This window comes from Nipponia nippon, unplaced genomic scaffold (assembly GCF_047370975.1).
Source record: "Nipponia nippon isolate SJK-2023a ecotype South Korea unplaced genomic scaffold, ASM4737097v1 scaffold_18, whole genome shotgun sequence".
Classification (NCBI taxonomy): Eukaryota; Metazoa; Chordata; class Aves; order Pelecaniformes; family Threskiornithidae; genus Nipponia; species Nipponia nippon.
This window is the reverse complement of record NW_028262334.1, coordinates 7,499,653-8,063,459: the sequence shown is the minus strand read 5'-3', so window position 1 is coordinate 8,063,459 and position 563,807 is coordinate 7,499,653. Positions and strand designations below refer to the sequence as shown.

At 43.9% G+C, this 563,807-nt stretch overlaps 1 protein-coding gene and 2 long non-coding RNA genes across 11 annotated transcripts; 2 read left to right on the top strand and 1 right to left on the bottom strand.

Moving 5' to 3' along the window:
• Window positions 1–121,493: 121,493 nt before the first annotated feature.
• On the top strand, window positions 121,494–435,445 carry GALNT9 (polypeptide N-acetylgalactosaminyltransferase 9). Of its 5 annotated transcripts, XM_087754687.1 has the most exons (13): window positions 121,494–121,686; window positions 213,645–213,797; window positions 274,018–274,172; window positions 304,736–304,916; window positions 329,377–329,543; window positions 331,680–331,854; window positions 344,023–344,220; window positions 354,278–354,395; window positions 414,045–414,230; window positions 417,661–417,798; window positions 420,466–420,561; window positions 428,662–428,829; window positions 429,573–435,445. In XM_087754687.1, the coding sequence occupies exons 4-13, from the start codon at window positions 304,750–304,752 to the stop codon at window positions 429,717–429,719; spliced, it is 1,560 nt and encodes a 519-aa protein (XP_087610813.1). In that variant the 5' UTR covers window positions 121,494–121,686; window positions 213,645–213,797; window positions 274,018–274,172; window positions 304,736–304,749; the 3' UTR covers window positions 429,720–435,445. The 5 variants fall into 5 exon arrangements, with proteins under 5 accessions (XP_087610813.1, XP_087610811.1, XP_009471555.1 ...); XM_087754685.1 differs by lacking the exons at window positions 121,494–121,686; window positions 213,645–213,797 and adding an exon at window positions 227,887–227,925; XM_009473280.2 differs by lacking the exons at window positions 121,494–121,686; window positions 213,645–213,797 and having other exon boundaries at window positions 273,880–274,172.
• Window positions 435,446–444,512: 9,067 nt separating this feature from the next.
• Window positions 444,513–547,088, top strand: LOC148056087 (uncharacterized). Of its 4 annotated transcripts, XR_015704126.1 has the most exons (11): window positions 444,513–444,863; window positions 446,165–446,554; window positions 447,249–447,284; window positions 447,380–449,352; window positions 450,118–450,851; window positions 510,109–510,225; window positions 510,422–510,553; window positions 521,704–521,846; window positions 524,523–524,701; window positions 529,244–529,366; window positions 529,473–530,041. It is a non-coding gene; the product is annotated as an uncharacterized LOC148056087 (long non-coding RNA). The 4 variants fall into 4 exon arrangements; XR_015704125.1 differs by lacking the exons at window positions 529,244–529,366; window positions 529,473–530,041 and adding exons at window positions 544,064–544,178; window positions 546,325–547,088 and having other exon boundaries at window positions 447,380–450,851; XR_015704124.1 differs by having other exon boundaries at window positions 444,513–444,655; window positions 447,380–450,851.
• A 130-nt stretch (window positions 547,089–547,218) lies between these two features.
• On the bottom strand, window positions 547,219–558,150 carry LOC148056086 (uncharacterized). Of its 2 annotated transcripts, XR_015704127.1 has the most exons (5): window positions 557,789–558,150; window positions 551,887–552,042; window positions 549,635–549,784; window positions 548,609–548,763; window positions 547,219–548,089 (listed from the first exon to the last, which is right to left on the bottom strand). It is a non-coding gene; the product is annotated as an uncharacterized LOC148056086 (long non-coding RNA). The 2 variants fall into 2 exon arrangements; XR_015704128.1 differs by lacking the exon at window positions 551,887–552,042.
• Window positions 558,151–563,807: the final 5,657 nt, after the last annotated feature.

Genomic DNA, 563,807 nt, shown 5'->3' with positions numbered 1-563,807 from the left:
TGCTCAGAGGCTGCTGGGTGGGCGGGAGGGCAATGCCATGGCGGGCTGCCCCCTTCTCTCCCTCCCTCCAGCCTTCTCCCTTTTCTCCTGCTTGCGACAGGAGAAGCCAGGCTATCGTGCCTGGAGCAAGACAACTCCATTTTACTTATATGGTTGCCCTCAAGCCATCTCAATTCAAAAATCCTCTCTAGGCAGAGTGTGTGTGATTTTCCTCTCTTTCTCTCTCTCTAGATCTGCTCTGCAGCTATTCTCCTAAACGCATCTCACTGCTGGAAGTAGTTGCTGAGAGCAACGTGATACAGCAAGGGTTTCATTTTTGCTGCCGTAACCGTCTGTACCCTGCTATTGATGGAGTTTTGATGTGTTTGACTGGAATGATGGGATTCTTCACCTTCAGGCACCAGTCCTGCTGGATCCCAAATGCGCTAATGCTCATTTACAGCAACACCAATTGGCACATTGCAACTGAGCTTTGATCCTACAGTAAGGGCTTATCTGCTAAATGACTGCAAGGGTGTTAGTGTCCCTAAGGGTTAGGCTCAGCATATGTTTGCATAGGGAAAGGGCAGATATCTGAAAGTGTTTTTCAGCATTTTCTTGATAGGTTGAGAAGGGAGACAACGTTACATACTGCTTTTGGAAGAAAAGAAACCCCTTAAGAAACCCCAGTCTGTAACCCAAGGTTTTCGGAGCTTGTCGCACATTTCCTTGTTAGGCTCTTGATCCTGGGAGAGGAAGCAAGAGGTAAGGTTGTCTGCCTCATTCTTCTTTTTTGTCATCCTCTTTCAGTGAGTTTTTGCGCTAGCCTGCAGACAGAGGGGAGAGCTGGGTGGGTGGTGATGAAACGATCATCACTTAAAACTATTTGCTGATAATGAGTCACTCTTCATGGAGTCCCAATCTGTTCTCCCTTCTGTCAAATACTGAGAAGGCAGCAAATCTGCTTGCTTTACTGCAGAATTTCTTTTTTTCCTGAAGGATGGATTCTAGCAGGAAGATTTGGTGAGAAAGAGGAAAGAATGAAATGTGTGTTTGTGGGGGAATATTAATCAAGAGGTGCCTTTTTGTGCCAAACCTGAGTATGAACCTGCTAGCAGCTCAGAGGAGGGGCTGGGAGGGTTGGCTGCACGCTCTGTGGCTGGCATGAGTCTCACCGAGTCCCCATGGCCTTTACTCCTCAGCTGAAAGTGCTGTCTAATGCAAAACCTTTAGGTCAGGTGGTGAGACATAGGGCTTTCCCCTGCTGATGGGATGGTATATAAAAGAAAAAAAAAAAAATCCTGAAGGCAAATCTAGGGATGACCCAGCATAAAGTAAAATAAGGCCTGCATGATCCCAACAGGCAGCTATGCTTTGCCTTCTCTTGCAGTTCCAATTGCAACGATTTATAGTCAATAGCTTGATAAATGCCATCCGGTGTGTTAAGTGCTGTCTGCCTTGCATTGTGTTAGGATGGCGATGAGGTCTTCCCTGATATGATTCCTGCAGTGATAGACCAGCCCTGTAGATTTCAATGAAAACTCAATTTTCTTGTAACAAGGCTTAATGGGAAGTTTATTGGAGTATTGATAATGGAGAATGCAATAGATACATGTCCCAGAGTTAATACGCTGTAAGACATTAAAGCGTACATTGCATGTTTATCACTGTCAAATTCAATTAAGATTTTAATTATAAATAAAAAGAGGTGGTCATTCAAGCATGGGAAAGTATGTGTAAGGGAAGGGCTGAAAACATGCGCTGGGTCAGATGGGACTGAAAAGGGCTGAAATCAAGAGGAGAATTAAGAGAGGTTGGCATTTTATTTTTTTCTAAGAACTGCACGGACCTTTGTTACGAACTTGGAAATAAGTTTTGTTCGGTGACCTGTCAGGTGAGCTGGGGGCTGGCGGTGAAGCGGACCTGCGTCACATGCTAAAATCACCTCTAGGAGGTCTGGGATGTTCTCTCAATGTGTGGGTGCATCGTTGCTAATGCCTGTGATATGCTGCTCTCCATCTGCCCCCTCACAAATCCAGTGAAACCTTTCACCAGTGTGTTACTGCCTTTCGGTTTATCCTGATTGTACTCAACCCGCTTCAAACACAGTAATCCTTCTTGCAGATCAGATATACGGTAATCCTCCTTTACAAGTGAGAGCACAATGGGTCTCTGCCGTCAGACATGATGTAATCCTGCTGCATCAGACAGAATTTCTTTCCTACATCATGTGAAACACTGTCCTCTGTCTTCTTGTGCTAGATTGCAGTCTTTTTCCATCAGATGACTTTCACATCCATGCACTGTTGTTCTTCTCTAGGCTCAAAGCAATAAGCTCCCTTATTTCCTTGTCATGCTCTGTTACAACGTATGTCCCTGGGAATGGTAGCAATGTCCCTGGGAATGGTAGCAATGTCCCTGGGAATGGTAGCAATGGGTGAGGTGGGAATCTCTACATTGCATGTGATACGCTCTTTTGAGCAGGGGCTCTTTCTGTCTTCTGTTTGTGCAAGACTTAGTGCAGTTTGGAGATGATAAACCTTGGGTGTTACTAGAATGTAAAAAATAGCTGACTGCAGTCTTGCTTGCTTGCAGTTCTCTACGCTGCACAGGCCTTTTAAAAACTGTAAAGCCTGTCTTCAAGCTCTGCTAAAAACAGGTGCTGCAGTCGCCTTACAATAGACACGGTGCAAATGGCTGGCTGCATGGCATTAAGCAGCTGCCAGCTCTTCCAGCTGCACCCTCTTCTCCTCCTGGTAGCTCAGGTGTGTTTGCCTTGTCTTGCGCAGACTGTTGTTTTATAATCCTTCTGCTGCGGATGATACAGGAGAGTTGTCTTTGTATGCATGTTCTCTATAACCTTTTTCTAATCCTTCTTGTGGGTCCTGAGCACTGCAAATTCTCTTCTCTTTAAGTACAGCCTCTGCTAGTTTCTTGACTGGGGAGGGGAGAAGAGGGAGATGCTGTCATGTGGAAGGAAAGCGTGTATTCTATTGCTCTCTTAATCCTCCAGTCTGTTAGAAAGCAGCTACACATCCTGCCTGATTGAATACCTGCCTTGTAACTCAATCTAGGGGTTCTGCTGCCATTCATAAATAGATTACATTGCTCAGCTGGGAGGCAGGCCGCTTGACTGAGTGGTGGGCCTGTGTATTCCACCAGGCAACACATAGTGGGGTTTTTCCCTCCGCTAAAGGGAAGCGGAGCAACCAAGCAAGAAGCTAGGTTGGATGTTAGAGGGCAGGGCTTGCCAACCTCCTTGGCTTTAGGGCCCGCGTACCTGAATATTCCCTTCATGTGGCTCTGAGCTATGTAATGCATCCTGTGTCAGTCAAGACTTGGGGGGGTGAAGGAGTGCCAGGGATGGTTGGCAGGTGGGAAATGGCCGTGGTTACTCGGAGATCCTGCGGCTCCGTTGTACGAGTGGGTTAGTGTAGCTTTGTTGCTGCTAGATGGGTGACAGCAGAGCAGCTGGTGACCTGACACCTGCTGAGTCAGCACCTCTTTGCTGCTGCGTGGCGTTGGTTAGCAAGCTGTACAAGACTCCCAGGGAGCTCTTGTCATAGAGAAATGTAGAGAAAGATAATAGCATTTAGTGTGTGTTGTTAGAAGTCTAGATATTTAGAAATTGATGATATAGGTGCTGTCTTTATCTGCTTTTAATTTGTCCTGTTCACTAGATGTTTGGTGACTTGTGCAGTACTGATCTCCTGCTTCCACAGAAATGGCTGCACAGTGAAACATGGCTTGACTATCGTACTCGTATCTTTATCATCCTGTGTAGTATCTAGCAACGCTGACTGGCACTTTCTTGGTAGCATCAACACAAGCTTTCTGGGCTCAGTGGGACAGAGGATGATGGATGTGGGTTTCTCGCACATGGACGACCTCCACTTCAGGTTGCACGTTGGCAGTAAGCACTTGGAGAGACATAATGATCAGTTCTTGCAAAGTGCATGTCCGTCTGTAGTCTGAGAGTAAGAGAATGAAATTCAGAGCTGATTGGAAATGATCAGAGTTGTTTAAAAACCAAAGAAACAACTTCCCAGTGGTTTGCTGGGATCAGAACCATGAAGTGGTGTTTGCTGGTGGGCTCCTCTCACATTTTCAGGATTTTGCGCTGTTTTAGGCTCATGGCCCAATGGATGTGGGGGACTGAACAGGGGAAGCTGGTTATGCGGTGCTAGTGTGATTCCTCTTGTGTGGTAAAGCGGGTGATGCTCGTTTCTTGGGGAGAAACTTGGTGGTTCCTTCTCAAGAAAAGTCTTCCAAGGCACCTTTTTGAGAAGAGTGAATGGATCTTGCTGCAGTGTTATTCTTTTTCTGCTCTTTTTATGTTCGTTATACGATATATACTCACATGGAAGCTCTAAAATAAATCTTTGTTGCAGAAGCACCTTTTAAAACTTGTCAGCTGTGGGGTTTTTCCCCAGTACCTTTGCCTCTTAGGACCATAAATGGCTTCCTAAAGCAGGGGAAAACTATTATTAATTACACTGCCTAATGAACTCATTTGGCTTTCTGCCCAGCTTCCAAAAACAGCACTAAGCACCAGGCTGGATACTGTTGTCTCACTGTAATTATGTTTATATGGAAAGTTAATTTTTGTTTTCATAAATTGATTTGAGGCTTCTGGAAGCTATTTGGAGATAATTAACTTTGCCCACACAGACCTATATAAGGGCATTTGTTTACAAGGTAGCGCTCGGTGCTGGAGCATGGAGGTATGTTCCTAGGTTCATCTGGAAATACTCAGTTCGCAGCTCAGGGCAGCTGTTTCCAGACTCGATTCCCTCTTTTTGGACAGCAATAGCAAGCAAACACCATAGTCCTGGGATTTTGCAGACTGGTAACAACCCTGAGGGTGGACCTGCAGTCCCCAGCTGCAGTCCAAATGAGCTGCAATACAAATAATTCAAACACTGCAAAAGTTAGTGCTAAATCACAAACTCCCTTAATGTGAACAACAAACATGACAAATTTGGTTTCCCAAATGGAAAAGGCCTGTAAGGAATGAGACCAGGCCTCCACAAATAAATAGTTCTGAAGGCAAAAGCAGTTCCCGTATATCTTTTATAATGGCGGGGATGGAGAACAAGCAGCAGAAGTGCAAGGTGATTTAATGGGGCCTTCACCAGCAGGACACACGATGCGATAGCGCAGAAGTGACTTATTTGTTCAGTCGTAGGCGTGTGTCTTTGGGTTCCTGGCTCCTGCAGGGAACTCTTCCTTCAAATCAATTCATTAATGCGCTAAGTTTCTATGCATGGGGATCCATTAGAGAAATGTGTAATAACCTCAGGATGCAGAGCCCTGCTCCCAGCACATGGCTACTGAAGAACAAAAGAGGGAGGAAAAAGCGAGGTCTCTTTGGCAGCTCTACGCCTCGTTGGGACCTCTTGTCTGACCCCTTTAAAGTGCAGGGGAATAGTAAGGGTCACGTCTAACAAAGCAGCGGATGGCCTGGCTGAGTGAAGCAGTTTGTGTAGGTCAGTGCCCGGGGTGCTAATTTTTAAAGCTACATTTTTAAAGTTCCTATTTTAGTGCACCATGGGCTTTCTTCTTTAAACTAAGAAAAAAATGTTCCCTGAAGGCCTAAGAATGTACTAATTCCTTACTGCACACTTCAAAACCATGGAAAAAGCTGCATCAGAAGGCCTTCAGGCTAGGCTGGCATAAGATGTCTCTGCTTTTGCTGGGGGGGGGGGGGGGGGGGGGGCAGGGAATGGATAGTATTTAGAGTTCATAGTTTTGGGTCTACAGGCAATCCTGTCTGTTCTGGTCTGTCTTGCTTGTAACAAAGAATGACTTTTCCCAGCCCTTGCAGAAGACCAGTGTCCATCCTGTAGCCAGACTGCCAGCAAGCCCATAAATTCCAGCTTTGCCTACTTGACACTCTGCGTTCCTGTCTCTTGAGCAAATCCCCAGGGCCACTGTTTTGTAAGTTTTATCTAGCGCTTCAGCTGGGATCAGGAAACTTCTACAGATTGAAGGTCAGCATGCTGGAACAACAGCCCTGGATGAGATCAGAAAAAAAGGAACTTCCAGAAGATGCTTGTGGTGTTTCATCTGCAAATCATCTTGCTGTAAAAGAAGAGGCAAAACAAAGTGTTAGGAGAGAGTTGCAGGTTTCCAAAGTTTGTGTATCATCTTCCTCTTCTTCCTTTCCCCCCCATTTTCCCTCTTACGCAGAAGCAGGGTTGTAAGCTTTATTCCCGATTTGCTACTGCGCTTGTTGGCAGGGGATACTTCAATGATGTTGGGGTCCAACTACTTTTAATTTACATCTATGACTTTGAGAAAAAGGAGTGGTCTTCTGTAGAGGAAGCTTACCCTTTCCCTTTTATTAATAGACGTTCAGAGATGTCCAGAAAGTAAAGGAAAACTAGCTTTGTGCTAGAAAGGTAGATAGAGTGGAGAATTTGTCCTGCACCAGCAAAATGGCACTTGGGTGATTTTCCTAGTTATTGGGACAACACCATTTTTAATATTTACTGCGTAGCAATCATTTTAAACATGTAAAATAGCTAAACTCTTTTCCATGTGAAATAAGAAAATTGTATCTTAAATCATTATGCAACTATATTAAAGATGTACTAGGAGGGCTGGATGAGCGTCAGGTTTTTGGGTTGTGTGGGAGAATGAATCACAGCCTGGTTTGAACTGAAGGGGGTTAACGCTGCTCTTCAGTGAAGACTGCAGTTGGGAGTGCTTTTTTTTGCTTAGTACTATGGTGCTAATCCTTACCTGTAAGTCAAATGCTCCGTTGGGGTCATGTGCAAACTTGGATAGAAATTCAGCCGGAGATTTAAACCGCTGGCCCGTGACTCTCCAGCGCTGGGGTAAGCGTGGTGTGCCGGCTGCCCGGGCTCTGCCTGCTCTCCTGCCGCGCAAACACGGCCGCCTTCCAGGAGGCTCCTCGCAGCCCCCGGGGAGGAGGAGGAGGAGGCGGCGGTGGTGGCTGTCTGTGCAGCCAGATGTGTTTGTAGATCGTTCCCAGAGCTCAGTGTTGGCAGAGCTAAATTCCAGTTCATAACACAGGCACTTGAATGTCTCCAGGTTTCCCAGTTTTGGGTGGTTGCCCGCAGTGAGGTTGCAATGTTGGCTAAGCCGAAGCCACCTGCTTTGCCTATAAGGTGCTCCCTGCTCACACCAGTGTGTCCCACGACAGAGTATGGAGGGGTGCTAGGAGGCAACTGGTGGGTCTGCAAGGTAAGGTGAGGTACCTGCAATGAGGACTGGATGTTGTCTGAGGCATGCAGCCTGTTTGTGGGCACCTGGGCTGCGACCAGTGGATTAGTGCACTCTGTTCCCCCTGCTTACAGGTGTGGTGGCTGGCAGTGGTTGTCTTGTCCGTCACCTCTGGATGGGCCGTCTCGTGTCACATCGTGAACACATGGCTAGATGGTGGTGCGTGAGGTGCTGTAACCAATGTGGTGGTTGCCCAGCTGGCCAGATAAAATCCCACAGTGGATGTGATTGTATCTGTGGACCTGTGGTTATGTATCTGACACATGGCATTTGCTGATCAGGCAGCTTGACTGATACTGTTTCTTGCTTTGTTTGCTCAATATTTGAGCCAAACAGGTATTTATGTCCCTCCTTAACCTGCACAAGTGCTTCTGTTGACTAGAGTAGAACTATTTGTGTTTAATTAGTTAGCTGGATCGGGGCCTGAACATCCACTGCCAGGAAGTAGCTTTAGGATTTTGCTGACAACAAAGAAACCCATGTAGTACTGACTGTCTAATCCTGCCCCTTTGGGCCAGCCTTTTTCTCAGATTTTGTCTTGGGATTAACCAGCACCTTGAGACATTGCAATTCAAGGCTATAAATGATGACAGCAGCTGAAGTGGAACTTCCTTGCGGATCCCCATGATTCGGACACTGGGTGGTGAAATGGGTTGAGTATACATGCATGCTGAAGGCTTAAAGCAGTAATGCCAGAACAAAAATCCTGGAAGCAGGCATTTCTCAGGCATGGATGAAGAACCATGAATTGGAAGGGCTGCTCCTTCTTCCTCCAACTGCTGAGCTCTCCCAGATGATAGGTGAAGGGCTTACCCTTCATCTCCCCAGTTATTTGCTTCTGTATTTTATGGAGACTGTTTATTGTGCACTACAGGCTCCTCCATAGCTGTGTTCCCATGCCGACCATCCTGCAACATGGTGTACACGCTTAGTGAAACAAAGCAGCTTTAATCCTCAACCTTTGGATGTCTCCTGCCCATCGGGGCCAAGCCTCCAAAGAGGAACCCTGCTGCTTACAAAGTGGAGCTCCAGGTTCCAGTTAATTGGGCCCAGTCATTAAGGGAAATTCAGTTTATGTCTACTGGGACTGTGAAGGGAGTGGGTTTTTTTTAATAGCAAATATCTACAGTGTGTATTGGTTGTCCTCAGGTAAAAAAAAAAAAAAAGGCAAACTTTCAGCAGAGAAGAAATGTGTCTAATTACTTGCCTTTGGCAGAATGGCTACCCTGCTCTTTAGAAGCTGTATTTATCTCCTGTAAGAACCAGCTCATTAGCTCTATTGCTCACACAGATAATCAACAACATAATTAATAATTATTTATATGGCACCCATGGCAGAGGGCTTTGGATCACATAACAAAACATCTTTTCCTTATGATCACTCAAGCATATCTGTCTTTTTTTTTTTTTTTTCTGCTTGTTCTTGACTTTCCCTGGCCTTTTGTGCCAGTTTCTATTGCTTGCTGCAGGTTTCTGGTTAACTTTCTAGCAAGCATCTCCCTTTTCTCTTTTAGAAACCTCTCTGAAGTCCCACTTGACCCACAGAGCACTTCAAGTGCCAGAACTCTGTCACCATGCGGAGCAACCTGGGGTTGGCAGGAGCAGCCATACCTCCTTTGACTTCAGTTGCATCTATTTTTACTGATTTTTGGGCCGATCCCTATCTGCACTTGAAAGGTAAAAAAGCAGGATTTCTCTTGGTCAAGAGCTTCACCTGTTCTGCATTTTCCCAGGCCAAAGCAGGGCTATGGGATACTATGTTTGGGCTATCACCTTCCCATGCGTGACTATGACCAGCACTCCCCTGAGCGTGCCAGGTCAGCAGAGTGCTGGTGTGAGCCAACACAAGTGAGCCTCATACCTGGAGCAGAACAAGACAGAAGCTACAGGAAAAAGATGTAAAGCTGCTGTGAGCTGAGCATTTGGGGACAGCTTGACACTAAGAAAGGCAAAGGGACTCGCTTGGATGATGGGAAGGAGGAGAACATGAAATCAGGTAGCACCCCAGCAACTGGGCATTTGCAAGGTGTAGCTCATGTCATAGAGGCTCATTTCTTCTGGAGCTGTTTTTGGAGAGCAGGTCGGGTGTGAAAACGCATTTGGGAAAATTTGAAGACATGCTTTGGATGGCTGGTGAGAAGGAGAGGAGGGAGAAGCAAGTGTCTGATCAGAGATGTTCCTCCTGTGCTCTAGGAAAGGCATGCTTGCACAGAGGATCCCTCTACTGAAGGAGCAGAGGAAGAGGGTACATCTGAATATCGTTACAGAAGATACGAGATACTGTAAAGCAGGTTGTTATTGGTGTGTGATGCTGCCAAAAGGGAAAGATAGGTGTGTTCTGCTGATTGCACCTGCCTGCTGTGGGAAGGCCGCTCTTGCCCTACCCCCTGTCTGCATGCCTGTCTCTGGAGCTGGGAGCCCACTGCGACCTTGCCGTATCTGCAAACCTCAGCCTGAGGCTTGGAAACAGTGCTTGCTGGCACCATGTGTTGCTAAGCAGATGGGCTGCTGCGTTTGTACCCGCTGAAGTTTTTCAGAGAGGGTGGCTTTGGTGTGGCATTTCAGTAATTGTTGCCAGCACAGAAGAAACAGAAGGAAAAGCATCTTTGGTTCTTTACCGCCTGCTTCTCCTCCCTCCTTGTGGCCCTTGTTCCACACCTAAGTAGGTACTTGCCCACAAAATGCATTGAGAGGAAAATGAAAGAGAAAAAACCCCACCCAGACTGATTGCAAGATGTGACAGGTGAAATTCTGGTGTGAGGAAATAGCAGAAAGATCTTAATTAAACATGCTAAAAATATGTGGGGTGAGGCAGCTGAGTCACTAGAGGGGAAAATTGAGCTATGTGTGGCCCATGAAGGAGACTGAATGTAAATGGTTTGAGTGTGACTTGCCAAAGCATTTGCTGTTGCCTTTCTCTACGGGCTGGTAACAGCCGGGTTTGCATAGCTGGATGGCAGTGCTGTGGGAGATGCCACCCAGCCCTTGCCCACAGAGATGGGTGCTGCAGACAGCTGGCCAGCTTCTGCATGGCATTTTCCTTCTTCCTTTGCTGGGTCTGTTGGCTTGACCTGAGGAACCTGATGGGTCTTCCAGTGGTTTTTTTTCTCTCAAAAACTGCTAGACATATCTGGAGCAGGACAAGGGTTCAGTCTGTTTCCATGTTAAATACTCTGAATACATGAATGAAATTGCATCTGGCTTTAACAGGAGCAAATGAAACACTTCTGAATGTCCCACCCTAAGGCTTGGATAAGAACCTCTTGTAATTAAGATCTGAAACCCTGATGCTGGTTCTGACCTTTTGTTTTACCTTTTGTAACAGATGAAATGTAGGGCTGTCTTTTTTGGTTAACCATTGGGGGTCCGTTTGGTGTGTGTGATACAGCAGTGAAGCTGTAACATGTCTGTACTGTCCTGTCCTTTTTGAATGGTGTGAGAGAGTTGAGATAAGAACACCACTTCGGAGGTAAAATACAAAAATTGCCTAAAATGTTTTGGGAATTCTTACCTTCCCCCATCACGTTTTCACCTCCTTGGTACTTGTGGCTTCTCCCTCTTGGTTAAAGGGATTATTCCCCCTGAAAAAAACAGATTTTGACAGATTGCATAGGCATCATCAGCAAATCGGATACAAGCTGACTCATTTCTCTCCGTTCAGGTGAGTGATCCATCTCTCTTACCCATTGATTTTTCTGTCTTTGTGTCTTGAGATTTATGTAACTAGCTGTATCAAAGAGCAAACTCTGTTCCCAAACCCTTGAAAGATTAAAGCAGTTGGTATTTCATGTCTTCAGCATCCTCTTCTTCTCCCCCTGTCCAAAGAAGAAAAGTAAACCATTAGGCTTTAAAAGCTAATTGCATGTAGCAACAGATTTCATCATCACCAACAGGGTCTACATACCAAAATTGGGCTTTGTAGTTGCTTTTCTGTGTGTCCGTCCACCCCTTGCCATGGCTGTTAAACACTTTCATGGTTTGTGAGCTAACAGGCACTGAGCAGATGGGAGAATTGTGAGTTACATCGTTTTACTTTTTTTTTTATGTAAAATTTTTATCAGATCTCTAGCTGATGAAGAAAGAGACATATTGGGAAAGAAGGTGTGGGTGAAACAAGGACAACATTATCCCTGTACTTGGCCGCATGGGTTGGTTTGTTTTTTGGAACACCCTCTCTTGCAGATGATCTGCCCATAAGTATCTGCTGTGCTTTTTGGTGATATTTCATTGTTTTTCCTGCCTCTAACAAAAAAATGCTAAGGTTTTTTTTTTTTTTTTTTTTTTTTTTTTGCATGACCACATTAAGCATTTGGATCTTTCACTTCCCATCTGTAAAGTGGGAGGAAGGAGATATCTGCTCCTCCATCCTTTGTTGTGACCGCTTTTCATTATAGTGCTAGGGTGGAGATTTTTCTTGCTGTGTTGATGAACAGGACCCCTGTGCCATTCCAGATGCTGCTAAGAAATAGGCTTATTTAAGATATATTTTAAAATGTTAGGGCTCTATGAGAAATACCGCTACATTTCTGCCGCCTCTAGGAAGTTGAGCTGGTGCCGCATCGCTGCCGGAGGAGTGAATCTGCATCCTTTATCTGATCACCGCTTCCCCCTTCCTCCGTCCTTTGTGGCAGCCTCAAGTGTACACGCTATGCGCAGCTGATGTTTGATATGTTTTGCTGAAAGGCTGAATGATGCATTATATTGTTGTGCAAAACCCGTTGGCATGTTTATCTGGCTTATTTCGTGAGCGTTTGGAGAAACAAAATCAATAACGTTTATGTAACACTCCTGTCATCTGCTTCAGCCTCTCCCTTGCAACTGTGGGTGCTTTTCCTGAAATGAGTAACGAAGTGTATTTAATTGTATGGTGTGATGGCCACCAAACAGCAGCTCCAAAGCTGCTCTGATCACCCCAATGTACTGTAAATGCTTAAGTAATTTTCACGTGCAAATGAGCATAAGTTAGTGCAGTGTCTTGGTTGTAAATGAGCATGAGCTGCTGTGTTGGTTTCATATTTTTACTGTCAGGAACATTAGTCCTCTGAAGGCATTGAGTCACTTGTTGCAGCTGTTTTACTGTGCATCCTATAGAGAAGGTCCCTGGCTGAGCAGAGGAATCCTGTGCAGGGCAAGACAGTCATGGTGCTGCCACTGAGATCATGGTGTGTTTTCAGTAAATCAGATTTTTCACTCTTCTATAGGTCTTGTTGGGCTCGTAAGCACTAGACAAACCTTGATCTTCACTGAATCTTACTAATTGATAAGGTTATCGAAAGCTTTCTCTCCTTTAATTTGCACGTACTTACTCTGCCTGCTGTTGCAGAGCCTGCCCTTTGTGTTCCACTGGGGCATCTCTCTCAAAGTTTGCACACCCTTTCTCATGCTAGTCCTCAGTGAATAGAGACCACGTAAGGTGAAATGTTGCCCCAAAACCTGAAGATGCAGATCTTCCTTTAGCGAGGTGGTTGCTTCCCACTGCACATCCCTGGTTCCAAAATAATGTCCTGACTCTCCAGAGTGTGATGTGCCATAGTAACAAGTTCAGAGACTCTCTCTGTCCTGCATGCCCTCTGTCTTCATCATGAGGGATGTGTCATACTGATATATAACAGATTTTTGCCGTGTCTGCTTTAGTGTGTAATGATAGTTTTTTCCTAAGCTCCTGGGAAGGAGGAACTGCTAATTTTTATGGGGCATTTTGTGCCTGAATGACTTGATGACCTATGTTGACTAAGGGATGATCTCTTTGCCAAATAACAATTAAAATGTAAAGTACTGTGACAGCTAGCTTGGAATTGTGTTGCCATGTGAGTTCACTATGTAGCTTGTTTACTCTCTTCTCATACTTTAAAACCATTGGGCATTGTTGGTGGTCTCTTGCTTCCTTACAAGTAAATTTAAAAAAAAAAAAGTGAACACCAACATTCAATACAGAACAGGCTTACAGATGTACATCTAGGGGAAGATGATGGTGATGGAGTCTGACCATCTGACTGCTGATAAACACCTTTGGTTTTTAACCTGTTGGACAAAGTGTGGTGAGTAGAATTAAAGACGAAACCATCATGGAAAAGATCCAGTAGCTTTTGCTGGGGGGTCAGGGTGGAATCTACCTGTAGGAACACTTTGATTTTTGTCTCTCTGCCTTGCCTGTGCGGAGGAAGCTGTCCCGTACGTGGGTGTATTTGGGTGCACTCTGCCATGGACGTCCATCTCAGGAGGCTGCTGACAGCTCCCCAGCAGAGAGTAGAGTAGAGGAGCAGAAACATGAAGAAATGATGGGGTTTGGTTGAAAGCTTGAGGAAAGACTTGTGTTGTCAGTGTCTTGTGCTTGCTCTGCATTTGAAGCAGCCTAAGGGCCTGGAGAGGCAATTGCTGGGACCTGCTCGCAGGCTTGTGCTTAGTCACAGGGCTCCGCGAGGCTTTGAAGGCTGGGCTTTTTCTGAAATGTGTGTGCTGCAGGATATCCAGCCCTCTGCTCTTTTGAGCTCTCTCCTCTTGTACATGTTCTCTGAAGTTCCTCCTGGGGTGGCTGCATCTCTTTGAACACGGTAATTCCCTTGCATCTCTGTGAAGATTATACCATTTTCTGTCTCCTCTTAATAGTAAGGTTTGTGTGCTCAAGGGGTGGCATGATTGCTTGTTTCTGGAGAGAAGGGACAAAAGCATCCACTGCAGGAATGAAAGAAATGTCCCATTTTCTAGTCAGGGATGAGCCACAGATCACAGATTCTGTTTTTAATTTTATGGCTTTTCATTTGTGAGTTTATCCCTCCTGAAATTGAAGGTAGAACCTCAGTAAGACCAAAACTGAGTACATCACGGTAGTTCGTTGTTTTTTTTTTTTTTTTTTTTTTTTTCTTCTTCTCTTCTAACTTAAATTTTAAAAAAGAAAAGAATCTTTCTTTTCATTTTGGTTTGCCTCATCTGGAACTGTAAATTTCCCTGGTCACTGCCATGTGCAAAGAGGAAATCCCCAAACAGAAGATCAGTGTCCCTCCAGGCCCATGGAAACGTTTGCTCCAGCCCCATGAGGGACAACTGGAGGAATCGAACAAGTTTGCTTTGAACGTATTTCCAAGTTGCATGCCAGGAAAGGAGCAGAAAGCCCAACTTCATGTCCTGTTGGAAGAACATAGGGGGGCAACTGATGGACACTCCATACCCATCTCTCCCTCTGGACCTCGAACCCCACAGAGACGGGGACTTTGCTCTTTCTTAATCTTTTTGTGGCTGCGTGGCTGGCTTAGCGATGAGTCCCTCTGAACCTGGCTGTTTTATGTGGTTGTGGCAATCTGCCCAAGAGGATGGGTCATCTTGTCCCTTTATACCAAACAGTTGAGCCAAGTGAAGTAAGCACTGTAATAAGTGCTGCCTAATTAATTAATTAATCCCTCCCGGCCTGGAGCAATGCATATTTCTCCTTTGCATTCCCTCCCAGCTGGTCTGACCTCCTTCCTCAGAGGTAAGAGGAGAGGGATTTATTGCCAGAATTTACTGGAGTCAAACTACAGCTTCACTGTGTGTGTGTTGGGGATTGTTTGTGCACAGCCGTATGCCACCACCCAGTCTGACTCCTGAGTAGTGCTCAGGGAGGGAGCAGTCTCCTCTGTATGTAAATTGTGTGTTGCTGCTATATTTATCAGTGCGTGGATGTGGCTGGGTTTGGAGAGTTATTAGGAAGAGCCTTTGAGCTGTAGTTGTTGTTAGGTGTGCCATGGCCGTGGGAGATTTCCCTTTTTCTCCCTGTCTTCTGCAGGAAACTGTTAAAGCCAGTGGTTCTTTTCCAACAGAAAGGTGTAAATGAACCCTTTGCCTTCTGTCTCCTACTTTTCCTTTGGCTCCTGTGACTCACAAGCCTCTTGTGCTGTGTGCTCTTCGGACTCTGGGTGTAGGTACAAAGCATGCAGTAGCTGCAGGGCTGCACCTGAGAGCTGTAGTATGAGCTAACTGGTGTAACTACAGGGGCTGTTTTGTGGATGTCCCTCCCCGCCCCAACCATGCCCATTTTAACAGCAGTAGCTGAGCAGGAGGCAACCTGCTGCACCATGCCGTTCATTTTGCACTTGCTCAGGCGGGGGCTGCATCTGGGGGCAGTGACTTTTTTCTTTTCCTTTTCCATTGGCCATTTCTGAAAGATAGCTAAGTCAGCCTAAGAAAAAGTCAAAGGAAATGGTTGACTTGGCACAGAGTTTGCCAAGAGCAGCAGCCTGGAGCCCTAAATTAGGGTGGGGGGGACCTTATTCAGCTGCAGAACCAGAGTCACTTCAGTGGGGGTAGTGGAAATGCCCCTGGAAGCTTATGTCCCTTTAAATCCCTTATGTCCCTTTAAGATAGTAGCGTGACACCTATTATGTTGTCTGGGTCAGTCTTTTCTGCTAGCAATTATTCTGGTTTCCCAAGCTGTTATCCTAGGGTTTCTCTTCTCCAGCAAGGTATACTGTTCAAGTCCTTTCATTAGATTGATTGCTTTTTGCTTTTTTTGTGTGTGTCATATTACATGCCTCAAAAAAATCGGCTGCACGTGTCACTTTGGAATTGCAGCTAGCAGGGGAGGAGGTAACGAGTGGCTGCAGTTCTCACTCTCCTGCACGGAGCAGAGCACACTGTGCTCTTACAGTTCATCTCTGCTGTGACAGACAGCAAATGGTAAATAGACTTCCCTGCCCCCCCCCCCCCCCGGAGGGACCGCACCACCAATATGTTGTTCAACAGAAGTTTCTTTACATCAAAGAAACAATTAGAAGTTTGTTTCAATCTCAATATGTCTTTAACATTGTAGATCGTGGAGAACTTATGTTCAGGGCATAGTCTACTAAGTGGATTTGTTTCCTAAAATAAATACATCACCCGTCTAGACTAAATTTTTTTCAGTGCTCTGTAACGAAGTGGAACTCCTCCATAAATGAGCTGGTGGGTTGGTGCAGGTCAGTGATGTAGGGCTGTAATGAATCTCGGCCTGCCAATCAGTTTGCTTTTCTCGCTCCACTCAGACCTAATCTGTGTGCCGCAGCCTGAAAACCAGCGGGTAGATCACACCAAGGTCCGGTGACGGGACAGGGAAGGCAAACAGGCAGGAATGAAATCAGATTACAAATATTCTTGGCAGTACTCTCAGCTCTTTAAAGAGAGTGTTGCTTGTCTGTTTACTAGTCGTTTGTCGTTTGCTCCCGATTGCAGTGTAGGAGCATCTGATTATTATAGAAAAGATGTGGGATATCATACTGAAGCAACTAAAACAGAGTGGGACTTGTTCTTGGCATGATCCAAGGCCCGTTAAAGCTGGTAACAATCTCTGCTTTCACTGTTCAGCCTTGCATAACACTATGCTGTGTTGGAACATATCAAGAGTCTGGTGGGTGCGTGTAAAGAGCCACAGGCTAAACAAGCCTGTGTGGTATTTACCAGAGGCTGCTTATATTCACCGAAGCTCCTTGTGCCATTTTATTGGAGTCTTCCCCGCAGGAAGCAGCGCCGTCCCTCGCTTTGGTGGATCAGCTGGCCACCGTCCTGTACGTCACCTGCGGGAGCTGCGGCTGAGACAGGGGAGCGGCGCAGGATCACAAGCAGATGGGATGTGCTGCATATCTGAGAGTCTGGTGGGGTCCAGGCAAAGCGTACTTGTGGTCCAGACTGTTTCTGGAATCCCTGACTTGGGTAGCTCTGGTTAAAAGGCTGGGTCACAGAAGTCCTGTGGCTAATGAGAGCTGGAGGAGCGCTTTCCCTGCATGCAGGCTGCTGTGCAGAACAAAGGGGCTGTGTAGGAGAGAGCTCTGCACCCTGCCTAGTGCAGTTTCACCCTGAAGGTGTGATGAGAAATCCTACAACTCATGATGCTTTCCTTAGCAATGTCCTTAAAATAATTTCCCAGGTTACCTTTTTTTTTTTTTTTCCTCCGACCCCTTCCTCTTCTTGCTGAGGAAGATGTGCTCAGGAGGCAACTTGCTTCTAAGCGGGTTACGTTATGGGCTTATCCAGTCTGACTCTGTTCTATACTCTACTTAGTCTGTTCTGGTTCAGTTCCTTCCTAGGACTGCCATGTTCGTTACTCCTGTTAAAGACCTTCTTTAACTCCAGCTGGGCAAAGCTGGCAGGTTCAGGCTTGGAGTCATGCTGTCAGGGCTGTGATTACAGCAGGGTGGGGAACTGGGCCAGATGTTGGCATCTGCCCAGCAATGACAGCAAGGGGTTCAGCGTGGCTGGAACACCTGCCTGGGTTGCATGGGTAGCCCTTACTGAGCCCAGTCTTGCTACTGGGGTGTGAGCCAGCTCAGAGTGTGCCTATGCTCTATGGTGGCCATGGCTGGGCTGGAGATAAAGGTCTGCCTGAAATGGACTGCACTTGAAGGGCCATCTCCATGGAGGTTTTGTGAGAGGTCGTGGGTCCACAGTTGGTACTTGAGGCTCTGTGTGCTACAAGCTCACCTAGTCTATACTCATATTTGCTGAATTAGCTGGAGCACCTGAGGTGACTTCTTATGCTTCTGTGCCATCTGTGGAAGGACCAGCTGAGCTGGTACAAAGGCAAGCAGTGCAGTCAACCTGTCATCATTGCTTTGGGCCAGCAAGGTGAGTTTGTCCTGGATCAGCGGAACAAGCAGAAGAGGGCTGAGGTAACAAAATCTCTAAAAGAGTTACCTTGCCCTGTGGGGAACCGAGCAGTCCTTGGCATTATTTTGTACAAAATACTGATCGTGGCAGCTCCTAACTGCAGGGGCCTTTCAGAAGCCTCCGCGGATTTTGTGCGAACATCTGTTTTTGGTAAAGCAGCTCCTTCTAAGAGTACAGCCGTGCAAACAAGTTATTTGTGAGCGTGTAGGTTTATACCACTTTAACTGTGTTTGCCAGGCAAAATTCTCCTTTTCTTTGTGTGCAGTGGAGAACACCTTTGAGGTATTTCTTTGCTGCAGTCGTCCTTGTTCTTGCCTCCATCTACAGCCTCCTGCTAGCCTTAGTTGCCTGAGACATTATAGACTGTCACTTTAGCCTTTCTGTAATAAAGATGTTCTTTGCCTATTTGCTCATGGGTCTTCCCTGCCATTCCAGAGGTTTAAAAGATAGAATGAGTTCAGGTTAAATTACATTAATGTTCAAATATGTACTGATTTCATCTACAGAGCACTCTTACAGCTTCCTCCATAAAGCTGTACAAACAGCAGTAATCCGTACCTCCCTGGACCTCATTAGTCACCAACCATGTCTGCAGTTCTCGGGTTGAGACGGTGAACTTTCCATGACGCTGGAAAGTTTTGCCCTCAGGAGTGTAGCGCTTTGTTGCTGGTGCTGCAGAGGTAGGCGTAAGGTGTAGGGTGCTGGAAAAAATTTCGCTCTTTTGTTTCCCAGGCTTGCCCTCATCTGCTCACTGAACATCATCAAGTATGTGGCTTTGCTGTAGCACAAGCGAGCTTCATGTCAACTCCTTCGCTCCAGGCATCGGGTGTGCATGGAGGAGGGCTATGGGGACGCATAAAGCAGAGCTTAGTTGAGCTGATGGAAGACATCAGCTGTCTATCTTTGATAGCTTTCATTTCATCAAAGGCTTTTGGCATATAAGAAGGGAAAGGAGTAGCACCCCAGGGACACTACTGCAACTCTGTGGCATGACGTTCCAACTGTGGTCTTCCAAAGCTGGGAGCTGCGGTTTAACTTACTGAGACTCTCTCTCTTTGCCCCTGCTGCTCACCAGCTGGCCAGGCATCCCTCTGCTCGTCCCAGCAACCCAGGCACATTAAAAACAGACTTCTGCAGCAGCAGGAACAAGTCCTTTCAGAATGTGCCTTAGAAACAAGGCTCTATCCAGGGTTTATAGCAGAGATGGGCTTTCCTGAAATACAAGGATGCGAGTAAGATTGGGACAGCAATGGAGATGAAGACAAAGCACCTACCTTTTGGTGTGGAAGCTGCTAAGGCTGCTCTCGTCAAGGCACAGACCTTGCTGTTGATCTCTGCAAAACCCTCTTATGTCCTGGAGGCCTTTCACGTGTCTGTTTAGTATTGCAATTATGCTTGTGTCTTTGCAGGTGAAGGCCAGGGGCTTGTTACACTGAACTTAATTATTTTAGTACATGCTTTCTCTTCTCCAAGCCTGCTTTGAAGATTACTATGTTTTTATTCCTTGGTGTCTGAGGAAAAGGACTGTCCGCTAAAGATGTTTTAGTGGTGCAGGTGGGCAGTTCTTTAACAGAGATGGAGCTTTCCTTGCTGAGACACCAAAACTGGTGATAGATGTCGGTGGGTACCATCCCAGCTCTGGCTCAGGCAGCCAAGTTGGTGAAATGAGCTTTGCAGACTTTAGATCGTGGTTTCTTCTTAGAAGGTCACGTTCTCTGCCTCGCTTTCCTCTTGTGCGTGTGTACACAAGCCAGTATAATGGTAAATCTCTTAAGAGGGAAAGCTGTAGGAGAGGATCGCCTGAAGCCTAAGCCGTATGGAATCCAGGATAAGGTATTTGTTTAAGCATCTCTGCTTTATTTCTAATGACCTCTGACTTGCTTAGTGCCGGGGTGACCCTGGTGGGTAAGAAGAGCCACTTAGTAAAGAGGTATATTTCTGCAGAGCAGCAGTAAGATTTCTTCACTGCTTGGCTCTTGTATCGCTGTACTATCTGTAAGCTGGATAAAAGCCTCAGAGGAATGATTGTCTGAGCAAGATTGAATCTGGAAGAGAGGCTCATGGATCCCAGGAATAAACTGGCTGTCAGAATGTAGTATTGACTTGAAGAAAGCAAGTCCTTGGAGGCACTATTGACTGTCATTACTGATGTAGTGGAGACTGCCTAAAGTGCCATTTCTTGAGAGTGGCATCATTTTTTGCTGCACTTCTTTTTTTGTCTCCTCTTCTCTTTCTTGCTTTTGAAGAGGGTGGGCAGAAAACCAATACTGGCACGTGTCATGAGTGAAATGAAAATACACGCTGAGCTGGAGCCTGCTCAGGGACTGGTTTCAAAGTGAAGGGCAGAGGGGGGATCCTGAAGGACTGGTTCCCCTCAGTGCATACTCAGGCTGGAACTGAAAATGTTTCCAGTCCTTGTTTGCAGAGAGCAAACTCTTCCCTGTATTCACCCAAAGGGAGCCTTCTCACAGCAGGAGCTATGAGGCTTTTTCTTTCACCTGCCTTTATAACGTTTTGTCCTCGAAGGCAGGGTCCCGTTTAGGAGATACAGTGCCAGGTCACAGACAACGTGGGAGAAACCTGGCGTCTGTGATAAAAGGGTAGAGGGAGGAGGGTGATGGATGTCAGTATTATTTTTAAGACTTGGCAGAAATAGCCCTAGGGAAAGTGAATACAGCTGCTTCCCTCCGTTTGTCACTGTTACTCCTCCTTCCCTTGCTCTCTCGGTGCTGAGCCTAGAACAATAGGGGAGAGAGCTCGTGGTCCTTTGGGAATGTGGGCTCTTTCCAATCCTTACAATTAGGCTGGGGAGAGCAGCGCTAATTGAAACAATGCTGTCCCAGCCCAAGGAGTCATCTTGGTGTTTGGGATGGAAATTTCAAAGCCATTTGGTGGGCATGGACTTTTCTTTTTAGTTTTGTTTTGGTGTTTTTTTTTTTTTTTCTTCCCTCTCCAAGGAAGCCCATCCACATTGCTTTGGTGGCATGCAAAAGGGGAGCTTTAAGTTCTCTGGCTTTAGTAATGCATTTCCTGAATTTCAAAAAATCCCTCTTTGCAAAAGCTATTATTCTTGGTTGGCGTTGTGTTTTCATTTGTCTGTTTTCAGACAACTCAACAACTGCTTCAGAACATAATGAATTTGGGCTGTGCATTCCACAGAGCAGCATCCAAAAAGTCCTCAAGAGAAGCACGTGGACATCTATGGTAGCTGTACAGCAAAATTCCAGTTTCTCATGTACTAGCTTAATGGCACAGCCTGAGGATAAGGAAAGGAGAAATGTAACAGGCTTGTGCATGTTGGCACTTTCCTTACCTAGCGTTTAGCTTAGTACTAAATAAATTCTGAAGTTCTTCACCACTTAATGTGGTGGCTTTGGGAACTGAGAACCCTATTAATAGCCTACTGACCTGTTCTTGTGTCCTCATCTAAAATTGGGGTAGGATGGCAATATCTAGTCAATGACAAGTAATGTGTGCACACAGATAATTATTCTTAGGATATTAGATAAAAAGCTGTATTGGGGGAAAAAGGGACATTCCCATTCCCAACATAATGTGGGAGGGATGGGGAACAGATGCTGCCCAGGCTGTTGGAGTTACTAGGTAGAGTGAGGATGAAAAGGCAAGAGAGAGAGATTGAGAAAGGGTGAGGTAACATCCCACCTCTTTCCAAGGGATCCTCACTCTGAATGGCATTGCTTTGAAGGAACTCTGCCCTGAGGAGGGTGTCTGGTATTGCGGGGTGTCCCAGCTGGGTGTCTGGCTTTTCTCGCTTAAGGACACATTGGCTGGGATACTGAAGTGACTCAGTGTTTGGATGTCTGGACATTGTTTCAGGCTGAGGATTTGTTGTGTTGTCCTTGACAGAGATGGTTTTGGATAGCCCTGTTGTCCAACTGTCTGGCTTAGACTGAGATGTAGGTAATCCTTGGTTCATTCAGGCAAGGAGGTGAAGGCAGCACTTTGAGGAGACTGTTAAAATTGCATTCTTGACTTGAGATGCTTTTTTCCTTCTTCCTAAAGGATGATGTTTCTTTAGAAGTGATTTTAGTGCTCGTCCTTGAAATCTCTCTTCCCTTTATTTCCCCATCTGGATGCATTTAGGCTTTATATCCTCTTCCCTGTGATCCAGCATGCCTCTGTGGCCTTAACCCCCGGGGCTCTGCTCCAGGGCTCCCTTGGAAGCGCCGTCCTGTGTACGGTGTGTCTTCCTGGCTGCTGGAATGGGGCTTGGGAAACTGGGTCTCACCGACTTCAGCAATTGTCCCTTATCTTCAAGTTGCTTCTCAAGGTTTTAACTCAAAGCCTTGGAAATGGCCTGGGATCCAAGTTATCTTCAGAACTGACTCTGCTGCCATGGCAGCTGAGATCAGCTGGAAAGCTTAGCTGGACAGGAAAAAAAAATGAAGCAAAACTTTTTTGGTCCTAATTAGAAACACTGGGAAAAAATAATGGAGAAATACATGTTAAAGACTTAACCAGCTCTGCTCATGGCCTGTCTAGGAGCTGGGGAGATACTCAGTCAAAAGGCTGTTGGGTCTCAAATTCATTTGCTCCCTGGCAGGGGCTGTAGTGACTGGCCCGAGCTGCGGGTGGGTAGGAGGCAGAGCGCATGGGTGGCTCTGTGGGAGAAGAAACCAGGGCACCTAAGTCAGAAGGAGTTTGCCAGGGTCAGCGGGTGGGTTAGTGGCAGAAGCGGGAGTTGAACTGAGTCATCTGGAGTCCTTGCTTGGAGGGAGGCGGAATATCTCTCAGCTCCAAAGGAGTAAGAAAGCAGCCAGAGCACCTCACGGTGCCTCCATCCTGGCGCTGGTGGCAGAGAGGCTGAGGCTTTGTGCCCAGCTGAGGCGGAGCTGCTGAGCATGTTTTAACACCACCCTAATACGAGCCAGTTGATTGCTCAGAGAGGTTTGCCAGAACCCTGGCAATGACTGAAGGTAGGAGTGAAGGTAGTGACAGGGTTGTTTAAAACACCCCTGCTGTTGAATTCTGGAGAAGGCTGACAAAGGGGAATTGAGTGGAAGGTTGTGGGAATTAGATACCTGACTCCCCTTTGTGCCTTCGAAAAATCTCCATCCCGGATTCCTTTTTCCCCTGAAGGGGAAAGCTTTGTGCTCAGCTGTCTCATTATACTGCAGCAGACAGGGAGATCTAGTTAATTTAAGTCTCTTACTTCAGCTGAAACATATTTGCAGTCGGAATACCATTCCTGCTCACTGAGCAGAGTCCTGCAAGCCATAGGCTCTTGTGTGAGCGATCCAATTAAAATACAAAAAAAGAGAGATGAGGTGAGCAAAGCTCTCCCCACAAACTCTGGGAGGGATTTCCTGCATGAGGCCAACCTCGACCTTGAGCATTCCCAAGTCCCTTCTCTGGGATGCTGACCCAGTATTCATAAATCATTCCAAGCATGAAGTGATCTTTTTATTTAATAAAAAAAAGTAATTGGATTGACATAAATTAAAGCTGAGTTAACCTGTCTGGAATAATTGGATTGGTAATAACGGACAGCAGTGTGGATTGAAGTAGGTCACAGTTTAACCTGGAGGCCTGGAGAGACTTTTTTTTTTTTTCACCCCCCTTTTTTCTTTTTTTCCCCTCTGAGAGCACAAAGAAATGTAGAGGGAGGGAGGAGATGGCCAGTGTGTGCCATGTGTACGGGCCTGCTGATGGCTGGGGAGTCGCTTAGGAGAACTCCGGTTACAAACTTGGATGTTCCTGGGAATCAAGTTCCTGGGTTCATTGCTGGGAAGCGATGGGCGACTGTGAGAGAAGCTGTATTCTACATGACTGCAGTGATAAATCATTTCACAGGGATTAATCCTACATCCTTTCTGTACTGTCCTTACACAGCACTGATGAGAAAAAGACTGGAGGAGCTGCTTTGGAATCAGGGCTTTCTGGTGGCAGAGAGACATGTAAACACCGGGGCTTGGGGTTGCACTCCTCTTTCATTACTGTATCTGTAAATGCCCCCCAGATATTCTGTGTGTGTAAGTTTGATTGGACTCTTATTACATCCTTGGGTAATAACAACAATGATAAATTATCCATAGTGTTGAGTAAAATCAGGAGTTTTAATCTCAAAGTAGCTTAAAGCTAGCTTACATTGCTCTGCTTCTGACTCGAGACCTTCAACACTCTTTAACTGTTGGTTAGAAATGGTGAGTACTGCTGAAATGCACCCAAAAGGAGTCAGTCCTCCAACCCCTTGAAAAATATCCCTGTCTTGGGAAGTAATTCTAGGATATTGCTCCAAAGTAGTTGCATGGTCATCTCCCAAGGACTTGATTGGAAGCTTTGCTGTGTTTGACACCATATCCTTCACTCCAGTGAAACCCAAATCCATCAAGGTACAGATGTTATGCTAAGCACATGAGAAATCTCATCCACATTGGGGTAAAAACATTTCCAAAGGAACCACTTCTTCTCTGTCTCCTCAGTAAAGGTCACCTATAGGTTTTCCTCAGAGTGGCAAGAGTCCAAGAGTACCGCTCAGGCAGCTGAAAAATGAGCTGTGAAGAAATCCTCTTGAGATGAAAACCTCCTCTGATCCTGAAGCAAGCAGGATATTGGGAGTATGTGCCAAGGAAAGGTCTGTGTCCCTGCAGTGTGCCCTGGGAAGGACTGGGGCTGGAGAAGCGGGCACGCAGCAAAACCGTGCTGGAGGTGTAGTTGTATGGAGCTGAGCAGGGATGAAGAGGCCGTGTGGAGAGGCCAGCTCTCCTCCTCGATTCTCACCAGCACCGTTCCCGCCTTGTTTGCTTTATTCTGTAGAAAGTTGATGACAGTTATGTGGTTGCCATAGTTGCTTTGCTAGGTGAAGTTAACTGGACTGTCTTCTGTTCTTGTAGCCAAATCCTGCTGCCTTTTCAAAATTGCGTAAGTAGTTCTGATCATCATATTACTAACACTTGCTGCGAATAACTTATTTGGAAGGGTGGTCTGTATAAAACACGTTCTCATTCATGCTGTATTACCTGCTTGGCAGGGAAAGTAGTTTTTGAAGAATTACACTGCCAATCTAGAGATTTCTATCTGCTCTCTCTGGGCCAGACCCTGACACGGCTGGGTTCAATGATAAAAGTCCCTGGGTTTTTGGTGGGACACTTGGTACAAGCAACACTTGGCTGTGAGCTGGCAAGTGCACCCGTGGCAAGGCGCAGCCGGAGCGTGTGCTGCCTGCCCGTGCCGTGCCAGCGCTGGGCTTCCCTCGGCGGGGCTGGTCTCGCCCTGTGCCGGGGCCGAGCGGGGCAGCTCCTGGGGACAGGATCATCAGCCCCAAAGGGGCCTGGTGCTGATAAAGGACTGTTCCCTTCCAGGGCAAGGGAGGGTGGAGGGGAAGGGAATGCTTCTGAGTCACCATCTGCTCAGGGGTAGTCCAGCTAGATGCTTTTCTTTGCCTACAGCTTATGATAAAGTCACAGCATGGACTTAAATAATTAGGAGATGCCTGGCTTCGGAGCAGAGAGTCAGTTCTTTCCCTGCTGACCTTGGCTGATTAGCAAATATTGGTAGCATTTGTGGAATCCTATCAAAGCAGCCCAGAGGTATTCATCTGCCTAAAAGCCTCCGGAGGATGTCTTCTCCCCCATGGGGGCACAGCCCATCCTTGCTCTTCAAAGCAGGCTTTTTGATTAGCTGACTGGAGATGCATGTTTAAGATCTTGCGGTTTTTGATGCACTTTTTTTTTTTTTTCCTCCCCATCCCCTTTCAAAGAAGGGAGAAACTTAACATCACACTAGTCCCTTTGTGGCAGTTCGGAAGTTAAATTTACCAGGACCATTATCTTTAACAGCTGCTGCTGTCTGACAGATTGAGTTTATAGTTGGTCTTATAGGCACTAAACCCACTTTTATCCTTGTGGGTCCAATTTCAGAGCTATTCAATTTATTATCTCTAAGAGCTTAACAGCTGTTCTCCCCACTCCCTTGTACCCCCCCCCGCCCCTTACTCCCTCTTGCTCCCCAAAGCTCAAACCTAAGGGTCACCCCTTAATCCTGGAGGTAGAAGCAGTGACGTGCACGTGCTCTCCCAGCAACGGCTGGAGCTTTACTGTAGGCAGGCAGCCTCCACTGGTGGAGGAGTCCCCTGCTCCTACAGTTTGGGGTTTTTTGGCTTTTGTTTGTGGTTTTGTTTTTTTTTTTTTGTTAAGCAACAGCACCATGCCAACGTTGGGTTGTCTTGGCCATGGCGATGGTCAGAAGAGATGTTCCTTTCTCTGTACCTTGGCAGAGAGGAAAGGAGCTGCCATGAGGATTGCAGAAAGGCGAAGAGGCAGCGTTGCTCTAACTGGACCACTGACAGCTTTATTTCTGTGCAAGTAGAAGATGAAAAGAATGATGGAGTAAATTGGAAATGACACATTAAGATATGTTTCCCCTGTAAATCTTTTTTTTTTAATAGCTCTGAAGGGTACCTCTAGCAACAGGGAGTTGTTACCTTGCAACCTGCTCTGCTAATTTTGACTGCTTCGAAGTCCTGTGTTTCCACCCCGTAGCACTCTGGTCCCTCAGCCGATGTGCTCCGCTCTGTCCACAGCCTCAGAGTGGAAGCTGAGCTTTTTCCTCCCTGGGCTACTCTGATCTCTTTTGCTTCTGGGGGCACTTTTTCCCCCATGCTGAGCAATGATGCTCTCTCTCCTAGTAGTAAGACTGGTAGCTTTTTCTATAGAGGCAGGTTCCCACCCCAGGTCCCCCACCTCTGCTTTGTATATGTGCTGACTCACTTGCGTGTACCATTCTTGCCCTGCTGCAGTGTTGATCAACCTCCTAGTCTGTGCCTCAGTTCCGTCTCAAGTGGAGATGATAAGGCTTTGTCGCTACGGCTGCTGAGGCCACCGTGTACCATTGCAGCACATAGTTAGCTGTGTTAATGGACCAAAGGGGAGCTCGTTCTTGCTGCAATTACTTCCTTCTCAGCGATGGCACACATTTTCTCTACCACCTTTCTCATCTGCCCCATCCCCTCATTTTACTCGTGGCTCTGCAAAAAGCATTGATTTATTGTGTGAATAGACACCGTGATGATGAGATATATTGTGAAAAATCGCTAGAAATTAGTAGCGAGAATTCTAAGATGGATTTCACTTATTTCCCTGTAACGGTGGTACATGATCTATTACGCCTTGGCTTGGGCTAAGTTTCCCTGAAGTTAATGGGAGGCTTCCTGTTGACACATGTAGTCTTTGGATCAGACTTGTGGAGTTTTGGCACTTGTCAAGCGACAGCAAAATCTCAGCAAGTCTTGTGGCACAAAGGAGACTATTCAGACCTGTCACTGAGTGCCTGTTTTGTTCTTTTCATCTTCTCGGTTCTATTCAAGTTCTTATGCTGCTCTTGTTCCAGTGGTGCCTGAGTGCCCTCCAATGGTGCTAATGCTCCCACAAAGAGATAATAACGATACCCGCCTGCTTCAGAGGGTCCCTTTCTGCTCTGCTTCATTTCCCTTCCACCTTGCAGACAGGCTGATTATACCCCGTGGCTATTCCTACTCTCTTGTCAGCTTCAAAAAGGAAAAAAGAAGTCATTAGAAACCAACGAAAATGTTAATTGTATCATAAATCTCTGAACAGAGCAGCATTTCAGCAGTTTATTCTGATTTGGGTGTGTGGCACTGCAGCTAAATCTGCTTTTCTTTTTCCTCTAAGTCACTGAAAAGCTCAGAAAAGATGGAGACGGCAGCCTGGTTTGCCAAAGCTATAGGCAACATCAAACAAGGATGCAGAGTTGTAGCATTTAAGTCTTAGACCTAGTTTAGAAACAATATTTAAGCAAGTACTGAATAAATTCTGTGAAGGAAAAAATAGTTTTCCTTTTTATTAGGATAAAATAAGTGTTTGCATGCTTTTTTTTGGTGTATGTTTCAAGAATGGCTTTACAAGCATATGGGACTGTGTGTACATCCAGCATAGTAGCCTCTCTTTAAAAGTGTTGGGCTGACACAGCTCCCGAACAGAGGAAAGGCATCAGTACAAGTGTGGCTATGTGGCCATGGGAATTACTGATTGTGCCAAAGAAACTGCAGGATTGTATTTAAAAAAAAAAAAAAAAAGTCTGGAACCGTAGCAAGGAGCGCTGGACTCACAAGAAAGGCTCAGAGCAGAGGAGTGTTGCCAGCTCCCCTTGCAAAGGCTACCAGAGCAGGTCATGGAGACTTGGATCAATGGTGTAAGAGGTGTAACCGGGGTATACGGAAGGGAAACTACTGAAGGGATTTCAAACTGATAAAATGGGGAAATACGATCTACATGAGCTCAAGGAGTGTTGTTCGCTCTCAGCAACGGGATTATGGAAGCAGAGGATGCCTTTCCTTCAGGCCGGTGTCCTCCGGGAGCTCCCACCCATGCCGAGACTTTCCTCCGCTCTGTCCCAGCAGCAGCTCAGGTCCAGCTGTGGTCGGGAGCCCCGCACCCAGCCTGAGCTGCACAAACCGAAGGAGACTACCTGCTGATCTCCAACTTCAGCACAAATTTGGCAGAGCCGGAGGGACCTCAGGTCCCCGGAGTGGCTTGCGCCCTTGCAGGCAGGTGGGTGGCAGCAGGAGGACGGGGGCTGCGAGCTCTGGAAGGGCACGGCTGCTGCTTTGCCTTCCCCATCACGGAGAGCCTGATGTGTTCAAGTCCAGTGTCATCTTCTCCCCTCCTTGAAGTCGGCTGTTCTCCACTGTGCATATGGGTCTGTGGATGCACGTCGTGCTTCGGTCCTCTTTGCTTTTCTCCCTATTTCAATCCAGTTTCAGACTGCTGCCAGCTCCTGGTAGAGGGGAGGGAGGGAAGAGGAGGGTTAATCCAATCCTTTTATCTTGCCCTTTGTCTAATTAAAACCACAACAAATGGCACAGTTTAGGTTTAAATGTAATTGTGTTTAATGAAACATTAAGGGCAATTAAAGGAGTTACCGTGGCAGCCTCTCTATACCCTCCAGGGTTATAATGGTCTGATGAAGTGCTCTTACTGGCTCTCTTGGCAGGGGGCTGTTAATTGCATTAGAAACTGATAGTGGTTTTCTTTTAATACTGAAGTTTCTCTGGTTATCCATCTCAAGGCACTTGCGTGTGATCAGTTGCTGGAAGGTGGGAGCAGTGCGTGGGCATGTTGGCCACCCAGGAGGGTGGATGGGGCGGTGGGAGGCTGCCGAGGTGGCCCCTTGCCTTGGCAGAGCCCCTGAGCTTTGGTCTGGACAGCCACCGGGGCTGCGGGCACCCAGTGAAGCCCGGAGGTCTGAGTGCCCTTCCTGGCCTAATTAGTATTGTCCTGGCTTTATTATTCTTGGGAGGCAATGCCTTATGTTTTTTTTTACCCTGGGAAAGGTTGTCTTGTTATAGTGAAGCAAGTTTGAGAGTTGTCAGCAAAAGGAATACTTATTGTGTAAACCTAGATGATTCATGCTTGTAAATATTGTGTATTTACTATCAATCTCAGACTTTTCAAAGAAAGTCGCAGTACCTAGAGGTCATTGCTGGAGATTTCACATTAAAAAAAATAATTGGCACCTTCCTCTTTAAAACGCAGCCTGAATTTATAGCCAGTTCTTTACATTTTAGGACTTTGACTCACGCCTGGCTCGTACGGTTTTTAAAAGTACAGATGGGAGTTGGCAAGAGTGAGATAAACGGAGGCATGGAGGGAGGGTGAGGGTAAGCGTGCTGAGGCAGACGGGGTCAGGCTTGCCCCCGCCGCCGTCCCCAAAGGTAACACAGGGGAACCAGGAGCGGAGCTGGGAACAGGATGCCCAGCTCTAATCGCTTTCCTGCATCTTGAAGAAATAAGCACTGCCAGAGCAGCAAAATAAATACCAGTTTTAAAAACTGGTGGTGTAAGTAGACAGCAAATAGTCTCCTTGCAGAAGCAGCTTCAAGCGGGGCAGACTGGGCTTTTTCTTTGTCTCTGTTGCCCCTCTAGGTAGAAACCGTGGCTTGAAAACAAGGTTAACTGCTGCCTCCTGAGCGTGGTGCCAGCTTGACAGCAGCTTTGTGGCAGCAAGGCTGCCTTCACATCCCTGACAGGATGACTGCTCTGTAAATCTTAGTAAAAGATGTCACAGCAACACTTGTCCCCCAGAGACTGGGAGGGGAAGGGAATGATATATGAGCGAAACCTGTCCCTAGAGTTCTGCCATCTATTTCTCAAGTCTTAAGAAAATGCTGCCACTTGTGCTGCCTCTGTTTATCTCCAGTAAATATGGAGAGAAACCTTTAAAATAAGAGGCCTTTAATATTTTTTTTTCTGGCAGAGGTTATTTTTAACACCAAAGACTTTTTCTTTCCTCATCAGCGCATTTTCCAGTTGCTTTCACAAATAAATAACTTAATGCACCTCCTCGTCTCCACCTGCTTCCTGCCCCGTTCAGCAAGCGTTTCCTGAGGCCGCGGGGAGGCTCCCATTCATCTTGACCTCCAAAAGCCCCTCGCGATGCTCCGGTCTTGCCGCAGCCGTGCGGGGTAACAGATGGACTCTTATCTCCATCTTGCAGCCGAGGAGCCAAAGCCTGTGGAGATCTGGGACTTATTCACGCTCGCTCAGGAAACCTGTGGTTGAACAGGAGCTAAATCCTGTTCGCTTTTTTGGCAGGGGGTAGGGAATTGTGAATTTGACCTAATAACTATATTTTCGGGTTATCGCTTCCCTTACCAACCATTGTGGACTGACTTGCTCTGAAGGTTTGCTTTACTGGGGTGTGTTTGTGCGGCCGTTGGTACCTCAGGTGACAGGCACCTGTGGCGTGTGATGGTGCATAGGTGCTACACAGCTCTTGGCGAGCTGAATGTGCCGTGGCGATGAACTCTCGGGGGTACTGAGGCCAGTGGTTACCAAGCTCATCATCAACTTGCCCTGGTGATGGGATGTGATGGAAGGACCACGGCATCCTTCCTCTTTCCTGGTGTTGAGATGAGCAAGGAGGTATATTAGGGCCTGTCAATGTTTTCCATTAAAAAAGATTTCTTCCCCCAAACCAAAAGTATTCTGAAAGCGTTTCTACCTGAGATTTGTTATTTCTTTTCCAAACTTTGTGGCTGCTAGGTGCCCAGACTTAATATCACCTGTGCCTGCTTGTCCCTAGCAGCAAGAAACCAAGGAAAACACAAGTGTTAACCTGACCCCTCGCCCTTGGGGTGCTGTTTGCTAGGTCTGCCCATGCCATAAGAGGTGTTTTGAAGAGCAGTATGAAGAGTTTTTGCCTCCCTCTCCCCCGTCCCTTTGTGCTTGAAGAGGTTTGTGGCAGCAGGAAATTTTCTCTAAGGAGAACTGACCTTGCTCTTTGCTTCATAGGGATTGAGGGCCTCTCCTTGATCTGGGATGCGACCTCTCTTGCTCCTAGGGAAGCTGCAGGGACTGCTATGTTTTACTGTGATTATTTTTTTTTTTTTTCTTCCCCCTTTATTGGAGCCAGAAGGCTGTTCCACAAATTCCTCACACTTTGCCTGTGCTCCGAGATCCCTCAGTCCACCTTTCCTAGCTTCTCCTTGGACCATTGCTGTCCTTACGGTACTGGCCTGTAGAACAGTGGGCATGTAAAAAGGGGATGGGGAGGACAAAAGAGATCACCCCGCACGTTGGGTACACTGAGCCCCATCATCGCAACCGCCCCTGTCTCTGGCAATACGCTGTTTCTTCTGTGTGTTTCTGCAGTGGTGCTGCAGGAACAGGGACAGGGCATTCACACTGCTTAAGTAAAACATACTGATTTAAGTTTTATTTAATTTAAACAATAAAATGGCCATTAAACAAGTTATGCATTGACCACCTTACCATGCCCTCTAGCGCTATCCTGATTAAGTGTCTCTCTTACTTGGCTCAGTTGGCCTTTTTTTAAATGACAACGAAACACTTGATAGCATGAGTGCAAACTCCTTCCCTCTTGGCAATTATCTCCTTTCCTACTGAGTTTTGCAGGGGGAAGGAGAGAGAGGGGGAAGGAGAAGGAAGAGGGGGTTGGCCAGGGGAGAAATCCAGCGGCACCTGATCCGTTTATCACATAGATATGCCATAGTGGAGGCTTAATGGAGATTTAAATAATTCAGAGCACTCAGCCCCGCTAAAGCTGTATAATGAGCCTTCTGCACTGCGAGCCACTGCTCGGCTGAGCGTATGAGCACGGAGGTCGTGTGGTTTTTTCATGCATAATTAAAGGGATAAAAGGGGATTTAGAGCAACAGTGTTACAATGAAGCATGCGGACAAAGGCTTCGCTTGTATTTAACTTGGAAATGCCAAACTGGTTTTGACTTGCAGAATAAGCTTCCCTCTTTCCTTTTATTTTTTTTTTTGAATACTTTTTTTCCTATTCCTTGCTGACCTGTCCCTGCTCCCCTCTGTCCCATGGGTATGGGGCTGTCTCTGAAGAGGATTCACAGTGATTCTTGTTTCGCGCTGGGACAGCAGCTCTCAGCCCTGGTCTGTGCAGGTTCAAGGTCTTTGCTGGAACAAGCAGGCATGAGCTGAGAAGCCTTTCCCAACATGTTTCGTGTCCCCTTTGTTTCTGCCAAGGAGAATGGCTCCAGATGAAGAGAATCAAAAGGAAGGTGGGAAGAATAGAGGGGATCACTTTAATGTTTATGGTTTACTATTTTCTACTGTGCTGTTTACAAAATCTGGGGCAAAGTGTTCTGCCTGGATGGATGGGTCTGAGGCAACTTGTTCATTCCTGTTTCTTTCTCCCTCTGTTTTTTTTTGCCTTGCTCCTTTCTGCCCCTCTGCCCTTCTCTTTGCCAGGAGCCACCAACCTTCACAGCCCCCCAGGGCCAAGGCAGCGGAGAGGAGGCCGCGGTAGGGAGGAGCGCTTGCTGCTCCCGGTGTGCCACGGGGACTTGGGTGCCTGCCTGCTGCACGGCACCAGGGCCAGGAATAGGGTTTCTCACGCCGTCCTTCAGCAGTTTGCTGTATCTGATCAGCCCCTTGGCCCATGCTGTTGACAGGAGAAAATGGCTCTGCATTATCCTCCTCCCGGGAAATGGAAGAGCATATTTTTGCGCTGAAAGTTGTTCTCAACCACATCTCAAAAACTGTGCAGGTTTAGGGTGGTGGTGGTGATAATTAACACATCTTTCACTAACCCCTCATCACAGGCTTAATCTGCTGTGGGAGAGCTTTCTCAAAGCAAACAGGTTTGACCTGCCTGTGTTACTGCCTCTCGCTGTTAAACCGCTCATCACAGCTTTTCCGAGCATGGGTGAATCCCCCTGAACTGGAGGCAAACTGGAGAGAGCTTCAGTGGTCTAGAGGTTCCTGAGAAGGTGGGGAAGGGCAAGCATTTGCAAGGGATAAACCCACCTGCAACAGGACTTGTGCCAAAAACCATGCTGTGGCGTGGCTGTGGTCTGCCACATACAAAGATGTTGCCCTAGATGTCCAAGGAAGGTGAGCTCCAGTTTGGCATGGCTGCAAAAAGAAGTCACTTGGGTTTTTGTTATGAGTGCAGGTTAAAGAGACAGGGACATTCAGCCTAGCAAAGCAAAGGTTGAGAGGGGTCACTGCTGCTCCTTGAACGTATGATGAAGGATAAACATCCATGGGGGAGAACCATTCTTGCAGGTTAAGATCAAGACAAACATGGAGTGGTGAGGGTGCCCAGTGATAGTGGTGGGTTCTATAAACCAAACTGGTTTTAAGGTGATATGTGGTAACTTGAAGAAAGGGATAACATGATGTGTCTGTCTGCAGGGTAGATGGATCACTAAATCAGGAGGTCCTTTCTGGCCTTTAATCCTTAATAACCCCTTTGCCCAGGGCTGCAGGAAGGTGCTGCAGCTCGTGGCTGACTCCCTGCATGAGTGTGTTCGTGTCCCTCCGTGCTCTCCTGCCCTCGCCGCCTTCTCGGGGTAGAGCTCCAGAGCTGTGCGTCAGTGTGATGTACAGCTAGGAGCACAAGCCAGGCTCCTGCCACCCTTCATCCCTAGAATGAATTAATTATTTTTCTTTAGATAAACAAAACAAGAAGGAATCTGTGGCCACTATATTCACCGTAATGGCATGTGTCCATCAGTTGTTTGTCGCTGGGTGGGAGGCGGGAAGCGGTGAGACATCCTGCACAGTCACCGTAATGGAAACATCCATCTTGTCTCCCTCAATTCGCGCTCTCCATTTAGGAATTTCGAAAACACTTCTGTCAAATATCACTCTCTGCACAATCCTGTTAGCAGGGCTGATGAATGGAGTCTCAAATTAAGACCGATCCCTCTGATAACCACAGTGGTGTAGGAGAGTCATCTGCTCAGTCAGAGCTATTTATTATATTTGATTAGCTGGGATGGCAATCTTCACAACCCACTGTAAATTCTATTAGGGGCGCTCTGAGGCCCAGAAATGCAAATTAGCCTTCCCCAAACACATACGCATATAGATAGCCGCTCTTAGCAAATGGGTAATTTCCTCACGTTCATTTCAATGTTGTTTTAAGAGAGATGCCGATGCCTTCCCTTTGCCAGGACGGGAGGGAGAGGAATGAGGGGAACACTGTTGAGTGGCCAGACAGCCCCACATTCCCTCTTTGCTCTTCATTGTGAGACCCTGCACGGCAACAGCTCCAGCGGGTATGTTTTGTGAGCACTGGGCTCTCTACCTCCCAGCTCCCATTAGCCCGTATCCTACAGGCATTCCCATCCAAATGGGTGCTCAAGAGCAGAAGTCTCCTATAACGCTAGAGAAACCTCACGGGAGACTTGCCTATGGTGAAGCTCTAAAGATGGGGCAGGCTCTTCCCTCTATTTTTCTCTCCTCCTTTATCATTTGATTCAGACAGGCCCCTGCCACCTCCAGCTGGCTACGTGAAGCGAAGTCAGGTTGGAAGTTCAGGGCTAGCTCTCCCTCTGGCGCAGCGATGGCGAAAGGAGCAGCATAATTTCAGCAGTAGCTGCGTTGAATGGATTGCTGTACGGCTCCATTAATAATTATTGATCAGGTGCTCTGAGACCTGTGCATAAAAGGCATGTTTTAATCACTCTGTTCTTCTGAATGATGTTAGTATGGGTGTCGGAGGTAGCTTTGACTCCAGTGGAGTTAGCAGTAGCTGCATGCTTTCAGGGAAGGAAGAGGTCTGTCCCGCAGGCTGCTCAGTGAATAGTGCATCCAGAAGTTTCATTTATTTGCGGTGATTAATCCTGCCGAGAAATGAAGAGGTTTACTAAGGGCAAACAAAGCAAAGATTATTTGGGAGCTAACAAGCAGCACTGTTGGTGGTTTGCTTTCTTCTCCTGGTCATATTTTATTTTAAGAACCATTTTCATAATGGCTCATTAATTTCTACATTACGTAGTCATTTACTAATACATGCTATCTAATAGCATACTATCCATTGATCTGTGGGTTAGGTTCATCACAACTGATTATTCTGCAACTAATAGGTTTTTAATAAACCCTTTTTAAAGGGTTAATAAAACTCTTAAACATTGGTAACATTGACATAAAATCTGAGCTTTATCTTTTTCCCCACCTTTAGTTCTTGTACCTGTTCAGTAAGATTCTTACAGCATCTGTGTCCCTTTGATGTGCTTCCCATTGTATGTGTTTCCCTAGGATTTTTATTGAGGCAAGCTGCTGCAATGATGCATGGCTAAAAGAAAACCCTTATAAGCTGGAGGTACCTGGCAATGTATTTGAATCTTCTTAAGCAGTTAAAAAAAAAAAATTCCCAACACGTTGAATGAAAATCTTATCTGGGCATGATAAGGATCCCTTGGTCCCTGTAACATAATGTAGTTTGTTTCTTCCAGCCTCACAAATGCTTTTGTTATCTTTGCTTTGATTTTTTTTTTTTTTTTTTCCGCCCCCTCCCCTCTGTATCGCTTTGATTTTCTTTTTTTTCCCTGTTCCCTTTTCTCTTTCATCATTGTTGCTTGTAAATCCTTCCCCTGGTAGAGATTAGAGTAGGAATGAGTGATAGATGCTGTCAGTAACAGGAGCTAATTTTACCCCTGATAATGGCTCTGTGGTTTATACAGACTTCGCTCTGCTGATGCAGACAGATACCTAGGGGCCCATCCTGTCTGGGCTCAGCTCGGCGGGGCACCGTGCTTGGCAATGGGGATTTCAGCTGCTGGGGAGCGTGCACTCTGTGCTGGCAAATTTTTATCCTGGGAAGAGTCTCTGTGAATGCTTCTCACCAGTGAAGAATTCCCTCCAAGCACACAACTAAAGTGAGAGCAATTTTGGGGTTTTCCATGAAGAGCGTTCTGCCTTCCGCAGAAGTGTGCGCGTGTGGCCGGGGTGGGGGGAGTGAATGAGCTGGATCGGGTTCAGATCCCATTTCTGGAGGGCGGATTTCACTGGCATCCACGCAGTGATGCTGCTTTCAGCCCAGCAGGGAGGACTTCGGGGTATCACAGGCACATCCCATGGCAACAGTGCTGAAAGACTAATTTAGTAACCACACCAAACCTTGCTCTGGGTGGTATTTTACACCACTGTGATCTCCTTTTGGAGCTATGACCCATACGTTGCTAGTGTGGTACGATGCCAGGTCTCACTTTGAGCCACTGTTTGTAAACACCAAGGAGCAGGAGTGCTTGGGCACTGCTGTCCCAGCCTCGTCTGCCCACCAGAGTGGCCCAGTGCTCTATGGATTAACTCCTTGCTGCTTCTTTGTGCTCATCCTATGCTACCAAAAGGGAGGGGAGTGTCAGGGTGTGGATGATATGAGATGCTGTAGCCCACATGTAAGGAGGGACCATAGCTAGCAAGGAAGAGGGCTGCAGTGGTCCTCAGTTCTGCGCTCAGTTAAACAGCGGGGGAGGCACTGCTGGACCAAATGCCCTTGGCCTGCTCCTCTCTGGCCGTACCCTGCCCGGTGGAGGATGGTGTTGAGTTTAGCCCTGCTCTTTCCCCACACTGAGTCAACGCTTGACAGTTCACTTTTCCTGGCGTTCTCGGAAGGGGCTGAATTCCGGGAGGGGATTTGCACGGCAGCTGAAAGATGGCTAAAAGGATGTTGGAAGTCTGAAGAAGTCTTGAAACGCAGCTGCCATAGGCAGACTCCAGTGCAGCTGGTTGTGCTCTGCTCATTTGAAACTGCAGCTGCAGTTTCCATGCGGGATATTCGCTCCTCTGGCCTGTACTGGTGAGCTTAATTACTGTGGGTCATGTTCCAGCCCCAAAACAGTTGCAGTGATCTTGATTAACTGCTTGTCCTTGGTTAAAGACCAAGGGAAATATCCTCTGCTGTTTATTTTCTTGATTACTGTTGTTGACTGCGTGTATTTTTCAGGTTGTCTTATACGGTCCTGGGGTGTGTGTGGGGAACACACGACACTCTCCCTCACCATCTTTCCTTTGCTTGATGTGACAGTCACATCAAGCCTCTGCATTCATGTTACAAAGTGCAGAAGGGAGAAACAACTATTTTAAAGCCTCTGTTTGCAGTTTACAATATGTTTCTTGGTCACCATTAGGCCTTCTAGTACTTTATCTACTGTCATTTGGTTCCCTTTGGCAACCAGTTTCCCTCAGTTTGTCTTCCTTACATATGAAATTGCCTTCAGATAGCTTTAGTACACCGCTTGTTTTACTTCAGTCCTTATTAATATCTTCAGATGTGCCCCCCTCTCCCCCCTTAATTCAAGCAATAATTCAGAGAGCTCCTGGAGTATAATGTGATGTCTCCTATAGAGTAGGGTGTATTGCTGAGATTCTTTCCTGTTTTGCTCCTACCTTGCTGCCTTTGTACCTTCAAATGCTACTTTTTTTCTCCCTAGGTATATGATATTTTCCCCTGCACCAGTGCTGCAAGCTCACATCTCAGCTCCTCTTACAGGTGGTATTTTAGCACCCACAGCAGTGACTGAATGGGTCCAGTAAGGCTCTGGTGCTCTCCCCTCATTGCTACTGCGGAAGCAGAGCCAGGGCATCCCTTTATTTTGAACTATTTCAGGTGTAGCAAGGTTTATTCTCCATGAAACTGTTATTAGTTAGAGAGGTGGAGGAAGGATAATTGTAAAAAGATGCGGCACAGCTGTTCCAGCCCTGTTCCGTTATGGGCTGGGAGCAGCTGACTTCCTCTGATTACTGGTGATTTTCTCAATTACGGCTGGAGAGAAACAGGGGGTGGATAGAGAGCGGATGCCATCTGGGAGGCCAAGTCTTCTGCTACTTGCAGAGTCTGTGGTAAGGAGAGCTCCGGCTATGAAATAGTTCATGCCTAGTAGAAGTGTTTGGGTGCTAATTCAGTGTGGCTTTGCTGCCTTTTGATGGAGTATTGGTAAGCTGTGTAATTACAGGGTAGTTCCTCGTTAATAGCTACTTCAGTCACTTCTCCCTCCTGCCTTCTCCACCAATTTCCTTTATTCTGTAACTTAGAATGATAGTACTCTAGATCATAAGTATTTATTTTGTCTAATGAAAATATATACAATGTTATGCAAGTTAGTTACAGGACCTGAATGCTTTAATGGTTGGTCACTGGGACAGTTGTCATTCACCCCTGGAGCATGGAGTCAAATGAAAATCATAGCTATGTGAGAGGAGCCCACAGGTGTTTTCCAAGCCCCTGGTCTTATCAATTGTCATCTTTAGGAGTCTCCTCACCCCTATGGAGCACCACCAAAGGCAAGTGGTTTTGTGCACTATTTTGTCTTGACGGTGGTTGCTTTGGACCCAAACTTGTATTAAGAGAAACGCAATTTTTGGCCTCTTTGGCTATGCAGGCTCTTTCCTCCTGCATAACATTTTGTCCTTCATCTCCTTTCTTTTTTTTCATGATGCATTTTCAATCATATCTTCACAGTGAGCTAAAAAGAAAATCAAGAATCTGCCAAAACATTCATCATGTCTTTTCTTTTCAAAATAGCATTAGAATTCAGGCCTGTTTCAGGGCCTGTGCATCGAAAATTATGCAACCCAGAGCTGGGAAATTGAAAAGTCCTGTGAACGTTGGTTTGAATTTTTAACCAAATTCCTGTCAGCTGCATTTCTCCTTTTATATGTTTTCCTTCTATTAATATTCTAGCAAATGAGTTGACAAGAAACAATGAATTTTAAACAAAGTGCAGAGGGCTTTTTCAGAGGAGGAATTTCGAGTCGTAAATGTGACTATTCTCACTGGGTTCTGAGAGAAACTGCCCTTTGCAGAACGGAGATGTGACATCGATTCTTATATCCAAAATCAGCCAGAACACCCTGTATTTTGAATATGTCCAGCAAACAGCTTAGGAGAAGACAGGCATCTTATTCCCTTGTTTTATACCAGTAAAAACAAAAAAGAAGTGGGGACAGAATTTATTGAATGGTTTATGGGGAACAGATTTTCACCTAACTCAATTTTTGTCATTAAAAAAACTCTCTTAAAATCCTGGCAGTTTCTGGAAGGGCTTTCTGTTTAAGGAGAAATGGTAGCATGTCTTTCTCAAGGAACATCTGGCCTGTATTTGTGAGTTCCTAGGTGACTTACAAAACTATAAAGCATGTTGTCTTCAGAGGTGCTCTGCACCTGCAGCTCCTTCTGGAATTGGTGCAAATCAGGCTGGTGGCACGGACTCTGCTGTCATCTTGAAGGATCCTCGTCTCCTGACGAGCTTGTGAGCGTGTGGTTAGATTTTTCTACTTGGTTTTCATTTCCTTTCTGCAGAGGAACAGTTTGTGGGTTCTGCATCCTGTCTCTTCACCGCAGGTTTGTAACGGACTGGTGTGGGGAGCCAGCATCCCCAAAGGCAGGACTGAGAGCGCCTGAACCTGCCCGGGTGGTCCCGGCACAGAGGTGTTTGAGCCATCACTCAGGCTTCCTTCATTTCCAAAGATCTCTGTAGATAATTGTCTTCCCCTAAGGCAGAAGCTGTGTAAAAGGATCAAGGGTACAGCTCAGACCTGAGACTTCTCAGGGAAGAAGAGCTGCTAAAAGCCATCTCCTTCAGCAGCAGGGTTGCCTCCTGCTGGGAGGCAGGGCAGCAGGGCATCCTTCCCTGCAGCTCCGTGCCCTCTGCCTGAACTGGAGATAAAAATAAGATGCCTTTTGCCAGGACCATGACCTTCACGAGTACAAACTCACATAGACCCAGCCCATGGGATCCAGGGTGAAAGGATGACGAGGAGAAGCAATTATGTCCTGACACAATGGTAAGTTGGGAGCAGGCAGAGGTGGAATTGCTCAGTCCCAGTATCCCAGTGCATGAGTTCACACTGGGACTTGCACGGCATTGGAGTTTCCTTTAGGGACCACTCATGCTATGGGGCTTTGAGGTGTCTCGTCTGAGGTTGCATGGTGGTGAACATTCACGATTCATCTCTCCCATGGAAGAGGCTGTGGGTGAACAGTCTGGATCCTTCCCCAGAGCCCTCTGGGCTGCAGCAGGTGCAGGTTTTACCTCCTCTCCCTATTGGTTTCCCAGGCTGCTATTAGCTTCTTAAAAACAGGCACCGCTGCTGAGGAGTGAGGGGAAAGTTGTGTGGGATGAGGCCTTTCCTCTGCTTGAGGAATGAGTTACTGTGAACCTGTGTGAAACCAAATCTTTCTGGCTCGTGTGGGTGGATTTGGGCAACCCCCACCTCCTTTCTGCAATAACCCCAGCCTGCTCCCTGCTGAACCTGCCAGGGCCAAAAGCAGCCACAGCCTAAGGGTCATGCTCAGTTTCCCCTTTAAAATTTCCCTACCTTCTGCGATAGGTTTTGGTGTGAAAGCAGCATGTTCCTTTCCGAACTGGAAATGAGAAGCTTGCTGCTTTTTTTCCCTGCTGCAAACAGAGGCGACCTGCGCTAATGCAATGCAGGTCCCACGCTGCTGCTCGACTGCCGTTAGATTCAATTTGCTGGGAGTCGCGCTGCTTTGAAGGCAGCCGTTGCGCTATCGCGTCAGAAGGTAATTAAATAGACCCCAATTCTTTTAATTACTGCTCGCTCCTCGGTACATGCTTGCATACAAGGGTGAAGTGAAGGGTATGGAAATAATCTCTGACAGATCACAGCTGGAAATCTGCGGCACCTTGGATAAACATCGAAGCGAAGGTGCTGCGTGCAGTCCGGGTGGCTCAGCTTTACAAGTACTGTGAAATCTGTCTAAAGAGATTGGGGCATGGAATTGGAAAACACGGCCGGCTCTCTTCTCCAGGGAGTGGGATGGAACACAGGGCTGGGTGATTGCGATCAGAGGTGTACCTAATGCACAGAATGGCTTTTGTTGTTGGCAGGAAACTTCAGGCAGAGGCAAGGTGAAATAAGCAGATCAGTGCTACGCTGCTCACTAGACAGGGGCAGCAAGGTGAAAAAATGCTGAGACCTTGCAGCTTATTAGTGATCCAGGTCACCGTAACATCCCTTGTCGTTGTCGTGCTGATGGGGCTGCAATGCTAAGGAGGTGGACGAGCCCTGGTCTGGGTGTCGCGGTGCTTTTCTCTGCCTGGAGACCATAGCTGGAATGAGACAGAAGTGACACCAGATCCTCCCATGTGCTGTCCTTTATGCCAAGTGATAGGAGCTGCTATGAGAAGCGTTGTTGTGCACCTGGGCGGCTGTTGCTCGTATAAGGTGAAAATGTTTCTGCCTTTGAAGTTGTTGGAGGTTGGCCTCCTAAAAGTCAGGGAGAGGGTGCTGCTTTGATAGCCCAGCACCTGGAGAGGTGTTCAAAGGTGTTGGATCGTAGAGACATGAGTTGTTTTGTGGGCAAGGCACAAATGCTCCTGAAATGTCTTGCTGAAGACAACGTGGTGTATTGCTGCTTGTTCCCTCACCGTTATGCCAGGGTCTTTAGAAAATCATCAGCTGCTGGTAACTAAGTGCATTTCTATTGCAGAGCTGGTGAAGATGAGGCAGGCAGGTGGCAGAGCCATAGCTAGAGTTAATGTTTCAAAGATATGACCAAAAGCACCTTTGTGGGGAGTAGAGCTTGTTTGTCTGGGAGCCACTTCTGCTTTATTACCTTTCCCTTTATCTGTCATTCTGCTTCTCAAAGGTCCCCTGATGCCTCATAAACCAGGAGTGGAGGCAGGAGACTTGATTTTGAGTCCTGTGCGATTTATGGGCTGGGGAAGTTGCTGATTACCAAGCATCTGGAAGGCAGCACAGCAGACGATGCCAGCAAAGGGCTGCGTGCAGCCTGTCTGCTCTGCTGTGCGCGGTGGCATCAGCCACCGAGGAGTCTGAAGACAGGTCTGCTGTGGTTAGAGAAGTAAATAGATAGGAAAGATGGGAGACCTCTTTCTCCCCACTTACCTGTTGTTTGTTGTTGTTACGCTTACCTGTTGTTTGGCATAAAGGATTAGGCCTTGATAAAACCCCCTCTAATCTGTTGCCCTCTGCAGTGAAGTGGTTTCTTCCTTTGGAAAATGCAAAAGCCTATTTTGAGCTCTGGAGCTCATGGGGTTAAAATAGGACAACATCTGAGAGCCAACGGTGCCAGACGGGGCAATGCTGGCAATATTAGCTCCTGAGCCTGCTGACCAGCCATGCATGCCGAGCTTAGTTGGCCAAGGCTGGGGGCAGGAATCTGAGCTCAAACTGTCACCTCTGGGCTGGTACCAAAGTACCTGCCTTGGATGGGTGCTACCAGCTCGGCCACCCATGGGCAGAGCCGCTGGTGTTCATGGAGCGCGCTGGCAAATGCAGGGCACTCCTGTGGGGAATGTTGGTCCCTTCCCTGCAGTGTTTCACAGAGATGCTTTCGTTTTCTGTGCTGCAGTCGTATTGCCTTTTATTCTTCTGGGATTGGTATTACTCATGTCCTCAGAATCCACTTCCAGGCAAAGCACGTGGGCGACTTTTGCAGGAAATCGTTCCATTTTTTTAAGTTGTTTTTTGTTGTGTTGATTGCATTCTCTCCAGTTTTGTTTGCTTGCAGCAGCTGAAATACAGTGCCTGAGCCTAAGGGGAAGATATCAAAGACAGAGTTGTGTAACTCCCGTGGGAAGTCAGCTTGATGTTATGACTTGGAATCCTGCTAATCTTAGTGATCTCGCTGGGCTTAATCTGAGCTGATCAGATTAAGGCTCCTGCAGATCGCTGATGCTGTGCACACAGCAGGCGCTTCCTTCGCAAACTACCGCTGCTTTTTCAACCTGCACCCGTGCCCACCCCAGTACATGATCCCTGAGGGATCTGCTATCTTGCTGAAGGTTTTTCCTCCTTCAGGGGCTCCTCCTGGGATCAGGGTGGAGAATTCTGGAAGCATAGAGAGTCATGAAAGCAGACCCTATTTCTCTCTCCTAACAGAGGTCACGTTTGTTTAAATAAAGCCCTTTTTGGAGCAGGGCTTCTGGTTCAAATCAGTTGGGGTTATACCAGTAGCTGTGGCAAGAGCAGAAGCCTGCATTTTCCTTCGTTTTGCCCCTGCCCCATCTCATTTCTAGCAGGTTGATACAGGGAGAGAAAATCCTTAATGTGTTTGGAAAGGGTTTCCAGGATTACTTGCTCCATCACCTCCCCAGAGATCAAGGTGTAGTTCCCTGGATCCTGTTTCTTGCCACTCTTGAAGATGTAAGTGGCATTTGGTCTCTTCCAGTCCTCAGGAACCGGCCCCGATTGCCACAACCTTTCAGAGGTTATGGGCTGGCCCCACAGTGACATCGCCCAGGTCCCTCAGCACTCATGGATGCATCCCATCAGGTCCCAAGCCGACAGCACCTGGTGTTCCCAACCAGTGTCCTATCCAGGTACTGAATGGACCTGACCCTACTTAGCTCCCGAGATCAGAGAAGATCCTTTTGTTCCCATGTTGGCTGCTGACAGAGCAGCTGCCGAAAGGCTGACATAGAGGGTCAGCCTCACACCGCAACCCACGCACTGACCTTCTCCTAAAGCAAGGGGCTGAGCCAGACTGGGAGAACAGTGAGACTGGGTACAGGCTACTAGTGCACTTTTCATAGTGAGAAACTGAGCATAAGCAAGCGCTCAGGCTCTCTCCTTCCATGCACATTCTACTGGGATAGGACTTCTGCAGTTGGGTGGCAGTCCTCAGTTTATTTGAATACCCAAACCCCTTTTTTTTAAGGTAAAAAACTGGAAATTAGCACCATAAGTCCCATGTTTGCTTATGAATACAGCTCATAAAATATTCCAGAGTACACCGTCTTTGCTTGTCTCTTCTGTAATTGCTTGGTGTGATGGAATAGACCGAATGCGTGGTATCGGTGATGGGTGGGAAAGGCTGGCTCAGGAGGACAGGAGTGGGGGATCCTTTCTGAACTGATGAATTGCATTATTGTCATCCTTGGTTTTCAGTCTGAAGGAAACAGTCTGATTCATGAGATACAGTCTCTCAGATCAGTGGTACTAGCTAGGACCATAGAAGTGACCCTGAGCATCTTGGCAATATTGAAAGTAGAGTGTCATGGAGACTTCTGTGACATGGAAGTGGCATGGAGACTAAAGACAGCAAATAGTTTCAGTCTGATCTGACCCCTCACCCTCTGCCTAATTTGTAGGGGTGTTATTTACCACTGCAAAATACTACATGCTCAAGTCCTAAGCTGATTTTAAATCAAGGCAGTTCCACTGTCACCTGTGGCACTACATCTGCTTACACCCACTGGTGATCTCAGCCAATGTTTATATATCTTCTTAGCTTCCATATAAAACTGATTTTTTCAGAAGCTGACTTGTTAGCTAAAGAAGCAGCAATTATCTTTAACAACTCTCTTACGCTGTTCAATATAGCATTTTTATTGATCAATGTCCTTAACGTGGCAGAAGGGTGGCTCAAATTTTTCATTACTTCTACGTATCCAACCTTGCTAGCCAAGCACTGTCACTTACCAAACCCTGTTTTTATGCTACAGGCTGGTCTTCTGCCCATGACAATTATAGATTGAGAGTAGAGTTTTCCAGTTGTGACTGCATTTGTTTGAGTAGCACAGAGGTAAAAGTAGCCATGGTAACTCTCCTGCTACGGCTGTCTCAAAGCAGATGGGGATGAAGAGTGAATTAGGATGGAGAGGGAAAAGTTTGCGATAATGTCCCCTTGCCTTACTAGTGGAACAGAAAGGTGTTTGGGATAAGTAAGGAAAATATGAGTTGATCGTTTGGGGCTGCGTTACAGAGCTAATCAGTCTCGAGTGGAAGGACTGTTGATCTTGTCTGGGCCTCTGTCTGCCCACCAGCTAAATGAGTTTAATAACGGCTCCAGCAAGGTACTTGTGACACTGTGGTGTTTTTAAAGAGCTTTGAGGTCTTCAGATGAACACACAGCATGGGAGGAAAGTACTACTGCCTTATGGCTGCTAAGCCACTTCTGTGTTTGGCTCCAAGGACTCTCAATTATTTCAAGATGCTGAGATGGGAGTGCATTCTGGTTCAGTGCATTGCGTGTGGACAGCAAATATCCTCTTGTCTTAGAGCAAGAGGTTGCAGCAGGCAAATATGTCTGAAAACAAGTACTGCATACCCTCTTCAGGTACAAATCTCAACGAAGTAGGTCTGCACTTTGGGTTAGAGGCTATGATTAGAGTGTAATTAGGCCTTCCAGACTAGCAATGCATTGTGGCGGTGCTGAATTTAATGGATTCCTTGGGGTCTTTGCATTCTTTTTGCAAACATTTCCTCCCCAGCCAGACATTCAGAAAGCACATTTCTCCCCATCCCTTTCCTGCTCTCCAAGCATGGCTTTTATATGTTTTTGATGGTTTTGCTTAATGGTTTCTTCACGCTGTTTAAAGGGTTTGTGTGCCATGGGTTAATATGGTAGTGTTGTCTCAGATTTGTACCAAAAGGGTTTTTGTTCTCAGCCCTGGCCTTTATGAAGCCTCTTTGAGTAACTCTTAAATGGTCTCTGGTGTGTCATTGGCAAACAAGCTCTTCTGACTCCTTCAGCACTGAGGTTAGACCTGAAAGTAACAGCACCTTACCGTAACGCTGGGGTCCTGTTATGGAGCAGCACATCCTTAGACGGAGACTTAACTCTGTAGGGAAATAGTGGCAGCCAGCAGTGATTACAGAGAAGCCACGTAACTTTAGGAAAGTGAATGCGTGCTTACCAGGTACAACAGCCAAGCTCTTGGGGCCTGAACCTGTGATAACACATCCTTTCTCGAGCGGAGAGAAGTTGACTGCCTGCTTGCCAGCACAGCTTGCAACACTGGCAGACTCCACCTATTCTTCTTCTCTTTCTTCTCATCTTGTTTTTCTTCCTTCTCTCCTCTGAAGTTTTCATCTCTCCGCAGGGAAAGCGTTATCTGGTGCTGGAAGTGCCAGCTGATACTCCAAAGGGTGTCTCTTCCTCTGATAGCCCTGCTCTAATGCAGAGGAGCATTTGCCTGCAGGTTGGGCAGTGATGTGCAGACCCATTAAGACTTGTCTATTAGCTCATGACAACACTTCAGGCTGTTTCTTCATGTAGAAAAGGTATACTGAGTGCTGGGGGGACTGAGGCAAAAACAGTGAACCTAAAAGTTACAGATTGCTTTCAGAAAATCTTGTATCCATAAGAGTCTCCTTGCCTCCGGCAGTAGAGATGAGATTCTCTTTCCTGTGCCACCTGCTGACAGACGCAAATGGGAACTGTGTAGAAATAGCCTGGGGAATGGTAATTTCATGTTTCTGCTCCAGATCTTGCAGAAAAGCCTCTTGGATGGCCACCAGGGATTAGTAACCCTTATCATCCATCTGTCCTTAGTGCAGTAACAAATCTGAGCCTTGCTCTGACCAACCTCGTTTATAAACTGCAGGAGTGGCGCTGCTCTATAGATCTGCTAGTGGGATAGTGCGATCTGCTAGTGGGATAAGGATCCAGCTGAAGATGGTCTGCTGGGAAGATGTTTGTTCTTCTTGGTGCTAGAGATATGGTCTGAGACACTTCAGAGGGATCCTATTAGATTCTGTCTTCTTCCACCCACCCCTCTTGGATACATGTAGAGATGGGGTTTACTTTGCAGTTGTGATCGATGAGTTGGTAGAGAACCTCTGCTACAGCATGTAGTCTCGGGTAAATCAAAAGGCAAATGTCCCTCCTTCCTTGGTGACTCAGGTATGGCTACTGTAAGGCAAAACAGGAGCGAGTAAAGTGTGAGATCTGCCCCTGTTTGGCTGGAGCCATGCCTGCATCCTGGGTGTGTGAGCATCTCCTGTCGGTTGATACTCACAGGAGAGGTGGCTCTGGCCAATGATAAATCCAAATCTCTGTCTTTTGGGTTGTTTGATTTTAATTTAAAGAACGTAAGACTATATCTCCAAGCTTTCCCCAAATTGTTACACCTACAACTCCTCTCTTCTTCACCTGCTCTGCAGAGGAACCCTGTGGAACTGGGTCCTCCTGTCCCAGTTCTTGGACATCCACGATTTAATTTTGCAGCATGGCTTGGCTAGAACATCTGAGATCTAGAGATGTGCCACGAAGTCAGGAGCCCCTCAGAAGCCAGAGTCTGACCAGGGATATGCAAATGGATGGAAGAAGGTTTGCAAAGTGGAGACAGTTTCTAGACAAAGACAGCATGCAGTAATCCCTGGAAAGTAAACAGAAAAACAGATTACGTTTGTTCTCAGATCTGTTCACTAATGGAGCAGTGGGCAGCTGCTGGCCTGCCTCCCCCGGGTCCCTCGCAGGAGCAGACAGCCACTACATTGTTAATTGTCCGCCACTGTGAGTCCAGCAGGACGCAGCATGGCTTCTGGAGAGTGCTTCCCTGGTGCTTTGGGAAGCAGCCCCTTCCTCTTGCCCCCAGGTTTCTTTTTATAAATGTGTCTCTCTCCCTTGGAAATGCCACTTTGTAGTGTGGAGTCCATGTGTCCGTGTGGTCACAAGCACTGCAGCCTCAAGGCAGGGAGTTTGCTCAGTGTTCTTGATTGACTGTCTCACTGTAGCACCGCTCCTGCTCTGTGCATCATGGTGCGAAAACCCACAGTAAAAGGCACTCTTTGCCTCAGAGAGCAATTGGCAAAGCAAAGGCTGTAGCCTCATCCTGTGCAGGGGAAACTGAGGCACAGAGTTACTGTCACATGGATACAAAGGCCATGGAAGTGCAACAAGCATCTTCTCATAGCATTTCTTTTGGCTAGAGCTTATCCTGGTCATTGGGAGGAAGCCTGAAGATGGAGGTGGGTCACCGTCACAGCTTGTTCTTTAGCAGACATGCACCAAGTTCCATTGCTTTCACCACAGTTTTAAACTGGAAAGTGTTTCCCTGCTCACAGCTCCAGGCCTCTTTCAGCCAACAGTTGGCCTAAAGAGCTCTTTCTTTGGCCAATGATTTTCCTGTTGTCACCTAGGTTTTCTGCTGCATCTCTTGCTCCCATGCCCAATATTTAGTAGATCACATTGGCTGCACAGATAATTCTTGGTCTGACCAACAGTATGGTTGTGTCTTGGGCGAAGGCCAATTTATTTCAAATCTCAAACCTGTAATGAACACTAATTGTTTTATCTGTTTATCTTGAAACAATCATTGCTGATCTTCCAACCAAGGGGTGGGCCTTGGCCGCTGCCCCTACCCTTTGCGGGAGCGCTGCCTGCTCACCTGATTTAAAAGCTCGGTTGTTTTGACCAAGTACGCAAGTCACGCAGTGGAGTCTGTGACTCCAACACTGAGCTTAATCTTTGCATTAAAAGGTCAAAATGCACATTTGGTGACTTTCACATTATGTCCTTAAACAAAGAAAAAGCTTTACTAGGAGATGTCCAAACAGAAGAATGAAAAATAATTGTAAAAACTGAGAGCATGCTTTGGCTTTTTGTTTTCTTGTGTCCTTTTTTGCTTTCCCACAGCCCCTGAGCTGATGATGGTGGTGTATTTGTGTGAGGAATTCTTAATTTCCTTTCCACGAAATTTCACCTGCCAGTGCTGCTTTTTTCTTTTTTTTTTCCTGTACTTTTTCAATATAATATCGCCTCACAGTGGCTTGCTTGATAATTTTTGCATGAAATGCTGGAAGGTACCTCCTGTGAAAGCTGGCCTTCTTTCAAGAAACTGCCTTGTTCTGTTTTTTTTAAGTGAAACCGACAAAAGAAAATGTTATCTTTTCCTCTAGCACTTCGGGTAATTGGAATGTTTCCGTGCTCATAGTGGGATGTGGACTGCCTTGAATTACAACTAGTACCCACCCGGATTTTTGATTGCTTCTCACCTAAGCAGTAGCTCACATTTAGAAAGCTTTAGTGACAAGCACCCATGGATTTTTTCCAGCTGGAAAAAATTGTTTTCTTCTGTCTTTTTAACTTTAGACATTTTCCCTCTGGACAGGGCTTTTCTTTCATCGTTGTGCTCCTTTCTCTCTGTGAAGTGACAAAACGCGCCCAGCCTGCCTGCTGCCTGTAGCAGAATTGCAGCCAGAGGAGGATGTGTTGGGAGCGGGTATCGGTGGAGAAAGGGTTACCCCAAAGAAAGGTGGTGGAACCCAAGTTATCGATGCCACCCCGACAGACTCAGTGGGGCAGCGTTTTGCCATCTGCAGTGTCTCAGGATCAAACCCCAAGGTGAGTGACACATCCCATCAGAACATGATGGTTAGGCCCATATACCTGTATCCTCATGCATCTACTGGAGGTGTTGTGGCAACCTCAGAAGAAAATCATTTAGAGGCTACTCACCACTTCAGATCCTGGCGATCTGGGAACGACCAGATGAGATTTTATCTGTTCTTTATTTTCGTAAGCAGCTAACTTTTTCCTTGTTATGGATACTCATCTCCAATTTTCCATCGGTCTCTTGTGCCTTGGGGAAGCAGAGTCAGGCCCTCTTATTGGGAAAGAGGATCACTGGCACCGTAAGGAGGCCTGTGTCCTTGCAAAGGGGTGTGCAAACCCATCAGCATTGCTGGACCTGAGAGCTGGATGATCCAGACTCCTTTTTATTCTTTACTGGGGGGCAGGGAGGGCGTAGTAGTGTACAGAAATAGAATTCAGAGCGTTTATGTGCACTGAACAAAAATAATCTCGTGTTCTGATAAGCACTACATTAATGATATAAGAATGCAAGGGCCACTCCTTATTATTTTCAGCTCTGCTCCCACCCTGGACAGCTTACCGGGCCCAAGCAGGGACTTTTCATGAGCAAAAGAGATTTTTTTTTTTTTTTTTTTTTTTTTTTTTTCCCCCCATGGCTCCCAGTTAATCCAGTGATGGGGAAGGGGAGAGGGAGGCAGCTCAGATGTTCAGTTTTCTGCTGTGCACCTCCAGGGAGAAAGACAGTTAAATGGAGATGTGAGGACTTGCCTTGCTTCACAAGGAAATAGTCTCTTTTATGCATATCTTGCCTGTGCTGATATTTGAAAGCTATTTTGGGCCACAACAGCAAATTTAATCCACGGTTTGTTCTCTCTCTAAAGTATTGTACCATAAAAACTCAGATCAATTTTGACAGCTCCGACTATTTAGATTGGAGAGAAAAACCAAACAATGAATCACTCTGAATATGTACAGATGAATTCATCCCAGGGTACCTGTACCCACCTCACTCTGAAATGAAAGCATTATCTGAGATATGAGCAAAGGCTTAGAGGCTCCCAGCTATTTTCTGAGCTCGCGTGAAGCGGCGTAGCTGTATTGCTGTGCCTGGGATGCGAGGAGCAATCGAGGGGATGTTGCAGAAGGGTCGAGGTGTTCAGAGTGGTCTGTGCACTCCCTTTGGGAGGCTTGGGGACTTGTTCCACGCTTGCTTTGTTGAGAGTCAAAGCACTTGAACTAGAGGAAATATAGCTTTCTCACCTCCTCAGAGCTGGGGCTGGCCAAAAGTGTGGAAAAGATGTGTTCACAAATAATTACACAGTAGTCAATTTTCAACAGTCCAGAGGAAAAAAAACAAAGCAAAACAAAAAACCCCAACACGCCACAAAGCCCTCGCAGTAAGTTATTGAATGAATTCCCTTCGAAATCTTATCATGTTATTGACCATGGCCATGATTTGATATGCAGGTATTGATGTTCAGTTCTCAGCTTGCTTCCTTCCTCTTGTGGTCTTTAGCTGAGATGCTCCATTTCCCTCCTGTCTCAGCTGGGTAATCTCTTTTCAGGTTTTTACCTGTTGCTGATCACCGCAGCATCTTCTCCATTAAATTGATGGCAATTGCAAAGTCCTTTGCAGTTTTTATGGGCTTCATAATACTTCCTTGCAGGGAGCTCAACAGTCTATATTGGCTATCACTGTCATCCTCTGAAATATTGCTGTCATTCACATACGGAATGTACCCAGTCCCAAAGGATCTGCAACCACTGTGCTAACTACAAATAAGTGCAGGGATTGCTTTGCTGTTAAAGTGCAGCCATCTCCTGAGTACAGCGAAGGAGCTGCATGGCCGAGTTATCAGCAAACAGCGTTTTGCCTTTTTCTTGGGGGAGATGACCAGCTTTTGGTCAGAGACAGGAGAAACAACTCCTTTTACAGGCTTCCCATCCTAATGTGCACTGCAAGCAGAGACAGGGATGGGCATTCAGAAGAAACAAGCGTGTGTGCAAACCTCAACCTCATTTTCTCCATCTCCTTTTTAACTGGCCATCGATCACCACTCACTCTCCTGGGCAGGAGGCAGGCCCGGGGACCAGGGCAGCGCAGTCGAACGGGCAGACCTAAACGGCTGGCTCAGCCCTGTGTGCCTGCATTTGCTGCAGCCTGGGGTTTGGGAAATAGCATTTATCTCTGCTCAAGCCACCTTCAAGCCTTGTCTGGGGAAGGACAGAAGTAATGCTTCCTGGACCAATGTGCAGGAGAAAGACACCTTCATACATTGGCGTTTTCAGGGTTGCTTGTCCAGAGATAAGCCCACAGTTCAATGGGAAAACTACAGCAGCCTGATTTTCATGATCGTTGAGTGTTAACCACGGAGCAGAAGGGCTTTTGCCTGCAGGGCCCATGTCCAAAAGATCCTCTGCAGAGGGGGAAGGAGGCAGAGTCATCCCTGTGTCTTTACTTCGTCTCTCATCATGCTAACTCCCCATGTCCACAGCACCTGCTAGGAGGCTGTGCTGCTGCTCTTGCCTCTGGCAAGACAGAAAGCATCTGCCTCTGACGGTCCTTCCACCGCCGTTTGTTGCTCCAGGCAACAACCTCTCATGGCAATAAGGTACAGCCGTGCCCGCACGCGAGTGTTTCAGCCGCTGCCTGTAGCGCTGGCCGCCGGGATCGCTGGTGCTTTGGTTTGGCATGTGTTTGTTTATTCACCCAATGAGAAAAGCAGAATGTGGCCCCTCCCTGCCAGGCCTGAGGAACCTGCTGATTTTTGGCCAGGCTGTCGGAGCTGTGTCTGAGGTGTCGTTCCCCGACTTGCTGTGTAAATTGCTTCCCCTCCTCATTTTTGTGCCTGTCTTTTCTCTCCCAGCCTGGTGCTGTGCGCATCTGTACAGCGCATCTTTGGGGTTACTGCTGTTTGTGTCAATGCAGCGTCTAGCGCCACGGTCCTCTGAGGTCCCTGATACCCAAGTGCTATTAAAGCTCTAGCTTAAAGCAGTCACATAACATCTTTCAAACCTTTCTCCTGTGTGACTGGAGCCACATCTGACCCAGAAGCAGGGATTATAATGGTTAAACGGTGTAGAGACAGACTGCTAGACGGACAATTGCAGCAAAGCTCCTGACGTGTTTTTTCCTTAATCCAGCGCCTGCCAGTGACTGCCATGGATAGCACAAGTGGGGCGGGGGAGCTGGGCACTGGGAGCGAGGGTGAACGTGGCAGCTCAAATGGAAGGAAAAGGAGGGGGGGGGAAAAAAATCCCTGAAAGCACAGGTGCTTATTCTGTGCTGTTTATGTGGGGAGAGGGACTTGTTTGACTTCTTGGTGTTGGTGGTTTATAGGAATTGAAGTCTCACCTCTGCAGTAAAGCGCCAAAGGGAGATGTACACGCGTTACCAGGAAATCGTAAAAAAAGTGCCAATAAAGGGCTCATCGCTCACACATCAGGAGGGTGGGGGCGAGGGGAAGCATCGTTACGTGGTGGGTTGAGCCAGGGCTGGAAGTGTTTCTCTGGGGAATGGGCCAAGGCCAGGGGGCACTGGTGCCATGGTGGGGGTGAGTCTCTCATCTGTGGCAGCCTCAGCAGTGCAGAAAGTGAGCGTGGGACTCTGGCAGAAGCTTCTCCCCTTCCTCCTTTTATCCTGCCCTGCTGCTGCATGCGTGGGGATCCTGGGTGCTTTCCTATCCCCTCCCAAGGGCAGCTGGGGAGAGGCAGGGAAGCGGCAGATCTCTCGGTGTCCCTGGGAGCCTTCCAGCCGGCACAGGCAGTGCTGAAACACGCACGAGCCATCAGCAAACTCCTAATTGCCTGGAGCAGGACAGGAGCAGTCCCTTGGACGGGTGTCTGCATGTCGCAGTAGCTCGCAGCATGGCACAGCTTGCTCACCAGCTCGACGTGCCATGCCGCTCCTCCGGGCATAGTTGAGGCTGGATACGATGAAATCCAAGGGCAGCTCTTTGATGCTGGTTTCGCATCCAGGAAAGAGCCTTGCTGCGTGCAACGTAAACAAAATGCTTAATTTACAGCCAATGATTTATTGTGCTGCTTGCTGAAATGATATTACAGCCAGCTGCAAACTGGCTTACATTCTCTGACAGTGAGTTCCCCTAACGTCAGTGTCGCAGAAGCAATTGCTGCTCCCCGAGAGCAATGCCAGCGGGAGGCTGAGAAAGGCCGGCTGCAATTGAAAAGAAGGGGTCACAGCCTCAGCTGGCGTAAGCCAGGGCAGCACCGCAGCCGTCGGTGTTCGCCCAGGCCCGGTGTGCTGCGGTGGAAGGACCTGGCCTGTTTTGCCCGTGGTGAGAAGTTCTTCACGCTAACAGACACGCTTGCAGGCTGCATGCTGAGAAAATTGGGTGTAGCTCCTTCTTGTTGATGGACATTGAAGAAAAATATTGCCTTAGATGCAAAGAAATCTGAAGAAAGAGGTGTTGGTATTTATTTGGCATGATAGCATGGAGGTTTTTGTTCAGTAGAGGTTCTCTTTCTAGGGTTCATGGAGGGGCTTGTTTAGTCCATGCCTGTTCATTGATCTGCCTGCTCTGTATTTCCAGTTCAGCCTGTGCATCATTGAGGGAAAGACTCCATGGGCGGCGCTTTTTGTTTCTAGTGCCCTCATCGCTGTGGCACCCTAAACCTCTTGGCCACCGTGTGCGTGTAAATTAAATAAGAAAAAAAAAAATGCTGTGCGTGACTGGTGATCAAAGGTAGGGAGCTTGCAGCCTAACAGGCATTTAAAGCAACACTTGAAATTCTCGTTGATCTTTTATCATTGCTGGCTGTGCCTGCCAACTCGTTGGAGAGCTGTGGTCTGTGTATTACGTTTATTGTGGCTCCATCTGTGACAGCTTCTTGGAGACAGAAAGGGAACTCGTGGGGCAAACACTGGATGGTGGCCAAGGGAAGGCAATATACACCAGGAGGAAGCTACAACTCATTCAGTGCAATCGTAGCAGCAGAAAAACGTTGATGATGGGAGAAAAGCTTGCTGAGGTCAGCGATGAGAGATGGCTTGTCAAACATGGTTAGTCCAATCTTGAGACGATTCTTTCTCCTCCTTCTGTGGGCAGCTGCCCAGGTGTGCGGACCTCTGAGACGTGCTCTTCTGTAACATGCCGGATTTGCTTTGGGTGACTGTGTAATGGGCTACCTTGGAGAAAAATGACGTTATTCTTTGAAGCGCAGAAGGCTGGATTGCTCAAGGGCAGTCCTTGAGCAGCAGCTGCGCTCACCGAGCCTCCTCCAGGCAGGAGGTCAGCGGCTGCTCTCGTGGGAGTGAAGCCGGGGGGCTGGATGGCCGATGTGAGACAGAAATCCCATGCCGGCACTGCAAACTGGTGACAGCTCAGTCCCAACAAACTCAGCCCAGGTGTAACTGCCTCCTGTTGCCTTTTTACCGGTCTGGGGGTCACTGAGGAACTGATGGAGAATAGCACCTAAGCATTGGGGTATCCTCGGTGGAGCTGGGGGGGACTGGAGGGCAGGCAGACCCCTTCCCTTGCTGTCTGCCTGTTGCCTCTTGCCTTGGATACTCTGGGCGGTGAGTTGGATCCAAGCGTGGGTGGATTTATTGTCTGGGCAGGATGCTACTGTGGCATTTAGCCCTGCAAACCTCTCCTAGATAAATTAACTCATTGCCTGTCCCTGTCGTCGGTGTCCCCGTCACTGCGTGGAGGAGCAGGGGAGGCAGTGAAGTGCCTCCTCACCTGTTGAAAAGGGCTGCTGTGAACCAGCATCAGCGGACCTCCAGAAACGCTCCCTCCCCTTGATGGCCTTTCCCCTCCTCGGGAGAGGCAGGTTCATTAAGCGAAGAAGCTTTGCGGCAGCAGGGAGCCGGGCTGCTGCGGGGAGAGGATTGCCTGGCACTCGGCTGTGCCGTGCAGGCTGCCTCTCTTAAATCTCTGCCCTGTTAAACGGGATTGGCTTGTTTGCGAGCAGGCAAAATGCCCTTCTAGCACATGGGCATTAGTGTAAGCGGGTGAAGCCGCCAAGACATCATTGCTGATCATTAAGTGTGTTTATAAAGGCAAGGCCAGGAGGGCCCCACTGATCCAGTCCTGCTGCTGTAGCTGAGCCAGCGGCTGGGGGATGCGGTGTGGGTAATTCTGCTCCCAGCTAGATTAACTTTTAAACTAAAAAAGGCCGATGCAAGTCGGGTCCAAGGACTGGCTGTGTGCCTTTCTGGACGCAGCATGGTGATGATAGAGAGTTGTGCTCTGCAGATGGGGGTGCCCTCCCTGGGCCATGTGCTTTGCCCCTGCCGTGGCCCCAGGGCAGCAGAGCTGCTGCTTGCTTTGTGGTGCAGAGATGGGTCTGGGGCCAGCAATGGCCCGGTGGTACCTGCTCAGGCATAGAGCTATGCAACGGTGCAGGCAGCTGCCTGCCTCAGCAGGCAGAGTACAGGCAGGTGCTGGGTTTTTGACAGGAGCAGCCGTTGCAGAGTAATCCTTCACCTAGCATGGACTGTGCTGCAGACTGAATTATTACCAGGATAATTTATTTTTTTTTAAAAGTCTACTAAATTAGTTGCAAGATACTGGCTTTGCACCGCCAGACAGAGGCCAGAGCACAGCAGAGGCTGCAAGGACGGCCTCAGCGCACGGGTGTGGGCTCTTTGGGTGGGCAGTGAGCAGCGGCACGTGGAGTTCCCGGGGAGCCGAGCATGGTGGCTCCGCACAGCCCATGCTCCAGGAAGCCGGACACAGGCGCGGCGGTCAGTTCGCCGGCTGTTGTCATGCCACTGTCGACATCTGCTGCTGCTGACAATAACAGCGTGCTCCACGATGGGCTCTTGGCGCAGCTCATCTGGATGGAAAAGCTCTGAAGGGAGCCAGCACCTGCTCTCAGAAGTTCATGAACTTGCTTTGGTTCCAGTGCTCCTTTGGCCCAGACAAAGGCCAGAGTGATTAGATGTGATGATGCTGGAAAAGAAAAAAAAAAACCAAAACCTTGGCAAGAACAAAACCTTTCCCCACTCTCCTACTCCTCGGTTTTCTAAAGGGACTAGCGGCGAGGGTTTTGGGGAGGGTGGGAAGGAGGCTTTGAAAGAAAAACACATGCCTGCATTAACCACTCCACATGATATTTCACTGTATTGTGGCGTTCTCCCAGCCCAGCCCCGGCTGAGGCTGGAATTAGCTGTGGGCACAGGGGAGGAAAACAGCAAACGCCAGCTTTGACTCCTTCACGGAGGAAGGCTTGGTCTGGAAAAATCATTTGGCTTCAAGTCAAAGCTGCCACTTGAACTTTTGGGGCCTATTAGTAGAAGCTGAGTAAACATCTCCCTTCCCCTCTAAGCCATTATTTTCTAGTTTATTTGGGTACCAGCCAGCAGTAGAAATGCTGAAAATACTGCAAGGTAAGAAGTTGGGTTTCCAGCACCATCAGAGGCAGAAGGCAATAAGAAACCGTGTCTGAGGAACATCTACTCTTGCAAAACTGACCACCTGGCTAGGCTGCCATAAAGCCATTACCAAAGAGCAATCAGTGCTCGTGGCTTTGTTGGGCTTGTGGCGCAAGTAATGGAAGAACTAGTGTTCCTATTAGGGCTGAATGCTAAATGGAAAACAGTCTTAATGTTTGGAATGGACTCTCTCTTTTTTTTGTTGTTTTTTTTTTTTCTTCTAATGCTAATTTCCAGATTTCACAGTCTCTGCTTTCCGGGATGTGGTCTGGGTGGCCGGCTTAGGAATGGCTGGATTGTTGTAGCTGTTTACAATAATTGTGCCTCAGCTCTTTGCCAGCCTGAGTAAAATAATCCCGTTACTTTGGTAAAGGACATGAGTGTTTATGGGAACCTGCCTACGGTGCATCCCCTGGAGCTCAGGGCGCATGCAGCATCCCCCGCTGAGCTCCTGGAGAGTGTTGGCCATCACCGGCGAGGGGACAAGTGTCCTGCTGTCCTCATGGGGACATGGCCCCACTTACAGGAGCAGTGGCCGTGACATAGAGTAGCAGAGAGGTGCCTTTAGCCAGCGCAGAGATCCTCTGCCTGCCTGCTGTGGTGCGCGTACCAAGTGCAAAGTAATTTCTTACCTCATTCAGTAATGGGCAGAAAAAGGGCTTGTTCCCAGCTCTGACTGGCAGTGGAGATCAGATGCTCCTTCGGCGAGGAGGTAGCGTGGCTCTGTGCTGAACATCTGTGAGTGATGGACGGTACTCAGAGAAAAGGTGTCGCAACCCGACACGTGCCTGAATCGTGACAAAAAAGGGTTTCTTCTTCCATGCTTGTCTTCTCCACTCTGGCAGTGTTTGCACATTTCATTCCTGAGATTGAGATCATTCACGTTGGAATAACTTATAATGCATCAATATACCATAGGGATATAAACTTTTCTTCCTCTGCAGCCTTAAAAGGAAGGAGCTAAAGGCAGGATACACAGACTGATGAAAATTACTGATTTTATTCACTATTTTTACCATGTTTTTTTCCCAGAATAAGATTGGATCTGGGTAATTTAATAATCCTTAAGTATTCTGGGTGGGGATGCAGAGCTGAAATGTAGTCAGCGTTCAGCACTCTGGAGAACTATGCTGTGTTTGTGGTGTCTAGGGACTGTTTTAGGATTGTAACTTTAGTTGATTAGACAATTGGCTCCCACACATTGCTTCTCCTCGTTTACTTCACGTTCTTCATAGCAATTTTTTCTGCAAACAACGTAATGTAAGCAAGACTCAGTTATGCTAGTTACTAAGGAGCAGACTTGCAGACATGAGCCTGGGGTACGGTGGCCCTTCCCCATCCCTGCCTGAGCAGTTAAGGGACAGATAGGAGAATAAAATCAAAGTCAGATACTGGTGTTGCCCTGGGCCAGGCTTGATGGCAGTTTTCAGGCAAGTGGGCTGGTGAGTCGGGAATCCAGGACAAGTGACTAGCCCAACTTCATGGGCTCATAGCCCAAAACCAAGTTACCGCTTCTCACTCCTCTTGCCTGTGCTGTGTTTTGTTACTGCCACTGCTGCAAAGTGATGTTAAATACTACTGCTTCAGAGGGAATGGCTTGGCCACTGCAGGGGAGAGGTAAAATATATGTTCTTCAAGACACGGTTGCTGCCAGCCGCCTTCCCCGAAGGTGGGACATTTGTTATTATCCTAGGAAAGTGAAGGATGTGCTACTGAGAGATGTAATTCACCCCGGCAGAGGCCTCCTGCCAGAGCCATCCATCCCTGCGGCACGGCGGAGGAAGGAGCACAGCCCGTGGCTGTGAAAAAGTAGACTGAACCGTCAGCCTCTTCTGGGTGGCATTGAAACGGCGCAGGGCCAACACGGTGCCTCCGTGCCAGCAAGCAGAAAGGGCTGGCTTTGGCCGAGGTGGTAGGAGCCAGGGGTGTACCTTGATCTGCCTGGCATGGCCGGTCCTCAGAGCCACCCCTGCTGTCACTGGAGCAGGGACTTGCCATGGATGATGGCAACAGAAAACCTTAAGGTCAGGTTTCATTGGGACAACTGTTCCCACGTGTCTAAATTGCATTTTAAAGCAGAGCTTAAGTGAATAAGTAACCTCAGCACTCTAGTTCCGTGGTAATCCCCATGTCTGCTCGATTAGTGGATAGGAAAATGATTAACTGGGAGATAATTTCCTATCATTTGGGTTTTTGGTTTTGTTTTGTTGTTTGTTTTTTTTTTTTTAAGGTCTGGGCCTGCAGATTATCCTGGCTCTCTCAAGGGTGAGCAGTTTCTCATGTCCTTGAAAGTAAATGCCAAACTGCTCAGGCTTGGCTGAGGCATTGGCTTTATTTGCCAAGGACTTCAGAGCATGCCTGAAGAACAGAGCAAGAGGGAAGAGGGAAAACAGACAAGTAATTCTGACACACTTTAGTATTCCTGGCGGTGCTGCTGCCATCAGCTGTTCTATCAGCTTTCACAGCCTATGCTATAATTAAGATCTGTCAACACTGATAAAAGGGAGAACATTCAGTCAACTAATTAAGTATCGCTTTAATACTCTAATATTTAAATTCAGGTTCCTAAATCAGCAGAATAATAAAATGTTTTATGTCTGCTTAAATGGCAAGGGAACAGAATGTGAATATCTCGGTAGCAGATTTAATTATCAATCTGCCTTGCCCCTGTGGAGCAGTGGATCTCTGTGCTGGTGAAGTGGAACCAGGATCCCTGAGGGCTGTGGGAAGCGAGTGCGGAGGTGCAGAGCTGGCCGGAGAGTGGGTCCCGAAGCCGGAGGGAGCCAGCTAACCCCAGCAGCGCGGCTGGGTGGCAAGGGCTTAAAATAAACCTGAGGATGCTCCGGAGGAAGGGAGGTGGGCTCGCTAAGCCGGGGGAGGGAAATGGCTCCTGGCAGTAGAAGGAAGATGGGAGTCTTATTGTCTGGGCTCACAGCCTGCAATTCTGTGCTGCCACTCTTCGTTTTATTAGTGGTGTCAGCTCGCACGGACTACGTGTGTCTGCACCGCCGTTGCCCCTTGGCGGGGGTTCTTCCCCGCGGTGGCTGGCTGGAGCCAGCGTCGGAGACGTGCCCCGTGCTGCGGTCCCGGCTGGGCAGGCAGGGCCAAAAGGGCTCCACCGAGTGTCGGGGCAAACGGCAGCTCGCCCTGCCCTGTGCTTGCAGATGTGTCTGTGCTGCAGACTTACCTGTGCTACTTGGTCTGAAATCATAGCCGATGGTGTTTTTCTGTTGTTATTTTTGGTCAATTGCTCCTTGGGTCTTAGGTTGCAAGCCTTGCTCAAGCAATAAATCTGGACGAGATGCAAATGTTCAACTGCAGCTTTGAGAGATGCCTCTCCGTCCTTTCTGAGTTTGCTGTGGCTAGCAATGGCTCTGCACGCTGGGGAGGAGGGAACGATGTGCAGAGATGGCTCAGGGCATCGACGGGAGCATCCATGAGTTGGGATGCTTAGTGTATCGTCCGTGGCTCCAGATACGGGAAAAGAGCTGAGCAGGGAGAATCGTGTCAGAGCTGGGCCAGGAATTAAGCTGAGCAAATGCTTCGGCAGACCTGGCTTCAATATTTATTACCTTTGCTTTGCCCTTTTTGTGTTAGCTTTCTGTGAATATTTTAGCGAGCACGTTTATAGGCAGGAGTGTTCATGGGGAAGGGAAATATTTGTTCAAATTCATGTCCAAGAGGACCGCAAACTTAGATATTCTGAGTATTTGCACTAGAAACTTGATGCTGACTGCTGTACTCATCCTGGCAAGAAACAGGAGCAGCTGAGCAGCTCATGTGTGCCATTAAACCACGCAGGGTCATCGTGGTTGTAATGAGTTGGTTGCTGCTACGATGGCTGTGGTCTGAGCATGAGCTCTGGGCAGGCAAGGACACTGGGTCTGGAGTTCTTCTAAGGCTTAAAGCTTTTCTCAGAAATTACATGGGGTGGAAAATGGCTTGGAAAAAAACAATTTGGAAAATCCCGCTCTGTTCACGCGTAATTTGCAAACAGAAAAAGAGGCAAAATTCATCAAGGAAATGAATCATTGCAAATGATTTGTTCAGCTGTTGTAGGGAGGTGATTTATGAATATCGATCCATTTGTAGTCATGAATATCTCCCTGTGGAAGCTGCACACTGTATGAAATGTGAGGTATCTGAAATCCACTGAAAAAGTGCCTTTTTTTTTCTTAATATTGCGGTTACTCCAAAAGGCTTTAGTCAAGATTGCAGCCTTCTTGTGCTGCACTTTTCAGATGTACTGTATGAAGGAACGCTTGGTCCAAAGAGTTTTCAGAAAATACCGTGACTTCCATTTTACACCAGGGCCACAGAAATACGACATGAATGACTTGCCCAAGGTCCGTTAGTGTCTGTAACAGACTTTGGAAAGAATCAAAGTTGACTTAGTCCAAATCAAATGCTTTGGTTTGTGTGAAATAGTCCCAGAGCAGGAATTATTGGTATGTCTGCTACAGAAACCCATGCTTTGCAAAATTGAGGATTTTATCTGAACGCTTGGGTTTTGGGGAGGCGGTGTGAAATCCCATGTAATTTGCCTGCTCTGTAGGAAACGGAGTGCAGGGCACCTCCAAGAGGCAGCTCAGCTGCCAGGGAAGTGGGTGAAGTTGGGCTGGATGAAGTTGGGTGCTCTTCTGCATCTCACCCGGAGGTTAGGCACAGGGCAAACACAGAAGTTATTTGGAACTGAGCAGCTAAGGAGAAAGCATCTCTGGAAGAGAAATGCCACAGAGAATTCACAATAAGCACTGGTGTGCAGCTCAAGGGACGTTATCTGTTCTCCTGGCAGCATCATGTCACAATTTTTTTGTGGGTGGGCTACGGCTGCTGTTACTGGGTAACTCTGGCTTGGGTGCTTCGTAGCAGATAATTTTCTGTCCATGCTGCCTACGTGTTTCTGTCCTGAGCATGCCACTCGTTAAGTGGAATGGGATGACCAGCAAAAGCATGGGGTTATTTGTTTTAAAATAGAGAAATGTGGCAATTTCATACCCTGCAGTTCCTTCCTGACAACTCATCTGCCCGCATCCCATTGCAGTGAGTGACAGCAACCAGAGGCTATTCATAAGGGTGGCATCTCAGCATGAAGTAATCATAATTACATGAAATAATAACTATCTAAAGGGCAGCACGGTGAGTGACAAGCTAGAGAATATACCTTGACACCTGCCAAAGATGTACTAAACACACAGAGAAATTTTCTCCAGGATCCTGTCACTTTGTCAACTAACAGAACCAGCCAGAGTTAATAAAATTACGCCAACAAAGTCAAGCAGGGCTTTTTCCCTTGCTGTCAGAGGCTCACCACTGTAGCACAGGTTCACAGAGGCATCGAGGAGTTTGATCTAGGTCTGGAAATGCTTTTGTTGTTATTTTTTCTGGCTGTAATTAATTGGAGAAGTTCCTCTGCATGGAGTTTAATCTGATCATTATTAGTGATAATAATAATTGATTAAGTAGAGGTGGCAGAAGGCTTTGGGGACCTGGCAAAAAAAAACCTGGGAAGGTTTGACATTTTCTTTGCTGCCATTCCCTCTGTGTTTAATTCTGCCTGTGTCTAAGGGCCGGAGTCCGGGATGAGAAGCACCACGTGGCAGCTGATAGCACTCACAGTTTTCATCCTGATGTGCAGCAGCAGGCGATCTTATACTGTGCAGTGTCTAATCCTTTCTGTAAAGCAAACATGGAAATTGTTTGGACAGCCCCCCTTCCCTGGAAAAAATGGTTATGGAAAGACAGGAAAGGGGGTGGGGGGTGAGTGTGAGCAGATAATGGGTGCAGATAGAAGATGGACCACTACAGCTAGAGTTAAGGGTATTGTGTGTCCCACAGGAGCAGACCTTTTTAAAATCATCTGCAAGTTATCCCAATCTCCCTTAAAATGAAACAAAAACTGCTCGTTGAGTGCTAGAGGTTTACGGGCAAGTGCTGGGCTCGCTGCCCGAAGGTCCCTGTCCTGCGTTGCGGGTGGGTTCAGAGCAGATATTCCCAATCATCTTCAGTATCTAACAGAAGTCGTAATGTTTGAGGTGAGCCTGTGCTCCCCTACCAAAAGTGTGGGGAGCACAGTAGGAATGGAAGATGCTGGGCTATTTTTTGCATGGCTCCTTAATTATATGCATTTTAGGTGTCTCTTCAGCACTGTTCTCTGTTGTCACTTTAAAAACTCACATAGGACAATTAAAATTGATGGTAGGACTATTTTTTCTACATGGTTGTTAGATGTGGTGTTTGACTACGTCTTGTTATATTCCTTGATATGGTCCCTCCCTTCCTTGGGCTCCCATGCCTCTGCCTGCGTGTCCTCCCTGGGCTTGTATTTAGGTACAAAGGGGAAGAGCACTGCAAACGCAGCGGCGCCCGTGTCCCCGAATGAGGGTGTTAGACATCACGGTTGTAAAATAACGCAGAGGATGAAGTTCACACGAGAAGTTTATTTATACTCCTGGCTGGATGCACCAATGGTTTCCATGGGAATGGGAAGGGCTGCACAGTAGGATGGCTGCTCTTATTGCACATGATAGAGAGCTAATGGGGAGGGCTGCAGCCTTCTTAAGCCCTCGTTAATGCAACCCCCCGCCAGCTCCTCAGCCGTACGTACCTCTGTACCACGCTCCGCTCGAGGCAGGCACCGCTTACAGGCAGGTCATGGGTCATGGTGCGAGAGATGCAATTTTTGGGAAACAAATGCCTGTTCCCGTTGCAGAGAAGGGATAAAAATAAATTTTCTGTGCAGCCTTTTGGTGATTATTATTCTGGAGAGTGGAGGTGAGGAGGGTTTTTTATTTATTTATCTATTTATTTTTATTCCCGTAATGAAACTGCCACGGAGGAAAGCAGAGCTACAGGCGGAGTTTGCTTTGTTACCACCGGGTCTCACTCCTGTGTGGCTGCACAGAAAACCCAGGGGGAGAGGCAGGGGAATTCGGCGTCGGCTGCGCGGTGGGCCGCTGGTGGAAGCGGTCTCCCCTCTTGAGAGGCTGCCGGCCAAATTCTGCTCCTGGGGCACGTTCCCTGCAGGCGTTTTCCAGGTCTGTAAGGCAGCCGTGAGCTGGGCCGTTCCCACAAACCTCCTAGCAATTAAGCAGCGATAACACCTCCTGTCTTGGCTGCCCTAGCAGCTTTTAAAGGACAGTACAGAATTCACCCCGCTTCTCCCCTTCCTTGCAGCTGTATGCCATGGGCTGATGTACTGTGGAAAAGTGGGTGCTGTGTCCATCCCCTAGCCCCAGCTGGGCTCCGTGGAGGGGCTGGGGTGACCGCACAACACCCACCCATGTCCAGCAGCCCTCCTGGCAGGGGGGAGCGGCACCCCAGGTTTCCCTGGATAGCCCTGGGGGGCTCTCGGCCTTAGCATCCCTGAGATGGTGCCAGCAAGAACAAAATCTCAATTACCCCATCATTTGCTCGGTGGGCAGGGATTTCTGGAAGCGCGTGGGTTTCCCGGGAGCTGCTGAGTGCCATCTGCCGGGTGAGGGGCTTTGCTCCGGGGGCTGCGGCGTGCGGGGAGAGCATCCGCAGGGAGACGGAGATTGGCAGGGAGAGGCCGAGGGCTGTTAATAATACAGCAGGTGGGGGAAAGCAAAGGATAAAACACACCAAAAATTGCATTCAGACAACACAGATGACAGTTATTTTGATTTGTAAATGTCTACCTAGTTGGAAAAGCTGCCATAAATAATACCCAGCTGTCAGCCTGTCCTGATCCACGGGCTGCGCTGAGCAGGGCTGCGCTCAGGCGTGGTACTGATGGGGGGCTATATTTTTCACAGTGTACGTACAGGATAAACATACACTCTTCTTGCACATGCTTGTCATTGACAAATCCCTGCTGCACCTGCACTATGTCATTACTGTGTTCAGTCACTTGAGCCTTACTTCAGAGAGAGAGGGTTGTTGAATTTATTTTTTTTTTACGCTTTTCCTTCTTGTCCCTCAGGTGAGGCAGGAAAATCCCCCATCCCACTGCTCTGTTTTTGTTGTAACACAAATTGGCTGTTCATTTTGGGTTTGCTGTAGCAGCCAGCAGCGGCGTTAGTGCTAGGTGGCAATCTCTCTGTAGCTCGATAATGCACCACGCTGCAGATTTCTTCTCCAAAGGCTGGGAAAGCACATAAACCCGAGCCATTTCCAGGAAGATACTTGGCTGTTGCTAAGATTTCACCTGTTTTGTGGATAAACAGAGCACTTAAATCTTCAGGGCTATCAATATTTATAGATTAATCTGTTTGAGGGCCAAGAGGGAGCGTTTATCATTATCCACTCTGCCCTCCGCAGGCTGCAGAAAGGCATCAGCCGTCTGCAGCCTGGCCCGTCAGCCAATGCCCGCAGGCACTGCAAGCAAAATCATACCTGCTGTCGGTCCTGACGGCAATTCAGGGTATGGGGATTGGTTTCTTGATTGGAGCAGGAACCAGCAACAAGGGCAGGGCTTTCCTTGGTGGGATTTGTCTGAATTTAAGGTGTTTGCTAGCCCTTGATGTAATGCAGGCAAGCTGCCTCCCTGCAGGAGCGTCCCCCAGCAGCACGACGGGCTGCTTGTCAAAATGCTGCTCTGAGCTGCTAACTTTCTTCCCAGAGAGCAGCATCAACCTGCAGCCAGAGCAAAGCAAAGCCTTGTGAGGACCCCCTTGGTTTTAAGTGTCCATTCTTTCCTCGATCTCTTCCCACACCTTGCATTGGCTCTCTGCTCAATGTTGGGGCTAAAGACTGCGTCCGAGCTCCCGCTTCTCTTGTCCAGCACGGTGACAGCTGAGCCAAATGGCTGCCAGTGTGCTGGTGCTGTAGAGGATCTGCACCCAGGGTAAGCTCACATCCACTTCCCCGCGTTACACTGCAGCCACTGCTGCTCCAGGCGTTATTTTTCTGCTGCCACCAGCCCTTTCTCTCAGGGTTTGGTGTTTTTGTTTTTCTTTTTTTAATATGGTCTTTTGATGCTGGATTGTAGGGTTTCAGGGCAGTGGTCATCTCTTCTTGGTGTTTGTTGATGGTACGTACTGGAGCTGTTGGGTATCTCTACAACACACACAGTGAAATCACAGTGTTCTGTTAAAAGGAAATTTCAGCCTCTTCTAGTTGTTGTTTTGTACAACATCAACCGATTCCTGAAATGGCCCCTGAAGGCACTGATCAGTGAGTTGGATTTACGGTCAGGTAATTGGTGAGAAAGAAGAAAGAGCGAAGAGGATTTTTCTTTTTCCCCACCAGCTCTGGAAATAAGAGCCCAGCACCCTGCGAGTGTCACCTTAGCTCAGCTGTGACCTGTGTTTGAAATCCCAGAAATAAATAGCTGAAAAGTCCCCTGAAGGTTTGGGAGACATTTGGGGGCAACCCTGGATGGACTCATAGCTTCCCATCAAGAACCACGTGAAATTCATGGCTTTGTGTGGCTTTACCCGGGTATTTGACTGAACTTTGCTTTGTGTTCTGGCCTCAGACAGATTTGCAAGAAAAATTAGGGGGAGACAAAGTCTGCAGCTTGAACTGGGCGCGATGTTCACATACCCTTGGGAAGCAACGCTGCTGGGTGTTTTGCACAGCTGTGACCTCCAGACTACTAAGGAAATTTCCCTGTTAAGATGCACAAACCTTCTAACAGTCCCTTCTTTCAAGGTGCAGATCGCTACCAGTCAATGCCACATCTGAAAACACATTTTGCACAGTAGTTGACTGTCATGCACCGTTTCGGCTGGCCAGCCTTCCTGGGATCACAAAGCAGAATTTGCTCTTAAATCAAAGTGCCTTTTTTTTTTTTTCTTTGCTCCATGATTGATACGTCTCATCGTGTCACAGAACTATATATAGCTTCTCCCTACCGGGAGACGTAGTGGCTGCTCCTGGCCGCGTCACCTCAGGTCAGATTAATTAACCCTGACATCATCCATTTGCAGGGACAGAGATCCCATTCCCTGCTGCTTGTAAACAGAAGCCGCTTACAGCGTGAATGCAGGCAGGAGGCAACGGGGAGGCTGTGTAAACACCATCGGTTCGCACCGAGCCAAGGCATTTCCAGTGCCTACTAAAAAGAGCAGAAGCCAACTTTTCATCTCCTTGTTTTTTTTTGGGCTTAGCAAGGAACCAGTAAGTTTGCAGCAGCTCTGATTACAAACATTTGCTCTTTTCTTTAGCCCCCGATGACTCTGCTGTTGGCTTGGTGACAGCATTTATCCAGTGTCAGTGCTCCAGCCGTTCAACAGCACTCGGCTGTTCTCTCCGAGGCCAAGCTGTCCCCAGTGCCTCGTAAGAACAGCGAGGCTGGGGTTTCCCTTGGAGGGGCTGGATGGGTTGCAATGCCGGGAGGGAATTGGGAGGGGGGGGCCAGAGCAGGCAGTCAGTGGAGGGTCCAACCACCAGCTCTGAAAGGCTGTAATTGCTCTCCCAACCTACTGCAGGGGTTGAGGCCACAGGAGCAAAGAGAAGCACTGCTCCAGCTCCGTCATACCCATTTGTTGTTAGGAACCCTCCAGTGCAGCTGGGGTCTGCAGCATTGCTGCTGCGTTCTCTTGGTTTGGTATTTTTCGAACTTGCGCTGCTCATCTGTACTGGCATTGAGTAGCCTCTTTGGAGAGCAAAAGAAAATCTGTGCAGTTGCAGGGGGGAAATCACTTCCAAGATCAGCTTCAGGATTTTTCTATTGATTCCTATAGGACCGATTTTCATGTTACAGCTGAGCTTTTGTGCGTGCTGTCCCATATTTCTGCTCAGCTTTTTAGAACTTAGTTTTCACTAGCAATTCTGGAGCTGAGCATATGGATACGAGGGAGGAAACCCAGTTGTCTGTCTGTAGTGCCCTGTAGTTAACTTTAACCCTTTCAAAAGAGGCCCTGCCTGGGTAAAGAGTGAAAATGCAGTGTTCTCTTTCACGGCTTTGTGTTTGCTGTGTTTTGGGACCTCATAATCTAAGACCCATTCATGCTGCTCTAGTTGGAGAAGTAGCCAAAAAGGGCTTACAAATTAACGCACGACACCTCGTCACACTCTTTCTTTTGCCCTTTGCATGGTGGCTTTTGTGAGCCCGGTCCTTTGCAGACTGATGCATTGCAACATGCACAAGACCAAACGCGAAGGGCTGTTCCTCTTCAGGTTTGGGCTCTCCTCCATTCCTCTGCTGTGATTTTTTTTTCTTCCGTCTCATTGGTGTCATTCCTGCCGAGAGCTGGCAACCGAGGCGGCAGTGAGTCAGTGGGAGTGGGAGGCAGCTGGGCTGAGACGTGCTTGGTTCTCCTGAAGTCAGGAATCTGCCAGTGCCTCTGCAGGACGGCTCTGAGGTCACCCCTGTGTTCAGCGATGGTGACGGTGATAATTTCCCAGGACAGCAGCTGGAAAGGCGCTGTGTGGGTCTGGTGATGCAGGATGTATGAGGCAGAAGCAGGATGGAGGTGGGGACAGAGGGATGGAGGTGGGGATGGGAGGGATGCAGCAAGGCGAGCGTGGCAGACAAACTTCTGGAGAAAGAGCATCCAGCTGCAGTGCCACCGGCCCTGAGCATCCCGTGTGCCAGCCGGGTTCGTATGGGTTCTGGTCTCCAGGGAGGGAAGGGGGCAGATACCCAATGTTCCAGCAAAACTTGCCCTGCAGCGAGCCCATGAGAAATGTTAAAAAGTCAGACCGAGACAGTTTTAAAAAGTTCAGGCAGGTGGGGCTGGGATTAAGGAGGTCTGGGCTGGTTTGTGGGCTTGGCCCCGGCTCGCCTGGGTGATCTTGGGATGGTTCCTGTAGCTGACCCTGGCTGCTGGCATTGCTGAGCTTTGGCCTGAGGCTTTCAAAACTAAGCATTGGTTTTATTATTTGGAGCACAAGTGCTTCCATTTTATTAGAAAATACTGCTGAAGGATGGCAGGGGGAGAGAGCATGAGAGATTAAGTCTACTCATGGACTGGATCAGAGTACAATATTTTGTCTCCCACTGTGCTACCAGCTGTATAAGACGAAAATGTCAGAAATCCCACAGCAGGCAATTACGGCCCGATGGCAGGCTGCTTACCGCCTAACCTCGGGTAGTTTGCTCTTGGTTTATACCCTGAAGCAAGGAGTCTTTCTCCCAAAGCTCTTTGCCTTATGCTTTCTTGTTAAAAGTCTGAACTACCTTTGTGTCCCTCAGTATGACCCTTGGAAAAGCAGGGGGGCTGGTGGGAAGAGGGAGGGAGCTTAGCAGCGGTGTTGTGCTGGCCCCTTGGAGGAAACGGGCTTGCCGTCAGCCCCGAGCGTTCCCCTTATCGCGCCTCACGAGCATCTTCCTTCTCCTCAAGCTGCTGCACGTGAGATTTATTTCCGCAGCCTCCACAGTAGGCATTAGCTCTGCGTTTTTCTGGCTGGAATATGATTTTGCTACTTCGTGCCCATATTTTGTGAACTTCCCCAGACCTGTTATTTGTCTTTTATTTCTCTTTACAACACGCTTCATTCTGGAATGATCTGAACTTAATTCCTGTCCCTTTTACTCTGTGCTCTACTTTCAGCACATTAATAAAAATAATTTAAATTGTACTAGGCTACAGACAAATCCCTGCAGTATCCCATGAGTATCTCCCTTCAGGCTGATGCGTTTCTGGTCCTTATTTTTCCTTTGTTCATTAGGCTTAAGGCAGCATTACAGAGGGATGGAGGTGTGTGTAGCTGAGCCAAACTGGAAGCTGATGAATAATAAAAAAATTGCTCTACATTTGTGAAATGAGGAGTGGGGTAAAATAGCCTAATGTTGTGAAAACACAGCTGTGAGGAGAGGGGACGGCTCATGTTAATGTCGACATCGATCCCGGCCCTTGTTGATAAGTACTGAAGGTATCAATCCAGCACAGCTCAGATGCTGTGATCTTTGGATTAAGCGAGTCCTGTCTCTTGATGGCTGGCTGCAGGCCGATGTGGCCACGCAGAACCAGCAGCAGACAGCGGCGGTGCGACCGTGGGTGCCGTACCTGTGCCAGGGCAAGGTGTGGGAGCCAGCTGCTGCCGGGGTACCTGCGGCGTGCCCTTAGCAAATGGGTGTCTGCATCCCTGATCGCCCAGCTGTGGGGAGGAGGACGAGTCTTACGCTGGCCAAAATTGTTGTTACTGAGAAGCAAGCGTGGAGCGCGTCCGTGCCCAGGTGCAGCCGAGGTACCAGAGTGAAGGCTGACAATACCTGAAGGTTCATTAGCAGTTGCCTTTAACCACAAACGTACTTACTGCATGGTCTACGTGGTGCCAAAGTCAAACTTTGCAGATGATTTCCCAGCAGGACTTGTGGCAGAAAGAGCTGTCTTTTAAATGCCTTGATAGTGAAAAGCAGAGGCCTGGCTAATCGCCATTAGTACTTGCCCTAGGAATAATTTGCCTAGTCTCTCTGGCCAGCGCCTCCATGGGGACCGGCCATGCCCATCTCTCCTAACATCACCCTCTCGTCAGCAAGACACCAGCATGTGCGTTCCTCGGTGGGCTGGGGGGGATGGCCCCCGGGCTGGGGGGTGACACGCTGCTGTCCCCCTGCTCCTCGGGTCTGGGTCTCCTCGGTGCCACCTCTCCTCGCCCCTGCTGCCAGCGCAAGCTGCGGGCTGCCGCGGCTGCGGGCTTTGCGCAGGAGCTGGGGGAGAGCAGGGAACCGACGAGCCTGTGCCACCACGAGACCTGAACGCGGAGAAGTGTATTTGTCAGTCAGCATGTTTTCTTTATTTTTTCAATGTACTTTGCTGAAGAACTATTATACGTAATTGGTTCTGGATTACTGCACAAGCCGCATTCGGATAACACTTGTCACCTTGGGAATAGCTAATGATACGTAACAAACCAGCAGCAGCATGCTCGGGCTGAAGGGCTTTATGTGCGTGTATGTTTTGTCTTCTTTTTGTTTTTAAATGTGTCTGGAAGAATAAAAATACACACATATTTTAAGCAAGCACTTCCTTGCACAGATCTGTTTTGTTTTAAAACATCAAGTGTGTTGCTTTAGCGGATCAACATTATTGTGCTGCTCTTCTGATGCAGTGCCGGTTATGTTTATTTTCTCAGCTGAAATTATTTCCTCAACAGATTTGCTTTTGAAAGGCCACTGCTCTGTGCATATCTTGTTCAACCCTAAGCTCATCCAGCTACCGCTCTGCTCCTCCGATAAGATATCTTGCAGATAGGGAACAATACTTTATTATTGGAAAGCAAACGCTCATATCCAAGCCATCGTAGAAGTACATCAAAATCTGTATGAAACAGACTCGAAGCAAATTAACTTTAAAATCCTGGGTTTGATTATCTCAGAGAATCCCTGCTGAAACTAATAAGGCAGCATCATGCAAAAGACATTCTAGGCTCAATATTACCAAGTATTAATTATTGTTATCTCTTTGCTAGCTGATAGCAGTGGTTGCAGCCCTGCAATTTAGCCTTCCAGCAGAAAGAAAGGTATTGGAACAAAACTAGAAAATAAAGCTTGATATAAACATACCAGATCTGAAACAAAAGCTGTCGTGGTGCACTGTGGTTCCTTCCCCAAACCACAGCCTAGCACGCCTCTGCTTCAAGAAACTGGCTTTAAAACCATCCATGCCAGAGAGCAAAGTTTGCTGCTGCTCCTCTTGTAGAACCTTTTCTTGGACTGCGGAGGGCGAGGAGAGGCCAAGGGAGCAGGCGAGGGGAAAAGCCGAAGGTGCCTTTTCAAGCCTACCATGTGCTCTCCAAGAAATGTAGCTTGGATGACTTTGTACAACAGTGACATCTGGTGATACCCATCAATATTTACTGTTTCCATCTGCTTTTTAAGAGGGTGGAGTTAGAGTCTGCAAATTCCTTAGTACTTGAGAAGTAATTTAGAGCAAGGCACTTGGGTTTGACTCGAGACCTACCAGGGCTGCTCCTGGCAGCCAGCTTGCTCTGTTTGGTTTGGGTATGTCGGGGGTAGAGCGTGCTGATGCTTCTTGGGCAAAGGCTGGGTGCAGAGGGATGGCACCGGCAGGGAAGGGTGCTGTGTGTGGAGTGGGGCTGGGTGACAAGCTGCTCTGTGCTACTCTGGTGGGAAGAAGGGACATAAACCTCTGTGACTCCTCTTGAGCCCCTCTCGCATCTCCCGTTAAGGCATCCTGGTGGGCAGGGACTGCAATCCCTGCTGGAAGTGTGTTATTCCTATTGCAGACCTCAAGTCGCTTGGTTAGGCCTTACTTTTATCCAAACTGGTTCAGCCTATCTAATTATTAGGGGAAAACTGTTTAAATAAGAGGGAAAGTGCTCTCTATTAATGAGAAATATTGTGCCAATCTCTCTTGTCAATGCTCTGAAGTCAAATAGTGAAATGTTAGCGGAAGGTCTATAGTTAAAGCCACAGTTTATTCCCTGTGGGTCCTTCTGCCATCAGGGGAGTTGGCATGGGCAGGTCGTCTGCTGACCGCAGCCTCCTCGCAATGAAGGCGAGAAGAGGGAGAAGAACCACCGCTTCTGGTCTCCCTTCTCCCTTCCCGCGTGTCCTGCAGGAGGTGATAACGTACCTTTCCTCTTTCCTTACTAAATACGGTCTGTCCCTGCCTTGCTGCTTAGTTTGCACCTGGGGATCTGATCTGGGGAAAAAGGGCACATTTCCACTAAGCGGTGGTGGAGGACGTTTGCTGGCCTGTCGTCGCCTCGAGGTCTGTGTGCCATAGAGTTGTATGTTGCCTCTTTTTCTCCCTCCTTCCCAGCATTCTTGCAAATTAAAACAGTTCAGAAAAAGAGGTTTCTTTGGGTTAATTCAAATACGTGGAGTGTTGGAAAGAAATCAGGTTATTCCTCCCTTCAAGGGATTATAAGTGGCTTCAGGCCTAAATCCTGGCAGTGCAGCTAGCCCACCTCCCAGGATCAGGGCTTACGTGAGCGCTTGATGCCTGCCGTTACGTCTCTGAAAAAAAGAGATATCTGTGCTCCTGAGGGCAGGGACTGAGTACTCTCCTGTACTGCATCAAGCATATAAATGACGCTTAACAAAGAACTAATAAGAAAAATGATGGTTTGAATGTGCGAACATGGGGGACAGAGGGAGAGGCCTGTAGTGAGGCTGAATTTGATTTCTTTAATATTAGATATTATACATGCACAATAAGCAGAGTCAGTGTGATTATTCCATACCTGTTTCTTTCCAAAGGATAGAATATGGACTAAATCACCCCTTGGAGAGTAATAGTGAGATAATGTTTTCACACCATTAGTCAGATGCTAAAATACCAATGTACTTTTTCTTTTCCCTGGCAATATAAAACTAGAAACAGCAATCAAACAGAGAGGTAACACCTCATATGCTGCCCAAGGAGTCTTCTTGCAGTTCTGGCAACTCTGCTGTCATTGAAAGGTGCAGCTGCTCTATGTTTCCAGAAAGTCCTGGTTCTCTTAAGGAAATCTGTACCTCTCGACTACTTTTTCTGGTTTGCATGTGCCTGGAGTTTCTGATGTGATGCTGTGTTTTACATCTTTGCAAAATACCAGTTAATATTCCAAAGGAAAAGCTTAGGTTTGGATGTATTAAAAAGCAGATAATCCCCACGGTCTCAAGAAGAGGGAGATAAGATACCCCATAGGTAAAAACCATGGCACACATCCATACAGATGGACGAATGGTTTGAGAATCCTATTGAGAAACCAGAAGTATACACCATGTTCAACACTCTCTAGTTTTAAGAGGCAGTTTATTCACACTCAGCTGCTAGAATTTGGCAAAATGATTACGTCTTTGCCCACATCAAATAAATCCGTGGTGCCAGATAAATTGTTCATTTTGAGAAAACGCCTGTTGTACCTGTGCCGTCTTCAGCAGTATTTAGTAGTGGTTGATCCCTGCCTCTACGGGAGACTGCAACTTCTGCCCCTGACTGCAGGGTAACGATGAAGAGTATTAACATACAAAACCCAATCTCCCTTTTTTGCAGAGAGAGGCACATATGGCTGGAAAACAAGTATAGTGATGGGCGGACTCCCCACAGGGATTCTCCACAGAGACTTTCCAGTGAGTTTTCTGCAAGGACCAGAAACCTTCAGGCTTGCTTAGGGGAAGATGGGGAGAAAAATCAACGCAGCCTCTTTCCACAAGCTGCTCATTTCTATGAAGTCTATCCTGCTGCGTGCTGTTGAGCATCCCCTTGACCCCAGTTTATCTCACTGGCTCCAGCTCAGCTGTTCTGAGCTGGGGTCAAGGTGCTTTGGCAGGGCTACCCCAAAAGCTCATAGCCTCCTCTACCACCTGCAGGACCAAGGGACTGTGACTCGTTCTCCACTCGTAACCCTGGACCTGGTTTTCCTCAGGAGCCTCCAGAAGCTGCTTCTGCTCCTGGGAAGCTGGGCCTGTCCCACAGCCTGTGCCTCCCTGTATTTCATCTCCCTAAACCCACTGCTATGCTGGAAACCAAAAGTTCCCTCCTAGTCCCTCAGGGATACTTACTGACTTTTATGGTCTTTAAAAGACCTCTGCACGGATTTGTAATCATTCTACGTGTACACCGAGCAACACTAACATAACTGGTAATTAATTTGTTTTAATTGTTTTTATATAATCCCCGCGAGCGACCTCATGTTTTGTTTTGCATCTGTTATGTTTCTGACTCAAATTTTAATGCCTTAATGGGAACAGTGCCAACTGCTGTTACACTGAGCTATGAGCAATCTCCTGGCACACTTCCAGTCCTTTATTGTGGAACTAACTATACAGCACTGTAATTTAACTAGCAAAATGTGGCAAATCACTATTATTAATAACAATAAATCTATTTCTGCAGGTTGACAGCATTAAAATAACAAATTACTCTGCAAAGAAAGCTGGTAATTTTGGGTGCTTTCCACTGCGATCATTGCAGAAGTGTAATATCCATTATTAAGAGCCTTTTGGTGTCTCACAAAGGAGCTGTTTGCACATGACAATGCATCATGGTACTTACTATGGGGGAGGGTACAGAGGCCTTGACCATGGCTATTTCAGTCATTCATCATTTTAATTTAAATGTTAATGGCAGGATGGGGCAGATTAGGGAAAACTGTCTGCCTCCCCCGCCTTCCCATCCCCCTTTTTTAATAATCCTGTCTCATCCAGTTAGTCAGATCTTAATGCCCAAGATCTTAATTTCTCCTCCTCTCTTCCCTTCTCTCCACTCTCTGTTGCTGTTTTCATTCTTGAATCCACAGTGCCCGGCAGCGTGCGAGACCGCTGAGGTTTAGCCAAGTGCTTGATTTGTGCAAGGCTTCAACCACGACAGCAATGCCCACCAGACGCTCATTTTTTTAAAAGAGTTAGCAGCTGAACACCTACAGACTGCCACTGGATTGCAGCAGCCCAGTCATCACAAAGAGACCAAGCCAAAATCCCAGGCTTAAGATTACTTTCAGGCTGAAGTTCCCGGTGGACTTCACATACCCAACCTGGAGGTTTTCCTGAAGCTCTTGGGGCGATCCACACCCAACCCTATCCAATCCCCACCAGGGGAAACCTGCGCAGTAACCCGAGTTCTGCGGCGCCCTTGTACGAGGCAACGCTAATTATCTACAGCCTAATTGAAGAAAGCCACATCAACCCCTTCACATCTCGGCAGCTGTAACAAGCAGCGATTGCGAGGGGAGCGGAGCGTGCGTGCCGGCTCCTCGGGGTGAGGGTGGGGAGATGTGGGCTGTGGGTGGTGAGAGGGAGGTAACTGAGGTTACGATAGGGAACTGGTGACTGTATGGGAGTTGGGGCTTGACTGACTTAACTGCTTATTTCCTTTGTTTCTGTGCTTTGCGTTGGTGGGATAGGCATTCTAGCGAGCTTAAATGGGAGTTAAAATATTATGGAAAAGAGAATACTGGAATATCTGCCTCCTAAGTTGCAGGCGCTGAAATGTTCTGGTACAGTTTGTTCTTGTACTGTTTGTAAAGTTACTGTTTGTCTAAGAATTTATAATATACCCAGGGGTTTTACTCACTTTCTGGTTGTTATTTCAGTGCAGTCCTTATCCAAACCCACTGCAGGTGACGGAGACGTGGTTTCTGGTCATTGCCTCAGGGCAGAAAGCTTCAAGGTATCATTTATGAAGGAGGAATGTGAAACAGCAGTGTCTGTGGCTGCTGTTTCTGCAAGGTGATGAATGTGTTCCCTTCCCTGTAAGCTCTCCCAGCCGTAGGGTAGGTGACGGTCTGGACAGGGCCTGGAGTGGAACCGTGCTGGAGACCTGCAAAGTGTCTTCTGCAGTCTGTCATCTGCTGTCAGCTACTCACTAGGTGATGGTAATAAACCCCTCTGCAGCTTCAGCACGGGTTACTGTTAGTAACTCACAGCTCTTTAAAGTACAGCCTCGGGAAGAGCGGCATATGCTTGGAAGAATGTCGAGAAGAAAGGGTGCAAGGTGGCAAGGTTAGAAAGAGTCAATATGTGATGTGGAGATAACTGGATGGAGAAGAATAGTAAGGGAATGGAAACTAAAATACTTGTGGAGGATGAAATTAAAAAGACACACGCAAAGAGAGCTGGTTGAAAAAACTACTAGAAATGTCAGGCACTGGGAATCAGGGGAGAGACTGTGGTCCAGAACTTGGTCGCCACGTGTTCGCCTCTGCACCAGTCTCAGAGTGTGGAGTCAGGGCGCTGGAAGGTCTGTTGGGTGAGCAGGAGGAGACTGGCACAGGTTGCTAAACGGTGTTTGAACGGAGCAGTAGTGACTGTGAAGAAGGAGCTGAGACACCTGCACATCTACTCGTGGGTGCAGCTGAAGAAGTCGCCGTGGGGCGGTTTGCAGCGGGCTGCCATGTTCCCGCTTAACTCCTCGCATGCAAAAGAAGTGGCTTAGAGCTGCTGTAGCAGAGGATTTATGGTGTTTTGATCGGTGGGTTTTTTTATTTTTCTAGTTCCAATTTTGCAGGGGGAATTAGGAAGGGGGAGGCTGGAAGTCACTTTGACTCCTTGTGCTTGTTAAAGGCAGAGGAGATTCATTTCCTCACCCAGCTGGCTTGCAGCGGGATGGAGCCTGCCTGCTTCTACATGGAAACCCACGTCTGCGGCCGGATGGTGGCTTGAAAGCTCCCCTTGCAGAACCCAAGCTCGCAGGCTTCTCGTGCGGTCGCTCCAAGTGCTTAGTCAGTTTTCTTAGAGATTAAAGTACCTCCTAGGTAGCTGGGTGGACTCTGCAGGGTTTAATCCATGGCCGTCTGCAGCTAAGGTACCAGCCGTGCCATACGGAGCTGTTTAGAGAGATGCAGCCCCTTGTGAGCACTAATAGTCAAATATGGCTTTGAGCTGATATCCCGCCTAATCTGCCCATCAGACTGTGATAATTCAAGCTTAGCGAGTTCAACACCAGCTGCTGCTCTCCCAGACAAGTGCCTACAGCTCCGAGGGGTGGCAGCACTGATGGGTTTGTGAAGGGGGTTGTGGGCCCCAGTTCTCCTTAAAAAAAAAAAAAATTAAAAAAAATCCTAGTTTATTCTCTGCTATTTTTGTTCTTTGCATCCCACCCTTTGCTTTCAGCCAAAGATCCTATGGCACTCAACAAACGAGAAGAAGGTACTTGACCCTTCTGAGTGTTTTCATCCTGTTGATTTGCAAAGCAGCCAAATCCTTGGTTCGGCATGGCGGAGAGCGGTGACGGCCCCAAGCCTTGCCCCACCATCGGAGCATTTGGTTTGGAGCGTCCTCCAGATTTGCTAGACTTTGAAGAGTCATGACAATTTTAAGGCATGTGTTTGCAGCAAGAGCCTGGCTTTGGTGATCTACTTGATGTTTTTCTGTTTTCCCTTTTTGTTCCTTCTGGTCTGCAGCACTAGGCGTGGGCAGAATAGGCAGTTGTCTTGGCAGGCAGACTGCTGGGGGCTGTCAAACCTCCTTTTTTTATAAAGTCTGGAAAACCATGAGGCAGAAGCACGTCCATGAGTAAGCCTATACTGGGAGACCTATTTTTCTTCACTTAGGTCGCCCCTATGTGAACTCCAGTTTCCCACCAAGCACCTCACGCTGTTTGTATGAATAATGTTCTGCAGATACGTGTATGCTGTCTGTGGGGACAGGTGTAGTTATTGACATCACATCTCAGTTCCTTTGTTCCTGGCCTCTAAGGATGCGAACAGTGCATTTATAAGGCTCACTCTCTGGTATTGCAGAGCTTCTACTTCTGGGGAGCAAGTTCATGCAAGCAGGAGGCCATGTGCTTGATGAGAGCTCTGCTGTCTGCAGAAGAACATGATTAATTTAAATCTGAAGGTATTTCCACCATTTTGTTATGTGAACTTCTGTTTTCTGCAGGAGTAGAGATACAGAGGAAACGTGCATTGCTGCAAAACTGCACTGAACAGAAAGTTGGCAAGTCAGAAGTGGTGTAATTTATGTCTCCAAAGACTGTTTCACAGTAATGAAACTAAAAAAAAATAAATAAAAATGGTAGATTCTCTTATCTTAAAAGGCAGAGGCCAATGATACTGGAGATGGAAGGCATTGGCTTCTGTGACCGGAACAGTTCTCTGCAAATTAGCAACTGATGCTGCCGTTTGTGACAAGATAGCGAGATGTTAAAATAATGAACCAAAATGCAGATACCTGCAGCTGATTTCAAGTGCTAAGAGCTCCACTCTTAAAAGATCTTATTCCCTACTCAATCTGCAACAGGAATTTGAAGCAAGATTGTGCATCTCTTCGGACGATCGTGGTCCTCAGATCTCCACTGTGCAAAATAAAAGGGTCTTTGCCAAGGGGAACATTCGTGAGATCTTCTTTGCGTGGTGCAGGCACTGCGCACACTGTCCCATCACTAACAGCAGGCGGACGGTGGGATCAGTCTTTTCATGCACGTGGCTGGTTTGGATCCTGTTTCACAGCAGCCTGGAGGAGCACTAATTGCATGGCTTGTGAGGATTAGGAGCTGGCAACCAGAGCTCTACCTTTTCCGTGAGGGGTTTTTTTCCTTGTTAACTTTATTTTCTATTGCAAGTGATCAAAACAAAGAAACACTACGAAAATTGTCCTTTTTAACTTTGAAACTATTCTGTGAGTGCAGGACGTGGTCATGAACAGGCCGTTAGACTTGAAACTCCCTTTTGGAGAGAGAGCACAAATGTGTGGTGGTGAAAAATGAACCACTGATCTACAGCTGTCTGAGAGTAGTTGCCTTGGGATGAAGCAGGCTAGTTGAAGTGGAGCAGTGTGATAGCAATAGAAGTGATTAAAGTCTGGTTTCTTTCTTCTGTAGATACTTGAATGACTTTCCATTAGTTAAAATTGGGTTGCAAATGAACATCACCTTTGATCTATAATGGGACTTTCCAGTCAGCGAGGCCTGAGCTCAAAAAATGAAAAGCAGTTTACATTGATGAGAGCAATAGAAAGATCTGAATCCTGAAGAACAACCTGCTCCAGCATTGTTAGAGACACAAGAAGAGTGGAGGTGGATCTTTGGGAGCCAGGAGGAGCTGAGGGTTGGAGAATTGATGTGGATTGCCCCTTAGCACAGGGGAAGGCAGCGGCAGCACTGCGGTTATTCAAGCTGTGAACCCTTTCAGGTGACCCTCGTTCCCTCACTCTAAATTATTAGTGAGAGGGTCCTGACCAGTCTCCTGATTTGAATGATGTGAGTGTTTTGGGTGGGCAGAATGACTGTTTTGTGTGTGTGGCAACGAGCAGGGTGGGGGCAGAACATTGGGTGGGTGCCTTGACTGCTCTATTTTCATTCGGGGACTACTCATGCAGAACCAAAACAGGAAAAAAAAAACTTCTTTCTGCAGATACTGACAATATATTGGCTTTATTTAAAAACATCCGAGTGCCTAAATAGTGTGGTTTATTTTCCTGGTTGGTTAATATCTAGATGATATTCCTTATCAGGTTTGACAGGTCAACTTCTTGGCCTAAATTACTTAACAGCGTCTCTTTAATGCTGAATTCCCAGCTTTTGTTGGTCTGTCTCATAGCCGGGGTGTTATCTAGGTGTATGGAATTTGATTTATTTCTGTGCTGGCATGTCCCGAAGAATCCGTGTAAAGAAAAAAACCAGCATGTCCCCTTCACAGGGATCTTGGCTGGTATTTCTCTACCCACTAAAAGCTTTATCACTCAGCCTTGTTATTACCATACTAAACGGAACACTTCAGAGCTTAGCGGCTTAACAAGATAAAAACATGCTTTGTGGTTAATGTGGTTACTGTAGGCATGCACATGGGGCCGGCGAGGAGAGCTGCTCGCTTCCTGCTGGTGCAGCTGCGGATTGGTGGAAAATAAGTTTGCTTGATAAAGCCTGTGAAAGCAGGCAATTCAAGATATATTTTAGCTTTATCAGGGTAATGTGCTGAAGACTGACCTAAGGTAGAGGAAAGTATCCCTTCCTCCCTGGCCACCCTGCTGTGTAGTTTGTATCCAAACCAGATTTGCTGTCTGCCAGGATCTGTTTCTGTAATTCTTTCTCTAGTCAAGCGCTATGGAGTGCAAGGGTGTTTTCCAGTTCAAAGGGACAGACTGGGATTCCCCTCCTGACACCATGTCTTGAAAATAATCCAGAAGGCTTTTTTTTCCCTGTGAGTAATGAGTGTCTCGTGTTCTCTGAAATGTGCAAATTTAGGAAAATTCTCTGTATCACTTGCTTTTTGGAAATTTGTGACTTTGGGTACATGATGAAGGCACATGTCTGGATTCTCAGCTGCTAGAACTTCACAAGAACTTGATTTCTGGTGTCTTCTCCTCTCAGAGATCCAGGTTTGACTCCTCAGGATAACACCAAAACACACACCTTCTCCTGAAATACTCCTGAAGAAGTAAACTTGCAAGTGTAGCTCTGGGATCCTTTTCATGGACCTTCCCAGACTTTCTGAATATATCTTGGTTTTATTTAAAGCATGAGAAATACAATAATTAGACAAGTGTATGGAAGGCGCCCAAAGGCAGCTTTCTGTCTCAAGCCCAAGAAGCAGGACACATTATGGTTTGTCTCTTCTGATGTTGGTTGATTCCATGCTCAAGAGGGACCTGATTGTTACAAGAGCACAGTCAGTCTTTTTTAATCCTTCCCAAAACTTCCTGGGCCTGGCTCCCTCGTGAGACCTTTTTCAACCTTCCTTGTCTGTTTTTTATTGTTGCTGTTAATATTCTACTTTTATTGCTTCCTTTTTTGTCCCTATGTTTTGTTCTTCTCTTTTTTTTTTATACTGAAGGATGAACTGTCCTCCTACAGTGCAAGCAAATTTACTATCCCAAGGCTTTGTGCTTAGACAAGGCAGCCATTTTTAACCAAAGATTTTGTACGCAAAAAGAATATCCCTCTTCCAGGACACTGCTAACGAGGGCATTTTTGTGGTTGTCATTGCGGACTAACTTCGTATCGACTGGAACTTCTGTGAGCTGAAAGATAGCCAGGCTGTCCATGGATTGCACAGCATTGCTTCTCTGCTCTTTGCATCCCTTCTCAACCTGGGGACAGGACAAACAAATAACGAGCGTCAGGATGAGGGGGGTGGTGACATATTGTGTCACATAGCGCAATCACCTCCCGTCTGGGCTCTGCACATCAAATCATTTCACGCTGAGATACCAGTACCTTCTCTTAGCAGCCCTTGTACCTTAATGCTGTGTTGCTTCTGCTAAAGCTAGCACTTAGTTAAATAGTACACAGATGTGTATGTTTAAGCATATGAACTAGTATTTGGAGCTGTAGTTCAGTTTGCTGTGGAACATATTTTTCATGCACGCAGCATGCAATAAGAAAAGCAGTTTCCAGAGCACGGTTCCATCCCAGTAATTATGGCAATCTTTCACTCACCAAATGCTTAAGCTCACTCCTAAAGGTTCCAGTGAGGAGGGAATAATAACCAATTAACAAATATTATTGACGTTTACAGATAAGGCAACGCACGTGCTCTAAGCATCAGGAGCAGGTGTTGCAGGTAGGGCGAAAGGAATATTGATGAGCGACCTCTTGCATCTTCTGCCTTGTGACCTGTCTAGGAACTTTGACTAAGAATTTATTAGTGCAGCCGTTAATTATCTGCTAGTGCTTTAGATTATGCTTCCTTCTATAAATAGTTTATAAAGTGTATTCAAGTGTTTCATTATAGCTCCCGTGCAATGTTGTGATCTTCCTCAGCCTCTTCGCATGGGGTGTGTACCTAGTGGGCTTGCTCAAACTCTGTGCGCGATGACCGCAAGTACAGCCTAATCCCTTGAATGCTTACAGGACAGCATCGTACCGTGTGCGAGATCTTTGTAATACGTTCTGGGTGTTACAAGTCAAACCGCCTTTCTGTTCACTCAGAGATGTACAGCTGGTGTGTTTAGAGCTTTGGAAACCTAAAAACACTGTATGATATGTTATGAAGAATGACATCTTCCTATAAAATCATGAGCCAGTTTGAGAGGGAGTGCCCGTTCTAGTTCTGGTAGATCCATATTCTTCCTAGGGATGTAGGTGAGGAAATGGTGAAGAGCTGGTGCTCCTCAAACCTGCCCATAACCCTTCCCCGGCATTGTCATCGTGCTCGCTCACAGCTCTGCAGATCCGTTCCAGGCCTGATGGCATCACACGTGAGGAGCAGGGGTAGGTCAGTGAATGACGTGCTCTGCTCGTTGCTAGCGGCTCCAAAATTCACATTCACTGATAAGTCCTGCCAGGGACGTGCTCGCCACGTCAATATCTCCCGTTCGTGCATTATGCAAATTGTTTGCAACAGTGAAATGCTAAACCAGCTGCCAACATTTGAATTTTGTGCAAAATGTACACTTGCATTACCTGTACTGATTGCAATATATCTTATTTTAATTAAATAAGTATGGAATGTAAATTTTAATAACTTGTAATACAAAGTAGTTGACTTTATGTAAGCCTCATATTTCACAAGTATATGAATTTAATATTAATTGATTTTTTTTTTTTTTCTGTTGATTTTAGCTTCGGACACATTTTGATCTATATCCAGTGAAATTTGTCTCGCTGGTTGAAAACACAGAGGTGGACTCTGTCCACATTTAGCTGCAGAAAAATTGTTTTGGCATCTGTAGAATCTCTTCTGGCAGAGAATGTGACACAGGAGTCAGACGTTGCTCTGTGCTCACACTGGGCAGCATCTCCGTTAAGCACAGAGAAGAGTGGTCTTTGGCAAGGCACTGGCCTCATATTCCAGGGGTTGAGGTTCAATTATCAAACCTACGTTTGAGACCTTAACTATGTCCCTGGCGCTTAGCTAAAGTTGCGACGTGTGCTTCGAGGTGCAGTCAGCTAGTTAGACTGAGCTTGAGTATGGCTGTAAATTTTGTGACCGATCTGAGCCCACCTCTAACTCTCATCTTGCTGCCCAGAGCACTTGGGGGCCCCTCGAGGCACCGTCTTCCTCTGCGCTTCACTCCCAGCTCAGTAGGGCCTCGGGGAGCCCCTGCAGGGCAGTGTGTTGCAATCAGGTGATGGTGAAGGTCTGGAAGTGCCTGTTGGGGTGTCAAAAGGAGTTTTTAGTCAGAATTAGAAGGTTTAATAAAATAGATTTCTCAGGACAGGAAAAAAAAAAAAAGAGGCAAAAAATAATACAGTGAAATAATTGCTATCTCTGGAAATTTCAGTTATCAGTCAAAATATCCTGAAATCAAAACCTTACTGACACTCAGCCTCAATTATATAAAAACCATTGGGGATATGGAATATGTTCATATAAATGAGGTCTCGGATAACTGAGGGAATTTTCAATGTACTTAACGGATGTCAAGAGACTTGACCCTGTTTTGAATACCAGGGAGTTTTGGATAATTGAAGTTTGAGTAATATAGGTTGAACTGTAGAATTTAGCAAATTAAGATAACACTGAGAGTGTGTGTGAGTTAATTTTAGTTCTGACAAATGAAACCAATTTAACTAGCTCAGAGACTAAAGCCAGCAGACAACACGCAGTGTGCCACAAGCTGCAGTTACCCAAGGCATCACGTACAACCTCATTAACGCTCTCCTGCCCGGCCGCTGGAAGGACCCATACGCAGAGTTGAAGGGTGATTTAATTTCTCCAGATTGCATATTGCACAGGCTGTCAACAGGGCTTTCGGTTAGTACGGGGGTGACTTCTGTGATAAGGATTTGTGTCTGCTTGCAAGTGAGCAGAGGCTAGTGGATGTTGGCAGCGCAGCTGGCTGTGCAATGGCTATCGATGGTAATGATATGGCTGATGAGAGAAGGATGCAAGACAGAAAAGTGCAATGCTCTCAAGACTGCAGTTCCCAATGTTGTCTGATGTCCCCAGTGCACACGTGTTCATCTTCGTCTCCTCTCTTCCCTCCTCCCTCAACATACATACTTTAAAGGAATATTTTAATATATTTCTATATTTCCAGGAACGGGGAGGAATAAATTATTAAAAATAAATTACTAGTACAGTGGTTTAAGGATATAAGAGATGTAAGGTTTGTGGGGAAACATACCGTCCTGCATTAAATCAGCTGACAGCAGGTACCACATCTGACAAGCTCACAAAGATGTCTTTATCTGACGGGTCTGAACAGACTCGGTGCCTGGAAATTTGTTTGTTTTCTCCTGCCTTGTCATAATGAGAAGCAGTACCTCTCTCTCCTTAGCACCTCTGGTTTGAGTGCTAGACCCTGCAATATTTCAAGAGAGAACTACCAAGGGGCAGGAGAGATGTCCATGCAGTGACAGTGCAGGGGCCTCCTGGGAGCTGTTATCGTTGTCTTGCTCAGCTGCAGCTCTTGGGCAGGCCACTTGCCATCAGTAGGACTTTGCCCCTGAACTTTTCAGCAGTCGGCGTCTCAGTGTGTCTTCAGCTGTAACGCTGAGGTGTTAATTCTTCCTTTACTGGTTGTGGGAAAAATTAGTCAGATGATGTAGCGCGCAGGGAGTACTTAAATGTGGATTATATGAGAGGCAATGGAGGAGCTTTTGACCGAGGCGTATATTAAATATTTGGCCAGTATGTTGTGTATCACAAAATCTTCTTCTCATCTTTCAAAAATATGTGTGCATTCTTAATATAAGCTCTTTTGGCAATAGGAGGGTAGTGACGACGTGGTAACCAGTGAAGGCATTCTTCGTGAACATTTTAACTTGACACAGGCTCCGTCTGCAAGAGTGTTTATCAGAAAGCAAAACATCAGTAGAAGGATGCAAGAGGCAAGTGGACTGTGTTAGTTTTATTATGCTAGCAGCTGGAAACCCCAGATCACCCTGGGGCTCCACTGTGCTGGCCTTTGTATAACCCCCTACCTTCTAAATAGCCAAGAAAGAAGAAAAAAAAAAAGGTGGAATAAATGAAAGGATTGTCCTCTTTTATAGATGGGAATGGAAGCACGGTGTCGTCGAATGACGTACATAAGGCTAAACGAGAAAGTAGAGACTATGAATCTCCCCAGCTCCCGTCTAGGGTCTTAAACGCATAACGGTCCTCCCCTCTTGGATCTCAATTTGAAACCCATTCTATTACAGTGGATGGAAAATTAACCAAGAAGGGTTATCTAATCCTACACCGAAAGAGCAAAAAATGCTCAGTTATGGAGAGACTGAAAGATGAGACACAGCAAAACTTCAAACAGGTACTCTAGAGGATACTAGCTAGGTATCAGAGAGTTGTGGGAGAACTGATGGGAAAGCAGTGTGTATCAAAGCACAGAGGGGAAGCACAAGGGGCAGGTTAGACCAAACGCCAAGGGGGGCTGTTTTAGGGAAGAAAAATAGAAATTAAAAAAGCGGTATTAACCTGTAGGTGTGTGATAGCTGGAAAGGTATTCTCGCCCTCACAGCTTTATTAGAGATGGCTTTCCTTGCAAACATCACCAAAAAAGGAGACTTGACAATGCCAGCTATTTTCTACAGCAAAATTACCATATAGAGAACCACAGGGAAAATGCCTGAGACCACGAACTGTAAACAAACTGAGCCGCTGGCAGGCTTAAAAACCAATGTTTTTTTAAAGTGTATGTTAAAACCAACTTTGTTTACTTAATTGCAATAGAACATTGTATTTTCCTTAAGAGAAAATTGAGAAAACCTGGAGGGCGATTCTGTGGTTTGCAATAAATAAACACAAATGTGAAATCGAACGCTACCCAAATTACAAAAGCTAAGTACATGAAACGCCCCCAGTGCAAACTTGTCACTCAAGCGCCAACTGTCAAGAGTTGGATACTTTTCATAAAGCCTAGTTTTAGCCTTTATCTTAATGTCAGTGCTTTGTTATGATTGACCTTCTTCTGGCTGGAAGCCCACTTCAACTAAACAATGCTATTCTGTTCTGAAGAGGGCGAATAGAGAAAGCATTGTTACTTGGTAAAATGTCTTTGGCCTGAATCCCAGATGGGAAGGAAGTGGTGTAATTACTGTACTCAATACAGAGCACTGTAGGGGCACGTAAGGCAACCGGTCTGCAGTGAACGAGGAGCAATCCTACACCTCTGCCGACTGTGAGACTCTACTAACTGAGCAATTTTCATATTACTGTTTTATTTGTTCTGCTTAAGCAAAAAAATCTGCACTTGACCACTGTAAATCAAAAATTCAAACCAGGCTCCCTAAGCAAATAAGGGAAAAAACGTGAAAGAGCCTGCTCAGCTCACAGTGGCTGTTTGGCAATGGGGAGCACAGTCAAACTAAGCTGGTTTTGTTTCTTCTTTACCTGTAGGAGGTAAGCCATATTCTGTTCCAAATCCCACAAAGTTCTCTTCTGATTACAGCTCCATTACATATAGTCTATGCTATGAAATGTGTCTGATCCCGATGACAGAATCTCTGCTTTTGAACTTGTCACAAAGTAATACATAAATGGCATTTTAACATGTGTATTTATTATGATATGAATTTCCCTGAACACCGTTTTTATAAAACAGCATAGGAAGCACATTCATTACAAAGCTTTACCGTATTGTGATGAGAGACTTCTCTTTTAAGTGGAAATGAACTCAGTTACGCTATTGTGATTCACTTTTATCTTAAAGGCATCTCAAGAGAAGTGGGGAAGGTGAATTATTCCAGATGCTGTAACCACCCATTGCAAGAGATGCTTTTTGCGATGCACAGCTCAGTCTTAACAGAAATGGGCAAAGGACGCGGGAGGAACTGTTGTTGCTGTTTTACAGAGAAGTAACACAGACATACAATTACACTTGGGAGGCTTGACATAACCAGGAATTGAATGCAGCCTCCTGAGATGCAATCCAGGTGCTTTCTTCCCCAGGAAAAGCTCCAGTTTGGAAAAAGGCTTCGCTATGCTGAGTGCCATCCAAAAATGAGACACGGACAAAGTCCCCATCCCAACAGAAACCCCCTGGGAGAGAAGACTGCAAAGCACTCTGTGTAAATTTAATTTTAGTTCAGGACCTCGGCCTCGTGCTGTAAGCCATAGAAAATGAACTGCAGCCTCACTTGAAGGGCATGAAGTGCAGCACGTTCAGGACTGATCTAAATATCTAGGGAAGTTAGTAAATACATCCTAAATCATGCCTTCACCTTGCTAGTCTTATGGGGCTTGATTCAGCCGAAGAGCTACGCCAGGTGCTTCTCTTTAGCTGTATACATAGGGTTTTTTGGTATTCTCCTTAGTATTTTTGCTGCTGGTTTGTACCAGTGCCTGTGATGCCTTACGTTGGCGTGCTTGGTGTGGCTGATGGACTGGCTAGTTCTGTCGATCGTATTCATTAACACTTATCGTGTATTAAGGCAAGGGTCCAGCTGTCCCTCAAAAATATATAAAGGGTGGTTCGCAACCCTTGCCAGACTCTGGCATCTAGTGCCTCCTCTGACTCCATGACTTATTCACTCCTTTCTGGCTGGAAACGTACAGCAACACCTGGAGGGGCTTTGCCCCATTTTTAAGCCGTCTTCATTAAGAGCTCCTTGGTCTTTCAGTGAAGTACAGCCTGAAGGGGTTAACTCCACAGAGGACGTGACCCAGTTGAAAAGAGCTTCCCAGCCATAATACTTTTAATCTGGCTGCAAGAAGGATTGGGATCTAGGGAATGCCTACAGCCAAGGAAAAAGCCAAAGTGGTCATAACTTAGTTTGGGAGAAAGATACTCTGTCTTGCCTACAAGGTGTGACACATCTTCTCTCCTTTCTTGTGCTGAATCATTCTGTTTTTGAAGAGGAAAAACATAGGTTTCTCATTTAAATAAAAAAACTCCCTGGGTCCCATTTGTTGTTCATGGAACTTTATCCTCTAGAAGTAACACGGAAAATGTTTTATTTCCCGGGATCTGTACTGGAAGTGCCATGGTTTGAACGGATGCTTTGTTTCAGTGTGAAAGAGGCAGCTCCAGCAGTTTTCTGGATCCCTGATGTGTTTTTGAATGGCATCCAACGTTTGGGTCAGGATAGACAGGAAGCCAGATGGGGATGTTTCTGTATTTTCTGAGTCAAATTGCTTCCCATGCTATAAGGAGTTTTAGTCTCTGGAGGCCCCAGCTGCAATGGAGTCAGAGTTTTTAATTCCTGTAACGTTGACAGATCTACCAGCCTCTGCGTTGAGGACATGTTCTTGCCTGGTGGAGCAGGCAGCGGTAGCCTGCATGTTTGGATGGGCGCTCGTTCCTGGAAAACTTCTGGGAAGACATATGTGTGGTCCAGCAGGAGGGAAAGGTTTGGTGCCATATGCAGAAAGATGTATGTTTTCATGCATACGGTGATTATTTGAGACAGTCACCGGCTTAGTGCTTAGCTTTCCATGGGGACCATTTTTTTGTGATGTCTAGTGTTTTCTAAAGGCCCATGCACTTGGGCAGAGGAGCTGGGAGTCAGCCATGGTGATCAAAATTGAATGGAAAAAGATGCAGGATTTTCAGAATTTTTTTTTTAGGATTTTTTTTTTTTTTACTGTAACAGTTGCACAGAGATCATTGTTGATGTGCACAGAGGCATTTTAGCAAGGAAGCATTCTACGAGCGTGGCTGTGTTTTATTGCTGGTGGAATTATTATTAGATTAGGGAGAAGATTGCAGCCGAGGGAGGAGGGAGTTCAATGGGAGCTGGAATTTGGATAGATCTGAAGGGGACGACTCATTGCTTGAATTGCTGCTGGTAATGAAATTGCTTTTGACTAGTTAGAGGGAGCCGCTGGCCTCCAGTACGCTGATTATATCTACAGTGCTCAGGTTGCTATTGGGTGAAGATAAGGAATTCAAAAGGCTCCATCTTAATTGTTTTTGCTTAGGCTGTAGGTTGGTTATACTTGAGCAACAACATGCAGAAAGTAAGGTAGGTTCCTAGCAGTGATGTTTAGGGCATTGAACACTTCACTGGCAAATCCTGTCACCCAAAATGAAGATAAAATTGATTGAAAGCACTAAAGATAGTAAGCATTCGGTGCGTTTCACGCCTGGCCTTTGCGGTGCCGTGGCGGGGGTGCCGCTGCCAGCTGCGTTCCTCTGTGCCCGCGGGACTGCTCCTACCCATTTCCCTGTGTGGCTGCTGGCCCCTTGGGGTTTGGCTTTGCGGGGCCTTGGTGTGCAGCGCTGGACTGGGCTGGGCGTCCCCAGGTGGGGCCACTATGGGTGAGAGCAGCAGCCGAGGACTCTCCCCTCCTTCAGTTACCGGGGGGAAAAGTGGCCAGTTCTGGCAAATTTTTGAAACTCTGAAGGCTGAAAGCACCAATTCAGTGAAGACTTTTCAGAGCTTTGGAAGACCACCTCCTGCTCCCTAACGGTGCCTTGTAAGTGGTTTGAGCGCCCGAGGCAGGGCTTTGCGCGCTGGGAGTGATGTGGATCCTCAGGGACATGGGCCAGCGCTGCCCCATCCCTGAGCGGGCACTGGACCTTGGGAGCGGTGGGCAGCAGTTTTCCAGTCGTCTTCTTGGAGGGTGAGCCAGACACACGTTTGGGTGACCTGCTCTGACCCAAGGTATGGGATTTGCCATACGTGTGACAGGCAGGGCAACGCCATACAGTTTGGGCAAGAACCTGAAGGCTTGGGTCCAACAACTTGGAAAATATTCTGTCTCTTGCTAGGACAGTCTCATGCAGCGAAGATGAGGTTTTAATTACTGTCCCCTTTTTCCATACTGGCCCATTAAGAGCCGCTAACTCCTTTTGAATGGAAAGTGTTGGAGTGTGATTTGTTTTTTCTTTTTTCTTTTTTCTTTTTTTTCCCTAACCTACTTTAACTAATTTTCAGGATGCTGGCAATTGCCATGCATTATTTATACTGCTGCGAACCTGGTATTTGGGATGAGCAATCCTACTGTCAGGCTTCCTGCTTCTAATAAGCATTCCTTTCACTGCATTATCTCCTCACGCAGCCCGGGGCTGCTCTTGCCAGGGCCCCAGCTGGTGTTGCTCGATGACTTTGTGGCGTGGGGAGCCTGCTGGTGCAGCGGATCTGCTAGCTCGTGCATTCCTCATCAGCACAGAGACATAGGCTCCTACACCAGCGAACAGAGGGGGATGAGGCAGAGGCAGAAACTGCCGTGGGACTGAGTGACAGAAGTCCTGATTTTCCATGACCTGCTGTCTTGTGTTGCTGCTCGAACCTGTGCAACCTGAATTTAAAATGCTTCCATCTTCCTCCCCCCCGCCACCGAGCCTGGATGACAACAGAAGGTGAAACAGGAGGACAACCAGCGCAGCCCCTGGAACAAAATGCTTTGAGGTTCCTAAATCTGTCTCTGTCACACTGGATCAATTGCCAGGGCCTGCGCCGCCACCTCTTTTTGTTCATTTGGAAGATAACTCATTCCTTAACAGCTGAAATGGCTTCTGACAAACCTCCCCTTTGAAAATTGTGCTCAAGGACACTGCTCTTCCACTGTTTGCGCAGTCAAAAATATTCTGGGGAGGATTTTTTTTCCCCTCTCTTTTATCTGAGGCAGCATAATAAAATACCTTAGATAAACAAATTTATTCTTGGAGGGATGTTTATTAAGCGCTGGCAATCCTTACAATAAATAATTTCTCTGGGAGGAACAAAAAAAAAAAAAAGGTAGAAAGTAGGCCAAGGAAATTATTTGAGTGCAGGGGATAAGGCAGGGAGCGGAGGATGCTCGGAAGCTCCCACGGTGCCTTCTGCAGGGGAGCGGGAGGGGGTCTCCCATCATTGGATGCTCCCTTTCTGAGGATTTGGGAAAAGCAGAGAGACGGCACATGGCATGGGATCCCCCCGCGGGAGATGCTTTATGGACACATGCTAGAGGGTCCCAAACAGCTTCGGCTGTATGTCACCAGCTGGATGAATGGTGCAAGAAACGAAGCAATAATATGTAAGAATTGCTGGTCTTTTCTGCTAGCTGAGAAACCGAAGATGGGTTTCAAGGCAGGAGGTGTGGGGGTAAACGGTTCGTGTCAGTTTGAGACCGATATTTTTGTTTTCAGTTTTTTCAGTGAAACGTAAACCACAAAACTTTCATTTCGGGTGAACCTGAAATGTCCGGTTAGATCCAAAATGAAACATTCTGTTTTGATTTGGGGTTATTTAACTCCTGCTTTTCCTCTTTCCTCTTAACTTACATGACTTTTAATGTGAGAACACACTTCAAACTGAAAAGCCAGAAAGTTTCTTTTTGAAAATATTGAAAGGATACACTTCATCCTTCCCAGAATGGGGCCTTTCATTTTAACAGTGTCCTGAAATGCAATATCTTGAACTCTTTTTTTAGGTTTCTCTCCTAGCAGCAACCTTCCCGTCCCTCACCCTCTTTGCTTCAGTGACAACCATTTGCCGAGTTCATCTGCCGTTCAGTTAGATCTCTTTAAAACTCAGTTTCTCAGTGAATTTATTATCTGTCAAGCCTCTAATCTCTTTTCTTGAATGAATACACCATTTTACTAGTAAAGAACTGAGTTACAAAGTGACATGTCCCAGATTATGTTAAAAAATGTGTGGCGGTTCCCCTGAGAGCTGGTCCTCCATCCTCCCTTCCCGCAGCCCCACTTCCCTTCAGAGCCAGAAACGCCAGCGCCTCAGCGAGCTGATGTGTAAGAAAACATAGCTGTCGTGGAACGGGGCTGCGTGAGGATGCAATGCTCCAATTGTGGAAGGAAACTGGGTGAATTAGTTTTTGTTTGAGAGGCTACTCTGATAAATGATGTCCACTGCACAGCAGAGGTCAGCCCTGTAGGTCGGTTTGGCCACTGAACACAGCCGAGCTCCAGGGAAGTTTTGGAATGTGAGAGGTGAAGAAGATCCTTTTGGATTTACCGTTAACGACTGATTTTGAGGTTTCTGTACTGGCTGAGGTTAGAGAAAGCTCCAAGAAGGTATTTTTGCCTATGCATACAAGAGATTGGTTAAGTTTGATACCAGAGGTGTGAACTCCAAGAAGACTTGGGTAAGGAGAAGTGTAGCAGCCTTAGGATATACTTTCTCTGAGCACTCTGGGATTTTCCAAGAGGCTGATGGAATACCAAAACCTCACTGAAATTTACTCTTGCAGCAGGAGTAGGTCTTCCTGAGAGCCAGTCCACAGCGGCTTGGTTTGACCTTCTTGTAGGTTGCTCTAAACCTCTGCACTGTACCTTTTGTAGGTGGGGGGAAGCCCGCAGGCTGTTTCTGTCCAGGATGCTGCTTGAATTACTCTTTGGCTGTCCGCTAGCTCTGAAGTCCGTCGGTAACAACTGGGCAGTCGCTGACTGCAGCCTTAGTGTCATTGCTGTGAGTATTCTATCTGTAATGGGGTTTTTGTATCGCCTTGTTTTCCGAGGAAGAGCCTGGATTTAACACCAGTTACACCAGTTGAATCTCAAGAGCCACTGCAGGCACAAATGGATAGACAAGTTGTCCTGACTCTGGTTAAAACTATGCCTAAGCTTAAAGTACAAAAGGGAAGTGGTTTTTGGCCAGAGGGAAAATCCAGCTTTTCAAGGAAAGAAGATTAAGTTAGAATGCTTGTAGCTGAGAGAAACAGGGACACGGGCTGAGTTCTCATCAGTGGATTTCAAATACAGAGGGATTTGCTGTATGCAAACGGTAGCTGGGGGTTCCCCTCGGTCAGGCTGGGGCAGCTCCTCAGTGAAGGTGAAATAGCAGCTCCTGCTGCCTGCCGGTGAGCCTGCACCCGCGCAGGAGGCAGCTCAGGCTGCCTAAATGCTGCCGGTGATGCCAGCACTCACGAAAGAGGGCTTTCCACCTCCACGTAGATGCGAAGCAGCGGGAAGGCTGTTATTGCTGCTGAGGCAGTGCAGGCAATCTCAATTCTGGGAGTGTTTTGAACTTTCAGGTATTGAGGTGGAGAGGGAAAGGAGAGAATCAGAAATGGGAAGAGATTAATTCTTGAAGCCTGTCTGCATTTTTTTACATAAATTCTGCTCTGCATCCAGACGTGTGTGGCACAGGCTACAAAAATCCCTGCTTCTGCTGTAGGCAGAGCAGAGGATAAATATATATGGATGAATAAACAAGGCAAGTAATCCAATCTCATTGCTAGTATTCAGTTCCTGCACTGTTGCTCTAGGCAACCAGCTTGAGTGGGGATATTGTCTATAACCTTAAAAACTGATTATAGGCTACTTCACTGCCTCATACTGTCTTAAAGAGGATTAGAAGAGAGTGTAAAGCTGGCTTAGGCACTATGTTAACAAAGCCTCAAAGGCATCTGCAGATTTCCTTGTTCGTGAAGTGATTAACTTATTTAGTAACTGTGAAAAAATGCGAACATTCGGGGACCCAGGCTGGTAATAATTAAGAGATGTAATTCTGCCGTCGTGAGCCTCGCTCGGGCTGACAACTGTCTCCGTTTCACACGAACACATCTGGCTTTGTTTCAGAGGCGCGGGGTTGTTTTGCATTCAGGCTGGTACAGGTTTCCTCCGTTGTTTTTCAGCTGGAGGGGAAGGAGCGTGCACGCTGGAAAGGAGGGGGGCTCCCGCTTGTCAGCAGTGCCTTTCACCGCTCCGAAGTGCCGTCTTGCACCCTGCCGGGTCCGTGTTTGAATTCTGCGCGTCGCTGTAGGCAGCGCGGTGGAGGCATTTCAGACGAGCGGCGGCGGGCGTGCTGGGGCAGGGCTGGTGACCCGCGCCCACGCGAGGAAGCACGCACCGGCGCTTGACTTCCTCCTTCAGCTGCTTTTAAACTAAAGAATAAAGATGGCAGTTAAAAACAACAGCCTTATCCTGAGCTGAAGGGTGCTGGTTGGGGGCAAACATGAAGCAGCCGAAGGAGGGGGTGCCAAGTGATTGGAAATGGTGGGTGAGCCAATCCCGATTTCAGTTCTTGACAGTTTGATGGAAAATCTCAGCAAATGCTTTTTTTGATGATAACAGAGAGGGTTGTGATGGGTCCCTCATCTCAGATGATGCTAACGAGGAGGAGGCCCTGAGGCTCCATGAAGCCCCAGTGCTGTCCTGGCCCTTGGGCAGCTCTGTGTTTAGCTTGGCGCTGGGTTCCCATCAGCAGGTTTGAACTGGGGCACTGCTTCCTAATGGAGAAATCCCACCAGGCTGTGGCAGGCGCTGGCGTTTCCCGGCTGTGTGTTTGAGTAAAGACTCAGCTGTTCTCCCTCGGCTCTCAGGGGAAGCTTGTTTTCAGCTTTTGAGATTCACAGGCATTTGTCTCCCTCTGCGGACAGGAGGAATAACCTCTCCCATGTGATGGCCCGCAGACGAATCGTGGTCCAGAGCCACATGGGGCTGGATCACCACACGTCATTTGTTTTCTCTCCAGCCTAGGGTGCTCTCTGCCCGATCACCTCGATGCGTGCTCGCTCTGATTTACGAGCGTCCCTCCTCCACTCAGGTTGCTTTTGTAATTTAAAATAAAAGTAGGTTTCTTTAACAAATTCACAAGAAAAGTCCAAGTACAGCATGACTGGGAATAAGTGTATGTCTCCTGGTTCTGAGAAAGGTATCTTTCTTAGTAGGCAAAGGTTTCTATTATGAAAAATAAAAACAAATACAGGGTAGACCAAGTTTTCTGCCAGCCTCAAAGCTTTCATCTTTTTAGTCTGGAAGGTTAGAATGATCACAAGTCTCAAATAAGCCATATTTTAGGAGAAAAGGTTCTTTTTGTGATAGTTTTCTTCTGTCAGTCTTTCCAAGATTACATCCTTACCTCCTCAGAAGTTTTATAGAGCTTGTCCGCTCCAGTCTTGTGTAGTTTTTATGGGTATCTGGCCGCATCTTCTCATATCTCTGTGCCAAATCATGTGCTTATTCATGACTTTTGCTTCACATATAGACTCCCTATAAACACATCCAGGACATGCGTGACAAATCACTGGCTCCTTTAGGCTTATTTCTCAAGAGAGTCCCAGCAAAGGCTTAACTACATTCAGAAATAATATTTGTACAGGTGATAAGCCATGACTGCACACTCATGTAGTTGAAGGGAGGAGAGCTTTAATAAAAATGTCTGATTGTAGCCATCAATATGCTGCACAGTTTAAGTATCTGCTCTATACATGAAGGAAGTTTCCTCCTCCGCTTGCTAGCATGGTGCTGGCTGTAAGAGCGTCCTTCCCTTTTCAGAAAGGATTAGTGAATAGTGATTGCGGTGGCCCAACTTGATCACCTCATCGGGGCTGGATGTCACAGGAGTTGAGCACCCTGTCTCTGACAAATAAGGCCTTTTAGAACTGAAAATATGCAAAATTGTGGGGTACTGCTGGATATCTGGGCTTCTATCTATCCTGAAAGTAAAACAAGTAAAAGTGGTTTGAAGTAATGCAAAACCCAAGCCTTCGACTTCAGTGTGTTCTCAGTTTGTGAAGGTCTTCAAACACTGCAAGGATGAAAGAGAGATCTTGAAAGATAAACACTGTCACCAGCACTTCTGGTATGGATCCTTCCTTTTTGTCGGACCTGACCTGGCCGAGCTGCGAGAACTCTTTTATTGATGCATGGCCCATACTTAACACTTGTAACTTTAAGTTTTTCCCCCAGGTCAATATTTTGTTGTTTAGTGAGATGACTTCATGAATTCATACAGAAGTTCCATGAAAATCTGGATTAATAATGGAAAAAATGAGGAGATAAGAGAATTCCTTGTGTCTTTATAGCACACTGTAGTTAAAACTCAAGCTCTTTACCATCCCAAGCTTGTATGTATGTAAAGCAACAGGAAGATGAGAATAATGCCTTTGGAAGGGAAAACAGATAGTCTGAAGAAGTAACGTAAGAACAATTTCAAACCAAGAATGATTTAAAAAGAAGGAATTAAATGCTTCATATCGAATCAATATGGGAAGGTGCATGAGATCTGTTGATAGTCCATAAGCTTTCTGCTAGTGGATGGAGATACGTTTTGATCTCAGAAGAGAGGAACAGCACTTTGTGTCTTCCATCTCTCCACTTGTTTTTCTGTCATTGCTTCAGCCCCAGATAAAGGGTGGGATTTTCAAAGTCACACAGCCTTGACCTGTTTGCTTTGTCACCAAATTCAACTCTAACGTTGAAAATTCTGCCTGCCTTTCTATTACTGTCTTTCCCAGGAGAGAGGAATTCATGAGAGTGAATGGAAAGGCAGCACTATTGGTTTAAGGAAAACAATTAGATACCTATGTGTGCTTCCCCACTTAGCTTCTCGCAGGAAAATAGGTGCTTTCAAATGCTGCTCTGGTGTTAACAGCTCTTCTAAATCTGTCATTGTAGCTATGGATGTTTCATTCAGCATCTCCGGAGGAAAAAGAAGTAGCATCTTATGGATGAAGAATCTCCATTTTAACCTCTACAAATGTCAATTGTTCTAAACCTATATGCAGCACTTAGCATCAGGGCTTACTCACCAATTATTAACAGCATCTCTCACTACACTTGAAAATACATTCTCAATAAGTGTTGGCTGGAAAACAGCTCAAGTACTTGGTAGTTGTTCCAGTCCTATCTGTTTTCTTCTCCTCCTCTCTTTTTTCCTGAACCACTGTGCATTAACAGTTTTCCCATAATGATATCATTTTATCCACTTTCCAGCAGACCAGAAATACTTAACATGTTTAGTGGCTCCCAGGGTATGGCATGAATTAATCTGGATTAGTTGATCCTCATCTTTAAAAAACCTATGGTAGGCAAGGTGTCAGATTTTTCTATCTTGATTCACGGGACCTGTATTTATGTGCAGCAAAGACTAGTCTGTTCCTTTCCCGTGTGTCTGGGCAATGTCAAAAGGCAATTACTATTTTGGTTTGGACTAAGAGGTGACTTGGCCAAGAGAGATTTCATATCTCAGGATCTGCTTCTTTAAGTCATGACCCTTAAGTTAATTTGCTTATGATACTGCTGGCATCCAGCAGCAGTGGGTACTGGCACGGGAGATGGTGGGAGGAGTGCTGACATCAGGGAAGGTCCTCCAAATGTTGCCTGAGGATGTGGCTTCACACAGCCCACTCCAGCCCAATACCTGTCTTCATTTTCAGGGAAACACCTATGGGCACGTGGAGACCTCGCTAAGGAGAGAAACCTAACTGGGGAATTAAGTATCCAAGAAATGCACTGCAATTTCATTCTCCACGTACCTAAGGGCATGTAGTTCCTGCTAAGACCTATACCAGAGGGGCTGGATTAGATGCCACAGTGGAGACCGTTTCTCTGGATGTGCAGCGGTGTCTGTCGCACACACAGACATCTCCTGAAGAGCAATAGCTCCTTACGCCAGGGATGCTCAGCAGAGCGAAAAAGCAGCGGCCTTTACGTGTTTCATTATGAGAGTCCTGGAATAGCACTTTAGGCCTGGTTCAAAGCCACATTTTTAATGAATGAGTAATCTTTCCTCTTCCTCTCCTTCTAAACTGTTAGCTCCTCAAAACACGAAGGGGAGAGGCAGGGAAATTATTTACCTTCCAGCCAGAGGGCTGACCAGCGGATCCAGAGTAGGAGGTTGACAGGTTGAATATGTCACTGGCCGCTCATGCAGGGAGAGAGATCCTGCTCCTTCCCTTCGAGAAAAACAGACGTGCTCCCTCCATCTGTGAGGAGAATACCAATGTGAATCATTTCATCCCTTCCTCCTCCTGGGAGTCATTTATGTTGAGTTTTAAAGCCATTCCACAGGTGAAACTCAACTGCCCATCCACGCTCTCCTTCGGCTGTAGACGGAGCTGCGGGGGGAATTGAGTGCCTTCCAAAGCAAACAGCCTGTTCCCGTGGTCCGGCCAGGCTGCAGCAGCTGCGGTGGGAGGTGGGAGAGGGGGAATATTAAAGACATTGAGTTGGGTTTTGGTTGAGCATTGACAGCTCCTCTTTGGGGATAAGCTGATGCTCCTCCAGGTACGCCCATCAATCTGTGCATGGTGCGGCGTGCGGAAAACGGTTGAGCAAGATAAATACCACCGACTAGTGGGGAATGAATGAGGGTACTGGGTACGACTATCACCGTACATCATCCAGACCAGGTCACCCAGGTGGCCGTGACATCTTTTTTCCAGCTATAACAGACATTTTATGTGGCATTGGGCAAGTCATTCCATTTCTCTTTACAACATTTCTCCGCTCTGCAGTGTGTGTTACAATCTTTATCTGTCTTTGTCAGCAAAGAACAAGTTCTTTAGGACAGAGAATTTCTTCCTATGTTTATGTGTAGTTGTGTCATAATTAGGGTCTCTGGGTATTGCCTTAATTCCCACTATAGCATCACCAAATTATACTTGAAGAAATTATGCATCATAGATATTAAATGCTCAGCTCGGTTTCAGTGCAAAATAAAAAGCTCAAATGATGGTAACTTAAACTGGCAATAAAATAGCCAGCATTATGCTTGTAAATACTTAATTTGCAAATGTTTAGAGAATTAGGCACCTGCTATAAATCCTTATCGTGGGCTTTGCACCCTGTTGGTAATCGGTGAGCTATATCTCACTTCATTATGCATGAACGTGTAATTTTCCAAAAGCATAAACGTGGCCTCCAAGGGCACACACGTTAATAGCATTCGAATGAACCAATTTGTTTCCTACTCAATGTGTTTATCTTCCAGCTCTTCGTTGCAAGTGCCAGCGGAAAGGTTAATGGCTTACAGTTACCTGTCAAATGATGCACTGATTTAACCTCTGCGGTGTCTGGATTTTTCATTGTCTTTGGCCTTTAGCATGTTGAAAGTTAACAGCCGTATCCTGTATGCTAGCTGGGATGTAAGAGGGTCTTCTTTAAATTATTGCACATGTCCAGGATTAAATGGGATCCTGTTTCCCTCGTGCTCGTTGTGGCCCTGATTCATCAGGTACATGATGCTTTGGGAACGCTTGTGCTTGCTTCAGCAGAGTCCTTATGCCATTTTAAACACAGTAATTGCCCCCAGAGCAGCTGGGGCTGGTCACTTGCCAAAAGTCAAGCAGCTCTCCACTGAATCCATGCACAGCATTCCCCAAATCAGTGGGAATACCTGGGCAGGAGTGAAAGGAATATACAGCCTGAAAGGTAGTATAGTCTAACGGAAGGGATGAAATGCTAGGGGGGGCAAGGCAGGTGCTTTCAGGGATATCAGCACCACTGTGTAGCACATCTCATAGGGGTTATACTAAAGTCTGCAAAGTTTTGATGTGAACCAGGCTCAATTTTGACAATCTGGGCGGGCAAACCATGTGTTTAAGAAACCAAATTGTGTGCAAAATTTTGCCCAGTTCTGATGAAAAAATCAAATGAACGGTGCTTTTTTCGCCCAGAGATATGGTGGCAAAAGATATCTTTTGAAAACCCAGAACCCATCATAAGTAAAGTCCAGTTAAGAAAACCACAATCAAGCAAGGAGATTTCTCCTAGGGTTGAATAAAAAATTGCCAGTGTCCTGAATTTTTGGGGAAGAAGCCACATGAAGGAGCCACTGTGAGGACTACCAATACAACCATATTCCCTGTGAACCCAGTAGCTGCTGGTTTCAGAACAATCTGGAAGAGCTGAGAAGGAATTTAGAGATTATGCAGTCATCTCCCTGTCTTGAGGTAAAGCTGGAGAAAAGCCTTCCCTGGAGGCGTGAGCTTTTGAATTCAACCCTCACGCTGATCGCTGGGGCGTTGCTACTGCTGCCAGCGGCCAGCAAACCACTCACCAGTTGCATGTGGGAATGCCGTTCCTGGGAATGCCATTTGTGGGAATGCCGTTCCTGGGAATGCCATTCGTGGGAATGCCGTTCGTGGGCTGCATTTCGCTCTCCCAGTGGCGGAGTACGTCTGGATGCATGAGCAGCTGAATCTGGGATCGTGCGTTGCCACTCACAGCAGGACAGTTGGCTGAAGGTAAATCATTAAGCAAAAGCTGAGAAATACTGAATGCACTTGCAGAACTGAGGTTTAGTGCTGAATGGTGTGGAAACAGAGATAAAGGGAAATGAAACACATGAACATCATTTCCAGGTAGAAACAGTCAATATTTTCATATGCAGATGTCCAAGAAAGCCATCTAATCGAGGATATACATTTAAAGATTGGTAGAAGTTCTTCTGATGCTCAGAGGTGTCAGACCCAAGGTTTACTGAAATTAATATTCAGCCTCTCCAAAAATGAAGATGCTTCTTCAGGTGCTTAAATATGACTGCAAGTGTGTTGTTTTCAAGGCAACTCAAGTGAATTAGGCGCAGAGCCGTGCTCAACGATAACGCACCTCCTTAGGCACCCAAATTTGAAAACTGCAGCCCAATTAGATATGCTCCAATTATTACTATTATTTGCTACTTAACAGCTGTCATTGAAGGCTCAGGACAGGATGCTATGAATACATATAAGAAGAAAAAAAAAATAACCTGAAGGCGCTTAAAATCTCTGCCTGAGAGACAATGAATACATGCAACTGGCTGGGAAGCCAGAGGTGATGGGAAGATAGCTGTGAAACATTTGATCAAGTCTCAGAAGAATTCAGTGTTGTCTCAATCTGGACTCTGAGCTATTACAGTGAATAAGTAGCATTAAGTAGGCAGGAATGGCTGTCTCTGAGCAGAAGGAATATTTATTTCTAAGCTTAAGTAATAATTACCACAGTGAAGTCAATGAGTTTTAAAGGAAATAATTAGGCCACAATTACAGAGGTGGGATGAAAAGCCAAACCGCAACCGTGCAAGCTCCCTCTTCCTCCACTAACCTTCTCTCCCTTTCTTTCCCTGCTGTCCACTTGCTGTGTTAATCTGGAATTTGAATGAAAATTTAAGTGTATCTAAATGTAGCCTTGCTCCTGGGAGAGGGAGTGGATATGTCATCAGGGATCTGTCAGAGTCAATAACATTTCCCCTGCAGCCCGGAGCTGTGCCTCAAGATCTAACATTTCTGTCTGAATTATCAGCTAATGCTCTGACAAATTGCCTGTGATTTTCTTTTTTTCTCCCTGAGTGGATGTGCCTGGTCTGCAGATTAGGTAAACACCGCCTGGCCCTGGTGTGGAGCAGCGGCTGATGATTTCCAGCCCGACGTTTCTGTCAAGCCGCGAGAGCAGGAGGGTGTCGGGGCAGCAGGCAGCCGCGTTCCCCAGGCTGGCTGCCGATGCTCTCGGGTTCAGGGCTGTTATAGCCACAAGCCCGTGTGTAGGAGACACCCACCAACCGTGACAGCGAGAAGCGATGGAGTTGGAAGTTCAGGGCTTGATAGAGAGATTGAGTAGCAGGGCTGCAAATGAGGTTTTGCTCTAATGGAACAGCTGGGGAAACAAAACTGGACGGCTGTTAGCATAAGCTGTGTTGCTAAGATGGGCAGGAGTGCTGGATTTTTTTTCTTGCAGAAGAAAGCAGGTATTGGTGGCTTAGTCCTCAGACACCGAGGACATCAAAACTACCAGGTGATTTTGCACTGGTAAAATGAAGTCATCTTTGAGGTTGTACAGAGGATGCTGCAGAGAGACACCCGAGGGGTTTGTTTCTCTGGCCACAAGATGCAAACACCTCTTGAACTAAGAAAGCCATCACCGTCGCCTGCCTCTTCTCGGGCTGCCTGAGATCCGAAGCGTCTGTTTGTGTACTTGCTGTGGAAGTGATTTTCCTTGAAGCATGAGCTGGTTTTTAAACACTGTGGGCGTAGTGACAGTCTGTAATTCTGATCGTGAAATAAGATCATGAATGAGGGAGAGGTAGGAGAAATTCTCATCTGAGCTGTCATCAAGATTTACATTAGCTGTTGCAAGTCTCTTCTCCCTAGGTGGGGGGGATATACTCTCCCTCCCTGGCCTTTTCCCCATTCCTTTGTTGATGTGCAGCTCCCCGGCAGCGTAACAGCCTTTGCTCCCGCTGCTGCTCCTACCTGGAACAGCCCTCCCAGCCCCTCCGCAAAGGGCTTTCCAGGGTATTGTAAATTCCCGCTAAAAACATGCTTTGCCCAGCCCTTCCCCTTGCTAGTTATTAATTGACATGATAATATTATTGGTTCTGCTCTGAAATATTTGGGAATTCAGCAACAGTGCAATCTTCCTTTAGGCTGAGGGTTCTGGTCTCCCAAACCCATTTGTCATCAATAGCAGCTGGGTGCTGAATTCCCTTAGGCTCCCTTTGCAAATTCAAGTCTTTTACAGGACTGTGGAGCAGTAAAAGCAATTTGGGATCTGTGACGTTTTCTCCTGCCTTCTCTAGGGGCGCGTCTAAAGGAAAATAAAGCCTGTGGGAAGACGAGAGCTGTGGGACCAGAGACACACAGACCGTAAAGGCACTGACTGAGGGGCTTGACAGAGAGCGGTGGCACCAACCAGAAATATTCCTGTACAGTTCTAGGGAGCCAAATGACTAAAAGGTAGAGATATTTATGTTTCTCAGACGTCCATATAAACATGCACAGCAGCCAGTAATAGAAATGCAGTTCTGGATTCTTTCTGAGCAGTCTCAGGCTAGGCACGCTGCTTTTTTATTCCATGCACTGCAAAGATTTAAAGAGGGAGGGGTTGAAGAGGAAGGAGAGACAAAGGGCTTTGCAATCTACATTATCGCACTTAAAATAATTATTAGTCATAAGTAATTAAAACAATGATACTTGTTATCAATATTTGGTAATTCATAAGTAATGCACATAATTAAAATCATTAAAATGGAAATTAGTAGTAGAAATTACCATTTCTTATTAAAAATATTTTTTCACCTGAATTTTCTAATGGGCTACATGTAACCTGTGAACTACCCAAAAGTAAATCCCTTTTGGTTTTGTGTAGCAGTGTATCTGTAGAGGGCATGTAGATAAAATCTTTAAAGTCTTGGAGGATAGATTGCATTTTCGATAGACTGGAGATTCAGTAAAGAGATGCAGCAACAGCCACCTGAAGAGGTGAAGGGAAATGAATGGGTCATTCATTTCAAGAGTCCCTGTGTGTGGCCGAGGTCTGACGAAATGCAGAAATAGTGGATGGCTTGGGCTTGAGGCTTTTATACTTCTATGGGGCAGCTGCATCCTTCACGGACCCCGCCTGCTGGGAAGCCCATCCAGAGGCAGACCTTTGCTGAGCCCTACAGTTGGTCACCGTGGGGGGAGCGAAGGTTTCTAGAGAAAGCGGTGCGCTGGGTTGTTTGGTTCTTTTTCTTTGAGGAAAATATTGCCTGTTGCTTGGCTGGGGTGTCCAGCTGTCCCTGAGCTAGGGGAAGGCAGAGGTGCTTGTATGAGGATGGGAACTGAATCAACAGGTAACTGCCGGTGTTGGTGAGCAGCGCTGTTACTGTCCCGTTCCCTGAATCCAAGGGCAGAGCAAGAGGGGTAATACCGGGGCTAGTACCTAGGCTTCGGGGTAGAGAAGCCTTAAGAAAACTGATTCATGAACACATAAAGAAATCTTTTCTTGATTCTGCTACCTACTTTCACGGTAAGGTAGTGTAGGCAGAAATGCAATAAAGAATTTGTCAAGTGCAATACATTAAGGCTATTCCTCTTGCCATTAAAGTTTCATGTAAAAGTTCCACAGACAGGTCTTGGTCCTATTTATAGGTATCTTTCTTGCCTTCAACAATATTATTAAACCCCTTTGTTATAGAAAGCTAGTCTGAAAATGAGCCGACCTGGTAAATAAAACATAACGCTTGCTTTTCCTAGCGTACTTATCTCCACAGAGCAATATACTGAAGAATATTTTCCCCATACGTTTTTGTCAACACGTTATTGCATATGCCTATTTAAGCAGTAAACCAGTTGGAGTACGTTCCCAGAGCACTTGCTTTTCCTATTGATTCGAGGTGGGGATTACGGACGTCGCGAGCAGGCAGCGCTGGGTAATTCCTGACCCCAAAGTCCAGGAGGGACATGCAGGGGAGAAGGGAAGTTTATTCCCCCTATATTCTTAGGCAGCCCAAGCATCTGCTTGGGTTCTCGTGACCTTGAACTGCATGACGGCAGGTGCTTTGAGGAGCTGTTTGCGTGCTGGTTCAGGCCATGGCGTGTGTGAGATGGGGCAGGGGTGCTTCCCACCCCATGGGAGAGGCTCGGCTGGGGGTCTCGGTGGCAATGCAGGGACAGAAGCTGCTTCTGCCCCATCCCCTGGCACTGAATCGTCTTCGTACATAAAGCGGCGCTTGCAGCTCTGGCCTCGTCCTGCTGTGTGCTCCTCTGGATGCCACATGAGGACCAAGCAGCGAGGTTAGCGCTGCTGCAGGATGGGGCAGCCGCAGAGCCCGCGGGGCCATGCAGGCAGGTTGTCAGCGGTGATGGAGGAGGGCAGCCCCGGCCATGGCCCTGCCGGGGGAGCTGTGCTGTGGAGCAGCTGGATGGGAGACCTGTTGGGGCCAAGCATGCGTCTGGGGTTCGTTTTGGATGTGTGGGCCGTGCAGAGCTGGCATGAAAAGCATGGGTCCTTTGGGATGGACTGGGAAGAGGAAGCAGAAAGCAAATTTTGGAGGGGGTAGATCACTAGGGGTACATCTCTAAGTGTGACTTGGAGTCTCCTCAAAGACTGAAGTTATTTCTGCCCTTCACCAGCTTTGCTGAGCAAGATATATTATTGCTTCAACCATACCCCAAGTCAGCCTACAGTATCTGCTACAATGAAACATGTTACCAAAAAAAAAAAACCCACCAAACCTTCAAATGGTTGTTAATTATTTTGTTAATCAGGGTTTTCTGCTCCATACTATTAACAAGGCAAAATAAAGCAGGAGTCTGTGGTGCCCAGAAAACATCTGCTCAACAAAAATGAAACACTAAACAAAATGGCCCCCTCTGTGGCTTGTTTTCATCCGGCTGTGCCGGCCTTCAGGAAGGTCTGGGGAGACTGCCCTCGCCCCGGTGAGAGCACCGGCATGGTACGTGGTACAGGGCAGATGCTCCGGGGCTGTGGTTTGCCACGTTGTACCGTCCTCAGCCCTGTGCGCGGGAGTAGGATGGTGCAAGCCAGAGACTGGGAAGCTTTCACTACACTGTGACTTTATAGTTGTGTTTTGACCTTGGTTTTGACTCCTTTTTCTTTTCCTAGGCTGTTCTGAACAGTGGCATTTTTACCTGAAAATGAGTGCACACTGGCCTCTGAGCGAGCACTCGATCACCCTGATTGTGGAAGTCGTTTTTCTTTTAGTGGATGTGTTGGGCTTAACCTCAGTTCTGGGATCTACTTCCAGTTCACGTTTGTGTATTTGAGTTTCTTCTTCCATTGTCTGGTTTGGGGTTTTTTTTAGCTGTGAGCATTTAAGTTTCAAAACTGAATCTTACTGTGTGGCCAGGATCTTTATCCGCTGTGCCTTCAAACTGTCTCTTTATCCTTAAAAATCCTGCTGGCCTGGGTGGAGCGGTCACTGCATTGCTTCTGCGAGCTGATCCGAAATACATTTAAAATGTTGCCGCTATTGATTGTTTGAAAAGCTGTTAATGCAATTAGTTTGGGGACTTTTTCCCTTTTATTTGCAAATGAAACAAGACCATGAACTTGCATGTCTAGACTCATCATCAGACCTACGCTGCACCTGGTTGGTGCTCCCCCACGGTGTAACCAGGACAGTTGTGGGGAGCACCCTATAGATGTCTATAGCGAGAGTAAAAAAATCCCTATGCAGAAAATCCCAGCAATTGTGAGTACTTGTGACCCTAATTCTCTGTACTCTTCTGAAAGTTTTTCAACAAATATGCATGAAAATATATCTTTAGTCAAGTTTATAGCCCATAACAGACAGACTTTTATCAGCTCATCCAGCTTTTTATACCAGGAAAGCATTTTGGATACTTTTGAAGTAAGAAACCGGTAAGAATTTTTGATAGTTTTCTGTGTTTATAATATGCATTTAGTAGCTCTCTCCGAGATGTTCGAAAACAAAGTTCTTTCTCTGTTTGCTTATTAAGCTCTCTCCTTATCTGACGAAGCGTGGATGGCCTACTCCTGTTTCTCTCGCTTAGCAGCTTCAGGAAGCGTGATGATGGAGTATGTTGACTCTGGAGTTACTGGAATGGAACCAGATGCAGTAGATAACGTATCTTATCTCCCAGAGGAGGATATAAACAGCCTTAGGTCAGGACATACTCCAGCCACGGGTTTCGGGTGGGAGCTGGGCAGGAATGGTGTTTCTCTGCAGGTTGCCTGGTTTTTAAATTTTTGTTACTTCTGTCTCTTCAGTTCCTTACGCCAGCATTTTTCAGAGATGAGACATGAAATTACACAGGTCCCTCCTACATTGTCAATTTTGGCAATGCTACTACTCCAGAATTGGTATTCTCTAGTCCGTCTTATGTCTAAGACTAAATATGAACTTGCTTACAATCATCATAGATAATAATCCCACTGGCATTCCTGGGATTTATACCTAAATTCACGGAATTCAAAAGTAGAGGTGCATGTGCCAGTGTTGACTAGATTTTCTCGAAGTCCTGTATTATGTATGGGATTCAAACATGGGAGGATCAAGGGCTCTTCCTACATTTGAAACTCCCTTCTGAGGAGCTGGACCAGCCTAGGAGAATAACGCTCTCCAAGAAAAGGCGGCTGTTTCACAGCTTTGGTGCTTTGCTCTCCCAGATAATCAGCGAGTGCTTTCATTAGTTCCATCTCTTTAAATAGTTTAAAACAAGGAGCCTCCTTTTGAAATCGGTATGTCTCAGTTCATATCCAACAAGTGTGTGGATTGTATGATATTTTTATATTCAGAGCTTCCAAAAGCTCTCATAAAAGGAATTCCCAATATTGCAGCTGCTCTACAACCAGAGAGGATTGTCCTTTACTAAAGCACAGCAGAATGAAAAACGCGTCTGCTGGAGGTTAAATCCTCTACTAGGTTTGTGTGAACTCAACACAGATTAATCACATTTTGGCTCAGCTGGAAAGATATCCATGAATTATGTTCCTAGCTAAATGCACAGGGCTACACCTATTTTTCAAAGGCACAGAAGAAAACTGCCCTAGGTGACGCAGTTACAAGTCGAGCAAGCTATTTTCAGTGCTGCCTCATAAAGAACGAAGATAAGAACTAGAGAAAATTAAATCAACCGGGGACAGAAAATGGTCTCCTGTTAGCTGAAACTTTGTCCGTGTTACTGTTTTTCAGCAGTGGGTACGTCTGTGTGGCTTCACTGCGCAGTTGGCGGTAGGCGGTCTGGGAAGTCATGGCAAGCGAACCACCCTTAGCTGGTCCATGCTGTTTTATCCAATGCTCTGTTGACCTGTGTTTATGGTGTACTTCGTGGTAGCTGTGCACAGTGTTAGGGTGGAGGTGAACCTTGGGTACTCCAACACCAAACAGAGTGGAAAAGAGAGAGGAACCGGCCTGGCGCACACGTAGGATGTGGTGGCCCTGTGGGTGGATGCTGAGATTCCCCTCAGCGCCTCAGTCACATGTCAGTTTACTGTATTTTGCTAAGGCAGTGGGAACTATAGATATATGTGAGGAGAATTCCTACTGACTCCAATCAGATCACCTGGAGAAAACACTTGGCAGTATAACTCCTTACGAATGTTAAGTGCAACATGCTGCTACACGTAAGGCAGGGATAGGGACATGGCATTCAGGCTGGAGCACTGAATACTGTCTTACTTCTTGACTAGTGCGTCAGTGCCATCATCAGGGTGGCTGAAAAACAGAAGTTCCACATGACTAACTCTGTTGGTATTCGCACTGGAGCAAAACTGGAATAGTGTTCATGAAACACGACCATGAAGCGCGCCTTTCAAGATAACCACACAGCTGGCAAACAAGAGAGTTGGCTGGGCATGCGAGAGCCTTTGTTCAGTCCCTTGCACTGGGTACTAGCTGATGGTTTATTGGGTTGGACCTGGGGAATGGTAATGCTTCTTTGTGAATTAATTGTTCTGTGTAGAAATGACATTTTCTCAATAGATGGAAGTTTGTGAGGAGCTTGAGCTTGGCCCTGGAGAGGTCCAAGGGAAGTAGTGATCTGGCTCACCTGGAAGTATTTCTGGATTTACAACTTTTCACAGCCCCCTGTACTTGATGGGACGAAGCAAAAAGCAAAGAGCAACTTGCTCTGTTCTGAAATAGCTCAATTACTACAGAAAGTGCACTTCCAAATATGCGTAGAGCAAAGTTACAACCATTAGAGTTACAAAAGGAGCCTAGGGCAGCATTTAATCTAAATCAGGTCTTGAAAGATCAATCAGTGATTGTCCCTGTCATCAGTGGTAACATCGTCTCGCTCTGAGTTGCTTTGATGCCAGAGATAAGCCTGATATAAGAACCACAGATGTGAATTCAAATGGGAGAATCAAGAAGTTATTTCTAGCTTGATTTTTCCCCTCAATCTGAGCTATGGATATGTTTATTAGAACCTTGTTTTCAGCTTCCTTGATGGTAACTCAAAACTCCCATTGACTTGGTGTGCTATCCATGCCTCTTGCTAGAAATTAACCTTTAGAAGGTTTATCAACCAGGTATTTTTAGCTGAGAAGGTTAAAACAACAACAAAAAAATCCCGTCAGAGGTACTTTGGCTGTCTGCCCACATCTGCCCTGTCTGCCTGTCTGAAAGGAGCCCCTTCTCACGCCGTCTGCTGCTTTCTCGCCCCAGGTATAGGCCACAGCACCAAGCACCCGTCGCACCCGTCAGGAGCGGCCCCTCGCACCCAGCCAGGCTCTCCCACGCGGGGTGCAAGGGACCCTGGCTCAGCGGGTAAGGAGCTGTACCGGGTTGCCAGCAGCGCGCTCTGTTTCCTCAGGGGGTCCTAAAAGAGAAAAAGTTAATATATAACCGCAAGCACAAAAAAGTTACCGAGTGCCTGTGCTTTTGTTTATACATTTAGATACTGTGATTAAATTACATACATAATGCATAGTGTTTGTAATACATTATTAATAATAATAATACTGTCTTGTGTTATTTGGCTAGAAGAGGCATGCTCCGAGTGATGGTTCATTGGTCTATTCACACACAATTTTCATACATCTCTAAAGATTACCATTTTAACAGCTTTCTGTATGGATACTGCCAGGCAGTTACATTTAACAGTGCATAAATCTAATTCCCTCCGCACTCAATTTTCGCAGGCAGCAGAATCAATTTGAATCTGTCAGGATTTTATTCTAAAGTCTATTAATGCCTCCTGCCTTTTCCTGTATTTCCCCCCGCCCTCTCTGTCTCGCTCTTAACAGTCTCACTCTTTCATGAATTCATTCAGCTGCAGAAAAAGATGCCCCACTGATACAAACACTCTTTTATCTCTTTACAACAGAAACATAATTAGGTGTGAAGGAGACACAAGGAAGGTCACAATTAGCCCTCCAGCAACAAAGGTTAACAGTTGTGAAATCCTATAATAATGCTGTTGAACTTTGTTATTATCAATAATGACGGCCTTTGACAAGGTCAAGTTCATTATTCTTAACAGCTATCACTGAGGCGCTTAACATCCCCACCTCACCAGCATGGCTGTGCAACACCTTCCCTACCCCGTCCTTTCCCCTGGGCGCTCACGCGCCCGGCGGGGGCCCTGCTCACGCCTCAGCCGGCAGTTCCACCCTTGGGCAGACTTCAAGACAGGCTTTAATATGTTTTTGTATTGAGCTTGTGCTGAAGGGTCGCTCGCCATGCCTTTTAATTATCGTTTAAGGAAATAACGCGTGCGGGTTTTCTTCTCCATGCTTGAGTGGAATGATTCTGCCCAATTAAGAACTTAAAATGGAGACGGTAACAAGAAAGCAACAGGAAACATGTCCTGGTAACATAGCGTTTCAGAACAGAGTGGAAACAATTACATGCTTTGCAATTAAAAGCCAATGGATCTCTGACATCTTCAAAAGGTTTCTGGGGAACCATGCCAATGGTGGGTACCTGTTGTATCTGCATCCACTCTTAAATCTATAGAAAGGAATGGATTGTAAACCAAACATTTTAAATGACTCTTTATGGGGTCGTTTTTTTGCCTGTTGAAGAAGGCTTCCCAGCAACTTGAATCCACCGGAGATGTTAATCTCAGTTTCTTTTTAGTAGGGCTCTTGAAGAAGCAGGATCACATCCCTGACTGCTAAACCTATAACTTAGTTCTCCGGTTTCCTTTACACGGAAAAATGTGGTCCCGCAGTCATTAATATCAGAACTGTGCCCTGCCAGGGCATCTTGCCCCAGTCAAGTGTGGGCATGGGATTTCTTTTCCTTTTTAAGAAGTGGAGCACATGATGGGGATTTAATGCCAACTTTACGCTTCCTTGCCTGCACTTTCAGTCTGGATGGTCCCTCGTGGGGTGGAAGGTACCCAGGTACAAAGTGAACAAGCAGAGTGAGTAGTCCTTTGGGCCATCTGACACGTTGGTTTGGGTCTATTATTCCAGATTTACAGGGCATCTGGCCTGAGGTATTAGAAAATGCCAAAGCTGTAATTTGCTGCTGTTTCTGTATGTTTACTTGATTCTGAGATATATGCTGGGGAAAAAAAAAGCTTCCTTTTGGTGCGTTGAGCATGCCATCCCTCTTTCACCTGCTCACTCTTGAGTTTTTAAGGGTCAAGAATCATATTTAACCTTTATTTTCCCGTTCACCTGGAATTTGGACAATTACTTAGTGATGTGTAAGTTGGGAAACTCTTGTCCTAGGCTACTCTCAGACTCAGTGGAGGGAAAGAGAGAGGCAGAGAGAGGGGTAATTCAGACCTTAGATGGGCTGAACAGTCCTTGGAGACTGCCTCTCTCTTTCCCTGTCCTTGAGGGAGTCTTGGATGATTACACTTCTAACTTAGACACCTCAGGAAAATACTTAGTAATGCTTAACGGTAAGTGTTAGGCTTATATTATAGAAAGTAAACCCACAAAATGTGTATTAAGGGTAGCGGACCAGAAATACCAAATATTTGATGTTCATACAAAAGAAAAAGTTATAGATGAACATAGATGTTTAGTTCTCTCACTTCTACCACTTCTCAAGGAAGATCCTTGTCTTCTCAAGTAAGATAGCATTGTATCATCATAGGCAGCAATTGCTGCCTTCCCGGGGCTCCAGACAATGCCTCATTTGGGCTTCTACTGGCATTAAGCCATATCCCATTTAGTATTTAAAAATATTTGTAACTTTTAAAATACCCTGTCTGACTGGCCTGCTGGAAAAAATATCAATAAACCAGGATATTCTTAGATTATTTATGCCTTCTAGAGAGGACTGGGTGCTTGCACAGACAGTTGTACACTTTCCAACACTTGCGTGAGCAGCACATACAAGTGCAGAAGTGTAAAGCATCCGTGCTGCCCGCAGACGCCAGGGTTCGTGCAGTGCTTGACAAGAAAAAAACTTGTGCTGTGAGTAGTTCTTAATTCATGGTTCAAGGTTGAAGTTCAAACCACATTTTCAGAGAGTGCAGACACAGATCACTGGACGCCTTAAGGATGTTCTTCCCGTTATCGTGCTTCATTGACTCCTGCTTCCAAGTGCACCAAATGCTCAGGAGCCCATTTGAAGCCGGTGTGAGCTGGGACTGCTCCGCTGATGCTGCAGAATTGTGCTGATTTACACCAGCGGAGGGGCTGCCTGAATAAACACTGTCCAAGTGAATGAAAATACCTGAATGTGCAGACAGTGGGAAAAGGGATAATAGAGGCCAAAGTTGCTGAACATCTAAAGCAGATGCCAACAACTGTTTCATTATTAAGTTAAAAAAAGGAATTAACAACCTGCCAGGAAAAAAATGTTTACAATTTGATATGCTAATTTGAAACCACATTAGTCATGTTGCTTGCATGTAGAATTTGGTAACCTGGTCCCTGATACTTTTAACCTCCAATTCTGAGAACAGCAGAATATTACATCCCAAGCACAGAGGGTGAAGGCACCTTATCATGAAGTGACGAGAATCCCGTCTGTACAACTGATCAGACATCCCTGTTGGATATATCTTACACCCGACTGCGCTCTCCTGCACCCCTCCCTCTGACAGAGTATACGGTATGCAAAAACTTGCAGAAAGGACATGTTTTGGCAGAAAATTGTGACTTTTATTTATTAAGTTATTCAACTACAGGAGGAAAATTAAGCTGTTTAGCTTCCCAGTTGTCCTCATACCAGTCACTGGGCATTTATCTTGCTAATGTTTCCTATGCAGTTGGTAGGAACTTTTATTTGCATAAGGCAGCAGATTTTTTATTTATAAAGCCAAGGACGTGTCCTTGTACTTCAGCAAGAAGTTTATTGAATGATTGGCACTAAATGCCAATTTTATCAAAATATTGATTGGAAAAGTTCTTATGCTTCCATTGTATCATATAGCTATACCTAATGGCAGCTTTATCCAGCCAGTGCAATATGTTGCTTGCCAGACTAGAAAATGATATATTAGCCATCTGGGCAATGGGCCCAACCCTGGGCAAGATTAGTGCTTCAATTAGCTGTTGATAGCATTCCATTAGAATGTTGGTTTCAAAGAGCACTAAACAAGAATGTTGTGCTTTGATTTTCAGATTTAATTACTTCCATCAGGGCTATAAATGAACTCATTAGTCTTAGTGGCTCTAAAACCTAGAGACAATAGGATGTTATTGCTATTGTTCTTATGGTTTGTACAAACATTACTTTCAAAACGCTATTAGGAATGGCTATCAACCTTTCCTCTCTTCCTAATGTGCCTGCCTGGCTGACCCTGCAGAGCGGCTCTGGACAGCCGTGAGCTTGCTGTCATTATCGCGGTCCGTTGTGGGGATCCAGGCCCAGTTAGCAGCCAGCACCTTTACTGGGGGGTCATTACATACAAAGTTACTGAGGATTAAACTTACGCCTGGGCAGCACTTGGCTTCTTTTCTTTTCAAAGTATTTGTGTGTTCTCTTTTTCTTTCTTTTTCCCCCTATCTTGTAATTTTTTATTTTAAGGCTTGCCAGAGCTTCCAAGGATTCTTGAGGCTTTTTTTTTTTTTTTAATCCACTCCATCAGGGTTTCGTGACACCTTTTTCCTTAATTTCGTGAAAGAATATTCCTTTTTGTTTAAATTTTTTTGTCTTTGCCTTTTCCTCTTGACCTAACCGGGTGGTGCACTCTGTCCCACAAACACTAGGTTCTTCTTTGAGCATGATTCTTGCCCTGTTCCTCCCAAAGTAGAAGAAAAAAAATGAACGGAGAAGGGGAATGCGGATGCCGACGGTCACTGCGGCCCTCCAGCCCCACAGCAATCCCACTGAACCCAAAATGGTGTTGCCATTAGTTCAGCAGCGTATCACATTTTTTGTTGACACCTTAACACTCGCAGAGCTTTCTTTAATCTGAGGTGAACTTCACTTGGTAAAACTCCCCTTGTTTTTCCTGGTTTCTTTTTTCTGCGGAGGAAGGATGCCGTGTGTAAATAAAGGATGTGATGCTCTGCACCACTGACGTTTATTAAACTTTATTAAATTAAAGCTGTAATCAGTACAGTATGTCTTAACCATAAAATTAATGTGGCTAAAACAGTAAATGCTATCATGTTTAAAGCTGAACACCTGTTTTGTATTAGCATCTGGATAGTTATTTCATTTTTCATTTTAATAGAATATTCTTTGATGAAATCCATAACTCGGTCATAATTTTTAGCTCCCAACCGTGCATAAATCCCAGAATATGATTCAAAAAGCCTACTCTCAGATCTTAAATAAGTTTCTCCTAAATTTTGCTAGACTGTTGTGATAATGCTGGCAATATAGGGAAGTGAATAAAAATGCTGAATCCTTTGACACCACTCAGGATTTTACTCGTGATTTCCAGCAAGCAATTCCTCTGCAGTTTGGAAGAACAGTGTGACTCCATCCTTTCTAGGCTTCTGCTGGTCACACACCTTTCTCCTTAGCCCTCTCCTCTCCCGCTCTGCCCGGCAACTCGCTGGGAATCTGCAGCAGGAATGGCGATGTTCATAGGGCTTGTAGGCAAAATGAAGGAGAAGGGGAAAGCGCCTGGGGTGAATGGAGGCGCGTGGCTGTACGGGGCACGGAGAGGCGAGGTGGTGGGGAGGAGCAGCAGCCTCCTCTCGGGTCTCAGTCCCATCCTCAGTTGTGTGCTGGCAGGGGATGTGAGCCAGCCCAGCCAGAAGGAAGGAAAACATCCCTGCCTAGTCTGGTCGAGCGCAAAGCCCGTGATGGAGTCGGCTGGAGTTTGGATGTGTACTTGGGTGATTTTTTCTAAGCACTTCATGCCATTCTCAGTCGTTCTGGAGCCATTCTCAAGTGTTTAAAAATAGAACGATGCCTCGCGCTCTTTCCCTCTCTCCCTCCCTCCTTGCATATCCCGTCTTCAGGGGAATGGTCTGATGGATATGTTTGTTTTTCTGGATCTGTTGTGCTGAAGAGATGGGAAGAATGAGACTGAGGAGTCTTTCTCCATGGTCGCTGTTTTGTTTAGCAAGCTCTCTGTTCTCTAGGGCCAGCTCCCATAAAAGCTGAACTACTTCTATTTTAAAGACTGTTTGGACTAGAGAAAATCAGGCAGATTATACACAGTTGTCAGAGTTCCTGTCAGCAGATGAAAGCAAGATCACTCGGTTGGCTTCTGGCAAGTATTTCTAGCCTGACCCTGTTCTGCTTCTGCTTTCCTGGTATACGCTGCCCCGACGGCGCTCCTGCAGTCAGACCTCGCGAGGTTCCCGTCTCCCACCGCGGGCATGCCCCGGGTGAGCTGTGCCATGGACACCGGCGATCTGTCGTGCTGGGATGCCAGGAGGAACTTTGCTTTCTCGTGAGTCCAAGCCTGATGATTTCTCGCAGCTGGCTGGTGCTCACAGCATGTTTCGTATCTCATATGAAAGGAAGATGTGCTACCAGTGCGTAAGGTGCAATCGATCCTACCAAGAGTGGGAGAGGATCATGAACGCAATGCAAATACCTTAGTCCTGTGCTTAGGCTATCCTAACTTTGCCTGTAGCAATAGGATAGACCTCCTTCCCATCCCTCTGCTCAGCCTGGCTGCTAATCTTGGCCTTGAAGGATGACACAAGTTTAACTGAGCGAAAGAATTAGCAGAGCTCCTGTGTAAAGCTCATCAAAGACCTGAGTTTTAGTGTTACCAGCCATAGGTTTGGGCAGTATTATCCTAAAAATCCTGAAATAAACTAGAACGAACCCAGCCTCTAATGGGTTATCACATTTGACATACAGATTGTCCAAACACTTCTTGCTTTCAGTGTGTCACAAATCACGCGAGACTGAAGAATAAATGTTGAAAATGAAGGATTTTTTGTCGGCCTGCTGCTGCTCCTGAGCCACGCTCAGCCTGGGAGCACGGCTGCACCCCAGCACCAACTGGTATTGCGGCTCTGAGACCTCTCCAGCGAAATCACTCCAGAGCTCCTGTTTCGTAACGACAATACAGCAGTGGTTTATTTGAAGGCTGAGCCAACTTTGTATCAAAGCCAAATATGTCTGGCTTGGCACCATGAGCTAGCACCGGAGCCAAGCAGCTGGAGCAGACTGTACGTGTATTTAAAAGAATAAAAACAGAGAGACTCTTAAGTTATCTCCTGTAAGAGGTCAACCAGAGTGCTAGAATGCAGTGCCAGGTTTTGCATCAGGCTTTCTCCGGTCTATCCCCGCATACCTGCAGCAGACCCAACTCCCAGGCTAAGGCTTGGTTCTCCTCTGATTTCCCAGCTCTCTGTCTGGCTTTCTTCTTACGGTCTGCTAATTGCTGGAATTACATCCCTGTAAAGCGTTAGTATCTTGTCCCCTTGCCCACCTTTTCTCTTTTTGGTCCAGGTCATGTTCTTTGCAATCCAAACCACCACAAGGAAAAGCACTTTAGGATTTTCTGCGTGGACCTGTCTCGAAGCTGTGTTTATCTCGGAGCTAAGAGGATGATTTTTCCTGTCACACAAAGAAGCAGCAATGACTTTTTGGCCTCAATATTTCAGTCATATTCTGGGAGTCAGGGATCTGCTGCTGGTCCGCTGGCTCCATCAAATGATGGCTTATAGGATAATTAACAATTATTAAGGCTGTGGCTGCCCCAGATGACTGCGGCGGAGAGGCTGTGTTCTCGGAGCTCAAGGCAGCCGGCTGCTGCTGATCTTCTGCATCCAGCGTGTGGAGAACTGTCCTCCCCTGAAAACTGGGCACGCTTTGAGAGCAGCGAGGGCTCTGATGGGGATGCTGAGAGGTGGGACAGTTGGCTGTAGATGTCTGCTCTGCTGTATCCATCTCCCAGAGCTTGCCTCCCCTGCTGCTGGGGTAGCTCAGCTCCTTCTGGAGCAGCTGCTGGGGTGTTGTTTTATATGGACAAATATACTGAGGCTACAACTGCAACACCCCGAGCAAAGTTGTGCCATCGCCTGAGCGACGTCTTAAGAGTACATTTTCCATTCTAGAGTAGGGATGAGCACAATTACTTTGGGCTTTTTTTTATCCTTCAGTCACCTCTTAATTTTCCACTATACCCATTTGTCGCTGGGCCAAGATCAGGACAGAGCTGTCAGGAAAATCCTGTCTTCCCAGTCACATCCAAGAGGTTCAAGCCATCTTGTGAGACACCTGTCCTATTGAGAAATTCACATTTTCTTAGTTAGAAGCATTTAGAGTGAACTTGAAAAGGTTTGCTTTCATTCAGGGTGTAATTCATCACTACTTTAACCCCTTTTCCTTGAACTAGGATGTGTTCAGATGTGGGTAAGATGGATCCTCTTCCCACCTGGGCCCCAGAAGTGCTTCAGGTCTCTCTGTCTGAACTGAGAGGCCGAGAATGAGAAGGAATCATACTGGGTCACAAGATATTATGAACTCAAGGCACACTTTTTCTTGTCTAATTAACAATTTTACCCATGATATTAAATCCATGTGTGCTCATAACACACCACAAATGAGAAATCTGGAAACCCATTTTCAAAGCGCTTTCCATTATGCAAGTAGCAGGAGATGTACCGTAGCTTTTCAGTAAATTGGTTGGTAAATTGTTTTCTCTCTCATCTTTACTGTTACAACAAAAACATGCTAGCTTTAGGTCTCCAATTTTGGGGGGATTTGTTTGCTTATTTCTGCTCCTACCTATTAGCTTGAATCAAGGCAATAACCCAGATAAACATGTTTGACCTGCAAACAACTGCGTGAATAAAGGGTAAAACCTGTTTACTGAAGTAAATCTTGGAGAGATTCTGGTGGCGAGGTGAACTGTCATGTCCAGCGGTCACTCATACTATCTTGCTTCAACACATGCGAGCAGTGAAACTGCCCTTGATTCTGTGCAAAATACTTCGGGGCAGGGCTCAGCTGCCAGCTCATTCCTTGCCCTGGATTCAGAAGGGAGCTGAGGTGCAGCCCAGTGAAAGGTAATTACTTCTAACCTGCTTCTGTGCTCTCTGAATTGTCTGAGATTCACAGCCCTTGAAATGAGAAATCCGAGACCTTTGCATAAAATGTTTGTTCCAGACTCTCTATAAATGAGGGGATGTGATTGAGGGGGAGCCCCGGTGAAGGTGGGCTGATTTCAGTGGCACTGTGTTAAGACTGCATTGGATGAAGTCTCCACTCCGTACTGCTGCTGGAAAGCTAATGTCCACCGACAGCATCGACAGACGTGACTCAGTCTCAGCTTGGGGCTCTTAGCCCTTTTCTACAGAGATGATATGCAGGCAAGGAGGAGAAAAGGTGGTGGCTGAAGACGTTGTTTCTGCATGGGAGAGACAGCTCAGGGGGCTTGGCTGCTGCCTCTCCCACACGGGTTTTGCTCCCCTTCCCCGGTGAGCTGCTGTGCAAGCGAGGAAGACCTGCGCTGCACTGATTGCGTGTGGAAGCATTAATGATGCAAGTCCAGCTGTGAGGGGCAGGACGCATGGTTCAGGCTGACGGCACACGAACACAACCCGAGTTTTTAAGCAAAAGCGGATGGCTACTGTGAAAGAAGCAAATTGTTGCCAACGAAGACTGAGCTGGGGGCAACCGATATTATTTAGGGGAGCGGGGGTGTGACAGTCTCATGCGATGACATTGTGATAATGGGTGGAAGCTCACGGGGAACAGGAAAGCCTTTTGCTTCAGACCTCTTGGTCAGGGCTCCTTGGCTGACTCCTTGCTCAGGCACAGCTGGACACCTCAGGACGGGCGGCAGGAGGAGACCTTTTGTGTCGTGAGTTACTGCCCGGGTTCACGGGGAGCGGCTGCTATGCAGCGTACGCTGCAGGCATTCGTCTTACCAGAAACGGTTGCAGTGAATAATGCAGAGCAGAGCTGCTGGGGCTGCAGACCGCACGGGGCACGTGACGGCCCTTGCACCCGAGCGAGGAAAGGAGGACAGGTTTGGGGAGCACCTTACGGGGGTTGTCCCTGGCGTTTGCAAAGCTTGAGCTGCCGAAGCAGTCCTGTGCAACCCTTCGTTTTGCTCTGGCACTCCTCTTCACGTTGGGTCCAGTGTCCATTTGTGTCAGCTCACGTTTTTTTAAAAAATCCCACCAGCAGATCATCTGCGTGGAGAGATCCAGCTCTGGGGCTTGGTGAGTGGCTGAACCCACTTCTCCCATCGTGCTCGTCTGGAAGCGCAGTCTCAAGATTCTTGCCTTGGAAGATACAGGGAAACGTCACCAGCCTTGGCCATGGTGCTCAGTAGGTGAAATACCCGTTCAAAGCTCCTTATTCTGGCAACAGTGGGGCTTTACTGATCACGGGAAAATATAGGAAAAATGTGTGTATAGGGGGTGTTGTGCCTATTATCTAAGTATAGGTAGCGTTGCGTGTATTATCTATGTTTGTTTAGCTGAAGTAAGATGGGCATTAACATTCTGTTTCAGTCTTAATTAGTGGCTGATAAAAGCACAAGGTGATACTTAACAGTCTTGACAGTGTAATTTATCTAAAATTTCCTAATAATACGGTTGCAGCAGTCTTGGAAGGGCTGCTTTAATGACTTTCACACGCTTAAGGTTTGGTACCGACAATATCCAATATGTTGGTTGCTTAGGAGACAAAATTAAACAAAGCGGAATGCATTTATTTCTCCCCTTTTTTACTGCACAAAGGATTATCTCACTGCAATATTTTCTCTATTAAATGCCCAAGGTTTAGGTGTTTATAAGAATGAAAAAAAGCCCCTAACAATCCAGATCCCCTATTAAATCAGCAGATGGCTCCTAGAGCCAAATTAGAGACCTGTGATAGAACAATAAAAGCTCTGCTTTATACAGTGCACATGTTCAGAGTTGGCAGTGTTAAATGAGACCTCCATGCAATCTGCTCTGAGAAATAGCCTTACTGGCATTGACCTCTTCCTTTGTATAATTCAACACTGTGTCATCAATTGTAATTGCACAGACATCTTTGCAATTGAGCAGACCTTGTATGGACTGACTTTCCCAATATTTGTTTAAGATGAACTGTATAAACTTGTTATTAGTAGTCTGCCAGAGTAAGGGAGATAACAGTGTTTGCATTAGGCTACATAAAATACAGCACCTGGGCAAGGTGCACGGAGCACATTCCTAGCAAATGGCGGTGTTTCAGGGTCTGCTGCTGATCCTGCTGAAGGCAAAAGGAAAACTCCCAGCCGCTTAACTCGGGGCAAGAGCATGTCTTGTCTAGGCTGTGCGGAGGTTCTGAGCTTAGTATGGCTGAGTTACTAAGTTTATGATGTTTTAAAAAAAGTTGCTGAATTCACTTGAGAAATGCAGGCAGCAGCACAGGGCTGCAGTGGGATCTGACTGATCTCATCGCAGCTGTACGTCTGTGCAGTCCTACTGATTTCATTGAGTCTTAGTCCTGCTGCTCAGCGGCTTGTATGATGTAGGGATACGGCCCTTGTGGAGTCTGTTCTCGGGCCTGCCGCTGGAAATACTCTGTGGTGGATAAATAACATCCCGAAGAAGTTGCTTCTCAGCCCCGCACAGGGATCCCCTTCTCGGGAAATACCTGGAGTAAGTAAAGTGGGTGTCTGATGGGAGGTCACTAACACTGGCAACTGGAGCTTCTGATGAGAGGTCGGGGAAAGCACCCGGACATCCAAACATATGGAAGCCTTTCTTAAGCAATGAAATTAATTTTCACTGCTTGATCATTAATGCTTACTACTTAAGATTGACCAAGGAAATCAAAGTCCTCAGTAACCTGGCAGTAGATTTCTCTCCCTTAACTTAAGTCCTTTCAAGGACACGGTACTGATTTACAAATGTAAGTGACAGAAAGGGCAAACGGTTTGTACCATAAAGTTGCCTTCCCCATTGCTCTGTCCCCCTTTCCAGGCGGCGGGCCCCGCTGGTGACAATGCGCAGGGGCGCACTGCCCCCGTCCGTCACCGCGCCGCACAACGCTGCCTTCTCCTGCCTGCACAGGCAGCCAAGCGCAGGCAGGGGAAAGGAGCCTGTCCACAGAGGAGGGAGCGGTGAGCTGTACCATGGCCACCATTTCCCGTCGAGCTGGTGAGCTGCGCTTTCTGGGTCCGGCGTTCATCCGCCGCTTTCTCACAGATGGCTGCTGACATTAGTCTCGCAGGATGTCCCGAAACATCGCGGCGGGTGCTAGCGATGGCCCCGGGGCTGTAGGCCAGGCCGTAAGCGCTAATTACTGCAGTTCAGAGAGGCCAGGGCTCCAGAATGAAGCCATTTACAGAACTCTCAAACCATCTTTGAGTTTCCAAACCTAACCTTAGCTTAAGGGAGGGGGAAAAAACCAGTCCCGTTATTAAAACTGCATTGTTTCTTTCAGTTGATCGTTACAAAATGTCTGGTTTTTTCCTCCTGCATAGAAAGCCTGGGATAGGGGAGTAAGGAAACAGCCCTGGAAGAGTGAGGCTGATGGTAGGTAATATATGGGCACCATTTCATTTCTCATTGAGTTTGTCTTTTCTTTCCCTGCTCTCTCTTCCTCCCCACAGTCTCTCTGCATTGATTTTTCACTGTGCTTGTTTATAAATGTTTATAAAGCGTTTAGGGAGCCTAGGGAAGAAAAGGTCTCTAAGTACTTAGTGGAGGAAGAACTTAAACACTGGGCTGCTATGTTCTTGTTGAGATGGGACAGTATTTCATGCCACGCAGAGTCCTGCTCCTAGCAGATGGTGCTGCGTAGGTGGGGGTGATTAAAGCAGGCAAAATCTTAGTGCAGCCCATCTACAGCCACTGCAGGGCGGCCAGCGTTGCAGGGAGCAGGAGGACTTGAAACAGCATTGGCATTTACAGCTTGAGTAAAACCAACACGCCAGTAGATGATAAAGGAAACAAGTGCACATTATTCCTCATTCACTGTTTGCTTTGGGCAATGAACTTTATTTTCACATGAAATACTAAATGACCTCCTTGTCTTCCTTCCCACCCACTGAGTGATGCCTTCTTGATGAAATAAAAATGGAGATGTTATTAAGCCAATAAATACATTTATTGGTACTATCATGCTGTTCATTAGAGAGATGAAACTAATCAAGGTCTTCATTTAAACTCACAGGAAAGATGCAGGAATTCATATCCCAAGCATCCCAATGTTTCTGATACCTGGAGCGTTAGTGCAGCAGCAGCCCTACCCTCTCATTAGCATTCCTCTCTCTCTGCTGTGCTGCTGGATGTCTCTATTTCCACACACCACTTGGGCAGCTTCACAGCACCCAGCCACATGGCCATGTCCTTAACGAGGACAGAAAACTGCCTGTGCGAAGGTGGAAATCACCTCTGCTCTGCACAGGTGCAGGGGGTTCCACAAAGCACTGGAGGAGCTAGGTTCAATCTGTTTTGCATCAAACACTAACTTCAGTATAAGCTTTTAGCATTATTGAAAGATAAAACATTCACTGTCTAAAAAGGGCTGGGGAATGAGGGAAATGATGAAAAGTTGTGTTTTTTACTTTGATATCCCTGTTTCACCCTCATCATCCTTCTTAAATATAGGAAATGGGGCATCTTTGAATCCCCACCCCTTTCCACACAGCTTCATCCAATTCCTTCCCCAGTGGCCCGACAGCTATTTAGGGGATCCAGCCTTTGCCTCTTGCTTGGTGCTGCTGCCCTGGCACGTGCTTGCCTGGGCCCCTCTGGTTAGGGAGCTCAGCGGGGTGGAACTCTGGACAACAGCTCGATCTCTGCGTTGGAGCTGCGTGGGGTGAAGGGGTGCAGGTGAGACAGCGAAAGCCCCCATTCCTCCTGCTCCTCGAAGTCTGTTTGCAGCGTGGTTCCTTGTAAGAGAAGGACAGCCCTACCAGAGCTGGGTAAGTTGTAACGTAAGAGGCGAGCTGCCATCGCTGTGTTTTAAACCTTGGCCAATGTAGTATTTCAAAGGGGCTGGGGGTGTCTTGACAAGGTGGGAAGCTAAAATGAAGTCTACAGCAATTTCTCTCTGTTGCTGCATGTTGAATGCTTTTTTTTTTTTTTTATTCTTGAGGGTTTAATTTTAGCAAAGTGCTGTTTGTCTAACTTCTGCTGATCCCTCTGCTTGAATGTTATGAAGTTCCAGGCTTTAGAGCACTGTGTTTTATTGGAGGCTTGGATGCTGAAGGTGCCCAGATAATTGTACTGCTCCAGCTGGGGGATGATAGGGAAGCCACAACTTTTGAACCACAGTGGGTGATTGCATGTTATGGATCTGCTTATAACCATTCCATGGGGGAAGTTAGCAGAGTTAGTCTCTTTTATAAAGCAGTTTTCCAAAGGAAGCTCTTTTTCTGCTGAGGTTGAAATGTTTTGCAGGAAGGTGTCTATTTCAAAGATGTTTTGGCAGGAAAGTTTGGAAAGGAATGTTTGTTTTGACTCCTTTGTTTTGTTTGAGCTTTCTTTTTTTCCCCCAATGCTTCAGTAAAGTGGTTGCTTGTTTCTAAACAGAAGCATTTTGAAACTTCTGTTCTGCAGAATGACTTGAGTTTTTGTTCTAATTCAGAGTAGCAGCAACCTTTGAAGCGTCAGGCTGCCCTGTAGGTGTAGAATTCATCCCACACCAGGCAGGATACGACAGCTTTTTGTGTAAGCTCTGTAGTTGCTTCTGCTCTCGCCTCTGTGGGTCTTTAGCTTGGCCCTCGAATATGTTTGCTATGAGAATATATTTGTTAGCATGCCTATAGAAAAGTCTTCTGATGTGGGAATTGCACGGGTTTAGTTATTTATGTAATTAAGAGTTTTGCTTGCAAAAGAATAAGTCTTATCAAATGCAATGCTCAAAGCATTTTGATAGGCTAGTGCTAGGCTGAGCTCTTAAAATGTATCTGATACTGAATGGCTTGGTTTGGTTCTTAACAAAAAAGATGAGAGAGGTCTCGGACCTGCAGCGCAGGTAGGGCCCGCAGGGCTGCGCGAGTCGGAAGCGCTGGTAGAGGAGGGAATTACCTGATTTCCAGAGCGTGAAGAACTCCATCCAAGATGGAGCGGCAGGGGTAGGCATCACGTATCCAGGCTGAGAGTTCGTGCTTTAAATGGATGAGGTTGGCTCTTTTCCACACTAGTATCTTGGAGAGGAGCCATCTGCATGGGCATGGACTGAACCTAGTGGGGGTTACATTCAATTTGGGGGCTTTTCCTGGGCTGCATTGCTATTTTCTCATAGCAGCTAGCACTGTCACTGTGGAGAAGTCCCTCTTTTTATGCATGCCTTAAAATGTCAGAAATGACAAGTGTCAGCATTCCGGTGGGTGGGATTGGGAAAGCCATGCTGGCAGGAGGCAGAGAAGGGGCTGCTGTCCCAGGCCGCCGGCGCGGGGCAGCCAGGGCTCCTCTTGGGCAGCGCTCCGTGCTGCTGGTCCCGAAGGGCAGGACACGGTGCCTCCGAGATCCCAGGTGTTCCTTAGACTTTCATATCTTTGCTGTATTCTGATAAACCAATAAAGCTCGGAATTATTTTGATTTAGACAATCTGAAACTTGAAAACAGCTAGACTTACACAGTCAATAAACCAAAACTGTCTCTTCAGCACTGTGCTGACAAGGCTCTGAAGAAAGACACACAGAGAACCTCTCCACTAATATTAAACTGATTTGGCCATTTTTATTCTATAAAGGAGGCTGGTTATGAGATTTAAAAAGACTCATATATCATGCTGCCTCATTAATTTTCCATTTGGGCTCAGCTGTCAGAGTATACCATATTAAACTGCTGCCTGGAGTAGTCTTCGGTGGCAGAGAAATGATGTTTGATACCCTTTGCATTTCACACAGTCCGTATAAAAGGTCTCCTTGATTTGCCATCCCTATTATTTTCTGTCAGAGAACCCTACATGGCCTCTCCAAAATAATATCACCTCTCCAAAACCCTGAAGGTCTATTTGTGGTTTCCATGGTGACAAATGACGCATAATGTTCTTTGACTACTTCGGTAAATGAAGGACACAACTGGGCCTTTGAAGAATAATAGATTTTTTTCTTAAGAAAAGACATACTTGTGAGCTCAAAAAGGGGAGAAAAAAAGGATGAAAAAGATATTAAGGGAAGAGATTTGGCTTGTAACTCAAAGGGCTTTGTGTCAGCAAGTACAGCAGACAGCACTTGTTGAAAAATAGACCTTGAGCCATCTGGTACCAAAACAGAAGTGGGATATAGCCCTTGTGATGACTGAGATGAAGGAGCTTTTGCTGTAACTCATTTTTACAATGGCTGTGCTACTTAATTCTGAATTCGGTGCCACGCAGGGCCAGGTGCTGCAGGTGCAAGTGCGCGGTTAAAACATTTTTTTCCAGGAACTGTCAAAACCCTGCTCTGTGCTGCGTAGGAGCGAGGGTGGGATTTTTCCAGCCTAGGGGAGAAGTGGGTGGGAAGGAAGCAGCAAGGCTTTTCTCAGGGTATTTGTAGACTTTGTGGAAAAGCCAGGTTTCCCACTGTAGCCCCGTTAATGATCTGCCCTGACGGCAGAGCCTGTGCTGTGGGCGCTGAGGGAAGGCGCTGAGCAGGCTGTGGCCTGGCTGGAGCTGCCGCTCGCTTATCTGCTGTTGCCTCCCACTGCTGTGGGGCTGCCTGGGCTATCTTGCCTGCAGCCTCTGCAGGGTAGAAAGCATCCCTTACTGTGTGATGAACTGTAAGAACCATATCTCTTGGCTACTTTGCATAAAACCAGTATGAGATTTGTAAACCGCTTAGTCTTGTGAGAGCTGCTACCCCAGGAGCATTCACAGCATGCTCTGGAAACATGTTTTTAAACAAAACCGCATCTTACAGGTGAAGAAACTGAGACAGAAAGCAGATAACGGAGCTCAGCGGAGCAGTGCAGAATCTCTGCGGGTATGTTGGGGAGGAGAATGCAGGGCTGCTTCTTCCCTCCCCAAGGTACTCCAGGACAACGCTCTTTCCTTAGATGAACTGTAATTCAGTTTTATTTAGTACATGTTCCCAGCCTGTCCAGTGATGCTGTCTATGATGGTAAACTGCTGGTCTCACCATGCACTGGGCCAGAACTGGGTAGTAATTAGGTCAGAAATATGGCAAAAAGACGATTAAAACACCTTGGAATAATAAATGTGAGATTCCTGGACTGCAGGAGCAGGCACTTCCAGGTGGTTCAGGTCAGCCTGGGTAGGTAAAATGCGAACACCTGAATTATCCAAGCATTGAGGGGGCTGCACCACGGAGCAGGAAAACTCAGAATGTTCCCAGGAGCCTGCCCATAATTCCTGCTTCTGGAGTTACCGAGCTTTTCTTGTGGTGTTTCTGGCCTTTTGGGTGTATTCTAGCACTTTACCTCCCAGTTCTGGAAGAAACAGGGAAGTACAAAGATGACTAAAACTTGAAATTTGATTCCAGAGTGTCCTGGTGGTTTGCAGATGTCCCTGAAATGACTTTAACAGCTTTTCCCCCCTGAGTCTGCTGGTGCTGCAAGAGGGGACCAAAGTCTGGTGCAATTCCTTACTTGCTATTTAACCCGCATTTTAGTGGTTTTCTAGCTTGGATGGGTTTTTTTTGGCCTGAAAATAAATTAACAACATTAAAAAAACAAAACAAAAAAATCCTCCCAAACCAAAAAACATTTGCATGACTGGCTGCTTGCTTAATACAGGACTGTAATTGAGGCAACTTAAATAATATAAACAGAGAAAGAAATGAAGGCAAGCTTAAGCTGAAAAACAGTCAAAAACCACATTTACCACCAGCCTTGACAATTTGAGGCAAGGTTTTGCTTGGTTCCTCTGTTCCTTGCATGTGCATGCCTTTGGCAGGGATGGCTGAAGTCTCTGCTGCTTCCCCTCTAATGCACACAAAGCCCTTTAGAGCCCTGTTCTAGTTTCCTCTTAGCATCGTATTTGGCTTCCTTTGGGACTGACCTTTTACTGCCCACATCCCACCTTCATCCTGTTAGAGGGCCTGCAGAGAGTTCCTAAGTTAAACATCATAAATCCCACTATAAATGATTACACAGAGCTTTTCACTAACAATCTTCTGTGGGGATATCAAGCTCGATAGAAGCATAAATCATTTAAAGAACATCTGCCTAATGAGGGGTAACCTGGAACTGCTTCCCTGAGCCTGAGTGTACCCAGGGAAAAAAAAATGTAAGCAATTGGACTATTTTAGGTAGTGCCTGCTGGGCGCAAGTGGTTGATTTCTGTTGTCGCAACTATGCCTTGCTGGACACATGGGACTTGCCTGCATTCCCTGACAGTGGCATTTGCTTTGCCTGCAGCCCATGGCACCAAGAACGAGGGATATAAGCTTAGTTTAGTGTGTGTGGTTGTAAAGAACGTCTAATAATGTGTCTAGACAAAAAATTCTAGAGAGGCAGATGAGACAGAAGAGGAAACCCAAGTGGGTGGTTTAGAGGCAAGATGAGCAAAGATGTGCTGTGGTCTGGGAGCTCTGGTTTATGAAATGGCAACAGAACTGGGGAGGCTGAGAACAGGAGCCATGACTTAGGAGGTGGGTAGAGAACGCGCCTGGGCTTACTTTACCAAGCTCTTGCTTGAGACATCATGGCAGGACACGTAGCATCTGTTTATGGGAATGCAGGAGGATGGTGAACGCAAGACTTGTAGTCAATGCAATGATTGCATTTGTCAGGGAAAGAATAAGCTGAATTTGAAGGAGGGAGTCTAATAAACTTAAGAGCCAAAACATGACTAGTAGATAAGGAAATTTGCCGATAAATGCAAAGGGTGAGTTTGGAAGAGACTCTGGCGTCTTCCTTAGGACCCATCAAGTCTGAATCAGGGCTAACAAGTCTGGTTACAGATGATCCTGCAGGCAGAAAACAAACTCAGCACTTGAAAAGCCCTTTCTGTCCTTTCATTAGGTGTGCTGGGAAGAGTTTGAGTTTCCCATTGTCAGTCACAGTGAAGCTAACCTGTGACTTCCACCATCTGAGAGATACCAGACTGTCAAACTGATGATGGAAGGATTAGTGGGTGAGGAGTAGCAAATGGAAGCTTTTCCATTTAAAATTGCAGGATCATCAGGAAAGGTGTAAATAAACAGCAGTAATCTTGGAATGCAATTGAATCACTCTGGCAGTGCAAACTTGACCGCCAGATGCTCACAGCAAGTCTTTGTATCACGGTTTGAAGGTGCTGCTCCCTGGTGATAGATTTAACAGAGATGACTAGCAACAGGAGCAGGATAATTTTTAAACTAAAGTTCTTGCCACACAGAACTGGCCGTGAGATTTCGGGAAACTCATTGCCTCCCTGCATAAACTTGCTGGAGGCGTGAGTTGTCTGTCACCTTATGGTGGGGTGGTTGTTGGGTGGTACTTCTCTCTCTGACCTGCAGAGATGGTGCCTTGGATCTTGCCACTGTGATTAGAACTGAGACAGGGAGGTCAAGAATAGTTCAGTCTTTTCCTTGTGCTGTTGAGGATGAAGTCAATAGGAAGTAAATATTATTGACTGCTGTTTTCATTCAAAAATTAAGATTCATTGAGGTGAATCTGAGGTCAATAGAAGCTCTCAAGGGGGAGAAGACCAATAAATCATGACACTGAATAAAACAATATTTGTAGTGCAGCTAATTTTGGATATTGAGTGTTATTTGATCTGGTGGGTTTTGGTTTTTAATTGTCCTGTTAACCAGATTGGCAGGTTGTACCATTTAAAAAGACTTTTTGTCTTACTCCAGTTATGTACTCTTAACTACAGTGGATTGAATTTCACTGAGGTGTAAAGAAATTGTAGAGTAATTTAAGTTGGAAGGGATCTTTGGAGTTTACCTGGTCCAGCCTCTACTTGGAGCATGGCCAACTTTCAATGGAAACTCCATATTTTTTTTGTGTTGTGATGATCCCAACCATGGGCACTTTAGAGATTGAACCAAACAGCAGTCCTTTCCCAAGGAGATTTCTCATCTCTTCTTAGGCCTTGGGCCAAAAGAAGCAACCAAGACAACATGTGTGAGTAAAGTGTAAGAACAGCTTTTCAGGAAATGAATCTGCCTTTGATTTGTCGTTCCTTTTTAGCTTTGGAGATGGAATGAGCATGTGCAAATAAAATGATGATGAAGCTAGATAACTGGTACTTTTGAAGGAAATATGTGAAGATGAAGTTTATTATGCATATTTGTTTTGTGCCTAGGGCAGTTAAAGTCTGCTGCTTGGGTAGTGTAGGACTGTGGAGTACCTCATTTATGGTCATCAAATCTATGAGGAAATGTCACATGGTATGGCGATGTAGTGATGGGCTGTCCAACTGCCTGCTGGAGGGCGGAGTATTTAGCCCTGCCTTTTGGGACAACAGAAGTGTATACATTTTCAGTGTTTGCTGAGGATTTGAGACAGTTTGAAGAAGCCTCGTATTCAAGAAGTGCTGGGGACACTCTTTTGACAATCAGGGCACTTAAACATGTGCAAGTGAGGCAACCTAAAGCTCACTAGACTATAAAAAAGGTTGACCATTCTTAGATCAAAGGTAACTTTCTATGCACCTTCATGAAGGGAGCTAAGGACATGGCTATAAAGCACAGATTGCCATGGGGAATTCTAGCTAGTTTTAAATGATCCAGCTTGGATACTAAAAGCAGCATAGCTGAACTTGCACAGAGTTCAGGTAGGGCTTATTAGTCATGGTGTATTTGCCTGGGTGGAGCTCTTTCTCTGCTTAAACCTTAACTGGCTGTAATTGAGTTCTCTTTATGGAATTACTTTGTGCATATGAAAGTAGGATGTGTTTACAGGAGATAAGATGATGTGATTTGGGGAAGGGAGCACAAGCAAAAATGGAGGGGGAAGTGCTTTATGTACATCCTTGGCAACTATGAGTCTTTTATAGCATCTTTTTCATTTAATTGAATAAGACAATATGAACTAATAGTTATCTCACTAAAGATTTTGGACAGAGTTTCCTTTTTTCCTTCATGTGCGTACATGGCCTTGATCAATGTGGCTGCGCTCTGTGGTTGAGAACTGTGTACCTTCTCTCAGTCCAAAGCAGGGTAATTTGATTAGATTGTCAGCTGGTCTAAATAGCTGTTGCTCCACTTGAAGTCAGTGAAGTTATGCCAGATTATGCCAGCTGAGAACGTGATCATCATTTTTACTGAGTCACATTTCTAACCCTTGCTATGCTCTTGAATTCCTGAGCTGAAGCCAGCCCTTGCGATAGCTGCAGGGTAGGATTTTCAGAAGCATCCAGCCTTGGCCTAACTCCTCTCCCTCGGCAGTCAAGGGATGTTTGTTGTGTTACTGCATCCAACCCCAGAGTCAAATGGGTTGGATTCAATTAGGCTGTGCTGTAATGCTGAGGATCTAGTCCTCTACTGAAGCGCATCAGCTTCAGTCCACTGAAGTCAGCAGGGCTGGGCTGGCTTACAGCTGCCTGAGGATCAAGCCTTGAGTCTGCTTGTTGTTGTATTAACGAAGAAGGTTGCAAAATGGTAGTAAAAGCTGCCTTCTTTACCACAACAGTGCATTTCTTTCCCTACCTGGACATGTTGGGTTCTGGTTTGGCTTCCTCTGGGATGGCTGTTGAGAAGCAATGCAGCGCTAAAGGAGTAAAGCATTGCCTCCTGGCTGGTTTCCCAATGGCCTGGCTGGTGTCAGCATGGCCTTGCCATGTGCTATCGGAGCTACTGGGTGTGCGTGGATTGATCTGTGTGCACATGGCAGCCATTTGGCCCTTCGTTTGCTTTTAATTTGCCTTTCAGCCCTGCTGCAGATGGTCAGCTACCCACTGGTGCTCTGTGTTTGTGCAAAGGAAAGCTGCAGGCTGCCTTCGTGGCTGAGAGCCGCTCTCTCAAACCAGATATTGCGCTTCTAGGGGTGCAGTTACTGGTTCAGTTTCTTTTTGCCTTTTTTTGGCTAGGGTATATTTAGGGTTTGGATGTGTTATTGCCAGTCACTCAAAGCAGGAAGGCGGAAGAAGGGATGGCCACCTTGTTGGCTCTCGCTAAGGCATTTGCTGCAGGATTGCCAAGTCAAGCAGGGATTTCGGAGGAGGAAATCATTATCTGCACACTTCTCCCTCAAATCTGCCTCCTACACTAACATTAGAGAGCATCTAAAAGTAGCTGCCAGAGCAGCTGCAGTGCCAAGTACAGCATTCCCCAGTGGGGTCTTCCTCCCAGAGCAAGCTTGAGCCCGTGATGGGAATTAAGGCTGGAGATAAGGTGCTTGTGTTGACTGACTTGCCACTATTCTTCCAGCTGGTTAAATGGAAATGACTCGCTTGCCAGCCTGTGCGTAACCCTTGTCTTCCCTCCTACCTCGAGCATTATGTGGCTGTTACCTTTTCCCCCGCCATGGTCTTATCTTCTGCTGCTTGGAGAGCTGGAGTTGCCAATGCAGCTTTGCGTTTGGCTCAGCGCCGTGCGATTTGTGTCTGAAAGAGGGTGGCAGCTTGCCAGCCCCCGTCATGCCTCTTGCAGTGTGAAATTGGAGTGGGTAAATTCCAGCTACTTCAGTGGAAAATGGGAGCGGTTCCTCTGCAGCCGTGGAGGGCTGCTGGTGCCTGAAAGTACCATCAGGCTCCAGATCAGTTAGTTGAAAACTTAGCATGCTGCTGTATATGACACACACTCGTTCCTCCGATGCATGGGAATTTGTGTGTGTAACTGGGAATCCCAGCACACTTATCTGTGAATAAACCCTGAACTGCTCTGCTTCATGAGCTGACTCCGTAGTGTTTTGCAAGTCTAAGTTTGTGCTAATTTAAATGTTGTGAATTCCAGAGGTTCATGTTTGTTTCATTACTATTTTCCAGTGCTTCAGATTAGGGACTAATACTTGATGAAGGCTTTATGACTGCCAAAGATTTACTCTGGTTTTTATATTGCCTAATTCTGTATGAACCGGGGCAATATGAGAAAACAGGTTAAGCCCTGAGATAAGGAATACATTAAAGATGCTTTTTCTCTCCTGTAATTGCCCAACCCTCTGACCTGGGGTTGGATCTTGGAGCAAGTCAGATCTAGGGCACTGTTTTAGCAAGTCTTCGCTTGAAGCGTTGTGTTCCTCGCTCCAACAGTTGGGTTCGTTTTAGCCAACAACACGCCCAGCCTTGTTCTGCCCCTGTTTGAATTCATGGGACATCTGTGCTTGGTTTGGGGCCCTGCTCTGACTCAAATAGGGTTGAGTAGATCTAGAAAGGGCCAGGACTCTCCTCCTGGGAAAGAGATAACTGAAAGGGATGTGACCGAGGGCTGTAAAATCCTGAGTGAAACAGGAAAACTGAACAGGGAACGACCATGCGTTTTCTCTTCCAGGATGTGACTTAAGGGGCATCAAATGAAACTACCAGGCGGCAGATCTGAATCAAATGGGATGTCCTTCCTCAGCCCGTGCACTGCCAAGCTGTGGCCTGCCTTGCCACAAGGTGGTGTAGATGTTGAATTTTTATGTGGCTCAAAAGGCAATTGGATGAACTCAAGGAAGAAATGTCCATTGAGGGCTACTAAATATAAAAGCTTTCATCGGCTGTGGCCACGGTGTGGGCTCATGGCACAGGCACACAGTTAACAAGTTCTAGCAAAAGGGGCTTTGGGGACTGCACTGATCATCTCAGCTAACTTCATCAGGTATCTGTCAGACCACGGAGAAGCGTTTCTGGTGCTAACCTGCATACTGTATCAGTGGCCTACTGCTTCTGCTCCCTTTGCTGCCTGCATAAAGGTCAAAGATAATGATTAAAAATAAATAAATAACCCAAGAAAACCCCACTGCTTCCCTCTCAGGTCGTTCAGGCTTGAAATAAATCATCTTTCTATTTCTGAAGACACAGATGACTTAAGCCAAATTGCATTTGGAGCCGTTATCCTCACACTTTTGTTTTATTTATGCTGTCGTGTCTTGTGCTAACACTTTGTGAAATATTTATTTGCTTCTGGTCTCCCGCAGCTTAGCTCTGGATTCATGAGGCTCTCACATTATGTCTCAATTCTGTGCAGCTGCATTATGTCAAGGAAGGAGAAAATGAAGGCTCCAATCTGTGTTTTACATTATAACAATATACTACACATCACCGTAGGTAATGCCATTCAACAGGTGGACATTTTGTTTGCATGTGTCAGGCACGTGGGTTGTGTTAGAGCAACAAAATGTATGTGTGGCTACAAAACTTTATTGCCTGATGAACAGTTCTGTATTTGCTTCCCAAGCCTGCCCTTGTGCTTGCTCTACAACTCCCAGGTAACTTGCGTGAAAGAGTTTGAGAGGAGATGGGCATATCTTAAAAGACACGAACACACGATTTAGTGGTTCAAGGGTTGTATTAATTACAAATTTCAGATTCTCTCTGTAAGTAATGCTGTAAATACCCTTATCTTCTATTCAGGGCTGAAAGTGTGTGGCCAGAGGCAGCCCAGTAAGCATCTGAAGTGGCTTCCCCAGGCATGGCGCCAGCTTCCCTTACCTGGGTCTGGAGGGCAAACGAGCCGCGGCAGCGCGCTCTGCAGCTCCTCCGCCGCTTGCGAGCCAGGAAGGGTGACACCTGTGTGCTGGGTTTCCCTCCTCTTCCCTCCCTTTATCAGGAACACTAGTGCAAGTGTCTGTCTGAATCTCTGCAAGATCAACTCCGCTTGCTGCGTTGAGATCAGGATATCGGCTGGCTTAAGATACTGAGGCACAGCCCTGACGCTTGGCCCAGACAGCAAGAGTTTGGTAGAGAGAAACTGTTCTCTTGTTTCCAGCTTCCAGCTAAAATCCAGACTAGCAGTGGCTGGTTGTCATCTGAGTGGAATTGTTGTTCAGTGATCAGTATAAATGTGCAAACGATCCTCAGTCCAGTTATGGATGGACAAGTTTACCCAGTCTGAGAACCACTGACAGGGCTGGCCCCCCTTATCCAAGTGGAGCTGCCAAAGATTGAGCCAATACCGACTGTAAACTGCCTGCGTCTTTAGAAAACAGTGTCTTAAAAAAAAAAAAAAGTCTGGGTAGTGATACATGATGGTAACATGTAGGAGATTTTACTGCTATAAATGCAAGTTTGGCACTCTGATGTCATCACTAGAAAATCTTTCAGAGTCTAAATCCAGTTTTAGATAAACATATTTTTATATATACACATGTATGTGGGAAAAGAGCTGCTAAGCTGCTGTTGCCACTTCTTGCTGAATTATACCAACAAGCTCCTTCTGGTGTTAGCTTTAAGTGACATTTACTGTGTAAATGACGCTGACATTCAGGATGAGATGTTGGCTTTTGCAGCGGCTTGCTAATTCCTCCTCGGGTCTCCCAGGAGAAGAGCCCGCAGCCAAGAGCTGCTGCCTTTGCAACGGGTGCTGCCGTGGCCTCCCAGGCCGCTGGTGGTTTGGGGAGCGGAGCGGGTGAGCAGCACCCGGTTCTCGCTTCAGCGCCTTTTGCTTCCTCTCGTGTCCCTAGGAAACCTGGGGACGCATTGGTTTCATCGTTGTGTTTCTGCAAACAGTGACGGTGAACGCTGCTCCCCTGCGCAGCAAAGGACCAACCACGTGCTGGCCTTATTTACTAAATGCCTTTTGCTAAAGATGGAGTGAGGGTGGTTGGGTTGTGTTTAAAGGATTGATCATTTGAGGGCTGGGATAAGGGAATAGCACTACCAGAAATTGCTGTACAGTGATTGCACACTGATCCTCTAAAGGATCAGAAATTTGTATTAGGTGATGCATAGCTTTGCTAGCAGAAATTGGGATTTATTTATTTTTAAGCAGAGGACAAGCTTTAAAGGCTGTGAGCAGAGCTTTTCAAAGGACAAGTGGGAGTTAGTTGCCTAATTCACATTGACTTTTGGGGAGATCTGGCTGCTGAGCTGTTCTTGATGCCTTTCAGAAATTTCCCCTTAGTCTACATAATCTCTCTGTAACCCCTTTTTAATTAGCTTGTCTTTCTGGAAGAAGAGACCAAGAAGTCATGTTCAAAGATTATTGCTCTATCCAGCAGCTGCTAGAATAGACCAGTTAATGCTGCAAAATCTTATTCCAGGTCCCAGCAGCATGTCTGGTCTGCCTCGCCTGTCTCATTTGGCCAAGGGATGTAAACTGCCCCCAAGCTGTTGTCCAAACCCGTTTCCAGCCAGTGATACTCTGCTATAGCACCAGCTGGTCATTTATCCAGATAGCCTAGCTTTGAATCTCTTGGCAGAGCAAAATATTTGAAAGGGAGAGAAATGAGCGACCGGGGGTGCTGCAGAAAACGAATGCCAAGAGCATGTGTATGCCAAGCAGGAGATAACGGTGCTACCTTTACTGTCCCAGGCACTCCATCTGCAGTTCGTGCCACAGCTATGCTCCTGCTGTTGAGGATCAAGAGAAAAATGTCAGTCCTGCAGGCAGTATTTGAAGACACAGCATAAAGTTGTGTAGAGAAAATCAAAGCCTTTTTAATGGGGAGTTAGGGTTCTCCAATGAAATTCAGGGTGTGGATGAGGAGAAGGTTTTGAAGCTACTTAAATTGTTTTTGCATCTATAATAATAAATTCAACTCAGGATTGATATAATGAAGTGTGAACATCAAAGGTAGGAGCCTGGTGGATTTGAATGCTTGAGGGAAAATTTGTGGTATTGTCATGAGGAGACAAATCCCTATAGCAGATGGGGGAAAGCGGTCCCAGGGGCTGGGAGAGACTGAGGAAGGGGGGACTGGCGAACTGGTGGCTGGGAAAAATACTGGTTATTGCAATGGGGAGAAAAAGCTGCCTATATTCTTCTGTATTCTGGACCTTGCCTGGACTGAGTGGTGGTTGTGTATGACGCTGAACAGAAAACGGCTCCATTTTAACTTTCAACCTGTCTTAGAGGAGGGGAGAAGAGAGAGAAGCAGGGACAGGTTGGGGGGGGGGGGGGATGTTAAGCAGCTGTAATTTTTCCTAATTTTTTCCTGGCTCCTGCCACTAATGTGGTACTGATCTGGTGACACAGGCACTGCTATGTCAGCCCCGTTCACTTTGTCAGAGATGTCCGAGAGCCAGCCAGCGGAGTTTTTGCTTGAGCTAATTCAGAGTTAGCGTAGATGTGTGTGGAATACCCCTCCGCTGTCCTCGCACTGTTGAGCTCCGCAGTCATGTGCGAAACCTGCCCCAAAGTCATTCCAGCTTTCACAGATGCACCATAATTTTATATTGCTCCTTTTGCATACTGAAGGTTTGAGGTCCATTTCCCTGCTTGCTAATGTGGCTGCCAGTATGGCTAATTTATAGATCAAATCCTCCAGCGGTGTACCCTTCAAGCAAGGGTCTCTAGTAGTGACAGTGGAGTTTGGTGGCGTCACGAAATGTAGCCTTGCCCCCCACATCTTTTGGAAGCATTTTAAAATCTTTAAATGGAAGGCACAGTACAGCTATAACATAGGTCACAAAAAAGTTACTTTTTAGTTCTTCCAGTATAAAAATAGTGCAAAAGAGGCTGAGCACTGTCAGTGACTACCCCAACGGAGACCCTTCAGGTTGAACTGGCTACTGTTAAGCTACTCTGAGAAGAAAAATAAACTGTCCTATATCCTTGCTCTCAGCAAGTCCTTTAAAACATCACCCTATCCTAAGCACATGAACTAGAAAAACAGCTGCCTTCTCTACTCCTTCTCTGCCTGATGAGGTTAATAATAACTTTGAATGCATATGTACAGCATTAGCTTTCATGGTAACATGCATAATTCAAATCCCCCAAAGAACAGTAGAGCTTTGAGGAAGCAAACTTCCTTAATGTACTGGGCAAGGATCCAGCTTTTACCAGCTGTTGAGGGTTGATGTACAATTTTTGGTTAAGTGAATAATTTATCATGGATATTATCTGTAGTGTATCACATCCCGACAGTTTGTAGGCCTGTACATATGGCTCTCGAGATGCCACAACACTGCCATATGCTTCATGGCCCATTACCACTTCAAACTCCCTTAAGATGTTTTCCCCTATGTTAAGCATGTTAGAAGTACAGAGGGACCACTGGCTCAGTGCAAATGCTGGCTGGATTTCGCCCTGCTTTTAAAAAAAAAAAAAAAAGGAAAGAAGGACTGTTCAGACTCTGTCCACAGTCTCGTCCTTTTAAATAAGCTGCCTGCTGCTTCGTGATACAGATGTGGATTATAAATCCTGCAGAACACCTGCCCTGAACTCATCCCCAGTTACCCCTTGTAACATGGTCGGGTTGTGTTCTTACAAATCTATTTATTGTAGCTCCAGTCTGTCTGCATAAATCAAGGCTTCTTTAACCAGGTGGTGAGGCGGCTCTGCCCCTTGCATTCCCAGCACCAAAGCAGACCTGGGACACGCTGACAGTCTGTGAGGGGTACGTAACACCGTGTCCCAGATTCCAACTGCAGATGTCCTATTTCTTGGTCAGGAGAAGGAATGCTGAAGCTGAAGAACTTCATAGTTTACGTAGCTGCTACAGTACAGGAGAGGGAGAAAACATCTGGGTTGTTTGTCAAGTTGATTGCTTATATAGGAAGCAGCTTCATATGATAAAAAAGACTGAGTCAAGATTGAGAGCAAGCAGCTGCTTAGCTGTAATTATAGCTATGTGTCCATCAGAAGGACTGCTGAAGCTTCTTCAGCTACAGAATGTGCTGTTTTTAAGTTCAGTGCCTTCATGTCCAGGATAAGTATCTTTGTTCAGCTGCATCTTGAACTCTGACGTGGTGCTACCGCTCGGTGGTCACCAGGCTCGCCGTGGCTGATGGCTGTAGCTTGCGATAAATGAAACGATCCCTGCATGAGAGAGTTTTTCACTTTTGAAGGTGCCTCAGGAGAAAAGGTGCTTCTAGCATGGGACCTCTCGCTGATGCTAGATGAATTTTTCCAGTTCAATGTTACATATGTTTTTTCCTTCTGTAAAAAACCCTGCTCTCTTTCCAAACAGATTGCATTTTTTAGATCTGTTTATTACTCTCCAGTTGTCTCCCCGTGTAAACATTGTGTGCAGCTTTCTCTTGAGTCTGTTGCAATCAGGTTGCTTTGGCTGTGCGAGATGCTATTTTTTTCTGTTTCCTGACTAGGTTAGAATTTTTGTTTTCAGTTTTTTTTTCCTTAGTATGAATATTGGTCTTTAGATCATCACTTCCACATGCTTAAACATTAAAGATCTTGTGGGAAGTGGAACAGGAAAGGGGTGTCGTGGTGGCCAGCACAAATGTGATGGGTTTCAGGTGACTGGAGCACGTCTGCTGTTTTGCTGAGAACAGGCACCCTCAAGTCCTTCTGGCAATGGGAATCCTCCTCTACCCACACTTCGAGAAGAAGGTAGTGTGTCTTAATGCGCGTTGGTTTGTTTTGGTTTTTGCTCTCCCTTCTAAGTTATGCAGGGAGAGACACAGAGGGCTGTGATCAGTGAACTCCTGCTTGGCTGCAGAAAGGAAAAAGGGGCCTGGAGGAGCTGACCCCAGCTGGAGGAGCTGGCAAATATCTCTGCTGGTTTTAAGGGCAATTCTGCATGGCCCCCTCCCTAAAAGAACTGAACACGGGTAAACTGCAAGGTGAGGAGCTGGGTTAATCCTGCCAAGATTGATACCTGTGCTTTGCTGAGATCTGGTCATGTCAAAGCTGCTGCCTGGACCAAGGTGAAGCAGTGACCTTTCCTGGCTGGGATCAGCTCAGAGGACGCATCGCTGCGGCTAAGTGCGCTTGCTGCTAGCAAGGGAATGTTTATCCAGTGCGTCGATTAATCAGCCTTGAAAAAAGGGTCAGATGGATTTACTCAAGCATCTAAGTAACCTGCATGGCAAAACGTGTAAGCCTGTGTGTGTGAAAGGGCTGTCTGTAGCCCGGGACTCAAATAATGCTGTCTGGAGTTTTCAGTTTTTATGTCATGGTCTGGATCTGACACCAGAACGCTTTTTGTTTCTGAATGCACCTCCATTCTGTCATTTTGTTCACCACGGCCATATGTAGATGTCTGTCTTCAGGAGTCATATCCTGGTGCTTGCAATCTGAAAAGTTTTTTCTCAAATTCCCTTTGATCGTGGTGTCCTGCCTTGGTCTGTTTGCTGTGCTGTGTTCCCACTTTGCTCCTGCTCCTCTCTCACCCTGCTGCTTTATGCCTCTCAATTCCACCCTTGTACTCTTCCCTCTTCACAAGGGGAAATTTTAAGGATTTTGCACTCTGCCTCCATCAGAGGGTTTCCTTAAATAACAAGATCTCCAGAAACATCATCTCATTTGACACCCCTAGCTTTGGCAAATAGAAGATGAAAAAAAAAATCATCACATAGTAAGGTACTGCTTTCTTCTAGTGTTTCTAGAGGGATTAAACAATGCTGAGGATAAGATCAATGTTTAAACAAGAAGTTCTTGAAGCCAGTGTTCCTTTTAAGATCATGCACTGAGCTGAATTCTGAGCAGACCGTTCCACCTCATGCCGTGGGGATTTTGGCGTGTGTCTTCTCCCATAAGCATTAAACCCAATATATTCTTGTGGAACCAGCATATTAAATTAAGATGTAAAATGACGGCAAGGTTTTCATTCTTTGTGGCAACTGGCCTAACAGCTAGAGGGGAAAAAACACCCAAATTGCTTCAACTGGAAGTCCAAGAATGACATCTAGTGGCTTCAAGTGAGACTTGTGGGATAATCGGGTATGAGACTACTTTAAAGCAAAGTATCAGCGTTTTCCTTTTGCTGTTTTTATGCTTGGGATCCAACTCCTAATTTTGAATCCCTCCCACCTGCCCGTTTAGAAAAAATACTGCAGGCTGAATGCTTGTTCTGCAGGTTTGCTTTGCTGTCGCTGGTTTCAGCGATCACAACTTCATTTTAGTTTCAGGAAAGCTTACGTAAGCTTAGAAACACTTTTTGCACTATGGCTAAAGGAATGCTATCTACACCACGGAGTAAACTAATACTTGTGTTTCCTGTAGCTTCTTTAAGTCAAAATGAAAGTAAAGGCAATGTCTATGGGATTTTCAGCACTGGATTTATCTGATGAGAGCAGAAAAAGTAAGAGACAGAAGAGCTCTTGCACAGTGGGAAGAGTGGAAAACCACCCGTTCTGCAGGCTCACAGCGAGCCTGCTCAGAGTTCAGTCATTTGAAACTTAGAAAGGTGAAACTTTAGGTAAAGCATTTTTTAAAGGCATCAGTGCATCTTTTTGGGTAAGGAGAGTCAATTATTTGGCAAGAGATAGGACTTGGAGGATGGATAAAGTAAGAACTGGTATTTGTGATGGCATCTCCTTGCTTCGAGAGGATGGGGAGGTTTCTCTGTTTGATACAGAGGGTCCTCTGAAAGTGAGATAACCAGCTGACAAATCTGGCTGATTCAGACCTGGAGGTATTTTATAAGTGGCTGTAGCCCTCAAAAGGATGTGTTTGTAAGAGCACCTCAAGATGGTGTTTGAGAGCGTTCCCGTCTTGTCTATGTACAAAGGAGAATCAAATGCTCTGAGGACGATGACAGTGTCTGACCTTCCTGCATCGTAAAAGCCCATAGGATTTGATGACGGTGGTATAACATTCATCATAGCAAACTTGATCCCAATGCGATGCAGTTAAACTTGGCTGTTTAATTTGTGTAATACATGTCTGCTTTGGAATTAAGAGTCCCCTTTTTACAAGCTCAACAGCATAAGAAATATAGCTCTGTCCTCCTCTGCTGGGAATGAAGAATTTGGAGTCTCATTAGTAACTGACTGCACTCCCTCTCTTAGAGAGAAACAGGGAATGGATTTTAGCCACTTGCTTTAAACTCAGAGCACATATGTGGCTGTAACACCACGTAATGAGTTAAATAGTTGCTGGCATAAATGCTTTGGTTCCCTTTATTAAAAGAGTTTTTAAACTGATACAAGTGGAGCCTTTTTGTCTTTTTACCCAGCAGGCAGCAAATGAAGTGGGTTAATATCTTTGGAGGAGGGGCGAACTGTGTTATAAAGGGAAATTTTGATCAGGATATAAAACTGACAGGAAAGAGGGACTGCTAGAAAAATGAGGTGAGTGGGAACATGGAAGAAAAAACCCACAACTCAAAACTAGGCAGATGTCTTGACAGCAAAGGCTCAGCTTTTAAACAGGAGCTCAATGCAGCACATCAAAGACTCATAGGCGTTGTAACTTCCCTAGGACACTCCCAGTCTTAGCTCTAGCCTCATCCAGGCTCCAGATTCTGCCGAGAGGGATTGCACAAGAAGGATGAAACGTAAAGCTCTAGTAAAAATTCATTACTTGGACGCCCTTGCTTCCCTCAGCTAAAGACAGGGGAGGCAGCCCCACTGCTAAGCATCCTCTGGAAGAAAGATCCGATGCTTAGCAGCCTAAAGGCAGGGCCTGGTGGCAATATTGTCTTAGGGACAGGGAGGGGAATTGGAGGAAGGCGGGAGAGTTGAGTTGGAGGAATGAGTGTTGGAGAATAGCTTAGTGACGAACACGCAGAATAAGATCTGGATGCAGACCTAACACTGCAGTTCAGGAGTAGTTGCAGCCCTTCTAGGCTTGGCGGTTTTACTGTTTTCTCTCAAGAGAGAATTCAGTGATGGATCTGTGTTACCATTCAGAAAAGTTTCTTGTTATGGCTTTGTTAGGAAGCTTTATTTTGAAGAGGGCAGTAATACAGGCTGGGGATCTCTAAGGTTGGCATACTGTGCAAGCTTTAAGTAGACAAATGACTCCAGGTATGAATGTCCCTTATTTCCCAGCCTGAGCTCTTCACTCTGTACTGGAAAGGGATCTTGCTACTGATTGCCAAAAAGAAATATCTGAGACTTAGCAGGGGAGGGTATGGTAGGGGCAGCTCTGTCCCTGGAAGCCTGGCCACTTACGGCTGGCAGCCCAGAGGGCACCGTGCTCTGGAGTAGGTGGTGGTGGAGGTGAGGAGGGAGCTCAAAGCGCAGCGCTCTCCTGGGGGGCCACCGAGGGGACCCTGGGCTCGGTTTCCCAGGAGTGCGGTACCGCATCAGAGGAGCACTTTGGTCGCAAACCAGAAGGAGCCTGGGGGGAGATCTGTTATAGCTGCAGATGCCCACTAGATGACGGTGCCGTCCCACAGACTCACTGCTGGACTTGAAACCGGCTGTTCTCTGGGGTGACTTGGCTGCACCCACAGTGGAGAACAGGCTCTGCTGAATTAACAGCAATAGGCATCGCTTTTACTCTACTTAAGTTTCTTGTTTTGTTTTTATTTTCCTCTCATGTCAGAGGAAATTTTCATGGCAAATGTTTAACAGAAGGGTACTTGTTTTCAGTTCATTCATTCTGTTTAATTGGGACGTTAAGCCTGCATCACTTAAGAGAAATGAGGCTAACAAAGTTGTGGCACCAGCACTGAGGATATATTTTTGAGTGCCTTCACTGAGTTTTATTATTAGTAATTATACCAGGTGTTTGAACCATGAAAGCTTGTTTGAAATAACGTGCAATGCTCCCTGCTGAACAAAGCTAAAAACTGTACCTGGTCCATTGGAGAACTGGACCGTGCTGACAAGATGCTGCTTTATTCAAAGGGCTCTCTCCTCCCTCTTTGTTGCTCCTCTGGAGTCAGTGGAGAGACTGTGATTTGTATGAGGCACATTCCAGGCTCTTATTGTCAGAAAGGTGACTATGGAAGACCTTGTTTCCCTGCCTTCACAGACTATTAGCTTGAACTCTAATTTTGGTAATCCTCTAGGTTCCCTATAGATTAAAAAAAACCCAACCAACCAAAAAAAACCAACAACAACAAAGAAATGACAACAATCCATAATAATTCTCCGCAGAGCTGCCCAGTATAGCAACGGAGCTCACTTACTTGTTGTGGGAGGAAGACTTGCATTGAAAGAAGAGTGCTCTTCTGAAAGCTTCCAAGCAAACAGAGCTTCCCAGAAGCCTGAGATGTTGGGTCTACAATCACAACTCTGTCCTCTTTGAGTTTCCTTATCATTCCCTGGAGAATAGCATCAAAATCTTTTGGATTTCTCAGGCATCTCCGTGGAATTCTACTGTGATTTTTTTAGGCCCTCTAACAAGAATCCTCTTTGGTATTGCAGAATTGGGGATATGCTGTTTCCCAGTGGAAAACAAGCAGCAACATAACCTGTTTGTTGTACAGCCTGTTTGTTGTTTGTGACAAAATGAAGCCCCTCACCAGTGAATCCAGAGAGGGATGCAGTGGGGTAGCCCAGGCAGAATCTGGACCGTACAACCAAGCTGTTGTATGGTGTGTGGCATTTAATTCTGCAAGATCCTGTTTCCCCATTCATCAGCAAAGGTTCGGCTGTCCCAGGAACACCTGTAGGGTCTCAGCAAGCTCCGCTATGCATGGGCTTACACACAATTCATAGAATTCATAGAATAGTTTGGGTTGGAAGGGAGCTTTAAAGGTCACCTAGTCCAAACCCCCTGCAATGAGCAGGGGCATCTTCAACTAGATCAGGTTGCTCAGAGCCCCATCCAACCTGACCTTGAATGTTTCCAGGGATGGGGCATCTACCACCTCTCTGGGCAACCTGTGCCAGTGTTTCACCACCCTCACCGTGAAAAATTTCTTCCTTATATCTAGTCTGTGAAACTCTAGTCCACTGGCAAAACTGCGTAAGCAGATTGAGGAGTTTGACCATGCTTAAGTATTTCCTTCCAAACATGAAATCTGCTTAAAAGTTTGTGTGGCCAAACTGAGTTGAATGTAAATTGCAGTGAACTTTTCTCAGATGTCTTTGCTCAGCTTTGTGCTTTGTATCACAGCGTGTTTTTACTAGATATAAAGATAGATGGTTTTTAGTGCATAGCTCTTTCTTCACGGTGGCTATGAGCCCTCCATCATCTGATTCTGATGGGCAAGTATGAGCCAAGGTACCAGCATCACCCCGGTTTATTATTGCATGTCAGCAACTCATTGCAATGACAAGGAGTTGTTGGTTGTTTTCTACTTGGCTACTTGTTAACTGTATCTGTGAGAAGAGTCTCCTAAAGGCTCTTGGTACTCTGTGGCAGAATGTCCAATGTTGTGTCTTCCTTCTTGAACATAGTTGGGACACCTCAACTGTTGCAGGAAAAATAATAGTAAAAAAAAAAAACCCAAAACATTTCTGTTGATCTTGAGATCTCTAAATCCCTGGGCAGTGGTACAGGGCTTCTGGTGTGTTAATACAATTTACAGCCACAATAAGGCACCAGCAAGTTGTAAGAGGGCTGGAAAGTACCTTTTATATAAATGAGATTCAGGGCTTGACTTTACAGAGAAACCGCTGCAGAAACTTGGCAGGGTTTGCTCAAGAGATTTTTTTTTTTTTTTAATTATTAGTATTGATCAGGAAGAGAGTGCTGAATTTCATAGCTTGGTGTTTTCTCTACGTGATATCCTCACCACTAGTCTAGATAACACTGATTAACGTGGAATGATGAAATGCAAGCTCGAGCAGAACGGTGCTTCCAGGGTATCCGCTGAAAGGACTTCCCTTCAGCGCCAGCCAGATGGACTGAGTGGATATCACAGTTCAGACTCGTAAACAAACTCGACTCCATCTGGCTTAGAAATGAATTTCATTCCCAGCAATGTAATTCTCGCACCAATCTCCCTCTATGTAATCCATCTTTCTCTCACGTGTGCACACACTGTTTCTTTCATTGACTTGTAAATAGAAAAGGCTTGCTGTGCAGCCAGAAAGCACCACGCTTTCCCTGCTCTTCCTGCTCACGGTTTCCCTGCTTTCCTGTGTACTGCGAGGAAAGGCAGGGTTTGTGCTCCAGTGGAGCATCTCCTACCTCCCAGAGGGGTGAGGAAGGAGCCAAGGAGAAATCCCTGCAGTTCAAAGCCTTTTGTTTTGTTCTCCAACAGGAGCCTGACTTTGCAAATCTTATTTAAAGATGTGATTTTTTTTTTCCTCCTTTTTTTTTTTTTTCTCCTCCATCATTTAATGTTTTGCCACAGGAGGATTAACTTGAACTGAGCAAAACCTGTTTTTGGTCCCAGGCATGCTGGAGGTACTGTTCTCTTAAGGCTGCCCTTGGTATAAGATAGGAAGGGAATGCAAAGGTGGCTTTGTCTCTGCTCCTTGGAAGGGCTGATGCATGAAGCTGAAAACTGATGGTGGACAGAGGTATATCCTTTTCTCTAAGTGATTTGGAGCTACTGCATCTATCCCATGTCTCCCGGGGAGACATTTTGTGCATAAAGGTACCTAAGCAAGCCAAGCTGGCTTTGTAGTCCTTTGCAGCTCCAGGGCCGAGCCCCTCGGAGTCCTGGTGAAAGGGTCCCGTGTGCTCGCTCTTCCCTGGCAGCAAACAGCCTGTGCTTCAGTGCAGACACTTCTCCCCTTGCCTCTGCTGCTCTTTGCCTGCCCTCTGTTGTGGTTGCATACTTGCAAGCTGCCGGTGCAAGGACTCATGCAAGAGCTTAGAACCTACCTCCACCAAAATTAGTCAAATTAGTAAACGCACAATATTTAATGTCTTAAGATGTTGAAGTCCAAGTGAACCAAGTTAAAGAGGGTTCACCCCAACAGATATGAGTGGAGTGGGCAGTGGGAATGAGCCTGGAGTTAGAGTTTGCACAATTTACTTTTCCAGCCAGTGCAGCCATCACCCTAAAGGGGTGCCTATACCTTCAGAGACAGAAAAGCTACTTTTTCTTCAGTACAGCTGGTCCTGGCTATGTTGTCTGTCTCCTTTACAGCTTTTACTCAGTTCTCTTATTTCATACAATCTTTTGTTTCTCTTTCTGCCTTGTTTTTTTGTTTTGTTTTGTGGTTTCCCCCCCCCCCCCCCCCCCCCCCCCCAGCATTAAATATTTAGCCCTTGTTCAGCTGAGAGCACAATTTGGGCATGCTGGAACTCATGTCAAACTTCTAAAGTGCCAGTAGTGAAACAGCTCTGGCACTAAAACAGAATGACTCGCATCTGTTTGTGGCTATCTGTGGTCTTTTAATTATCTGGCTAACATATTCCATGGGAGAGAGCTGGTCTGCCTGGAGCAAGGTTAAAAATTATTTGGTGTTTTATCTTCAAACAGCAGATTCCAAAAAGGAAAAAGAAACAGAAATGCACTGTTATGACCTTAGCTTCTCAGCTCATATCCTGGGTGCATCAAATTGCACTGGTAATGCCCTGGTCTAACTCAGCATGCATTTAATGAATTGCCACGTAAATTATTTAAGATTGATTTTAATTAAAGCCAGACCTCTGACAAGGCAAAAGTCGTATGTATTGTGTTAGCCAGATGGAAGCTACTTGTGAATTCATTGCTGTGTTTTTGTGCAATACCTCTTAGTTCAACTCAGCCCCCATCTGCATTGTCTTGGGAGGAGGAAGTGTGATAAAATTCATGTTAAATTTGGTCCTAAGCTCAGTCTTATTCCTTCTGAAGTCAACAGGAGCCCTGTCCCTGCTTTCAGCATCCTGGTGTTGATGGCTGTCTGGCTTCCCTGTAACGCCTGCTGCTTGCTGGCTGGAGCAGGGCATGCCTGTTGCTCTCCCTCTCCAATTCCTGCTCTGTATATTTTTTTACTGTTGGTTTTGTTTCCTTGATGCTTTCCCTTATTTCCCTAATAATGCCTCTGTTCTCCTCTGGGTAGAAATCCTCAGTTTCTGTGAAAGCAGACAGACCTACGTCCTTCATTCCGAGTGGGAATACTTGGAGGAAAGGTACTTCTGTCTCTCTGCTGATGGCATCTACATTTGCAACAGCATTGACTGTGGATCAGGATCTCTGCATATCGACAGCTGTGCCTCCACCAGAGGATAATTTTAGAGTTTGTTTCCAAACGGTTTGGTTTGGCATACTTCATGCAAGGGTCAATGTTAGTTACCAGAACATCAGCACTTTGGTCTTAGAAGTAGTAACGGCTCTGGATCCTCTTGGCACTACTTTACTCTCCAGTGGATTCAGTGATGTCTTAAAGTTGGCAGAAGTAAAATATCACAGGTCATCTATGCAGGCATCTCTTGCAGTGCTCCCTGGTGCAGGCACTTGTACAACTCTTTGGACCTCTGTGGCATTTCCAAAGCAGCTACAGGACTGGGAAGAGAGTTGGGACCATCTCTGTTGCACCGCACTGAGAAACGAGCATCTTGCCCCACGACTGACATTGGCTGCATGGCTGTTGCCTTTTTAACTATAGTAGGGAACTCACTCTTGCAGTGACCTGACAGAATCAATCACTGTGTTTGAAGGAGTAATATATACATATTTATATAAAATAGAGAAAAGCATTTTAGTTCAAAGCTTAGCATAAATAATACATTAGGTTTCCTGCCTAAGCTGTGGTTTACCATCATGCTGAGACACAAATGTAAGGGGGGGTGACACACACACACTATTATACAGAGCTCAGCAGGCTTCCATCTTGTTACTTATACATAAACTGAGGGTAGGTTGTCCCTCTATTCACATTGAGGTGATTAGCGTGTTGTTTAACATCAATTATGCATGTTCCATGTTTACAGACATGTTAAATTATGCAAGCTGTAGTCTTTAGACTTTTTAATTTGTTAAGAGGGGGAAAAAAAACCAACAACAAAGCAAACCTTTTAGTTCAATGGCCTTCTCTCCCTTTCCCATCTGTGCCCTGGTTTTTGCGGTCTGGGCAATGTAAGTAAATTCCCCCATTTCTTTCTGCCGTCCCCAGCCTCTCGGGGCCACGTGGCCTGGCTGCCAGCCTGGCACATGGGCCGGTGGCACCCGAGGTGGCTGGCTGTAGCAACAGCAGAAGGTGTCTTGTAGCAAAATAAGGCACTTTGGCTGCAAGTTCTTTTTCTACTTTTATTTACAGTAAGTGTTGACTTTAAAAAAAAAAAAAATTGATGAGTGTAGGTGGATCCAGAAATGCTTCCCTAAGAACACTTGCCTTGAGTACCAGGCATGGACTGGATCTTGCCCTTTCTGGGCCAGTTAATTTCAGTGTATTGAAGCATGGAATACTTGAACTTAAACAGGGTCTCAAGCACTTGAACACCGTGCTGTATTTAATGATCTGGTCTCAGTACTGGAGGAGACCTTTTTACAGGTACTTGTTGGAAGGTGTCAAGATGTGGTGTGTCCACTGACACTTTAACCTTACTGTGCTTGGATCTGGTGAAGTAGGAACCTGAGCCATCCGCGAAGGACATGGACTCTTTTTGAACTGCTATGTACATTTCCCTGATCATTAAGTGCTATTTGCTGGTGATCCTGAGCAGTGTTTCATCTGCAGGGAGAAGAATCCTCACTTTCTAGAAAAATAGGTTGGTTTGCAAACTCCCAGAAGGAGTATTTTTGCTTTCCAGCTGTTTATTCCAAGCGAGAGTCTTTCAACTTCTGGAAAGACAAGTTTGCAAAGAGATTGGGGTGGGGGTAAATGTCTGGAAGAATCCATCCTCCATGGCTTCACATAGTTATAAAGCACAAAATACTTCCCTGCACAAATTTTAAGACCTGTAGTAAAAATCACAAGCTACAGCTATGCTGTGCTGTAAGAAAAGAGCAGGAGGGCCCAAAGGCATGCTGAAGGTCATAGGTCCTGCTATTGCAGGGACCTTAGTGAGGCGAAATTCCCAGCTGGGGACCTAAGAAGAGAAACACGTCCTCAGTTATGAAAAATCACCAAAGAGCAGAAAAAGACACAAAATCTGTTGGTGTGTTTTAACCCTTAGCATGCGTGCAAAACGAAGCAGCTGGGAATGCAGTGCATGCATCCTGCTTCGTGTTGTTGGGGTGATCGTGCGCAATGGTTCTGTGAAAGAAGAGCCTTACGTACGTTCTCTTTAAACCCTAGCCAAAACAGCGACAAGTACAATGCTGTGAAGATGTAATGTGAAAGGTTACCGGCAGACAACGCTGCCTGCTGGGACCGGTGGTTTGGGCAGGAGATATCTGGCTGCTACTCTCTGCAGCTAACCCAAGTACACAAAGCCATCTCGAGAACATTAAACTAAGCTGTGGTTTTGACTCCTGTGCTTATTGCAATAATGAAGCAGCCCTTGAAACTAGATCTGGCTCCTGAGGCTTTATCCAACTGCTCAGCTGATGTCCACCCCTGGGCAGCAGGATGGGGTAGGGCTGGTTTCAGAGCCTGGCAGCCAGGGCACAGCCAGCCACAGGGGCAGCTCTTTGTTAGTCTTATGGACAGTAATGACTTTTTTTAAGGGATAGTGGATCCATTTTTTTATTCAGGACCAAACCCAGTTAGGACTGACCCTTATTTAATTGTATAAGATGCATCTCCCCAGGGTACTAATATTAAGCAGGAGGGATGGGCAGTGCAATAAGATTCTGTACTCAATATTTCGATGTTACGTGTTATTGGCAAACAGATAAAGAGGAATGTGATGCTAACAATCTGCTTTACTGTCAGCATAAAATCCAGAATAGTAATGGGCCAAAAATGGAGACGTAATGCCCACACAGAGCTCGTAATCCCAGAACAATCTGTGTAACATCAGGGAGAGATGTTACATTGCAGGCTATGATTCAGTAAGAAGCCGCCAGGATGTCCAACATAATTCATCATGGTCACAGATATTAAACAGGGAGCAGGATCAGCAGCGAAGCAGATTCAGAATCTCATTTTACAGGACTGTCACAGCAGCTCCTGACAGGCTGTGTGTACATGCTGTGCAGTCGGCGAACATACACCTGTCTGGGTAATGGCTATAGAGATACACATACAGAACGTTCACACACATCTCGCAAAAACAGATGGGGAGGCTCATAAAGTAAGTTTATGGAAAGGCGAGATTAAGCTGGAGAGGCAACAAAATGCTCCAGGAACTTAAATGAGAAATATGTGTTGGCACTGGGACAGTGCTTAGAAAGAACAGAAAAATCAATTATTGTTCAGCTGCAGTAGAGGATATGGATCATTTAGCAGGGGCTTTTAGAAAATACCCCAAGAATAGTAACATCACTTCGAAGGACCTCAAAGAAGCCAGTTATTCTGTGAGTTACAGTTCCCAATGACATGTCACCACCTGCCGTATTGTACAGGCAGTAAGTCTATTGAACCAAATTGAAGATGGATTAGAATCTATCAGGGGCTATTTTACCAAGTTAACAGTGAGGCATCTCTCAGGACCTGGAGCTCTAGGACCCTGGAATTTGAACTATAGCCCCCATATTTTGCAAATGGCTTTAAATATGAAACAGCTTTTTGAGGGGAAAAAGTCTTATGAGAGGTATATCTTCAAGACCCACTTCTGTGACATCCATAAGATTTAAGGCAATTGCCGATAATTTTAGTGGATTGAGCAGAGTTTAGAGTTTTGCTGATGTATATTTATTTTTCAAAGAAAGTGAAGGTTCGAATGATTTTGAGGCAGCGATCTATGCCCATAACTACCACCTACTTGTATGATGTCCCTTGATGTGTCTTCCGTAGAGGCTCTTTACCCTCGATTGTGTTTATGCTGACTTGAACCTATTCTGTTATAACCGGATTGTGAGGGATTCTGTAGATTTTGTACACTGTATGACTGTGCAGGGTCTCTATTATTCAACACCACCTTAGTGCTACTGTTGTAGAAGCAAATGGGAGCAGTAATGATGCAAAATTACTCTTGTGAATTACCCATATAGATATGCATCAGGTTGTGTGTGCAAACCAAACTGTCCAGGACAAGAAATGCTAGAGACTTTCATACTACTCTGAGACAAGCACATCTTGAATTTGAGTCAAGCATCTGTGAAATGAAGAAAAGAAAAAACCAACAAACCTCTATTATATTTGATAAGCAGCAAGATTTCTTTATTTTGTCTGTATTTCTTGACTACGTTTGTTTGGAAATTTGCATCTAAGAACTGAAAATATCAGTAGTGGCCCAGTAGTGGCTTAATATTAAACCGCTGGAATACCAGAACTCTGTTTTCAGTTTGCTCCCTGAGAACACGGTGCTGCTCTCTAGTCCTTTTCATTCCTTACTTCCACCAAAGCCGACAAAAGTCAGTTCTCTTTCTCCAGTCTCTTTTCATGCATTTGCAGAACCGTTTGCAGACCAGAGCACCGCAGGACTGTATCCAAGTCACTCTCTTCAGTGACTTGTCAGTCTCTGTATGTTCTTGTACCATTACATTTTTATGAAATAGTACTGTAGATGCTAATTATCTGTATTCTTACAGGGCTGGGCTACTTACAGCATAGGCAGTAACGTCTTGCTAGCAACAAATCTCTAGATGCACCTGGAGAAGGAGCACTTCCAGGCAAAGTTTTGTCTGACCCAGGTTACAAATTAAAAAGTAGACCTATTAAAGTGGTTAATCCCTTTTCTGCCCTTGGTGCATGTTATACACAAGAATTATGAAGAATTAGCTGAAGGTGATGGTATATGAAACTCTCGGGAAGCTGTGGTGTTTTGTGACTGTCTTTTATCACAATGTGAAAGAAATGCAGGGTGTTTTGTTTGTTTTTTCAGTCCCAAGCTGCAAATAAACCCAGAAACTTACAGGTACAAGTGATCTATCTACTCGAGAGAGTAAACAAAAAAACCCAGGAAAGCAAACAAGAAAATGCAGCTAGTGACAATGCCATTTTTAGTGTGCCAAAAATAAAACCTGCTTTTTTTTTTTTTCCTTTTCTTTTCTTAAAAAGGCCACAGGAATTGGGTCAAAATAAGTAGTGGAAATCTAGAAAGTTGAAATTCTGATTTGCCAGAGCCATAGGTACACTTGTACCTATGACAGTAAGGTGAAATAAAGAAAATTTCAAATCAGTGTCTGCTTCTTTTGAAATCTTGGGCTAGCTTTTGCTTTGCTGTGCTGAAAGACAAGGAAACTATCCTCTCTTTCTGTTGTCAGGAGTTACTTGTATCCTTTGCTGTGGACAGCATTCAGATGCTGTCTGATTATTGAAAGTAATAGTGTTCTAAAACAAATGTCAGCAAACCATATTCCTGCAGGATATCTAGTGGTCGCTTGTTCTCTCCTTGCATGGAATATTGGTGGGAGTGCTGCATGGTGGTCTGTCTCAGCAGGATGCTATATAGCATGTACAATTAATAGTTTGTCATCTGCAGTCATGAGACTGATTCCACTCAAAATGATCCTGCAACATAGTAAAGAAAACTCTGTTAACTTTTATGATGTTTTTGGAGAGGTACCTGAGCCTCAGCACTAGGTGCAAATGCTGTGGGTTCTGGGACAGGCGTTTTTTGATCCCCTACTTAAATTCACAGTTACAAAGATACTTTAGTCTTATTATTAATATAGTTGTTAATTTGCTTTCAATCCTTAAAATTCAGGTTTCATCCGTGTACAAATGTGGTTATGTAAGTATGCATGCGTGTCTGTGCAGGACACATAATAATGTCCATCACCTTCCTTCTATCGCCAGTCGCTACAGTACCCTGACGACTAGAGTACTAAATAACATAGTGAGAGCTTGCTTTGTTTTTATTTCCAGAGTCTGTATAAGGTTCTCTGTGTATTTACATTTTAATGATGCATCTCCTACTTTGCTGCCCCCTTTCCCAAGCATTTAACCTCTCGCAGGTTCTGCTTAAGTAAGACTTTGTTCTTGGTTGATCTACCTTTGCTCAAAGGCACCTCTGCTCTGAGAAAATCCTCTTAATAAAGTGAGAAGCGAATAAGTTAGATTTAGGTATTACTGAGAGCAAAAAGTGCTTCAGAGCAATGAATGTCTGGGATGTTTTTCTGTGGCTCTTGTGTTTTCTAAATGACATTTATCCAATGTCCTTGCACTCAATCCAGACCTTATGATTTGCCTTTGTCTAATCTGTAGTCTTTGATTACAGGATCGTGAGCTGTTCAAGGACTTTTCAGCAAATATTGGTGGAACTGGGGGGGAAACTGAGGCAAAGAAAGGGGGTAGAATCAAAGGGTTGAATGAAAAGTGTCGGTAATAGTATCAGGGATGTATGGCTGAGAATCATGGCTCAAGGTCATCAAGAACGAATGAGATTTCTTGCCTTGTCTCTTCAAAACTAAAATGAACCTTTATTTGAAGATGCATGCCATAGTGATATTTTGTGAGCTTTTTCAAGTGTGGAAATGTGGTAATGCTTCGTTCAGGAGAGGATTTGCCAGAAGAGTATGGGATCACTCTAGTATAGATCTACTATGTAACACAGCTGCTGGCTCCTGTTTACCCTTACCTAATTTAGTGTAAAATGCACTTTCTACTGCCGATCAGTCCTATTTAACCTTTCCTAGATACCACACGTTGTTTCAAATTAGGAACAGTATCATAGACTAGCAAGAAGTTCTCTAGGCTAAGGATGAGCAAAGATCCCTCTGGGGACTCATCTCTGCAATTGCTTTTTGTCTTTGGCTCTGAAGTACAGGTACTACTGATTTCTAAGATCTCGTACAAATGGGACTCAGGAAATTTTAGAGAGGCTATTTCTGCTTTTGGCTCACAAGAAATTCTGTCTTTGTGTGTTGCATCTTGACTGGAGCCGAGAAAGAGGCAGCTGGTTTCTGAGCCTGTCTGCGTTCGCTGTGCGGCATTCGGAGGCTCATGGAAGACAGACCCCTGCTTTTCTACCTTTTTTTTTTTTTTGGGGGGGGGGTTTGGTTTTTTTATATTTTTTTTGTTTAGTTTACGTTGGTCACAGTGACTCTGTGGGACATGTCTGTGTGACACCAGTGGGACATGAAAGCAGTTTCTGCCATGGGTAGGATTCAGGCAAAGCAGATACATTCCTGTGTCAAAGCCTTGAGCATCTCTCTTGTATGGGTCTTCTACGCCAGTAAGGAGCAAGACCCGTGTCTTCATTTTTTATGCGTACCCCAAAACACAGGTGACTCCTTTGTAAAAAGCATATAAAAATTCATGTGATACAACAACAAAACTAAGTGGCAGGCCAGGTGTAAACGGCTCTTGATTAAAAACACAGGAGAGTTGATCTACAAATACAACATTGCCAGGTTTCTCTATAGAGAGCAAAATATGCCATCGAGTTCCTGTTTCAAAGCTTTCTCCCATTTCCTCTGTTCTTTTTCTAGGTAATTGCTATCTGTAGCATACAGCAGCTTACTTTGCCTCCCAGTGGATTCTCCTTAAGTAAGACAAACTTTAACTGTCTTATTTTTGAGTCACGTACACTGTGGTCTTGCTCCCTGCTGTAAAATGGCAAAATGGCTCCTAGCTCAGCTTTGCATGTCAGTGCTGCCTTGCTGTTCTCAGATGTCCTTAGGATCTGCTGCTGCCTCCTAAAGACAGTGTAAAAAGGAAAACTATGCCTTGCATGTGGAGTCTGTTTTGTTCTTTTTGTTTGTGCTGTTGACACTCGTCATTTATTCTTGGGAACAGCCTTGAATCTTGTGTGGGCACTTGATAAGCGTGGGTGAAATGTGGCTGTTGTGATCCGATCAGATCTGCTCAGGTTTGGGTCCATACCAGTAAGTGAATCCCTCACCGAGGGAGCTGCACGTGTCACTGTGACAGACCAGTTTTATGCTGATATAAAACCATGTGAATTACGCTAGAATAAACCACGTTAGCGCGTTAGTGAATCTGACCTTTGTGGTTTGGTGGCCTGAGGAAACAGCAACTGAACTCATATTGGTATCTCAGTAGCCATCACAATTTTCCATTCCCTTTTTCTTTGGAGGAGGGAAGGGGAGTCTGAGGCTATTTGAAAAATGAAGCCTATAGAAGAAACAAACAAACTGCCTGCTTTGGTATTAGAGTCATCAATCTTGGTCAGGCATTATTGCCAAAGGAGAACTGGGCTGCAAAAATATGCTTGTCAGTATTCAATCATTATGTCCATTAGATACTGGTTGGCATTGATACATATTAAATAAAGGAGAGTGAGCTGTAGCTGCTCTAGTTTTCTGTGTGGAACACCCAATACAGTGATAACAGGCTGAAAATGCTCTCAGCAGCTCATTTATTTATGTGTATGCGGAAAGGGAGGTTGGCAGCTGGACAGACTTTAACACTGTAAAGAAAAAATTTGGTCGTGTGCCAGGAGATCTATAGTCACAATCAACAACTCCTAAAGAATTCTCTTCAGGAAGAGTGAAGGAGCGGAGCTAGGGCCAGTTGAAGCATTTGCAAAGTGACACGAGCAATATTTTTTTTGTATTAGGGCAAGAAATAGCAATGAATCCTGTTGTCTAGAAGTCAATTGGAGGCTTAGAAACTCGTAGAAGGAAGTTAATAGCTATTGATAAAGCTCTGTAGGAATTACACCTGCAGATCTGAGCTTGAAGGGAATGGTGCCACAGGTGTGGTGGGAGCCAGGATCAGATTGGTATAAGTAAGAAAAAAATCAAGTTAATGGGCTCAGTTCTCTTTTGCTTTGAAACTCATGCAGCAGTAGGAACACACACTGTCAGCGGTCGCTGTTATGTGATGGTAAAGAACAGCATGCAGGGGCCAGTGGTGACAGGAGAAAGTCTTCCAGCTAAATTGCATGTACCTAGGGTGTGACTTGCTTTCCCATCAACAAAGCAAATTTTATAATATGGTGACTGCTCCAAACAAATGTCGTTCTGGCGTCTGCCTTGTAGGTGTTTTAGAAATAGATACGCAGACATAGGAGTCTGCAATTGCCAGCAGAATTGCCTCCCTTCCAGGGAACATAGCTCTCACTGGTGATAGATATAGCAAAGGTGACCTGCCTCCTTCTCAGTGTGTTGCAAGGCTTAAAAAGTACAGCATTACCTTTCAAAAGCTTTCCATGGCTTCCTTGATGCTGCAGCTCTGGGTCATAGGAATGCCTGGCTAGAGAAAGGCAAAGGTCTGAGCACAGCTGTTCCTCTCCATAGAGAAGACTGAAAACACTTTAGTTAAAAAGCAAAATTTTCCTTTTGGAAAATAAAAGCAAATATTTCTGAAGTCTTGATCACCCTGAACAGAAATACCTCATTCCTGCAGAGCCAGGTGGAAGCTGTGCTTTGTAGGCCTTGTGCTGCTGTCTCCCTTACAGGGCGTAGTTCTCTCATTGTGTTGTGTCTCAACCCAGCCAAGGGCTGAAGAAATCAAAGTAGGGATGGGATCCTGCGCAACAAAGCCAGAACATCGCCAGGCAGAGCCAGGCAGTATATATCTTAAAGTGAGGTTTTTCTATTGACAGGAGCAACGTCCCTGTCTCTCAGCGTGACATGGCAGAGGATCACTAGGCAACTGTGTCTCATTACCTGGGTCTCTCTTTCACTGTGCGGAGCTCTTCAGTGCTCAGGATCCCAATCAGATTTTGGCAGATTCTCCATCTAGATTGGCACAGTCGCTTTATAAATGATAATGCATTGGGTGTCGTTGTGCCAATGAATTTACTGAGCAACAGCTGCGCTAGCTATACTTTGTTACTCCAAAGTTCAATTTACCTTTAAAAGGCTGTTTTCTCTAGCCCAGCAATGTCTGTGCTTCTTCCGTGCTCACTTTGTTGCTGGACCTTAGTGTAGCTCTTCCTTCATTTGTTTTCATATCCTATGGAACATTAAGCTTCATTTGTCAGGACTTAAAACATACATATATCGGGCGATAACACTGTTACCTGTGACACCACTGTCCTCTGCTGTTCCCACTGACCAGCGGGAGCATCGGCTCCTCCATTAACCATGTATCCTATGTAAGATTAATGTAGCTCTCGTGTTCTAACATAAAAAAAAAAAATCTTCTGTTTCACAAAGCACAGTTTTCCCTCTTTAATATGGTTTATAGTATGGCTTTTATTTTTCTTCCGTCTACTTTCCATTCCGTAGTGCTGAAGCTTTGCTAACATGTACATAACTGGTTTACTTTGACAAAGTAGAAGTTTGGAAATGCTTCTGAAGACTGAACTGGGGACAATTTCATCCCAAACAAGTGTGTTTTGACTGTGTTTCCTGACAGCAAGATGGCAGGGAGGCCTGATCCGAAAGTAGATATCGAGACTGTATTTCTCCACTGCAAGTCTGTCAAGAAGACAACAGATGTGTTAACTTTTATTGTTCACAACCCTCGTGTTCGGCCATAAGCAGTGATAGAGCTGTTGTGAACATGACTGGATGGGTCAAGGATGCTGCTATTTTGTTCGCGTTTTTGCCCTGAGGACCCCCCTGAAGCTAGGTATAATGTGGTCTTTGATCTCTGTAAAACACCTTGAGATCTCAAGATGGAAATTTCTCCAGCGCACTTTACCCGTCTCCCTTATATTCTTCAATTTTAGAAAGCCTTTATCATCTAAAAGCCCTTATCTCCAATAAATGAGTAAGCAGTAGATTTTGATATATTCTTGTGGTGGGTTGACCTTGGCTGGCTGCCCACTCACCTGTTCTTTCACTCCCCCTAGCAGGACTGCGGCAGGGGGGGAGAAAATAAGATAAAAAAGCTCGTGGGTTGAGACAAGACAGTTACCATCATGAACAAAACAAACTCGACTTGGAGAAAATTATTTTATTGCCAATTATCGCCAGCAGTGCAGGGGGACAGGGCACAGGGGGCTGCGGTCAGTCCCTAATGGCTCCTCACACCCTTCCCCTGCTCCCCCGTGGTCTCTCCATCATGGCCGCAGGGGACTCTGCCTCAGGACTGCACCACCACCTCCTCCTCCTCCCACTGCTCGGACCCGGGTGCCGGTAAGGCCGTTTCTCGCACTTTTTTCCTCACTCCGCGCAGGTCTCGCCCTTTCTTAAAGGCGTTTTCCCAGAGGCGCCGCCAGCCTCGCTGAGGGGCTCCGCTGCGCCCTGCGGTGGGGCCGCGGAAAAGGCGGGAACCGGCCGTGTCCGGCGCGGGGCAGCCCCTCCCGGCCTCTCCTCACAGAGGCCCTTGCAGGTCCTCGCCGCCGGCGGCTGGGCACGGGCACCCAGCGCAATTCTGCAGACTTGCATTCATGTGATTACTTAGGGTTGGATTTTTGTCCTCTGAACACACTAATCATGGCAGCTCTCTAAAGGGAAGCTGGGGCTCGCTGCGACCCTGGTGCTAGTGAGGGGAAGGGATGGCGTCCATGCGGGTGGTGGAGGAGGCGAAGCGGGAAGAGGACGGCCTTCTCTGGCTGCTGGACTGCAGTCCACCGCTGTGGCAGGGCGACGGGGGATCTGCCTCATGAGTGCTTGTGGAGCAGTTAATTGGTGCCAAGACAAGCTCCTTTCTGTTAAATCCTTTCTGTGACAGACCCTGAAATGACCCTGGAGAGTCCAGCACCCAGGTGCTCTGGAAGCGATGTGAAGTGCTGGAATGGATGGCAGTCACCAGCTTTCAGGGAGGAGGCTTTGGATCAGGCTCTTTAACAGCAATCAAAAGATCTTTGCATATGGAAGAAACAACTTTTATCTGCACTGGGCGCCAGGCACTGTTTGGAAGTGACAGCTGGAAAAAAGTGCTGAGTCTGAGTGCGTAAACTGCTCAGGCCCCTGGGAACCCATTTCATATTTCCTTCCAGTTCTATTTCAGGATGTACAGCCCGAATTTCTTATGTTGTCCTCAGGATCATAGAGAAAGAGTCAGTCTACTCTAATTCGAGACAGTCCAGGCTGATTTGTCAAAGTCGCTCCCCTGCAGCGCTGGGACGTGCGTGGTCGGGTGTTATTCTCCAGCTGTCAGACGCTGCAAACTCCGACCGATGCCTGCGCAAAGTGTCAGAAATGACAGGCACGGAGACTTCAGCTGTCAATACTGCTTGGCGTCCTGTGGCGGTTCTTTGACATGCTTGAGTTGTGTTTGTACTTGAGGTAAATCCCATTCTGCCCACAGTGAGGATTGCGATCCGTCAAGCTTGAGTGACTTAGATCATCAGGAAGGTGAATGGTCTTAACTGAGTGAAAGAATTCAGGTAAGCACTGGGTTTGCACATGGGCTTCGGTTTATTGTGGACGATGAAATTCTTCCCCTGCGCAGAGTGAGAGAAAAGGGATATTTACAAGAAATACAGGACATGTGTAGTGTGTGTCCTCACAGACTTAGTAAAATGCCAATTTCCTCCCATCCAAACTGAGGTTGGACCAATGTTGTCCAGCAAAGAGATCCTGGTGGTTTCTCTACTGTTTGGAAAGGCTCTTGTGCCAAAATGCAGCTGTATGAGCACGATTCCTGAGGTGTGCTGGCCGGGGTTAAAGGAACAATTTTGTTCTTGAAGTTACAGTAGTTATGAATGACAGTGTGTGGATCTGAGGCTACCTAATACCTCTGCTAGAGGTATTTAGTACTTTCTCCAAATTTTAATCATTTTCAGTGAACAGTGCCTCAGGCTGGCTTGGTTAGAAAGATTCAGGCCAAGTAGCAATTTCAAAGATACGGTCTATAGGATAATGTGTAGAGGGCAGGGGCTATGGGAAGTTTTCCTTGAAATAAATAAATGCATACATCTTTGGTGAGTGGCAGTTGAAGGCAGGCTTGTACACTATCTTCTCCTTCCTTTTTTGAAATATACGAGCAAGTTTTGACTCATGGGAAATATGGTTCATTCTGGTAACTTTTATGGCTTTCTGGTTTCCGGACCAGAGCAGCTGTGCAGGGGAGGAGAGAGTAGCTGCTCTGTGTCCAGGCTTGAACTGGAGTTGCTCTGCCAGGGGGATGCAGAGCTGCTGTCCTGCCAGTAGACTCTGGTTGTCCAAGCATGGCTGTCCCTCTTAAAGAATTACTCTGCTATTTGGCCATCTCTTTTTAGACTTTGTGTACATTAGAAGTAGAGAATTGTGAGAGAGATTTATAGTTAATTAAGAATTAGTTTTATAATCTAATCTTACCTTTTATTATAATTCAGGCTAATGAGCTTTACTCAGTCATTCATGTACTGTGGCCAGGACTTTGAGAATGGGTTCAGGCTTTGACTGAAAGATGCAACTGAATTCACCACATCCCTCTCAATTATGCTTATGAATAATTTGCTTATGATATTTAAGGATGCTTGCAGGGTATAAGAAATTCATCTTTGTGTCTGGTTTCCCTGAAGAATGTTCTCCGTTTCCTGACATATAGCAGCTTGTGCTGGATGTGCGCCGTCTGTCTCCTTGCCGTTATATCCCTGCTGAAACATTTCCGGTGGCGAAGCAGAAGCAGAAATGTGCTACAAAACTGTGTATCTTGAATTGCATGCTGCTGAAATGGACATTTTAGTGAACTGCCCAAAGTCTGGAAATGATTCATGCTGACTATTTGGGAAATACTTTCAAATAATGAATAAATTTGCAGGAATCAGAGATGGCTCATGAAAGATTAATGATAGTAGAGAAGACCTCCCCCCCCCCCTTAAGTTTCAGCATCAGGTCTCTGGTTTGTACTTCTGCTTTTGAAGTTACTGCAACAATGCTGAGTAATTCCAGAGGAGAACTAGGCTTGGAATAATTTTAGGGACCACATTACATTTAAGGGTGTGGAATGGGGGGCAAACCCTCCTGTTTTCTCCAAGAAAATATTATTTAACTTCTGATTTCCAGTTTTTGCTTTTGTTTTAATTTACCACCGCATTATCTTTGTAGTGGTTAATTAAGGCTATATTATTACTAGAAGTTATTTCCTTCTCATGATTAGAATGTGCTGTTCATTTTATTAGCCCATTTTATTATAGTCAGTATTCATTTCAATGCTTAATCATTTTTCCTCTGGTTTGCTTATAAATTTGCCACTTGTTTAGAAACACTTGCCCTGGCATTGGTGTTAGCTTGTTTTTCCCCAGTGTACAACACAGTTGCCTTTGCTCTGGGTTATATTGGGACTATCGATGGAGAAATCTGATTTTTAGGACAACAAATGCTCAACTCTTCTAGCTAAAAGTAATGAGAAATTATATCTCCTTAACACTGGCATCTGTGGGAAATGTAGCTGTGGATACACGATGCTGTGTGTCATATAAAATACTTGATGTCCTGTTGCACGGTTTAAGATAGGCTCGGGGGAAACAGGATCTGTTGAGAGCCTTCTTGTAAAGTGTTTCTAAAGGAATCGCAGCCAGAAGGGCCTGATGGTCCCTGGAGAGAAAGGCAGTCCTAAATAAGCTGTGGGAAGGTTGTAACTGCGGCTGAGAGCTAAGCTGTGGCGACAGGATTCGGGAATCCCATAGAAAAATCTAAAGCCTAAGGACTCAGCTGAAGGTGCCCTGATGGAGCTGGGTGCCATGGCAGGGGCTCAGGGTGGCAACATTCAGGGGAAAGTATTGGGTGAATCTGACTGTTAACAAAGATGATGCTAGGGGGTGAATCCTGTCTGCATTTGAAATCTGTGCTGCCTGTGACTGCACGGCTGCACAGGCGGTAAAGGGCCTTGTTGATCAAATTGTGGGATTTCTAAATCAGCGAGTTAAGTGCCACCCGGCACAGTTTGTTTCGTTATCCATAATGATAGGCTGGACTGCCGTGCATTTCCAGCTATTCTTTTTTTACCCTGAGCCATATTTGAAAGGATTGGTGTAGTTTGGCTGATAACTGTGGAGCAGAAAGAAAATGGTTTCTTAAAAATAGCTGAGCCTACACTAGGGAGCTCATTATTTTCACTGTACTGAAAGACACTTCATTCACCAAGACAGGCTTCCATCAAAGAAACCATCAATGCAGCCTGCCATCATCTCTCAGAATACCTTGTTCTCTTCTCCATAATTAAAATACAGTATTGCCTATTCGTTACCCTCTTGGCAGCGTGTTCCCCACTGCTTGGTTTATGCAGTCTTGCTGAATACAGGGCCAAATGCTAAGAGAGAATTCTCAATGATCTGCCCTGAGATTGATACGCGAGGGGATTATAATGCCTTAGTAAAGGTAAAAGCGTCTTTGAGCTTTTACAGGGGAACTACAAATAAATACATCATTTCAATTCTTGCATCGTAACCCACTCATTCCCATTTTACATTGCACTGCAGAGGGTGAACTTAAATGGATGTAACATCATTACTTGTGTTTCTGCGCTGTTTGAAGCAACACAGTCTATTCACTGCTCGATTTCCTTGGCTTTACTAGTCACCAAGGGATGCGGCATTCTGTGAAACCAGATGGAGTGTGTGTGAACTGCTGGACTAACCTCCTAAGCAGATTTAATGGATGACAAATATTGAGCAGGAGTGAAAAATGCTGCTCTGTTGTGGTAGACAAAACCTAAACAGATCTTAAACTCCTCTGTGATCTCCTAGCTTCTGCTATCTTACTATGCAATTTAGCTTGTAACATCCTAGAGATGAAATTGTCTGCAGTACAAATTAGAGGATGCCCATTACATTAAAATACTCGGCACAGCGTGGATCATTTCTGCAACACCTATTTCTCTAGCGATCAGAAAGTCAGTGCCAAAAGAGAAAACCTCCCCCCCCCTTTTTTTTTTCCTAAGAAGAATTCATTGGTTTGTTCCTTTTATAAGCAGATAGTGGAGCTAATAAAGATAGAAAACAAGTTGTTCTAGAAACAGCTAACTGGGTGGACTATAATTTATTTGCAGTATAGCAGCAGTCCATTTTCTTTGCATATGTGTATCCTGAAAATTGTTATTGCTGCAAAGTTCTTACAATTAAACTTGGAAAATGAGGAATATATAATTAAATGACAAATATGCACAGAAAGGACTGACTGGATGTGCACTGAGAATAAGCTTAAAGCATCAGTAGACTCTTTTCCTACAAAGTTTTGTTAAGGCACAAATGGAGAAGGGAAAACATGGACAGGAAAGGATGAAGCATATGGTTTGAATTTTGGAAACATGAGGTTCACAGAACTAATCTCTTAAGTACAGTGGGACTGGAAGGTGACACTGGCAGAAGTAAGTTCCATTGTCCAAAGTGAGAAAATTGCCACTGATAATGAATGTAGTAATGACAGTGGTGGAATTTACCTTGGTTGATTATCTGGCATGTTGATTAGTTGCTCTCTGCAAATGCCATCCGGATCCAATTAACCATCTTTTTTTTTTAAGTGTCACTTCTTGATCCGATTGTCCTTACATGCACTGCAGTTATATTTACATTTCTAAAATACTATATTGTTGGAGCAAGTGTTCTACATTGTACTAACCTGTGCAGCTCCCTTTTCTGACACTCAAAAGCGGTGAGAATTTGATATGAAAGAAGGGCATATGGTTTTTCCACTAAAGTGTTCCCCAGAGTGTCTTTTCTAAAATGGGAATCCACCATCCAGCTCTCGTTTTGCAACTACCTGTGTAGCTGCACTTATCTTTTGTAAGCTGCAGTCTTCCACCAGGGTAGCATTCCCTGTTTTCATGCTGGGTAAATGGCCCAGACGTCTGTCCCAGAGATTTGCACTGACACAGCGATATTGAGATTTGGCCATTAATGAAACCAGTCCCGAGGGCAGATGATCCCTCATTTCTACCAGGGAATCTACAAGACCCTGTTGACAGAGGCTGAATCAGTGATGTATCTGACTAGGTCTGCTTTGCCGACAGGACCACTGGGAGACTGTTCCTGGGGACATCTGTTGGGTGAAAAAAGAGATGCAAGGACATCATTGCATTGTGAGCCTTGGGAGAGACTGATCACATCTGTTTCAAATAGGCTTCCAAATGCCTCCTTTCTTAAAACGGTAATCTGTGCTGTGTACTCTGTGGACCCTCTGCAAAACACTGATTACCTTAGGCATGCATGAACCCCAGGTTAATGAGATGTGATCCCAGAAACACAGGGGAGGTATGCCTGGCTGTGATAGGAAATGACAGAATCAGACAGAAAGAGCTGACTGTCGTCATTCTTTTATTTTTTATTTTTTTTCCTCCCCTTCATGCCTCTGAGATTGTCTCTCATGCCCTTGGAGGGTATGGAGATTAAAAAATGAGACCTTTGTCTCTCAAAGCTCCCTTTTTAGATGTGAGTGGAAAAACCCCCGCTTTTTTTTTTTTGTAGCATAGAAGAGGCAGATACATTATTTTTCTTTGCAGATAAGTTGGACTGCCTTGCTTGCACCTTCCCCTCACTCTGAGTTATTACAGAAAGTGGTATCTGGTGGTGTGAATAATGCTGTGTTCCTGCCAACAGGCACAGAACACATTGGCTATAGATCTCATAAATGTCAGAGGTATATAAGGAAGGTAATTGGGGATAGTTCAAATCTGAAAAACAAAGGGGCTGAAGTGCAAAATTTGGCTCAGCTGATGTTCATCCTGAACTTTTATAGACTTCTGAGAAATGGGTGTTCTTGAAAAGCAAGTTGCAATTACAGTTTAGCACTGATTTATCGTAAAGCAGCTTAACGAGGGAGTTTCACCGAATGCTTTGTGGGCTGTTACTGAAATGCAGCATTAAATCTTCGAGGGACTGTTAGCACCCCACACTGATGCAGGCCTCTTATCAGCTGTTATTCTCTTACCCAAGAGAAACTGCAGGCAGAAAGCACTAGGAGGTTCTGAAGAAATTGTGGGACTGTACTGAGCAGGCACTAGATATTCCTGGTACTTGAGAGAAGTTCACCCAGGTAAACCTGATTAAATACTTCTACTTTTCTCCATGTTTATATACTAATGATTGCAGCTTGGCACTTGAGATCTGTGAAAGGGCACTGTGAATTTCTTGGCATTCTTGGGCAATACATATTGCACTTCTTTAGTATGAAGTAATCGTGATCATCCAAACCCTTCTCAATGCGTAGGTGCTTCAGTGCGTTTCTCATCCTCCTCTGGAGAGAAGTCCAGAGAAGCCTCCACAGAGTCCCAATCCTTTTGTGAAAAGAAAATCTCGGCTTTTATTTTGTTCTCCTTCCTTATCCTGTCTCTAAAGGTGTTGCAGTATCTGCTTCCTCCTTACACAGTTTTTTCACCTCTTGCTCTCAAGGCGTCGGTGGTTTTCTGTTTTGCATTTATCTTCCAGGCTGCAGTTCTCCCCTTTTCTACAGCTGTAACCTTACCAGGTCTCTGATTACCTGTAGCCAGTAACTTGCTGCTGAAGTTCTTTCTCAGCCTCTAAACCTGTGCTGCTTTTCTCATTTTTCCCTGTATGGTCGACCATGAGCATCTCAACAGCAGAGCCATGACATGCCCTATTTCCTGTCCCATCAGGATGTGTGAGGGGGATGTAGCTGGCAATGGGATCCTGTTACTTTGTACTGTAGTCTCTGGTTAACTTAATAGTTAATATAATAGTTATAATTAATTATTTAACTATTATTAACTATTTATTATTAACTATTAATTATAGTATAACATATTATATTATGTAAACCAGGTTTATGCTCACAAGTGCTGCTCGCTCCTCTCTTCACTGTGTCAGTGACTCTATCCGCCTGTCACCTTTCAGGCTATACTTCCTCACACCATGAAGTTTTTGAACAGGGCCTATCTTCATAGCACAGTGAATGCCTCTGCAGCTGGGGTTTCTACTGAGTGTTGTTGGAGCAGATATTAATGGCAGTAGTGTAACTGGGGTCTGGCTGCAATGCGTTAGAGCGTAACAGGCAACTGCTCATTCTTCACAGTAAGAATTCCTTCCAACGTGATAGCTTTGGTAACTGTTAGAAATCATGCTCTGTTCCTAATTACAGAGTGACTCATGATAACTCTACCATCCTCCAGATAACTCTGCAATTAACTTGTGTCAGTGCTATAATTTGTTAAGTATGATTTAATAAGAAGGGACTAATTTTTGCAGCTCTGTTAAAGGTGCATTTTGGTTTTTCACTCAATAGACTCAAGAAAGACACACAATCTTTGTTTTATTTCAAGCTAAATGAAATGTAGAAATCTCATTAAATGTAATAGGTTCAGTTACTCTGGGAGGAATCCCTAATGTTTCATTTCATATCCTTGTGTTCTACCAAGGAATGTACTTCACCAAAGGAAGCTGCTGAAAATGCAGCTGGGACTGCTCATTGCTTGGTGGAAGAAACACCAAGAGTTTCTTGGTGTTTCTTTCACCCACAAAAGAGTGGGTGAAATGGGGCAAAAAACCCACAAACAAAAACAAAAAAACCAAGCCAAAATGTTCCTGCAGGGTTGTATTTTCAGGGTTAATTCTCTTAGCCTCAGCAGTTTGCTCACTCTGGCCTGTTGAGCTAATGAGCAGAAGAGGGGGAAGACTCTGAAAGCAACTCCCATAACTGGGGCACTGTCTTTACTCTGTATAAACCATCTATACCTTTGGATAGCCACAAAACAAGCATTCTAATTCCTAGAGCCTCGCCAGTTTCAGTAGTGGGCTGTATACTGCTCTAAGTGGAAATATGAATTTGAGTCTTTATCGGCAGAGCTCCATTTACCCCAATTTTCCTTTGTACTGAATGGCATTTAAATAGTGGGGCAGAATTCAGTGGCTGAATTGGCAAATGCACAAGTGCCAGGCAAAATTCATGATCATTGGCAGGCCTGACTGAAGTTTTGAGATCAACCATGCAACGGTTAGAAGCAAGGATGAAAGAAAAAAAAAAAATCTTCTAATGACTCAAATTAATTACTATATTTTCTCTGTTTATAACATCACCATATGATAATAAAAATATAGCTTTGCAACATGGGTTACTGCAAATGTTTTTCATGGAGCTTCAAACTGCTGCAAACCTTTCTACCAAAAGTGGCAAAACTGAGATCCAGATTTGAATTCTGTTTGGTTAGAATTTAGCATTGCTGGTCTACTATAAGCTTTTACAAGTTACGAGTTAGATGGGGAATTAGGAGCTTAACTTAAGTGCTTTGGTAATTCAGAAGAGTCAAAGTTATTTGGAGATTTGTTTCAGACTTGTTTCTAGAGGTTAGAGGCATTTCTGCTCTAGAGATAATGCTGCTTCTCCTAGTTTGAGGATGAACAGGCAGAATATGATGACAACTGGCAGCACGTTACTGCAGCATGTTTCCCCTGGGTTAGTGAAGATGAGATCTCCTTCATATTTTCTTAACTTTGTGGGTTGAAGATGTTTGAACAAGTCTTTTAAGAAATTTCTGTGAACTGCTTTGTTTTTCACCCATTAATGGTGACATTGCAGTAACTACACTAGGAGAGTCCACGAGGATTTTGCTTGGGGCAGTTATTTTAGGGATGAGTAAACCTTTAGACTGCTCTACAGATGGCATTCAGGATATAAAGATGCTGGTCCTCTGTCTTTAGATTGAACTCTTGTGAATTTGCAGTGGTGGTGTACTGCCAGGAGATAGATGAGGAGGCTGATAGACATGCTCTCAGAATGAAATGCTTGACCCCATCTTTCTAGGTCAAGATAGTAGCAGACTCGTAAAACTGTTGAAAGGAACTTGTTCTGTCCCAGCCTGTAAGGTACCTGCACTGTGCAAAAGTGCTGAGATTCCATTAAATGAAATAGTTATTGAAGTGGGCATCAGCTTTTTACTGTTCTGTTACCTGGATGAGAAGCAGCTGCAGTCTGTGCAGCATGAGTAGATGGGGAAGCAGACTGAATCCCCCCCAGATCAGCTGCTCCCATTTCGCCACTGCTGCAGGATTGATTCCTGGGGATCTACCCTGGCTGCAAACGGGTGTCTGTCTTCACAGAGGGGAAATGGTTCTGCTATTAGCATTCTTCTGTTCTTTTTAATAAATGTCTCTCTACTTGCCAGAAAAGAGGCTTTTACCTCTAGCGGTTTGTTCTTATTACAGAAAGCATATTGAAGAATTAGAAAAGGTGCAGGAGAGAGTAACTAGTAAGATAAAAGGTCTCGATGGTTTAGAGCCATGTGGAGAGGTTAAGAAAATTAGGCTTGAATTCATTAGAAGACAGGAGATTAAGAGAGGACATGATTGAAATGTAAAATTCTGGATGAGGAAGGTGTGTGGAGCTGAAGTTGTGTGGGAGCAAGTTAGAAACAAGAGCGTATGAACTGAAACTAAGAAACAGAGATGGAAGAAGACAGACAAACTGATGCATCAAGTGGATTTTTAAAAGGAAGTGCGAGCAGTAATTTTTGGGCAAAAGAATGAACTGGAAAACCTGAGGAAGTGGGGAGACCAAGGGGAAAGTGTTGGTAGGATGCCACTTTAGAGCCTCAAAACCAGCCTGATTTCAATATATGTCTAGCTGTTGTCAGTATATCTCTGTCTTAAGTGGAAGCCAGTGCTCAACATGGAAGCTACAGCCCATACGTGACTAATCTCCAACAGTGGGGGAAGTGCTGGGCCTTACTTGCCTTAATAACCCAAAACCGTAAGTAGGGGCTACCTTGCCCAGCTGGCCACGATAGCACTGAGCTCATTAGGGGGTGCTGTGGCAGCACACCTGGAAGGTGAGGAACCAGTGTAACCCTACATCTGTAGGGCACAGCAAAGACAAGGTAGCTCCAGAACCATCGATGACAGAGACATGTTTTGGTTGAGAATTTCTGCAAATGGCCTGTGCCGTTGTAGTGTGCTTGGACTAAAGACAGTTGACATAAATTGACACAGGCATAGCACCACCCTGATTAAAACAGGCCGATGACAGACAAAGTCCCTCCATAATAATGGTGACTTCGTTCTTCTAGATATTGGGCCTGTCCTTATGGTCTTAAAAGGTCTATGGCAGTTGGGTTCCAGACGGCAAGTCCTTTTGGACTGTCTCTCATGTGAATACATAAATGTGCCCATGTCTTGTTGTGAGGCCAGTTCCCTGTCCTCCTATGCTCTGTGTTTGACTGTTGGATATGGGTAAACCCAGCAGTTGTGCTCGCAGTGTTTTTGGTTTTGTTCCACCTGTGCTCAGCAAACCTTTCTCGTTAATCAAAACCAAATGGCTGACTTTCACAGATGCTACCCAACTCTTGATGAGAAACTGCCAGAAACTAAATGAACCTTTTTCTCACCTGTACACAAGTAATTTTAGAAACCCCAGGTGATCTTGCAGCTCATGAGATTTAAATTGCAACCAGACCAAAACCCGAGCACTCGGTTTTTTGCATATCGTGTTGAATTGTGCCCCAATTGTAGTGGAGTTCAGAGACGTGTATTTCCAGGGGCTGGCATTTCCTGATGCCAGGAGCTGGCACTAGAAGGAAGGTAGGGACACAGCTGCTGAGCATGTGCTGCCCGCAAATGCGGGAAGGAAGGAAAATGTAAAGCCTGGAAGGATGCTCTGTACTATCATTTGCAGAAACACTTTAGAGGGAGCCTACAAAGACTTCAGTTTGTCTGATTTCCCAGCGTCTCTGCTATTTGGAAGAAGGGTTGGAGACACAGCTCCCGTGGGGCCAACAGTATTTACGCAGTTGACAACTTTTATTTGGAAGCTACAAATGGACAGTTAACTCTACAAGCAATATGTCCTAGTGAGGTGAAAGGGCTGCAGTAAAGGCGCATTGATTGGCAGTCCTTCTCCTTGCCAATGTCACATTGTCATGATGCGTGCTAATGATTTTGAAAATGGCCATGCAACAAGGAAGAGCTCACTGAGGCAGTTCTGCAGTTAATGGTGGGGAAGTGGCCAGAGCATGGCCTGATCTTTAAAAGGCAGCCTCTCTTGCCTGTCCCCTTTATAGTCTCTGTAAGGTCCTGCTGCAACTCCACCAGTTGGTCCAGAAAGGAAGCACTGGAACTGTCTTCCTTAAGTGCAGTTTGTTGTGCAGAGCTGCCATAAAACCAGCTTGTGTGATTCTAGAAGCTCACTGTAACAGAATCCTAAGGTGCCCTCCAACTGCTTGCAGTTCCTAACGCTTGCCCAGGCGGATTCCCTCGAGCACTAGTCGGTCCTGGATTCAAGAGTGGCCCCTTGAGGATAATGGCAATCAGTGTAAGTTGAAGTGGTCCCTGGCACAAATCACAGCACCCAACCCAGTGCCGGAACACTTTAGGTCAGGTATGTGTGCAACTGTAGCTAAAAGATACCTTTGTATCCCCTGTTGCCGCTGCTGGTTTCCATCTGGATCAAAAGCTCTGAGAGGATTCCTCATAAAGCAAATGCAAAAAACAGCGTCCTTTATCTGCCCCTTGGGGTCATATTTGCTCTCGCACTTTCTGCTTGCTCCAAAGATGGAGAGATTAATATTCTGTTAGCTCAGGGCTTCTTGCTGCTAGCCTTATCAAGTTATTAAATGTAATGCTGGATTGCTACTGGTTCTCAGTTCAACAACAAAGAGCGGAGTTCGGAAAAGGTTGAGAATCATGGTGCTATCCTGTATTCCCGCAGCATCCTTCTTTGGCTTGTGCTGGCTTCCTGCAGTGTTGAATTGCCGTTCTTCAGAGCCAGACTCCATGCTCTCTTTGGGAGGGAGGTGTTCAGACACATAATTGCCCATGTGTGCGAGCCTGGGGGAAAGGTTGCATCACTTTTCTAGCATCTGCCTGGTGCACAAGCTGGATAAATAAATACGCCTGTAGCCTCTCATAATAAAATACGCTTGTTGCTCCAGCTCTTCTGCTGAGTTATAACTTTGGAAGTCAGCGTAGCCTCTGCATCTTCTGTATGAAATCCATGCAACTGAGGTTTGTGACACAGAGCTGTATTTTACATAGGTGAAGCTCCTACTGTAAATTATATCACATTAACTGCTGAGCTCTTTGCTTCTAGGGTCTGTTTAACGTTTGGCAGCATTGAAAGAAATAGCAACTGAAGACAAGAATGGGAGCACTGTATTTTCAGGTCAGCTAAAAGACCTGTGCTGTATTTTCCACTGCCTCAATTCTTAACACCAGTATAGTTGCAACTACAAACTTGAGTCTATCTGAAAGAGATGATGTGATCAAACACCTTCAATTAATTAGTGGAAGTGCCTTTACAATTCTCTGAATGTCATCTTTTATTGGAGAGAAATAAGTCTGTAATTTTATATGATCCTGTACTGCTTTTATTCTGTTAATTTCATGTCCATTATTGTCCAGCTTCTTTATATCTAATGAAACTTTTGGTCAATAAAATTGATAAGCTTTTCTGCATGCTATCATTAGTGTCAATGCAAATCAGAATGACTCTGGTTAAGACTAAGATCCCTGGCAGTATTGACTCTGTTTTTATTGTCTGTCTCTATCTGGGAATGCATTCTGAGTGTACCAGTGTAGGAGACAAAGGGGACTGTAACAGATTCCCAGTGTCCTTTGGCTGTCTGTGTAACCTTGGTCACGTCGCTTAGTCTGCCTCGCTAACAAGTGCTTCACCTGTCATGGGGTATTTGTGTGTTATGCTTTTGGAGGTAGAGTCTGTGTGTAGCGCAGTTGGATTCCATCTCTGTTGCACTACATAGGTGCTCTTTGTCACAAATATCAATAATCAATGCTGCTAGGATGGTTGTATTTTAGAGAGAGTTGTATTTTCTTCTGCATGGCCGTATGCATACACAGACCTGAGCGCAGAGCGAGCGGGGAAGTGCTGTGCTTTGTCCCTCACTAGACCCAATCCGTTGTTTCTTGGCACTAATGTTCTCTAGCTCTGTCCTTGTTCATTTAGTTTCTAGAGCTAAACAGTAGCTGTTAATTACTTTGCCCATATGCTGGGTTTTCACTGCAATGGGGGGACTGCTTGGCTCAGCACAGCTATGCACTATTGATGAAGAGAGCTTGTTTCCTCTGTCAGTGTGTCAGAAACACACTTTTCCAGTTGACCTGTGTGGTCACAGTGTCCTGTTTGACATCGCTGGATCTTACAGGACCACAGCCTGCTAGATCCTGCCTCATCAGTGCAGCGAGCAGTCACTGAAGTTCTTTCCAGAAATAGAAACACAATACACAACTGGTTTTGTACTGTATCAGAAAAGATCATCCCATGCTAGCAAAAGCTTTCACAGGCCAACAGGCAGGAAAAAGGTTCACATCTCCACAGGCAGAAAGCCATCAGTCGTGTGCTGGTGCTAATGAGCAAAATTCTGATTAAGTCATTGGAGCAGTGCCAGTTTGCACCAGATGAGGAGCTGGTCCATGTGGAGTTGGTTGATACAGCAGGATATAGTGTGGGCTGAGAGTGCCCTGGGGATGTGGTAGCTGTATGCTGAAAGCAGAGCCCGCAGTAGCGACAATGCAATCCCAGTTTAGCCTGGGTAGCTTTGCTAGTACTTTATTTATTTACTTACTTATTACATATGTATCTATCTCTATTTAAAAAAAAGAAAAAAATCTTCCTATCTGTGCACAATATATGCATGTACCTGTCCTTCCAGTGTGTAATGAGGGGTTGCTACAGCTTGCAGGAGCTAGCAGCATGTGGTTAAGCTATCAGCTGTACACAGACATGCTGGGTGCCTTGTGGGGATCCCCTTGGGGAGGAGGAGTATGGGCACTGTACTTCAGTCCTAAGGGAGCTGTTTAGGAAATAGGTTTATTCCCCCTTCAGCTTACCAAACATTGCATTTATAGGAAAATCCATCAAATAGAGCCAAAACATTAGTTGATAAATTTTTTGAAAATTTTGGAAGTCTTTTCAGCTCTCATCATAAATATGTGTTCTTACTATAGTATCTTAACATTTCAAATTATCCATCGCTTTAGTCTTCTAGTTACCCCATACCCACACAGATATGTTATTCCACTTTAGTATCTGAAAATGTTTCTAGATTTAATGAGTGAATCATCATCTGTAAAAGGACATGAGTTTACAGTGTTTTAGGTTTCTCGCATGAAACTTTTATATCTATCTATCTATCTATCTCCCTTTGTCTTTCTTGATCATTGCTGGTGTATACATTCAAGTATGGTAAGCTTAGAGGGAAGGTTCAAGGGGCAATATTTTTGTCCTTGCAAGTTGGTTAGAGGTGTATAGTTCAGCATTATTAATTAAAAAAGTAAGCATTGTGATATTCTTAAAGCACAAAAGTTCGACCTATTTCTCTTCCTCCTGATCTAGCTCAGCCCACGTAGTTATACACTTGATACTCATTCAGTGAAAACACTCAGCACATCATAGGTTTGAGCTTATTAAATAAAGGGAGACTAACGTATGTTCCTCTGTTGTCCTAACATACTGGAGAAATCTGTCTTCAAAGCAGATGTGCCTAGTAGCGGACAAGCATGGGGGGAACTAATAATTTTTCTGCTGTTGGTAGAAAGTCTTCCTCATCACGTACCATTCAATGGCAAAGTACTATTCTTATTAGGTACTTACCTACCAGGACCTCTGATTTTAATGTTAAGCTAGGCTGAGTTGGGAGGTAATATTCTTCAAGTTATGGACTAAAAAGCTTCTTTTGTAGCTATAGTGTCAATGAACACATTGGCCTTTCCCAAATAAACTGTGTATGTTCCCTCTTTCTGGGATCAGATGCACAAGCAAGGAGATTGTCCCTGCTTGAAAAGCTGGTCTGTGAAACATTATGAGCTCTGGTCATCATGATATCCTTAGTCTTAGGCTGGCTCGCTGTACAGGGCAGAGCTGGCTAATCTGCATGCATAAGAATTCCTTTCCTTGTCATTTAATTGGCGAAGCCTCTGGGATGAAATGCAGAAGCTGTTTTAAGGCTCTGTAGCAGAGCTGCATGGTACTTGGCTGCAAAAAAAAAAAAAAAAAAAAGTACTTTGAAAAGATGGACTGTCGAAAGAGAACAAAAGCCTGATCATGTGGAGTGACGGACGAACTGTGATAGTTTGTCACCACATCTCTGGAGATTGCGCTGGTTTACCTTCTCAAGAAAATGAGTATTCGAGCTTCATTTGCGATCTTTTGCAATTTCTAACAAAGACAAGAGGTGTCATTCAGTGTTGTGTTACCATCCTGGAAGAATGTAGGTGGCTTTTAGCCTGCCACAGACTGAAATTATGTTTTGGTTGGTTTTTTTTTTTTCCCCGGCTTTTTGTGACAGGTCCCAACCAATTATTTGACCCACTGAGCACAGTGAAGGTTCAGTATGTGTGTAAATGCTCCCAAGTGTTCATGAGCAGTTTAAGAGAACCTGCTGAAGTGGAGGGGGAATAATAAGATATGCACAACTGTTGTAGACATTTTAGAGTGTTTGCTGCCATCACAGCTCTGGAAAAAAATAGGTTCCGAGTCTGGGAGCACTATTTATCTAGGGCTATGGGACTATCGGCTTAGGGTTACAAGGCTAAAAGACATGACTGGCTAGAGAGATGTAACGGAAAGTGCTCTGGGAATGGATTCAACAACTGAAGAGCCCTTGGATGCAATGAAGCTAAAGGTGTAGAGAGACAAGTCAGTGACCCTTTAAGGAATTGCCTTTCCAAATCATCTGTGAAATCATCAAAATGACAGTTCCCACCTCATAGTCAGCTGGTGCTTGAGAATTATGGAAAGCTTTAGATACAGATTCCTTTTTTGGTTAGTCCAGGTAGGAGGATGGCCGACTGAAGCTTGTGGGTCTGTAACGTTCAAAGACAGGTCTGCATGCGTCATGTAAGATGAAATCAAAGGCTTGTGTTTCAGGTAAGCACTTCAGTAGAGCGGTGTTCCATTGTAGCCTACGATATCATTTAACTTCTTGTGTTAAGGAATGGTTCCCTTTGCCTGCCAGCACATCTTTGCTCAAAAATATATAGTTCAGCTTCTGAGCCTTAGAGCTGCATCTGCCCTCAATGGTGTGTTGCCTAGGGAGGGGAGTCTCTTAGCAGTTCAGAGGATGGTAGGAAATCAAGCTTGCAGATGTGAATCATCACAAGGAACACACATGGCTACCACCCCTGCAGCCAAAGGACATCCCTCACTCCCATGCCTTGGGAATCAACCACATTAGTTTAAGTTTTGCTGTACTGATTTGACAATGCAACTGAACTTCTAGGTTGTGGGTTTCGTGTTTTTTTTTTTTTTTTCTTCCGTTTTCCCTTTTTCTCCCCTGGCAATTGCATGAAACAATTTTCCTCAACCTTCTATTTTTTTTTGAATAATGAATTGGAGTTTTGCTAGGAGGAGATGCATTTCTTTTTTGTGCTGTTCTCTGTGATGAGTGTGGTGGGAGTGTTTGTCTCCCCCAGCTGCCTTCCTTGTGACCAGCTGCACAACAATTGGTGAGACACCATCTGCCTTTCCCTAATTTTCACCAGCTGTATGTATAATCAACAGGGTGATTGCAAAGTCCCTCTTCCTTCCATACAAAAACTCTGGAAAACAAATGCAGTGATGCATGGATGTGTAATGGGAGATTGAAAAACATGCCTTGGTTTTCAGAGGGCTCCAAGACCTGCATTAAATTATTCTTGTACAAGTTTAAAAGTGTCTGGGTTAATATGCATCTGGTGAACGAACTGCTGGTGTTCAACTGCTGCAGCTTCTCTGGGGCTGGCATTTCTCAGTGCAGGTGTGGGGGGACACAAGCACAGGGAGGTTTCCTGGTTGTGCCTCCTACTGCTCACAAGGCACAAAGAGCTTCCTTTCTAAAGGTTTTTGCCTGTTCAGATGCATTTATACTTTAATCTCTTAAGTCAGGGAAAGGTTTCTTAAGTGTACAGCCAGTGAGGACTTATCATGCTACTTCGTGTAGAAGCCAGCAAGATAAGGGTTAACTTTTGTTTGTCTTGACTCATTAAAAGTATCAGGATTAAGCCCTGCTTGTGCTAGTTTGCAGCTCTGCTCACTCCACCATGCTTGCCACATTAGGTGTGATATTTCAGTCCTCCTGAGCACCTGTAGCTCCCATTGCCTTCAGCTGCTAAATCATTCAGTGAACCAGATCTTCCAGAACAGCCAGAGAGAGGGAGGGTTTCTTTTACTCCCTTTTACCTTGAAGCTTACCTGGATTTTAGCTGATCTGAATGTGATGTACTTTTTCAAAACTAGCCACTGATGGCCTGATCTCCTGCTCCTGCTGTTTCATAAAATCAGGTAGGGTACTACATTCCCAGTGGCTTGAAGCCCTGCTGGATGGAGACTGAAGGGTTGTCTTGGACTTGTGAAATAATGTATGACTGAACTGTGCTGGAATTGCTTAAAGCTATGTCTGCTGTAAGCCTCTGTAGTATAGGTTTGTGTAATGTTCTAGTTGCTTGCATTTGAATTATTTAAGCAGTGCAAAGTACAAATAGCTAATGAAGCACCTTAATAATAGATAGTAGGGCTAAGGATTATGATAAACCTGCATAGAGATGTAGAGGAGTGACAGTATGGAAAGAGGATTATTTAAAGGCAGGTAGTATTTATGGTCTGTTATGCATTTCACAGTTTAGTTTATTTTTTAGTTAAAGTAGCCAGTACTCATATTCACTCACACTTACCAAAAATCATTGCTTTGGTAAAAATAAAATTGGATGTTTCCCTCTCACGTGGCTGAAATTAATATTGTCCAGAGACCAATTTGAGAATGTTCCAGAGGGGACAGATATTTCCACTTTTGCTTAATTGTTTTAGTAGAGGTTCTGGGAGATGCAGGAGGCCACGCAGTATCCCGTGGTTGCCTCTCGTTTACCATCACAGGAGACGACAGTTTCAAATGTTTAAGGGGGAGAAAATGGTGACTGGGAAGCTAAATGTCCATTTACAATATGTGAGGGGGAAAGGATTTTATGTAAAGTGTTAGCAGTGCTCTGGTGGTGATAATACATGGCTGGTGCCCGAGCAGCTGAGTATCTGTACTTTGCTGTGATTATATCAGACCTCTGAAAAATCTGGGGGCCACGCTTGGCTCTGGCCTCTTGCAGGGCCGGATCAAACATATTTGTCCTTGAACACAATCAGCATAGTGAAAGAAACATGCACATCCCTGGAGACATTATAGTTGAGCTAAATTGGAGAATACAATTGTGATTTGTGTTTAATATGAGTTTGTGGGCAGGCTGAGTTTAATTCTGGCACTGGGGGAATTGCAGATATCTCAGTCTTTACAATTTGTGGCAGGATGACTCCTTGGTTAAACCCAGGCTGCTCACAGACTAGAGATGGAAAGATCTATAGCAAGCAACAGTTAAGGAAATGATTACTGTCATATGAAAAAAACACTGTGTTTTGAGAATAAAATACAAGGCGGGGGAAGGGTATGTGTTTGAGTTTGGTAAGAGCAATGTTAGTTTAAAAAAATACAAAAAGACAAAAAGCTGTTTAATAGAAAGTGATCGATTCTACTCATATAAAGACTATTAATCTTGCTACTAGTTCAAAGCAAAATAAACTATCAAAAAAGCCAAACCAATCAACAAAAAAATTCCTCTATTGTGCCTAGCAGAAATAGCTGCATAAAAGCTCTTCAGTGGAATTTGAATTTCTGATTAATTAGACTGCAGTGTTAATTAGTGCCAGCAGTCCTGAGACAAATCTGGTAATTAGTGAGTTGCATATCCAGTGGGGAAGCCCAGCAGAACACCTGTTTTAGAGTGGCTCCTGGATGCAAATGGAAGATTTGCTGTATTGTGGCAGTGCTGTTCATTTTTCTAGTTCCGTGACTTGTCCTGCAACCATTTGTATGCAAGTTTGAGTTTGTGAGCAGTTTCTCTGAAATCATAAAAAGTACGGTCTTCTGTTAGGCTGACAATGCTGGGCCGGGTATTACCTGGCAGATGTGAAGATGGTGACTGGGGATCTGGGACATGTTATTCCCAATTGTTTGGACTGGAGTAATTAACAGTTTATCAGGCTTCTACAAATGGATTAACTGCACTTGAGTGTGTGTAAATCTCAGACCCCAGATTGAATCTGATCCACAAAAGGTTTCAATCAAAAGACAGGCATGTGAATTCTTCTCTTTAAAGACATTCCTGATCACATAAGGTTCCCCCGGTCTTCCCCAATGTCACTGGGTGTTGGTTGCTCAGAGCAGCTCCTGCTCAGCTCTGATGAGAGCAGAGCAACCACAAACTTGTAGACAGTAGGTCCTCGCATACCTGAGACTCTTTGTCTACTAGGAGGTCCCTGTGGGGTTTTACATGTTTGTAGCAACACTGATAAATGAGGACTTGTTTCTTAATTAAATCCCTTTGTGTTTTGGCCACTTTTTTCCTTCTGAGAAGGGATTTAGCTTTTGCTCGGTTAAGTTACAGAACAGATATTACAGGTTTTAGGCTTATGGGAGGTTCAGTGTGAAGCAGTAGCCGAGGTCTGTGGCATTAGGGAAAGACGTTTAAACACAGCTCTGAGCACTAATTAGTTGCCCTAGGAGCAAAGAAATACTGTCTTCATTCCTACCAAAGGTTTTGTGTTAAGCAGAGAAACTTTTGTATCCTGACCAGATACACTGTCTGCTTGGAGATAATTGTCTTTTTTTTGAAAAACAGACGTGTTCAGGATTAAGATTTCATTTGGCCTTAAATAAGGATGTTATTAGTTGAATAAGAAATACAGTACTGGAAATGTCCGGGTGCCCTTTGGGGCAAGGGTCATCCCCATTAAATGCCCTGGGTGCCTCTGGGCAGTGATCTCTCCTGAATATGAAGCATTGGCAGCCTGAGGGCAGGCTGTAAGAAAGGTGAGGTTCAGAGCAATTCCCTCCATCTGAATTTGACACTTCGTGTTGACACAGCTCTGATCTGCTTCAAGGTCAAGAGGCAAAATGTTTGTGTCAGCATGGAGTGGTACTGAAAACCAGAGTTTTAAAAGTGCTGGAGAAAAAAGGATTGTTGCTAAGGAAATGGGCTTATTTAGTAGTCTGTTTCTCTATCAACCTGTTCCCCATCAACTTGAATATGGTCATTCTTAACTTGATACAAATAGAGGGGCAAAATGCATCCCTTGGCCATGAGCCAAGCAGACTCAGCAGAACCTTGAAAGAAAAGCAAAGCACCAATCAAGTTGGCAAATAAAAGTGGAGATTTGTGTCTTTCCTCTGAGGATAGTTGATGGTTTTTAAAAAGTCTTGTGACCAGAAACCTTAAAATCTTCCAGTGCAGGTTGATCAGCACAGGAAAAATGCTCTACAGCAATACTTTGGTCTCTGTGATTTTTTTCAGGAAAATTCAATCTAGTTTTATAGTATTTTGTACAAGCAAATAAAAATACCATGTAAGACACAAGTTAAAATACTGTGAAAAGCAACCATGGTATAGGCTAGTATTTCATCCTGTCAGTGCCTTAGCCTTTTGGGGATGGAGATTTATCTAAGTAACTGTATGTGAGAAAATCTCAGCAATGTGTTAGGTGGGGCTAATATCTCTTGCTAGACCCATGGATCTCATTATAAGGGAGAAAGAAAAACAAGGTTTGGGGTATTCAAGCCCATCCTTGGTCATGAAATATAAGTCAGTTCTGTGGTCATGGGCCTTCAGGTGAAGAGGAAAGTGGACGCTGAATGCCCGGCATGGCTATAATTTAGGCTGGCTGACAGAGGTAAAAATGTTAAAGGTCACCAACCTAGCTACAATCTCCTGTCAGAATAGTATTGTGTCAGGGCCTTTTCTCTTTGTTAACTTGAACTGTTGTAGTACTGATAGATGTCCTTATTAGAAGGAAGAAGACCTTCTAATGGGTCATGGGTATGACACATGAAGAGATTAATCTTCATTTTTCTTGCGGCAACTTCACCTGGATTAAAGTGTTTCTGTACTTTGAAGGTTCACTGGTGAAAATGGCTTGAGCACCACTAAGCAACACAGGTGTTCAGGCAAAACTCATGTCAAGGTTGTTCTGCCCACATGGCATTGAGGAGCTCATCTTAAGCAAGCTGAAGGGAGAGTGTCAAAATGAAGGATGGCTTGTCCAGGATCCAGGCCTGGGAAATGCTGTACTGAGCTTGGGGTTTGAATGCCAAGCATAGCTTGGTGCTCTGCCACCAAAGCTTAATTGGGTGTACGTGGGTTGTAGTGTGGTTGTAAGAACTGTTGTTATACCTGAGCTTTCTTACCTGGCCTTCTCAATGGGAAGCAGAAAAGAGACTGCTTCCTCCTTGCTCTGGTGTGTAGGAATGATGAATGTCACAGGGCTGGGCTTTCCTGAGGTAACAGCAGCAATGCCACGAGGACAGCCCAAGCTCATTTTGCAGTAGGCTGCCAAACTGGTCTAGATCAGAGGAGGAACAGTAACATCAGCTGCAAAGTGGGGTCCTCTGGGGATCTGTGAGATGCAAATACTTTATGGTTGATACTTGATACTTATAGTACTTGGGCTGTATCTGTATGGCACAGTCCAGATACCAGCTTTGGTGCTGGATGATACTGTGTAGCTGAAGCTATAGGTCTTCATCTCTGTACGCGTAGTCAAATGCTCTGTGTTTCTACAAAGGCAAAATGATACGCAATAGCTCACAGCAGACAGTACACCAAGGTTTCTCAGTAGGGCTCTGCTTTCAGCTGGGCTGAATTGGGTAGCTTGTTGCAACTGTTAGCTAAATGCACCTATACAGAGCAGCTGTAATCACAAAATCTATAGCGTTATGGAAATCAGAGCTGGAGTGCAAGAGACCTTGTGGACTTTGCAGTCTATCATAATAACTTCTTCAGGTCGATAAATGCTGTGAACAGTAAGCCAAATCTATCCTTTCTAACCTGTCTCAGTTTTGAGAAAGGGCAAATGCTAAGGTTAAATGTAAACAATACCCTGATGATGGGCATGATGAAACTGCCCACATGCAAGAGCTTGTGGTTAAAACGACTCGGAGCCATTTAGCCTTGTTAACAGCGTTGCCCTGGAGCTATCTAGGTAGATGAGAAAACTGAGATTTTTCTGAAGGTTTCTGGATTTGCTGGAGGCCTTCAGCCTTTTGGGTGTTACCTGAGCTCTGAAGGAAGATCAGGAAAATCGTTACCTCTGTGGAAATAGTGCCAAGGTTTTGTTGGTGTTCTCTGCCTAACCTCAAGATGTGAAAAATGTGTTTCTTAATTTCTGTGTGTATCATGGTGGGGGGACTATAGCAAAAAAGTCCCAATGCTTGAAATCCTCTTGTGCTGTGAGGAAACTTGTAGCAGACTCTTTAGCAGAGGCACAGGAATGGGCATTCTCCTTTGATGCTATTTCCAAGCAGGGTTTCCACAGTAATGAAATATGACACAGTCAATGATAGCTCAGCTGAAGAAAATCAGCCAGTTAAGGAGAGGCTCAGCATATGTGCCCCTTTGGTGCACCATCTTAAGTCACTCTGTTACAATCTGAATTGTCTATTCTTGATAAATCTGTTCAACATTGCAGGATTTGGAGTGTGTGTAATTAATGCATCCTTATGGGGTATGTTCCAGCTTAATTCAGACTTGTGTAATTCACTGCATTAGAAGTGGCCCAAAGTGATACTTCTTGCTTTGTTAGTTTTGCTTATTTTTAAAAAAACAAAAGGGCAATTGCCATGCAGAGTACCTTTGAGAGCCATCAACATTTGAAATATCTGTCACTGTAAATAAATTTGGAGTGTTCATTGCCTATCTGGCATCGTACTATAAAGCAATCAGAGCAGAGACTTTAGTTTATTTTCATTTATACAGCGCATGAGCTGCTGATATGTGACTAGTTCCAAGAAGATAACTGATGAAAAGACACCCTTACTTGATGTTAAAATGAATTCCCCCAACCCTCTTGTCCTTGGTGCCTCTTCCCAGAATCATGCGTGGCTTCCTGAGCAAATCCAGCTGCATACCTAAGTGAAAGGCAAGTAAGAAAAACTGGAGTAAGTGAAACTTTCACAGGCAGTTTCTGAGTTCAGAACTGCCTCCATATGAAAACAGTCAGTGAATGTGCTCACAAACACAGTTGATATGTCATCCACTCTTCAGGGAAAAAGCATGTTGCAAACACATCAGTTAAAACATTTTCTAATTACCTACATGCTCTACATGATATAATGTGTATTATATATTTGTATATGACCTTCCTGACTTTCATCAGGGGAAAAGTGAGGGATAAATAACACATCAAGGAGACCGAGAGTGTACCCCAGTAAGCGTGTAAGGCTAGAGGTTAAGCATATGATACCATTCAAAAGAGAAGGGGGTGGGTGAGCCATGAGCCATAGCATTGTGGAGAACCTCCTCTGCATAACTGCTGTGCGTACGGATGGAAGCGCAGGGCTGGGGAAGGACCCAGATGCCCATTTTAGGGGCAGGGACAGAAGCTTGGTGATTGCATTAAATTTCTGCAGGCTGGAGGCAGTTCTGCTTTGAGGGCTTCTCTCTAACCCCTGACAGGTTGGTTTAGATTTCATTTTCCCATCGTGCCAACTTCTGAGAACTGGTGCCTGAAATATCTGGCTAGTGATAAATACTTCTGATAACAGATCACTTGAATGCATGTGGCTTCTGGCTAGGTTGTCTTGAAGCAAAACTCTGGGCTGCTAGGGTACTCCGGTGATGAAACAAACTATTACCTTTTTACTTGCAGTTTAATTAAGTGCAGAGGGCTGGATTTGCTTGACTGGAGGATGCTGGAAGTGATGCAGTGCTGTCTGTCCTGGACTCATGTGCTAACTGCCCTAACTCAGGAAGTAATTTGGAGAGGTTCTACTGGAGTTTCTGCACCAGGAAAAAGCTCTCCGTTGGGAAAAGAGGAGCTCAATTCAAGACAAGAGAGAGTTTACAGCTGTGGTTTTGCGTTGTCCTCAAGGAAGGTGTGCTCTTTCCCCAGAGACGCTCCAGCAGAGCTGAGCCAGCCAGCGCAGAGTTGGCTGCAGGATGAGCCTTTGCTGAACCCGCTCTTGCCCTCGGGCTCAGAGAGTTCGGCTGCCGAGATACAGCCTCTTGGTACCTGGGGAAGGCAATGTTTTTTGTTAGAAAAGTTTTTTGCTAGAAAAGGTGATTATTCCAGTTTGGCATTTGTGCTCACAAACTTCTTTCAGGTTTCAGTCTAATGGTCTTTATTTAGACAGAGGCATGCATTTCTTTTATTTTAGGAAATCTGCTTGTCACTTCACTAGACCACTTACAGCTGAGTGACAGGGAATTTAATTTTCTTCCTTTCTGTGCTACTGTTGAAGAATCCTTCCCCATCTCTCGTGTCACCCCGTCGCATTGGAATGATGTTTGTGCTCTGTAGAGATGCTGTAGCCCAGCTCCTCAGCTCAATACTAATAAGCCTTCTCTTATTCTGGTTTGCTTTGTGTTATAAAATCCTTGATTCATCTGTTGCTTAAACAGCTTAGTGATTTGACACATTGTTTTTAAATTCTTCTGGCAGGATCAAGAACACAGGCGCAATACTGGAGACGATAGAGACCTTTAGGTATGTGATAGTGAGATTTTGCCGCTTGTAGCCTGACCGCTGACAAGATGCTTAAATGGAACAACTATGGAGTAATGTACTTGACATGAGTATGCAGGGCAGCATTTACCCTAACAGTAGATTATTCCCTTGTTTCTGTGGAGGAAGGAAGGATTTAATCTTAGAAGTTTTATGAAAATGTCAGCACCTCACATCCTAGTAGGAATACCAAAAATTAAATTTGCATGGGTGGGAGGGTTGTCTGTGCTTATATCTGATTGCTTAGGAAAATCAAGGGCATCACTTAAATCCTTTGCTGTTTGATTCACAAATGGTTTCTTAAGGACTAACAGTATTTCATCAGCATCCAAAGAAAGGGGCAGGAGGAGCATAAATAAGGCTGCATCGTAGCTACAAATACCATGTAGTCTGAGAAGGGTGAATTTTCTTAGTATGGCTCTTCAGATAACAAGAAGCCAGTTGTCTATGATATTGTCATTGTCAAATGTGAGACCTAACTAAATAGAAAGAGGCAAAATGGCAATCATCATTATATAAAATTGTTTAACTTCAGAAAGTTTACCTGTCTTTGCATCAATGGCGTATGGCTGAGGAGGATTATTGACAGCAGAATGTGTCTAAACAACATCTCGACCATCTGTGTTAGAAAACAAACAGAAGCCCAACGCATGATCTGAACCATCTAAAACAGAAGGAAGCTGCAAATATTTCAGAAGTTTTATTTTTCTTTCTAATTATGGTTGTCTCAATCATTTGGTTCTAGAGGTTTTTATAAAACACAGAAAATGTGGTGAAATATTTTTTGGTTTGTGGCTATTTAAAATGCAAAAGTTCAGTTCTTCACATCAGTGCTGCATATCTTGATGATTATTTTTTCCCCCCAGTACAACGGTAAGGATGCAAGACAGATTGCTTGTAAAAGGTTTAAAGCATTTCCAGTTGACAGCATTATTAAACAGGGAGTAGCCTTTACTGGTACATAGTTTGTTCCGGTAGTTTAGAGTCTGTCTGTCTCTCTCTCCCCATGTATGTTTGTGTATGTATATGCCCACACATATGTAGAAAAGAACTTATGTCCTTTCTATATGTATATATGTATTCGTTTACTGTGCTTTGTTTTAAATATTCCGTGGCAGTAGAGCTGGATGTATTCTGACGGGAGGGGTTTTGCTACTTTAAGGGTGCCGCAGGAGACACTGCTCTGTGTAAGCCGACTTAGGTCAGGGCCTGTTACATCCTGCTGTGGGTGGGAGGTTCCCGTGAGCTGGTGTCCCAGATCTAGACGTTTCCAGCACTCCGACAAAGTACTCCAGAGAAAAGAGGGGATGTAGGGAGCTGGAGATGAAGACAATTTCCTTTCAAATGCTTTGAGGGATTTAGGCTTCCTTGTTTCTTCCTGGGAGAAGAGAGTGGTGGAACGTTGGCTTAATTCCAGCTAAACAGAGTGTTCCTCTTTGGCTTTGACATCAGAGTAATTCGGGGCGGGGGGAAAGCTTAGAAATTTGCTCTGTAGCCATTGGTTTCAGAGGAACATCAAGCTCCATGATCTGAAGTTTCAGGTTCAACGCTAACTAGATTGAGCAAATAGCCCTTGGTGCCTCCTGGCCAGGCTGCTCCCTCCCCATCCTCACTTGCCCCTGCACTGGAACAGAAAAGTTTCAGTCCAATTTTTTTCTTTCTTTTTTCCCTCCCACCCTCCCAGTGATCCATTCTCTTTATCTATGAAATGAATGAACTCCTGTCGGGGACTCATCTTGTCTCTTGGTACCTGTCCTTGAAATCCCAGAAACTGAAAAAAGAAGAGAGTATAGCAGTGCATCCGGAAAACTTATCTTCCACAACTTTATATCACTGCTGTATTGCAATTTTCTGCCTCTGTTCTCCAGCTGACCTACACCTATAATAGAAAACTTTCCCCTATATTTCTCATAGTCAAAAGTTGCCTTATCTTCAAGGAACAAGAAAATAGGTTCATTACTCAAAGAAAGACAAGGAGATGTCATCCCATGCTAGGATTTTTTGAGTGTTTTGTTTGGGTTTTATAAGTGGCCACTTACTGAACTGAAAATTGCGGGGGGGGGGAGCACAGCAGCTTTTCCCATTACTATTTTGTTTTCTAATTAATCCTGTCCATTCAAGCTTTATCTGCTTTGCTCATGTGGCGTTTGCTTTTATAGCTTGAACAAGAGTAGAGGGGAGGTGTGAATACCCTCCTCTGCTAATGCATTTTGATTGCTTTTTCCCCACTGCTTGGAATGCTTTTAGAAACACCAAGGCTCTTAATTTTTCATGTGACACTGGTTTCCCACTGCTCTGGGTTATTCAACTTGGTAAACATTTTGCCTGAAGGATTACATTTACTTAGATGCACAAGGTGGCTGAGCTGAAAGGTCAAGCCTTTGTGACTGCAGTTGATGAAGACATAATTAAGACAGGCTAATTTTTGTGCATGTGTGTGTGTTTAATAACTTTTGAATCAGCATCTGAGAAGTGAATCATTCCTACTGCTAATCGCTGCAAAACAATAACGTGTTAGGCAAGTGCTTGGAGAAAAGGAAGAATTCCCCATGATAGGGGTTACATGGAAGTGCCCTTTAGCTTAGCTGGATGGCTGAAATTAAACTTACTCCTGTGGCAGCTATGTTTATTGAAAATTAGCATGTTGCTCTGCTGCCTATGTTCCCTACATGGCTAAGGCTTTTTTCATGCTTGCTTATTCCTGATGTCTGAATTTTCCATTTTTGGTATTAATGCAGCTGAATAATACCTGAATGCATTGTATTTGGACAATAAGGCACAACGTGAGTAGCTGTCCATGGTCCCATCCTTCCTGCTGTGCTGGTTTCTTTTGGACCAGCACATTTCTCTTCTAGAAAAAGCACCTTTATCAGAATTTGACTTTGCGGTATGTGTCAGATGAAACTAGATTTTGAAAGAAAAATGGAGTTGAAATATTTGAAAAAGATCAGCTTTTAGAGCTGCAAAGTTGTGGAACAGACCTGATGCTGATATCAATTATTTTCATCATTTGTAAATTAAAATTAAGCATGTGAAATGAAATTTTTATAAGAATTATTACAGTTTGGAATAGAAACTACACTTCATGAGCATTTCTCCTGGAACAGAAATTCCAATTTTAGCCAATATTGGTGATACTGAAGAATAGTACCTATCTCATTGGTATCCTATGCACTCATAAATGAGTGCCTGTAACGTCTCGGAGTTGAATAGGTCCATGTAAGTGCTATTATTGTTTATTGCTAATTAGCATAGTGGATTTAGGTCTCTCAAGAACCTGATTAAAGCAGAAATAGTAATATTCAGGGCTTCATGTTCCTATTTGTCTTTCATCGGGTTTTATTTCATTACCTTTGAAACTATTTAAGGAATGATTTCTAGCCCTCCCTTGGTAATTCTGTAATCCATTAATGCTGAAATATCTTGGGGACTCTGGATCTTGGGCTGTTTTTCACCCTATAAATATTTCTTGGAGCCATTTAAAAAGCCCTTCCAAAGTATAACAACAAATGCCAGACACTGTAAGTATGCATGACTTTAAATTATATAGACCTTAATTCTACGACAGACAAATCCCACTTTGTATGTAGTATCGCGCCCCCATCTCCAGCATTCCCTGGCTAAAACTGTCAGGGCAAAGTGCGTTATAATGCTGAAATGTCTTAGTGTCTGAGCAGTGCTAGCCTGTCATTACTCTTCAAAGTTTTTCATGTGGTATTTAGAGGTGAGATCCAAGATATGCAGTACACCTCCAATTGGCTCTATTCTGACCAGCTTAGATCTTGAGGGCAGTTGTGATGGTCCAGTCTCCAAGGTGCTGAAGAAGTATCTGTGGCTCCAGGTGGACTCCAGTGGTCTGTTCTAAAAAGTGCCTTGTTGAAGCTTCACAGCTCCCGGCCTGTGCTAGTCAGATTAAAGCTGTGACATGTGTCCGTGCATCCTGTAGCTGCATCTTCCAACAGCACTGCAGTTGTTCCCTTAGGAGTTGCAAAGTTTCATCAGTGTGCTGCTGGGGGAAAGCTAAGCTGAGAAAATTACTTTTGCACTTGAATCTGAAAGCAGTGCTGTTTCTGATCCGATGGGGAAGAAATTTGTACAGTTTGTTGCCCAGTGTTGGAGTAATTACATTTTCAGACTGTTCAAACCTCCCTTGAGGTATTAATTGTATTATTGCTCCAATGTCATCTAAATGGCATAGCTGTAGAGAACCATTTAGTTGATTTGAAAAGGATGCAAACAAAGCTGAAGTTTGGGAGTGAGATTCATTAAATAATGCTGTACTCTAGTAGTGTCTTCCGCAAGATGGCTGGAGCTGGCAGATATGTCTCTGATGGTAAGACCTCTGCTGGAAGGCTTATATCTGCCAGACCTGGAGACAGCATTTTGCCAAATGGGTGCAGATTCCCTTTGCTCTGGATATAGTTGATGAAACAGCGAGTGGAAGAGCATGGAGGAGAGAGCATGCAGGGAGACCTGTGTTGCTCAGCAGGGAGCCTAGCTGAATGTCTTTCAGCAGAAATGTCTCTTTGTGTGAGTTAAAGGGACTTGACTAGTCACTGCTCTTTACAAAATAGGTTTGGTAGCGTTTTGTAGGCATTTCCATTTAGTGAACTTATTTTTCTCTTCTCTGGCTGGAGCTCCTGAGCTGGGCGACTCTTACAGGAATGACTTTGTCCTCTTGGTTAGGCATAAGGCGAAATTGTGAGGTGCCATCGGTGGTGGTGTCTGCCTGGGTTCTGGTCCACAGAAGAAAGTGAAAACACAGAGCAGCCAAATTGCAGTATCCCTGCGCAAGGCAGCAGCACTTCCAAACCATGACTTTTCTGCTTTCAGCTACAATACTTCAGCTTCCAAACTGGAATTGGAAGCAGAAATTGTCACTTGAAAACAGAGATGCAATTCGGTTGTGCTTGGGTTTCTCCAAAACCTTATACCACTGCCTTTCTTCTAACAGATCTACTGTTTAACTTAAACTCTGTTTACTTTCTGTTCAATACCCCTGAAGTTCTCTTGCTTCCTATTCACAGCTGCTGTTGCCCATCTCCTTTCCTCTGTTAAGCATTCTAAGACAAAAAAATTGTGGTCTGATTTGGTCGTGAACAAGGAAGTGAAAGTTGTCTAAATTATGATCATCATCCCTTCCTTCCCCTTTGCATGAGAAGCCATCTTTCCTCCCGCATTGATGGCTTACGTACTTTTGAAATTCATGCAGTGGGACTGATTACCTCAGTATTTCTCTTAAAGTTGTTAGCCCATTTCTACAGGTACACAATGAATTTAGGATATTTCTCAACTGAAAGGTCTACAGGCACGGTAGATTTGAATAAGAGGAAACCTATGGATAGTAGGAAGGGGGAGGAAGATGCTTGGCTTATTCAAACCAATATCTTCCTCTGTGTCTTTTGTGGATTACTCTTTTAAGCCTCTCTCAGATGTGTGTTTGTGTTAAATAGTTTGACACGTAGGACATTGAAAATCTATTGATAAAACTTCTAGAGAGGTATCATCCTCCTGTACAGAAGGAAAGTAGTGCTGATGCTTTACACAGTTTGAACTTTTCTTACTGCAAGCTGCTGTCACAGGTGATAAATGATTCTGCAAAACTTGAACTTTTGTGTGAGCATATTATCTGCCACCACCTTCTGGGGTCAAAGTTTCCCCAACACATATACTTCTTCCTTTACCTGCCAAAATTCAGCTACAGTTTTAGTTTTTGGAGCTACGTGTTCTTTCAGTGTCTTCTCATCCCCTTCCCCTCTGGATTAAGCAGCCACATGTCAAACACAAGACTTTTACCCTGCACAGTGGAGAAAACAGCAATGGGTTCTGTTCAGAAGGAAATAGCGTGCGTGTGACTGGCTTTGCACCCTGCTCCTCACCCTTCTCCACCATACAGTCCATTGAGAGGCTGGTGCAACAACCTCGTAGGATGTTTGAGTCCAAGAGGTTGAATATTCTAAAAATGAATTAAATAGCATTAGAGTACTTGTATTTCCAAATTGCACAGCAGTTGAGACTGTAAAGTATAGAGGATGATTGTGATATGATAAACTGGTTTAGTAATAAATAACAAGGCCCTGAAAAGTGCTGATTGTGAATAGGGGGCATCTAACTAATGTTAATCATTGTTAGGGATAACTCAGAGCGCCTTTTAATAAATATGCGTGTGTTGTGAAGCAATGTGTCATGTGGTGGCGACAGAAAGTCTGGACACTGGGGCAGGCGTGACTGTTTTCTTTGTAAATGCAACGTAGTGCAAAGGGCACCACAGAATGGAGCAGCTGGATCTGGTTTTGAGCAGGGCGGTCTGGTGATAGTGAGGCATTAATGCCCTAACAGTTTATAGATGCATGACAGCAGGATACCTCTCTGAGATTATTCGGTGTGTAACGCTAGGACGTTAAACTTTACGGGAATGAGCTATCTTGCCAGATATCTGTGCCTTCCTACTGATCTGGTGATACACTGGAAAGCCCAGATGCTTCTGTTAGTAGGGATGATGAACTCTCTCTTTAACTTGACCAGCTGGACGCATGCTAAGTAAATCTTGCTGGTATTAACAAGGCTTTTAGGGGTGTTAGGTCAAGCTAACTCTTACAATCTGTCATTGCACCTTTAAATCTTGGTCAGAACTAGAGCACTGAGTCTTCCCAGAACTGTATTAATTGGATTTCATACTAGGGGGAAGGTGTGTGCTCTGTGTTTTGCATAGCAATTACAGGCACAGCCACTGAAGATTTTAGTACTCCTTGTTTTACTTCCTCCAAAACTGCCATTCCTCTTGAAACTTTTAATAACCACCAGCTACATGCCTTTGTGAATCAATGATTTGAAGGAGTAAACAAAACTGGATTAGCTTTTCAGCTAATGCAAATCATCTAAGTTTTTGGCTGACTCTGTCAAGGTATATTTCTTTCTTTAACCTTTGGATGGTTTTCTTTCACGATGGAATGCCTGACACTGTGGTGGCCTTAGGTCCATAAAACAAAGTAAGCATAACTTATGCATTTGAAAACTGTCATCTTTCATCTCGATTTCCAGAGTGCATTGCTGACCAAATGCAATTTTAAAAGCTTTATTCCCCCTTTTTCCGTCAAAGAGGTCTAGCCAGAAAATAGCGGAGAACAAAACCATTTTTCAGCCCAGATAAAGTGCATAAAAATTATAAATTGATTTTATAGTGCTTGTTGAACTTGCTTGTTCAATAATAAATTATTCCAGTTATAAAGTAACCAAAGCATTCCTTGTAACTACCTTCTCTCTGAACAGTGACAGCCTACAACTTGTATTAATATAAACCATATTGAGCAATCAGTGGAGCATGTGCAGTGTTTCAATGCAACATCAGCACTGAAATCATGATAAAATACTTCAGGGTGCCAAGCTAGTCTATGGCAGGGAGCTGGTAATTTGGTCTGGTCTTCAGAAATGTTCTTCAGGAGCTACAGTGGAGTTAATAGGGGAAAAAAAGCTTGACTGCCAATAAGGGGCTGAGTGGCAGTTTATTTGTCTATTCAAATCAAGTATCAGATGCCAATTAAAAGGGTCTCCTGCAGTCGCTAATTAGGAAGCACCGAGGGATTGATTAGCCATTTACCAATGACTGTCAGTACAAATGCATTTGTTCTATTATCCCAGCATGTACTTCAGGGAATCAACTAGTTTCTATTAATGAATCTGAGCATGTTCACGTGATAAGCATGAGAGTCTGGCGTTTAATTTGTTTAAATATATAAACCATTCATTTTCTTGACTGGCCTGTGTTCTTCAGTCATGGATATGCTTTCTATTGCTTCAGAGGAATTTGTCTTCTAAAATGATTCTTTGTAAAGAGAGTAGCCATCTCAGAAAATGGGTAAGGGTCAAATTACTGTAGGTTCTACCAGTATGCTACCAGTGCTCTGGGCTTCCTGCTCCATTTCTGGGCAATGACCCAGAAAGGTGAAGATGCGAATGAGGAGACTGGTAATGAAAAACATTGATTTGAAAGGCACAAGTTGAAGATCTATGTTGTGGTTCCATATCGGGGCTCTGGCCAAAATTTAGAAGGATTTTGGGCAGTTGGCCGTGCCCTGGCCTTGGCAGCACCTCCACTGTAAGGTGCTGGAAATCCTGAGAACCGCAAGGACTGTGTTGGGATTTTCAGTGCCTCCATTTCCTTCACAAATGTTTAGATGATAACTGTTTTTTGAAACAGAAAAGTACTTTTCCCACTGTTTATCTTGAAACTGATCCTTTTTTTTTTCGAATTTGAAGAAAATACTTTTCTGTGTCAAACATCATGGTAATGAGTGTTTGGCCAATATTCTGGCCTGATCTTGTTAAGTTTCTCTAATGAAATATAGCTGAAGCTACAAATGCAACTTCTGCAAGAGATACTGGGGTATGGAGTGAGCTTTGAGAGAGTCACCTGTGTATCCTTCCCTGTCTGGTGCTTGGAGCTGGTGAACAAGTAAATCTCTCAGGAAATATGTGTGAAAGACCAGCTGCAGCCCAAGGTGTTTTTAAAGACAGATTTAGTCTTGCTGTGATAGAGTCGGTAATTTTGATTCTACTGAAACCTTCAGTAATGTTTTTTCTCTGACTTCAGTGGGAGCCATTTGATGCAACTTGGAAAGGGAAGAAATGCAACAGAGGTGGAATATACTGTTCTTACTTTCAGAATTCAGTGTCTGTTTGATATTAAAAAGCAGCTAAACAAGAAAACAAAAATCTCCTTACATGCCATCATGCCTTGTTCAGCACGCTGCTATTTGATGCCTATTCCAGACTTTATCCCAGTTTTAGTCCCATATGAAAGTCTCCCCTGGTTCGGAGTAAATGTTTGCAGAAATTACATTTGGAATGAGATCCAGTAGGAGGAAATAAATCTTAAAAATTCAATGGTTGAAAGAAATATCTTTAATTTCTCCTGTTATTAGTACTAAAGGGGATTTCAGAGAATAATAAAGCTATCACACTATGCCCCTTAATTTTCTTTCTTTCAGTCATTTCTTCTACTGTTTTTCATTTGCTTTTTTTTATTTTGATATTAATTATCTGGCTCCGTTTTCCTCTGTGGTTTCCCCCAGCTCAACAATGCGTTTAGTGCTCTTTTTCCCCACTTCTCCCTCTTTTTAAAGTCTCGTGATTTTTTTCCTCCTCTTTCCCTCCTCCCTTTTTAAGCCTTTATTCTGCTTCATGTTCTCTGCTATAAGTCAGTCCTCTGCTGTCATGTCTCTGTTTCTATCAGTGTGGTCATGGAGGACGATCCGTGGTGGGTTGTAGAATGGCCGGGCCTGCTTTTCCGAGGGCTCCCTGCCCGAGACTGCTGCTGTTCTTGCATGACGACAGCAGCTTGCCTGATATTATCCAAGATGCTTTGCCTGCACGCACCACTCCGAGATAGCTGTGTGGCAAGAAATGTACCAGTTACTAAGTAATTTGAGAGTGCATAGGAATATAGCTGGCTAGTATTTTTGCTCGTTTAACTGGTTGCACTGTTCTCCTTTTATTTTGGAAGTAACTCTATGCAGTTACAGTTTATTACTAGCGTTGCTTTGTACGTTAAGAAGCTGCTGTAAGGGCAGTTGTAGAAAAAGAGGTCAGGCAGATGGCTCGTTAGAATCGGAAGCATCAGGGGCGGCAGTGAAAATGAGACTTGTCTGATGATATATATCTTAATCCTGCTCTTGTGACTAAACTAAAAGAAACTCAAGAACAGAGTAATGATTCTTATGATATTTGCAATGGAAATGGTTACATCTATTAATAAACTTTTCAAAAGTAAGTTGTTGCTCATCATCAGGTGGTTGTTTTCATGGCACAACTATGCCACCACCTATGTGCCATATGGTCCCTTGGGCTATCAGTAGTACATATGTACGTACTTTGAGACATCCTTTCTGTAGAGAGTTTGTAGTTGAAGTAGACGAGACGGATGGATGGGCTGATCTAGCACCAGTCAAGGCCCATGAAAATCTTTTCATGGGTTTTGATGAGTGTTGAATGATGACTCCTCATGGGGGGGGGGTGTGCAGTGCAAGGCCTTTCCCAAGATGATGCTTGACAGCCTTTGCAAAAGCCTAATAAGAAACCTGAACCAGTGAGGTCTGGCTATTGAGTCAACCAGAGAAAGAACTTATTTATCAGTTTCAGACATAGTTGTTGGACATTATTAAGTGGACTTGATAAGCAAAAATGAACTGAATACAGTGGATTACAAATAAAAGATTTGGATTAAATTTAAGATGCGATCCTAGTACTAGGATTTGATGGCCCTAAATGCATATAGTGCCGGTAATGATTCTTACGATTGCAGTGCTTTTGTTTGCTTTGTATAATAGAGTGAAATGTTATAACAAATGCTTTTTGATGGCCGTGATCCTTTATAGTCATAGAAACTTCACCTGCAGTTGTAAAAATATAAAAAATAACAATAATTCACAAAATTGGGTAAGCTGTGATACTGCAGAGGTCAGCCAATAAAAAAAGGCAGCATATGTTGTCTATATGGTTCTGATGACAGACACAATCCATTCTTAGGTACCATTTTATTTCTATCTCTTATAAAGCCCAGGAACTGAGAAAATAGCATTTTTTTTCTTTCCAGTAATACAACTGAAGGAAATCTGTTTTCCTTCAGATGGGAAGAGAGAGGAAACTTTTATATCTGTGGCAGAATGAAAAGGTAGTGTTATCTGGCCTGTGTTATGTAGTAGATTACATTAATAGTCCTTTCTGGCTTTGACACTGGTAAAAGTTTTTATCTGTTCTTGCAATATCTCAATGTTGTGTGTTGAATTTTGAGTATCAAGAGTATGGTATAGGATGAAGGTAACAAAAAGTAGAGCCAGTTAGTGGAGAACACAGTTGAGACCCAGATTTCTGGATTCCTGCAGAATGAGTCCTGGGTGGCCTTCTGAGTCTTCCAGTCCTGTCCCTCCCTGCCATATACAGCTATGTCCATCCAGGGGACCAAGAGGGATAATGCTCCTCCTCACCCACGAATGACGGATAATTGACGGATAATCTATAGGCTGCCATTTCCCATTTAAGTCAGGGTTGCTTCTGTCCAGAAACAGTTGCTTTCACAAACCAATTACTACTGAGTCCTGCATGATTAATATTTACCAGAACAACTATGGTGGGCATTTAAATGTGTTCAGATCTCTTTCCTGGGTCTTGAGTACATCTTGACTTGTAGATTTGTACTCTGGCTCTGCCTGAATTAGGCATCTCTGAATCTCTTTTCTTGTCTCTGAAATGGATAAAATAAGTTCGTTGCCTCATTTTAAAGTTTTGCTTAGAGAATTCAGGATTCTGATGAATCAGCCTAATTGTTTATAAAGATAAAAACTCTTTATGCAGACAAAATAGTAGGCTTTTGGCAGTGCTTCCTTCTTTAAAGAAGAAAAAAGAACCAGAGCAAAAGCCCAGTTATTACTGATGATGAAGTGCAATTAATCGTATGCTAGGATAAGCTGCTCATTCGCTTGAATTGTGAGACAGATGAGTTTTCATGATGAAGAATCTCATCTAATTTTCATATTGGTATTTTTTTCATGGCAGTAAATATGGAAATGGGGGCAATGCAGATCTGTCCTTAGCACCAGATGTACCTAAGCGATTCCTTCTAGATTTGGTCTATATAGGGAGTTATGTCCAAACATGAAGATGCAAGCAGCCTGGTAATGGACATCAGGTAAAAGGATGCATGCCAGATAGCTCAAATGTTCAACCATCTCAGGAAGCGGACTGCCCTCTCTGGGCTGACGTCACTTGGCCAAGAAGGATTATGCTCTTTCCATTCTGTTTCCAAAAACTAAATAAGATCTCATTAGAAATTCTGCTGTACATTGGAGCGGGGGGAAGAACAGAGCAAGAAGAGGAAAAAAAAAAGGAAAGGATTCATTCCTTTGAACTTGTGAAGATAAGAACATGCTTTAATGAGGAATGAGAAGCATACTTCAGAAGGAAACCACAGCCCTGTAATTGGCACTGAGAAATATACTATGATATCAGATAGTATTATCAGGGAGAGTACATCTGAAAAGGCTCCAAGGAAGAACCAAGGTCGTATATTTTGTAAACAGATTTTTGCATCTGGATGTACTGCAATCTGCCACATGTTCCAAAATACAGCTAATGGTTTTATAATCTATACACGTGGGTGCTTTGGTGCTAATCTTTATCTGAAGAAGAATCTGAATTAGACAAGTGACTCTGAAATATTAAACAAGTAGGCAATGGACTATTTCTGTAATCTGGAGTGCCAGATTTTTTATGAGACTGGACTTTGTTTTAAAAATCCCTGATAGGCTTCCCCCCCCCCCCCCCATTTAATTTTGAAGGTATCTTTGTTTTAGGCAGGTTTTGCTGATATTTGCTGATCCATCATTTAAAATCTATTTAGGCTGTCCTTAGGAAGCAAACTGAATAGAGAAAATTGTTTATACAGTGAATCCGTAATAGGGTGAGTCTGAGTAAGAAAACTCCATGTAACTTTTGCCTTTAATATTAATGTATTAATTTTCATTAGATGTAAGATAATTGGTGTTCAGTCTTGTCTCTTTTATCTCCTACCATTAAAATAAAGTTATCATGAAGCAAAAGCTAAAATACTGAATGTGAAAGCAGGTTTTGTAAACCTTAATGCCCTGAGGATGATCAGTTCTTGAGTGGTTTCATAGAAATAGGATATAGAAGTGGGAAGAACAAAGGCTGTCTCACTTGTGACTCACCTTGCCTCCCTGCACTGCCTGCCAATCAAAGCCGATGGGCTTAGATCTCTCCCACCAGGATTTCCTTCACCAGAAGGCAGCTGTAATAGAAGACAGCCCAGGCCAGAAACATGTACCTGACTGCACACTTGTGTACAAAATCTGACCCTGCACGTGGCTCCAGCTGCTGCGGAGGGAGGCCGGTAGCCTCAGGGGCCAGGTGATGTTGAAATCCAGACTGATAATTTGATTCTCAGAACCATCTTTATCTAGTGTCCACACCTCAGCACTTGGATGGTCACAGTCCTGACTAAATGGCACGACTTTTCCTGAGGGCCTTTGCAATAGAATATTTTTGAAATTGAAAGTGGCAGCTGCTGCTCACGCAGGGGCCAAACTCACCTGAGCTGCAGTGACTGTTAAAAAATGCAATTTGAAGTAGCCAGATACTCTGAGCTGACCATCTGCTGTAGGGTAGGTGTGACTGGGACTCATCAAGCCTGGTCACTTCTGCGATCGTTGGTAGAGAGGATGGACTATTTCTTTTCACATACTTACTGGTGGTATTTTTTCAAATATGAGTATCAGTCCCTCTTCAGATGTCTGCTGGCTCCCATTTATCAAAGTGACAGCCAGCCAGCAAGCAAGCAAACCTCTCAAAACCTATGATAAAATTAGCTGCAATCGATACTCCATTCAAAGTAATATGATTAAGCCTGCAAGTTTAGGTCTAATTTCATCTTGCAGACTGTAGATGACACTGTTTCAGAAGGACCTGATTTTTGCAATAGCCAGAAGATAAGCGCAGATCAATTTACAGTTCTTGTTGGCCAACTACACCTACTAGGAAAAAAAACATTAGGGAAAATATTGCCGACATGTCTATCGCAGGGAGGCTGTTATAAGCTATCAGAGACTTCAGGACAAAATAACAAAAGTTTTATTACACAATTTTTTTGAGGACTCCAAATTATGATGGATGCTGAGCCAAACAAATTTTAGATTCATGTTATTACTGGTGCACATCAAATTTAGTGAGAAAGAATGCAGTTTGGTATTTATAATTGGAATTATCACTTAAAGGTGAATATAGTGTACTGATTAATCTTTCTACCAGTTGAGTGAAGAACTTAGGCAAGCCTCTAGTTTTCAAGTTTTTGAGGTAGTATAAGGACGTTAGTGGGACTAATTGGTTGGGAGTTACACTGGCTATAAGTAAAAATTTTCCACAGTTTGAGTCTACCTCTGTATATCCGATAGCTGTGTAATTTGATTTGCTTTAATGTTGTTTTTCCCTGATAGCTGTTGTTGGGTCACTGAGATGTCTGCATAGTGTCACTGCTTCCTTGCCAAAAAACACTATGAAATTTCAAAAATTTAGTATAGGGCATTATACCGTTGATGTCGGGTTTTGCATCATTGAGATGTGTTTGAACATGGTCTTGAATAAGAGAACAGGGTGCCACTAGCAATGCTGATAGCTGTTTTCAGCCTGTGAGATCCCATCCTATGTCTTGTGCGCTCTCACCGTTGCACAGGTGAGCCATTTCTTCCTTTAGCGTGCTGTGTGATTCGTCCTGCCTGGAGTGATCGAGCTCTGGTGCTGCCTTGTCATTGCCACCCACTGTTGCAATGCTGTAATGCAATGTCAGTGAAGCCATAAATCAAGTCTGCTCTGAAACAGATACTTTTAGAAAGCTAAGCATCCTAAAAGTTTTGCACAGTGCACAATCCAGACACCAGGCTGATATAAGCGAGACGTTTCCTATTATAAGTGGGGGGTGGCTGCTGGCAGAAAATTCGCTGTGAAGATGCGTTCTTTGTGGAATTTGTTCTGCTTCTCTGTTTGATCTGTTACCCTGCCTGCGAGACCCTTTCCTTTTGGCTCTTTGACTGAGGTCCTGTTGTGGGTGTAGGGTGAGGTGTTTGTGTCTGGTGTGGAAGAGGGATTGGCAGCAATTGCAAAAGGCAGTAATGCAGAGGGTTTGAGAATAACGGTTTTGGCAGCTTCTGCTAGCAGCGAATCCTGAGTGTATGATAACACTTAGAAAGGAAACGTCAGGAGTCAGTGCCATATTAAAGGAAGCCTGAACTAATCTTTCAATTTGGGCTGAGAGACTGTTTTACAGTGGTGTGTGCACATGCGTGCTGTATGCTTTTGTGTGTGTATAAATAAAACCTGGCCTCTGATTCTTGTAATCCCTTCCTACTGGAAAAAAATTTCATGGTGCTATACGGGTTTTTGGTCAATTCAGAAGAAGAGTTGTGTCTTGGCACGTTTCCAATCAATTGGTGCCAGACACAGCCTTTAGGTAGCACGTATAAAAAGGCAGCTACCCCAGGAGCTTTAGCTCTGCCTAGCAGGAAAGCAGTAGCTGTGTTAAGAACTGTCTTGCACGCTCTGACCATGCTTTTGTCTGAGAAGTGGTCATGTTTTCATTATAGGCCACTTGGAAATATTTTCTTCTGAACAAGTTTCTCCTGTTCACGCTATCGTCTAACCCAGAGCCCAGTGAAGCAGCTGTCTCTTGGGTAAATCCTCTGAAGGCACAGTTCTTATCAGACTCTTTCACATGTCCAACTAGGTTAAAATAATCGGATCTGCTGATGTGTGCTGCCATCAGCAACTGTATTGGCTTGGGAACATCGGTGTGTCGAGTGGCTAACTAAAAAAAATAAGCTGATCTCTGTTCACCCTGAGCCAGGTTAAACTGTAAGTAAGCTTGCAAACAGCAAGTCCTCCTGCTGGACTCCGGACTCTCGAGAAGCAGATGCTGGGGGTGACTGTCACATCTCTTATGCAGTTGCAAATACAGTCATCTTGGGATGACAGACCTGATGCAGCTGGAATTACAGCCCTGTTTCCGTCAAGCCTTGTGGAGATGTGCTGTGGTTAAGGCTGCCAGTAGCCTTGAAATTGTGTCTTGCTTTAGTTCATCCCTCAAAGCAGTTATTTCTGTTGAAATGCACATCAGATTTGGGAGGTTTATATCCCACGCTTTAGAGTCAGTGCTTGGCAAGAACTGTCGTTCTTAATTGAGGCAATGCTTGCTTCCTGGCCCTTTGCTGGTGTGTTTGTCAGGTATGGGTTTGCTGTGCAGAAAGACTTTAAGTGTGTTTAACTTCATGCTCTGCAGCTTGACTTCAAAGGATTTGCCCATAGCTCAGAACTACAAACACCTTCATCTTCCATGTCAGGATGACCTGGTTCCTTTGCTTTGCAAAGCAAAATGAATGGTGCTTGCAGATTACTCTGACACCAGCCATCGTCTGTGCTTCAGCTGCCTCGCTTGCAAGGCAAGAGAATGCACGCTCACCTAGTCTCTAACATGTATAGACATCTGAAGGTTGATGTGTACTGCACATTGCTTTAAGTACCTCACAGATGGTAACTGTGAGAATCCATCTGACTGTACAGCTCAGTAAAAAAATGTTAGAAAGAGGGATTAATGACTAAGTGTTCCTTAACTGTAGTTGAACAACGGTCAGAAAAACGGAAGGTGGGCCTGCATTCACGTGTTCCCTGAGAGTTTGTTTCTCCAGAATGTGGCTTTCCAAATGCCACCGGAAAGCTGATCATGACTTCATCTAAAACATTGTAAATGGCAAAGTATTCCACAAATGAACTCATCATCTTAAAAATCAATAGCATTTAAGATGTGTGTTCCAAACAGTGACAGCGCTAATCTGAAAGTGTTCCCTGATTCAGCAGCTGAATGGAAATAACCATTAGAGAACAGGATGCTTCCTACTGTTCCACCCACGCCTTTCTCTTTTTCGGAAGTAATTTGTGTTCCTTCGCAGCTGGTAATGGCAATGAACTCCTCTGCGCCTATGAAGTCCTGAGGCCTGAGGAGAAATACTGATGTAAAGAATCAGCACCAATGTGACTGTGACAAAAGACTACCAGTTAAGACGGGCAACCAGCTTAGCTTTGGTGTTGGGCAAGTAGGATTTGCTTGTTCTCAGAGAGGGCTGAAAATATGGTTAAAGGTGGAGTTTGGGGCTTACAGGCATTGATTTGAGCTAGATTTTTGTTGCTGGAGTTAGACAATGCTTGTGTTTAGGACTTGGAAGAGTTACTGGATAGGAGTTGTAATTGGGGTAAAGGACAGAAAGTGCCAGAAAAACCCAAAGACTCTTAGTGGTGAAGGATGTAGTGTCTGATAGTGTGAGGTGGCAGGGGCTGACAGGTCTCTCTGGGCAGATTGTGACCTGGGGCTACAAGGTGTTGCTGACATTGGCCTGGGATTTGGACTAACGGGGACTGAAAGGTAAGGGGAAGGCAATGAAGACTTGATCTAGGACTAGGTTTAGACAGGGGTTTCAGGACACCGTAATAGATGGAAGCTCAGTGGACATGGGGTAGGGGCATGTAGTCTGGTAATCTGTATGTCTTTGAGTTTTGAAGGAGGATTTAGCCTGCGCTAGGCTAGTTTGATGCCTGCTGGTGTCTTCTTGCTGTATTCAATATGGGAGTGAAAGTATCTGAGTCTTCATTAAAACTAATCACTCATGTGGAAGTCAATAAAACAAATTTTCCCAAGGGCTACAGTAATTCAGCTCTCGGAACAGAAGGGATGGTCAGTCACGGAAGAGCATCTCCCTATCAGAGTGAGCTTTATTTAAACTGTGTGACTTGCTTTGTACCATAAGCTGTGTTTGTGGGCATGGCTTTTGTTTCCTCCCTTGCAGACTGATGCGCGTTGCTGCTGGCCGTAGGGTGCAATTCTGCTCCACCACATCAAGATTTGTGGCCCACTCGTAAAAGTAGATTTAACAGTAGCAGAGGCCTAAATGCTACAGCATTATTGCCAAGCAACCCAGGCTCCCGAGTCGCTGCTTCAACAGCCTCTTAAGAAGTTTGGCTAGACAGCAGCCTGCAAGCCACCAAGGTAAATGCAGAATGCCTCCAAATTTGGCTCAGTTTCAAATGTAGTTTAATACTGATTTCAGCTGGGTGATATTCTCTGCAGGGATCTGCAGCACGGAGAACCTCAGTTCAGGCTTTCTTATGCTGCATCACCTTAGTTTATCTGGAGACAACTTGTGCACTTGGTTCTTTATGCATTAGTTGATTCTTTGCTGACCTCGATGCTACCCCATTACTCCCAGCAGTCGGCTTCAAGAACAAAAGGAAGTTTCATTATTGCAGTTCAGCTGCAGCCAGAGAGAAAGATGGGCTACAGATTCAGGGAAGAGCAGACAGAGAGTGAGCGTGCATGTGTATGCACATGTTAAATTCTTGAAACGCAATAAAATAAAAAAGGAGAGGAGAAAACAAAAAGCTCCAGGCCAAAGAAAAATCTTTAACCACTAGAAATCATTCATGTAGTAATCTCCATCATAACAAATCCATTTCTAAATTCCAATACCCCCTTCCTTCTTCATTTTTTAAAGCAGTTTGTCCATGCAAAACTATTTTATCTCACCTGCTCTGTCAGGAGGCCCCAAATGAAAAATGACCCAGGGACAAACACAACATTAGAACAAAATAAACCAAGGAATTCTGTGGGGAGCAAAAACTTCTCCTACCTTTTTGTATACAACCCTCTTTTGTACTTCTGCCACGCAAATCCACAGCTTTTTGTCTCCTGGACAACTGTAGTGGAGATATAATATTCTTTAATTTCCAGAAAAAAATCCTCTGTCCCAAAATGCCCATTATAGATTAGAAATGTCTTCGTCTCTGTTCTTTAAGAGAAATATTTGGGAAGTCACTGCTTTTACCGCTGCTTGCAGTAGGACTAAAGTGCTGTCAAGACTTTGATAAGCTATGTCTACACAATTTCACTGCAGAGTGTTGTTTCTTCATTTCCCTGTGCTGGTTTGCTGCATCCCAGTTGGGCTTAGCTGATTTGTTTGTTCTTAGTGAGGCTGCCCCGGGTGTTATTTCCCAAATGATTCCAGCGCAGCCTCTGAAAATGTGTTGGAGGCTCTGGGAGAGGTTGGTAGTTGTTGTGGTTTAACCCCAGCCAGCAATTAAGTGGCACACAGTTGCTCGCTCACTCCCCCCGCCCCGGTGGGATGGGGGAGAAAATCAGAAGAGTAAAAGTGAGAAAACTCATGGGTTGAGATAAGAATAGTTTAGTAATCGAAATAAAGTAAAATAATAATAATAAACGAATATACAAAGCAAGTGATGTATGATGCAACTGCTCACCACCCGCCAACCGATGCCCATCCCGTCCCCGAGCAGCGATCGCTGTTCCCCAGCCAACCCCCCCAGTTTCTATACTGGGCATGACGCCATATGGTATGGAACAGCCCAGGGGCCAGTCTGGGCCGGCTGTCCTGGCTGTGCCCTCTCCCTTCTTGCACACCAGGCAGAGCAGGGGAAGCTGAAAAAGCCCTGACTGGTGTAAGCCCTATTTAGCAACAACTCAAACATCAGTGCGTTACCAACATTATTCTCATCCTAAATCCAAAACACAGCACTCTGCCAGCTACTAGGAAGAAAGTTAACTCTATCCCAGCTGAAACCAGGACAGTAGTAAAGTGCTGGTATGCATCCAGTGAATGTTTCTCCAAAATGCTTCCTTTTTTCCCTGGCAGGGTCCGCCTCTGAGGCTGACAGCAGCACGCTCCTGAAAAACTGTCCTATGGTTTGGAGCTGCTGCACTTTGCAGAAATCTGGCAACTAGACCAGAGGTGAGGGCCCAGCAGTTGGTAACTAACTCCTTGCCAGCTCAACAGTGCCGTCCCTTGAATTGTTTTTGGGTACAGAGAAAGATTAAACAAGGTTCATCAGCTGTAAGTGCCTTAAGAGACTGTTACTCTGCTTGTACAGCACTTGTTCCTTGACCTTAGCAGAGCTGCCAGTACTAGCAGCAGTAATCTCCAGACTAGTTAGGAGGCTATGTGCTGGAATCGAGCGCTCCAAAAGCCAAGAACCTGTAGGACCATTTGGGACTCTGCTTTTCTAACCACCAGTCAGTTCTTCCTGATCATGTGTAGGGGGCATCTATCTGACACATACAATTTCTTTAGACCATTGAGTATCATTCAGAAGCATTGTGTGCATGTGAATAAACTTTGCTTTTGATGCTGCTTTAACTGGTACCGAAGTCTGCTCTAGCCCAGAAAGTCTGTGTTCTTAATGTAGTGATGGACTTTCCTAATACGCCGTTATTTTCCTTACGCATCAGGCTGGTACTGTATGCTGGTTGGGTGATCCTGGACACTTGGTAACTTATTTTGTAGTACCTTAGTATTAAAAATGTATCAAGTAGTTTGCCTTTTCCAAGTGCCAAGTGTATCTAGATACCTTTTGAACCAAGTGCATTATCCAGTCAGCAAACAGCATGGCAGACTCTGTAAAAACAAAACCGTTCTGAGTTCAAAGCAAAGTATCTACATTTCACCCAGGGTATATGAGTCAGCATGGAACCTAACGGAGATTTCTTTATGTTCCTCTAAGTATTGCTATAAAACATTGATACATTCATATTGGTCTCCGTAGTACTCTAGTAGTACATCTAAATCACCTATAAGAGGAAAACTTTTTTTTTTTTAATTAATGGGCAAGCATATGAAACACACTGCAAGATTAAACTGCATCTCTGTCCCAGTTGTATCGCTCTGCCTCGGGCCTGGCTTTGTAAGGTATCAGCCATTTGCAGGTAAGGGCTTTTACAAGCCAGCAAGGCATCTCCGTACTAGACAGCCAGCTTCTCACAAACATCCTTCATTTGGGAGAGTGAAGGATTAAAAAAGACAAGTGAAAGCTTGCGACATGGGTTAGGCAGTGTCCTGCCTCGAGGCGCTGGCGGAAGGGATGTCCCAGGGGCGACTGCTGATGGGATCCCACCCCGAGACTTCTGGAGTTGAGGGAGTGGGGGTAACCTGACGCCGCGCTGCGGAGGCTGTGTGCAGCTCTGTGCACTCCTCCTTTGGGCAAGTATCTTTAATTCCAGAGGCAGCTGTGCTTGAGGCTGATAAGTCGTCTTTTCCTCTTAATGCTGGAAATTTACAGTAAAAATGAAGTTTTGTGAACCTATTCTGCAGCCATCCCCAGCTTCCCGGGAGTGCGGAGGCACAGAATTCAAGCTGCCTGAACCAAATGAGACAGCAGGAGCCCTGAGAGCAGGAAAAGCCATTTAAAGCTCTCCTGCTTATGTCTTTTACTGCTGAACTTGCTGTGGGGGTAGATGTTAATTTAATGAGTACTCATTAAATGATCTTACAGTAGCTCAGAGAAGTCCCAGCAGGTTCCTTGAACATGACACAGGATTTTGGTTTGTATTGTTTGGGCTTAATTAATTTTCTGAGGGACAGTTATGGTCCCGGAAAAGGGTATAAAAATAACATTGGACAAAACTTTCTAGAGAGAGCTTAAGCTTATCCCCACCTACGCCCCTAGTATTTTTAGGGTAATATTTAAAATATAGTTCAGCTTTCAATATTTTTCCCCCAAAGCATTCTAACTAAATTATTTTTGAAATGTTAAAAACAATAGCCTCAAACAACGAAAAATAATTTTAAGTGAAAGCATTATGTACGACCTAAATCAATTTTAAGTTAATCAGGATTTGTTTGGGGGTTTTGCCTGGGAAAAAACCAAACACATTTGTCTTGGGATCCATCTGAAACAGTTTTCCACCACATTTTTCAGATTTCCCACAGATGCAGAGACCGGTTGTTCACGCAGCACTATTATTAGTGAGTTGGGAGAGGTTAATTCCACCTGAGATGCACAGTTATAAGTGGAGTGTGACACCTCTAGCAGCAGCAATTAAAAATAAAAAATAGGCTGTTCATCTGAAATTGAAGCCCCGTAGAAAGGGGGGAAAAGTAGGAGATCTGAAACAAAGAAACTGCCTGAGAGTGGCCACAGATGATGTTTTTCAAGGCTGTGCCTAAATGCAAATAACTGACAGATTATCAGAGAAGCCATCTTGTGTTAGCAGTAATTGAGGACTAATTAGCAGCAAGGATAACTGCTTGTAGCTCATTCAAGTCCTTTAGTGATCCAATCTTGGTAAATATGAATAATAAACAGTAAAATATGTACCATTTTTAGGGTTCAGAAGGCTGTCAGTGGAGTCTGAAGGGGGGGTCCCTCTCTGGGATGCAGCTGTGTGCTCCAACGCACCCAGGGCGGTGATGCTCCCGCACCCCTCTCCAGAGACTCCCCTCACTCATGCCAGGAGAAATACAGGTGTAACGTGTGGATTTTGCTAAAATGGACAGGCCCTCAAACCAGCTGTAAGGTCCCTTTCCTAAATGGTGTGGCTGACTTCACCTCTTCGGTAGTGGAGGTGAGAGATCCTCTGGGCTCCAAACCCTCCTCTGTTAACAGGAGTACAGCAATATACCCTGAGGTCCTCCAGTGCTCTTTTTTGGTGCTGCTGTCTTCCGTATCATTGAATGAGAAAGCTCAGATCAGGCACAGAGTGAGCAGGATGCTCAACAGCTAGTTTTGTGTTAAAAAAGATTTTTTTTTTTCCCTTATTTGGACTAACAGCTTATCAGCCTGAGTCAGGCCTGAAGAAATGAAACACTGTGTTACATGGGTTTACATATAAATTAGCTCACATTTTCTCAGAGACAGACTGGACATTTTCCATTAGTTTAGCAGAATTTTTCAGTGATTGGGGTTTTGAAGGCGAATGCAGCCGCTGCAATGAGACTGCTTGCTGATGTTAAAATTCCGTTTTTATTGGAGAGGAGGTGTGGTCTGAAGGTTTATTAACAGCTGAACTGATGTGCAGCCGGCAGGTCAAATTGAAGGCAACATTATTTAAACTAACTCAACACTCCATGGTATGTTTATTTTAGGGAAACATGGAAACAATTTCAGTTCCCTCTGATAAATAAATAATGTGTCAGGTTTGCAAATTATATTTTAAAGGAAACTTTGGGTTAGTGTTTCCATGCTTCTGAAACAGTCAAGGCGAATCCACCTGAAGTAGACTTCAGCTAACAAACTGTGGGGAGGAACATTTTAAATAATTTGTCTGTAGTGATTAATTTTAAATGAACTGAGGTTTCTGATGGACAGAGTGATTGAAGGTATTTACTCGAAAGCAATTCAGTAAGTAAGGACTATGATGAGCTTATTCTATAGATGTGGACATTCTATATTGTGAATCATTTCTGAAGTGCCTAGTCCTGTAACATATAACACAGTAACAACAAACAGCGTAAACAGCCTGCAAGGGCCATTGCTCAGCGCTTTGACCTTAGCGTGGATGTGAGCAGCTTATTTTACTTATTTACTTTATTTATTCTGATTGATGCCAAAGGTGTCCAAAAGTTACAGCACAAATGTAGCTGGGCAGAGGGGAAGCTGCGGTGAGAGGGGGGGAACTCGGTGGGGATATTTGGCAAGTGCCAGGCTGAGAGGCGTAATCGCTCAGGGCTTCTTGGGTGGAAGAACAAGGCCACCTTCAGAAAGGGGCAAGGAGACCTCCAGAAATGAGCGCAGGAATGTTTCTTATCACAGGTCTTATATATTCAAAATACAAGCTGGAAGAGAGCTTACTTTCCTAAGAACATGTATTGTACTTAACATAATAAGCCTGTGGTTTCTGGACAATTTAATGATGCTGTAAAATGTGGTTTATGGCTAACTTCCTTGGCCCTGTGTTAATCCCCAAAACAATGCCTGCAGGAAACTGTGGGGCTTTTTTTTTTCCCTTTCTTGTAAGAAAACCGGAAAATGACTGCTCTTGATTTTGTGTTTGAAAAGCTTCTGATGCCTGGTTTTTGTTTCTTTTTTAACTGAAACCTCAGTGCTTTTCCCAGTTGCAGTGAGGAGGGTGTTTCATTACCTTTGTTTATCAAGCAATTGTATCCACATAAACAGTTGGTTTGAGGTATCTGCCTCCAGCGCTTCCAGGCTGGAACTGGAATCTGCTAAAATTCAAGGAGATCTAATGCAAGCAGACAAATGATAATAGGAATTTAGTGCCTCGATGTTAGAATAAATGAATAAAGCATTGGTAATGAACTTTTAACTTGTGGACGCAGAACAGTTCTCTGAATTGCAGATTCTTTTCATACTTCAATACTTTCTCCATTATGAAGCAATTAACTCACATTGTCTTTTAAGAACAAAAGCATTTGTTTCAGACGTGGCATCTTCCTCTCTTCGCAGATTTTGCAGTTTCTTAGTCTACTGTTTTGGATGAGAGATTCACGTTCTTCATAGTGTCACAGGCACATGGATAGCTGATCTGAATTTTCATGTATTCAATTTCCTAGAGCATAAGTATTGTTTAGGGTTGACTACTTAATATTTCTTCCAGTAAAATTAATATTTATGTCATTCATAAGAAGCACCTGCAAAAAAATGGAAATGTCGGCGTCCTCACAAGGTGGTGTAGATTTTAGCAAATTATTTTATTTACTTTAAATTGTGATTTCCTCAAATATCCTGGTAAATCTAGATTAGATTTTATGCCACATCTTTAGAACATCTGTTAGATTTCATAACTGAAACTGCTTGATTTTGCTATAGTATTACAACATCTTTTACTTCCACTGCCTGCTCTTTGAACTAATCAAAAGGGGAGAGGAAACACAGCATGTGCAAAAGGAAACAAGGTGATTCAAGGTAATTCAATCCATGCTTGCAGAAACAAAAAATTGGCTGGTGCTTACTTTGATGGAAATGAAATGTGATTTACATTTCCCAGTACAACAGCAAGAACAACAAAAATCTGACAACAAAAGGGTCATGAATTTGTTTTTAAGATAGATTCGTATTGAATTGAAAACGGCCTTCAATGTTGGGGCACAGGAAAAAACCTGATGCACCACTCCTAATTTAATACTTATTTGCTTGTGCTCAGCCAGCGTGCTAGTATTAATATCGCTAGCCAGGGTGGGAGGCAGGTAATGGTAAAAGAAAACATGATTTGGTTTTCTTAGGGCTTTTATGAAGTCCTTTCGTATTTTTGGAATGTAATTGATTAATTTTATAATATGGAGTTTTGAGCATTAATTACTTGTAAAAACTCTGTCCTGTGTATTTTAGACCGTACAGGAGGTTAGACTGAGTAGCCCTAACATCTAAAGGTGCATTTCTGGTCCAGCTGAATTAATGGGCTGTTTTGTTGTTGGCGTAATAGGAGCAACAGTTCAGCCGGTGAGTCTTTTACAAGCAACGTGCTCTCTCAACTTGAAAATGTGCACAAGGCTGTATACAGATAGTTCATGCTCAAAGAATTTGTAATCAAAATGCATCAAACAATGGGGCTGTGCTTACTTTTTATTTGAACTTTATTTTTAGTGATGATACGTTCCTTGAGATTGCCTCTTCCTCTCTTTTATCTAAGCATGGGATTTGCATCTTCAAATTCTGTTGCAAGCAAAGAACCTTATGCTGTCTGAAAGGTGCAGCAAAATATTTTCCTGAATGAAATCTGCAAGTTCATATAAAGGTTTCGGGACAATAAATGCTTCGCTGTTAAATAATCAAGCAAAAAAATAGTGATTTTTATGAATAATTTTAGTGATGATAACTTAATTCTTAATTTGTGTAGTAATTTAAGCAGCATATAAACAGACCTTTGAATAGCTTCTCGTGATCCTTGTACCAGACTTGTATTACAGAATGCCTTGGGCTTTTTTGTTTTCAGACCCTCTTTTCATCAGGGCACAAGCTAAATTGTGGAATTTAAGCACATTGATTAAAACCCATCCTTGCTGGATTCCATCATTTATTTTTTTTTCAAACGTAGCCTGCTGTTTTTTCTTCATAAGGCCGAAAAAGCTCATACTTTCCTATTACATTCTTTCAGTCTCTCATCCGCATGTAACTTTGGTTTTAAGAAGAGACAACTTCTTCAAGAAAATTTCATAGTCATCTTGACAAGGCAGAACAGTAATCTTTGATAAATCCTTTGAAATAGCCTTTCAAACACACTCATAGGTGTGTGGTTTAACCACCAGGCCAAACTGCTGGGTATTTTTGTTGTTGTTGTAGTTGTACATTTAAAATAATTGTGGAATGTGACAGAGCTTAGGCTGCTCTTGGGAGATTTCTATTGTAAGTTTCATTTTAATTGATTCAGAAATGGGATTTGAACTCATCTCTGCCACCTCCCACGTCAGTGATTCCTGTTCTAGATTATTTAATTATTTGCTCTGGTTTTTGGGTTTGTTGGTTGAGGGTTTTTTCCCTCAAAAAGAAGCAGAGGCAAGTGTAAATCTCAAAATTGCACAGGATGAAAAATTTTATTTCTGCCCATGTCTTCTATATAATGTTCACTCTTGAAGATGAATTAGTTCATAATATCATTTTCTTACTGACAAACTGAGCAAGCTTTTGGTTTGAGGTGCTGTATATGTTAGAGGAGGTGACCTTATCTTAACACTCACCTTTTGTTCTTTGATGAAAAAAACCCATATATTGGCACAAAGCTGCATGGGAGATACAGAACTCCTACTATAAATTCTGCTTTTTTTTGTTGTTGTTGTTTTGTTCTGCTTTTTAATGCCAGAAAGCTTTGAAAAGACACTTGGAATCCACAGGGGAGAGAGAAATTCGACTCCAGCTGACATGACTGAATTTTAAACTACTGACTATTTTACAGTTCGATTAGATAATGCTAGGTTCCACTAAGCATAGCATCCCTGTGGGGGGGGCGTTTTGTTTTCAGATGCAATTTGAAAATGGAAACCACCAGTCCAAACCATTGAATATCTTTAACTCAGTATGTGATTTGCCATCTTGCTAAAAACCGGTATAAGACTTTTCTGCAAAGTTTAGAGAAATTTGACCTTTCCCAGCATGCCTTGTAAGGGATCTCAATTTCATGCCTTGTTGATTAGCATTCACCTTATTCTCCAGGAGCAGCAGAAAAATAATGCAAAGAGCTTCATTGGACTGGCTGCTTTCTGGCTCGTGTTGATAAGGTGGGGGTGCTGTCTCCGTTGCTTCTCAAAGTGGCTGCAGATGGTAAATCCTGCGGTTCTCCTCTCCCAAATGATGTGGCAATGCTTTATCATGCTGCTCCCTCTGACCCCTCTCACAGCCCTGCCTAGCACTTGGTCCTGGGCTGGGAATTCTGCTGTTTTCTTCCTTCTCTCTTTTTTTTTTTTTTTTTTTTTTTTTTAAGAGAAAGATGAGATAATCCAGTACTAGCATGCTGAGTTGGCTGATTCAATGGAAATAATTACATTTATATTCCCGAGAAGATGCATTTAATTAAGTAACTGGAGACAATGTAGCTGAAGACATGCATCATTCATCTTTTAAATATGGTCACAAATGTTCGAGGCTCAAAACACAAGTGCAAAGCCATGTATTTTAGTCAGACAAGGCGCGTTTAGTAGGCTGAGACACAGCCTAGAGCACTGTGCTATGAATTCTTTTGGACAGAAAGAGTGTGAGGGTGAGCACCAGACATCCGCTGGGGTGAATCAGTGAACTGAGGACAATTGTATTCTACTTTTTATTTTCATTCATTCAGTTTAAAATGGAAAAATAAAAATTCATTTTGGAAATCTTTCTTGACAATGGTGAAACATTACAAACTGGAGAGGGAGAGAAAGATGCCTGGATCTTGCTAAGAAATCTTTCTTTGTGGATACGTTGTGCCTTTAGGGCAGCTTTGAGGTTCTGCTGTGAGATAAAACTAATGGGATCTTTCCGGTGAAGCTTCACTGTTGCTCTGATGTTGCAAACAGGATCATATACCCCTCGGTCCATGTTGATAATCACTTCTCTACAAATGGTGATTCATTTGATCTGTCTGTTTGCTAGATATGGATCTTCCTCCTTCTTTTGAGAAGAGCAAGTATATTTTTCAGCCTTAGGATTGTGGTAGGTGCAGAAGAGGCTGCTGAGTTGAAGGTCAAACTGGTTTTTTTTCCTTCTCCCTGCAAAAGAAAGCACACAGTGCTTATTTCAGTGTTTTAATGTTGAGCTGCCGCAAGGGCCTTGTGCCTTTTATGGGGTAACACCTTTGTAACGTGTGACATTGAAGCCATCGCTTGGTTACTGGAGCACAAAAATTGTTTGGCTTGAATTTATGTTGCTGCATGTGCTCTTAGAAACACCAACCTGGAAGTGTGTAAAAACATATTTGCTCCTTCACTGATCTCAAATTGTTTAATTTCATGATTGTTTTAAACTCTCTGAGATTATTACTTTTCATAGGCTGAATTACTGCTGCTATCAGGAGTTGGGTCCCTGGGCTTTTTCATGCTCCTTTCATAGGAGCGCAGCGAGAAAGGTGTTGTCTTGTTGCAGAGTCAAGGCTGTGATTTCAGGATCCGTGCCCTCTTAGCCTGCCTGAAATGGGTATGTGTGTTACCTGGGAAGTCTGTGTGCCTGGCTCTAATACAGCTGGTACAATGTTCTCCCTGCTGAGCTGTCTGGGCTATCGGTACTGGGATGCTGTCTCAGCATGGCTGATTGCAGGATACACTGTAGATGTGCTGTTGTACGGAACCTGTTTGCTTTGCACAAATGATTTGGAGGGGCATGGTGCCAATATTTTTAATGCCAGAGGACAGTCTTTTTTTGTTCTTGTAACAGTCGGGTGTGGGGATAAGATGGAGATTCAAAGGGCTTGGTTTTGTTGTAAGAAGCCAGTGTATTTTATTCCTCGTACTCCTTCAGCAGCAACCCTGTCAGTATCCTGCTCTTTCTGCTGACTTTCCCAGCCTGTCTTGTCCGAAATGCCTGGATAGGAGATCTATAATCAGTCCACGCAAATGATTATGCTGCCCACCTTCTCCCTTTTTCTTTCTAATTTTTTGGAACAGTTCTGTGTACGTGAGTTCCTTTGCTGGCCTAATTTATTTTCCTCCCCCCTACAGACTCATCTAGTCTTTTACATTGTGCTGATGCGCAGAAGCGCAGGGGGACATTTGCATATATGCGAAGCCTTACAAAATGTGCTGAGAGGTGTAGCCTCTTCTTGGGCAGGCTGTTTTCATTTTCTTGCCTAATAGTCTATCCTGTCCTCCCTGTTTATTATGTTAAAGGCACCTTCCATTTCTCCAATAAAATAGCTATTTTTTCACAGCAGTGGCAGCTTGTTACCCAGTGTATTCATCAGAAAAGATGACATAAGTCTTTTTCTTATACGTGCTAAGGCTGTTGGAGGTCATACCTATGGTACGATGACCAGCACAGCTGAACTGTCATGGAGAGGGACATTTGCAGCAGATCAGTTTTTAAGGAAGGAAGAGGTAGAGAGTGTTGTAAGCCTAAACAAGGGTGAGGTTGTACTGCTGAATTTTCATGAAAGTAGGGAAAGAGAATATGATTAAGGATGTTTGCACTTTAGTTGTTTTCAAGGCACTTTTTCAAATTAAGAGGGAAACTTTATAAAAGCGACAAAATCATATGCTGAGTATAATTGCAATTATCACGCATACATGGGAAGACTTCTGCAAGTCTGAAAGAATCTATAAAAATAGGAGAAAAATGGAATAATTTATATTAATGCTTGGCATTAGACAAACAAGACATGCAGTTGCCTTGTGTTCTCAAAGTGGGCTTTAAGCATCTGTGTGAAGTGAAACAAAGATGAGAGCGGTAAATTCTGCAGAGACAGACCAAAGAATGTGGTTCCATGTTCGGTGGAAAAGATCCCATCGCTTGCCAGGAGGGGAATGTGATCCTGCGCTGGGTCTATGTCCAGTTTCTTGTATGGTATCTCTGCACTAGTTCACATGGGCTGTGTGCTGTAGCAGTCGGAGTGGAGGCTGTGCTGTACCATTGATGCCAACAGGCCGTGCTCCTGCAGTCCATCACAGAGAAGCCGCCGTGGTGGGGCACCATGGGGTTAGTGCCGCCGACCAGCAACGTGAGCTGTGTTTCATGGGTGACAGGCCACAGTATGCAGAGTGTTCCTGCAAAGCGTTTTGGTGCAGGTCATTAAAATGCTAAAGTATTGGAGAAAAGAGAGGCAGGTTTACAATTATCCTGTATTTGATATCAGATATTATTGAAACGTCCAACCAAAACCGCCTGCCACCTCCATCAGCAGTTTATATATATGGAAATGTGCCCCATGCTGCTGCCAGGTTTTGTCACAAATTGACGATTATGGGGTACCAGCCTATTTGAGCATCCAATCTGAGAAACCTTAACAAGGCCTCCCTTACTGAAAGTGCTGCCAAGCTGCTCGCCATAGGATGTTTCAGCATTGGAGGCACCTCAAGCTACAACAGCTTTTTGAAAATCTTGCTTGTAAGGTCTGAAGCTGTGAATATATAATATTATGATGGCACTAGGCCCAGCTGGAGTACAAACGCACACATACAAACCCACATGAGAATATGAACAGTGCTAACAAGATACAGATACTGTGCTCCGCTGCTGCTCTCATCCCAATTCCATGAAATGGCATATGGAAATGACGAATTTACTCTCTGCCCATTTCTTCTAGCCTTAAGGTTAAATTCTGAACTTTATGGGACTTTCTGGTTTCCTCTGTTTTTCATCTCCCCTTTCAACTTAACATTGCCTTTTAGTTTTATTATCTTGAAAGCTCAGAGAGATTCTGAATTTTATCTGCAGGGAAGCTCATTTGTTTTTAAATGATTTTCAGTCTGGAAGTTGGGAGATTACAGGCAGCTGTAAAACAAATTGCCTACGAATAAAGATGAGTTTCTTGGTTACCTGAAAACCCAAATGGGTTCAAAATAAGAGTTTAAAAGATGAGATTCTTTTGGCAGGTTGCTCCAATGATTTTTACACCTCAAGGCCTGTTAAATAATTAGGGGGACTTGGATTTCTTCATCTCTTATAGTCTGTGGAATTAGTCAAATGCTGAGCTGCAGTATGACATGAGCTCTGTTAGATAAGCAAGTGCGTGAGAGCACTTACTCTGTAGCACTGGTTTAGGCAGCTTTGCATCTAGCAAGTGCACAACATGTGATAAGGGAAGTGGGTTTCACTACTCTACAGGCGCCGATCAGGCCAGGACACTTTGAGGCTGAGGAGCAGACCAAGAAAGGGACCCCCCGCCCTGGGTGAGGGACCCGGCTGCGACATTGCGCTCGGCTTGGGCTCTGCTCGCTATGGGCTGCTGCGCCCGTACGAATAGTGAGAAAGGAAAAAACCCAGTGTGCTCTAGTGGAAATTTTAGTTCTGCTGCTACATTCCCATCATTAGCAAATCCAAGTTATCACAGTTTGGTAGTAGGACGATACAGACCCTCATTTATTCCTAGATTTCCTTTGATATAAACTTTATTTCATGAAGGAAGGTGGGTGCATCAGGAAAATGATATGGCTGTCTGAGATTTTTCTGTTTTGTGAGACAGATAATCTTAAAATACTCTTTAATGGATGGTTAAACTTAACGTGATTAATAGAAGATCATTTTCCTGTTCTCTGGTTAGGAAGATGATATACATGAAAAAGCAGAATAGAAGCCCTGGGGAAGTTATGTTTTCTTCTGAGGTTTTTCTTTTCTTCTGCCTCCCCTTTTTTTAGTTTCGTTTCCTTTCCCCTCTTTTTTTTTGGTCACTTTACTGTTACCGCTTTGTTTTTAAGGAGAGATAATTGTGAAGAGAAAAAAGTTTAAAATTAAGACATTTCAAAGTTTGCCTTCTAATATTTTCTAAGGAAACTCAGATTGCCTGAGTTTTTCCATTTCAAGTTCCATGCTGTGCTGTCCCTGATAAGAGACTTCAGTGGTTTGAATGAACACCAAAGTATCAGCCTAAAGCAAGAAAACTGGCAAAAAAAAACTCAAGGCTGTCTTTTAATGGACAATGTTTGTTCCTTTCTGCTATGATTCTCCTGTGACTGTGATCAGGAATTCTAAGGACCATGGTACCTGCCAGTAAATTGGTGCAGATGCACACACACGTGCTCACAGTGGGAGGAAAAACACTGCATTTGATCTGAGGGATCAAACATTTTGGGGAATCATCTGATCTCAAGGATATCTGCTCCTTCCTCTCCCCACATCTTTTTTTTTTTTTTTTTTGTTTTTGTTAAAGATGCATCCCTAATCAGGCTTTGTCGCTGCTCTGTAAACAGCAGACCTGTTAGCAATGATGAAAGATAAAGAGATCGGCAAAGAAAGCAGAGGGAGGTTGTCTTTGCAGTGGTGTTTTAAATATTTATTCTAGGTGTGTGCCAGACCACTTGCTTCTGATTTGGAGGAAAGGGACCCCAAACACTAAGTGATACGAAAACAGAGTAGTAGTATGCAGGTTTTAATCATTGCGTATTGCATTCCTATAGCACATATTAGCTTGTTGAGAATGTAAAAGCTGCTCTCTTGGGTCACAGCCTTGGTCCCATCTTGTCTCCTCTCTGGCAGTGGCTGGTGTCAGCTACCCCTGAGCTAGCCCTTGGTGCACAGGAGCAGTAAGGCTCTCGGGGCAGCACTTTTCCAATCCTACAGGCTGAGCAATAGCTTAAATGCTTGTCCAGAGCTGCCAGAATTTGGGCTGAGATAGTCATTCCTCTGCAATGCCTCCCTTGCCTTTGATTTCACCAGATGTCTATGTGTTTGGTGTGGATGGGCCTGGTGGTGAGGTTCAAAAATGAACTTGTTCTTGATTTGTTCTTTGTTTTCCTGAAAATGTAACAATAATTTTTAATTCGAACAACAACGTGTTGTCATCTTTCAGATTTTTTCAGAATTTCTAATGACGGAACACCTTTCTGCCCAGCTCTGCCCGGACACTGAGCGATGGGGCTGCAGGATCTGGAAGATGCGCCCTGGTGACAGAGATGCAGCTTTGCAGTGGGTGCTGCTGTAACTGTAACGTGGATTAGGCCAGGTAAGGCACTGATCACTTCAGCCACCTTTTGCGGTGAGGATTTACCCACTGTTTGTTTGTATTTATGCTGTTGTACTTGCCACTTGCTTCTGCGTGACAGTAACTTAATAAGACTTAGAATTGAAGTACTTGGAGCTGGGAGGTGAGACCCACTCCATCACCAGGCTTCTGCTCGAACAGTTTGCCTAAATATTCTTTCGTAATGATATTCAATTCTTATATTTATAGCCGCCTAAAGAAAACTTGGCCAGCCATCCTGCTTAAATGAAATGTTCCAAAAACTTGCTGAGAAGCTCAGCAATTACACTTTTCTTTTTGTTACCTAATTCTGCTAAGATTTATTATTATAGACTTACTAGTTGCCTTCACTAAGATCCCATCTGCCTGCTGACAAGCTCATGAGAGGGATGCGCAGGCTCTGGGTAGCTGGGAGCTGAGCAAGCCCTGGCTCTCAGGAAGGGCTTTTGGATTCCCCCGGGCCTTCGCACCAGACCTGAGGATGCTCAGGAGGCTGTGAATACTGCTCTTGCAATGCAAATGGCTGTGTTGCGTGCAGAAGAGGGGACCGTTTTACCCTCTTTGCAAGGGGAATTGAAAATGTTTGTCCCAGTAAAATGTTTTTGAGAGCACTAAGCAAGATAATACTGTGCTGAATTGGGCTTCCTTGTGCTTTTCCAGTCTGCTTGTGATCTGCTTGTTGGTTTTGGGTGTCTTGATGTGCCAGAAAGTCTCTGTGATGGTATGGCTATGCTTAAAAACTGGTCCAAGATAGAGGAGCCGAAGTGCCTCGTTGACACAAAAAGCTTCTCCAATAAGGGTTAAAATGCACTGGTGAACTTCTCAGTAGACATGAAGCTAACTCCAGTTCCTCCAGCAAAATAGAGGGCACTAATAAAAGCTTCTTTGCTGCTGTAACTGCATCTATACTAAGGCTTTTGCTGGTGTAAATCAGCTGTATAAAATCCAGAGAAGAGTGGTGGCAGGGTGTGCGCTGTGAGGGAGGAGCGGAGGAGATGGTGGCCGCTGCTGCATCACCGCATCCGCCTCACGCTGGGCAGTGGTGAGAGCGGAGAAAAGGAGTTGCAGCTGCATCACTGAGCTCCTGGTGAACCTGCCCCTCTGACCGCCGGTCTCGGTGGGATGCGGGGAGAGTTTCACTCTGTATTCATGCAGAATCTAGCCTAATGATACTTGACAAAGGTGCGTCGGTGCTGCAGTAGTACAGATGAGGTACAGATACAGAGCTGTTCTGTATGGACTACCAAAAAGTGCCCTCACATCCTTAGCAGCATCGCATGCCTGCCCCATAAACAGAGAATAAGTATTTTACCTTAGGGGCCTAGTTGCCCTATAGAAAAGAAGAGGGTTCTATAAAAATGGGGCCAGCCTCCCTTTCCATGGAGCCAAGCAGCGTGTGAACCTTTCTGTCCTTTTAAGACATCTGAATTTGTTTAGGCAGCTGCCTGCCTAAAGCTGTTACCAAAACCCTGAAACCATTTCTGCTGTACCTCCATTAGAAACCCAGGACTATCAAGCCAGAGGTTTAAGTCTTTCAAAGGCAGCTTCTGTCTTATCAATGTGTCAAGGTGCTTGGAACAGGTTTCACTATGTGTATGTAGCACTGTAATTCTTTCTAGCCTTAATGTGTACTTGGAAAAGAAAAAGTGTAATTTCCTCGGTCAGTACATAACAGCTTCACAAATTCTACATGGGATGATTTATCACTGGCTAAAAAGCAGTGGTTTTTCAATGCTTAACTCAATGGGTTTCCTGCATAAATCCACCAGATAGTTGCTGATCTGTCCGAGTTGCTGTAAAGAAGTCACATGCAGAATTTCTTCTTTGTCGTGAGCATCAAAAGTTGACTTTCTAACTGCACAGCAGAAATGCTCTATTTGCTACTTACAGGAGCGTAATTTTGTGACTAAATTACTTAAGTCAGCAACTAATTTCAGTGCTGCCTCAGACCTACTTTAAATGAACAGGTATGTTCATCAATCACCTCCCTTCTTCTTCGAGTACTGACCTAATCAATACGTGAAAGAGCTATTTAAACACTTTCCTATTTAAAAAAAAAAAAAAAAAAAAAAAACAACAAAAAGAGGAAAAAGTGTGGACAGACAAAACAGCAGAATAAAAAGTAGAGAGAATTTCAGAGACAGACATTGAAGTTTGATGTTATTCTGCATTAGGACTTTGTAAATCACTAAGCAGGAAGGATGATGTAATGGTACCCTTCCACCCCAGGCCTTAAATTAACAGGGCGTGGTGATTGCATACTGGTGCCTCTGACAACGTTGGAGCTTGGGCAGTTTCAAAATGCCTACATGTAAAGGCATCAGGTTGTGCCGAACAGTGTGAGCACTTGAAGCACATCACTGTCGTAAAGGGCAAAGAAAACACCGTGGACTGTGCTCTGTGATGGCTGTCAAATGCCCAGGTGGGATGTGTCTTGAGCAAGAATCTTATGTACTGGGAAAAGAGCCAGGAAGGGATGAAAGGTGGTCTCTGGAATAGCTTGGTGTGCTGGATCTTTTAGACCATGCCATCTCTCAGTGAATATGACTTTTGTTAAGGTAAATGCAGCATTGCGGACTTGTTGCAAGGAACTGTTTTTGTATTTCTGTATTGGTGTTGTGGTTTAACCCGGCAGGCAGCTAAACACCACCAGTGGGATGGGGGAGAGAATCGGGGGGGGGGGGGAAGTAACGTTCGCGGGTTGAGATAAAGACAGTTTAATAGGACAGAAAAGGAAGGAAAAATAATAATACCGATAAAAGAATATACAAAGCAAGTGATGCACAATGCAGCCGCTCACCACCCGCCAACTGATTCCCAGCCCGTCCCCGAGCAGCGATCGCTGCTCCCTGGCCAACTCCCCCCAGTTTCTATACTGGGCATGACGCCATATGGTATGGAACAGCCCTGGGGCCAGTCTGGGCCAGCTGTCCTGGCTGTGCCCCCTCCCAGCGTCTTGTGCACTGGGCAGAGCAGGGGAAGCTGGAAAGGCCCTGACTGGTGTAAGCACTACTGAGCAACAACTCAACACACTCATGTTTATCAACATTATTCTCATCCTAAATCCAAAACACAGCACTCTACCAGCTACTAGGAAGAAAGTTAACTCTATCCCAGCTGAAACCAGGACAGTGGGTCACAGCTGAACTCGAGTGAAGGTTACCAGTACAACCTACTGGCTGAAAAAAGTGAGGCATTTAAAAATACTGGTATTGAAGGAATTATTGTGCAGCGATGCCTAAGCCGAGAGGAATGAGAACACCTCGTTCTGGTACTGGATGTGCTCAAAGATAACTCCTCTCCAGTCAGCTGAATGACTCTGAGCTTATGTGGCTTTAGCAGAGAGTGTCATTGCGGAGATGAAAGGTGAGGTCATATGTTATTGAGGCTTTATACCTGATCAGCCTTTGTGTTTTGGTCTGTGTTGCGAGTGCTTTAGAGAGGGCTTAACTTCCTCTTCTTTTACAACAACTATATTTTTACCAATGCTTCAACTGAGGCACCTGGTGCTGCAGAAACACAAATAAAGAGCACTGCATAGTATTCTGGGTCCATTCAATAAGTGTATGACCAAGGAGAAGAGGGATTGTGAAAAATTTTCCATTGAAACAGCCATGTTGTTCCACAGAATGGTTTTGCCCAGAGCTTTACACCTTCCCACAATTTACCAGCACTCTGCAGCCCGTTCCTGAGGTACCTTGGGTTAACAATATGTATTTACGATGCCAACTTTTTATTTCTCATCTGAGCAATGACGTTTCCGCAGCAGTCTGTGCATCAGGACTCTGCCAGTGTGAGGGGGGGTCCACATTATGCCCTCACAAGGAGAGATGAGATGCAAACCCGTTGCTAAGAGCTCAGAAATAGCCTCAGTTTGCAGGAATACCACAGAAATGGCCCCAGATAAAAGAAGTACGCGAGACATTACGTAATTGATGATAGCTGGTATTGTAGAAATCTTTGCTACCCAATTAAAACTCAGAGCCCCATAGGGCTTTACACATCACTGGAAGTTACCGTTGTCCTTTTCATTCTGTATTTTGCAGCACTGAGAGCTTTTTGGCTTTATTGACTTATTTTCTACTCTCAGCTTTTATTCTCACACTGCATAAGAATGAAGTGGCTCATACATGCTTGCAAAACAGAAATGCTAATCATTAGAAATGTGATTATAATTTGTTTTAGAAAATTAATTAGAAACATAAATTAGTGCTTTTTATATCATGATTCATTTAAAATAAATATTTATTCTGGCTGTAGTTTTATCTAATTTTACTCAATGCAGTTCCAAAATCAGTTAGATATGAGCTTTGTTTGCAAGCTCAGTGTTGTAAGAGTGAGACTGAAGTTCTTGTGTGAATGACATCCTTCTCTCTCCCTCTTTGTGTTTAAAACTCCCTAGCTACACATTTCACAAAATGAAGGCTTAATAACTTTTTCTCTCTGTAAGTGTACCATTTAAGTCAGATGGGTCTGTTCTCCACCTGCAAAGCTACATGCACATGCTTAATCATAAAACCTGTTAAATCCAATATTACTTGCATCATGTGCTTTTATAATTAGATATTTTTCTCTTTCCAAGTAAAAAGATGCTTGACTGTTCAGAGACAGGAGGTCTCTCTTCTGGACATTCGGTAGTGCAGCTGCTGCCTGTTAAAGAAACTTGACATTTGCAGATCAGCTTCCCTGTGGAGGAGACAACAGAATCAGTATGTTAAATGCATCTCTCTTTATTTACATGCCTATGCCAGTGCTGGAACAGAGGCCATCACAAAGCAAGCACTCTGATAATTCTGCCTTCCAGAAATGCCACCCTGAAAGCTAATGGACACCTTCCTGGGAAGCTTCCCTAGCCTAAAAAATTGCTTACAGATGTAGAGAGGGTACGAAAAAATCCCCAGAAAGCAAACTCTGCTTACTGTCACTGATTTTCTCCAAGAGTGACTGCTGAACAAAACTTAAAATGAAGAGCTCTCTTCAAAGACTAAAGCCTCGCTCATCTGTTAGGAAAACAGTTTGAAACATTATGTGTAATAATAAAACGATTTGTTGACTCCTGTCTTAACACTACATTAATATTAACAAACCTTGCTTAGCTTTGGAGCTAGTAAGAATTGCAACTCTTTTGTGTTTGACGGGAAAATAATTGATTGCACCTCAGCATTTGGCCTGATATTCTTGGCTGTTTATGGCTGCATCTACACTACTGTTTCAGGTTGGATCAGGAACATACTTTTGAAGTAAGTCTCCCCATCATTCCCACATACTGTACTTTAATTCACCCAGAACTGAACTGGAAGACATGCTCCAACTGCTAAGGGGTGTTCAGTCTATGGGGATCAGCCTAGAGCTTAATCTGAAGTAATCAATGGTGAAGTGTAGACAGTAAAGCCAGGCAGCCTTCAGTGGTTCAGATGCACCTCTGTTCCGCGACCTTAGAAACACGGCTTGTCCACCAAAAGGCTGCTTTTCCTGGGGATAAGAGAGAGCTGGGTTCTTAGTGGTGGTGTAGAGGACCCCCTTCAACCACTAATAATTCTTTTCTATTTGTATATGGTAGTAAACTGGCCCCGAGTGATGTGACATCTAGGTTAGGAAAAGACTTCTCTTAGCAGTAGTTATCCCTTGTACCATATCTCAATCCCTTTGGTTCCCTTCCTTTGAAAATGTCTGGGGCTGCTTTGCTTCTTCTATCTGTGTATACTTCTAATACCTGCTAAAATCAATGCCTCTAAGGAAGGATTCATTTTCTTCAATGCAGTGGGGTACAGCTCTGCCGTCCAAAACCCTGGGTTGGCAAAACAAAACCAAAGCTGAAATATTTCCTCCTACTGCTCCTCTCAATCCCTGTCGTTCTGTAGGGGATGGGAGAAGAGAATTGCTCCCTTCAAAGACAGGAACATTCAGATGAAGAAGTTTTAAAGCTGCACGTTTGTTTCAAATGGATCCTATTTAGCTTGACAGTAAAAGAGCCACAGGGCTGAATTTTATTACACGTTTGTGCAACAGACATTAAATGTTTCATGTTAAGAATATATTCAATTGTTTTAAAAAAAGAAACGCATTCAGAAAGAACAGATACAGAAAATGAGTAGCATTCCTCTGAGATTTTTGTGCATTTGAAACTTGAAGATTGAAAAAAGAAAGATAATACAGAGGATTTCATCACCTCTCCTGCCCTACCTGCTTCTGTGTGTTTTTAGGTTTGTTGGTTTGTTTTTTTGTTGGGGATTTTTTTGGTGTTTTTGCCAGTTCAGAAAAGCACTTGCCTTACTTTGGAGGTGTCAATAATCCCATCATTACTTCAGCTTCATGGTCATGGACTTTCTGGACCAAGGCCTTCATGAAAAGCCAGGCCCAAGCTAATGCTCTCAGTGCTGTGAAAATCAATTTTTGTTGCATCAGTCCTGAAGAACCGAATTGTCCCATCTTTCTTTCTGTGGCCTCTTTGATTTGGGTATCCTGATGTATTCTTGTTTAGTAAAGGTGAGAACTCTGCCTGTTGATCTCTGTAGGCTGTTTGCCGAGAGAGCAGCTCTCTTGGGCACGAGTGAGATGATGGAAATGCACCTAACTGAACAGAGATGTGAAAAAATGTGCAGTGTTATAACTTCTCGACTTCAGTTTGAATTACAGGCATCTTTTCACTGCAGGTGAGTGTAGCGTTCGTGCACCCTTAACTTTGAAAGGAAAAATATTTCTACTGAATGTAGGTGTGGGGCAGTTTTCTTGCTGTAGTCTTCACTGTAGTAACATCAACACTGTAGTGGGGTCCTCTCGTGATTGGCACTAATCAATACATGTTTTTGGGGTTGGATTATTTGGAGTTCTTTTCCTTCATGTCCTCTTGCAATAGTAAAGAAATGCTTTCTTCAACACTGCAGCAATATGAACGTGTTCTGACCTGGGGAGTCATAGTGAGGCAGATACACAGATTGCTAATTGCGCTGCCTATAATCATCTCCGTTTCAGAGGCAACTTATATCCTGCATTCTTCTGTTTCCATCTGGCATTATGCACACATTTTTTTCATTTCTGCTTCTGCCTTTTAGCCACACAGCATTAACTATATTATAGATGCCAGGGTGGAAAAACGCCATCCTTGGAAGCATGTGGGGGGGGATTGGCAAAGAGCAAATGACTGGCATTAATCATGCTACAATTAGATTTCCTTGTTGAGACTTTGATATGTCTTTGGGTGACCAGGCTAACCAACTGCCAATTTCTTGTCATAACCAAGCTCTGTGCTGATTAGTATCCACTAATCTCAGTAAGAGTTTCTTTTTTCAGCACGTTAGAGGAGTAATCCGAGTAAAGGGCTGCTATCTTGTGTGCTTTATATTGGTGTGATCTAACCTTCGTGGACTTTACCTCTGATATCGGAATGGCTCCTTTAGTGGCAAAAACAGTGGGACTGGAGTAGTACAGACAGGGTATTGCAGTCCCCTAGGGTGATGTACACGTCTGAGAGCATTGAAAAGGGCCCCGTGTGCTCAGTGGACAAGATAAAGTGTGGGTTCATCTGTTTAATTACATAATAGATCCCGAGGCAGCATTACTGCCGAGGCTGACTGCACAAAGCAAAGACCCAGGGTTTTGCGAGGTCCAGAAGGAAGCGATGGCTTGTCTCCAGCAGTCTTTAGCTGCAGCCAGATGCCTTTCTGAAATGTAAACTTTGGGCAGGTTCTTGGTGCAGCATGGGGGCAATTCAGTAAAACAGAAGACCCTTGCCTATGCAGAGTAGATATTTTAATCTGGTCTAAACTGTATGTATTAACACCAAAAGAGAAGAAAATGCCTTTCAGGCCTGCAGATGCAGAGTTTCCTTTGAATAGGTTTCCTAAAGCAACGGCAGTCCCACGTCTGAAGGGTGATTTGTGATCTTAGCAGATTCTGAATCACCCAGGATGCTTTCTGCAAGTGGGAAGTCAATGTGACTCATGCTTTAGTACTGGAGGTTTCTCGGAGCAATGCTGTTTTGACAACAGCAGTGTGGCTTTTGCGTTATCCTTTGGTTTATCAGAGGATTTATATCTTAGATTTGTTATTAAGACTTCATTTCGCTATCTGGGAAGCCTTGTCAGGTTATGTCCATTTGCTCCTATGAATGGCTTAGGGCCGTTGACAAATGCTCTTATCTAGACTGGATTATTTTCAGAGGCCTTGTCCATGTTCTGTCAAAAATGTGGAACTCGGCACAGACCGTAACCAGGTATAGTGGGGTCTAAATATATTACTCTTATCTTGGTATCTTTATCCAGAGTAAAGTTTTGCCAATATAAAGATCTATGAGCTTGAAAGCTGTTATAGGTTTAAGGTAATGGCCTTAAAATATCTGAATAGTGTTCTTTTGCCTGATGTCCCCTCATGATCATTTTATATTTCCTCTTGTTTCTCATACAGTAACGAATGGAGACTTTTGTTCATGTTGTGGGAGCCACAGGGTCATTTAGTAGCATGGTCACTGTTCTGAAAAGCTTAGTCCTGAGAAATAAGATAAAGTAAGGGCGAAGTGAGCATTACCTACACATGACTGAGGAAGCACGATGCAGGGAGAAGGCTAGCTCACATAATTATCACATGCTGAAGCTGCTAATTGACTTGTGATATCCAGGATTTTGATTTAGGATCTTCTGTACAAGACCTTCTTTTTCTTTGCTATGAGAGAGCTCTTTTGAGTCATTCTTGTTGGTTCTTTGGTGAAGATGGGCACACCAAGTCTAGAAATATTGCGAGGAATATGATTTCCACAGTTTCGCTTTGTGGCTGGACCTGCTTGTAAAATAAAAGCCATGGAAATGGTTGTACCATCTTTCTGAATCTAGTGGGTAGCTAAATGTCAAGTTTTAAAGCACCCCATAGGACCTTTTTTTTTTTCCTTCCCCTTGGGACCCTGATCCTACAGGCTTTTTCTCTATCAGTTATAGTAATTGCTTCATGTCTCAGTCATGTTTCTCCAATTCATTATTCACAAAAACCTGCACCTGAACGTCTATGTATGCACACTCTGGCTGTGTAATCCAGGGCCAATCTAAAACTTGAGTGCTTTATTTATCGGAACGGGTAGAACGTTTCAGCAGGCTACTTTCATTTACCTGTCCAATTCTGATGCAGAGCAAAACTGAAGAAAGAAACCAGGGTGGCAAGTAAACATGCTCTTCTTGTCCTGGAGAACCGTCGGCTGTGCACAGACAGCCTTAGGAGGGAGTAGGCACTTCAGGCTTCTTAATGAAAAATAAAGGAACATGCTTGTTTACTGTGTGAGTGATTCATCCGTTCAGCTACGGTCGTCTTTTACATGCATTTCTTATGGTTCTTAATATTATGTGGTACTTAAGAATAAGCGTCTCTTGCCTATTCATCCTCTTAGTCATGGCGGAATGAAAGGCAAATCTGAACTTCCTCGCTCCTCTGTCACCAAGTTCACTTTGTCTTGGCATTCAGTAGACCTTGAAGGAAAGAGCATGAGTGACTTGGTCATACTGGAGAAGTAACAAATCAGATGGCGTCTCCATATGTGATGGACCAGGAGGTTTTGAAGCTGTGCATCTGCTTTTAAGATTCAAGGTTAAAAATGAATTGACAGTCGTGTCAGATGGGCAGCACAGAGCTACTCGAGCAGGTGATAAAGCAGTTACAACGTAGAAGGCTCCTTTGAGTTTCCCAGTATACAATTTGTGTGTAGTTAGCTGAATCTGAATGTGAACTGGAAGACGGAAAGTGGTAGTGTCTGGCCAGGCTGCCATTCTCTGAGATACGCCCTAGAATTAAAGTCAGAAATGCCTTTAGCTCTTGCAGAGATGCTTGGAATATACTTCCTCAGGAATTAAATGACCATTTTACTTCTTCAGGTATCATGATAACGTTTTGTCAGCAGAACTCAGCTTGATACTGGATCCTTCTCCATCTTTGACTAAAGGATTTTGCACAAATAAAGCCATTGGGACTGTCAGAATTGTATATACTGTGTTATTAACAGGACTTTGTAGCGTGTCCTGCTCTAGAAACAACAATGCAGTTCTGAAGATCCCCTACGGAAGCCAGCAAAGGCCGTCCTGCTGCAACAGTTGTGGCAGTGCTGCTTCTTGCTAATCAGAAAACATGAAAAGTGTGAAAATAATTACCAGTTTCTCTTGTCTGTAAGAATGGGTTTGCTTCATTTGGTGCGATGTCTCGCTCTACCGCTGCTCGCTCAGACAGCTGCAAGAGGTCCATCTTTTATTCCTCCCACCCCGGGATGGAAAACACTTGAATAGGACTTTTTATTTCTGCTGCAGACCTGAATGTCTTTGTCCAAAATCACCAATGTGCATTAGAAGATGAGACACAGGAGCCCGTATGTTGGTTTGAACTGTTTTCAGTATTCCTATACCCACTCCAGGGTAAGGATCATTACTCTCAATTTTGGTTTTGGTTTTGTCTACATAATTCCATTCAAAACAGTATACCAAAAGCCAGATGCCATCCTGGAATATAACTTCAGATAATTAAAGGAGAAAGATTTCAAAATTCAGGAACATGTGATTTAGTTTACTGACTGGAGGATTTGTTAAGAAAGCCTAATTGTTCGCCCTGTAGCATCATCACCTTCATCTGTTTTATTGCATAAATATTTAACAGGGGTTTTTTTTTGTGAAGACAATACAAGAGAAAAATATTATCATACATCATAAAGAGCTAATCATGTATTTGCTACCGAATTAATAGTCTATGTTTATACGTTACTTTTTTTTTTAAATGTTTACAAAATGCATTAATGCTGTGAGTTCAGCATTACTTCCACTGCTGTCTAGCATCAAAGTCTTGGTTCAGTGGGAGCAAGACCAAATTTGAACAGAAAGGCAGCTGTACTGCATGTCACTGAATGTTATTTGTTACTATCGATGTTCTTTCTTTACTACAAATGCCTGCCGCATCTGAAATGCTGTGAAAAGGAAGCAGAGCTCATGCAAATTGTAGAAAAAAACATGCAAAATAGATTTTCCAAATTAAATATGACATGCCATGATAACTTCTTCACCACTGAAGCAGAAGAATACAAGAAGACACGGAAGAGACTAATTTGTTTGCTGATCCTTTGCGTGGCAGTGGCACATGCTGTGGTCCTGAGCCAGGAGAGCGTTGTGCGAAGTTCAGCTCGAGTACGGAATGCAGTGTCTCTTCCCTTCGAAGCCCTTGCAGCCCAGCTATCTGTGTCAGTAAGCTGGCAATGGACCGGTCCTTGGTTGTATGTGGAAACTTAACCAACGTAACATTCAGATTCTCACATTCTAGAGATAAAATTCAGAGGTTTAGACGTTTTCCAGATGTTTGATTCCATCTCCCTCCATGGCACCAAGGGGTTAGTTTGCTTTATACTCTCTTGATTGCCATTTGTTACGAACAGACTCAACATCTTCCTATCTTAATTACAGGCTTAATTAGAAGGAAAGATCAATATTTAGGATAATAAAGGCACACAGATAATTAGAATAATAGAACTCCAAAGATAATGAAAACAATTAAACTACTTTTCTGGGTGACATGAGGATATGGAATAATCTTTGGTAGATCTGGCATTTTGATTGTAGTGAAATTGTCTCTGACCTCAGAATCTGGAGTCAAATAAGAACAACAACAAAAAATACTAAAAATGGCAGGAACTGAGCATTTCCCTTCTTTTTCATCTGGACTGTAAATGTCTGTTCACCTTAAAAAATACTTAATTTGTTGCCTTCAGTATCAGATGGTGATATCTGCTTTCCCATTTTTGTAATGCAGGCAATAGGCTCTCACCCACAACCCCCGTTTGAACACCTGTAATTTCTGGTGAGAGATCCACCTGCTAGTGCACGTTAAATATCAAAAGGCAACAGAGGTCTTCTGAGTTGTTCTCAGTAGGGACCAGGTACTGAATTAAGTTTAATTTCTGAAGCGATCTGCAAGAAACTTGAAATGTGTCCTTTTTTTTTTTTAAGCTAAGATTTTCTTTTGTTTAATAAAATAAAATAGAGGGGCTGGGCTCATCTCCTGCCTCCCTTTTCTTCTGTTTATACTGTGCTGTGATGATAAACTCTCGGCCCTGTCCTGCCTGGGCTTCTTCAGCCCCTTTCCCACTGAACTGGAGGACCATTCTGGTGCAAGTCGGTGAGACCCTGTAGTGATGTGGCGCGTCCTCGTGTGGTTTCCATCGTTGTGGCCTGTTTTCTTCCCACCATTTCAGGCTTTTGGTTCTTACAGTTCTCTGAATGTTGCCACTGGGCTGTGATCATCATCTCATAATGTTATGCAACTCCACCCCCGGCCTAACACTTGGTATTTTTTTTAGCAGGTTGGTGGTGGGTTTTGTTGTTTTTTGGGTTTTGGTTTTTTTTTTTTTTTTAGAATTCAACCACTTCTGTGAAAATAACATCAGTGTGGACATGCTGAGATGTGCTGTTAGAAAAGAAACAGTGTTATCGTTCAAATAGCGAAGGGGAAAAGCAGAGTAGTTGTTCCCTGTAAAAGCTTTCTCTGGCAAGGCCTCCTGCTTGATTTTGGTTGTTTTTTCCCCCCTTCCATTAAAGCTGATACTATCTCTTATTTATGAAAAGCTACACTTAGTTATTTCATTAGGCAATGACAAACCATCCCTGGCACTCTGACCAGCTGCTGCTGTAGTGGCTGCATATGGGGACCTGCAAAAGGAGGAGGATGGCGACTCAAATGGCGTCACAGCACGGTCTGTCACCTTCATTTTGAAGCAAGGAGGAGGAATATGGTACCGAAGTGGAAGTAAGTCAGGAAAGAGCAGTCCCAGTGAAAAGGTGCCGTGTGAGCAAGGAAAGCAGAATACACTCAATAGCACAACTATAAGAAAAATAAAATTTATCTTCAGAGCCTATAAGAAAACTTTGGTATATCTACATCCCATTTGGGGTTAAAACGTAAACCAGGAGAAGCAGAAGCAAAAGAGATGCTTGGATTTCTCTCTTCATGAGAGACAGCTCGTGGTCTGTGGGCAGAAGTGAAGTTTCTGTGGCTGCTGGTGCTGCAGAAAGATTTTTTTTTTTTTTTTTTCCTTTCTATCTCTCTCTTCTGGTTAAAAGAAAGCTTCCCCTCCCCTCACAAAAAGAAGCGCTTCTTTTCAGAGAGAATTACTTGAGGATTTGTAACTGTGGAAGAATGGATCGATACTTGTTTGCGAGAAGCTTCAGTTAAAGTGGGACAAGTGGAGATTAGCTAGATGATCTGCCGGTTGTCCATCGCTACAGATTTCTCCTCGTTAGCTGGAGAGGTTTATCTTGCCCTCCCTGTTCCCAGCTGAGAAGTGATCCGAGATGAACTGTGTGGCTCACAGGAATTAAAAATAAAAGCTGTAGGTGCCACAGAAGCAATTGGAAAGAAGGACTTCTCTGAGGGAGCGATGCAGGCAGCTTTGAACTTGTTTGTGCTCTGGACAAACTGCCCCTGCTTAGATCTCCCTTTGCATCAAAGGAAGCCCGAGCAGGCAGAGGCTGTGGGGTTGGGGTGAGGTTAATCAGCCTCCAGTTGTGTAATGGCTGTGTAGAGATGGCCCAAAAATAGTGAAGGCGGCACCAGTCTTGTATGGGAGCTTTTTTTGTGGCTGGACCCTTGTGCCCAAAACAGAGCTGGGTTTTCTCTCAGCCAGTTTTGCCAAGATGCTAGCTGCCAGCTCTGGGGATTTCACAAAGTGACACTTGCCACAGATTGCTCAAAGATCCACTAAAATCAGGATGGCTCCAGGTGAGCACAGAGGTTTAACCTCGTGACTCAGAGTGTGGGAGATAAGGTAGTATGTGATTTCCTCTGAGATTCAGAAACGTTCAGGTTGGAGTGAACTATACGATATTTTTAATCTGAGTTTTTAAATTCCATACAGCTAGATCATTTTTATACGAGTTGGATTTGTTCCAGTGTTTGTTTGTATTTCAGTAGAGGATGGCAGAACTTTGTGTGCTTTTTTTCAGTGACACACACATATTAACCAGAAGTGTCTAATTATCTTTATTGATTAACCTTATCTTATAAAGAAGTAGTCACTCACTAGAGCAGTCCATATTCTGTACACTGCAGAAAGAGAAAGTGATTAATTTACTCCCCGGATTGTACTGCTCTGTATGCTACAAGGGTAAGTGATGGATAAGGGACAGCCTGTGCTGTCTTGGGTCAGAACAGTAGGTCAGAGTCATTATTTACCTTTTGAATGCAGAGTGAGAAATTCCTCTTTTTGCAAATCGCGACCCCAGCTCACTTGTTTACAGGGAGAGGCAGAACTGGACATGCAGCTGTATTCTGCCTTATATATGTATATATACAGAGCTGCTGTTACAGCACGTCTGAAGTATATGTGGAGGGAAGTAGGACCTGTGATTTCCGAGATGAATTAGAAAAGCTTTCTGTTAAAAGTCCACAGAGCTTTACTGTTAGTTTCTTTCAAGTCATACTTTTCAAAATGTCCTTTGCTGTGATGCCAAGAAAAATTGACCACAGACAGAGTGCATATTTGCTTCAAGTACATTTTTTGTCAGCCAGTAATGTCTTGCTTTCTTCCTTGTGATCCACCATTTGTTTATCTTCTGTTATGTTTGGAGCTCTTGCTTTGGTTTGTGTTTGTAAGTCTCTAATGCAATAAGATCCTGATGTGTGGTGAAGGATCCTAAACGCAGTTTAATGACACAATCTAACCTTTATCCAAGTTTGTGTATGGTGTATATACGTGTGTGTGTGTGTTCGCATATGTATGGTATGTGAGTACATACAGTCTCTGTCCGCATCTGGAGATGCCTGTGTCTTACAGAAGTCAGACAGGAATGCTCATCATGCATTGAAATTATTAGTATATTGTTATATTTATTGCAATGGAAACAAAACAATGCAAGCAATAATCAAAAAACCCCAGAAGCAAACAGAAGGTTAACCCAAGAATGCCCTTTGTCAGTGCCGTGCGGGTCAAGAGAGCTACAGGCTTTCCGCATTCCTTGGTGTATTTTGCAGCCTCCCCTTTGGTTTATCGTCTTCCTATCCAGTATGTCTAAGGTGTAGTTTCACTCTCTGCACAACTAAGATTCTCCTCTAGGCGTTTTCTATTCTCATGTTTCATTCTGCCTCTTGCATTCTTGTTTTTTGTCCTGGAGACAGTCTTATTCATGTTTGTGTCTTGAATGGAGTTATCTTCCTGTTGTGTTGTTCTGACTGCTTTACACATTAAGGAGGGCTTCCTCTCCTCCAGTCCGTCAAACCAAGCCCCTCCACTGTAATAATCATAACCACCTTCTGCCGTCATCTCTCCGATTTCTGAATCACTGTTCCCTTCCACTTTAGCAATAAGGGAGCTGATGCACCGCAACCACTGTTACTATAAATACCACATTCACCTTAATGCTGAACCGGCTTTTTGCTCTCCCCTGTCTCTATCTGTAATCACTCATATACTTCCGAAGGAAGTCTGGTGTCCCTTGCTGCCTAGCAAAACGGGTCCCCATTGCTCTCTGGGGCTCTGGGCGTTCCCATAGCATCCCAAAATCATCCTGAAGGGTACCGAATACATTCATGTCCATCTTTCTGGAGAGGCTGGACGAAACAGTCTTCTGATGAGTCAGATACTTCTTGCTATTGGTAAGACAAATGTAACGGAGTCAATTTTGCCTTGGAATTGTTTCACTTTTATTATATCACACACAATACACTGACATTTTGACCCATGTCATACTTCTTTTTAAAAATGTAGTGATTTTGTGTGACATGTCCTTCTCAAAATCACTTGTTTTTCACTGGTCCAAACAGTGTGATTCAATGGTCCAGGTTATGTGTTATAGCACTGTTGTAGCTTGGATGGTGCCTTTCCCAGCTAGTTCATCAGATCTATGGGACAACACTGGTTGGCTTTGCAATATGCCAGTTACTCCTGGGGGTGAAATCTCTAAGTACTGCTCCCCTGTGTGTTTATAGTACAGCCCGAATGACACAAGCGTATGCTGTGGGTGTGACACAAGCGTATGCTGTTTGTGCTGACTGCGGTCTGTTCATGACCACCGCTACAAATGGGCTCTCAGCTATTGCATGCAACCTGAGCAGGCAAAACCTACGTTTTAGTCTAGTAAATCATGATGTAACAACCTGTTGTTTTTTTGAGGATGCTGCTCAATGGTGATTTTCCGTATTTTGGGAGCTGATGCCTTTAGACACGATGAGGGGGTTGCATGTCCTCATAGCACACACGACCTCTGCTTAGCAGCTTTTATCTGTTGTCCAGAGTACATTTTTTGTCTCTAAAGGACCTAAACTCAGCGCTCAAAAACAGATCTCCTCCTCCTTGATGTAGTCCTGATTTTTATGATTTCTGACACAGTCCAATTCATGCATTTCTTATTTCATTTTTGCATTACATTGATTTCAATAGAATTACACAAGTATAAGATCATCAGATTGAACGATAAAGTGATAAACAGGTATTTGTATTTATCACAGATCCTGCATATAACAATTTTTCAGTAAGTCGAATCTTGTTTGTCCTACTGAGATGTGTAGTAGCACTCATGTGACCAAAGGATAGCAGGAATTTTTCCCCTATGGAGAGGAACGCTGCCCTGACCAGCATTGCTAATAGCATATTCTGTTGTTTTCAAGTCTGTTGATTATGAAGGGCAGCTGGGTTTTGTTCTCCAGACATTAAAAGAGAGGGGTTTTTAGGTTTCATCTTCTGTTTTCCAAATTTAACCCACAACATTTGTTCTAGATGATTGTATCACGCAATATAAAGTAAACTTGTGCTAGATTAAAAGCCATTTTATAGAGTTTACACTTTGCTGGTTTTATAGACTAACATAAAACATAAAGGTGTCTTGGGATTTTTTGTTCCTCCACAAGAAATTGAAGATGTTTTTCTAGCTGCTTGAAAATAGAATGCCAGAATGTGCATTAGTAGAATATGACCATTTTGATCATGTTAATGCTACTCTGCGGGGCAAATTCTGCCTCATGAGGGCAACGTTAAATTTTTGTACTTTCGGAGTAATTATGCTCAATTACGATCTGTAATCCAGGGCTTAGTTTAATCCATGGATAAAACGTGTGCTCTGTCTTCATCTTCACTACCCAGCTGTTAAATGGAACAGAAGGGAAGCATTTATCACTGGGAAAATTTGTTTTTGAAAAGTTTGTGTTATAGCTTTGATTTCATCAAGTTCTGTAAATCAAGGATATATAAGTTTCATTAGTGGGCCTTTTCATGAGTTCGACTGGTTAATCAACACACAGAGAAAGCTTTGCGCGCTCTCTCTCTCCACCGTTACTCCGAAGACTGGTGCTCTCAGGGACTTTCCACTCCATCTGCAGTCTCTCAGGTTCAGGCTGATCTGTGGTTCCACCACATCCAAAGCATCTGATCCTGTTTCCTGAGGTGGCTGGCCTTAGGAAATGTACGGTGGGGAAATGCCACACTATAAGCTACTAATGTGGAGAGATGCAATCAGAAAAGTACTTAACTAATCTTTGGAGGAAATGCGAGACCTGGAATGGTGCAAGTTGTGTGACTAGGTTTCAGGGTAGGTCGTGAGTAGCATTCGCTAAGCGGAAATCTCTAAGTTATCTCTAAAATAAGTAATTGTGGTTCCAGAGCTATAACGGCATGTTTGGGAAAAGGTAGCACCATGTAGTGTACTTATTGTGTCCCTAATAAAGACCAAGACTTGGGTGTGGGGCCAGACTGTGATGTACAAACAGTAGTTTGAGTTCCTCCTGTGGCCAGGTATGACCTGCTATCCTTTGTGAATTTTGCAGCTCAGCTTGATAAACTTCTGCAGTTTTTCTATTACACAGGACAAAGCATCACTATTGATTTTTACAGCTTGATGAATTTTATTTCTGTTTTCTTGCAAAATCAGCACAAAGTGGAAAAAAATCACAAATCATTGCACAGAACTAGGGAAAATTTTCAAACTTAATGAGAGTTTTGCACTTACCTCCCTGAAGTTTTAAAAAGCATGTGTGTTGGACCATTGCTAATAATTTTTCCTCTGGAAACATCATTGTTGAAAACAAACTGATTGCTAGTTTGGTCATTTGCTATGTGGAAAATTAAACTATCATGAGCTATTGCCTGTGCTTTTCATCTGGTGAGGGAAACATGAACACATAGCAGTTGCTCTGGCTGAATGGTCTGAAGGAGAAGTTTTATTGAATGCAGCCACTCGGTATGGTGGCTTCGTCCAGTGATCCTGCAGAGATCGTCCTGAAATCAGAGCAGAAAACTCTGCTCATGAAATCAAGTCAGCATGAGCTTTGTTTCTCAGAAATCTCAAAACCATTTCAATTAGGAGAGGCTTTACGCTGCTAACAATCACATGGACCAGCCGGACATTTTATTGCCTGGGAGAAGGCAAGGTTAAGGCTGATTTTAGCTAGCACTTCGCTGGGTAAGGGGAAACCTATTCACTACCTCATCCTGTGCTGACATATAAATATATCAAGTATTCTTCCAGAGCGAACAGCTACAGCCAAAGAATTTCCTCCATCCTCCTAGACTATAGACCCGCTTTTGATGTGGATTTAAAGACAAATAAAAGAGGAAAAACCTTTCCAAACTATAAATTAATGGATCAAATATTTCTAAATGAAATTGGAATGGCATCTGTGGTTTTATTATCTTTTACCATATAGGGCTGTCTTTGAAAGGGGAAAAAGCTTAGTGAAAAGTAATTTCAGAGCCTTGACTGCTTTTTGATTACAATTTGGGATTACTGTTTTAATCACCGCTTATCAAGTAATACCACAAACCTCAGAGCATGACCATCTTTCTCAGGGGAAGCCAGATTTAAAAGCCAATTTTCAGCAATCCCTCCTCTTTCTCCCAAACTCATCTGACAAATATGGAGGGATAATAATCTATGATATTACAAGAGACCTTAAGCAATGCCTTAAACTCTCTGTGTTCTCAGATTTCTTCTGAGTTTTCCTTATTGTTGTAGAAGTATTATTGTTCAGCAGAAATACCAGCATATGGCTAAGCGAGCTCTTCATTCAAGGCAGCTTCCATTTGAGTGCAAGATTTCGAGCATGCTCCCCCTTTCCCAGGCAGATGACAGATTTTACACATGCAAACTTGTCTAGATATAAGCACGTGCATGTGTTCAGGGAAGGTCTGAAATGTATACCGTGTATGTGTATGCAAACGGCTGCTGCAAAATGGCTTTATGCGCAAGCTAGAGATCTCTCAAAGATGTGTATGAGCTAGCAGATGTAGCCATGGCAGATACTGGAGTTAAAAGGTGGATTTTAACTCTCGGTTACTGATATTGCATGTTTTTTCCGCTGTGGGAGCTGGGTAGCAGCCCTGCGTCTGAAGCAGGGTGAGAGAGGAGGGAGCCCTTGGGTGCTGCAGTGCGTCGGGGAGCATGAGTAGGTGTTTGCAAGGGGAAAGACCCCTGTTAAACAAATTTTAAAGTGTGGTGCTCGGTAAGGAGGTAAAGTGGCCAAGATCAACCCTGGACCTTTCCCTTGGGTTTGCTTTGGTGTCTCTGTCTCATAGTGGAGTGCCATGAGCCTCTGCTGTAGGATACCTAGTGCATGTTAGTTCCTTCAGATAAATATTGCTGCTCTTTTAAAAAGCGAGGACAAAGCCTCCCTCTTCACTACAAAGAGCTTGCATCTAATGAAAGTAATTGGACTGATTCTGACTACAATTAACTTTTGTCTGAATTATTCAAATCCTACTCAATAATGCTAGGGATGGAAGAGGCCTGTTAGATCATTACATTTCTTCTCTGTAAAAAGCCAAATGTAACCTGATGGAAGATGATATATCTTTATCAAAGAGATACTGTGAGTGCTTTTAGCCAAAGGGCTTAGAAGATGCTGTTACCTACTAAGGGGACCCCAGAGCTAGTTCTATGCAAGAGTTAATTTACAAGCGGTACATGAGCCTGTAGGCAGTGCTTGAAGTGGTGTACTACAGCTAGCGTTCCTGTGACAAGAAGCTTGTGGAGGAACACTTATAAACAAATCACTACTTTTAACTTTTTTTTTAATGGTACTTAGAGAGTTTTGAACGAGGCACTAAGTAGCGTTAATGCACTGATAAATGGCTGAAAGGGGAGCAGGTGAACTGGTGTATGTTCAGCTTCCTGGAGGAACAGAGAGCTCCTCCCGACTGCTGCAAGTGTCCGTATTTTACCTACAAGTGACTAGTGTGCAAAGAACTGCATTAGATAGATGTATTCTGAAGTAAATCTTAACGAAGACCAAGTGCATGAGACAGATTTACCAAGATCAATCCTATCTCTCAGCTTTCCAGTTAGAGCCCATCATTAACGTTGGTGATACTTACTAAGATGCTGCCTAGTAGACACATGATAAGATAAGGTTATCACCGTTGGGGAGGTTCATCCTCTGAGCAGCTTTCCTTTCTCTTTAAATTTGTGTTTGGAAGTTCTCTACCAGCTGGGCGGGCAGAGGATAAATCCATCAGACTGCTGTTGGGGGAGAACTTCATCTGTCTACATTGCGAACAGTTTTCCATCACTCTGGAGTAGGCAAAACCCCTCAAAAAACCCAAATCAAAGCTATTTTTCAGGTAGCACGGCAGGAAAGGGAGATACAGCAGCAGAGAAGACAGTCATATGGCAGATGAGTTGTTGGCTTGGTGTTGCACAGTGCAGAATCACTGGATCAGCTGAATGCTTTTAGCAAAGTAGGCGTGTTTGACCAACTAAAATTTGGATGCCTACTGACCTTGGCTGTTGAAAAGCTGGGTGATGCAGCCTCATGATCCGTAACGCAGGAGTGTTAATGTTTCCCTCCGGGAATTCAGGATGCTGGCACTCTGGCCTGGTGAGCAGTTTGGAGGGACTGGGTTGAATTCCTAGCCTTCTACTCCTCTACCCTGGAGGAGAAGACAGTTTTAATGGACATCAGTTGAGTGATACACATGCACATGTGGCATGGTTCACCTTCTGTGTGCTGAAATGCAAGTTGTCCATCTGTTACCTCGCTGTTCTTAGAGCAGTTGTGCTGCTGATCAAGTGATCGTGCCTAGCTGTCAGAATGGCAGTAGTTGTGGTTTACTCCCTGATCTGCTCTTCACATAGATGGCTATAAAGAGCGTGGGGAACTGGCGGCTTCAGGTGGGCCGTGTTGTTGATTGTGTAAATAAGTTTCACAGTAGAGTTTGGTTTGGGAATGGCAGAATGATTCTGGTTTCTTACGCTCATGTAGGGCTGAAAAGAGTTGCACCTGTGTAAGTAATGGTTTAACTTGTATCAAAATTTTTCTTTAATTGGTTTCTTTGGTGATTGCCTTAATTTCAGACATGGATGAGAGGAAGATGTTTGTACTGATTTGATTAAGCCTGGCAGCTGTCTCTCTTGCTGGAAGGGATGTTCACAAAATATTTCTCATCCTCCCTGTCTGAGAGATACCATAATGTCATTACAGAGAGCTTTCTCATTTTTCCTTAAGGACATTAAGTTGTGTGATGTTGTAGGGTTCGGTTTTCAACAGCAAGTTGAAAGCACAACAAGCAAGACTATAGGAATGCTTGTGAATGGAACTAGGGGAGAACGCTCTCCCTGCGCCTGATCTCAAAATCTAATTGTTCCGTGAGTCAGAGTAAAAACAATTTAAAAAAAAAAAAACCAACAAAAAAACCAAACACAAAATGTACTTTCAAAAGCAAGTGAAACATTTTACTTATGGGTTCTCGGTCATGACACAGTCAGAGTAAGGCTGGCTCAGAATTACAGTCTGGAAGTCCTAAGCTTGTCTGTGTGGTAGCCCACTGTGATGTCTTAGATATGGGGAGCCTAGCATTTCTGTCCCTGCTTGTTTCTGCTTGCAAAATTAACATAATCTTCATCTGTTTGTTCTGCCAGCCTAAATTAATGTGCCAGTCTGCTCTAAAAAATAAAAAAGAAAAAAACCCTCCACCCTGCTAACAAAATACATCAATGCCAGCAGCCCCTACACATGAATGAACCTCAGTAAGCAAACCACTGTGCATGGGTGGCAGAGGAGGAGAAAAACAAGAAATTGATAAAGAAATATATTTCACTTTCAGGCTTCTAAGATATTGGCGTAAAAACAACAGGGAGAGAAAATATAGCCGGTCATTTTTTTGAATCATGAAAAATACACCGACAGTGGCCTCCAAGCTTAAGTAGGGGTTTTTCTTTGCCTACAAAAGCAGACAGGGCCTAGGGCTGGGAACCATTTTCAGTTATTGTTCTGGAGCTCTAGTCACATTCCTCAAATATGGATTGATCTTCATCTGTCTCAAAGCACAGTTCCTGAACCCCTTACTTCTTGTAGCGTTCTGCTGAGGTACTGGGTTGGTTGGGTTGAACCCCTTCATTTAAGACAGCTGCAGGAAATGGTCACTCACATGAGGTCATCTGAAACGCCAACGCAAAACCGCTTGGAAATTCAGACGCTCTGCTGATGATTATTGACTCTTAGGATGACAAGCTGAGTGGTGGCTCATTTTCAGTTAGAGAAGCTTGAATCCAACAACTTTTTCTCATGTTTATCTGTTCCAGAAGGATCTCGAGGGCTCCAGGCTCTAGGCCCAAGCCCCTCTTAGTCAACAGACAGATTAGATGAGTCAGGGTGGAGGAGTTGCCTCTGGAGGGACAGCAGAGTCGATCTGCACGCAAGTGAAGACAGCCAAGAGGTGGTCTTGATACTGACCTGGAGCCTCCTGACAGCAATGTAGGGCCTTAGGACAGAGACAATTCAGGTGGCAGATTAACTCAAAACGCTGGCACATCAGATGTATTTTAGCATGTGGTTCATGGGGACGGAACATATTCCCTGTGTCAGGAAAAAAAGCGGAGGTAGGAGGTTTAGATTATGTTAATACCAATTCTGGCAGAAGTCACCTTCAAGAGATGCAGAGTATTTTGTGTTCAACGTGAACGCAGCATTTTATGAAACGGGAGCACTGGCTGCTTGGCTTGAAAGGGGATCATTAGCAAGTCTAGGTTTTCACTGGAAGAGTGACGCTCCCCCCCCCCCCCCAAATACCTTTTGTTACATCAATTCTAAATCTAAATGTGCCATAAGATACAGGCCTGTTCTGTGTCCTGGGCAGGAAAGTGGGCCCGGAGAGACGTATATCTTCATGCATGTCTGTCTCTGCAAGTACTGATGCACATACGCATTTCCCTGTGGTATCTCAGTGCTTTCCCAGTCTTTCACACTGTCCCTCAGAGGTCAGATGTTCATGTTTTCCCTGTAATGCAGGTGATATACTGAGGCAGAAAGTCTAAGGGCCAAATACTTAAAACCGTTAACTTGTCTCAAGATCCCAGTCTGTTTATTGGTTGATTTTGCAAGTGCCCAACTCCCAATTGCAGGTGCCTATTTGCATTTTCAGAGGTCTGAATACTGCTTTGGACCTACTCCTAGGTGATTTGTCCAGATCATGGCATTAGTTTGTTGCCTGTGGGAGTCTCAAATGTGAGACTGGAAGTGCCAGCCTTATTATAGATATCCAGGGATAAGGTAGTGCCATGTGGATGTGGCAGGGGAGGGAGGAAAGCTACGTCTGGGGAGTCGTTCACATCCTCCCTCCCATTTCTTGGTAAAGAATGATGTGCATGATACGCTAAGCTTTCGGGGCTGCCTTGCCCTGGACAGGCAGAGGCTTTCTGGACTCCCCCCAGTTGTGGCCATCCCTTGCAGTATCAGAGCATTAGAACAAGGGATTTTGCCATGTCTATCTAGTGTATTGCTCACCAGCACATTTGATTTATTGTGCCGTGTAGGTTTTTCCCCATGCATCTGTAGAAAACATGGAATAAATGACATAGACTGAGTGAAATCATATCTCCCAAGCCTCCTCTGAAAACTTAATTAAACCCACAGGGTCTTGTTTGGGGGTAGAAAAACAGCAGGATGTGAAGTACTGAAGACCAGTAAATAAATTATTGGTGCTCCTTGCTATTTCACTGTGCTAGTAGTCATGTGGAAAAAAAATCCAAATCTATTTTTTCTGCCTGACCATTTTATTATTAGCAGCTTCTCTGTTTTATCCATGACTTCCTGTTGAAGGAAACTGCACTGGGGAAAAGAGAGTTTTTAAAGGTTGGACTTCAGCTCATAAATATACAGGGAGCTTCTCCACTGAGCCTGAAATGCATTGCTCCTATTTTTCATCCAGTACACCTCATCGCACAGGTTGAGCTAGAGATTTGTGGATGTGGAACCTAACACAACTCTCTGCAAGCTGCCTGGGTGCGGTGGTGGTTGCAGGGGCTACAGGGGGACTGTGCAAGTACGAGGACAGAATCTAGGGACCTCTGTAGTAAAGCATTGCATGCACAACCAATTAGCTGGAAAACGTAGGGCCATCCTTAATCATTACCCCCCTGTTTTGCTACTTACCTCTTCCAGTGAATTGCATGTTATCCTTCCAGTGCTCTATTGAAGTAAGAGCTTGTGGATATTTCCCAGGGGAAGAACTGAGGTGAAGTGACCTGGTCAAGGTCACGTGGGAAGTCTGTGTTGGAGCAGGGGTCTGAACTGGTTTTCCATTGGGCTGGAAATAATGGATGGGGCTGAATGAGAAGTATGTGCTCTTGCCAGATCCAGGCAGCAAGCAGAACACAGGAACAGCACATGTATAATGAATAAGAGTTGCTTGAGCTCCTCACAGCCCCAGGAAAGGCTAAAAATTGTGTCCTGTGCCTGCCCTTCCTGTTTCTTCAGTGGTGGCAAAGTCTGGAAATTAATGGTACCTGAAGCTGACTCAGTGATATTTGCAGTCTTCACCTCTTCCGTGAAACGTGTGATACTCATTAGCCTTAAAAACCAGGGAAAAAGGGGAAATGCCAATACAGTTGTGCTCCGCACCAGTGTCTGTGCCTGGAGGCCGTGGCCATGCAGGGCTGGCCAAAGTCACTCGCAGGGGAAGGGAGGAGCTTCAGAAGGACATAGGTTGGCACAGGAGGGATTACAGATGGAGACAGGATTCCCAGGCACTTTGCGTCTGGGCACAAAGCCCGCTGGCTGATTACCTTTAATCTGCCAGTATGAAGCAGAGGAGTGCGTAGGAGGAAGGGGCCCAGCTTCTGCTTCTGTGTAGGAGCAGCCAGACGGATTTAGAAGACATCAAACTCTTTCCTTTACGTCTTTGTTGATCCACCTTGCTTAATCGTGCCCTTATATAGGTAGATGTTAATGGAAGGACACTGTGGCTTGGCCTTTTTGGAGACTGGTCATTAAATAAGATGGTTAGATTCAGTCTAAGGAGTTGCTGAGTTTTCTTCTGCTTAATGAAACTGAAAAAGAGGTAACTTCATAGCTTCTGTTTTACATGTAAAAATTTCTCCTTGTTTTTCTCTTTAGGGCCTTTCCTTTTAACATTGTAAGTACAAGTGGAGAACATGCAGTTCTTGCTGTTGCCGCATGGAAATGAATAATGGTGTTGGGCAAAGACCAAACTCAGTTTCCAGAAGGCTGCTCTTTCCTGCCCATTCATCTATGTGATGTATAAAATGAACCCAGAATATACTGGCAGGAAAAAAGGACTGTTTAGTATTCAGAGCTTCAAAGGCATTTAACAACATTGTCTTCACCTAGGAACCAAATTATTTCTTCAAGAACTGTACAGAGAACACTTTGCTTTCAATTTACAGCGTGGTCTGTCAGAACATACTGCAGTGGCAAGTGTCCTGTGGCAGGATCACTGAATTTACACCAGTAAAGGCTCTGAACACCTTCTTGCAAATCTGCCTTGTCAGTTGGTGTGTTGGAGATTTAGATCAGGAGACATACTTCCTGATGCTTTTTCCCAGCATTGTTACTGTTTCGGGCGGGTGAATGTTCTACAAGAGAGAAGGTTAAGAGCTAGGAGCCCTGTGGTTTAAGCAGTAGATGTCCTTCAGACTACGTGTGTGAGCTTCATTGAGTGCACTAGTTAACGCATGCCGCAGTTTGCACTTTTTAAATTGGGATAACCACCTCTCTGTCTCAGACCTTTTCTCCAGCCTGAATAGGTTGCAAATTCTCAGTTCCACAAACAGGAATTATGGGGCTTTAATGTCTTTGAGTGAGGCCAAGACTTACTAGGGCTGATCTGTAATAGCCACAACTGCATTGCATACAAATATGAGGACAAAACTTCGTGTTTTACCAAGATTGAAAAAGTTGTGGTGTCCCCTGAAGTTCTGTGCCTTCCTTTGGACAGAGTAGAACATTTTATTGTCTCATTTCTAATTTCATCTGTTTAGTCTTTGGCCTTTTGCTGATATTGCTAATGATAGCAGGACTGAATTCACCAACTCATTCCAAATTTGCCAGCAGACTAATGACAACCAAGCTATCCTCGAAGGTCCATTCCTGGGTTGTTCTTTTTCACTGGTTCTGGTTTGCTTTGGCTCAGGTCTTATGGAGCTTTGCACCATGCTCTAGTTTCCACTAGTGAGAACTGGAATTCTCCATTCCGTGGTTTCTCAGGCTACCTGGCCTCAACGTTTTATTTTGTGTGCGATTCGTGCTTTCACCTGAACTGCAGAGCAGCAAGAAAACATCTCTGTCTAGTAGCTCATCATCTGAGGGTGACACGCTCTTCTATGCCCGGGTTAGGAGCTGGAACGACAGTTCAGGAACAAGCTAGAGTTTGGGTGGGGAATGAGAAGAAAGCCCCAGATCTTCACGGGAATGTATGCTGGTGAACTGATCTGGATAATGCTGGGTACTCTTTCTTTAATGCCACTGGCTTGACTCACTCCTGGAGATATGAGGTATTTATTCATTCCAATTTATGAAAGAAAAATCATACCCAAAGGCTAGTTCCATCAAGACATTTAGAAGCAGAAAATAAGTCTAGTCAGTTAGTCTCTTAAAAGAAAAAAAGGGAATCATGCCAAATCTAATTAAATGTGGGTTTTTTTGTTTGTTTTCATTTGGGGTTTTTTTGGTTGGTTGGTTGGTTTTTTTAAATTTGGCCTCTCCTTAAATTCTGGAGCAATTTTGTTAATGTTGCAATGGCCGGTATGTGCCCATGCTGCCTCTCATCTGATTGAGCGAGGTGTTCAGCGTGAGCATATGCAAAGAGAATATGCACAATCCACTGAGGACACGGAGGCTTCCACAGCAATTTTGTAGAAATCCATAACAAATGCATTGTTAGGTTGGTTTATTCCTTCTCTTTCCTGCTGTGTAAAGTATTTGATATTCAAATTAAAATGGTGCTTGTTTAGGACAATTCAGTTATAGAATAAGCCTGGTAATTGGTGCCCGTGGGACTGTTTACACTCTGCTTGGTGTAATCCACTTATGGAAAATTAATGAAAGGCGATTTCCTTCTCCGTTGTAGCTGTTTTAATATGTACACTATGTTGTTTCCTCTTCCAGCTGAAGCTTCAGATGGTTGTTTGGGGACAAAAGCTCCAGCAAACTAACATGCTCCCTGGAGAGCTCCTTACGGTTATGGGTGGCTTTGGTGACGCAGAGGTTGCGCATGAGCCCCGCAGCGCTGGGGCTCAGAAATGCCCTCTGAACTACAAGCCGCTCCTGCCCCCGGGGATGACTGGCAGGAGTAGTTTGCTACCAATTTACATCCCTCCGCGACACTTCCCCGTGGCAGCTGAGCTGACCTGGGGGTTTGTCCAGCTGACGGACACGAGCTGTCCGGCTGTCCCCTCCAGAGCACAGCACTGGTCTGCACCTGAGTGTTCAGATCAAGTGTTTCCTCCCTGCCCCGGCTCTGGGGAGCCAGCTTACGGAGGGAGACTGCCTTTTCTCAATAAGCACGTGGCCTGAGTCTGAATCTCCATCAAGCTAACTCTAATTTATTTTTCAGCTTCCTTAACTAGCTGTACAAGCCCCTTTGGTAATATGGAGGAGAAGGTGGAGGGGAAAAGAAAGGGGTGGTTATGCGCCTATACAGTCTGTGATGTACGCAGCATTTAGTATGATAGGATACCAGTACCACTTCTTTTGTGCTTGTGAAGACATTACTCGTCCTGCAGGTTGGTGAAAGGAGGAAACTTCTCAAATGCCTGAGTCAAGCCTGAGCTAAGGCACTGCTGTCACTGTGCACGGATTCCCTATTTCCCATTTTGTCAGATGAGGGGAGAAAAGAGAAAGAAAAGCCAGTGTTTCTCCTTTCCTCGGGAATATTTTCTAGTTGTTTCACAGGGAGCTGACTGTAAGTAAAGGCTGTGTGTGAAAAACGAAGTATTTCAGTAACTGACTGTTCAATTTTACAAACGGCGCTAATGCACAGTTTTGGGCTGTGGGAGCCCTGAGTCAATACAGCCGAAGCAAAGAACTCGAGTTCCAGAGCAAATAGCAGCAGCAGAATTGGGAATACTGAGAGTAGAAGTAGCATTGTTTTGTTGCTCACAACGGCTACGGAAAAATTCGCTGAGGAAATATCAAACGCAGAGAGCTGGAGGTCAAAGAAGAGAACAAAATCAAGACGATCCTAGAGAAATTACCAAGCTGCATTGCCTGAAAGAAAGTGAAATGGAATCATTTCCTCTTACCTCAGTAATAAAGCATCAGGGGTAACATATAAGAAATATCCTGTTTGACCTAGGCCTATTACCTTGATACCATCTCTTCCCTGTCTTACCCCAAATTCCCTTCCCTCCTTCAGGCAATGGACAGACTATATATTCTTTATCACTTTCAAGAAATGCCTTTTCTCTTTCTGTGCTCAGTCAGGCTTCCTATCTAGATTGTCACTCCTTTGAATCAAAAATACTGTGGCCTCCTCTCTCTTACTGTCCTTAAAATCTGCATAATTCTCCCTGACCCAAACACAATAACAAATTCTGAAATCATCATTCTGATTCTCACTTTGCCTGTTCTCCTGAGAACTCCTTCAGGTGGGCACCCACCATTTCTCAAGTCTCTGCCATCTGACATCACCTTTGGAAATCCAACTATTTTTGCCATACGTTTCTGCTTCTTTGTTCCTTACGTGTGGAGCACATCTCTGGGCTGAGGCACCTGCTCTTTCAGCCCATCTCAAGATCTTTCTCTTCCATGTTTCTGCTAAGAAATGACTTAGGTAAGGTTAGGTTGACCAAAAGAGGTAGGGAGGAGGAGGATTGTAATTTTTTGTCCCCCTTCCTCATCTCCCGAATTTATTTGCATCCATGAATAAATAGGAGGGGCAAACTCTCCCTAGATATCTATGTGGAAAATGTGGCAAAATGCATTATTGTACATGCATCTTTCTCTGTGTGGTCTGCTAATGAGGTAACCCTTGTTTGCGACGTGTTGTTTGCCAGGTCGGGTCACTGTCAGCGTGGGCCACAGCTGCTGTGCTGTTTGCAAGTTCAGAGCCCAGGGTACAGGCAGCAAATGCTTTGCTCAGCTGTTGTTTTCCCCAGCTCAGCAACGTCTCACCACCTGTTCTACAAACCATGCAGTAAACCTCACCTGCACGGTGCTGTGTCTTGACTGTTAAAAGCTTGATGTATGGCACGCAAGGTCCAACTCATAACGGCCTGCGTTCCACAGCTCATTTGGTATCGTTCTGAGAAGCATCTGTCTAGCTACCGGCAGCGTGATCTTTGAAAACAAGCTTCATTTTGCATCTCTGTCCTTTGGAAGATGGGGAAGATTTACAACCTGCAAGTAATGATGATAGGTGAACTTGTGTCCTACGGAATGGGATGGAGGCAATGAGCTTGAGAGATGAACAGCTCTGGGGTCGTTTGGGCGTTCTCACTGGCATTATCAAATAGGGATGGATCAGATTTGCTCTGCCTCACTGTTCAGCTGTGTTCTGTGCAAGAGCTGAACCTCTCTGTAACGCAGCATTTTCCAAACACTGGGCCATCTACAAGATGCCCTCAGAGATGGGCTGGAGGAGAGACGAGGAAGTTTTTGAAGGCTTTCATTCTGTTTGTCAGCACTTGAAGAGAATTGGGAGGAAAAGGTAGATGTTTCAGGAAAAATTGCTTTTCCTCAACAGTCACTTGAACGTCATTGAGAGGGAATGTCTGTTATCTCCAGGTGATTGGCACCTCCCGTTCTGGGTTGAAAGCAACTATCCATTTGTATTAACATCTCTCTTATCCGTTTGTCAATTTTGAAGTCCCTGTGGACTTTTTGCTTTAGGCATGGTGAACTTTATTATAATTTCATTTGAAGAAAATGGTGAAAGGGGCTTGCTTGAGAAGTGTCATGTTTCCTCAGGACCCCTGGGTTCAATGACCAAGACCTCCAGTTGGCTTTTAACAAGCCCATCTTGGGGTTTTTTATGTATTACATTCTCTTGTGGATACTAGATGTAAATGGTAAATATTCATTAACTGGGGGAGATGTATTGCACTTCTTGCCAGTTGTGGAAGGTGGAGTGCAGTCTGTGGTCCACCGCATGACCTGGGCAATGTTTCGTAAACGGGGAGTTGTTCAAACAGGGTGTGAAGCTCAAATCCATCCTAGGTGAAGCTAGTGGAAGCCTACCATTGAATGTGGTGGGAGATGGGCAGTAACTTGCTGTATGTTGGGTCTTATGACATGAATGCAAGGGCAAGAGCACAGAATGGTTTTATTAAAATGGACTTGGCTAGCTCTGATTCTGGGAACCACTCAGATGAGTAGTTGTGGTGAAATAGTATTTTGCACAAGGAGCTCTCCTAAGATTGAGTGGAATCAGTATATGAGGAAGGTGAGGATATTTGGCTCTACGCCACAGTCATGAAAGGAAGCAAAAAACTCCTCATAGTTAGTAGCACATCTCTGTTCCCTGATTGTTATCTGCAAGTTACTGGGAATAAAAGAGAGCAAAAAAACAAGAGTACCTGAAAATCACTTCACTGTCTGTAAAACTTATGACAGATACTTTTCATTTAATTCATTCAGGAAGTCAATATGTCTTACAGAATCATTTGACTGTGGTTGGCAGTGAAATGATAAATATACATGAAAACAGAACTAGATTAATAATTTTTGACAGGTAATATAATGCAGCTGTTGCTGAATGATATTAACAAGAGAAGGCATGTTAAGTCCCAATGTCAGAGTAAGGCTAGGTGGTTATAACGTCTGAATAGATTACATGCTGTGACTGAAGACTCTCGATGGCAGATGGAGATCGACAATGGAAAGTTCTATTAAAAAGTCCTTTGCTAATTTTTGACTCTTTTTACTGGTCAGTAGTCTGCTTATCAATCTTGGCTGACTGAAATAGAATTTCCCCATTCTGTCTGCCTGAGCCAATAGATTTCATTTGCAATATACCGAGTTGTGAAAAAGTGGGAAACTTCATCCTCCTGAGATCAGCATCCCAAAGAAGGCTGTCGTCATCTGGGCAGGGCAGCATCGCTCTTCTAGCTTTCTTCTTTCCCAAGGGAGACTGAGATTTTTAGATTTCTTTCTTCAAGGTTTACAAAATGCTTGTAAATGCATGTGAAAGACAAAATGCCCCTTGTGAAGGACATCAGATCGGGTTTATTGCAGTTCTCCTCTTCCAGTTTTTCTGTTCCCCTCGTCTGTCCTTTTCTTTTTTCTGCTACTCCCACAGTCCGGTTCTCTCTCAGCTCTCACTTGTGTGGGGAATTTTTGCCCTCAAGTAATGCAGAGCAACCAGGACCCATTTAAACTGCCTATGGATTCCACCTGAAAAAGGGTATTACGTCTGCCGTTTCTTGCAAAAGACAGAGAGGCTGAGATAATCTCATGTTCTGGCTGTTCATAGGACACTGAGCTCAGAAAATACCTGTACGTGGCTTCCACATGGCCGTGATCTCTTTCTAGGCTTGGCTGTTTGCCCCTGTCTCCTATTGTGATGTTTTAAGTACTAGGAACAACTTGATCCTTGAAGACGCTGAATATGCCAACATCATTTCAGCAAAGCATTTAAGCAAGCATTACCTTACAGTATGGGAATAGTTCCCACGGGGACTGTGCTTCTACCCATGTGCGTACTTGCCTTTGGCTGAAGTGCCAAGTGTCTGCTGGCTGACCAGATCTGGCAGAATTCACCCCTTGCTCTTATTCGTACCAGAAACCTCCCCCTTGTCACACTTGGATGGTGTCTGCATGTAAGTTTAGCGAATGCTGTTAAGCAGTAGGTTTGTGGGTGGCAGGTTTCATTTGGGGTATCTTTTACTTATGTACCTGCAACAAAGATTCCGTATATACCAATGAACTAGAAGATGTAATTTTAAAGGGAAATTAAGGAGGAAGAGCAGTTTAATAGAACTATAGATGTGCGGAAACAGTAGGCCTCACACCTGGGAAAAACAAAATAAACCATTTCAACCACCGACGGGAAAACAGGAATTAAGACCATATGGGCCAAGTATTTTTCCTTTACAGCAATGTAAATCTGGAGTCACTGACAGTGATGAATTTGATGACTCTGACTTCAGTGCATGTTGAGCCCTGTCCAGGTAGATGTTAAATAGAAATAAACATATTTTACAGATGATGGAGACTGCTGGAGCTCCAAGGTCTACTTCTTCTGCCAGTGTAGAAATCAGGACTTTTAATATAAATTCTCATCTGAGCTTTGCAAGAGGTTGCAGTGCAAGAGCTGTTCTGCAGAGGAAGAAGCTGCCAAAAAAATTCCTGCCTTCTCAAAGTCATGTGGTAACACATTTTAAACACTAATTTGAGATTCAGAATGAATTAAACACTTTGGGTAAGCATCAAAAGACTAAGACACAAGGGCATAGTTGGACTTCTGCTGCATAGTTAGCTGCTCTGCTGCTCTGTGCCTCACCAAGGTTTAGCCACGTTCCCTGTAGCAGAGAAAGCTGTCTCAAGTTGAGCAGTGCTCAGCACAGGTTTCTGCTTCCATCTCAGTAGAGCTAGATCATGTGGGATTTTTTTATTTGAGGAGTTTCTTAAGGAAAAAACTCCTCCCTGAGTTTCTCCAAGCACTCATACTCCAGCCTGCAGACTCTCTTAGATGAGTGTCTGGTAGTGAACGCACTGTAAAGGGAAATCAATTTCTGGCCATTTTGCAGCCCTTTGGGACACAAGGTGGTGGGTGAGCATATGACATGATCATCGTCTGTGCTTGAACATGGAACCTCATCTTTAAAAGCAAAAGATATTACTTTAATAGCACATTTGTAGTTTTCCTTAGACAGAATCCCTCCAGACAAATTCAGCCCTCACCAGTTGTTCAGAGGGACTGAACAACTTGGAGACCAGCTGCCATGCATTTCAATACGTATTGGCATTTACTCTGTTAGCTGTTAACTTCATCATGAAATCACTTATTTTCCCTAGCAGAAGCTTTTTGTCTGAAGGCTCCATATCTCAGCCAGCATCTGCTTCCCCCTGCAAGACAACAATATTGTTAAGTGAGAAAATGGACAATATATACAGAGACGAGGGGAAAATGCGCTGACACAAAGCGGCCCCAAACCTGGTGTGAGCTAATGCAACTCCAGAGTTTTAGCACCTCTGTAATGGGAGGCTTAGAGGAACCGGTGGAAATTCTTCTGTGGAAGGTCCCATCTACACCCAGCAGAAAGGCAGTATCTCTGTGAAGAACCTTCCATCTAAAACTGCCATCTCATGAGTGTTTTTGCGTTAGTTATGGTTGCCTGCTAAAGGCTCAGGATTGCTGTAAGCGATGAAGTGACTGGGACTTAGAAAAGGATCTGGTTCAATACTTTCTGTAACAGCAAGAAACGGTTAACATGGGGAGAGACTGGAATTAATTGAATTATTCAGCTGTAGCTCATCTACTGCTCTGTCATGAAACCATCAGACTGCCATTTTATTACTCAGCCAGGACATGGAAGTGAGACAGAGTAGATAAAGTGGCAAAGAAAATAATAGGTAGCACTGGAATTATACCACTCTTATTATAGCTTGTTTCAAAGATTATTTTAATTTAATTGATCAATTAGATAAAATTATATACTAACGTGCTGCTAACACGGGCCCAGATGGGTGCTACCAGCATTTGTAATGTCCGTCATATCAGCCACAGATGTCTTTAAAATTATTTACTTGATGGAAAAAATGTTTTTAATTAGAGCATTACTTGTTATCTTTACAGGATTATTTAAACTAGCAGTTGGAGCGGTGGCTTGGTAATGTCACTGTAAGAAATATTCTGCTAAGCATACAACCCATAGATCTTGAGACAGACACATTTTGACTAGCTTTACAGCTTCACACATCAACTTTTACAGTGATTAGAAATAAAACCACATCAGGAGACTAACCTCCATACCCAGGTTTAATTTCCACCAGTTAGAAACAGGGGTTTTTTTTCCTAATGTGTGAATTGTTGTTTTCCCCCTCCTCTTGTCATATTCATCTTTATTCTTTCAACACATATCAGCAATTTCAGCATAATTTGGTCATGCTAGGTTTTGAATAACATAGTATTTAAAAATAAAGAAACTTTTAATTCACAGTTCTCTCTAATCTGGACAGACCCTCAGCTTGTTTTAGTAAGTTAGTGGCCTCTTCCTTTCACCGCCTTCCGCTGCTGAGTGATCTTGCTACTCTGGACTACTAAAATATGGAACACCTTCTGATACTGCTCTTGTGCAGAAATGGTCTCTTTCAGTGTGATTTCAAAGCTTTTCTGAATAAAGCTTCAGCAGTCCTGTGTATTGGGCAAACATCATCACCATAAAAACTAGTTATATTCAATTAAATGAAATGTTTTCAGAAAGTATCTGATTTTGTCTAGGAATATTTTGTCTTTCATTCACAGGAAACAGCCCAAACTCCCTTTTTACCCAGCTTTTATTGTCACCTTCTTTGGCTTTTGCGTCTAATAAATGCCGGTGTTTTGCAAACGTACGTTTGACAAGAATGGAGAAGGCTTTGTTCAACTTCCCCACAAGAAAGAAAAAACCCCATTTGTCTAATTAATTCTAATTCTGTCAGTTGTGCTGAAGCAGAGAATAAGGCACTTACCTTAAGTAGCACAAAATGTGTGATAAACACAGATAAGCATGGATCTCTGGGCTCTGTTTGACTGATGTCAGCCAAAGCCTAGACAGGCTTGGCTTCCTGAGGGAGCAGTCGTAAGAGGAGGCTGTGTGCTAAGTGCTGGATGGCTGAAATCCTTCTGGAAGGCTGAAGTCTTCCCTGGCCTTTAACTCTATGTGCTGCATCGGCATGTTCCCGTGAATACAGAAGATTAATATTTTCTGGTAACTATTTGGAAGCATTCAGCTGAGTAATAGGCTAGATATTCTACTCAGGAGCTCATTTAGGCTGCTTCCGTGTTTCTAGTTTATACTGTAATGAGATGAGTTCCTAGCCAGACACTGGGGACAAATGATGTGCTGTGGTGTGATTCCCCCCTGCCGTGCACTTCAGGTGGTTGGTTACACCTGTGTAGAGTGGATGCAAAGCAGTGTAAAGGGTTTCTGCCACTTGCATTTCTTTTATATGTGTTGCTGTGATCAGGCTGAAGAGAGAATTGCCAAAGTGGAGTGAGGTGAGTGCCTGCTGTTTCCAGTCTTATGCATGTTGTGTGCTGCAAGTGGATCTGTGATATGCAACCATGCACCTTCTTGGTTTGCAATGCTCGGGGAGCCTGTGCAAATGTTATAGCCCACCCTCCATCACAGGGCAGTCCCAACTCCATCCTAGGACATCAGAGTCCCACATTCCTGGGCCTGACCGTTCTGATTTTGAGCATTTTTGCATTCAGCTTGCACAAGGTAAAGTAAAGGACTGCAAAAGACAGACATGGGCTAATCAAGCACTGAGCTGATGGTCTTGTTCTTTCAGCAGGAGATTGAAAGATGAGATGTACACATACTGCTGGTTTCTTTAGGGCAAAAATGTAGATTTGTTCCCAGCCTGTGCAGTTTTCATTATTCTTCAGGGGGAATGATATGGGTTGAGGACAAGAACCTGAGGATGAAGACGTTGTTTCTAGTAGAGGTGTGGTGTTCTACATTTGCTGTGTGGTATTGCAAAATAGGGCAGGTATTTGCAAATAGGAAACTGAGATGGGGAAAAAACTAAATGAGATGTCTGTCTGTTCTGCAAGTCCATAGCAGATGCAGATATCAGTGTTAGTTTTTATGAATCACGTGCTTTAACCAGCTCTCTCTGTTTTAATGCTAATGAATAGCCAGGCTGTGACCGGGTCCTGCAGAACAGCCTGCAGTAAGGCCTGTTGCACTCTTTGTTGCTGCGTTACTTCTCATCCCTCAGTCTCACGCTCCTGCCTAGCAGGAATATAACCTGGAAGGTGCAGAGGTTGGCTCCATGTGAGCAGACTGTACCTAGCTGAGAGCTGCAGGATCAAACAGTGGCGTGGTGAGGCAGGACCTGCGTCCGAGGCAGGATTCCTTCCTCAGGCACCTCACTGAGTGCCAATCCTCCACGGGGCGCTGAGCAAAGGCTCAGCCCAGGTCACAATTCACCACGAGGTGAGTGTCCCTTTTCATTAAATTTGGTGCTTGCTAAAGACTCCAGGCAAAGCATGAAATATGCTGGGACCCTGGAAAAAGAAAATAGACAAAACCCTCTCATGTCCGTCTCTAAAATGGTATGAGTAGTGTATCTGATTTATGGAAAACGTATAAATGTGACATGGGAACAGCTTGCGCTTTCACACTAAATAAAAGACGACGACAGAAGAGGGAACTCGAATGTCTGTGAGCATACTCATGTATATAAATGACTGCCATAAAACTTTTTGCATGATTGCTTTGCTCTCTGGCATCTCTTTGGGGAGTTCTGCAGGGAAAAAAGCCCTACAGTTTGGGAAACTGGAAAAAAAATGGAAAAAAAAATTGCAAAAGAAAATGGATTTGCTGATATAATTATGCAATTCATGTAGAACATATTTGGTCTGCTAATCAGAACGGAAGGGAAAAGCCTAGACAGTGCTGTTGGTTTAAGGGAATTGAATTAAAAGCCCAGACATCCTGGGTGAGACTGCTGCAGCCCTCAGGAGGCAGGCCAAGACAGAGCCCTGCAAACCCTGCTAGTGTCTCATGACTGAGGAGAGAAAATGCTTTATTCTTGCAAGATGGGCTGAGGAGAAAACAAATTCCTCAGCTGGTGTAAATCTGCCTTGACATTGGTGCTCCTTCACATTACCTGCAGATTTGGTCCGCAGCATCCGCAGCCTGGGTTTAAAGTCAGTCCCGACTGTGGCCTAGCGCCATCAGCCTGGAGCGCAGGGTAGGATGCAGAGCTCCCCGGAAAAGCAAGAGGAACCCTGGGGAGCTCATCTCCCATGGGGGTTAGTGCTGTCATGGCCAGATGGGATCCTGTACCCAAGCTAACGCTCCTCTGTGACTGCAACAGCTCTGCCCTGCTGATTTCTCCAAAGCATTGCTCCCCTTCAGGTTGGATGGTGGGTGATTCTTAGTTATCCTTTTGATGTGTAAAGGAGGAGCGAGTGAATGGGATTATTCAGAAAGAGATGGCAGAGAGGGAAAATGAGTGGCAAGACAATGGAAAAGGAACAGCTGAACTGTTTGGGCCCTTGTGGTGTGGCCAATAGTGTTGTGCTTTCCCAGGGAAGCTCCATCCTCTGCAGGGGGGGATGTCTTGCTCACCAGACCCAGGCTAAGGACGTGTGACTGGAGCTCTGATGGCGTGGTCCTGGTGTTGGTCTGAGCTGTACATCCCGCTGTCGCTCACGAGTTAGCTTGCTGGGGCCCAGGGCATACCTGAGAGGTATTTCTGCTGTTAATAGTTTGCAGAGGAATTTCTGTTAATTACCTAGGCTTTTGCAGCATGCTTGTGGAATAGTTAAATAATATATAAATAATATTAATAGTTATCAATAATATTAATAGTTAAATAACTATCAAAGCTGCAGTAAAGTATCTCAGAAAAGGAAGCTTGGATAGTAAATAAGGATTTACTTCGATGGTATTGAGGACTTTTCGCAAAGCATGGTGAATGTGATTTTATTTTCTGAGCAAGGGTATGCACACATGATAGAACAGCTCAGAGCAACTCATGATGGTGCCCTTGTGCCTGTCCTGAAATGACCGTAAATGATGCCAGCGAGTTCAATCAAGCTGATCTTTCCTGCTCTTCCTAACATCAGCCATCTGGCTCCATAGCCTGTGTGTTGTGCATGACCAGCCAGCTGGCCATCTGCACATCTCGGCTTCCAGACCCCTAAGCCTCCCTTGGACAACAGCTGCCTTTGGGGCTTGAAGAGCTGCTCAGACTTCCATGAAGGTGTAACTCCAGAGGAACTCTTTCCATCATACTCAGGGAAAAGAGCAATAACCGCATGGAAAGGCCATCACCTTTTCTTTCTGTCATGGAACCGTGATGCAAAAAGGAAGAAAAGCAAAGATTATAGTAAAGTTGCTGTTAGCATGGGGGAGCAAAGTCCTCAGCTGCTGTGATTTTTTTTTTTTTTTTTTTTTTTTTTTTTTAGGGAGCTAAGCTTGCCTTACTTATACTAAAAGGAAAATAATTGTCTGTGGTAGAAATTTGTTCCTTTCAGTTGAAAGCCTCTGAATTTTGAAAGTCACTAGAGGCTCCTTTTTGCTTTCCTTCCCAGAGTTTTTGAAGAAACCAAAGAGATTCATGCTAAAATGGGAACCACTGAAGCCGTTCTGTGGTCTTCTCATCCTGTGCTCAGTTCCTCTTTCAAAGCGGTTGTTTAGCCAGACAGCTCCCAGCAGAGCCGAGCTTTGTCCGACACCCGTTGGCACGGGCGAACAGGGACTGCCTGGGCTCATCTACCGCGGCATTTGCCCGAGACTTTAAATTGTCTCCTAAGTCCCAGCTACAGCCATAGGAAGGCTGTCTCCTCTTCGCCTCAGTCTGAAGGACTTGACTAGGGTGAAGGGTAGTGGCAGGCTACCGGTAAGCAGCCATTTCATCTGGGGAGCAATATTTTGGCCAAGAGGCTTGCGCTAAAGGGAGAGTACCGTGTCCCAGCGCTTTGTAGAACAGAGTGGCAGAGAGGATGGGACGTATCTTGCTGTAAAAGCCATTCTGCATGCGTTTGAAATAATCTTTGATAACTCAGAGAAAGGTGCAGCTGTGCCTTTCATTGAACAGCAATGAGGATGGTAAAAACTGCTTACCCCTACTTATGCAGGCTTTTCTTTTACATTAATAGCCACCCCTCTCCCTGGCTGGGCTGCCAGGGACTCGCTCAATTCGTGTGCTCAGCAGACGATCAGGATGGAAGCCGTGCCACAAGCAGTTCTTGCCGCTGTCATCCAGTTTTCCGTGGGGCGCGTAACATGAGTAGCTGGATGCAGCAGGATTTGGTAGGTTATTTCCCCGTGCTGGAAATTTGTCTAATCTGCTCTTTTCTCGGGCCTCCTTTCATTCTTATTGGAAGCCAGCTCTCCTGCGATTTTCCCGGCGCAGGTTAATAGGATAGATTAGTGTCTTATTACTATGATTATCTTATTGTTCTTTGTGTGACGCCGACCATGAGTTTGAAGTGCTGCGTAAAACATAAAGGAGACACAAGCCCCGCTCATAAAAACAATCTTTAGATTATAATGAGTCTGATCCTGCAGGCACTTGGGAGGCAGCGTGCTCGTTCCCATTCACCTTCACAGACTGTTATTGGGAGCACGGGTGTTTGTGCTAGCTTTCTCCAACAAAATGCCTTGTATGTGGCTCTTCAAAGGTAGATGTAGCATAATTAGATAAGGAATTTAAAGGTTTCAGCAGGAATTTTCTAAAACTCCGGAGTCATTAAGGAGTGTAAGTACCAAAGAAATGTAGTGACTTTTGTGCTCTTGAGGCCAATGTGTGCTTCTGAAATCCCACTTATTTCTGCCTGGGGCCTGATCCGGTCACTGTTACCATGCTGCTTGTAGAGCACGTTGGTCTCAGCCCTGCGTGTTCTGTGTGACCTTGCTGGCTTGCATGGGCCTTGGAGTACAGCTTCACCACCCTGTGCTCCGTGGGATGAACCGCAGTGTGCCTTTAAGTCTTATTTGTTGCAAGACAGGTTTGAAATTCCTTGTCCTAGTGCTGTGACTTGTGCTGTGAAAGGTGACACCTTTGAGCACAAAAGCTATTATTTGAAAGAGCAACAAAAAATCGACCCCGAGTTGTTTACCTGGTCACTGGCAAAGAAAGCGAGTGCCCTTCTGTGTTCAGGAGCTCGCAGCTGAAACTTTCATCAAGAGGCAGCACCAAAGCCCCGGGATGAAAGCCCAGTTGCGGGTGTCAGTTCAGCTGCCAAGCCCACTACGATGTCTATAAGGTATCTCTTCAGGTAGTAGGAAATACTAATTGCCTGCTTGTACAGAGAAGCCTGTATTTTAATAATTTTTACTATCTAGAGGCAATGTTAATGTGTTCCGTCAACTGCCCTGCAAACAGGAGCCTCATGCACAGGAGCCGTCCATTTCCCCTTTCATCCCTCGGCAGGGATGAGAAACGGCCACAAGCAGGTCTTGCTGCTGTCATCTGATTTTCCATGGGGGGTGTAACATTAGTAACTGGATGCAGCAGGGTTTAGTGGGTTCTTCTAGTGGGCAGGGATGGGAAACATTGCAGACTGGAATCATCTTCAGCCTCGGGCTGTTTCTGTGAGCATCTGACTACGTGAGACATCATCGTAAGAGTATCGTGAGTCACAGCTCTTGGCGCAGCTGGGAGCCTAAAGATGTTACTCTTCCATTTTATACCTTGAGTACAAAATTGTTTGGATTTTTTTTCTTTCTTTTTCTCTTTTTTTTTCTTTTTTTTTTTTAAAAGGTTACTTAGAGCTGATTTCCTTTGTGTGTATCTATGCACTACTGTGGCCTATGGTTTCCCCTTCTGGGGTTTCTGTCACCTCTTCCTAAAATTACTGGCCAAGGGAATAGCTCAGTAGCAGATACTAGTTTCTCAGCAGTTTGAAGCACTAACTTAAGAGTCTTAACTATGGAGTTTAAGAGCATGATTGTATCAGGCCTGACTACGCTTTGGTTTTGTAGCATAATATCATAAACTAAATTTTACCTAGTGAGTTATGAGGCATTAAGATCTCGTTAAGGATGAACTCTTTACCCCGCTGAAGCCCATAATGGCCCTTGCGGTGTTTCTCAGCGTGCGAACCATGCTGTGACGGTACTGCTGGCTCCGATGTAGGCTGGATAGAGACTGCTCCAAACAGCGACTGCATGTTTGAAACTTCCATCTCCTCACCCTGCCGCCCTCTGCTCTTCACAGAGGGGAGTCAAGGGAGCAACCAGGAAAAAAAAAGGTTTTTCTTTTGGTTACTATTATTTGAAAAACAACCATGCTTCATTAGCATGCAGACTGAGTGTCATGGACTATTTCCATCTCGAGCAATGATTTTTCGGACCTCTTTAGAGCTAGAGTGTGAGCCTGGCAAACTACCAAATGTAGAGCCGTTGGACCTATTTCCCATTGGATTTACTTCCTTCTGTGCAAAAAAGTGCAGAATCCACCCAGGAAAAATAGCAGAGTTTTGCACAGGTTTAAATGACTGTGGAGTGCCAGGGTGAAGAGAATATGGCCCCATATTTCTCTGTGGAAGACAAGTAGTTCACAAAATAGGAATGTGATGTGGTTCATGTTTTTGCTTTGCTAAGCCCAGGGGCCTTGTCATGTTGGTTTGGGAGATTGATACTTTCTTTACAGCTCTCTACCTTCAGGAATATTGTGGGTTTGGAAGAAAAAACCTGCCAGAGAAAAGACTAAACTATGCAGCAGATAATACTGCATCTGTTGATCAAGAATGTATTGAGAGTGTTTGATTTTTTTTCTTATTAGGTAAAATAATGGTTGTTTTCCTCTAATCAGAGAGATCTGTCTTTTCACTCAACCACCTCCAGCCTCCCAATCAGGGTCTTTTTCACCTGTTTTTTCTGCCTTCCCCCCCCCCCCTTCCCCTTTAAGTGCAATCAACAGCAACAGACCAGGTCTACAGCAGTTTGATGTTTATAAAGTGGTCCAATCATAGCTTCACTTCTGGGCAGGAGTAAATAAATTCATCAAGCAATTGATGCTTTTGCGCTGCTGTTATGATAAATGTTGCCATCAATTATACCAGTATGCTCAGACTGCAAGGAGCAGAACTAACCGAACATTGCTGCCTGAGAGGAATGACAACAAGACAGTACGTGTTGCCTCTCTTTATGCTTTGTATTCGCAAACACAGCTCTCCAATTATACTAATTTGTTTGTTTGGATTAGGCAATAGATTAAGAAATGTTTTTAGTTAACACTGGAGCATAACAAGCATTAATATTTTGGCAAACGCGACATAATTCTCTGCATTGGGCCGGAATCAGCCGCGCGGTGAGCGGAGCCTTATTGACATGGACGTTGCACCGGCTCCGTGCCGCTGGAGCGTGCTGAAAGAGCACCCGCTCGCCTGGCTGGGACCTCCCCTTACTGCAGCGCAGGAGATCCGACCAGCACCTGCCGAGCGCAGGACGAGGACGGTCTGTGGTAGCATTTGAGGATCGCCTGCCTCCCCAGCTGACTTTGGGTTCCTCTGGAAAAAATGGTGCTGGTCCCAATACTGAAGGCGTTCATTGTTGTGTTTTGAGGAGGTCGTAGGTGGTAGTTCTTAGGAGATTTTCTGTTGTTTCAGCTCAGGACTGGCACTAATAAGGTAGCAACTGGCTTTTGTTTGATTTCTACATTGGACTCGGTGCCCTCGCTCTTTTGTTCCTGCGTGGTGTTTATCACAGTCCTTGCGTGATGTGATTACAAAACAAAAGATTCGTTAGAGAAGTGAAAACCAAGCTAGTAGATAGCACGCTCTAAAACCTAAAGCATATTTAACGTTTTTTAAGACATCCTTTCTTTGATCACAAACTGTGAAGAAGGAGAAGCATTGCATGAGTTGAAGGAAATTAATTAATTCAACAGAGAGAGTTCCATTTCCTCCTTTGAAATTAATAAACAGCTAGCAGCTTTTCAGAATTGGACGTTGTCACTAAAATACCTGGGAACGAGTGCACCTTATAGGCTAAAGTAGAAGTAAACATGTAACATCTGCTTCTTTTTGTCCGAGTTCACACGATAGCATGTTTATTTGACACTTGGAATTTTAAAATTCAACAAGCACGTATGGACCCCGCCTAAATGGCTGATGTAGAAGTCATCTAGTGTTTAATTTGTACTCTAGATCTCTAGATTACTTGCATGCAGCAATTAAAGCGCAAACAGAGTTCTGTCTATGGTGTGCCATCACGGGAGCTTTGTTCGCCGTGTCTGCTGTCTCCCCTACCTCATTCGTTTGCTGTTCAGATGCTGTGGTGGGGTAGCGTTTGCCCTTTTTGTTTAGGTGGGAATGGAGAGGAGCCATGTCCAATCCTCCTTTAACAGACACTGCTGGCATGAATTTGAGGCTTGTCTGCAGGTGGGATTTGGGTCAAGAAATGGGTGATTCTTCACACAGGGTCAAAATCAAACTTCCCTTTCTGTCTGTCTCACTACCTCTGAGAGGAGACTGAACGTAAATGACAATCTTGTCTAAATAAACAGCTGTTGTTGGTTGTGTTATTCTCGGAGGAAAAAAATGAACAAAAATAGCGCAAATGGATAAGTTACGGCAGTAGGTGTGAGGGCAGGGCTGGAGCCAGCAGCGCAGCTATGTCAAGGCAGCTCTGACCAGGGCCAGAAATCCCCGTGTGGACGCGACTGTTGCAGACATGGGGAGATGGTGCAGCTGGTTCTCTGGGGGATCAGCCCGCTTTTCTGAGCCAGCCAGAATCAGTGGTGACTTGAAGAAAGCTCTATGAGAAAATGAGTGCAAGTTTTCAAACTGCGAGTGTGATCCTCTGCATTTCACATATCACACATTCAGCAATTTACTGGAATCGGTCGAGATCTGTTTCATTATAGTGCAGCATGGGTCATAGTCGCTGAAGCATAAACTGGAAAAACACAATATGCAACATCCTTATTAAACACAGAGCATGGTCTTCAGTCTGAAAGGAGGAGGGCTGCACCCTGTAATCTACTCTGCAGAGAACAATTGTGCAAGGATTTATAAATGACATTTACAAATGATCAGAGGAATGCTGTGCTAATAGCATCCAGACAAAAAACTCACTGGAAGATAAGAAATGGGTTTCAGTCCTCATAGCAGTTCATTGTCTGCGGCAAAAGGATTTTGTCTTTTTAGCATTTCTTCCAAGTATTCATCTGCCTCCTTATCAAGAACTCAGGCTTTAATCTAGTGGAGTTTTGAGTTTCCACGGAAGGTGCTTTTCGTTTTTGCAAGTTGAAGGCTGGCTGTGGGCGTCGTTTACTCTGTTGTCCTGCTGGCCACTTCTTTATCGGCCATAACACACGTAATGAATGCAATTATGTCAGGATAAAGCAAGCGTCTGATTTGCAGCCTCTGCTAAAGAAACAGTACAAGTCTCCTTGTGCTGCCCCAGGCTGAAGGTCTGTCCTCTGGATGGTGTAGGCAGACCGCTTTCCCTAGATGGGCCTGATGGGCAGCAAGCAAGTGAAGGACTTGACTGATTTTTCAGCTTAGAAAAGCCTACCTTATACTTTCATGGGCTTCTGTATGAATGAAAAGTGCTGGGATTTTGTAATTGGAGTCAATATGGAAAAGGATTTTCTAATTCCTGGCAATTCCAGATGTTGCAGTGATGGATTTTTGGGTCAGAAATGAAACAAGAACTATGAGAATTTCACATCCTCCTTAGTCTCCACCTTCTCCAAACATGATCAAGAAAAAAAGCTTTGATAAGCATTGAATGTTGAAATTACGTTCAAAATCGCTTTGTCTATTCTATATAAAAGCATCTAGAAGTGCTGAAGTACCTTTTCAATGATAATTTTTTTTTTTTTTTTTTGAAAAGACATTCCACTGTCCCCTGTTCTGGGCTCCTACATATTTAGCTGCTTTGGGGGACAAAGATTGTATTCACATGAGTCCTTTGCACCCACTAATACCCCACTTCTTATTTTGTGCAATGTTTGTAGAATGCCGTGAACTGACCAGTCTGCTACTGACCTAATTGTAATTAGCCACAAGGTGACACATGGACAAGAAAGAAATCGGTCCATCTGATTTTGAAGAGAATTCCTTTTTCCCGAGTGAATTGTCTGTGGAGCCAGTGAGCGACAACCCACACTGGTGCTCCAGCAAGCTGCCTTGCCAGGAACTTCCAGAGAGATGTTGCTTCCCAGACCGGTGCCTCAAATGACCACCCACCCTTCCCCCCCAGCTAACTTCTTCAGAAATGCTCAAAATAGTGCCGAGTACCAATGCTGTTCAACTGGAGAGGAAAACTGTGCTATAAATACAAGCAGAAATAACAGAGGCACGGTGTACCTCCTGGAAGGGCTCTGTAAAGCTTTCTTGGCTGAGACACCAGGGAATATCACAGGGACTTTGCCTTTCCAGGGAAGCTGTTTTAAGTTATTCTGGAAGAAGCGAGTGCAATTTTGTACTTCCTTTTCCATCTTGCATGGCTTCGTGTAAACAGGCACATCTTAAATACAGGTAATTGGGTGAAAAGGGAAGAAAATAGTGTCTCTTTATATACAAGTAATTGCTGTCACGTCTAGGTACTTCTGAGACAGGCAACAAGCTTTGTTCTCAAATTGCTATGCAGCTGTGGTTTGCACTTGCCCTGAAGAGTAGCGTTTTACATTTCCCTTCCACAGCTTTCAGGAGCAATACAAAGTAGGCTGCTTAGCTGGGTCTCTGGGCTTGACCTCTGTATTTGGATGCCTCAGTTTTCAGCTGCTTATTTCAAGGCAGCATGCCCTTGGTGCGGCAGTGCCACCCCTAACATTGCCTGATATTGGTAGCTTGGGTGAGCGGGGGCTGATTTGCCACAGCCTCGCCTGCGGTTGTGGGTGTATTTGAGGTGCATTTTTCTTTTCAGCGTGTAACATAGCTTTAAGTTTAATGTCGGTGAATTATGGCAGTAGCTGGTACATCAGCTAACCAGATGTATTCTTCGCCCAGCTTGCTGCTCTGGCCATTGTTGGCGGTGCATTTAGACAGCTTGGCAGGGAGGAACCAAACAAAGGGAACGACCTCTTAAGTGCCGGGAAACCGGGTACCGTGCTGCGGCTAGCTGTGAGCTGCTCCGCAAAGGGAACCGGCAAGTAAAGAAAAAGCTGGTTTGAATTTCAGACTGATTATAAATGACAAGTTATCAGGGAGCATAAAGAAGGAACTACTGTACATTTCGTAACGCCGATAGCCTTTGTTAGACTACAGACAAAAGTAGGCTTTGACTTGAGACTACAGGAGAATACAAGATGAGCGTCTATAAAGATGGAACATATTGATCTTCCCTTTATCTTTTCAAAGCATTACTCTTTTGTCAAGGGTTCCTATTTTTGTATAGCGTGATGTCCCTGTCTTCTAATACTTTGTGCATTTCAGTGCACCTTTTTTAGGGAAATACTACATTAACGTTTTCTGTAATTGCATTTTTTTTAACTAAATATTTTTGAGTAATGAAACGCATATATTTGCAAACAAAAAATTTATCTCCAAAATGAGATAGTAGAAATGGGTCAGTTCCTAGCCTGGCATGAAAGCACACAGCTTCGTGTTTCTCACTGAAGCTATATTGATTTATATGAACTAAGCATCTTTTTCACTAAGCCTCAAATCAGAGTGGGTTATTTTGAAATACGCTGTCTCCTATAAACTTTAAAAAGGGTAGACTGGAGATATACAAATAACTGATTTTTTGTTTGTTAGTTAATTAAATCAAAACACTGCTGAAGAGAAATATCCAGATCCAAAATGAATTCTTTAAGCTTTTTCACTGAAATGAAAAAAACAAAAAACAAAACAAAAAAAAATTGAAAGTTCTTCAGGGTCACAATTGGGTCCACTTCATATCAGGGTGTCATGTAGAAATGTAAAACTAAGAGTGGAAAGATGTGAAAATTTTGAAACAAAATAACCCTTTTAAAGCTTATTTGAAAAAAATCCTACTAACAGTTGCAGTAAATGCTTTTGGCCCATTTTTGGGTGTCTAAATTCTCTTTTTCAAGGAACTGAAATCATCTCCCAGGTCAGCCAGGCCCCTCGTCCCCATGTGGCTTGAGCACAGAGTGCTGTTGAGTCATTGCCATCTTCTGACAGCATATGAATGCACCACTGGTGAATTCCCAGGAAATAAGGGTTGACTAATGCTTTCTAATAAAATATAGTGGTGTAATACAATAAAACACACACAACCATTATTCAAGGTGCAAGCCTTAAGAAAAACTTAGTTTGTTTTCAGTGAGGAAACAACTGAATCTGTCCCAAATCAGGTAGTTAATCCACAGCTGCTATAAATCAAAGAAGAAAAGAATTAAGTTTCAATTGACTTGCCTGACTTCAAGCATCAAACAAGAATCACTTGAAAGATGGAGGGAATTCGGCAATCTAAAATTCAAATGCATTGCACACAGTAAGCTCACCAGACTGCTTTTGAGGGTGCTGTAGGTCCCCAGCACACCGAGAGCCCGTTTGCAAAGGCAGGTAGCCCAGTACAGAAAGTTTATATTTCTTTTCTAATTGTATAAGTTGCTTCATGAAAGCAAGAATAAATGGAGTGCCACAAGCTTTTTGTCTGAAAGTTTTTCACAGGTTTTAAAGGAACCTAATAAATAACTACCTTTCTTTCTTCTCTTCAGCAAGGAAGAGTTGGGGCTTTGCATCTTTAAAACCCTTCTTATTTCTAAGAGCAGTAGAGAATTCAAAGCTCCACAGGTCTGTCTGAAGTTGTGTCATTTGATTTCACTCTTTTGCATTTTGACAGAAATGGGAATTTGCCCTCAAATCTGGCAAATCTGGGACCGGTATTTTGTAAGGTCTGTGTAGGTTTTTACAGCCAGTTCTACTGTTTGTTTTCTGGAATTTCAGTGCTGCTTTAAAATATCACCTGTTACTGTCTTTGTTATTTTGATGGACCGTTCTAGATGGTAGTAGAGTTAACGTACTGATATTTCGGTTATGTGCCAATTCCATTTCCAGCCTGTGCTATCAGAGGAACGCATAGCAAGAGAAAAATTCCCATACCGTCTGGCCTCCAGCACCATCCTTCTTTCAACTTTTCTATAAATCTATGTGAAAGTGATATAGATTCATTTGGGCGTCCTTGCTTGAAAGGCTGGAGCACCTTTTCATTTTGGTATGGTGATGTGGCGGGTTTACTCTGTTCAGAGATGGTTTTTCTCCCACCGAAGTCAGCAGAGGAATGCTTGGGGCTATATCCTGAGCTGCTGGAAACTGGCACAGCTCCATTTACAGCTGTAGGATTAGGCCATGGTGTGACAACAAATGCTGGAGGCGTTTTAAAAAGACATGAACCTTGGGATTTCTTTGTGAATATCAATATTAATATTAAATTAAGGAAAAATGAAAAAGAGAAGAAATTAGTACGAAAGAGCAAAAGAACTGCAAGAAACAAACAAAACATTACTTTTTAATTGGGTTGTGCATTTTCTAATTCCCTTTTCTAATCCAGTATAAGCAGCTGGCTTGTCACAATATATTCCCAAAAGAATAAGGAATTTTCCTCTAACATACCAAATTGTGTCCATCATGGCAGTGTTTAGTGTCTTGTTGGCTATCAGATATAAATTTTCATTCCTTAACACAAAAGGGGTCTTGTCTTCCCTCTTCTCTGCACCCCAAACCCCCCGAATTCCCATTAGGGTAAGGATTTTTATAAAGCTGAATTATCTGTTGTAGGATTTACTGTGATTTAGAGGAGCGGATAGAAAGGCATTCAGCTACTTTTCTTGCCGTTTAAAGACAGTATCAGATTTGCTACCATGTACCACAACTTGGAGAGACAGATCTCGGAGGACAAAAAGTAGATAAAAGGTTTACTCTTGCCAGTCGGAACTTGCTGCAAGTTCTTAAGGCTTTCTTATCCTATGGCTCTGGGACTTCAATGCTTTCTTTGGTGAGGAGATTTCCCAAGGTGGAGCCCTGGCTTTTGGTGTTATTCAGTAGCATTGCTAGATCTCAGGCTGGGATTTGATGCTGATATTGCAGTGCACCCCAGGCGTTGTTTCGATGGTGCATGGTTCTCCAGTGCGTTAGGAAACACTGGTAGCAGCAGATGGCATATTAACATCTGCCTTTTCTTCTGACCTGAAGGTGATGATCCAAAAGTTACAAAGCAGTAAGGGCTTGCGGTTGTAGCTAAGGCTCCTTACAGGTTTTTTTTTGGGGGGGCTGCTTTTTTTGTTTTGTTTTGTGAATGATGGAGTCAACCAAGGCTACCTCTCTCAAACAAATTGCCTGTGGTAAGTGGGTAAATGAGATGATTTCTTGTGGTAAAAATCACAGAAGTAATTAGGAAAAATAAAAAAATCACCTCAAATCTTGTTTCTGAGGCTTTGCAGTAATAAAATCCACAGACAGTGGCACAAGTCCAATGTCATCCAGTGGGGATTTTTTGTCTGCTGTGCATGCCTGTCTGTGCTAAGCTTACAAACATGTGAAACTATTGTGGATCACATCTGTAGGACCTGACTTTCATCTTCAACAGCCAGAGGCTGTGTGTATAGCCCTGGATGTTGCTTAGTCTGTTGGCCAAGAGACCAGGTATTTCTGAACTGGCAGCTCGGTACACAGCACGCCAGTTGTGCCCACAGAAATGCGAGTCTGTTACTGCTCCACGTTAAGCAGTTTTATCCTGCCGTAATCCCTGGAAGTCCACAGTTCAGTTACTCCCGTCAGCCCAGAAAGCCCTCGTGTGACCACGCTCTGCACAGGTGCTCTCTTGTCAGCTGCATTTAAAGAACAATTTTTCTTTCTGGTTGCCCTCTATGCTGCAAGTTCAGACAGTTGTTCAATTGAGGAACAAAGTGATAGAAGATGTGGCTTAGAACTGTTGTGTGCGCCACAGAAATTGCACTTTATTTGAGATGAATTTGGAGTATGTTTATCTTAGTATTGTCCTTGTAGTTGTCTGCAGCATGCTTTGGAAAGGTAGGCGGGTGTAAAGGAGCATACGTTCACTGATTCTCATACAGATTTTCCTTGAAATGAAGGTTTTACCTGACAAAGGTCAGACTCAGTACTGCTTGTTCAGTTTTCATGTTTGAATTTACACTGATACTATGCACAATTAGTGGCAGTTACGTGAATTTACATTTTTAAGGCAGAGGATTCTCTCAGCACTAAATCTGGTCTTTATACCCAGCTCTTGCAATTACATTAGTATTATAGCGTTACGTGGCAGTGTTCACTTATATAATTTTAGATTAGGCTATTTTAAGAGTAGTCTGATGTATTCATTTATGTCACGCATAGAGTGGATGTTATAAAGATGTGCTATTCTTATCACTGCTGCCCGTTGTTATTTGTCTATTCTATGTATTGTGTGTCAGATGGAAGCATCTCACTGTCCCAGTCAAGATCAGGGTCCCGTTGTAGATAAATGCTCCACTGAAGCACTGAGAACAAAAAGTTTGGGAAAGCACCACAAGAGAAAAAGGGGATTGTGAGATAGAGACTCAAGGATTCATCAACAGAAGGAATTTGAAAGTAGTTGTGTCTGTGACCATTTAAAGCCAGTGGTAGGACCTGTTCTGTGAATACTACTTCTGGCTCTAGCACCAGATTAAGTTACAAGTTTTTACTTTAAGCCTTTTTTTACCCTCTGTTCCAAAACCGACTTGTGTACCCATGTGTTTGAAATGATACCTCTGCAAAAGGTATGCCCACACTGAAGGCTTCCTAAATATTATTTCCTCAAACTAAACCTGCAGAACCTTTGCCTGGTCTCTATTAACTTCAGGCTATTAACTTCACTTACATCCAGTTAGGCAGGTAACGATGGCATTATGTCTGCACTGGGCTCTGGATCTTTAAGACGATGTATTACTTGTGGGTCTGTTTTTATAGCGTAGTGAATGTTGTCACCCCTAGAAATACCTTATTCTTCCTATGCCATTCTGTCTTTTTGGCTGACATGGGGAAGCATCCCATGCCAAATCCTCCTTTGCGGTACTGCGGAAGTTCCCTGTCCACGTACTGACCACAAAAATTCTTAAGACCTTGGAGGAAACCAGCCTCGGTTATTTTAGATACAGACGCATCAGATGAATTCGAGATTTTTATTAACTTTCTTTTATTCTTTATTTTCTATCCAGTCCACCCTAGACTCTATTGGTAAGTCCATTGGGTTCCGCTGTATTAACCTGCCTGCCTGCCTGCCTCTAGTTTCCTCCTGCCCTAATCCAATTCATGTTATGGTTTCCTCTTTCCTGCGTTCGAGAAGTTGCGCTATTTCATGTGACAGACAATTACTGTTTCAAGAGAATTCCCCTAACCTTTTGTCAAAAGTCGAATAACCTCAGTCTATCACCTGAGCTATCCTTTAGTATTTACTCTGGCAGGGTACCTACTAATTGTATTGAACAAAGCGTGCTAACAAGCAGTAGTGCTTGCTCGGTGCAACGTGCTCTCTTAAACAGCAATGGAAACGCCTGTACTTGAAGGCAAAGTAGTTCCATGCTAACCTCTGTCAAGGTGTGTCCTCCCGGGGCCTGTGTGCCTGAGGGGTGGAGGGGAAGAACCCGCACCAACAAAAGCTTTGCTCAGCACTGAGCAGCCTGTTCACTGCTTGTCGCTGAGCTTTGGTTTATGTAAATCAAAAGCAGCTCAACAGACATTAAAGGATTTAACGTCAGGAAATTTTTGTCAGCTGATACAATTGGACACATGTTGGATATAATAATAAATAGCATAAAGAAAACTACAGACCTGATCCTTTCCGTTTCATGTTTCCTTTATAGAGGTGGAATGTGATCTGTCCTTTGTGGCTGGTATTAATGTCTGTACTTGGGAAAATCAAGCCACAGACATAAAATATCTCCCTGTATTTAGTATCAAAACCAGTAAGTGTTCTGTATCTGCAATTATAGATCGTGATGTAGTGGCTAAAGGTATGAGCAGTCTGAAATGCTTGTGAGCTCGGCCAGAGGCTTTGACGCTGCAGTTTCACTGTGGAGGGTTTTCGTGAGAAATACTTTTCCCTCAAAAATAAGTAAATATATAAATAAATGAAGCTCTTCAACTTTATAGCCCAAAGCAAGATTAATTAAGAGGGAAAAATGCTTAATCTATCTGCTCACCACAGAATTAATGAATAATAGAGAATGTCTTCCCAGCATCTACAGCTACAAGGGTTATGAATATCTGTGCATGTCCTACCTACACGTCGCTGCCTGCCTGCAGCTCCCCTCACCACGCTGCCCTTTAGGTGCCTTCTCACAGGTCTGCTGGTTTTCCATGTTTTTCTTGTTTTGGACTTTTATTTGTTTTCAGCAGCACATGGTCTCTAAATCAATTGAGATGATTTCCTTCCCTTAGGGCAAGCTGTCCCCAGTTTTCCAATGGAGACATAGAAAACTAGAGACGTTTTGTGGTCTGGAGCAGGAAACAGCATAACGGTGCTTTAAGCATTTACATAGTCCAGTATAGTCTTAAGTGTTCTTTTCCTACCGACTGGCTCATTTTTCAAATGTGGGTTTTGTTTTGTTTTGTTTTTAAAAAAAAGGGTCCAAAACTGTTACATGGGACTTTGTCCTTTACTGGGAATATCTGGGAATTCAACTCAACTAGATGAGCTTGATTTTGTCATCCTACTTCCATCTGTTAAGGCTTCTCACTGGCATGGTTTTTAGGATGGAATTTTACCATGCATCGGCTTTTATCTTCTTGTGTTTCTAAGATGATATTTTTTAAAAATACATTGAAGACTTTAATGCTAGAAATGGTTTAGTTTCTATTTAAATATTCTGAACATCTCTGTTAAAGGCAGATACAAACTGTACTAAATGTTCTTTATTACTCACACATGCACTGTCCCTGTGAAAAACATCATACATCAGAGGCAGCAGTGATTCCTCAGATCTGCCCAGTGACAAGCCACCGTATAGCTAGGCTTTGCTACGAATCTCAATGTCAACTTTATTTGCCAAAACATGTTTTCTTCTTTCAAGCTGCCAGTTGTTTCAAAATAGATGGAATCTAAAAATCTCATTATTTTTATTGTTTAAAGCCAGCATTGGGTGCAGCTCTGGGGGTCAGAAGGTAACAATACTAATTTACCCCTGTGCCGCTGCACTTAGAATATTTAATCTCTTATGACTTTGACATGATGACTGGCGGTGTTTCTTAATTTTGTTGTGAAGATTTTGCTGGAGGGCCATGCACCTCTTAATAATGTGCATCAAGACAGAGACAAGTAATGAATATTGTATGAGGCTCTCTTCCTCCAAGTGGATCAGCCTGGGCAAATACCTGCAGAAGTCCACAAGCCTGTACCTCATGGCAGAATTGGGACTGGGACGGTGATGGCCAAAGATTAACGTACCCTACTGAATTCAGTGCGATTCCAGTAGCAAAATATTTTTAACTATTCTAAGCCAGTGATAATGTTCAGCTTTTTCATAGGTTTTCAGCTGGATCAGACAGGGAGCAACATCCTTCCAGCTGTATTTGCTCCTCTGTTGGGGTCTACTGGCTCTTTTAGTGCCAGTGGAGAACTGTTAAGTTCAACATCTGTCTGCGAAAGCCCACTTCTTTTTGCCAGTCCTGTCAGTAGACAGACTTATGCCTAAAAGCATAGCTATATTAAAAACGTGCCTTAATATAAACCTTGATCTGGGCAGTATTTTTTGCCTAAGATAATATTTGGTTAAATACTGACATAAGAGCTGACTGTGAATTCTGTTACCATAAGGTTGGCTGTTTAAGAGTAAAGGTGGAAATGAGACAAACGGATTCCAAGGAGGAACTTAGCGTCATAGTCCATAGATGTCAGCTGGCAGATAGAGCCAAAGATTGATTTGTTCCTGGGTTTAGGAATGCCATTCATGAACCATTTTTTTTAAAACAGTACTGTCAAAAAGCAGTCTCTGGCTATACAGAGTACGAGAGCAGAAGAGGGAGCACGGGGAACCAGAAGACAATATTGGTCAGCTTGAGAAGCAGAAGCCTCAGCATGCAAACAGCCTAGCTATTGTTTAGGGTTTTGTAAGTGTTCTGACAACAGGAACAAGTAAAGATGGATTTCAAGGAGTATAATGAGGTAATTTCTGTATCTGTAATAGCTGGATATTAAATTACATTTATATATTTCTTGCACATTTATTTTCTTTACTAGAACTCTCATAAACATAGAAGCTGTCCTTGAAAACTTCCTAGATTTATTTCCAGTGTGTGAGTCTCTCTCTATCTCTGTCTTATCACAGTACCTCTGAAATTCCTTACAGTAAATTATGATGGTTATCAAAAACATCAGCCTGCAACCTAGGGTCCCCGTGGGGCAGCTGTCAGGCAGGTCCTGACCACCGTCCCCTTCTGAGGCACAGAAGGACTGAGCCTCCGCCGTTTGTGGGAGACGAGGTCCTCAAGTATTTTTTGTTGCTGCATGGAGTAAATCTAACACCATGCAAATAATCTTTGATTGTAGTGAATGGTGCTAGTCCTCTCGTAGCAAACAAGCACCTATTCTGAAATTACAGTAGGAGATAATAATAGAAAATGGATTGAGGACTATGCACTTGGATTTTAAAAAGGTATGAGCTCAACTCGTTCTTACTGAAATTGGGGAGAGCTGTAATGTTTATAAATTAGAGCTTTGTAAAATGTAAGCATGTGGGTTGAATATTTTAGTCTTGGCAGTTATTTATATTCTGTATTTACAATGACAGGTTTATTGGGTTTAATGGGTTTGGATAATTGTTGGGTTTTATCTGTGTGGTCATCAGCACAATATCACAAACATGAGAGCAGCAGATCTGCCTGCAATTGTGCTGTGTGTTATAAATCCTCTCTGCAGAGTCACCCCGTAGTTTCAAGACAATATGAGGAATATATGGGTAGTGCAGCTTTGTGTCGCAGCTACAGGTGCTAGAACACGGTGCAGTCGGCGCATTTGAAGAACTGTCCCATGTGCAAGTGGGAATTGCTGCAGTTTTAGAAGGAAGCATCCCAAAATTCCATTTAGGAAACTTCTGCGTCACCTTAATAAGTGAAATAGTGATGAGACTAGTACTGCCAAAATTAAAAGGATATTTGTATCTGTATAATTTCTGAAATGTGTTCAGATTTTAAGGCATCTCATTCGATTTAGAACCATCTTCAAGATGCAGTTAAAATTCAGCACCTTCAGGCTCACCTTGTGAATACGTAATCCCTGTGTCGTGCGCACCACTTTGAGTAGGTCTGCTGGTTACGAATGGAAGTCTTTGCACGCTGTAGTTGTGACCCTACTCATAAAGGCTTATGGCACCAGGTCTCTAATAAGTAGAGCAGCGAGGTCATCCTACTCAAGTAAACACATTCGTCTTGGCTGAAGCCACAGCACAGCACGTTGGGTTGTCATTCTGCTTGAAGTAAAGCAGGCAATGGTTGTACTCCGGGCTATCCAGTCACCATATACCTTTCCTTTCTGAACCAGCACTAAATGTTCCCAGCATATAATCACTGCATGGAAATCTCTCACGGCTTTTGGGCTTCCAGCCTTCTTAATGCAGTGAGATGGATACCAGGTTAGGGATTCTTCTCTCTGCCTTACCTGGCCACAGCACTTCTATGCTTGCAATAACAAGCATTTGGTCAATGGTAAACATGGTCCAAAGCCTCTACATCAGCATGAGCAGAGTGGCAGTTTGAAGCCTTAGGGACCTGGCAGTGTCTTCTGGCAAGAGGAATTATTTGGCTGTTGGCCTTCTCGTGCCACTATGATACCAGCTTGCCATCTTTTCCAAAGCTGCAGCAGAAAAGATAAGAGCCTGGTTGGAAACATCTCAAATATGAGACAGTTGAGGCTTCCTTATTTATTTGTCTCCTAATTTGCTAGCTACTTTTGCAAAAGACTTCATGCAACTTCATGCAAACATCGTGTTTGTTCAAATCTCTCCTTACAGTGTCTGCTGGAACCGTGGTGAGAAGGGGGCTGCACAAACACGAGATTGCACAATTATTTGACGGGCTGCAATACCTCTTTGCAGCAGGATGAGGGCCTCAGTTCTGTATGTCTGGGGGATTTAACAGAGGTCTGAGACGTTGGTGTCTGCTTTTCTTGCTGTTTTCTTCTAAATAAGTACTAATTAAAGCAGAAAAATATTAGGCTATATTAAAACTCTAAGCGATGGGCTAGTAAATGCAGTTGGGATTTCATTAGGAAAGTGGTAGGTGATGTTAGTGTGCGTGAATAACTACAGCTGGAGTCTACAATTGCAGATCATCACTGGCATAATATTCTGCCTGTGGGTTTTTTTTTTTTCTTTAAAGCTAGTGTTCAAATACTTTAAACATCAAAGTCTTCCCTTCTACACATTATTCGTTCTTGCAAATGTCTCATATCATGTAGTAGAATGATCAGAAAGGTATGTCTCTTTAGATATGGTAAATCAATCCCGTGTCCTTTTGGAAAAGTGGTTGGGAATGATTTTATGGTTATTAACTTGAATTCAATAATTTTTTTTTTTCAACCTAAGCTTTTTAAAATTCAAAAAACTTTGAGGCAACTTTTCAATCACCCTCTGCTCTTCTCACCTCTCCCCAAAAGTAAAATCTTACTTATTTTGTTTCATCAGCAAGTCAATTCCTTCATCTCCTTCTAGGGACATTAAAATGAAATTGAACAGAAAACATCTCATAAAAAACTGAAACTGATACTGATCATCTGAGTACGTACCCACCATACCTGGGACCGCACAGCAGAAGGCATGGTGATGCCAAGGATTCTGCTACAGAGATGGTGCTTTGTGGGTCTGACATGATCTTTTTCTATAACTTTTTCTGACCACTTCTGGGGAAAACTGGAACTTGGGAAACGTCCAGATGGTGATGGGTATCTTGGTCACATACAGTTGCGGCACAATCTAAAGTTTTCACTGGCTGGTAAAAAAACCTAGTTCCTCCGTATTGGCTGAGGTTAGTAGCTCCAAATGAAGTGGGGTCATATTGACTTGGAGTCTGTTGCCTTGAGTAGTTGCACGATGGCCTCTGCAGATAATGGCTGCAAGACCGATGCTAAAGGTTCTTTTCAAAATCTTTTAGTTCAGTGTTGTTTGAAGTGAAATTTACTGTCTCTGACCTCAGTAGCTAAGCAGAACAGGATTGTAACTGCAGAAGCACCTGAAGTTTTCCGCTATATCAACATCTTCGTGCCAAGACGGAGTGTTCTGCAGTAACCAAGAGTCAACAGAAGCAAAGATAACTGTTGCAAGATCAACATTGTACAAGGCCAAGCACAGTTTCAAGGAGAGCCACAGACAATAGCAAGGTTTGGTGGTTTTGTGCTGCTGTTATCATCGCAGCCTTAGCTATTTGACAGTACAGTAGCAGCCCAGAAGCGCCCCAAGGCGATAAACCATCTTTACTACATTAGGGGAGATGCCTCTGACAGATGGCTATTTTACAGCGCTGACTGTTTTTTTAGAGTCTTTACCTCTGGCTACTTCACATCATCTTCAGCCAGCTGTCCTTCATCCAGGTGCTTATTCTGGCTGAGCAGAGTGATAGCGGAGAGATGTAAAGAGTATGATCAACTATAGACTGTCATTTGAATACACAGTATCTTGCTGTTTCTTCCTAGCAGCTTCCTAATCCATCACGGATGATAGGAGTGAAAACATGAACCCTATGGAGATGAGCAGGGGTAAAAAAATCAATAAGAGAGAGTAATAACACACGAGAGAGAAACTGGGTTTGTAATTTGGAATGGGATGCCGGCACGGCCTCTGGCTGGCTCTGCTGATTTGGAACAAGCTACCAATGCCTTCCCATGTTCCCCATTTGTGAGACGGGTCGGCAATTGGAGCTGATTGGTATGGTTTCCACAAAAGCTTTTTCACTGAAATCCAGATGTTGCATATACTGATTTTGATCTGGTTTTCTTTTGGCAATATATGGCTTTCTGAGGGAAGAACAACTTGGAACCTGACCCTTTTGGGCAGGAAACACTGGCTTCAGCTCAGTGCTGTTTGTGTGAAAATATTTGAAAGCTTTTTGGTTTTGTTCCAATGCAAAAAGAAAATGCATTTTCTGACCTTGACATTTTTCCAAGAACATTCCTGCCATCCTTCAGTCAGCTCTAATGGTATGTCTTCTGTAACTTGCTTTGAGATCTCTGACTGAACAGCGATCTATAAGAGCTAGCTGGTATTTGAATGGTGTTAGGTCAGGTTTCAGCCATATAAGCATATTCTCATGATCTTCTGTACACACCGTAGACTATTTTAAGCTGACCATGTAAGAACATTTGCTTAGCCAAAGGAAACAACTGTTTGACCTAAGTCAATCATGGCTGACATCGTGTCTTTGAAAGAGCCCATGTAAAACTGCAGTGATGCGAGGGGGGAAAAAAATAAAATCAAAACTTGGGAAACTCTGTGAGGTGTTTTACAACTCTTGGGACAAAGTGTACACTCGTGTGTCAGAATCCAAGCTGAATTCTTGTGGCCAGCTTGTGAACTTGGATTTTATAATGGACATAGTGATCTTACAGATTCTTAACTGTATCAAGACCAGCAGGTGTTGCTATAATATATTAAATGCTGTGGAGACATCTAATAAGCTACACTGCAACAGTAGTTCAATACATTTTCTTAAACCAAATTAGTATTTTCTCGGAAAACGTAATGCTATGACAGACTTGCAATACGAATACTACTAAAATAATCAAAACACTGGAAAATTGCAGGTTCTGAGCTGCTTCTGCTGAGCTGACTGAGAGTTTTACTACTGCTTCCGTGAAAGAATATCTGACCCTGCATTCAGGTATTATTGGAGGCTTCAGTGTGTTTGAGAATACAGTTCTGTAGGAAGTAACCAAAGCTTGCACATATTTCTAGAGGCATACCTATTTGCAAGAGATGAGACTGCAGAAACCTGTGGCATCTTTTGCCAGAGACAAGATTAGATTACGGTTAAATTCTGGTCTAGGCTTGTTCTGTGCTGCTGATCCCTCCAACACAGCTTTCACTGGTGGGCCCCAGAAGACAAGGGGAGAATTCCTCTAAGACAGAAACATCTTCTCAACCACGCGGCACCCTCAAGGGCCTTGCGGAAGGTGAACAGCGGGAGGGGCAGAAGTAGGACAGCGTGGAGGGTTGGTACCTCAGGACACCCTGAGCAGGCCCTGCCAAGTCACGGTAAATTTGGGGAGGCTGTAGCTTTTGCTGGATTTTGAGCCTGGCACCTCCTGAAACCAAGAAGGAAGGACAAAAGGAAAAAAAATTCCCATGGCCAGGATTATATTATGGTATGCACAACCCTCTAAGGGAGATGGTGTACAAAGGAGGACCACTGCGAACGTGAATGGAGAAGCTGCGAGCTGCAAGCGCTTATCTGTCTGATGTCCGTAGGTATCGAGCTTAGAGTTGTTGGTAATTCTTCAGCAGTCACTGATGTGGTTTTGAGAGTAAGGGCCTAGGCTGCTTTTCTCCACCTGCGTGTGCTTGGCAAGAAACTTGTCTTGCGTGTGGCCGTGGTCCCAGCCCTGTCACTTCCAGGTAGGGTCAGTAGCCAATGTTGTACTTTGGCTGCTGGGAACACCCAGAGCCGAGCACGTTAGCAGCTCTCCCTCTTGCTTCCTTCAGCTTGTTCCCCGCGGTGAGGCGGCTGGGCCATCAGCTCACCCCCAGGGCTGCACCCAGAGGCAAGGACAATCTTCGTCCTCTCCTTTCTCAGGAGCAGCCTGCAGCCCCGCTGGGGCAGGGTGAGGGCCCTCCGGCTGGGCGAGGAAGAGAAAATGGCCACTGGGGTCTTCCGTGGGCGAGCAGCACGCAGCTCCCCCGGCTGGTTCGCCCGGCCGTCGTGCGAGGGCCGGGGCTGCACGGCGGGGCCGGGGCGCGGGGCGGGAGCCGCGGGCGAGGCGGGGCGGCGCGGCACGGCGGCTCCGCCGTGTGCATGTAGATGAGATCCCCCGGAGCACGTCACTCCGCACCGGCGCTCTGCGTTCGGGGCGGCGGAGAGCGAGGGCGGGCGGGCGGGAGCCGCCGGAGGAGGCGAGGCGGCGGCGGCGGCGGCTCCGCAGCCAGCAGCGGCCGGGCTCCGCGCCCCGCGCCCCCCGCGTCCCCCGCTCCATGCCGCCCAGCCCGCCGCGGCGCGGCCCCCGCGGGGCGAAGGCGGGCGCCGGGCGGGGAGCGGCGTGGCGGTGCTGAAGGACAGCTCCGCTCCGCGCCCCTCCGCGCCGCTCCGCTCCGCGCCCCGGGCGCGCCCCGCCGCCGGGTGGCCGCCAGGCCGCCGGCCGCCGCGCCTTGATGTGCCCCCCGCCACCGCGCCGGCGGCTCCCATGGCGGTGGCACGGAAAATCAAAACTTTGTTGACGGTGAACATCTTGGTCTTCGTGGGCATCATCCTCTTCTCCGTCTACTGCAGGATCCAGGACCGCTCCCAGGAGCTGGTGCAGATCGTCCGGAGCGCGGACCGCCGGGCCAGGAGCCGCGGCGCCAAGGTGGGCAGCCTGGCTGACAGGGAGTCCATCCTGCAGCGCCTGGACCACCTGGAGGAAGTGGTCTACAACCAGCTAAATGGTACGGAGCGCCGGGAGGGGATGTGGCGCCGGTCCCGCGGTGCCCCGTGTCCTGGGAGGGTGCTGCAGATTGGGGAAGAGCAGCCGAAGTGCCCGCCCGCTGGGGAGGGAAACCCGGGCACCGTTCGCACCCACCCTGCTGCTGAAGTGCTGAAAATGAAGGGAAGGAGGGGGCCGCGGGGTTTTGCTGGAGGGATTTGTTGAGCCCCCCAGCCAGCTCTCGGTCCAAAGTCAGGACTTCCTCAATAGAGACAAAGTTAAGGAGGCTGCGGAGTTCACGGGTTTAAGGATTGGTGGAAGTCCCTACGAACTGTATCGGGTTTTATAGTTTGCCTGGATATATTAACTCTGCATGGGGAGGTGTTTGTATAGCAAATGCACTGCTAGGTTATAGCTGGAAGTCATGTACTTGGTCTCAGAACGAGTTTAAAAGCATTCTACCGAGTTCTTACGCTGTGTACTTTTAATAGTCTTTTTAAACATAGCACCCATATGTTTCCTAATGACTTTGCCATTTAAATTTGATCTTATCTTTGGTGAGGAGGGGAAGCATCCATCACTTCTTTTTATGATATTCCGTTCTAACTCACCAGCCTTGAAAAATCTTGGTAGGTGAGCAAAGAACCCTTCCATGGTAGTTAGAATAGGCTAAGCTATAAAAGTTGTTATAGGACAGCCAACGTTTCATATAGAAACTAATTCTTCAAAACAAGTGCATTTGTGTTTGCATAGATTTGTAAAGTTCTAAATGTGAAACATCGAAGAAATAAGTATGTGATTAAATACATCAGTGCTTTGGACAAGAAGAGGCTGAAGGAGTGAACTTTTGCATGAAATTATAATATAAATGTAACATTTAGCATCTAACACCAAATAAAACTTCCAGTGGAAATATGTTTAAGTATATTAAATGTGCTTCTAGGCTGCTTGTGAAAATCTCGCTCGTAACATTGATTTAACAAAGGCTACCGTAGTCTCAAAATGCAGACAAATAGGAGGGTTAGGATAAAGTATGTTTCCTGTTACTACTTTCTGAATGACTGTATGAATCGAAGTAGGTTAGACTGCGATGGTACCACGCAGTCTGTGCCAGCAAGTGCTAGAGAACAGGCATCCCCTCACGCACTCATCTATGAAACGGGGAAGAGAAGGGGAATGTGGAGTGTGGGTGTTAGTCACGAAAACACGCATTCATGAGTTAGAGGGAAAGTGTCACCAGCTGTGTTTCCTAACCATATTTTGGAGCAGTTTTGAAGAATGTAGGATTTCAGAGGGAAATCCTTCTTCCAAATTTAACAAAGCCATAGAATTCCCTAACTCAATTAGATTAGTCCCCGGGCTATAGCCGTCGTGGCTCAACTGAATGTTTTTGGCCCAAATTGATTTGTTCTTGGTGTTGTTCATAGGTGAGACTTTGGGTGGGATTTTACCTGCTCTGGGTTCATCTCAGCGCAGCATCCCCTGGAGAATCAGCAGGAGTCCTTAATGTATTGGGCAGGCACCATTGCACGTAAGGGCTGGGGCTTCACAGTAAACAGGAACTTCTCTGTAAAGTGTGCCTCTGCTTTGGGGACTTTTTTCTTCTTTAATTTGGTTTGTTGGATATGGAAATTCACAGTGCAATTGAAATGTTATGTTGCTTCTTCAGGTCACGATAAACACTGTGGGCAGTTTCTTCTTGAAAGTTCTTACACAGGAAAATACAGAAACTTTTTCAAGCTGAGCTGTTCAAATTTCCTATTCATTTCTTTTCAGTTTCTCTCTGACACGGTTGGGTTTTTTATCACACAGTGGTATACTAACACAGATTAATTATTTCATCATCATTGTGAAAAGATACTTTGTCACTTTCTTCTTCTTTTTTTTTTTTTCCTCCATCCTGTGGCAACACAGCCAAAAAGTCCTAAAAAAATAGGAGGTGCTCCACTGAAATCATCAGAGTTGCATCACTGTAAGTGAAATCAGGATCAAGCATCGCTGTTTGGGTTTAGTTCACCGCTATTCCATTTTTAATATGACTCATAACTTATGCCATTAATGGGCATAATGCTGCCCTGGCAGCACTGAGATGCAGGGAGCCTGGCTGTGCAGTGCTCTGCCGTGTCTCATGGGCGGTCTCAGGCATTACCCTGTACGCTGCTTTATCACAAGGTTAGAGAGCCGAGGCCTTGTCGGGTGTTACTTTTTAATGAGGTGGGTCACAGTCACTTTTATAGGGAGAGACAGAGATGGGTAGACAGATGTTATTCATAAGGAATATGAATTCCTTGCATACCCAGAACACCTGCAAGCACCAGGAGTTTGAGGCCAGCTCAATGTTATTGTTACGGTAGGTCTGTCCAGATCAGTATTTCAATTTTCTGCTCTTGGTTCTTTCTGTTTTGACATCAGCAAATTTAGAGCTACCTATTAAGTGTCTTTTGGTTTTGGTAATAAAGCCCCAGTGTTCTTTTATTTCATTTTTCTCTTCTGTTCGGATTAGTCCTAAACTGGTAAGACCTTACCTGGATTTTCTAGGGACTCTGTTGAAGATCTAGTGTAATAGAAGGACATTTCTGTGAGAGACCCGCCCTGCAGCTGCAGCCATACAGAATTTCCTTTCCGTCACACTTGTTTGTTTTCATGCAACCAAAGAAGTGTTATTTGAAAGTGTACCTTCTGCAAGGAAAAATAAACACAAGCAGTCACGTTACAAGTGTATCAAGAGGCAACCTAAAACTGACCACTAGAGAACTCATTAACTTTTCAGTCTGAACAAAAACTGCGTACGGTGCCCTTGGAGGTGCGTGTCCAACGCACAGGACCACGCCTGAAAGTCAGCAGAAGGCTGGTCCTTGCCGTTACCTTTGGCAGAACAAGAATTTTTAGAATAGAACAAACGGGAATTGCCATGATTCCCTGCAGAGTTGTGCAGACGTAGACCCAAACAATAGTTTTCAGTTGGCTCGTGCTTTGGTTTTCTATCAACTTAGAAAAACAGGATTTTTGAAAGCTTTCTTTACGCTCGGTTGCTGCTGGTTTTGGTAGAAGTAAATGGATGGAGCGTGCAAAAGGAAAGGAAAGCAATGAAACGTGTCAGTGGAATTTCCTTGGTGAAACTTTACATTACCTCTTAATGTTTGACTTTGAGTATAATATTTATTTTGAAAAATTGAGTTATTCTAGATCTAGTTCATCAATCTATAGATTTTTTTCATTTTTACTATGCTATTTCTGTTGATGAATATGATTGATTGTCAGTCAACGCAGAACTAACACCAGGTAGACTTAGTAGCAATTCACGAAATGGCTTAGTGATAACACCTTGGTATTTTCTTCCTTTGCCTCTATTTTTTGTAAAGGGGAAAAAATAAAAAGAGATTTACTTTTTCCCCTAATCAGTTTTGCATCTGAGTCTGTTGCTAACGATTTACCACAGAGGATAAAGAATTTCTGATGCCCTGACTACTGCGTAACCTTTCGTGCCAAAAGCAATTGAAGGGTCAGACTACAATTTCACTGTAATTGCCTTTTTCCCTTTTCACTGTCTCTTTCCAGTAATACACAACAATCAATACAGCATGTAATTAGATTTCATTCAATCTGCAAAGATTAAGAGAGTTTTCATCTTCTCATTATGTATGCTCGCATCATGTCTTCCTACCCATGTCTTCTGCATTAGACCTCTTTGACCTGTTCTATTGCAGACGTGGAGGGATAAGTCTGGAGTATTCCCTTGAATTTGGCAGATTATCGTTCTTTACACATCATAATTTGATTTTGCTCTCTTTGGGAAGATTAAATACAAGAGCAATTTCCAGTATGATAAATGGGTTTTATATTGCATGTGCGTTTCATGGAGGAGGCTGGGGAAAAAAGTGGACAATTCATGTAATTGCAGCACACAGGCTTAAAATGATGGAAATAGCAGGTCCTAGGTGCAGAGGACTGATTCATGCAGGCTGTGACTCCTGATTTTTAGAGTGTACTGGAAGTAAAGTGATTGCATTTAAAATTCAGCCTGGCAATCTGCATACTTAAAAGGTACGGTGGTGTTTTTAAAAGGACAGTTGATTCTTCGTGGGCTTGGGGCTGGTTGAAAATGGTTCCAAATTTCCATATCGAAAGTAAGGGTTGGGAACAGGCTGCAAATGAATCATGCGAACGTCCACATCAGATTTGTCAAAAAGAAGCTTTTACAGCTGGCAATTTCTAGTTGAAGAGTAATTTCTTTGCAGAGAAGAGCGGTAAATCCACGTGTGCATGGGGGAAGATTAATGAATAGCCAGCCTTACATTAATGACACTGCACCTTCTCATACCCACATACAGATTCTCATGTTATAACTATTTCTATTTAATTTGGTTATGGTCTGATGCTAATATGCATCTGACAAAATTAGCATATAATTATCTACAAAAGTATCAGCTTGTTTGTGGGGACTGCTCTCAGCTATGAGCTTTCCTCGTACTGGTGAGAAGCGTCTTCATGTGGTCTCATTTTGAGGATTTTTTTTAAGGAATGCAAAGTTGGGCCTAGTGAAGGCAGGAATGAAAAATACCAACTAGATTTCCTTTTTCTTTTATTTTTAAGTTAGGCTGCAGCTTATCTGTTTACCACACAGCATATAACAAGTATTTTCAATTGTTCTGGATCAGTTACTCAAGCTTTGGTAAGTAAACATTGTTAGAGGCCTGACCTTCAGTATTGCGAAGTCCAAAAGACTGATTTCCACTTCATATTGGCTTTAGCTATGTTAGTGTTGATGTGTGTAGCTCAGGAAACTCATAATCATTGATTTCAGGAAGGCCAAGATTTTATTCCTCAAAATAAGGGAAGAAACCATCATGAGTCGATATTTGGATAACCTCTATAAAAATATAATATTCGAAATAGTATTACTCTGTTTAGGCACTTTAGGAAGAAAAGGTCTAAAGGTTTGGTAGAAAAAAGAGAGTATATCTCTTTTGTAAAATGGGCAAAAGTGCATTCAACTCCTCAAAATATTGGCAAATACAAAAAATATATCTCCATTTCAGCAGCACATCAGTGATTTTAAAGTCTCTCCCTGTACTTTGTGTTTCATATACCGGTAGCTATTTTTTTATGTAGTGTTTCTGCTTTTTGTGTTCGTAGCTGAGAAGAAAGCTTATTTTGACAGAAAAATCATGTGGTAATTTTATCATTGACTCATTAATTTGTGTAGAACTTGAATCATTTGTACTATATAGGATTAAAAGCAATGTTTACAGAGGTGGAAAGGAGATCTTTGACTGATGTTGATTTTGTTGCCTTTTAGGAGGTATTCCAGTTCAGCTTCTTTCCATTTCTTCGTAGAGTGGCTGGAGTTGGAAAAGCAAACATGGGTCTGTCATCTTTCTAATGAAGAGCTGCGGTGTGGTTGGTGCACATCTCTAAGCGCCATACAGGTTTAGAGGATTAGCAAACCTGGCTTTAACTTGATACTCTTGATAGTGGGAGGTTGGGTTGTTTTTTGAGGTTAGGGTGTTTTTTTGTTTATTTGATTTTTTTAAGTAAGTAAAGGCAGGGAGTAGTTAAACCAAGAGCATCACTTAAGAATGCAGTTCCAGCCACTGAGTGCATGGCTGTTCTCCAAGGAAATTATAAGATTTATGAAAGGAAGGAAAAGAAATGAGTCATGTTTAACAAATCTTCATTTTATTAATGCCCCTCTCTAACCTTACTAATGGGTACTCAGTCTCTCTTTCTCAGTATACTTGGCATACTTTTTATTATTGTTATTATTTGTGGGATTTCACTTGGTAGTCATTTCCATCACTTATTTTAAGCTGACAACTGAATAGAAAAGAAAAAGAGCCTGTGATGTTCTGGATAACAGGAAGGAAGAAAGCCAATGACAGCAGAGCAGCTTCCAACCTTGTTGTAGTCCTATTGATCAAAACTGTCCTCCGAAATAAGAGAACTTTAGCTTCTGAGAATGAAAACCAGAGATCCTCCCACTGACCCAAAGCCATCTTCTCCTGAGAGCTCAGAGCTAAAGCAGCCAAGTGCTAAATGGATGTGCGTATGACTTGTGTCTGCTTTTCCTAAAACCCTTAGCTATGGTGCCACGGAAATGGCTGTGAATATCTGAAAGCCTCAAAGATGGAGGCAAAACCTGTTTCAAGGACAACGCGACAGATGCAAACAGATTAAAAATTGTCTTTCTGCCCCACAGTTTTTATCCTTTCAGGTGTTCTTGAATATCCAGGTTTCCCAGACAGTTTTGGAGACAAACTACAGCACAGCTGAGACTTGCTGGTTACTCAGCAAGTCCTGCAGGACTTAAAAAGAGCACAAAAATTACCTGCAGCAAGGCTATCTCCTGAGCCAAGATTTGGTTGACTTATGGAGCAGAAGGGAGTAATCAGGGAGCAGCGCGATGCAACTTGGGCTCAGGTCCTCTCATTCAGCTGGAGTTACTTTGAGTTTAAACGCATGGTGGTACTGCTGGGGATGAAGGTGACAATCTTGGTTCTGTAATTTATTTCTCAGTCTAATCTGCTAGGCTTTCCAGTTCTTATTTGCAAACGCTCCAGTACACTGAAGAGTATGGAATTTCACCTGATGACGATAGCTTCAAAGCTTAGTAGGCTTCATCTTTTCAGTGTTAGCTTACCTCTAATTTCTGTTCCGTTTTCTTTCGTTGCCCACAGTATCTGCACTGGTAGCGTACAAGAGTGTGGCATGGATAATCTGTATGGCTTCTCTGGCATTGGTTTTTTGAACTCTGAAGCAGTAGGAAAGGGCCTTCACTTGCATCAACAAGAGGTCTTCTCAAACAGAGGCAATTGAGGATGGGATTGCTATTTGTGGCAAAATGGTCATTTCTTCAAATTGAGTTTCACCAGCTGGCTTGCTGAAGTGGTGTCACACCTGTGATCTGGGGTGGATGTAAATAGAGTGAGCTGTGTGTGCATATGCAAGCCTAGATGTCCAGAGAAGTGGTATTTTGGAGCCAAGTTCTGCTTTCTTATCCCTCTGTTTGGCGTTCTCCTCCCATGGTGAGGGAAGTGGGCTTGCGCTTCTGTGGCTCTTTGCACTAGCTTTTTATTCCACCTGGCTTAGCTGAATTGGGCTTTTTGCTATGCATGGAAAGCCAGCGCAGCAGTACTTTCTGTGGGAAATCCAGTGGAGCATCCAGAGGAGCTCTCACGGCAGTTTCCTGCCCCTCTTACTGCATTTCTCAGGCCGTTTCATTTCGGAATAATTGTGTAGGTTTGTTTGTTTGTGCCTCTTATGTCATCTTTCTGAAACGTGTGTTGAGAGGGCTCGCTTCAATGACTACAGACAAGTTTGCTGGTCTTGTAGTAAGAGGAAGAAATGGGTATCCTCAGGATAAAGTAAACACGCTTGCTGTTTGCTCCCAGGCTAAGCTCCCCTGTGTGCGTTCTGCCCCATCTTGTAAAGCTGTCTTGTGAAGCAGATGTGGCTACCTGCCTCTGCCTTTGTTTTTCTCGGATGACTTGTTCTGAGGGATCTGCCCTCAAGCCAAGGATGAGCCTGGGACCATGAACTGTTTTGTATCCTCAGCGAGGGGAGACCTTAGTGAAACAAGGCAGTAGAAAAGGGACAGTTCTGGGAATCTCTGACAAATGGCAAAAGGCCTAACAGATTTTTTTTTTTTTTTTTCCCTCTTCTCCAAGTATGTCCTTGATTACTGGCTTTGGAGGGGAGTCCAAGGGCAGCTGCAGAGTAGATGGCTGAGGAGACAATAGACTGATTCTGCTTTGTCATTGTGAGCAGTGTGGAAGCCTGCTTTTCACAGGGGCTGAAGAGTTGTCTAAGTAAATGAGCAAAATATTTTTAGAAAAGGTGAGAATCTAGATTTCTGAATATTTTAAGCCTTGCACCACCTCCTATGGAGCCGTTCTCTAGAAGCCCTGCCACCACAGTCTGATTTATGCTTTTAATACTTGAGCTGTAATTTGCATGTCATCCTGGGAGAATGGGCAATGATTAAGAAAACTAAACCAAGGAAAAGGTTTTTGAAACAGCTTCTTTAAGCACTGCTACTTAAAAATGGTGCTGTCAGGCAGAGGTATTTGGTGTCAGAATACTACAGGAGGGGGTTACCTATTTCACAGCGTCATTTGGAAATCACATCTAAATAACTCAAACTCAGTGGATGAAATATGCCTAAAATATAAAGGAACATGTTGGGCCTTTGGGTTCTTTAGTGCATTTGCTTCAGTCTTAATCTCCTGGGTTAAATGTTAGTGAAAATGCCTAAGAGGCTGCTGTAATGCCAGTACCTCCCTTGGGTTGAATAGCCACTGTAAAATAGAATAGCACTGGCGAAAGCCATGCTATCCCCCAACAGATCCCTGACGCCTCCTTCCTCTCCGCAAGGCCAAGACGTGTCTGTGGAAAGAAGCGGCTGATGTAACGGCCTTTGTTATCTGCCTGCCGCTGGACTCCGCTCCAGGAGGACAATTCCTTGGCTGTACAAACCACTGCTTTCCCCTCTTCAGGCAATTAGCTGTGGCAGGAGGGAGAGGAGAAAATCAGAGCCTGTGTAGGCAAAAGGCAGCCAAGGAACTCAATTATCTACTTTCTACTTGCATTTCAGAGCTACTTGTGCAGGCAATCCAGTTGCCTTTACTGGAGCACTCATGAGAATAAGTGCTCACTAGTGTAAGGGTCTCACACGCTTTATAAGGCATGACTCAAACCGGGTTTGCTAGAGTTGCATTTGAATCACCGCTTGGTACAAGCAGCATAAAAGGTCTACCAACTAGGCTTTAATGTCTGATAAACTGATCAGGGAAGAAAATGGATCCTTCCCTTCTGTGAAGTTCTTTAAATATTCAGATACTGTGAAACACAAGTACTGTACTACCTACAGAGGTTCACGCAGGGTTGTGTTAGACCGTGCAGAGATACCTGTGAGGGGTATCCTCTGCCATAGACTTCATAGGCTGGGGAAGCACAGAGCTGGTTTCAGTGGGATTACCAGTGTGTTACTAGTTTTTGTTCCTGAGGAGAACTGTTCAAAACCATGTCTGTGATACAGTCAGCAGTTGGGGTTAGTCAGGAATCTAAGTCAGGTACAAATCTGATGCTGCTTTCTAAGCAAACTGCAGATCCTGCCAACCCCTGTTCTGCTGTCAGCAGTGCATTGTGTGGACAGTGACAGATATCGCTGGTTGGATGGGTAAGTTGCTTAAATAGGTTTTCATGCCTGCAGCAATGATCCAAATTCTCCTCAGGTCACCCATGCACTTAGTTCTCTTGAAGTCGGTTGCCTAAATTCATCCGTGTTATTGATCCAGAAGCATCAGTACAGCCAGTAGTTATCAGCATAGTAACTCCGGTAGTAAATTTGGCCAAATGAAGGTACTTCTGCCGCAGGATGAACAGTATATTGGCTAGTTATGATGATGTATATGTAGTATAAAGGATGAATTCATGCTGTGTCCCTGTACTACTTTAGTATGGTTGAGAACAGGATCCTTCCTCCGTGAAGGTTTTGGAGCGATTCCCCTTTGTAGTACCGATCTGGTGAGCTTTGTGTTTCTGCCTCTGACCCCTACTACTGGAGTCTTTGATTGCTTCTGCGTTTGTGCTGTTTGGCTCCAGTTTGCATTTTGCAAAAAGAAGTACACAGACCAGAAGGTCAGATTAGCAGCCTTATCGTGGCTGTCTTGCTCCTGGTATCGGAGCAAGCTTTGTTCAGAGATTGATTTATCTGTTTCCACAGCACTGCACAGTGCTATCTACCTACCTCTTCCCACACCCCGTCCCTTACGTACGCTGCTGGACACAAGCCCCCATGCCTCAGCTACTGCCTGTGCTCCTCCATCCCTCAGCCAGGGCCTGCATGGTAGAAGCCCTTCACTTTTGACCTTTCAGATCTGCTTCTGCCTGTGGTAATTTTTGTCTCAGTTGGACAGCGCTGGGCAAATCGGTGCCTAACTCACAGACTCTAACTGGGATCCCAAACTAGGCTTTTCCTCAAGATTTGATTAAATAAGTATTTTTAGCGCGTGTATGCAATTAAACACGTATGGGTTATCTGCATCCTAGCTGAATGCCTTGACCACTAGTACGTTGTTTAAAAAGCAAAAACAAAAGGAGGATCTTATAACTTTCCCTTTCCTTTAGGTGAAGAATAAGACCTCTGCTGCATTCTTTAGAGCTGTGGGTCTTCTGTGGGCAAATGTTTTCAGACTTCAAAGCAAGGATGTGACTTTTCATTCCCGCCTTTTCATCATCCTCTGTTGACTAGCCCCATCCCGAGCCTCGGCCAAAGGTTTGCTCTCTCCCTGGAGGCAGAGCAGGTCCTTACCGCAAGCACTGAGCATGGACGCCAGATGCTAGCACCTAGGAGTTATCCTCAGTGCGTTAGAGCACTTTGGAATGCATCAAAACCTGGAACTTGTGCAAGGTCGCACACCGTCTCCAGTCCCTGTTTCCCACAGCCCAGACTAGCATCCTAGCCCAGGTGCTGCCGTACCGTTCCCAAAGCAAAAGGGGCTTTGTGGCACAGGAGCTCATTTTTCTTGGAAGGTATCCACCGTGACTTGTGGAAAGCCCTCTCCTGCAGTACTGGAGAAGTTTGCTTCTCATTTTGTCTCTGTGGCATTTTTGGTGGGGTGATAGGGTTAATTGGTTGTTTTTCAGTTGGATTCTTTATGCTGGTTTTGTATTTTATTTGGCAATGGGGCCTTACTGCCCTTTTAGAAATTGAATTTATTTTTTCTATAGCTCTCATATGCCTCTAGGATGTGGAGCTTTTGTAAATAAAAATGTATTTTTTGTTATATTAACTCATTTTCAAGCAAGCCTTGTGTTGTAGAAAAGATTGGTAGCATTCTTTCCTGTGCATACTGAACTGAAGGCAGTGATAAGACTAAAAATATCCCCAATTGAAATAGCATTGTACAACCCAAAGGTTAGTCTTCCTTGGGATTAAAATTTGCAGTCGCTTTATAGATTCCTTGTAAGGCAGATTTCTAGTCGCCCAGCCATGTGTAAAATGAGGCTACTGATAGCTGCACAATTCTGCATTTGCAAAACGCAATCCCGTTGGTGACTGCCACAAGCCCAAACGTGCTGATGAAGGGTGCTGGTACCCGTTGTGCTGGTGTCAGCTGGCCACTGAGGCTTACGTAGTCCTGTGTTTGCTCCCGTACAGCGCTGTACTGGAGGTGCTGAGTAGGGACTAGGCGCTGTTCGCACCTCTAATAGGAAAAACAGATTTTGTCGCACAGAGATGTTAATCCTAAAACATGATGATGGATTGTAGGTGGCTCCACGTAACAGATGGGAGTGGAGTATGAGGTAAGAGTGAGCTGATCGTGTTCAAGTTATTAAACAACCTACTACTGAGCTGCCTGACTGCTGAACTAGTTGATGCTTACAACTCACACAAGCAATGAGTGGGTTTGGCTTGCAAAAATGGGTGGTTGAGTGGTTTAGGTGTTAGCCCGTGTTAACCTTGGGTTTGGAAACCATATTTTTTTGGTAGTTCTGTTACATAATCTCCATGTCACATGGAGAATCCCCAGAATCCAAGTCTGCGGATTTAGGCTTCTGGCTTCCAGCACCATTGCAGGGACGTGGGCAGGCAAATGCTCCACTGGAGCCTGCTTGTGTATTCCTTCCTGGTGACCAGTCTTTTCTCCCATTTCTAATGATCTTTTGCATCTGCTAGAGGTTGCAGCTCTCTCAACATGTGAAGAATGTCTTTTGTTTATTCACTGCTAGTATTGTAGGGAGCAGTGAAAAGATTTGCAGGTATTAATTAGAAATTCCCCATCTTTCTTCACTTTAATATTGGGCAAACTCACTCGGTACATCCTTCCTGGGATACTCCTTTAGGCGTAGACCTGAACATGTCAGCACCTGCACTTAACTACTCCAGCTCTGAATACACAAAAACAATAATCTTTGATTTTAGACTTGTGCCAGCCCGATCCTCCTCCTGAAATAGATCCATCTGGCTCAATGCATTTTCATTCAACAGAAAATTAATTCTGGAACGGAAGTGGCTTTTATAATGCTAGTATCCAGTGGGGTTATTATGTAAAACCTTCTGTTTTCTGAAAGAGTCAGCTTGGTATGGTTCCCATATTCACAGCCGCATTCCCATTTCAAGCCTACAAAACCCTAAGCCAGGCTGCAGAGAGCCCTCTTAGATGAGGTCAGGGAATGAAGAATTTCTTCTGTGATTCATACTGAACCTGATCTGCCTAATAACTGGATTCTTTTGTCTCCCTTTTTCTGTCACATGTTAAAAAGTTCACAAAGTGAGATTTTTAAGTCTTCCTTGCACAGTGAGAGGAGCAAACAGAAGATACGTGGCAATGGAGGAGAAATATTCATAAGAGAACAAAGACAGGGCCTAACTTTGAAGCTGGGATGGTGGAGCCCAGCGTGCCAGTGGGCAGAGGCTGAGAGGTGCAGCTCTTGGAGAAGGCGTTGATCATTGCAGAGGGCATTTTGGATGTTACAGGACTTGTTGTTCAGGCATCTCTCAGCCTTTAATCATACTGACAAGAAGCTGGAGCCCAAATACTGCTGTCTTAGAGACACAGTGGAGGTTGTGGAAGAACGAGACCAGTGAAATACTTTGTAAAATTCTTCTTATTAAATTCTTCTTCTGAAATTCTTCTTATTCTATTCTGCTTATAGTCGATGAAGTAAGCATGGGATTAGTGAACTGGAATCGGGGTCCGTGCATGAGCTGTGCTAGGACTGCTCTAACCCTAAGGAGAGGTGGAATTCCCCATCGCAGCACAACGTACAACAGGTTATTCTGGTAAAGCCTGTAACACAGTTTGACAATCCATGTTGACATAGATTGTTGATAACTATTCTGGACCAGAATTTCAAGTGATGAAAGCTGTCTCTTACATAGCCTATTTAGGGCACTGTGGTAGCAAGCTCAGAATTGGGCCCAAAGGACAGGACAGCTAATGCAGGATCAACAGCAATTAGACAGGACTCTGGGGTGCTCTGTGTGATGGTAGGCTGAGATATCCTCTGTACACTGTACTATCAGAAAACAAAACTGGCTATTTCTGGATAGAAATTTATTTTAGAAAAGGAAGTTAGCGTATGATCTTTTGATTTTCTCCCTGAATTGGAAGAAGATGCCTTTAATCTGTTTGCTGGGTGATATTGCATGCCTATGGCTTCTCTGTGCTAGACACGAGTGTCTCAGCATATGGTTGTGAAACTAGAGGTTGATTATTTTCAAAAGTATTTTGACAGATACGGAGCTGACAAATTCTCTGTTAAAAAAAAAAAAACCAACAAAAAAAAAAACAAAAAAACCCCAACAACAAAACAAAACACCGCCACCAACAAAAAAACAAACAAAGCAAAAAGGTTTTGTTTGATATTCTGCTGATGAGGCGCTGTGGCTTTGGGATCGTACCTTGCTTTATATTCCTTTCAAAGGTAGGGAGGGAAAAGTACCCTTACTAGAAACAATCAGAAGGATTAATTCCTTAATAAATGCCAGGAGGAACAGGCAGAGTTGCATGGAGTGGTATGTCCTGCTGTCATGGTGCCTCACCAGTAAGCCTGTGTCTCTCCCTTCCTAAGGGAAGAAGTACTAATTTAGGGAGTCAGGCATTTCCATATGAATTTCCTTTAACATGGTATCTTTACAGGGAAAGCGGTTTTAAATGGGGTTACAGACATACCTCATTATTTCATTAGGAATCCCCTAAGCTGTGACCAAAAACCATGCTGTTTTACCACTTAACCTGGTTCTCATCATTGCCACTAACACCTGACAAGAAGCCTGTGGAAGCTCACAGGAACAGGAACTGGGGGCTAAAGGAGCAGCTTCAGTTCTAGCTTTTGAGAAAATATTTACAGCTGCTGAAATACAAGACCTGGGCTTAGGAGACCTGGGCTTCATTCTCAGGCCTGCCTTTCCTCTGCTCTTCAGCTGTGGTGTCAGCTCATCTCTCTGCTCTTTTCCTTTCCCTCCCCTTATCCGTGTCCTCTATTTAACTGAGGAGGTCTGAGTCCAGACCAGTCTGTGCGGCGTCTTACCTCGTGATATTGTTAATCAATGATGTAAGTAACAGCCAGACATCCAACAGACCTAGACATCCAGTAATTACCACAATTAATCCTAAAAATAAGTGTTTAGTTCCTTGAGCAGCAAAAGCAACAAAGCTGACTTTGTTGTGGGTTGGTACCCCAGAGGTGAATTCGTGGGTGGTCTCTAATAGCTCCAGTAGGTCTCTCGTATTTGATCTTTCACTGAAGCTCTTCTCTCAGTAGGAAGATTTTAATGCCACTTTCTTCCCAGATGTCGACTTTCTTGACACTTGCAGAAATGTAATTTTTGAGACCTCTGACTGTCTGCCAAGCTTTGGCTGAAATTAGACACAGTCCTCAAAACCTAACGAGCAGAGGTGAGGGAAGCAGACTGATAGACAAATGCAGACAGCACGATCCCGCAAACGTTTTTTCCTTAACAAACCAGGCTAAAAATTGTATTGGTGACAAATGGGGTTTTTACTCATGTAAATACAAACATAAAAATCGAGTTCTTAGCTTTTAAAGGAACCAGACACAGATCTTCACATCGAATTCCTCTGCTTGCTCTGTTAATTGGCAGTATGGTAACGCACGCATTTTTTCTCTGCTTTCCTGCTTACTTCAGTTAATAGCTATAGCAGCATGGAATTTCCCTGACGCTACACCAGTAGTGCAGGAGAGCCTCCTTTATTTTCAGCTTCCTAAAATGGCAGGCTTGGGTCCCACTAGCTTGTCTCATTGCCTTTCAGTAGTGACTGAATAATTAAATTATTCAGGAGCAGAGAAATGATCCTGTGCCGCTCTTTGCTAGGCAGCGCGAAGCGTGCCCTGCTGCTCATCTCATCCCATGCCCTTCGTGGCCCTGGGGGCTCAGCATTGGCTTTTGCCGGGACCGTTTGGTGCTGGAAAGCTCTTTCTGCTTATGGGAAGCATGGGTCTGACCTGATGTTGAAGTGCGACCGGGTGGCACGTCTGCTTTGTGTCCTTGAGGAGTGATGAGGCCAAGCTGTAAGCTCAGACCTCCGTTTTCTGGAATTCAAATTCTGATTCATACCTGTCTCTTCACTGAAGGATCATCTTCTCCTGTATAAAGGCACCTTCTATCACTGTCTTCATTTCTCTCTTTACTGTGTAATCTAACATCTCATAATGTAGTCATCAGTACAAACCTGAGACACATCAGGGGACGGGAACATTCATTCTTTCATGGAATTTCTGCATAAAGGAAAGGAAAGCTTGAAGAAAAATTGAGTCTCTGAAAACTTGAATTTCTCTTTACATTGCCAGATAAGCACTATCGCAGTCAGTGGCATTAGGAAGGTAAATTGGAGAAGTCTGAGCCACAATTTCAAAAACTCGGCCATTGTCTTTGTAGATGGTCTGAATTCTGTGGGGGTGTGATAGCTTTGAGCGTGCTCCGTAGGTGGATCGAAGCAGCACGTTGTTACCAAATGCACCCCCGCCTTTGTCAGACAAAGCCCACGTTGTCTTGCAGTGAGTTTGTCAGGGCCTAAACTAGCCGTAGGTCACAGTCAATTTGTAAAAATACCAACACGCAATGAAGCCAATCTTGTTAATAATGAATCAGGTATTATAGCAGTGCTGGTTTTTAAAGTGCCTGTAACAGTGGATCGTAGCTTTGCCACTCCTGGAAGCCTGAGTCAATTTATCTTTATATCAACAATAAACCAGAAAGGGCAGAAATCAAAGTAAGCAATGTTTTTATTACTTCTTTTAAATAAAACATGGTGCCAATATTTTTTCCCTAACATTACATCTTTATTTTCTCAAATTTACTGACAATTGCTATTTATCCTCATTTCTCCTTTCTTTTTCAAAACTATCTCAGCCTTTGATTTGCTTCTTCCAGAGAATATAGTAGCTAATTCTTTGTATTTTTCCCTGATAAATCCCTGATTAATTGTATGTAAGCTATCCATGCAACATGGTGTCTTTCATTTCAAGATAGGCTTGCTTTTATGAATTTCAAGAGGGAACACTTTTCTCTCTAGAGCCAAAACCAAATCCAGGCTCAACATTTCCTTAAACAAGAGCAGGGCACTTCAAAACCACGTATGATTTTCAGCACTGTGGGCTTGTCCTCCTGCTCCTCCTCCGTGAGCAGGAGAGAATGAGACCTTTAGTTGTGGTGCGTCCTCCGACAGATCTGCTCTAAGTGTGGCTGCCAGTTTATCTCACCAATTAGGACTCTCTGCGTAGTAACTTGCTTCAACCACTGTAGCTTCAAAACTGCCATAAATTATTGATTTGTAAGCATTTTGGTTCAGATGCTGGATTCTAGGCTGTGTTTTTGCAGTTTCAAATGTGTCCTGTATTTGGTTTTGAACTGACTTGTCCTGCTGGTAGAAAATTAAATCATATGCGTATTAAGAGGTTGATGGAAGGAGGCGCCGCAGCCTGGCATTGACAGGCAAGGCACAGCTGTAGTGTGTGTTGACATGAGATAGGAAAATAAAGCGAAGGGAGGAAAGAGGAGGAAAAGCAGAGGTGCAAGTTCTATCTCAGACCAAATTTCCAAGCCAAACTCCCTGAGAGGTGTCAAGAATGTGCCTGAAAAAGAAGCTCACAAACACAGTTCAAGAAAAATACACATATCTACAGATGTAAAATAGGCAGTCTGTCAGGAAAATAAGGATGTTTTGAAGCCAGCCGTCAATACTGCTGTGTAGTGATGCAAAAGAAAAGTATGGCACCTTTGAAGAGCCTATAAGGCAATATCACACTGAAGGGAAAACGGAGGAATCAAGGTGCTCTCTGGCTCCTGTCAAAACCGATATTCAAATTAACTGATTTTTCAAGTGTGGGCCCTTGAAGAGATCTGATGGAAGTATTTGAAATCTCACGTCCTCAGTGGCAGCTGATCTCTTCTCCCATCTATTCCCAAGGAGAAATGCCTGATGATGAGACGGAGAGGCAGCAGGTAGAGAACCAGCACTGCTCTGACAAAGCTGGGGACCTTTTCAGATCATTTGATTCTCTCGTGGCCAACAGAGACACCGCACAGTGACTCTTGGAGCATGGAAGGGCGAACAGTGGACATAGCCAGCAGGTCTGTAGGTGGTACGCTGTCTCTTTATTGCAGTGGCAGTGCCAGACGTGGACTTGGTCACTAATTTCACAGCTGTGGAAAATCGAGATCCTACTTTCAAGCACGGTGTGATTTTGAGTTCCAGCAGCTACTGCGGCTGGGTTTAATGCTGTCATCCTCTGCTGTGTAAAATGAGTTGAACAACCGGGAGCTTTTCAGTCATACAAATGGCAAGTGTTGTATACGACTTTGTTATTGGGAAAGCTGCCTGTGTGATTATGTTAGTTTAATTTAATAGCAGACTGTTTAGGTAAATGAGCAGGGAGGCATATGAATGTCTGCAAATAATGTGGAGCATGATTGCAGAATGATGCTGCAGGAGATGGGCTTGCCTGGCCCTTGTTGAGAACTCACCAAACACCCTTGAGCAGGGAGAGATGAGGCTTGGACACAATCCCTCTGAGCCAGAGCGGAGTCCCAAGGGTGACGGACTGAAACCTGGGCTGAAAGATAGTAATTTGGCAGGCTTGGCAATGTCAGATGTGTTGCAGCCTTTAGTTAGTTTAGACTGTAATAGCAGCACAATAGAGTCTACACTAGTACAAGCCTGCATAGGACCTGAAGTTAGATAGACATGCTTTTGTTAGATTCCTTGTATTTAAAGATAATTTCTTCCTCATGGAACCTAACCCTGTGGGATTTACAGCTGGTCTGCGAATAGGCCAGTCAGGGATTTCTCATCCAGAATTGCGTCAGAAATCAAAGGGGTATTTTTAACGGTGAGAGACATGCAGTCAGCTCCGTAGGTGCAAGAAAATGTCATGGTATCCAGCAGCATCTTCTCAGCTGTGGGCTCCGACCTGTCAAACCTGGGGTCAGGACTCCCTGCAACGGTCCGCCGCTTCCCTTCCTGAGCTCTGATTCACACAAGCAAACTCCTTGTTTTTCAAAAGATCTTTTCCTCATTTATGAAATGAAAGCCCTTGAACTTGGCTTGGAACAGCTTGTTCCTGAATCTAATTAAACAGTCCCAAAGTTTTAGCTCTTGCACCTTGGAGCTTTTCAAGGAGAACTCCCTTTCGCTTTCTCTAGAATGGCTCTGTTATCATTTTAATGATCACTTTCCCCAGGAGTTCTCACCTCTGTTTCCCTGGAAAAATGAAAGAAAAACTAATATATTGATACAGATGATCCATTTCATGTGAGTCAGTGACACTCTGACCGTGACAGTACCGGAGAATTCATTGCTGCAGGAGGCCATTGAATCCCGTATTAGCAGCTGGGCTTTTAAAGGGCAGTGGGTAGTTTTAAGCCCTATTTCTACCTGTCTGAGTTAAGATAATGAGGATAATCTAATATTATGCTTCAGGGCTTTAGTTACCTGCCTGTGGGGTTCAGAAGGGAACTCTGCTTCCAGGGACTGTGCAGAGTTTAATTGGCCAAGTGCTTCATGATTTGTGTTTCGGTTCCTCTGAAGCCTCAGGTATTGGCTACTGCCAGAGGCCAGATACCAAACTGATGACACTCAGATTTTGTCTCCTTTTAATATCAGTGGGCTGCCGGGCAGTTACACTGACGTTTCGGCTCCCCCTCTCCCAACTCCAGATTTATGCCACCACCAGAGGAGTTTTCTGGCTTTCCTCCAAAGCCCCGAAGAGCGGCACAAGCCACAAGTCAGCTGGGATTTTTGAACTTCTAGAAGAACCTTGGCATCTGTTATTTATTTAAAGAAAACAAACTGATCTTTCCCTGTGAATGATCTTTTTGATCATTAAAATTAAAAAAAAATCAGAATCACACATACATAATTTAGAATTGTGCATATGGGGTAGGCTCTATTTTTTTTTGTGTTACTCAAAATTTAACTTCAAAAATATGTCACAGACCTCCCTTGTTTAAGGATTCCTGCTCTTTAGGAAATTGATTTTGCTTATGTCAAGGCTCTGACAAAACTCTGGTATCTCTTATTATCTGTAGGCTTGGGATCAGTGTTCTGCCTCACAAATGGGGTTTTATCTTCATCTCCAGTGGTCCGTGTAGCTCCTATTTCTTGGTCCTTCCACTCGTCAATCTGTTTATCTCCTCCTGAATTATCTGTTGTAATTAGAATACGTTTTCTCATCTCAAGGGGAAACCAGCTCCAAATGAGTATTCTATAAAAGCAATTACTTTTGATATTAGATATCTGTACATAAAAACACAGTATTTCTTCCAATTAAAATGCACTAATGAATTTTGTGTCTAGAGAGGGAGTAGCCTACGTAATGCTACTGTTTCTGCTAAGCCAATGAACAAAAAATGAGGCCTGTAAGAGGGCTGATGAAGCCAGCAGTGGCATGTGTGAAACCTTTGAATAGCAGGTCAGGGAGAGAAAATGGCTCTGCAAGGACATGCGTTCCTTTTTTTTCCCCAGCAGGCTTATTGTATGCATTGATGGACTCGGTCGTTCTCCACATAGTGCCAAGACAATTAACACAGTTTTTCCTACTATGTTTGTCTCCTACACTTGGCGCTCCATTACACATTTTTCTTCATATTTCCTCAGATATTCCTCTCCTCTTCCTCCAAGCCTTAAGTCATGCACTAGGAATCTTGCATTTGGCATGGAACAGCTTTACCAGAGATCTCCATGTGGGCTCCTTCCCTCTGTGGACACAGGAGGAGTGGCGCTGAGCTTCCTCAGCGGGAAACCTGTCTTACATCTATCAGAACTGCCGTCTTTCATCATCTCAAAATAACCTGGATGAGTAGGGAGCTTTTATCACAAGCTTTTCTACAAAAGGAATGATTAGAGAAACATCTTGATTATGTTATTTTGGAAAAAAACTATAAATCCTGTCCCTAGGTTATTTTCCCATAGGAATCTTCTCCTTTTCATCCCCAAGCAGCCATCTGTGTATGGGGGGCACACTGGGACAGAACCTGTTCAGTGGGGTAGAAAAGATCCTCCAGTGGGCTATGAAACAACATGTTTTCTTGCTGTTATGACAAGGATGAAATCCACAGGCCACTGCTGCACTGCAGCCTCTGCCTCCCTTACTGACCATGCTGTTGTCTTGTCTTCTTCCCTGATGATCTTTCTGCATCTGTTTCTTGTCTTCAGCATTGATAGCGAGCTCTTTGGGGTAGAAACTGTCTTTCTGGGCTCGTGTAGCAGCTGCTGCAATGGTGTCCTGAATCTAGACTACCTGTTACGAAAACACTAAGGAAAAAAAAAAACCTCTTCTGGCCAAATCCTGTCCTGCTAGGGCTTACTATAAAGGGTTTGAGGATTAATACATCAATATGGTAGGGGCAGAGCGTGTAGGATGGAATAAGGGTCAGCTTCCAGCTCAGATGCTGACAACAGCCCTGGGCATTTTTATGGCATTTTCCTTCCAAGGTACTCTGAGCACTTGACAGATATTCATAGGCTGTTCCTCAGAGTGCAACCAGGAAATATCCCCATTTCAAAAAAGAAGAAGAAACCTCGGCAAAGCACATAAGGGGTTGGATATTAGTCCAGATAATTTGTCCTAATCTACATCATTTCCAAGGCTCCTGATTCTGCACTTTCTCTGCCTGCCTAGCTTCTGTGGGCAGAAAAGGAACAGCCCTCCTACAGGCAGAGCTGCAAAAGCACTTCATCCCTTCGCCGCTGTTCCGCAGTCTTCTCACAGATAAATGTCTTACAGGATTGTCAGTCATCGGTGGATGAAGGTTGAGAAACACTACCTCAGGCTCCCACGTGAACAGAGAGAAGGGTCTGGAGATGCAGTCGAGGTGAAAAAACACTGCGCCACCTAGTTTCTAGAGCCCAAAAGTTGCACATTAAGTGCTTCGGCTTCACAAGTTATAGTATGTTTTTCCTTTTCAAACCATCAACCACAGGATACTGTTTGTCTTCTCCCTGGTATATCGTCAGAGATACTTGCGGCTGATACTGGATACTAGGGGACATAAATCTTTCAAGCGAGGATGCAGCAAACGGTTACAACTATAATAAATAGGACTGTATTTTGGATTTCAGATAATTGGAAGTGCTGGAGTCATTTAAATTGGATGGAGTTTTGTTTGTTGCTCTCCTCTTTGCAGAGAGTTGGAGCCTGTGTCCCTGTGGAGTGCGATTTGGTGAACGTTTCTGTACGTAAAACTAAATCTCATCCACATACAGCATTCCTTCTAGCTCAGAAAGTAAGAACCTTTGAGATGGACAAAATTCAGATCAGTTCCCTGGGCAGCAAATCTTATATATTATGTAGGCTTACTGCAGGGGAGCAGCGGGAGAAACTGAGCTGGGATATGCAGAAATTAAGGGCAAGGCTCTGTTTAACATTTAGATTGAATCATGAAGCAGACACTACTGACTCCTCGTGCTGCATACTACTGTTTGCAAAGTTGACTGAAATAGCGTAAAGAGTGAAATAGTTTTAAATCAAATGTTTTTCTGGATATTGTTGATCCTTGTGCTTGCAACTGCAAAATGCTTTTGCTTTTCCATGTTTAATTTTGGTGCACTGAGCTGCATTCAGCATTCAGCAAATTTATGCCTGTGGGACAAAACTTCTTTTTTATATTCTCCAAGGCAATAATCGCAGAGAGCCACTCTTAGCTGTGGTCATTTCTTCATTGGTGATAGTTTGTGCAGTATTGATGGGAGTCAATGACAGAGGCAAATAGCTGGTTTGGGCAAATTTTTGCATGGGATCCTTTGGCAAAAATGAAGCATACAGCATGGGAGAGGGAGGAAAAAGAAAGCACAGGCTGTGAACTTGCTCAGCATTTTGGCAGAGTCAGGATGGTATCGTAGGATGGAGAAGAGACAAATACCATTCTACAGACGATGCCATACGATACTACCCCACACTGTTAGCTCCTGCTGACATCCCAGGGAATCCCTGGACAGAAGATGCTTCAGCTTTTGCCAGAGTAGGCCTGTGTTAGAAACTAAGGGAGGCTGCTTTTTAATTCCCAAATTAATCACAACAGGACAAGAGTTCAGGTAGTCACTGGTTTTGATTTCTGGCTCCACCACTGTATCTTGTGCAATCCTGAGGAGTTCCTCAACCTTTCAGCAGATCATTTTTGCCCAGAGGTAGTAGGATGACTCCTTCCAACCTCAAGGGGCATTGGGAGTCCAAGCTCACTGCTGCTTGGGAGGCACTGTGATATTTCCATGACGGTTGCAAAGGAGCTCCAAGTACCGTAACTTTCTGTACAGTGGGGGCTGCTTTGTCCATAGTCACCCAAGAAAAGGGTATGTGAACCAATACAAGCTAGTGCAAAAACATTATCCTGGAGCACCTCAATGGCAAAAGTATCCAAGGTAGAAGGGTTTTGTTTATTTCTGAAGAAGAGATCTTTTCCTGATACTGAACCTCAAGCCCAGAATCTGTTTCTTTTGGAATGTAGTAAATAACTTGGGTGCTTTTTACCCAGAGATTTCAAAATGTTTTGTAAAAGTAGTTACTGCTGCCGTTTTGTAGCCTCTGTACGTCCCTTCTTTGTCAAACCGTCTGCCTGGTGGGACTCACCAGCTCAATTTGGAATTGAGACAAAGCTCATGGCACCTTTTCTCTCGGCCGTAGCACCTGTGCCCGTAGGGTCTGGCTTAGCCCCCCCGGGATGTCTCCTCTAGCACCCAGTCTGGACAACGCGCCGAACTGAGCAGCCGATCAGAGCGTCCCGGGGCTGTGCTGGGGGTGGATGAGAGGCAAGGCACTGTTTATGCGATTGAGCCTCTCTCTGATGTAAACGTGTTATTTTAGAAAACTTGTTCCTCTTAGTTATTTTGAGAGATCACTAAAATGGAGCTATAAAAACAGCAAGACAACTGGTGAGATGAGACCTTTTGCTTAGTGTTGAACAGCTCGCTCCTGTTGCTCTTTCTTCCTCCTCCTCCAACCAGCTGCTTTTCTTGAGCATCTGCTTCTCTCTAACATGCACTGTTAACGACTGAAGGTGGAAGACCAATTTTTTCCTCCATGCCTACAGATATGCCATTCAGTGCGGCTGTAACCTTCATCTGAAGTTTCTAGTTGCAACAGAACAAGATTACAAAATTAGCACAATACAGTAATTCAAGATGGAGGCATTAGGGCTGATTCATTAGATGCATCTAATTTAACACCTGCTTCCAAAAGGGTGGTTTTATGTAGAACTAGCTTAAAAAAGTGTTGTAAGCCGAGTCTTGTTTTAGCTATGTTACTGAACCTATTCTAGAGTCTATGAACCTTTTTCTTTTCTTTCAAAAAACGCAACTGGAAATGCTAAAAGTCAGTTTTGTCAATCTATGTGGAGTTGCTATTGCCGCTGAATTCTTTTTTCTTTTTTTTTTTTTTTTCTTGGTTAAACTAGGATCTAAAGATTTTTATTGCCTTACAAGGTATGCAGGGATGTTTTCAGCTGAGAAATCAGGATTGGAAAAGGAAGGAAACAATTTGCTGATGAGTTTTATGTTCCCTGTTTCAAAGAGAGGGAAGTGTTTCAGGGGTGGCAGGTCAAACTGCTGGGTGATTGTGCCAGATTTTTTAGAAGGAAATGTTTTATTCCCTCCTTTTAAGGTGCTAGGAACTGGAATACTGTTGTGAAGTTATTCAAGAGTGCAGATGGTCTAAGTGTAGACAAAGTTCAGAAGTTTGGCTTTGGAGCCCTTCTCAACCTGAGACGGGTCAGCAAGGGCACGTCAGAGATCTTGCAGCAGTTTTGTCAGTGCTTCCCAACTCTGGTGGCATTGGTGATGGAGCTGCCCTTGTGATTGTGCCCGGCGTCCCTTCTACCAGCCGGGCAGGCTTTTGGTGAAAGGAGTGAGGTGGGGGAGCAGAGCCACAGCGGCGGGAGGGGAGGTGGCCTTGCCAGAAGCGGCAGGACGGCCGGGAAAAGGCTAAGAACAGACCTGTGCTACTGTGCACGTGGGTGTATAATTATTCTCAATTACTTATTTTTATTTTGAATTGGCAAAAGGTTAATTATGTCTAAGAACCTTGGCTGAACCTGATTTACAGCTGCCTGTAATTGTGTTGCAAATAGGAAAAAAAAAAGACACTAAAATAATCACAGATGTAGTTTGATCTCACTTTTGCCATAGTTCCTCACATAAATCTCTTCAGTAATTTTCCCATTGTGACAGGGTTTATGGTGAAAAATGGAAGGTCTCTCTTCTTCCTAGAAAATTATGCATCCTGCTGAGTAATTAATCTGGTTAGGAAACTAAGACTGGTTAATTCTGCTCTCCATTCTCCTTTCTTACACAGAAATCTCTGCAGTGAGAGCAATAAATTCAAAGTGAGTGACAGACACTAATTATTTGTGACCTCATTGTCATCTGCGGTGTTGAACTGGGTATGACTGATCCCAGCATATGGGCTGTAGATCTTTTTAGTCTAAAAATTTAAAGAAAAAACAGCTTTAAAAATAGCAGCTGACCAGGCATTGCTACTGTTGTTCCCCCTCTCTGCCCATCACCATTTCAGAGCTGGCAGCATGATTTCAGTCCTTTGACACAAGCCCCAGGGTTACGCTGTCAGCAGTGCTGCTGCACCCTGCCCACGATGGCTTCACAAGCCATGGAAAACAGTGAAATGGGTGCCAGTTAGAGCCCTAGGTAAGCAACTCACATGTGAGATAAGGATCTGGAAGTCTGCAGGAGGCTTTAAAAGAAGAAAACGGAAAAGTGCTCTCATCTGATCTGACTTGGTTAAAACCGATATATATGCTGGAAGTTGAACCAGAAGCACTTCTTCATCTGTCTTTTTTAGGTTTTATACTGCTCCCCGTCACTGCAGGACCTGAACACCCAGCACATAAAATCAATAGCAACGGTCTCTCTGCCGAGCAGCAGTATTTCCAGAAATGTATCCCTTTCCCGGTTGTTCCAGTAAGTGAGACTCACAGGAATGAATTCTCCTGTGGGCTGTCCCTGGGTTTTTGCTGAGCAGAAAACGCCCAAGACATGAGGCACAAATAACTTGATCTTTGCTGACTCCCTGCCTTTGGCAGCCCACCTACGCATCCTGTGGGAGCACTGCTGTAGGGTATTCTCCTCCTCCATGCCCTCCCAGGTGTTGTTCCCATGTTCGGCATGCTGGAAGGCCTCCAAGGAGATGATTCTGCTGAATGGTCCCAGACTGTGGAGCAGCCCTTGGACGAGGGCCCAGAGGATGCGCTGGAGGGTGCGTCTTGTGCACCAGCAGCCCAGAGGCTCAGCCAAACCTGAGGACATGGTCTCCCATCTCCTGTCTCCCGATCCCATCTCTTAAGACCAACCTTTTTTTGAGAAGATGCCGCTGAACTGGCACCCCTTTTCTGTTTTTTCACAAAAGGCTGACCAATGCAGATAACTGGATTTGGGGGTTAACAAGTTATGATCTTGACTTAGGTAGTCCTGGGGCAAAGCACTCTGTTGAGGAGGCATTTGCTGAAGCAAATGAGATGAAAAATGCTATGCGAATGTTACCTTATGTGAAACACGGTTATATTGTGTCTAGCTAACCAGCCGAGCATTGAAGAACATTGCCTGTAATAGCTGAATGTAACACGTACACAAACATACATATAAAATATACTATGTTCATTGTTCCTAAGAACTTCTAGAGATGCCTTGGTGCTTTTCTTGCACAGTGAAGCAATGTGATATCATTTATTTAATTGCTGCTGTATATTGGTCAATGTTACTGCATTGCTATAATAACTGTCAGTCAGACCAGACTACAATTTGGGTAATGAATGGGGAAAAAACCTCACAGCAATATGTTCTGAGAGAAAGTCAGGCATACGATGACTCTTTCCTAGAACAGAATCAGATTATCAGCACGAAGAGCTAGAATATCAGATTCAGGAAAAAGGTATATGAAATAATTGTCATTATGCATGGTTTGGAAGGCTGGCTGACTAATTCTCTCATAAGAAAAATAGCAAACAAAGTGCTTGATGCTTCCCATGGGTTGAAAATTTCATCACCCTGCTACTTGTGCCATAACGATGCAAGTGTTTTGTTCTGTAAATTGCAAGAGCATATAGTATAAAGAATAAAGTTTTCAACTACTGGAATTAAATCGTTGTTTAAAGTCAAATGAGCACGCCACACCTTGGAGTGCCTTTCATCAGAGCAAGTCAGTTAGCTTTAATGAAGTCACCTTCAATTTGCTTTGATGTAACATCAGAACCCAGCCCAGATGATCGCAAATGATCAGCAAATAAATTTCCACGTTGCAGTCTTTCAAGGACATAGACTTCATGAAGTGTCTAGTTTTCTGGATTCTTTAACTTCTGAAGTCCTTAATTTGAATCCCTTCCAATAAGGCCTGCTGCTTGTTTTTTTCGAGGGAGCTGCTGACCTTTCTCTGAAGCCGAGCCCCCTTTAAGGTGCCGTCTGTCGGGCAAGCAAAGCAGAGGCACGCAGCATCACTGCTTGCTGTTCCTCTTTTAAGTCTAAGACTGTATCATTCAGAAAGGTTAGGCTGCTGTGGTTTCCCTTTGGGGAGGGGAGAGATTTGGAGTCTCAGACATGTAATTTCTGTAATTACTCGAGCAAGCACTAGTTGTCAGGCCAGGGATGGCAACATTAGGCCCTTCTGTTCTAATTTTTCCAAAGGAAGTTATATTAAATAGTAAAGCTAATAGTAGTCAAAGTGCCAAATAGCCTCTCACCCTAAATCGTAGCAAAAGGGACAAATGTTACAATTTCCTTCAAAATGAAGCTTCCTAAAATATTTTCAGAAATATTTAATGTGCATTGAAGTGCTTCACTTAGTAAGATAAAAGGATTTCTACTGTTTGAAATCACTGACTGCAACAGAAGTCTTGAAGAGTTTTAGTCATGTTTCAACAGAAACTATGACTGTCTCGCTCTCCACTCCTCTTACAGAACATTGTTTCATTAGAAAATTCAAACAGTCCTTCTGAAATACCCCGAATATCACAAAATCACATTTTTTGCTTACAGCTTCCTCCTTTGCATGACCCAGTTGGAGACATGATTATATCAGTTCCTAATTGTGAGCCTCCCTTGTGCTGGTTTCTCCCTGTCCATGCAGAATGCAGGAGTATAATACCAGCTGCAGGCTGATCACTGGTGCTAACCCAGTTGCTTTATGATGACTGCTACAAGCAAGAATGGAAGGTTCTCAGATGTTTTTGAACCAGTTTCAGTGGAAGAAAGACCCATAAGGTACATTTCTACAAAGAAATGTGAGCATTGAAGAAGAGTGGTTTGTGATGTATGAAGCAAATTTGTTCAGTGTTTAGGGACAAGAATTCTGTTTTTGAAAAGGTCACGTTTGACTAATGTTAGTTGTTCAGAGTAGGAACTCTCGGTGTGTTTGTATGTTAATAGCAAACTGTAGGCATCATAATATTTGTAATAATTAAGATAGAACCAGTCAGGACTGCACTAGAGAATGGCAACCAGTGTCCTAAGTCTTATCCAGCCTCAGCACACTCAGTTGTGTCTCTTAGCAGCAATTCAGCACAGTGCTATGACTGGGATTTGTCTCTGAGCGAATTGTTACCAGTTAAGGCAGCGGGAAACTTTGACTCATGAGCTAGCTCCTGTTGGCCAGAAGTTTGGACAGCAGAGACACAACTCTGTTTTTCCATTTACCTGAAAATGCAGCTGGGCAGAGATTCATGTGGCCAGCCTCACATCGCAAGGAAGGCTCTTCCCTCCTCTCCTTCTGCACGGAGCAGGAGCATGGCTGAAACAAGCATGCAAAAACTTTCTAAATGCTTCTGCAAATACCTGAAGACAGTTTCATGAATTCAAGAATAATATGAGACATGAATGACAACTATATAGGTATTTGAAATAATTATAATAATCTTTGGAAACCTTTAGCTTACTTTCTTGCAGTTGTTGCATTAGGTCCAAATTCTCTAGGATTTAGTGGCTTGTGCTGGTAACTTGTGATTCTTTTTTTTTTTTTTTTTTAGCAGAGAGGTGATGAGAAGGACTAGGCACTCTGCCATCCTGCTGGGGCTCAGCTCAGTCCAGCTGAACTCATTTCTTGCCTTCTCCTTGTACATTTTGAGACAGGACAAGAGCACTTTCCTGTTTGTCTTCTGGGCTAGTTCCATACCTTACTAGAGGAAAATGTGTTTGGGAGAGGAAGAGAGCATAGCTGGCCTGGGAGGAAGAGTAGTCATTGAACAGCGGGAGGGCTCTGGTTTGTGTTACCAAATGTTGGGGGATAAGCCATCAAAGGTGGTCCGAGATCCTAGTACGGCAGTGTGACTGAAGAAGAGAGCCGTCTACTGATACCACGTTCCCTTGCCTTGAGCATACTTTTCATTTTTCCTAGCATTTTGTTTCACTTACAGCTTTGAAGAAGTTCATTATTGATTAAGCATCAGTATCAATCCCAGTAGCTCGGTGCTTTGGTCTCTTCTCTCTGTGTCCCAGTAATGGAATAACCTAGAAAAAGATGCTGTTTTGAAGATTCATTTTTCTGCTTTCCCCTCATGGATGCGTGGCCTGTGGGGTTTCTGCTCGTGCCTCTGTTCAGTCTCCCTTGCTAGTGAGACCTGGAGCTCACCTCCCACACGCACCCATAATGAGACCAGGGCTGCACGAGCCTCTTGCTTTCCCTTCTTTTCAGCAACTCACTAGGCTTGAATGCTTGGAGCTGTCTGAATTTTTCAAAAGCTTGGCCATACCAAGAATGTTTTTCTGTAGGGCATCCTTTTTTTCTTCTTCTGCCCTCCCTCCTCCTGCTAAGACTAGTGATTCACTCTGAGACAGTTGAGCATTTCAGTGCATGATGATGAGGAACATGAAGAAGACATCAAAGACACAAACACAAGCAAGGTCTGTCCTGACTTGGGATCACTGATTGCAGTATGAGGTATGTGTTTTTGTAGGCAATGTCTGAAATTCAGTACCAAAATTCCCAAGTACTGCAGGTACTCAGTCCTTTTATGTTCAGACAGACAATTTGTAGTGTTGCACTTAACCTTAGCACAGGATTTTTTCATAAGCACTTGCAGTAGAAAATGCTAACTTTACTCTTTCAGATGACTAACGAGCTGCTGTCTCTCTGTTCTGTCCTGTAATTAAGCAGAGATGATGGAGCTACAAGTGAGGACAGTGTTAGCGATAAGGTGCAAGAGAGATTCCTGCACAAGAAACTAAACTGTCCCAGACCTTACTGTGACTTGGAGAAGCCAGTCCCAGCTTTGTACTGCCTTGTGTGTCTGTTACTAGCAAATGTTGACAGTTTCTTTCTGCCTTTCTCTTTAATTGTTTAGTTGAAATAATGACATTTTCCTCTTGAAAAAGTCTTAATTTGAAAAATGTCGAGCAGGTCAAACTCTTAATTGTTTTGCTCTGCGTTGTAAATGATTTGGAGGATATTTGTGCATTTCTGTAAGGTATCCCCAAGACTATTATAAACAATTTTTTGCTTATAATGACTTGTTGATAGTGAACCTTTTGGAAATAAGAGCTTTGAAATTAAACACGGGGTATTTGAGGAGCTTATTTATGAGAATTCAGCACCAAGTTAAATGCCTGTTGCCATGGAAGAGGTTCTTGGCGATGTGATCATATGGACATTTTTTATGTCAGTTTAGTTTTGTTTTCCATGTATTTTTGAGTTGACCAATAATATACCAGTGAATGAAACCTATAAATGCGTTGTTGACTGGCTAATATCTCAGAACTAACCAAGTGGGGCGAATCGTTTTAGCTCAAGTGTGTCCAAACTTTCTGATCCTATAAGCTCTAGAAGCTGAGTGTCTTACATAATATACGTATGTCGTTCATCAGAGATCTGAAGGACAGAGGAAGGCTGGAGTCATTCCCAGGTGAGAGACGGTGTCAGGTCCCTAGTGGCTTTAGCACAACTTTGTGGGAACAGGCTGGGCAAGGTGTGCAGTTGAGTCCAAATAACCCATCTATTGACTCACATAGTGAAATTAGATTTACCCTGTATTTTCCACCCAGCAGCGGCTGGTGACCAGTTCCATAGCTGTATTCCCAGCATGGGAACCAAACCTGAACCATTTAAGAGCTGCAGGTGGTCTTAGAGCCACAGAGCAGATGCCTCAGCTCTGACACTTATTCCAGAACTGACATTAATATGGAGTTAAACTGGCAGATCTACATGTGGTAGAAATTCAACATATCTCCCTTAAAATGAATGGCGCTATGCTGGGAAAGGGCCTGGCCTCCAGTTCTTATGAGGAAAATTTATTTTCATTATCTTAAGGATAATTAGGCATTTTGGAATGTTTGGAAACAAGATTCCTGTTTCCAGGTATTTATACAGGAAAAAGGAGAAATTGTGAAAGCTGCTAATTGATTTTTCATAGTTTGCTCGTTAATAATTATGCACTGATACTACAGGATGTGCCGACATGGACTCTGGTTTGAAAAGCTGAGGATAATTTCCATAGAGCCATGAGGGTTTCTGAGCTGGGTTTGATGGGAGTTCAGATCTTGTTTATCTAAAAACATTCTGTCATCACAGAAGAGGTTAGATCCATTTCCTTTATATTAACAATTCGATCTTTTTGTCTTTTTCATTTAGGTCTGGCAAAGCCCATGGGATTAGTTGAAGGTCCAGGAGGCTTGGGCCAGGGGGGAATGGCTGCTACCCTGAGAGATGATAGCCATGAATCAGAGACTAAGTACGAAGAATACGGTTACAACGCCCAACTCAGTGATAGGATATCACTGGACAGGTCCATCCCTGACTACAGACCAAAAAAGTAAGTTGAATTCCACGTTGCTGTTAAGAGTAAGTGATTGATTGTTGTTCTGTTGACCCATGATGGCATTCTTCTCTTCACATCCCTTCCTGGTTAGAGTATGACAGCAGTTAGTCGTACGTGTACCCCTGAGCTTAGTGAAAGTTAGAGAGACTGAGTGCCATCTCCAGCATGAAGTGCCATGTTAAATGCATAGCTAATTCTGTGAGTAATGCATTATTATGCACATTCAAGGCCTCAGATCAAAAACTACATCAGGATATTGGTGCTTACTGGGTTTGGTTCACTTGGAAAAGGCCAGGTAGTGCCAGCTGAGCTCCCCATCAGAGGTGGGAGCCTTAGTCTGTGCTTCTTGTAGTCATGTGTAATGGAAGGTGGGGCAGCGACAGCAAACACTTTGTAGACACTGATCACTTAAAAAAAAGCCCATCAAATTAACTGCCTTTTCTTTAATTGCATTTGATGTTCTTGGAATCGTTTAGTCGGGGTTTACAATGTGCTGAAACATGGACTAAGTGTAATCCATCGGAGTCCTATAATTGCAATAAGATCTTTTTTGTCTTTGGAATGTGTGCTTATTTTTATTCTAGCGTTATAGTCTTCACATGCCTGTGCTATGTTTGACATTGCAATTATATGTTTAATATTTGTGCTGATTTATTATATTTTGTATTAAATGTCTTTCAAATCTTTCATATTTATGGAGTTATGTATCTTCTAGATGAGACATCCGCACTGTCATCCTATGAATGACAATCAGTAATGTCTTAATGCAGAGGAGATCAGCAGCGATGCCTAGTTACTCTCAGGAGACAGAATTGAAAAGAATACTAAATTAATTTCTAATAACAATCTTCTGTTTTAAAAGACCCACTGGGGCTCCTAGGCAGAACGGAAAGTTAAATAAAAAAGTATCTTATTAAGTGATGAGAAAAGTTTAGCCAAGCAAAACAGCTGTGCTCTGTGAGTAGATTGCAATTGAATTAGGATTTTAGGCAGTTCAAGCTGCCAAAAACAAAATCCAGCAAAACAAAACTTCAGTTTAACTACAAATTTCATTAGCTGTGTTACATATTAATCTAATCTCAGAAGTATTGACTCAGCATTTATTCATTTCTGGGTTTTGCTATACAAAAGAAAACCTAGGTAAAAGAAGTGGCAAAGAGAAAAAAATCTACTGCTTTGATACCACATTTGATGCAAGTATACTGACTTGTCCAATGGTCTCGTCTCTCCATCTCTCTCGATGTATCATAAAAATACATCATGGAATTATTCTGAGGAAGAAGTAGTCTGTAGTTATGCAAATATTTGAGTTGTGCATCAGATCTGGTCCAAAGACCCTTAAAATAAGTGTGAAGTTTTTCAGATGAAAGTCAGTGAGGTCTGACCTGGCCTGTTGTTAGCTGCTGTGGTGAGGTGGATAATAAACGAGAGTGCTCTACTAGGAAGTACAAAAGCGAAGGTTGCAGAGCTTGAATCTAGCTCAGCGACTGTCGGAAGCATGAGAGCATTTGCAATGCAGTGATGTTTCACTTCAGATTACACTCTTCCACAGTTTTACCGGGGAGCTTTGATGAGTCATTCAGATAAGCTTTTTGACGTGCTCATTTTGGGAATGTCATAAGGCCATGCTGCATGATTAACTGTCTGAGTTACCGGGAAAACTGCTTTCCTTGTGGTGTGTTGAGACTTTTGAGGTGGTTCTAGTTAGGTCGAGATGCTGGAATTGAAACACTTGTCTCTAGATACTTACGAGTCACAGGAAAATCCTTCAGATTGAATTTGCTATGAAAAATGAGTGATGATTTGCTGTGAAAAATGAGCACAAGTCTTACAAGGAGCAGCTGAGGGAGCTGGGGTTGTTTAGCCTGGAGAAAAGGAGGCTTATCTTATCCTTGTCGCTCTCTACAGCTCCCTGAAAGGAGGCTGTAGCCAGGTGCGGGTCGGTCTCTTCTCCCCAGTAACAAGCACTAGGACAAGAAGAAACGGCCTCAAGCTGCGCCAGGGGAGGTTTAGGTTGGGTATTAGGGCGAATTTCTTCACCGAAAGGGCTGTCAGGCCCTGGCCCAGGCTGCCCAGGGCAGGGGTTGAGTCCCCATCCCTGGAGGGATTTAAAAGAAAGGGTAGATGTGGTGCTTGAGGGCATGGTTTAGTGGTGGCCTTGGTAGTGCTGGGTTAATGGTTGGACCTGATGATCTTAAAGGTCTTTTCCAACCTAAACGATTCTATGGTTCTCTGAAAGTTTGGAGAAGGTAGAAGCTCTTGTGGAGAGTTTTATCAACTTGTATCAAATGAGCTTTGGCTGCCATTTGGTTGCCCTTTTCTATTAGAAATTTCTGTTGTCCTCATGAGCAGCATTTTTTGTCTCTGACCCTTCAAATCATAGAATCATAGCTACTCATGCACAGGTACTCATACACAGTCTCTCTCAGGAGCTCTCACTCTAATGCTAAGACTGTTTTCACTCCGTACCCTACCAACCTCTTCTTATCCACCATGTAGTACCACACTGCTTGCCTAACAGGTGATAGCTGTGCCTCACAGCCATACGGCAAAGCTGAGCTTGGCGTTCTGTTTGGTTTAGACCAAACTAATTATATACTGGAGAGAACTCTAATTATATACTGGAGAGAACTGAGCCTCCAGATCTTTCAAATAGGCTTTGGGAAAACACTCTTGTTTTGTCCAACTTTGTATGCCGACTTGCCCAATGGTCTCATCTCTCCATCTCTTGATAACAGTTCTCATTGCTGAGCCCTTCTCAGTCTGCTTGTGATTTATATTCGTGTCATTCCCAGAACATTTTAAAAAAGGGAGGACTTTTCATTTTTAAATTGAGAAGCAAGGTAGAATTAATGTTCAAGGCCATGTACAAAGTCCATGGCCAGTCTATGACTAAAAACACTTATCTGGACCGCATTCCCAAAGTATTAAACGATGCTTTTTTTTCCCCATTCTGGCTTCCATTTAAAATGTTCAGATCTACATATTTGCACACAGCAGTAGGTATTAAAGATCTGAACCAGGAAAATTTATACTCAAGTCTGCATTGCATAGACGCAATTTATGAAAGTAAACATGATTTCGCTGTGCAAATGTGGGACTTGTAATATTCAAGACTTAGTCTTCTTTTAAAAGAAATTTGATTAGAAATATTATCTTTAAGTTCATTTTATCTTTGAACTCCCCCCTAATTGTTGTCCGGTATCTTATTCTGGTAGAATAAGCCTTTTGTTCCATCGACTAGCATAGCTACAGTAAACATTCAGTGGTTTAATTGCTTTTCAGGAGGTATTTTCATCCCCACACAGCAAATTAAAAAAATATGTTACACTAAAGAGGTATACAGTCAGACAGCGTGACCATGAAGGCTCCTAAATTGGAGTCACCTCCCCGTCCTTCCACTGCGGTGAAGCCTGCAAGCCTGGGTGGGTAGAGATGCTTTTCCCATATACTCACATGGTTTTCTGCTTTCCTACCTGCTGCTGCCAGTGCAGATATTCCTTTTAACTCAGAAGCCTTTTCTTTACGATAGGAATCTCTAAGTACAGGAGACAACAACAGATTTTGTGCATGTTGCGTTTGTGTGCCAAATCGAAGCAATGACAGTAAATAGCTTGCTTGCGATTACAATTCACACAATAATTACAAAATTATAGTTTGATCCTAACATGGTGTAATAAACGTCTCAGCTTTTTCTTCTCTGATATTGCACCTCCCACAGCTTGAATGCTTGCCCTGTCTCTATGTAGAAAGCAGACAACCCTGGGGAAACAGTTCAAAAACATACTGTGAATTGATATTTCAAGCTATGATTAGTTTCAAGAGACATGTAATATAGAGCAGCTGCAATTTTGTTTTATAAAACAATGCAAAGCCTCCCCAACAGTTTGTAAGTTTGTTCAGTCTGACCTTGAACGCTATTTTCATTTCTTGTTGGATTTCACCTCAATCAAATGGGCTGATTTTGAAGTTGGGCTGATGATCTTTCCGTAATGGATTATGTAAGTCGTAATGGTGACTTTTTGCCTTGAAGCAGCTGAGTGCAGTGCAGCTGAGTACTCTGAGAAGATGCAAAGACCGAGAATGGGAATGCAATGTGTTTGAGTTCAACGTCAAGCAGAATATTGAGGATTTATTATGGTTGATTGATGAGTATTTAGAAATGTTCAGCTAATTATCCTAGTATTGGACTGACCTGAGACTTTGCTTCATGTACTCAGTGGAAAGTGGTCGATATCTTGTTGTCTGTTGAAATACATGAAAATAACTCTAAGATAATAGTCTGGTTAGTACTCACTGTTATTAACTACCTAAATTCTAGAGTAATTTTTTTTAGTACGGATGAAATCTGCGTTAATGCCAAAAGAATTTAGCAGGATTATTTTTGTTACAAGGGAATTCATAAGGCTTGTGATGGGATTGGTTTCATCCCCTGTCATACAGGCACATATCAAGCTTGAAAAACATTTCTCAAGTTACAGGCAAGCCACAAGAAGAAGGGGCAAGGACAGTAGCACAGGTCTCTGCGTGTCCCTGCTGCAGCCCCATCTTTGCTCCCCGGTGTGCTGAAGTTTTTCAAGGGCTATATCACCATGGAAAATACGTTGCAGAGAGCTCAGGATGTTTAATGTCCTGATCTCTCTTCCCAGCAGTGAGGTATTAGCAGGACTTTCTAGCCCTCGGTAACATACCCCGTTTCCTCTGTGCAATGGAAGAAAGAGAAGCTTCTCTTGTAAGGAACAGGTTATTTTTTCCCTTGGAAAACGGCTAAGCTAGAACTTGCTATGTGGTTCTCTGGGAAAAGTGTTATTTAATGGCGAAATGTTATTGGATTAATTTCCATTTATGTTCTTGCATATTCAAAGTGAAGGTTGTGATCACATGAACTCAAGTACTTAGTGGAGACAAATCCAGTGTTGCCCAATGACCCTGATGTATATGCGCGGGAAAGCATAAGCACATGTATTTGTATCAGTTATCTCTACCAATATGTGTAGATGTGGAATAGCCTTGAATCCTACCCATGGGAATGCTGTGCAGTCTGCTGGGCTGCGTGCACGCCTTTCTTACCGTCACGCCAAAGGGCCAATGTTTGACTGAATAGTCAAAAACAGATCTGGAGCAGCACAGCTGAGATTTTGATAGAGATCCCACACTTCGGAACAGAAGTGCCCAGAGCCAGCCACTTAAACCCCTGCGACGTCATTTGTCTTCAAGTGGCTTAATTTGTTAGGGGTACTGAGAGTAGAGAAAAAGAACAGGTTTAGCTGGAACACGCTGTATTGCTAGAATAGGCTTCAGGAGCAGCAGCAGCCATCCTTCTGCCCTTCTGGGGGAATAAAAGCCTTCACTGCTGTCAGGTGTAGCACAAAATAGAAGTTTGTGCTCCAGTAACAAAGGATCATACTCAGTCCTTCCCAATCATGCATGAAGACAGAGGTGTTTCAGCCCCATATGACAGTAGATTTTGACTTCATCAAAGACGAAGAATGCAGAGAAAAAGTCAAAACCTTAAGGAATTTAATTCAAAGGCGGGGGGGGGGGAAGGCCCCCAAACTTACAAAAGCTGTTTGTTTTACAGTGGCATCCTGGAAAATTGGGAAGTGTCAACTAACCAGATGCTTTCAAATGTAAGCATCGTCTCTCAGGATAACATAAATTCCCCTGTTCTTTCTGGGGCACGGTCTGGATGGCAAGGTGTTGAATTAAACAGGTTAAACGCCTGTAAATCTGGCATTTTCTAACTTTCTATCACTTGACTTTGCAACTTAAATAACTTCTGGGGTTTCTTTACATGCAGGGCACGTCCACACATACGCACACATGCGCTTGTTAACACTGCTTGCTGTGATGCATTATGCATACTTTGGAGAAAAGTTAATATGATCGCTGAGCTTCCACAAGGGTTAAATTGGCTTTTACAAAAAATTGCCTCCGCTTGGTGAGGATCTTTCATTTAACTGATCTTTTTTGTGCAACTTGATGCCGAGTGCATTGTGGCAGTCCAGTGATAACAATAATACTAATATATGGATTCAGTCTGCTGGCTCTATCAGCCAAAGAAGATATTTCTTTGTGTTATGGTCATGGATGTTTGTATTGAGAAAATTCAGCCCTAAAGAACAAACTTATTAATGCTGAGGCAACTCAAGTCTTTAACCATAAAAAGCAGAGGAATCTAGGTCTCGAGGAAATTACTTTCATTTATTCAGTTCTTTTATAGAGGCGAGCATTTTCGTTGCTTGCTATAGACATTTCACAATAGCAAAGGAATTGCATCTCTAGGGCTCTGAAGTGTAATTAATGGTTCACTCCGCTCTATACCTAAGGAAAAGCCTTTTTAATTACCTATCAAAAAGGATTCTGGAATTGATCAAATAGTGCTATCAAGGGGGCAGGCTTGGTAAATAGACCTCTGATTTGTTCATTCAAGGGTTTAATAACAGTAGCTAGCATGAGGCCAGCGGCTAGAATACGGCCTGTCTGTCCTTCAGTGGCCGGTGAGCTCAAGCCTTTTGAGAACACAGGGAGCTCACCTTTAATTTTGACCCTTTCTTTTGGCGGTGGAGCTCTGTGGACTCACTGTGCCGTCTGAGCCATTGGTCAGCAGCTCTCTCGAGCCAAGTCATATACGTGTTTGCAAGTTCTCGGCCGAGAGAGGAGGATCGGCGGCCTGGTACGACGGCCCCTGCCCGAGGCTGTGGGAGCGGGCAGCTCCTCTGCCCGTCTGTGTCGGATGTCCCTGCAGGAGCAGGGCAGGAAGGCAGATGGCTTTCAAAGAGCATCAGCTTTTGGATCAGTGGATTGGAGAGGGTTAGACCTGGTGTTATTTGATTTTCTCCACCTCTGCAGCTTGCTCTGCCTCATGACCCACTTTTCAAATCCTCTGGGGACACTGGGTGTTCTGTGCACCGCTTACAAAAATGACACAAGAATCTCTGAATTGAAACAGGCCGTTAGGATTCTTCCCAGGCTAACCAGAGTGCAATGTAATGGGCCCCTGCGCAAGGAATATCTGCACTGGAACAGATCCAGAGCTTTTCAGGAATCTGAATTTCTGATGAGCAGAAAATGGCAACTGAAAAAAAAATCCCACCTAAAAATATTTTGTGTCAGGCTGAATATCTTCTGTGAAATGATTATTTAAACAGAATGTTTAGACCAAGGAAACATTTAGTTTCCCGTGAAAAATTTAGTTTTAAAATAATGAATTTTCTATCACTGGCTTCTACCAATACTTTCAGATTAATGTCATAGAATCATAGAATTGTTAAGGTTGGAAAAGACCCTTAAGATAATCGAGTCCAACCGTTAACCTGTCACTGCCATGTCACGTCACAGTAAAGTGAAACATTAGTTAAAATTAAGCATTTCTTTTTTCAGCTGACAGTGTTTCACAATCACAGTGCAGGCACAATATCTTGATTTCCATGAGGCTTCTTTTTTGATAGGAAACTTTTCCACTTTTTTGTTTTTGGTTTTTTTTTTTTTGCACCCACTCTCAATAAATCTGAAAAACCATGCTAAAATTCAGAAAAACCCATTTTGGCCACTCCAGTTGCACATATGACATAAGTTGAAACAGAGAGAAGCAAAAACAGAGGCAGAAAATGGAGCAGACAGAATTACCTCTGGGCAACAGATTGCGATTGTTTGTTGGAGGGAAATTGAGTAAGAGATGAAACTAACTGAAGGGTTTTAATTAGATCCCAAATCAATGTCCAGATGTGGATTTTGAACACTGCAAAGGGGGCATGTGTGTACACGTGCTCTGGGACTTTGTATAGGTCTCAACCAGCTTTGCCAAGTTACGCAGGCTGGACGTTTTCCTTGGGCTGTGAATCCCCTACAAATACCGCGGGCGCCTTTGCGCATACGTTATCTGTATGCATAATTGATGATACAGCTTCACAGAGATGTGCCCAGGTCGGAGCTGGCTTTCCGTCTTGCCCAAGCTGGTGCGAACTGAGTAAGTCCCTGCGCTGGTTCCTCTGCGGAGAGCCGGGCTCTGCCCGGCTACTGCACGGTGTTTAGTGCTGTAATTCTGACTCAGCTCGTTCGGGATAGCAGTTGACAACCTAAATTTGCTCATACTGCTGCCTCTGGGCCGCTTGTGTTTATCTGTGTATCCCTGTGTATGCCAAGGGCTTATCGCTACATTTTGGGAAGCGTTTCCTATTTGGCTGTGAAGGGCTCAGACTGGAGCTGTGTGAAGCCCTCACAGGAAAGGAAGAATCACCTGCTCCTTTGGCTGGGAAAGGGAAGTCCCTGTGAATCACAGGTACCACCCGCCGGCCCCTGGCTCTACACCCAGTGCTGTTTATTTGTACTGCACCTCTGTAGTTGTCCCTGAGACCTGTAGTTGTGACTTGACCCTGTTTATGAAGGTACTGTAGGTCGTCTTCCAACCTCTGCTGGAGGTCTGCTCGCTTTGCCTAAATAATGATATATGAATTGGAATGTGGGAGCAAACCTTTGTCTCCAAAATCCCAGGTCACCATTAGATCTTTGAATATTTAATTAGTTATACAATGTTGAATTGCTCCAGTGCGAAGACTCACTGAGGAACAGACTGACGCTGTGACCGTGTTTCCCAATAATAAAAAATTATTGAGAAACTTTCCAAGCAGTTTTTGAGGCCATCTGATCATCAAGGAGGCTCTCGGACTGCTTTTGCTTGAGCAACAGCAGTAGGGTATGACCGTGAGGTATGACCATGAGACCGCCCAGGTTCCACTACAGTGGTACTCTGCCTCCTGCTCTGTTGTGCGTAGGAGCTGGTGACCCCAAAGGCTTTGGGGAGACAGCACCAAAGTTTTTTGCAGGACATGGCTCCTAAGCAGAGCCTCCCCGTGAGCTGGACTCCATGCTGTCTGCACAGTAGCAGTGCCCGGACACGTAGCAATATCTCGCAGTTATTTCTGGTATTCGATAGAAGTTTTCTCTGGCTTTTCCCATTAGATATGTTATTGATTCCCTTTTGTTTAGTGCTAGCTAGGCTTTCCAATTAAGTAGTGAGTTTAATTATGCCACAAAACGTATAACATAGATCTTGATTATGAACACTGGCCCATGGGATAACGAAAGGAGGACCAGCAAGGCTAAATTAAAAAGAATCATAAAAACGAACCACCTTTTGAAAAAACCCACCTTACATTCAAATGCAGTAATTTTCCTCTTGTTACATTTTTGCAGTGTCTTTGTGTATATTAATTGTTGAAGACAAGTTCTGCATGACTGTCAGCACTAATAAATGTAGATTTAGTGGAGGCTGAATTTGATTAACTAGAGCGCATGAAAAATAACTGATTGCAATGTTGTGTTTAAATGCAGTAAGCCATTGCAGGAAGCCGTTCCCTGCAATTTGTCTGCACCAGAACATACTCTTGAATACATGAATAGTTTACCTAAGGTGGGTTGCATAACATTGACTAAAAGTTAGACATCTAATTTAAGGTGATCAACTTGGCTTCCTTTATAGTCAGTGGAGAAGAAGAGCACACACGTGGTAGCATTGCTTACGATGTATAGTGTGTAATGTCCTCTGGAGGTCTCTCCTTCAGGAACCTAGGACAGCCAGCTTACAGAGGATTTCAGATGAATCCAAACCAAACTGTTAAATGTTCCAAGGCATAAAGAAACAAGAGGGAACTTCTCTGTTAGCAAGACATGTTGAAGAATGACCTGCCAGCATGGGCAACCTGGGTAAGGTCCCCACTCAGCAGCTGTGGAGGCAGCACAGTTTTCAGCTGGGAGGAGATGATCAAAAAGCTGGTTTGCGTCCCTCAGTTTTTCTTACAGATCATGAGACTAAATGTGCCTCCTGTGACCTGCACATTTACAGGTGCCTTAAACACAATTGCTTTTTTTAAAAAAAAAGTATGCTTTAGAGACTGTAGTAATTTTCTGAACTTGAAAACAGAGCGACACAATATTTTCATTGCAGAAGGAGTATTTCCTCCTTCAGAAGAGCAGTTGTGGGGTGCTGTCTTCAAATCCTGTATGCTGTTCTTTCACAGGTAAATACATATCTGTAATGCAGACGCACTACTGAGACGCAGTCGTGACTTGCAGCTGTGTGCTGGCATTTTAATGTTTCTTTCATTTCCCTCTCCTGGGCCCATGGCTGATTGTTGCCTGCTATCAGTTCCAGGGCAAAAAGGGTATTCCTGTAAATTTCTGAACTGTCATGTTATGTTACACTCCATGATATCACATTACAGGATAAAAAGAAGCAACAGAACAAGTCAGGCAATGAATTCAGGGTGGTATTTCTCTTCCTTTTATGTTTCCTTACATGTATCTCTGTTAAACTACACCTGCTATCCTTCTTACGGCTTTGAAGGAGTTCTTCTAATGGTTTGAGGTGAAGATGTTCCCCTTTTCTTTCTTAAAATGTGCATGCAAATTTAGTTCTGCTGACAATGTGAGAGATGTATTCTCTCCAAATGCCTTCCTGGTGTAACTTTAAAAATTAACTAGTTTTGGTTCCTATTTTATTTGGATAGGTTTCATAGTATAAGAAAGTCAAGGTTTCAGGTCAAATAACATCAAGATTTTTTAGTTGTTGTTGTTGTTTGTGTCTTTGCGATAAAAACATGAACAGGCCAAAATGTCAGACAATTTACTCTTCTGTCTGAAATAAAACTGAATTGTGGACTCCAAGTTGATGCAGTGTTTCATTTTAATAGTGTCAGTTCTTGCTTGTTTTCCTCGTGTCTCCTGTTTTGAGTGAATTTAGTGCTAATAAAAGAGAGAGACTCTTAAAACTAGCCAGAGCCAGAAGTACCTGACAGTTGCAGGCTAGCAAATGGTAAGCTGCCTGTCTTGGTTCGCTTGATCTAGATGCTTTCCAAGTTTTTGTTTCTCTGAAACAGCACCTGCCAGATAAGTTGTTTGATTGTTTTATGTTGTTGAAGTGTGGGGCTTCTATTTTCTGTTCCTCCAGCTTTCTGAAAAATTCTTGGCTTCTGCTGTATTGCTTCTAAACCTTCTGCTGTGGTCTCAAAAACAAACCATGGCCAAACCAGGTCACCTTGCTGGATGCAATGCCAAAGGAGGCCCAGGGACAGTTGCTTACCGTGCAGTCTGTGCGCTCTTTTCCCTAAATTTCTACCAAACCAAATGGCTGTCTTAATAAGCAATCATTGTGCAGTTTTGGCCTGCATCCTTTTGGCTACAAGAATTCCTGCAGCAGCTGACTGTTCTCACCTGGAGACTTCCCTTGAAATAGGGTGTAAGCCCGGAGGAGTAGGAGCTCCAGGCCTGTGCCTCGATGCCGCCTTCGTAAAGCCAGCACCAGGCTGATCCCTGTTTATTTCTTGGCTGTCCTGGCACGTTTAAATAACCCTTGTGAAGCAGGCATCATGCAGTAGGTGTTACTAAGCCTCAGAACTCCCAAGGTGATGAAAAAACCCACACTCTGCATATAGTAGGACATCAGGGCGTAAAATGTGGTGTAAAATCAGATTCCTGATCTCTGTGGTTCTTGATGATTCTGTGCATTGAGAGGAACAGTCTTGTGAGCACTGGGGAAACTCAACTGGGAAATTTCATTTTTCACACAAAACTTGTGATGGAGCTTTTAACTAGGCGTTGTGTTGTAAAGGCAGGGTCACTGGGGAAAGGCACAGCATGTTCAGTGTGCGAGTAAAGGCTCTGTCTTAGAAAGATGACTAGCCTAAGTCTATAATTAATGAATATTTGAGGCAAAGTTACTCTTTGCAAAGAAACTTGGTATGGGGTGCAATTTCTTAAGTTAAGAATCCTCTATACGTTATCCTGACCACCTCTGGTGTACAGATTAGCATATACATGAAAATAACGCTTGGAAAATATTCTGAATCAGCGTTTCTTATCTCCTCTCCCCAGAAAGAAAGCTGGAAGGCCCTTGCTCAGCAGAAGGTTAACTGTAGTGACAGAAGAGGAGGCAACTTTATTCTCTGTTTTCTGTAGAGAATTATAATATAGCTGATATATTGTGTAGGGATCACTTAAGCAATGGCAAGAAGCCATTCGATGGAGGAGAACAGCAGCACAAATACTACCCAGCACAAATACACATCTCTCCTTATATGTCTGAATTAAGCAGAGAAAATGAGGACAATTGTCATGCAAACATCAGGCAAAATCCAAATCCCCTTGGCCTAAGAAGTGCACCTACAGTTTTTGATGGTGGTGGTGTGGCAGGATTTATCAGTGAGGCATTAGGCAGCTTTAAATTACAGGAGATTTCATCTCTGTGTATTGATTATGCACAAAGCTCCCTGTTTCTCAGCTTCTAGAAAGGAAGCCCTCTGGAGCTACATTTCACCTGTGTGAGATGCCTTCAGGTTGTTAAATAGTTCCTTAATTAGTTTATTTTCTTCTTTGCTCTAAGGGATGAGTATATTATTTATTCTGCGCTCCCAGACTTTTGTTAGTCTGCGTTTATGTATTTTGTCTTCAGAATGACCTAGCACGGGCCTAGCCCCTAGGGTAGCATGAAACACACCTCTGACGGAGATGGTAGTTCAGGCTTGACTAATGGTAAAATATTAATAGCAGCAATAATAATTAAAACAGTGCACTAAAATACCCTTGGGTGCTGTTGCTAAGTTAGACTGTACCCCTAAAATTCCAGAGGAAAGGCATAAATTTCAGTTATTTCCATCCGCAAAGTGAACAGTTGTCTCACTCAGCAACTGGAGTAAGCTTTCATCTCTTCGTGGATGTTTCATTAGGACACGGTTCTCCCAGAGGGTCACGGTGCAGTTTACATTAAACTCAAGATAAAAATGACATTGAAGCTTTGCTCCTGTATTTTCTACGCTGCCTGAAAGCAAATACATGACCTACAGCTAGTTCGTTGGCTTATTGCCTTGGTGTTATTAACCCAAGTGTACCCGAGAGGCGGGGAATTTGTGTTCAGTTTGCTTATAGAGGAGCACTCAGCTCCTTTGCCTGACAGATCTGGGAATCTCTGGAAGCAGTGGGGGGAAAGCTTCGCTAAGTACAGGTTTGAGCAAATAGTCTGGATGAAACAGGTTGAATGTGAGTGTCTACAGATGAGGGATAAAGAAGGGCATGGTTGTGAACACAGCCTCAGTCTGCTGGGCAGACGGTTAATGGGAATAAGCTGTTCCCCCGCTGCAGAGCACTCACTTCTAGGTTTCTTTCTGATGGCAGATTAATTTCAGTCTGCAAACACTGAGGATGTGGCTTCAAAATGTCTGTGGGCAAGTAGGAGAAAACCACCGGACAACACGGAGTGTAAAAGAAATCGGTGCTCAGCAGGCAGAGTTGGGTAGGAGCGGTGCATGAATGTTGAAGTGCTGCAACGGCCGTGGCTTCTCCGAGGCAGGAAAAGACTGGCGTGTGCCCTTGGCCCGCTCAGATTCACAGGCATACTTCAGTACGTTGCCTGGTCTAGGACGTCTGCCTAATTTCTGTCAACCGGAGTGAAGACTTAGCATATGCTGACCTGTTTTTCTGAATTAGGATAAGAGCTCATAAATATTAAAAATCCCCATACATTGAAGTGTTTTGCTGCTGTGAAGTGTGAACCCTGGATCTTAGCTTTGTGCTGGACAGCAAATGTGGCTGGATTTTTTAAAAATGTTTTTGTTTCCAAATGTAACCAAAATAAAATTAAAATGTAAGAGTTTTCTGAAGTGCCCAAAATAATTAGAAGGTCAGAAACTGTTGTTAACATTTAAATTCTAAATGCGCGAAATTGTTGAATGCTGTGCTGTTCACCCCTAGCTAGCCTTTAATTTAAAGAAAAGCTATAAAAGTGCAATTAGGCTCCAGTCCAATGAAGCACTTAAATATGTTCCTAGTTTTAAGCGTATGAGTAACCCCAGTGAAGTTAAGACATGCTTAACTGCTTTACTTGAATAGGACGTTTCATAAAGTAGTTACAGTAGACAAAGAACGATCCTGCAAGTGTCACTGGGAAAGAAGTAAGGAGGAGTAAAGTCCCATCTGTACTTCAGGATCTGACTGCTCTTAGGTTTTGACGGAGCTGGTTTTGCCCAGTGATTTATCCTGCAGGTTCCTGATCCAAAGTCCGTTGAGAGCTTTGGATGTGCTCCATCATCTCTTGTTAAAGAGGCTTGGTTTGCGGGCAGTTTCCTACCCCTGTCTACCGATAATGCATACGGCGCGTGGACCTCTATTTGTCCTCTCTGCTTGACTCAGCAACATGCCTTTTTATAAACATGCTGCTACTACCACCAGGCTCTCCGCTCAATCCCATATAAAGCATCTGAACATCAGGGATTTAATACTCTCATTTTCAGTGCTAAATCAATGTTCTTTATGCATTTGTTCTTGGAACACTGCTCTATTTGAACCATAATTCTTCCCACATACCATAAACTTGGTCTGTTTTCACTCTGATAGAAATTGATCATTTAAAGCAAGAGGAAAAACCCTGTGACTACTGTTTAAGCGTTTCAAGGCTGTTGCTGGTTAGTCAAATCGGGTTCACATCCCCTCCACACACCAAGCGCTGTGATTACCAGGGAGGCATTACCTCTCTGGGCTGCAGCCAGCCTTGCAGCTGCTGGGACAGGGCAAAATGAAGAGCTGCTCACTACGGTTTTGGCAGGCGGTGAGGGGATGGGTTTCCTCAGTTTATGACTGGCCTCCCATTTGGTTGTTTACTCCTCCAGCCATCCTGCATTTGCACACAGGTAGAAAGAAACATTCTGCTACGTAACTGGATTTGACCAGAGATTAAAGCTGGTCTCCTGCAAAATACACTGGAGCCCATTAAAGAAAGGATTGTTTGCCAAACGTTGTTGTATGTCCTCCCGAGACCATAAAAAACATGGTTAGCTGAAGTAATAGTGGAAAATGATTGCATTCCTCTATCCTCCTCCTTACCACCACGCTGCAACGTGACAGCAAACCTGTAATGAAATCCATGAAGGGCTCTGCAGCCATTACCTTGAAAACTTTTTTATTGCCCTACATTTCTAGATAACGCTGTGATACTCAGTCTCTGTCCAGCACCAACAGCACCAGCTGAGGGACTGCGATAGTCAAAACTGAAAAAAAGTACCTTGAATTTTTAATATTAAATACTTGCAGTAAATTTTTTAACAGTCAAGGATAACTTTCTGTATTTAGGTATTATTATCGGAATAACAAATAGCTTCAAGGATACAGCAAACTGTTCTGTGCAAATGGAAGATGGTGAGTTTACTCTTATACATTATTTATTGAAAATTATTCCTCTGATTTCATCCACTCCACTATTTTTTCTTTATGTCTGGCAGGGACTTGGAGTGCAATGGGAGAGACACTTTAGAGAAGGTGGCATCTTAAGATATGCAGTCCACTTTTGGATATCTGGGCTGTTACCTTCTCACTCCCTCCAGACATGCTGGGATTAATTCTTCCTTTGCCATAAGTATCCTTTTTTGGGATCTTGATGTATCACCTTGAGTGGAAGAGTACTTCTTAATGGGAAATCTGCTAGAAATCACTGTTGGAAATGCAGCTAAATAGCTGACTTCACATTGCTAGCTGGAGAGTAATGACCCTTGGTGGCAGGAACGAGAAGTGGTGCCACGGGGTAGCAGCTTCAAGTTCAAAGAACTCTTCAATCTCAAAATACCATCTTAATGTTTAATTTTTTTAGGGCAACTCTTGTCTAGTCTTTACGTTTAAAGCATGCAAGCTAAAAATCCAATTGGAACAGGGACCAGGATCTTCCAGAAGTCTTGAGAATCACTTGACAAATCTGAATAAGCCATTAGTGTTCAGTCACCTAAAATTCGGCAGAATACATGTCATTTGGAATTTAGTTGGGCTCTTCCTTAAATTTAAGTGCAGCACCATTAAAATGAAGTCGCATGGGGGATACATTTTCTTTGGGGATTTTTGAAAAGCGTTTGAAAGCAGATTTTGGCTCCTCCATTAATTTCCAATCAGCCTAATGCTTTGTGATGCAGCTTGCATACAGCCACAGGCAGATCTGGATGGGCACACTAGGGGATAGAGTGGAAATTTCTTACAGATGGTATTTCAAAACATATTAGTGACTCAAGTTAAGTTACCAAAAAAAGGCAAATACTTTTTAACACAGAAGGATCTGAGCATGAGCTTTTAGCCATTTTTCACGTTAATAAAGGGGCTTGTTTTAAAAGTGATTGGAACTAGTTTTAGCATTTTTATATGTATAAATCAATATGAGTATTAGACATGATGGCATGTTTCTAGTATTGTTTGCCTGAGGAAAGCCAGAAATAGCTTACTGAAATACAGGGCCTCTTATTTCACGTGTGTGGCAGCTACTTTTGAAGAGTCTAATAATCTTAACTGTAAGGCTTAATATTCTTTACAGGTGGGGCCATCTTCATGCTGCATGTTTTAACTGTGCATATCTATTGTGCTGTCGGTCACTGCCTGACAGTTCTCAAGGCTTTCTACCATACACATAAAATAATTTGTCATAGAGATGGGAGGAATTAAGCCAAATAGAGCAGCAAGCATGTTAAAAAACAAAAGATACAAACATGTGTTGGTTTGGTTTTGTGCAGAGAAATTAGTCCCAGTCGTACTGGCCTGGAATTCAAACAGAAAGGAAAAAAAGACAAAAATGGATGTCTGCTTCTCAGGGAACACTTGTCCCACGTGTACTCTTGCAGCTGCATGGGGAGCTTTAACCTACCTGCGGAACTGCCTGTGTCACAGCTGGAAAGGGCTCTCTCCTTCATGGAAGTATTACGGACAGAAATTCCTGTAAATTTGGTCTTTTCTGTAGGAAATAGGACAGAGAAGAGAGAGTTCTAAGGTATAAAAGACATTTACTTTAAACAGGCTGCTGCTGGTGTTCATTCTGCAAATCTTACAGGCATGAAGTCCAGTTGTTCAGCCTGGGAACGTGGGAGATTCCCAGGAGCAGATATATGTGTGCTGGTAAACTCGTGGCGTATTGCAATGGGTTTTTTTTGGTTGATATTAAAGGATACTTTTCCTTGATACAGGAGGTGTTTGAGATTAGTACAGAAACAAGGATTTGGCCTGATTTCTTTCTGATGAATGCGAGTGATTCCTTTCTTAAGACTTTTGGATGCAAAACACAGAATAGTGTGTCAAGGAGGCATGCAAAAAAAGCTGCTGGGAATTCCCACAATATGGAGTAGGTTTAAACTGTCGGTTTATTATAATCCTGAAAATGACCATCGACATCACTGTGTGCCGGAAAAGCTGGAGGATAGATTATTTTGGTTGACTTCCCCTGACTCCCCTTTAACATGAAGCACTGAAACACTGTGGGCGGAGGAACAGACACAGTTTGTACTCAGGAGCAGTTGAGGAGGTGTCTTTATTTTAATGAATTTCTTCTTCAGGGATAACTGCTGAGGACGTGGTGCATGGAGTGTGGCCAAGGGAGCAGCTAAGTCAGGTAGAAGTTAGCCAGGGAAGTCGCCCATTTCCAGACCGTAATGTCATGACAGAGGAGTATTTTAAATAACGCATACTCTGAAGATGATCTCTCAAGCAATAGAAAGGGCAGTCGTTTCTTCGGCATTACGTTTAGTTCTCGCAAAACTGTCACTCAGTTTGTTCTTTCAAGAAGAATCAGTCAGCAGAGCTCCAGATTGGCTTTTGTTGGTTTGGCAAATACTTTGCTGAGGACCCAAAAAATGGATGGGTACGGGAAGTCAGTGTTAATGCTGAACATCCGAATACTGAGGGGAGTGTTATAGTACTTGCAGAGGTGGAGGGAAAACTATCCCGATTTATTTAGCTGTCACTCAGGAGAGGAAATTCACCCACCAAACCCTTTGTTCGTCAGGGTTGGTGGTTTTTTGGAGCTGCCTAGACTACCAAGCTTACAGCACCAACACGAATTGCACTGTATCTTGTATCTGCACTTCCCCAAGTCAATTCAGGAAAAAGGAGAGGGTGTTGATTTTACTTCTGTGTGATAAATCAAAATGGAGGCTGCTCCGTAAAGCAACACAGACTGTGAAGAAATAGCCATGGTAAAAAGGTATCTTCTGGAATCACCAGATTTTCTAGGCTTTTTCTGAAAGTAACCGTCACTTCTCTTTTTACCTTGGTTGTAAATACAATGGGCTGCTTCTCTCAAGATACATAGAGCATCAGTGTTCTGTACCACTGCTCCCTTGTTCACAGCTGTGAGTATTTATTTTACGTGATTCTTAGGGAATGCTGTCCTTGAGCTGCAAAACAGGAGGAAAAAGTAAGTGCCAGTCTTGAACTCAAAAATTTACTGTTTGTTTTTTTTTTTTTTCCCCCTTTTGAATACAGCAGAAAAATCCATCCTTAAATAGAAAGAGAATGTTATGGCATAATACAGTTAACTCCTTCTGTTGAGGAGGAGAATTAATTAGGAAGGAGTTGGAGCCCTCTGCCTGACAGATTCATGATCCATGAAGCTAATCAGTTTGTAGCCTGTCGTTGCTTTTGCCACGGACTGGTCAGCAGCTGAATCCCATGCTGGGGAAGGAGATGTCTGCAGCTTGTCACATTTTCACTGTTGTGCCAATACGGAACAAGAATGTAACACTAGTTTATTTCTGCATCTGAAAAGTTAGTGTTACATCTAGCACTAGCTGCAAAGCCTCAGTGGTTTTCTGGAGAAGGAAATCAGGCATTGAACTAGCCACTGAATTTAGTGATTTAGCTGTTGTAAATCGTCTGAGCCTACAGAAGTCACAGCAGCATTTAGGTACTAAAAGGTAACCATGTATGTAAGATTACTCTGAGCCTTTGGTTTAACTGGGTTCAAAACACACATTGACCTGGTGATTTGTTAGCACTAATGAGCAAGGATTCAATAATCTTTTTAATATTTATCTTTGTCCTTTCATTGATCATGTGCCCAATGAAGTGCTGTTCCGCCTCTTGCCCCTGCTGTGGCTATAACACGTGAACCCAGACCATTCTGCAGCTTTCAAGGCATGGAGCATGTTGGGGGGGTTTTGTGCTAGAACTGCAGAGGAGGTTTCTCATGCCCAGCAATTTCATCAGGTTTGTGAAGGAGAGAAACCCACAGTCATCTCCATCCCAGTGGCTCATTGGAAAAACATATCTTGTGTTAAATACTTTAAAGATTCATGAAGCAGCTTTAATTTTGTTTGCATTTCTTCCTGAAGGGTAAAGCTGTCAGAAATCTCTAAATGCATTGCCTAATCCATTTCCAAACTCAGTATATTAAGGTCTGCAAGCAAAACTCATTTTTGGAGCTTAGCAAGTGTGCAGACAGGAGAGAAGGCAGGAGAAAAAAGAGCAGGAAAGATTTCTCTTTCCTTTTGGTAATGCACTGAACTACCTGCACGGCTGTAGTGTCAGCCCTTCACAAAAAAATAGTGCAATTCAAGCTCTGATAAAAAGAGGACTTAACATGTTTCCATTGCATCAGATACAAAGACTAAATACAGCTATCAAGGAATGAAGGTTCAGACAAAAGAAAATTTCCTTCCCTTTATTGCCTACAAGCTCACATGAGCAGGCTTGTGTGCAGCTGAGAAGCTTTTGTTTTCTCGTTGTCCCACTTTCTAATCTATGACCTTCTTTGTGTTAGTACATGAGGTTTTTTCCAAGGTTCTGGTCTGCCAGCTGAAGAGCCTTTCCCGTTTTCTCATGCCTGCTCGCAACTGGGCACAGGGGGCTGGCAAACGCTCATTTACGGAACCGGTTCAATGCAAGGGAAAGAATGAGTGAAAATCATCTCCAGAGTAGAGAAAAATGATCTGACATCAAGCTCTCTGTCACGTACGAAGGCAATACCTCTGGGTTGCCAGCTGAGCTCTGCAGTAGCCAATACAGAGCAAGAACACTCAAAGACTCTTCCCAAGACAGCAGCAGGATGCCTCAGGTTCGATGCTTGGCATGTTGTACGAAGGTGCCTGAAGGGCTGTGTCACATATCAGGTCTAATCCAGCCTCAGCTGGTCCACAGAAATGATTAGCCATGGCATCATCAGCTTTGCTTGGAATTGCTACTGCTAAATGCATCCAGCGGCGTGTTTCTCTGCAGCGTACCTGTCTGCCCTGGAGAAGCACTGCTGCTCACACAGACCTGAAGTCCTTTGCTGGTTGTACACTGTGAGACCTGATGACGGTTCATAATACTAATTTAGAATCACAGTCATATTAAATGTGAGCTATGCCTGGCCAGCTTAGACCATCATCTCAGCTACCACAGAGGTCAAATGTATGCTCTAAGTTCTTCCCCAATTCAGTAGTGTTAGACAGATGTTAATGAGGCCAAGATTTGGCTACCAATTACTGCAACTGTCCTCCCTCACCTGGTTGCCGCAGTTCATAATGTGATCGGACCAAGTGCAGAGAAGTGGAGACTGTGGTGGTACCCAGTTCCCTTCCCTGGCAGGGTGCTGGGCGTAGTGCTGGTGCTGTGGGCTCCCTGAGCAGGGCGGCCAAGCCTCTGCTCCCTGAGGAGGGCTGCCTTAAACACCCAGGCACTTTACTGCACAGTATCAGGGCTGCCAGAAGTGGATGGTTTCTTAATTTCTTACCAAAGTCCTTTTGGTGGTCAGGTTGAAGCGTATAAGGGCGTGCCTTGTTAGGACCCCTTCATACAGTTTGATGTCTTCACCTTCTGCTTACTTTTCTTGTCAAAATAAATAATAGAAGTGATTAGTCTCATGTTAAGCTCCTCCATCTTTAGCTCATAAATTTCTTGCGCAATGCTTTTCCTCTGTTTCCAGGCTGCTGCTCCAGCCATTTTGTGAGAGGATGCCCTGTGCCTTATGGAAAGTCAATAGGCTTGTTATAGCCTTACTTTTCCTGGGACTTCTCTGGAACGACCTCTCTCCTGCTGCCATGCTCCAGGGCCAAAATCAAGGGCTGCACCAAGGAGGACTTCACGTGTCCTCCTGACACTCTGACTTTCTCAACCTTGCATACAGGCACGAGCGACCGAATGTTCTGTTGCAATGCACTTGGTCTGTTGTCAGCATCCTGCCAAGAACGAAGCTGCAAAAGCCTTGTAATGTGACAGTGGGCACGGTTGTGCTTTGATGCACGGTTGAGCATCCTTGCGTGTGACTTGGTAATGCCATTATTTGGCTCAGAGTGTCAATTGCTGGTTAGAGTTTCTTGGAATGAAGGAAGTATTAACTGTAAATGGCTGCAGCTGGTATCTAATTACAGAATACGTTGGGAAGCACTTGGGTGACAATCCAACGAAGCACTTAAGCACCCGCTGATTTTTAAGGAAAGGCCCCTTGACTGGGATTGCTCATGCTCTCAGACATCATCAGAAGAGTTTGATAGTGTGCTGGTTTTGGCTGGGGTAGAGTTAATTTTCCTCACAGTAGCTGGTATGGGGCCATGTTTTGGATTTGTGCTGGAAACAGCACTGCTAACACAGGGATGGTTTCGCTGTTGCTGAGCAGTGCTGACACAGAGTCGAGGCCTTTGCTGCTGCTCCCCCCACCCCAGCAGCGAGCAGGGGACACGGCCGGGACAGCTGACCCCAGCTGCCCACAGGGCTGCTCCATGCCGTATGGCGTCACGCTCAGCACCTAAAGCTGGGGGAAGGAGGAAGGGGGGGATGTTTGGAGTGATGGCGTTTGTCTTCCCAAGGAACCATTACATGTGATGGAGCCCTGCTTTCCTGGGGATGGCTGAACACCTGCCTGCCCATGGGAAGGAGTGAGTGAATTCCTTGTTTTGCTTTGCTTGTGTGCACAGCTCTTGCTTTACCTATTAAAGCGTCTTTATCTCAACCCACGAGTTCTCTCACTTTTACTCTTCTGATTCTCTCCCCCATCCCACCGGGGGGGAGCGAGTGAGCGGCTGGGTGGGGCTGAGTTGCCGTCTGGGGTTAAAGCACGACAGTTAGTGGACCGGTACTTTCTCCGACTACCTCAGCACATCCATCTCATTTTCTGAAGTGACTTAAGGAGTTGGGAGTTCAAGGTTGACTGGAAGTCTGCAGGAAATAAACTCCTAAATCACTGCTGGACTTCGAAAAGTCTGCTCAGCTGGACAGCTTCTTTTGCTGTTCTTCATCCTTGCTGTAATAAATAAAATTATGACAGCTTTTAAACCACTGCTAAATTTTGAGGTTTGCCTTTGCTCATCTAGATGTTCCTGTTGCAGCAGGGTTACCCAAGATATTCTGATAAGTAATGGTTGGAGCACTCATTCCAAATGCAGACATAATGCAGTTTTTCAACTATGTCCTGCTAACAGAGAAGGGGGAGAACTGACAGAAGGAAGGTTGCAGTGGGAAGTGGTAGGAATGACTTAACCCAGGTGGGATAACGAATTCAAAACAGCCTTTTCTCTAAAGCAGTCCATGATGCCTCACAATATAAGTAATCATTGAGAATCACGGCATGAAAAGTCTTATGAACCGGTGAGACCATGGAGTCACACTTAGGATAATAATGCATTGATTTAATATGACAAAGAACAAATAAATCAAAAGCGGAGGTTATGGTTTAGGTGTGCTGGTTTTAAAACTTGAATTAGAAATACCGATTTTCTCAGACTGTAAGTGGGAGGATGGAGGAAAAGCCCTGGGGATTAGTCCTTCTCAACCTTTCAGTCTGGACAGGAACGTGTGGCTGGGTGCCCAGGTGTTTCAGTCCACTTACCAATAAAACAAATACTTTTTATTCCAGAAAAGTTCAGCAAAATTTCTTGATCAGAAGATAAAGGAAGCCCAGCCTAATCCACTGAGGTCTTCCATTATTTCAGTGGCTCCCTGTCTTTTCCTAGGCAAAATACTTTGGTCCTTCCACACATGCCTCTTTGCTTCTGACATTTGTGCTCATCCTACCTTTCCTCGGATTGCTTCCTCCTCCTCCTCTGCCACAGCCTCCTCACTGTGTCCCGACTTCGGCTATGTGGTTTCTTTGCTTCCCTTCTTTCCTGCTAGCTCTGAGGGCTGATGCAGGGCCCCACCGGGACGCATGGCCTGGGGTGGGCTCCCTCCTCTGCCTCACTCCCACCAGCAGTGCACCCGCTCCCTGGGTACCGGTCCGATTGACTGAGATGCAATTTGCTATGTCCTGCTGATACAAGTGAGGCTCTGAAGCAAATCGCTGTCAGATCAAAGGTGTCCCTCATCAAGGGAAATCTTGCAAGGTCTATGTGTTTAGCTGATGGCCCTTACCTGTTAGTGAAGTATTCCTGATGGACTCCTTTGATATGTTGGTGTGGTCAAGAGGAAAATCACATTCAAAAAGAAATTCAAAAAGCAGGCTGTGTCAGAGCATTCACACCTCCTGTAAATCTCTGTCCTTGTTCCAGGTTTATTTTTAGATTGTGTAAGAATGCTGCTTAGCCTGAAGTTTTACACGGTGGTCCTCTGTATGGTACAGACCACCAGTAAGCTGCTAGTAGGTAGCTATAGTAACACCGTAATCAATGACAAGTACGTAGGTCTCTGAGCAAATGGTGCTGGGATGAGTAGGAATTATGCATAATTGCACTTTACTAGAACTCATAACTGATTTCCAGAGGTTACCCAACAGTCAAGCATTTGTCGCCCTCCCTATCCCCATGACTGCTGATAGTGGGAAAAAAAAGTGATTGTTATGCCAAAGTAATGAGCAAAGAGGTCAGAAAGTTTGATAAGAGCAGGAAAAGTCATTTCCTATGATATCATTAGCAGTATTTTAGAGAGCAGGTTCAGTAATTGCTATGGTAATTCTGAATGGCTTTTGACTGTGAGAACACGTAGGTAATTTTTTAATGTTAGCATCTTTGCTAGTGGGAGAGAATTCCACTAAAATAAGGCAGTATGGTCTTACAGAGGGGCATGGGAAGCAGAGGCTCTGCTCTGTGCTGTGTGACTTCTCCAGGCCTCGGTTTGTCTTCTCAAAATGCTCTAATGGTGACATATATGCATCAGTCAGCAAGCACAAAAGGAAGTTGTGACTCTCGGGAGGTAGCTGCCTACCAAGGTGATGTCTCAGATGGAGCAGATCTGTTTTGCAAATATTTCAGCAAGTGCATGCCTGCACAACAAACATCATGCATTTGTTATTGCTGCGCAAACTGCAAAATCGGAAAGGGTGGCAAGTGCTCTTTGTATGTGTGGATCCAGGTTTCAAAAGTATGAGATCTAATAAGGAGTTAACAGCAGACCTTCTGATGGTTCCCCTGGGAGCACACGCAGGCTATGGTATTGTGGGCCTTCACCAGGCTGTTTTTGAGCAAAGTCATTGATATTTCTTTGGTTTTCAAGAGATGCTTTTAACCTTCCAGAGAACGAGAGCCGCTACAAGTCTGTGTGCATGCAGATACCCTGTGGTTTTCACTGAGTTGATGGAAAGTTTGCTGCTCCCAGCTACGTTGCTTCTTTTGAGCTTTTACCGCATCTTTGGGGTTAGAAAGAACAAAGCCTGCAAGTCCCTGTATGCTGGAGAGCAATGAGGAGAGGACGCTCTTCAGTATATTTTACCTCCCAGTGGCTACTTGGGTTTTAATTCTTTCTTTCTTCTCTCCAGGTGCAAACAGATGACCTACCCAGATGACCTGCCCCAGATCTCCGTGGTCTTCATATTTGTAAACGAGGCACTCTCTGTCATCCTGCGCTCTGTGCACAGTGTTGTGAATCACACCCCATCGCACTTGCTCAAGGAGATCATTCTGGTGGATGACAACAGTGACAATGGTGAACATACGTAGTTTTTCCTCTGAGTACTCTATCCTATGTAGTTAACGGACGTGAAATGTAAATCAAAGGGAGTTTGGTCACTACTAGCTGAAATTCTTTTTTTTTTTTAATATTGGGATGAAACAGCATTGAGTCATTCTGCATTTAAACAGCCAGAGGAGGAAGGTCATACAGGCCAACACTGATTTATGGCTAATAAGCTAGATCATCAGTTGGTGTAAACTAACGTACCTCCGTTGAAGGCAGTAGAATTTACAGGAGTTTGTGTTTGTTGATGAGAGGGTTGAGCGAGCCACTTGCACAAAGCTGTGAGTAAATATTAACTGTTTGTACAATAAATAAACATTATGTGGATAAACCCTGCTGATTTCATGGAAATCCTCACAGGATGAGTGACGTTTGTATAGGGAATCTTAATATAGAAATGACACTTTTCTCCAAATTTTCGGATCCAGAGGAATATCATCGTTAACAGACTAAAAGTTTAAAATCTGCTTCCAGGTAAAAGTGGGGCTACAGATTCTCTTAAAGATAGTTTCTAGTCTTTTACATGGCAGCCCACTCTGCTTCTTCATGATTTAAACAGGTGTTGATAATATCGGATTTTGAGTCTGATTTTTCTTTTTTTGAGGTAAGGAGTAAATTAGACTATGAGAATGAAACAGAATGGGCACAAAGCACATGCAACTTTCAGGTCATCTGGTTCATTAACGTAAAAATAACACTCCTGTTACAGCAATCCAAACTCAAAATATTGGTGAGCATATAGGGTGCTATTGATCAACATGTTTCACGGGACGGTGGGGTTTGAAGAACTTTTAGGATACAGGTGACTAACAGTGTTGTGGTGTTTTAAGTTGTTAGACCTTAGACTTCTAGAACTGTCGCCGCTTCTCAAATCATATTTGTTAAAATAAGGCTTAAGGTTAACATTTCCTCCACAGATCAACAGCTTTAAATCTTTCATTTTAAGTTGCTGTTCCTCTTCAAGATCCCCAAAGAGAAAGGAGGGTTGAGAGAACGAATCACTGAAAGAAAAATAAGTTCAAAACCTATAGATTTAAGAAAACTTTTGTCTAATTCTGCTTTCAGTTACGGCAGTGTAACCTGTGGAGTAATTATGTGAGATTGCAAAGTGTTTGAGTCAATGTAATACAGGGGAGAATTGGACTCGTCGTTTCTCAGTGAACTCTTACACGGCTTTTCTCTGTCATTCTTCTAGATAACTGGAGATTTATCAGGTCTTTGATTCCGATGATAATGATTCTGCTGTGTAATATAGATCAGAAGAATGAGGCTTCTAATGTCCTGGAAGCTTCTACTAGTTTTCCTAATAAATATGTTTGAGTAAAAGCCTCATTATGAATAAGTTGCAGTGTAAATGAATTACCAGACTAGATTGATTTAAAAAATACAGAGACCATTTTGGTAATTTGCCTGTTTATAAGCCTATTGAAATGAAGCTGAATAAAAGAGTGAATGAGTTCTGCTCCATCTGTGGTTGAATGCCTGAAAATGAACAAAAGAGAAGCAGCCTATTTGAAATCTTCAATATCCATTTAGTTCAACAGGGAAGAAGCCTGGTATTGAGGAGTCTTAATTATATTTAAGGGAGAACCCTTAAAATTAAGGGAAAGTAATGCTGATCTGAATTAGGTCTTGACCCAAAATCCATTGAGGTTGTTTTTCAAACTCTTACTGAATAGCATAAATCAGAAAAAACAATCACCTGTCTCCCATGTTACACTGCTGTAAGGTCAGAATTGCTCCTCCAGAGGCCAGTTGTAACCTAATGCAAATCATCAGAGAATTAGAATAGTAATTATTTAAAAATATTTAGACAAACTGCCTCTCCAAAACAATACTCAAATCCATCAGGCCGCATTAAACCTGTGCAAGTCGCACAGTAACTGCTCTGGTGCATAGAGGATTTCTCTGAGCTGATACCCCTGGAACTGGCCTGTGCCACAACTGCAGTACTTGGTCTGTATCTGTGAGACTGACTACGGGGTGAGGAATATTTAAGGATTTCTTTCCCTTTCTGTTGCAGAATAAATCGAAGTAAAACATAACATTGCAGAGCTTTTCTCATTCTGAATATTTGAATATTTGTGTCTTTTTTTTGTTCTGCAGTTGAGCTGAAATTTAATCTGGACCAGTATGTCAATAAAAGATACCCAGGTCTGGTGAAAATAGTGCGCAATAACAAACGAGAAGGACTGATTCGAGCCAGAATCCAAGGCTGGAAAGCAGCAACCTCTCCTGTCGTCGGGTTCTTTGATGCTCATGTTGAATTCAACATTGGCTGGTAGGTTGTTGGCAGTTCCCACAGGGAGAGCAGTACTGTTACACTGTGCCCTGTGTCTCAAAGGCTGTGAAAGAGATTTGCTCAGCAACAGGGAAGCTGAAAAACTGTAGGGATGAGACGGCTGTAGGCTGGTGTTATCACATCAGCAATTACTTCTGAGTAATATTCTTGATTATTGCAACATTGCCAACAATCTTCTGCAATGGCTGCAAGATCCATAAAAAAGCTGTTGTGCCTGCGCTAGTACAGCTCAGTGGAGAGAGAAGTAATTTAAACCACAGTGAATACAAAACCTCCAAAGCAGCCAAATGGGGAGACATCATTAAGGAGGCTCTGGGCTGGAGGCAGATGCATGCTTTCAAGTATTTTTTTTTTTATGTCCTTGTCATTTTCTACCATTTCTTCTTAGAAACTTGAATACCAATCTCATTTTCTCATAAATTTTCTTGCATTTACATTTGAGGGAAACAGTGAATTATTTCCTGCAGTTTTAATGGGGCTTGAAAGTAGCATGCCTTTCCTCATCCCCTTTGTTTTGCAAGGGAGCAGCATTGACTGTGGCAAGCACGGTTTTGGGCCTAATGGGCCAGATCTGCAGTTGGAGTAAATCTGTGTAGCACCACTTAGTGGCTAATATTTGGCATTACTAGAAGTTGGGACTGAAGGAACTGATATGTACAGTCAGCTGAAAAAGGGCTGCTGGGACCTTCAGTATGTAAAATGTGTGTTTTCCAAACATAGGCTGGTATTTGATAATGATGATGCAGGGTTATGGTGGAGCTGATTATGCTCTGCAGTTCTGGGAGATATCCCCAAATTAAAACTAAAAATAGCTGTACTTACAACCAGAGCGAAACTTAATTGCAAAGGAGTGGAGTGTTTATTTTTATATATTCATGAATATCTTTATAAAATGGAAGATGCAATAAAATAAGTCTTGTAGTGCACCTGGTTTATGCTCACCCCGTTTTTTTTCCCAGGACTATGAAAGGCTATAATAGCAGTTGTAGTAATTTTCTAGAAGCTTAAGAGCTAGTTTAATTTATTTATTTACTTTTAAAGCAACTAAATCTTTCAAATCATTGCAAACGTTCATGTAGGGTAATATCAGCTACTGGACAGAAGCAGGGACTGGCGAGAGTGTGCTCTGGGTGCTGTTCCCAGCGCTTGTCCTGCCCAAGCGGCAGTCTTCTGAGCCTTGTGGAGAACTTTGTTATCACTTCTGTAAAGGACGTTGAGATCTTACGGATGTACTCTACCCAGAGAAGCTGGGCAATGGTGTCAGTAAGCAGGAAAGGGGTTTGGGCTTGCTTTTGGTTTTGATTGGGTTTTTTTTAACCTTGCTGCTTTGCTTTAATGTCAGAAAGGGTTGAAATCAGCGTAGCAAGAACCTGGACTGCTCAGTAAATGAGAGTGCGTGTGTGCATATCCGAGATAAAAAGCGTTTGCGTTTACTGCGTCCTCCCTGGTGTACTCTCCTTTCAACAAGTGCGCTTAAGTCTCAGCAATCCTGCTGAGCCAGCCTGCGCAGCTGCTCTGAGACCTCCGGGCTTCTGGAGCAGCCGCAGAGGATGACTGAGAATGGCAAACGGGCACCAGAAGCATCGCGTATCCCGTTGTTTCCGAGCCTCCTGCGGAGGCTCAGCGTGTTCCCCTCTGGTGCTTCTCCTGTTGTTCCCCTCAGCCTTTGGGGCTGCTGACAGCCATTTCAAACCTTCTTCTACCTGTTGCCTCACAGTTTTAATTCTGCCCACCTGTGCCCATGCGGTTGCCTGTCATCTCAATTTTCATCTCATCTTCTTTTACTAGAAACTGGACTGCTTTATTTTTTCCCACCACGCTAACATTACCCCTACTCCATAACCCTATAAACTTGGTAGTCATGCGGGAGTATCTTGTTGAAGTACTGCTGTTCTGTTCACCTCCTAAGTCTCATCTTGCACGGGTATTTCCCCCCATTTTCAATGTATGTTCATGTATGCAGAGGCCGCATGGATTGCTCCCACTCAAAGCTGTCTGTGGATTATTTGTGAGGCAATTAAAAAGAAGCCAATTCCTTTACCGAAGAAGAGAGCATTAGCTTTCCGTTTGGTTTGTGTTCCATTTAAAAGTCAAGTACCTGCAGTGCAATTTTAGTCTTCCAATCTATGGCTGCTTTACCTGCCTAATCAGTTGGCAGATTAATTCGTAAAGAATCGGAGGACTTTGTCACTTCCTCATGAAATATGCAGGACTTTGACAACAAAAAAAACTTCTTTAAACAATAGTTGCCCCATTTATGGGTGAGCTTTTGCCTTATTTGCACTATAGCATTTTACGGGCTCTCACAGCATTACTCTCCAGGGATGATACTTCTAAACTAAAATACAATCTGGTAGGATATAAAAAAATACTCTGCAACCTGGCAGGTCAAATTAACTACTGAATTATTTATTTTGCTCTGCTTAATTGCTGCCTTTTTGCTTCTCAGGTGTTGAAATGTATTAGTGCAGAGCGGAGATTTTCTACTGACCTATTCCCCTTAAGGCTTTTGATAGCGTAAGCCAGTACTGCTGCTGTGAAAGCAAAAGTGGAGGGGACTAGCTGAAAGGGAGGCCATTACTATTAATTCTCAAATGGAATTTTAAATTAAAATTGCATGATAATGTATGTGTACAGTTCATATGTAAAATTCTACCTGTCCTGCAGTAGAACCTTGTCTGTTTTTAATGGTTACTTAATGTCGATAGAAGTCAGCGTCTAGAGCCAGCAACCCAGCAGAACCAATAGGTATGAAAAGCTCCTGTATGTTCCTCTCAGGGTATATTTAAGCCTGTATAGTTCAGTTTTCCCTTCAGTCCTCTGAAGTCTTCAGCATTGCTGCTCTGACTTTTGTGTTAGGTCTGCCCGCTGTGCGTTGAGCAACACGCAGTAACACCGCTGCGTTCTGGCTGCTAACTGTGTTGCAGAAGATGTAAAGCACTATACGGACTCCTGTCTTTGAGAGATGGGAAAGAATAGCACGGCAAGGAGAAGAGAACTTCACTACCTTGTAACTGGGAGCAGGAAAGAGAGATAGGAGAGATGGGGTGTTAATTCTCTGGGTGAGAAAAAGGACACATTGAGTGAAGGAGAGCAGAAATCAGTAAGTGAAATGCAGAGACCACAATATATTAGCAGCTGTAAAGAGGGTGCTAGAAGCCATAAAAGAAGACGTAGTGGTAGAGTATTATACTTTGTTTCCATCTTAGGAATTGCTTTTGCTCCTATCACACGGGTAGCATCGGAGCACTGAATGGAGTTATGCAGTACTGTAGTAATTAAAATTTTGCCAGACAAAGGGGGAGTATCAATAAGGAAGCAGTGGAGTGAGAGGATTTCATCAAAAGATTTCAATATACCAGAGAGACAGAGGCAGCCTGATGTGAGAAAGAGGACCTGAAATATAAGCCGAGTATCCATCAGCCTGTGCCTCACACAGCCTATCATTATGGATTATCCCTGAAGTTGGCAGTGTTTTAAAAATACAGAAAACTGGCATTTTAATGAACTAAGAAGAAAAGCTAAAGATCAAGATCCCCAGGTCTATGGATAATACTTTGCAGATGCCACTTTATACTGTAATACGTAGTGCAACTTGCTACAGTGGCCGTAAGCAATGGGTTCTCGAGAAAGTGTGTAAAGGGAAAAGGAAGTTGATTTCCTCCTAATCTTCCACTGGCTTTGGTTGTCACAAGTACTCTGTAACAGGGACGTGGTTATGCTTTTGTAGGGCAAAGCCACAAGGTCTTCGTTCCCCTGAAAGTTCCCTTGTTAATATTTTCATACTGGAAGGCAAAATCTACCAGCAGGTGAACTCCCCGTCCCCCCTGTTCAAGCTCAGGTGGCTCTTTGGGGACCTGGCAAGGTCCGGGTGGTTCTTTCATTCTAGTGAGAGAAGTGCTGAAGGTGAGGGTGAAATTACGTTTGCAGTCCTGCTTCTCTGGAAGGTTCACGCCTGTCGCTCCTGCTCAGGACATGGCTCATTGCAGCATCCCTGGTACCATGCCTGGGAAATTTTATTTATGCAAATGCAAAGGAAAGGACGTGTGTTTATTAAGGGAGTTTTTTCTCATCCAAAGCCTCTACCATCACTTAGGATCAATTTGGTAACTTAATGGAATACATGTTTTAGATAGCAAAACTGAACTAATATTATCTGAGAGAAGCGGGCAGCGTACAACATAAGCCATGTGGGCCTTTCAGAATTATGGGACAGTGCCAGCTTACATACAGAGGACATGCCAGAAAAGCAACTTCAACTATTCATCTACCTAAACAACCTAGAGTGTTCATTGAAGCATCCTCATTGCTTTTCAGTGGTGCAGAAAAGAGCTATTCAGATTTGGCAGCCAAAGAGCTGATCTTTAACTCTCCAGCAGGCGTTGATGCCGCGTTCCCTCCATTCTGGCTGGGGGCTGCAGGTCTGAAAGCTCCCCGGGCACACAGGAATGCTGATAGAGATGTCAGGTAGAACAGATGGGGGATTTCTCTCTCCTCTTAGAGACCAAGGAAGGGAGTATGAAATTTATTTTTTTTTTTAGTTCTCTGAACACTTATTTACAGGAGAGGCATTCTGCATGAAATATTCCTCGGCTGGCCTCAGTGAAGAATTATGTATGTCTGTAGATCTGCTTGTCTGCATCTGATAAATGTGTATTGTCAGTGAAATGTGAGGTAGCGTATAAAATCACATGCAAAATAAGCTTTCTGTTTACACGGATTTTTTTTCTTACATTTCTGTGTTAAGTTTTTACTTCATGGTACCTGACAGTGGTACAGCCGGAGTAAAATATGGTGTTAAACCCTCTGAGACGTAAAATCTAGCAGATGAGACCACGCTGTCTTTCATTTATATCTTATAAGGACTCTTCCTTAAGTCCTTGCAAGGAAAAAAAAAGAAATTCTGATTTGTAAAAGGGGGTTGGATTTTTTTTAATGTTAGTTACTGGGTACCCAGTTGGGATGGGGCAGAATTTGAGAGAGACATTCTCCAATGCAATTCCTGTCATTTAGGAAAGGATTTATTTTTGGACAAATTCAGAAAAAGTGACATTTTGGGGGGGAGGTGGGGAAGGGAGTTACTGACACATGCCAAGTACAGTCATTCCAGTTAAGAACTGAAAGTACTCTGGGTCCGCTCCTCAGATGTTAGCAAAGCATTCCTGAAGTTGTGAAGTCCATTGAAGTAGAAGAGTTGGACAACAGAGGATCTGGCCTGCGGCACGCGTGTGGTTTCTCGTGTGTGTGTGTGTGTGCTCAGCGCTGGGCCCCTCACCCCAAGGCGGCCATGGAGGGGCTGGAGCGTGGCCAGAGCAGGGCAGCGAGGCTGGGGCAGGGGCTGGAGCACAAGGCTGGGGAGGAGCGGCTGGGGGAGCTGGGGGTGCTCAGCCTGGAGAAGAGGAGGCTGAGGGGAGCCCTCATCGCTCTCTGCAACTGCCTGAAAGGAGGCTGGAGCCGGGGGGGGTCGGTCTCTTCTCCCCAGGAACAAGCGATGGGACGAGAGGGAACGGCCTCAAGCTGCGCCAGGGCAGGTTTAGGTGGGATATTAGGAAAAATTTCTTCACTGAAAGGGTTGTCAAGCACTGGCACAGGCTGCCCAGGGCAAGGGTTGAGTCCCCGTCCCTGGAGGGATTTAAAAGCCGCGTAGATGTGGTGCTGAGGGACATGGTTTAGTGGTGGGCTTGGCAGTGCTGGGTTAACAGTTGGACTTGATGATCTTAAAGGTCTTTTCCAACCTAAATGTTTCTACGATTCTCTTAGATCGCATGCATTTATTCCTATGTTGTGCCTTTTTAAAAGTCTGCTTGAAGTCAGCAGGTGTTTTTACATATTTAAAAAGCTGAATTATATAATCATGTGTGCCGAGGAGCTCATTACTAACTTGTTTGTATCTGGTTTTTATCTGGAAGAAGCTGTTCTTTTCAGTGTTGTGAAAAATCAGACTTCCCCATTGGCACGAACTCTCTGGCAATCTGATAGGGATGTAAGACAGCATGCAAGTTTTGTTTGCTGTGGTTTCCCATGGGGTTTGAGCTGTTCTGAACTGGTCCATATTAACTACAGAGGTAGACTTACAGTGGGATTAGAGAAGCCTGTGTGATCACACTATGACCCCTGCCTTTGCTCTCAATCTTCTTACAGGCTTATTCTATACTCTGGGTTAAATTCTGCCTTCCAGCTCTTTTCCTAACTCTAATGTTTATCTTGGGAGCACTGATTCTTTGACGCCCACAGTACTGGCGTTGCTGGAGCTCCCACTGAAGTCATCATGGGTGCTCAGCACCTTGGAAAAGCCAGCGTTAATCCAGAAACTGACCCACTGGTAGGCAAAAGCATTAAATGCATGAAATGCATGTGCTGTGTTTAGTGATATGCTGAACAGTCTGCCAACAACACATCCTTTTGTTGTGAATTTGCTCCTGATCAGAGATTCCTTCCACAAATTCCTCAGGAAAGTTTCTGTAAGGAGGAGTCGCGTACCAAGGCACCCGCGGTGGATGTTCCTCCCAGCACGTCCTTTGCCTGTGGGAAGCCCACCCAAATCACGGGACAGCAATGCGCTTTGTGGAGTTTCAACCAAGCACTGCCAGTCGCAGGGCTGAGTCCTGGGAAGGAGACTTCAGCAGTGTGTTACTGTATTTCTGGAACTGCTGCAGAGAAATAAAACCCAAGTGAAAATACCCTTTAGCTTAGTGGAGTCTATAAGAGAACTAAATTTACTGTCCTTTCTCTTCTGACTTTAACCATTCACCAACAATCTATTCAGAAGGAAAGGAGGACACTGACAAATATATATTTTTAAAGAGGATAGAAGGGAGGAATTTCTTATGTCACTCAAATTGTCTGCTTGGTTTTTATTAGGTGGAAAAAAGAACTGGATGATGTGAAGCACTACCTTTAAAGCTGAATCTTTTGATTATATTTAGTTTACTGAAATCCATCATGTGTATGAATATGCCTGGGAGAATTTTTCCTCTTGCTTCAGTAAATAACTTGTTAACAATATATGCTACTCTGTGCCCATAAAGTACGTTGACTCAGATACAAGCTAGGAACCTAATATTTTTGCATCTGTGAAAACCAGAGATGAATCTCAAAATTCACGTCTGGCTTATGTACCTCATCAGGCAAGGCTGAATCCTGCCTCACTGCCAGCGCTGGCCAAGTGGAAAGCAAATACTCAACCAACATATTGCAGCTCATCAGCATAGCGTGTTGAACGTACTTGGACTTCAGCAACCTCTTCCACTCTGTCCTTTTAGTCCTGGGAGGTGCCAGGAGCACCTGACTTCTGCAGAAGCACAGTAGAAAAAACAAGACAAGAGGGGGAAAAACCTGGGAAAGAACACTGGTGTCTGTAAAGAGGACGAGTAAATCTACATAATAATGTAGCAGCTTAAAATTAGGAAAAAAATTAGGAATTACTAGGAAAGGTTTAATCATAATCCTTTCAAAAACCTGAAGCAATTAGAGAAAGGCAGAATTACCAGCAAAGTTGACAAAGGATTTGATGAATGTGCAGCTCAGCTTACAGAGACAAAGCCACTGGGTAAGTCCATTGAGCCTAATGGAGCTACTCCAAGGCTGGACTTTCCAGCAGTAAAAAAACCCTCATATTTCATGGATTACCGAAAATAAGCAATGTGAACACAGGCCATTACCCAGTCCTGTCCAAGCCAATAGTCCTTCTTCACTGGCCATTACCTAGGGATCTTGGCAGGCAGAAAAACAGAGCACCAGCAGTCTCGGTGGTGCGGAGGGCGCTGGCAGAATCTGGGATTTGAACGTTCCTGTGGGTCTCGCTGAGATGAGCTAGGACTTGGCGTCTGAACTCCCCATTGCTATTTCTGCTGTCCCTGATGGGGCACGACAGGCTGTGAAATCTCACAGGTGTACAATGTTTAATGAAAAGGCTCTCTATTCTGGGTTCTGCTGAGTAACAGAGAACAACTCTGCACTGGGTTTTCTCTTTCCATCTGTGACTCAGAGCCTGCTCTCTTACTTGTGGGTGTGAACATATTTTGGAAGTTAGATAAATGTGCAGTCTGTCCAGATACTGAACCGTTCCTCTTCCTAATACCTGTGGGGATGTGCTTTCCACACCTGTGGACACAGACAGAGGAAGAAAGTCACCTCCACTGGGGGGGATGGGAGGTTGAGAAAAGGAAGTTCCAGCAGTTGCTTTCATACCAGTTCACTCCATAACCTTGGCATTTTACTCCGTCTGTAACCTGAGGGTAGAGATATCAACGCTTGCTGAAGCAGTAATATCTTCAACATTTACATATCTTGAGTGCAGGGGACTGAAACAGAACTTCTACCACATGGACAGCTTTCAGGTGCCTCAGATTTCATGAAAGTTCAAAATCTGAGATTTGAAATTAATAGGTTGATAGAGATTAATGAAATTTCATCACGTATTTTGATCCGACTGTTGTATTACACTCCAGAGATCCCTCCTTGTGCATCTTCAGATGCAAAGCACCAAGTCAGGTGGTCATAAATGTAAACCATCCAACTGGAAAAACCCAGGAATTCGGTCAGCTGGAGAGTGACGGGAGTAGTTTGGTGCTGGCTGGTATGACAGCAGCACCAGAGCTGGGGATGGACTGTTCTTCTTGTTATGAAGAACATGAGGACCCAGATTAGCATTTCCAAGACACAGGGATCAGATGAACACAATCACAAGTATGACTGAGGGCTGAAAATCAGAGTGACTGTTAAATATTTTCTTCACATTCTTTCTCTAACCATTATTGGGGATACACTTCAACAGTCCAATTTTAAGCTGTCTTGCAAAGTAGCAGGCTAAATTCCCTTTATATTCAAATTAGGCTCCTCTGGAACATTATTAATCTCACCTATTCTCAGCGTCTACATTATTATGAGAAGCATCTTACTATAAAAGCGCCAGCCTCTGCCTCTCTCTGCTGAGAATGAAAGTTTGAGGCAATTACCTTGGATGTGGGGGGTCTATTGCAGACATCTGACATTAAGGGAGAAGAATTCCTTATCTCTTTTAGCTTTTTTATTACACGATCTCAATCTACCCTTCAAAGTAAAATACTTGCAAAATGAGCACGCAAGGAGGAGCTGTAGAAGGAACATGGAAACTTCAGGATAGTTTTAAGTATGATGGTTAAATGGTCTTGCTTTGTATGAACATGAACATCCCAATAATTGAGGATTTGAGGATTTGGTGACCAAAGAACTCTAACAAAGAGAGATAAAAATAGTTTTAAAAACTCCTAGTCTTTCCTTGCTTGTCAAAGACCTGTTTTCCAGGATCAGATGGTAGTGAATAAGAATGACAGAATTCTTACCAAGGAAACCCACATACAAATTTCTGCTTCAGAAGGCATGCAGTCAGTTTTCCTGCTTTGCAGGGCAGATCTGGAAATCAGACCCAAACGTAACAAATTTGTGCGTGCTGTGGGAGTCACTGGGCGCGGCTGTGTCCTGCGATGTGCACCAGATCTCGCTGCGGGGTGGAATCCTCTGCTCTGCGACTGCACCCGATCTGCTGGAGCGATGCCCGAGGGCTGCGGGAGTGGGCCACCCCTGCGGGGGGGGTTGGTTTGCAAGGGAGCTCGGAGTCAGTTTTGTAACGAGGCTGCTCCTGCAAGTGCTCCGCGTGGACAGTGACCTGCTCCAAGGTCATTTTTTTTTCCTCCACAACCACAAAGAGGAGGATTCTTCTTCCAGTCAAACAATTAGTGGCCTGTCATTAGTGACATCTATACCTGTTGTTTGGTATTTCGAAAGCCTTTGCTTCAGAGGCCAGAAGGGAGTGGGAGAGCGTTGATGTTGTACACAGGGGTTACCACAGCCATGCATGGAGGCACCTGATTCATGATGGGAGGTGCAGAACAAAGCAGATTCATCTTTTCTTCGTTCTTCCCTGCTTCATTGGAGTTGCAAGAGTTTTTCTGCCATCCACCCACCGGTTTTTAAAACAGTTCATCTCATAAGTATAATCTCGTATTAGTAACAGAAGGGGTTTATCCTGATTTGGTGGGTCACATTGGCTCTCTGTGTGGGTGCATGAGCGTGGCCTGAAGACCACACAAATTGGCATTCTGAATCATGTACTGCACTGTCCTGAATCTCTCTCAGTTCTTCCTTGCCTCTCCCACAGAAAAAAAAAAAAATCTCCTTTGAGTCTGGGGTGGAGTTCTTTAAATGCCATGCAAAAAAAAAGGGGAAAAAGAAACAAGGTATGATCCTGCTGACTAAGGAAGTATTTTAAAGCCAAAAAGGTACTTACCGACCTGAGCTGAAATGACTGTACCTCCTCTGGGCCGATGCACCTTCATGCTTCCGTGGAGGTCTTTGGTACCTTGCAGGACTGGGCTTTGACAACAGCAGTGCTGCACCAAAAATTGCAGGTGGCAGGCAGTAGTAAGAGAGATCTCAGGCCATTGCAGTCACGAGGGCTGCACCGATTTATTCCCAGAATAAACCGAGTAACAAAACAGTACATATTGCATATGAGATGAACATCTCTTTCATAACCTTCCTGGCCAGGGGGAATTTCTGCAACTTGCAATGTCATCGTTCTCCTCCCACCACGCTTGTGATCATCCTTTTTATTAAAACTTCCATGCTCTGTGTTATTGGCATCCAGCTGATAAATTCAAATGTCATTTTTCTAGAGGAATCCGAATAAAACTAGTTTAACTCTCTTTGACTTCTCTCCAAATGAAATGCTGTGACAACTTGTCTTTTTGTCAGTTATGCTCTTATTTTACATTGTTTTGTGATGGTTTATTTGCAGTAAGTAGCTCATCATCAGTACTCAAGGGTTTCACTGAATCTACATGTCTTTTTGCTGATGTGGGAAGGGTAAAAAGAAGAGAAGGCAAGCAGTACACGACCTCACGTAAGCAATATGGAGCCTGTGTACATAAAAGACAAATATTTTGGCCGTATTCAAGTACAGAGAAATTGCTGTCTTCTTACAGAAGAGATCAGAAAATTTATGGTAGTTCAGATTGAGGCAGTGAAGATTGAAAATGGGAGGCTGAATTCATTTCCTAACTTGTCCCTTTCTGTTGGCCTACACAAGGAAATACATGGTAACAAACTAAATATAAGATAACAAACAAAATACAAGGTAACAAATGTGAAACCACAAAGGAACAATTGCCTTTTAGCCCACAACAAAAGAAAAATGAGAAAAGATCGGTGTTCAAATCCTACTACCTCTGTGAATCGCAGCAAACCACCATTCCCTTAAAGATACACGTGAGAGCTCTGCAAAATCTTCAAAGCTGATTTCAAGGGGAAGCAGAGTTACAAAGGAGTGAACCGGTGGCTGTTTCTAATGCTGCTTTGAGAAGTGCCTTCCACCCTTACGTAAGTCTGCTACCTCTTTGGATCAGTTTCTCTGTAAATTCGTAGCAACTTCAGACTACCTTGGTCAGAAATGAATGTTTGCACTGAAGCTTTTTACTTCCCTGAAACACTTTGGGATGTAGCTTCTGTTGAAAGCACATTGATGTTTTAAAGCCTTTTGAAATGTTGGCACATTTCCTGCAGTTCGCTGCTTTTGCACCATCTGGCAATTGAAATCTTCTCATCACCAAAGAGGTTTTAGAAGGCATAATGCAGCCACGCTTGTCATTCAAACTGGATCCGATGGGGTCAGTCCTTAGGAAACAAGATTAAAACCTTTGAGTAACCTTCAGATTCATTCAGTCCCTGGTGTGTGTTTTGTTCTTCAGGCTTCGTCAGCAAGCGCAGGTATTTAATCGCTACCAGGCATCCTGGTGGTGTAGCCGTTAGGAGACCATTTAGTCACGCTTGGCGATAGTGTCTCTCAACACTCGTCCACTGCAAAATGAGTTGACAGTCTCCAGGTCTCAGAATAAGCGTCTGGTAAAATTTTGTTTTGTTAAACTCTGGGACAGCTTCATAAAGGTAGTAATTCATGTGCTGTTGCTACGTGAAGTATCCCACTCCAAGCTCCAGCCTCCTCAGGGTAGGACAGTGATCTGTGTTCGATCCCGCTGTGCTGTGTTGTGGGCTGCCATCTCGCTGGGTTACTGCTCTCGGTATTAGAGAACTTTGTTTTATCAGCCTGCAAAGCAGGACCTGGGATTACTGGATGGCTGTAAAACATTTTCCTGTTTTTATTGTTCTCAGGGTGGAACCTGCACTTACCCGGATCAAAGAAGATCGAAAGCGGATCATCTTACCAGCAATTGACAATATTAAGTACAACACTTTTGAAGTGCAGCAATATGCCAACGCAGCCCATGGCTATAACTGGGGCCTCTGGTGCATGTACATAATCCCACCGCAGGACTGGCTCGATAAAGGGGATGAGTCAGCTCCCATCAGGTAAATCTCCCATGTGCTGTCATTTTGGTGCTAGCAACGTTTCCATCTCAGCTGTCTGCTGAGGGGGAATTTAAGTGAAGCAAGGCTAGAGGCTTTGTACAGGGATAGCAAAATGAAGCTGAAGAAAACAGATGGCTCTACAAAGCTACGGATGCATGGGTCACATCTCGGAGCTGCACCACAATGTGCACGTGCTCCAGCTGTGAATGTGTGGATCAAGTTCGCATTGTGGCCCTTAGCAGGATAGCAGGATCTTCTCCATTTATGCTTTTATTTTCTAATGGACTCTGGCATGAGTGACAAGCCAGTGAAACATTGTGTGTATGAGAAACGAAGGTAGTTTGTATGTGACTACAAAGAGGCTGCCTTCACTTTTGGTCTGTAGGCAGCGCTTTTGGCCATCAGCCCAAACCAGAGCTTCCCAGCAGCACTAGTAGGAGATGCGTTAGCCTTGCCTTCTTGGAAAGTTGCTCTTTTTTTGGAGAACTTTGCACGTGTTCTGAGTTTTCCTACTGGATGAATTTTAAAATGAAACTGGACCATGTAGTCAGAGTGTCATTTTATTTTTCTCTATAAGAGAACATTTTACCTTACAAAAATGGAATTTTCTAAGGAAATACTGTTTCAGGAATTGTGATAGCATTTTTGAGAATTGTTACAGTGGGAAAACAGGAACTGATAAGAAAGGGGTTTTCTTTTCCCTTCATTTGAAAATTCCTATCTTCTAGCCCTTCATCTCCAGTGCAGATGCCTGTCTAACAGCTCCTCTGAGATGTGCTGTGCTGGGTGAAGGGTACTGCTGTTAGCAACTGTTGAAATAATTGCTAAAAAATATGAAGCCCAGGTATGCACTTTAGGTTGCTCTGCCCTGTTTTTGAGATTTCTTAGGAAGGACACAAATTACTGCCTTAGAGTCATCTTCATTTTGATGTCTATCAGGTTCATCCTAAAGTAAGTGAAAACTCTAGGCCAAGCACTTCAAACACCATACCCAACTGAAAGGATCCAAGTGGTCTTTTGGAAGCGAAAGGACACAGACGAAGTGTTCACATTTCTCAGTGATTGGTCGGGTGGGACCGTCTCACAGGATCTGTCCCTCGTGCAGTAATATTTCAATCCCTGTTTGAACAAGTGTTGCAAGTTGCTCCTAGGTTCGTTCTCATGCCCCGGGCCTGCAAAACAGAGCTATACAGTCACATTAACCTTAGTTACCGCAGGTCGGCACAGTCCTTCATCACCGACCCTTTGCTCGGCTTGAAACCTCAATAAGCAGGAAAGTAATTATTTAGGAAACCAGTTCTCCTCGATAACAAGCTCTGCTCTCCTCACGTTGTTTTAAAAGTGCAGGTGGTTTATATCTATTTCACTGAGCTCTGAGAAAGAGTTTATTGATGAAGGAAAATTAATCAGCCAAAGCTTTCATTCCTGAAATCACGGTTTCAGTATTTTATTCCTGAAAGGTTTTGCACACTTCATTACTTCCAGTTTATATGTGAAATCACTGTATTAATTTTCACATGAATTGTTCTAGTATTTGAGTATCTTCTGTTCTGGAGACAATGATCACGTATCAGATAAGACTGAACTAATTGGTTAAAGCTCAGCAGGGTCCTTAGACATGATTTTCAGTGGTGGTAGCTTGCGCACTCCCTAAAGTACGGGAGCTGCATCTGCAAAACATTTCTGGAAATTCAATTACAGATCTTTTTAATAGAGAATAAGGAGTCTCATCCCTGTAATGCTGGGATAAAAGGTTTTTTTCAGCAATACAGGGCCTGATTTACCATGGGCTTTCGTCAGGTTTATGTTCAAGCTCTTGCCGGAGTTACACTGGCGCTGAGCTGGACTGATACAGAAGTGAATAAGGTCCAAACTCAAGCACTGAGTAGTGTTGAAATCTGACGCACGTAAGTAGCTGGCTCTTGAGAGCAGCGACTTTATTCTGAACCCGAGTGAAAAAATCCTCCAATTCAACAGTGCATAAACCGCCCAGAGACAGATGAGACAAGCAGCACAAGGAGGAGAGCGCCCAACCCGTGCTGACAAATATCAGGAGCACTGAGACGTTGTGATTGCATAAGTATCTCTCTGGCAAATTGTGAATTACATGCCCTAAAATGCAGAGACATCAATGTCGAACCGTGAACACTTACCTGGCTCCCTGGGAGCATGTGCGTTGAAGGCAGTGATCTAGGAGAGCGGAGCATCCACTTCATAGCCACACTGTGCTGATTCCTGATGGGCCTCTGAAGCGGTAGCACCTGGATGGATTTGCTAAAGCGTTTGGCTGGGCTGTTGTGTTATACCTGCCTATAGAAATGGAATGCAATTTTGTGGCTTTTAAGTGATATGGTAGTGTAATTATGGTAATGGAAAGAGTGAACACGTGAGTGTTATTGATGAAAAGAATCAGGAAGTCTGTACTTAGAATTGAGATTTGAAAGCACCCGTGATGGAACTTAGTAGCTGTAGAAAATTTAAGGTATTTTTTCAAAAGGAAGGAGAAGTCAGACTAGTGAACAAACTTTTTCACATATCTTTGTTGGTTTGGTACAGGTTCTGGTTTTGTAACCAGCTTTCCAAACCATGTACTGCAACCCTGATTTCTGTTTCGGTCCAGTTTGCAAGGCATGCAAACCAGTCCATATTGATGGTGTTTGGATCCACATGTCTGTTCAGCCCATTCATAAGATTGCAGGACTGTTCATCCGCATGAAAACGGCAAGTTCCTTTAGTCCTTGCTGACACTGTCCCTCTTAAGGCTTCCTTTGACACTATCTTCAGCAAATAGTGGGTTTGTCTTGTGTCTCTCTGTGTTTTGTAAAAGAAAAGGCTAATAACTAATAACGCCATGACTGGTTTTGTGGTTGGTGTAGCTGAATACTTCCTCCCAGATCTCCAAAGGGATTAAAGATTTTCAGTGTTAAAAGGAATGCGTACCCTGGTATCAGTGAGGATCAGAGCCCTGGCATTTCTGATGTTTGCATTGTATGAATAAATATCATCGATCTGCAGAACTGGGTGAGACATTTAGAAAGTAGAGTCTGATTCCTGTTTTCTTCTGGGATTACACAACAGATGTGCTTACTTCTTTTCTCAGAAGTTTTCTGTTTGAAGCCTGATCCTCTACTTTCTTGAACACTAGCAGCGGTGTGGTCCTACTCAGAGCCTTGCTGGGAAGGAGCAGGAACCGTCCCTCGAGTCGGGGGGGCACCGTGCAGGCAGTCAGGTCAACTGCATGCCATACAATGTCAGATCAGCTGTTGTGGTCCAGGTGACAAAGGGGATGTGGCCTTGAAGTGCAAACAAAGGTAAAGAAATAGCAAGAACAAAGTGTCAGATTTTGTAAAGATTTCTGATACAGTTTTAAGTCGGTTCTTTTTTTTTTCCCCCACGTTAATACTCTGAAATTCAGAACAATTGATGTTCCCCGAATCGGCTTCTGCAGGCAATCCATTCGGCATGTTTGACATTTGAGATGTAAGATGTCTCTAACGTGAAGATTTAAATGAGGATTGTTATTTTGACACGCTGTGTCCATCACGTCATTCTCCATTTGTGTTCCTGAGAACACACTGCCCAAAAATGTCCTTATCATCTGGCAACAAACTGTGTAACAAAGGATCCTATTTCAGAGGGTTTCTGATGAATTTGACTATGCATTGAAACAAGCTGGGGGGGGGGGTTCTGTATGCAGAAGATACTACTGTGTTTTGGAACAGCAAGGAAGGTTTGTGGTATCCTGAGCCGTGGCTCTGGCTCATCTTCCCTCACCTGCCACGATCGTGATGGACTGCTCTGGGTTTGATTTCTTGATCAGCAGCCACTAACATTAGAGTCATTAGTCAGCCTCGCTCAGCCAAGCACTGCACAGCTTTCCATTTTATCTTCCTCCAGCAGCACTGGTGCATTTCATTGTTGCATATGTTCTCACTTATTGCTTTAATATGCCATAGCTTGGGACCAGTAGGAACGCGTATGTACACGCGCTGAATCAGCCACTCCAGAAAGCACGTGTGTCTTGCTCATGTATATAAATTAGCGTCTGATACGCCCACGGTGAAGTGGTTTGTGCTGCCTGCTTTAGCTGGGAGCGTGTGTGCCCATCTCACGTGGACGTCAGGCCCCGCGCTGGTCTGTCCTGGCGATGCTGATGCAGCCGTGTTGGGGCTTCGCTGCTCTGGGAAGAAAGCCGTCTGTGTGCCTGAGCTTAGGAAGGGGCTCGTCTATAAAGTCTTTCAGGATAAAACATGCCGTCATGTAATAATAAAGCTGGTGACTGTTTATTGATGGATTATGACCATCTTTTCTGGTGCTGGTTCACCAGGGCCTATAACAGAGCAGTTTCTTTTTTATTTGCCCAAGTTCTTACAGGTGTCCTGCCTGTTCCAAAAAATGTACTTCTGTGGGGCATCAGAGAGTTATTCCACATCCCTGTTGCCCTGCCTTTCCAGCCAAGCATTCTGGGTTGCTTTTTTTCACATGCTATAGCTCTCCAAAGAGGTTAACAAACCTTGCCATCATTAAGCTTGTCAGTTTTTTTCCTGTACCTCCTGAGCAGTAAATCTGTCCTTGAGTTCTGTTCTCACGGCCTGATGTGACTCTTTCTTGCAGAAGACATGAATTGTAAGAAAAAATAAATGCTTATGCAGGTACCATGCAGGTTTCCCCACTTAGCTGTCAGGCCAGGGGTGAGGCGCTGCTTAGGAACCTGAATCAAAGGAACATTCTGCCAGGAAGGGTGGAAAACTCAAAGATATGGGGTGTGGTGTGTCATTTGAATCTCTCTCTCCCCCCCTCTCCTTATCCCTGTATGTATATGTTTATGTTTATATATTTATTTATAGTTATGTTTGTGTTTGTATTTGTGTGTGAGTGTCTGTAAGTCAGTTGTCCTGGAAACTGGACATGTTGTATGCTCTGGAAACTGCTTCACATGTGACCTGATTGCATGTATACTGACCTTAAGGCAGGGGGAGAAAGACGCATAAGGGAGAGGAAGACTTATTGTATCATGTGCAGAATGTCAGTCTAGTGCTCATCCCTTTCTCCTTCACGTGTTCTCGACGAAGCCCCCAGGCAGCATCCTTCAGTTGTCTGTAAAGGGAAGGAGGGGGATGCACCTGGCAGGAGAAACGGGTATCGGTGCCTGCTGGAGTTTTGCCAACAGCCATGCTCCCGGAGATCTCGCTAAAACGAAATAGTCGTGACTCAGACCTACAGCAAGTGGCTTTCGTTTCTGGCCAGCGCATCCTCTGTTTCTGGCACCCCATCCCATGCAAGCACTGCCCTCTCCCGTACCGTGCCTCTCTTCCCTCATCGCCACCCGCGCCGTACCTGCTGCCTCCCAGGCGGGCAGGCGGGGAGGGTTTGCCACCACGGAGCGCTGCTCTCTGCTTCTGCCCTTGCCCCAGGGTGCTGCCCAGAGTAACGTCTCTCTCGTATCTCCCTTGCTACAGCCATGCTGTCAGGCAATTTCCACAAATTGACTATGCCGTATCTTTCTCCTATGCAGAATCAATACTATTCTATGCTGTATTTTAAGGTTTTAGCTGCAAAAAACATTTTGCTGTCTTTCCCACATTATTCTTTGAGTGCTGCTGTTGATTATAATTAATGCTTATAACATCCTCGGTTGTGTCAAAGACTATTCCACAGATCAAATAAGTTTCCCAACACCTTTGAGGTGTTGGTAAAAAATAATACACCTCTAATTGCTATTTTGTGATACCTTCCTTCTAAAAATGTCACTGTTTTACTAGAAAGGGCATGACTTCAGGAAAAAGGTCCTTTTATATAAAGCAGGTGTGGTTTAGGTTAATATATTTTACTCTGAAGCTGTGAAGTGCTAAGGGCATACACCTTCTCATTTGCTAGTGAGCAGTGTTTAAGACGTGCAAAAGCAGCTTTTGCTTCTATAGCCATTTCTGACTTTCAAAGGAAGTCTTTGCTGCACTCTACTAAAAGTAGTAGATATACTGGAGTTTTTCAGGGACTGGAAAAACCCAGTGATGACATCCAAGTGAGGGTCTCATGCTTTTCTGGGGGCAGGTTTTTTTAAAAGTGTTTGCAATATGTCGCTATAAGACTGTAGTCCGGTATAAAATTATCCCCCTGTATGCTTACAGTGCTTTTAGAAGTGAATCTTAGGCTTTCAAGCTCCTGAAGCAGTTCTCAGACGTTTACCCAGTGTTATGATGTGTGCTTCACAGATGGAAAAACAGAGGCAGAGGGAGGTGACTCACTGAAGACCAGATGAATGACAGAGCTGGGAATAGAGTCAGGGTCCCGCGGCTCACAGCACGGCTGCCGGCTCACTGGGCTGTGCAATCGCATTACACTTAGTTTACAATTGGGTCAGTCAAAGCACAGGGAAGTTAAAGGCCTGGGCTTGATGAGGACTGAATGCCCAAAACTCTGGTTGAACCTGATGGAAGGGTTGAACCTGATGGAAGTGTTGAACATGCAGAATGCAGAAAATTCAACATTGTGCATGGTAGGCAAGTTCTTCCATCGCGTCAGGATGCGGCCGGGGCAGAGCTGGGTGTGGTTCCTTCTGCCATTGCACTGCTATTGTTGCTCATTCCTGAAAACATTTTTTTTCTGAATAAGCCATGAAGGCTTGTGGAGTCTGCATTCGAATATATCTAATGAGAAGAAATAAAACCTGGAAGAGAGAGAGGGAGTTGCAAAGGCAGTCCTCAGTGGTGTTCGTCTGTGAGTGATGATAATGTAGTTGCATCTGAAACATATTTCCCACCCCCATTCAATTAACAAGTCAGTGTTTTAATGGACAGAGCCAACAGCTGCAAAAATCCATCCCCCAGAGAGAGAGAGACTCCAGCACCTGAGAGCAGGCTGCAAAGCAGAGCGGTGCCGTTCCTCATTAGGAAGGGAGGAGGAATGTCCCTATGGGAGCATCCTACCGCTGCAAGGAGCTGCCTCCAGAGGATGTTTGGGGGGGGCTGGAAAGAGAGTGACTCTCAGCCCAAACTAGCAGCTCAGTTTTGCAAAGCAGTGATGCTCTAGCCTTCATCCAGTGAAGCCTGTGTTTAGCTTTAAATACATAAAAAGGAAAATGAAGAAAGTGGCGTGTGTTTCTACCCCCCACCTCCTTCCCTTTTATATCATGGTTAACACTTAAGAAATACCTAAATATTCCCTCGAGGGCTTATTTCATTTCAGAGCTACTGAATTCCCTTTCCTTGGTCGTGTCCTTCTTTTATTTCAGTTTCTAGACCAAATTTATTCCTTGGTAGCCCAAAACATGGTTTTCAGTGATGCAGGATGTGGTAGTGGGATATACGTAGGCTATGTCTGGTCCTGTGTGCAGGAGAGCTCTCAGCCTTTTTAGGCAAGTCTGTCTTCAGGCATAGCTCTAGGAACTATAGAAGATGCATTTTACCAAATAACTTGAATTTATAAATGCCATCCATCTTGCAAAGATCCTGGTGTGTAAGTGTATGCATCAACAGAAGATGGCTGTGTCCAGCCAGGAGTACCCAGGACCACGTGTGGTTTTCATAGAGCTCTGAGACCACTTCTAACTAGAGATTGATTCAACAGAAAGTCTTCACAAGTAACAGCACCACACAGAGAAGTGCTGGAATTTCTTGCACACACCAGAGGGGGCCTGTGGGGTGCGGGAGAGGTCCGAGCACTGGGGGTGCTGGTGGGGACCCTGCTGCCGGTTCTTTGTAGGGTTTGTGATATCTGGCCTCAGTTTCCTCTGAGTGGGTGAATTTGACTGAATGGGTGCAGGGGTCTGGCTGAGAGCCCCACTTCAGTCCAAAGCAATCCGTGAAAGCCAGCTGTTTGCCTTTGTAACCGCTGTTGAATCTTGTCCCCTCAGCTTATGATCCAGGGAATGCATCCAGTCTGTAAGGTAGAACGTGAGAGTTAATCAAGCCATTTCAACTTCTTGGTCAGAAACAGCGCCCATCAAACGCGTTTCTATCAACAGCTGCCTTTTTCAATTATGCAGAGAAAACATGAGAGGGATAGTGTGCGCTGCAGTATAGGCTTGTAATGATCTGAGAGGTTGCAATGGCTTTCAAACTGAGAAAAAGTGCAAGGGAGAGATGCTGAAGCGTTACCAGTAATGTGAGCGCTACAGCAGAGTCCATTACAGATAAGTAATAGCAGCGCTGCAGCAAATGAACCTTTTCAAGGGTACCAAATAGTTCCTGCCATAGGTTGGACTGTGTTCTGCAATGTCGGGATATGCATTAGGCCCAGGAGCAAAAAATTGTTTTATCCAACCATATCTTGGCCATTTGTTTGAAGCCTTTTTAACCTCCTGCTGTAGAAATGGTGAACTGCTGATGAGAAAAAGGACGTGATGGGATAACACCATTCCACAGCCACTGCTGCTACCGGTGGGATCCACCAATACATGGGTAAAAAACCGTGTTCATTTTCCCGGCCAGGGCAGTTTTTCATGTGTGTATGAAACTGCCTCATGAATATGTTTCTTAGATGTCATGGGCAAATGCTTTGTGAATAGCTTTCTGTACAAATTGAAGAACCATGCAGGCATCTGGGACAAGAGAGACTTCATAGTGACTGTATAACATTAGGGCATTGCTATAAAGGAGGCTTCTTAAAATAGGTTTTAGACCTTTTCCGTCATCTTTGTTTCTATAGGGCATTTTCATGGTGTATATACATAAGCTTGCGCCATAGGCAGAACGTTCTCTGTTCTACTAAAAAATAGAAAATTGGCATAAACTAGAATTTTCCTGATGTCTTTTTACAATAGCAATGTTAGGAATGATGTTGTATCTGCCAGATGGTCCAAAATCGCCTCCCTTTCAATGGAAGAGGGAGCACAGCTCATTCTTCTAGGTCAGCTCCAAAAATGTTCAGCTTCTGAAATGATTTTCCAGTTTCCCTGATTCAGCAGTCTGGTCTGCCGGGCTCCCACTAAAATGGGGGGGCCTTTCCCCAGGGCCTGGGCACGTCCTGTAGCTCAGACTGCAGGGTGACTACCCATGACCTTGCAGTAGGCACTACGCAGCCTGCAGCTGAATTGCAAGTCCAACGTGGAGTTGCAGGCTCTTGCTGTTTCTCCAGCTTAAAGTTAGTCAAGTTCACATTTTTAAATTCTGGGCTATAGTAGCAAAACCTAGCTCCTACCTTGAATTTTAAAGAGGTGGTGTTGTGCCCAGTGCAGAGGTGCAAAGAAAGTGTGGACAAATGAAACTAGAAAATGTCACTAGCTTGTACTGCATTGAAATAATGCTTGTGTTCATATGGTAAATGATCTCAAAATTTGTTTCATGTAGTGCTGCTCAGTGACAGGTTTCCAATTGCTTTGTAAAGGAGAGCAGAACCATAGTTTTATACGTAAAGAAATTGATGCTCAGAGAAGGGAAATGATTTATCTGAAAGCACCCAGTTGGTCAGTGGCAGATCTGAGGGCAGAGTCTCTTCATCTGAAAATTTTTCCTTTTCTAAAGACTGACCTCAGCAAACATAGAAATATGAATCATGGAACAGCTTCACAAAGGTTGAAATTTATGTGCTAGCGTTGACTCCAGGAAGTCCTTTGCCAAACTTCACACCATGATTGATCCACAGCTCTCGACATGCACTTACTTTTAATATAAGGGTAAGGGGACTCCTCATTTCCAACAAAGCTTATGGGGGTTTTTTTGTGTATTAATCTTCAAAGAAAGTGTTGTCTAGTTCTTGTGCTACTCTGTGTGGTGGTGAACCTCACCCCCAACACAGAGGTTGTGTCTATAAAACAAAGGAGAAACAGCCTGATGCCTCACTTACATGCATGGAGTACTTGACTTCACATCTTGTGTCTGTCTCACAGACAGCTGGTCCAGGTGTGTCTGCCAGCGTGGAAGTTATTTGGGAGGCTCTGGTCCCACAAGGTCCTCTGTCCGTTGGGGGATGAAGTGCAATGTGATTGCACACTAATAGATAAGTTTAAAATGTAAACTTGAAGACTAAGAACTGTTTTGTCTGCGTAAATTTGTTATGAGGGGGGTCCTGTTGTAGCTAATAAATGACTTAATTTTTTTGCTTTAATCTCTCTCTGCAGGACACCAGCCATGATTGGATGCTCGTTTGTAGTGGACCGAGAGTATTTTGGTGAGATTGGCTTGCTTGACCCTGGTATGGAGGTCTATGGAGGAGAAAACATTGAACTAGGCATGAGGGTGAGTAACAAAGAAGAGACTTGTGTCATGTCCATTTGCAAAGAAGGCCGGGGAGCCTGTGGCCCAACAGAATTGCTGTCTGACTGGTAGGCTATTACGCTGAAGTAATTGATATTGCAACGCTATCTGGAACTGACAGTCCCGGTAAATGAATGTTCCTGGCCTTGCTGGCCTTGAGAGAACTGATAACAGTCAGAAATATGGTTTATTGGTTCATTCTGTCAGTATCTGAACCCAGTGAGACAGATTTTGCCCTTTCCCAGTAGCTCTGCTTGTGCAAACAGCTACACTAAGTCTTCATGTGCTCGTTGCACCTAGGTGATGCTGTATGCTTGTGGCCTAGAAGATGCAGTGCCAACAGAAAACTAAGGACAGGCTGGTAGAAGTCAGTTGTAATGTTCTACAACCATGCATGATGAATGCTGTGGCATTTTAAAGCTTTAAGGGTCCTCCTTAGAGAATAAGAACTACAGGGTGCAGGTGTTTGATCCTGTCGGACAGGTCAGTGCAAAGGGTGGACCGATGACTTCGGGACAGCATCACTCCACCCTGTGCTTCTGGACCTATGGGAGGTTTGATACTTGTGATCCTTTGCCCTTGTTTTCAAGGTGGTGCTTGCCAGCAAGTCCTTCTGAAGTCCAAGGAACATGTCTTTGCTTAGCATTTGAAAATTAAGCCACTTAATGTTGCATGAACACAGTTCCCTCATTATAAAGCTGCCCGTTTAATTATTTTCCCCTTATTCTTTATTCCCTGCTTCACAGTAACACGTCCCTGGTGCATGTAATATGCTCATTAAAGCATATATTCTGCTCATGGTGAAACACTGAACATCAAATTAGTCCATTCTTTATCTGACTCTTTTTTTCTAAAATGGCTACAAACTCCTTCACACTAGTGGGCTGAGGAAGAAGGTCATCGCAGCAAGAGTTTATTTTCACTTATGGGTGTGTATTTATTATTCCAGCATCGCAAGAGGGGTAGGGTTTGTAATGGGACTGTGTGAATACACTGCTTGTACTTTAAGGTTCAGAATTCACATAGGGGACGGAAAAACTGCTACCACAAATCATCCAATTTTCCTTAAGAGGGTCAGGCTATTACCAGGATTGTGTGAGCTTTCCTTTATCATTGTGCAGGGCTTTGAGCTGTTTGAAACTTTTTCCACATGGCTGCTCCCAGAATAGATTGAACGCTCTGGCAAAACTCTGGCATAGCTGATGAATAAGCCTCCTAAGAAATCTGAAAGCTGTCGCTCTTCCTTAGACGAGAAGAACTTGCTAAGTACGATTAGGGCTCCTGGGAAACAGAGGCAAAGGTTTTAATAGGATTATGAAATGGCACTTGCTTGCAGAGACAAGGATTTGAAGTGAGCAAGAACAGGTTTTCAGGGGTAGGGAACCTGTTAAAGTCTGTAGAAACCTAGGATCTAGAAACCAGCTCTCATTCTTTGGGGTTGGTTTTTTTTTTTTTGCTTTGGGTTTTTTTGCCCTATAAAGAATAATTAGCTCTACAGACTGGACAAGGCTTTATGGAAATACAGGACTATGAGCGAGTTCATTCTGAAATAAGCTGTATGTCCATAGCATGGATCTGTTACTCCCTGTTTTCAGCCTGGATCTAGCATGGTAAGTAATAGACAGTGTCTGCTTCCTAATTTGCAAGTCCTATGCGTGATCCCCTCCTGTGCGTCTTTCAGAGCTGTCAGAAACTAGCAGCGTGAAAATGCACAGGAACCTTCTCCCTTCCCTGTAGGATATTTATAAAATCTCTGTGAATTTACAAAGTTTTTTTCTTCACTCCAGAATCTCAAAGTAAGTTGCAAAAAGTCCTTCCTTTCCCGAGGCCTGGTGCGCTGACCCACGGGGGGCCATTTGGCGTATCCCCTACACCTGCCCATGGGCGACTCTGCTTGTGTGGAGCAACGAAAGACAGAAAAGGGAAGGAATAAACGGATGAATGAGTAAAGAGCAAGAAATAATATAATAATAAATAATAAAATGGTGGGGAAGTGGTGGCATGCGTTTGGCTGAAAACAGTCCCTGTTTAAAATAGCTGTAACGATAATCCTTTAAACTTTTTTGCAAACTTTTATCATGTTACTGCTAAAAGGAAAGGGATTAGGCTTGGAGCGTCTGAATTAGATTACATTGCATCTAATGAACACTCATTTAAATTGTTTTAATAAAGTGAAATAGGGAAAGTCAGCAAAACTAATGAGCTGATTTGGGAGGATGCTGTTTGATAACCCTGCTAATCCCCCTTAAATCTATTGTTTATTAAAAAATCATCATCTTGGGTATTCCACTATTGGCTTTTCTCTTTTCTAAATTCAGTAGATGGAAATATTTGAATAAGTAACCTAAGTGATTTTCGGTATTGAGTAAGCAGTGCATAAACTGACTGGGGCTACCACATCTGCTGAAAATATTTAGGGGTCTGCAGCTCTTTTTTTAACTGATATTATTTTTTGTGAAAACTTCGTGTTGGTTAGAGCTGCGACATTCTCCTAATGGGGTAGCTTTGCAGTGAGGCCAATGTCTGTTGGCCAAGCTGGGGAGATTCTGGTTTGGTTGAGCACCAGCTGTTTGGGAAATGAAAGGGAGACGGACATGACTGCAGGCTTGTGATAGTAAGGAAATAGGTGGACACTCATATAATGTCATCTTGTACTATAGTCTTCAAAGATGACAGTTTCAACGCAAGATGGATAAATACAGGACTGAATTCTGTTATGGGCAAACAGTGCTGTTCTCTTCGTGTTCACCAGCCAGCTACTGAAGCTGATGGGAATTGTCTGTGAGCACCTAAAAAATGATTTTGGCCAGGAATTTGCAAAGTCAAACCATGGCTGACTCCTGTGGGGATAAGGTGCTCTGCAGACGCACAGGCAGCTTGGCTTGTTAGGCAAGCACCACGCCACTGCTCTGCCTTCTTGTGTCCACATGGATCCAGTCAGTGGTAGAGAGCCCTGTTTTCATTTCGGCTGTGGTTCAGCTGTCCTTTTCCCAACCTGGAGGCAGAGATAAAGAAAAATAACGGTACTTTCCCCTGCAGCAAAGCCGTGGATGTGTCTGTGCCTGAAGAAGACACCCTAAACTCAGGGTAGGTCATGTTCATCTTTGCTGCTCGTGGACATCAAATGGTCTCTCTGACCTGTAGTACAGAGAGATGCCCCAATAGCAAGAGAAATTCAAGCAATGCTTAAATGTAGAGAAAGAGAGGGATCTCTTTAAATGAGGGTCCCAAATTATGACCCTGTAAGAAACTGCATGGTTTGCAAGCGTCATGTAAGTTCCCTTCCTAATGGGAGCTACAGACACACTTAATTATTTAGAAAGGGATCATATAAAAAATAAAAGCCTAGTTTATGATTTGACCCAATACAAGGAGTTTACGATGCATCTTTTTATAGCGAGTCATCAATCACTAAGGATCACTAAGGATCTCTCTCTTCCTCTGATGCTCCAGTGAGAAGATGAATGAATTGCTGTTCTTTTTATTTTGTACCCATCAGCTGTAATGGTGGGTGGGAAGAGATCAAGCATTTATTTTAAAGGATGCTCTAGTACAAATTAAATTCTGCTTCCACCATTAAGAATCCAAACAAACTGAATAAAAAATATGTTGCCACACTGACAACTGAAAGCAAACCTTTCTCTCTTTTATGGCCAGCATCAACTGGCCATACTACTTTATTCTCAATAGCACTGTGATATACCTCAAAGGAGGGAATCTGCATCAGTTGATGAATTCTTAGAGGTGCTAACTCAGAGATTTGGGGGGAAAAAAAAAAATCACAAACAAGCCCCCCCCCCCAACTAATGACTTACCCAATTTGAGATATCTGAAAGAAACGTACTGTTTAAGAGGTCCTGGCCAGAGAAATCAATTAGAGATGTCCCTAGGTACCCGTGTGACAAATTATGGTGAATTCAAGTGATGGCTTAGTTCTCCAGCAGAGCTTAGCTGGATGCTTAAGCTTAGTTGTAACCTCGGCTCGTGCAGGTGTGTCACAGGTGACTTTGGCCAGCTTTGGCAGCTGGCAACGGCATGGCCCTGGGAACACACAGCTCATCAGGATTGAAAAGAATTGTCTGAAAACAGGTTAAAAGCTCAGATCGTTTGCGCTCTCTGCTGTTGTGATTACATTGCTAGCGGTGGCCGAGCTGCCTAGCTGAAATCAAGCATGGGTTACGGATATAGAAGTGCAGTCCCACCTCTGGGCTTTGCGGAAACACTGTGTGTACTGTAAAAAAATCATGATGCAGATTCACTGGAATCTCTTTATGAGGAAATAAAACTCGTTACCTAACGGACTTTCATACACAAGCAAATCTTTATACTTTCCAAACTTACGCTATATGGCCTGGCTTTACTCTCTTCAAAAACATGAACTGCATTTTCTCTGAACAGAAATGCTAATGGTAGATTGTTGAGTAGTGAATTCTTGACCTGATTTTATTGCCTTTAGCTAAGGAGATTTAGATTCCGTTGAGCAGTCAGTGTTTTAAATGTAGATTCTAGGCTGGTATGCTGTAATAAAAATGTCACCAGGTTTGTGTATAGCAAACTTGAATTCTGAATTCTGGACAATGCTTTTTACCCTGTGTGATTCCTGAGGCCAGGTCCCTCGTCTTAGAGCTAAGAGGTAAGTAGGAACCCTGCTCTGGAGAGTTTCTCAAAATTTCAGGGTTTTTTTTCCCCACACGCTGTGGTAAAATACAAGTGAAAATTGTACAAAAATACAGGTTAATCAAAATGTCTTCTTTCGGTAAATCCAAAAATACACTTCATTTTTACTTTGAGTTTTTCCAAGCTGTAATTTTTAGTATAAATTAATTCAGTTTCAAATTAAAAGTTTTAAAAGAAAGTCTTTCAGTTTGAAGACATTTAATCACTTAAATGATGTTAACAAAAATTCACAATTGCTGGCATCTGAAATGTAGTGCACTGTCCTTAGACAGGCCTATTCACACTGCAGTGCGATAAATCAGCATTTTCATCATGAAGTTAAATGCTATTAAAATGTTTCTGACCAGTTCTGCACTGAACTCTGCACTGCCTAAGTGAAATCCTAATAAGTGATGTAATCTCCTGTTATTGGAAGTCACTCCATCACATAGGTTGCAGAGATCTCTGTGATAAATTTCCTAGGTCTCACCCTCCAGATAAGCCGTGTAAGTAAAGGTGTCCTCTTTTCCATCTCCAGTTTAATTTAGCATTCTTATAGGCATTTCCTAAGGTAAAAGAATGTTAAGCTTGTAAAGTCAAGCATTAAGAAATCATGAAAGGATTGAATTCATGGTGCCTGGATTACATTAATTCACAACTCCTTTCCCTCTTCAAAATAGGGATTGAATAGTCTGTTCTGTGGTGGTGCGCATATATGATGAGCCAGGTCCTCTGCCTGTCTGAATGTTCAGCATCTCTTAATTCCAGCGGAGTTTCATTGATTCAAACAGGATGAGATTAAGCTTGACATTTGTATAAAGCAATAACGCATTCTGCCTGGAAACGGAGACAGACTCAGTTGTAAGTGAAGATGTTCAAGCAGGCATTAAATCCCAGGCTGTGAACCCTGGAGTGTCCGAAGTCACCACGAGTCACCGCTGCCTCCGCCACCACCGTGTGCAACGGCCAGTCCCAACAGGCTGCGCCGGGCGATAACTGCATTAACAGCTTGCAGAAAGCTGTTAGCAGCCCTGGCCACTCTGGTCCTGCCTTCGTGGTTGTATCCTCCCAGTTACTGGTGCTCGTGCCTCCGTGCAGTGAACCGAAGAGATGCGGTGCTGTCAGCAAACAAGAAATCCATGAAAAAGCAGATGAAGAGGACAGGCTGAATTCCAGTGTGACAGCCGGCGCCTGGTGCCAGGTTTCAAATGGCTGACATCAACCATGTTTCAAACCAGAGGATTTTCTGTGTAAAGGGTCTTCCCACACGAGAAAGAGAGGAACGTGAGAACAGTGTAAAGCAAAGCCAAACAGCTAAAAGATGGCCTTTGGCCCATTCTGACTAAGTTAGAGTACTCGGGTTGTTCTTCTCCGGGATCATTTATATAGTCTTAATTGTACTCTAAATGGGATGCACGATCTTGCTTCTGGGGAGAGAATCCGGCTCCCTACCTGTCTGCAATTTCTTGGAACCACAGTGTGCTTTTTTTTTTCTTTTTTTTCCTTTTTATTAAATTGAAGATAACTGTAACCTTGAATGGAAAACAATGTTTTCATCAAAACATAGCGCAATGGTGCTCTAGCATGAAATTGCCAGCAAACTACAGGACTAGAGCTTGTGAATACCGTTAAAAATACTCTCTAAAGTGGGAGCATTGGAAATAGCTCAGAAAAGAGCATCTGGCCATTTGGCTTCGATATCACATCATGCTCCATCGAGTGTAACATTTTATGTTACAAACTCTTTCACATACTAGGACATTATAAAAGCACGAGGCTGGAAATTTCAGAAAGAGATCAACAGTGAAAGAACTGAGGAAAGAAGATGCTTCCTTAGTCTTTGCTGCTTTCTTCTCAGCTGCTTTCCTGCAGGTTTAATCTAAATCTAACGCAGGTTCCTCTGCAGCGGCAAATGTGAACTGAATGAGCGAGAGAGGAAAAAGGCAGAGAAGTTGAGTGTGCTAATTGTGCTGAGAGTGAAATAGCTTTCACTTGCCTAATGATGAGAGTGAACCAAAAGCCTAGAGATGAGCTACAGCTGGTCAGAAACTTTCTGGTACAACATATTTTATATTGCAAAATAACAACTCATCCAAAACTCCAAATGTTCTGTAGAACTCTAAATTTTGATGCTGATTACTGAAAGCCTGGCTTGGGCTGTTGTGTACCCAGAGGTGCCCAACTGTCAGTCCTTAGCTGGCTGCCCAGTACACCTGCCAAAAGGTTTCTTTGAGTTTCTTGGAACCATTTTGTATCTCTCTCAGAACTCTTAAAAAAAAAATATATATATATATATATCAGTGCTGTGGAAAACATCTTTCTACTCAAAAAATGAAATGTGAAAGTGTTGCAGGATACCAGCTGTTCCTAGAGCAGGGAGATGCCCATTTTCTCATTGACCTTTTAGCTCCCCAGGTGGTTCCTGGTTGTCTGGGGATGAGAGGTTTAATCTAACCCTCTAGGAAGCACAGAGGGCTCTTAGGAGGCGGGAGCCCTTTCAGCCTGAGCTGCAATTGGATTGAAGCCCTGCTTTGGGCCAGTGCCCTGTGTGGAGGGCCCCAGTCCAGCCCAGCCCAGCAGCCTGGGTAAGTGCTGGAGGAGCAGCGAAGGGGTGTGAGACCCACAGCCCAAACTGCTCTCCTTGGCTGTGGCCCGGGCTCCTGTGCGTGGTTGTGTTTCTGGAAGGGTTTTCCTAGGTCCTATCCTCCAGGCAAGCCATCTCACTTGGGAAAATGTACTTCAGCCTTAGAGGTGAGCTGTCAGATTTATAGGGCCCTCCACTCTTGAGTGCAGTGTCTGGAGGTGGGTTTGTAGGCATTGAAATGTATAACTTGTCATCTGTCGCCGAGGTGTTACCCTTGTAGCAAAATTCAAGTCACCGTTATTTATGATGTTAAACAGAGTCATATAAATCCTTAGCGCTGGTGAGCGGAAGCGTTCCTGTCGCATAGGCATGAGGAAAACAGAGCTGGTCTTTGATGAGTTGTGGGTTTGGAGGGGGGAAGTGTTGCGGGGTTTGCGTTTGGTTGGTTTTGTTTTAATTCTGCCTGGAAAACTTTGGGAGGTAATATGACATTTTTTACTGTATCTTTTGCAGTCTGCTATAGAAATGTCTGACTGAGTAATAATTATCCTTGCAATAGCGTTGCCTGAATAGAGCAACGCACGTTGAGCTGACCTGTGTTACAGATACCTCTGAGCTGAGAAGCAGGGAAGGAATAATGCGTGTCCCTGCATCGTTGAATAAAGGTTCGCTCCTCCGCGCCAAAAAATTATATCATTATCTTCGTTGTGTGTAATACACAGAAGAAAAGCAACTTAACACTGTGAAGAAATGATGAGAGAGACAAAGTACTTTCTGTTGAAGGCAGCAGCAGATTAGCTACCAATGAGAGATTTTTAATGCAAGTCTTCTATGAATTTGGTTTTAACGGCCTGCGTAGCGCAGTGGGAATAGTCAGCACAAAGGAGCCCCGGGCAGGGCAAGCACTTGACTGGGGAATATTTGCCAGCTGCATCATCTTGAGGAGTCTGTGTCCTACCTTGCCTCTTTGGTTGGCCCATCTGCAAATGGCAGTGATAATATTCACTGTATAATGGGCAAAACAGTGCAGGGAACGATAAAGTTGTTATCTCCAGAGTGGCAAAAAATGTCTTCTGAAGGAGTGCAGATGAGCTCTTATTACTTGTTTTGCAGTTAACATTTCAGAAGGGCACTGCTGGCCAGGCACCTTGCAGGAAGGTGGCAGGGAGGGACAGTTTCTCCCCCGAAGAGCTGTCAGAGGAATGAGACCCAGCACAGAGGGGCCGGGACTGGGCACAGAGCTGGGAACAGAACCCTGGTCGGCTGAGCGCAGACAGGAGATACACGGGTGTGAGTGTCTGTGGGCCTGATGGCAGTCCTTGGCACAGAGGCAAAACAGCAAGCAGATGAGAAGTTCATCTGTTGCCATGTAATCTTCCTCCTGCAAGTAAATCCTAAAATATTTTCCCAAGCTTGCCTCAGTTTTATGATCTTTCCCTTTTTGGTACTGGTGGCAGCGAGCATTTGCTTGCAGTCATGTCATAGAAGGACACCAGTCATCAGTTGTCCAAAAAAAAAAAAAATAACCAACAACCCACCTTACTCATCCTGCAGAGGTGTATCATTTCCTTCAATTCAGTGTCCTTTAAAAGCTTTGGGGGAATGTTTCATGACAATATTTTGGGACATGGCGTGTGCAGTAATGTACCTTTCAATCATATTGGCTGCCAGGAGTTGGGAACTTGATGACACCCGTTTGCCACATTCGTTCTGTACTTTTTTTCATCATTATTGTGGAGCTGAATTCCTGCTTTGTACCTGAACAAATAAATTAAGTCATTTCAGTACGGAAGGAAGGAAATGAAAAAAAAAATCCAATAAAATATTTGAAGTCTCCCTTAAAGAGTTCCAAGATTCTCTCTCAAATTTGGTTTCCTACATAGGAAAAATAGGGAAACAGGTTGGCTGAAATGCTTTATTAGCACGTTTATTGTAGCTGACGTAGCCCCGCATGTAGTTTCGCTGCTTGCATACTGCAGCTAGTCTAGATCCATACAGACAAATTACCTTTGCGTCCTCATATGTCATTGTTTCTCCTCTGTGAACATCAGATTAGATTGCATGGCAGCGTCAGACATATATATAACATGCACAAATGCATTGGTCAAAATGCCAATGGCTTTCCATTGGTAACTTTCTTCCAACATAATGGAAAGGTGTTAGCTATTTAAAAGAAAGGAAAAACAAACACAAAATGGCATATCTGTCATTTCCATTTGTATTCTAGGCTTAGAAAAGGCAGATCTCACTGAAGAATCATATTTAATATGACATACAGAATGTATAGCATGAGAAACGCAGCCAAGGAGAACCCAGAGAAGCATCAAAATACGTCTGCAAAATCCGTTAGGTGCAACTGCGTATTACATATTCAAGTGTTTTGACTGTAATAAAACAATCTATTTGCATGTTTCACTGAAACTGTAGCTGCATATTTCTACCTAAAATGCCACTTAGATTTCCTCTGCGTCTCTAATAGCATGTCATTTACACAAATATCTTCCTATCAGCAGAAAAACAGACAACTCCGTAACTTCAAAGCGTGTCATGCCCATAATTCCTAGCACATTCGGGAGGGGCAGGTAAATACGTATGCCTCCATTTAACCAAGTGGAAACTGAGGCAGAAGGCTCTCAAAATGTCCTCACAGGACATTTCAGAATCAGTTGATGGTAGAGCCTAGGTTGGAACTATTATTGATAGACTTTATGGGATTTCCCTACTAATTGTTCTGAATTCAAAGGCTGAAATGATTACTGGAGGTTACGGCACATGCGTGCATCAGAGGAACTGTACTTAAAATTCCTATGTTCCTTTAGAGCATGATTGAGTGAGGAGAGGACAAGGGTGATGGACTTCAAAAGGAATAAGCAAATTCTAAAGCCTGTTCCTGAGTTAGGAGCGTGAGAGCACGTTCAAAGCAATTCTCTTGAGATCTGTTTTTTCTGCTGCTGTTTCCAGCTGATCTTGCCACGTGGTGCTGGCAGGTACCTAGTGGGTTGCAGAGTTGCTGATACATCTTCGGCATTGCCCTTTGTGGCTGGGTCACCAGCCGCTGTCTCGGTCCCCCCCGGGCGGGACGGTGGTGTTATTTTCTGCCTCTTCCTTTGCCACCCCGAGTGGCCCACGCGGCGCCCGTCTGGCAGCGGTCTGCTGAGGATAGCCGAGGCCGTCCTACTTGTGCTGCTATGGGCAGACATATGTCATGTTCCTTCTTCACTCCTTTCCCTCACCCTTTTTACCCCTCAGCAAGACATTCAGCAACTCCTGAACAGTTGTACCGCGGGAGCGAGCTGCACGGGTGCATGTGCTGGGTCAACTGGTGGATCTGTGCCTGCTGCGTTGTTAATGGTGCCGTTTTCCCTGGTCCCCTGCCCCGCTCGGTGGTTCAGCCTTTTGCACTCACAGCCCAGGCGTTCGTTGCCCTGACGTTGTGCCTTTAGCCCAGAGGCGCTGATCTGCCAGACCTGGTGAGCCTCAGAGAGCTGCTGACAAGTTCAGCTCCGGTTAGCTGCAGTTCAAGGTCAAACGGGACTTTAAAATATGAATAAATGTCAGGGTTTGCTGGCACATCGATCTCAGTCTTTTTGATTACTGCCAGATCGCATGAATAAATTAGCCTTGACAGGTGCGATAAATTGTGTAGACTACTGATCTCAAACAGTAAATGTTAAAGAAGGACGTGGGAGGCGTGGAGGGGAAAATACCCTCTGCAGATGCTGGTACTAAATGAGGTGAGTGTTGATACAGTGTTCCGGAGCTGATCTGGAGGCGGGAGGAGGCCTTGTGTTCCTCTGAGGTTCTGTGCCAAGCTGGGGCACGTCTCCTGCTGCAGGATGGATTGCCTTTGTCGGGAGGAGCTTGGGTCGCTGTGCGTTACGAAGCGAGCGCGCTGCAGCTGCCTTTGCCCCGGCTGCCCTGCCCATCCAGGGCGGCCTCCACGTGGCTTGGGCTCAGGCCTTCTGGTTCCCAAGAGTGCACGCAGACAAACGGGTCTCTAACTAAAATACAACAAAAGTAGAGGGCATGGAAGTAGCTCTTCATATGCTGTAATAATGTATTGAACCCTGTCAAGCCATGAGTTGTTTGCATGTCTGGTCTTTGCTTGGCAGGCACTTTTTATTTGGAAACCGAGGCAGGTATTCAGAGAAACTCACCTGATTTGTAGTTCATGCTTTCTTCTCTATGATTTCCTGTATAACATAGCTGAGATTCTTCATTTCCCTCCTATGCTTAAATATTAGCAATATCAATCACTGCTTAATTGATTTATTTTTGTTTAAATAAGGAATTGTTATCTTTTGTTGATTGCTAAATGAGCATGTGAAAAGAATTTGACGATAGGGTGGTTTTACCTGATACTACTTCATGTACCTCTAAGAACTTTCAGTTTTCTTAAATCTAGAATCAGATGTTACAAAGCTGTCCAATATAAGACATATGAGAAAGCCAGACTTTTTGTCACAAACATGTAGACTTGTTCTTTTCTATGTACTGTTATTCCCTTCATTAAGCATGCCCTCTTTCTGCAGCATCATACACACATTCTGTCTCCCCATCTTGATAACTCGTGTGGTTGTGTATGTAAGTCTGTGTATACAGATTTATATGTATGTTGAGGTCATGGACTAGTGCTCATTTGGGGCCATTCCTCCTCTCAGGGCTTCTGTGAAATGGCTGGATTTATGCCAAAACTCCAAACTTCATAGTACGGTTAATGAAAAATGCACAATTTCAAATACAGAAGCATATTTTTCTCCAAAAGCAGAAATGTATGGAAGTGCTGTATTTTGTAGGAAAAGAATTAAAGGGAGAAACTTTGTTTTGCCTTCAATGAATTTTGCAAAATGAAAGCAGAACAGTGTCTTTCAATTAGGTGGGGTTTAAATTTTCATTGTGAACGTTCTGCATAGCTCCAGTTGTCTTAACTATAAATACGCAATCATCGCTTTTGCACATAAATTGTCCTATTAATATACATGATCAATAGCATAGGTATAATTTAAAAGGGACTATTAAAAATTTGTTGTTTATATGCCAAGCTGTTTGGGCGCTGTGATGAACTGATACACCCTCAATATAGGTGTAGTGTTAGAATGGAAGGGGTTACAAAAAAGGGTTTTTACTTACATAGAAATGCCTTTATGTAGAAACTGGGTAATATAGACAGAAGTTGAGTGAGAGGAGGCTGGGAAAGAGAAAGGGTCTTTCCTTTTACAGGAGCTTTGCCAGCTGGGTGGCATCCATCGCGCACCGCGCGTGTGATCGGGGCGTTAAGAACAGCGATGGGAAAAAGAAGGTCAAATGGGGTGTGTTGCTATAAAGAAGGGTCAGCCACAGTGCCGAGTGGTAGGAAGCGAACTGCCTAATAAGGAGGATTTTGAGAATGCTATAGAAGCTCTTGAAAGATTAGCCAACACAGGCAGGTGGCTCCAAGCCTTCAAAATGTGTGCTTTTCTGATTACTGGTATTATAGAAAAAAAATATTTACAAAGTGGTCAGGAAGAGGATGAAGATTATATTTTGAGGGCCAGGGAAGTATTGTGCTAGACTTAGGAATCAGGCAAAGAAGCTGTTAAAGTAAATAGATAAGAGAAAAGCATTAGTATTTCTAGAATTGGGGCTTCTTGAACACACGCCAGATGAAATGAGGAGGGATTTGCTTTTAAGGGTCAAAGCATCTGCAGTCAAAAAGGCTGCACAGATTATTAAGGATATTTTTTTGCATGCCTACAAAAGTGCTTCTCAATATTTCCGCTTACAATGTCCGTTGTTTCCAGATCTTTTAAGCGTTAATTCTCAAATGGTAAACCTTTAAAGCTTCAGAGTGAGCCAAAAGATGAACCTTCAGGGACTTCATTTTGTGCCGTACAATATGCTATTGTGAGAATGGATTCATATGATAAATTACAGCTTGTGACTTGCATCTATTGCACTGCTCTGCTCCCTCTCCAGTAATGCACCTCTCCAACCAAAATGCCCACTTTCTCGGGAAATTTAAATTTCGCTTACATTTAATTTTTGCCCTCTAAAACATTTTGCTAATTGTCGTTCTGTGGCACGTGGGAAGAGGCGGGGACTTTTTGCAAACTTTATTACAATCCAAAACAAATAACCCTTTTAGTACTGTGACAAACTCTTTAAAGCGTCCACAAAAATAATATATTCTTATCCTCATTGCTGATGCATTTTTTTACTCCTTTATAGTAAATATAGAGAGATCAGAATTTATTACTTCAAAAAAGGCACACCAGTCTGAAAAAGCATTGCCTCCATCAAATGAACAACCAGACCAGGAAAGACAACTGAATTTTTCTCTCTACTTGCATATTATCTACCTTGTACAGAAACTTGATCACTGAAACATTGCCTTCCCGTACAGCAGAGACATTAGCAATTCATGCATATCTGTTAGGTACGTGATGATCCCCTATAGATTTTTATTAAAATATCACCTTCAGTAACTAATTCCTCTAAAGACCTGGATCTAACTGTATCAGCTGTTAAATACATTTTATGCGGTCAGGTGTCAGCTCTCTAATAGACATCTGCCAAACCTCTGTCAGCCGTTCATTCTTAAAGATCGTTTGACCTACCAATTAGAAATTGGTTATCATATAGTATGTCTTGAAATTTTATTTAAAATCAGATTCCAGATTCCCAAGGCAAAATGCCCTTAAGTAGGGACAACACCTCCAGGAAACAACATGTGGGAATGGAAATTTAGAAAGCAAATGAGCTTGGTTTATACTCAGCTACTTGTTGAAGGCATCGCTGCCCTCAGTTTTAGCATGAATCCATGTTTGTTTGCAAAAATGTGCAGTTGCTTTAAGATCTGCTGTGTGTGGGGCTGGATATAGCACCCACCTCCAAAGCCATCCCTTTGGGAACAGGCTGTGCATCTTGAACATCTTTCTTTTGTCAGACTGAAATCTTACCTGGTGCCTGGAGCTCTGTCTTTGGGGTTCATTGTGTCCAGCAACTTGCCAACAATGCATTTTTTTTCTCAGTCAACTGTAGGAAACTATTGTGTATTGAACTAATACTTCAGTATTGTTTGAACTGCCTCCATCATCTTAGAAATTTTGTTAGCTGATTATTCCGTTCACTGCGTATGCTGCTTTCTTGTGTGTCGCCTCCCGTGATGTCTGTGACATATGAATTATGAGGGGGGGGGAGAAGAGCATAGTCAGGCTTAACTTATAAAAAACAGAAAAGCAAATGGCTGACAGAGCTTAAAAAAAAAAAAAAAGCTCTAGATGGGAAACTACAGTGTAAGTGAGTGAGAGAAGGCAAACTAGAAACAAGTGCTTGGAGGTAGTGATTACCACAGGCAGCTGTGGACCGAGGGCAACTGAAATGTGGGTGTTTCATGAAGGGCCAGAAGGCAACTTAATGGTGTCCAGGGCACTGTAATTAATAATTTGGGTGGGGAGGGGCGGAGAATGGGGCATGTCAAACCAAGCTTCGACAGGCATCTCCTGAAAGAAGAGAACAGGTCTTGGTGGAGTCAGTTTTGAAACCGCCTGTGCTTGTACCAGCTCCTTCAAATGAACCTGACCTGTCCCTGGAGAAGGAGGTACGCATAATGGATCATGGAGCCAAGCCCTGCGTGTTCTTCACTGAGCCCTCAAAATGTTAGGCCAGGCCTGGTGTAAACTGAATCAGTCCATTAACTTCCCTACCTTGTCACGCAAGCAACGTAAGCAGTCTTCTGTCTCCTCCTTCCCAGCTCCTTCCTAGGACGTGTTTTTTTTTAACTTGAGGGTCAATGCATTTTGCTTCTGGAGTCATGCTGAGGTATTCTCTGGGTTGCAGCAGCAGTAGTGTCCTCGTTTTGGCTGGGATAGAGTTAACTTTCTTCCTAGTAGCTGGTAGAGTGCTGTGTTTTGGATTTAGGATGAGAATAATGTTGGTAACGCACTGATGTTTGAGTTGTTGCTAAATAGGGCTTACACCAGTCAGGGCTTTTTCAGCTTCCCCTGCCCTGCCTGGTGTGCAAGAAGGGAGAGGGCACAGCCAGGACAGCCGGCCCAGACTGGCCCCAGGGCTGTTCCATACCATATGATGCCATGCCCAGTATAGAAACTGGGGGGAGTTGGCTGGGGAGCAGCGATCGCTGCTCGGGGATGGGCTGGACGTCAGTCGGCGGGTGCTGAGCGGTTGCACCACTTGTTTTTCCTGGGTTTTGTTCCTCTTTTTTGTTGTTGTTGTTTTCCTTTTCACTATTATTATTTTATTTGATTTCAGTTATTAAACTGTTCTTATCTCAACGCATGAGTTTTCTTACTTTTGCCCTTCCGATTCCCTCCCCCATCCCACCGGGGAGGGAGGAGGGTGAGCGAGCGGCTGCGTGGGGCTTGGTTGCTGGCTTGGGTTCAACCACGACAAGTAGAAAGTCAGTTTTAGAAAGCAGAGCGTGGGCCCAGGTTTGGGGCGTCCTGCGCTGAGCAGCAGCTCTTCACGGCTTTCATTTGCACAGGTTACTCCTGGTTGTCTGCAGCAGGAAGCAAAGCAAAAATAATTGCTAAGGGAAACGTGGTTCATTTTTCTTGTTCCTCGTTAATCCGTATTCAGTGTCTTTTCAGGAGGATATACTGATGTTCAGATGTGGTACAAGTTACTTTCTCTCCCTTTCCCTTCCCTTTGCGTCTTTTAATTAAGCACAGCCCGTTGTCCATCTTACTGAAGCAACATTTCCTGTCATGTCAAATGTCAAAAGCAGTTTCTACATGAGAAAATAGCAAATTCTAGCAATTATTAAGATATTTCTTAGACCTTCGCACAAAACTTTTTCATTCTGCATACCTTGCAGGGCACTGATCCTTTTGTTTTGTTTTTTTTTTTCTTTCCTTAGCAAAGAAAGCAGATAGGGAAGGATAGTGCAATCCAGCATTTTAAGTTTAAAATTTAGCAATGAGTCAAGACACAGATATAGTAAGAAATTGAGGTGAATGTGACAGGAAGAGAAAGTAGGAGTGACGATATGGTGACCTGGGTGAATTTCATCCCAAAAGGTAGTTTAAAGATCCCCTCATCTTTTCCTTAGCCTTTTGATAAGTCAAGACAGGGAAAGACTCTCCTTCAGTGGCATTAGCTGGATGTCTGCTCCCTCTTAGATATGAAGAAAGTGCTGTGATTTAGCAAAACAGAAACCCCTTAGATAACAAACTGGGATCCATGAGCCTGCTAGAGATTGCATGATAAATCTTTCAACCTGCTGCATATTGACCTCCTTAAATGGTGATATACAGCGAAATGGAGTACCCAACCCAGCGTGAAAGATGTTTATGCCTTCCCAGTGCGTGGGGTGAGGGTGGGGTGGATTTCTGCTCTAAGTGCAGAGGCACAGCAGCCACTGCTTTTCATTTACCGTAGATCTGAATGGCACTCGTTTTCAAAACAACTTGGGTAAATCCAGTGCTGTTTTGCACTTGTTACCACGTTAATAAAGCTCTGATATACTAACCCTCTCCCCTTCATGCCTTAATTTCAGCACTGTTTCTGCTTCTGTCACTGTGAGGGCTTCATGCAATAGTTCACCGTTAACATAGAGCCATTAGGTCTTCAATAAAGACTATTGGTATCCTTTTTTCTTGCAACTGGTGCTGGTATCCCCTGCCTAACGCAGGTAATGAAGGGCATGAAGAGTGTGGATGTGAATGGCTGACCGTTAACCATGTCCTTATTTGTTTCTAGAGGCTTTCACAACAGTCTCTGGGGTAAAGAACAGATCCACTGTCAGTTCTGCCTTATAGCGTTCCGACACACAGAACCAAACCAGGAGTAAGGAAGGTGTAAACGTAACCGTGCTGGTTGTACGTCAGGCCCCAGGGTGGGAACCACGAAAACAAGATGCAGAGAGAGGTGCACGTTTGACTTTGGTGCTCAGTTTTGAACCCTGGAAGGCAGGTGTGGTATGGGAGCAGCACTCATCGCATCCTCTCTCGGGCAGTCTTCGGGGTTTGGCCATTTCCTCCGTTCTGCGCATGGAGCTGGCAGCGGAGGAGGTGTTTTATGGAGGCAGTGGAGATGAGCTGCTACTCAAGTGTGTGAGACAAACCAACAGGACTGAATCGTCTTGAGCTGTGCAGGGGGGAGACTGAAAATTCAGATAATTTTCCTGCCTTGGTTCAGCTTTTCTTCCACTCCTAATTCCTTTCTTTCTGGCGAGTCTTCAGACCCTTTCTCCACCTTCTGTTTTCTGCTCTTGCCAATATGTCTTATTCTTTTTCATCACTCTCCCATCCCTCCACCTTTCCTGGCTCAGCTCCACCAGGCCTTAATGTTCCACACTCTCATCTAGCTGCGCCAGTGACTTACGAGCTCAGTGCTGCTGTGGACACCGCACCTCTTAAGTACCTAAGCAACTCCCAGGAAAGCTCATAAATGTCTTTGACAATGGATGTTCCAAGTAAAGGAAGCATTAGTGGTTTGAGGAGTTTGTTGCTGAAGAGGAGAAGCTTAGACTAAATGAGAAGGAGAAAACCTATTACTCAGGGTAGGAAAAAAAAATGCCTTTTTAATAGCAAGAACAATTAACCAGGGGTCCCATCTGTGACATGAAATGATAGTGTAAAGGAAATGTTTTAGTTTGAACAGAAATTAATTCAGAGGAAAAGTAGAAGAGGAGGCTTATGTTTTGTAGGGAAATTAGCCTGTGTTGATCATAGAACTTTTTTTTTTTTACTTCATCTCTGACTGTAGAAAGATGATGGAGTAAAGACTTCTAGAGATGCTATGCATTTGAAAGAAAAAATTGAAGGGGACAGCAGTGACTCAGGCAATGAACCCAGAGGTGGACACAAAGAGAATCAGATTAATGGGTCAAAGGAGGGCCAGACTCGGATGCATATGGAGAAGTCTCTGAAATCCTCAAGGTCTCAAGAACTAATCCTGTTCTGAGGTTTGTCTACCATATCCTTTACTCCTCTGTTATCTCTTGCCTGATTGACTCTTCTACTTCTTTGGTCTCTTCTCCTCTGTGTGGTCACTTGATTGCGGTGCTTCCTTCTTTATTTTCAGCCATTCACCCCCCTAGGTATCTGGACAAAGTAGCTAGAAATTCTCTCATGCTAATGAGAATCCAACATTGCCTTTCACCTGCCTGGTGAAAATAGACCTTGAGGCCCCACAATACACAGGGATGAGATTGCCTAATGTGGACACAGTTTTAATATAAAAACAATTGTAAGACATAGAAGTGGAACAGGAAAAAAAAATATAAAATTCTTACCGTGCCCTTGTATGTATCCATAAATCCCAGATATTGTCAGAGATGGGCTAGATGGGTCCCTCTTCATATCCATTACAGCCAAATTGTTTAGGGATGGTCTTAATGCTAGTAACTGCTTGGTATTATAGACAGGTTGATTTGGTTGATTAATGTGGATGTTTCAGCTTACGTGCATGAGTATTCCCAGACTAGTCAGATTTTCTTGCAACAACTTAGCTGTGGTGGCATTGAGCTGTGGCTGACGCGAATTGTGCCAACTTACGTTTTTTGATCCAGTCAGTCTTTTCTATAACTTTGAACTGAAACATCAAAGTATCTTTTTTTTTTTTTTTTTTAAGCAGTCACTTATGGGTTTGTATTGGTTTGCATCAGTAAAATGTTACAGAAGAGTGTCTTAGGGACCAGTTCCTGTGGGTGTTGAGTGTAATGGGGTTTGAACACCTTAACAAATACATATGTATAGACTGATTGCCTGCATGCAAAGCTGTGCTTTCACTGGGTGGTCATGTTTGTGGTTAGATGAGTAAGTCCATGCACACACCATGATACTATTGACATTCAATAGTTCTCGTTTCCCTGTGTGAAGCGTTTCATCTAGTTGATCAAGGAGTAGATGCAGTTCTGTATAACTTTGGCCAATATCAAACTGTTTAATAATTAGCCACAGTCATATGTTAACAATAAATGGCCAGACAATTATCAGCAATGCATGAATTTGTGAAAATGCTGCTCAATTTGCGAATTACTTGTAAATTGGAAATTAGCCAAATCTATTCTAAATGATTGGTATCATCAGTCTGAGACACACTGTCTTAATATTTGCAGCTATCTTTTTGTTTCATGTGCATTTAAATGATTTTTGGATGTCCATCTTAATGGACCTTGGTTTCCAGAGAACATAAGCCTTGCATTTCAGGGAGAATTTAACTCTCTGTCAACTTGGCTGCCCCACAATAGGAGCACTCCGTCACCAGTGTTTCTTAGTGACTGACAGGCAGTAAGGCATTCTCGAGTGACAACTTAATATTTTTCTACATATCCTTTAGCTGGGTTCGACTGACATCCGTGTATTGGCTTTTGATGCCAGCCACTCCAGAAGGTCATTTATACGACCCTGTCTACAACCCAGGCTAGTTCAAGATGAAGCGTTAGATGTCATTAACTGTGACGATGAGGTATCTAGATTTCCAGCCCAAATTTTAGACTTGTATGTAGTGTACATTCTGCTATATGTGGACATCAGGAATTAAGGAGCCTGATAAATTGCTGTTGGGGTTCATTTTCAGAGCAATGCCTAGCAATGTAGCTGGGCAATTCCCATTAATATTAATAGGAATTTAGCAGATAAATCTCCTTTAATAACTTTTAGAAAATTTACCCTCAATGTGCCTTACATTTCAATAGGCTCAGCTGTGTTTTGAAATTCCATTTGAGAAGGGTAAGGTGATAGATATAATAATGAGGGATATGCAAAAACCAGTGGGATGCATATTTCTACACGACACTGGAGGCTTACAGTACTTTTAAATCAGAGCATCCTAGAATACTATTAATGAAATCCCCTTTAACCTTAAGGGTTAATTTTTTCTAAGTGATCCACAGGGGGGTTGGCTGTTAAATTTCCATTAACGGTAATGGGATTCACAATATTACAAAGCAAGTTCCCCACTAGCCATGCTGAAATTCTACCCCCTGCGGCAATTAATCATGCCCATTGGGCTCGTTAATGGAAATATGAAGCAAATTATCTGCCTAATCATGATATGTGATCAATTGGCTCTCCTGCAATAATTGATTGCTGGCTAGTTACAGCCAGCTCACAGTTTTAAGATTTTTATAGCTGAGTGACGAAAGACGGGGTGTCCCTGTCATGGTTGTAAATGCCAAGGCATCTGCAGCTCGTAGACAGCATGTACCACGGCTTGCAAGTAGCAGGTCCTCCTTGTATTTTCCTGTCTTCCACCTCCTGGTGTAACATTTTTCCAGTTTCCCTCTGACCCGCATCCCTCATACCAGGTTCTGCAGGCACTTCCCGCAAGGAGCGTTCTTCCCTGTTGCCTTTACCAGGGTGTCACTGGTGTCCTGCTGGAGTTCTGCATTTTCTCATTCTGCCTAAGTCAAGGACTTTGTGTTTGCTTCGACTCTTCTGGGACCCCGCATTTTCAAGCTGTGTTATGAAAATGGATAAGCTAGTCTGAACAGTGTGGTTCTGCTGGAACGTGTTCACAGAAGCCTTGGCTCTGTCCTTTAAGCTATTATTCTGCTACCTGATAGCATAAACTCATTTACCCCATTTTGCTTGACCTGTTTTGCAAGGAGCATTCTCTGAGGTTGTGGGCTGGTTGGATGTAGCATGCCAAGGTCATCCCTCAAATTGCTGGCAAGAGAAGAACCACTTCAGCATTTCAGCTGAGGAGTTCACTCCTCACTGTTGCTCTACTTAAATGTTAAAGACAGGAGGCTACAAAGTTTACCTTTTTTTTTTTTTTTTTTTTAATGCTTGGTTAAATCTAAGTCACTTAATGGATTGGTCTGGAGGCTTTTTTTCTCACTGGCATTCTGTAAAGGCTTAACACACCACCAAAATGCAGCCTTAGTTAGGCCACAAACTCAACTCTTCAGGATATTCTTTGATGTACATTAGAGTATTATGGTTAAGCTAACTGGTAAACATGCAAATCCAGGAGTGCCATGCAAAATCAATAGCATTTCTTCAGGCAGAACACTAATTTATAGCCACGCTGCATGACTGTGTCGTTTTCCTAATGAATTCTCCAGTGTGCAGAGGTGCACTAAACAACAAAGATAAATACTGGTGTGCGGAGGAGCATAATACAGATTTATAGCCTTAACAGAATACAGAGTACAGATGTTTTGCATACAACCAAGATTGGTTTATGAGCTTTTGCAAGCAGGGGTATCTGTATTCTAACTAAGGACTGTTTTTCAATGGAACTCAAAATGAATAAAGCAACAGGAAACTTTTTAAAATACATTTTTGGCACCATCCAAACGGCAGTGTCTTCTGTGTATCCCACTACATGTGTTTCATCTCTTCTTGAGAGCTGTGTAATTGCACAGGTTGGGCGTTGAAAACGGAGAATCCTCAAGATGACCTGAGCAACTCTGAAGCAGAGATGTCATTGAAAATAAGACACTTACAAGAGCACTTAGGCAATTTTTAAAATCCCTCCCAGAATGTGTATTAAGTTAGCCAGCTGCCAACATATTGAATAGCTTCCCATTGCCCTACTCTGTCATTTGGCACAGAAACATTTAGTGCCTTGTTATTAATTTTCATATATTCAGACGCCTATTTCTGCAGAAGTCTTGGTTTTATTTTTTTTCCCTTTCTTACTGGGGAAAATAAAATAAACTGCTTCTATTATGCTATGTTTCCATGGGGAACCTTACTAATGTACATAATATACAACAGCTGATGGCAAGTGATGATAAGTTGCTTATACCACTGGGAGCTCTGGAATGAGTGGTTTACAAAGCTGGGTTAGTAATGAAAGTCCGTAAACAAGACACTCCATGGAGCAGCAGAGTGACAGAATTTTGGCTCCAAACTAGAGGCTGTTTGGCTGGTATTGGAAATCCATATAACATCCTTCCCTCCTGGCATCTGCTACTTTGAGAAGGTTCAGTTCATTACAATAACAAATTTCAACTAAGCATGATTGCAGTCTGCGACCTGTTCGATGGATGGCCTTACTGGAGCATCTCGTAGCTTGGTCTCACGCTAGTGGGTGCTACAAGACCAAGACAAGGCCTCTATGGTCGTTTGTCACTCCCCGACTCTAGGCAGGGTACATGTACTGATTTGTAGTTAATGCAGGTGATCTTCGTAGCCTTTCTGATCAATCCAGCCTAATTAAAGGAGTCATTCTCTGGTTTTAGGGCCAATTTACCTTTCCAAGATGGTGCGAATGCCTGCAGCTCAACTAATAATGAGGTAACATCTTAGAGCCAATTAAGTGAAAATGAATCAGTAGAGCCCATTAGACTTGATAAAGTTCAATAAGAGATGGAGCAGATGAATTTTTCCTTGTTAGAAACTCTGGTGTTTTATGGAAAGTTAGAAAACTCGCAGCAGTTTCTCACACAAGAACATCAGGCTCTGCGTTCCTGAAAGCAGTCCAGCTCCTTTAGTTTCAGCCAGCATACTGATGGTTTCCTAAAACAGAGCTGTATTTCTTAGAGGTTAGGGATTCAGAACAGCCTATAAGTAATATTTTTCTGGATGTTATTTTAGCGAATGTTCTTGCAGATCAGCCCTCATCTATGAAAGGATTCTATTAATAAAACCAGCTGTGGAACAGGAAGACAGAATGGTGTTATTAGTAACTGCAAAACCCTTTCAAAGCACTATTCATCATCCAAATAATTTACTAAATGGTTTCTGAGAAGAACTATTAATTAACTGGCAAGAATGAGCCACATTAACATTTGTTTATTGCACTATGTCTGTTGGCCTTGGGGATTTGGACCAGGAGAGAAATTAGTTTGAAGAAACACGGAGGGGTGAATTTTAGCTGTCCCCTCCATGGGCAGAACATCGCAATTATTCACACCATGAAAGCTGATTTGGATTAAGGCCAGACACGAAGGTGCAGCGCAGTAGCTCTTTGAGACTCAGTTCTGCCCTCCTGTTGTCCCAGCTAATTCCAGCTGCGCCCAGCAGAAAGCCCTCCAGTACAACTCCTCTCTCCCACACCAAGAGCAGAGACGGGCCCTGCTGCGCTGGGACATCGAGGCCGAACAAATGGGCTTCTCCCTGCAGTGTCATGGGCCACCTCCACTGCGGCTCTGCAAGCGAAGACACGCAGTCATTCGTGGGTGTCGAGTACTTCTGGTTTTGTTGTACCCAGCATGCAGGTTTAGTCTTTCCAGTGCGGCCCAGAGCTACAGGTGCCACCACCTGAGGCCAACAAGTGGGATGTTCTGTACCTCAAACGCACAGGAACATCCCACTGAAGTCAATAGGAAGCTTTTCATTTCCTAAGGGTTGCTGGCAGATCTCGGTGTCCAGGCATGTCCATCTTGGTTGTACACACACAGATCCCCCAGTTGGGGCTTAAATTTGGAGCTCATATCATGTTTTGGCTTCCCACCCCTCACCCCCCCCTTAAGTTCTTAGCATTCACCCATTTTACACTGTTTAGCTTTTGTTTTGTTTCTAGTCTGTTGGTTTAGATATATCTGACGATATTTTTCTGCATCCTAGAAGCAAGTTGTTCTTATAAAGAGTGAACTGTGGGAGCTTCTCCTGCCTTCCCTAGAGGTGCAGGTAGGCAATCTTCTTCTGGCAGGGGCTCAGGCCGTTAGTGCTTTCTTGCAGAATGAATTTTCACAAAGGCTTGTTATTTATGGCTGAACTCCCTGGTACCAGAACGTAACATAAAATCTGGAATTGCTGTGTAATGGGAAACGTCAGAACGCTGAGCACTGCTGGGTGGTTACGGGTGGTTTTTTCCTCTTGCCTCACTGGAACCATCGTCAGTGTCCTGGCTGCTGTTGCACGTCCTTGCAGCAGCTTTGGGAAGCCGTTGTTGATAGACTTGTCGCCTCCTGACATTTAAACTAACAGAATTGTATTTGATAGCCCGGTGTCAGTAACTCACTGTCAGAAATGAGCATCTCAACAAGCCCTCCTTACAACAGACATTCGCTTGCTCTCCAGGCCTGAGTCACAGCACAGCTTTCCCTTAAGACTGGTGAGAAGTTTTCTTTTCCACAGTACTGATAGGTCCAGTGAGAAACAATTTAGTGGTCATAAATTAATTACATATTTAATACTGTGCAAATCAATTTGATGAGAAGGAAGAAAACATTGCCAGTGTAATTTAAAATATGTATTAGTTTTTTCTTCTAAAATGGAACAGATTTGAGGCATCAATTCTTTCTATAATTTGGGTTTTCTCTACTGAAAAGTGCATGTCAGTAATCACTATGATATAGCAAAAAAAAAAAATCTGTTTTTTTTTTTTTTTTTCCCAATCCTTCTCTCCTTTCTGCTTCATTCACATGTATCTGTGTTCCCATCACATCTTGGCTTGGGTGTGCAGATCATTAGGGTTTGCTCAAAGGTAGGGTGACGTATGCTGGGATCGGAGGAAACACATTGACATCGTAGGCGAAAGATAGAAGTCCTTACAACAAAGCTTTATATAAATCAGAGTAAGGAACAGCAGCCACCAGTGTTCGCTGTAGGCATCGGCTGACGATCACGAGGGCTTTGCTCCCACTGGTAGGACAGACAGGAAGGGGAGGTTTTTGCTGGGTGGACTTCCATGCCCTTGCAAGGCAAGCAAACCTGAAGCTGTGTCAGTGCATGGGGTGAACGCAGTTAAAGGCCGAAGTGAAAGGTTCTGTTAAGAACGAACAGAAAAGGATTACATCGCATTAGTAATCAGTCCCCAAATAATTACAAAATGATGCCCCTGCAATGCAGCTGACCTCTCAAGCTGGAAGCCAGAGGAAGCTGAGGTAGGATCCCTTTCCTACCTGTTGGCGTGCGTCGGTGCATTCTCCCAGCTCTCTCTCCTCTCTGGCAGAAGGAAAATGCATCTCCTTTCCCTTCAGGCTGTCTCAACTGATGGCAGCAGGGTTGCCGAGACGTATCTGAGGACAGTATTGGGCACAAAGCGTTGTGTATTTATTCTGTTCTACTTTATCCGTAAAGCCTTGATTTGTTCTTGTATCCAGGTCATCACTGGAACAAGATGAAGCAGCTTGCTTTTCAGTTTCCCATTTGAAGCAAGGGAGTAAAGAAGGAAAAGTGTATTGTGTTTACCTGAATACTAAAAAAACTGACCACACAGTGGCAGCCTTTGTTACCGTAACTCGGCCAGTTTAGAGAGGGTTAGTAAGGCTATGGGTGAGTTTGAAAAGGCTGTTCAGAACATCGATGTTAGCATGTAATATAAACCTTGGGCTCAATCCTCTCAATCTTTTAATGCAAGATATCCATAAAGTCATAAGATGGGTTTTCTCAGCATGTCCTATGTGATCTGCACTGTTCTTGTTTCACAAAGGGAAAATAAACAAATTGAATAATTCAGACGTGTGAACAGAGCTGGTAATCATGAGCGTCTCATGCTTCCTTGTCATGCCCGAATGGGAGAAGACAGCTATACAGGTGATGAGCTTATTAAATAGATCTACAGCATTAGTTTCAATGATGCGATATAAATCAGAAATCTAATGGCATGTTAGTTTACAGGTTAATTTTTCGTTAACACATTATATACATCTTGTAAGCAGGTGTTGTGGACAACAGTTCCGGCCGAGTTGGTCCGGTCAGGGGCATGAGCTGCTTTCAGGACATCTAGGCAGCAACGATCAGTGTTGCAGTCATGTTTGCAGAGTTGTGCGGGGGTTTATTTTATTTTTAACAAATTCTGGCTGGGGTGCAGTAGGTTGGCCAAGTGCAAAAGAGTTTTATATGCACTTGTTCCAAGTGTCCTTAGTGAAGTTGTTTTCCTTCTTGCCTTTTCTCTTGATATGTTTACCAACTCCAGTTTGAGATTGCTTCTCCAACCGACATAAATGCATTTCGCTGTTCAGTGTTTCACTTCAGTGTTTCAAAAAGGTAGCAGTAAACTATTTACTCATGTCAACACTAAAGACTAAATCACTCCTCTCAGTTACATGTCTGTGACAAATTTCAAAGTGCTTTCAGAATTTGACACATCCTTTCAGTGAAGATGTTAAAGAAACTAATGTCTTGCTGATTTGATTCAGAGAGTGAATCAATTCCAAGTGTGAAGTTAGCATGTGTGCACAGTGGCCTTAGATTGCTAAACCAAGATCTTCAGTGTAAAGCCACTTACATCTGAATTAGAGCTTTCATAGTAGTCCAGTATATTTATTTAATTACATACATTCACTTTGATATATTTTAATTAACCAATCTTAATTATCTTCATGTTGACAAGCCCTAAAATATCTGGATCAAAAGGAAAAGTGTTAGATTGTGTCCTGCACCACCAAAACCCTTAAGTGGATTTTCTGTTGTGCTCGGGCTGTGTGCTGGGCTGGTGGGAGTGAATTGGGCTCAGTGACTTCTGTCCATGGATAAATTTATATACCAGGCATCACAAGGACATCTGAGGGCTTTCGAGTATTGGGCTGGTAGCGAAGAACAAGACAGCTTTTCCAGAATGAGGAATTTACATAACAAGGACTTAAAAACTTAAAATTTTAAAAAAATTATTCTTATCTCTTTGTCCCCCACGTCCTAGGCTATTTCTTGTCATTCTGCTTTTTGGCAACCTCAGACTTCCTTAAAAACTTCCAAGCATCTGTGAGAGTAAGAAATATGTTAGCCTAACCTCTGGAGACAAGCTTCCATCTAGCATGAGAATCAGCTCGAAGTTCTGGACTATAAATTTTATTCTTGCCGTTAGAGCTGAGAACCCTCAGCTGAAGATGGACCAAGAAAGACTAACATTCAGACTTTTGAAAAACGACCTCTGATTTACAATTGTGACACAAAACCAAGTATTGAGTTACCAGCACATTTATCACTAGATCTAGTGCAGTATCTCAAGCTAACTCTTTTTTTTTTTTTTTTTTGAACGGTGTTACTGTCTGATTTTCGTGGAGCAATCTAATGTTTCTTTTTCACGCACCTCAATTACCTCTTTGTGCGAGTTATTACCCATCACTCCCATTAGGCTTTTATTTATCTGCCTTGTGTAAACCTGCTGATACTGCATTTTTTTTATTCTTGAGAAATGTCCTAAAACTCAGTTATGGCCAGTGATAAAGGGGTTATGTCTTGATTCTCAGTTGAGAGCAGCGTGGTTTCCTTGAAATTGGAAATGAGATGCCGTCCACACCAGTTCAAGGTATAAACCAGGAAGCTATACTGGATTCAGATTCGTGTTCTGCTTAAATTTTGTTTATTTTTCAAATGTGTTAAAAAGTCTCGTGTCAAATGTTTCTGCCTTGGCAAGTTGCAAGCTGTTGACGTTTTTCCAGACATAGTCCTTTTAGAACTGTAGTCCTGAAGAAAGCTGAAAGGTGCCAGACTAGCTATTTGTGTATTCAGCTACCAGGGAATCAGAACAGCTTGAATTTAGTGCTGGGTTTTTGGACAGCTTGGAAGTGCCTCATGCTGTTGGAATGCATGCTTCACGCGTGTGCTTCGCTCCTTCACCTGCTCAGAGGACAAACCTGTCTAGTTTGTACCTTGCGCCCACTGAGATAAGAAATAGCGCCTTGTAATATTAATTTTTTCCCCCCATCTGCCTGTTCTTCCTCATACTCTTGCCTTGAGATTACCCTAATGGCATCTTCCATGCTGCTGACTTACGGTTTTTGTTTTCAAATTAAGCCTCTTGTTCAGGGTGACCTCTCTTTCCCTTTTCGAAGACCAGGTCCATACCAGGGCTGTGGTCCAGTGCAGGAGGTGGGCCTGGGTGATGTGTCCCTCAGCGCTGGAACTGTGTCAGTACCCAGGTCTAGGGCTCAAGGAGAAAATTAGCTGTTCTGGAGAAAATAAAGTCCTTATGACTTCCATCAGGATGCCAAGAGGCTTTCTATTTTCCAGGGTCAGCTTTGCTGGAAGGGGCAAGCTTCTTGATCCTGCTTTATTTTGCAGGGTCTAGTAATAGGAGTATGGGACCATGTGGCCCCAAGTAAAGCCACAGCAGTTAAAAACTTGTATTAAAGTAGATATCGAGGAGGAATTAAGGGAGAGCAAGGAAAGAGGAGTTGGTATTCAGAGAATGAGAAGCCACTTCAAAGGAAAATGACTTCAGGAAAGGGAATCTGAAGCCACAATATTAAATTTTTTCAATGTCCCTGCATTATCCCTCTGCCTTCTGGAACATCCTCAAGTATTACAGTGGCTGAAACTGCTGGAGGGGAACAGTGTGAAAAATAATAGAAAAATAATCTCTTTATAAGAAGTGAGGGCTAATACCCAGAGGCATCTTGACAACAAACAAATAACAAATCCCTTACACAAAGAGAGGTACTCAAATAAGGCAGCATGCCTGCATGACACCAAAGCCTGCTGAACAAAGCTGCTCTTGTAAGCCCTGCCCACTTGCTCACAGTAGATAAATACCACTAAACCTTTCCAAAAGAAGCTTAAAAAAAAATAGAAACAACCATAAACAAAAAAAATCCATGAACCTGCAATCTTGGCTCCTTGCCCTGTCGAATGCCCAAGATGTATTTTGACACGTAGCCAGCAGAGACAATTCAGAAGAAGACTGAAGGCCAGGTCCTCTGGTAATGTAAATCCATCTGGCTTGATTGCCAGCCCAAAAACTCAAGTGGAGTAGAAACAGTAAAGTAATTTTAATATTAGATGTCATCCTGGCTTGCGCTTTAATGCCCTGCCTTTCCTTCCTCCTTCCCAAGCACACGTGCAGGCACGCACATCTGTTTATAACGCTAGGTGTGCATCTGCTGGAAGGAAAGGCCAATAAAAGGGGTGAAGTTTTTCAGAAGATACTCGGTGACCTGGATGGCCAAATCCCATTGAACTTCCACCTGAAAATTTCCCTGGTAAAACTCTGGCTGCGGTTCTGGCAGAGCCTCCCTGCGGGAAGTTTGCAGCACTGTAGCACACCTCAAACTTACCTGCATCCTTGTGGTGTTGCCTTTGGTGTTTGTTCAGTTGGAATAACCTGGAAGTTAGCACCGTGGCACTTCCCCTCAAACAAAAACTTTGTGGAAGGATGCTGAGAGTTGCCTATACACAAATATACCCTAAAATTATACATGTGTATATGTAATTTCAATATTTTGTTTCCAATATATATAGGCACAAATAATTTTAATGAGTGACAGCAACACATGCTCCCAAAATTTAAATGCTCTGTTACAGCACCTGCAGCCTGCTGCCTTCTTGATGATTCACACACAGCAATAACAGTATTCACACACAACAGTAACAGCAGAAAAAAAGTATTTAAAAAAAAAAAAAGTCCGTTATATTAAAACTTCCTAACCAGATTCGCTGGGTGGGAGAACACAGTGCTTTTGTGTGTACATTGTTTTTTCTTTAAATAGCTCAGAGACGCCTTGGGGAGCGCACCGAGCCATACTCCCCAGGTGTCAGTCAGACGTTTGAGCAGACCCAAACTTTTGCTGACTCTTTGGGGCTTTGCCATCAGCACAGCTTACCCTAGGCTGAGTGTAACTCATGAAGTAAGTTGTATTCAGTCCTTAGAGGTGCCAGCTTAGATATTGTATGATTACCTGGGGTTAAAAAAAAAAAAAAAAAGCACGTAGGTATTACTGTGTTTAGGAGGGCAAATGAGATTGTAAAAACAACCAAAAATGTAAGTTGAAACTCCTCACATCAAAGTCTTCAATCAGATTCAGACCCCAATTCAGCAAAGTCCTTAGGGTGAAGCACCTCTGCAAGTCCCCTTGATGCCAACGGTGAAATGAAGCATGTGCGTAAGGGCTTTGCTGCCTGGAGGTGAGTGCGGGCGTGCTGTGAGGCGTCCTGTCTTCGCTTGCAAAATGAATGCCTAAAACCAAATAGGAAGTGACACTGGGGAAATGTTGAAGCTTCACAAAGACAGCACAAGGAAGTTTGTGAGAAAGCAGCAGGGAAGTGTTCGAGCCAACATGGTCCTCCGCTGAAAATGAGGGATGCAGCGACTAGGAAGGGATAAAAGTAAGGAAGGGGGTGCTGACTGGGAGGGAGGAAGAAATACCAAATCCATTCTTCAGATTAGGAAGCGGTATTAAATAGGAACACCAGCTCCGCTGCTGTCTCTTTCCTTAGATAAAAATTGAGCTTTCGGGGAAGTTCCTGCCTTCATTTCATTTATTTTCTCCATTTGTCTGTGAGGACAGCGAGTACTCCAAGGTGGCAGCCGGTTTTCTTTCAGTGTGTTTACAGTGCAACGATGCCCTCATGCGATGCTGTACTGCCAGGAGTGATGGTGTGAACAGCCGTGCACCTTCTCAGAAGCAGAACAGTTAGAGCTTGTCTTCCTCAAGGTGACTCAAATCACCAAATGCTGCCTCTGGTTTGTATCTTCTGACTGGCTGGAAGGAGATGCAGGAGCCCTGTCCAGACACTCACGGACTTTGTTAAGCTGGATGGGTCATGTTACCCATCCTCTGACTTAGTGCTGCTGGCTTTCTCAGGGGTTCACCTAAGGCGGGAAAGGTCACAATCACTTTAAGGACCAGGTTCGTGAGAGAGAGCTCCTTACGTTACGGAAGCATGCCTGAGAAACAGGGTTGTTGATATTTGATTCTTGTATCTTATGCTATTGGCATTGCCGAACAGTAAGGAGGATGCTGACAAGTCGATCGGATTTGTCCTCTGAAGAATTTCACAACAGCTGGCTTTTTTTTTTTTTTTTTTTTCCTTAATGCAGCATTATCTTTCAGTAGCTGGGCTGAGGAGGGCTGTGTTTTGATTTCTGTCAGGCAAAACTCTTGTCAGTTTGTGGCACTTATCTCCAAGTAGCGTTTTCTTGCTCTGTTTTCTTTAAAAGATAAATTTCTTTTTTGAGGCATGAAGTACTTCACCCATATTGCTACAGCCACTCCTTGTGGAGTTTGTCACTCTTCCCTTTTGAGGCATTCTGCAGGTTATATCAGAACAATAAGAAATTTGGGTTGTTCCTAGGTTTTTCAGCCACAATTTTTGTTTTAAATCCCGATGTGTTGTCTTTATTGTGCGCTAGGCAGAGCCAGGAGACTGGCTTCCCACCCATGCTATTTATGGCTACGTTTGCATCGTAACGTCACACCGTAATGCCGAGATGTGCGACTGGATGAAAAGCGACGGTACCTGCCGGGATCTTTGGTTCTAAGTGCCAGGTACAAAGGTGTGAGGGGCCAAGACTGGATTTCCAAAGTACAACAATGGAAGAAGAAAACAGTAGTAATAAAACAGATAAAGAATCAGGTACTTGATAGCTGAAGCCACAGAAAGAATATGTTTTATAGGTTGACATACATACACAGAAAAAGTAGGAAGTTTTTGAGCTCAGAGACCTTTCTTCAGTATTTTATTTTTTTTTTTTTATCCCTAAACCATCATGGTTACAACGTCACTACGGCATAATTTTATAGCAGGGGTGGAACTTGGTTTATGTCTTTCAGCTAAAGAAAATGAAAAAGACATTTTCTATGAAATTCTACAGCCTAGGGCTGCTTTTAAAGAATGTAAATAGAAATACCAGGTCTTGTTTTCGTGAATCCATTGCATATTTATTTGAGTTTTGGAGAACAGCTTGTAGGAACACCAGTACCATGGTGTGGCGTGACTGAAGTACAGAATGTGGTCACCAGAGAAGGCGGCACTTGGTAAGAAGTGTCGGTGTCCCCGTGGCGGTGGGTTTGAGCAGGCTGGCTTCTTTCCCAGCGGCAAGCAGTGACGTGTGGTCTGATGGCCGGTGCTGTCATCCCTGCAACTGCTAATTGCACCCAACAGCCTTACTAACCGCTACCTGTCAATGCTGAAAATTTGTTTGGCAGAAATGTAATTGCCACATTGATGTTTTCTTGTGTTAAAAGCACTGTAAGGCTTTCAGAAAAAGAAAAATAGAGCAGTGTCATGTAAGTACTGCATCTTCAGTACCTTTTGATCCTCACTTTAAAATTTCATAACTGACAAATGATGCTGCACACATTTTCAGCAAATACAGTATGTGGTCCTTAGAAGGGCTTTTATCATTTTAAAGCCGTGATGTTTCTCTTGTTTTTTCTCCTCTTTTCTTTCACTTTCACAAAGCAGATGCTTTATGTTTATAGATTCAGTTTCTGTATTTCAGCTGATGAAAATGTATTTTGTTTCTTTCTGTCTGAGTGCAATAGTTGCCTGAACGTGTGCCAATGCTACTAATCACCTCGCTAATGGGACAGCCAAGCACTTCCAGTGCTTCTATGTTCATAGGTACATTTTCCCGCACCAACAGATGGGCCAGCATAATACAACTTGGAGCAAACTGTGAGTGCTCAAACCTGCCCCGGGTGCTAATGTTACCCAGGGGACCACCTAGCAGCTGGGGAGCTGAGTGCTTTGGTTCTCTCCAGGGTTGCCAGGAGGCAAGGGAGGCTGATGACTAAATGATATCTCCTCCAAACTTCAGTGAATTTCCTCTTTTGTATCTACTCGAGAGTCAGATCTTGCTCTCCCAGAACTTGATGCCGCTTTTCATTTTGATATAGGGAAACGCTGAGAAAGCAGAGCTGTGGGACAGCATTAACCGAGGGGGAAGTTCAGGGAGGATCACCCTGGCGCTCACCTGGTGCGGGCAGGGCCTGGTCTGTGGCTGAGGTTGGCTGAAAATTATGAACACCATATACACTGTAATGTTCACTGTATATAAATGGTTTAAATTGCAGTCCTTGAAGATCAGAGACTTAAAGAATCTACAATCTACTTCATTCTTGGTATAGATATCATCCATTGCTAACATAAAATACTGGTTTGTCCTAACACGTGTCTTGTTCAAATTGCTGGGAGTAGTAACCATTTCATTGAATGGCACTTCAGTTAAGGCAGAATTACATTTAATGGCATGTGCCCTTACACTGGTGATGATCCATCTAACAAAAGGCAGTGGTTACAACATGACCTGCTGCACAGCACGGTGAAGTACACAGTAGCAGAAAGGGGGACAGCCCGCTCTGTCGTCATCTTCGTGCTGTTACTAAACTGGGACATAACTGCAGGTAGCTAAAAAGAGATGCATTCATTGACTCTCTTTAAGGAGTCCCAAACTGGCCATCTGCAAACTGAGGCACCCCAAGAATCTGTGATGTATGGAGGACCCTTACTCTAAGACCAAGTTATGCCTGCTTCCCTGGAAGCAGACTGTGTCAGTATTTTAAAACACCTGTGCTGTTTTGAAAACAAAAAAGCAAAGTATTTAATTTCTGTATATTTTTTTCAGCTTCTGATTCTCCTGTGTTTCTAACAGGCAATTTTATTATCTGCCCTTTGCATATGAGTACACTGAGGTGTGGGCTGTCTCATTCAAATACTCTGCTTTTGGCAGAACCAAGGATTCAATCCAACTCTCCTTCTCAGAATTATAAAATTGCCCTACCCACAAGGTTATGCCGTCTTCTTACATATGTATATTATGCATAGTTAATACCCATGAAATCAGTACCTGAATTTTCTACAGTCTCTTTATTATCCGGAGACATGTTTTTTTTTCAGCTTCTTGCTTTAGAAAACACATTTTATTTTCACTTTTCTCATAGTTTTTATTAGAAGTAGTCATGGTTTGATATTAATGTTTGCGGTGCTTTTGACACAGTCTAAGGCACGAATATCTGAAACCAGCTCTGCTTTGTATATTTTGTCAGCAGTTTAATGTCATTTCTCTTGCTGAGCAAGTGAATTTGTTCAGAATACAAAACGACTGTAAATTCTTTTAAACACTGCCTCCTGTGTAGCAACTTGTAGATGCTGTGAAATATCAGAGAAGTGAAACAAGACGGGCTTGGGTTTTTTTTCCATTTGTCGATCAGTACAGTTTTTGCTAACTTAGCCTACTTTTGCTGTTCTCAACACTTTCGACAAACTTGTTCAAAACACATTGCATTTAGCAACTATTGTTTGATTATTTCTCCTTTAGTTGTTGGGGTGGGGTTTTTTTCTGGTCAGATACAGAATGTCCTTCAAGGATTAAATGCCATTTCTGAATAACAAATTAACCATGTTATCTACACAGAGAACTCGGAATTCTATCAAAACAAAAGATGAAGACTGTTACTCGTCATTTGAAATTGTGTAATCACAGCTATGCTGCGTTGTGTTTTGATTAAGTGGAAGATGATTACAGAGATCCATCACGCAAAGATGCAATAGCATCCAGGGCAAGCACAGATTTAATTCCATCCCAATATAATAAAGGTTTTTGAGCACGGTTTTTAAGTTCCCACTCATGTTGGGAACATGTGCATTGGGGGAAATGCTTAAAACTGTCTATGTATTTAAGGATGTTACAGATTATTGCCTGAAGGAGCACCCACAGCTACTGGAAGAATCACGCAAGTAGACTGATCTTTTGTGTTGAGACAGACTTCCCATTTCAGTCACGGGGACCACAGGCGTGTGGTTTACTCACCTAACTTGTTATGCCACATAATTAGCATGATTTGCCACACTGCACACTGGCGATAATAGGCGCAGTAGCCCTGAAATGAGTAGAAGCAAAAATAATCTGTGGCACGTGCAGTTCTCCATGGGTACAAAGGCTGTGAAAGGTTCACCCATCTTTTTCCTCATTTTTTTCTCTCACAGCTGGAGAAATGGATGATGGAGCAGGATATGGACAGGAGGGGAAATGTGCAAGTTTTGTTACCAGAGTAAAAACACAGACTTCTGATACTCAACCAAGACTAAGCATCTCAGGGCCACAAACTGGGTTCTTCCAGTTGTGGTATCCCGAGCTGGAGTGAAGAACCAGGGCTGGCATCTTCCACTTTGTCTTAGATAACATATCTCATGGACTGCTGTTTGCGTTTGTCTTTTGAAGCTGGTCAGAGCTTAAAGTTGAAGCAGTTTTCTATCCAGCATGAGGTCACTCGGAGGTCCCTACTTCTATACCGTCATTACGTCAACGAGGGCTTTTTCTTCAAAGCCTGAAGGTGTCAGTTAAGTTGAGAAACTGAGAAATGGAGTTAAAGCGTGTTATCTGTACTGTTTCCCTGACAGCACAGGATCATCCTCTACAATACAACTTCTCCATAAGATAAAGATAGTGTAACGTTTCATTTTTAAGCTCATTTTCTTTAAGATAAGTTTAGAAATGTGAAGCCTCTTGCTACAAAGCCGAGGACATCATCTAAACTACTCCAGGAGGTCCGTAAGACAAACTGCAGAAACGTACTACTAGTTTTGGTAGCAGTGGGCTTTTTTTGCCTTTTTGTTTTGTTTTGGTTTGGTTTTTTTGCATATGCTGAAAACACAGAGGATTACTGGTCCAACTGTGATAACAGATCAGGTGAGAGGAGAGGAGCACATCTGTAATACACGAAAGCTGTTCTTGTGGCCAGCTGCTGCCTTTAGGCTGGTACAGTTTCAGACTAACTTCACTCCGTCAATGACTTGCTTGTAAATTTACAACAGCCAAGCTGAAAGTACAGTTTAGTCTTGTTGTACGAAAGGTACCAGAGGAGAAAAGAGAAGGAAACAGGGGATACAGACTGTGTGCCAATGATGCGTTGTAGGGCACGCTACCTACAAAGCATCAGAAGGGGAGCGTTATGCACTTAGGCAGCTCTAAATGCAGCGAGGTGTTGATGACTGAAGCATGGGCATTTTCGCAGGCAAGGAAACCTTTTACCCTCTGGGGCTCTTGAAGTTCCCTTGGAAACATTCCTTGTGGTTTTGTGGAGACAGACAAATTGTTACCGTGCATCAGACTAGGTGCGTAATGGAAAATTTTACTTGCACAAAAGACTAATATGATTCACTTATGCCTGGGGTACTTGTGAGTTACTGGGCTTTCAGATGTGAGAAATAGCCCTCATAAGTCATTGCTACGATTGTGACCCATCCTCTTTTTATTCACATACACAGTTTTTCTTCCTTACCCTTCTAGTAAAGCATATTATAATTATTTGATTAGATCTGTTACAAGCTGCTCTGAGGAGCGAAAGGATGAGACTCTGTTCTCCAAACTAAAGTTATGTTTTCAAGAATGCTGATTTCATCTTGGGGGCGGCTTACGCTATTCTCGGTTAAAATGAAATCCAAAAATCATCTCTTCGCAGTATTTCAGAAGTCAACATCTGAGTGATCCAAAAAGTTCTTGCAAAATGAACTCCCATTTTCACACATCAGCATTTTTAGGCTTCAGCTGAACTAGAAAGGTGAGAGACTGCTGCTGTGTTTTTTCCAGCCTCACTGTTCTGAGGAAGAGCAGTCTGTGCCTTTGGGAAGTCCGTCCAAACCAAACCTGTCAAACGGGAAGCTACAGGAGCTCTGCTTGCCTCTTCACTTTAGTTCAATGCATTTTGACTTTCTTTCCTTATCTGCGTTAGTATGCTTCAGTGCATTATGTCTGTCATAAAAAGGATTGGTGATTCTTCATCGATGGACCCGTTGCTACAGCTTTGCCAAATCTGGCTGGGCAATCAAATTGTGCTGGTTGGTTTGGTGAGGTCTCTGATGTCCACCCTAGGTGTCAGCACGTACCCGAGGCTGCTGCTCACGGACATGGAGCGTTTCTCCCTCAAGCATCTTCGGCTTGATTTCATTGCCAAGAGGCACGACTTAGAAATGTGCCACTTTCTTCATAAAGTTTATTAGGTATTAAATTGTTTTATTGGGTATAAAATTGGTTTAGAGCATTACATTCCAGGCTTCTGTAGCTATAAAGATTTCAGTGGCAATTCATGAGATTTGTGGAAAATTAGAGATGGCAAGACTTCCTAGGTAATCAGAGAAAAGAAAACCCACCCACATTGTATGTACTGCCTGAGGTGATGACTGCTAATGAGATAAGTGTGATGTACGTTCTGTTATGAAGATTGCATAAGTAGGAAAGATAGCAGGTTCTTCAGTAGGTCTTCTCATGGGTGTTTTCAGAAGCACATTTACTTGTTCAACTTGGAGTTAAAAGGAGTTTTTAAACTCCGGTTAACACCAGAGAACCACGACAAGTGAAAAAGAGCAACAGTCTAAGCAGGTTAAGGTATTGGCGGTGAATTGTTAACAAGCCAAAAACCTACAAGGCACTTAAATAGGCATTTAATTTTAGATGTGTGAGTGGTCCTGCTGTAGTCAATGGAATAACACAGAGCTGTGTAGTTAAGCAAGCAGTCAAGTGCTTGGCTGGATCTGGCACTACAGGCAATGGCAAATTGCATTTCTGCCCCCAGTAACGCCATTCTGCATCAGCAGCGAAGGCAAGAACTGATTTCCTAATGATCTCAAAGGATATAAAAGAGAAGATTTCTAGTAGCGGAGTTTTCTTTATGTCAGCAGACAAAGGCAAAATGCAGTCTAATGGTTAAAAATGGAAAGTAGTTTGGAAGTAAGGTCCAAGTTGAGACAATCCACCCAGGGATACAAGGAATGTCCGCAGGTCTGCCTCTGCGGCAGTCGGGGAGCTGCCTGTGAACAGTCCTTGCTGAGGCTCGCACCTGCCGGGGTGCTGTGTCCGAGACCCCACGTCCCAGAGCCTGCAGCGCGGCCGCACCAAAGCTGCGTGCCGAGCTCAGCGGAGTGCGCGAAGCAAGCGTATCTGCAGGAGGCCTCGGGGCTGCCCCCAGGGACACCGCGGAGTTCCTCCGCGTCCTGTGCGGCCACCCGGACGGGGCCGGGGGACAGGTTTGCTCTGCTGCATAGGGTGGATTTGGGAGCGATTCGCTTCACCTGACCTCTTCCCAGTAACTCTGCTGCTTGCTTGTTGGTTTTTTGGGTTTGTTTTTGGTTGGTTTGGTTTTGTGTTTTTTTTTTTAACTTAACATCATATGATGACTGTCCTCAAGGGCTAGCTTAAAAATAAAGTTTCCACTCTCTATTTGAGGAAGACATTTACAGAACATTTGCTTCTGAGGTGTTGTCACGTAGTGTGCCCAGTTCTGGCTGTTTAGTGGTGGCTGTTGCTTGCTGCCCACTCTTGAGTTTATTAATATAAAACCATGACTGTACCGCTCGCAAGTGCCTTAAGTTCGTTCTGCTTGATAACTTCGGGTTTACTGCACATCCTTAGGGATTACAAGCAGAGGAAGACGTTGTTCTATTGTGCCTTGGATTACCAGACAGTGATGCGCTATGCATTCAATGTTTTACCCCTTGTGAAGGAGTTATTAATCTCCATCCGTATCTCTTGCCCTCTAGTTACAATCATCATAGCCTGAGAAATTTAAGGAAAGAAATATTGTTTGAAGAAATTCTAATTCTGCATCAAAGGGTTATCGGGCTGGATTGAGCCCAGTCTAGGAAGCTTGCCTGATTAATTTTTAATACATAAAAATCATATATAATTTATAAAAATTGGAAAAGTAGAGTTTGTTGATTGTCAGACTTTCTTTTGAGCCATCGTATTTTCTTACTCCACAATACTTTGTAAATTTGATATGCAAGGTTAAATCCCCCAGCTTCTAGCAGGCTTCTTCAATTAGAGTGGCTAACGGAGGGCCAGGATCCTGACCCAGCAGCTTACACAGCCTCATCATTTCTCTTTGAGTCTTTTGGTGGGTTTTAAAGATGCCTAGCCTCACTACAAAAAAAACTTGTGGTAGTAGAGAATTTGTCACACTAAGCCAGTAAGCTGTTCAGTGTTTAATTATCTTTGTTGCTTAAAAAAACCCATTTATTCTGAAGTCAGAATTTCTCTAGCATTAGCTACCAATTATTAGATTTCATTATGTCTTTTTCTGCTACATTAAAGAGCTAGGATCAGGAATTTCTTCCCATGCAGCTAGCTATCAAACTGTCTCTTGGACTTCTCTCAGAAAATAGCTTGGGCTTCTTAAGTCTCACTGTATGGCATATTTTTGAGATTTAAAAACATACTCATGCTATTTAGAAGGGAATACTAGTGAAATACAGTTAATTTGTCAGAAGAGAAGTGTATTTTCTTGGTCCACTTGCACCAACTCTGTTCCACCCGAAGTTTGAACACTTTGCCAAGTGCAGATATGGGACAGGCGGACCTGCAGAGTTTCCTCGTGATCTCTGGCCACCACCTTTAGACGCCCCCGGGGTTGTGTCGCCTGTCTGTGCGCGTGAATGCAGGTGGACACTGAATGCACACGACATGTCCTCTCCAGGGAGCAGATGGTGCTCCTGAGCCCTCCCCAAGGCATTTTGACATGAATTGTCACAGATATCGGGAGACAACATTTAGACGTCTTTAAGAACAGCGTCTTTATATTCTCGTAACTTGTATGTATCTGTCAGCATGTGAATTTATTAGCCTGTTTTCTGGCGACCATCAGTATTCACTGACTCTAATCAGGAAGGAGGATCCCAGTTAAACTACACTGGGGAAAAAAATTAAGAGGGTATTTCTTAATTGGAAGTCAATGATTCATTGCATTCATCGTATTCCACACAGATAATTTACTTGATTTGGCTCCTCTGAGTTTGCCTGGTCTCTCGCGGGGTGGCGTTCGTCGGCAGCCCCCCTGCGCGGCTCTGGGGAGCCCGGGGCGGCTCGCGGAGGGGCTGTGCCTTCGCTGGAGCGCAGGCCTTGCTCCTGCGTCCTGGTTCACCTGCGGCTGCCCGTGTTTCTCGGCTCCTGATGCCTGTCAGAGCACCGAGGAGGATTTCTCTTCAAAATAATAAGTGTGAGAAAAACTGGATTGAACACAAATTTTGAAATATTGAGCGGAACTGCTGTTTCCTGGCCAGAAATCCTGCAGAGATCTGCGGATGAGTAAAAACTCTCTCTGTTCTATGCAGAGCCCAGAGACTGACCGTAGCTGGTTGTGTTAGGATAATCTTTCAGTGAAGGCGCTAGCCCAAAAATTGGAAAACCTGAGTTCATTTCTGTCTCTACCGTGGGTTCAGATGTGACTTTGAATATGACATTTTATTTCCCTATATTCAATTTTTGTTCCATGGCAGACGGGAGGAAGTATTTCTTTCTGTCCATGTCCATCTTTCAGATGATCTCTAAAATGCTTCTGGTATTTTAATATGTGCATGTGTAGCATCTGGATGTGATTGAAGCTTCTATAACTGCTGTTACATTAACGGCCACAGTACTCCTCTCTTAAAAAACTGAAATTCACCCTTTAACAGGTCCATGCCAACATAAATTACAGTCAGGCATTTTGTTTCCAGCAAAGCTAGGTAAAAATATATTGCCTCCTCTTTGTCTTCATCCTGAAACAGAGATTACCATTCCCTCAAACCTCAGCTGCCTACTTAGTCTTCCCAAATCTATCAAAATTATATGGGGTTGCAGCTCCTATTAAGTGTTTAAACCAGACTCTATCATTTTGAATTATAATTTACCCAGATTACAGGGCATTTGCACGATCCACTCAAGCAGCAGTAATCTTTTGGGGATGGGGGAATACGGAGGGCAGAGGGAAGGAACCAGGGCTGGCACAGACACCTCTGGGGATAAGGTCTTCACCTGGCCCAGCCAAAACAAACCCCATAACCTGCAGTTTGGCCTCAGCAATGGGACGCGACAGCCACAAAGCCCTTTCTCCCGCAGCATTACAGGGTACGTGAATCATTTTTTTAAACACAGCATCCTTCACATGACAATGGAATTGCTCGGCATAGCTCCGTCACAGAGCAGAGGCTGTGACCAGAGCTGGTTGGCAGAAGGTCCCAGCGATGGGAGAGACGGGGAAAGGCAATAGTTGTTGCCATCACCTGCCAAAGCAGATGATAAGGCTGGAATTCCTCTGAAAACGCGAGTGGTAGAAGCAGCAGAGCATGTAAACATTGACACAGGGCAACGAGGCAGGATATTGATACAGTGGACACTGTAGTTAGAGCCAGTGCAGAAATCCCTGGGGGCCTTGACTGTGGTTATTGCTTTTGTCTTATTTCATCTCTGTAGAGGTATTGCGCTGCTTGTGACAGCCTGGCTCTGGGAGAAGATGGAAAGAGATTATTTAGAGGCAACGGGACAGACAAGTGGATTGTATTCCATGTTACTCACAGCAAAGATGCTCCGGGGCAAAATTAAATTAACTGAAAGTCCAGAAAAGCGCCTTCATAAAAATGATGTAGAGCTATATTTTTTTCAAATTTTCTTATAGATGATAGGCAAAGCGATGCAGCCCCTGTAATTGTTTTCTTATCATCCATCCCATTTCATCAGAAGACGTTTTTTAACAGAGAATTGTATTTAGGTTGGAAAAGAAATGTAGGAAAGACTTGATTATTTCTCTGGCAGCCCAAAATGTTTACAACAAAGGCTCCACAAATAAATAGTTAGATAAAACCTGGAGCTTGGTAAATGAAGAGCACTTGTGACCCAGCAGGGATAAAACACATCAGCCATGTGATGAAAGAATTACTTAATCCTGTGGCACTGTCCCTATCAGTTCTTGGAAATTCAGACTTTAATGAAGCAAAGTAGTATTTAATGACTACTACCATTCTCCAGAAACAAAAAATTACTGGAGTAACAGAGGGGTTGTTTTAATTTATTTATTTTAGCCAAGCTGTTGAAGTGTATCTTTTGGACTAAAACTATAGCAACTGTCTGGGAACATAAAATGCCACAGGTCATCAATTAAACTCTATTTTTTCTAACGCAATACTTTTCTGGTCACATCTGCCATCCTTTTGAGGTCGGTTTTGTGCTGGTACCTGTATTTCATGCCTGTGCGATGGAGAAGTGGCTCTGGCTTGCTCTGTTAGACACACGGCAAGCGGTGCCGTGTTTGTGAGTGCATGTTTGCACTGTAATCACTTTCGACATCTCACGGTATGTGAAATGCAGAGGGGCCGAATTCTGTGCTGGGCCAGGGAAGGGGAGATGAGGGCAGGACTGAGAGGGAGGGATGGGCAGGCTGTATGAGCAAGTTGTCTAAGTATTCTCTGAAATCCTCATCTAACATACCCTGGTTGTTCGAACCCCTTCCGTGCCAAGAAGCTCACAGAGGCAAAGAGTTTTATAAGAACGGAGTCATCGAGAGGTGGCATGAAAAACATCCATTTTCATTTCCTAGCTTATGAAACTGGGATACTGTTCTCCCTGCTCACAGTGGGTGTCTGCGAATCACTCTCAGGTGTCAGGATGAAAGTCCTTGGGTAACAGCAAGGAAGGACGAAACAAAAACCTTTCTGAGCCCTGCCTTACAGTTGTCTCCAAGGGCAGGGACAGAGCTGCTGCTGATTCCTAGCGTGACGGACGTCCCCCCGCGGCTCAGCATGCGGCTGTCTGATACGGGGAAGCAGAAGAAGAGATGAATTTTGGTGAAATTCTATTAGCTGTAGATTTCCTTTCTCTTTAGCTTAGCACAAAGTGGCAAGTCCAAGGTGGAGAACATGGGCTCAGCTCCGAGCATGGGGCTTTCTTCTACACAGTTTGTTTTCAAGACTGTCTGTAATTGAAGGGTTTCTAAAAATCTGCTCACAGCACAAATTTGGTGTGTAGGTTCCTAGCCTAGAAGTGAAGAATGATGATGAATGACTTAAGGAAGCCATAAAAAGGTAAAAGGTAAATATCAATGTTTTCTTTGTAATCAATTAATGATCTTTTTGTCTATAATGGGACAGTAATTTTCAGAATAATTTTTTGGAAAAAAGAATACAGATTTAGCAAAAAATTATTTTATATCTAAATTCATCTTGAGAATGGAGAATCCATTAAATTACATTCTCCAAAAAAGGAATATTTTGTTGTTGCAACAAAATATTTTGCTTGATCTGAAATGAACTTTCTTTCCTTATTTTGAGTTGTCAAACCCCCTGAAATGCCAAGCACATTTTTGGTTCAATTTGAAACCATATCTGTATCTATATATATTTAACATCTAGAAATCTCTCGCAAAGAAAGAACATCCCATATTTGCTCAGCACTTTAATAATACAGGGCACTATCTTCCCAATAAGCTGAAGCTAATATTTACAGTGTTCGATTGTGAGGACACTTTTAGCTCTTGGGAAAAATACTGCCAAATGTGTAAGTGTATTTTCACATTCTTACGCTAGATGGAATGTGTCCTATCTAGTTTAAAGAATAAAAACATGCCTAGCAAACTCTTTTATATGTCACCATCAATACATTTCTGTTGGTTTCATTATACAATGGAACAAAAAGAAAAAACTTTTAAAAAATCCTCCAAACAAAAGAATTTGTCAACTAAAGCAAGCCTTAGTCTAAATCTTTGTAACTGGGAATAACTGGTCCTGAAGAAATGAAATGAAAAGAGCCGGTACCAGGCTGTGTCTGGTGACACACCTCACTTCAAATTTCCCTGGAGAGGCCGCGAATCTACAAATGCGACAGCCTACTTTGCAGTCCTAGGATTTGGAGATTCTTTAGGGAGTTGTCCATCAAAATCGCAGACAGCCTTTTTTTTTTGCGTTTTACCCAAATCACATCCCTCTACCAGCTCTTCAGGTGAGGTACGAAGCAATCTGTTCATATAAAATAGCTTAGTTTGTCAGTCATGTCACAGCCTATGATTAATGTTATTACCTGTCCATTAACAGCAGCAATAAAGCATTTGAGCAGAGTGAATGACTAGGACATAATAGCACTTTCTTCTGTTAAAGTTCCTCTTCTCTGTCTTTGTGCGTGTCCTCCGAGGTATCCAAAAATCGTTCCAGACATGTGCTGTCCTTTAGTCAGAATGGTGAAGTCAAAGCATGTTGTAACAGACTCACCGGAGGTTTTTTGCATTTTTTTTCGCACTCCTCTTGCAACCCGGGGGGCTGCTGAGGGCAGCTGCGCCTGGGCGGAAGGCGGCGTAGTCGGAGGCATGTTTTTCAAACTTCAGAGACGGGTTTCAGGTCGCTTATTCCAGGTGCTTATGGGCAACTCCCCTCCTTCGGCACCTTCCTATAGCACCAGTTATGTTTGCCCCGGGAGGAGAATCTTAATCACGGGTTTGTCATCTGAAGTAAATAAGCATTCCCAGTGAAAGCCATGGTCACACACATCTGCGTCTTATGTTTATTAAGGATTTGGCACTTACTGTGTGAAAGAGGACGTAATCTGAATTCAATAATCCTGTGTTGGTTTAGTGAGCAGGTGTTTATTCCCACCAGATGAACTTGTCCAGTATAAGCAGGTGATGATTTGTGGGTTTTTTAATATAAATGGCATGTTTAGTTTGCTGATCTGATTTAGAATGGGTGTGTGGGAAAGGATGTCTGGAATTACTATAATGATTTGTTAGTTCTTCTGCTGGCAAACTATTTTTTTTTTTTCTTATTGTTCACCTCTGACATTTTATTTATGATCCTCCTAAAGATCAGTTTTCAGTATAAATTCTACCTCCAGCTTGAGTTCTGCTAATCAGAGTACAAGAGAGAATGCTTCAATATAGTGTCACTAGGCTGGCTGGTTTCTGTACTTATGAGAGATGGGTTCACACTATTCCTTACAGCAGTATTACCTCTGCTGTACACTTACAGCACTAAGACTTAGTGAGATTTATAGAACTATTAAGGATGAGCTATCAGGTATATCTCCTGGATGATAATATTCATCGTTCTCTGTTCGTACAACTGCTCCCTTGGGAAGGTCATAGAGGAGGAACAAGATAGAATTAATGCTTTGAAAAACAAGAGTGCACCCCGCATCATCAGTACCTCTGCAGGTCACAGCTGCCAAATGTGAATTTAAAGAGCGCTCCCGAGAGATGGAAACCGTCACAGCTCCTCGAGTGCTCAACATCCAGCGTCAGAACTCAGCGAGTTGTGTCTGCTCACTTCTGCCATTTTTTCCAGCTCCATTTGTCTCGCTTTCTTTCCTTTTTTTCGTCGGGACTGCCCCGGAGATGGTTATGTAGCAGGGCTGTGGAGAACTCGCACCTTGCATTTTATGTAGCTTCCTTAGAGATCCTGGTGAACGGACATCTCTGCTGGTGAGGCTTCTCCGCTGCCTAGATGCTGCAGGTGCCAGCACTTGAACAAATCAAGTCTTTTGTACACCAGCCACCAAGAATCCAACTGACAGATGTGCCTCATCTGTGATGGCTCTATAACGCGGCCTCTGAGCTCTGTGACTGTCCGTGGTATTGCTTTGTACCCGCGACACTGAGTCCTTGTGGCTTCTCAGAACCGTCTTCAAAGCTGAATTTAAGCTGAGACACCAGATGTCTTCATGGTCTAAAATATTAGTAATTAATCTGAGGTTTTAGTGTTTCTGCATTAGAAGAAGCTTTTACTTTAATAGCCTTTTTTGTAAGTGTTATTTTAAGTAGATCAGCATGCTAAAATTTGCATTGTAAAAGATTGTTTTGGAACAAACAGGATCTAATGAGCATGTAGTAAATCCCTTGGCTCTGCAGCAGAGGCACAATAAGCATAATAGCTCTCACTGAATGAATCCCTTGCAGCCTAAAAGCTTTTTTCTTTAACATGAAATAGCAACCCTGCAGGATTTAGTGCAGACAATATGCAAAGATCATTTAAGGGGCTGTTGTGGAAAGAGAAAACAAATGAGGACGACTCCACTTAGGGTCCTTTGAAAAGACCCTTTGTGATCACTTCATTAGACAGTCTGTTTCAATATTTTCTTATTCAAGAATGACTTTATTCTAATGGAAGCATCAATGAATTCCACTCTTTATTCTTCCTCCCTGTGGTCTCCGCTAAAATGCCAGGAAGCATTTTATCATTTTTCAGCCTTCTTACTGAAGGTTGAACACACAGTAAGTGTTAGTTCTTCAGCAAAAGACTGAAAGTGTGAACTAATGGTATTACACAAGAAAGCTGAGAACTCAATTTGAGGGGAAAAAAAAAAAAAAAAGTTGAACAACTTTTGCCTTTTACTTTCAGCCTGGCTTAGCTTAGGTAACAGTTGAAGGGAGGTGCTGTTAGAGGTTCTGCCTCGTTTTAGGCGAACGTGTTTGCCTGCCTGTTAGAAAAGGTGCCTTTGAGCTCCACGTGCTTGCTGTCTGCCCTTTCTGCAAAGTTAGAAGTAGTTTATCTCCCAGACATACTAGGGTAGGCACCCTCACTAGTGTGAAAACCATTTCACTTGCCATTTTGAAGAAAGTTAATTGAAATCAGACTGTTGAGACAATGTTGAGAGGTTGCACAGGGAGGTCGTGGAGTCTTCATCACTGGAGATCTTCAAAAGCCACTGGGACGTGGTCCTGTGCAACTGGCTCTAGGTGGCCCTGCTTCAACGGGGGGGGTGGACCAGATGACCCCCAGAGGTCCCTTCCAACTTCAGCCATTCTGTGGTTCTGTAATTCAGTTGCCATGTGCACTGATGTATATGACTCCGAAGTTGCTGTATCTTTTTTTTTTCTCTTGTTTTCTTTCTGAGTACAAAAAGTTTAAATTTGAAATTTGGTGTTATGAGTAGACCAACCCCAGAGGCTTCTAGTGTGGGTGTTTTAATTCTAGGACCTGTCTTTGGTAAAGGGTTTTAATTTTGCTTCTGGGTTGGAGGTCCAAGTTTTGCTTTAATTTAGTCAGAGGAAATAACCACTGTTCACCCAAGATACTAAAATAACATGGGAAGGGGTATGAAACAAAACAACTCTTCCCCTCAAAGGCTGTCCTCATTTGACCACAGATCCAAAGCCCAAACCTGAACCTGAATTAGGTGCATACAAACCCTATCTAAATATGACAATCTTTGGCTTTAGCTCTGTCTCAGAGATGTGTTTAAACTAGTTCATGTGATGGGTTTTAACCAAATCTGGTCCCCTCACCACTTTTTTTCTCACTGAGGAGATGAGTTTCTTGAAGAAAAGTTGATTTCTGAAGGAGCTGTTGCTTTATGAAGAGTGTCCATAGGTGACAGCCCTGGCTAGGGCAACGGTGGAACTGACCTCAGACAAAAAGCACAGGGCCCTGCTACGTTATCTGAAGGACCGATTTTTTGTTAATACAGAGCCTTGTAAACCTCAATGGAATGAAACTACTAATGGGCCAAAGGCATATAATGACTAAGTGCCAGTTACTGGTTTTAGGTAAGACTTTCCAATAGGAAGTCAAAGGTTTAGAAAGCCATACTACGAGTACCAGCATGATTAATAGATTGAATGCCTCTCAGTTTGTTCAGGCAGTGATCGAGTAGATGAGTGATTGAGGAACATACTGGTCTTGACATATATTAGTGGAAATTGAGACAGCAATGACAAGTGTGGTCAATGCAGTTATTTTATAAGTGATGTTTTTTAGAAAGTGCCCCGGTTCCGTTCTCTGTGTTTTGTATTCTTCAAGAGACTTTTATGGAAGTGTCGTGTGAACACCTACACGTGTCAAGCAAGGCATCCTTCCTCTGACCTTCAGTATTCTTGCTAATCTTCTCCTGCCATCCGACAGTGTGCTTCAACTTGGACTGCTGCTGTGCTCAGCTGATCTCGTCTCGAGGCTCTTTTAGGTAGTGCCCAAGTGAGCACTGGGCTATGGCAGTTAGTATACTGGCTCTTGTGTTTCAGGAGAAGCTTCTGAATTGACTAGTCAGCATTATTTGGTGGTTTGGTACAGGTTAGTAAAGCTCAGAGTCTGGCAAAACAGGTATTTTCCTAAGAACTTAAATGCTGCAGGAGCTCAGCTGCAGATTTTGTGATGTAAGCTTAATGTACGTATGTCTTTATCCCTTGCTGAGACTTGAATTTAGAGGGAGATTTTCTCTATGGTCTTTTGGGATAAGTGAGAAGAAACAACCTAAAGCAATGACAAGACTGAGAAGTGAGGAACAAGGATGACGGGCTGCTCTTTAATGCTGTGTTGTGGTTTAACCCCAGCCGGCAACTAAGCCCCACGCAGCCGCTCGCTCACTCCTCCGGTGGGGTGGGGGAGAGAATCAGAAGAGTAGAAGTGAGAAAACTTGTGGGCTGAGATAAAGACGCTTTAATAGGTAAAGCAAGAGCCGCGCACGCAAGCAAAGCAAGACAAGGAATTCACTCACTCCTTCCCATGGGCAGGCAGGTGCTCAGCCATCCCCAGGAAAGCAGGGCTCCATCACGCGTAATGGTTCCTTGGGAAGACAAACGCCATCACTCCAAACGTCCCCCCCTTCCTCCTCCTTCCCCCAGCTTTAGGTGCTGAGCGTGACGCCATATGGCATGGAACAGCCCTGTGGGCAGTCGGGGTCAGCTGTCCCGGCCGTGTCCCCTCCCCGCTCCTGGTGCCCCCCGCCTGCTCGCTGCTGGGGTGGGGGGAGCAGCAGCAAAGGCCTTGACTCTGTGTCAGCACTGCTCAGCAACAGCGAAACCATCCCTGTGTTAGCAATGCTGTTTCCAGCACAAATCCAAAACATGGCCCCATACCAGCTGCTGTGAGGAAAATTAACTCTATCCCAGCCAAAACCAGTACATGCCATTTCATGTATCCCATGTGGATTATATTTTTCCAAGGCCAATTTGTTGAATTTTAACAGTTACAGTACAAACAGTGTCTGTGCTGACAGATTTACAGAAATGACTGACAGCAGTTCTATTGATTTGGGAGTAAATTTGTAAGAAGGCAGAAAATTATTCTCATCAAATGTGTTCTTAAAGAATATGTTATGAGGAGCATCTGCCTGGGACAATTACCAACCTAAATTAGAGATACCAAATTGCATTTACTGTACACAAGGAAAAATGATTGGGGCTTGCAAAAACCAATGTATCTGGTATTAGACCAGGCGAAGACTTTTGCAGCCTCTTTCAGACTTGAGGAGAATTCAGAGGAAGTGGAGTTATTCTCTCTAGTCTATGAAGTTTCAGGGTATGCCTCAAAGCCACCTCTTTTCTATGCCTGTCGCTTACATGATAGGAGCTGTTAACATCTCCTGGAGCGTTTTGAGGTGCCAACCTTCATGCATTTGCTAAGAAAAACAAGTCTTTGAAAATTAAAACTTTGCCCTAAGATAGGCTGTCCTTTCTCTCTATTCCCATTCCTTGGTGCTTCCTCCCTGTCAGACCCTGCTGTCATCCCTAAGCAATGATGTCAATGAGGTTGATGGTAGATAAACAGCGCTTACCTGCACCTAAGGTCAGCAAGGCAGAACGTACCAATGTTTGCTATACGTGATGCCTGTGAGGTTGCCTGCTTTGTTATTACCTGTTAAGCTGCCATCTCCCAAAATTCTGCTCCCTAAGTGCTCTCTGGGACTAACAGATCATCTCCCCCATCCTTTGCCACCTGAGGGACACGCTGGCAGAGATGATGCCTTCAGCAGAGGGGTGAGCCAGTCCCCTGCACGGCACATGGCACAGCTAGATCCGTCGGGGTCGGTGGAGTCTCTGGAGAATTCTCCTGGTTCCTCTGGGCAGAAGGTTCCCTTCCCAGAGCAGGCAGGGAACTTGGCAGGCAAGGGCAGATATCACGATCACCAGAAGCAGGCTCTGCTTTGCAGCCACGTGAATCCTAGGAGCTCAGGACTGGGAATGAGGAGCAGGCTCCAGAGCCCAGTGATGGCAGTCTGGTATCTGTGTAAGCTCTCCTAACATTTCTTTGAGTACAGACCTGGCTGCATTTTGCCATCGTTTCGGCCTCATGCTTAACTCCTGCTGTGCTCTGCTGGGCTGTGGAGCCCTCTCCCAGCTCCTCAGGAACCAGTCCTATCGGAGCGGGTGGTCTTTGACCAGTATCACTGCAGTTACAGGTGAACTTGCCCAGTGGCAAACAAGAATTGCTGAACCACCTTGGTTTGGGGTGGTATTTTTGTCTTTGCCATCCCAGTTAATGCATATTTTAAATCTGTATATAAATTATGGCCTGCGCAGCGTTGCATATGCAGCTAGCCTATGTGGTAGCAGTCTGCTGTTGTTCCTCTGAAGGTTTTTTGCAATTTCTATCCCCCATCACCAAGATATTTAAGAGAGTCTGGAATTTTCCTTGCGGAAGGGAATTCTACTTCACACATAAAATCATCAGCTTCTTCCCTAGATGTGCTTTTTTCAAAGGTGCAATATTCTTTGCAGAAATTGTGCAAAATATGGGTTTGTGGAGAAGGGATTAGTGGTTAAAGTATGAGACATTTTTAATATCATTTTAAATCCTATCTTCTCCTTCCCATAGCAGCTAGTCTATTAATTTATCGGACTTAGTTCTTTACACACAAAGTTTATCTTTACAGCAAGATAGCAGTTGCTGAGTGTGAGTTTCTCTACAACATGTTTCAATTTCTTCATGCTTATCTATTTTCCTCTGTAAGAGGGTTAGCAGAAGGGTTTTATCTTCTCGCTATTGTCACATCTGAGATCTTAGCTGGCTTGAGGTTCTGTATAACCTCTAAGAAATATGTGAAAGACAAGCCCTAAATTTGCTACTGAATAGCCACCAGAGAAATTTAAAAAAACGTCCCTCAGTTGAGTGTCTCATTGCAACAACGTTATGGTCCCACTGCCTTCTTTCTCTGAAAGCAATTCATCTGTAAATATTAGAAAACCCCAAAGGAACAAAACTAAGAGGTCAAACTCCAAATCAATTCTAAAAAAAATTTACAGGCTAATCAAGTATCTGTAAAATATTTTTTTTTACTTTCCTACAAAGAAAAGGTGCCATTTTGAATTTGCCATGAAACCTCACGTTAGATGACTGCAAGAGGATCTAACAACACACCCTTGAACTCTGTCGTAATAGGTTTGGGAAAAGCAGCTAGCTTCCGAGTATTCATCATTGGGGCAACTGAAATATTAACAATGAAAATAATCATAAAGAGGTAATACTAGTTCCAAACATATACTAAAGACTTGTATGACTACGTCTGCTCTGTCCTCCATGTCTATGCTTCTGTCTTCAAATGAAGTTCATGCTGCATTAGCAAGGAAAAAAACCATAAGGAGAGCCCCGAGCCTCCAAAATCAGTCGTCCACAAATGCTTCTGCGTGTTCCCAGCCTTACCGGGCAGCAGGGGCGGTGGGGGGCTAGGGGTTCGCACGCCTACGTTAATAAGACTATCTGAGTGACAGAATTAGCTTTTATGTGTGAGATTTTGTCACGCTCCTTAGATATCTGCTATTAGCAGCTTATCTATAAACTGCTGTTAGCAGGAGGTGAAACCAAAAAGGCCGGGATTGTAACGGAGACGATGCCATGGTCAGCCAAGCAAGGACCCTTTTGGGTCCTGTAATTTGCAAGCATTGGTCAGAAGTTTCTCCTGAAATCTTTGACAAAACATACGAGCTGTGGATCTTGAGATGTGATTTCTTCCTTTTTTTTAACTGTTTTTTTTTTTTTTTTTCAGCTAAAATCTCTCTGATGTAAGCTGTTTTGTCCCAGTGTGGAAAGATTTTTGCTCTATAAGCGCACCATTAAGTAGCACAGGCTATTTTGAGAAATGAGAGTTGGGACTTTTTTAAACTGTAATTATGGCTGTCTTTAAAGATGATGATAAAAATGTAGTTGCTGAACAAAACGAGACCACGTGATTAATTTTTCCATATGACGTGCTTGATTATGACAGCTCCCTAGTTTCTAACAGCTTCCTATGTGAAGTGAAAAGCAGAGAGAGCGCACTTTATCTAGCACATCTGATTAAATATGATTCTCTAGTCAGCACTGAGAATACGTGGAAGAAAGAATATCCATTAAAAAAAATTAGAAAAAAAGAAAATGTCAGGCTATAAATTACTTTGAAAAATCGGTTTTCAGTGAACTATGTAAATTGTCAGCATCAGAGATGCAAGAACCAGAAGTGTGCTATATTCATGCTAAGTTTTTGTTTCTAGAGTGGGCACTACAAGAGTTGCCACATCCATTAAGGAGTGGAGGGTAACTAGGGAGCTCCTGTGTTTCGGGTGGAAAAAGACCTTATTGTCCTGGTCCCAGTTTACTTTGAAGAATCCCTTCTGATTTAGACCTTGTTGGTCTGTGGGTGGCTGGAAAGAGAGGCCAAAACCACAGCATCATCTTCCTGTGCGTGTTTTTAATGTTAAGAGTTATCTTTCTGTTTGACTTCATCAGAGCAGGAACTTTCCCCTAACTTTGCTGTACACGTGGATTTTATTTTACGCAGCGGCGTCACAGGAGCCGAGATGGGCCCAGCGGTCCTGCTGTTGTGAATTTACTACCTGGGTTGCGTGTCCTCCTGCCCTTCAGATATTGCAGCTTTTGCCAGAAAGCACTTGGACTTTTTTCACCTTGAGGCACCCCAATTTAATCACTCTGTCGGATCCCCTCATTTGGATGGTCCGTCGCAGTGATTTAAGGCATCTTTATCTCCAGGCGACATGCGCTCTGAGAAGGGCTCTGAGCCCGCTGGCCTCCTTCAGGTTTGATGGGCAGGGTTTTGAGGCTTTCCCAGCTGATAAATTAAGGAAAAGGCTGTGCTTTGACAAAATTTTTAAATGAGCACAAATATTTTTAATGTTGTCGAAAGATTGTGTTCTGCTATTTTTGCAACAACGGTTTGGGTTTTCAGTTTAAACTGACCTTTCAGATTGAAGTGTGCTTATATTAAAAAAGCTTTTAACACCAAACAGATCTTCTGAAAATCATTAGTTGTTCAGTTTAAGGAAAATATTTTGGGGGTAGTTTTTTGGGGGGAGGAAAATGGAGGTGACAAAGAGCCTGTGTTTCAACTAGTGGATTTAAGATTGATGTTATTCTTGACAATTTAGGTCAGCAAAATTTCTGAAACATGTGAATTCTTTCATGATAGGAAAATCTTTTCCAGTCCTGCCGTAGGTGTGTGTGGGTAGTCTAGAAGACATCCGTCTTTGGTAGGCTTTGCTATGAAAATTGAAGACAACCTGCAATCCCTGACTTTTAAGAATTCCCACGCTGGGATATCATAAAACAGGGATATCTGAGCTGCTTTAAGAACTCCTCCGTCTCTTCTGTTGCCTTCACACAGAAAAGAAAGTCTGAAATCTGAAAGGCTACTTCTATGAAGTGCCGCTCAGGTGGAGTTCAGAACTGTTTTTGTAAAACATCAGAGTCCGGTTCTAGCATCAGGGTTTCATTTCGGGATGTGCTGAACATCCACCGCCGAGGTGCTGCCTCTGGCAGAAGCCATGGCAGAAACGCCAGCTAACGTGCTCTGCTGGGCACAGGAGAAATGAGGGGACCCTGCTGCCGCAGGCATGTTTTAAAGCTGATTCTTTCCATTTTCTTACTGCTGGAAGATGTAGGCAGTGATTATTTCTTTCAGCAAAGGACCACTGAAAGGGCCGCAGGTTCTTGGAAGCAGAGAAAGCACAAAGCTGCTCCAGCCCAACTGCAAGGTGTACAGCAGTCGTTCCTTCTGGCACCACCTCCAGAGCGCTTGCGAACTATGAAAAATGGGCCCAAAGTCTCAGATTATTGCAAATTTCATTAATTGCTTGATTTTCTGTATTATTAGAGAGCAGGACTAATCCCAGCTCTCTTTTGGAAAAGTGAGCCAATGTTTACTCAGCTAGTTTTAAAGGAGGTGGAGACCAATGTGTTGCAAATGCCTGGAGTTGCCTTGGCAAGTGTTCACCCCAATGGGCAGAACCGGTGTGTCCATTAAAGGAGGCTGGGAAATTGTTAGCAAAGGGTAATTGCTTGGAAGCAAATCCCCCCCACACTGAAGTCCTCTTTCTACTATTAGATGGCCTTGGATGCCTCATCCCTCCAGCTGCTTGAATCAAAGGTGTGTTTGATGGAAAAAATAGTTGCAACAGAGAGTGTGAAACTTATTTTTCCCTCTCACTGAGCATTGAGGTGTTCAAACTGCAAAATTCACAGCGGGATAAAAAGTTCTTAAGGATCATGATCTTCCTTTCCAGTTTAAGTTTTCTAAGTTAAGAGAGTTAACCGTCTCCTCAGCTGTGCCTTCATAAAACGTCATTTTCATTTTTACCTACTGATTTTGCTTTTACTGAGATAATTTGCACCAAATTAAATAACCATGTACAGTCGGCTTAGCATACAAAATAACGTCATACATAAAGTTGTGAAGATATGTTTGTGGTTTTTGGCTGAAACGATGAATAATCTCTAGTATTAGTGACTTGTAGACTGCAGGCACCCCTTTCTCCTGATGCTTCTAAAAGCATGCATAAGAATGGCCACAAAATATTGGCATTTCATTGCCATTTTTGGCATGAATCATTTCACTCATTAGTCAAGAACCATGTATTTTCAAAAACCAGAACAGCTGAGGGGAGCGAGGGGTGCCTTTCCACTGGCAGAGCACTCAGTCCACGGAGAGCGAAGAGCCCTCCCCGCGGGCGGCGTGAGCGCCTCGGGAGCTGCAGGTACCCTGTCGCCAACGGCTCGCGCGAGCATTGCATCCCGGGACGCTTCTGAGCAATGACACTCACTCAGCAGGGCGTGACGCTGTTGGCAGTAGGTCTCACCTGCAGAGCTGCAGGCCACGTCAGCAAAGTTCTGCATATCTATTGCCATAACTTAGGAACTGATTAGCCCAGCAGGCCAGCCAGCTCTCCATCCTGCTTCAACTGTGACCAGGCTTGTTGTTCGACCTTTTTGATTGATGGAATTTTACATTTTACTTTGCCTTGCCTCCTTTCTTCATTCCCAAAATACCTGGCTTTTGGTCAAAAATGTTGGTCTCCTTGGTTGGTCTCCTTGGTTGGTTTGGTTGAAACTGTACTTCCTTTTTAGGATGCTAATAATTTCATTAAAAAAAAACCAAACAATGGTTGTTTTAAGACGTTTTCTGGAAATGTCTTTTTTTTTTTTTTTTTTTTTAGGAAACCAATATCTTTTTTAAAAATCCTATTAAAAATGATAGTTTGGACCTTCAGCAACAAGTACTTGTGGGAAAATGTATTTCATCAGAAAAATTCTTCTTGTTTGGCATGAGTTAAAGCATAGCAATTTATTACCCTTTTTAAATCATGTACCCAATCTGTATTCAGAGAAGAACTTTGGTGATGCACAGTTTAGGTCATGGTAGACAAGACACTGTCTCACCTCAGTTTTTCTTTGATACATAGAATATGATGTCCGAAGGACTACTGTATAATAAATGGTAAACATTTTTCTGTAGGACAGCCGTATCTCAGGCGTACAGGAATCGCTAATAATTAGTGCCGGTAAATCATTGTAGCGCAAACCACAAACGTTATCATTCAGTTTGTAATTTACCCCTGACGTGGGTACTTGTTCTTCTTAATATGTCTGTTTATAGAAAAGTTGATTGAGATAATTAGCAGTAAAAATGCTAAGGTAACATGGCTATGGTAACATTTACATTGCTATCAATTTTGTTTATAGCAGCCTAAAGAGCGATACTGAAATTAGAAATTAACTACAATTAGCAAATAAATTGAGTGTCTCTTGGAATTACTTGATCATGTCTTAAAACGTTGCACAGTGTGACGCGCACGGAGGCAGAGCCGGGTCCCCGGGCTGTAGCAGCTGCGCGGAGTCGAGGAGCGCGCAGGGCAGAAGCCGGTTTGCTTCTCTGCGGTTGCCGCTGATCAGCTGGAGCTACTTCTGTGCCCAGCCCAGGGCGCCCTTCGAGATGTCTCTGCCTTACCTTCAGCGCAGCCTGGGCTGGGCACCAAACCTCCATACAGGCTCGATGAGTCCACGCTCTGATGCCAGAAACAAAGTTTACTGTTGGGGATTTGCCTCTCCATGGGGGAAAAGAAGGCTGAGCGTGCTTTTCAGTGATGTGCACCCTTGTAGGGAGTGGCTCAGAGAGACCGTGCAACTTCCACGTTGTCAGTAAATGAACCTTGAAACACACAGTTAACGTTGGCAGCCCAGTGTCAGAGGAATTACTTGGGTTGGAAATGTGGTGTTAACCCAGAAGATGAATCATAGGTATGGAAGCTGGTTTCCTCCGATTACCTGAAATGTGTCAATTTGGAGGGACTTGGGCATCATTTTATGCTCACAGGTTGAAATAGTCTGCTTCCCGTAGTAAGGCACTTTAAGAACTCTGATTGATAAATGCTATATAGATGCATGCAGTTATTTTTCTGGCATAATTTCGTAGTTAGATGTGGAAAGAAATGGGTTGTTTGCTGCTGTTAAAATGGGTCATTAAATACAGTTTTGAGGATGAAAAGAGGAGGAGAATCAACCAGTTTTGGGGGCAGCCACTGACTCACCTCTCTCTTATGTTCCATGCAGTAAAACTTGCCTCGTTCTTTTATCCTTCGTTGTATTTCAGAGACTTCTTGCAGTTAGAGGCAGACAGGCAATGGTTTTCTGCATCACGTGTGTCTTTCAGTTCTGTGTCCAGCAGGGAGAAGGTGCTGCTAAACCTCCCCATCCTCGATTCAGACACAAGTCTTGAGTCTTCATCTAAATCTCACATGACTGCTCTTAGCTGCTGGGATCTTGGCTGGTTTCGGGTGCACGTGCTTGGTTGTACTACGGAAACTCTTCCATTTTGTGTAAGATTAAGTAATCGTTGGGCTGGAAAGGGAGAGGACAAGAGCTTCGCTCTGTACTTAACAGCACCCTGAAAGGGTGTGGGGATGCAGAGTCATGTCCGTGCTCCACTGAACAGCAACTAATCCTTATGAAGTGAAACAGGAGACCTTGTCTGGCCTGAAAAGAAATGACCCACAGTAGAGAAGCTATGGCATTTATCTGGGATATGGAGAAATAGTGACGCGGTGATGTACATCTGGTGATACACGACTATCTAATTGTCTCCTCGCCCCATACTCTGTAAGTCCAGTTCTCTTTCGCTGGGACTGGAAATCCCATCCTTATCCTGGGAAACATCCACCACTGGTACTAAAAGTTACATAATCCCAGAAAAAACAAGTCATCTGGGATGAATTAGCAAGTTAGAATCACAGAATCATTTAGGTTGGAAAAGACCTTTAAGATCATCAAGTCCAACCGTTAACCCAGCACTGCCAAGCCCACCACTAAACCATGTCCCTCAGCACCACATCTACGCGGCTTTTAAATCCCTCCAGGGACGGGGACTCAACCCCTGCCCTGGGCAGCCTGGGCCAGGGCCTGGCTTCACCTTTCGGTGAAGAAATTTTTCCTAATATCCCACCTAAACCTGCCCTGGCGCAGCTTGAGGCCGTTCCCTCTCGTCCCATCGCTTGTTCCTGGGGAGAAGAGACCGACCCCCCTGGCTCCAGCCTCCTTTCAGGCAGTTGCAGAGAGCGATGAGGGCTCCCCTCAGCCTCCTCTTCTCCAGGCTGAGCCCCCCCAGCTCCCCCAGCCGCTCCTCCCCAGCCTTGGGCTCCAGCCCCTGCCCCAGCCTCGCTGCCCTGCTCTGGCCACGCTCCAGCCCCTCCATGGCCGCCTTGGGGTGAGGGGCCCAGCGCTGAGCACAGCATTCGAGGGGCGGCCTCCCCAGAGCCGAGTACATCCTCATAGGAAGCAAAATTTCCTTGAATATTTCCTGGCTGTTTCCCTCCTTCCTTCCCCGTCTTCAGCAGATTTTGTCTCTTTAAAGAGCAAAATGGGGCCGAGGTGTAGGGGAAAGAAGTGACGGAGTGTAAATGGAATAAGTCTAGCCCGCCGCAGACGGGGCGGTCACGCCACGGTGCAGACTCAGGCAGGCTGCTGAGCACGGCAGACCCTGGCTGGCAGGGTGAGCGCTAGCTGGCCTGAGGCTGCTGCTGCCTGCTTTCGTTGTGTTTTCTTCAAAGCCAGGTGTCTGAGCTCCCTGTGGATTTCATCTGGGGAGAATTTATCGCTGATAAATAACTGTTTGTGTTGAATTTACAGATGAGCTAAACTGTTTCCTTTAACGTTGCAGTTTAGTACTTTTTTCTTTTCAGGTTTGCATGAGCACTGGCATTTGAAGGAAATAAATCTGTCGCTCAGATAATGTATTTGCCCTTGGTACCAAAATATATAAATAAAAATTACAAGGTCATTAGCCATATCAAGAGAAAGAAAAAAGTGCTGTGCATTAAATAGCTGACTTCCAGGATGGGCTGGGCAGATAGCAGTATGCTAAAGTGTACTGCTCATTTTCCCTTCTGATCATGAAAATCAATTAATTCCTTTCTTTTTAGTAGCACTTCCCCTGTGCACGGGAAACCCTCAGCGTATGTCAGTCCAAATTTACGAGCAGTGTGTTTTCCTGTGTGTTTCATTTATCAAATGCAAATTCCAGTGGCCAGTGATTTACTACAGAATTATTTGGAAAGTAGCAAATAAATATTACCTAACAAAGTATTTAAAAAAAAAAAAGGCAAACTGGAGGAGAAGATTTTAACTGCCACATCCCAAGCAATTTATCTTTGTCCCTGAGAAGGCAGGTTAGGTGGAGAACTGCCCCAGTATTGTTCTGGAGCGCATCTTGTCTGGAAATGAGCTTTTACGCTCAGTAAAAGGCAGCCTTGGGAAGCAATGGATTATGGCTTATATTTTAATATCTGTTATTTATTTCAGCTAGACTATAGTACTAGGTGTAGACCTGAGGGAACTGAAATGCATAAGCTTCATTCACCCTGCATCCTTGCTAATCTCGCTGACTCAGAGAGACAAGTCCTCTTTGTTTCCCACCAGGGAGTTCAGACAATAAATAATCAACAGGAAGAAATGGCAGGGCATGGGTACGGCGGCGTCTGGGGAGGCTGGGTGATACAGTCTCCACTCAGCCCCTTCTATCCATCTTCATCCACTCATTTTTTGCTCCTTATGTGACCAGGCTGCAGGTAAAGGTATCCAGAACAGTTGCACCAGAGGTTTCTCCGTTCCTCTCTGCCTGGTGGGTAAGCGGCTGAGAGGCTGTAGGAGCCCCGGGCGAGAAGTGCATGTGCAGTGCTCACATCCACGGCCGAGGGTGGCAGTGGTCTCTGTTGCTAAATAAACACACGTTTTGGTTAACGGCCAGATTTACCAAGGCATCCTGTGCTAAGATTTGTGTCTTATTCTCGGCTAAAATGTCCCTGGGGCGTCCTGCACGAGGTAAGTTGGTGTGTGTTTGTGGCTGAAGGCAGGGCAAAGCGTGTTTGTGCAGGGAGAACTGCTGCGCTGAAGTCAGTGAAGCCTGCAGGGGCTAGATTAGAAAAAGAAAAGAACAATTGACTGAGTCACAATCAAAGTCTACGTTTCCATAATGAGAAAATAATTGTGTTTCCATGCCTTTTTTTCTGTTGGTATTGTGCACGTGGGTAATTTGTTTCCTTTTCTTTCCCAAAGGTAATGTTCAAATCCTCACATAAAAGGCTCTGGTGTGGCATAGGTCATCTGAGATGCTTACTTGTGCTAAACATGTATCAGATTTTTCTGGCAGTTGCATTTAAGCTATTAAAAGTTTTTTAGTTGATTTGGAGAGCTGATAGAGCAACTCCCCACGTATACAGCACCAAACACAGCCAGTTGATACAATGGATTTTTGTTGAAGTTTCAGCAACAAACACTAGGTTGAATTAGTCCCTATGATAGAGGTTACCACCTTATTTGTCTTCTGCCTAATTGTTCCAAGAACAGTGACATTATGGGGAAGGACGTGGATATTTCTGGCACCTAAACGTAGGTACCTAACAGCCAGCTGCATCCGCCTTGGACTCATCTAGAGTCGATGTGAAGAGAGAGGGGTTCACCCCCAGCACAGGTGAATCGGGCAGTCGTTCTGAATCGTTGGATAGTGCCCACCTCCACCTGGGGAACACTCTACATACAGCATCTGAAAAGAAGCAGTTGTATCGCCTTAAAACGGGAAAAAAAAGAAAAATCATGTAATTGTTTTTCCTCCAACTCTCCCAGGTCTGGCAGTGCGGAGGAAGCATGGAGGTCTTACCCTGTTCTCGCGTGGCACACATTGAACGCACAAAGAAACCCTACAACAACGACATCGATTACTATGCAAAGCGCAACGCCCTGCGGGCCGCTGAGGTCTGGATGGATGACTTCAAGTCGCATGTTTACATGGCGTGGAACATCCCCATGGCTGTAAGTACGGGTCACGCTCTCTCCTGAACAGAAACGCTCCTCGTTAGCTCTTTGAGGTGAAGGGTATTACTACAATTGTATGAAGTGGGCTAAGCTTGGGGCAAGAGTGCTTTCATGCTGGTGCATGCTCAATACGGAGAGTTCTGCCATATAAACTTGCTTCCTCAGTGTAAGTTTTGGTATGCGCTCAGGAGCGGTGACACAGATTTATAATTTAACTAGAGCACAATGTTTCAGGTTTATGCATTTCCTCAGAAGAAGTTATTAATTTGGGATGCCATTAAACTTCGAGGTGTTCATACGCTACAGTGGTGAGGACTACAGAAATGCCCATAAATAAATATCATCATTCATCATGAGACTCGGTAGACCTCACCAGCATAAAAACAAAGTACGCGATAAAAGAATCGCACATTAACTAGCTTTATTGTCTACAGGCTGAGAGTTGCAATGTGGACACATTCTGTTTCTTACTGTGCATACGAATTGTAGATGGCATGTGGGGACCTCTAGGAATCCACGTAATATAAATATTCGATAAACTGTAGGTTCAATTTATCACTTTATTCTGCAAGTGTATCACATGCTACATCTCCACTGAGCATAATTCTTCGAGAGAAGAGGTATGTGTTATATCCCAGTCAGGTGGAAGCTGACTGCTGCCGTATCCTTTAGTAGTATTTGCATCCGAAATATTCATGTGAAGGGGCAGAGGGAGAGCCGCTGAGGGGAAGCATACTCCGTTCTGTAGGTAATGGTGGTTTGGTTAACCCTTATATGAGGGGTTTGTTCAAAGCTGATTGAAGTAAATGGAAACAGGAGTGTTCCTATCAGAACAGGAAAATATATAATGCCAACCCAGCAGCGTCTTTGTGAATATTCAGTTACGACCTAGAGTCCATCAAAGTCACGGGAGTCTTGTCAAAGACTTCAGCGGATTTAGTCTGTGTCCTACTTGTACTTTGGTACCTAGGTAATATTTCCAAACCCATCTTTGTTCATTCCTGTTGTAGTTTTGAAAATGCATGTACCTAAAGGAGCAATGTTTCATTCCTCTCCATGTGATGTCTGAAAATGTCAGATGTTTGCACATGTCCAAATTTCACTTCCTGCGGTTCAGTACTGGACGTTCTGTGCAATGTTAAAAGTTAGGTCTTTATGATGTGTTTTGGTGACTTCTTTTGGCATGAGAGGTAATTGCAGGGAATTATTTTGCCTTAACAAGGCAGTACTGCATAACTTCTTTCCCACACAAGATTTCCGTGACAGTAGGAGGAAGACAAAGCAGCATCCATCTAAATTTTTAGAGGCATTTTGACCCCATCTGCATCCATTTGATAAAATGTTGAGTTTCAAATAGGAGAGGAAAAAGAAGTAACCTCGGTAAATTTGTTTGCTTGATGCCTTCTGCAAATGAGTTCTGAGAAAAGACAAGACATTTAAATAAGCATTTACACCAAAACATGATTTTCTTTAATCTCTCTGAGATTACTTATTGATGTAGTTTTCTGCACTGAGCTATACAGCAGTGCTTTAAAAGAAAAAAAAAAAAAAGGGCACATCTACATTAAGAGACATAAAATCAGCATAAGTACTGAACATTAAAATTTTCTTTCCGTAAAATAAATTGATTGACAAAATGTGTACCATAAAAATAACCCCATTAGCTCTCAGGAAAAGGAAGCTAGTGTTAGCGTTCCCAGAGTTATTCCACTGTAGTGTTCAATCTAGATGAGTAACAAGTCCTGTACTGTTATAAGCCATAAGAAAACACTTCTGCGGGAGAACTAGAAACCTTACTGCCTGGTTAAAAAGTATACGTCCACATACTAAATTCCGTGGGCAGCTCATTCTTGTACCGTCACAGTGTAACCCGCACACGGTGACTGCGGGTAATACGGAAGTAAGCACAGCATCTTCACAGCTGCTCTTGTGGAAGTGGCACTGCAAGCGGGGCGTTGTGTCGCCTCGTTTGAGAATAGGGAAGAAAGGAGGCAAGTAAAATACGTGTGTTCTCCCATACCAAAACCCATCCAAATTAACCCTTTCATAACTCACGCCATCTTTTTCACAACTTGCTCCTTTCCAATGTATCGAGGACCTGTGCATAGCGTGTCTCCTGATTAGTGGATGATCTTTGGACACGTTTGCAAGATCATATTCCTATAACCTTCATCAGCAGGTCAGCATAGCTTTATTTTAGCTAACCAAATATTTGGTATGCCCCTGCTTATGATCTATTCCTGGACAGTTTTAGTGATAAAGGAATCTTATATTGAATGATTTATTGCACCGAGTGCCTCCAGGAATTGCTCTCCTTCCACGCAGCCTGAAGTAGTACATAAATTAACATTCATTTGAATGGATGCTGCATAGAGAGCGCGTGACAAAGTATGCATCAGCAAGCAGAAGTGAGCACAGTAAACTCTTTATGTGGCAAACAGAAAAACCTGTTCAGTATCACACTCGTATTCTCTCCTGAAAGCTAGGCATCTGCTGGGGATTCTAAGAAACCCTGAGAGATTCGCTGCTGTCTTGTAGCCCTGCATTAGACATCATTTGTAAAACGTACAGAAATCTTTCTGGAGGAGGTGTACAAGGCACTTGAGACAGGTCCACACAAACTCCCCACTTTCAGTCCACTTGATTCATACAGTGTCGGAAAAGACTTTTAAATGAGGTAACTCATTGGCTTAATCTTGACCTGTGATGATTTATAATGGTTTAAATCAACAGACACTAACTCAGGACCTGGCAGTTTTTAAACAGCTGGTTTTGAACATATTGATTTGACTCTTCCAGCCTGTGTTTTCCATGGGATTTGTATTCAAACATGAATTAAATTTTGAAGTAGAATTATAAAGAAGTTTTTGAGTTTAACTGCATTTTCTGGCTCAAGTCTGCAAATGAGCTCCAGTTCCAGTAAAAACTGAATGCTGGTCTATGCAAACGTTTAATGGAGCTTAATGACTTTTTGAGCAGCTCTGCTTTGAAGTTTTAACAGATCTGTTCTGATCTCATTTACATTAGTGAACACCTAGGGCTGTTACTAGTGTAAACCACGATCAAGCTGCCATACCTTAGATCAGAATTACTGCCTAAATTCCTAGCAAATCTGAAAGCAAGAGAGTCGAGGTTTGATTGTAAACATTTAGAATTGCTGTAAGTAACAACATTCTTATTGTATTCTTATTATTTTGATTTATGTTTGTTTTTTGCTTGTTCGTTACCCTTCTTTTTCCACCGACTTTCATTAATATTTATTGTCTGCTCTCCACAGCAGCTGTTTGATGAGCTGCTACTTACAAAAGAGAAAGAAGAGAGGGAAATACAGCTTGGTATACAAAATGAACTCCAATTTGGTTTCAATAAAGAAACCAACAGTAAAGTCAATGCAGTGAGATTTCTTTCTTCTTCTGCTGCTTTGTAGAACCCAGGAGTTGACTTTGGAGATGTTTCCGAAAGAATAGCTCTACGACAGCGACTGCAGTGCCGGAGCTTTAAGTGGTACTTGGAGAACGTCTATCCTGAAATGAGGGTTTATAATAATACAGTCACTTATGGAGAGGTACTGTCTGTCTTTGAAAATACATTGTGGCTGCATTAGAGCAGTCCTTTCATCTTAGTGGCAGTATCGGGACGTACAGAGCAGTTTCACGTCAGCCCAGTAGTAGCAACAGAAATGCCCTCCCCTACTTCTAATCAACACTAGGAAGTGTGGCTTTGAGAAGCACCGGCCCTCTCCTCGGACTATATCAGATGAGATCATTCTCACTAACGATGACACACAACCTCCTTGGCTTTCATTTTAAAATAGAGCAGCTCTGAGAACATAAATTTAAGGTAATAATTTTCCCAAATAGGATGCCACAGACATCATCAAGGGAACATCAGCAGTCAAGAGAGCTAAAATAATTACAGTTAATGGGAACAGTTAAGTTTGCTGAATTGTTTTTAGGTAAACAACCACCCCTTTTTTGTGTTTTGCCAAACTATTTGAAGGATTACATTCACTTTATTAGTTCATTTTTGCAATTCTCCTTGTTCAGGATAAAAAGCGACATATCCATGTTCGGATTATGAGGTGAGGCTACCATTTGGCTGGTCTTTATCTCGTCATTAAAAAGTCATCAGAGGAAAAACAATGTTGCTGCTTTGTGTTCAAATTGTGTGTTTTCATTTCCACTTGTGTACAGTATTGAGTAAGACCTTGGAACACCCACTCTGAGATAGCTGAGTGGATAGGCTACTTAACCCTAACAAAATGCTGGATCCCAACGTGTTAGAAATGTGGAGACGTTCCGGCTCGCCTCAGCTGTCTGGAGCATTCCTTTCTTCTCTGTGACCCAGTGAAATCTCCCACATATGCTTGACCCCGCTCTTTAAAGAAGTCAGGCATGCCTTCTGTAACTCTTTATATCGCGGGCCTGTAATGTAAGGACTGCTATCACTTGTGAACTGGGGTGAATTTCTAGGAGCTCTCGTGCTGCATAATGTTTTTAAGATTCTGTTTTAATCGTCCACATGAACTACAATTAAATCCAAAGGCAATATATTTTCACACAAGACAACTAAATGGACATTCTTCCTTTCTGTTCCATTTGATTGACTTCATATAAAAATAAGTCAGGCACTTCAGATATTGATACAAAGTGCAAGTTTTATTGCATAATATCACTTTGCATCCTAATATAACTATCCCTGGCAGTAACTGAGGGAAGACATTTAGTAAATTCAACAGGAGCTATTAGTAACTGTCAGCTCTGAGGAGGCTGTTAACGGCAAAGAACATCGGCAGTACTGCCAATGTTGTGTCAATTCTACCAGCCGGTTAGCAAGCTGGGCCCTAAAAAGAACTTTGTCTCTGTTGAGTGGTCGCATGAAGGTGCTCGAGTCAAACAGGAAGCTTAGTGATGCAAGTATGTAATTCATTAAAATTTATAATAAAATGGAGCCACACAAACTATTTCGCTAGTATGAACTGGCATAGTTCCCTTTCAGTCTTACATGCCCATAATGAAAAAAACTAGAGGCTTCATCCTAAATGACATCAAGCTTGTTATGAAATACCTTCTCTTCTGGTTATTTTCCTGGAGATGTCGTCTGGATTTTAGTGAGTTTAAAGGAAAATAGATGTATTGAGTAGAAGTGAAACAGACAGAAACAGTAGTAAAAATATATTTCCTGGTGACTCAATTCACAATTTTTAAAGCCGTGTCATATAGCTGTCTTCATCATCTTTAGCCTTTATAGTACTCGAGTCATAAAATAAACCTCCTGAAATTTAGCTGTTGGTGAGCCCCCTTATCCGATCCCTGTTATGCTCGTTCACTATACTATGAAGGATTATTTACCCGTTTTCCTGACACCTCATGCAGCAGCTATTTCTATATAGGTGGGTTGGCCAGACAAATTGTTCACAGCCTAAACCACAACTGACCTGTTGACTGTTTCAAAATGTCCATCTAAATAACCTCTTGATTGAGATACCTTTAAAATTTTCCTATGTCCAAAATATGTGTGTAACACTTCTGGCCTGAAGAGAAAGAAAGGCCTGGAATTTCACAAGAGCTCCAGCCCAGTTTTATAGACTTGTAAACTTTCTTTCTCTGGGGAGGCACGTGAATTTTTGACTTGGTTGGTTCTCTGAACCCGAACTTTAAATATATTGAAAGCCTTCCAAGGCCGGTCATCATTGCTGTATCCTTCCACAATAATGTGCTTTACAGCACTTCTGTACATAACCGTATACTATATTCTCAATTCAAATAGAATTGTTTCATATGCTTTTTTGGTTTTATACGTGCAGAAGGAGCAAATAAAAGGGTGCCACATCCCCTACCAATCCTGGGTAGTTCCTATGCTGTTTCATTTAAGTCACATTCTCAACATATATGGTCAAAATGTATATTTACGCAAGGGTAATTTGGAGCAAAATTTGGCCTGCGTTTCTTAAAGTGAATTTTATGAGGTTTTGATCCTTGAGTAATTGCTGAAAATATAACTCTGACGGTCTGTAAAGACAGCAGGTTGTCCAAATAATGTCTTTTCCTGGAGCAAATTCCCTATTGGCATCCTGTCATATCTGGAGAATAAGCATGTTTTTCTCAGAGAAGAATAGTTTTACATACTAGTTGTTTCAATAGCTGTAGGGCAGCTAAGATTTAGCTGGATTGGACTTGCATTGTACAGATTAATTTCTAATACAACTGTTTTCTTTCTGATCCGGTTATAGGTGCGTAACAGCAAAGCTAGTGGCTACTGCTTAGATCAGGGAGCCGAAGAGGATGATAAAGCAATCCTTTATCCATGCCATGGAATGTCCTCTCAGGTAAACGGCTAAAATCCCATAATTAATGAGAAACCTTTAACTTAAAGCATTTTCAGAAGAAACGTAAAGTAATTTGGTGCATTTGATTTGAGTTTGGCAGTATATTCCTGAGTTGCAAAGGGAAATATCTGGCTTTATTCCAGTCTTTTTGGGTGCCCTTTCCAAGGTTGTTCAGCATGTGAATCTATACACTGAAGATGCCAGTAAGGAAAACAGAAGAATCATGATAATAACAGAGCAACCCACTGAAGATTAATGAATTTAGACGGTTTGTTTGAGTGAGTCCTCTTCCCATTTTGACTTTAGTTATTCTAGGAACAGCACCTCTTTAAACGAGCTGTTCATTGGTCCAATAGGCTCCTATGCAGAAATGATTTAGCAAGCTGCTGATTTGATACCCCAAGTAGGCAAAATGTTAAGCACATACTTAACATCAACTTCAAAGGGAATTAAGAATATCTTTTAATACCTTTCTAAAAGAGAAGATTCCTTTTTTGTCAGTCCCTGCGCATATTATTATTTTCTTACAGATGTCTGGAGATTTTTAAATGACATTTCTTCTTTCCATGCTCATAGTGACGTTACTTGTTTTTTAAATACAAGCTGGATATTATTTAAATGCAGGACTTGAGCTTCTTCTGAAATATAATTCTAGTTTCTTTTGAAGTACCATCTGAATCAAAACTATGTTAATGGACGTTGTCACGCATAAATAAACTCTGACCTTATCACGGACTTAATAATTATCTGAAGTTCAGTCATACATACATTGATTTGGAGTCCTGGCTCGTACATCACTGTGGATGCATAACAAGAGTCGCAAAATATAAATATCACCTATTGTGCTTAATTGCAAGCTGGTGAGGAGTCGTATCTCATTAGAGCCAAGCGAGATAGACAGTAATTCCTGCTGACAAGATGTCCACCTTTGGCAGGATCATTATGGAACACTTGACTGGCACTTTCCTAGTAGAGGCGGAAGGAACAGCCTTGAGTAAGGTAACAAAATAGTGTCGCTTAATTAGATGTAAATGAGCTTTTCAAGAAGACTCTAGTTAGAGACGTCAAGGCACTCAGAGTTCAGTCTCTTGGTCCATTCTCATTCTGACCAGAAAGTTGCAAATTTAAGTCCTTCCAGAAAGTCCCTTTGCAACATCTAATCTCCTGTCGTCGTGCTAGTATTGAGAAGAATAATTAAATAAATGGCTCTAACTGTAATTTATTTTGCAATTTAAGTCCTTAACCTACTTGTTTACCTCCATGACTGCTGTTTCATAGAACACGCTTTGACTTCCAGAAGAAGAAAACAGAGGAGGGCATAAGTTACTGTGACTTTCTTTGAAGGAAGTACGATGTGCCCAGCTTCTCCTGACTAACTCTTGTAAATATGGGGGCATAAAGTAGCTCACCTCTCAGCATCCAGCTCTGACTAATTTCTTCCATTAAGGAACAGGTCATTTTCCCTTTAGTACGATGTACATACGTTGCCTAGTAGATGATGCCTCTTGAATTGCAGGCCCTAGACTAGACACTGGGCACTTCTTCTCAGGTGCAGATAACAAGACGCAAAGTATTTACTGCCCAAAAAAATTGAAGTTGGGTCACAACCAGTTAAATCTCCTCTGGCTCACTTCTGCTACAGGTCTTCAGTATCCCATCTATGTGAATTTTCTGGAAAAGCCTCAAAAGCTGTTTTTAGACTTTACATTACAGCCACAAGCTAGAGCCCTTTTGTTACTAGCATTGTATGAACATGTAGAAAGAGAAAGTCGCTACTCCCAAACCCTTAAAATCCAAAGCATCCCCTACGTGTGAGAATTATAAAAGTATGGGAAAGGCAAAAAGTTAATCTACCAAATCATCCTGCAGCACTTTCCATTTCTTTTTTTTTTTTTAAATAGGAAAAAGGAAAAAAGTTTTCTTTCTGTAAGAAAAAACCAAGCAGAAGGCAGAGGTGATGTTTCATCTAAGTTGAGTATTTCACAGACAAGCATGGGTTGGAGCCACTCAAATGCAGCCAAGTTAATTAATGATTACACAGCTGGAAAACTTCTATCATCTCACCACAATTTACAAAATTAATTCAGTATGAGAACCACAGCTGCACAAACCTTAATCAAGGATATTCAAGCACATAGCATGAAAGGTGTTGACAGCAAGCATTTTAATATATTAAATAAAAGTTTTTAAAGCCCCTCTTCTAATCAGCCTGGGTGAGCATAGTTGTCTGTTATGTTTAGCTTTCAGTTTCTGACATTTTTCTTCTCAAGCATAGGGCATAAAATACCCCTGCTGAGTTGAGATTTGGGTTAGTTGTACACGCCCACTGAATATAAACGAATATAAACATGGAACTCATTTTCACCAGTTAGGTTATCACTGGTGCTTGATGTGTCCTACTGGCGTGAAAGCCTCTCGCTGTTCAGCTACGGTCTTGGGTTTTTTTCATACTCTTCAATTCTGACAAGCAAATTACCAATGATTTTAGTATACACATGCTTCCACTGAGACCAACAGAAGCCAGTCAAGTGTTTAAAGAAAGCTGAGGTAGGAATAAGATTACTGTTCATCTGTGATAAAATGTTCTTTTCTTCTACTCCTTACCCTTCTATTTCCCTTGCACATTGCACACCTCTGAATGGTGTTGTCCTGCATTACCAGTGAAAAATAAAACCACTCCACAGCTACTGCTCCATCAACAAAATGCCTCTCCCTAGGTGTATTTTCAAGATCAATTTTTACCATGATAAATCACGTTTTCAATGACATTAGCTTTGAAATTTCTTTATTCAAACAGGGACAAGATCTTTTATGGATGCTCTGGAATGCATTTAGCCTGAGCTTACACCAATTTAGCTTAATTAATTTGACTCGAGCTAAGTCAGTGTAAGCTAACAGTTAGGAATATCCAGATGAGGTTTTGCATCAAAGTTGATTTCAAAACTGACTTTACAGAAAAGTAGTGTCATTTTTTTTTTTTATGCGTTCATTAGATCTGCAGTTTGAATCTAATCCCTTTCAGGAAAGATGCTTTGCAAATACTGCTGGGAGAGCAGTAGGGCTAGAGAAAATTCAGAAACAAAGCAATATATTGGGGGTCTTGAACTCCCTTGCCTCTGCATGTGGCTTGTCTTGTACAATCACCTGTAAAGCCCCTTGGTTCTACAGCACTGCTAATACCCCGTTGTGGTAAAACAAATAGAAGAAGAAAAAGGAGGGGGGGACAGATGACACAACCCCCCAAAAGTGGAATCTGTTGTTCTGGAAGCTTCTTAGGATGGTTATAGGACATGCAGGTTTTGAACCATCTGAGAGCACTTGTACAGCCTCAGTGGAAATACTCACTGTCTCAGAGCCTGTCTTGACCACTGTGATGTGGAGCTGATTATACGGTACGTGAAAGCAGAGGAGAAGTTAATAAAATGGCATCCTGGGATAGAAGGGCCCCGGCGAACAGCCTCCTTCTCCGCCCGCCTCTCTGCCCCTTTCACACCAAGAGAAGGAGGAGGCACCGCAGCTGTGAAAGCGAGAACTCCCTCGGCACTGAGATCAAGCAGAAAGAAGGGCGATCTCGACGTTCGGATTCCTGGAGCTCGCAGCTCTGCAAACAGATGGAGTAAGAGGAGATGAAAGGCTTTACTCAAACTGTTGCTTGAGGGCAGGTATTTCACATTTTGCTTGGTAGAGCTATGGCTTTCAAGTTGCACGCTGGGTAGCAGGTCTGATCGCTCGGAGCAGGGTGGATGCAAAGGTAGTTTCTTAACTTGCAGGATGTGGCAGGTGAGGTTCTGTAACAAACAACTTTCTTTTGTGGTCTCTTTATCTTACGATGACAAGTATTCTGGAGATTTAAGGTATTTCGCACTCCTGTATAGCTCGCTGTTTCAATTTCTGTGTCAGCTTGCAGCTCCCCTTAACCTGCAGGGCTGAAGGATCATTGAAGATTTCCTTTTGCTTGGAGAACAAGAGCGAAAGGGAGGGGTTAAATTTAGCGTGGAAAGCTACGGGACCTACCCGTGTAACTGGTTCCTCCAAACCACTGCCTGTTGTTATTTTGTGCTTTTTTTCACTTGAGTGGAAGTCAGCAGGAATGGATTTTCTGAAGTCAAATCCTTCAATTAAAAGCTGGCATTTACTTATCACATTGGTGCTCCTGGAGGATCACCTTCCATAGGCAGCACTGCTCACTGGTTTTGAATCAGATACGGTGGCTTTGATGAACAACCTTTGACATCTCTTCCATTCTGTGCAGATTTCTGAATGTTAAAGGGAAAAGTATCCTATGTTATCATAGGTACAGCAGATAGTATCAGGATTAGATCTTGGCGTATTTAATAGAGCACTTAGCATCAATGTCGTTTATGTGGATCCTTCAGCTCTCCTCGATAGAAGAGACAACCGAGCAAAGGTCCATCCTCCCGTGATGTATAAAACTGTTTCTGTTCTGCAGCTTGCAATGGGAGTACGTGGATACGTGAGGCTCTCAACCATCAGGACTTGCACAGACTTTTTTTTTTTATGAATGGGATTGAATATCGCTTAATCAAGGGGGCTTCATCATTTGATTTTGGCTGGTTGGCACTGGGAATGGATTTGGCGTGAGGTATCGTGCCCGCAGCTCTAATGCAAATGCGGAGGTTATTTCTGTCTCCATGTGGTGGTGGTGGTACTGAGGATCGTGTCTGAACACGGCAGGTGTCCTTTTCACCGTTCCGTTGACTCCGTATCCCAGTTCCTGCTTTCTAGTCTGCAGTAATAAGCAACTTTAATGCTTATTTTATTTTCACAGTTTATGTTGTCTCTAGAAATTTATGATATGAAGTCTTTGGAGGGAGATGTTATTAATCATATAGTAGTTTCTTGAACGTTAATTTCTGGTCTGATTTCGCAGAAGCAGGCACTAAAACTTTACTACATAATGTGGTCTAAACTGAGATAATTTTGCGGGTGGCTTTTTTAGAATTTTATTTTATTTTAGGATGAGCCTAAGTTTTTATGACTGTTGGAACTCTTGGCAGAAAGTACAGATTCAGGAAAATTATAATTATCAGCCCCTGTTTGTCTTGTCATTGTATAGATCGCGGTTTCCTGCACCGAGCCATCTCCGATTCTGTTGAGCTGTCACACAACTGCCACTTTCAATATCGGGGATAGTTCAGTAGAGTCAGTGTCTCTTCCACGTCTAAGGCCTAAGCAGAGACGGTAGTTTCTGCTTGACAGGCTGCCGCGTAACAAAGTCTTTCCCAAGCACGTGGCTGCTGCGATGCAGAGCACATGCAATTCTGGCTACTGAGATTCTAAAGGCAAATAATACTTTAGACCATTTTAATATCAGTACAGAAAATGCTGCTCATTTTAAACCACAGGGAAAATTGGTCCTATACTACAGAGGAGGTAGCCCGCTATAAACAGTGGCTCTGATTCTCCAGACAAGGCAAAGCCAACGGGGTTGCTAGGCGGTATTTGGGGACCTGGAGAGGTATAATGAGACTGCAAGACGAACCCATTTCCCAGTCAGTGTTTCAGCCCTGCCTGCAGTTCATTTGAACTCTGCTGAGTACCCATTAGAGATGGGAAGTGTGAAATACACAGCCAGGATTTACTTTAAAAAAAAAAAAAAAGTTTTTTCCCCCTCCTTTATATGGGAAAAAAGGAAGTTAATTTGTCTGAGCTGGCAGTCCATTCATATTTTGAATCACTTTGCTTGCTTGAGCTTCCTTTACATATGTCCCCCATACCCTTACAGTGAAAGGCCAAAAAAAAGAAGTGTCTTGATTTAGTGCGTATAGCCAGCGCCTCGGCAGTGACAGTGTCCAGACCAAGGAGAATCCCCGTGCGGTTATCCCCCTGCTCTCTCCGATGCAGGCTCTGCTCTAACTCTGCCCTTCGCCTGGTTGCTCTGAACAGAAGTGGCAGGTGGGAAGATGAACACAGTTTGTCAAAGGGAATCTGGTCTGGGAGCAAGCGGACCATGCTCTTTTTACCACCAGCAAGATATGATTATTCACAGCGTGATTCTTCCGAGGTTAATAAGGATGGCAGCAGAAAGCTAGACTCTAATTCGAGGTTTTTTGATTGACTGCTAATGGTATCTCCCGCACTGGTCAGTAGCATCCAATAAAGGCAGGCACTTCTGACCTTCCTTCCCTTTCTCGTTAAGTAATTTCAGCACATAACAGCAATGAGACCAGGCAGGCAGTGACTGTCCTGGGCGATAATTGCGTTTCTTCGGGGGCTAACATCTTCGCCCTGCAGCGTCCTGCGGCACGGCATACCAGCCGTGTCGCTGGCTCCATTCTGCAGGCTGCTGGCACCTGGGTGCTGCCCTTTACTTCTAGGGCAAGAGGGGCAAAATATTATGCTGGTGTAATGACTCTGGATTTAAACACAGAGGACGTGAGAAGTAGATACGTCGATTTGATGTATTGGCCTGCTGCCAAATTAACATTGTGCATTTTCACTTTAATGTGCTTTGAAATCTCCCTCAGTAGGCTCTCCCTCAACTATCTAGGAAGTAGCAGTAATTAAGGAGATTACTTATTAATTTTTGCAACTTATAAATGAGGATTCCGTCGCTATCAGAGTTATCTCGGTGCAATGTGATACAGAGTGAGCTGACAGAGCCCCTCTTCCCTCTAAATGAGCATCCTAAAACCACCCTTAAGGCTTTGAAGCTTTATTAGAATACAGATTGAAACAAATTGCAGTAGAGAAAAATCAGATCTGGAGGAGGCAGAATAAAGAGTTTGAAACCAACCTTCCTTCATCAAGACTGTGTTCCTCATGCCTGCTGCCATCCAGCAGTTTTCAGGGGCTTCTTGGGTTGAAAGAAACTTTTCAAGGTCCCCAGTGTGTCCCTAGGAAAAGCTTTTTTTTTTTCTTGCAGTGCCTTGAGATGTGAGCTTCTGTCCGCCGCCTGCTGTCCCAGGAGCCCGGGGGCTCTGCGCTGGCCTCGTCCCTCCCCACGCGTGCTGCGCCGGGGCTGTGCCGTCCCGGCGAGCTCGGAGGAGCGGCGTCGCCCTGATCCAAGGCGTAGCAGCGGGAGAAGGCAAAGGGGCAGCCGCCCGCTGCTTACAGACAAAGGCTGCTCTAGGCACAGCAAAACAGTTCCCTTCATCACATATCTGTATCGTGACAATTAGTCCTAAGCTACAAAAGCCATCTACAGATAGTATGTCTTTAAATATTTTCTCTTGGTCCAATATTAATGTAATAAAATATATTCTGGCACACTGAGATTACAAGAGACCAATTTTTTTTACCTCACCTTCTACATAGGGATTTTTTTTCCTTGAAGGCCATTTTACTGTGAATGACTTGAGGCAAGTGAAATCACCACTTAAAATAGAAGAAAGGTTAAAAAAAAAAAGTTACACTCCTGTAAAAATTAACATGAATGATTGTGCCTGCTTAAGTTTTCTTTATTAAAAAAAAAAACAACTCTAAAATAATAAATGGCCCTCACCTGAAGCCTCTAATTACAGCCGGTAGCGTTTACCACAACACTAAATTGCAGAACAGTTAAGCCTCACACACAACTGAAATATCGGAGTGTGATTCTTTATTATGTAGGCCTGAAGCATATGTTAGCAAATTTGCTGCTATTTCCCTCATGATTTCTTTTTTCCTCTCATATTTTTGGATACTAGGTGCATGATTGGATTTTTTCAGTAACATTTATTTACAAAAACTAATTACACTTGTTGCTATCAATAGCCTCTAACAGAGCTCTTAAGAACAAACTGCATGGCAAATAGACACTGTGTCCTCGTTAAATCAGCTCCTGCTGAGTGGGTATGATTTACATATTGATTACTTCACTTTCTTGATTGCCCTTTTCGCAGTGCAATAGTGGGTAGGGAATGGTGGGGAGCAGAGGTGTGAAAGAAGGGAATATCGTGCCCTACCAGAGACCCTGTGTTGGTAAAACAAGTTTCCCAACTTTGCCCTTGAGCAGCGTGCGCCAGGCCGGGGAGGCCCCAGCAGGCGGCAGGGCCAGGGCAGAGGCCGGCAGGGAGGGCAGCTGTGGCTTGGCCTCGCGTCCCCGCGCTGGGCTCCCGGCGCCTGCGCTTGACGTCCTCCCTTTCTGTTCTTCCCCAGCTCGTCCGCTACAGCTCAGAAGGCGTCCTGCAGCTGGGGCCGCTGGGCTCCACCGCCTTTCTGCCCGACTCCAAATGCCTCGTTGACGACGGGAAGGGCAGGACGCCGACCCTAAAGAAGTGCGAAGATGTCCTGAGGCCCGCGCAGAGGTTCTGGGATTTCACACAGGTAGGGAAGAGCTCAAGAAGCCCTGCAGAGATAAACTGGAGAGGAATGCTGCTCTCGAGGATATTTAATGAAAACCACGGAGGTCTTTAAAGGACCGTTCTAGGGATTCTCCCTTATGCCTTCTAGAAATAGTCAGATATGTTTTCTGTCGGTCGGTCACGTGCTACCCAGGAATTTTCTTATATTATTACTAGGAATTTGGGGGTATGCTTTCTAGGAATTTTTAGTTATCCTTTCTTGGAATACGCTCAGTTTCTGTAGTGATTGTCAAGCACATACTTGTACTTTTTTCTGAGTGTCTAGGAATTTTTGTTTCTAGAACCTTTCTAGGATTTTTCTAGCATCTTTCTAGGAATTTTTAGATCCAGAGCTTTCAAATAATTTTTAGGGCTTTCAAAAGCATTCTTGAAGTTTCTGGGATTTCCCATATCTTGGGGTCTGTAAGGATTCTCCAGTGCTTTTTAGAGATTTTCTAGTGATTTCTGGGGAATTTTCTAGCAATTCCTAAATCTAGAATTATCAAGAAATTGTTTTGGCACTTTGTATGGATTATCTAGCTTCTCTAGGAATTTCTAGCACTTTCTAGGGACTTTCATCATTTGATATACAGAACTTTCCAGGCATTTTATAGTGCTGTCTAGGAATTTATAGATGTAGCACTATTTTTCTTCTAGTCTCTTCACCTTTTCTATTCCTTCTTTTAATCCTTCTTTTCCTTTTTTCCTTTTCTTTTCTTTTCTCAGAATGGTCCAATCATCAGCAGAGACACTGGCCGTTGCCTAGAAGTGGAAATGTCAAAGGATGCAAATTTTGGGCTCAGATTAGTCGTACAAAGGTGCTCGGGGCAAAAATGGATGATTAGAAACTGGATAAAACATGGCCGCCATTGACTGCTGGGGCTGAGACGCTGCCTCTCCTGCCGTTGTCCATCGCTCAGTGTGCCATATCTTGCAAGGCATTTGTCTTAAAGCAAACTAGTTTGAACAGGACTTGGCTTTCAAGAGTCCTCCACAGTTGGGTGTTCAAAGGCAAAAAAGAAGAATGAGAAAAAGAAAAGCAGACACGTACATGCCCTGTTTGACTTTTCCTTGCTCCAGTAGATGACCTGGGAAGCTTAACAAGAGTTTTCTGTTGATTTGGAAATCTTGTGAAGATCAGAACACAGCAGAAAAGTAGGTTCCTCAGGCTCTCCTAGAGGAATTAATAGACGGATGTTTCTGTGATGAGTTGAAAGGCGAGATCTCAATACTGCCTCACAAAGAGTTCTCTGATGGGTAGCTTTTTAGCTTTAAGTTATTGACTGGTGCACAACTCCTATGGTGAATAATCATGTGCCTTTTTATTGTACTTCATATAAAAGGGGACTGGAAAAATCCCACCTTTTCAGCATGTCTGGTTCATTGTACTAAAGATCTGTAAATAACACTGGAAATATAATGTAATAGATGATAAATTTCAAGGTTGATTGTTTAGGAGTCTCTGTTTCTAGAAAGAGACTGTTCCGCAAATGTTTACAGCTGGTTCTCAACCTTCAAGCTGCTAAAAAGCAGCATTTTGGAGACCTCTTCTAGTTAGACACAGGTAAATGTTGAATAGGTAAAATAGCCACATGCTCCATTATATTGCCACATTTTGCATTTCTTGACTGTAAAGGCGTCACAATCTAGCACTTGCGTATTTAACTCTTTCGAGGCAGTAAAGGTCCTAGTAGATGGATGAAGTTCTAGAGGTCTTGGCTGGCCCGCACGCCCTGGGTGCGTAAGTGCAAGGCTGCCGTCCTGCAGTGCCGTACCTGCAGGTGCACTGTTGTGCTGTTCCAGAACCTGCCTGGAAGCTGGATACTCGTTACTCCTGAAAATGAGTTGACTGAGTTAGGTGCCGTCTGTGGAATTTAACAACTTGAATCTTCCATTTTGTTACCCATCCTGTGAAAATGTCAACTGTGAGCAAGTACGCTTTGTGAGCGCTGTCGAGACAAATCTCCTGAACAAACCAACCAAGTCTTCTCAGTATTTGAGAAACAAACAAAAACCTAGTGATAAGAGGGCAAATTAGAGCGAGAAAGAACTAGGCAGCATACAGAAGTACTGTTACTCTGAAATATAAATATTTTACTGTAGTTGACCTGTTGACAGCATCTTTGTGAGCCTGAACTGAATAACGTATCCAGTGGTTCATGCAGTATCTGTGCACAGGCAGCCAGAGCAATGACACGGCCGTATCCAAAAGGCTGCCAGAGCTGATGACCGCTGTCAACGTCAGCCGGCTTCGGGTGTGGGTCCGTGGCAGACGGCTTTTCATTGCAGAAGACTCAGTCATTCTGAAGGAGAGACAGAGACGGTATCTGTTAACTTCACTGTTTAGTATTTTATAGTAATTTAAAAAAAAAAAAAAAAAGTTTTGTTTTGTTTTACTGAGCTGGGAAAATAGGTCATTGCAGCCACTGCGGTACCATGAATCTTGGTGATCTGTTTCTTGAAGAGCTTTTGCCATTCCTATTTCAAGGCATGCTGAACAAAATAAAATGGAAACAAAGTCAATTTTTCAAGGGCATGATATGTAATAAAATATTTACTTTTAACTTGTCAGCTCTTGGGTGGTATCCAGAGACCATATCACTATATTTTTGCCCCAATTTTATTTTTGAAACAGAGTGTGCAAGATGTAATACAAAGCCAATCCTCCCGGAGTTCACTTGTGGCTAATAGCTGATCTTTGTTTCTGTCACGTGGATCAGGTTATGCATGAACATATACAAAAGAATAATTCTGGGTGAGATTCTAAATATAACAATGCTTAAAATTCCATGTTTATGGTTCGTTGAACACGACCTCTTGAACAATGTCGTAAGACCTGCAGGGAGAGGTAGCACCTTTAATGAAGCAAGCGATACAGTAAAAAGTCATGGACCAGTGCAGTGTTCAAGCCTTCCTGCTGGTCTTAGACAGGTAGGAAGCTTCAGGCTAAATATAGATTGGGAAGAGTTGCCCTGCATTTAACCTCCTGTTAACCTGTAAGGCAATTTAAAAGCACAGCTACCATCTCTGGAGCAGGTGTTGAACGCTTGGTACAGGAGCTATTTGTAAGTCACTTTTCATCTTCTCTCCAGTTACAATTTAAAAGGGAGAAGTTGTATGAAAGCTGTATTCTTCTTTTGTTTACTCTGATGGAGTTTTACTCCGTGAAATACTTGGCCGAGGGAAGTGAGAAGGCAAAAGAAGGGAAAGACGGTTTTACCAGGTGAGCTTTTTGGGGAGTAAAGTCACAGGTCATTCACGTCGTCTGTAGGCTTTCCAATTCATAAGTGTTTATATGAAGATGGCTGGAAGTTGAAAGTAGTTATGTATCGGTGTGACTACTAAATGCCTGACTATTAGAGTATAGTTACTGTACTCAACAGAAGCAAATACATTTGGGGGGGGCTTTTTGCCTTTTCCCCTCCTCCCCTTGTTTTGAATTGCCAATCTATGCTTGATCCTTGGTTAGAAATGGGGGAGCTAAGCCTTTCAAATCCTGGGTAGATGAAAAAGGAAGACTGAATATTTGGAGGAATACCAGGTTTTAAATTTACTATCCTAAAAGGAGTGTTGCATGTACGGTTTAGGAGCTTTGAAGCTGAGAAGCCCAGACAGATCTGCATTTACTGGCAAAGATTTCAAGCATGACAACCCTTCGCTGACACCACTGTAAGGAAGGCGAACTGGTTCTCCTTGGAATTCCGCTACCGCACGTTTTCAGTGCCCGGCACAATGCACGGGAATGCGGCCACTCTGCCTGACTGAGCGCTGTCGGCCCCGGCCAGCGCTGCGCGTGGAGGCCACGGGCTGCAGAAGGCTTGCAAGGACCAGATTTTCAGTATAAGAAGGAAAGCAGATTTTTGTGATAGTTATATGGCTCTGAGATTTACGGAATAATATAAAAGAATTCAAATAACTCTTAAAGGTGGAATTGGTATTTTCTGTGATTGTCTTTTTTTCAAGATTTACTGAAACAATTTCTTATATTTGAAAAATACATCTGTTGGCTTCTTTTTACTTCAGTCTTTATCCGTCTGAACCACTGCTTTGGCTGTGGCATTAACCTGGTGACTCCGCATGTGAGAGAGAGGGTCTTAAATATTCTCTCATAAAAGGAATAATAATTAAGAAAGCCTTGAGTATTATCTGTTTTAACCAAAGTCTATGGGTCTTTTGTCAGTATTTTACCCCTTAGTATAATCTGAAGTCCTGCTTAATGTTGTTTCAAATTTTCAGTCTCGTTTCCCACAGTGCAGCAGTCCAGATATTATGAAAAGTATTTAATACAGCGAAATATGCCTTGTAGAGAAAATTCAGATCAGAATCTTCAGTTGTTATTTTGTTTGATTTAGGGGATTATGGAGTTAAACACTAGGTCCTCAGGCAGAAGAACAGAAGGTGATAAGGAACCTCAGGGCTAGTACACTGCTGTCAAAGGCCAAACCAGTAACAAAATACTTTTCTAAGCATGTCAGGATCCCTAAAAATCAGCTTGAGTCCTGTGGGGAAAAAAGCCGTATCTCCTTTGAGAGCTATATACTATTTTCCAGGCTGAATTTATTCGTGGCTTGATTAAAGCCATTTGTTGCTCAGCCAGGATTGTCCTCTAGCTTTATTGGCTCGGTGGTTCCTGAGGCACGCTAACCGCCGGCGGACAGCAACGGAGAAGAGCTAAAAAAGGTGGTGGTGAAGGACCCAACGGATTCCACTGCAATGACATGAAGATCTATGTTGTCCTCATCCACGAGGCATGAGGAATGTCCCACAACCAAAAAGCTGAACTGTGGTTCCACAGAAATGATTTAAGACAAAAATACGGAAACAAACAACAGTTCTTCGTACGTATTCTGAAAGCATTGAACTATCTGTCTCACTTCAGTGAATAATCCGGGGCTTGGCACGTCTGAAGATCAGGCCTTCGCAGTCCTTTGGAAACCGTTTACGTTCCTCTTCATCAGCCTCTCCTTTTTAAAACCTGTGGCCTAGTGGATGAAAACCTCACTCGCCGTGTGACAAGGGGTGTAATCTGTCTGACACGGGACAGCTGCAATTTTAAGTACTTAAGCCAGAGCTAATAAGATTTAATGAAATAGCACCAGTCCTAATCTGTTCTTTAGATCAATTACACAGCATGTAATTCCTTCAGTAGCCAGTATTCATTTGAAATGGTTCGTTAACAGCCATGCTAAAGCACGTTATGGCCTGTTTCGGGACCCAGTGAGTTGGCCTGTAAGAAGAACCTTAATAGAAGTTGGAGTTCAGGGGGTGTTTGGCATATTATTATTCAGTTAGAAAACAGATACCTTTGGTTTTTTCGTGAAAGGCTTTGGGAGGAAGAACAACCATCAGAATTCACTTAATTGAAAATGTTTCTAGCAATGATGTTCCATTTTTGACTGCTATTTTGACTGCCTGCTGCTTACTGCTAATCAAAGTCGAGCATGAGGTCATGCCACAGATAAAAGATGGTATTGCAAGTTAGGGGAACTAGCTAGCAAGCTGGGTGGAAACCAAGGAATCGTCAGGTCTTCACGTGTCCCTAGATCTGGATGCCACCAAAGTAAACTTAATACTATGTTCTCTCTGGAAAGAATCCCAAACTTAACAGATTTTTGTATTGTTTCCTTGGGAATACCTATTCAAGAGACCACTCCAGTGTGTACCTCTAAATCTTATTTTTGCAGATACAATTTGATTTTGTGTGTGTGACATGAGTGGACCTAAGGTGAGAGCTGTAATTACTGAATGCATGGAAAATACGTAAATTGGCACCGTGACGTAGTATGCGCACCGCGCGTTTATAGCTGCCTGTGTGGTACCGAGGATATTTTTGAAACCCAAACGCGCTGGGTGAGTTCTGCCAGAGATGGCGTCTGCCTGCCGAGGGAGCTGAGGGAGCAGACACTGAAATCATACGGCTAATAATTCTCAGTGACTTTGGCACAGAGCACAGCAGTGTTTCCATCTTCTAAAAAATGTAATGAATTAGCTGCAGGTTCTCTCGGAACAATCTCCCTATTTTACTCTGATGACTGTTGAAAATACCTTGTCCCTATAAAGACGTGGGACGCTTATGCCGTGGGAAGACTTTAGCTGCGTCTTTACAATGCACCAGCCATCGAGGGCATTAGAACAAGAGATTTATGGTGACCTCTGTAGTACGTTGTAATGGGGCTTGGAGTGGTTACATTGACTTCTATTACAAAAGCGTTAACGATATGTAACTAAAGGTGTCGAGTTCGTGGGTTGCCCTAAGTAAAAGCAATGTTTTCTTTGGCCAAGAGTATTGACTCACAGATACCCCAGTGAAGCGCTGTATGGCAACCTGATTTTGAAGAACAGAATTGCTGAATCAAGAACGTTCTTCAAAGACGTACAGAAGCACTTATTACTTTTCATAGGCTTACAGTTTTCTATTGGCCATCAACAAGTATTGCCCAGTTTTCAAACTCTTTGTAATACGTTTAATTTAAAAAAATAACGCAGCAATTGGAAGGCAAGTTGTGACTGCAAGTGATTTTTCATTATGTGGCGCATCATCAAATCAATTTGTATTTACACTTGAAAAGTTAATAAATTACTATGCATTTTACTGCTGACATGAGCTGCATTTTTTATTATTGTATATGTAGACACCTTGTATTTAAAGTTCAAAGTTGTCCCGCAAAGGAAAACTAGAAAAGGATTTGAACATTTAAACGGCACGTGATCTGCTCGGAAGGGCAGTCCGCCCGTTTCCGCGATGAGCACCACACCCTCTGCAGCAGACCGCGAGCGGTTCTGAAGGGACCGGCTCTGCCCGTCGGAGGGGGTGCGTCGCCACGCACTCACGAGGGACTTGGCCTCTGAGCGCGCGCATCCCAAACCAGGCCGACAAGTACAGATCACGATTGCATTGCGACCGGCAGTCCTGAGGGAGGGCTCCTCTTGCCATCCCAGGGCAAAGACATCCTTGTGTGACGCTTGCGGGGACCAGTCCGCCCAGCAATACAAGCTCGGTTCCTGCATGGTCCCGTGGGAGTAGTAAGTGCTCCACAAGAAGCATTCAAACATAGATTGAAAGAGTCCCCATAAAAAAATTCTGATCTTGCATTCACCATTCCTGGAATCATTGAACCACAGGGAAAAATATGCTGTCGAACCACGGCCAGGACGCTGATGATGGAAGTGTTCTCTTTCCAGGAGTTTCGCATTGGAGCTATGTTGTAGTGATTCAGATGTGTAAGAGCACAACGGATCTCTCATCGCGGTGTTGCTGTTCTAAAGAACCAACGAAACAGAACAGCTTGCACTTCCCAAATTGCCTAGTGAAGACAAAGGACGGACGGATCTTCCGCTCCCTGTGACCTGACCTGTATCATCAGAGAGCCCGGATTTGCAGGTGACATAAAATGTCATTGCTGTGCTGCAGCCAAGGAAGCTGTGGGAACCACAGTAATTTATACCATCTATAGACCTGGTCTGGCACAACTGATGGTATTGCTCTGGACTTGATCTTTTTTCTGCTTCCAAAGTCACTTTTATCCGCCCAAAGGCAACAGAAAGGGGCTACGAAGCGCTTATGAACTCCCTTCTATGCTGTCATACTTCTGGTAGAAGTCTCCGCAGCCCAGCATCTCATCACTGAAAACGGTCAATAACTGATGTTTACAAGAATGAAATCAGAGAGAGGGAAAACATAGAATGATCCTTTCATCAGGTATCTGCCCCTAATTTGAAAAGGTAAGGACTTCCCAAGCCAGAGGCTCCACGCACCAACCCAGCCATTGGCTTTAGTGACGACTGTGGGCCCGCCTGTATCTAATCCACTTCTGCCTCTGGATGTCACAACGTCCTCTTGTAACAGATAGCACAATTGCTGCCAGTCCGTATCGCTGCTTTTCATTCCACAGGATGCCCTGTCGTCCTCTTATGGTGAAAAACTGTGAACAACTGCTGCCAACTCTTCTTTTAACGCCCTTCTTAGTTTGACCTCTGTCATCCTCTTTTAAAATACATTTCAGAACTGACTGAGCGTCATGCTTTTTTTGTAGCACTAGCAAACAACTTCATAAAAGCAGAAGCAGATGCTCCCTGTCATATATTGGATTGGGTGATAGCAGGGTGAGAACAGATCGGGTTCTTGAACTGCTCGGCAGTATAAAACATACAGTGCTGGGTTTAACTTGGATTTTGGATCTCAGGTAGGCTGCTTCTCCCGTTAGCGTGTATGCACAAAGATTGCCGTTTGTAATCAAAGGGCAGGCAGCATCTGAGAAAGGATCTGACACCCTCTTTCATTCTGCGAGAAAGAACTCCCCGCCCTGCTCCTCCCGCTCGGAGGGGGCCGTAGGGCCGCCGTGGCTTGCCGCTGCGCGACCGCACCGGGACGTGCGTCCCTACTCCTGACTCTTGCACGCCCCTGGTGCGGCTGAATTAACTGGGTGAGACCTGGGTGCACAAGCTGTCTCCTTCCTGATCCCTGCAAGGATGGGGACTGCGTCAGTCGGCGAGCAGCCGGTAAGGGGCTCCCTGCTTTACGCGGAGGAAGCGGGGCTGGCTGTAGTCTTCAGGTGGGCAACGAGACACCCGGCCTCCGAAGGAACAGCCTGACATGGCTGTTCTTGGCAAATTCAGCTCCATCTCCAGGATCAGTCTTTTTTAGGGTGAAGGCGTTTCTTTGTCAATCCACACTGAGGCCTCTGCGTAGAAGCGCTGCTTTGTTGCTAGCCGAGGTACTCTGTGGACTTAAATTTCCTGATATAATCAAGCCAGCATTTCTTGGAAGGAGAAACGTCACCTTCAGAGGTACCATATGCTTGCTAGAATGAATGTTCTGTGAATAATATCCAGCAAAATTAGGTTCATATAAATATTTTGCCAACAGTTCTGCATCTGACAACATTTGTACTGCAGAAGTTATCCTGCGTCTCGGATTTTTCACTGTGAAGAATGTGTATCATGAATGCAGCCTCCCCTCTTCTTTTTTTGGTCAATAAATCTTCACGAGTCAACTGCGAATCATGAATATGTGCCTGTAACCGAGCACTAAGTAGCAGTGATAATGATCTGTCAGGCTCTACGTTGCTTGGTCGGGTTTTTTGTTTCCTTTTCTTTTGGCTACCTCTTGTTACTGTAACGTAGCTGAGCACCCGTTTTGGTCAGACTTGCCTTCGCGTCCTGGCTGGTTATCTGGAATTGAAAACAAGAAAATAAGGGCTGAGGTATTTTCCTGTCTGTAATGTTGAGGTAAAAGCAAACAAACAAACAAAAAAACCCCTCTTTATGCTAGAATTTATGAAGCGGTCCTAACCTGCGAACAAATCCAAGAACTTGTTTCCGTCCCTAAACCCAACTGTGATCCTAAGCACCAGCAAACAAAGCTCAGCCCTTTCCATGCAAATTTAGCACAACATTTTTCTGGACTCTCTTCTTCTTCTCACAAACTCACTGTTACTGCTGCACCGTATTCGCTGACTTTCCTTTTAGGGCGTTCTCACCTTCTCCTGTCGTCTCACTTCCCCAGTGTAATGGGATAACTTCTTTTCAGGGGTGTTTCTAAGGTCGATGACCCGCACTGGAACAAGGAGCCTTCTAACTGACAAAAATAATCCCGTCGTTTGCAGAACTTAGGCGTAAAGGTGCAGCCGGCAAAGTGGCATTCATTAGACCATGTGTACCATTTTTAAGTCTATTATTTATTTTAGAAAAGCCAAGCAGAACGTCCTAACGGCCTTTATCTTGCCGACAATGACTAACGTGACTCCTTGGGGGGGCCCAGCTGGCAGAAAAAGCTCTTGAGGAAAAGCTTGTGTTTTAGTGCCGTAACTCGGAGTTACGGCAATGGGACGATAAAGGGAGGGCAAGGGAAATCGGGATTTGCTTGAACTGGAAAAGTGGAAGTTAAACATGAGAGACTGAGCTGTGCTGTCTCACCTGGAAAGCATGAACCGACGTACAGCAGTTCACCGCGCGCTAAGGGCCTGGGTTCTTTGCATGAGTAACTGAGCTTTAATAAAGAGATTTTCATCAGGATTCAGGAAAGTTTTTTCTGCTTTTGCAGTTTATTACACTGAAATCTGTCTAATCTCTTGAAATTCTCAGTGTAGTTCAAGTGCTGGCATTCTGCGCAGAAAATGGTGCCACCTATCCGCAAGGAGGAGGAAATTAAACAGCAAAATGATGTGTTTAAACTGAAGAAACTGCTATTTTCATTGCGAGGCTGGTGGTTTTGTATTAAAAAGCAACTAGGAAGATGCTCGGCCTGTTCAGGGCGATTCTGGGTAAAGGGGTGCCGAGCTGGCTGCCCGCTCTCACGCTGCGAGAGGAGGTCGAGGGCAGACAAACGCCGGGTGCTCTCGCCCTGCCGGCCCAAGGGCAGAGGGTCAGGAGCAGCGAGTCTGCAGCAAGGGTGCAAACTGCAAGTCAAGCAGATCAGCTGCGGTCCGACTCACGAAAGGGAAGTAGTTACATATTGTTGTGTATCTGAACCTAAATAACTTTGGATCCAGTTTTTCCTCTTTTTACATGGTGTGGGTCATTTTGGGTCACTCTTGAGAGCGGAGCGTAGGCTTGTTCAAGTGACACAGGTGTTTTGAAAATGTTTTTCCTGGTTCCTTGGAAAGGTGCATTTTGAATGATTCTGTTGGAGTTTTTGTTTAAAATGCTCGGAATACATCCTGGCGCGTCCAAGCCATGCGTTCCCCTCGCAGTCTCAAGCTATCACAATACCCAGGCCCAGGATACTGCGTCGTGCCGCCGCCGCCTTCCGAACAGAACTGAAGCTCAAAGCTTCAGCGGGCTCCTGAGGGGCAGCGAGGGATTTGCGTTGTGTTCAGCCTTATCAGAAAAAAGTCAGGACACCTCTCATCTCTTAGGGGCCTGCTTTATGTTTTGATCCTGGAGCCAAAGCTCCTTTCTTAAGTCGGAATCGGCTACAGAGGCCCTTTTTGCTATCCGTCAGGCCAGAGTGACATGAGGCTGTTCTTTACACCAGTCCTTCACTGGGGTTAGTAGAAGGGGACTCTGTGTAACTATTAAACCTATTGAAAACCTTACAATTCTAAGGTTTTTTAAGCACTTCCTTAACTTCTTCGCCTGACCACAAGGCCAAACAATGGGCTTCTAGTGGTTTTTTCTTTCTTTTCCTTTTGAAATGCATTGCTAAATGTGGCCAAAAATTTAGTCTGAGGTAAATGTGCAGAGCTTCATCACGTCTCACAGAATTGTTCCTTTGTACACCAGCAGAGGATTCATCCCAAACAAGTAGTAAAATGCTGGCTGCTTAGAAAAACAAGGCTCCTCATTAGTTACTTTGTGCCAGGCCTGAGGGCTTCATGAAAATTTGGAGGTCTAACGTGCTTATGGCGCTCACAAGGACCAGAAGGTATCGGGCAAACTTGGGAACTCGCGGCACCGAGGAAAAAGATAAAATGCAGGTTTTGGGATTTGCTTTGCTTTTGCAAGCATGAGAATCGGAGAACTGTTGAAGTGGCAAGCACAGAAAGCAAGCCGGTGCTCATAATTTCTGTTTTGAAATGCACACTCTGGTTCCTTCAAGCATTTCATAGTGAGAACTAAAATCGAAAGAGAGAGGCACAACAGTAAACTAGCAGCAGGCTGCCACAGTACCTGCAGAAATGCCGGGGTACCGGTGTGACTGCCACCGTTAGGTGTCTGAATGCGTCAGGAACACGGATGAGCCTGTTCCTGCAGTACCCTGCGTTCCACCTGACCAAGGGCACAGGGAAGGTGAGGCCTGAATCCATCCTGCCGCGTTTCAAACACTCAGCCGAGGAGAATGTCAGGCTCCTCATCCCTCATGGCTCTGTCGGGAGGGAAAGAGGCCCCAAGAGCAAAGCGCTTTTCTTTTCCCTCTTTCCTTCCACCTTTCTCTCCAAAATTTGAGTTCAGGGTCTAAAGCCACCAAGGCAAAAAGCCTGGCTGAAGTGGTTCACCAGTGGAAGTCTGCAACAAAACAGGGGGTGAAAACCATGTTTCTTGAATGAAGCAACGACAAGACGCGCTTCTCCTTTGTTCAGACACGCAGGGAAAAGTGGCTCATGAGCTTCGGTGGGGTTGTCGGATTTAACGCTGAGCAGACACAGTTAAGCTATGGGGAAATGAGCTGTAACTGAATGCCGTGTGGTGGGCGAGAACGTGCCCCCGCAGACCCACCACTGAGCGCAGCGGGACCTTGGTGGCCTCCAGAAGTGCTGGGCCACATTTACACAGCCTATTTATCTCCGGTCATTTCTGCTTCGGTGGCGTTCTTCAAGCAGCACGTTATCAAATCCCTTCAAAGGCTCCTCCAAAGAGAAGTGTCATCTAGGGAGAGTGGGTTTGTCAGGAGCAGCTTCAGCTTTATCTTGAGGTGGAAGTCAGCAGATGCTTCTTTGGATGCTGGGTCTAAATCAGTTTTTATGATTCTATTTCTGGCATCATTACTCCAGATTTCCAGTCTTGCTTTTCACCATCCACAGCAGTTTCTCTGTTCTACAGTAAATTCAAATCACACTCTTTATATCCAGCCCTCCAATCTGAATCGCTCAAGATAAAAACTTCACAAAGAAAGCAGATTAGCACTGGAATTTAAACAAAGGAGAGAAAAAAATCCACCAAAAGGAGGGAGGTTTCCAGATCTCTTTAATGGTTTATTTTCCCACCCCTGTAAGCATGCAGCTCCTACAGGTAGGGAGATGTATCTCAGGCAGTCCATGCTGCTGAATGTGCAAAAAGCTTGTCCTAAAGGAGGCTCTGTGCACCGAGGTGTCTGTTTTATGGCCAGACAAGGAGGGAAGGAGCTGAACTGTAACCATGTATGTTATTTTACCATCTGGAGAAAGGCCCTTTTCCCACCTCAAATTCTCCTCCTGCTTTCTCTTCCTACTCTCCCTGTTTCTGCTGCGCGCTGAGCTTGGCGGAGCTGGCATCCTGCTGCTTTGCGGCTCTGGCAGTCGGGTTCTACTGAAAAGTACGGTGCCAGGTTCCCAACAAGGGCGACCCAACCCCAAACCTAACCCAGCCTGCATCACCGAGCTGCCTGGAGGGGACAGTGAGCGGGGGGACCGCGGGGAGTGGGATGCACATATTCCATAGGGGAAAATGCTCAAGGGAATATACACATAGAGCGGGGCCCAAGGCGTTTTAGTCAATTCATTGGAAAGAATGCTGGGTATGAGCACAGGGTAGAAGCAGAAGCAAGTAAGGGCTGAATTTTCCATGGGCTTTATGCTGCACTGTATGTATTAATAAGAGATATTCTGAAAAATCCTCCTCCTCTTGTTAATGTGCTGATGAAACCTGATTCTATACAAGGTTCTGATTTACTCTGTGTGCATGTATCAGTGTGACATAGATCACGGCGCTTTCATGACACAACAGCGTATAGGAGCCAAACAGCAGAGGAGCATCAGCACCATCGCAATAGTGGAAAAGGAGAAGTGAAGACTGAGTGGATTTAAACTATTTTAAATAGATGTTTACAGTCTACACCACCATCCCCCCCCCTTCCCTCCCCAAGGTGAGACTCTTGCTGCCAGAACTAAGAAGTTCTGTTCTAGTGATGTTTTGTTGTACCTTATCACATAAAACAAATGTTTTTCCAAACGCTTTCTTACATGAAGGCAATGAATTCGCTCTAATCTCTAACGTGTAGCCCAGGCTTACAGAAGGGCAAAGAGGACTCACTTTGGCCTGGATGGCATTTACGGTCTGCAGGCAGCTCATGGATAGGAAAAGGCAGCATGCTGTTCTCTGTAGGGTGTACAATCTGAAACAATTTTATCAGAACCGCTAGATAGAAATCTTAATAAGCTGGAGTTAAACAACTGGGTGTTTTTATCTTGGAGGCAAAAAAAAATAAAAGAAATAGTACATTTAAAATTCACCATATGCACAGTAACTTGCAGTTAGTAATTAAATTCTCACAACATCCTTTCACAGTGCCAGGCGGAGCATATTGGCTTAGGTTGGCCTGGTTGTCGAGTGTGAACCAAAATGATTTCTAACAGCAATCAAATACATTTTGAAACGTGCTCATAAAAATGCTAGCTCAGAGGCTCAAAGCAATAATGATTCACGTATTAGCAAATGAACCTGTCCTCTGCAAGCTAGCCCCTGAAATGTAATAAGGGATCAGTCCAAGGAAAGAAATGTATTTATTAAGATGCTGAGAAGTCATATTTTGTGATGGGAGTTTGGGGGTGACGTCTGTTCAACATCTGTGCAATAGCTATGGATTGAGGTGTTGGACGACTCTGAAAGCCAGGCTCTGTCAAGGATGCCTTTATCAAATCTACATCCACAGCAGGATTTAGGTAATGTAATTGCCAGAAGTCCCTCCGTCCCTTGGTGGCACCCAAGGCAGGCTCTTCGGCCCGTGTATGAGCACGGCTGGGAGGCAGAGAAGGCGAGGACAGATAGCCTGCGTCGCCTGTGCCGGGAGGCTGCCGCCAGCTGAACCCTGGCGTGAGGCAGGAAAAGGCGAGGCCTGTGGGAGGCCTAGCAGCTTTCAGACAAATAACGGAGCTGCCGTCCACTACCGCTTCTGGACGTGTCCAAAAAAACACTCTGAAGGGACTGTGAATTTAAAAAAAAAAAAAGAAGAAATCTCCTCAGGAGCCTAACAACATGAGCAGCGGCCGGACGTCTTTTTTCTTTCTTGTTTTGACCATGAAACAGGGTCAGATTCTCCCTCTTGTTATGCCCCCCTCGGGGTGCTCATGGTGCTGGTCCTGGCGCCCAGGGAGGGCCCGCGGGACTGGAGCTCCCACGCTGGGTGAGCTGCAGAAATGCGGGGTCCTGGGTGGCCACAGAAATGTGGGGTCCTGGGTGGCGGCGGAAATGCGGGGTCCCAGGCAGCCCCAGGCCAGGCTCTGCCGTCGTTTATTCCTGTGCTCTCAGGCAGAGAGGAACAAAACGGGAACAAGAGAGAAGCAGCGTGGAGAGAGAATCAGTAAGGACTTGGGTATTTTATGGGAGTGGAAAAATCTTAAATATCTGTACAGAATCCCCACTTCGTGAATCAGAGATTACGGTCCATTTTATCCCACTGGTTTTAATTTGTTGCCAGAGGCCACTCAGCTAGCTGGCATTTAGTGAATCGAGGGACGAAGCGGACGACAATACGCTTGCAGGCTTCAGAGAGCTGTGACCTTTCCAAGCACAACGTATAAAATCTGCTGATCTCACGGCGAGCGACCAAATCTGGGCGCCGCAGGCAGAAACCGGCGATGCCACCACTGCCGCCATCTGCAAAATCAATACCTCATTAAACCTGGCTGCTGCTGTCTGCCTGCCCTGGGACTGTGGGCGAGGCTGAAACACAGGGGTGCCCCTCAAAGCAGAGGGGGCACAGCTTGAACCCCGCTCGGGGGAGCACAACGCTCAGAAACCAGGCCTCCAGCAAGCAGCTGCTGAGGGCTTTCTCCTCACGACGGAGGGGCCGCCCGTGTGGGCAGCAGGGTGAGCGCAGCCCGTCTGCCCCCGTGCCCTGCCCCGGCGCTAGCGGGCTCGGGGTGCAGCCGGCCGCCTGGCCACCGTGTGCCCGTGAGGGAGGGCTCGGCTTGGTACGGTACGGCTCGGTACGGTACGGGAGGACGGGCGCCCTCCCTGCAGTGCTGCCGCCTAAGGGGGACGGCGGGAAGCTTCTGGAAGAGAGGGGCGGGGCCAGCACGCGGCGGGGAGCGCTCCCCGCAGGCCTCGGGGCAGCGGGAAAAGGGTTTCCCCTGCGGGGCTGGAAGGAAAGTCCCGCCCACACCCCAGAAGCGGCAGCGTTAACGAGCTTTGGTTCAGGCGTGCGGCAGACTCGCACCGCCGCTGTCGCTGAGGTGAGCCGCGCCGTGGGGAGCCGGGCTCGCCGGAGCCGCTCGCCGGGGAGAAGCTGGGGGCGGCCCGCGCGGCCTTCCCGCCCCAGCGCAGCCATGGCGAGGCAGCTGCTGTGACTCAGCCCGGGGCGCTCTCCTGAGGCGCCGGGCCCCGTGGCGTAGGAGGCAGCAAATCTGGGTGCCTTGCAACGGCTCCTGCGTATTCTCCATGGTGCGTGGGCTAGAGCAGTCTTAATGCGCTTCATACGCTGAATTCCCTTTTATAGCATGCAGATACATTTATTTTTCTTTCCAAAGCCTGTGTATGTCCCTCTTCATAATGCTATTTTAATGCCTCGTGTAATACCCCTTTTATTCCCCTGCAGTGGCATCCATGTTCTTACAGGTGCTTTGGATGCAAAGCAACGTTTTGTCAAAGCTTTAGGAAAAACAAAAATTTCTTCCTCAAAAAAAAAGCCCAACCCAAAACATTTGTGATGGTTTCAAACTGCAAGACAGCAGCCTGATATTGGCAGAGCCTGGAATTTTTTCACATGAGATGCTGCGGTGAGATCTGAGGCAGAGATTTAATCAGGACTAGGGGCAGCTATCAGAGCAGGCTGTCATGCCTAGAAAACCTCAAATTATGCGCTAATTATCCACCTACACTGCCAGGGAATAAATAACTAATGACTTCAGCTTACTGTGCTAAAGATAATTCCAGTTGTAACAAGTTTGCAGGCTGTGGGGTTTTTCTGCAATGTGTTGGAGGTGCAGTAATTAGCAGTGTGTTTGTTCAGAAGGTGCGACCGGGTGGGCTTTGAGTCCCGCGGCCGCTGGAGAAGCGGAGTCAGAGCTTGAGGCCGTCGAGGTGACTCTTGGTCATTGCCTGCCTCCCGAAAGGGCTGTATAATGATGTGTGGCCAGATATCTGCTCTTTTCTACTCCATTCTTGCTGTGTAGCGTTGCGTTTAATCACAGGAAAGGAAAACAGTTTCAGGGAAACAGTCTTTGTCCTCACCTTGTCCTTGCAAACCAAGGAAAGTGCTGACAAGAACATCCTTTTTGAGTCAAGGCGTTACAAGTATTGTTCAGAGCTATAAATTTCTGGAGCTGTGATCAAACTAGATTATGCTAATACATGTGAGTGAAAAATAATGCCAGAAAATGTTTTAAAATGGATTGATTTATCCCTCAGACCACCTTAGAGCAATGGACTGTAAAAAAAAAAAAAAAATCCAGAGGTCAGTCTTTTCAGAGAAGAGAGTTTGACCCTGTATCCTTCAAGTACGCTCAGTTTTTACTACCTATGACACTAGCAGCTCTCACAGCCTCAGTTACACCTTGCAGAAGTACCAAGAAGAAATAAGAGGCTCTTCACTTGTTGAATGTAGCTGACCCTCATTGGTATGGCTATTGCAATTTTTAGTAGTAATTCCATTTTCCATAAAAATATCATTTTCAATGGTAAAGATGCTAAAAATGGTTAAAGTTTTTTTAAAACTTGTAAAAAAATACCATTTTTATTTGCAGTTCTCCTCCATCCAATAAAGTCAGCGCTCAGTGCGTAGAAAGCAGTACAGTCATCTGAGATGGGGCTGCCACGCTTGCACAGTGAAGAGGAAGGAACGCAGCCTGGATTCTTTGCCTTCTTATTCCTGCTGCATTAATACACTGCGCTGCCCTCCCATGTTCCCTTCTGTAACCCCGAAGCAGATCTCATTAGCTATCACCTTCCACCAGCCGAAGACAAAGGTTAAGTCCCAGAGTGGATGTGTGGGCCCACATTAAATGAATTCTGACCCTTGGCAGCCTGAGCAGTAAGCCTTGTCCTGGGAGGCCTGGGGGAAGGGAACAGCAGCGTTATCCCCTTGCTCCTGTGGACCAGAACAGTTCTCGGTACTGGTTCAGCAATCTCTCTTGGTGAGTTTATGATGATGGCAGAGTTTCATAATCAACTGCCATTGCATACTCAGTCTGAGCTTGGGAACTCTTTATTTTTTTAATAATACCTTCCTGTTTCTAAATACACTTGAGGTACCATATTGCTGCAGAATGTTGATTTGCTTGTGTTAGTAATCACTTTCTTCTTCTGAGACTGAAAACTAAGTCAGGATTAGCATGTCCAAAGATGATTTTTAATTAAATAATTGAGATATCTCAAGTGAGATGAATTTAGTTTCTCATTGTCTCTTTAGCTTTAAATGGAGACTTGTTTATAAAGAATTTGAGAAGGGGATGGGTGTAGATTGCTATGTTACAGCTTTGAGTGGATGCTGAGATGTTTTTTGTTGTTGTTAATGTTTGCATTTATAAGAATTGGTCTAGGTGTTTAGCATGTCATTAAAAATAGGCTTGGATCAAAGCTTTTTAAAATTAAAAAACTTACGAGCTTTTAATGTAAAAAAAAAAAGAGTATGTTGAAGCTAAACATGTGAAGCTCATGGAAAAATGCAGCACTTGGTTTGGGAGAGGAATAAAAGGAAGGCTAACATCACTAACTTAAGTCTTTCAGAACTATGGAAAAAAAGTCAGACTGGAATGTCCAACAGAAATAACACACATCTGTAAAATGTCTTTGTATCCTTAAAGCTGCTTTTTTTTTTCACTTTGGCAGGAGAAAGCAATGGCAAAATTTCCACTTATTTGTTGGGTATGTAGAGATTTTTTTTCTTGAACAAAATGATCTTGGCAATACTTCCAAAAGGAGCGTCTAGCTGTGTATATATGTGCTTTATATTTGGATAGGAAACTTCAATGATTGAACAGTTTGAGATGTGAAGAAGTTACCACCTACACGTTTTGAAAAATATTTTACGCAAGACCTGCAGCACCTTTCTCTTGGAAGTCTAAGCAGACACAGCGCTGCCCTGTGCCCTTGTGTGACTCTAATGCCGTTAAAGCTCAGCTGAACAGTCTGTACTGGTAATGTTAATGTAACTGGTGCCCTTCGGCGATGATGGCCTTTGGCTTCTATCAGAGAAGGTCCCTTTACATCAGTCAGAATCCTATTGATGATGGCATCCATTCAAAGATAGCAAATTTGAGTGAAAGGAGAGAAAAAAAAAAAAAACGCTCTTATTTCAGCTGGGGTGTGCATCTTCTACCTGGTATGGAGGAGAAGAATGCTAATGACGAGCAAAGTACCATTGCGTTGCTGCGTACCAAAGTGCTGTGGCCAAAGCAGCTGGTAGGCAGGGATTGCAAAGAAGAGACGTTGTAGCCTTAATTTTGCATACATGGAAGATAAGCAAGGAATGAACCAAAGAGACTTGAAGTACATTCTTTTTTGCTCTTTAGCTGAGCAAAGAGCAAGATGTGACTGCCTTTTTGTTTTCAGCAGTTCTTAGGCCTCCAACACAGGAGACAGATAAGCTATCAGAAGTGAAACTTGAAGGCACGAACCTCAAGCACGTCGTGTTGTGACTGCTGCACTTAAATGAATAGACTGCATTTAGTTGCTTGCCTGAGGACTGAGGGGAAGATGCCTTAGTTTGTCCAGCGGTAAAATATTTCCACAGGGGCAAAACGCATTACCTGGTGTGCCTGCATCTGCTGTGCAACTGTTCTTCATCTGGAAAGCTCAGGTTTCCCTGAATTAACCCATTACTGAATCTGTGGCCTTATCTGGGATGGTTGTTTCTGTAGGATAATTTATGCAGTCAAGGATTTTGTTGCCTTCGCTGTGCAGATATGAGTATATGATTGTCCTGGTTTCAGCTGGGATAGAGTTAGTTTTCTTCTTAGTAGCTGGTAGAGCGCTGTGTTTTGGATTTAGGATGAGAATAATGTTGATAACGCACTGATGTTTTGGTTCTTGCTGAGCAGAGTTTACACTGGTCAAGGACTTTTCAGCTTCTTGTGCTCTGCCAGGTGCATAAGAAGCTGGGAGGGAGCATAGCTAGGACAGCTGACCCAGACTGGCCCAAGGGCTATTCCATACCATATGACATCATGCTCAGTATATAAGCTGGGGGAAGAAGAAGGAAGGGGGGGACATTGGGCTTGATGGCGTTTGTCTTCCCAAGTAACCGTTACGCGTGATGGAGCCCTGCTTTCCTGGGGATGGCTGAGCACCTGCCTGCCCATGGGAAGGAGTGAATGAATTCCTTGCTTTGCTTTGCTTGCGCGCGCGGCTTTTGCTTTACCCATTAAACTGTCTTTATCTCAACCCATGAGTTTTCTCACTTTTACTCTTCCGATTCTCTCCCCCATCCCACCGGGGGGGAGTGAGCGAGCGGCTGGGTGGTGCTTAGTTGCTGGCTGGGGTTAAACCACAACAGTCCTTTTTGGCGCCCAACGTGGGGCTCGAAGGGTTCACGATAATGACAGATTTAATTGGAATGTACTAGATCAAATTTATAACTCTTAGTGCTGTTTAGGTATTAATCGGCAGGCTTCTGTACTTGCCATGGGGCTTGCTTGCCTTACTGTATATTAGAGTCTAGTGCTCATTAGTGGCTGCTTTTTGCTTTTGCTGCTTGCTGAACTGCTTGTCATCTTACTCTGCTGTGCCTGGGAACATTTTGATAACAACAACAGCCATGCGCCTGGGCTGGCAGATGGCCAGGGCATCGCTGCTGTTTCTGTGCTGCTGTACTGGACAGGCTGGAACTCCAGTGTGAACTCGAGTCGAAGGGACTGTGACCTGTGGATGAGTCCACGTGGGAGCAGGACACCCCGAAGCGTCTGTGGATGTGGATAAGCCCATGCCAGAGCAGGTATGTCTCGAAGTGTCTGTGGCCGTGGTTATGTCTGTGCCGCAGCAGGTATACCTCTTGAAGGGATTGTGGCCCAAGGATAAGTCCACGCTGGAGAAGGTACACCTCGAAGCATCTGTGGCTGTGGATAAGTCTGTGCTGCAGCAGGTACACCTTGAAGCATCAGTGGCTGTGCATGAGGTCATGCTGGAGCACCTCAAAGCGTGTGGCCATGGGTAAGGCCATGGTGGAGCAAGTTTACTTCTGAAGAGTCTGTGGCTGCGGGCAAGGCCACGCTGGAGCAGGTATATCTCTGAAAGCATTGTGGCCCATGGAGAAGGCCGTGCGGGAACAGGTGCACCTCTAAGTGACTGTGGCTGTGGATAAATCCATGCCGCAGCAGGTATACCCCTGGAGAGACTGTGGCTCATAGACAAGGCTCCACTTGGAGGAGGTAAACCCCTAAGGGACTGCAGTCTGTGGATAAGCCCAAGCCGGAGCAGGGGTAAGGGGAGGAGTCCATTGCAGTGTTAAGCCCAATGGTCTGGTCCAAAGGGGCCAGGGGTGGAGATTGTAATGGAAATACCTTTAAATTGTTGTAACCTGGGATTTGAGTTGCATGTTATGGGAATTACTATAGCAAGAACCCCTTATTGCTAGCCAGGCTAGGAGCAAGGGGAGGAGTTCCTTGCAATGTTAATCCTGGCCCAAAGGGGCCAGGGGTGGAGATTGTAATGGAAATACCTTTAAATTGTTGTAACCCATGATCTGAGTTGCATGCTATAGGAATTACCATACCAGGAACCACCTGAACCAATGGAGAAGAAGCCTTACAAGAAGCAGTGCAAGTGCAGCAGTGACCCAACCTGAGCTGGCTTTGGTGCCCAATAACTCCACGCAACACACCACCTCTCCTGTCCTGAGCGACCACCATCAGAGATGGAGCCCAAAGTCACGGACTAAATGAACTCAATGGACATGATGTGGACATTTGTGGATGTTTATGGACATTTTACAGACATTTTACAGGGGTGGTCCACAAAATAAGTGGGGTGGTGGTTAATGAGGATGTATTGGATAATGTGGGACCTGAGCATGACGTAAATGGTATGGAATAAGGGGTGGATACTGTCCTGGTTTCAGCTGGGATAGAGTTAGTTTTCTTCTTAGTAGCTGGTAGAGCGCTGTGTTTTGGATTTAGGATGAGAATAATGTTGATAACGCACTGATGTTTTGGTTCTTGCTGAGCAGAGTTTACACTGGTCAAGGACTTTTCAGCTTCTTGTGCTCTGCCAGGTGCATAAGAAGCTGGGAGGGAGCATAGCTAGGACAGCTGACCCAGACTGGCCCAAGGGCTATTCCATACCATATGACGTCATGCTCAGTATATAAGCTGGGGGAAGAAGAAGGAAGGGGGGGACATTGGGCTTGATGGCGTTTGTCTTCCCAAGTAACCGTTACGCGTGATGGAGCCCTGCTTTCCTGGGGATGGCTGAGCACCTGCCTGCCGATGGGAAGTAGTGAGTGAATTCCTTGCTTTGCTTTGCTTGCGCGCGCGGCTTTTGCTTTACCCATTAAACTGTCTTTATCTCAACCCATGAGTTTTCTCACTTTTACTCTTCCGATTCTCTCCCCCATCCCACCGGGGGGGAGTGAGCGAGCGGCTGGGTGGTGCTTAGTTGCTGGCTGGGGTTAAACCACAACAATGATGAATCTAAATGCCCTCCATCTCTTGCATGACAATGTAGTCTCTCTCTTTATTTGAACATCAAAGTATAGTATTTCTCCGTAGTGATAGGAGTGGAACGGCCACTCATCAAAATAACTTTTTGGTTTAATTAAAAGAGAGACTGAAGTCTGTCCCTCATTATCTTTCTTACAGCTTTCAAAATAAGGAGCCCTTCTTTATGGGACTTTATACAGGCCGCTAAGAGTTATATGAGATTATTTGTGCTTTGTGTGTAAATGTGGTTTGCTTCTCCATGGGCTCAGAGGCAACAGGCTGAAATCAGTCAGAATTGTGGAAGTGCGAGCCCGAGGGACCACGGTGTGATCCGTGTGGCCCAGCTGGCCGTACGGGTCCACTAGACTTTTCTCTGCATCACTTTTTTTTTTTTTTTTAAGTGTTTGAAATGAGAGTTTGCTTGCTTGCTTCTTTTTAAAAGTAGAAAAAGTAGCAGTTTTTCCATTATAGGAGTTCTGTGTTTGTTTTCCTCAAGTACAAGGGCTGCTGGCAATAAGGGAAAGTATGAAAAGAACTGTGAAATTAATTAAATTGACACTTCAAGAAAATACCTATATTGTTGCAATCCTCAAAGCAGCAGCATAAAGCAAAGTTATGACATTTTGCCAAAAGTTATTTTTCACTAGTAAAGGAAACCTAGAGGTTTTGCTAAACTCTGAAACCTGGGGGTTTGGTTTGATAAAGATTTTGGGGGTGAGAGAGAGAGAGCGTGTGTTTGTTGAACTGCATGCAGCTTGGACGTACTTCTGCTTTCCTGTAGCTGTCAAATAATGAACTGCTCCTGGGTGGCATTTTTATTGATGAATTATCATCCAGACTTGAATTCAAAGTCTGACGTAGCTTGTTTGTTTGATTTCTTTTGAAAAATACAGAGCATGCTATGAAAGCCGTACAAATCAATTCCAGTTCTTCAAGGCTCCCAGCTGTTATTAATTAAATATGAAGGATATTTACCTCTTATAGCCTCTGTTTAGGTGTTTCCATCTCCTTTCCTAGATCTTCCTTCCCCAGGTTTTTAATTTGGATTAACTAGCTGAAGCTGGTGAGTTTTATTAGCACCAGGAATAAATCTATCTGGATTTGAGGAAGAAGGGAAGTAGGAAAAGAATGAGAAATCAAAGGTAAGCAGATTAATGTATCTAAGACTGACTGACTATTCCTAACTTGCAAGTCATGGTTTAGGTGGGGTTTTTTTGTTGTTTGGGTTTGTTTTTTTTCTTTTTTAACACTAACTATTGAACATTGTTATCTTTTCCTACATAATCCATCTTAACAGTGAAATTTAGAAGCCTGTACTCTGCTCTTGCTTAGGGGTGAACAATATCTGTTGGACGAAACGCGCTCCTGTGCAGAGGAATTAGTGAGAGAGTTCAGACCTCCAAAGCAGGGCAGTAGAGGCAGATGGTTCTTAACACGGGCCTTGTGCACAGGGGTGAATTTTATCCATGCTTCATGTATTTGGAGACCTGGATTTGTCCTATAAAGTAATGAGAAAAATGGTCCACATGGGAAAACATTATTGATTGCTTCCTCTGCCCTTCGGTGATAAATATGGCATGCCTATCTGCTCATCCTTTGAATTAAAGGAACAATCCAACATCCATTTTGGTTTTCTACGCCGTGTGCCAGTATGACAAGCTCTTTCCCAGTCTTCATAAGAAGCAAAATCCAGAGAGGTTTCTTCTGAATGCTGGATGACAAATAAGAGAGTAATGCCTTCCACAGGAAATCCCTTGTGTTCGGCTGATGTATATACTGTTATGATTTTCTTTTTAATTTGATACTGGAGAACATTTCAAAGCTATTAAGGTAGGGCAAAATTTTATACCTTGAACATGTCCTCACCATTAGGATCCCCAGGTCAGCTTCTGAAAAATGTAAGCTAGGAACACTTGGAAATGCTTATTTTGTCTGCTTGCACGTTTGCAAGCAAAGCTGCAAAATCCTCATCTGCAGACGTGCTCTCTTAGAGCTTTCCAGAAATTTATTGACAGAACAAAGGAAAAACTTATGTTTCCAAATGCCAGTTCTAAGCTGCAAATAGGTTTTTTTCGAAAACTCTAAAGGATCCTGATGATCTCAATGAGCAAAATAAATACAATTTAAAGTTGGTGGGTTTTTTTCCCCCAGAGTATATGCCAACTGGTTAATCTTAAACCAAATATTTATTTGTTCCAGAGCCCCCTTCTGTAATTCCACAGCTCGGTAGGAACAATCCAGATTTTATACTTGAACAATATGCCATAAAATTTCTCAGTTGTTTCCACACCTTGAAGCTCAAACAGCTGAAAATAACTAGGGCACTGCGAGGTTTTTGTTGAAAGCCACCATCTCACGATTTCACTGCTTACTGTGGTGTATTTGAACTGTGCTCGTAAATTTTCACTAGTGGGCTCCTGTCGGCAAGGGACGTGTTTGACCTCTGGGTGGCCCAGCTCTGATACCCGGCTGTGACCCCCCTACATTTTCCTTTTATTCTTCCATCTCCTGAGTTGCACTGCATGTTGTTATGCCGTTCTAGCTAGGTCCTTAATACCATCTGTATTGATTTCTAGGAAAGAAATGTCAGGCGTGGTCCGTATGTCCCTGTGCTCTAGCACTTCTCCACGTGCTGGTTAGCTCAGGTGAACAACAGACTCTCGTAGCGGCGCTGGGGAAGAGCCTGACAGCAGCACACTGGTTTTGCGGCCTGCTGCTTCCCTAGGAGAGACAACAGTGATGCATGTGAATGATCAAACCCTATACAAAGAACTCAAAGAAAGCTTAAATAGGTGTTGGTTGATGGAAGGCTACTGAGGAGTTGTGGGTAGGTGGTACCATTCATCCCTGCATATGGCAGATAGTCACTCACCCAGAGCCCGCCGTACTTCACTGTGGTCTGTTTGCACTGGTCCAACTGGTGAGAGCTGATTTATTTCTTGCAAATCAGCCCAAAGAGAAAGGAGCCCAAAATGTATTTGATGCATGGGTTTTCCTTTATGCAGCTCATTATAGCAGAATTTTAATAAAACAGCAATATTCAGAGTGCCTTTCCCCACTATTATAAATTGGCTGCTTTGGAGGTACTGATTTACTGCAGCTGTGACTGCAGCCCCTTCTTCATGAAAGGCAGCAGCTGATAGAAGCTAGCATACTTGCACGGGTATAGCTGATCTGTTTTATGGCAACTGCGCACTATGTTCTCATTTCACACCCACTCATCAGCTTTTGTTTATGCCGTTAGACTGGGGCTCAAGTTACCGGATCCAGTCTGCGCTTCTGTGGAAAACTACTCCGTAGCCTTTGTCCTGCTCCTTTTTCCCAGTACAGGTCAACAGTAAAGTGGGGAACGTGCATATACTTTGTAAGGCAATTTCAAGACTTTGGAATAAAAATGGAAAAGCTAAAAAAAAATCCACATAAAATGCTGTGTTGTGCACTTCTGAAGGCTGGGGGGAAGCTTATGCCATGTATTCATTATACGTATGTTCCTTCATTTGGTAATTAGATACAAATATCCAGAGATAATAGCAAGGGAAAATATTTCAGCTGTGTTAAATCCCAACGTGTTGTTTGATAAGGACAAGGACTCAGCATTGCCAGACGAATTTTTAACAGCAAAATATCATTTTGGGAAATGTTAGTTGAAAGAGAGGACTATAATATTAATCTTGGGTTAGTTGTATCTTTTTATTTTGTCAAGAGTTTGTAAGGAAGAAAATATTGTGCTTCTCTATTATGCCATGGAAAAATACGTAATTTAGAAGCTTAAAAATAAATTTGATTTCACTTAACATAAATATTTCTTTTCTCTTGAAACTGTTCTGCAGAGTATAGCAGTACTGAGCAGAACCTCTGTTCTGGTTTTTGCAGCTCTCATCTCTTCTTGGTTTTGTTTTGGAATTGTTCTAAAAAAAAAAGTAGCATGGGTGCTCTTAAAGAACTCATTGCTTGCCTTAGTGAGGTTTGGTATTTTTCTTTTTCTTTCAAGGTCTGAGGTTCATTATGCAACTCTATTTTAATTATTACCTTTAAAATTATTAAACCATGAAGGTGCGACTGAAAGAATTTGAGGATTTTTTTTGTTTTGGTTTGGTGTTTCTTTTTTGGGTGCTTCAAGTGTTTCATGCCATTTTCTTTGCACTCCCTGTGGTATCCAGTAAATGATGGAATAAATCTGCCTCATAAAATGCTCAAGAGGTTCTGGTCTTGCCAAAAGGCACAATTCACTGCAAAACTTTCTTGAGGAGAAAAATTGGATTATTTAATTTAAATTAATGCACCTAATGCCTGCCATATAGACCCTTGCCAAAATTCAGCATAATCACTTAAGGTACAAGATGTGTGTGAGACCGAGGACCTGATTATTAGGTAAGGATTTGTTTATAGCGTCAACGTCTTCAACATTTTCCTGGCATGCTGCTTGTGCATGAATACACCTTAGTTTGAGATTCTTTACATTGTGGCTTTTAATGTCTTTGACATCAGTTTAAAAATAATAAAAGAAATGCAGAGAATATTATCCCCTGAAATGCTCTTCTTTTTCCTCAAAATTAAAGGTTCTGGAGTAAACAGGCATTAAGTGGCATAAATCAAGACCTACCTTAAGCCAGCAAAAATATACCAGCTGAATATCCCCTGCTCTCAGTAGCACTTTGGGGAAGGAAAAAAAAAAGGAAAAAAAGGTAATAAATTGAGTTATGGTTCATGTATACCTATCAACAGTTTGTTGAAGGGTAGAGCTGAGATGATGGAAGGAGAACTGTAGGATTTTTCCACTCTAAAGAATTGTATTAATTGAAAGATATATCATTGTATTCAAACAAAATACGTGGAAGTGATTGTATTCAGCCGTCTATCACTTTGTCAGTCATTCCCAAGATGGTTATTCCAGGACACATTTTTTACCTACGCTCTACTCCTGAGAGAAAAGGAGAGAAGGAATATGAAGAGCCAGAAGCAGAAAAAAAACTTGGAGAAGCAAGTGAGGTTTTCACATTCATGAGAGCAAAAGATTGGACCTTGCCTTCACCTTTGGCAATAACTGGTTAGGCTCCAAGCTGCCTCTTCAGTCGTTGGTTAGCTTTATCTACTGCTTCCATCGATAAAGCATTTGCAGTCACTGGTTTTTTGTTTAAATTGTTTTAAGCAAGCTTTTAGGAAAGACTTAAGACCAGGATGTACATCTGAATATTTCTCTGAGTAATCAAACTTTGCACACAATGGAGAGCCGCTCCCAGTTCTCCAAACCCACGCGTCGTCGTTGTCATGTGCTCCGCAAATGGTAGCGTTTGGGCTGTATCCTTTCCCACTGCCGCAGCAGCAGCCCAGAGGGCTGTAAGCACACAAATTTCTGTAGCAGTACGTCAAAAGCGGTCCTTGGCTACTGTCTTGGCTCTTGCATTTGCAGTTCTAAACCGCAAGAAGCATTTATAGTTCATAATTGTATTTTATTGTAAGACTAGCAGTTACAGAGGCAGACTGTTTCTCCAATACTGCCAATTCTGTTCCATCTAATGAGAATGTATTGCCATGGCAACCAATGGCATTAGTATCTTTTTTTAAAGTAATTAAACTCTCTAAGTCAATTTGCCCGCCCTTGTCAGCATAGGAAATAGAATGTTGTTTATTGCTTTCTACTGAAGCAGTGAGGTAGCTAGAGGGGCCAGCAGGACTGGAGCTACCTGAGGAGATACCAGCTCTGCAAGCCTTTTTGTTAATCAATTATTCTTTTTCTAACATGTGGCAGGTGTGGGAAGGCTCAGTGATAACTTCTGAATACTTGCATTCCAACTGGATCGGTAGGGCATTTGCTAAATGGGGACATACGGTTAAATACGAAGACTTTGCTTTGTGCCCCGGTGACTATACAGAAGACCAGGGTGCTCAGGCGCTATGGAGACGTACACGTGTGAGCATGATATGAAAAACAGTATCTTTGCCAGAACTGTTAGTGGAATGAGACAGACTTCCGCGATTCACTCTCTGCTTTGGTGCTGCCGGGTTTATTTACCAGCCCTCATATGCTGTACAACATGAAGTCTGTTCCCCAGACACATGATGCCCTAAGAACATAATGGAGGGAAGGGACCAAGCCTGGCCAGCTCTTGCAAAACACAGGGATCTGAAAAGTACCAGGTTCCCTTTTCTGTAGCACGATGCACAAAAATTATTGGCTGCTCAGAGCGTTTTATGCTCAGAGCCAGCTTTGGGATACCCCGAACATATGGGCCAGCCACACAGCGGGATGGAAGAGAGAGGCCCATTTCATGCCGCCTTTGATTTTGCTTGAATTTCCTGAAGTCAGCGTATGCTTTTCCCCATCCCTGTCAAACCACATCTTAAAAACTACCGCTGTCGGCCATCAGATCCAAAGAAGTTTATTTTAGCTGCACTCCACTTGTGCCCTTTAGCTCAAAAGAGTCTCCAGCAGAAAAAGGAGGAAAAAGCCTCTTAAGTGTTCTCATTTTTAACCGTGAAAAGGCTCTGCTTGAGCATCAGAGACAGAAGCAACAGCCCAAGAAGCTGCAGAAAGTTTATAGCATTCATTTTTTACTGGTCCTGCTCTTTGCTATTCCATTGAATTAATATGAAAGGAAGTATGGAGAGATCTTTGTAGAATATTTGACATCTTGTTTTCTCTAGTACAACAGAAGATCCATGCAAATAACTTCGTTTTATGTTTGGTGGCTGAAACTGCAAACAAATTTTCTTTCAGATTTGGCTGAATGCCACATTCCAGTTTTTCATACCAAAATGAAGCTGGAGACAAGTAGTCCTGGTTTAGAAGGAATTTTGTTATTGTTGTGATTTCTTAATATAACTGTGAACTTACCTATTAAAAATTACAAACCCTGCTTATTTTTCCGTAAAGTGCAAATTTTTCCTGCTACCTAATGAATAACTTTAACCTGTCCAAATTTTGTGATATTTTTGTTTTCAGTGAATTTAAGTTAGGGAAAAAATCCTATTGTATTTGGGGGGATTGAGGGAGGAAGGGAGGAGCCTAACAATACACGTCTGAATTCTTTTTGTTTGTACGGAGTTCCTGTCATGTCGTATGTCTGAAGGCTCATTTGTGTGTCCCCAGCCTACACCCGTTATTTCCTCCTCCCCTCTTCACGTACACCGATAACGGATACATGACAGGGTTTTTCCGGTCTTTATTGTCTTTGGACTGGTCTCTGTCCTGAGGGGCTCTCTCGGTGTCTCCCTTGAAACCACTAGCAATGTGTGAAAGCATAATTAGGTCAATCTGCTCAATGCAGGTGCCTTTTTAATTTACTCTTGTGAATATGGAGCGTTTTCCTGATGACGTTCCCTCTGACAAAGCAGAGCTTACAAATTGTCTTCAAAGCATGTGTGCGCTGGCTTCCTGAGCAGATGGGTAATGAAGCAAGAGAGTAGCCTGCCACCACGTTTTGTTTTCTTCCTTCCCTCAAAAGCCTGGTTAGCTGATAAGAAAGCAAGAGAGCATTTGTCATGTAGGCTTTTGTTTCCCAGAGTGAAGAAGCTCACCTCTACACCCGCTCAAAACCTTTGGGGAGGTAGGGAAGGGGAAAGGCTCTGCGCCAGTTCAGTCACGCTTGCGCTTGTAGCAAGATTAGGAGAAGGGATCTGGCACCATCAAACCAATCCCTCAGCTATTAAAATGGAGAAAGATGTAAGAAGGCGGCAGTAATGATAGGAGTCACAGATATAAAAAGACACAAATAAGAAGGAGTGAAATATAGTGTAATTTAACAGCACTGAGGAAAATACTGAGAAATCTATCCCATCTATGCTTGCGGTGTTAGGAAGGCAGAGAGAGCTGTTAGGAAGGCACGGAGCGTGAACTCAAAAGTACTTTTATGCAAAGGCTACAGTAGTGAATTCCAATCTTGCCTGAGAGCAATTTTTAAAGTAAGTGCAAAGGAGAGTTTGGAGTATTGATTTTCTTTAAAAGACAATAAATTGGAGTGAGTTGTTAAAAATTAGTGCTGCCTGGAACAGTTCATATTAAATCAGCGCACAGGTAAAGAGGGGCTGGTTCAAGGGGGAGTATATCAGGATTGAATTTTGGATCTTGGAATCACTACTCAGTAGGGTCACTCCTCCTTCCATTCAGTTCCCTTTCCCCTACCTCCTTCGTTGTAGTAACCCCTGTGGATAGAACTCCAATTAATAAAACTTATCTTTATGTATGCATTATCATAATACAAAGGCTCAGGGGGCACACAATCCCTTCATGCCTGAACAAATTTAAAACTCATGATTCTCCTGGGATGCTTGCTGGGAAATAGAGGAAGGGAATAAAGGGCATTCTAACATTTCTGCTGAATGATGGCTACTCTTTATAAAGTGCTGTGAAGCTTGTTAGATTCTGAACATTTATGGGAACCTTATTGCTATTAGATCCTGTGAAACGACTATAATCAAAAATGCCAGTCTTTTCTACATGGAAGATCTGCACTGCCTGTTAAATCATTTTCTTGGAAGAGCCTGGGAGAAATTAGAAATGTGATCGGTACAATAAGAGCAAATGACCAGAAATATTTAAATTGCCAATATCTTTTAATGGAAAATACTGCCAGGTTTGAATGCACATGTACGCTGTCCCGTGTTTTATGCTTGGGACACAATTGCATGCTAATGATTAGTGCTACTAATAATTCTGCTTTTTTATTGTTTGGTCTGTTGTGTGCCTGGAAGGTTTGGGCCCATCATAGCTTGTGCTGCACAGAGCATTTATAGAAAGGCAGCTGCCCCAAAAAACTGTTAAAATCTGTAAGGGATGTAATGACAGAGTCACTTAAAGAGATGGGGTGAGGGAGAAGTCAATAGCCCACTAATGCAATTATGGCAGAGTTATAATTAGCGATCAAAACACTCCAGCTTCCTAACCATTGCCAAGTGGTCTTCAGCGTGCCAAAAAGAACAACTGTAAGCCAAGATTTGAACAATAACTTAGTGATGTTGGAGGGTTTTTACGAGCGCGCCTACCATACATGCACATTCAATGCAAGTTGTTGTCCATTAAGCAGATTTAATAATGCTTTGCAGAACTGAGGTTTTCATTAACAATCACCTTGGAGTGCTAAAAGGGACAAATGACAGGGTGAGCCCATTAAATAAATTTGCCCTTCTGAATGTAGAATATAGTAACTTCCAACTTACATTTCTTCTAGAGTGAGCACAGTCAAGTAATGTCTAGGGCCTGGGAGCAGCCCGAAGGAGCACAAGTTGGTTACTCACGATGCTGAGCATCTAACTACAAGGAAATCCTCCCGTGCCAGAAGAGAGACCTGTAATCATGTTATTACTAAATACCTATTTGACTAAGGCAGGATCACAACGGATAGCATGAAATAGTTACCTGGAGACTTTCCACTTTGATCTGAAGCCTTGCCCATGAACAAGGCATCAGTTCCTCATTCGTAATTACATATTGGGTGAGAAGCCAGCCACAGATTTGTCGTCCAGTTATTATTTTGTTCTACATTTCATCCAGGTTTGTATGAATTTATTTATAAAAGCGCCAAGTGAGAGTGTGGGGGTTTTTCTTCGTGGTGTTACAACCTGACTTCATGAAAGATTTTTGTTTCAATAATTTTGAAAGAAAGAGCTTGTAGAAGGTCTCCCTTCCCAAGCCCAAAACATTCCTAGAAAGGCAAGGTTGTTCCTTGGTGACTTCATGTACACGTTTGCTTTTAGCAATACCAGATAAATTCCCACAGGGCCAAATTTAATTAAACTGACAATCTTGCTAAGTCATGTAGTTAGTAGCTAGTAGATAAATAAAATGAACTCAGACTTATTTGTTATTTGTTCTCAGTCTTTAATGACCCAATAGTAGTTCCATAATTGAATTAAAGTACTTAACCATTCTAATGCAAATTGACTGGCTTATAGTTCTTCAATGAGTAAATTATTGCAAATCAGGTACCCATGATATCAACATTATTCACTTGCAGTTAATTTATCTTCATAATAATTGAGCTAATTTTTATTTATTTATTCCAGAACTGGATGTCTTTTTTATTTGTGAAGGCTGAACATTGAAAACTTGGGTGGCTTCATAAGAATAAACTCTCTACTTTGTTTTCTTTTCTTTTTTTAATTTAAAACAAAAATCAGACAAGAAGAAAGAGAATCCAGGAAGCAGAGCAGAGCAGCAATCCAGCTTCCACTGCAGTTTAATAAAGTTCAAACAAGTGAACTGCAGGCAACAAGAACATTGCTAAATATCTGAAAAGGAAAACAAGAGTCCTTATCAAAGCATACAGTCTGTTAAGAACTCCTTTTTAATGGTTAAAAAGAATAGAAGGACTTGCCTACAAAGAGGAATTGTCCTCAATAAGATGGCATTTTAATTAGAAAAACTACTTATGATTTAACAGAATATTTTAGCAAACTCGTGTGCTGCTTCATATGTTTATTTCACTTCTAAAATACTAACCAGGAAGAATTTACTAGAGAAACTCCATGTGGACAAGTCTGTAACTGCAGCAGACAAGTCAACAACTGCACATAGCAAACGTTGGGTCACGAATCTAAAAAGTCAGTAAGGCAAGAGTTAACTTCAAACAGAAGGTCAACTTCTTTGCTAGTGAGAACAAGGTAATTAGACAAGCTACAAGTGCCAGGGATTTTGATCTGAAACAGGTGAAAATGTAGCGTCTCATAATTGATGGCTAATTAACTGCAATTAGCATTTGGTAAACAGGTGCCCTTAGCCATACAAAAAGAGATGGTGGAGGGGTGGTGCTTTTGCTGCTGCCTGGTTCTTAGGTCTGTTAAGAACTCAGAGAAGCCTTCTGAAATTACAGAGAAAGGTAATTTATTTTTGTTCAGCTCTTGTATTTAAGAGCTCTCTTTGTCTCATAGAAGTAAAGTAATGTAATATGAAGTATTTCTCCTTAGAATGAAAAAATTGAAGGTTGCTGACTGCTTTTGAGGGAACTTTGTCAGCTGCTCAGAGGGGTGAATTATAGTTCTAATACAGGGAAAGTTGTACTGATAAATGAGTTCGTAAGGGCTATAACCATTTTATTTTCTCTTATAATTGTTTTGCCTTGTCTTTTGCTTTGTTTGTTTTGATTTTTATGGCTTGCTTTTGCAATTCATGTTGTTAGGACCTAATTCGGCACCAAATATTAATCTGGTGTGTTTGGTTGTGGGGTATCTATCTATAGATACATGAGGGGGGATAAAAGGTGATTCATTCTCTAAGGATCACTAAGTCATGATAAAACAAGTCTAATTTGATAGAAGGCTAAGAATTATTTTACGTGATGATAATAAAGTACAGATGCTCTTACTGCTTTGTTTGAATCAAAGTAATAGATAATTTCTGATGTGAATTCAAAGCCTCAAGTCAACGTTAAGATACCGGGATGGGAGCTACATGGTATTTGTGCGCTGTAGTATGCTTTAAAACTTCTGTCTGGTTACGGGGGACTCTGATGCATGAGCATTGTACGTGATCGCTGTCATGTGGAGCCTTTCAGAAAAAACTAGTAGGAAGCTTTGTGGATCCTAGTGTCTGTTGTCTGTGTAGTCTCTTATTTTCACTACCTTACAGGCTTCAGAAAAGCTTGCCTGCAGGTTGGTGTAACTAAGAGGAGTCAGATCTGAATTTCTAAAGGAATTAAGCAGAAATTGCTTTCACTGTTTCCGAAATGATAGTCAGTTGAGTTTCCTTGTTAGAAGGAGACAATAGCTTAACATCTTCCTTCCTTTATATTCTTGTAGTTACATGTTGTAACTTTCTGCTAAATGATTTGGACAAAACAACTGGAGAACGTAGAGCACAAACTCGTCAGTCTGTCAGTTGGCTGGCTGGCGGAGGTGGCCAGTGATGTGAGATCCCATGGTGCGTTTTTGCTCCCTTGCTGGGATGACTCAGAATCTTCTTCGCTTGCTCCTGCTCTTTCTTGGGTGTCTGAATTCATAACAGGCTCTTCCCTTACAAAAATCCCTGTCATATGATTGCTCAATTATACTTGTCTGTACTACATCTACAATGACTAATGCGATAGAAGCTCGGAATGGGATTGTGAATGCTTCTGCAGTTATTAGCTGCATGTATAATATCCTTACTTTTTAACTTTCGGAGTTAAAATACGTTAGCTTCTAGCATTTTTTGACAGTGACAAATAAATACCAGGCACAGTGGGAGCTCAGAGCACAAAGTGGCTGGCTTGAAAGAGTTTTACCCAAGGTTAGAAACTAAGGTTACCATCAAAAGCAGCTAATTGGATTGCAGGGCTTGTTTCCTGTTTAAGAGACATCAGATGTGCAAATCCTCCCACTGTTATGCTTGCCACGTACTAACAATTCAAGCTTTTACCTGAAAGCACCAGACAATTGTACACATGTAAAAGGGGGAGAGGGGGAATCTTTCTTTTTGCAGAGTACTGGAGAGAAAATGGTGGCTGATACCTGATTAGGGTAACAAATGCACCGGAGCTGTAAAACTCAGCTTCTGCTTTTGGATATTCTAAATGAAGGGTTTAATTTGAAAGCATTGTTACAAATCTGGCTGGACTGTAACTCTCACTAACCTCTGTCTCCTTGAGTTTCTGCTAATGACGTGCTATTTATCAAACTCCACTATGAGCTATACTTTCTTTAAAATGATTCTGCTGGCAATATGATTATTTGATTCTAGGACTGTCACCTTTGCAATCTCTGATCATTAGAATTATCCACTTGTTGGTTGCTTTCACTTTGCAGTTAAGACATAATTTCTGTCTTGACAATGGATATGTGTTGGCTTAGCCCAGAATGCCCTAACCAACAATTCCTTGAGTATACACTTCAAACATGCTCTTTTTTTATCCTATATGAGAATGAAACATATCTTAAATATATTATATTCCTATGATCTAAGCTGGGAATTTTCTGAAGATGCTAGTGCTGGGCCTTACTTGAAGGTACCGGCAACTTGTAGAGTGGGATGATGGGAAGTGGCTGTTAAGCATCTCCCAGAAATGCAGGACATTGGTTGTTAAATATTTTCTTCTGTTACTTCAGGTCATCTGTAACATAGTGAAGATCAGTGTGGTGTAGGCACTGGGAATTTATTAATTCCCAGTGCTTCTGTTTGTAAGGTACAGCAAAAAGGTATTTTTTAACCATTAGAGGAATGAGGTTCTGAACCTGCCTTATTATACCTGCAGTGGGGCAAACAATCTAAGTACTTGTAAGCTTTATTAATGAATGAGATTGTTATGATGTGTTTGCAGCAGTAGCATAGGCTTGGACTTGATTCAGGGGGCTGCCTCAGTACAGCTGTTAGATCCCTGTTGTTTAGCCCCATTCCACCTACAGTGTGGGGCAAGCAGAAAGGTGAAGTGAGCCAATGAAGCCCTGACAGCTCTTACTGAAGAGGGTGATTAGAGCCTCGCCTGCCACTTGTGCTCCACCCTCAGGCTCATGAGAGCTTCACCAGGTGCCAGAAGCTTGGAGCATCACAGCTACTGTTTTCCTGCACAGGAGTGGGGAAAAGAGTCTGTGGTTTTTCCTGGTGTTCATGGGATTGCCCTGTTAGACCATGGTGTGTCTTTTGGTTTCACATGTCTTTCATGCTTTGTGGTGAATCGGTAGAGATCAGGGAAAGCATCAGTGTTTTACAGTAAGGAAAGAAAAGCAACTCTAAAAAGAAAGAAATTACTGAAGTCTCTTATCACACATGATCATTGACCATGGGTTTTGTCGCTGCAGTGGAGCTAGGCTGATAAACCACCATGCTTTTTATCCTTGTCAACGCAAAAAAAGTCAAGCTCTCTTGGAATGGAGGGACTTGATGTCTTCAAGTACCACAGCCTGTTCTGCAGTGAATGTTTCGCTGTCACCTTAGCACCAATGTCCCTGTTTTGTCATTTACATAGTCTGAACTGTGGGCAGATTTTTAAAAAAACCAAACAACACAAAATCAAAAACACAGCCTCATGCTGATGAAGCCAGAATGACTTGGGAAGCTGCTGTCTCTCATGCTTTGTTATTATCTTTCAGCTGAAGATTATGAGAGCGCTGTTTGGCTGTTCCCCTTTCTGCTCAGCTAGGTTAGTTTTGGTCTTTGAAGCTGATCAGTAGCATTTCTTTTCACTTCAGTGATGTTTCTGTAAATTGGAACTGTTGGCACTACCCATGAAGAGGCGTGCTCCTGGAACCACTGGTATCTTGTGAGACGCTGCTCCCCAGAGTAAAAGACAAGCTGTTGGAGGTCAGTGCCATCTGGAAGGGAAGTGGGTAAGCAAACTGAGGTCAGAGTTGACTGCCCTTTCTGCATTGTGTCTGTAGGCAAAAGTCTGTATTCAAGGACAGAAGAGGTTTGAAACTCTTACATTGAGAAATCAATGCTTGTTGCAAGTCTTAGTATCCCTTTGCTAATTATCTTCACGCTTTACTTTCTTCCGTAATAATAGATGTGATGCTAATGGTGATACCATGCACTATTTGTGACTGTAGCTTAGTGTAATTGAGAATAATGATAACATAATAATGATAATGGTCTCATACTGCAGCTCTGTCTCTAGGCAGTGGAAGCAGGATGGTAATTCCCTGACAGTTAATGGGGGGGGAAAAAAAAAGTTGCTTGGGATCTGCAAAGGGAATAGTAAAGAGTCTAGGAAAATGGTTGTAAAAACCTCCTGAAAAATCTGATACAATATGTTTAGGATCTGCCAAATATGTTTTTGGGAACAGTAAAGACAGTTGTATTTAACCAAGCATTAGCATGATCTGTGAAAACAGATGTTCTCCCTCAAGGACAATGATGAAGCCTTAATTACAGGTAGAGATGAGTTGAAACAAAGACTGGAAACCTGCTGCTACTGGAGCCTTTTTTTGGTAGAGCTGATTTATTGTAGCTAACTGTGCAATACAAGTTCTAATGAAGATGAACCTTGAAGCCAGGCAGGTAAATGTATTGTTCTATGTATGGCCCAACACGATACATTCGCTTTACATCATGTTGGATATTAAGCTTGGTATGAATTGCAGTTATGATGAGCAGTTTGCCCTGCGATTTCAATGGAAGCGCCTGATGGTGATAGCTGCCTTACAGATGCCAAGGACGCTTACCCCTGTTTAGAGCAAATGACTTCCTGGATCACATCAGTTACAGCATGATGGAGGTGCAGTGTGCCTAAACGAAAATGAATAAAGTCAAGTAGGAGACTAAATGTTGCTGCCTGTGGTAACTGTAAAGCAGAAGAATTGCCTTAACAAAGACGGAATAGGTCAATTTATGGTTGGGTTTTCCTAGTCTAAAAAAGGCAGTCGGTAGAGGCAGAGAATACTCGCTCCTGTAAACTGAAGCACAAGAAGTAGTGGGCAGCATGTGTATATAAATGAACACTTGAAAGGTGGCACTCAAAGCAGAGTAGATACAACTTTCTGGTAACCAAGGCAAGATATGAAGATGTAGAAAGTAAAGATTAGTCTTTAAAAGCTTTTCATCTCTTTAATTAGCATACAGTTTCAAAATCTCTCTGTTGCTGATCTAGTTCAGGTTTAAAACAATGGCTAACTTGCTTAATTGCATGCTTGAGCTGCTGTTATCCCTCTAGAAACCTCAACTGAAAGTCTGAGTTTTCTCTGTACTGTTGTTGTTCTACCCGGCACAGTGCTGTGATACTCGGAGGGAAGGGAGCGTTATTTTGGACCCCAAAAGCAACATAGCTGTGTTAACGCACTGCTCCGCCAGTACTGAGCCGTCCGGTAGTGCTGTTACAGGCCTAGGTGTGATGCTGGGTTAATGCAGGTGTATTGCTTCCCTGCCACGCGGACCCCGTCTTGTCACATAGCTGTACCTCTACAAAAAGCTGGCTTCTTTCATTGTCTGACAACCTCGCTGTTTAATGCAAACTATATTTTTTAAAAGGCATGTTAACGAAGAAATTCAGAAGACCCTGCAAAGGAAATAAAGTATGTTATATCAGTTGGGTCCCGAGAAATGTGCATATGTTGAAAATAGCTGGGAGCTTCACGTGATTGAGGATGATCATGCAGAGTCAAAACAGCATAGAGTTCATCTTTTTCCTATTCTTAAAAAAAAAACCTAATGGAAATTAAATGGAACAGAAAACAGTAATTAGAAATGAAGTCATATCTTGGAGAAAGGAGGGAAAAATAAAATTGTTCTGAAAGCAGAACAGATATAGGAAAACAATAACAGTACTTATTTCTTCTGTTGTTAGTGCAGTTAGGGCAAGGGGTAAAGCAGCATAAATAAGAAGAAGAATAGCTGGTTGAGAGTCTTTACAGAATTCTATTCTAGTCTCTTATACTTACCACAGTCATCTAATTAAGTTATTTAATATTCAAATCAAGCCAGGGTACAGAAGCAGACATGTCAAAATAACTTTATTTCCTTTTTAAGAGAAGCACTTCCCTCCCTCGCTTGTTTTGTTCATAAATACTTGGTTTCTGCACACCTTACTTATTTGGTAAATACCCATCCATATTTGCCAACTGATTTAATTCTGAAATAAAATCATCACGGAACAGTTCTTTCTTGGAATCTACTTGCTTTTATAGGTATGAAGATCAGAAAGTATTTTCAAGAATTTCACAGTTATGAAGTCCTCTTTTCCAGGGAAAACTGAGGTCCTCTAGGGACAGGTGTGCATGAAGGTGGATGGCGTCAGGAGGGGATCTGGTATGCTAAACTGCCTCACTAGCAGTGAAGTGTTAAAGGCTTAAGAAATACAGGCATTGATCACGCAACTGGAACTATTGGTGAAGCTGACTGCAAGGGGACAAGGGTCACGTATTGATCAGATTATAATGAAGATTGAATGTGAAGAAACTGGGAAAGTAATAATCTGTTCTTAAACAGAATAGGTAATTCTGGTGTGAAGGGAAGAGAATTAAATGCTGCTTAAAAGATTGCCATCTCCTCTGTGCTGGGATTCAAGACAGTTTAGTACATCATAGCTGTCCCACTGGCATCGGAGGATGTTTATGCAGCAAGCTTTCTAGATCATACCTGTAATAACTCTAAGGGTACTTAAAATTCTTCCAGCACAAGTGCTCTGCCTCCTCAAAGCCTGTGTGGTTCAGGTTGCACTACAAGATGCACATGAATTGCATCACCTGGCAGAACTCAAACCTGAACTACCTTGCCATGGGGACCCTCCAAAGCTGCTAAGAATAACAGTGACCTCAATATAGAGGAAGTTCAGGCTTTTCTTTTAATGGCAGACATTTAGCTGAATAACAGGCTGATCTGCTTTTCTGAGAAAGAATTCCTCAGACTTATATTCAAACAAAATTTTTTCCTGAAAAGACAAAAACTGCTGTTCTCCAAACCAGCTGCTCTGTCAGACAGGTGGACTGAATCTTCCCTGCCAACAGTCCAGATCTGTTGATTGATTTCCAAGTGGTTGAAAATGGCTTAATGCTATTTCAACTCCCAGTGGATTTTTCACAGGGATTTCTGAGATGAGCTCAACTCGGTGCTATAGCAGCTTCTAGTCCATGTGTGCTCCTATTGCATCAGAGCTTAGTCTTCATATGGTTTTGGAAGAAGGAAGAGTACCAGTGGAACCATTGCTACCCCTCTTTGGACATCCCTGGGTGAGGTTATGCTGAACTTGCTTGCTGGAGACAAAAGCTGGGGAAAAAATCAAGAGTAATTTTAAATATCATTTTTAACTAGTAGCAATACAGCTTACAAATGCACATGAACAGGTCTCTGGGCTACACTTGTCCATGTGTGGTTTATACTCTTTCAAGCTGCTCCTGTGCAATTGTGTACTGATTGCACCGGGTCGCAGATCTACTTGAGACGGGCTGGAATCCCTTGTTGCCAGGGACTCTTAGAAGATGCCAAGATCCCAGGGGGGATTTCAGACTTCATTACAACAGGTTAAGACAAGAAGACTGAAGTAGGTAAGAAAAGCATAATTGAAGATGACAGTTGTCAGACAGAATAGTTTGCATGCCTGCACATCTTCATTGATGTACTGTGGTGTATTCCTCAAATAAAAGCTGACACTGCAACAATGGATTGGTCATTCCTAGAGGTAAACAACAGCCCGTGGTTGATTAGCTGTCAAGAAAATGCTGTTCTCTTCCAAAAGCTTTTGATGAGTATTTACACTTCACAAAATAAGATTACGGACCCAGGCTTGGCTATCATCTTTAGCTTTTGCTATGGAGAAGGTTAGAGATAATCTACCTGTAAAATAGCCTTAGCCCTGGGGGAACAGCATTCGCTTCATCTCTTCATTTTCTTTGCTGTTTCCTGGATAAATCTAAACCTTCATTTAAGTTGTAAACACACTACTGCCTTTGAAACTGACTTTTTTTTTTTCAGTTGACGTTTCTGTGAATCTTGTAGCCGTATCTGTTGACTGTCAGCCAACTGCAAAGGTTACTTTAGTTGTCACAGCAAGTTATTCCTGATTTAGGACTGCCAGTTATGTTTTCTGAGATTTGGACGGAAGCAAGGAATCAAGGCTTTAGAGCAGCCAAAAGCTGGAACATAAGCTTTTTTTTAAGTAAACAAGGATAGTTCTTCCTAGCCTGTCTTGTTTCTGAGAGCAGTATTCCCTATGGGATGAGGAGCTGTCCAGCCACTGCTCAAAAGATAGATTTCCTCCCAACTCTGCCATTTCCATTGCAAATGGAGGCAGATGGTGCAGTGGTGTCTTTGGACCATATGTTTTCTGTTTGCTCAATTGGTTCTTCCTTTGTCCGGTTTTGTAATTCTGCACTGGTTTCTCCACCTGCTCATTTGTGAAAGATGAATGGTCTCTTTGCTGAATCTTGTCTGTTGTTTTTACTTTATTTCCCCTGACCGCACTCTTAAATGTCACTTTCTTGGAATTGTCAAGCAGTGACTTTTTGAGCATTTGAGTCAAAAAGACGTGACCAAAGCTGCATAAGGTATTAAGGATGCGTAGTCCAAGCAGTTGCAGCGTAGTCCTTTCAGATTTATGAATAGTACGTCTTTTCACTTTTGCTGGTTTAATTTCACTGACTTTGTTGTAAGCATTCCCAGTTTGTCTCTTGTTAATGTTTCAAGTCTAACTGCTGATAGATTGAAAAGAATTGATTGTAATTATTTTGGGTGGCTTTATGCTTAGCTACTGTAAGTTGAGTCTGCCCAACTTGGGCATCATTAAGAAAAATCATATGTTCCATAAATATTTTTTTATTAAAGCTTTATTCCCCAGCTGGAGGACAGAATTACCATTCTAAGATAACTGACAGGCATAGTGCTAAATCAATGTTACACTGTCAGGATACAGAGATAAATTTAGTCAAAATAGGCTGTTACTACTAAAACACTCCCTTCCGTTCTATAACACAAAGTAATGCATATTCCTAATAGTGTTGAGTGAGCTCTTAAGCAAGTAATTTCTTTTAAAATTCCAATTAGAGTACATTGTTGCTAATAAAGATGCCCTGTTTTATCCTGTAGCTGACGAGCAATAGAGACGTAATTTATGAGTATGATGGAAGCAAGCCCCGAAGACGGAGCAGCATGTTTCTGGTGGCCTGTAAGATTCCCTAGTGCCCCTTTATTTCTTCTTTTCTGTTATGTGATATTAATAAACTCCTGCAGTCCTGCCACAAGCAAGTCATTCCTAATCATTCCATTGATTTAAACAGAAAAGAACATGTGAGAATTAGCGGAGGAAGATATGTAAAAAGCTGAATCAGTTTAGTGTGTCCAGTGGCTTCTCTCCAGCACTGGTAGTACCAGCTGCTTTGGTACCTGCAGCCCTTGCAACAGTGCAGTGACTGCAGAAACTAAACCCCTTTCTGAGCTCTGTTTGTTAAGGGTTGGCTGCTGGTCTGTAACAGGATTAAACATCTTTACCAGTTCTTTTAGTTGCTCTAATCGCTGATAGATTTGGACTTGGGCATTCTTCTCGCTGGCATATCCCTGTTATTGAACATGTCCTGCTACTGGTGGTACTTGATGAAGTGCTTGTCCCTGTCTCGCAAGCATCCCTTTTGGCTTTGTTCTGTGTCCTCATGCAGGCATAAAAAGGTCATATTAGCAAACCTTTCCAAATGCAGTCAGAGCTGGCTGCTAAAAATGTGCTTTCTCTCTCTGCCAAGCTGTAGGCGACCAGCGAGATGAACCAGCGAAGAGAAATTGAGTAAAGGCAGTGACTGACTGGCCATGAATCTCCTTTTCCCTTCAGTTTACTTTGGTGCATGACAGATGTTTACCTACAAAGATTTATGAGTAGTTTTATTTAGAAAGATTTGATCTGGCATTTGAGCCACGTTCAGAATTAGGAACATTTCAGAGGATAAGTTGATGAATAGGCCTATTTGTTGAGCCAGGTAGGCTGAAAAGTAGTTTTAAGGTGCAGAAGATTCATCTAGAAGAAGGAACTACAACCATGAGAGAGAATACCTATTTGAGCTAGAGAACAATGTTGGCACAAAACTAAATCATGTATAAACTGGCTTTGGATAAATTTAGAATGGAATTTGAAGACTTACTACTATATCAGGATTTAAATTGAATGTTTGTTTAGCAGTTTTTTTGACAAAACTGAATTTTAGAGAAAGATGGCTGAAATCAGCCCTATTTGACGCAGCACTGCTCATGTGACACACCAGAGAACAGGCTGCTCTTCTTTCGAGGAGGTCTCAAAACTCAGTGGAAGGTGCTGTTAAAACCAAAATTGTAAAGAAAATCAGTTGAGAGTACTGACAACATCAACGTTGGTATCTCCTAGTATACCCTATAATTTAATAAAATTATGTTTGTGTTGAGACAAACGTTACTTCCTCTATAGTTGCGAGATCTTGAATAAGATCTCATTTCGGTGTAATCTATTGGACAAAAATGATAGCTCTTTAAACTTATAAATCAAAACCTGATATTCGCTGAACTTCCTTCTCACTCCAAAAAAAGCACTATTTTATTAATTTCAACCATTTCAAATTATCTCAGTTTTGCACTTTCATATTGTCAAAACTAACATGAAAGATGTCTTTCTAAATTTCAAATGTATGTTAAAATGGACTTTCTAATAATTAGAAAACTCTAACTGGAGACTTTTATGGTAAAGCAAACCTTTTCTCTGAAAAGTGTCAGTTTTCCACATTTTCCTTTTGGGGGTGTGGAGATGGAAAATGTCAAGAAACTGCCAGCCAGTTCTCCCTACTGTCACATCAGTAAAAACCAATGGAGAAAATTAACCTGGTTTTATCAACTCTTATCTACAGTGTGCAAGTATTTTCCAAAGGAAAATTCTTCACTGAGATTTGTTTTTCTAACCTTCGTCCATGACCCCAAAAGACAAAGAAGAAATAAAGTCTGAGATATGCTTATCAAAATAATGTCAAGAGGATGTTCTTGCAAAGTAATCCAAGGGAGGCTTTAATATTTTCCATATAGATGATGCTGTATGTTGATTAATCCATATCACTTCACTCGCAGATGTGCAGTGATTCCATCAGATGCTTTATTGCTTACAGAGGGAGTTGCAGTTAGAGTTCACCTGTCGTCTTTTCAAGATTTATTTAAAGAGGGAAAACAACAACACTTCCCTAATGAGCTTCAAACATTGAAGTCTGTTCCTCGTCCCCTGTCATTTTAGGGAGTAGTCAGTCCCCTACCAATCATTAGCATCCTTTAAGCATGATGACATGGTCTCATGTTTTCTTAAGAAACTTCATTTTCCAAGATACCAGATACTGAAAGGGCTGTGGGAAGGAGTGCCACTCCTGCTGGAAAAGAAATTTCCTGCAGACCAGAAGCTGAGGTAAGGGGCAGGATTAGGTGCAGCTGGGGAGGGGAGCGAACACAGAGTGGGGAAGTTTGCAGTGGGAGAGAGAATGGAAATGTAGACGCAGCAGGAAGGAGCTCTACAATTTGGTATAGGTCTTCTGGATCACATGCTGCACTGATCAATAAAACAAGTTGTGCACCATTATAAAGCCAGAAGATGGACATTCAGGCTAAGAATGGAGTTTGTCAGGGCCATCTGGGTTCACTTAGTGAAGAACTGATGAAGTTTGTTTTGAAGAGAGTTGAGGCTATCCCAGGATGATGTTTGTTTTCTGTAGAGCAAAAGGTCTAAAATAATTCTTATTGCTTTGCAAAAAAAATCAAGGATTCCACTCTTTGTAAGCTGTTCTATTGTAGAGAGTAGCCCAGATACAATTTATAGGAAGCTTAGCTCCTTGAGCAGCCTGACGTTGTTTTCCATTGTGCCTTCCTACACCTGTGGACACAGACCTTGCCTAGTGGGAAGTCAGACTGGGCCCTGTTAGACCTTCCAAGGAGCTGTGGGGCTATCCGAGAAGTTGCTGTGGACTTGAGGATTGATGGCTGACTGAGAAGGAAAAAACCCTGTAAATTAATATTGCTAGTCTAAGTGTCCGTAGTATGGCTAAACTTGTGTGTTTATTACTTTCACTATTCTCATTACTGAAAGAAGTGGCTTGTAAGAGTAACTGTCATGAAGGTGAATATGGCAGCTTCCTTCATAAGCTCTCTTCAGAAGATTTGGTTCCTGTAGGGATGAGGAATCAATGAAGGTATTTTATGTAGGGTGAGCACCTCTGGCTGATGGTTTCCGCTAGAACAAAATTACCAGCTCGTTAGTGGATGGTCCCATTCCAGAAAGAAATAACCACAGATGATTACACTAAAGTGAGGGAGAAACAGTGCATGGTTCCCTGACACCGGTGGGTGGATAACCCAGAGAGCTTGGTATTTCGGAAGTAATACAAACACAAATCTTTTCTTCTCAGCTGAACCTTTCTCCATGCTCCTATAGCTGTTTTGTTTTGTCTTATCAGAGATACAGCCATTCCTTGTAGGTAGAGAAAATGAAGTTTTCTTGTTTACAAATAATTTTCTTACCATGGAGTCTCTAATGACCTCAAGCGGTCAAGGGCTTGATTTATATTCTGTAAGACTGCCTACCCCAAAGCTAACTTCAGAATTAAAATAATTATCATAAATTAAGAACTATAGAGCAAAGGCAAAATATCAGGTGAGAATGAAAAAACTGCGTGTAAATAAATAGCTTGTCATAGATGTAAATAAGAAGAAAATATTCTTTTCTCACTAGCAGGGCAGGAATCACTGAAGCTGCAGATATTCATGTTCCTTGTTCTCACCCAAGGATTTGTGTGAATGTGGGTATATGTGTGTACGCAGGCAGCTAAATTTATACTGTCTTCCTATGGAAACTGGAGGATTAAATGATAGTTGCTTCTGTTGAAGTAGTGTTTGGCTGTGCATTGGTCATGCATCCAGTCTGTTTGCGTTGGTTGGGGTTTTGTATTTCCTCCTCCACCCCTGCATCTCCATCTATGAGCTCGCTTGCATCCGCCCTTTGGTTTAAATTGTAACCTCTTGAGAAAATACAAATTGGCCAGGTTGCTCCCTATAGGACCTGATGTTTCCAGACCAACTTGTTACAGTGCAGTCACTCAAATGGTCTTGCTGGCGCAACTGATAGTCCCTGTGCTGCATCCAGGAGCAGGAGGGGAAGGCAGGAATCCTGAGGCAGGAGTTGCTACCACAGGCTTTATTCCTCCTGTGGTACCCCTTTCCTGCAGCACACCATGTTTTTTCCTGGTCATGAGAGTTATGTGGCATCACATGGTTAGCAGTTGCCCTTACTTTTCATGTCTCTGCCTTATATTGCAGCAGTATCAGCCCTTGTGCCATGGATGTAGGGAAGTCCTGTGTATGCCACAGTGTAGTGCAGTTGCGTTAAGCTCCTCCGAGTGTGCTCCCTGTGGTAATGAGAGGAAGGGAGCTAATATTTCAGTCCTTGCTTTGGGGCAAATCCTGAGCCCCACCGCTATTTTTACTTTGCATTTTACTGAACTGGTGTCTTCTCTCCCTTTGGGGAGAGACAAAAGGTGTCTTCTCTCCCTGTGGCACCTCATCCATGCAGAGATATCTCCCCAAGTGCGTCCTCTTCCCATCCGACGTAGCTGTGATTATGGCAGGGAGGCAGGCCACAGAACCAGCCAAGGCTGCTTGGAGTCATGCCCATAGTAACAGTTCAAGGCATGCACAGAAGTGCATTGCTGTCATCTAGTGATGAACAAAGACAGGTCTGCCAGTTGCAAATTAATTGTATGGATCGCAAGCATAGCTCATGCAGCTGTTACTAGATTTACCAGCCAAATCTGTTATGAAAAGAGCAATAGTGAGCTCTTTAACAGATGCTTGGGTCTGGATTGCAGCCAGTCCTGCAAGAAAGAAGCCCACCAATGTTCCTTTCCTGTGATCTTTCCAGTTGGAAAGGAGTCTACACGAGTGCCTGGGGGAAGGAGGGAAGAGACCTCATTACCATGATTCACAGCCACAGCTTCACTTCGGCACAAGCCGTCAGAACCTGCACTCCCTGAGCAGGGTCGCAGAAGGCTGCAAAAGATACTGGGGGCTTTTGTGCTGCGTGTTGTAAGGCAGCAACTGTACTTAAATACCTGCCCGCCACACAAGGGGATGCAGAATATGGGCTCTTTCTTTGCCTATTTGAACAGCAGCCTAGTACGTTATCAGGAACAATGTCGTGGTGCATTAACAAGAATCTGTGGGAATTATTTGTGGACGTGGCAATTACCAGCTTGTGCCTCCATCTAGTTAGTACATCCTGCTAGTATGCTGATCTGTAACAAAGTACTCCAGAAGCATATTCCTTCACATGCTAGGAGGAGGAATAACCTGTGCTGCCTCTTCTCTGCCTTAAAGCTTTTGTCCTAATGTCTAGTCACAAAAAAAAAATTGGCTTAAGACCAGAAAGTGGAGATTTAGTGGTCCTTTGAAGCATTAGGGTCATCTGCACCATTACATAGCTGTCTGATGTCCACTCCCTCTTCAACTTTGATTGATGGTTTCAGCCTTAATGAGCATCCAGTGGCCAATGAATTTCTCAGCCTAATTATATGCTGTCAGATGAAGTGCCTGCATGTAGGTTTTTAAATTTTTTTGAATCTGCCATCTTGCAGTTCTGATTAATGTTGGTTACCATAACTAGCTATAGGATTGATGTATGCCAGCTGAAGTCTCAACTACAGATGAGCCTTTTTTGTTGTTTTTTTGTGTATTTTCTGGAAATACAGTTATGATGATACTATCCACGGGCCCCCAGCCGGCAACTAAGCACCACCCAGCTGCCCACTCGCTCCCCCCCGGTGGGATGGGGGAGAGAATCAGAAGAGTAGAAGTGAGAAAACTCGTGGGCTGAGATAAAGACGCTTTAATAGGTAAAGCAAGAGCTGCGCACACAAGCAAAGCAAAACAAGGAATTCACTCACTCCTTCCCATGGGCAGGCAGGTGCTCAGCCATCCCCAGGAAAGCAGGGCTCCATCACGCGTAACGGTTCCTTGGGAAGACAAACGCCATCACTCCAAACGTCCCCCCCTTCCTCCTTCCCCCAGCTTTAGGTGCTGAGCGTGACGCCATACGGCATGGAGCAGCCCTGTGGGCAGTCGGGGTCAGCTGTCCCGGCCGTGTCCCCTCCCGCTCCTGGTGCCCCCCGCCTGCTCGCTGCTGGGGTGGGGGGAGCAGCAGCAAAGGCCTTGACTCTGTGTCAGCACTGCTCAGCAGCAGCGAAACCATCCCTGTGTTAGCAGTGCTGTTTCCAGCACAAATCCAAAACATGGCCCCATACCAGCTACTGTGAGGAAAATTAACTCTATCCCAGCCAAAACCAGCACACCTGGTGCCAACCTGTCTTGGATCCTAACTGCAGGAAAACACATGGCACCTTCAGATTTATGGCAGTAAAACCTTTGTACCCTAGACATCAACAGCGTAATACAAATCGCATCCAGGAGCACTAGAAAAGCTTTCCTTGATTAATATTCTGATGTCTGCTGGCATTCTGTTTGACAGGGGGATTATCCTTTTGTGATTGTAGACTTATCATAGCTCTTTCTTGTCTATTAGCACCGTGTCCCAAGGTGGTGAGAACAGAACTATATTGGTTCTTTCATCCTTCCTTCTCGTGTTATTGATTATCACTTTCACAGGCGCTCTCTGAGATTTGCCTTATGTGGAAGGTGACCCTCTCAAAGAAATGTGAAGAAAAACCTGGTGAGATTCTAATGCTGAGCAAGGTCCTGGTTGGTCACCAGCTGCTTTTTACTTTTTTATTTTTACTTCTTGATATATCAAAGGAGAGGTTGACATTTTTCATGGTCCCTCCCATTCTCTGTGATCATACATCATTTTCACGTTCACTGAGAAAATGGGGATGTGTTTCTCCTCAATTAGTAGCTGTTGAGATCATGCTCTGCATGATTAGATCTATCCACTTAATCCATCCACCAAAATCTTAAAAATGAGCACTTACAAGTGCTGAATGTTACTAGGATTTGAAGACTATAGTATTTTCTGCTTTTTGACCCATGGCTCAAATGATTGGTTAAGAGTCTAGACTGCAATAAATTGTTTCTTAAGAATAAATACTTTTTTTCTTTTTGAAACCCAGTTATTTATATCAAGTTTAACACTCTAGGTACTGGATCTATGAAATAGCTTTCAGTGCATTCAGCTGTGTTGTCCATTGTTCGTTTTAGAGATGCCTTGCAGTTTTGAGGTTTATTTTAATCTTTTTTTTTTATTATTTCATAGCTGACAGTATCTCCTAACTGAGTAACTTCAACTGCACGCTAGCTTCTGGGACTTGAGATCTATAGGTTGGTAGTGGAGACTGAAAGAGGGAATTGATTGTAGAACAGCTATATAAAAAAAAATTTAAAGAGCTACAAACATGAATCTGTCAGAGGAGAAAATAATAATCTTCTTTCATCTTCTTGCATGGAATCTCATGTTCTTTACTGAAATGAACAAAATATGCTTTGCTTCAAGGTCTTCTGATTGATAACTTACCCTCTGTATGTTGTTATCCCTTTTATCTTGTCTAAGCTTTCTTTTTATTCCCTGCTTTCCGAATTGTACATCAAGTTCTCTTGTTTATTTAACATGAAGACCTCAGTGTGTCCCCTTGATGATTTTTAAAATTTCTTCTGCTGCATTTTAATGGAGACAGGTACCTATCTGCTGAAAATATCTTCCCTGTGATAAAATGATTTGGGGCAGTGTCAAAGGAAGGGCTAGAATGTCTTGTCTCACCTGCTTCCTTTCTTTATCTTTAATTGTTGTGTTTGAGCAAGAAAAGGTTGATAATACTTAAGATAACTGTTGCAATTACAGCCTTCTGAGGTATGGGATGAAGCCAAATATCCACAGCATACAGCAAATTCTGAAAAAACAGGACACTGGTGGTGAAGCCATGTATATGCCTTCAAGAATTGTTACAGCAAATCACCAAATACAACTTTGGTCCTGCAGAAAGCTCTGATGTGCTGAAACATTTTTCTATCGCAGATCAAGATGTCAACGTGGAAACTTATGCTGATTTTGAAAACTTTGTAACCAGTTTTTTGAAAATGTGTTGTTTGTCAGTGCTCTCCATGGCAGCAAAAGTTTTCCATGTTTCAAAACTACCATATCATTTGTTTGAGAAGACCCAAACATTTTCTTGAATTTTCCCATGTGACAAATTCTATCCAAATTGTTACACCTTTAAAAAATACTACAGACCCCATTTCCTGATGGGAGAACTTATTTTTGTTTGTGGTCAACTTAATATTTAAATATATTGATAATAAAAGTCCATAGAAACATGACAGTGTTTTTACTTCAGAATTCCTCTCGGTGAGTGACAATACATAAATATAAGACAAAGCTTGTGGTTTGTGTTTACAGACTCTCTCCTCTGTAGGAAGGAGAACAGCATGCTTCCATATGTTGTTGATTTAGACACGCTATCTAACAGGGACTCAAGTCACTGGCTATTTATCTGGAGTTATGTGCTATCTGCTTGAAGTTTCGGGTATAGCTGCTTCTGAGTTCATCAAATGATAATCACAAGACATTCAAGTCTCTCTATTTTTCCAGCACCTTGGGATTTAACATTTTGTAAGCATTTTCCTGAATTTGAATTTTTTTAGGTCACCAAATGAAATAAGATCTTTGCAATTGTTCATACTCTGGAATTTTTTAAAAGATGAGCTATGTCAATTGACTTTTTTTTATTAAAAAGCAAATGTTTCATTCTCATTTTAGTGATTGTAAGTGGGCTTTAAAAAAAAAAGATTATAAGAGTTCAAATGAAAAGTAATTTCATAAAAAGAAAAAAAAAAAAGGTTCTGTGCTGGAAACTTCAAAATTGGCATTCAAGGCTGACATCTGTGTCTGTACCTAGCTTCAACAAAAAGAGGTGAGGGCAAGAGCTATGAGAAGTCTTGAGAAAATTGGACCATCCAGGTAAATTAAAGGATCAGAGGACAGAAAATTTAATACTTTGAGGTCTAGAAAGGGAGAGAACTGAGACTTAAAAAGAAAAGTGAAAAATGAAACGTGCAGCAGAAGATAAGAGTCTTGCCCTGAAAGCTTGGTACTAAATGAAGGATGAGGGTCTGGAAAACGGAGAAGGAGTGGCGCAGCATGACACTCGGTGGAGGAGCCCCTCCAAAGCCGTTGGAAGTAAAGCAGTTTCAAGCTTTGGCTCTTGGTAGAATAGGAAGCCAATATGTGCGATGTGATGGCTGTGATGTGTAGGGGCAAGAAGATAAGGCTTAAATCTTTGAGGAAATTTTCTCTGGAGCACTTGTTGCAGGTGAGGTTATCTCAGCCAGCTGCTTTAATATCTGCTATGAACTACAATTCGTGCTAACCAGCCTTTTCCGTCCCAGGGGACTACATGTTTACTGAACATTTTTTAACCTTTTCAAGGTGAAAGGGAAGAGGCAGGGTGGGAGGTGTGATTTGGCAATGAAGATTGATCTAGCAACGAAGATGTGCTGCCCCAGCACATGAGAGAAAGCATCTTAAAAACCTGAAACCTTTCTGTCTTGTTTTCAGAAGGTTCCTCTATTGATCCCTTCTGTTGAGCAGCAGGTACCTATGCAGTGTATCAGCTCTGTGGGAAGCCCCAGTCGATAGCTCTGTGCAATGGCCTGACCGCTATTTACTCATCAGCTCATTAGAGTGGGGAGAGTAGATTACACTGCTCATAATTTTGCTATTGACTGGCATACTGCATTATGGTTTTGTTGTTGTTTTTTAAACTACCCAGTAATGAAGATGCCTGAAGGAGGGGAGAAAAACCACAGCCTTTTATAATGAAAGGTTCTTGTAAAAGCAGAGGAGGCACATTCATGGCAAGACAAAAAACTTCAGCCACGATAAAGTACAAACAGGAGAAGGGAGGAGCAGAGGCAGCTCGGCCTGGGTAAAATGAAGTTCCTAATTTGCATTAATGAGATGGACAGGAGCGGAGCTGGCTGTGCAAGCCAGAATCCCTTGCTGTGATGAGTGCTCATCCAGTGCTATTGACTGAGGTGGGAAGAAGTGAATTTAATTCGAAGTTAATGGTGGTGTGGCACTGACTAGCAGACTTGTACTGACACTTGCCCTGGAAGAGCTCCAGCATGGCAAAGGTGCTTCAGGGAGCCTTACTAAGCAAATGCGTTACTTGCAGTCCCTGATGCAGTTTTCAAACTGCTGGTGACTATAAAAAAGTCCCAGGAGCGTCCCACTATTATGATCTCCCAAGAGTGGATACCAAACACTTAAAACTTTTCCTAGCTTTTGGATGCATTTCTGTCAGTTCAAGTGAACCTGAAAGGCCCAAGAGCTGAAGAAGAAATCCAAATAAATTTAAAATGGGATGTATACATTTTTATTTCAAAAGATGAGCATAGTTACCAGTTAGAACAAGTTGCTAAGTAATAGGCGACTTCTTCCTTTCTCTTTCAGCCTTTGAAATACCGCAGCCTGTCTGGACAGTTTTGGTTTAGCTTTAAGTGAACACAAGTCATTTGGCCACTAAAGGGGTAACTAAATAAAATTCTGTGCCAGTGTTCTACTAGTAATTGGACAAAATAACGTCTTCTAGAATTAAACTCTATTTCCATCATGCCACTTTTCAGGGAAGCTGACAAATTTTTATTGGAATTTTGTCACTCTCTGCCCATGTAGAATTGGGGGAGGATGGGTCGATGTGCCTTCTGCGGGTAAACTTGTCCTCATCAGTTGTCAAATATGAGTGGTGGTGCAGCAGCATCGCTTTCCCAGAAACAGTAGGATTCCTTCATTAATTCATGATCTGAGAAGGAAAGTTCCTACATCAGCTTTGACATCTCTAGTTCTGTGACCTAGGAATTGTTAGCAGAGGAACAGAACTTGGTACAAGTAAAACTGATAATGTGACATTTCCAAGGCTACCAAGTAATGAATTTGCTCTAAACATTGAGCTTTTGGTCTAATCCAGATTAATGATCTGTAAAGTTGGAATCCCTACCTGAAGCGTCTTGTTCACCTCCCTGGCACCCTTGTGACATAAGACGCGTAAGCAAGGGCTGCATCCAGTTAGAAACCATTGGAAACCATGGGATTTATGCACGCATTTATGTACTCTGTGCAATAGGAGCCTCATTCCTCTGCTGAGCCAGCTCAAGCAGACCTATAAACCAGGGCTGCAGTTTTCTTGATTGCTTGTCAAGTTGCTGCTTTTTGAATTGCCTATAGGGAGTGTTTTTATCATTTTTGTACCTTTGTGACATGAGGCATTGATATTTGAGACTGACTCTCCTTGATTTGATATGATCTTGTATTTTTTTAATTTGCCTTCTATATAACTCTTCTTGGGATGAGCAAGTACATTAGCTTCTGGGGGGTGACTGGAATGTTAGATCCAGACACTTCTAAATCTTTTGTGAAGCAAAGCACTCCAAGAAGCTAAAAGACTAACTTATGAGAGCCATTCACAAAAGGAAAAGTGTCAAGAGAAGTGTTCAGCCCTTGCATTGATTTTCTGTAGCTGCTTGTGTTCTGAACTGGTGCTTATATTCATTGCCTGAAAAACTGTCTCCTTTGCAACTCTCCTCCAAGGATGTATTTTGTATTTTTGATTATAGGCTTATAAGATCTTTTTCTCTTCTGTTTTTCATGGTTAGAAAAGAACCAATTTTCCTATTGTAAGAACTAAATGGCACTAAGGGCTTTTTGTAAAGGCATTAACTACAAGGTTTACTCACTGGATATTGTGAAATATTGAGGTTGGCTGATTATTGTTTGTCTCAAATACAGTCTTCCAAAATTAGTAGGCTATATAAATGGGCAGATTTAGTGCTAAAACACTTGAAACTGACCCAGCAAAAAGCAGCGGTCAGTGGAAACTTTTCCATTAGTGTCAGTAAGCCCTAATCAGGCCCCTATAATAAAGCTGCGCTTCTGAAATGTGGTACTTCAGGAGCAGGTGTAACTCATTTGAGGAGACCTGGCTAGCAAAGATTAATAAAGAGAGGTATTCTGTGAAATATTTATAGAACCACATCTGTAAAGCAGCATTGCTTCCATTCAGAGCCATTGCATGCAGGAATTCTTGTCTATTGATGCACTATGTTCTTCTGATAGTTTAAAAAAAAAAAAAAAATCCAAAGCTCTGTAGCTTCCCAAAGGAAGAACGTGATGGCACGTTGTCTTGGCAGACAGTTTTATTTTCCAGTAAAATAAGTCCTGTGTCAGAGTATATGAGCTAGTGCTGAAAGCAGTAACATAGCTATTACAAGGTTGCTGCATTACAGTAATATTACAAGCAGCTGTGGAAATACTGGACTCAGCAAGGTCTGTGGTGATCAGTTAGCACCGCCCGATAAAACATCATGTCCCAGACTTGCACAGCTCCGTGCAGTGGCTAAAGCATGGCTGACTCTGCCTCAACAGAACACTTGCTGCAGAGCCTGCCCCATTTCAATTAACTGAGAGGTAGAAGACTGACAGTTTTATTTTATACCAAGAGAGGCAGGCAACTTCAGGTTAAGCACTTAGTCATGTTTGGGCACCTAAAATGGGGCCGAGTTTACTGGCTAGGGCTGAATCTAAATGGAGGGAGGTTTGGGTTTGCAGCTAAGGTGTATGGCTATGGCTTCTGCTTGCTGGGTTTTCTAGTTTCATTGGGGCCCAGGGAAGACCACAGCGTTGCAAGCGTTTCCATGGGATAAAATGCATGGAGAGGACTCCTCCCAGAACATTGTGCTAATGAAGGACAAAGACTGTGTCCAATAGCTGTGTCTGTCATTTCTACGTGTTCTCCTTTAACACTTCGAAATGCACAACATCACTCTTCTTCACAGAGCCCTTCAGGAGTGCCCTGATTGACACCATAGAATAAAAGCCAAATCCTTGGACTGGTAACATGTTAGCAGTGAAGCTGAGGAGGCACAAGCAGTGGTTAATAGATCGTAAACCTATTTTATGAGTCCTATCCTAATTATTCTTTGATCCCAAGATCATCTTGCCAAGACTCGTTTAAGGCAAATAGAGCTTGAAAAGTAAGCACAAATGGGAGGCAAAATTACATCTTTTGGAGAATGTTGGAAGGAAATTGAGAGTATTAGGTGCCAAAAGGAGCAACTGTGGAGCTGGCAGCAGCATGACTGTTTCTGTGTGGCTTGATCACCCCGTTGTACCTTGTTGGTTTTTGAAAAACAATCTCTCTTCGTCCTTCCTTTTCCTATTTTGTTTCTGCTCTGTCCTTCCCTCTTCCAACAATTAAATGGAAATCGATGCCGGAAGCTTGCTGCTAAACTGCTCTGCTTGAGAATGGTAGTGTTCAGTAGGGAGAAAAGAAGCACGTAAATACAGCAGCCTTCAGCAGAAGAGTCCTCTGTATGATGGACAGAATACTGGTGTCTGTGCTGCTTTCCCACTGATCATCTTTACACATTTTTCTTATTTAGTTCAGCATTAATTTAGTTTAAATGAATAGGGTGTAATACTTTCTAGGGGAAATGTCTTGTGAGCTTCAGTGCCATAGCAAATACAGCAGTTTCTCTGGGCAAGCTTCACAATTTAAGATCATCTTTGGGAGCATCAGACACTTTACTTTTTCACGGGTTCTTTATCTTTTCTCTGGATACAAATATGAGACAGAATGATTAGAAATGCTCTGGGGTAAAATAATAGAAAATGCCTGGAAAAATTAAATTAGCCAGATAATTATAATCAGCTTGTCTGGAATGCTACTGGATGCACACAATCATCTTAACACTGTCCTTTGGAGGAATAGATGGTAGAATTGACTAGTGCCACAGAAACTGGGCTGAGCCGTTGTGAACAAAAAGCAGCAGTGGGCTGGGGAAGAAGTCTTACCCAAGAAGGGCAAACCTCTTGCCAACAGCCAGGAGCAAGCTGCTTTTACTGGATACATTCACCTAAGTATGTATGAGCTGCAAAATCTGTTTGGAGGCAGAGTGAATTAAATTGAGAATCTAATCTAAATGTTGCTGCCCTGCGTATCTTGGAATAGCTAGTGTAGTGCTGGCTCCTGGGAGCCTACAGCCAGACACTCGGCTCCGCTGGTGGCAATACCTGCCAAGTTCAGCTTATGAGATAGAGTTCTGCCCACCTGTTTTATCCTGGGATAAGGCCTTTCTATAGCAAATGTGATCCTATTCTTAAGAACCTTTGATAAATTCCTCTTCATAGGTTATATCTGTCATTTTCCCTTAAATATCATTATTTGAAATAGAAAGTGATAATTTGGCACCAGTCAGGTAGACAAATGAATTGCTCAGGAAGTTGGGTTTTCAATAATTTTTTCAAAAATCTTCTCTGTGAGATGCTGCAAAGCGGATAAAGAACAAGTGGCACTGCCTGTTGAGGCTGTAGGAGAGGAAATAACAAATACGTGTCTCTGTAACCCTTCCTCTTGCCATGGATGTGCAAATCTCATGCTTGCAGGGCCCAAGCGTTGGAATTGTTCCCAACCTGCCGATGAAGTCGAAGTTCGTTCACTTCCAAGCCCTTTGGAAGTGGCTGATAAGCACATTCACTAGAGGTCTACAACTCTCTTGCACTTATCGTTGTGTGCAGTCTCTAAAGAAATTATTTCCATTAGCCTTTTAAAGGAGGAGAGGCAGGCAAAGTAGACAGCATGCTGATCAAATGGGTGACAATTGCTTCAAAGCTTTTTCCTTGATGCAAATATTGTCTCTATTATCACCTCTCAGCTTTGAAAAAAGAGCTCAACTTTCCCACTCAGACCTCAATCTGTAACTTCTCTTCTAGACTCTCGACGATTTAGGTAAAAATTCTAGTGAGACATTGAGAATGGGATAGAGACTTTGGCTTTGTGAATGCGCAGTATTTAACCATTCTCATATGAGTTATTTACTACCTCAGGGAACAACGTTCTGTTTAAAATCAGGATTATTCTGAGTCTTTTAGATAAACACAGTGCAAAATGAAGTTGTCTTTTAACTAAAATTGATTTGTCCTCGCATAACGTGGAATCAGTTTGTCTAAAAGGGTTTGAAGAAGCCAGCACAAATGTGCAGGCCTTGGTACCCCTTTAAAGGTTTTCTTTTGAAAGCTGCTGAAACCAAGTGAAGAGAAGGGGTCGTTTGGCCAAGGGCGGACAAAGAAAGAGAAGAGAGGTATAACAGAGCAAACTTTTAAATAGCTGCTAAACAATTATTTTAAAAAGGGAAAAGCTCATCCTTTGGAGAGCAGGGTACTTCTGTTTGGAATGGGGGCAAGGAGTTGCAAAGAATCTGCCGCTCTGTGTGTTTTGCTCTACACGCTATAGATGAGAGAGGCACAGCGTCATGCCAAACGAAGTGCTGTCTTTCCCGGAGCACCTCTTTCATAGGCAGGGCTTGCATTCGGCATCTTGGCAGTGACTTGATGCTTCTGAACTGTAGCTGACACTGAGCACCACGAGAGGACTTGTGAACAATTTCAAGCCATGGCTTAACGTCAGGCTTCTTTTCTGTTTCAGTTGTAGCTTCCACAGGAGAAAGAATAGTTTAGTTTAAGCAAAAGGGAACATGTAGGCCCCAAAGCATGACCCTCCTTGTGTTTGATGGTACAAAGGGAACAAAACCCAATTAATGTTGAAGCGGCTCTTACTCAAGGCCACTGGGCCTTCAGCCCTTTTGACAGATAAGCATGAAGAGAATTAATAAGCAGATAGTAAGGCTACAGTTTAACAGGCAGCATGCCTCTGTACCACCATGAAGGCAGCTACAGAAAGCTGCTGTGGAAAACCATGACCCATCCGAATTCCCTCTGCTCTGGAGCAGGAGTCACCATCCAGGGAACAGTATTCCCCTGCCCTCTAACCGCGCTCAGACGCTGCCGGAGCATGCATGTGTGTGTGTCTCCAGCACCCGGCCCCTTTCACGCCTCCCTTCATTCCTAGTCCAGATTTGTAATGTTGTTCCTCAGATGTGTGATCTTCCTTTGCCCTTGCTCCTCTCTACAGCCAAGCATGGTCAGTGACTGGTTAGCCCAGAAACTGTTGGCTTTTTTACTTACCCAGCACGGTTTCCCTGGGTCCCAAACCTAATGGCACTAGGAAAAAAGAAACAAACCTCTCTCTAATTCCAAATACGTGATACGCCGATACATGTGAACAGGCTGGGGCTGAAAAGCAGATCAAAGTGCTGACATTCAGGACTTTCTTTGGCTCGTGTGTTTGTGAGATGGATGTAGGTCAGCACCTTGCCACTTGCTATTATCACTGGTGCCTGCCAAGGGCAAAAGCTTGCTTACTACTTATTGCCCTCGTGGGAACAATTTTGAATTGAATCTTGCTGGTGCCAGCGATGCTGCTGGATAACTGAAGGATAAGGCTGAGCAGGAGTAGGATTTATTAATGGACAATTACTAGGATGTAAAAAGTAGGGCAATCTGTTCTGATTTAGTAAAATGAAGTGTTAGGTTTGGGAATTGCAAGTGTTGAAGAGATTTTTATGCAGGTGGGAAGCAGTGGTGTAAGTAAAGCTCACGCTGAGCTCCCTGGGGAAGGCAGGAGCTGCCTGCACTCCTGAGTTCCAGCCTCCAAGTTTGTATCTCTGGGAAGAGAAGAATGGGACTGGACGGGGAACACGGACAAAGTATGAAAAGGTTAGCCCAGACTGAGGCAGGTTATAAATAGGAAAAGATGTCTCAAGGCCCTGTGCAATATAATATTTAAGAGGAAAGCTTATTAAACTTGCCTGATAGGTCAGTGACAAGGCACATTGGGGGCTCATTTCACTGGCATTATTAAAGGGGTTGAGAGAAGGGAATAAAATCTTCACTGGCAAGGTATTTTAAACCACTTCAGTCTTACTAGGTAAACTTAATCCCTGACCTGTGAAACGTTTGCAGCCCTTGGTGCTTCCCACAAATCCCAGAACTTGCCCACAACGAAACACTATGTATTCAAATAGAGTCCAAAAGTGGAGGTTTTTTCATCATCAAAGAGCCAATAGGTTAGACGTGCCTTTTTTCTTTTTTAACCTAGTAAGACTTTAAACTTAAGGTACTCGGGAGACCAAATTACAGAATGGAAGCAATGTGCATTCAGAAGCTTATAAAAAAATAATTAAATAGAACTTGGATGTTTTTAATGTAGCTGGCTGGGGTTTGTGTGTGCAGATGTAGAAACTGTAGTATTGGGAAAACAACATCTTGCAACCACATTGTGGTTTGTGCTGCACCTATTTGTGCTGCCGTCTTGTTCCACAGGATTGCATTTCATTCCCGAGGAAAAAAAAACGTTAGTTTTCTGCTCCTCAGGACCAGCAAAAGTGATGAAAATGAGATAGTGGAGTGCCTTGCCTACCAGCACCAGCCAAGAGAAATGTGTGCCCAGTTACTTACGTTACAGTGTCACTGCCTTTTTGGTGCAGACCGCGTGACTAATTGACATGAGGTCATATCCAGCTGTGCATGCGCAAGTGTGTTCTTAGTTAAACTTTGCTTTTTTTTTTTACTGGAAGAGCTTGTGAAAATACATAGATTTTATTGCAGTCTACTCTTGATGATGCTGAAGGATCTGTTAAAGGAATCCACGGTGTTCCCGTTTGCAAGGAGTGTACAAGCAAATAAATTCGTCTCTTTTAGAAGGTTCTTGAAAAGTTACTGGCTTGACAGAGTTCACATGGCAAAGAAGCCAGAGGCATCTGCTTGCAGATGTTATAAATAATATAAATAAATATAAATATATAAACTTGTGAGGCAAGTATGGCTTTATCGGTGGACCTCAGAAACAAAACATGCTCAGTGGTTTTCCAGATGAGTCTATCCTTATACTGAGAGCAGGGGGAACTGGATTAGGTATCAACGTAGTCCACTCCAGAGCCTGGAGAGATGGAACCTGTGCAAATGCACTACCCTTTTATCTGTGGCATTGATGACACAGCTTGTCTTATGTTTTCAGTCATTTAAATGCCAAATGCTTTTTCAGTTGCATAGAAATCTGCTTTGGTGCAATACAGATTATCAGGCTCCTGGGCAAAAAAACGAAGCATTAATTGTGCTAGGAAGTACCTCTGTCTACACTAGGCTATCGTATAATTGTCTGCTGTGGAGTTTCTCTGAAGCATCTGCTTGTGGTTGTTGATTGAGACCCCATACAGCATTGGCTTGAATGTGTAATTGCAATTGCTTTTTTTTTTTTTTTTTTTTTTCCCCCCCCCAGGCCAGAACAGTGGGTGCCTTTGATTAAATGGTTTATGCACTTTAATGGCACATAGTAAAATCCAAAATTCAGGCTGCTTTGCAAAGCCTCAGATCTTCATTCTGCTTTATAGGTGTTACCGCAAAAAACTTTAGTAGCATAAATGCCATAAAAGTGAGTTCAGACCCAGTATTCAATTTTTTTTCTCTCTTTGTTCCTACCTCTGCCCACATATTTTTGTATAGCTTGGCCACCTTCTTGTCTAATATGAAGAAGATCTGTATCTGTTTCTGTGCAATGGGAGGTGTGTGTGCTTTTGCTGCTTCATGTCCTTTCACCTTTATGGAAATGCGGAGTTAATGTCGGGTATAACACGTCACAAAAGGTGCAGTTATCTGCTGGACTTCCCTGTCTTGCTGCTTTTCTCTCTCTGTGTTGTAAATAACTATGACACCAGGGGATGAAGAGTGCTGCAGAGTTTTAACACAGTGGTTATACAAAGTATGCATGAGTATAGCAAATGCAGGCAGGTCAGGACATTGAAGAACCTGGATAACACAGGCCCAGATCTTTAAAGATATGTATCTAATTACTTAATTCCTATCAGAGTGGGCAGCTTCATAATTCATCGTTTCTGAGGTTTCTTGAGAGAGAAGCTTCTCTTGTTTAATGTGGGAGGTGATTCACATTCAAAAATAAACCCTGTCATGTAAAAATGTGTATTACTCATATCTTGTGACAGCATAAACAGATTAAAAAAACTTGTTAAATGGATTTTCTAGCTCAAACATTACTTTTTGCATCTGAACCAGAAGAAAATCAATCACTGTAGCTGCCAGGGAAGATGTGATTTACAAACGTAGACTGCAGAGTGAGAGTGAAAGAAAACATGGCTTTAAACTATGCAAAGACCCATTTGGCTGGTGCGGCCCGCTTTGTCGTGGGAGACCTATCCAAAAATCATGACTCAAGCCAAAACTCTACATGGAAGGTGAAGTTGTTATAAGAAAAGTTATGGAAACAGACCTCAACATGGGAGATCAGAACCAACCCACCTCCTGAAGTGCTTTGTTTCTGGATTATCTGATGGACGGAAATCACGCAGACAGATGCTTTTAAACGTGCTGAATTATCTGCTATAAGTAATTAGATCCAGTGCCTTCCTTGTGCCCAGATGGGATACCATGTGTTGGGGTTAGGTAAGGATCTGGCTCATACCAAGGCCATCCTTCCTTCCTAACACTCTGCTGTCTCCAAACCATTTTTACAGTTCTGAAATTGTTTCAATTACCAGCTTCTGTCAGGCTTTTGCCTCATTAGGCTTCACGCCCCATCGCCTGGGAGAGTGCGCTGGATTGCATCCCTCGGAAAGCGAAACTTTCCCCAAGTTCTAGGTGTTCTTCTACAGAGTTCTCTTTTATAATACCATTCCCGTTTCATTTTCTAAATCAAAGCACAAACTGCAGACGTTTTTCCAAATTATGGAGTCAAGCATGTCAGAAAACTCCTTGTTTTACAGGTGATAACCAGTAATCAACCCACTGTACAAAGTATGCAGCCAAAGAACTGTACAAAGAACTAGCAGGTAGCTCGCAGGTCAAACTTCCAGCTCCATCTCTTACCTTTTAGTGTACACAATTGCAATCCTCGGAGTTATTAGAAATGAAGAGCTCCTTTGAATGCAGCATGCTATGTGCTTTCTCCTATTCTTTGATATCAAACTGAAATTTTACAAATCATTAGTCTTTAGAGGACTTTTATTATCTTGAAAGCAAAAATCAGAAAGGCTTTATGTGTTGTATCTCAAAATAGTGGATGTTTATGTACAGAAAGCCTCTCTTGCGTAAGTATTTTATAACATTGAGCTGCTTCAACCTGATAGACTGAAAAGTTTATTAAAGATCAATAATCCATGCATTAAATAGTTTCTGTCTGCTGATGAACACAATGCACTCGTAAGGGCTTCTGCAGTAGTTTATTTGCAACAGGAAAAGTTCATGACATGAGTTTCTCCTCAGCGAAATGAGGGGGCCTTTCAGATTTCATATGGGATTTTTTTACCAAAGTAATAATGGATGAACACTTACAGGCTCGCTGACAGTAAATGCATAAAGAGCCAATGCTTAAAGGAGAGACCTAATTTAAAGCAATCAGTATTAAGCGTTTCTTGGCAAAGGGCCAGATTTTCTAGCCCGCTAAGTTCACTTATGTCATTTAAAACTTAAATCATCCATAAACGACAGCACTAGACCTGGCTCTTACGCTAGCTGCTCACCACGCATGTTTCACAGTTACCTACTTTCTCTCTTATGCCAGGGCCAGGAATGTGCGGAGCATGGCTCTGACTCTTCGTTTCCCTCCACTTTCTTGCCACGTACAGATGGCAATTAACCTTGTGCCAGGTTCAAGAGGCAGAGGTATATCGCAGAGCACCACCTCTCTTCTATCCCTAAACAAAATATGAAATGAGGCGGCTAATCTTGCCCTGCTCTGTTTGGCAGCTGGCTGGAGGTGCACAGCCTCCTGCCTCCTGGGGATGGCTCTTTGCAGCAAAGGATGGGGAGACAGCTCAGGACAGGACAGGAATCGTAATCAGATTTTTTTTTTTTTTTTTTTGAAGCTCATGCTCATTATATGCTTCATGTATTTTGATGTCTGGCTGTTGTTTTGATGTCTAACATTTTATTGTGAATGATTTGAATAGTCCAGCTTCTCACAACTGGAAAATATCACCGTGTAGTACAGCAGAAGCGAGAAACCGTTACACCAGTCATTACCTGGATGTAATGTAAGGCTGCTTGAATAATATCTTTCTGCTGTTCCCTGACTAAGTAGATGCCTTTTTAACCAGACTCGTGTGCACAATCAAAATTTTCTTGACACACTCCATCGCTGTTTTATGGATGTGATAGCTGGGACTTTGCAAAGTCTCTGAACACATGGAGGGATTTGAGCTGTATGGTATATCATCTTCTCCTTCCACCTGTTCATGCAACTGCATTCCATTTTATTTTAATTAAAACCTAGCAGGTGTTTCATTAGGGTTGATCCAAACAACAGGAATGCCAGTTTCTCAGCAAAACAAAACCAAAGTAAACCACAACATCTTGTGCTCCTATCACCTGGTCCAGAAGGTAGTGTTTTTGTCCATAGCACAGACTGCTTTTCTACATGTCTAGAAATTGGTAGATTGCAGAGATTTTATTCATGACAGCTGGTTAATGCCTGATGACTAACTACCCATAACCATTAACAGAGCAGCAGAGCGTTCACCTCTCTGCTGAATAGCCCCTGCAAAGCTTGTAGGCATACTGTTAGCTCTGTTAAATCACTCTTCATCACAAAATCAAGTCCTTCCCCACATCATTATTAAGCCTGATCTGAGAAATAAATAATTTAGGAGACGGTGCTGGGCTTGCGAGGTCTGAGGTTGGAATTGCAGGCTTTGTGCCGATGCGCAGCATTGCACGTGACGCCAGTGTATTGGAGCACATCGGGCCATCTGCTACCCAGGGCTGCCTCTTCTTTTCAACCAGCAACACTTGAGAGAGAAGAGCCAAATAAAGACAGTGCTATCAGACAGGGCCCTGGGTCGCTTTAGTACCTGCCTGGCTCTGAAGTAAAAGGGCTCAATGCTGATGTGTTGCATGTTGACAAAAAAGCAAGCAGTTGCTTCTAATACCAACTAGCCAGGCTAGAAGAAAGTTGAATAAGCTAAGAACTTTGTATTTTGTTTCTGCATGCGTGTATGCGCTCTCATTTTAGGGCAGGAAAATTATATAGCACAAGTTTTACAGACAAAAAAGCGTTTTCCACTGGCTGTAGTCACTAACAGCTGCTAAAAGATAACGGGGGGGTGGAATGTTTAAAATATTCCACCAAAGGCATGAAGAGGCTATTTAGTGGCTGCTTTTATTTAATGTTTTGTAGGTAGGCTGTATTTTCTAAAGCATCCAGCAAAGTCAGGGGAAGCTTCAAGCAAGGCTAAGCATGATTTCAGAGGCAAACTGGTTCTCAACTGTCCTGTACTTTAACTGTGTATGCACTGGTGAAACATGATACTTAGCCATAATAAGGATATTTGCATGTGAGACTACTAGCTACCCACTGGGGCAGGTGAAGAAGAATCAGACCTAGAGTTTTTGTATCTGAGGTGTGAAGCAAATCAGTGAATTATTTGATATTCAAATGTAACAAAAAGAATAACTCACAAAAGTTGTTTGGATTCCCACTGGATCTCTGTATCCTGGAACAGGACTCTGAAACATCAGCTGAAACTGAATTATAAGTTTGATACCACCTCTGCTGCTAGCGTTTCTATAATTGATGAACTCATGAAAATTCAGTTCAACATCTGGTTCTCATTAAAGTTCTTTTATTAACCTGGTTTTCTGGTATGGCTACTCAAAGGTCAAGTAACATCTTCAAGGTCAAGTAGAAAGTAAATCCTTCGCTCTGGCCTCTGTCCCAGAAGACTGAGTTTGACGTAGCAGGTATGTCAAGGGTACTTGCCAGATCTGTTTTTTTCCCCAAAATAAACAATAGCAAAGCCTGGAGCACCATATCAGTACACCTGTGGACAGACTCACTACTACTCTTAATGACCACGTACTAGGGTTAGTCATCTAATACAGAATTCTGCAGTGTTATCCTTTGTTGCGTTTGGCACATTTTTAAAGCCCCTATATAAATTGTTTCAGAAGGAGGCATGGATCAAAAAAAGGCTACAAAATTTCTCTGGTGTCTGATGCACAATAAAAGGCGTCTGCGTGTACTCATCAGTAACTACAGAAGTCAAACTGATAGCCACACGTAGCTGGAGAAGAGTATTAATTGGGTCTTCGGAGCCAGACACTGCTAGCTAGTTGTTGCTGATCAGAGAAGGTCCCAGAGTGGGACTTAAGCATCTGGGTATTTTTAATTTTGAGTAAGTTTGGTTTCAAACCTGATTTTGTGTTTTGGGGGCTTCATGGATCTGTTTTCTCTGTCATGATAGGATTAGGATACGCTGTCAGAGATTTCTCCATTCCTAACTCTGCCTTCATTCAACCAGTTCACATCCTCCTCTTAATTCTGAGTAATTACAAGTAACTTCTGGACATACAACACTATCCCGGTTTAGAAAAAAATACATGTTTTCCAGAAACCTGATCCCCTCCTCATTTTCATATTACACGGCTATGTAAATCTTTTGTTTTAGCCAACTGAGTTTTGCAAACTAGAGGCTTAGATCTAAAGCCACTTGATGGAGTGGAAACCCAGGTTTATAAGACCTGAAAAGGGCTTTTCACTGGTTTTCTGACAGCGGTGGGAAGCAGTGAACAACAATAATCGAGATGGTGGTGACTGTCATTTTCATCAACTTTGGAGAATTGTTTTGACACCAAAGTTACTTTTCCCTCTTATGAAATTCACCCTATAAGGGACAAGTCCTAATACTTTATTAAAAATCTGAATTTTTTGTTGTATTTCCATAAAGACCAAATAGAGCAAAAACCAACACATGTCAATGAGGAATATAATCAGTTTTCCATTCATGGAATAATGTTTTCTCCGCTTACAAAGGATGGATAGTACTTTTTGCCGATGTTTGATGTTGCTCCCACTATTTCATTCAATGCCTACTCATCAGCTTCAGGGATTCTGTCAGTGCAGCTTCTCTTTGGCTGCCAGTGGAATGATTCCCACCTAGGTGAAGTTGCTATCTATCTAATTTGACAAGGAACATTAGAAAATTTCAGAATTAGAGAAAAGTGCACTGTTTCTAGAGGCCTAGAATGTGGTAATACTGACAGACTGTCATTTTTCCACACAGTATTAAAGAATGATGTTTGATTTTTCTTAAAATGCACCAGAAGGTTGTGAGTTGGACACTAAAATATTGGCTTGTAGGTATGAGAAATGTTATATGCTGGTTGACAGAGTTTCAGCTGAAAGAGATTATATGCTTATGTGGTCTCTTCTGTTACAAAAAAAATAGGATTGAAGAATTTCAGACGGATAGTCCTGTGCTGAACACAATAACGTGGTCTTGGCTATAGCATCTGTTATAGAAAGATGAGCAGGTTTGAGTTGACGGCAATGAGATAGAGAATCATCTGCTTTTCTTCATCGTATGTTTCAAAGGTTAAAAACCAATTCATAGTTGAACATTCTGAAAAATGACTGCATGTTGTTTCATCTGTTTCCATCTGTAACAAATCGTCAGCTATTCCAAGGTTTAGGTGACCTTGCAAAGTATCTAAAACACAATCGTTACCTAATAATTGCATGGGTTTCACCTTTGCCATCTCCACAAACAGTAAGAGACAAAAAGAAAACAAAAAAACTTTACTACAGTATACATTGTGGGATATGTAAGGAAGGGCTAAAAATGCTTATTTCAAGTTAGGGTTGTTTTTCTACAGTGTATTCTGACGCTGACATTCTGATGTGCTGAGACTGTGAACTTTGAAACTCTCTTTTTCCTATGCGTGAGCATATCCAGGAAACTGGCGTTTGAGTGCCGTTGTGATCTCCCACCTTTCCAGGGAAAATAGAACAGAAGGGATGGAAAGGAAAGAAGGTGTATCACCCTGAAATAAATACTCCTGTTCCCTGGCAAAGAGAGAATTTCATTCAAAGTAGACGATTTTACTTAGGTGAGGATTCTTGCCACTTACTTGTATGGGTAATCTATGCTAGGATATAGGAGAGACTTATAACCTGAAGACACAAATTCAGTTCGCTTGCAAGGGTAGTCTCTCTCAGTCTGCATCTGCTCAGTGCTAAATGTAAAGGGACCTGTCAGAAATATCAAAATGAGAAAAAAATATTTGTACTATTTAAACCACTATTCTGGTGGTGAGGGCTGAATTAAAAGGACAGGGGCTGAGCCATTTTAGTATTCCTAGTGTTTAGGGTTGTTTGGGTCTTGTAAAAGATGTCTTTTCTTTTGTCGTCTTGCCTTTATTCTGTTTTTGAAAACCTCTGGGCATTTTCAGATGTCTTTCTCCAAAGCTGGTGATATGCCTGTGTGATTGAGTGGTGCTATGCAATGAAGAAAACGAAAATATGGCTTTGTTTAACTTTCGACTGAGGGCTTCAGCTTCTTTAACTGGAGATTGACTTGAGCAAGATGTAGTATATTGTAAAATAATATTCTACGTGTAAGACCGGTAATTATAATACCTGGAAGCCACTATGAAACGTGAGGTGGGGGTTTTAATGGCAGAGAAGTGAAAAGCCCCCTCCATTTATATGACTAGATGAGAGCAGATTGAAATTCTGTTCATTATTGACTGCAGTACTTCTTAAAATGCTCAGCATACACCTAACAAAACAACATACATACTGGAAAGTGGTGAGCTGCAGCTACTTGGATTGCAAGCAGGGTTATCAGAGCATAGAGAGTGAGCCAAGACAGCCCTACGGGGAGACGCACAAGGTTTCGATTCCCATCAAAGTAAACACAGAGATCGCTGAGCTGTAATTCTACAACAGAGCTGCTCTTGGCTGATCACGTGCACATGCTGTTTTGTAAGTGTTCTAGGTGACTTTTCACAAGCTGAAATGTAGCTTTTTGGGGGGTGGGGAGGGGGTTGTCCTAGTGGTAAAGTGCAAGTGGAAAGCACCATGCATGGCTGGATGTTCCCACAATCCAGACCTTGCAGCTGAGACAAAAACAACTGGTTGAAACACAAAGACTTCCAGGCATATCCTTGGGGTTTTTTGCTGTGTATTCCAGCCTTCAAGCTTTGTCTCAGATTTTCCTTCCTCCAGGTTGGGTGTTTCCCTTTCGCTATTCTTAGGTTATGTTTGAGGTATATGCAGCTTAACCAAAAGCTGTGGAGTACTCAGAGGTAGGAGGAACTGGAGTGAAACGGTATTTCTTGAGATCCTCTGACATGGAAAAGAACCTGAATGTGGTCTGTAAAGCTACTCTACCGTATGAGGCTGGTGTCCTGTACCAGTGAGAAGGATGTTTTATTTTTTTGACCTCAGGATCAGTCACTGATGTTATTGGCATAGTGATGCTAGTCCTCCTTGTTCTGCTATACGTGAAGCAGAACTGTGTTTAGGGTCCCTGTATTCTCCCTGATATAATGCGGTGCAAAAGTGGCAAACGCAGCAGCCTGTCCTTCAGACTTGGGTTTAGTTGAGGTTCCTGGAGCTTGCACTGTCCAGAGCGGTTTGTAGGTCATATACCTACCAAAATAGAAGATGCTTTTGTAAAACTCTAGGCAACCAAGTTAGGCATCTCACAAAGCAGGTTTGGCTCGTAGGAGCTAAGTTGCTTCTGTGTGGGATAAGCAAGTTCTGATGCACAATATCACAGTGCACAATCGCACTCAGAGTGAGATACTGTCATTTTGAGTAAAGAACAGAATTCTTCTGGGTTTTAAAAAGGGCTGGGGCGACAAGGCTCTTGAGATTTTTGCAAACACCATGTGTGACCTTCAGAAAGTCACAACAGGTCATATAATCTCCCCTTGCCCCTGAGTTCCTCAGGTTTTCCATCATCTGTTACAAACCTTTCCCAGTCATATTTGTTCAGTGCCACAGAGGTTCGCATGTAGCGTGTGTCCGTGGCACCTGGGCCCACGCTGCCTCGAACCTTGAGACAGCACTAACAGAGCGAGCGCAAACCCTGCCTCCTGACCCTGGAGAGAATTCAGCTCTTTCGCAGGCACTCTTTTTTCTTTTTTTTTTTTTTTTTTAAATTTTTCTGTAGATTGTGCTGGGGGCAGAGCAGAGCTTATGGATGTTTGGAATGCAGATGTTAATCAGATTACTTGATACTGTAATAAAAGCCAGCTGTCCGGGGTGTGGTTGCCCTGCTGTGCCCTCTGCCAGCTGGGATCAGAGGTGGTCAGTGCTGTCAGACCTCCCTCTTGACTGCTTGAAGAAAAACCCCTCTAACCCCAGTGCGTTCGGAGGCACAAGGGGACGTGGGTTACAAAGTAACGTTAGTGTGCAGAATAGGAATCAAATTCAGGATTGAATTATTCCCTTTTCTGCTCATTACCTCTCACTTGCTGAGAAGCAGGAGAATACAGGCAAACAGTTTCCATGGCTAAGCCTGCAGGCAAGAGCTTTGTCATGTGCTGAAGCCAGTAGAGAGCTTCTGCAAGTCTTTTGAGACCAGATGGTGGAATTTCTTCTGTCAAAGAAGCACAGAAGACTTCCATAGCTTCAAGGATAATGCACTTGGGACAGCTCAACCCACTGGGACCCACAGAGCTGTGTTGTACTGAATAAAATAATGTAAATATTCCTAGAGGCAGAAGCGTTATGCCAAGGAGCCTTATGAAAGGGCTGGGACTTTCACAGACATAGTAGTACACTATTATGTAAATTACTACTTTGTTTGACAACTGAATGGTATTAAAACTGTCTGGAAGCTTATTGCTTGGAGCAGAGAGATCCTAAGAGCTACGTTTGACATCATTTAAATTACAATGATGCTGTGTAGTATGTAAAATAACTGTCTTTGTTCAGAAAGGTGTGTGCTCCTCTGGTTGCCTCCTCTCTCCCTGCAATTATTTCAAACCGAGGCAAGAGCTTTTCCCATAAAATTCAATGTTGAGCAGACGGGGGAGTATTACAGAATTTTCAAAGGAACTTGATAACAGCACGAACGGCCTCCGTGAAGAGCTGTGTGGCAGCCGGCTTTACCTGCCTCGGGAGGAAACTTAAAGCTGTGCTCCGTGAGAGGTATGGTATGGAAGAAACATGACAATGAAGTCTGTTAACTGAATCTCAGCAGGAGGAGAACGCTGCCAAAGCTGGGCAGTATTGTCCTGGGGCACTGGCAGGCACTGGGTCCCGGTCCCCGTGTGCCTGCTGGGAGAAGGCAAAGAGCTCCTGGGAATTTGGCACGCTGCAGCAGGTCTCCGTGGTATAACTCAGGAACAGCAAGTGGAGGATCCAGACCTGAGGCATCCCACTTATCAGCTCCCTTCATGGGAGCAGAGACTACTTGTAGACAGCTCTGGTATTTTTTCCTATCCAGCATCCTAGCATTCAAAAGGGTCACTCGGTTGCAGGACAGTACAGCCCCCACAAGGGCAGCCTCATGCCAGCTCAGGGGATGCTTTTTCTTCCTAACTCGTGTTAAGGGCATCTAGGGTTGAGAACCAGTGGCATCCTCACCTGGACCTTAGAAATCCTCCAGTTCCTGGAGCCTCTAGAAACCGCCTGGCTCTGCATTTTCCTCAGACCACATTAATCTTTCTCTTCAACAGAACCAATGAGAAATCGGTTCAATCATCAGGTCTAGGACCCTGGGGACAGCGTTTCAGGCTAGGGTGGATGTTGCAAGCCATTTGGTATGTGGATAGGAAGAGAAAAGGGCCTACGGCTTAGCTTTTGCTGTTATGTTTCTACTGTGCAAGCTATGTCTCTCTGAAAGACTTCAGCGTTGGGCCTGGGGACCTTGTGGTCAACTCTTTACCCAGGAAGATTTCAGTCTCTGTTGGCACAGGGTTTGTGCCGGGTTACGGTTTCTGAGCTTTGCAGTGGGAGCATTATATGTTGTTTTCAGAACAGCAGCGCTGGTAGGTAATGCATAGTTAAGGTTGCCTCCAGCTAGGAGAGCCTGACAGAGGCAATGGTACTGACAAAGGAGTGACCTGGAAATGCTGCCCTTGATCATGCAATATGGAAATGAGGGCTCTGACCCTGAGTACCAGAAGCATGTTATCTCTGCACATAGAGTGTGGAGATGATGAGAGAAGGTTTAGAGGCAAGCTTGGGGTGCACACAGTAACTGCTGAAGGAAAACATGCATCAGATTCATGATTCAGTGTGAGTATATTTACTCTGTGGAAAAAGATGAGTACCTATCAAAAATCGTCAAAGGCACACACAAATGCAGCAATTTCCTGGTGCTCTTAGTGGCTGCCTAGACTCTGCCGTGCTCCACGTGTTAGCAAACAGGAGGCTCAAAGCCAGCATTAAAAAGTCTTTTGTCAAAACTCAGAGGCAAAGAGTAAGATCCTGTCCTATTCCCACAGGTGCTTTTGCAGTCATCTTGTTGGTCCGTAGCTTGCTTTTTCTCCTCTCTCTGTGGAAAGAGCAGCAAAGAAAGAACGGGTTGCATCCGTGAAGCCTGTGAAAGCCTCGAGTCTCCTGCGTGAATAAGACTTGATGGGAGAAGGCGGGTGTTCGCGGGCGTCCAGTTTCAGTGCTCCTGTGGGAAGGGCTGAGTTCAGGTTCTTGGTTACTTCCCACCTGAGAAGTTATGTGACTAGCAGGTTCAAAAGGGGAAACTTAGCAGCCATTTTCTTGGAAATAGCTTTATTTAAACCTCGTATCTTTTGCAGAGCGCCCCCAGAAGCCCAGAACCGTGCAACAAGGGATTGTATGAAATATTCAGTCTTTCCATTCTCCTGCAGTTTTGCCCGCTTGCTTGGCATATGGAAGCACTAGATATGCTTGCCAATAAAGAACTCCTCTGGAAGAAATCATTTAACAAGGGATGAAAATGTGATAAATGCTTTATAATCAAAGTCCTATAAGCAATAGTGAGTGTGAGGCAGCTCGTATCCATCTGAGTGGGAACTGGCTGGAAGTTTTAATAGTCACTTGGCACTGGATTTCTCTGGCTTTTGATGTGAACAGAGTTCTTCTAGCAGGCTCATTTTTACAGGCATTCATCTCTGCTGCAGCTGTTTCTGCTGTAATTTATACAGATCCTATTATTCATAAGCAGTCCTATCCCCAATATGTTTGATGTTAAAATCTTTTTGTTGTTGTTGTATTCCAAATCAAAGGATCTATTTCTGGAAAGCGCAGGTAATTCATGCAGTTTCACTTATCTGCATGCTGATGCTAAGGAGCTTCATCTAATTAAAACGCTGTTATCAAAAGTCTCTTCACCCCACAGACAGCAGATAAAGTTGGTTTACTAGCTTCGTTTCTAAACTGAGGGCTAATGAATAGAATTTTACTGCTGAGGGGTTTCTGTATGATTCCTCATGTGAACTGCACGTATAAGCTAAAGGAGGACTAGCTGAGCTTGCAGTGACAGTCAAGTCATTTTTCATACTAGGGCAAGCCAGTATCTTTTAAATCAAACTGTTACTCTATTAATTACTGAAATGTATTTATCTGAAACATAGTAAGTGGAGTGACAGTGCTTATTAAGAGCTAGGCACTCGTAAGTATGGTGGCAAGATCATAAATGTGAATTGTGAGGAATACTAATGAGAGATGGGGAGATATTTAGTTACGTGCAGCCAGGACCTCCAGTGTCTGGGTACCTGGCTGCTGATGCTAACATCTGGCAGCAGCCATAGCACTGCATCGGCTCACAGTGCATCTATGGAGGCCTCAAGCCCATGATATATGAAGGAGGCTACCACAGCCCAGATCTTAAATTTGCCCTACCCAAGGATGTTCAGGGCAGGACGGATGAAGACATTTACCTACTTACAGAAAAGAAAAAAATGTAAGCAGATGTGCAGCAGCTGACGAGGGTTGTCTGTGCCAGTATGTTTGCAGAGGTGTGCTCACGTTCAGAGACGGGTGAGAGGGGAGAATGTGTTGCCTGCAGAGATGCAGCAGACTTATTGCTTTGACCTTAGGAGAATGACCAAGCTGCTTTTATGTGACAATAACTAGATGTAAACTTGGCTTGGGATATAACGTGAACAGAAATTAGAGACTTTATTTTTTCATCAGAAGAGACTTTAGGCAAGACGTTTTCTTCCAAATGCTTGGGAGAGCAGAGCCCTCAGCCAGGCCTCGCTGTCATTCTGGGAAAGGCTTCCCTTTTGGGAAAAGTAGTAAGTTTTGAGGGGAAAGAAAAAAAAAAAATCTCCATAGTGCTTCCCGATCTTGCAGTACATCACAGTTTTCCCAGTGCTTCGTTATTCAAACAAAGATCTACATAAATCTAATCATCTAACCCACCTCCTCTACTTTCTAATCAGAAAATCAGCATGGTCGCTAGCGCTTAACCTGCTCCTTATTTACTTTCCCTGGCTAATGTCCGCAGAAATTGTTACTGCTGTTGATAAGTCAGCAGACTTATCTGAACCAGAGTTTGTTCCCTAACTGTAGCTGTTAAATATCTTGGATGAAGGAAGAAAATATTATTCTGTTTCTCAGTAGTTAAATGCTGCACTGCATAGCTATTCAGGCAGGTCACAGACACCAGAATAAGTTTTCAAAAACCCCATGGTTACAAACCTCTGTAAAATCTGCATGTGTTCAAATGTCAAATGCAGCACCTTTTTGAAAAGTCAAGTTAATTAATACCTGTGATTTTGTAGGAAATTTAAATGCAGGAAGCATTCCCTTATACCTTGCTCCTGACTGGATGGCTGGAACTACAGTAATTGCCTTGTACCAGGAATGTCATTTTTCATTTCTAGCACATCTTGTTTAACCAGACAGGTTCTTAAATTACTGTTCATTGTCTGCTCTGTAGTGAAGCAAACCTTTCAGTACGGTTTTTCATACGTGGAAGCATGAATTCAGAAGGTGGCCAACACGTCCTTTGCAAAGGCACATGCTGTGCAAGGCTCTTGCAGGCTGTGTAGCTCCATCACAGGACTGTTGTCTCGTACTAGTGGGCTGCTGGTTGTCTTTCTGACTGACCTCAGTGGAAAGGAGAACATGAAAAACAGCCCACTGTTTAACAGACTTCAAAGATGTTTGAGGTTCTGTTTTGACCCATTGCTTGGTTCCATGGATAATTTTGGTTTTGGGGAGGGAAGGGAGAAAACACCAATATTCACCTCATGCTCTTGATTAAATCTGTAGGGGTTTTGGTTTCATTTTTTTTTCCCAGAACCAGGATCATTCAGCTGTTACTGACTAACGAGGGATGCTTTTCAGGGACCCACAATTACCAGGAAACAACTCCAGAGAGACTGGGGAAAGAATACAACAGGCCCAATTCTAAGGCCAGGATAATTCCTTGGCGTGGCCACAGTGGAGTTGCTATTTCCTGAAAAGTAATTCTTAAATTATTTCTTCCCCTCTTTCTAGTCTGAGTAAACCCAGTGTGTTCCCCTGTACCTGCTTTTTATTAATTCTCCTTCCTTGATCCTTATGTTCTTTGTATCCTGTGAATACTTTGTAGACCATATATGTTTTTCTTTGCCCTCCCTGATGTAAGCTCTGCTGTATAGTTCATACGCTTAAAACTCCTTAATCTGTGTGCAAAAAATGTCCACTTACTGCCTGAATACATTCCATGCAGGCAAGGTTGGGTTTTTTATTGTTGTTGTTATTAAAGCCTAACATAATTCTCCTGAAAATTTAAAAATCTGATCACGCAGATGACTAGTGCGTGACAGATTTTCATCAAATACACTTTATTCGTTTACAGATGTTGAAAGAAACAATGTGCTAAGAGCACTGAATTGATTCAGGCCAGTGCTAGGCCCTCTGACAACAATGTGAATGTACAATTCTTGTGGTGAGAGCTCAGCAAAAAGTGTTCCCATTAATATCTGGTCCCTGGCATCAGTGGGGCTTAAGAAATTGGAAACCGGCATATTTATTCACCACCTATTTTTTTAAACAACAAACATTTTTAATGCGCTTGCTAAAATATTTAAGCCAGGCAAATAACAAGTAGATGATGGATGACAGGAAGAATAAATGCCTTGATTTATTGAAGAGAAGGGAATTTAAGGATTTGGTGTGAAGAACTTTCTAGTTAAACTGACTGGTGATAATTCTCTAATTGAATTGTTCACACTAGGTTATTGAATTTTACAATCTTTAAAGGAGTTCCAGCCCAAGGTTGTAATTTGAGCCATCTAACCCTTGCAAATGTCCTTCGCTGGCCGAGATTAATCTGGAAGGGTTTACAGAGCTGTCAGCAAGTTCATCCAAAATTGGCTTCTTGGCGAGAGTGGATTAAGAAGAGACTTTAATGTGCTAACGCTGCAACCGACCATCTCCTTCCTTTTCTGCTGGGAGTGGGAGAGGGAAGTCGGGTTTCGGGCTTGTGAACTGTCACACTCCAAGTTCTCTATCAAAAAGGAGTTCAGAACCTGTATTTCTGATTTAAAGCTCTTCATTCACTTTTTTTCCCCCCTCCTTTTTTTTTTTTTTTTTTTTTTGCAAGAAAGGAGCCATCTGAAGGGCATCCTTACCCAGAAAGGATAGGAAGGAAAGAGAGGAGTAGCAGATGCACAGCTCTTACAAACAGTCACTGTTTCTTGGCATTTATGGGCTGCATCATTTTAACAGCTGAATATATGTTCCCTTATTTGCAGCTGATCTCTTAAAGTGGCACTTGTTCAGTGACTTTTATGAACCTCAGACTTTAGGCATTTTGAACAAAAGGTGGAAAATAATAAACTATGTCAGTCCTCACTGGAAGTTTCCACGCTTCCTAACTCTCTATTTTTTTGCATTTCGGAGCAATAGCTCCAAGGTTCTGTTGGTGGAGGATGCTGTGGCTCTTCTGAAGGCAGTGTGAAAGGAGCAGGTTACACTGATTTCCCTTCTGGTTTCTTATCCCGTGCAGGCTAAAGTAAGAGATACACTGATGCTTTTCCTGCCATCCGTAGAGCTACTAATGAGAGCTGCTAGCTTGCTCTCATTTCGCCTTGCAACCCTAGTGCTCACTGTCAGCACAGGGCATAGTAATTCCCTGCATCTGTGGCAGGGACTGGAAACCAGAGTGAGACACAAATCTGAAACATTTTACAAACTTAGATTTCCTTTTACGTTTCTCTTTGTAGCTGGAGCAAGCTAGCAGATGCTAGCTTAAGATAAACAAGTGCATTGGATTCTCCTGGAGGGAAGGGTGTATCTATTTGTTGGGAACCCCAAGGAGCAGTTGGCTGGCTGACTCTAAGCAACACTGAAACAGTTAGATTTAGCCCACTCTTTACTGTTTAGCATCACATTGCAGCTGATGAGAAGGAGATTTTAGTGAATTTGGGAATAATCCAGCAAAATTCAGGTTGGTTCTTTATGCCGCAATGTCAGGCTGTGCTTGCAGTAGGTCGTAAGGCTGGTGGCACGTTAATGATACTCCAGGATCTAATCACAGCGCTAGTTCAGATGAACCAAGGAGGAACTCGGAGACAATGGAAATTTTACTTCAATGATTTGGAAATAATTAGGCAGATTACTTGATATTTTTGTGACAGAAACTGTAATATCATATGCTTACATGAACATACACGTAAAGGTGAGGGGGATTTTTGCTTCGTGACTTTTCTTAGTCATGTATATTTGGGAGGAGACAATAAATCAGATATAAACTGGTATTTCTTAGGCTGTGAGCCAAGAGTTCTGTTTCTAATTGGCAAATTATATTACTAAGTGTTCACTTTAGGTACTTGGAAAAATCGCACTATCAGTTATGAACAGTCCTCTTTTGCAACGAGACCCAAATGTCAATGTGTTTGCTGCTGATCTCCCCAGAAGACATATCTCCAGTAAACAAGCAAATGGAGGAGCTCACAAAGCAAGAGCATAACATCTGAACGGTTTAATACTTACCAGCTGTCAACCCTGAATATCACTGGGTCGTCTTTTCAAGTGCATGACTGCACTAACCTTGCTGTGTCAGGAAGCTTTGTGTCCAATCCTGTAATGCATAAAGATGTCCTGGCAGGAGAAAGGCAATAGAGTTTCTTTGCTGAACTCCCAAGTGCAGCCTGACATTATTTATTAAAGAGCAAGTAGCTGAAAACTCAGCCATTCTTGGCACTTCAGCCTCTCCTAGCCGTATTTGTGTATGTGGCAAACAGTCGTTTGCAGAGAAAGACATCACCAGTCATTTTTGAGGGAGCTGAAATAATACCATTTTTCTTATATCGCAAGGGCATCTCTTTTTATTCTTGTTTAAAAGCTGGGACAATGTGGTCGATTCCCCTAATGCCTGCAGGTCTCATTTCAGCGTGCCTGAAAAGGGAGAGTCCCAGCAGAAATCTCGGGAGCAAGCTGTAATTAATTGAAGCAAGCAGATGGCTCCAACTCCTTGTGCCTTAGCAATGTGACAGCATCTCATGGAGGAGCTGTGACAGCAGAGGACGCCTGTAGGAGAGGGGGTGGGATGAAAGCTCTCAGCGTGCATCTGCAGCAGGCTCAAGCAGTGTCTTTATTCAGGCAAATGTTATCTCACCACTCATTGAATTCTGTCTCGAATGGCCTTGGAGAAGGGAGAGCAGCAAGGGGAGGAGAAAGGTGAACCAAGATTTACATTTATACTCAGGAAAGTGTGGAATAAGATACAAAGTTTGAATGTCAAGCCGTTTAACTGGTCCTAATTGGCTCTGTGGGTGGTTGCTCTTATTTTGGAAGAGGAGTGACTTTTCTGAATAAATCTGTCTTCTAAATGGATTAAGCAAATTCAATTAAAAAATTGAAAATGTCATTAAAAGATGAGCGCAATCACATATGGAATCAGTGTCCAAAGTAACTTCTGGCATAAATATCACCTTGCAAGAGTAAACAAGCAGTTTTCTTTCTCTTGTGTTTCACATAGTCTAATTTAGTATACGCGTTCCTGATGTTAGAAGTCAAATGCTTGGTTTGATTTTGATTACTCATATATGAGCTTATGTAGGAAGTGTTTCTAATTCTCTGAGAATTTTCCAGACCTTAAATTCTGACTCTCTTCTTGACAATTTTTCCTTTTTTTTTTTAGAAACATGCAAAATTAACAGAGTAAGAAAGAAGACAATTGGGTCAACTTTTCATCTCTTTCTTAGTATGAATTTAATTCTTATTAACAGAAGAAATTTAGACTGACTTTTTGAATATAAAACCAGAAGATTTTTCACAACTTTAAACCAGTAAAATAGCAATACCAGGCCTTCCCTCTTTACAAATTTGGTCTCTGAACAGCTATTTTTTTTAAATAAAATTAAGCCAGAAAGTTGCTAGTAAGTTCCACTCACATGCCTGCAGTGAAGTACATAAAGCAGTGATTTTCTAAGCATGTGTCTGTGCCTTAGGTTGACCATCTGAACCTCTCGGCTTCCTTACTATGGTACATTAATATTTATTTGTGAAACACCCTGTGATTCCCTATATGAACCACCTTTCACAAGCATAAAGTCTTAGTCTCCTTTGAGACTAGAATGAGGCTAGAAAGCACACCAAAATCCCTAGGTGAAGTGCCCCTTCAAACAGCGTCCTGCCTGAAGCGAATATTTAAAATACTGCATACACTCACAAAAAAAAAAAAAAAAACTACACCACTTCCTGTTGGAAAATATAAAATTTTACTTTTAATTTTACTTACATGGTTTAGTCAGTGGAAGTATGACACCAATTGGTGCCTTATCTGAAGGGTATGTTTGGTATTTAAGTCAGGGCTAGCACTGTGGTTTTGAGCACAGAAATTCAAGAGTGCCTTTTCTTTAGGAGACTCCTTAAGGATGCATAAAGTGTGGCAGATGGGGAAACTTGCTGCATCTTGGATAAGCTACTGAGACATTGCGTAGTTGCTGTAAATATTGTAGGACCTCACGACAGCCAAAGGAGATGAAAAAAGACGTCTACACAGAAGGGACGCAGTGTTTGTAGGCCTCCGGCTTTTAAGAAGGAACGAATATCTATCTGCCTACAGTTTTGGGGTCCTTAGACCACAGTCCTTTGAGGAGAGTCACAGTGAAATAGGTCTACCCACACAGCATCGGTGTCTAGAGAAGGACCCTACGGTGTTTCATTAGGTACAACGTTATTTGCTGGTGGTTCAGACTCATCCGAGCCGTTTCCCAGGTCTCGTAAGTACCGTGCTGTAAGTATTTGCTTCTGAGGGAAGATCAGACTCTGGCCTGACTTTTATAACTGCAGGTGACAGGGATGGTTCAGTTTTCCCTTTAGTTATGTCCTCTGTTTCTTTCTTCTGTTTGTACGTATCAAATCTGTGACATAAGCTTAGTGCCAGTTTCTCACTAGTATTCTGAATCCACAGTTAGGACAGGCTTTTCTTTTTAAGACCACTATGCACTGCAGTCAGCAGAGTTTTTCTTTAAATCCTTCTATCTTATTTAACCTCATGAGTTTAAAAGATTTCATTCATTATCTTAAGTATTAATTACCTTATTATTTTATTATTCTCTTTAGATAATTTAGAGTTTGACACGCCAGCTTTTTTGCTGCGATTTCTGGTTGTGAGGGCAAGTAGTCATACATAAAGACCCTCTGCAGAGCAGCTCCTTGTTCTGGATGGTTTTGTACAGCTTTCACTCAGGCAAGCTCCCAGACGTGGCAGGATCAGGCCTCCTATTCCGAGGATGCTGATAATTCCAGCTAAAGTCTTCCATCAAAACTTCTTCCGAGTTCAGCATGAGCATAACTGATGTGCAGTCAAAAACAGTTCCCTGCTAGCGCTAAATTAATGCTCATCTCTTCTGACTCCAAAGGGATGGCTGGATGAACCTTATATCTCCCTTGGTGCAAATATTTTCCAACTTTCTCCTACATATTTTCTCATTTTTGTACATGCGTACACTTCTTTAAGGGAAAAACTTGCTTATGTGCCAAAAAATTTTGTTGCTGCTTTTTCTTTGTTCCATGGTTTCTCCATTTAAATTGGCTCACAGCAGTGCCTTTTCATTCACACGTGTTTATCAATTTTTAACAATTTCCAATTACCATATTAATTTCTAAAATTTGCAGAAGCAATGTTGCTGATAGAAGCATTATATTTAACTGCATTGCTTCTAGCCTACCTGAAAAAACAGTGAAAACAAGTGTGCTGTTTGGAGATGGGTCACTTTGAGTCAACAGTGATCCAAACCAAATCGTTACACACGGACATCTTCATGATTTGAAGGAATCTAAACTAGTTTTCACTCTGTAGCCTGCAACCTAAAGGTCTTTTCTGGGCAGGGTTAGTATCAAGTACCTGAAGGGGCATATTCTTAATTTTCAGTATGTTCTTAACATCTCATCCATGTTCTGCGCTCACAGTTATAAAACACAGTATCTCAAGCTGTAAGAAATTATCTGAAATTGTGGAAAACTTGACTTGCATATAGTTTTCCTTTCCAACTCTCCTTTAATTTTAAAAAGGTCAAACCAGTTGGAACAATAATTAGCAGAACAAACACTACTGTCCTCAGAGGAGACCTTGTCTGCCAAACTACTGACTCAAGAGAATGGTCACAGCTGAGTTACGGCCCCGACCTTCCTGCTCTGGACAACAGACCTGACTTAGGCTGGAAAATGCTGATGGACCCTGCGCTTTATCTGTGCTGGTGGGTGTCACGCTGTAATAAAGCACACCTCGTTCAAGCACGTAAAACCAGGATTTAATTCAGAATCTGATGCTTAACTCTGCCTCATCAATCTTCCTTCTCTATATTAATTGCACCAAAATACATACTGTTTGCATCTGTTAATACTCCAGAGCCTGTTTGACAACTGAATGCAGCTGAAAGCTCTTAATTCTTGATTTGTATTTTGGTTTTTGGGGGGATTGGGCTGTTTCTTTTAACACATTGCAGTTAACATAGCAAAGCTAGATGCTAAGAGCTGGCCTGTCCTCCACTGAAGTTTGCCCAAAACAGAAAACCAGTTTGGAAGAGCAGGCTCTACTCAAGAGCTTGTTAAATAGAATTTGAGTGGATTGACAATTATTTGCGTCTGGTGTCTATTAAAAAAAGTACCCTCAGTGCATATTTAGGAAACACTAGTTTTCAATAAACAAGGAAATTGCAAATATTATGCAGATGCTAATGAATGGGACTTAACTCTGTCAGGATTAGTCAAATTTATCCCTGCTGTGTAGGGCCTAATATTTTACAAAATAGTAAGATCTTTGAACTCTTCTAGATAGGAGATGGGTTGTGCAGAGCACTGCAGCCCTGCTGGTTTTACTGGAGGTGTGCTGATTTACATCAGCTGGGAATCTTGTCCTGTTGCAATCCAGAGAAGGGGGCGGGGGGGGGGGGTGATGGGTGGAAAAGTATGCAATGACGGCTGAAGGTTCAAATCTGATCACAAAGCTAGGCAGCAAATGCATGCGTTGGCCCAAAGCCAACCTTCACATGGGCCTCCAGGTACCTTCATCCCGACTGTTACGTGCAAGGTCACCGAGAAATTGCAAAGTTGTCAGCTCTGCGGATGCTGACACCGCGGTTCTGCTCTGTCCTCTTGTACCTTCTGCTCTCTTCTAGGCAACGCTGGTCGAACGCCCCAGACTTTGCTAAGATTGCAGGGCTTTGGGTCTCGGCCTTCTGCACATCTCCATTAGCTGGCTCGGTGTTGCTGCAGCCGTGCTGGAGATGGGACTGCGTCCTGAGATTTGGACTGGGAGCGATGCTGTAGGTCACCCCAGTGTGGCAAGCAGGGAGTTCAGGAAGCATCAGCTGGGGAAAGAGAGAAACAAGCTGAAGACGCAGCAGGAGAGAGGGTTTGTCTGGCACAGCCACTGTTGTAGCTGATTTCCATGGTTCCTCTGGCAAATGCAGAAACCGTTTGGACAATTAGGAAGCATGAGAGCTTTCTGTTTCCATAAAGAAGAGGGTTTCCATAAAAAAAAAAAAAAAGTCTGGCAGTTCTGCACAGCAGAGGAGGTTTTCTCAGCTGTAAAATTCCTTCATTTCCCTTACAGTTAGTTCTCTGCCAGCTGAATTCAATGGGCAAACCAACCACTCTCCCTGTCTTTGCAGGGTCCCGTGCTTCACCTGATGCTAAATCATAACATTGTGTTTTAGACTGAAACACAGCAGTCTCCAGGAGGGAAGTGCTCAGGACACCCGGCTGGATGGACCCGTGGTGCAGCGCAGGTCAGCTCTCCTTCAGCAATGCCTCCTCCGTTAAGTGCAGCTGTAGCGGTCCCTTTTGAGAACATAACTAGAGCAGAAATCCCATCTGTACGCTGCAGGACCGTGCAATGGATGAGAAAATCTAGTTATGCTAAAATTTGTCTTGCTATCTGTCGTTTGACCTTTTGTGGTATCTGCTGGCTCATTTGTCTTGCAGCACTAACAGAAATATGAGTAAGGAAGCAAAAGAAAAGCTGAGAGCTCACAAAATTGAACACCGATTCGGATGAGACTAGCAAACACAATTTTTCTTGCGGAGATATCCCTTATTGCTCTTCTACTCACTGAGGTAAGTCAAAATTTTTCAAACTGGGAAAATATTTTTTTATTGTCTGTTGAACTCAATCAAGCCATGATTCAATTAACTGGATTGAAAGAGAGAGATGCTAGTGAGTTATTTGTGCACCTGGCAGCGTATGCAGAATACTGATAGTCTGGGTAATGTTCTCCATATTCTTGATCAGCAGCAGCTGGAGCAAATTTTTTTACTTTGATGAGTAGGGAAAAAGAAGCAATCTATTTCAGTGCAGTGACAGTAGTATATTTACATTACAAACACAGCAATTGCTAACCATTACTGGAATTCAGCTGCCAGAATAAAGGCAGTGGCATTCATTTAGTTTCATTTCCAATTATAAGAGATCTTGTTGTTTTTTCTCCAAAATAAAAACCTTGCAAACCTAGCTTAATTACAAAACTACGTGGGCCGCTACACATCTTGTCTGACTATGGATGTGGTCATCTCTCATCCCAGGCATTTTGAACTCGTTCAGCTTTGGGTAGAGGAAAGGCAGTCTTTGGTCCTGTGATTATTGTAAAACTTTTATTTCATAGCTGCGCATGGAAACGGGCAGCCTGGTGCTGCAAGGGATAGCTACCCATGGTAAATTGGAACATCCCTCATCCCTTTGTTCACCGTGGGAGCTGAATCTTTGGCAAGCAGCTCCTCTTACTAGAGTAAACGGTGACATTTGTTAAGTGCTTCCAAACTGGCGCTTTGTGAATTTTCGATATACCTACCCAGCGTCTGATCCAATTGTCACTGAGGCGAAGTCAGTGGGAGTCTTTCTGCTAACTTCAGTGCAACAAAGCAAGTCTCCCGCTGAAAGGTTGGTACGGGGAGGGGGCAGCGCGTAACGTAATGTAATTCACTGGCAGTTAGGGAATTTCTTACAGCGCAAGCATCGCAGGGAAGGCTCGTGAGGACAGAGGTTATAGGGTGTTAGTGACCTAGGACAGCAATTCTGTTTGCAGCTCCCCTTTCAAGACAGGTGACCCAGTAATAAAAATTATTCAAGGAAATTTGATGGAATAAATATTTCAAAAAATGAAGTGCGTTGGAACAAATCCTGCTGTCAGCACAGAAGTGACTTTACCAAAAGAATGGGGTGGAGTGAATCTTTCTTCTAAGTTCTGCTCCAGCAAGGTTACTGAGGCTCTCCCTCTCCGTCCAGGCTGAGGATCGATGCCCCCAAACCCTGCCTGAGACCCAGCCCTTTGACTCCCTGCAGAGGTTTTGGGAAGCAAAGGAAACTCTGACATTGCAGTGGGCACGATGTCTAACATCTCCTGCACGGGGCCTGAATATCCTCTGCTCGGTTCACAGCAGGAATGAAATATTTTAGCTGTGACGTAAAGCTTCTCATGTTTATTGAGCAAAGCAATGCATGGATCAGATTTGACTCATTAATAAACTTTTGTATGCAGTAGCTCTGTTATTTCTTCAGGCATGATTAAAACCAGCGAATGTCAGCTCAGAATCAGTCTGGTTTGTGTAGGTCCTTTTAAATACAAGTTCCTTTAGTGCCATTTTCAGTTGGAGTTGCCACTTGCTGAACATTTGGAGGGTACTGGTTATGTTACAATACTCAAGAAAAATTAATTCTATTCAGACCTAGTGCGAGCAAATTTTATTGTGCATGCAGCTGTTCAAGATTAAGTAATTATTTGATGAACCTTTGGAGGCAATGAATTTTCGATTAAGCATGTATACATTTTTATTATGCATACATTATTCTTGATCATTTTTCTCTTCATTTGGTCACTCGTTTATGTGGAAGCAATGAGCAAAATCTGCCTATTTCACTCTTTAGAAAGAAAATTTCCATTTACATAGCTGTAGTGCTTTCAGCCCACACATCCTTCAGTGATGTTTCCAAACCCACTGATCTATTACACTCCACATAGCAACTTTGATAAACAGGTCAACAGTCTTTGGAGCTCTTTTTGAGCTCACCTGGAACCATTTCAGCTTCAGCTGAGCAGGGGTGGCTTGTAGGGGGTCATGAGCCAGGTCTCATCAGGGGATGTTCTGCATGCATTTTTGTTGTTTAGAAAAGGCTGCAAATCAAAAGTTTCCTCTCTTTATTTTGTTCTTTGCAGGCAGCTCAAAGTTCTTTCTGTTCAAACTGATTTCTGAAAAACACCAAAAAAAGATGAAAAGGAAAAAAGCAATTCTGAAACAATGAGCAAAAGGGTATGTTTTCAAGATGAGCAAGGCAATTGTTTTTAAGCCTTTTAAATACTTCATAGTCTGTATAAACTAAAGTATATGTACATAACTGGTCCAACCTTAGCAAAGCCAGCAGCAGCTTTGGGTTTCAGGCCAGATCCATTCTTAAGGGGGGCACCACAATTTTGGTCACACAGAATGACTTTTCATGCAACCTTGAGCACTCAGCTGCCTCCCTGCTTAGCCCAGAGTCTTTGCCCCAGGGCAATACATTCTGGGACTGTTCCAGCAAAGGCTGAAGATGTTATTCCCTGGTCTTGATACCACATCCATGCACTTACAGGACTGTCCAGCAACACAGATTTGAACCAAATCAGGCATGGACACACAATTGCATCTCTAGTGAATTAGCCAAAATATAAGATAAGGAGCATATGTTTGTTTTCTGGTAGCTGAAGATGATATGGGATCTTGGAAAAGTGCTGCAGACAGATGGCGCGTGATCCAGCATAAAGCCTGCCAGTGAAAAGTTAACCTGTCAACATTTATTTTTTTTTTAACAAATCTGAATCAGCAGAGCAAATTTTTACTGGATCAGTGCTTTGTGTCTCACAGCTCCGGTAGTTTTGATCTAAGTTGGATGTATTATATCATTGAACCATGATGCGAGTGTGCAGAAGATATGAGTACAGCTCAGGGAACTGTATTTCTGCCAGGAAAACACACCCCTTCAGATAGCTCACCCTGAAGCTGTTTGTCTCTGGTTACGTTGCTTTTAAGCCTATGTCTGAGAGCCTTTTTCCATGATTGCCTTTCCTTCAAGCCCAGCTTCTACAGCACAATGCCATGCTGTGGTACACAGAAATATTAGCGTTCCCTATAAAGAGGTTATATAGTAAGAAAGAACAGTATATCTATGTAGATAGATATAGATATTTATAGATAAATAAATACAGGTATAAAGCTGTGTAAAAGAGCTCTGCTGGATTCTTTCACAATAGCCCACATGGTGCCAGCAACATCCAGCTGTTGTGTTATCCTGGCTGTCCTTCCAAGGGGATATTCTCTTGCTTGCTGTCCCTTGTGGGTACAAAAAGGGACTGAGGTATTCAGCTGTGCTCAAAAAGAAAACCCTCTCATCCTCCGAATGCCCTGTCTGAGCCTGCACACACTGCACCACCCTAGAGGTGCCACCAGGAGGAAAGCAGCTGAGTAATTTGCCTGTGTAAACTCTGTTTTGCACAGGGGTGTCGGAGGAGCTGGTGCGGGGAAAGGCGTTGTGCTGCTGGGGACCTGGGTGGGTGCTCCTGCCCTCGCTAGGGTGCTGCTGCCTGCTGCAGGCGCCTTGGGGCAGAGCCCTTGCATCCTCCCAGGGGATGGCTGTTTTGAAGTTCATTTGATCAGGTCCAGTTTGTTTCTCTGCATTATGTTTAAGAGGAAAGGTCTACAGAATTCACTGCTTGCCAAGTCTGTTGTCTGTGTGTATACAAAAGCCCCAGATCTCGATTATAGGTAGGGTCTTCCAGCAAGCTTTCGTCTGGGGAGTAGCACTTGCGCTAATAAGCAAAATCTCCAGTGTCTTTAGTTTGTCTCATATAATGCTATAAAGCAAGTTTCATAAGCCTAAATTTGGAACATATTGAGGAAAAGCCTGTGTTTTAGCGAGACCCCTCTGAGCCTGTTAGTACCTGCATGACGGCTCGTTGCTCAGACCTCAGCTGACTTGCTGTCAGACTCGGGCTGGAGGAGGAGCACAGTGACTTTCATTCAAGGCTCCTGCTGCATCTCTTTGATTTAATACACCGGTGAGTTTGGACCCGTATCACAAAGCACTTTTTTGGATTGTGTTTTTGGTTTTGACAGCTCAGTTGTGTGCTAGTTGTCTGTGTCAGCTGGACTCGATCTGAAATCAGTGGAAGGACTGAACCCTTGAGTCTGGGAGATTTGGAGGAAGCCTATAATGACTGGCAGTGCTTGGTAATGGTCCAGATGTCTCATTGCTAAGATCACATTTGAGAGTTTCTTATGTCCATGTGGCATGAAAAGGAGTTGGTTACACACATTCTGGAGGGTTTATGCTTTGGGGTTTATTTTTATAGTTTTTTGTCTTTGGTTCCCTTTTTAACTGTGTTTAAAAAAAAAAAAATCTGCAGGTCAAAGCTATAAAGCAATGATGTCCTTCCCAGCTCCTGAAGTCCCTAGAAGGGACTCTCTCTCTTATGGATTAGGGTGTAACAGGTTAAATGGGTTAACGTGGTGGGTTTTGTTTTCTAGCTGAAAATGGGAAATACATTTCCTTTTCTTTTCTCTTTTCTTTTTTTTTTTTTTTTTATTCTTCATTCTTTGTCTTTGGAATTACAGTAATTAAAACCAGGTCATCCTCCATCTTTCTCCAGAGTTTAACAACCAGTAACCATCGCCCTCCTGAAAGTATCGAAAGTATCCCACTGCTGGCTTTACAACATTAAATTTGTATGCTGCTTGTGAATAAATAAAAAATGCTTGCACACGTCTCCTGATACTAAGTGGGGTCTCAGCTCCTCCAAAAGGTGGTTTATCACGCTGGTGTCCAAAATATTGAGCTGCGCCTTGCCTCAAGCTGGCAGCTTCAAATCTTTGATCATTGCTTCTCCTGGCCCCAACCCCTGTAGACAGAAGGTTTGGAAGAAGGAGGTATTTGTGGGCTTTCCTCAGCTCCAAGCTGGAGACGGGGCCCTCTGGGAAATCAGGACTTCAGGAGCTGCCCGGTTATGTTCACGTAAGTACTTTTCTAGTTGAAGTTCCCTGGAAATTGGAGGGAGGGAGGAAATTGTAAGGTTATTTGCTTTCTTTAGCATTTACACGCAACTTGGCTTGTAGCCTTACCCATTAGCCAAAGTTGGCTCATTCATGAAAATGACAGCACGTGCTCTTTCATTTCAAATGCAATTTTACTAGCAAAACTCAATTCTAAAGCTGTTCTTCATGATGAAATCACATTTGCAAAGTTAGATGAGCAAATAGTAGCCCAGAGTTACCCGGATCGCCTGAGCAGAAATCAGGTTACCTGACTCTGTTAGGAATAATTTGGAGAGCTGAAGATCCCAGGAAGCCCTGTTAGGCATCTCGAATGGTACTGTTTCTTCGGTGTGGGCTCTCACACGTACAGAACATTACCTTGAGCCATCAAATTGTGCCAGAGTTTGATCCTTACCCATCCTGAGTAGGGAGTAACACAAAATGGATGCTGGCCCAGAAGCTGCATCTCTACTCTTTGGAAATACCAGCCAGGATTCCCATCACTGGCAGACCCTTTATCTGTTGGGGAATGAAGACACCATAAACAGATGGTTTTAATGGTGTTATACAGGTGTCCTGTGTGCTCAAAAGTAATTACTCATTTGTCAGGCAGATATGAGGATGCTCTGTTAGAACTTGCTATGAATTGAAAGCCTGGTCTGTAACACAGCGATTTCAATCCAAGGGCTTTCTAGCACCATTATGCTGTATAACAGAATGCCAGCAAGAAACACAGGTCAGCCTAATACAGGCTACAATAATTTCATTGTAATGTTATTTTCTGTCAGTAACTCCTAAGAAAGGACTATATTGTTCAAAACAAAGTATATGGAAAAAGATGTGTCTTTGTGATCCTGTGCACTTCGGTATTGCACACATATAAAAGAAAGCTATCTTTTTTTTTTTTTACTATATTTTATATTACTTAGACTCTGTTCAGACTGATGCCTCTTGCTCTATAATTTTATCTAAATGTATGTTATAAACTGTGCCTTATATGAAGGCAAGAGCAGCAGCATGGCACCGAAGGAGCTAAGGGGCTTTGCTAAATCAATGCCTCGTTGACTTCAGTGGAGCAGGGTGTGACCCTCTAACAGGACTTTTGGTAGCACATCTAAAGCCAGGGGTTTATTGCAGTTGCCAGTAAATGAAACCAGCAGATTCTGTATCAAATGGGCCTTCAGAAGCGAGAGGAGGTTTGCCTGGATATACAGAGATGGAAAGAAAGGGGCCAAACTGTCCAGAGCTCAGTTGTACTCATTTTTTTCTTGGTCTGTCACAGCTGTAAGTAACAGCTATTGCATTGCTTGTCCCACTTTCATATGCAGGGAAGAGCATACAGATAGGTATTATTATTTGCAGCCATTGTAAAATGAGGAGTGGGGAAGGAGAGGACAGAATGTTGGTTTTGTGAACAAGACCATAAAAACTAAAACTGGAAAAAACAGCAGAAATCAGGACAAAAACATTTTATCTGTGCTTTTGGCATCTTGTAAAAAAAAAACTTCTAGTGAAAAATTGTTCTGCCTCACAAAACAAAATATCACAGTGAAATGTTTTGACTCCTTTTCATAGCTATTTTTAATGGAGTTAAATAAAGTCCAGAAAGTCATACAAAATAATATCATGGTGTCCCCGTGCCAGTATTTCTCCTTCTGCATGCTCCAAAAGGACAGCAAAAAAAAAAATTAAAAAAAAAATCATCTGTTTTTTCTCTGAGGTTTCCTAGTGTGGGACCAAAGCACGTGCTACAGGTTGGTCTCAGTTGCCTGCGCCGGGGTGAGCTGCTGCTACGTAGTCCTGACACTGCGTTTGCGCTCCCTGACGCAGCCCTGGGGTGTGGGCAGCGCTGGCTGGCCCCGTGCCTGGTACCTACAGAAATGCCGCTTGTCAGAGCCAGCGGGCTCCGCTCTGCTCGTCAGCTACGCGTGCAGCTCTAGGGGGCCAGGCCCTGGTTGCAGGGACTTCTGCGGTAGGAGTTTCAAGAGAGAAACATCAACGGTTTTGTTTTATAAGAGTCAAAACTTCTAATTTCTTACTAACAAAACTCTGCTTTTATCTATGAGATGTGCATGAAAGAAAACCTTAGAACGATGACTTTTATGGCATCTGCCAATATTTTCATTTTAGCTTAATGGGGGATTTAAATTATTATTGAGTCCTGTTTTCTGAAGAGAGCAAATGCGCAGAAATTTGATTATATAGAGCCTTTAACTGCATAAACACAATACTAGCCCCAGTGGACTAATTCCATTAAGACTTGAACTATCCATCTTGAAGTTGCTCATGAATACAAACTGCCAGAGCTTCTGGCATTGCTGGGTTTGCAAAACACCTTGTACGTTTTTGTGTCGGATAATAAAAGCTAGCTTTATTTAGAGACGTATTAAAATAAACAGGTTTAATAATATATTTAAAAACTTCATTGTTACTCATTTGTTGTTTCTCTCTGCTGGAATGGTATTCTTTATTACAGCTGTATGTTACCTTCAAAATGCCTCTTTCTCTGAACCTTGCAAGGTGCTGAATCTGTAAATATATGATCTGTAGCATAGGCAGGTGGAGAATTTTAATTCTTGCAGTAGAAAAGTCCATTTCAGTATTTTGCCTATCCAAACTGTGCTCTGGCTTGCCAGTTTTTAATTCTACCTATCTTTTAGATAACTCTTTTCTATCTAAATAACATATTACTGCTGAGGTTTGGGAGTCATTAGAGAAGATCTGCCCAATTAGCATGTTAATTGGGACCTACCCAATTCAGGGATAGGGAGGTGATTGTTTTATTAGCATTCTGTGAGATGAAAGAAAGATTAATGACTGTGCATGCACCCCTTGAGGGGTATGGAAGTAATACTTCTTTTTTGAGATATCTGCGTCTGAGAGGAGGTATTTGAAATGGCTGGGCTTACTGAAGGAGTTGCCTGCTGATTAGTTACGCGTGGAGCAAAGAAAAGTATAATTGAGTTTGTTTCTTGATGAGAAGGAAATGATAGTACAAAGCAAACATAACAGGGCACGAACGTCTGCTCTTACAAATAAGTGAAGTCCCGTTGGTGGATTGATATCAGCTAAAGCTTTGGGCCCTTGAACTGGGTGAGCTTATCAGTGGGCTGGCAGGACAAGATTCGTGGCTGTTACATGCACTATAGGCATATGTGGGTACTTGGATGCCTTGCTGCTGCGAATGGAAAAGGTTGGTTTATAACCAGCAAGATTGTACCTCTCTTCCAGATGCTGTGCTTTCTCATGGCCACATACTCCCATACAGCCACGGAGTCTGACCCATAGATATGTTTAACAGGTTATGCCCAGGGCCTTAAAATTCAAAAGGCCTAAAATAAAGTTATCTGGGGAAAAAAGGAAGAGATATAGGCAGGAATCATATTCAAACGAGAAAGGAATAATAATGCTACTAAGAAAAAAGAGCTCTGGCCAACATTATCGGAGACAAACACGTAATCCTTCTTACAACTTTATGATTGCTGTTCCTTCCCACAGCATTTCACATTAAACTAATGAATTCTGCTGCAAGAGAAAATACTATGTGCTCGTAATATGCTGAAGAAAGAAGCAAAGTGGTGTCATCATTGATCTTTCCACCGAACTACTTAATCATTTCTGTCTTGTGCTTGATTTAAGACTTGCCCTCTCCTGCTTTGGTCAATGAGCTGAGTTCTGGAAGCCGTCGATAGCAGGAGACTCTCTCCAGTTGCATTCTGCCAGGTCTTCTGCTACTGCTTCTGGTGGCAGCACCTACAGACTCCCGCGTTAGCACTGCGCACGCTGCTGGGTGCTGCCTACAGAGGTAGAAGGGAGGCTGAAAGCCCAGAAGAAAACAATGAGATCATGTAAATGGGTGTGAAAAAGTGGTCGTCTTTTTCAGTCCTGATGTGAAGCGCTCTGTGCTGCTTTTCCAGCCTCGCCATGGAAGTTCCTGATATCAGGAGCCAGCCCATCAGTAAGGACTGTGAGAGACTGAAAGCTGCAATGAGTATTCAAGTATTCAAAGGCCTGATGAAGAGTAGGAAGAAACAGCTCTGACTAAATCTTTGTAATGGCCTGAGTTCCCTTTGAGAACTTTATCAGGTGTATGATATATGATTGCCTAAAGAGCCTTCATACCGCTTCTGGGACTTAACCTGTAAAGACATTCTTTGTTCTGCAGTTCTAGCTTAAACTTGTAGTTTAAGCAAAGCTATATGTGATAGTGTGTAATAATATCAATTAATGCATCAGGAGAATTATTTCTCAGAAGCTCATCTGGGCTCTTTGGATCTGGACTGGTGGTCAGGATAAATTTATATTATTTGTCTAGATATGTACCACTAATTGTTTTCAGTTATTCTTAAAGCAGAAAAGTTGCTTTAAAAAAAAAAAAAAAAAGTCAGGTCTTCTCTCACTGGATGCTATAGATATTAAGCTTCATTGGTTATAACCAACCCTCAGCTTCCCAACTGAGGGAAGGCAATACCATGAAGCTGGACACCAGGAACCTTGGAGGATATGTCCCGGGTTGAATGACAATTGGTACCATACAGATTTACTCCTCTTCTCCACATATGGTTGTGAAACTGATGCATTCCAAGATTCTCTGGCAAGCACAACTCAGATCTGTCATTTTGTTGCAAAACTCCAGCACTAATTTATTCCAGGGCTCTCAAATATTCATGCACCCGAGGGAAACACCAGAATGTTGGGTTTTTTGCTTCTTTTGAGGTCTCCATGGACAACAGCTACTTTGATGCAGTTCGTTCTTATAGAAAATCATTGTTCCTCATTTCTTTTGTTAAATTCTTGAGTAAACAGTATCAGCCTCTCAAAATTTAGAGGGTTGTCAATGTGGTCTTGTCCACAGGCACACAAGAAATTGTGTTGCTGGCTTTGGGATTTGAGCAAATATTCCTTGTAAAGCAAAGGATACCTTCTTCCCAGGATTATCCACAACCGCATGAAGGAGACCAAAAAAGATCCCAGTGGACATTATTAGTTTACCATAACTTGATCTCGTTATAAAAGCAGGCCATTCTTTAAACCTTTGTTCTACTGTTTTGTCTGGTGCTCACACCCCCGCATCCATTCATATGTTACGCACGCCAATCTTAATATTTCTGTTATAAATTGATGCAGTTCCAGGAAGATTTGCTGGAAATAATTCTATTATATTTCTCTCTGTGTCTGTTGGCCCTGGATGTCTCCACCATTAGATGACCATAAAGTTCCATTTGATGTATTGATCATTCCTGATCCGAGTTCCCATTGCACAAGCACAGACCTTATGGTTTCAATGGTTTACTTTGCTTTAATGATAGGATTTCTTTAATCAACTAAAGCTGGGGTGAATTACTTTATTCAGAGATTTATATTTTTTTTTCTTTTGTGATGCTGTGTCCTCCTTAGCCATGTGAATGTTTCTGGATCTGGACTGTAAATTAATCTCTTGCTAAACTTTAAATTGGGATATGAGCAGCTTTTTCATCTCACTCAGAATGCAGAAAACTATGAGATGTGTGTCTCTGCTCCTGTGAATTACAGCCAGACTGCTCAATAAAAAGCTACATACAGCAACAGTGTGCAATAGTGATGTATTGTTTAAAGTCACCCTGAGATGGAGTTTGCTATTTGTCAAACAATAGCTTTTTTGATCCTGGTAAAAACTGCATACATTATCTTGCAATATAACCAGCAGTACCTGTAGGGGACCACAGTTCTGTATTAAAACAATTGATTCTACTGATATAAGCAAATTAGTTTTTTGTGACGCAGGGAGGAGTTTTCCTTTTAGTCTAAAATGCTCCCCATTGAGAACTCCCACCAGGTGTACCATGCTTTCCGAAGTCATTAATGTAGCTCAAAGAATAATTAGGCTTTGGCAAGTATAAGGGGGGTTGATTAATCAGACTGAACAGCATCCTTTTATCTCATAATAGCAACTGCCTGTTGATTCAGTGTGGTGTGGCCAGGTTTTAAGAAAGTACTTTCATGATTATTTTCCTCTTGCACAAAAGCATAGCATTAAGACCAAGCAGATCCATCCTTTTGTTTCTTACCTTTCCCGAAATGGAGGACTAGGAACAAGCATTTATAGCAAATAGCAGATCCCATGTGGAAGGAGCAAAAGGCTGTCGTGAATTTAAAGCTAGTATTTACTGGTGGTTGACATGTTGCTGTTCTCCAGAAGATAGCAGGGTTTTTTTTTCTTGATTTTTCAGAGATCGGCAGCTGACTTGTGACAAATGCTGAACGGCAGCAGAGTCAAGTGCATCGATTAAGCAGGTGCCAAATCTCTATATGTATGGGATGGAATCACCAAGACTTTGGCTGTCCTTATGTCCCCCTCCACGTTGGGGTTCAGGTATTCAGAAAATTTAATAAGCCTTTTTTAAATTATTTCATATGAACCAGTACTTTGTGAGAAAGAAACCTCATAAATCTTCTGAATAGTTCACTCCACCAGTGTGGTATCTCTTGGAATCTGCAGGTAGAGATCAGCTCCGTAACCTACAATAAAAAAAAAAAAACAACCACACAAAAAAACCCCAGGTAAGCTGTGGGAATTACCCTTCCATCAGATAAACAGTATCAAATCTAAAAGTACCTGGGTGCAAGGGTTTTTTTTTGTTGATTTTCTATGGTAAGATGTTAAGTCTTGTGACACCCAAATTGAACAATGATTCAGACACAGCACTAACAGATACTGGACCGGAACACCTAATTCTTTGTGAATGGTAGAGACCATCCCTTCACCCAGATGTGGAAAATCCATTTAGTGGATTTGTTTCTTGAGGACAGCCCTGTGCAGCGAGAGACTGGTTCTTTCCCTGTATGTATCGGACAACAGACCGGCACTTTCTTGCTCACTTACAGGAGTTTGATTTATTTCTTGGAAGCTCCATTTGCTATTTGTAGTCTATTTTTCCAAAGATTCCCATGCTACTTGCCGACACCTATGCCATAGCTTTGTGAAAAGGGCATGCCCCACTACTTCTGCTTGCAGATGGCCTATCAGTTCCTGGGATATAAATGTTTATTTCAGATGAATGAAGAGGGGCAGAAAGTCAATGGTGTTAACGTGATCTTGTGTCTGTAGAGCACTAGTAAGACTGTCTGGCACAAATATGATCAGGGTTTGCCATACGGAGACCTCCTCTGGCTTAATCACCTGGCAAAACTCTAGAAAATTACTGTCAACATTTTAAAGTACGTTGATTAGAGTAGACAAGAGGAGAAGAATCAAACCAGAATTTTTTTAAATTGAGTTTGCATGCTTCTGTTAAACAAGAGCATATAGTCCCTGTGCAGGGAGAAGGCAGCTGCTCAGGTCCGTTTTGTTGTGCAGCCCTGGAGAGAGAAGGGAAGAACAGGTTTTGTTGTTAAAAGGTAAGTTGACTGTAATGGCCACTCTAACGTTTCATTCTGAACAGAGCCCATGGGGAGAGGATAATATAAGCCGGGGAAATAGAGGGGTTTTGACTGACCAGCACTCTGTATCCTGAGACCAGCCGACTGCTCAGCGTGCTTCTCTCCTCTTTCTGCCAGCACAAAGCGGCAGCACCCATGGGCATTTCTGTCGTGCAGGTGTGTTACGGTGCAGGTGATCTCAAGAGCAGCTGGAAGCAGAGGGGGAGAAGGGGGAGCAGAGCAGAGTTTCACCGGTGCCATTCCGGTGGGTGCAGAAGTGATGTCTGGGACTCACTCTGGGTGCTGGGTCTAGCAAGGTATAGCAACATCATGAAATTTTCACCTTCTTCCCAGAAATTGTTCTATACTTTTGCCATCAAGCTGTAACATAAGAGTATGAAACGCCAGTCGTGTCATTGCTGCAGAAGAGCACGCATCTGGTGGGCGCCTGCGGCAGTCGCTGCAGGTGTCTGTGGTGTGCTAAGAAAAGTCCTGAGGAAATAATTGAATCGGGGTGCCCTAGGCTGCATCCCTCACCAGGAATGAAGAATGCTGACATGGGGAATGGGACTTGATAGAAGACTGGTAATGAACTGTTTTAACTCTCGAGGTTAAAGGGGAAATAGCACGGAAAGCTTCTCTGAGTTACATTGCATTTCTATAGGAAAAACATCTAGGTTTCCCTCTTTGTTGGAGTGGAAAAATAGAGAATTATAAAACAAACTTTGCTGTTTTGTGATAAGAATATGATTTTCAGCTTTACTGGAAATGGATTTTTCCCACTTTTTTGCACAATTTAAGATGCTATCCTCTTTCTGGTAAACTAAAGCTGTTACAAGACCTACAAGGTCAGCTGTTAGCAACTAGAAACGACACTGGGGAGATGGGAGCCGTGAGGCAGAGCACCTGGAGCAACTTGCAGGGTCAGGGCCTCAGCCCTGTTTCAACTACAGATTAATGGATTTACTTAGACTAAACATTTTCAGAGGATTTTTAAGGTTTGCAGAAGTTTGTAGTGCGTTTTGTGTCTGGTTTCCATGGAAAAGGAGAGGATTTCCTTGCAGCTGGAGTCAGGGAGCTCAGGGAAGGTGGGAATTTGTACCTGGGCAAAGATTGACCTTGAGGTACAGTCAGATGGAAAAACTACCGGAAACCTTTGTAAAGGGAATATTCTTGAATTGGACTCAGAAAAAAAAAAAAAAAAATCCACATTTGTTGCTTTCTCTAAAAGGAGCCTCAGAATTGTTTAATGCCTCACTGCTTTCCATCAGTCACAGCTCCCGTGCCAGGCAAGTTAGAGCCACAGCACCCATCCTTCAGTGCACCGCAAAGCACTGGCTTCCTTCCAGCTCTTGGGATTGTTTTGAGTTAAAGTAAAAACAATGGGAATGATTCTTGCAAGTGCGAAGATGCTTTACGTAGGGAATGACGCCAAGTGGTGTAGCTGGATGTGCACAGCTTTGCTTATTGGATGCGTTTGCAGGAATTCAGCCACCTTCTGCAAAATGGAGGCTCTGGGCTTTGCTCGGGGGAGACGCCTGGCCACGTGCTCAGCAAGGAGCAGAGCCACGGGTGGGCGGGAGAGGCACTTTTTGGAATTTTTTCCCTTTCTACATTTTTTTGTCTTCAGAGACCGGGTAAAGAGAAAAGGGAAAGACTCTTCTCTTTCTGCACTTTCTTCTGAAGTGACAAAGCAACAAGCTGCAGGACTGGGGGAGCGCGGACCGGCGGTTCCTGCACCACAGATCTCTGCCCGCGCCGCTGCCAGAGCTTCTTCCTGAGATGCAAGGAAAGAAAATGTTACAGCAAGTAGGCAGCATTTTCCTAGCACTATTATGTTGTTTGTCTTCTTCACTTACATCAATATTTCAGTGAGGAAACAACAAAATGTTTCCTTCTACCAAGTGGTGAAAGATACCTCAAATAAAACAGGGGAAGTAATGCTTTTATTACCAAAGTATCTGTGCAGCAAAGTGCTTCCTTTTTTCCTATTTATTTCTAAATCATATTCACGCTAACTGTTGCATCCATTTTCTGCATCCTGTCTGTGTGAAAGAAACTTGGGGAGAAATTACCTCGATAATGTCTTTCTAATCTTCCTTGTTTACAGCACACTTTTTGTTCAAAGTCATTATGACAGTCGTGGAAGATTCTGAGTATGATGCAGTTATTGAATTTTAAATGAAAACTAAATTGGCTGTGGTAGAGGGGAAAAATATTTCATAACACAGTAATTTTTCCTCAGGGTACAGTTGCTACATTTTATTAGAAATAAGCAATTTTCACTATGTCTCCAAAATGCATAAAGCAGATAAACGTGAAATATTAATCTAAGGAAAAAGACTTTTACAAGTATTTAACACCAAATGGTGGTTTAAAGTTTGCATGTTTTCTACATATTTCTGGTGTGCTGGAGAAGCTATTTACTCATTTTACTGAAGTAAAACATATCTTAGCTTTCTGCATTGGTCAAAAGCCTCCCGTGGTGTCAGTTAGATGGGATTTAATTGAGCCGTTTGAAGATTTTCTTCTGCTTGATTTGTGCGTTTGGGAAGCGAGGAACATTATCTATACGTGAAAGGTATTAAGGTGCCCATGTGGCTGCTAAACAAAACCGTCTGCTGAACGGGCAGCGCTTGGCTCCCGTAGCGATCCTCAGGCATCTCCCACCTCTCTGTCCCCACGCAGGGAGGAACGCCCCGAGGTTGTCTGCGGGTGGTTCTGCTAGCAAGGCAAAGGGGAGGCGTTTGAGAAGATAAATATTGGGATAAAATAAACGCATCTTCATCCCAGTGTTGCAGTCAGTTGGCAGGTATTAATTTTGCAGAATAGCTCTGTCAGCTGGCAGGTCTCTGCAGGGAATAGCGCTCACCCGCAGCACAGCTCGGAGGCTGCCGGGAGGGAGCTTGGAGCAGCCCGGAGCTGCGGGCAGCCCCCTGAGCCCTGGCCCTGTGGGCACCTCCCTGGCAGGGCCTCCAGAGAACAGATTTCTGCAGCTGCTCAAGCTGCTCCAGCAGCATAATTCAGCCATTCCTTTCTAGGCGAGCAGCACTGACGCCCTGGTTTTATGTTCATTAGATTTGCTTCATTCCTTCGGCAGCTCTCAAGCTCTAGTTAGGTTGCAAATAAGAGCAATATTCAAATCAGCGTTTAGTGAATTCTCATTGACCAGTATTAGTTCTTGTTCAGCTTCGGCTCCAATTATGGTTTGTCAGTCTGGAAGTAGATATGAATCAATTGTAGCAGAGGAAGAGGTGTATTTTATGTATTTGCAAAGTGTACAAATTAGTATGGAAAATGCATCCACAGGTGGTTAGTGGAGTCCATAGGGTGATGGTTTCGCTCGGCTCGGCTCAGAGCTGCAGCTGTCGCCAGCCCATAACACTGACATCGTTCCCATCCTTTGCATACGTCTTCCTTTTGGCTACAGCTCTGCTCCGGAGGAGCCAAACACTGTGCAACCCCCGTCACAGTAACAAGCACATAGCTTTTCTCTGATAGCTCTTATCCACCAAAATACGGATGGGGAACACAGCCTCTATGAGCACTTCTGTTCCTGAGCAACCCCACATAGCTATGTCTTCCTTCTCCCAACCAGGGCACATTTGTACCTGCCCCTGTTGATGGCTGCCGTAGGCTTTGGTGGTGTTGGCACATCAGTGTCCCCTGCTTGTGTCTCCTCTTTGTTTCACGGCTGTAGCTCACATTGCAGATCTAACTGCACGCAGCGCGCAGAGAGGGTAAATGCAGGGAGGAAGAGGTTCGATTTGAGCGGAGCCTGGAGGCTCGCAATGGGATGCGATTATGGAGAAATTGTGGTTTGCTTGGCCTCAGGTTGCTTTGCGCGTTGGGAAGTAAAACATGCGTAGGTGCTGAATGTGAAATGAGTGTTAGAGGCGCACTCAGAAGAGCGTGGATAGAGGATTTTGTTAGATCCTCACAGACTGGTGCCATTTTCAGAAAATCTGGTCTGGAGTTGATTTTTCACGCTTTTGCCAGGATGCTAAAATAGAAATTCAGGAGAGATTTATAAGCCAGCTCCCAGCAAACCTCACACTAAGTAAGCTAATTCAATTTATTAGTACTTATCTGACGCTGGGATGAGAGACCATTTAGAACTGAATATGTTAATGTAAGTCTCTCTCCAGATTAATCACAAGCAGTTATATTTTTATGATTTAACAGTGTTGTTTATGACTAACATTTACAGAAGATTACTAGTAGATTTTCAATAAAAGCTTTTCAGCTAAAACTAAGATTATAACAATTTTAGAGATAATTGGACAACCGTTGAATTCAAAAGCTGATAAGTATGGGGAGTTTTTCAGAACTGTATATTGCCTGCTGACATAATGGCAGGTTAGACTTCCAGATGCATCGCTATACGATGAATGTATAGCTTGCTAAAAATAATGTTGTTGTTCATGGGTTGAAATATGTCGCAGCCTGTAAGCAATTAAAGGGATCCCCCCCCGTTTCAAATTAGATCAGTTGTGAAAATCATTTTCTAATAAATGAGTTTCTTCATTTTAGAGCAAATAGTAAAATCCCTCATAGTATATTTTTCCCTTTTCTGTTTTTTCTCTCTGTAAATATGCCAGCATGTTGTCATCAGTTGCTTTATTTCCCATGTAGTCTGTGTGGGCTTCACAACCTGAAATGGGACAGAAACATCTATTAAGAAAAATTGAAGAAAACATGATTGCAAAAGGAGGAAAACTTAGGGTTCACATGTAATTTCTGAAAATAGCACGTGTTCCTCCTTTCTTGCTATCATGTGATACACAGGCACCGGTGTCCCTTGGAGGCTCTGGACCCACAGTCGTGGGGGATCAGATTATCTCCGCTAAATGAGCGGCTGGGTTAGCAGCAAGGCCAGAGTAACCACGAGCTGGATTTACCCAGCCACGCAGGATAACTGTTTACCTCGCAGTGAATCTAGAGAGGAGATCTCTACAAAGGCAGAAGAGAGAGGTAAGCTTATAGTCATCATGCTTAAATAGTTTTGCAGCAATCTGCATCAGCCTTGAAAAAAATTTATAGTAAACAAGTTGAAAAAGGTCAAAAGCCTCTAATTTAGGGGAAAAATTTATCCCCTCTCCCTCCGAAACTGGAGTTTTATGGTCTTTACGTTTTGCTATCAGATTTGTCGTAAAAGTACTTGAATTTTAGTACAACTGCTGTTTCCATTAACTTCACACAAAAACAAACTCTTCAGAATTTTTCTACATGTGTATGGGTGCATCTTTGCTCAGACAGTGTTGTGTGAGACTATCTTCCATTTAGTGGTGTTTTAATTAATTGTTTCTTGGTTTTCAGCTTTGTATTGGCTGCCACCCATTCAATCTTGGTTTTATGTTTTGGACAAACCTTGCTGTAAATAGCGTTTCAATGTCTACACAAGAAATGTAAATGTTGTTCTAATTTCCAGCATCATTCAAAAGCTCACATAACAGTTATCCTTGTGAAAGCAAATTGAATCTGTCACGTCATCTTCTATGGAAGTCTAATTCTTGTAACAAAAGATATTGCAGCTGACAGATGGAGCCACACACTACATAATTAAGTCTCCAGTGTGTGCCAACTGTAGCCTTTCAGACACAATTAGAGTCTGACCAGTTCACCCATTTAGGCACTTTAAAAAAAAAAAAAAAATCCCTCAGGTGAATGCGGAGGTTTCGGTGAAAAATGAACTCCAAAATGCGCTAAACAGAAGAAAATAGGATCGTGTTCATCGCCAGACCTTCCGGTGATAAAATTTGATACAGCTCTTTAAATCCTCACTTTACCTCCTTTTCTTTCGCGTTTATTATGTCCTGAGTGTAGCTAAGCATAAACTCTTCTCAGTAGGGAGGCTCATGGAGGCAGTGGATGGAAAATACATTTTCTTTAGAAAACTGGCTTCGGGAACCCCCAGCTGTGCAGGAGATACAATTGAGTTAGGTTTCTAACAGTAGATTGTAAAACTTAGGAAAAACTACAAAACAACAGAAAACTTTAAGAAAAGAAAAAAGGTGCTCAGTGGTGTGTGATGCATCTGGAATTAAAGATGAGCCTGAAGCACGGCCCTGTGATCCGGGTCTCGTGTCTGCCGCGCTCGGGGATCTCCATGTCTAGGACTTTACTTCACGGAGTCACAAAGATAAGCACAGAAGAGGTTTTAGGTATTCTCTGCCACTGCTCTCCTGATAAATCGTTAGACAGCTTACAGTAATCATCTCTGAATACATGAGGTGTTCTGGTCTATAAGAATACTTGAGCAATACCAGATCTCAGGTTTTTCCTGTTATACCTGTATTTTTAACTTCCGAAGTTGATTCCATTATTTCTAATATTCACTCCTTTGTTCAGTCTTTCTTCCTGCAGTAGAACACACGCAGCAGTTGCCTGATAGTTATTATAGCGATGCACCAACAGCAGCAAAAGCAGCTCTCGGAGTACAACTCTTTCTTCACGTTCCTCTTCGCTCTTTAGGTATGCTTTGTTTCATTAAAGAGAAGTTCCATGCTGCTTTTATTACTCTGGCTACTAATGAAGGATAAGCTTATTAATTCAGAAGTTTTAATTAAATCGCTTTCAGAGGGACCCGCTTGGCATGAAAATATATTCTGTGTCTGACTGTAAGGAGCCCCCGGTGATACAGCCTTCCTTGCTGACCATTCGTATTGGACACCCATATTTCAAACTGGCGTTGGCGAGGAGGTCGTGAGGCAGGAGACACCAGGACAGCGTGCACAGAGCAGCACTCCCCAAATGCAGGGCTGCAACCACCACGCCAGTCTTTTAGCTTTCTGTAAGCGTGTTGGCAGACATCTCAGATGGAAACACCCATCCAGAAATGGAACTGGACCACGGCGAGCATTTGCACGCGTACTGCTGGTGTCCATCCCACGGCAGCAAGCAGGAGGTGAGGTAGCCACGCAGATGGCAGCTTCCCTGGTCATGAGGGAGGATGGTCTAGAAGGCTAAACTAAATGGAGAAAAACAGGTTGCCAAGAAGCAGATCAGTCAACTTTTCCTACGCAACTAGCTTAAGATGGGATGGACTGCCTCATGGTTGGCCCTATTGAATGACTGGTTCAGGCTGGGGAGTCACTTTTAGCAGTTTAAATTAGGACTGGAGTGGGATTTATCCACTTTTGTTGAGAAAGAAATCTCCAGAAGGCATATACACTTCTGTAGCAGATCTGCATTCAGAAGAAAGGAAGCTAGGTCCCAGAACTTGGTTTAGCTCTGTGGCTTATATCGGATAGATTTGATTTTAAGAAATAAACTTTTCCTTGAAAAAAAAGAATGAATCTGTCTAATTCTGTACTTGATGCTGAATTTGCCCTCTGACCTGCCTCTTTCATGCTGCCCACCCCAATCTGGCATAGATTTACAAAATTGATTTAAAGACTCGGCTTTCTCATCCCATTTCCATGCTCTGCCCCAAAGTAACCAAGTTACAATGGTTTTCTCAGGCAAGATGCATTATCAAGAATGCCATTACTCAATAAACCACAGGTGGGGTCAGGCAGGAAATATTTTTCCTTGCAGTCATCTAAAGAATAGGAAAAGATAGAGAGAGAGTCTTGATTTCATCTACTGGACTACACCCTGCTCGCTCCCCTTCTGGCCTGTGCCTCTCAGATCTGCACCGTGGTTTGAGCCATTGAAGTCCTGGCCCTGACGGGGCTGTAGTGCCAGGAAGGCCTGGTTCGCATCTTGCACGCTGGTGTAAGGCAGGAGAAACCCCACGGACAGGACCTTGCCACCGCAAATCCAACTAAAAGCCATAATAGCCACGATACATCAGGTAGAAGACCTGGAGAGAGCAAATGCTCTTATCTCAAACGCTGAATTTACAGTAATTAACAATTGTAAATGCAATTGCAGTATTTTATAGGCTGTCCTTCCTACGACTGTGGAGAATGGAAGTTAATGGAAATACACTTGGTAATGCTTGTTGGCTGAAGGGCTTACATTAGCTGATCTAGTACCTCCAAATGCATACTTAGGTAATAATGTGGTAGATGAATCAGGGAGGAATGAGATTTTTTTTCTTGAGAAATAATAAACGTGTTTCTCTCTCACTAGGCTCAGCTGGGATATTACTGCTGTTCATATAGCCAAGTGTTTTGTTGGAGAGATGAAGTGCTGCGTATAAACTTGTTCATTACCAGAAACCTGACAAATACTGAGCTAATATCATGTCAACAATCAGCTGGGGATAATGCATTTCCTCTCCTTCTAATAGATTTTTCCTTACATATAATCATAAGCAATACTAAAAAATTACAATGGGAATAAAACGGCCGCTGGAAGATGTCTGTTCTCTGTGATACGCAGTTCTTTAGATTTGAAGTATCAGGGGCAGAGAGGATGAAAATAATTTGTTTAGCGATTATCTACACGCAGAAAGAAACTTGATAACCACTCGGGTGAGTAGCTGCTGCATTTGCTTGCTGCCCCCTTGCCTAGCCATCCTTGTTCAGTGCAGTGAAATCATTGTTTCCAGGGGTGGGGAGTGAAGGAGGGTTCATTAAAGTGCCTCTGCTCCCCTCTTGCAAAAGTGTTAGCAGCCACTTAGCAGGGCTTGCAGGCTCAAGGAGCTATGTTAGTCGGATCTGCAGTACTCACTGACCAGTTAATGTCGGTTTTTTCCTTAGGGGAACACCAAACACATGAACAGAAACAGGAAGGTTTAATATGCAGACTAGCTTAGTCCTCAGAAAAGGCTTAGTGCATCTTCAACACAACATAGCGCTTAATGGCACATGTATAATTACATTTTATAAAGATTTTATAAGAATAGCCAGAATAATATTAAGGATGTGTGAACATAGGTGGCAAGACTAGATTTATGTTTCAGGCAATTACATTTTACAAGCTGAAGGAGAGAACAGAGGTAATTAACAAGAATACTGAAAGCACCACCTTGCCATAAATCACTGTTAAAAAAGAGTAAATAATAGAAGACAAAGGGATTATGAGTCAAGTTCAGTCATTATTCATCAATTTTAGAGCAGAAGGGTGGGTTTAATTAGTGAAATGGCATAGCACTTGTTTGGTGCTTTTCAAATAATCTTGATGCTCTTCTATCAGGGGGAACAAACATCTGATTGAATGCAAATAACAGTGATTACCTTCTCCACGTTTCTAATCAGTGCAGAAAGTTTCATTTTGCCCTGCTTTTAACGAAGCAAAGGGAGCGATTAGCAGGCATCCCAGACTGGGGAATTTTGCAGTCCTGATTGCAGATGAGGGTAACGGGCTCCCTAATCTGCGAAGGAAAAAAGCACCCACTTCTCCAGCAGTTTCAGCTTTCTATGAATTGTTTAGTTCCAGTTTTTAATCTGCAATGCTTTGTGGATCAGAAAGCAAATCAGCCTCCGCTGGGAAGACCCTTATCTATTAATTACTTTTTTCTCCTCTTATCCTAGGAGAAGATATTTCTCATGCTGAGCCATGGGAAGCTGATGCTGAATTGCAGTAGCAGCAGATGTTACTAGGATGCCATCAAAAGTCTGAGGTGAATGGGTGCTTTGTGACCAGCTCTGGGCAGAACCCCAGCATCTTCTCCGTGTGTTTTCTTTGCATGTGTTGAGGACACAGCTCATCTTCAGCCGAGTTTACCCTTTCTCCTGATTCTGTTTAATCTTGTGAGAGGAGTAGCTGCATCTCTGCCCTGCTACAGACTTTTGCAGAGGAGAAACGTTTGACCTTTGCAATTCACGAGATCGCAGCAGACGACACACGCTTAGGATACACCTCTAGTCTGCTCTGCAAGGGCTTGAATTCAGCCCTGCCCTTTGTGCGAATCGCCTAGTTTGCTCCTGACAGCGGTGAGTTGTCCAGGATCCTCAAAGGTTGTCAAAACCTAGGCCTGGCTCTGTGCTACGTGTTCCTGGCTCTCAGAGCAATGTCACGTTAGCTTTTCTTCTTTAGGTATGGGATTCATCCTTGGTGCCTGCAGGAGGGAGGTAGAAGGTTCTTCCTTTGCCTGTCCTTTGTAGCTTATAGTTACACGCAATGCCCTTCGGACAGGTCGGTGTTAACTTGCTGTTAGGAGCCTCTGCTGTGTGAAAATCTTGTGTGAGCTCTTGGCCATGAGCGCCTGGACACCATGCTGATAAGCGTGGCATAACTACCTAGAAAGCAGAGCATCACAGCTGCCGCAGCCCGAGAGCAGGCTCACCTTTTAACACAGGCGCAACGGTACAAAGCGAGGGGCTCAGCCATCCCGATGGGGAATAGATCTTTCCCAAACTAGGACGTGCCACTGACTTCTAATATTGTGTCTCCCCTGCTGAATAACAGAGTGGTAAGAGGTGATGCCAGTTATCCCCCAGCAAGTTCTCCTTCACCTCCGGTGCTACAGGAGAGACAAGGCACCGGTTCCCTCTGAACCTTTATGGTATAGGTCATGGTGAAAAAAGAAATAACGTGGCAGACGCTTGCTCAGCCCGGAGAGGATGGAGATGACTATGCCTGTCCCGTCATCACCCGAGTCACAAATTAACAGTGTGTATTTTGGGACTAAGAGCCCCTCTCCCAGAAATGTGAAGCTTGGTAGAGAGATCCCAGGGGAAGCCACATGCCACAGTGTAAATATGGATTTTCCCATAGATAAACAAAATATTTAGCAAAGTTTCTAAACATCTTGTCTAAATATTTTAGCTGATACAAGGATTGTTTCTTTGGAAGTTGTTTTGTATTCTAGTTATTCCTCTCAAGGCTGAGCGAATATGGACTGAAAACATGACTGACTGGAGACAGCGCTTTTTCATCCTGGTCGGCTTGGGCTGTGATTTTGACTGACTTTACAGACTGAGGGATAAGATAGTTACTACTTGTAGTCGCATCTGATCTCTCATTGCCAAGAGGACGTGCTGCCGTTCCGATAAGGAAAAGCAACGCCGAGTTATTTCTCCATTCACAGAACACAAATCTGGTTTTGCAAGCAGTTTTCCAGATCGTGATATAAATCAATATAGCCTCTTTACTAATCCCTAGTTGAGGGCCCTTTCATTTGCACTTGGTGTCCGTGTAGTCTAGTCTGAGGCGAGCGGGGGATTTCTTTGTACTGCTGAAGATTTGCGACAAGGCGTCAGGAGAGATGGCTGTTTCACTGCTGGGTAAAAAATCCTAAATATATGCAATATGTTTTGTAGAGCATTAAGGCATCGTTCGACTGAAAAGTAATGAGCAATGGACTATTAACTGTTATTCATTATTGTGTATGCAAAGCTTGTGAGCCAAGTTTAATTAATTTCAATAGACATATGCAATAAAAATGAACAATTAGCAGCAGTGAAGGATTCTGATCTGAATCTGTGAAGATTTTCTTCATCCCTATAGCATAATGAGAAATAAATAGAGTGTGTCATCTCAACTCTGACATATATAGATCTACAAGTGGGTAAATTCAGTTTATTTGATTACACTCTGCTTTCTCCTCTGCCTGTAGACCTCAGCATAAATGTCTAACCTCCCGACTCACCTCCAGAGACTGACAAAATGCTTTGTGGCACACTGAGAGCACACCTACTAAATATAAAATGTTGCAGTGCAAGTCTAATGAACACTTAGAGAAGATTTGTTAATCTGTACAGAGAGTTGTTAGGGGCTAGCCAGTATTGCGGCGTGCTCCACCCTGCGGGCCACGGGGTGCGTGATAAATAATGCTGGAGGTAGGGAGGGCTGAGCTGAGAAAACGGTGCTCATTCAATACTGCAGATTCTCCGGGCTGTAGCATCATCTCTGATGATGCTAGGATGAGAGTAACGCTGTAGATCCATTGCGAAAAGGCTTAGTATTTCCGTGTGCCCTCAGTCTGGGAAAAATCGCTGTGGTTCAGAAGCTGCGCTGGCTGATCAGAATCACGCTGCAGCCCTTCGTGTTGGAGTCCTCAAGAAATCAGGCTTCCCAAACCTTTCTAGATCTAATTGAATGAGAAACTTAGCCTTAAAAAAATATTTTGTGATGGTGGGGGAGGGGGGGGAAAAAGGAAAGAAATACATTATTCCCATCATTACAGAAAGTTAAATTAAACTCTACACATCTACACAACTTTTCATGGCCCAAAACCCAGATGCAAGTTTTGATATTGGGCTTCCGCCACATCCTAAAGTGGCATGCAGCGCCATATTCAAAAAGGAAAATGCAGAAGGTTAGCTGTGCTTCTTAGAGTCTTGTCTTGACAAAGATTATTGTGAGCTTGGTTTTTCTTGCAAAGGGATGAGCAGAGCTCTGCTAGCGCTGCAGGTAGCCTCTGTCCTGCAGCTTGCACAAGCCAACGTAAGCTTGGCGCAAACCCGAACTGCTTTGCGTGTGTGCTGCCGGCGCGGTGACGCGGAGCCGCAGCTCGATAAACCAACCAGCTTCTTTTGGTGTCCTGCCCGCTCTAGCACATCGCTGGAGCTGGTCGGAAACTGGCCAAGGGAAACAGCTCCTCTGGTGAAAGCCTGACTCATCGAAAGCAAAGCACATTGTGAAAATGCCTCCGTTTTGAAGAAGCAGGGCAGTAACTTTCAATTCTGAGCTCCTTGGAAAGTAACACTACAATTTTTTCTTTGAAAAAAAATATTCTCTTTGTTTTTAATATTTGTACTTATGCAGTATGGGTGTGTATGTATAGTGCACAATGTACAAAAGAGTTGTCCAACTTCAATAACAGATTTTTGGTTGGAAAACAATGTTTCAGTTGTCTGAAAGTAAATCTCAAATATTTTAACTTGTGACAAATATATTTCTTTTAAAATCCTAAAGCAGAAGATGAAAAAGTGGCAATTTCATGTGAAACAGAAAATCTGATTTCAGTTCAGCTTTACAGACAGCGCTGCCCACGTATCTGAATAGTTAGCTTCAGGAGGTATCTTCATCTGCAAAAGTACTCCTGCAAAGCTGATGTTGTTGCATTCCTGCCTCTAAAGGTCTGAATCTCTGAACACAGGTGCATTGACTGCTTTGAATTTCTGACCTAGTGGATAAATGCGTAATAAGGGTTTTCCTGGAAATCCTCAGAGCTTTCAGCGTGGCGGGGGCATATTCTTGTTCCTCGTGTTCACCTCCCTGCCTTTGTCTGTAGCCAGGCTCGGTGAGTAAAGCAGAGATGCCTTTTAAGGATGCCACTGAAAATCAGGGGAGGTGAAAAAACTCTTGAGAGGCTAGTTGTGGGCGTGTGGAGGGAGGGAGGATTTTTAACGGGATTTAATGGAGCTGGGAGCTGGGTTATTTAAGGCTGGTGCAAAGACCCTTTGTATTGACAATTCACTGTATGAGCCATAAACTCTTCACTCTGTGCCTATAAAAGATGAAAGGACCAATTACTTATTGAGACATTAAACACCCAGGGGACAAAGATGCCTGTCTGGCAATAGTAAACATATTGACTGAAACCTATTTGAATTTCAAATTGCCAAATGTCCCAATTTTTGAAAAGCTTCCTATGATAAACAAGGTCTGGAAAGTCAATTGAAACTTAATTCTCCTGGATATCTCATGGGCAAAAAGTACATGAATCCAGACAGATTCAATTATTTAATTTTAATGAAAAAATAGATAGCTGCTTTATAATTTCCTTATAGAACAGTAGATGGGAATTCAGCTCCTTTTTTGAAGATGTTATCCTAGGATAAATGACAGTAGAGGTCTGCCAAACACGGGTTGCCAAGAGGTTTATGTCCAAGGATTGTCTGCTTCCTCTTGTCCCTAGATCTTTCTTTTTCCTCCGCCGGGGGCCAGGTCGTTCTGACGTGCCAGCCAAGTCCAGCCTAGCGGTTCCTCTCCATCTGCAGACGGTGCAGATGGTATTTATGAAGCGTTACACAGGGGATGTGTTATGGGGTGCCGTACATCCACACATCGCAGAAGGATGTGTTTACTGTCTCTCATCCATTAGAAAGACGCTCGCAGAGCAAATCGGCCACAGGTCAGTGCTGCTGCTGTCAGCACCGTGCCGGTAAGATACCCTGTGACTGCCACAAGGACGAAGGGAGTCCTGAGAGCAACTGGGGAAAAAAAGCAGCTCCAGTCTGCCCAGTATCCCCACTCTGACCATCTCATATTTGAAATCCCCCCCAGCATCAGCTGCTCAGATGCTCTGGGGGCGAGCCAGGGACTTGCCCTGGGCTCAGGACCCGTCAGCTGTTTGCCGTGAGGCAGCTGGGCTCCAGGTGAATGAAAAGTTGCAACTAACTCCCCGACGTGCGCTACTCTCACCACATTCGTTAGTAGAAGAGTTCATTGTGATTAATGCCGTTACTCTGAATACCAATGGAATTAATTATTTCCTCTGTATTGGACAGCATCGCCTGAAACGTTAACGCCACATAAAACCCTGGAAACAATTAGTGCGGTGTAATCGTGGGTACTCATTGTTGGATTCATTTCCCTTTTGTTTTTCCTGTAATGTCATGTACAGAGCAAAGGTACGCAGCGGCGGCAGGGTTGTTATCGAAACCTCAGAGGAGTTTATCCTCCCCTTTATATGCTCTGCACACGTAGAGCGAGCATCCATAATCATAGCAGTTGGCTGCGTGTGTACTGCCGGGCAGAAGAGACACCTACTACTGTACGGCTGTCCTTGACCTTGGCATAATAAGACTTTTATCAGATACAGTCAACAAGAACACCGCTTGGTGCTTCTGTCTGAGTCAAACTGGTATTTGTGGTTGCTTTTGTTCTAACAGCTCCTTGTTAAATAAGAGAGGACGAGTTGCTGCATATCAGCTACGTTCAGCTGATTGTGAAAGAGATTTCCTATCTCTGCCTTTGTCTCTGGTGGTTTCTGTTGGGATTCCCATCATGCAGTCATTTTTCTGTATCCATTTTCTCTCTGTCTTGGTGTACAGTCATAAATGAAGGCAGGCATTTATCACCACAGCAGCTTTAAATATCAAATGCTTGATGAATTTACTTTTAGCTGGCCGGAAGCAATACTGTGATTGCAGCATTTTATAATCATCGAGGCTTGTTTCTCTAAGCTGAATTAATTTGCATGAGCAATGGGATATTAGCAAAGTTGCTGGTAACTATCATGTACAAGCAAATTGTGGGAGAAGACTCTTGCTGTCTGTGCTTTCCTTGGGAAAACTTGACTTTGTGAGATGTTTTAAATGGATGGGTGAAGAATTGTATCTGAGGGCAAAGGTTTAAAATGAGTCCAAGGAATGCGACCCCGTGTCGGATAGGTCCTGCAGAGGCCCAGCTCTGTCTCTGGCCGTACAAGGCATTCCCGTGTTTTTAACAACACTTATCTCCAGCCATGGTCTTACAATACAGTAAATCCAGCACTAGGGTTTGTAATGCCAAGTCAAAAATACAAAGAGAAACATTTTTCTTGTATAAACTCAGCCCATCATTCAAGTGTGCTCAAGAATTCTTGCTGTGTTAATTGCGTACCAGCAGATCAAGTGTTGCCTGTCCTCCTTTATGCAGCCAGAATAAAGCCGAGCGACGCTCTACGTCGTGCATGCTGGCTGAATCAACAGGAGCGAACTCCATGCTTACCCTTCTCTAAACCTAGTATTTACATCTAGGTGGGCTGGTAGCATGCGGATCTGGAAGGATGACTGGGCTAGCATTTGTTCTGACTCCCTCAGGTGACTTATTTTTGAGATGGTGGAAGGTTTCCCATGGCTGGGAATGGACTTGTGTCTGCGGCAGGGGCTTCGGCTCCTTCCGTGAAGGTGCTTAAATGCTTCGGACAATTATTTTAAGTGGAAGGCAGTGTTTACACTTCCCAGCTTCAGTGAGGTTTCTCCAGCTCATTGTGGTATTTATTGCTGTATTAATTGCTCATGTACAAAAGCTCGTGGTATTGTGCAAAATGCTAATAACAGATCCTAATGACTGTGCACCTCCCTCTCCTTCCCCAGTCTGTGCCTTATTGGTGTTTTCATTAAACTGTCCAAACAGCGAGGCTGGATGCACGTACCAAAACGTTTCCTTTTCATCGGAGAAAAAGACAGACCCTAAAAGAAATTAGTGGTTGGAGGATGCCAGACAACTAGCTCTGAAGGATGAACAAAAGCACTCTGAATAATCCTGTAAGAAGTGGCAGTCGGGAGGGATGGCAGAGGGAGAGGCTGGGCCTCCGCAGAGCTCGCAGAGAAGACGGTAAAGGGCAATTTTTGCATTTTTGCGAAACTTGCCTGAAAATGGGTCCTGATCTTGTTGGGATGCTAGGAGACATTCATATGGCAATAGAGCATACTGTGTTTGGGGAAGAATGCATGTGGAAAAACCTAGGTTTTTAGGTGCTTGTGTGTAATTGTAAAGACTGCAGCACACAGAAACTAATTTACCGATACTGAAGTACATACATACCGATACTGAAGTACATACAGTCCCCTCCTTGCCTCGGGAGGGAGATGCTGGACAATAAGAGCCACTACTAGCATTTCCAGGAAATTCTTCCTTAAGCATGCTGAGAGGAAGGTAAGGAGGAAGGCCTCTGGGCAGCTTTGGGTGCATCCTTGAAAGATAATGGGATGACCTGTTAGCTTGAAGGCCTTTCTAAAATTATTTCCAAGTCCCATTTTGCCCCATCCACTACTGCGGGGATCTTAAATAATTCTGAAGAGGGGAAAAAGCTCGGGGGGGGGGGGGGGGGGGGCGGGGGGGGGTGTCAGGGATCAGAAGCTTTTGTGGCAAGATAGAGTCATATGGAAAGAGATTTAGCATGTGCATCTGAGACAGGTGAGACTTCCCACAGCCCGGAACAGCAATCCCCGAGTTGCTTTTGCTCCAATATCCGATACGTGGCTTTCTGGTAACCACTGCTGCTGCTTCTTGAGGTGGGGGGAACATCACAAGAGGCTGCTCAGACCCTGACGTAGTCATGGCCGATCTACAAGGACTTTCAGCCCAGGCATGACTGCACGTGGCAGAATTTTCTGGTTCCATATGGAGAGAGCTGACAGCTCAAGGGCTGAGGCAGGCAGGCAAGGTAGCTGGTGAAGAATGGAGATTTAACGACGTCGTTGGAGTCAGAAGTACAGTCAACCTCGTTATCTATAACAATGGGAAGAGCTTATGCCAATCTTGGATCTGCTGACAACACAGCGAATCCATTTTATTTCATCGGAGGCTCGGACCGGGAATTGAATACTACTGAGAGCAAAGGCAAGCCTTTCAGTGAGATGCAGAGAACTGGCTGCAGCTTCTAAAAGTCCAAGGCTGTCAAAGCCTCAAATTACAGACATAAAATAAAGCTATTTTAGGTCAATTTCAGTCATTCCTAAAATGCATTAATTATATTTTTTTCTTTTGCTAGGTCTGTGCATTTTGACTTGTCTTGCCAAGGGAACTTGCTTGTACCAGTGGACAGATATGAAAAATAGCGCCATTGAACCCCAATTTACTTCTACAGTAGAGGGACAATGTGGTAGACATACAAGTTTTTATTGGAATTAACTTGGAACAACCTGCATAACTTGCAGTGCCTCCATCCAAAACTTGTGCTATTCTCACAGCTTTATCGTCTACCTACCTTCTCTTTTTCATTCTAGGTACTTCTCTGTATATTTGTGTACATGTGAATTTTTACCCTTGGTTAATGCTGCCTGTTAGCAAACGGCATAGTTCCTTTGTCTCCCAAACTGAGGGTTCCAGCATCCCAGTTTTCATTCCCTCTTGGAGCTCTGGGGTTGGTGTATGTAAAACGTGCGATAACTCTTTGTTCTTTGTGCTTTTCTTCTCACTTTATGAATTTTGTCAGATATTAGCTCAGATGTTTCTCCTTTATTGAATTCATAAATTACATTCAACCTTTATTTGTCTGTTCATCAGATCACCCTCTATTTTGTCACTCCTTTGAGAAGAATCCAGCATGAATTTGAACCTGTGACCGACCAGTGTCTCCCATGCTGACCAGATGCTCTGGGTGTTCACACATTTAACCATTTTCTGCAGTTTGTTCTTGATCTGGTGATCAGAACTTGCTGCTTTTTTTCAGGCAGAATATCTGGAGATGTTTCTGTTGTGGTTCATCTGAGATCTGTGTTGCAAAGCCCCCTTGCTGGCCGCACAGGACTCCACCAAATCTGATGGATGAGCACGAGTAACAACTTGTCATTTTGTAGAGCTTTTCATCAGAGACATTGCGAAGCTTCTCACAACGGGAGTATCATAGCCTCCATACACCAAAGGAGAACTCAAGGCACAGAGCTATTCAGGAGATGAGCAGCATCCAGGTCTCCCAAGACTTGACTTCAGTGTTTCAGCAACTGCCTTCGCTGCTGACCTTAACCTGTGTCTTTGCTGTTATTCCACCTTTCTCTCTTCACCCTAGGGAGGCACTGGGGAGAGGGCAGGGACATCATATCTTCTTCGTCAGCGTCATAAAAAGCATAGCAGCCCTAACATTATAAAATAACAGTATTTTTTTTAATTTCTAATATGAGTTTATGTTAGAACTCTGTAGAAATAATTGATTAAGTTTCAATTTATACTCAGAGTAATAACTGACATGGTAGTAAATGTGTTCATTGATATCTAATTTGGTGTGGCTAATTTCCTCCATGCCAGCTAAACGCCTGGGTATTTCTTATCGCCTTAATGTATTATCTGAATCTTGTTGCACATTTGTTCAGTGCTGATGTAACTATGACTTAATTACATGGCAACTGAATTTATACCCTGGTGGGGAAGTATTGCTCCTCAGACAGTTTCCTCAGATAAACAATAGAGAATTGCCATGTTCCTGCTTTAATTAATGTAAATTATAAGATTATTTGAATGATCTTGGGCCCAGCCTTGGTGAGGAGCAGATCGCTTCTCAAGTCATGCGGAGCGCTCACAGCGCCCACTGAAGTCGATGCCGTCCACCAGTACAGGCTTTCCTCCAGCTGCACAGAAATCAGGGCTTTTGCACAGGAAAATGCTGTCCTTCTCTATGAGGGAATGACACGTGCGTAACACCATTTAAAATTGTGCTCATTGTGGCAAGAATTGCCTATCCCCATGCCTCGGAGAAGGTCGTGCATCATGTTCTTGCGCTGTGTGACCTACTTAAAGCAAGTGGGAGTCAATATCTATTAACTTCTCTCTGTTATATCAGTCAATACTTGTCCTTAAAGCAGTTGTTTTCCTCTCCTGCTGCAGTTCATGATCGCGGGGAAAAAGGAACTTTTCTCACCTCCATCCCCCAACGCTTTCTCCCATTAATACGATCAAGTGAGCGCTGATTGCCAAACCACACCTGAGCCGAGAGAGCCAAGCGCAGGAGGGGGACGCTGCAGCTTTCTCGCCTGCTAGAGGAACACCTCCGACTGTCACACGTTTCTCCGCTCCTCCTCTCCCGGCGGGGTGGGCAGGGGGTGCAGAAAGCTTCTGTGTTGTGTTGCACAGCCTGCGAGCACCAAGAGGATGGAAAGCGCCGCTGTGCAGCACGATTCCCGAAACGACAGAGGGAACACGCGCAGAATCGGAGATGCTGGGAAAAAACCAGGAGTGATCCTGCAAGATACTTAAATAATGTTTCATGACTCAAGTGAAATGCTCTCGTTAGGCCCTCTGGAGGAGAATTTGACATTTTCCGTGCCACCTGCAAGATTAAAAGAAAATGCTGTTGGGTTCTGCATTGTCTCCTGCAAGGCACAGGGGCTGACAGAAATGTAATCAAATTACCTGCAGCATTCATCTGTTGTCATAGCAGCCCTTGCAATGAATATAACAATAATTTCATCTACAGCTTAGCTTAATGCAGCTTTGCCTCGACCAGCCAGAAAGCAATTTTCCATCCCGTATCTGGCAGAGTTCAAGAGTTCCCCTTTCAGCTTCACCAGCAGTGGTCTACAACAGGGTAAAATCACAGATTACACCTTTGCTGCATTCCCCCAACGTCAGACCGCACCCATTACCTGTGGGTGATCGCCTGTGATTCAGGAGGTCAGATTAGATGACTATATTTCTTATATATTCTTAAAAAAACCAGAATCACTGCATCAACTTATATGCAAGTAATCAAAGCACAGTGCCGTGTTTAAGTCCACCAAGAGGATCTGGCTGTGCTGCAAACGTATGCCCTTCGTTCTGATGGAGCTGTGTTTGAGTTTGGATGTGTGGAGCACGGTACGGACACAGCAGTGCTGGCACTGATGGAGGGCACAGCAGAGTGGGTAGAATTTGTCTTTTTATTTTTTAACTTGCCAAGTACTCTGTTTCGAGCTGAGATGTTATTGATGGACCCGGGTGGCTCCAAGCATCTCCTGATTGTCCTTTGGTAAACGCGGAATGAGCTCCCTGGCTCAGTTCAGTATCCCGTAGGTAAGTGCCACCTATCGCTGTGCTTGCTGTCGCTGCAGAAAGGCTGAAGGATCGAATGATCCTGAACACCTGGATAATGCCTAATACCAAAAGGTGGAGCATCCATTAAGTCCAAGAAAGGGTAACAGGCTGCTACTAATTTTCATGACACTGTTCTTTGGATATGGAAGACTTTGTCATTGATTTGTCACTGTAAGAAATTTCAACAAAACTCATTTCACTTGCTGATATTCAATTTTATTTTATTTTTTGCTGCTATTTATTTACTACTTTCTTCTAGAAATGACTGTTATTTACCACCTTTCTCAATTGAACAGCCACACAATTCAGATACGTAGGGGTAACATTTCAAGAGAACAATTAAAAACCCATCAAGAATGGAAGAATATGATAAATGAGACATACAGCATCTGCAAGAAATCTGTGGCTCCACACCTGGGATACACCTGGGAAATATCCCCTCCTTTTTGCTTCTCTCCATCCCATTCCTGTTTGGTAGCTTTAGGGAGCTGAGGATCATCCTACAATGGCTTGGTTTTATCTCACGTATTCAGGAATTCACAAGTTGAAGAGTGTTTAAATACCATGTGAAAAAAAGGCTAACTAACTTGTGCCTGGCCGAGATAAGGTGATTTGTAACCTGAGGCCTCCCTGAGCCTGGTGTATGGAGTATTCCTCCTTCGGGCATGCTCTGCTCAGAGCAGTGAAGCTTTCTCTCTCTGGAGCATCTGTGCGTAATGACCTTCCAGGCTAAACAGTGCTAAAATGCGTTGTTGCAAATTGCTTATGTGTTGTCATTTTACTTTTCTTCATATGAATAGACCTAATAATATATCCACATGCACGATACCTTTGCTGTGATGCTCTCAAATGCTTCACGCAGGCGCATAAATAGTATTTATTCCTACTTTACAGATGAGATCGGAGGGATGGCAGTAACAGAAGAGCACAGCTGAGTCTCAAGCAGGGGTAGAGTTAGACGTGCCTTTGCCATGCTGGATCATCCCAAGCAGTACTTACTTAGAGGTTGGTAAGTATCAAATAAATGCCAAAGGCAGTTCTTACATCAGACTGTGTGTCTGGTCATGTCCGTCTGTCCTTTCGGACTGACCCAGAGGCAGGTAGGGAACAGCTGTATTCCTTGAGCTAGAGAGCAGGGAAGAATTCTTGTTCCCTACCTGTGCTGCTCTCTCACCTCCCACTATAAAAGGGCTAAAGTCTCTTTCAGAAAGGCATTGGGAGATGAAGAATCTATCGTTTTTCTCGGTGCCGTGTTCCCGTTTTTTCCCTTATTTCTTCCCGACTTGAAATCTGGGGAGCACACAGTCACGCAGCAGGGGAACGCATGCTCTCTCCTGCCAAGGGATTTGCTTAGAGACCAAGCAGGAGGGGCAAACGCGAGCTCTCAGCTGGCCCTCGTGCCCAGAATGAATCGCTGGCCATATACAAAATTCGCCTTTTTTGGGTTCACATATGAGCTGGTCGTTGGTCAACTCCAGTTCCTATTTGGGCCAAATATGGTAAATTCGGAGCTGTAAATGAGTGAGAGTAGCAGCCAAGTGAACTTGGACCCGTGAGGTTTGCAAGGGCTTGCTCACTGAGAAACCCTGCTGGGCGGCCGTCTGGCGGTACCTGCAGCGCAGAGCTGTGAAACTCAGGCTCTTTTACAAGACAACAAACCCTCCGAGTTAACAAAAGTTTTGCACTGAGTTTCACTGGGGAGCCTGCAGAGTTGGAAATAACAAAAAAGTATCAAGTGGCTTAGCCATCGTGGCTTGGCTAACCTACAATGATGCCTTCGAGCATCATTTTCTGCTGCATCAGGGCCTGTGGGGAAAGGAAAGAGCCAGCCTCCCACGTCTCCTTCCCAGTCCCAGGACCCCTTGGCCATTTCGTTTATGATCTGTTAGGGAGCGTTGGAAATGGAGAGCATGTTTCAGGGTTTAACGAGAGGAGCTGCTGATGAAAATTGAGACCTGAAAAAGGATTGAATGCCACCAGTATTTCTGGTCTGATGCAAAAATGGGGTTGGTCGTAAAGGAGTAAATTAAAAAAAGACAGAAGTTTAAAGATCCAACACTAAATATGCTGAAGGTCATGGGACATAACAAGTTAATAAACTCAACTGGATAATTTAATTCAACACAAGAACGCATCTGTGTGCACTGAATAGTAGGTAAGAATTTGACATGACGAGATGGGAAGGCTTTGTTATCCTCTTGTCTTGCCGGGATTTGCTTCAATTATGCCAAAGAATGTTACCTCATTCTTGCCCTAATAACACTGTAGAGGAAATTAAATTACTCATATATAACAAAAGTGAACTGATTTTGACATCTCTTCTAGGCAAACCTCCCGCTGCATTAGCTCCTAAGCGCATTCTCCCTCACTTAAGGTCTCATGCATATGTATGATTATCACTCATAGTAAATATAAGCACTTTGCGAGAACGCAAATTAACTGCAGGACGTAATGGAGGTTGCCAAGGGTATTTTTTATTGTTGACTGTAACATGAAATCTACAATACGGGTACAATAACGAATGGATTGTGAGGCATGGGGAAATAATCCCACCAAAGGATGCTCTGCCTTCAGAAACCACAGCAGCAAAGCTGATGTCACACTAGAACCTTGAGCTGCCTTTATTGTGCTTGTATTTCACTTCATTTTCAAAGGAGCTTTGGTTTAGCTTGAATTTTTTCTTTATATTTTTATAACTCATCGATTGGTGAAAGGAACAATTAAAGGCTGTAGAGCTAAAAAAGAATTAATTTTATTTTTTAAGGCTGACAGACCTTAGCCTTTGGTTTCAGCTAGGTTAATAATGGTGGGTTGTTCTGATGCGATGGCTCTTTCTTAACGTTTGATTGCTTTTTCATTACATTAGCTAGGTTTTGGAAGGTCTTTTACAGTAAATTTAGCCTCCAGAAATAAACCTCACAACCTTGAAACTAAGGTTGAACCCTGCGAGGCACAGACTATTGCACCAACAATCTGCTCTTGCAGGCTTTCATTAGGAGAAGCCAACACATCCCAAACAATACAGCATTTAAAACAATGGAGCTTTATTTCTAAAACCCATTACTTTTCCCAGCCCGTTCCAAATGCAGCTCTCAGCCTTTGTTCTTTCGCTAAAACAGCCTCTTACTTGACCTTTTCTTCGGCTCCGTCCCCAGCCCAGCCGTACCTCCACCTTCGGAGCCTGCCCATGCCGGGGACTGCGCTGGGAGGGGTTTCTGCTGCAGCCGCGTTCTGGGGGTAGGCGCATGTGGCTTTCCTCACCCATAAACCGATGTCCTGGGCAGCGAGAGCTAGTTTTGAGGGGGACATTCCTGCAATATTTTCTGTAATTTCTGTCTCGAGCCTCGGGTTCTTCCTATGAAGTGGGGATGGAGTTTTAGGGGCGTCGCTGGGCTTTTTGTTTCGAACTCAGTAAAAGACCCAAGAAAGGCTGTGAGGAGAGCGAGGACAGTAATTACCAGGGTGCAGCAGAGGGGAGTGGGAACAGCTCTGCCTGCCTTTTCCTAAGGATCACAGCACTGCTGGCCTAAGGAGCAAGAGACAAGTCCTCTTTAGGCCATGATGGATCTCCCCGTGCACAAGGACACACTGCCGTTGTCAGGGGAGTCATCGTTATAAAGGAACAGATCAAAGAAAAGAAGGCAGCATATATATTGCAGGCACGGGAGGAGGAAGGGAGTGGAACTTTCATTGAAAATGGCAACGTCCTCTCCATCCGTGATTGAGTAGATGAGAAAAATGGGAGAAAAATGGAGACAGATGTCCCTGGGTTAACTGCAGCCTTGCTTTGCTGCAGTTCAGCATCACAGGCTTCTCTGCAAAGCACGTCGCGCGGGTCAGCTCTCTCGGCGCCGAGCAATCGCACGCGGAGCGAGATCGCAGAGAGCGATCATCGAGGCGCAGCGGAGCCTGCAAGCGGGTCAGACTGCTGCACCCGGAGCATCGCGCATCCGAGGGCTAAATTGTTCTGATGCAGCCTTCAAATAATAATTCCAAGTACCAAGCATTATATAAGACAAAATACAAAATAAATGCAATAGAGAAACTAATAGAGAATGAAATTTCTGCTTATTTTACCCATCATCATTTTTGTTTCTAAAGCAAAATGAGTCTGGCACGCAGACGGCGGGAAACACAGTGTTTTAATGACACTTACAGCATCCCAGAGGACCGTTCAAAGCAACAAAAAAAACTGGTGATGTCCTTAAAGGCAGCAGATGGTTTCTTCAAGGTGAATAATTTTATTGTTTATTGCCTGCTACGTATACTGCAAGGAATGACATTTAAGAAACTGCTCAAAGACGTTTTTTCAAAGCACAGAGAAAACATTTAGGAGCCAAATTATCTATAGCAGTGACTGTGTCATCGCTGGAGCTTGGAGTCTGGCTTAGAGGCACATAACAGAGTTGGGACAGTGAACTTCCAGCAAAATGTGGAATGGGGTCAGGTTTGTTTCTGCCGACTTCACCGTCTTTGCAATGACCTCCAGAATGGGCTCAAAATCTGGAGAGAGAAGGGGAAAAAGAAACACACACACCCCCCCCCCAAGCTGAACTTTGTCGTTACGCAGCCGCAGCGCTGGCAGTCGCCTCGGTGTTGCTCACCGAGCTGCAGCCATGGTGTTAAACTTGATTATTTATTTTAAACAGCTGAAGAAGCGTGTTAAGAGGCTAAAAGCACAATAAATACCAAACATAAGGTGTCTTGCAAGGAGGTGGTGGTTTCACTGTATTTCATGGCTCCGTGGGTTTTGTGGCAATGTCTTTGTTAACGGAGGGGACGGTGGCCAAACTGACTTCGTGCCGCAGCGGCCTCTGTTGGGACGTGCGTAAGGGGCTGGTTCGGGTGGGATGCTCCTTCCCAGCTGCTGGAACGTGGCGGGGTCCTCTGAAATGTGGCCAGGGAAGTCCTTCATCTGCACTGAGATGGAAACAGGCCCTGAGATTCAGTTACTGTTACAAAAAAAGCCCAAAAGAACAATCTCAGAACTGGAATGCATTTACATGGCATATGAAAATACAGCCTGTGAGAAAAAAGTGTTGCTATAAAAGCAGGTGATCTTATAAAGCTTTGATTATATAGCTTTTTCATTTTTTCAGGAGAATGAAATACCATTCAAAGGCTTTCCTTTTCAGAGATATTGCAAGGTTTCCAGATTTGGCCAAAAAAAACAGTATATAGTGCAGTAACACCTGGAAAGTGTCCTTAACTCTCCTGTTAGCTTGTGTTCAAAATGTCATCAGTACTGAAGATTTTAATGCACTCATGTTTGGCCAAACCTTCCACTTCATTTTCAGGGTTGGGTTTATTTTTTTTGATTTTTCCTCTTCATATTCATATTCTCCCGTCAGTTCCTGTCCCAACAGGTAGCTGTCTCCAGGGAAGTATTAACTCCGAATAGAAATTCAAGTGAAATTCTTCCACAGGTAAAAAACTTACTGCTCAGTAGTGCACGTTGGTTTGAGATTGTACCTCCCTGATGCTCTGTCCGAAGCCGTCTGCTGCCAATGGCTTTGCCCATTTCGCTCTGATTCTGCAGTGGATTTGAAGCCTGTAGAGCAGGCACGTGTTTTTGTGGGTAAAAGAAACACTCTCTGAAGGTAGAAGAAAGAAAATATCTGTTTATAACTCTTTTGTTTGGCTTTGGTTTTTTTTTTTTCTTTTTTTTCAGAGTTACTTCTGGAAGGATGGTGAAAAGGTCACAGCAGAATTACAGGGGAAAGGTGTCCATAGCTCAGCCTTACAAGCTGCTTTCAAAGCAGCTTTTCCAGGCAAAAAGATAAAACATAATCAAAGACATCAACTTTTTTTCCTTTTACCTGAAAGGCCATGTAAAACCCCAGCCTGGAGAAGGATGGAGGGAGACACAGCCTCTTAGGCCGGGCAGCGCATCGCTCCCCAGCGCTCTGCGACAGCCCAGGCGCCACGCGGCTCCAGACTCCTCGCCTGCACGGCCGGAGCCACGCACCTCGGGAGAGCGAGCGCATTATTTGCTATTTTGGACATTATTTTTTTTTTAATGAAATCCCTCAGAGAGCCCATCCTGCATAGGTGTCAGGGGCCACCATCAAAATTTAGACCTGTCTTTTTGTTTTTCTGTGCTACAATATACAACTAGATATGGCCTCTCTTGGAGCAGAGTCTGCGGCAAATTAATGCAGATGTCCTGAGAGAAACCTGTGAGTTGTTAAATGAAAAAAGAAACAGCAGGAAAGCAGAGAAAAACACGGGCTTTGGGATTATTGCTTTCATTTTTACTACTTATGCAGGAGGCCTGGAGGGGGGGCTAGCAGCTGGAAATGACGAGTAAAGCAGAAGCCAGCCCTATACAGGCTACTAGTGAAAATTAGTTGGGGGAACGTTGTGTTAAATCCAATCAGCATACACGCGAAATCTAAGCTAGAAGTATCTCACCGTAAGAGTTATGTGCAAATTAAATGACAGCGAAGAGAGGGAGCTTCGTACCCAAAGTCAAGAGACGTGGTCAGGACGGTGCCCTGCCCCCAGCGCAGCCGGAGCCGGGATCGCTGCGCTGCTGCTGCGAGGGTGGCCGTGGCTTTCGGGTCGGATAAACGCCGTCCTGCCTTTGCACCTCACTGAAGCATATGGTCAACGCTGCCAAGACATGTTTAATTATGTGGTTGGTTCTGTGGCCTTAGCGGTGAGAAAGAAAGTAGCTAGCAGCACTGTTTAGAAATCTTAAAATGCCAAAGAGAGAGAAAACTCCTTTTGCATAGTAAGAAGCTGTTATAATTAGGGCTTCTGAGATAATTAAGGATAAGAAGATTGTGGGTTGAGTGTCTGCCTGGTGTGATTTAACAGGCTGGAGAAAAAGTAGCCCTGGAGGATGGCGATGATGCTCTCAGCTCCCATCGGCCTCCCAGATTCGGGGTGACCACAGGGGAGGGAAGGCAGCAGCTCTGCTTTGTGGGCCGTCTTTGAGATGCAGATGCTGGTGCCTAGCAGACCTGCCAAGCCAGGGCTGCGTTCACCTGAGCACCCGTAGTCTGGCAGAGCACACATTGCCTTTGCCGCCTTTAAACTGTTAAAGCCGTTTTCCTAATTGACTTACAACTGTTGTAATGTAAGAGTTTTAACACTGTGAATAAAGATTACATATGATTAGATAAGCAGTTTAAAAGCTCAGAGGGCTGAATCATTGCATTTATTAATTGTGCTCGTTCATTTATCTTTGTGCTTTATTTATTATGACACACTGATGACTGCAGGGCTGAGCCCCTCTATATGAAGCAGCCCCATCTTTTCCACTCTGACAGACCCTCTCAGAGAGGACCACAGGTATAACTGGATAATTTAAACTGGTCATTTAAACCACTAAGTCTGATTAATTTATTTTTTTAGACCAGTTTCTGGTCTAAAAACACTTGTGTTGCAGGAGCATGGCAGCCTGCCTTTAAATGCAAGGCTAAATCTTAATGTCCTTCCTCTGTTTGAAGGGGAGGGTGAGGGTTTATGCTTTGTTTTGTTCCCTGGCTGCGAAGAGCTCACACTGAACTGTAAAGGACTTGGATTTTAGCCTTGTGTGTACATTTTTTTAAAGAAGCGGCGAATTAAAAGTAATGACTTGGGCATTGCATGTTTGCACTTTCAGCTGGCCATAATAAATCTTTACACTGAACTGTCGGAAGTATTAAACCACTACAGAGCAGTTTGTCCTTGTTCTTCACTGCAGAGACAATAGGATTTTAATAAAAAAATACCTTCGATTAGGTTCAGCAGAAAAGCCAAGGATAACTAAGTATTTGTATCTGTCAGGGGTTCAGCAGGAATCCTTGTAATTCACCTTGACTGCAAAGCTCTTACAAATGCACGTGAGGCTTGATAATAGGTTTGGTGAGAGGGGGTTTCTCTGAGTCTCCACATTATTGGTACTGCTGGAAACTTACCTGTGTAGTGACAAAGCCTTTTTTGATTTTTCCCTAGTACATTGTAGAAAATGCAGAAATATTAATATCCCACCCAAAGTTTGCGATCTGTAAAATAAAAGTGTCTTTCTAAAAATAATGGCAGCCCAACATCAGTGCATTAAGGCGAAAGCAGTGTAAGCGATGGCCATAATTCACAGGGTCGCCTAGAGAGCTGTCGTCCGCCAGGGAAAGGCTGTTGGAGGACCGGGATGCTCTCCTGGCCGTACAGCGGCACAGCTGGCTGCTGAGCTCAAGGGCTCAGTCTTTGCTCTCACGATACAAAGCCAGCAGGCCACCTCGTGCTAATGTCAATGACCAAAAAATAAAAAAAAGAGCTGGCTGACAGCCGGCAGATGGCACAGAAGACCTTGCCCTGCTTTAAAGTATGGTAATGGCCGGGGATGCAGAATAGCACTGAGTTTGGTGCCCAGGAGTTGCTGCTGCTGAAGCAGAAATCCCTCCCGAGTTGCCCAAGCAAGTACAAATATGTCACTGCGGCTTTTCAGCGCCATTAAAAACTGGGACCATTTAGGCCAGTTGCTGTGCAGTTTGCTCACTTTGAGGCTGGCTTCCCACTGGACGCTAAGATGGTGAAAGCCTCAAGCAGTTAATGCCAGTCAGTCTGCATCCTGCAGAATACTTGGCTTCTAGGAGTGCGGCTGGATTCAGGGCTGTGAAGCCCTCGCCCAGCCGTGTGGGAAACCACCGTGTTCAACACGGGGTGCTCACAACGCGCTGATTTTCCTTCTACCAGGCCAGCCCTGCGATGGTGCTGCTGATCCTCTGTACCTTCATACAACTGTAGAAGTCAGCTTATGATTTAAGCCATAGATGTTATGCGTTGCTGTATTCAAAGCCTCTTGCTAGCAGCTCCAGAGTCGGACTTCCAAGGCTTCTATGCAGATGTTAAATACTGGAATACACCATGTACAGCAGTGCCGTTCCCTTTTGAGAAAAGAAACCTTGTCTTAAATACAATGGCTTGAGCCTGGGTAGAGAATATGATGATAGCCCAGATGATAAATGCTCATTATGACAAATGGAGTTATGTTATGTTCCTCAAAGAAGAAGAAACAACTCGCAGAGAAGTAGCCAAGGAAAATGAGACTTGACGGGCTGACCTGGCTTGATGAACAGTAGTGATATATAGCCACCAAAACAGATCTGCTAAATGCACTTTGACTTAACTTTGAAGTTGCTTAATATTCTCATATCTGCAAAAGGTTCCAAGACAGACTTTACACTGCTTTAAACATATTATTATTTATGTTCCAGCCACAGAGGAAAGGGCTGGAATATGCGGCCAGTACGTAAAATGAAAGAAATGCTCAAAATGAAAGTGGGCAAAGAAAACGGAGAGCTTTTGTTTCAGAATAATGACTGTCCCAATGGGATAATTAATTTCCCTTAGAGCAGCTTGTTATTTTTCAAAGATATTATACTTATGCAGATTTAACTGTAGCAACATTATATTGTTGTAATTTCTCCAGTGTGATGCAGCTCTAATTACTCACGGCTCAGAGCATGAAAGGGAAATAAAAGATGAACATCAAATTAATTTTTATTTTAAAAACGAAGAAGAAAGATAAGTTTTAAAAGAAGAAACACAGACCATGGTATCAGACTGGGAGCACAGAGCATGGAAAGAGGAGCTGCGGTAATTCCGGGGGGTGTTGCCAAAGGTGAGCTACAGCCTGGAAAGACGCTCGAGGTTATTTACAGCAGCTACAGGGGGATGAAAGCAGCACGCCCTGAAGTACATGCTACCAAGTGCAAGAGCTAATACGCTGTGCTTCTGTCACCTGTTTCTTCGGATTTACCTTTAATCTGGCTATATACATTAGTTTCAACAAATCTCCGAAACTACGGACGCCGTGGCGCCGGCGGGGCTCTTTGGCTTAAGGCTGCTGGATCAAATGTGCTCCCAGGCCAGCGTCGCTCAGTCGCTTCAGACCACAGCCCCGCGGTCACAGGCTGCTGTTTCCCTGCACCTCTGTTTGTGTCTAGGGCTTATGCTGTACCCTTTAAGTAATCCAGTCACTTTTCCCAGGCTATGAAAACCCTTTTCTGCCTCATTTTCCTTGCCTTTCCAAGGCCTTGTGTGATAAAGTGCTGAGCACTGTCAGTAGCTGCAGACATGCGAAGTTCCTGATCCCTTGCAGGTTGGAGCAGTAGTGCTCAGTGCAAACACAGTCTTGACAGCTTCAATACATCTGGAGAACAGCTCGGATGCTGCCTCCTGCCAAAAGCATAAGCCTTCATGCAGTGAGGAGCTCCGTATCCTCCACGGGATGCTGGAGCCAAGTTCCCTCGCCGGTTTCCCCACCGGGACTGCAGGCATGTTGGTTGTGCCCCTACAGCAAACCCCCGGAGAGGAAGAAACAAATCCAGCAGGTCGCACCCTCGAAAGCACCCATGCGTACCGCTGGAAAAGGCTTGCGATGGTTGCAGTCCGCATCGGCTCTGAAGCACCCATCACATCAGTCAGCGCTGGCTGCGGCTGAGGCCGCGGTTAGGGAGGGTTGTTAGAGCCCTGGCCATTGAGGTGCCACGGGACACTGCCAGTTCCCCGCTTTGATGGCAAGTCTCAGCATCAGAGCATCAGGATCTTGGAAATGAGTTGCACTTGGTGCCAGGATTTCCAGACCTGCCACATTGCCATCACATAATGGCCATCAAATGACTGTTTGTAGAAACACTTTTTTCTCTCTCTGAGCCACACAACCCTTACAAATACTCTTGATGCCAGTGGAGCTTTGCCTAGGAACTTGCATGCTTTTTCTCCCTCCCTCTCTTCTGGTCTCCTCCTGCACTTAGCTCTTGGGTGCAGGTATTGAGGATGTTGGACTGAATGAAAACGGACCTGCGAGCTCTTCCACCTGCTAACCTCATTTCTGACCAGCTACTTCCATACCTCTCCACCACCAAAAAGGAAGATTAAATCGCTGCCCGGTTTCTCACAGCACCCGCCACCCACCGTCACAAGCCTGTGGTGCTTCCATCACCTGCCGGACCTTCAGATTCAAACTTCTCCAACTCCGGGGAGCAGAAAAGGCTGCTTTGTCGTGAACGAGCATTGCCTTTATCTTCAGGGAGCTGAAGGAGATTTCATTAGACATTTTACGCATGATATCAAGACTTAAGAGTTTGATTCAAAACTTTTTATCGTTTTCCATAAATAAGCCTCAGCTGCCACACGACAGGAAAAAGCCTTTATCAGAAACCCTAAGGCTGGTACCACACAAGCCTCTCTTTCCTCCTCCTCTAGCATACAGCTCATCTTTAGGAAAAATAATTCATTTTAATTAAGTTGAGGAATATATTTAAACTAGGCATGAGAACAGAAATTTATTATTCCTGATGTACAGGACATCAACGTTACGGTTCGCACTGGAATTCAACTCATTGTCCATCCACATAACGTAGCATGAAGCAGGAGGAGGGCCTATAAGAATACACAGATTTGACATTTAAAGCCACCAACGAGCCCACGTGGAAGTTAATCACAGTGTAGGGCATCCCAGCTGTGTCTGACATGAGCTGCCAGCCACACTGAACACTGCAGCCCTCCCCAGCAGTCACCAAATGATGCCCCGTGTTGCCCAGCAGTGCTGGTGGCCACGCCACTGTCACCAGTCGTACAGCCCCACCGGGGCTACAGGTGCTCTGCAATCAGAGCAGCTACTGCCTGGGGCAGGATTCTGGGGATGATGACTTTCCTCCCGGTCTGCTCGCACATCTCATGAATTCAGACATTTCGGCAGCGTGCAGCCAGGAGGAGGTGTGAATTTTTGTGTGCCAGCTCTTCTGAAAGAGCTGGTGCCTCTTGGGCTCCACAGCCCACGTCCAGCTGGGTGCTCTCACTGGCTGGCAAATGACTGAGTTATTGGCCAGCAACCTTTCCTAGCTCAAAACAGCCCTGCAACGGTGAACCTGCCAACGCTGCACGCCTGCGAAAGGCAGGTTCCCCGGGGAACGCTGCACAGAGCTTGTTTAGTGAGGTGCCACAAATAGGTCAAGGATATGGCCCCTGTACAAAGGCAGCTAATTAAATGTACAAATCCAATAAAAATAAATATGTCACTTTAATATGCAGGTCCTGCTGTTCCCAAAGATAACAGGATGCAAGTTGGTTGCTGTAGCTACCGCACTAATGGCAAAGAAACCCAGGGTAGCCCAGGGAAGAAATAACATCACCACCTAGTCCTGCTCCAACCCCGGCTGCAGTCAGCTGCCCCAGGGTGCTGCCCTGGGCCTGCCTTTATGGGCTGAGCAACGACAGGCAGCGCTTCCCTGGCCGTTAGCCCTCTTCTGCCTTATTTCCTTATTGTTTTGCCTTCAGTGCTATTTTACTCACAGTGACCGATGGCTTTGTTCTGGAGGTGCCGAGGGGTTCACTGTGCAGTAGGACTGATGCGCCCACCGCTGTATCATATTGGCCTCCACTGGTGTTACTCTCATGCGACTGGGGCGTTGCAGACCCGGACAGGGATCTGCAGAGCACCCCGCCGCCCTCTGCTTCACGCCAGCCCTGCCTGCCCAGCCACGGGCTGCCTGGGGAGGGGAGACAGCATTTCATCTGCTACGTTAAGAGCCAACACAGAGAAAAAAAATCGCATCAGCTGGGCTTTTGCCAGTTGATGGAGTCACCGCACATAGCGAGCAGTAAAAAAAAAAAAGGCAAATTGAAGTGGCATCTGCACCCAAAATGAAGTTTCTCAAACCAAAGGGATAAAATGCCACCTCATGATCACCTTTCGCCTTTGGGCAGCACTGTAGCCCATGCCACACCGGGCAGGGGTGCGTAGGGACTGAGCAAAAGCCTCCTCCTGATAGCAAAGCTGGGGCTGCAGCAGCACAGAGCAGCACTCAAAGCGTCTCCTCAATGACCGAAGCAACGTATGCTGCAAACACGTGTCCTGCTCCTGGTTTCTGAATTCCAGGTTTGGGTGGATTGACACAAACTACTGCCCCCACCTTATTTTTTTTTTTTTAGAAACAAACACAATTTCTGTAAATGACCCTTTGTTATTGCAGAGCAAAGCCCAGACTTGCCAGGCAGCAGTCTAGGTGTCGTGCAGAGCTGGCAGTGCAGCTGGTACTCCAGATGCTCTGGCCTTTGTTATGGTCACTCGGATGCTTGTGAGCCAAGAAGAGCCCCAGCACTCATCAGCAAGCTCGCAGGGAAGCAAAGGCTGCCTCTGTCCTGTCAGCTATTCAGAATGAAGCCTCAGACACAATTTAGATAAATAAATAAGCAAACACTTTTAAAAAGGAGACAAGTACAGAGGTTGCTTGTGGGCAAGGATGATGCTAGAGAGCATTAGTGCTGACTCACGGGCGTGCTGGCACAAACCAAGGTCTTTGCCCATTCCTTCCCACCTTCCGAGTCAGCTCGGACGTCGTGCGCTCCAGCCTCGGGGTTAGTTAGCACCGTTACTGCATCATGACGCACAAGCAAAGTCCCACTGGGGAGCACCGTGAGGTCACTTTGGCTTCGGGCTGCAGCCCGTGCACACCTGCACGTGTCACCCGGGCTGAGCGCGTGCAGGGGGGTCAGGGTTACGTTACCGGCACCGGGGCACCCCTTCAGCCCCTCTTAAATGGCAGGCACAGCCCGTGCCTATTTCTGGCTCCCAGACAGACACGGACACCTCTGGCTGCACCAGCTGACTGAGACCAGAGTGATGTTACAATTAATAATCCTTCCCGGGGCCGCACCCTGGCACAGTGTGACCCGCTCCTGCAGCATCCACCTTCATTGCAAGCCTGTCCCGTCCCACACTGGCCAAGAGCTGTGCCAGGACAGGCCCGCAGGCTCAGCAAATGCCACAGGTGATACCTCCCACGTGTATTTATTTGCCTTTCCATAGCGAAGGCCACCTGCGGTCTAGTGCTGCGGGAGAGGGTGGGGTGGTGCTGAGCTGACACATCAGCTGGGTGTGTTGCAGGGCTACAGGTGCTACAGCAATGGGAGTGATGGCCTCACCCCTCAAATCTTCCCTCTGCCTCTTGCATGTAATAAACATCAAATAAAGCCACGCTGGAGTCTTTAAGCCCAATTAATACAAGCTGCCAATAAACAAGTCAATGCCCGAGCAGTTTGTAAAAACCCTTCACGGGCTTTCTGCTCCACCTGCAAGCTGGACAAAGCCTACATCAGCGGTGGGCCGGGGCTGCTGCAGAGTGCACACACGCTTTTGGGTAGGAGTCAGGCAGTGCCTGCTGCATCCGGACCCCTCCCAGTGCTGCCAGGCTCCAGCTGAACCCTTCAGCCCCGGACAGACAGACAGACAGACAGACAGAGCTGGCTCGGGTTGCTGTGTGAAACCCCACACAAGTCAGGCGTGCTGCTGTTTTGCAGCTGGTGGTGTAAGGTAGTGCATTAAAAGCTCATTTACCGGTCTCAAAATAAAGTACCTGAATTCTCCAGTTGTTCTTTGCCATCACAGTAATGGCACTAAACCCAGAGGGAGGGGGAAAAAAACAAACACCAAAACCAACCAAACAAAAAAAAGGCAAAACAAAACAGAGTCCCTCCAAGTTTTTTGGAAAAAACTGAAAAGATACAATAAGATGCCAAGAATTCACATTTATAGCAGTTCTATCATGTGTAGGGCATGCAATCGAGCACATCCATAGCACAGGCAAAAATTAAACAGCAAATTGAATGCCATGATTCAATTCTCACCTAACAGCGGCTGTACCAAGGGCAGGAAATGGAATTCCTCGACTCAGTTGTCATGACAATACTCTTGAAAAATATCTGCCCTAGGATAAACCCCCACTGCCTCCCTGTTAGCAGCGCGCGTGCGTTCCTGCGCGTCTTTCCCCCATTAATGCAGCACTTTCCTTCAGATCAATTCCGGGGCTGAGCAATTACGCTCGGCTGCTGGATGCGACGGCAGCAGATAGCAACGGTGCAGTTTATAATGCAGCTGCTATAATTAGCTTTTAAAACTAGCACTGCATCGGGAACTCCTCTAGCTATATCGTTATACATGTAATGGGCTAATTGCAACACGGTCACATTGTATTTCTTTTTTACTTACATTTTTCATTGCTAATATGCTTGTTAAATAGTGACAAGTACAAATGTTTTGAGCAGAAAAACGAAATGCAAATGCTATTGCCATGCTAAAAAAAACCACAACAACAAAAAACGCCCTACCGTACCATTTTTTTCTGTTATCACTACTTCTGTGCTGGTGTTAGGAATTACACTTCTAGGATGAAAAGGCAACATATGCCTTGGAATATAAACTGTGATTAGAGTAGGACAATAGTTTTGGCCTTATTCTTAAAACTTGTATTATATATATTAAAATATATATATATATATATAATAAAAGGAAGAGGGGAGAAGAAAGAAACTGGGTGTCTCTGCTGTTCAGTGTCAGCTTTATTTTAGAGAAATTTAAGAGCTAACTGTGCAGCAAGGGAAAAAAAATATACGCTTTCATCCATGAGATGTCCTGCTCATTTACTTCCCCTCATTGACTTCATAGCAAATATGTTACTAATAGCTCTTCCAAAATACTGATTAACTTTACTGGTGTGTGATGTAGCTATTGCTAGTATATTTATTTGTGAAAACAAATGGAGGGAGGGAAAGAGAGGGAAAAAAGTAAACCAGAAACATGAGCGAGGGCCCTGCTGAGTGATGGACAGAGTTTGCCCCAGAAAGAAGACTAGGAATGAGGAGCTGCTGAGAGCAGCGTTGGCCCAAAGCATGTAATGGGCACATCATCGCCTTGCATCAGCATTTCAAGGGCAAAATGAGGCAGAAAGCCTCGCTCAGTTCAGTTCTGCAAGCTCAATTCAAGTTAATCTGAGGCAGAGCAGCAGCTTTAACATCTAGATCCCCAAATCATGCTCAAAACAGTCCATTATCCTTTAAATAGATGCCTTCGTCCCTTCCCCTTGCTTTTATGAGCTGCTTTACAACCACTCAGCCCAGAGGTCACCTTTCCCGCTGTAGCCTAATCTAGCAAACAAACAAATTGCTTTAGAAAAGAGCGGGGTTGCATTTGAATTCCCACTTGACCGGCGCACGCGAATGCCCCGTTGGATCCTGGAGCAGCCCGCGCGCGGTGGGTTCGGCTGGCTCACCCTCGCCCGCAGCCACCTCGCGCCTCGGCGAACGTCGGCGCCTTCGCAGCGCTGCGGGGCTTCATGGCAGACGGTGCAGAGCGCTTTAGGCAGAGACGTTGTACAGCGGAGCCAGAATAGAGCCCGGGCTGTTTGCGTGGTGCAGCAGGCAGCATGTTAGATGTGACAGGGTCTGCGCTACACAAATGCTATTTTATTTGCATGTATGTGTGCGTGATGACAGAGTTTCAGGCTGACCTCAGGGCAGCAGCTGAATGACCCTGTCATCACTGCGCTGCTTGGGGTGGCTCTGAGGTGTCCCCGTCCCCCCTCCCCGGTTAGGTGAGCCAAACAGCGATTTGCACGCCGAATGGTGGACTTGGCAGTGCTGGGTTAACGGTTGGACCTGATGATCTTAAAGGTCTTTTCCAACCTAAAGGAGTCTATGATTCTATCACCAGGCATCGCTCTGCTGTTTGTGCCCATTACCGGGGCATTGGGGCTGCTCACCCCTGAATACAGGGCTGGGGGGCAGGTACCATGCACCAGAAGAAAGGTCCAGCCCCTTCTCGCTCTGAGGCTCGGTTCAGGCAGCTTTAGCTCCTCAGCAGCTCTCTGGACACACTTCAGCCAGGGACGTTGCACTTACTCATGCACAGAGATGGGAATCCAGCTGCCGTGGGCCATGCGGTGGGGAAGGGATGCTGGGGAGGCAGAGACGTGTTTGCACGGCCCAGGCACGGCCCAGGCACAGCCCTAATGCCGGACCACAGCGCAGGTCACAGCCCAGGTCCAGCCATCTGCCGGTCTGGTTACAAAAGCTACCGCTGCATCGCCTTGGAGAAGAGAGAGTTACCATCGGATTTTCACCATATTAAGGCAGCTAGAAGAAAAAAGATCTTCCCTTCAACGTTGTTCTTGATACTCTGGCGGTCAGATTATTATCACTGAAGTAGCTTCCTCACCAATTATTTAATGAGGCCAAACAGGGCAGAGAGGCGGTGCGTCCCCGAGTCCTGGCAGTCGGTGACAGCATGTAGTGGCTGCTGAGCTCCTTATGGAAAAGAATGAATAGGCCCACGTTAACCTGTCTCAGGTACTTATATACAAACATCTTTTCTTCTAAGGTTAATGCCAAATAATTTCCTCTTCTAACAGTTTTAGTTATTTTTAACACTAGATCTGTTTACGCTCCATTCTCCCCCATCAAATCTCTTCCCCAACTCCTTTCGTCGTTTCACATCCATTTTTCCTCATCCGCCTCCATGCCGTTCCAAAGGCCAAGGGCTGCTCTCCGGCTGTTTGCGTTATCTGCTTCACCACCAGCACCAGCCCAGCATAACTCCAGGGAACCAGGGTCCTCCTTAATTAACTCCTACCCTCGGCAGAGAGCAGCCCATCGGCAGTCCTGCATGCGCGGCTGATGTCTTTTCTGAATCATCTCAGCACAGTAAAGGGCTGGGGGTTGGAAACCCCACAGTCCACGTTTCTTGAACTCCTCTGTGCAAGCAGGGTCTGATTTGCTGTTATGGTCCTCTTTGCACAGGAATAAATGCCTCAGCCACGAGGCAGCAAGGGAGGAGCAATATTAACTACTCCTGATTTCCACCAACGTGCAAGAAGCAGCAAGGGTCCTAGAGCTGGGCGAATGCATGAGCAGTGTCTCTGCGTTTCACCTGTTTACCACAGCTAGTGATCTTTTTAGTAAAGGCTGGCATAACCATAATTATTAACTGCTGGAAAAGGCATTAGTTACCGCAGTGGATCGACGCGTTCCAGCAAGGTGTCATTGCACACAGGCAAAGGTGCCGGTTACAGATTCAGATACGTGGAAAGCTTTTGAACTAGTCCCAGCAGATGAATTGCAGTTTGCATTGGACTAGATTGAAGCAACTTTTGGACAAAACAAACGGTATATACAAGCAACAGGATGCCACGCTTTTTCTATCGTGAAACCCAGAGAGACACTTAATTCCTGCTGAAGCCAGACCCTGAAGGCTCTTCGGCAGTGCACTTCTTTGAAGACAAGAGCAGATAGTACCTCAGATGATCCAAAAATGTTCCATAAAGTAAGCTGAAAGTTCAAAATAAAAATTAAACTGGGACTTAAACAAACAAACAAGCCCTAAAAAGTAATCTTGCCCTTTTCTCAAGTGATCTGAAAGAACCTAGAGGAAAAATAATACCATACAGGCGCACAGTGTCAGGCACTGTGAGGGTGTGCTCCTGGTTTGGCAATGCCGCAGGTTTTTCTTCCCTTCCTATAAATGAGCTGGCAAGAGCCGTTATCTGAGAGCAAAGCCTTTGCTTCAAACCTAACCAGGACAGAGTCCACGTGGGAATGCTTTCCAACCGTAAAGGAAGAAAAACCCACCAGGTTGCAACGGATGATAAATATTTCTCCAGGAAGCCTCTGGTTTGGCTCAGCACAAATTACAAGGCATGAGAGGTGACTGAGGGCAGATGCTGGGGCAGGGAGGGAGGACTGCAAGCAGAAATTAAACTTTCAGCTCAACAAAACGCACCAGGCGATCACAGTAGCATCTCTGCTGCTGTGAATGAGTGCGTGGCTGGCACTGCAGCTGGGGCACCCTCCTGCTCCTCCTCCTCGAGAGCTAAAGGCCATCCTCTCGCCTGCCTGGGTCGGGAAGGAGCTGCTGCTCAGAGAAAGCCCCACAAGCCGGCGGTTACTGGGCACTCGTTGGAGCACAAGCAGAGGCAACAGCTCCCAGAAAAGCACCGTCGCATTAAATGGTGTGTTTCTGTTTCAGCATGAAGAGCAGCCTCAGTGTAGCTCCAGGCTGGGAAGCTCTGAGCTGAAATCCCTGCTGGTGCTGAAATCCCTGCCGATGCCGAAATCCCCACCTGCGCATTAACGCAGCGGCACCTGGAAGAGGGAGAGGGCGAAGACCATCCTGGCCGGGCACAACCTGCTGCTGCAGCTCCAGCACAACACGGCGCGCAGCGGTGCAGGCTGCAAAAACCCACAAAGGGATAGATTGGATCAGAGCAGGGAGCCGGCACGCGGACCAGCACATCGCTGTTAGTGACTCCATTTTCAAGGTCACCAGCATCATGTTCGGATGCAGCACGAGCTGGCCCGGGACAGCACTCTCGATATTAAAAGGAAACAATCCATTAAATGTGCCTCTTGGTGTCCTCTCATCCTTGCTGGTGAGCCGAGCCACCCCTGCCAGCTCCGGGAATTAGTCATCAGAGCGGCGTAATGTGACCTACGAGTCGTCAGTCGTCAGCGGGGACAGCGGATACCTGCAAGCCTGCAGTTTGCTGGCCATCAAATAGATGTGGATGGCTTGGCAGATCCCAAATTACAGTGCAAGTAGGAACTGAAGGTTTTACGGGAGAAATTATTATTGTCAGGGTTTTATGGAGAAAATAACCCCGTAGAATGTATTTTAAGGTAGTAGTTTAGACAGGAGCATGATAACATCATAAACCATAAGAGGAAAACTTGAGGCATTTAAAAACATCAGAGGAAAACCGAGAGTGAATTACTACTGTCTCACCTTTCCTAGTTATTTGTTATCTTAAATGATATGTGTGTGCCTGTGTATGCATTTGTAAATATATTTAATTCTTAGATAGGTTTTACAAATGGAAGAGCTCACAGTGTTGCTGTATTAAACAGTAAAAAAAAAAAAAAAAAAGCTGTGAGCGTTCACAAGCACCAGCTGGAGAGCACAGGTAAGTAACCGCATCGCCACAGAAGATGAAGGATGGTATCACACAGCAGCCCGTCCGTCTCACTGCAGCCGCCAGGGCCAGCAAAATTCCCTCTGGAAACCTCCCACCCCTCCGCCCTTGTGTTTCAGAAGCCACCAGAGCCCTGCCAGAGCAGGCACGCACCCCTATAAGTAGGTTTGATTTGTTTTGGGATCTTCTCAGTGGTGCTTTATGCATCGAAACGTAGAAAAGCTGCATCAGTGCAGGCTGAAGAGGGAGGTGCAGGTGCCTGGCCAGGGCTGCGGGCGTGCAGGGAGCTCCAGAGGATGCACCAGCGTGGTGGCCTTCTGCTGCCTCTGGAGCATCCAAAGCCCTCAGGGATGTCTGTCGGAGCAGCCTGAAATTCCCCTTAAGTTGCACAGCCTGGTGTCATCCCACACAGGGATGAGCCTTTGCTCTAACACAGCACTGCCTGTATCTCCTTCTCGGATCGGTTTTCCTAGCAAGTGGAAGAGGCAGATGGCAATAACCAGGGCTGTAAAATGTTCATCCACATGTGTTTCGGGATGGAGGCAGTCATGTGCTCCATATGCCTTCCATTTATCATAATTGAATGTCATAACCAAGTGTCCTCCAACCAGCCTGGGAAAGGAACTAAAACGTCCGCGTTTCCTGCGCCTCCTTAACCAGACATGCACGCAGAAGGAAAGCAGAAGGTCTCACGGCACAGGGAAAGGCAGTGGGACCACCTCATCCTTCTAAGGTGGGAGGCTGGAAGGTGGCAGAACAGCTTATTGTGGGAGCTGCATACATGCCCAAGTGGGTTTATCGGGCGGGTTTGAGCTGTTGCTTACTCTTTTGTAGGGGGGTGATCGTTCCTGCTAAGGTTCCCGTTAAGTCACACGCCTGGGGATGCCCTTCCTCCACACAGAGCA

Coding starts and splice junctions, on each gene's coding strand:
- GALNT9 (XM_009473280.2), top strand. CDS start 273,932: ATGGCGGTGGCACGGAAAATCAAAACTTTGTTGACGGTGAACATCTTG. Junction 304,917..329,376: donor CCTGACTACAGACCAAAAAA/GTAAGTTGAATT, acceptor TCTTCTCTCCAG/GTGCAAACAGATGACCTACC. Junction 417,799..420,465: donor ATACAGTCACTTATGGAGAG/GTACTGTCTGTC, acceptor ATCCGGTTATAG/GTGCGTAACAGCAAAGCTAG.